The sequence below is a fragment of the Macaca fascicularis genome, chromosome 4 (assembly GCF_037993035.2).
Source record: "Macaca fascicularis isolate 582-1 chromosome 4, T2T-MFA8v1.1".
NCBI lineage: Eukaryota > Metazoa > Chordata > Mammalia > Primates > Cercopithecidae > Macaca > Macaca fascicularis.
In genome coordinates, this window is record NC_088378.1 from 77,995,796 (window position 1) to 78,572,511 (window position 576,716).

The 576,716-nt window shown below is 37.9% G+C and overlaps 4 protein-coding genes and 3 long non-coding RNA genes across 41 annotated transcripts in view; 3 read left to right on the forward strand and 4 right to left on the reverse strand.

Moving 5' to 3' along the window:
* Positions 1-3,958, reverse strand: part of LOC102119720 (uncharacterized) — a 1,100,133-nt gene extending 1,096,175 nt beyond the window's left edge. For all 11 annotated transcript variants that reach the window (XR_006697344.3, XR_006697342.3, XR_010586309.2 and 8 more), the window contains exon 1: positions 3,897-3,958. This is a non-coding gene — a long non-coding RNA (uncharacterized lncRNA). The remainder of the gene's footprint in view (positions 1-3,896) is intronic.
* A 34,353-nt stretch (positions 3,959-38,311) lies between these two features.
* MMS22L (MMS22 like, DNA repair protein) lies at positions 38,312-175,207 on the forward strand. 3 transcript variants are annotated; one of them, XM_045390299.2, is made up of 26 exons: positions 38,312-38,434; positions 38,961-39,200; positions 40,122-40,247; positions 42,243-42,292; positions 48,300-48,387; positions 48,481-48,658; positions 51,398-51,488; positions 53,372-53,502; positions 57,591-57,704; positions 65,102-65,146; positions 66,596-66,772; positions 74,649-74,711; positions 86,865-86,984; positions 89,172-89,398; positions 91,417-91,926; positions 134,393-134,586; positions 139,045-139,195; positions 141,827-141,978; positions 142,803-142,945; positions 148,146-148,305; positions 153,101-153,270; positions 155,915-156,126; positions 159,198-159,361; positions 169,821-169,917; positions 171,666-171,833; positions 174,852-175,207. In XM_045390299.2, exons 2-26 carry the CDS (start codon positions 39,037-39,039, stop codon positions 174,931-174,933), a joined length of 3,777 nt encoding a protein of 1,258 aa, XP_045246234.2. In that variant the 5' UTR covers positions 38,312-38,434; positions 38,961-39,036; the 3' UTR covers positions 174,934-175,207. The 3 variants fall into 3 exon arrangements, with proteins under 3 accessions (XP_045246234.2, XP_065399760.1, XP_045246236.2); XM_065543688.1 differs by lacking the exon at positions 65,102-65,146; XM_045390301.2 differs by lacking the exons at positions 65,102-65,146; positions 66,596-66,772.
* Positions 175,208-180,724: 5,517 nt separating this feature from the next.
* KLHL32 (kelch like family member 32) lies at positions 180,725-391,341 on the reverse strand. Of its 23 annotated transcripts, none has more exons than XM_074037427.1 (13): positions 391,061-391,341; positions 388,507-388,541; positions 348,979-349,066; positions 339,832-340,012; positions 311,205-311,693; positions 284,539-284,646; positions 256,612-256,710; positions 235,951-236,166; positions 207,473-208,199; positions 194,227-194,285; positions 190,741-190,933; positions 188,646-188,740; positions 180,725-182,359 (listed from the first exon to the last, which is right to left on the reverse strand). In XM_074037427.1, exons 5-13 carry the CDS (start codon positions 311,556-311,558, stop codon positions 182,198-182,200), a joined length of 2,013 nt encoding a protein of 670 aa, XP_073893528.1. In that variant the 5' UTR covers positions 311,559-311,693; positions 339,832-340,012; positions 348,979-349,066; positions 388,507-388,541; positions 391,061-391,341; the 3' UTR covers positions 180,725-182,197. The 23 variants fall into 23 exon arrangements, 22 of the variants coding, with proteins under 22 accessions (XP_073893528.1, XP_045246238.1, XP_073893529.1 ...); XM_045390303.3 differs by lacking the exon at positions 311,205-311,693 and adding an exon at positions 390,611-390,657 and having other exon boundaries at positions 388,507-388,539; positions 391,061-391,316; XM_074037428.1 differs by lacking the exon at positions 388,507-388,541 and having other exon boundaries at positions 235,951-236,004.
* Positions 321,137-327,234, reverse strand: LOC135970569 (uncharacterized). The gene is made up of 3 exons (XR_010586313.2): positions 327,174-327,234; positions 322,265-322,333; positions 321,137-321,960 (listed from the first exon to the last, which is right to left on the reverse strand). It is a non-coding gene; the product is annotated as an uncharacterized lncRNA (long non-coding RNA).
* A 14,742-nt stretch (positions 391,342-406,083) lies between the features above and the next one.
* LOC123572812 (uncharacterized) lies at positions 406,084-419,815 on the reverse strand. Its single transcript, XR_006697341.3, has 5 exons — positions 419,637-419,815; positions 417,375-417,504; positions 416,893-417,172; positions 412,245-412,342; positions 406,084-407,905 (listed from the first exon to the last, which is right to left on the reverse strand). It is a non-coding gene; the product is annotated as an uncharacterized lncRNA (long non-coding RNA).
* A 190-nt stretch (positions 419,816-420,005) lies between these two features.
* NDUFAF4 (NADH:ubiquinone oxidoreductase complex assembly factor 4) lies at positions 420,006-428,465 on the forward strand. Its single transcript, XM_045390298.2, has 3 exons — positions 420,006-420,214; positions 421,043-421,146; positions 426,438-428,465. The coding sequence occupies exons 1-3, from the start codon at positions 420,079-420,081 to the stop codon at positions 426,723-426,725; spliced, it is 528 nt and encodes a 175-aa protein (XP_045246233.2). The 5' UTR covers positions 420,006-420,078; the 3' UTR covers positions 426,726-428,465.
* A 63,661-nt stretch (positions 428,466-492,126) lies between these two features.
* Positions 492,127-536,030, forward strand: GPR63 (G protein-coupled receptor 63). The gene is made up of 2 exons (XM_005552319.5): positions 492,127-492,330; positions 530,453-536,030. The coding sequence occupies exon 2, from the start codon at positions 530,603-530,605 to the stop codon at positions 531,860-531,862; it is 1,260 nt and encodes a 419-aa protein (XP_005552376.1). The 5' UTR covers positions 492,127-492,330; positions 530,453-530,602; the 3' UTR covers positions 531,863-536,030.
* The last annotated feature ends 40,686 nt before the right edge of the window (positions 536,031-576,716 follow it).

Genomic DNA, 576,716 nt, shown 5'->3' on the forward strand with positions numbered 1-576,716 from the left:
CTAGAGCTAAGCAGAAAGGCAGGGTCATAGCTATGTGGGTTGGCATCCAGGGCAGCAGAGGGCTGTAGTCAAGAAGTCAAAGTGAAAGCTCTTCTATTTGGATCAAGAGAACATCAGAATTGGAGGAAAGCTATGACTCAGTGAGGAACCCAGTTAGGAATACTGGGCCTACCTTAGACACACTGAAAAACAAGACAAATTGTAGAACTCACCAAATGGAGGTTTCCCAAACAGCAACATTGCATCATCAGGAAACTTGTCAGAAAAGCATCTCGGGCCCCATCTCAAACCTACTGAATAAGAGTCTGCATTGTAAAGACACCAAGGTGATTCAAAGTCCACATTAATGTTTGAGAAGCAGCCAAGCCAAGTTCTGGATGATGCCAATGCTGCTGGTCTCTGGATTGCACCATGAGGAACAAGAGTCCTGACCAACAACTGAGCCAGGCAGAAGAAATTCAAGTATTACCACTGTGAGTAGTTTGAGGACAAGAACCTCTTTCAGTCTACCTTCTTTCAGTCTTAGAGAAGGCCTTGGAAACTTAAAATGTAGTCTATTCACTGCAAATTGAGGACCTAAAGCTCGTTCAATTCCAACTTCCACTCACCAGCTCTGTTGTGCTGTCAAGTTACTTAACTTCTTTAGGCTTCAATTTCTCACCTGGAATATGGGGATACTGCCTCTCAAGAATGACAGGAAGTTATCATGTTATTTTTGCTAGCATTATAAGTGTTCAGTAGGTGCTGAAAAAATAATTAATAGATAGCCAATTTAAAAAAAAAGAAAAAACTTTTTTGAGACAGAGTCTTGCTCTGTTGCCTAGACTGGAGTACAGTGGCACAACAGGCTCACTGCAGCCTCTACTTCCCAGATTCAAGCAATTCTCCTGCCTCAGCCTCCCTAATGACTGAGACTACAGGTCCATACCACCATGTCTAGTTAATTTTTGTATTTTTAGTAGAGTTGGAGTTTCACCACTTTGGCCAGGCTGGTCTCAAACTCCTTACCTCAAGTGAAACACACATCTGATCAACTTGCTTTCCATTTCCATGTCAGCCTTCCAAAGTGCTGAGATTACAGTGTGAGCCATCACACCCAGCCGATAGCCAATTATTGATTGATTGATATATAAATTGACTTTTAGTGAGGAAAAGAGCTCCAAAATTCTAGTCGTATAAATGATTTCAATCTCAATCATACAATCTAGAATGAAAAAGATGGCTAAAATCTTAGTAATTAGCAGACATTTCATGCATAAGGCTTTTTAGAATATTAATATGCAAGTGTCTCTTAAGTTATGGGTAGAAGAACTCTCTAAAGCATGATGATTGCTAATCTTTTTGGAGTGGTAACACCAAATTGATATTTATGAGACTTCAAAATGCTCTTATTCTCCCCCAAATACCTAAGAAAAATACTTTTTTTCCCCTCATGGCTTATTTTTCATTTAATTACATTTAAATTGATATGCTTGAGAATATTTTGACATTTTAGCACTATAGAGTGTTGCAAATGTCGATGGCAATCCCCGCCATAATGAATAACACAGGTTCAAAGAAATACATTTAGTTTTATGTTAAATAGCTCCCTTGTTTTTATCTACTGCTTTATAATCTTCAAAAAAACTTTTGCTTCTACCTCATTTATCCCTATAACAACTTTATGGCTGTTTTGTAGCAAAAATGGGAATAGAACTGAAGTTTCCTAATTCTCAACCATTTCTCTATTTTTATTTATTTATTTATTTATTAAACTCTCTTCAGCTACCACCAGCACCACGACTACCATCTGATTGGATTGCCACATGTTACCCATACATGGATGCTAACCTGTATCCAAACCCAAGTCAAAGCCAGGTGACCTGCTCAGCTGCTTTGTATCCTAATTCTGCTCCAACCAAACATCATTTCCAAAGAATATGTTCTAAGTATCACACAGGCAACAGCTTCCTAAACATTCATGGGAAAAAAATTTTTTTTTTTGGTTTTTTGAAGTAACTTTTTAGTTCTAGAAATTAGAAGTCAAATTTGGAGATGTGACTTAAATTTTTTAATTCTGAATTTTTCAAATGTATGGTAAAATGTAACTTTCAGAAATTTGACCCTTCATTATTTACTAAACATTACATTTGCTTATAAGACTTCTTAGCTCAACTTTCTTGTGGATAATGCTCTAACCTATAAAAGGTATTTTTTAACAAGTATTGCTGTGTATTCCAATGTTGGATACCAATTTTTACTAAGGATTCTAACTCCTGGATTTTGAAAATGAGCACAAATCTTAGACTGATAAATGATAAAGCAGTGAGATTTTATTAGTAAATATTAATATTTAAGTTCTCAAAAATACCCTATATGTCTACCATAACAGTATGTTCTTCTTTTAAAAAAATCACTTAAAGATTTCAAGTTACTTACTAAACTTTAGAAATGATACTGTGACATGTTTTCTGAAACCTAGTATACATTTTTAAAGTACTGCTAATGGGCTGGGTAATCCATTAAAGTTACATAATTATGACAGAACAACCTTAGCATCATTAAGGAAAAACTGACAACTCCAAACTGACAAGTGTAAGAAATTCCAAAGTTGCACTGACAATTCCGATCTACTTCCTTTCATGCCCAGATTTACTTAATATCTCATTTGATTTTCAAACCTTCCCTCAGAAGCAATTGGAACAAAACCATGAGCAAGCTCAATCTCCATTTGGGCATGTAACCCTTTTACAAACACAATTACAGCCAAACACTATTGTAACCTGATTTGCATTTGCACTAACTAAGTTACAAAGCACATTGAGGATGCCTGCTATGCATACTACAGACTTGTTAGGAGGATATATTGCAGGGCTTCTGTGAACACTAATTAAAAAGGTTTTATCTTTCCCCTCTGGTCCACTGAAATTGTTCAAATGCCTTGCCTGCTACAACTTTGTTCAAAAACAGTTTTCAAACATGTGATCAGAGCTAGGCAACTATTTCAGGTGGCATGATTCTGTTTCCACGGTGGACAAGGCCCTAGAGACAAAGTTTCAGTCTAAACTTTGAGCTTCCTTTCCTTTGTTATTTTGTGTTGCAACCTTAGTATTATCCAACTGTGGACTTTTATCTGTGAATATCTAAATCCTGTCTTGTGGAAAACTAATTACTGAACCACTGAGAGCTTCATAATGTCCTGCATTTAAGTCCTGAGCATCATACATAATGCATAGGCAGCAGTCTCTGCACTCTGATTACAGAACACTGTCATTAAGTGAGCAAATTAAAGATGTGAATAATTCACTGGCTGAGCTTATTGTCAGTGCTGCATTGTGAAATTAGAATTTCTAATAAGTACTGCAATTTTTTTAACCCAATTAACACAGAGAACATCTTGAGACTGATTAGTACAATAAAAATTATTACCTTATTCTTTTGCTTCACAACAGCCAAATTAAATACTGTACTTAATTATGCAGCATTCATTCCTTCTTTGCTAAAAAAAAAAACAAAAAAAAAACAAAAAAAAAAACCCTATCATTTTAACAAGAGTTCTAATATTTGTATGTGAGCTAAAAATACAACACATGCATCTGTAGCTCACTGTCTTTTTACAAAGTTTTTTTAAGAGTCTGAACATCAGTATTATCACCAGTGGTGGATTATAATGACACTAGTCTATTCTTAAACCAAATATTTTTCCTAAAAAACAAACAGCATACACAGAATTGACAAAGTAACTAACCTCCCCAAATTGACTTGAATCTATTACACCTCTGCTTTTTCTTGGCTTTTTAGATACACATGAACACAGATTTGCCCCCACTATACTGTTTGTGGTTGAGGCTGAAACATATATTTAAGAAAATTAATTGATTAGGAAAAAAGCAAGTATCTGAAACAGTGGGTCTTACCTCAGATGTTCATTTAGCACACAGGGATCTGTCTGACTCCTGCCAGGCAAGTGGGAAAGTCCAGTTTATGCTCGGCATGGTGATCCTACGCAGAGAGTGTCTGCTGCCATGTTAAATAAAGAAAATGATCATTTAAACCGGGGCTTTTGTCTCCCAATATTTCCTCCTGCTGCCCCTTTCGCATCAAAGCCCAGAAAGGCAGGCACATCTGGCGGCAGTCCCTGCCCCTGACCGCAGCTGCCTCTGGAGAGCTCCCCCCTTCCTTTCCAGCTCCTCTGCATCCCTTGCTGGGCAACTTCAGCCCCCTAAAATGGGGGAAAGAAACGATGACATTGCAGGCAGAATATGAGATTGTTCAGCCTCTGCAGCCACCTCCTTCCTGTCTAGATATTTTATGGGAAGGGAACGAGAAGGGGGAAACAGCGAAGGTGCTCTGAAAATCAGTCATACACAATGCAATAGGGAGATGGAGAGGAGGGAAAGGAGAATGAGAAAGAGAGAGTGTGTGTGTGTGTAAGGGGGGTGGCTGTCAGTGCAGATAAATCTGCATATGGAAATTAGGGTTATCCTGGGTACAGTTTTATTTAACTATGATCTACTGTTTTTTTAATTAGACCAAATTTTAGCAAAGGAAAGGAAGAAAGAGTCTTGAAACCAGAGAGCAACTTCTAATTCAATGGACAAAATTTCAGAGCAACTGCAAATAGCAGATCCAAAAGTTGTAGAATAAAGAAAAGGAACAAAAAAAGGACATTTCTCCTCTTGTTTTGTTTAATAAACGAGAAGAAAGACTCCATCCTCACAAACACCAAAAATTAATAAATAAATTAAATAAAAGGAAATTACTAAGAGAATGGTAAGGAATTTAAAGAAAGGAAAAAAACCTCTTTCATAATCTGCATAAATTTCCTCTTAAAATGCTACAACAATCAAGATAAAGGAATTTTCAAAAGAATATATACATAAACATATATATACATATATATATAATTGGGGTTACATGTGGAAATTAGTAACAATACATTCTGACATTTTAATATTAGAGATGTAGCTTATTTTTCTCTCCCTTACAGAACTCCTGTTTTGCAGCTCTAACCCATGGCAACATATTATGATCACATACCATAATCATTTGAGGAAGTCACAATACCAGCCAACTAGCCTTGTGGGATGCTGAGAGTAAAACAATGAGACAGAATGACTAAAAGACTCCTGGAGGTTGGCTGGTGTGTCCAGCAATGGGTACTCTACCAGAGGTACTGCCAGGATAGTGATCTGACTGGAAGGAACTGTGAATTAATTCCATAAGCTATAAGTGGTGAATTTGTTGACACAGACTAATATTAGTTCACTTGTAAAACATTTATTGAACACCCATCACTGCAAACATTGTGCTAGAAAGCAGATGTGCTAGAAATAAGATGAACACTGCATGGTTCCTGCTATCAAGAACCCAGAATTCAATGGGAAAAAATAAATTTAAAATGAAGTGGTATTGCACGTTTATAAACAAAGAAAGTAGTTAAGATAGTCTTGACTTAAGCACTGTGGGCACATGTCAGTATCCTTGTAACTTTCCATCCACATGCACAGCTGGGTCTTTCAAGACCAGCTCAAGCACCCTAAGCAAGTTATTTTGTCCCTTTGAACCTTAGTTTCTTCAGCTGTAAAGTGACAATAATACCTGCTTTTTAAGGTTGGAATTATAAGAAATAATGAAAGTAAAACATTACCTTATGTCTGGCTTGTGATAATTGCTCAATAAAACTGAGAATTGCAAATCAATTCTCAGTTCAAATGGTACTTTCTCTGGCAAACCTCCTCTGAATCCTTCAGCAATATCTGCTGACAGGTTCAGAGGCTTCTTCTGGAATTCTCCCACTGCTCTCCATTATATTATCTTAATGTAATTTTCAGCAGGTCTATCTCTATAGCAGTGGTTCTCAACTTGGGGCCATTTTGCCTTCCAGGAGACATCTGACAATGTCTGGAAACATCACTGATTTTCATGACTACAGGAGAAAGGTTGCTACTAGCATGTAATAAGCAGAGGCCAAGGAAGCTGTTAAACACCCCACAAATTTTGGCTTCTAAAAAAAGGAACTTAGGGGTCCTTAGATGAAAGGTTGACTCTAGGACTGGGGCAGAAAATATACAAAGTGGGCCTGGAGCATCTTGTAGTGCTAGAAAATAGGAAGTGCTCAGATACAAAACAAAACCCACATTGTTAGGGGTATGTCAAAGGGATACAGGAACCATCAGAAAGAGCTCCTGATGTCTAAAACTAGAACTATTTAAACAACAAAATACACAAAGTAGTAATGGGTTATAACTAAAAGTATAATATAAATACCATGAGTCTATATTAATGTAAGTAAATTATTGAAAAATAACTAATAAGAGGAGAAGAAACAAATCTTCCTTGCCAAATAATTCCAAATGATTTATATAAATAACCTACCTTAAGGAGAGGGAGTATAATTCTCCCCTCCTCAAGTGTGGGCTGATTTACTGACTTCCACAGTAGAAGGTGGGAGGGGAGTTTCATGGGGGAGTAACTTTACAGCGGAAACCTAGCAAACACTACCTCAGCCAGGTAGTCAGAAGTTACATCAACAATGGTAAGTCATATTGATAGTGTGTGTGCCCTAACCCCAATGTAATCATGAGAAAAGCATCAGACAAATTCCAATAGAGAGGCATTTGATAAAACATCTGACCAGGGCTTCTCAGAACTGCCAAGGAGCCAGGTGTGGTGGTTCATACCTATAATCTCAGCACTTTGGGAGGCCAAGGCAGGAGGTTCACTTGAGCCCAGGAGTTCAAGACTAACCTGGGCAACACGGCAAAACCCTGTCTCTACAAAAAATATAAAACTTAGTGAGGCATGGTTGCTCACACTGCTGCTTACTTGGGAGGCACGGAGGTCGAGGCTGCAGTAAGCAGTGATCACACCACTGCACTATAGCCTGGGTGATAGAGCAAGACTCTATCTCTAAAAAAAACAAAACCTGGCCAGGTGCGGCGGCTCATGCCTGTAATCCCAGCACTTTGGGAGGACAAGGCGGGTGGATCACGAGGTCAAGAGATGGAGACCATCCTGGCCAACATGCTGAAACCCTGTCTCTACTAAAAATACACAAATAAGCTGCATGTGGTGGCGTGCACCTGTAATCCCAGCTACTTGGGAGGCTGAAGCAGGAGAATTGCTTGAATCCAGGAGCCAGAGGTTGCAGTGAGCTGAGACCACACCACTGCACTCCAGCCTGGTGACAGAGCGAGACTCCATCTGAAAAAACAACAACAACAACAACAACAACAGACCTGTCAAGGCCATCAAAAACAAATAAAGTGTGAGAAATTATCACAGCCAAGAGGCATCTAAGGAGATACGAACACTAAATGTAATGTATGGGACCCTTGAACAAAAAACAGACTTTAGGTTAAAACTCAGGAAATATGGGTATAGACTGTAGTTGTAGTAATAATAATATGTCAACTGATTGGCTCTTTAATTGTAATATATGTACCATATCAATGTAAGATGTTAATAATAGGGGAAACTGGATGTAGGGTATATGTGAACTGTACTGTCTTTGCAATGTTTTTATAAATCCAGAACTACTCTAAAAATAAAATGTATTTAATAAAAAGAGTCACTAGTGCAAAAGTTAAAAACCCCTGCCCTCCACAATACTATAAGCTTCTTAAAGACAGAGTCTTTGTGGTTTTATTGTATATGTGTACAGGCTCACTTCGGTCATTAGTCCTCAAAGATGGCCCTTCAATGAACCATGCTTCTCAGAATTCATACTCTTGTGTATTCCCCACCACTTGAATCTGGCTTGGTCCTTTGTGACTTGCTTTTGACTAACAGAGTGCAGTAGAAGTGACACTGTGTGACTCCTGAGCCAAAGTAAGAAGCCTTGTAGTTTCCAAATAGGTCTCATTCTGGGAAAGCCAGCCATCATGTAAGAAGTGTGAACACATTGAAATCTCCATACTATTAAAGAGCCAAGCTACCACAAGGAGATGACCATGGAGAGGAGAGAAAGAGAGGGGATGGGGAAGGAGAGAGAGAGAGAGAGAGAGACAGAGAGAGAGACACAGAGAGAGAGAGAAAGGGAGAAAGAGAGAGAGAGAGAGAGATCCACCTAGTCCTCAGCTGCTGTTCCATCACTCCATTCCACCTAAACATGTGAGTGAAGAAACCACATTTGACATTCAGCACAGTGAGGCCTACAAATGACTTGATCTCCAGCCTCTCTTTGCCTGCAATAGCATGATAGAGACAAGTAAGAACTACTCAGATGAGCCCAAGTTACCCACCAGACCATAATAAAACATAACAAATGGTTGGTTTAAGACACTAGGTGGAGAGATGGCTTGTTATGGAGTAACAGATAACTGGAAAACTCACTCAGTGCCTTTTACTTGTTGGGTATTCCCCCAAAATAACAAAGGGGCTTCTGTACCATAGAGAAAACGTAATGGCGGAATTTCTTATAACATTTTAGATAATTACCATTTAAAAATTCTATTAGTTGCTAAATTCAGTAAGATGATGGTTTTTGCAGTTGGGTATAATAAAGGTAAAAAAGGATATGTGCCTAATATATAACACAGTGAGCCTGAGCGGCAGCGGAAGGAGGGAAGAGTAGGTGGAAAGCAACAGATTAGCTCTGGGTTACTTTGGCTATATTAAAATATGTATTTTCTACTTTAATATATTCACAATGATTTTCAGGTTAATTGAATGCCAGGCACTAGTCTTTAGACCCTTTACACAGTATCAGCCTCACAAAAATGGGATGAAGTGAATACTACTTTAATTTAACAGATACGAAAACTGTGTCTCAGTGTGACTAAATTACTTGCCAATCCAACTAGTCCATGTGATCAAGATTTGAACCTTGGCGATCTGACTCCAGAGCCCAGTTTCTTAGCACAGCATAGTAGAAAAGATAAACATAAATAAAATAATCATACAAAAATGTGTATAATTACAAACTGTGATAAGCGCCATAGAGCAAAGTTCAGGATCCCATGATTATAGATGCCTGACCCAGTCTGGGAGTTTGGGAAGGCTGTTGAGAGGCAGAGTTTGAGGGAGACACCTGGGTTAATAGGACCAGATGCTAGGTTGATAACTGGCCCATGAACCAGAAAAGAGCAGAGGTGAGAATGGGCATATGATTGGCTGTTGGTCAAGTGTGTTTCTGACAACTGAGATTTGTAAGGCCCCCAGATATAACTTTTCTAGGAGTTACCAGTTTGGTGAAAATGGAGTGTCACATTCTGGAGGAGTCAGTGGAGAGTCAATAGGGGAGAAGAAAAGAGAACTTAGTTATGCTTCCTTTTTTTTAGAAAAAAATCTTCAAAAGTTGTCCAAGCTAGTTATCTCCATTTCCCCTCTTCCTATCCCTCCTTGACACACTCCTTCAAGCTTCTGCCCCTATCATTCCTTGAAAATGCTTAGCCACCAATGACCTTCATACCGTCAAATCTATTGGTCAATTCTCAGTCATCATTTTTTCAAGCTATCAACAGTATTTGACAGAGCTGATCATTCCTTCTTGAAACAATGCATATGATTTGTTTACTGATTGATTGATTTAGAGACAGGGTTTCACTCTGTCACCCATGGAGTGCAGTGGTGTGATCATAGCTCACTGCAGCCTCAATCTTCTGGGCTCAAGGGATCCTCCAGCCTCAGCCTCCTGAGTAGCTGGTGTTGTAGGTATGCACCGCCATGCCCATATATTTAAAAAATTTTTCTTACACATGGGTTCTCACTTTGTTGCCCAGGCTGTTTTCGAACTCCTGGGTTGAAGTGATTCTCCTACCTTGGCCTCCCAAAGTGTTAGAATTACAGGCGTGAGCCACCATGCCCAGTCTAGTTTCTATGTTTGGCTTCCCACACACAATACTGTCTTGATTTACCTCCTACTACATGGGCAAGTCCTCTCTTTTGTCTTTTTTTTTTTTTTTTTTTTTTTTTGTCCGGGCTGGAGTACAGTAGCATGATCATAGCTCACTGCAGCATCACTCTCCCAGGCTCAAACAATCCTCCTAGCTCAGCCTCTTAAGTAGCTGGGACTACAGGCACATGCCACCACACTCGGCTAATTTTTCTTTTCTTTCTTTTTTTTTCCCTCTTTTTATAGAAACAAAGTCTCACCATGTTGCACAGGCTGGTCTTGAACTCCTGGGCTCAAGCAATCCTCCCTCCTCAGCCTCCCAAAGTGTTGGGATTACATATGTGAGCCACCATGCTGGGCCAACTATTTTTTTCTTTACTGGTGCCTTCTCATTTCTGAGCTCCAAATGATGAAATACCCCAAGACTTAGCCCCTGAACTGATTGTCTTTTCCATCCATGCTCTCTCCTTACATGATCTCAAACAGTACTGTGGCTTCAAATACCACCAATGTGCTAATAATTCCCGATTATATATCTCTATCTAGACCTGACTTATACCCTGAACTGAAGACTGTATCCAATTGCCTGCTGATATATCCATTTAGATAGATAAGAGTGCAGATTCTGGAGCTAGGCTCCCTAGATTTAGATCCTAACTTTGCAGTTGGGCAAGTGATATGTGATTTCTCTTTGCCCAGTTTCCTAATCAAAATGGCTCAATATTATTACTCTACCTCAGATGATTGCTTAAACAAGCTAACAGATTTAAAGCATGTCTTATGACCGTGTCTGGTCTTCAGACACATGGCATGTTGTTAGCTACAGATAGGCATCCCAAAACAGAGCGTTTGCATCTTCTCCCCAACCCCATACACAAAATTGTGACTCTTCATCTCAGTAAATGGTATCTCCAGCCAGCTGGCTGTTTAATCCAAAAACTTACTGATACACTTATATATATATATATATATATGTGTGTGTGTGTGTGTGTGTATATATATATATATATATATCTCCTGTCTCACACAACTCACAGTTGTCCCATCAGCAAATCCTGTCAGCAGCACCTTAAACATATATTGACTATATTTCATCATTTCTGCTTTTGTCTAAACTACTAAATTTTCTCACCTTGAGTATTCTAAGAGCCTACTAATTGTTGCCTCACATCCAGACTCGCCCCATAGGGTCTATACTTCCCACTGCGGTAAGAGTGATTTACTAAGAATTTAGTTGTTTTGCCCCTCTGCCCAAAACCTTCTAACATTTTCCTACTGTGCTCAGAGTAAAAACCAGAGTACTTATGGCCAGGATGATCTGGCCCTCTTCATGACATGTCCACTCATGGTCCTGTCATTTACCACCCTCTCCCTTTCATACTTTACACAGGAAATCTTGCTCTTGCTCAAAGATGCCACCCATGCTCTGGAGAGATCAGCTTGGCTTGCTTCCAAACTTCCGTCAGGTCTCAGCTTAAATGCCACCTTATCAGCAAGGCTTCCCTGGGTCTTTTTATACAAAGTAGCATACCTGCCAAGATATTATCTAATCCCCACTTTATTTTCAAACATCGCAGCCATCACCCCTATTTCATATTTGTTTATTTTGCCTCCTTGTACCTAGACCATAAACTCCATGTGGGCAAGGCCTTGTTTTATTCACTACTCCATCTCCAGCATGTACGATACTTGGGATATAGTGGCTGAACAAAATATATTTGTTGAATGAATGCATATAGGTAGTTTTTTTCTGAGTAAATTATTGATATTGTTTAGATTTGTGTCCCTGCCCAAATTTCATGTAGAATTGTAATCCTCAATGTTGGAGGTGGGCCTGGTGGGAGGTGATTGGATCATGCGGGCAGATTTTCCCCTTGCTGTTCTCGTGGTAGTAAGTGAATTATCGTGCGATCTGGTCATTTATTTATTTACTTATTTATTTGTTTTTGAGTCTCACTCTGTGGCCCAGGCTGGAGTGCAGTGGCACAGTCTCGGCTCACTGCAACCTCTGCCTCTGGGGTTCAAGTGATTCTCCTGCCTCAGTCTCCCAAGTAGCTGGGATTATAGGCAGGCGTCATCACTCCCAGCTAATTTTTTGTATTTTTTTTAGTAGAGACAGGGTTTCACCATGTTCACCAGGCTGATTTTAAACACCTGGCCTCAAGTGATCTGACCGCCTTAGCCTCCCAATGTGCTGGGATTACAAGCCTGAGTCACTGTGCTGGGCCAAAATCTGGTTGTTTAAAAGTGTGTGGCACCTCTTCCCCTCTCTCTCCTCCTCATGCTCCAGTCATGTAAGACGTGGCTCCTTTCTATACTTCACCTTCTGCCATGATCGTAAGTTTCCTGAGGCCTCCCCAGCCATGCTTCCTGTACAGCCTGCAGAACTGTGAGCCAATTAAACCTGTTTTCTTCACAAATTACCCATTCTCTGGTAGTTTTTTATATCAGTGCAAGAATTGACTAATATAGTTGTTCATTCCAAGATGGCCAGAAATCTGTTTTTTCCCGATCAATCCACATGCTCTCACCCTTTCCCAAATTTACTATACAATGTTTTCCTTGCTATGCTCTCCATTTAAGATAAGATCTGGCCATAGTGATAGCATACTGGACTATGCCTTCTTAGAGCTGTTTCATATGTGTACAATCTCAACCATCTCTTTCTTCTCAAAACAATAAGTAAATCATAATCTAAGTCACGGTTTTCCTGTAACGTTGATTTTCTATTTAGGGATAGAAATATAATGTCTTAGTTCAGAGAGTTTAAGGAAAATGGAATAATTATTATAAAAACACATGATTATTTCCTTGAATAAAATGATAATAATGTTGATAGGCCACAAAAGTTAGTGGAACTAGTGATATGGTTTGACTGTGTCCCCACCCAAATCTCATCTTGAATTGTAGCTCCTATAATTTCCACATGTTGTGGGAGACACCTGGTGGGAGATAATTGAATCATGGTTTCCCTCATGATATTCTCGTGGTAGTAAGTCTCACAAGATCTGATGGTTTTATAAGGGGGATCCCCTTTCACTTGGTTCTCATTTTCTCTTGCCTGCTGCCATGTAAGACGTGCCTTGGTTCCTACTTTGCCTTCTACCACGGTTGTGAGGCCTCCCCAGCCATGTGGAACTGTGCATCCATTAGACCTCTTTTTCTTTCTTTCTTTCTTTTTTTCTGAGACGGAGTCTTCCTCTATTACCCAGACTGGAGTGCAGTGGCACGATACAGGCTCACTGCAACCTCCGCCTCCCAGTTTCAAGCAATTCTCCTGCCCAGCCTCCAATGTAGCTGGGATTACAGGCGTGCACTACCATGCCCAGCTAATTTTTTATATTTTTAGTAGAGATGGGGTTGCACCATGTTGACCAGGCTGGTCTCAAACTCCTGACCTCAGGTGATCTGCCTGCCTTGGCCTCCCAAAGTGCTGGGATTACAGGCATGAGCCCCTGTACCCAGCCTAAACCTGTTTTTCTATATGAATTACCCAGTCTTGGTTATGTCTTTATTAGCAATGTGAGAATAGACTAATACAACTAGGAAATTTAAAAGTCTTTAGGAATAATTCAGCTCTTCTGAACAGTTTATTTTTTGCTTATTCTCCATCTAATTCTAATTATGTTTAATTATCTCTTTTTCTCTGACCACTTGGTTTTTTTATTTGCACTTTTCTGTGCTTTTTTTCCTCCTCTTTCTGCTAAATGGTTTACTTATTTTATTTATTTTTTTAAGAGATGAGGTCTCACTCTGTCACCCAGGCTGGAGAGCAGTGGCACAATCATAGCTGTTCACTGCAGCCTCGAACTCTTGGATTTAAGCGATCCTCCCACCCCAGTCTCCAGAGACACTGGGACTATAGGTATGCACATTAGATTTTTCTTGGTAGAGATGGGGTCTTGCTATGTTGCCTAGGCTAGTCTCAAACTCCTGGCCTCAAGCAATCCAACTGCCTCGGCCTCCCAAAGTGCTGGGATTATAGACATTAGCCACAGTGACCAGTTCTCTACTTACTGACATGTGTGGTAGAAGGTGGCTGTCCTACAGCTCCTTAAGCAGAACAACATCAGATCAAGTGTACAGTCCAGAATAAGCTAGCCCCTTCAGTTCCCATTATAAATCTTCAGGAGACAGAATCCTTCAGTTGGCCAGGAAGACTGGGTCTTTACTATCTACATGGCTGCCAAGGGCCTGGCCTTCTGGGAAGTGTGTATTGGAAGGCGGATTCTTAAAGAAAGAGAGAAAGTTGTGATGAGCTGAGCAGACACCCACCAAACGTTTCTACTGCAGCTAGAAATCAGACATCAATCATCTGAAATCTGTGAAAGCTGACACTGTAAGTTTTAGGATAAGGAGGATTCTTCTTTACTTTGGTAGGCTGGTTTGGACATTTCTAATGTTCCGACAGTACAAACACGTATAGTATTTTAAAAAGGTATGCCTTCATTCCCATCTTCCACAATTTTAACTAGTAGCTAGTTCTATGTGTAATCTCTGTGGAACCTTACACATACAACTTTTGTTGTGATACATAAATGGGTTCATATCACATATATTAAGCTGCAACTTAAAATACACCTTAGAAAAAGTCACAGCAAGGTGGTATTATCTCTAATAAATGAAGAGACAGAAGTCAAATAACAGGTGGCTTCCTATGGTAATAGCTACTCACCTCTTGATCAGTCTTTGCATCCTCCTATCCAACAATCGTGACAATTATGTTTGATAGACTCACCTATGGTACAGTGCCGGCCAAAATGGAGTAACCCCACTAGAGTCTATCTTTCCCATCAATTACAACTAAAAACTCTGGATGATTTTATAAAACGAACAAAAAAACAAATAGCTGAGGATTTTGGAGCTTACAGAACACCAAATTGGTAGGGAAACTCAAAATTAAAAGGATGACTGGTATGATGATAATGAGTTTTCTATAATTCTCTCTATCTCTCAGTTTTGACTCAGGGTAGACTGAATTGGGTAACTCCATTGTCAGCATGCACAACAAAATCCCCAAGAGAAACCTCTCTTTCTTGCTGGAGGACCAGGAAAAGGGACCTTTTCAAACAGGAGAGTGTTGAGAAAAACCCTCATTTTGTTTTCTCTTTTTTTCTCTCCCAGACTTTCCCCAAGGGCAGGCATAGTCATGGTGCTGCATTAACTGATGGAGGTGGAGTGGGCACCTAAAACTTAGAAAAAACCATCTTAGTATAGAAGGAGCAGAAAAAGATGCCTTTGTTGCACAGTGTGTGTTGCGGGGAAAGATCTCCATGTTTTTATTTTTGTTTCCTCTTTACTTTCATCACTTTTTCTGGAGAGAAGCCTTACACAAGAAACTAAATGGCAGTTCAAGAGGACTTCACCTGAAAAACCCTGTATTTCTATTCGGAAGAACTAGAAGAGTCCCTAGGAGCCAGAGAGTTGGGGAAAATCCTGGTGTGGATAGAGCTGGAAGAGATGACCCATTTCTGCATATGAATCAACACAAGTCCCTGGCTTACCCCCAAGTTATGCATGCGTGAAACATAACCAAAGAAGCATAGTAAAAGCTTTAATAAACCACTGCCCAAGCCCCAAACTAACACTTAAATGGCATATGTGAGGGAGAGACCCAAAGAACATAATAAATGCTTTGAAAACTGAAAAGACATAGACATTCATCAACAGAAAGTGAAACGAAACTAACAGCCTGAAACTAACTAGACCAATTAACTCCTAAAACAACCCTTCTCTCCATCCCCTGCCTCCCCCTAAAAAACATAATTTGAAGGATTTTAACAAGGTATTACAACACAAATTGAAAATGCAGAGGATGTAATCCAAAATTACTAGACACATAATAAATCAGCAAATCTGACCAAATCTTAAGGGAGAATACAATCAACAGATGCCAACCCTGGAATGATCAAATATTAGGATTATCACACATAGGTATTGAAGCAGTTATTATAACCATCCTCCAAAAGGTAAAAGTGACCACTCTTGAAATAAATAGTAAGATAGAAATTCTCCGCAGAAAAATAGAAAGTAAAAAAGAACCAATGAGAAAATTTAGACCAAAAAACACCATATCTAAAATAAGTTCACAAGATGAGTGCAGTAGCAGAATGGGGATGACAAGGGGATGTTAGTGAACCTGAAGGTTAATCAATAAAAATTGTACAATCTGAACAAGAGAAAAAAGATTGAAAAAAAGTAAATGGAGCCCCATGGACCTGTGGGACAATATCAAAAGACTTAACACTCATGTAATTGGATTTCCTAAAGAAAATAAGAAAGAGATAAGAAGTGCAGAAAAATATTTAAAGAAGAAATGTCTAAAAAATGTCTCAAATTGTGTGAAAGACATAAATTTACAGAATCAAGAAGGTCAATGAACCTCAAACAGGACAAATTAAAGGAAACTATGACTACACTCAAACTTATAAAACTGTTGGAAGCCAGCTATGAGTGGTGGCGCATGCCTGTGTAATCCCAGCTACTTGGGAGACTGAGGCAGAAGAATCATTTGAACCCAGGAGCCGGAGGTTGCGGTGAGCCAAGATGGTGCCATTGCACTCCAGCCTGGGCAACAAGAGCGAAACTCCGTCTCAAAAAATATATAAATATAAATAAATAAATAAATAATAAAGCTGTTGGAAGCCAAAGATTAAAACAAAACAAAACAAAATCTTAAAAGCCACTAGAGAAAATGACATATTATACTAAAGGAATAATTTTTTAAATGACTGCAGATTCTTATGAGAAAACATTGAAGCTAGAATATGGTAGAACACCATATTTTAAATGCTGAAAGAAATTAATTGTCAACTCAGAATAATGTATCTTCTGAAAATACCCTTCAGGAATGCAGTTGAATAGAGACATCATCAGATGAAGGAAAACTAAACATTTATTGCCAGCACTCTTAGTCTGAAAGAAATGCTAAAGAAAATTCTTCAGGCAGGCAGCAGTTAAATGATACCAGAGGGAAATCTGGAACTTCAGAAATAAAGGAAGAGTAACCTATACAGTAATATTTGGGAAAATATAACAAATAATTTAAGTAATAGTATTTATGACTCTTGAAATAAAAAATTATCATGATGTTTGGGTAGCTTTTCAATATAGGTGGTATAATAATATGACAATTATAAAAGGGGAGGGTAAAGGGATCTGTATGGTAGTAAGATTACATTTTATTTGAGGTGATAAATATTAGCTCATATTCTGAGAGATTAAGCATGTATATTGTGATCCCTGGATAAATCACTATAAATATCCTACAAAGGAATATGGCCAGAAAGCTAGCTGATAAATTAAAATGGAATACTAAAAAATAGTCAGCAGACTACAAAATAATCTAAAAGAATACAAAAAAGAGGGAACATGGAAACAACAACAACAACAAAAACCCAGAGACCTGTTAACAAAAGACACTTGCTATGGAGGATAAAAAAGGAGAGCTTTTTTCCTAGAAAGGGTTATATCCTGCTGGTTCAGAAACAAAGCCTCCAGCCAAAACAAACAAAAAAAAGTACATGCTTCAAAGACAAAGGAGAGAAGTTGGGATTTATGTCTGAGGGGGTTAGGTATAACATATACATTTTGCAGATTATAGGAGAATCTCTGAATATTTATGGAGGTAACCAAATGCATGCTCAATGAGTAAACATATATTAATATTTTATATCCATCCCATGTTCACTTTGGGACACTAATTTAACATTAACATGAAGTTCAATTGGGTTCTTTACGTCAAAAGGTAAACACAGGGCACAAAGGCATCTTGTGCAGTTTCTGTGGTCTGGCCAGAAACAGTCTGTAGTTGGTGGTCATTTATCAGGAAGAAATGCTTCACAATGCTGGTCAGCTGTCATGGTGAAACCACGAAGATGGAAAGGAGTTTGGCCACAACATCAGGTGGTCTGTTGAGGTTGGAGGAGAAATCTCTCAGACATTTTTTTCAGTAACTAGCTTCTGTTTAGTTATGGGAATGAACGTCTTGTGGTAGTTAGTAAGGTAAGTGAATATTGAAGCGTAACTGACCTCTTGCTTTGTTAAAGCTGTGGAATCTGATTTTAAAGTTTTCAGGGGTGTCTTTTTGCCTCAAGGAGTCCATTTTGTTTTGCCTAGGGGCCTACTTTTATTTTATTTTATAGGGCAAACAGAAAAATAATAAAAGGGAAGACCTAAATGCAATCATATCAATAATTACATTACATTAAAATGTAACCACCAATGAAAAGACAGACTGTGGGGTTGAACACACCACTGAAAAGACAGACTGCTGGGTTGAATAAAAAAGCAAAATTGGCCCGGTGCGGTGGCTCACATCTGCAAACCCAGCTCTTTGGGAGACCAAGGGGGCGGATCACGAGGTCAGGAGATAGAGACCATTCTGGCCAACATGGTGAAACCCCGTCCCTACTAAAAATATAAAAATTACCCGGGCATGTTGGTGCACGCCTATGGTCCCAGCTACTTGGTAGGCTGAGGCAGGAGAATCGCTTGAACCCAGGAGGTGGAGGTTGCAGTGAGCCGATATCGCACCACTGCACTCCAGTCTGGCAACAGGGCGAGATTCCATCAAAAAAAAAAAAAAAAGGCCAACTACCTGCTGTTTACATGAAACTCGGTTTTAATATAATATTATAGATAGATTAAAAACAAAATTACTGGCTGGGCACAGTGGCTCAAGACTGTAATCCCAGCACTTTGGGAGGCCGAGGCGGGTGTATCACGAGGTCACGAGTTCGAGAGCAGCCTGGCCAAGATGGTGAAACCTTGTCTCTACTAAAAATACAAAAATTAGCCGCGCGCAGTGGCAGGCAACTGTAATCCCAGTTACTCAGGAGGCTGAGGCAGGAGAATCGCTTGAACCCAGGAGGTGGAAGTTGCAGTGAGCCGAGATCACACCACTGCACTCCAGCCTGGGCAAGGGAGTGAGACTCCATCTCAGAAAAAAAGAAAAAAAAATTGCAGGTTATAAAAGAAAGAAAGCTGGAGTTGCCATATTAATATCAGACAAAGTAGACTTTGGAACAAAGACAGTTACTAGGAATAAACAAGAAAATTGCATCATGATAAAAGGTTCAATTTACTAATAGGATATAGCAATCATAGATGTGTATGAATCTAACCACAGAGCTTCAAAATACACAAAGTAAAAACTGATTAAAAATGAAAAGAGAAATAGATAAATCTTCAATTATACTTGAACATTTCAACACTTTTCTTTCAGTAATCACTAGAACAAGGAGAATGTCAGCAAGAATATAGAAGCCCTGACCAACACTATCAACTATCTGACCTAGTTGACATTTATGGAACACTCTACCCAACAACAGCAGAATACATATTATTTTCGAGTGTACATGAAACATTCACCAAGATAGGTTATATTTTGGGTGGTAAAACAAACAACAAAAACAAAAGGACTGGCCAGGCGTGGTGGCTTAAGCCTGTAATCCTAGCACTTTGGGAGGCTGAGGCGGGCAGATTGCCTGAGCTCAAGAGTTCAAGATCAGCCTGGACAACACAGTGAAACCCCATCTCTACTAAAAATACAAAAAATTAGCCGGGTGTGGAGGCATGTGCCTATAGTCCCAGCCACTCAAGAGGCTAAGGCAGGAGAATTGCTTGAATCCAGGAGGTGGAGGTTGCAGTGAGCTGAGATTGCACCACTGCACTCCAGCCTGGATGAGAGAGCAAGACTCTGTCTCCAAAAAAAAATAATAATAATAATTTAAAAAAAATGAAAGGACTGAAATCATACAAAGTATGTTCTTGGACTATAATGAAATGAATAAGAATCAGTGACAGAAAAATATCTGAAAAAGCCCCAAATATTTGAAAATCAAGCAACACACTACTAAATACAGTAAGTCCTCACTTAATATTATCAATAGGTTCTTGTAAACTGCAACTTTGAGCTAAAAGACCTACAAAAAAAAAAAAATTTACTACAGGCTAATCGATAAAAACAAGAGTTAAGTTCTCACGGCGTATTTCTGGTCACAAAAGCATTACCAAGCTTCTAAATAAAGTCCAAAACACTTCTAATATTAAACATTGAAATAAATGTGAGCTACACATACAGTTAACACAGATTAATAAAAACAAATAAGATAATTATTTACCTGCTTATTCCAGTTCAGGGTTGTGGACGTTTGGAGCCTATCCAGGCAGCTCAGGGGCCAAGGGAAGAACCTGACCTTAACAGGATGGCATCCCGTTGCAGAGTGCACATACACACACACACACACACACAAATGCTTGCTCACTCACACTGCGACCATGTAGACAGACATGTCAACTCACTCAATGCGCACATCTTGGAGATGTGGGAAGAAACCAGAGTATCCAGAGAAAGCCCATGCAGATGTGGTGAAAATAGCAGCCCTGGCTGGGAATTGTTCTCTTTTTTTTTCTCATCAATGTTATAATACAATGATGTTGAGAAAAACAATGTTATTCAAAGACCTGCTATATGCATGGGTCAAAAAGAGTCTCAAGGGAAATTAGAAAATATTTTTAATTAAGTGAATATGAATATACAACATATCAAAATGTGTGCAATACAACTAAATAATTGCTTAGAGGAAAATCAATACCATTAAATGCATTTTTTTTTTTAGACGGAGTCTCACTCTGTTGCCTAGGGTGGAGTACAATGGCGTGATCTCAGCTCACTGCATCCTCCGTCTCCCAGGTTCAGTGATTCTCCTGCCTCAGACTCCTGAGTAGCTTGGATTACAGGCACATGCCACTATGCCCGGCTAATTTTTGTATTTTTAGTAGAGACAGGGTTTCACCATATTGGCCAGGCTGGTCTCGAACTCCTGACCTCAGGTGATCTGCCTGCCTTGGCCTCCCAAAGTGCTGGGATTACAGGCATGAACCACCGCGCCTGACCATGCCTTTATTACAAAAGAAGAAAAGTCTCAAATCAACAATCTAGCTTCTTCCTTAAAAAACTAGAAATAGAAGAGAAAATTAAAGATAAAGCAAACAGAAGGAAATAAACAATAAAGATGCGAAATTAATAAAATTGAAAAGAGAAAAGCCATATGCCGGGAGAAAATAATCAGAACATATATATCTGATAAGACATGTTACCAAAGAACATATGAATAGCCAATAAGCACAATAAAAACATGCCCTAACATCATTAGTCATAAAAGAAATGCAAATTAAAACTACTTCACATAGACAGCAATGGCCATAATCAAAAAGACAGACAGTAACAAGTATTGACAAGGATATGCAGAAACTAGAAACTTTACATATTGATGGTAGAAATATTAAGTGGTACTGCCTTTTTGGAAAATAGTTGTGTAATTTTTTAAAATGTTAAACAAAAATTTACCTTAGGTCCCTAGCAATTCCATTTCTACTCCATTTTTATTAAAGAAAATAGGAGGATATATTCACACAAAAAACGTGTACAGATGTGTTCCTAGCAGTTGTATTCGTAATACCCCAAAAGTGGAAACAATTCAAAAAGGAAAAAACTACTGATACATGGATGAATCTCAAATGCATTATGCCAATTAAAAAATGCCACGTCGAAATGCTACATACTACATAATTCCAGGAATGTGACATTTTAGAAAGAGCCAAAATACAGGCACAGACAGATCAGTGTTCATTAGGGCTTTGGGGAGAAGGGGAGAGGGTTTCACTATAAAATGCCTGCATGAGAAAAATTTGCGGGGAGTGACAGAACTATACTGTATATTAATTAGGACATAGTGAATTTTTCAAAACTTATAGAATTGAATTCTAAAGAGAGTAAATTTTACTATATAAAAATTTTTAATAAAAAAAATTTCATACTTTTGTTATCCTTTCAATTGTATAGAATGAAATGGAAATGTTCCGTTCATCTTCCAATTTGAGAAACAGTAATTCAGTTTCCTTTGACCCACTGATCCTTCAGAGGACAATTATAAAGTGGTAGCATGGAAAGCTTACCTATATTAAAAGCATCTTGATCCTCATTTCATTACACACTGTCCATCCCATATCATGTGGATTTGGTTTCTGCCTTATATATTTCTCTAATGGTTTTGTTTCAAGTTTGTCTCTCTGACAGAATTACAGATTTCTTGAAGGCAAGAATCATGAGTTCTCATTCTTCTTCAACTATGATATTGATGGAAATGTCTTAGAATTCTCAGCAATTCCTCATGGAATAGAATGCAATGAAATAGAATGGATGATACTTCTCAAATAAACTAAATTAACAAAATAAGAAGAAGGTCCCCTATGCCTCTAATAAGTAGTGTTGACATCCAATTCTCAGATAATAAATCTGACACTAAGAAGGTTTAAGAACTTTGGCCAAGATCATACAATTTAGAAAGTGCAGAGTGTGGGAATCAGACTCATGTATGTTGATCCATGGAAATCAAACTCAGGTATGTTGATCTTTAAACAATCTTCACTCCACCTAATCCATCATAACCCAGTGAACAGATTTCAGTGAAGCTTAATTAATATAGTATCTTGACATTGTAATATCAAAATATCAAGTGGCAGCAAAAATAATTCATAGATTGTTTAAGTTTTGCTTTTATAGAACCTCAAGGGATCACACAATAATCAGAGTTCTCTGGCGATTAAATGAGTTAAAAATATTATTGTGGAAAGGGCACAGACGTTTGGGCTCCAAAATTCTGGCTCTTCCTCTTCCCATCTCTATGTTTTGGAAAGTCCACAAGATTCAGCTTCCTAAAAATCAGAAAATTGGATTAGGTTATTTTTGTTGTTGGGGTTGTAGGAAGACTCTGAGGTAGAGATTAATATGCAAGAAATGTATCAAGGTATACTCTTGGGAATAACAACTTGTGGAAGGAAGAGAAGAGAAGTATAATTGGATAGAAGGAAATGCTGGGCTGTAATGGAACCTCAGTAAGGCCTCTGCCATCTAATAGGAGCTTGGAAGTTGAGATAGCCCTTCATAGGTATCCCAAGCTAGGGGAGGAATAGAGAAGACTGGGCATTCATACCTTTGTGCCAACAGTTGAATGACAGATGCCTCACTTTGAGCAAGTAGGTTCTCTTTACCCAAAGCAATTTTGAAAAGGGTTGACAGCTAAGAGCTGACAACACTTCAGCTGCTGGGGAAATAAGTATTTTATTCTGGAGGGGGAATCTAGGTGGCACACAAGAGTGCCCCATAGGGTAACACATATGGCACCATCCTGCTCTGGTACTCTGATTCTTAGAACGGCAATATTATGAGGATTAGACAGCTAACAATGCTAAGGGAGAAAAGAGTCTTCATCTCACTAACCTCCCACAGAAAACAGAAATTAAAGAAGAAATTGGGGGTTTGGTGGGGTGTTGTAGGAACAAATTTAAAACATTTTTTCTTACAACTACTGGCTTTCTAAGGAAAAAATCTTACAGTTCCAAGGAGAGTAATGCTTTTGAATACATGCTATTCAACAAAACTATTACTATAACTCAGGGGTTGGCAAACATTTTCTTTGAAGGGCTAGATAGTAAACAGTTTAGACTTTGTGGGCTATATTGCTCAACTCTGCCATAAGTTAGAAATAGTGAGAAAGCAACCATAAATAATACTTCAACCAATAGGTGTGGCTGTGTTCCAATAAAACTTTACTTACAAAACCAGGTGGTAACCCGGATTTGGCCCACAGGCTACAGTTTGATGACTGATGTAACTTAACTCATTCCCTTTCTGGATACCAGAGAGTACCATGCAAATCCTAGAAGGATTACATGACTTCCACATGAATGGGAATGAAACTGTTTCCTTGTTAAGTCATTTTAAAACTGGATTTTCTGTCACTTGCAATTGAACCCCCTTCTCTGCCTGGTGGGATTAAAGTAAATAAAGAATAAAGTAAATTACAGAAATTTGTTTTAGATGGAGTGATCAAAGAAAGCTTCTACAAGGGACAAAAGTTTTAGCCTCTATAACTTAAGTAGTGTGAGAAAACAGAACTGATGGGTGTTTGTGGGAGCAACTATCAGTAGTCCCATATATGCATTTTAACCTGTCCCCTAATTTTAGTTAGGCATGTGGCCACCTCCAGAATAAAGATCATCTTTCCAAGCTTGTCTAACCTGTGGCTAAATGGGAGTGTGTGACTAAGTTTAAGCCAGTGGTATGTAAACAGATGTAGTATGAGCAACTTCTAGAATTGACTTTAGAAGGGCCCATGCCCTTTTCCATTTTCCCCTTCCTGCCAGTTGGAATATACATGTGCTAGCTGCAGCAGGAACAGCCCTCATAGACAATGATGTAAACTTAAAGTAGAGGTCACACACTGTGAAGGCAGGATTAAGGATCCTTGGATACTGACACCATGCAGGTCTACCAGATCTAGACTGAGTACATGACTCACACTGAGAGGGACAGAAACCTTTTTTCTTGTTAAGTTATGGTTGAGTTTTACGCCACTTGCAACTTTGCCAAACTCAAATTATTATGAAAACTTACGTTAAATTGAGGGGTCCATGAGAGTCTCTAAGAGGCAAGGAAATTTAGCCAAGATCTCAAGGACAAAAAGGAGCCAAGCCTAGATAAAGCAAGAGAAAAAACTGTCCTGGCATAAGGCACTGTTTGCGCAAACATGTTGAAGCAGCAAAGAATACAGTGTATGAGAAGAACTGAAAGAAGGCCATGTACCTGACATTTTGTGAGAGAGGTGGAGAGTAGTCAAGGATAAGATTGTGTGCTTGGGAAGGGCTCAAATCACAAAGGTGAGGAGCACAGATTTCACTGTAAGTACAATAGGAGGCTACTGCAGGATTTTAAGCAAAGAGGTTTGATCCAATTTGTGCCTTCCCTTGCCAGCTGCCACTGACTGCCCCTCAGCACCTGGTTTCCAGTCTCCTGTTGATGCTACCCCGTGCCTGCAAGCAGTCCTCTTGTCCTCTTGGACAAACTCCCTCCCAAGACAACCCAGGTCTGGCTCCTTGCCTCAAGGGTTCACACACTACTTCCCTACCCCAGTGGCAATACAGCGTATTCCTTCCACAGCACTTACTCCTTGCCTGCCAACAAGAGCCACTCTAGCCAACCTTTTGCCTTCAGATTTGTCAGCATCCAGACAGGGATCAATTTCTGTGTGTTCCAAGTGCCAGAAGATACATGTAAGCCTCTCAAAGTGACTCTCTGTAGTTCCCCTGTTTAGCTTAAAGGAGAGTGAAAACACTGCACCTTTCCATATTTAGTCTCTAAAGAAATCCTAACTCTAGAAACTTTATCCCCCTAGTGAATTATTTTGTACACACACACATACACAGAGTGAGCTAATAAAAGCAAATTTGCTGATAAAAGCAAATTTTGGCCACCTCCTTTGCAATACTGATCTAGCACCTCAGTTAGAATATTGGATACATTACAGCTATTTTTCTCAGGTTTGTCCCTCAGCAGAAACTCTGAGGCAAAGAAAGTGACATAATAACATCTTTCAAAAACATTTCCAAAACTAAGATATAATTATCAATAGTTAAATGCAAAATGCAACATTCTATTCATTTAATTAAAAATATTTTTAAGGACCTACCATATATACAGGTACTATCCTAAATCCTGAGGACACAACAATAAACAAATCTCAATTTTATAGTCCAGTAAGGAAACAGACATAGCCATGATTATCTGTGTGTACATGTAAAAAACCTACAGGTACTCATTGTATGATGCAAAAATGTAACCCAGAATGTTTAGGAAAGAACTATAAAACATTAGGAGGGCCTTCAGTATAGATCTTGTTCAGAGAAGTAGAGTGTTGGAAGATGGCCAAAGTTGAGGAGTTTGCAAGCAGGTTGCAGAAGATATCTTGAGCTAAGCAAGAAATTATTGAAGTCTTAGTCAAAAATAGAGCTATGGATCTGTAATTTGTTAACGCAGCAGGATAAGGGGAAAACAGGTAACTGAGGGGAAAATGCAAGAGATTGTGACTAGAAGCAGGGCAGGAAGCAGTGCATCATGCTACCTGTGTGGTAGAATATTTCTCCCTTGAAGGAAGCTGCTTCTAACAGGCAGACAGATATATTCCAGTTCTTTCACCTGTGGCACATTATAGGTGATGACATGCTTATAAAATGTAAAGGAGAGAATAATTTACTTTTCTCGATGTGGAGGTGTTATGATAGGACGTGACATCACAGAAAGAATGATATTAAGTTGTATACAGGGAAGTAAGCAAATTCTACTAGGCAGGAAGTGGACAGGAACAGAGGGCATCTGCTGCCTTAGCCGTACAGCATCTCATCCTCCTTCCTCTGGCAATAGCATTCTGCTTTTGCTTTGGAGAACCACTCCTCCTTCATTCCCCATTGTCTTAGAGTGACTGTCAATTCAGGTATCCTATTCCCATCCCTTTTCCAAATCTACAGGTAACTTTTCAGATGTGTTAAGAAACAGAAGGTAAAGGACACAGAACAGTTTTACCTATTTAAAATAAGCATTTATCAACCCATCTTTATTTGCATAGTGATATTCTGATATAGGATGGAATTCAAGGCTTGCAAACTGACAGCCAGAAGGCTAATTTGGCCTATTAATGTGTTTTTCTTCATGTATATCTGGTTTTTACTAAAATATATATGCAACCCTCTATAAAGGAGAGTTTATAGTCTCCAGATCACCACAGGTTTCTCTCCTATAAATTATTCTCTCTTTTACATTTTATAAGTGTGTCATCCCCTGTCTTATACCAGCCATTAGGACTCAAGTGGACATGAAATGGACAACTCATATTACTTATTTTTAACTTTTTTTTTTTTTAGAGACAGAGTCTTGCTAGTCACCGAGGCTGGAGTGCAGAGACATGGCGTGATCATAGCTCATTGCACTGGGCTCAAGCAAGAAATCCTCCTGCCTCAGCCTCCTGAGCAGCTGAAATTACAAGCACATGCCACCATACCCATAAGTTTAATTTTTAATTTTTATTTTTTGAGAGATGGGGTCTCACTATATTGCCCAGGCTGATCTCAAACTCTGTGCCCAGCCTTTTCAATGTAATTACCACAACAAGCCAGACAGGTACAAATGGAAAAAGAAGATCCCAAGAGAGGTAAAGTAGCTTGTTTCTGAAATCAGATTTGTCTGCAAAACCATCCTGAGTCTTCCCTACCACATCTAAAAACCAATTCATTTTTTGATTATGGCCATTCCCTCAGGAGTGAGGTGGTATCACATTGTGATTTTGATTTGCATTTCCTGTATCATCAGTGGTGTTGAACATTTTTTCATATGTTTGTTGGCCATTTGTATATCTTCCTTTGAAAATTGTCTATTCATGTCCTTAGCCCACTTTTTGATGGGATTGTTTTGTATGAGATCCTTGTAGATTCTGGATCTTAGTCCTTTGTCAGATATATAGTTTGTGAAGATTTTCTCCCACTCTGTGGGTTGTCTGTTTACTCTGCTGATTATTTATTTTGCTGTGTAGAAGCTTTTTAGTTGAATTAAGTCCCATCTATTTATCTTTGTTTTTGTTGCATTTGCTTTTGAGTTATTGGTCATGAAGTCTTTGCCTAAGCCTATGTCTAGAAGGGTTTTTCCAATGTTATCTTCTAGAATTTTTATGATTTCAGATCTTAGACTTAAGTATTTGATCAACCTTGAGTTGATTTTTGTATAAAGTGAGAGACAAGGATCCAGTTTCATTCTTCTACATGTGGCTTGCCAATTACCCCAGCACCATTTGTTGAATAGGGTGTCCTTTCCCCACTTTATGTTTTTGTTTGCTTTGTCGAATATCAGTTGGTTGTAAGTATTTGGCTTTATTTCTGGGTTCTCCATATTGTTCCATTGGTCTATATGCCTATTTTTATACCAGTATCATGCTTTTTTGGTGACTATGGCTTTATAGTATAGTTTGAAGTTGGGTAACGTAATGCCTCCAGATTTGTTCTTTTTGCTTAGTCTTTCTTTCGCTATGTGGGCTCTTTTTTTGGTTCCCTATGAATTTTAGGAATTTTTGTTGTTGTTGTTACATGAAGAATGATGGTGGCATTTTGATGGGAACTGCATTGAATTTGTAGATTGCTTTTGTCAGTATGGTCATTTTCACAATATTGATTCTACACATTCATGAGCATGGGATTTGTTTCTATTTGTGTCATCTATGATTTCTTTCAGCAGTGTTTTGTAGTCTTCTTCATAGAGGTCTTTCACCTCCTTTGTTAAGTATATTTCTAAGCATGGATATGGTGAAAAGGGAACAATTTTGCACTGTTGGTGGGAATGTAAACTAGTACAACCACTGTGGAAAACAGTGTGGAGATTCCTTAAATAACTAAAAGAAGATCTACAATTTGATCCAGCAATCCCGGTCCTAGGTATCTACCCAGAGGAAAAGTCATTATACAAAAAAGATACCTGCACATGCATGTTTATAGCAGCACAATTTGCAATTGCAAAAATATGGAATCAGCCCAAATGCCCATCAATCAATGAGTAGATAAAGCAAATGTACACATACATACCATGGAATACTACTCAACCATAAAACGGAATGAAATAATGGCATTCGCAGCAACCTGGATAGAATTGGAGGCCATTATTCTAAGTGAAGTAACTCAGGAATGGAAAACCAAACACCATATATTCTCACTCATAAGTGTTAGCTAAGCTATAAGGATGCAAAGGTATAAGAATAACACCGTGAACTTGGAGACTCAGGGGAAAGGGCAGGAGGTGGGTGAGGGATAAAAGGCTACACATTGGGTACAGTGTACACTGCTTGGGTGATGGGTGCTCCAAAATCTCAGAAATCACCACTAAACAGCTTATTGATGGCTGGGCATGGCAGCTCATGCCTGTAATCCCAGCACTTTGGGAGGTATAGGCAGGCAGATCACTTGAGGCTAGTAGTTCCAGACCAGTCTGGCCAACATGGTGAAACTCCATCTCTACTAAAAATACAAAATTTAGCTAGGTGTGGTGGCACATGCCTGTAATCCCAGGTACTCAGGAGGCCAAGGACGGAGAATCACTTGAACCCAGGGGATAGAGGCTGCAGTGAGACAAGATCACACCATTGCACTCTAGCCTGGGTGACAGAGTGAGACTCCTTCTCAAAAAAAATTTTAAAAAAAGAACTTATTCATGTAACGAAACACCTGTTCCCCCAAAAACTTATTGAAATAAAAAAATAAAATAAAATAAAAACCAATTTACCCAATAAAAACATCTCCAATTATTCAGGAGATATTTATTCAGCATCCTCAAGATGAAGGTGCTATGCTTTGAAGGTATGATGTTAAATAAAAGCTGACATGGTTCCTCTCCTCTTAAAGCTTAGAGTGTAGTGCAGGATATAACTATTATCAAATAATTACATACATTAATAGAAAATTATAACTGTGGCAAGAACTTCCAAAATGAACAATGTGGGTACCCATAACAGAGGGATTTAGCATTATTAGGGAGGTCTTGGAAGGCCTCCCTGAGGAGGTGATGCATGTAGAGATCTGAAGAATGGGCAGCAGTGCTAAGAGGAGAAAGGAAGCATATTGTAGGTAGAGAGAAGAGCATGTAAAAACGGAAGGTAAGAGGAACTTAAAAGAGACCAGTATGACAGACTCACATTGATAAGGGTGATTTTGGTTCTGCGCAAGCTAAGTAGGAGTAGTTAAGAGTCAAAACATTCAGTGTCATGCTGGGTGCAGTGGCTTGAGCCTGTAATCCCAGCTACTTCGGAGGCTAAGGCTTGAGGACAACTTAAGGTCAGGAGTTTGGGAGACCAGTAGTTATGTTGCCTAGGCAACATAGTGAGACCCTATCTCTACAAAATTAAAAAAAAAAAGAACATTCAGTGTCTTATAGGCTTTATTATGATTCGTTTGAATCTTAAGAGCAGTGATTTTAAAAACGGGAGAGAATGATGTTATCATGCTAGCATTTTGGGAAAAAAATCACTTTGCATGAAGTGTGAAGAAGCATGGGGTGGATAGGTCAACATGCAGAGTGAATGTTGGTTGACAAGTTAGGACGCTATTGTAGTTCTTGGTGAGAAATATTCATAGCTCTTCACAGTTTTACTTTAGATGGTAGGGATAGAGATAGAGATAAGTGGCTGGGTTCTGAGGAATTTAAGTGAAATTGAAAACATTTGATGAGAAAGTAAACATGAGGATGAGGAGATAAGATTGTCAAAACAGGCTACTATTAAGGCTTTAGGATTTTTGTCATGAAAGAATGTGATACCATTTACAAAGATGGCCATTTCTGTAAGAGCATTTGCTTAGGAGAAATAATAATGCATTCATCATTGGACATCAAATGTAAAGGTTTTTTTGAGGCATCCATGAGGAGATATTAAGCAAGCAGTTTTATTTAAAGATCTGCAGCTCAGAGGAGAGGTCTGGATAGAGATATAAATTTTAGAGTAATCTGCATGGAACTAGTAATAGAAAATGTGTCTGGAGTAGGTTGGTTAGGAAAAAATATAGAGTGTGAAGAAGGGTAAGGTAATTTATGTACAAAGAAGGGTAAGGGAACGCATGGGAACTCTCTGTACTTTCTGTTCGATTTTTTTGTAAACCTAAAAATTCAAGTTGGGTGCAGTGATATGTGCCTATAGTCCCAGCTACTCAGGAGGCTGAAGTGAGAGGATCCCTTGAGCTCAAGACTGCCCTGGGCAACATAGCATGATTCCATCTGTAAAAATAAAAGGTGAAAAAAACTTTTTAAATAATCCTAAAAATGCTCTAAAAATAAGGATATTAGTTAAAAGATATATAGAGAGCATGAGCCCTGAAAGGTGCTTATTATCATTTGGTTAGATTCAGAATCAATGTTACTATTTAAATACAAGAAAACAAAGTTTGTTTTGCTTTATTGATTGATTGATTGATTGATAAAAGAGTCTCACTCTGTCACCCAGGCTGGAGTGTGGTGGCCAATCTTGGCTCACTGCAACCTCTGCCTCCCCTCCTGGTTTCAAGTGATTCTCCAGCCTCAGCCTCCCAAGTAGCTGAGATTACAGGCAAGCACCACTACCACCTGGCTAATTTTTGTATTTTTAGTAGAGACAGGGTTTCACTATATTGGCCAGGCTAGTCTTGAACTCCTGACCTCAGGTGATCCACCTTCCTGCACCATTCAAAGTACTGGGATTACAGGCAAGAACCACCATGCCTGGCTGCTTTTTTTTTTTTTTTTTTTTAATTTTTTTAAATTTTTCAGAAACAGGGTCTTGCTCTGTCATTCAAGTGAAAGTGCAGTGGTGCAATGATAGCTCACTGAAGCCTCCAACTCCTGGGCTTAAGCAATCATCTTGTTTCTGCCTCTCAAAGTGCTATGACTATAGGCATGTGCCACCATGCATAGCTAATTTTTTTAATGTTTTGTAGAGACAGGGTCTTGCTTTGTTCCCCAAGCTGATATTGAACTCTTGGCTTGAAGCAAGCTTTATTGTTTTTTTTTTTTTTTAAAGTATGTTATTAGTTATGTTAATGATCTATTACTATGTAATTAGTTATACCAAGACTTAGTGGCTTGAAACAACAAATTTATTATCTCACAGTTTCTCAAGATAACAAAATTTTATTATATTAGTAAAATTTATTATCTCATCTAGAAATCTGGAGGTGGCCTAACTGAATCCCCTGCTTCAAGGACTTTTATAGGTGCAATCAAGTTGTCACTCACTGTGGGTGGTTAGCTGGCAGCAATGTTGCTAAAAGAGTTTAGTCAACTGTGAAGTTGGGGGCAGACAGTCCACACTAGGACTGCCCTCAATTTTCACTCCAATTGTAGGTCCAAGGGTTTCTCAAAACCACTCTAATCTTTGATAATGTGCGAGAGAAATTCATAGAACTCATTGAAAACTATTATATTCACAATTATGGTTACAAGGAAAGGATACAGATTCAAATCAGCCAAGAGAAGAAACACATAGAGCAGAGTCTAAGAAAGTATCAAACTTCTGTTTGGTGAAACTTCTGTTTTCTTTTCCCAGTGGAGTCATGATGTGTTACTTTCCCAGTGTCAACGTGTGACGATATGCACAGAATGCTGCCAACCAGGGAAGCTCACCTGAGCCTCAGTGTTCAGAGCTTTTAGTGGGTCCTTATTATGCAGGCATGTTAGCATGATTACCACGTGACTCAAAGACCCACCATAAATTACATTTTTGATCTTTCAGGCATGGCCATCTGCCAGCCCAAATCACATTGTTAGATTATCCTGTATGATCCTGGGCCCCAACATTCCAGGGGCTTAGAAATTATCTCCCATAAGCCAAGGGCAAAGGCCCAGACTCCTTTTTGGACAAGATTAAATTATCTACTATATACTTGCCCAGGCCTAGTCATCTCAAAGCTCGACTGCAGAATAATCTGCTTTCCAAAACTCACTCAGATGATTGTTGGCAGAATTTAGTTCCTTGTGGACTGATGGACTGAGGACCATGGTTCTTCACTGCCTATTGTCCAGAGTCTACTCTCAGTCTTTGCCATGTGGGCATCTCTAACATGGCAGTTTACTTCATCAAAGTGAACTAGCCAAGAAGCTGAGAGGGTAAGAATGCTAGAGAGAGGGAGTGTTCTAGCAAGATGTAATCACAGTCTTTTGTAAGCTAATCATGGAAGTGATATCTCATCACTTTTTGCTTTATTCTATTCAATAGAAGCAAGTCTTTAGGTTCGGCCCACACTCAAGGGCAGAAGACTGCACAAGGACATGAATACTGGCAGATATTACTGACAGTCGTCTTAGAAGATGCCTATCACAGTAGGCTTAGGGAAAGAAGATAGGAGAGAGGGAGTGGTTGAACATTGAAGAAATAGTGGTAACCGAAGGATCAAGCTCCTGGGGGTAAAAGAAAATGGATTAAGAGCACATGCAGGAGGGAAAGATGCTAAAGCTATAGAAAAATGAATGAGGATCAATAATGGAGTTTTTCTTGTATGTAGATTTTTTCAAGGTTCTATGTGGTGTATTCCCTTGTTAATGACAAAGTGCCTTGAACAGTTGTATGAAAAGTCCTTTTCCTTTTATAGGAAAGTTGTTCCTTCTTAACCAACTACATTTCTCTGTAGTTGTTTAAATCAGAACATGCGTGCCAGGGAGTAGCGCTTGAGAGGTTAAGAGTTCATTATCTGTTGCACAAAATTAGTGCATTAAAATACTGTGGGTCAACAGAAAGTCAACTTATGGTAGGTTGTATAAACATTTGCAATAGATAGCTCATGGAGATAACCTAATATTTTCAATAGCACAGCACAGAACTAAAAGCCATATCTAAGTTGAGCTATCTCAGTGTATCCTCAATAGTGGCCAACTGTAATAATAAGATCACTAGAACTGGATTTAATATTGATCAGATATTGCTACAATGTTGAATCCAATTCTAGACTTAAGAGCAGTTACTATAAAGAGGTAAGGTGATCTTCGTTTACATTTAAGGGATAAGAAGTAACAGTCTTAAACTTTAAATAAGATTTCAATTAAAATCGTAACTTTTCTGAAACTGAGACCTTTTAGTCAGTGGAATATATCATATTAAGTTGAATTTGTGAAAAGTTTCCCTCCTACAAAACATGACATTCATATTAAATTGTTTGACTGTGACTCTGATATCTGAAAACACAAGAATATATTATCAAATAGATGGTTTGTGGGTATATTTTTTAAAAAGCAGTAAGTTAGAATGGGTTCACTTATTATACAACATTCAAATTCTATCATATGTCTTCCCTGGTTTTTGTTGTTGTTGTTGTTGCTGTTGTTTTTGGCTATTTATTTATTTATTTATTTATTTTTTGAGATGGAGTCTCGCTCTGTCACTCAGTCTGGAACGCAGTGGCACGATATCGGCTCACTGTAACCTCTGCCTCCCAGGTTCAAGCGATTCTTCTGCCTCAGCCTCCCGAGTAGCTGGGACTGCAGGTATGTGCCTCCATAACTGGCTAAGTTTTGTATTTTTAGAGACAGGGTTTCACCATGTAGGCCAGGCTGGTCTTGAACTCCTGACCTCAAGTGATCCACCTGCCTTGGCCTCCCAAAGGGTTGGAATTACAGGTGTGAGTCACCGTGCCTGGTCTGTCCTCCCCTCTTTTACCAAGTAGCTGAATGGTGCTGGAGAAAATGACAAAATCATGATGACTGAACTCTAATTTTTTGTCACAAATCTCAAATGATCACTCAACACTTTCAGACATTCTTATTATCTTTCCCTAGTAAATATACTTTTCTACTCACCAATATGACAATATCACACCTCTTCTCTAATCTCTAGTAACTACTCCTTCTCACTTCCAGTTGATGTGTCACAGAGAAATAGATGAAATAAAACAACTCAACATTCCAACACCTGGTACACCACCTCCAGCCATCTTAATCTGTATACCTTTTACACTTCCTATTACGATAAAAAATTTTTCTTGATCCTATCAGAGGTTGATATGTCATCTGTGTAGTGAATATTATCCCCTCTCATCTTTTCAATGCCTTTAGTCTTGCAATTATTCCCCTTCTGAGCATCTTTTTTCCTTCCATTTAATAATTGCCATAGCCTCGCAAACATGTTCTAACATCTTTTATCCCCAAAATACCATTTCTTGATCCCTCTATGTCCCTCTGCCCTATTTTTATGCTTTATTTTCAATTAAATTCCTGGGTAAAGTTTCGATATTTGCTGATTCACCTCCCATTTTCTATATGACCCACTCCTATCAGATGTTTTTCTCCAACTACTCAACTTAAACGGCTTTTATCAACGTTAGTAATGACCTATTTCTTGCCAATACCAATGATTAATTTGTCTTCCTTTATTATTTCACTTATCAGCACTATTTGACATAGCTTACCCATTCTTTCACAAAATACATCTCTTGGATTTCATGACAGACATCATACCATACCACACACATTTGATTTTTCTCCTTTGGATTAGCCTTATTTCTTGCTTTGCTTTGCTGGCATTTTCTGGATTACTAGCAAGCTGAACATCTAAAAGTTTTCAGAGTTTTAGCTCTTACATGTAGGTCTATGATCCTTACTGGGTTAAATTTTATAATATGAGGTAAGTTCATTTTTAAGTGTATCAGTATCCAATAGTTCTCTCACTATTTGTTGAAAAGACTATCCTTTCACCATGGAATTACCTTTGCCAAAAAGCAGTTGATCAAATGTGTATAGAGGCCTATTACTGGAGTCTCTAATCTATTTCACTGGCTATGTCTAGCCTTAGATCAAAATCATACTGTTTTGATTATTGTAACTTAATGGTAAGTCCTGAAATCAGGTACTGGAAATCTTTCAATACTATTCTTACTCAAAATTGTTTTGGTTAATCTAGGCCCTTGCATTTCCATATCGATTTTGGAATGCATTTGTCAGTTTCTACAACAGAAAGTTCTCTACGATTAGGATTTTGATTGGCAGTCCTTTGAAGCCATAGATAAATTTTAGGGGAACTTTTAATAATATTGAGTCTTCCAATTTATGATTATGCTATCTCATTCTATTTACTTGAATATTCTTGAATTTTTTTCAGCAATATTTTGGAATCCTTGGCAAACAAAATCTGATGCATATTTTGTTAAATTTAAATATTTTTATGTCATTAAATGGTGTTGTTTTCTAAATTCTGATTTTCAAATTGTCGTTCCATGTCTATAAAATACAATTAATTTTTGTGTATCACTGAGCCCCGCCAGCTATCTGAACTCACAGTTTTTGTAGATATTTCCAGGGAGTTTTTAGGATTTTTTTATGTGAATAATTATGTCATCTGAAAATCAAGACAGTTTTACTTCTTCTTATCCAATGTATATGACATTTACTTCTTCCTCTTCCTTACTGCATTGACTAGTTACCTCCAGTAAAATGTTGAGAGAAGTGGAAAAAGTGGACATTATTGCCTTTTTCTCAATCTTAGGGAAAGAACATCCATTTTTTTTTCTTTTTGATTATACTTTTAAGTTCTAGGGTACATGTGCACAACATGCAGGTTTGTTACACATGTATACATGTACCATGTTGGTGTGCTGCACCCACTAACTCGTCATTTACATTAGGTATATCTACTAATGCTATCCCTCCCCCTTTCCAAGAACATTCATTTGTATAACTAAGTATGAAGTTAATAGCAGGTTTGTCATAGATATCACATATCAGGTAGGGAGTTTCTTCCATTCTTAGTTGGCAGAGAGTTTTTGTCATGAATGGATGTTGAATATCTCAAGTGATCTTCCAGCATCTATTGAGATGACAGTTTTTCTTTTTATAGACTTGATATAATGAACTGATTACTTGTAGAAATTTGAATAACCTTGCATTCCTAACATGAATCTAATTTTCTTGTCATATGTCATGCTGTTTGTTTGTTTTGAGACAGAGTCTTGCTCTGGAGTGCAGTGGTGTGATCTCAGCTCACTGCAACCTCCGCATGATGGGTTCAAGTGATTCTCCTGCCACAGCCTCCTGTGTAGCTGGGACTACAGGCACACGGCGCCATACCTTGCTAATTTTTCTATTTTTAGTAGAGACAGGGTTTCACCATGTTGGCCAGGCTGGTCTTGAACTCCTGACCTCAACTGATTTGCCCGACTTGGCCTCCCAAAGTGCTGGGATTACAGGCATGAACCACAGCACCTTGCCATCGTATGTTATCCTTTTTATGTACTGCTGGATTTTGCTTGCTAACATTTCTGCCTTTAAGTTTGCATGGGATATCGGATTGTAATTGTCTTTTGTCTTTGTCAAGTTTTGATACCAGTGTGGTGCTAGCCTCATAAGACAAGCATCCAATCTCCTATTTTCTGTAAGAGTTAGTATAGAATTGATATTATTCCTTCCTTAAATGTTTGGGAGAATTTAATAGTAAGGCCATTTGGCCTGGAGAGTTTTTCTTTGTTTCTTTTGTTGTTTTTGAGAAACGGTCTTGCTCTGTTGCCCAGGCTGGAGTACAATCGCACACTCACAGTTCACTGCAGCCTAGACCTCTCCAGGTCAAGTGATCCTCCCACCTCAATCTCCCTAAGTAGTTGGCAGTACAGACGAGCATCACCACGCCCGGCTAATTTTTGTATTTTTTTGTGGAGACGAGGGACAGGGTTTCAACATGTTGCCCAGGCTGGTCTGGAACTCCTGGTGTCAAGGGATCCACCCACCTCAGCCTCCCAAAGCCACTGTGCCTGCCCTGGCCTGGAGTTTTCTTGTAAGAAGTGGTGTGTGTGTGTGTGTGTGTGTGTGTGTGTGTGTGTGGAGAGAGAGAGAGAGAGAGAGAGAGAGAGAGAGAGAGAGAGAAGGGGGGAGGCTTAACCAAAGATTCTGAGTACTATGATAAATACAGAGATACTCAAATTTTCTTCTTGAGTTTTGAGTTTCTGTCTTTTAAGGAATTTGTCCATTTCACCTATGTTTATTGGTATAAAAATGTTCATAATGTTCTTTTAATATCCTTGTCCTTTTAATGAGTAAATTTCATAGTGATGAAACCTTTTTAATTCCTGATACTGATAATATGTTTATTTTATCAGTCTGGGTAGAGGGTTTATCAATTATATTGCTCTTTTTAAAAAACAACTTTTGGTTGCATGTATTTCCTTCCATTTATTTCAACTATTTATTATTTCATTCATTTTGCTTGTTTTGGTTTCAATATGCTGGTGATTTTTTTCTAGTTACTTAAGACAAAAGTTTATTGAGTTGAGTTCTTTCTTCTTTTTAATGTAACCAGGTACTATTACAAATTTTAATGTTTTCGTTTTAATTGAAAGTATTTTCTAATTTTCCTGTGATTTTTCCTGATTCATAGGTTAGTCACAAGTATGATTCTTAATCTCCAAAATTAGAGTTTTTCAGTTATCTATTTTTTTATTTCTAGTTTAACGCCATTATGATCAGACTATATACTTTGTACGATTTAAGTCCTTTTAAAGTTGATGACGTTTGTTTTATGGCTCGGAATGTGGTCTCGCTTAGTGAATGTTTCATGTGCACTTGCCAAGAGTGTGTATTCTGCTATTGTTGGGTTGGTCACCTATAAACGTCAATTAGGTCAAGTCGGTTAATAGGGCTTTCCAAGTTTTCCATATCCATACTAACTTTCTGTCTACTTGTTCCATCAGTTACAGAGAAAATTCACTGTTGCACTTGCCTGCCTCACAGTCCGTGGACAAAAGGCATCCTGCATTCTAACAAGAGTTGCTGGCCCCAGAGCGGGAAGAGGGGACGGCGCGACTGTAGGTGTGAACCAGGCACTCACTTCGCACTCACTGGAGTAAATCTCTTCCCTTTAGCCAGAGGATAAACCCGTAGTCCTTAAATCCTCCTCTCCTCCGCCTCAGCAGCAGTTCCGTTTTTTTTTTTTTTTTTTTTACCAGGCCCCTCCTTCCAGTCGAACGCACCAATTAAAGGTACAAAAAAAAAAAAAAAAAAAAAGTTTATCTGTACCTTGTCCCGGGTTGACTGACTCTCGCGAGAATTCGTGGAGCTCCGACTGTTTCCGCGCAGATATCGCGAGGCGATTGGTAGCCGGGGGAGGGCTGCGCCGTGGCCCCGCCTTTCCGGAGCGCGGGCGCGCGGTGGCGGGAATTTCGCTTGTTTGCGGTTTAGACCCCACAGATTCCTAGTGGTGGTATGGGTCACAGGAGGTAGATTTCGGGAGCTGGAAGTGTGAGCAGGTACGACAGGCACCTCGGGTAACCGACGCACCGGGTCCTTGTTGCAGCCGGGTGCGCGGGATACTGGCACCCAGCCTTCTCCGCCCGGGTGCTGCCGGGCATGGGCCTGGTGGGTCTCGCCTCCTTGAAGGGTTGAGGTTGGCTCTAGGGACTGGTTTCCTGGTTTCCACCCCGAGCCGGGGAGGGAGCGTTCTCCACCTTGCTGCTAGGAAACGGGCGGAGAGTGGTTTAGAAACCTTGCGGAGGGCGAAGTTCTAGGCGAGCCCGGGACGCTCTGTTCTGCAGACATTTCTTTGCTTTTCACCTTGTCCTGGGCTGCACAGTCCGACCTAGTGGGCTGATTTTGAAGTCCCTGCCACAGCCAGTTGGTTGTGCATTTTGTCTTAAGTTCTGGCAGCCTTGAGGGGCGGAGCGGCAGGGGAGGATTGGGAATTTGGCTTCTGGGTTTGTTCGTTTTTCCTTGCTGCTGGCGGACGTCCTGGGAACTTTCTGAAGTAACCCCCAGTCTCTCGGCCCCCACCTACAGGAATTTCTTCACACCTTCTCTTTGGAGCCCTTAATGATACGACGAACCCCAAACATTTCAGAACATGAAGTAAACAATGGAAAACTGTTCTGCCGCATCGACGTTCCTGACTGACAGTTTAGAGCTGGAGCTGGGCACAGAATGGTGCAAACCTCCTTACTTTTCTTGTGCTGTTGACAACAGAGGAGAAGGAAAACATTTTTCTGGAGAATCCTACCTTTGCAGCGGAGCCCTTAAGCGGTAGGTAAAGCTCAGAGACATTTTCCCTCATCTGATTATTCGCCAGTTTTTTAGGAATGTTAGTTACTTCAGCCCATTTAACTTGGGTGTTCACCAAATCATGTTTTACAAATCAGCTTAGTATATCATAAGGGTACAAATGATTATCAGTTCTGCTGCTGGCTTCTTGGTAAGGGCATATCTAAAGCATTTGGGGTATTAGGGAAAACTTCCTTGGTAACTGATGTGCCCTTACTGTAGGGAGCTGGGCGCTAATTTTTCTTTTACTTAAAGTGAATTCCTAATTGTCTGAGCCTTTTGAAATGGTATTTCCTTCTAAAGGGTGTGATAATATTCTAGAGCTTTCCAGTAATTTTTAAGAAAGACAAACATTTTTTTTATTGCCCCGTTCCTTTTAATTCTACCTATTTTGCTTCGGGCAGGTACATACATATTACAGTAAAACTGCTGTTCTTGAAATATTTTGGTAATACCTGCTGAGGCAGTTTCAGTCAGGAAACTTTTTGTTGACTTTATAGTTGTACGTTGTGAGAGACCTTAAATAGAATACCCAACTTCATTAATTGGATACTGTTCTCCAGACAAGGCTCAGAGTAACTGTTAGCAGTTTCAACAATTAAATGTCCCCTCGGAGGATAAAATTCTACAACTGAAGACTACTGGTGAAGACAGGCAGAAATATGTGTTTTAGAACCCGTGTTGATTTTTCCTCTTAACTTACATTACACTTTAGTTGTACATTTTATCAATATAGAAGATTGACATTTTAATACAGTCTAGCTATTGTAATCTTGAATGTGTAAAGTACCAAGGCATTTTCTGACTTTTTATACATGTCATGTATAATATGGATTCAAATAATGTAAAGGTATGGTACTTAGTTTACTTTTTAATGGGATTAAAACATAATTTTCATTTCAGATTGATTTTGAATCTTGATCCTTTACCAACTAATTTTGAAGAAGACACCTTAGAAATATTTGGCATTCAGTGGGTTACTGAAACAGCATTAGTGAATTCATCTAGAGAGCTCTTTCATTTATTCAGGTATTTCTTCGTTTTAACTTTCTGTGAGTGTAGGTGTTGTTCACTTGTGTAAATTACATTGTTGGGTGGCTTCTAATACTGATACTGCAAAAGACCAGGAGAATTGTGCAGGTTGCTCACTTGATTATCTTACCAGTAATGGTAATCAAGCAGCAACACCTGATGAATAATGGTTTTAATGAGTTGTGTTTTATTTTCAGAATCTTTATTCTTTGCATTTGACTTCATGTATTGACAAATATTTAAGGCTTTGAACTATGATTTTGGAAGAAAATTAAAATACTTTTGTTGTTCAATAGCCATAGTGTTTCAGTGATCTTTAGAGTATGATCTTTCCAAATAAATAGTTTAGATTGTGTAATAGAAATATTAATTCTCTATTTGGACAACATTAAAAATTTTTTTAATGAAAAAATTTAAGCATACACAAAATAATATAATGAACATCCATATACCCTCCTTCAGTTGCAGTAAACAACAACTTTTTATTACATTTCCTTCATATGTCTTGTCTCCTCTTCTTTTGATTCTTTTGACTGACTTGTAAGCAAATCCTAGGTATCATGTCATTTCACCCATAAATACTTGAGTATGAATTTCTTAAAAATATGGGCTTTTTAAAAACGATGAGGACAGCTAGGCACGGTGGCTCATGCTTGTAATCCCAGCACTTTGGGAGGCCGAGGCGGGCAGACCACGAGGTTGGGAGTTTGAGACCAGCCTGACCAACATGGTGAAACCCCTTCCCTACTAAAAATACAAAAATTACCTGGGCGTTGTGATGCGCGCCTGTAGTCCCAGCTACTCGGGAGGCTGAGGCAGGAGAATTGTTGGAACCTGGGAGGCGAAGCCTGCGGTGATTCGAGATTGCCCACTGCACTCCAGCCTGAGCGACAGAGCGAGACTCCGTCTCAAAAAAAAAAAAAAAAAAAAACTCTATTAATAAAAATTAAAGTTCTTCATTATCACTTAAGACACAATTCATATTCAGATTTTAGGTAATTTTAAACAGGAGTCAGTTATTGAAACCAAATTATTTCAAAACACAGTAAAAATCTCTGTGATACATTTAAAGGAAAATGGAGAGGTGGGAGGAATTCTCCCACTATCATCCCATGAAATCTTTTGAAGAGACTTAACTGTATCTATGCCATGTCATACATTTTATTGAGAGAACAGGCTGAGTGAGCGAGGCTTTAGGACATAGGTTACAAATGTGGGTTAATTTTTAAAGAGTTTGAAATCAACTAGGAAGAATAGCAAGAAATTACTATCAGGAATTAAGATGGAACATCATAAAACAGCATTCCCTGATAACTTTAGTCTACATTATTCCTTCTTTGGACTTCCATTGTTTAACTGTATGATACAGTTTAAAATTTTGTTATGTAACTGTTAACCTAGAATGTTTTATGTATCTTAAACTTCTTTTTTTTTTTTGTGAGACAGAGTCTCACACTGTCACCCGGGCTGGAGTGCAGTGGCGCTTCTTTGCCTCAGCTTCCCAAGTAGCTGGGATTACAGGGGCCCGCCACCACGCCCGGCTAATTTTTGTGTATTTTTAGTAGAGATAGGGTCTCACCATGCTGGCCAGGCTGGTCTTGAATTCCTGACCTCAGGTGATCCACCTACCTTGGCCTCCCAAAGTGCTAGGATTACAGGCATGAGCCACTGCACCCCGTCTTAAACTGCTTAAAGATATACACAGTATCTTGCTGATGGTGAAGTCTGTGGTATTTGTAATAATTTTTGAAATATATGCAGTCTTTAATAGATACTTTTGGAATGTCGGGCAAGGATGTATTTTATCTTTTCTTAAAGTTTTCATTACCTGAAGCTGATCCTTTAATTAACAGTCACAAGGTATTAATCATCATCCCCAAATAAAAAAGGTATTGAAGCTGTGTAATAGATTTGGAAACATTATCCATGTAATTGTTACATGCTTTATAAAGTGTTCTAAAATTAACTCTCACCTTACATTTTTAAAATTAGGCAACAACTGTACAACTTGGAAACCTTGTTACAGTCCAGTTGTGATTTTGGTAAGTTTAACGTGTGTTTAATGGCAAAAGAGAATGGTGCTGCATTATAGTGAGTTGCATATGGGTCCATGATGGTGTAATTGGGATATCATGATAATATGGAGGAAGCATTAGGCCAGAAGTTTATGAACTTAGTATGCAGAAAAAGTATGACTTTAAATTTTGTTGTACCTGAGATATATAGTATTTTCCCAAATCTGTAGATTGTAAAGGTAAAACCAACTTAAGGAAGCTAAACTTCTCTGAAGAAAATTAGTGCTTGTTTTGGAGGTAGGGAGTGGGATAGAGAACTTAAATAAGAACTAAAAAGTGTCAGACCTCATCCTCTCTTCTTGATTTTCTTTTCTGCTTTTTTGTTTGCTTTTGGTGTTTAATGGATTACTGATTTCTTTTTTTTTTTTTTTAAGATTGGTATCGGTTTTTTTTTTGTCTTTTGATATGGAGTTCCGCTCTTTTGTCAAGGCTGGAGTGCAAGAGTGTGATCTCACCTCACTGCAACCTCTGCCACCCGAGTTCAAGTGATTCTCCTGCCTCAGCCTCCCAAGTAGCTGGGATTATAGGCACCCGCCACCACCCCCAGCTAATTTTTGCATTTTTAGTAGAGATGGGATTTCGCCATTTTGGCCAGGCTGATTTCAAACTCCTGACCTCAGGTGATCTGCCCGCCGTGGCCTCCTGAAGTGCTAGGATTACAGGCATGAGCCACAGTGTGTACAGTTAAGGTAGTAAAGGGAATTGAAGGTCAGTGTGTTTTAGCGCAGGCTGCTTCTCCTTTCTGGCAATTTTGGTGCAGTGCAGGGTTTAAAATTATGGCCTTGTCACCCTGGCTTCCAACCCTAGCTAATTGTGGGTCTTATGCCAAGTAATAGTTGTAACATTGTTGAGCATGTTAAGTGCTTAACACAGTGTCTATCATTAGTGATGCCTAGCAACCAAAGACTACCTGGAACACTTTTGGTCAAATAGAAGTTTATTAGATTATGAAAAAAGGAGAAATATAGATTATGAGGAAAAGCTGGGGCTTGTCAGTAAGAGGGAGTAGGAAGGGACTTGTGATATGTTTGGGGCTCACTCTGGTAATTTTGGGTAGGGCTTAAGGGGGATAAGGCTATTTTCTGGATTGGATGCTGTTAATTAGCAGGGGCAATTTGAAGAGTGGGTATTTTAATTTTTATCTAGGAGGTGAGACAAAGGGAGGGTCCTAATTAGTAAAGAAGTATTGTCCTGGTCACTGGAAGAGGGAGGATGTGCATTTTTTTTTTCTTTTTTTTTTTTTTCTTCTTTTGTGTGTGTGTTTTGTTTGGGGTGTATGTGATTGCATAGTGCCATGTTTTGTATTCAGACATGGTTATAGAGGTTTTGTTTTTGTCTTGTTTCACTATAATAATGGAGTGGCCCTGTATCATTATTGTTATTTATTATTATTTTTTTTTGAGATGGAGTCTTGCTCTGTCACCCAGGCTGGAGTGCAGTGGCATGATTTTGGCCCACTGCCACCTCCGGTTCAAGCAATCCTCCCGCCTCAGCCTCCTGAGTGCTAGGATTATAGGTGCATGCCAACCACACCTGGATAATTTTTGTATTTTTAGTAGAGATGGGGATTCACCATGTTGGTCAGGCTGGTCTCGAACTCCTGACCTTGTGATCTGCCTGCCTCGGCCTCCCAAAGTGCTGGAATTACAGGTGTGAGCCACTGCGCCTGGACTATTTTTTGTTTTACAAAAATTGTTTATTTTCAGTAGGGAATACCATGGCCTAGCTGTTAGCTATCAGCTTTTAGGCTGTTTTATATGTTTTGTTTTCTTAGCATGTTATGTGATTTGTAAATGTTAAGTATTATTATTTCATTATCATCTGATGAGTTCCTGGTTCATGCTGGGTACTGTGCAAGGTACTGATGAATCAAAGAGGAAAAATATGCTGCTGATGAGTTTGCAGTTGTGTAGACAGTAAGACATGCAAAGACATGCAAGCATACGTCAGCTTGGTAAATGAAGAAGTACTGTGATAAAGGAATGTACAAGCTGCTGTGGGAGCCAAGGGCTTTGTCTGTCTGTGAGCTTATCACTAAATGATGCCAGATCTGGGTCTTCACAGATGGGAAGGAATTAGCTAGGCAAAAGATTCGGGAAAAGGTCTTTGGACAGGAAGAATTCCAGGCAGGAAGAAAGAAAAAAACCTATAAACAAAGACGTGATGTGTGTAAAAACATAAAAGTTTAGAGAGCATGGAGTAAATATCAATTACATATGGTTGGATCAGAATGTGTGTGAGTGATGAATTTGGAAGAGGTGAAAGCAGAGTTGGCTTTGTAAACCATGACAAAGAGTCTGATTTTTATTTTGGAACTCCTGGGGAACCACTAAAAGATTGTAGTGGAAAGAACCAGAATACCTTTACATAGAATGACTTAAGTAAATTGGGTTCATGAAAGGCATTTATTATGATAGATTATTATTATTACACTTATTAACCTGAAACCACTGCAGTGGACTATTTGTTAAGATGGTTGTTACACTGACATTTTGGCTGTTTTTGTTGCTTAAAAAAGCTTTTAATGATAGATTTTGGACACAAGTTAGTAGTGTTAAATATTATCTATACATGAACTTGTTCCTGCCATGTAGCTGTGTTCGTTAACTTGTGTAGGTACCGTTGGCCCTCAGCCGTCCCAAGAAGTCCTTATGTAGGGTTACTTAGTTACTTACTGCCAGATGAGTATAGTTCTTGTTCTAATCATTATGCTTCCAGGGTTAATTTCCAGTTGAGGCAGAATAACATACATAATAACGTATGTTTTGCTGATAGCTGTTTTTTTTCCCCTCTTTCTCTCTGTCTCGAGACAGGGTCTCACTCTGTCGCCCAGGCTGGAGTGCAGTGACGTGATCATGACTCATTGCAGCCTTGACCTCCCGGGCTCAAGCAGATCCTCCCATCTCAGCTTCCCAAGTAGCTGAGACTACAGGCTCACACCACCATGCCTGGCTAATTTTTGCTGATAGCTGTTTTTTTTCCCCTCTTACTCTCTGTCTCGAGATAGGGTCTCATTCTGTCGCCCAGGCTGGAGTGCAGTGGCATGATCATGACTCATTGCAGCCTTGACCTCCTGGGCTCAAGCAGATCCTCCCATCTCAGCTTCCCAAGTAGCTGAGACTACAGGCTCACACCACTATGCCTGGCTAATTTTTTAATTTTTTGTAGAGATAGGGTCTCACTACGTTGCCAAGACTGGTCTCAAACTTCTGGGCTCAAGTGACCCTCCCGCCCTGGCCTCCCAAAGTGCTAGCATTGTAGATATCAGCCACCACACTCAGCCAAGAGCTATTCTTAAATATGGTTGTTGGTGTTACCCTGTCTCAGCTATTGTGTTTGTTTTTGTCTCTAGACATTCCTTACGGATTTTTTTTAAATGTCTTCCATTTCTAACTGCATGCTTGTTTTCATCCATCTTGAATATATGGAGTGTATATTATAACCAATGTTTTTAACCTTGTTGCTGCTACTAATAATTCTTTTTTTTTTTTTTTTTTTTGAGGTGGAATCTCGGTCTGTCACCAGGCTGGAGTGCAGTGGCGCCATCTCAGCTTACTGCAACCTCTGACTCCCTGGTTCAAGTGATTTTCCTGCCTCAGCCTCCCGAGTAGCTGGGATTACAGGCACATACCACCACACCCAGCTGATTTTTGTATTTTTAGTAGAAACGGGGTTTCATCATGTTGTCCAGGATGATCTTGATCTCCTGACCTCATGATTCACCTGCCTCAGCCTCCCAAAGTGCTGGTATTACAGGTGTGAGCCACCACGCCCAGCCAATAATTATTTTATCACTGTCATTTCTGAAACTGTTTGTATTTATAAGTTTTTCTCCTGGTTCTGTGATATATTTTTCTGCTTCTTTGAATATGTAGTAATGTTTCGTTGTGAGATGAACATTATGGGTTTCACATTGTTGCTTTCTGGATTTTTTTTATTCCTTTAACTAGATGTTGAATTTTGTTCTGGCTCGCTATTGTGTAGTTGTAATCCAGTGGCTCTTTTTGGGGCTTGCTTTAAATTTTGGTAGGACTTTTAAAAAGCAGGCTTTTAATGTTAATTTAGCCTAGTAAATTAGCCTAGTAAGGCTTTTGAGAATTCTTTCTTATGCCTGGTCTCTTATGAGATTTTTTTTCATGCTTGCTGGTGAGAACTTGAACTATTCCCTGGCTTGTGTACTCTTTATAGGGAATTATTTTCTGGTGTTTTTCCCTGGCCTTGGGTAATATTTTTCATGCTTGAACAGATCAGTACTTAGTCAAATCTCAGAGGGACCCTTCTGTACCCTTCCAGAACTCTATTTTGTATAGCTTCTTTCTTTTTGGGTACTTTTGCCCTGCAAATTTGGACTTCCTGAAACTTGGATCCCATATCTCCTCATCTCAGAGAGTGAGTTGGGCTGTATTTGGGTTCTCTTCCTCATATTGCAGCCTGGAGACTGTCTCTAGGTGGGGAGCTGGTGCAGTTGTAGGGCTCAGTTTCTCTCTGGGAGAGCAAAATCTTATATTGTCTTGTGTCCAGAGCCTGAAAACGTGCTTGATGTAATTTTTATGGTTTTCAGTTTTACAGTGGGAGATGGAGCAATCTGATTATTTTACTCCATCTTGCCTGGATGCAGATGTTCATTGCTGTTATTTTTAAGAGAGTACTGCCTTTATGGGCTGGGAATTACGAAAATTGGGATGATACGACTTTTTATGGGTGAAATACAGCCATAGAAATGCAGCTTAATATGGAGGTATTTACACAACTACTTCACACTTATGCTTCTGCTCTGCCAAAGTAGTGGCCATGATTGTTCATTTGAATTAAACTTCAGTTTTGTGTTTAGTATGGGTGTAAATTTGTAGCCTATAATTCTCATCATGTTTTCTTTGCTTTTGTTTACTAGATTGTCTCTTACTCATTCTCTCTATAATGATTATCAGTGTTTTGCCCATGATAACTACCTAGATAATTATTGCTGATATAAATGCTGAAGTAAGTGAGGGAAAGCTGACATGGAGTGAGGTTGGCAGAAAGACAGCAACTGTTAAAAGGTCATTCAGAACTTTATAAATTATTATTAGGAGTTTTTATTTTATTCTAAATATAGTAGGTATTCTTTCAAGAGTTTTGACTTGGGAACAAGATAAATTGATACACACTTTAAGCAGATTTTTTACTTGGTGTATAGGGGGACAAAAGAGAGCATGGAAAGACCTGTGAAGAGTGCTATTGTGGTGTTTAAGTGCTTATGGGGAAAGGGATAGTTTCAATGTATATTTGGTTATAAACTTAATAGGACTCTGAAAGATTAGATATGAGGTTAAAGGAAATGGAAGAATCAAGAACTACATAGGCTACTGGTGACACCATTTAATGAAATGCTGAAAACAAGGGCGGCATGAACAGGTTTTGAAAGAAATCAAAGGATGTATTATTTGCACTGTCTGAGCAATCCAAGTATAGGTGTTAGGCAGTTTAACATGCAAGGTCTGGAGTGCCAAGGAGAGATGTGGGTTGTAGATAACCCCTTTAGAGTCATTACCATTTATTAATAAAGGAACTGATGAGATCATGCATATGGGAAGAGATATACAGAGAGTAGAGAATTCAGGACTGAGTCCTGAAGAGACCATATTAATAATAGAATTGAGGAGGAGGAGCCAATAAAAGAGGGGTAGGACAAAGGACACATGAGGAAGAAAGAAGACTGTCACTATGTGGCACCATGAAGCCAGGTGTAGCTAGTGCTACTGTGGGAGCAAGTTACTTGAGGGTAGGCATTGTCCATTAGATTGGGCAATGTGGGTTTGATTGGTGACTTTAATAAGAGCATTTTTTGAGGAGTAGTGGGGAGCAAAAACCGTATGAGAATGTTTAATATAAAATGTTACAAGATAGAGAATTGCTGCTGGTATGGCTTACAACATTTTTTGTCACTGCCCATGGTAATTATTTGAATTATCAACATTGTCTATTTTGGTTTCAGGGAAGGTATCAACGCTGCACTGCAAAGCAGACAATATCAGACAGCAGTGTGTACTATTTCTCCATTATGTTAAAGTTTTCATCTTCAGGTAGGATATCAGATGAGTATTTTGATCACTGCATGAATTTCTGTGTGTATTCATATAGACTCTGATTGTTTATTTTATCTAATTATTTTTTAGGTATCTGAAAGTACACAATGCTGAGAGTCATGTTCCTGTCCATCCTTATGAGGCTTTGGAGGCTCAACTTCCCTCACTGTTGATTGATGAGCTTCATGGATTACTCTTGTATATTGGACACCTATCTGAACTTCCCAGTATTAATATAGGAGCATTTGTAAATCAAAACCAGATTAAGGTTTGACTTGTTTCATTTAATTTTTAAATTATCAGCTTTTTCTCCCCACAAGGAATATTCATTCAGGAAGGAGAGAAGTTAGTCAAAATTACAGCTCTGCAACCTGACTGCCTGTGTTGAAATTCTTGCCCCCATCCTCCTTTTATTAATTATGTGCTCTTGGGCAAATGACATCTCTTGCCTCAGCCTCCCCATCTGTGTAATTCTTATAACTTACTAGAATCATTGGGAGAATTAAATAAATTAATATACATGAAGTTATTAAAACATAATATTCATTGAATCAGTAGCTATTCTCTTGATTTATGACAGTGTAAATGTCTGAAGATTTTAAAGCAAATGAAATAATCTTTGTTTTCTAAAATTTTTTATCATATATTGCAGTAAGATTCAAGATCAGCTTATTAAAAAAAACTTCCAAGACCACATCATTGTGTGTATTCTGATTTTTGAGGCCTTTTTGGAAAGTGATTAAGAATGTTTTGACTCTGCCCTTTTTTTCCTTCCTGTGATAATCATTCCTTCTGAAGTTTGGTTTTTAAAAATTTATATTGTTACCATGTCTAGCTTATAGATAAGTAATAGATTCTCCCTATGAAAATGGGAGCTTGTATGAATAACAAATTATGGTAATTCACAGTGAGATTCCCTGAAGTCTCAACCCCTTTCATTATATTTGACTTTACCATTTTGAATAATATTTACTCTTTATGAACATATCTTTGTTAAAATATAAAAACAGCTGAGCATGGTAGCTCATGCCTGTAATCTCAACACTTTGGGTGGCTGAGGCAGGAGGAGTGCTTGAATCCAGGATTTGAGACCAGCTTGGGCAACATAGCGAGACCCCATCTCTACAAAAAATTAAAAAGTTAGCCCAGGGTGGTGGCACATACCTTGTAGTCTTAGCTACTCAGGAGGTTGAGGTGGGAGGATCAGTTGAACTCAGGAGGTCGAGGCTGTGGTGAGACATGACTGCACCACTGCATTCCAGCCTGGATGACAGAGCAAGACCCTATTTCAATAAATAAAATAAATAGAATTAAATGTTTACATGTTTCTGTGAAATGTAGCAGAAACAAGTTGACTTTTTTATCAGAGATCAATATATGTAATAATAAAAGCAAATAAAGTTCTAACTGAATTTACAAGTTAGTATATCTAATCCATAGAAAACAAATAGGTAATTGCTTTTAATTATGTCATTTAATAAAAAGATTCATGAGTAGATTGTTGAAGGAGGGATGTTTTCCTTATTAGTTTCTGTAAATTGGACTGGTTTTTATTTTCTAGTTATCCATCGAATACGTAAGAAATAAAAATGAATAATTTATGTGGCAGCAGAAATAAAATTTGTGCACTAGGGTCCTCAAACTAGATATTGCCTTTCATAGGCTTTTTAATTAGGCAGACTTGAAAAGATAGGTTATTTGAAGCTCAGAAGACTAAAGTTTTAAAGCAAGGGAACTTTATAGTCTTCAAAAAATAAAAAATCACCCACTAAAATACTGTTCTTTTCTGAAACAAAAACATAATAGAAAGCATCTTTCAAGACTATGTTTATATATTTGTTATAACAATCTTGTATAGGAAATGTTTTGTTTTCATTGGTATTTCCAGTTGAGCTTCTTTTATTATTTTTTAGGAACTCTAGATATATATTAGTTATTGGGAATTATGTATTGCAATTATTTTATTTACTTTTTCATTAAGTAAGCTGACTTTCTAGGTAGATTTGAATTTTCTAGATAGTTATATTTTTCCATTTTTTGTTTTATCTATGCTGTTAAAATATTTTGATTGTTGCTTTTATCTCTTTAATTCGTGTTATTTTTAAGTATGCACTGAGGTGAGAAGTCTAACTTCAGTTTCTTGCAAATGCATAAGTTAAAACTCTTATTTTTTATTGAATGACCCATACTTTTCCCATTGATTTGAGATGCCACATAAATTCATTTCTGTCTTCTCTGTTCTTGCTCTTTGTTACCTATTTCTGTCCCAATACGGTTTTGTCAGTGTAGCATTTTATTTTGTTTGTATACCTAATAACGCAGGTCTACTCTTCATCATTCTTTCTATTTGTTTTAATGGAACATGTTACGTCATTTTTTTTTATAGTATTTATTTTTATAGTGATGCTAAATTCTGACAGGAGGAAGGTTAGTGATAACCCAGTATAACACAGTACTTGAAAGTGCTGGGTTTTGACTCAGATAGAATTGAGTTTCAATCCTAATACATGAATTGAGAGAGAAATTTTTTCACCTCTTTTTACTTCTGTTCCTTAATGAGATGACAGTAATGTCTACATGACAGTCTAAAGTTCTTTTGTTAAAATATTTTATAGGAGTTCCTAGGTACTCATACATTAAAAAAAATTTCCTAGCTAAATTCTAAAACAAAATTATGAAAACACGTGTTTAAAAAAATTCTTTTACTGCCTTGCAGCTATAGTAGAATCAGAGGTTGGCTGGAAGGTACCTTTACTATACAAGTCTATTCAGCAGCCCCAAAGTGGGTTTGTCTTAAACCAACAGATGAAAATATTTACTGCTTTCAAAGATCTTCAGTGAAGGAATCCTCTAATGAACAAGACAGAGGTTTTCCCTGAGCTTTTGAATAGTGGTAGGTTAATTGGTTCTTTATCCTTGTGTTTATGGAGGAGTATTGTGACATGCTATGAAACACCTAGTAAAATATTAATGAATTCTCAATCACAGTTGATAATGTCATCCACAGCTTTTTCCACCATCATGGCATTTATTACATCTCCACTTGGATATACATTGGCTGGTGCTAGAAATTCTTTACATGCTGGGTGAAAAATTGAGTAAGTTTATGGATTTATGATTTATATTCTTTTTAAAAGCTTTTATTGCTTTTTAAAATTACGTAAGTAATAAGTGCCTTCTGATATTTAAAAAAAATCAAATAGTAAACAAAGTAAGAAGTAAAAGTTTTACTCCTTTTTTTCCAGAGGTAACTACTGGGAACACCTTGATTTATCTTTCCATATTTACATTCTATCTGTTAGTATACATGTTTCCATTCTATCTGTTAGTATCTATATAAAAACTCATAGGTAAAATTTTGTTTTTGTTTTTAACCACAGATATGATCATACTGTTCAGTGTGATCTTTCATTTATCACTGTTTTAGCGATCTGTTTATGGTAGTACCTATAGTTCTACTTTATCCATTTAAAGGCTGCATGTTATGGTTCTACTATATTTAGCCACGTCTATTTTTAAACATTGAAGTTACTTTCATTTTTTGATTTTACACATCATTTTTCACTGAACACCCTTGTGTATAGATATATATCTTTAATCTGTGTACAAGTTATTCTGTAAAATATTCATAGAAGTAGAGTGGCACATTGTAGTTTTAATATGTATATGCTGCTGTTTTGCTGAATAGTAAGTCCTACTGATCTATAGACATTAACTGTAGTGTGATTTTACTTCATACTCTTGCCAGTAGTTGATGTTATCAATTATATTTTATTTTTTTGCCAACTAATATGTGAAAAATCAAATGAAATTTTTTTGATCTTGCAATTTCTTGGTTACGAGTGAAGTTGAACATCTTTACAGTTTATTGTCTGTATTTGCTTTATTAATTACTCATTATATTTTGCAAATTTTCCTTTTTTTAGTAGGAGTTTATTTATATTATGGATAAATATCCTTTATCCTTATGGATACGTTGCCCATTTATTTCTTGATCTTGCTCTTTGACATTTTTAGGTTCCATTGGCAACCTGTCACTTAGGTTGTAAAGATGTCTATTACTCCTACACCTGCTTTTCAGTTAATAAATACATACATATGTCTATATATGTATATACCTACATATATTCATACACAGAAACATACAAAGATGTACATCAGTATATAATTTCCTCTCGTGGACTCTGTATTTCACATTAGTATATTCTTAGAGTAATACTTAAGTGGAGTTATTCTGATAGGTATAAACTTTGGTTATCTTTTACCTTGGTTTGCCCTATTTTATGCCACAAAACCATTGCATGGGGTCAGTTTATCAGTATTTGTTAAAAGAATAATGTTTTAAAGGCTTTGTTGATTAGAAATGTGGATGCAGATTTTATGTTGTTCTCTCTCTTTTTTTAAAGTTGTGTTGCATTAATACTTTTCAAAGATAGACTTATTAGGAAAAGAGAGATTTATTAGATGTTACTTGGAAGAATTAGAAACTTTTGGTCCGGCCGAGGTGGCTCACGCCTGTAATTCCAGCACTTTGGGAGGCCGAGGTGGGTGGATCACGAGGTCAGGAGATCAAGACCATTCTGGCTAACACGGTGAAACCCGGTCTCTACTAAAAATACAAAAGCAAAATTAGCCATGCGTGGTGGCAGGCACCTGTAGTCCCAGCTGCTTGGGAGGCTGAGCGGGGAGAATGGCATGAACCTGGGAGGCGGAGCTTGCAGTTAGCTGAGATCGTGCCACTGCACTCCAGCCTGGGCCACAGAGTGAGACCCCATCTCAAAAAAAAAAAAAAAGAAACTTTTGAAGATAATGTTTATCAGTGCTCATATGAGAAGGTTGTCCTCAAATTCACATTTTATTTGCAAAAAAAAATTAAAAACTGTATGTTTTAGTTTTGTTATAATTTAAAGACATACAGTCACTTTTTCCTTTATGATTTAGTAAAATCTGTATTTTAAAACTATTTTTATTACATTTTCAGAACAAGTTGTATATGGTCATCAGTTTATGAATCTGGCAAGTGACAGTTTAACCAATGTCAGCCTGTTTGAAGAACATTGTGAAACTCTGCTTTGTGATTTAATAAGCTTGTCACTCAACAGGTATGACAAGGTAATGCTTTAAGAGTTTGTTTGTGTTTTTGAGACTTAAAGACAATATTCAGTCCTTAATGCATGTCGTTTAATCTGTAAGAATTTAATCTAAAATGGTTTATATGTTCTAATTTTATATTTAGTTGCTATTATCTGGGACCTGAAAGGGAAAACAATTTTTGTTTAAACATCTAAAACAGGCTGGAGTTGGTATTTTAGAGCTTTTCTTTTTCTTTCTTTCTTTTTTTTTTTTTTTTTAAGAAAAACAGCCTTTTCTATTTTGAAAAAAATAAATGAATGATGTTTACCGAAATCATTGGAAGCCTAATTTCTATCCAAATAGTAGAGACCAGCTCTTTAATAATGTATTATATTGCTGTTATGTAATAATAAAATAAATGCTTACTTAAAGTTACTTGACACGTTTTAAGAGAGGATTTTCTTGCTTGTTTTCATAAAAGGTCTCGAATCATGGGTGAAATTATGTGTTTTTATTAAATTGTGTTTATCATAGAGCGTTTAATGGAGGTAGTGATTTAAAGGTGCTACAGAGCATGTTCATTTTTAAGTAGTGGAAATATTTAGAGTATTATCTGTTATTTTAGATTACAAGCATGAAGACTATTTTTGGGAAATCAAGATTTAGGGAAAAGGAGTTTTATAATTTTTCAAAATTTAGATTTTTTTATGCATTATCAATATTTTTACAATGTAGTGTGTATGTGTATTAGTGGATTAACCAGATATGATAGAATGATAACTTTTAAATATTTATTTATTTTTGATGATTGACAAAATTATATATATTTATCGTACACATCATGTTTTGATATGTGTATACATTGTAGAATGACTAAATATAGCCAATTAGCATATATGTTATCTTACATTCTTATTTATTTGTGTGAGAACACTTAAAATCTATGCTTTTAGTGATTTTCAAGAATATAATATAGTACATTGTTTTTAACTATAGTCATCATGTTGAGCTTATTCCTCTTATATCTAACTGAAATTTTGTATGCTTTGATCAACATCTACCTCGCCTCCCTCCTAATCCTCCTCACAGCCCTTGGTAAGGATCATTCTACTCTGCTTCTATGAATTCAGCTTTTTTAGATTCCACATATAGGTGAGATTGTGTGTTACTTGTCTTTCTGTGCCTGGCTTATTTCACTTAATATAATGTCCTCCGTGTTCATCTATATTGTTACAGATGACAGTATTTCCTTCTTCTCAAGGCTGAATAGTAGGGTCATGCACTGTGTAACAAAGTTTTAGTCAGTGACAGACCACATATACAAGGTGGCTATACCACATAGCGTAGGTGTGCAGTAGTAGTCTGAAAAAGTTTTAAGTACAATAAATCATGTTAGCCTAAAGACGCACTTCTCAGAACATGTCCTGCTGTTAAGTGACATGTGACTGTATTCCATTGTGTATATAAACCATATTTTCTTTATGCATTCATCTGTTGATGGGCAATTTGGCTGATTCCATGTCTTGGCTCTTGTAAATAATGCTGCAGTGAACATGGGAATGCAGATATCTCTTGAACATACTAATTTCATTTTCTTTGCAAATATACCTAGTAAGATTGCTGGATCATGTGGTAGTTCTGTTTTTAATTATGTGAGGAACTTGCATACTGTATTATATGATGACTGTACCAATTTACATTCTCACCACACTGTGCAAGGGTTTTCTTGTCACTACTTCCTCTCTGGCATTTGTTACCTTTGTCTTTTTGGTAGTAGCCATTATAACAAGTTTGAAGTGATGTCTCATCAAGTTTTAATTTGCATTTCCATAATGAGTAGTGATGTTGAGCATTTTTCATATACTGCTTCGCCATTTGTATGTCTTCTTTTAAGAAATGTCAACCAGGCGCAGTGGCTCACGCCTGTAATCCCAGCACTTTGGGAGGCTGAGGCAGGCAGATCACGAGGTCCGGAGATCGAGACCATCCTGGTTAACACGGTGAAACCCTGTCTCTACTAAAAATAGGAAAAATTAGCCGGGCATAGTGGCACGTGCCTGTAATCCCAGCTACTTAGGAGGCTGAGGCAGGAGAATTGCTTGAATCCAGGAGGCGCAGGTTGCAGTGAGCCGATATTGTGCCACTGCACTCCAGTTTGGCGACAGAACAAGACTCGGTCTCAAAAAAGAGTATGTCTATTTATATTTTTTGCCGATTTTGCAGTTGGATTGTTTTCTTGCTATTGAGTTGTTTGGGTTCCTTATATATTTAAGATACTAATCCCTTATCAGATGTAGTTTTGCAAATACTTTCTTCCATTCTCGAGATTTTCCCTTCATTCCATTGATTTTTTTTTCCTTTGCTGTGCAAGTATTTCCTTTTTATTTTGACATAATCCCATTTGTCTTTTCATTTCCGTGGCCTGTGCTTTTGGGGTCATATCCAAGAAATCATTTACCAGACCATTGTCATATAGCTTTTCTCCTATGTTTTCTTCTAGTATTATAGTTTCAGGTCTTATATTTAAGTCTTTATTTTGAGTCGATTTTTCTATATGGTGTGAAACAGGGGCCTAAATTCATTCTGTGTGTGGATATCCAGTTGTCCCAACCTGTTTATTGAAGAAGCTGTCCTTTCCCCATGTTATGCTCTTTTCATCATTGTCAAAAATCAGTTGTTCTATTTTGTTCTGTGTCTGTTTGTATGCTAGCAGCACACTGTTTTGATTACTATAGCTTTGTAGTATATTTTGAAGTCAGGTAGTGTCATGCCTCGAGCTTTGTTCTTTTTGCTAAAGATTACTTGGTCTATTCAGGACCTTTTGTGATTTCCTACCAATTTTAGGATTGTTTTTTCTATTTCTGTAAAAAAGTGTCATTAAATATTTTGGTAGGGATTTCATTGAATCCGTAGGTCACTTTGGGTAGTATGAACATTTTAATAATATTTCTTCCAATCCATGACCACAAGATATTTTTTCTGCTTATATGGGTTGTATTCCATTTCTTTCATCAGTGTTTTATATTTTTCAGTGTATAGGCCTTTCGCTCTTTGGTTAAATTTATCCCTAAGTATTTTTGTTTTTGTGGGTATATACTATATATGGGATTGTTTTATTGATTTCTTTTTTGGGTAGTTTGTTGTTGTTGTATAGAAATGCTATGGTATTTTGTATGTTGATTTTTGTATCCTGCAACTTTACTGCATTTATTTATTTGAATAATTTTTGATGATGTCTTTAGAGGTTTCTATATATAAGATCATGTTATCTACAAACAGCAACAATTTTAACTTATTTCTTTCTGTTTAGATGCCTTTTATTTCTTTTGCTTAATTGCTGTGGCTAGGATTTCTATTAATATCCTAATACTTTTTTTTACTTTGTATTAGGTTAGAAATGTGTGCATAGCTTATGTAAAATATTGCATATATTATGAATTTAAGAAGCCTAGCTATATTTGCAAATATAGTGTACATTCTGTGCATTATCTAGGGCTGTTGAGGATTTTTTTGTTAAAAAAAGGTAAGTAATTTAGAAATTACTTAATCATTATAAATCTCTAATAACTATTTATTGTCTTGCAAAATTTTTACTGTGTTTACAGTGAATCAATTTATTTTCTAATCTTTTAATTAGAAGTCTTTTGTTGTTGTAGATGACTCAGAGCAAAATAAGCAAACTGGCTCTGAGGTATAATCTAGCCCATTACCTATTTCTGTAAATGTAGTTTTGCTGGGATATAACCTGGTCCATTTCTCTTACTGATTATCTGTGGCTGTTGTACCGAAATGGCAGAGTTCAGTAGTTGTGACAGAGACTGTATTGCCAACAGACTCTTAAAAATGTCCTATCTAGCGCTTTATAGAAAAAGTTTGCTGACCACGGGACTAGATGATTAAAAGGGTTTTTTTTAAGTTGAAATAAAATTAATCTGTACTTTTTGTTTTAAAATGGAAATTTATCTCAAAAATTAAATGAAATTGCACATTTTCAATAAATAGTTTTATCTAATTGAGAATAAATTCTTAGTCATCTAAATCATTCTTTTAAAAGTATTTGAAAGATATATGGCATTTAAAATTCTGCTGCTGTCTTATAAATAACACATTTTGGTTATTTTCTATAGGTGAGGCCTTCTGAATCATTAATGAGTGACCAGTGTCCATGTTTATGCATTAAAGAATTATGGGTTCTACTTATTCATCTTCTAGACCACAGAAGTAAATGGTCTGTCTCAGAAGTAAGTTGGAAAATTGATATGTTAGTTATTGTTACTAACCTTTATATTGATTTAATCCAATGGTTTTGACTGAGAAAATCTTAGCTTCCTTTTTTATAATAAGGCAATGATAACCACCAAATAGAGCAATAACTGAGTACTGAATATCTACTTTATTTTTAACCCTAATTATTTTTAGCCCCAAGTTAGTAATCTGAAAAATCTAAGAGCAGTACAAGGTTCAACTCTTATTTTTTTTTCAAGTTTTGTTGTTGTTCTATCAGAAATCTTTTAGACTAAGGTATTTACTACCCATTAGTAACCTAGAAAACATTTTTAGTCAGGAAATGTGGCAGGTTTAGAAGATATGTGGAGAAATAAAACAGGTTTCTATTACTCAATTTTATCTTATTTCAAGGAGGGAGGAAGAGAAGCAGAAAAGGGAAGATGAGAAACTTACTTTCACTTCATTTTCAGTCATGTCTTCAGAACAGGGCTTTATTTTATTTCAAGTACTGTAAGTTATTGAAAAAGAGAAGTATCCCTAGGTAGAAGTAAACAGTCTCTTGTAAAACAATATCAAAAATGGTTTATGTTATATGAAAGGGTACTTTTGATTTTTTATGGATTTAAAAATTTTCCAGGTTTCTGTAATTTGGGGTTTGGGTGCTGCTATTTTTTTTTTTTTTTTTTTTTTTTTTTTTTGAGACAGAGTCTTGCTCTGTTGCTCAGTCTAGAGTGATCACTACAGCCTCTGCCTTGTCATGATCTCGGGTCACTGCAGTCTCCGCCTCCCAGTTCAAGCAATTCTCATGCCTTAGCATCCTGAGTAGCTAGGATTACAGGCATGCACCACTGTGGCCAGCTAATTTTTGCGTTTTTGGTAGAGACAGGGTTTTACCATGTTGCCCAGGCTGGTCTTGAACTCCTGACCTCAAGCGATCTGCCTCCCTTGGCCTCCCAAAGTGCTAGGATTACCGGCATGAGCCACCATACCTGGCCTGCTGTCTTTTTTTAATAACAACTCTATTTTTATAGGTTTGCAAGTACTGTATTTATTTTGAATTATTACTTTAGCATCAAATAAGTGTAAACTTAATATATCTTTGTTGAGTTAAAAATTTTTTTTTTCATAACCTAGAAGCAGTTGCTGAATTGCGTAAACTTGAACTTTGGCTCTCAGGCATTATGGGGTACAAGAATAGAAGATACAGTTCAGAGTTGATCAAGTTGGTAGCCTACAACTACACCAATTATCCATAAAACTGGGCACTCAGAAAGATGAACTAGAAACTCAACTAGATCTGAAAGGACAATTGACTATCTTTAACCATGGTGCTTTTCAGAAGTTTAAAATTGCTTCTGTGTGTTTTTTGTTGTATTCTATCCCTTATGTGGGATTACAGACTGAGTTCATGTTACCTAGATTTTATTAAAAATTTCAAACAGTTGAGCCGAGGAGATCAAGGATACAGTGAGCCAAGATTGTGCCACTGCACTCCAGCCTGGATGACGAAGTGAGACCTTGTCTTGAAAAAAGAAAAAAAAAAAAAATTCAAGCCATTGAATTCTGGGTAGCCAAGAAAAATGGATGGATGCCTAAACCCACATCTGCCTACATAATCTTCCAACAAAATATAGAACAGCAAAATCAAATATATCTACGGTTGACTCTTGAACAATGTGGGAATTAGGGATGTTGACCCTTCCCCCAACAAGCAGTCAGAAAACTGCATGTAACTTTCGACTTCCCCAAAAAACCATTAGTAGCTTACTGCTGACTGCAGTCCTTACCCATAACATAAAGAAACAATTAACATGTATTTTGCCAGGCGCGGTGGCTCAAGCCTGTAATCCCAGCACTTTGGGAGGCCGAGGCGGGTGGATCACAAGGTCAGGAGATCGAGACTATCCTGGCTAACATGGTGAAACCCCGTCTCTACTAAAAATACAAAAAACTAGCTGGGTGTGGTGGCGGGCTCCTGTAGTCCCAGCTACTTGGGAGGCTGAGGCGGGAGAATGGCGTGAACCCGGGAGGCGGAGCTTGCAGTGAGCTGAGATCCGGCCACTGCACTCCAGCCTGGGTGACAGAGCGAGACTCCGTCTCAAAAAAAAAAAAAGTATTTTGTATGTTGTGTATATTATATACTGTATTCTCATGATAAAATAAACTAGAGAAAATAAAATGTTAAGAAAACCTTAAGAGAATATATATTTACTTTCATTAATTAAGTGGAAGTAGGTCACCATAAAGGTCTTCATCCTTATCTTCATGTTGAGTAGGCTAAGGAGGAGGAGGAAGAACAGGAGGGGTTGGTCTTGCTGTCTTAGGGGTGGTAGAGATGGAAGAAAATCCATGTATAAGCGCACCCATGCATTTCAAACCTGTGTTCAAACGTCAGCTGTATACAAAAACATGCATATTATATAACTGCAAATGGGAGTGCTTAGTACCGTCAGTTTTAAAAACAGCCACTAAAGCTCTTACCACAAGCCTTTCTAATAAGGCAGGGCAGTCTGAGAAAAACTGCTCAGAGAAGAGAACTAACAGTGGTTATATTTTAAAATCATTGCCAGAATGTGAAGATACTGAAAAAGTTTTCTTATAGATCAGAGAACTGATGATAAGAAAGAAACATAGAAGTGTCCATATTACATGGAGTTTCTGTAGAATAAAAATATGAAAATGAGTCATGGTACCTACCCATTGGTGATTGGGTGATGAAGAGCACCAGAAGAGAAAGCAGAGAATTTAGGGTCTTAAAACACCACCACCAAAAAAAAGAATAAATCAAAGGACTCATACCCATTCCCACCACCAAAAAAAAAAAAAAAAAATTCGGTAAAGAAATGGGAAAATGGGACTTTGGTGCATTGTCAAAAGAAGGTGCCCCTGAATTAAGAATCTTTTAAGCTAGTCCTAATCTACAAAATGAACGGAATGAAACTAGACCCTTAAAAACTTACTAGAAAAAAACAGATTTGATATACTTTACTTGATGGCATCCTCTCCCCCAGAAACAACTGTATAAAACAGAAGAAAATGACAGCATTGTAGATTGAATTAATTTGTCTGTTCAGACTAAAGTATAGAAAAACACCTTGAATAAGATACTCAAATGTTAAAAACAAATGGACAGAAAACGGGTAGGATGGAAAGAATACATTGAATGTAGGAAAGAAATAGGAAGAGGAAAATTATATCAGAATTGATTAAATTACAAGATGACTAAGGGAGAATAGACTTAAATGAAAATTTAATAAGGGACATAGAAGAAAGGTTGAAAAACAACTAAGGGAATAAAAATGAGATAAATATGAAGAGAGTGAGAAAATGGTTGAGGTGGAAGATAGGCAAAGATGAAATAACTGTACATATAAATGCAATCCCTAGAAAACACTGTGATATAGCTAATATTAAAAACTATAATCAAAGGAAACTTCCCAGAAATAAAAGATCTAAATCTATATTTTGAAAAGGCCTACTGGATAATTTGAAAGATTAACCCCAAGCAATCCACCCAAAGACAGGTCTTACTAAAACTGTTTCACTTTAAACATAAAGAAAAAAATCTCCAAGTTCTCTAGGCACAAAGACCAAACAACTTATAAGAGCAAAATAATTTTATTGACATTAGACTTGCAAAGTCAACTTAAAGCAAGGTCTGAATGCAGCATTTAAAATGACTCAATGAAAAAGTGTGCGCCAAGGATTTTGTAACTTCGACGCTAGCAATCCCACTTCCATGCATTTACTCTAAATGTATACCCTCCAAAATTAAAATGCATATGCATACGTTTATTTATTGCAGTATTGTTTTTATAGTAGTATAGTAGAAACTATCTAAATTCTCATGTATAAAAGAGTGGTTGAGCAAACCATGGTCTATCTGTACTCTGAAGTATTATTCTGTATTAGTGTGTGTTCTCCAGAGAAACAGCCCATAGGATATATAGATTTTTGGATTTATTATAATGAATTGGCTCACAGAGTTATGGAGGCTAAGAAGTCCTGAATCTGAGATTGGCAAGCTGAAGACCCAGAGGAGCTGATGGTATAATTTCCAGTCTCAGTCCAAAGGTCTGCAAATCAGGAAGGCCAATGGTGTAATTTCCAGTCTTGAGTCCAAGTTTGAAGGCAGGAAAAGAACAGTGTATCAGTATGAAGCACCGGGTGTCTTCTCCACCCTCAGTATGACTTTTTGTTGTATTCAGGCCACTAATGGATTGGATGGCACCCACCCATATTAGAGAGGGCAATCTCTTTACTCAGTCTACCAATTAAAATGTAACTCTCAACCAGAAAACCTTTATAGACACACCCAGAATATTTAACCAAATATCTTGGCATCCTGTGGCCTGCTCAAATTGACACATAAAATTAACGATTCTATTTATAGTTATGCAATAGAATGAGGAAGATATCTGAACTGATATGGAGTGAGTTGCAGAATGTATTGTTAAGTAATACAAAGTTCAAAACAATATAGGATGATGTTACCTTTTGTATAAGAAATTAGGAAAAAGGAAATGTGTGTGTGTATATATATGTGTGTGTATATTCAATTGTGCACAAATACTGGAAAGACAAACTATTGAGATTGGTGGGTAAAAATGAAGATGGATGGGTGAAAATGGAGTGGAAGGGTTTGATGTAATTATTTGGGTAGTTCTGTTAATGTTTCACATGCCCCCAAATTGAATCAATCTGTATGAAAGGTGCACTCAGTGGAATATAACAGAAACAACTGAACTTAAATGTATTTTAAATGAATAACACTGTTTGTGGAGATTGGCAGTACTAACCCAGGTAACTTTAGAATGTACTATTTTGACACCGCTATAAGGCTAAAGACAAAAGAATCATAAAGAACTGTAAATATTTCACTTAGGAGATTTGTTTTTTACATTGTTATGTGAAGATTAGCAATTTAAAATCTATTATATTTGTATTCTTGGACTGGACAAATTAATAAATACATTGTGTGTAATTGGAGTCAGGTTCGTCTGTGTTGGGAAATTGAGTTATACATATGAAAAGAAGAAAAGCCAGCATGAACCACAATATTTTGGATTAGAATTTGATATAGTGTGAAATACTTCTTTTTAATATATAGGACCATGTATAAATGTATATGTGTGTGTGCATGCATCCATTTCCTACCTTTTTCACTGGGTGGGCTTACAAGCAATGATCCTGAGTAATAGTATACACATTGCAGCTATATCTTAGTTTCAAAATAACCATTCTGTAGTGAAAGGAAACAAGAGTCTCACCAAAGGGCTGATTACAGGATGAAGCATGGAAAGTAAACATAAGCCTGCAACATCTTGTACCAGAAACTAAGGAAGTGCTCAAAAAATGATGAGTACATGTCAAAAGGACACTAGAGTCAGCATTAAGGTCTATAGGCTAAAATAGCTTTATTTTTCCTCACTTTTTAAAGAGATTAATAGGTAAAGAATTTTAGGTTGACAAATACTGTTTTGATACAGTAAGGATATCATTCCCACTGGTCTCCATTACTGTTGAGCTACAAAGTAGTAAGGGATTGTAATCTGTTCAGTAGGAATATGTGAGTCCCTACCGATATAAATAAATTGGGAAAAGGGAAACTCTTCCTAATAGATGTAGAGTCATGGAATTGGAAAATCACCATTTGACAAACTCCATGGTAATTGTTTCAGGCAAGAATCCTCAATGGATGCTTAAAGGAGTGGACAAAACTGATGAAAAACAGCACATGTACATAGTTTGCTAAGATCTTTACATAATATTTATCAATTATAAAAGGGAAAATAATAACTTTATAGTACAGAAAATGTGGCAGGTACTACCTTAATCAAGTAATCAAAGTTAACTATTAATAGGACCGGTTGATATCATGTGCCACCAGTATGATGCCTTGAAAGTACAAAAATAGGCCAGGTATGGTGGCTCACGCCTGTAACCCCTGCACTGTGGGAGTCCTAGGTGGGAGGACTGCTTGAGCCCAGGAGTTCAAGACTGGGCAACGTAGAGACCTCGTCTTTACAAAAAATAAACAAGATTATTTATGTGTGGTGGTGGCATGCCTGTGGTCCCAGCTAGTGGGGAGGCTGAGGTGGGATGATCACTTGAGCCCAGAGTTTTGCACCACTGCCCTGCAGCCTGGGCAGCAGAGTGAGACCCTCTCCCCCAACAAAAAAAAGAATAAAATGCGTAATATGAGACAAACCTAAATATCTGATATACTCTTTAAAAATATCAAGCTTATGAATGGTATAATCTGAGGAACTCTTACAGATTAAAGGAAGCTGAAGAAACTAACAGATTAAATGATGTGATAGCTAAATGCATCTTATGATTGCTGCATAATGGTATAGTAGACTAATTTTGAATAAGATCTGTTATGCACAATAAAAAGATGGAAAACATGAAACAGTGGTTAAGAGACATTAAGAATACAGAGGATGTCTGATATACTTCTAACTATAGTTAAAAAGGAAGTGGAACAACAAAAATATTTGAAGAAAAAAATGACTTGAAAATTTTCAAATGTTAATGAAAGCTAGTCAGATAAATTCAAGGAACTCACATAGGGTAAATAAAAAGAAAAAATACACCCAGATGCATCACAGTGGAATTACAGAAGACCAAAGACAAAGAGAAGAAATTTAAAGCATCAGACAGAGAAATGTGTTACTTTATTTTATTTTAAGAGAGAAGGTCTCACTCTGTCACCCAGTCTGGAGTGCAGTGGTGTGGTCACAACTCACTGCAGCCTCAACCTGTTGAACTCAAGTGATCCTCCTGTCTCAGACTCCTTAGTAACTGGGAGTACAAGCGCATGCCACCACGCCCAGCTAATTTATTTTTTTATGGAGATAGGGTCTCTGGGCTGCCCAGGGTGGTCTCAAAGCAATCCTTCTGCCTTGCCCTCCCAAAGTGCTATGATTACAGGTGTGAGCTGCCACAGCTGGCCAATATAGCACTATTAAAAGAGTGACAATCAAATGGACAGCTGACTTTTCAACAACAACGGAGGCCAGTGGGAATGATATCCTTATTGTATCAAAATAATGTTTGTCAACCTAAAATTCTTTACCTATCAATATCTTTAAAAAGTGAGATAAAATAAAGCTATTTTCATTGAAGCAAGATTGAAGGGAATCCTTAGGCAGAAAAATGCTGATGCCAAAATGGGAATTCTGACACGTAGAAGAAATAAAGAGCAAAGAAAGTGGTACATGTTTTGTATAAATCAGTAATATAATTTATTGGAATTAAAAAATAGAGCTAAAGCATATAGTAATAGTAGCATCTAAAGTTAGTAGGGCGTAAATGAGCTAGAGTCTTTTAAGGTTCTTGTTTGTTCTAAGAGAAAGGTCTATATTAACTTACTAAGACATTTGGATATATGCTGTTTATTTCTTAGATCATCACTAAAAGAAGAAAATTGGACTTTTTAACTTCCAAGCAGGTAGATGGGGAAAAAATAAATATTCAACCCTAGAGAAGGAGGTGTTGGTGGATACAGTAGGTATACAAATAGAAATATGCAATAAGATTGTAGATTTAAAACTAAATGTATTAGTCATTATATTACCTGCAATGGTACTACTAAAAGCTCCATTTAGAAGACGTATTGTCAGGATAGATTGTAAGCTGGTTTACAAGAGGCATATCTAAAACAATATATCAAGGTTCAAAATGGATAGAAAAGATACAAGAAAGTGACGTATTAAATATTGGAAAAATTTTGACTTAAAAAAGCATTAAGTTACTTTATAGTGATGAAAGGTTTACTTTATCAGTAATATAAATTTAAATTTGTAGTGGCTAATAACATGGTGTTAACCATAGCAATTTAAAATGGACAGATTTTCAAAGAGAAATACACATACATAGAAATAATGAAATATATTTCTAAATAACTCATAGATTAAAGAAGAGATGATGGAAATTATAAAATATTCTGAAGTAAATAACATTCTGTAGACTTAAGTTTTGGAACTACAGCTAAAGTTATAATTAGAGGGAAATTTGTAACTTTATATGCAAATACAGGAGAAAAAGATTGAAAATTAATGAACTAAGAATTTATCTCAAGATGTTAGCAATAAGCCCTTCATAGTAAATCCAAAGAAAGTAAAAGGAATACAATTAAAAAATTAACAAAAAATTATGAGATTAAAACAATGAAAAAGATAAAATGAGCCAAAAGTTGGGTCCTCAAATTGATACCTAAAATTGGCCAATTTTATTTACGATTACAAAAATACTCAATACTAGAAATATAAAAAGAAACATGACTTCAGTTTCTGTATACATTAGAAAAGTAAGAGATACTGTCGACAACTTTATGTCTAATAACCTGAACATTTACATGAAATACCTAGAAAAACCTAAAACTCACTAAATGTTCTGCAATAGTAGATTGAATAAATGTTTTATCATACAGTCATATACTGGAATATTGCAATGAGCTATGGCTGTTTTCATTAATACAGATGAGTTCAGAAACGTAGCGTTGACCAAAAGAAGCAAGTTACAAAAGAATTAGAAATAAGCTGCTTGAGAATACAGACATGCATTTAATAAAAACAAAATACAGATGAAGCCACACAATATGTAATATAGGCTGGTATACCTGTGTGGCAAAACAAAAAAGCAAGGAAATGATTTATCATGAATGTCAGCAAAATTGTTACCACTGGATGGAGGAAGAAGATGTGGTGACATGTAAGGTACTTCTAAAGTACTATTTATGTTCTGATTCTCAACCTGGGTATTTTTATTATTTAAGTTTCATATATGTATTTTGTCTTTTGTATGTATGCTTCATTATAAAAATGGAGAAAAACCACTAACTCAAAGGTTATTGAAACTGTCTTAATTTAATGGAATCAAATTACCTCTGTTTCTATAGTCATTTTGGAACTGGTTGAATAAACTACTTAAAACACTGCTTGAAAAATCAAGTGACCAGAGAAGACCCTCTGTGCCTGTAATCCAGTCCAGGGATCCATTAGGTTTTAGTTGGTGGATTATTACTCATGTAGCATCATTTTACCAGTTTGATCGCCATGGAGTACCAGATGAAATGGTAAGACTTCATTTTTTTAAAAACTTTCTTATATTGTGAATTAATACGTAATTATTTGGACAAATTAGAAGATAAGTGAGCAGCAACAAGAAAAGTCAGACTACAATCACAGAGATAAATTATTTATATCCATGTATAATGTTTCTGTAAACATCTTGAAAAATTATAAAGTTCATGATTTAATTGTTTAATTAAAAAAAATAATTTGTAGAAGATTTGGTATGTAGTCCTGGCCCTGCTGCTGAACAGTTGTGTGACCCTGAGCAAATTACTTAAACCTTTCTGGTCTTGTTTTCCCTTAACAAAAAATCATGGGATTGGATTGTCACAAAGGTTCTTTGTAGTTTTAAAATCTGTTATGATTGGCAAATAAAGTTCTCGAGGAATGAATTACTTATTTTTATGAATAATTTAGTAAAAGTACTGCAGAATAGCACTTCTTTAGTGAAGCTTTTTGCTAAGATAATTTTAAGCAACCATGAAGTTTGCTTCTAATAGGAAGAGATTTTAACTAATATATTAATTTCTCATTAGAAACATTTTTTACAGTGTTACTTTAAAACCCCATGAATAAAGTCAGCTAATAGATGTATACTTTGAAGACCTATTTTTATACAATTTCTACCATATTCAGAAATTAATAGTAGTATATTATTATATCAGCCTATCAGCTCCATAAAATAAACATCTAGAATCATGAAGCCAGTTTGTCTGTATTTGCAAAATTGGTCTTTTTTATGGCAGTGGTTCCCAAACCTGGCTGATCATTAGACTTACTTGTGAGTTTTAAAAAATCCAAGTATCTAGTCCAGCTGCGGTGGCTCATGCCTATAATCCCAGAACTTTGGAAGGCCAAGGCGGGTGGATCACTTGAAATCAGGAGGTCAACATCAGCCTGGCCAAAGTGGTGAAACCTTGTCTCTACTAAAAATACAAAAATTAGCAGGGCATGGTGACACACACCTGTAGTCCCAGGTATTTGGGAGACGGAGGCAGGAGAATTGCTTGAACCCGGGAGACAGAGGTTGCAGTGAGCTGAGATCATACCACTGCACTCCAGCCTGGGCAACAGGGTGAGACACCATCCAAAAAAAAAAAAAAAAATCCAGATATCTAGATCTTAACTGTGGAAATCCTGATTTTTAAAAAGTTCCTTGGTTCTCATCCTCTATGAGGTTTGGGAACCATTGCTTTATAAAACATATTCTTTGATAGGCTTGATAGATTTTCCTCTTTGGAATATTGGATAGACCCAGCTTTGAGAAGTCATTCATGGAATCTGAGGGTTAGTTAGTATTAATATAGCATCATAGAAATGGAAAGGGTCTCAAAAAGTCCTCTAAATAATTCCCCTAATAATAAAAGGTCCTGTAGGAGATCCCAGAATACAGTGAAATAGTCAGAAATTGCTCTGAGGAGTTCACACACAGCCCAATATCAGTGTATTTGAGTATTCTACCAATTTATTGAGAAAAGTCAATGAACTTCTCACAGAAAAGAATTGTGTGTTTTTTGCTTATATCCATGATTATGTACCATGCTAATACAGAGCAAATAATAAATTTTAGCAATTGCCACTATTACTATAGTAAGTGCTTTTATTAAACGTTTTTGTGGAGTTAATGTGATTTCAGTTTTTTTTAATTATTAGAATATTAGAACAATATTAAAGGAATTAAGAAAATTTACCTGTAATTCTAAGGTCATAATATAAGCATTTGCATTTCTCTTCCTTTTTAACTTTAGTTCCTCCAAGTATATATTTCTTATTTTAATCAATGTAAGTAAATATGGCAATTAGTTGTTTCTGAGTTTCTGTTATGCATTAGCATAATACTAGGTGCCTGTCAGAGGATACACATGAAATAGATTGTACTACTTTTTTTTTTTTTTTTTTTTTTTGAGATGGAGTCTCACTCTGTCGCCCAGGCTAGAGTGGAGTGGCATGATCTCGGCTTACTGCAACCTCTGCCTCACGGGTTCAAGCGATTCTCCTGCCTCAGAAAGTAGCTGGGATTACAGGCACACACCACCACGCCCAGCTAAGTTTTGTATTTTTAGTAGAGATGGGGTTTCACCATGTTGGCCAGGCTGGTTTCAAACTCCTGACCTCAGGTGATCTGCCTGCCTTGGCCTCTGAAAAGTGCTGGGATTACAGGTGTGAGCCACCACGCCCTGCCAGATTGTACTACTTCTTGCTTCAAGGAACATGCTTTTAGGTTATTAATACTTGGTGGGACTGTATAAACAGTTATTTGAATGCATAGTATATTTCAATATTAGTTGATATTGACCCCCCAGATATTCTCAGTGTGGTAGACAATCTAGTCACATTAATATATATCATTGCTATTGCTATTGTAATATTGAATTGCACTGATTTATAACCACCCATGGTTGCAGTGCTGAAATCACTCTTCTATTTCTTTTTTCTTTTTTTTTTTGAGATGGAGTCTCACTCTGTCTCCCAGGCTGGAGTGCAGTGGCGCAGTCTCGGCTCACTGCAAGCCTCACCTCCCGGGTTCACGCCGTTCTCCTGCCTCAGCCTCCCGAGTAGCTGGGACTACAGGCACCCGCCACCACGCCCAGCTAATTTTTTGTATTTTTAGTAGAAACGGGGTTTCACTGTGTTAGCCAGGATGGTCTTGATCTTCTGACCTCGTGATCTGCCCACCTTGGCCTCTCAAAGTGCTGGGATTACAGGCGTGAGCCACCGTGCCCAGCCCTACTCTTCTATTTCATAGAGAACTCCAGAGGAGATTATTGCTTTTATTAGCTCTGAATCAAGATAGTAAATGAATTGTCTGTGTTTAATATAGCTTAACTCATGTCTTTTATATTTGTCAGCAGTTCCTGTGTGATTTTCTTTTGCCAAGATTTTTAAAAATCACATATTTTATGTAGAAGGTTTTAAAAACAAAGGCCCTGGTAATTATTATAAAAAGGATATGATAAAAATGATGAAGATGTGAAATATGTATGTGTATATGCACATGTAAAATAAACTTTGCCTTTATATATGAGTCCTCAAAGAGTTTTAAATATTTCTGGATTTCTTAAAGGCTTTTAAAGAAAAACAAGCTCTCTAGTTAATAATAGTTTTCATTTGGGGTAAAATATATGCTGCATTTGCAACGTATTTAATATTTCACAGTAACTATGTATTATCTCAGTGAAATATTCCAAAGTAGGTGAGAGGATAATATATTCATTTTACAGGTCAAGAAATTGAGATACACAGTGGTTAAATATCACCCCTATTTTATCTCTTAGATAAACTTGATATTAGAGTTCTCCTAAGGATTGCCTCTTACGACTAGGTATTTGGTAGGGTAACCATGTGTTCCATTTTGCCAGGTACAGACAGTCCTACTTTATACCTTATTGTCTATTTATCCTGATTAATTTTTCCTTTTATCCTCAAAGTGTTTAATTGACAAATCAGACAGTAATTCTAATCTATGAACATAAAGGCATATTGATGTATTGTTTCTGAGATATTATATAAGATGTTAATTTGGGTCTGGGATCTATTTAGAATTTTGAAAATTTTTTTTATCCTTATGATATATATTAATATAACCAACTACAATAGAGAAAATGGTTGTGCAGTAAGCATGCTTTATTCTAATAAGTAATCTGGAGTGAGAGATGATATGAAGTAATAATGGCTAGTCATATGTTCTTCACCAGAGAAATATCTATAATCTTGTGGCAGTGTGGCAATGTTTGTTTTTAAAAGTGAACTGCTTTGCCCTGAAGGTTAATGTGAAATCTTTACATTTTAAATAGGTTTAAAATGTAAACCTATAGTGGATTTAAATCACAAAGCTATAATGGATTTAACTCACAAAGCTAGCCCATTTCTTAGTGTTGGCCTATAAGAAAAATTTGAGATCTCACTTTTTATATTAGAGTCATTAAATTTTCATACATTTCTGTTTAATGCTTTTCTCTCAGCCAAGATGAGAGTGGGTTACTCTCTCACAATTCTAGTCATCTATTTTAAAACCAAATACAGTTTAAAGAGGAAAATTACTTCTGGGCATTGCAGGGGGTCAGTTTTAACAGTGTTTTCTGTACCCAGAACATAATGCAATTAGTCAGGCTAGCTGATGCTTGTCTTTGAAACATCTGAAATAGTAACCAGATAAAAGTGTGAAATGTAACCTTAAAATGAGAGCTGCACCAGACTACCTAGTCTGCTGGAAGTGGAGGGTGGAGGATCTGTTTTACATGTCTGGTAGAGATCCTACCTATACTAAAGCTTAAATGGGTGTCTTAGTTTTAATGGTGAAATAAGGAATATAAAATGTAGCCTCAGATTGATGACATTCTACCTCCTTTCTATCAGCAGATTTAACTTGGTATGTAGAAAAAAAAAAAATGTTGTAGCTTCCCAAAGTGAAATTTTATTGTGCAAGAAAAATCTATATCTCTTTGATACATATTCTCTTACATTTGATTTGAGCATGATATAGTTGCCATTCTTTTATTTGAATTGCAGTTTATTTTTGTTTTAGATTATAGCCACAAAACTGATTTATATAGTTGAAATTCCTTGGGTGAGAATTATACTGTTTTTCTGTAATTCTTGTGATTCAAATGCTTTGATAACACTGAATGATTGAAATATACTCAACACTATCCAGTTATAAAGCTAAAACTTAAATTATATCAACCCTGTCATGGCCCTTCTCACTTGGCACTGGAGGTGACATTTTCTTAATAAAGAATGATACAAAAATGAATTGCTGAAATCTGAGCGAAGGCATGCTAAGGAAAAAAAAAATGGTTACTGGTACATGTTATAATAGAAGAAATATAGGCTTTGGCGCCAGATAACCTTGGATTTGAATTCATTCTTTGACTTGTACATACATGACCTTTCTGAGACTTAATTATGTTTTCTGTGAAATGGGGAAATTTTTTTGAGGAAGTAATATTTCAAGAACCTGACACAGTGGACGTACAGTATTGATAGAAGAAAATGATCTTTTTTTGAGAGAGACTTTTAGTGCCAACTACCAAGTTTGAGGGGACAGTCCCTAATACTGTCTTTACTTCTGACACCAGTTGCAAGCTCGGGGTTCCCAAAACTACCTTAGTTTGATAATTTGTTAGGACTCACAGAACTCACTGAAAGCTATTATTTTGTTTTCTTAAAGGGGAAGGATATAAATTAACATCAGCCAAGGGAAGAAGGGCATAGGCCAGAGTCCAAAAGTACCAAATGTGGACCTTCTATTGTTTTCTCTTCATGGAGTCAGGCCACATTCGTCTCCTGGCATCAGTGCGTGACAGTATGCAGGGAGTGTTGCAAAACAGGGGTATTCACTCAAGCCTCAGTGTTCATAGTTTTTATGGGAGTTCCATTATGTAGGCATGGACTACTGAATTGCTCACATGGCTGATTTCAGTTTCCAAGTCAACTGACTCAAAGACCCCAGCCTGAGTCACATTGTTGTCTTTTGGGCATGACCAGACCCTAAGCTAAGACTATTTGGATACGTCCAACCTTCACTCTCTATCACATTGTTAGATTATCCAGTATGACCATAGGACCCTAGTCAAACAAAGATGCTACAATCAGGTATAACATTCCCAGGACCCAGAGATGACCTCCAGAAAGCTAGGGTCAAAGGCCAGATCTTTTTTTTTTTTTGAGACGAAGTCTCCCTCTGTTGCCCAGACTGGAGTGTAATGGCGTGATCTCGGCTCACTGCAACCTCAGCCTCCCGGGTTCAAGCAATTCTCCTGCCTCAATCTCCTGAGTAGCTGGGATTACAGGCACGCACCACCACACCCTGCTAATTTTTGTATTTTAATAGAGACGGGGTTTCACCATGTTGGCCAGGCTGGTCTCAAACTTCCGACCTCAAGTGATCCGCCTGCTTCGGCTTCCCAAAGTGCTGGGATTACAGGAGTGAGCCACTGCACCCAGCAGGCCAGGTCTTTTCTTTGGGCAAGGCCAAATTCTTTATTCCACATTTTCTCCCAATAAATGTTTTGTTGCGTTCACTTTATTTTTGTATGTCAAAAAGTCAATAATTTTGCTAAAAATAAATCATTGTATTAGTAATCTATTGCTGTGTCACAGAAGTATCAGCTTAAAACAAAAATTTATTATCTCACACTCTCAATTTCTGAGTCAGGCATTCAGGAAAAGCTTAGCTGGGTGGTTCTAGCTCAGGGTCCCTCATGAGGTTGCAGTGAAGCTATCAGCCAGGGCTTCAGTATCTGAAGATTTAACTGGAACTGTAGAATTTGCTTTCAGCTTTATTTTTTTTTGTGGGCAGAATGCTTCAGTTTCTCATCATATGTGCTGTTCACAACACATTAAGTTAACAGGTCAGAGTATCATGAAGATGGAAGCTTCAGTGTCTTGTAACCTATTCTTGGAGGTGACATACTATCACTCATATTGGTATTGGTAGTCTGTTAGTGACCAACCCTAGTACAGTATGAGAGGGGATTGTAGAAAGTGTAAATTCCAGGAGACAAGGATTATTGGGGGACATCTTAAGAGGCCGACTACCATACTCAGTATGCGCTTTATTAAGAAAATATTTATTTAGTGATTTACTATAGTTAGCATTTTATATGAATATCGTCTAGCCATTTAAAATCATGAGTATTCACTTATTCACTATGATTTAACACTTTCTTGGTCATTTGAGTTCATGCCTGTGAACATCATATTCTTTATAACAGTGATAAGAAGGGTATGATGAAGGTCTTCTACTTTTTAAGGCCTCAGGTTCTTCTTTTTGAGGTCTTATGATTACTTTCTTTTTATTTCTGAGATGAAGCCTTGCTCTGTCACCCAGGCTACAGCACAGTGGCATGATCTTGGCTCACTGCAACCCCCATCTCCCGGGTTCAAGCAATTCTCCTGCCTCAGCCTCCCAAGTAGCTGGGATTACAGGCGTCCACCACCACATCTGGCTAATTTCTGTATTTTTAGTAGAGACATGGTTTCACCATGTTGACCAGGCTGCTTTCCAACTCGTGATCCACCCGCCTCGGCCTCCCAAAGTGCTGGGATTATAGGTGTGAGCCACTGCTCCCGGCCATAATTACTTTTTATACCTTTTTTCTCCCTCCACATTAGAAACTGGTTATTATTTGCTTATTCTTTAAAATGCTTTTTTTGCTTTTGGTTTTGTCCAGTATCCACATATCCAGAACTTTAAGAACTGAATATTAAGTGAACTGAGTGTCCTCTGAGAATGTCATCCAGGCTTTCCTTGTGGAAATGTGGAATTGTTTTAAGTTCCTACCTAGCCTTTGTGAAAGTCCTTTCTAGCTTTCTTCCTTATCATGGAGATCATTCTAGATAGTGGAGGTTGTCAAATAGGTGGCCATTAGCTATATGAGGTAGGACCGTCTAAAGCTTTCTTTATTTTCTGTATAAAATTTTTAGTCACTTTGTTTACTAAAGTAGATGGTCTCAGGTTTATTGTTCATAAAATGAAGGAAAAAGCTCTAGTGATTAAAGTGGAAAATAGGGATGATTACTCAGCATAAAAAAAAACAAAAATACATGTAGATATATAATGGTTTTTTTTTTTTTTCTGTTGGATTTTGTATCTGAAAGCAGAAATGAAATATTTGGTAGAATATTTATAATCTTACTAAAGCACCACTGTTACAACTCCTGATATGGTTTGTATTGGATTGGAATAGTTGTATATTTTTTTCTGCCAAGTTTGTTAACTCTTTACCAAAACAATATTAGAAATTCAAGAAATTACATTGATGCTGAATGATAGAGGAAAATGTACTGCACATTTAATTTGCTATATTCTAATTTTAAATATGGGCATAATCGAGAGCAATAATTTTGATACACTACTGTTTACTTCCTTTCTAGAGAAAAGTAGAATCAAATTGGAACTTTGTAGAAGAACTGCTGAAAAAGTCCATCAGTGTTCAGGTATGCAATTAAAGTAAGACAGTTTGTGGACTTTGCTTAATTTTTATGCCATACATTTTATTTTTAGCAAGCTGTTAAAATGATTCAGATAACAAATAACTTCCATGCTTTGAAGGGTCATCTCACAGTAGTTTCTTTTAGTGATTATTCTTTAAAGATTTTTAACACTAAGTTGTCAGTTAAAGGACAAAGATAATATCCTAGTTGGTGACTTTGACAAAATGTATTCAAAATAAGTGGTAGATGCTTCAGAAGTGTATGCCATTCCTTGACTGTATGATATCAAACTAGGTGACACAATGAGGGAGATAGTCATTGGCATTGAAAATTCAGCTATATCCTCATCACAGCGGGAAGGTGACTTGCCTTGCTGAGCAATTTGTCTTACAGGCTTGAATCATATTCTAACTGATAAGGTCCTAGTTTCTGAGCATTCATTTCATACCTTATCATTTTCCTTTCTGCAGAGCTGTTAATGTAGTGCTTCATGGCCTAGAGGTCACACTTGACCTCCTTTTAAAATAGTTTTAAACATGCTGTTCATCACATTTTTAAACATATTGTGTGGAAGCCCTGTAAAGTTTTGTAATATGTTATCATTTTTGTAAGAGTTTATGAAAAATTATAATAAAGAATATTTTGGAATTTAGGAAATATTTTTCATTTAAGAAATAAAGATTATTTAAAACTTGAAGAGGAATAAAAGAAATATAGTATAATATTGCTTTATACGTGTGTGTGTGTATGTGTGTGTGTATGTGTGTGTGTAGTAGCTATGTCTTTGGAAAACATTTTAATTGCTTGAAATTTTCTTTTACCCATTATCTGCATTAACTCTTACTTTTTTAGGAAACATAAAGGCATTTAGTTATAATATGAATCATCTAATTATGAACTAAAAATTCTATCTTAGAATGCCAAAGAATTCTGCATACATAAATTGGATCAAAAACAAAAGATCTATTATCTTTTTATAATCTTTCCCACAATCCCTGGAAAAGTTTTTATTATATTTTGTCCTATATCATATCCATTGGTCTTCCTCATTTTTTTTGAGAACATATTGATTTAGTAACTTAAAAATTTTTTTATGTATATTTTTTATTTCGGAATGAAGGGAATTACTAAAAAGTGGTTGTAAAATAAGATGCATATTACAGTGGTCATTGTCATTTGTATCAGTTATTAATTCAGTCTTACTGCTTTAACATAGCATACTTAAAACCAAATCCAAAGAATTTCAGCAAAGTCTGGATAACATTATTCTGTTGGGAGTTACTGAATCTGAGTCAGTAACTAGGGGCTTTAATTTCCAATTAAGTTGTAACTGCTTGTGTCCTTTAAATTTACTTCTACTTGGCCCATGTTTCTGTTGTATTTAACGATTTTTAAACTCCCTTTCAACTCTAACAGTGTATGAATTTATGGTTTTGCACTCAGCTGGTTTTAAGTTACAGAATATTTCTTAGGAAGCTTTAAAGGTTTATATGGATAAATATATATATATTATATGTATTTACATAGATCTCAGCCCTGCACACCAGAGGTCTAGATATAAATTCAGCTCTGTTGGCTGTTGGGGGAGCATAGCAGGAGTGAGACTGACCTTGCTGGCTGCATGGGAGCTGGGTGAGGCCTGCCACTGCCAGCTTTCCCCACTTTTCTGGAGACCTGTGTGAAGCAGCAGAGGCAGCCATAATTCCCCTTCGAACATAATTTTGTGGCCCTGAGAACTGCCCCCACCCATATCTACTCCACAGTGTTTTCATCAAGCCCTTTAAGGAGAATCTGAGCTCAGACATGCCTAACCATTCCTCCACCTTATGGTTTGTATTAGGGTTCTCTAGAGGGACAGAACTAATATATATATGGGAGTTTATTAAGGAGTATTAACTCACATGATCACAAGGTCCCACAATAGGCCACCTGCAAGCTGAGGAGCAAGGAATCCAGTCCGAGTCTCAAAGCTGAATAACTTGGTGTCCAGTGTTTGAGGGCAGGAGGCATCCAGCACAGGAGAAAAATGTAGGATGGGAGACTAAGACAGTCTAGTCTTTTTATGTTCTTTTGCCTGCTTTTTATTCTGGTGGAGCTGACAGCTGATTAGATTGTGCCCACTTAGATTAAGGGTGGGTCTGCTTTTCCCTGCCCACTGACTCAAATGTTAATCTCCTTTGGCAGCACCCTCAAAGACACACCCAGTATCAATACTGCATTCTTCAATCCAATCAAGTTGACACTCAGTATTAACACAGTCTTTCTTTACTTACCTGGTAGCCGAAGATAGAAAACATAAACTCATGAGAGCTCCATGGCCCCATCCATCACCTGATAAACCTGAATACTTACGCAGGTGATTTCAGGGCAAGTTTATATCCCCCCCTATAGTACCACAGCTGATGCTCTCTTGAAAGTGCCACCTCCTGGCTGGAGGCCAACCAAGTCAAGCCATTACAGCAACTCAGAACAGCCCTGCTCCAAGGAAGGAGAAGACAACATCTAATTCCATTAACTGTAACATCCTGTTTAACCAGAGGTCCTGAGTCTGTCCACATGACAACTTCACTGGCAGCATAACCAACATTTGAGAAAACCAGTGTACTAAACAAAACTACAACCAAGGATCCTCACAGAGTCCATTTCACTCCCCTGCTACCTCCACCAGAACAGGTGGTGGTACCACGGCTGAGAGACCTGAAGACAGATCATATCACAGGACTCTTTGCAGGCACCCCCCCCTCCCCCGCCGCCCCAGTACCAGCCCAGAGCCCAGTAGCTCTGCTGGGTGGCTAGACCCAGAAGAACAGTAACAATCACTGCAGTCTGGCTTTCAGGAAGGGGGAGAACACCACATCAAGGGATCACTCTGCAGTACGAAAGAACATTAGTCCTTGGATCTCAGATCTTTCCTCTGACATAGTCTATCCAAATGAGAAGGACCCAGAAAAACAATCTGGTAATATGACAAAACAAGATTCTTTATCACCCCCACAAGATCACACTAGCTCACCAGCAATTAATCCAAACCAATAATAAATCTCTGAATTACTAGAAAAAGAGTTCTAAAGGTAAGTCGATCATTACGTTACTTAAGGAGGTAACAGAGAAAGGTGAAAACCAAATTAAAGAAATTTTAAAAATAATAACATATGCATGAAAAGATCTCCAGAGAAATATATATCATAAATGAAAAACAATCACAACTTCTGGAAATGAAAGACACATTTAGAGAAATGCAAAATGCATGAAAAGTTTCAACAACAGAATCGAACAAGTAGAAGAAAGAGCATCAGAGCTTGAAGACAAGGTTTTCAAATTAATCCAATCCGATAAAGACAAAAAAGAATTTGTTAATAAATGAACAAAACCTCCAAGAATACTGGGATTATGTTAAGTGACCAAACCTAAGAATAATTAGTGTTCTTGAGGAAGAAGAGAAATCTAAAAGTTTGGAAAACTTATTTGAGGGAATAATTGAGGAAAACTTTACTGGCCTTGCTAGAGGTCTAGACATCCAAATACAAGAAACTCAAATAACACCTGGGAAACATCACAAGAAAGTAATCACTTAGACACATAGTCATCAGGTTACCTAAAGTGAAGACAAAGGAAAGCAGCTTAAGAGCTGTGAGGCAGAAAGCATCAGGTAACCTGCAAAGGAAAACCTATCAAACTAACAGCAGATATTTCAGCTGAATGCAAGCTAGAAGGGGTTCGGGTCCTATCTTCAGCATCCTTAAGCAAAATTATCATCCAAGAATGTTGTATCCAGTGAAACTAAGCTTCATAAATGAAGAAAAGATAAAGTATTTTTCAGACAAACAGATGCTAAGAGAATTTGCCACTACCATGCCAGCACTGCAAGAACTGCTGAAAGGAGACCTAAATCTTGAACCTCAAAATATACCAAATAAACCTCCTTAAAGCATAAATCTCACAGGGCCTGTCAAACAATAACACAATGAAAAAAAGGCATTCAGGCAACAACTACCACAGTGAATAGAATAGTACCTTACATCTCAATACCAACGTTGTATGGAAATGACCTAAATGTGTCGCTTAAAAGATACAGAATGACAGAATGGATAAGAATTCACCAACCAAGTATCTGCTGTCTCCAAGAGACTTAACACATAAGGACTCACATAAGGTAATGGGGTGGAAAAAGAGTCCATTCAAATGGGCACCAGAAGCGAGCAGGAGTGTTGCATCAGGCAAAACAGATTTTAAACCAACAACAGTTTAAAAAGACAAAGAGGGACATTATGTAATGATAAAAGGATCCAACAGAAAAATATCACAATCCTAAATAGGGAACATACACAACTAACACTGGAGCTCCAAAATTTATAAAATAATTACTTGACCTAAGAAATGAGATAGATGGCAACACAATAATGGTGGGGGACTTCAATATTCCACTGACAACACGAGTCAGGTCATCAAGCCAAAAAGTCAACAAAGAATCACTGGATTTAAACTATACCCTAGAACAAATGGACTTAACAGATATTTACAGAATGTTCTACTCAACAACTGCCGAATATACATTCTGTTCGCCAGCACATGGAACACTCTCCAAGATAGGCCATATGATAGGCCACAAGTCTCAATAATTTTTACAAAATTGAAATTATATCAGCTACTCTCTCAGACCACAGGAATAAAATTGGAAAGCAACTCCAAAAGGAACCTTGAAAACTACACAAATATGTGGAAATTAAATAATCTGCTTCTGAATGATCTTTAGGTCAATAATGAAATCAAAATGGAAATTTAAAAATCCTTTGAACTGAATGATGATAGTGACACAACCTATCAAAACCTCTGAGATACAGCAAAAGCAGTGCTAAGAGGAAAGTTCATAGCATTAAATGCCTACATCAAAAAGTCTGAAAGAGCACAAATAGACAATCTAAGGTCATACTTCAAGGAACTAGAGAAACAAGAACAAACCAAACCCAAATCGCATCCAAAAGTGGGCTAAGGACATGAGTAGGCAGTACTCAAAAGAAGATATGTAAACGGCCAAGAAACAGATGAAAAAATGCTCAACATCACTAATGATCAGGGAAGTGCAAATCAAAACCACAATGCGAAACCACCTTACTCCTGCAAGAATGGCCATAATTTAAAAACAAAAAGTAATAATAGATGTTGGTGTGGACTTGGTGAAAAGGAAACACTTTTACACTGCTGGTGGAAATGTAAACTAGCACAAACACTATGGAAAACATTATGGATATTCCTTAGAGAACTAAAAGAAGATCTAACATTTGATCTATCAGTGCCACGACTAGGTGTCTATCCAGATGAAAAGAAGCATTATGAAACACTTGCACATGCATGTTTATAGCAGCACAATTCGCAATTGCAAAAATATGGAACCAGCCCACATGCCCATCAATCAATGACTGGATAAAGCAAATTTGTTATATATAGAAAGTGGAATACTACTCAGCCTTAAAAAGGAATGAAATAATGGCATTTGCAGGAACCTGAATTGAGTTGGGGACCATTATTCTTAGTGACGACACTCAGGAATGGAAAACTAAGCAACATATGTTCTCGTTTATAACTTGGAGCTAAGCTATGAGGACACAAAGATGTAAGCATGATATAATGGACTTTGAGGGCCTGAGGGGAACGGTGGGAGTAAGGTGAGGGATAAAAGACTATACTTTGGGTACAGGCCAGGTGTGGTGGCTCACACCTGTAATGCCAGCACTTTGGGAGGCCAAGGCAGGTGGATCACCTGAGGTCAGGAGTTCAAGACCAGTCTGGCCAACATGGTGAAACTCTGTCTCTACTAAAAATACAAAAATTAGCTGGGTGTGGTGGCACATGCCTGTAATCCCAGCTTCTCAGGAGGCTGAGGCAGGAGAATCACTTGAACTTGGGAGGCAGAGGTTTCAGTGAGCCAAGATCATGCCATTTGCACTACAGCCTAGGTGACAAAAGCAAAACTCTGTCTCAAAAAAAAAAAAAAAAAAAGACCATACTTTGGGTACAGTATATATTGCTCAGGTGATGGGTGCACCAAAATCTCAGAAATCAACACTAAACAACTTATTCATGTAACCAAACACCACCTGTTCCCCAAAGACTATTGGCGGGGGGAAGAAAAGTAAGTCAGGTGACCAACCATCCTGGTTTGCACGGCCCAGAGTTTCAGTGCTAAACCAGGAAAGATCTGAGCAAACCAGGATGAGTTAGTCACCCTGGAAGTAGGAATAATATGACTAACCTAAGAAACATGCTCTATGAATTTAGGCCTAGCGTCAAGTCAAAATAATATCTTTCCTATGGGAAAAGAGGCCATTATAATATTTAGGAAGAAGTAGTGTTATGGTTCTCTGCTGTTCCTTCAGTTTTAGTGTTCCTTGATTGTACCAAATTATATTCTACAAGTAGTATAGGACTATGTGTTGAATTTCTGGAAACCAATTTTGTGGGTGCAGTAGTAGGTAGTCATAAAGAATAATATATTTGGATAGAACTATTGGTTTGATTATATCTATTTTCCTCCCATTGAGGTAAATTGAAATCTGACCATAGTCATGTACTTGATCTCCAACAGTGACAGTGGTGAAAGAGTCCATTTGCTGTGTTTAAAAACAAAAACCTTCCAAAGATACAGCAGCCTTCATATAAAATTAGTCTACACTTCATTATACTTTTTGTTTTTATTTTTCATTTAAAGAGACAGGGTCTTTCACTGTCACCAAGGCTGGAGTACAGTGGTGTGGTTATAGCTCACTATAACCTTGAACTCCTGAGCTCAAGCACTTCTCCTGCCTCCTTCTCCTGAGTCATTAGGACAGGTGCATGCCACCATCTGTGGCTAATATTTTCATTTTATAGAGGCAGATCTTGCTATGTTGCCCAGACTGTTCTTGAACTCTTAGCCTCAAGGAATCCTCCTGCCTCAGCCTCCAAAAGTGCTTGGGATTACAGATGTGAGCCACCGCACCCAGCCCACCACTACAGCTTTAATCAAGCAAATAATGTTTCAAATTCTTTTTTCTTGCTAGAGAGGATCTGCCAGAAACAGGTAGAGTTTTAGTTTAGTAAAGAGAACATATATTGCTCAATTTTACTTACATAGGTACAAATAGTAAAGTGCTTTAAAAACAGTTTTTTAGAGGTAATCCTATTTAATATTTGTGAATGCTAATTGTAAACGTGTTCTGCCTTTGGAACAGCATTATTGTTTTCATATGAAAAAAATATTTTTCATCTTTTGCTACCTGCTTTTTAAAAGCCTCATTGTTTTCTGAGATCACAGAAGTAATTTTTAGTTTTATAAAGGTTATGGAAGGGTATTTAAAAAGTAAACTTGATTTTAAAAAATCATTTTGATTTTTTAAACACACATTAATTTGGAGAGTCCAGGAGTGGAAACAACTCAGAATGTGATTAGATCTAAATAATGTGGGACAATAGTCTTTAAATAACTAACTAAAAATCATAGTGTTTCTTGAGTAGAAGGACCTTACCTGGGATATTGAAGTCCAACTCTATTCACTCCTAAAAATAAATCCAATTAGGGAAACTTCTGGTAACAGTTGCTGTTTAGACTGTGAATAAATTTTCTTCTGATGATGATTTCTGATAGGTAGATTCGTTATGCATAAATAAATGAGCTTTTGTTAAATTATATATAATAACCAGTTGTTAAATTGCCATTTCTATATAATAACTAAGGTAAAAGAGTGAATGTGCTTATTATTAGTTCAATTAAAGATTTGACCTATGTAGTATGCCCAAATGTAATATGCCTAAATTTGATTGTTCAAAATAAAGATAAGACATTCTTTAAAAAAGGACTAAAGCAGAGATTAGAAGCAGGCATATTCATTTAATGGACTTATTGGAATATTCATTAAATAGTTCTTATTCTCTCCCTGTCTCATACACACACACACACACACACACACACACACACACACGAGATGAGACACACTGAGATCCCATAAGGGCCTCTGAAAATGTGGGAGATGAGTAGTACTCCTTGAGCCAGTCAGGTTTAAGGCTGTGTGGAAAAGAGGCCCACAGGCCTTATGGCTTATTAAAAACAATCTTTAATCAGAGGGCATGGAATTACATGTCTTTAGTCAAGTCTCTGTGATTAGGTAGGGTTTGCTTAAAACTGACAAAATTGATATGTATCATCTTAAGGAACACTACTGTGAACCTGTTACATTTATTATTTGATCATCAAAAGAGTAGCATTGGTCTAAAAACAGTGCATTTCTCTCCTGCAGATAAAACGACAGCTATCCCTGTGCAAGCACTGTACTTAACACTTACTGCACATTCCTTCACTTAATACTTAGGACGGTCTTGTGTAGTGATGATATTTCTGTTTCCATTTTACACTTTTACAGACTGAGGCCCAGAATGTTTAAAGAACTTGTCCAGGTTCACACAGCTAGCTTGGGAAATGGCAGAGCTGAGATTTGAATTTTCATATATGTTTAACTCCACTGTTTGGTACCTAGCATTCATCCTTTTGCTTTTCCCAAACTTTGCATATTTTTTACAGTTTAAATATGTTTTTGTGGATTTTACATGGTAAAGTGAGTTTCAGATGTCAAATAAAACAAAACCCTTCAATATTAACTTTGATAACATAATCTACTTTTTAACCTTATAAACATGATAAAATTAGTATGCTTTATTTCAATTCAGTAGTGTGCCATAGGAATCAATATGAACCTGAATCTAGTTTAATATTTTCTTAATAAAATTAGAGGCTAATGATGGACAGAACCTTGCCTTCTTTGGTTAAATAAGCTTAATTGTTTACTCAAGAAGCTAAATGTCTTTCCCTAAGCCATAACTACTTGTTGGGAAGAAGCATCAGAACCCAGATCTCAGTTTTGTTCATGAATCATTTATGGAGGCTTTTCGGTGAAACAGGCACTGTGGTGTATACACCATGTGGGCATTATTCTGTCTTTCACAGAGCTCTTAGATACTTGAAAGCAGATAAACTTAACATGGTAAGTATGATGATGTAGGTATGCCTAGTGTGCCATAAAAGCATAAAGAAAGGCCACTTATCTAGTAGGGGAGTTAGGAAGTCTTCTGGAGAACTTGTAGTCTGAAGTGTATTTTAAATAATGAATAAAGAGTTAAGGCCTTGTCAAAAAAAAAAAAAAATTGTGCATTGCTGTTTTTTACCCATGTTTGGGTTACTCTTCTTTCATTGAAAAAGTTTTATACTAAGATCACTGTGTTCTTCTTTACCTGTACACCATTTCTGCTAGTGACCCTGATGTTATTGTGTATAATCAAACTGTGCTTTCAGTTTCTTAATAGCATCACTACTTATTAGATTTTCTTTTACTTGCCTCATCTTCTTCCTCCCATGGTTATACTCTACAGTTTTTCACTTTTCATTTTTCTTTTCATTTTGCCTATTACCATTGACCTTTTCATTTTTCTGTCCTCTTCCATTTCCTCACTTTCTTTCTTAAACAATGTATACAACCCATTATTACAATTACTCCATGAGAAACATCTTTAATTCCATGGCCCTTAACTTGTTTTAACCATGAAAAAACCATTTTTTCTCTCCTATCTCCCACACCACCCGCAACTGAATATTGTGGGAGAAAATCATACATTCATTTTTACTAAGGTGTCTGACTTTAAATTCTTGATCATAATCTTAAATGGCTGTCAGCTCTAGAATGTTTGCTTTTCTACTCTCCAAAGTGACTTATTTCAGAACTTCTGTTTTTGTTGTTGGTGGTTTTTTTGTTTGTTGTTGTTGTTGTTGTTGTTGTTGAAAGAGCGTCATTCTGTCTCCCAGAGTGCAACAGTGCAATAGCAGTCTCAGCTCACTGCAACCTCTGGCTCCTGGGTTCAAGTGATTTTCCTGCTTCAGCCTCTCAAGTAGCTGGGATTACAGGCGCCTGCCACCTCGTCCAGTCCAGCTAATTTTTGTGTTTTTTAATAGAGATGGGGTTTCGCCATGTTGGCCAGGCTGGTCTTGAACTCCTGACCTCAGGTGATCCACCCACCTCGGTCTCCCAAAGTGCTGGGATTACAGGTGTAAGCCACCATGCCTGGCCCAGAACTTCTCTTTGACATACAAGTTAATACGTGCTCTTCTCTAATCCATTCAGCTCAACATCTTGCCTCATAAATTATTGAAAAGTAGAATTGGTCAGTTAAGAATTCCTCTCTTTACACCTTCAAATCTCCCAATACATCTGCTTCATACTTGCTCTCTCAGACTATTCTTCTTTTATATTGGAAGTGTCACTTTTTCTATCAAGAGCTAATTCCTTCCCCTGTACACTGGATCTTAACTCTTCTCACTTGTTCAAAGACTTTATTGTTTATATGTTTTCACTTAAATATCTTTACTTCCTCACCTCCTAGATGTCATATGCCATCCATAGTTGAGCTTCTTCATCATAGTCTTCACCAAGCCCCAAACTGCTCTGGCAGCGCCATCAATGACTTCCATATTGTTTCTTCCAAGGGTTCTTATTTCTTCTTTTTGTAACCTCTGAGCAAAGGTCAATCCTATTCACCATTGTCGTTTTTCTGAAATACTTCTCTTGGCATCCGCAATGCCTGGTTTCTTTTTTGCTTCATTGAACAATTGTTTTTGCATACAGAGTATTCTCCACTTGCTTCATATCAAAATGTTGTAATATCAAAGGGCTCTCAGTTATGGATCCTTTTATCATTGACCCAAATTTATGTCAACAACTCTGACTTAAATCCCTTAACTCTAGACCCATAGGTCAGATTGTCTGCTTAATAGCTCTACTTGGATACCCTGGACACTCACCTCATAAGTTCCTCGTTTAGTCTTTGCCATTTCAGGAAATAGCACCATTGACCTATTTCCTTATGCCAAAACCTGAAACTTCTTTCTTTCATACCTTAATGTAGTTTACCAGCAAATCCCACTGAATGTTTTTCCAAACATGTCTTTAAAGTTTCAGTCTTATAGTTTCACACAATCGCCTCCTACCTGTTCTCCCTGTGTCTCTTCTTATCCCCTTTATTCATTCTTTATGTATAATCCAGAGCAGTGTTTTTGAAACAATCACATCATGTCATTTCGGTGCTTACTCTCTTCCAGTAGCTTCCCAACATATTTAAAATACAATCCAAATTTCTTACCAAGACCAGTAAAGCCTCAAATGAGATATGATGTTTTCCTGTCTAGAAATAATACCAAGCCTACTAATAATTGAGGAACTTTCCAATCATTTTCTCTGCCTTGAATGTTTTTCTTCCAAGTCTTTATTGACTTTCATTTAATCAGGTAGTTCAACTGCAGCCCTTCAAAAGGCTTTTCCATTCATAGCAGCTGATAAAATAGTGATGCTCATCCTCTACCAGTTACTTTCACATTACTTTGCTTTGTTTCATTTTTCACAGCAGTTATTTCTGTTCAAATTTATATTGTTTTAGTATCCTTTTCTTTCCTCACCAAAAATGTAAGCTCTACCAGTACATGTGCCATGTCTGACTGACTTGTTGTCCTATGCGTAGTACATTAAAACAGTGCCTAGTATGTGGTAAGTTTTAAGTACAATTGTTGAATGATTGGAATTCAGGGTGTGTCATTTAAAAAATATATGCATGGTTATGTTGTCATAGAAAAAGCATCTATGTTTTTTCTACTTCCTTTTCCTCCTGTTATCTCATAAAAGGTTGAAATAGAAGTACTCTGCCAATCCTTTGATTTTAGAAAGAACAACTCCTATAATACTATAAAAAATTTAATCAAGTACTAGAGTATGACCAAGCCCTCTGGATTTGTGTACATCTTAATTATTAGGTCATCTTTGCCACTTCTTTCTGGTTTGGGTTTCTTTTCTGGTTTCTGGGTTTCCAGTACCATTCAATTATGAAACACCTGTAATTTTTAACTAATTGAATTAAAATTCGAGTTATGTGATTTCTGTTATCTGAATATGTTAATGGTCTTTAAAACATGTTTTTGGAAGTATGTGTTATGTTGATTTAGACCTAGTCTGAATGTGAGAATGGGTATGATTGGGTGATATATATTTATTTTCTTTTTAGCTGCAGGTTATACAGTACAATATCAAGTGAAAATGTTTATATTGCCAGAGCCCATTTACCTTCTCATAACTTCAGTTTATTTTTTAGGGTAGTATTCTAGAAGAACAATTACGAATGTATCTTCACTGTTGTTTGACGCTTTGTGATTTCTGGGAGCCAAACATTGCAATTATTACCATTTTATGGGAATATTATAGTAAGAACCTGGTGAGTGAATAGAATGTGATTTTGCTCCAAGAATTTTAATAATTTGTTCATATTTGAGGAATTTCTTTATGGTTTAATTATGAATAGTTATGGATTTTTCTTAAAAAGTTAATTTTTTTTCAGAGTAGATTGGAGTAGCTCATGAATAGTTTTATCTTTAACATTGTCTGTAGAGCTTTGTCATAAGGGAGACAGCATTTGGTATCCTTTTTCTCTTCAGAGCAAGTGTAAACAAAGTAGCTAAAATGTAGCAGATATTTATAAAATCTTCATTTATAAATGTTTCTAATAATAATTGGTTGCTCATGACACATTGAACAGGCACTGCTATCCTGAGTAAGAAACAATCCTGGCATTTGAGTAGCTTATAGGCTAGTGGGTGGGAATACATACATTGTGGGAAAAAGGTTGTAATTGTGGAACTCCAGAGGAGGGGGTGTCTAACCTGGTATCTGTATTTGTGGAAGACTTTATGAGGTCATAATTTTTGAACTTGGCTTTGGGAATGAGTAGAATTTCCTAAGAACAGAAGAAAAAGATCCAGGCAGAATGAACAGTATAGACAAATACATGGAGGTATGAAAAAGCGTGGTCTGTTCCTACCATATCAACGGTTCTAAATGATAGGCCTGGGGTAACTATGGAGAGACTGAAGATAGGAGACTAGAGAAGGCAGTCTGGGACTAGACTATGAAGAGTTGAAGATAATGTACAATTAATTCTGGTTTATTCAAGAGACAGTAGCAAGGATATGACTTAGGTATGTGTTTGAGAAAGTTGTTTTTTTTTTCTGTAAGTGGTGTAAATGAATTGGGTACAGACGAGTTAGTGGTTTATTGTAGTTGTATGAGCAAAAATACTATGGCTGAGAACTGAAATAGGGACAATGTATTTCAAAAGGAGAGGGTGAGTTTGGAAGATTAAAATTTTAAAGGTAGATTTTAAGGATTTATACCTTGTGTATAGAGAGGAGATTGAGAGGTGTATAGAACCTCTCAATCAAAATAGAAAATGGTAATGAAAGATTTCCAAGTAAATAACAAGTTTGGATTTGTGGATAATGGAGCTTACTAAAAAATTAGACAAATACCCTTCTCTGAAGCATAATTTTTAGGCTAGTTGAGAAATGACTGATTGTAATCCTGAGGCAGGATGTGTACAAGGTGAGTCTGGGGTGTCTTGTCATACCAGAAAGCAGGGAAGGTATCAAAGTAAGCTAGAGTCGTGTCAGAAGGACACAGGAGCCAACCTGAAGGAACATCCATTGCCCAGAGAATGGGAAAATTTGAGCATAAGAAAGAATTATGACTGCAATGAATTAAAACATATTAAATATGTTTAAATCTCTGAATTTATGCTTCTTTGTAAAAAGTTATTCTGGAAAAAAAAAAAAAAAAAAACACCTAATTCTGAAAACTGTAAAGAAAATACAAACTATATTTTAGAGTAATCAAATTTCTGATGAACTAATTAAAACATGATAGAATTAGAAGTCACCAGTTTATACATTTAATGAAATAAGGCATCTGGGCAATGATCATCAATGCTACTAAAACGTTAAGTTAAAGGCTAGTGGGACCACTAAAATGGGTGGACCAGGTTGATAATCTGACCAATCTTAACATCACAAAAAGCCAGAACTTATGTGCCTTTTTGCTAAATGCAATAGGAACTACTCAGTACTACTGATGAAAGATTCTTGCCAAAAAAGTCAGCATGAATCGGATAAAACCTCTAGATATAGTGACCAACTTACAGAAAAGATAGGGGATAAAAGATTAAGTAACACTAGAGCCATACAAGCAGCTAAATTTAGAACATGGGAAATTTTATACAACAAATGACCTGATATTAAAAACAAGTGGTATAACAAAAACATTGGGAAACAAAGAATCAAAGAGCCAAAAGTGCTGTGCATATCGCTGAATGCAATGTGTGGATTTTGTTTGTATCCTAATTTGGACAAATCAACTGTTAAAAACACATTTTGGGGACAATCCAAAATTTGAACACCTCTTGATGCTCTGTTCTTTCATGGAATTTTTATTTTAGGGGATCATGTTTATGTAGTTTTTGTGATGAAGATGAGTCAGACTTTTGATGAACCAACTAACCGGGATTTGCAGCTTACCATTTTATTTACTAAGAGACTAATAATTATTTTCTACCTTTTTTCCCCCCTTTTAGAATAGTTCCTTCAGTATTTCTTGGCTTCCTTTTAAAGGCCTTGCTAATACCATGAAGTCACCCTTGTCGATGCTTGAAATGGTGAAGACTTGCTGTTGCGATAAACAAGATCAGGATCTGTATAAATCCAGCAGTAGTTATACAATTTTTCTTTGCATTCTGGCAAAAGTTGTTAAGAAAGCAATGAAGAGCAATGGCCCTCATCCTTGGAAACAAGTCAAAGGAAGGTATATGCAGTATCTTTTGTCATGAATGTGCACTGATATCTTTGGATAAGTGTTACTCTTTGTATTTTGTTAAGTTTACTTGGGGCTAGAGTCTTAATTAGTTATAATATTACTAGGTAATCCATTATATGCATTTGATTAAAAGTTATAGAAACAAACATCTTCAGGTTGCACATTGGTAGGTGATAGTTTCAACATATAAAACTTTTGTGTTCTTTAAGCCCAGCAGTTCATAAGCACTGTTTTTTTTTTGTTTGTTGTGTTTTTTTTAATGAGAACTGACCAGAGTATAGTAGAACCAGATAACTAATGTTCTCATTTGGGAACTATGCTATTTTCATTTCTGATAAAATAAACTGTGGTCACATTAGTCCATTGTTTTCTTTCTCTCTCTTTTGAGAGTTTTGCTTGTTCAGTGAGTACACTTTTAAATTGTCTTTCTTTTTTCTACTGCCTTTGCCTGTAGTAGCCCTTTTCTTAGCCTTCTTTGTGCAATACACCACCATCTACCACTTGCTCAGATTATTTGTTGAGACCTCTCAGGGAAGAGAATACTAGGTAGGGACTTCTCAAGAATCACTTATTGAAATTCCTGTTTGAGTCCCACAGTGAGTAATTCTTATAAGCGCATGGTGATATGGTTTGGATTTTTTATTTATTATATACTGTTTTAAATGGCAGCTTCTTTATTAAATCTTCAAGAATCACATGGCTCAAACAGTTTTTTTCTTTTGTTCTATTTGACAGTTTGTTTTTGAATCTTAAGGAATTTTATGGAAGACATAATACTCAGAACTTTATGGCTGAAATAAGTCATTGGAATTTATTCAATAACAATTCTGTTTATTAGACACATACTGTATGTCAAACACTATAGTGGAGATAGTAGTAGATGATACAAAGATAATTAAACAGATCTTTACTTTTAAGAGTTTTTCAGCTTTCAAGTAGTTACTTATAAACATTTAACTCTCATGAGCATTACTCATTTCTGTGCTGAATAAACCAGTTATAGAAGTTGCAAAACTAAAGGCCAGGTGTGGTGGTTCACACCTGTAATCCCAGCATTTTGGGAGGCTGAGGCGGGCGTATTACTTGAGATCAGGAGTTTGAGACCAGTTTGACCAACATGGTGAAACTCTGTCTCTACTAAAAAAAAAAAAAATAGCCAAGCGCGGTGGTGCGTGCCTGCAATCCCAGCTACTCAGGAGGCTGGGGCAGGAGAATCACTTAAAACTGGGAGGCGGAGACTGCAGTGAGCCAAAATTGTGCCACTGTACCTGGGCAACAGTGAGACTCCGTCTCAGAAAAAAAACAAAACAAAACAAAAAAACAACTTAATTTGTAAGTAGGAATTCAGATGAATTGTTTTCAATTCTAATCCCTTAATTGATGAGAGAAAAGTATGTCAACTATTAACTATATTATTATCTAGTGTATTAACTATTGTGTCAACTATTGTATTAAATAGTATTGATGAGAGATTTTTATATGCCTAGTTCTTTGCAGGTGGCTAAAAATAATTTTTCTAACACCTTGCATTGTCTTAAGGTATAGGTAAAATAAGAACGAGTCTTTGTGAGGGGTGCAGGGAGAGAGTTTAAGGATAATTGTTATGTAAAATTGTCCTATTAAGATTTCTGTAAAAGCATATCACATTGTACTTAAAATATTATATATTCTTTCTTATTTACTAATAAAAATAAGAAAAGAAGGATGATGGGGGACTTGAATAAAAGGAAAAGCCATATACTATATGAAAACATTTGTACTGTCTTTGGGGAAAGCTATTGAATCCTTTGATTCACTTACAGGTGATTTGCCTCATCATTGGGAAATTTCAAGGTAGGGCCATTATGTGAGTTTACTTTCTAAGTAAACAAAGTGACAAGGCAGCATCAAAATGAAGAATTAGCTTAAAATTTAATGAGATTGTCATGAGCATTGAAGCACATTTTAAGAGATACAAGTTTTTGTGAATGCAACAATTTTATTAAAGCATTTTTAATGTTTTATAGGATATATTCAAAATTCCATCAAAAAAGAATGGAAGAACTAACTGAAGTTGGTCTACAGAACTTTTTTAGCCTTTTTCTACTGTTAGCAGCTGTTGCAGAGGTAGAAGATGTTGCAAGTCATGTTTTAGACCTCCTGAATTTCCTCAAGCCTGCTTTTATAACGTCTCAGAGAGCCCTCATTTGGAAGGGTCACATGGCCTTCCTCTTGATGTATGCCCAGAAAAATGTGGACATTGGTGTTTTGGCTGAGAAGTTTTCATGTGCTTTCCGGGAGAAAGCAAAGGAATTCTTGGTGTCTAAGAATGAGGAAATGATACAGAGACAGACTCTCTGGACACTTCTTTCCATATACATTGATGGTGTTCAAGAAGTGTTTGAGACCAGCTATTGCTTGTATCCTTCCCATGAAAAACTGCTTAATGATGGCTTTAGTATGCTTCTGCGAGCGTGCCGAGAATCTGAACTTAGGACAGTATTGAGCTTTCTACAAGCTGTTCTGGCCAGAATCAGGTATGGTTTTCAGTTATATGCTAATTTATGATTTGTTTTATATAATCACTTATGTGAATTTTATGTTAAAGTTATATGTATATACACATGCACACATATATACAAATACACATGAAATCCAAATGTAGAGGAAGGGTTTTCTACTACATGGGCATAAATCACTATAGGTTGAGTATATCTGTGTACTAAAATGCTTTTATATGAAATGCTTGGGACCAGAAGTGTTTTGGATTTTGGATTTGTTTAGATTTTGGAATATTTGCATATGCATAATGAGATATGAGATATTTTGAGGAGGGGACCCAAGTGTAAACATAAAATTCAGTTATGTTTCATATATACCTTATACACATAGGCTGAAGGTAATTTTATGCAACATTTTGAATAATTTTGTGCATGAAACAGTTTTGACTGCAACCCATCCCATGAGGCCAGATACAATTTTCCACTTGTAGTGTCATGTTGGCACTCAAAAAGTTTTGAATTTTGGAGCATTTTGGATTTTGGATTTTCAAATTAGTGATGCTCAACCTGTAGTTTTCAAGCTGTTTTGCAAACAATAGCTTTTCAAAAGAAAGCTTATATGCAAACACAAGATGCAGAACTAAACTCAAGAGCAGCTCTAGTGCAGTCTGAGAGCCATGGTTTCCCTTAGCCCTTCCTTCCCCTGCTATCTCTCAGAAAAGTGTATTATTACCCAGAGATACGTTACAGATATTCAGAGCAAGATCATGAGCTCATGTCTGAGGTGGCTTTTACTGAAGCATTTGTAATTTTGTGCCCATAAGGAATCTTTGGCCACACTACACCTTTTTTTTTTTTTTTTTGAGACGGAGTCTCGCTCTGTAGCCCAGGCTGGAGTGCAGTGGCCGGATCTCAGCTCACTGCAAGCTCCGCCTCCCGGGTTCACCCCATTCTCCGGCCTCAGCCTCCTGAGTAGCTGGGACTACAGGCGCCCGCCACCTCGCCCGGCTAGTTTTTTGTATTTCTTAGTAGAGACGGGGTTTCACCGTGTTAGCCACGATGGTCTCGATCTCCTGACCTCGTGATCCACCCGTATCGGCCTCCCAAAGTGCTGGGATTACAGGCTTGAGACACTGCGCCCAGCCCCACACCATTTTTAAAAAGTGACTTTCTTTAAATTTTTGCAGCAAAGTCATAGCCTTAGGTGTGTCAAATTCTTCGAAATAGACCAGTTTGCTCTGAAATTAACATAGAGAATTCTATTAATAACATCAATCACCTATACAAAACTTACTATTTTCAGATCCACTGAAATTATGCAGATATGTTAAATACACTTAGACACAAACTTGATGTGGATAAGAACAATGGTTATGATATTTATTGCCTTTAGGCCCTTTTCACATAGCAGTTTTACCTTTGAAGTACATATTCTTAAGAAGTTAAATACTACCACTCAGTATAGTTACTCACTGTCACAGAAAATGATTGTATTTGAAATCATGTCCGAAGATAACAAACAGACTGCTTCCCTCCTCCTAATAATCACGTTACAAATTTTGCATCTGATTTTCAGAGGTACTAAGCTTGGCAAGATTTCCAAATTTTGGAAATTGATTCATTATCAAATTTATTTTTATTGCTACCTTAATTTTCTTTATTCTACGCTGTGTTTTCATGGCAGGTTTTATACTTCTTCCAAATGACAACTTTGTTTCATTTCTTCAGTTTTTAAATAAATGTTAAGTAATTCCCTGTGCTTCTTGGGAAAATTAGAAATTTTTACATTTCTAATGTCAGTTTTGGTTTGTCTCTGTATATTTGTCTGAATATACAAAACAAGAAGGAAGAGGAGAGTATTGGTCTAAGCCATCCTGGTGATGGAGAACTATAGTCCCCAAAAGACTTCAGAGCATAGGAATAAGAAAGGAAGAAAGAGTATGGACATCTTGAGAAGAGGCAGTCATGGGGAAAAAGTGGCAGAATCCATATATCTTTCTGCCTTTTCTGTTGAAGATAGATAAGTCCTTTTTAATTCTTTTTAACAATTATATTGCTTCTTACATAGTTCTTTTTTTTTCCTCAAAGGTTCATATCCTACAAGTATTTTAAATTTAATGTGTTAATGAAAAATTTCTGGCAATCTTTTTGGTTTTTGTTAAAATTATATTGTTTTTGTAACATATTATCATGGTAGGAATGGGGGAGAAAAGAGATATAAAGTGACAACTACATCTCTCTCCTCAGCTTCACTTCTTCATTCTCTAGTTCAGTAGTTCCCAACTGGGAGTGAGTTTTTCCCCAAGGGAACATTTGGATGCCTGGAGACATTTTTGGTTGTCACAACTAGGAGAACAGCACTGATGAGGTCAGAAATGCTGCTAAACACTCTACAGTGCTCAGAACAGCTCCTACAACAAGAATTATCTGAACCATCTTCAGCAGTGCTAAGGTTGAGATACATTCCTCTAGTTCTAATCCACAGAAATAAAATGGTTTCTATAGAACCTTCCAGAAATCTCCCTCCTACCTACATACATATATATACACACACTATATATATTTATATATACATATATACATATATGTGTATAGAGAATATATACATATATATTTTGAGACGAAATATCGCTCTATGCACCCAGGGTGGAGTGCAGTGGCACCATCTTGGCCCACTGCAACCTCCGCCTCCCCGGCTCAAGCAGTTCTCCTGCCTCAGTATTCCGAGTAGCTGGGATTACAGGGACGCACTACCACACCCAGCTAATTTTTATGTTTTAGTAGAAATAGAGTTTCACCCTGTTGGCCAGGCTGGTCTCGAATTCCTGACCTTAGGTGATCCACCCGCCTTGGCCTCCCAAAGTGCTGGGATTATAGGCATGAGCCACTGCGCGCAACGGTATATTTAAAACACAAAATAGATGATCTTTGTTTTGTAACTTCCTTGTATTATTTAATATTTCCTGAACAACTTTTCATGTTAAAACATGAAAACCTACCTAATTCTGTTAAATGACTACTTACTGTTTCATTACATAGATGTGCCAAACTTTATCCAGTTGCTAATAATGGAAATGTGTATTGTTTACCAGCTTATGTTTATTTAACATCTTTGTACATGTATTTCTGTGTACTTGTGGAAGTATACCTGTAGATTAATTCTTAAGGATGAACTGGTGTATGCCATACATTTTAAATGTGAATAGATGTTACCAAATATCATACCAAAAAAACCCATTGTACCAGTTTTTTTGTTTTTTGTTTTTTGTGTTTTTGAGACCGAGTCTCACTCTGTCGCCCAGGCGGGAGTGCAGTGGCCGGATCTCAGCTCACTGCAAGCTCCGCCTCCCGAGTTCACGCCATAATCCTGCCTTAGCCTCCGGAGTAGCTGGGACTACAGGCTCCTGCCACCGCGGCCGGCTAATTTTTAAAAAATATTTTAGTAGAGACGGGGTTTCACCATGTTAGCCAGGATGGTCTCAATCTCCTGACCCCGCGATCCGCCCGCCTCGGCCTCCTAAAGTGCTGGGATAACAGGCATGAGCCACCGCGCCCGGCCGATTGTACCAGTTTTTATTCTCATTGATAAATGTATGAAAAAGCTTCCATTCTCATTTTTAGATGATTGTATGGAGTGTATTTAGAAAAGCATTCTAAGATAAGAAATAAGGCTGGGTACGGTGGCTTAACGCCTGTAATCCCAGCACTTTGGGAGGCCGAGGTGGGCGGATCACGAGGTTAGGAGATCGAGATCATCCTGGCTAACGGTAAAACCCTGTCTCTACTAAAAATACAAAAAATTAATCAGGCATGGTGGCCGGTGTCTGTAGTCGCAGCTACACGGGAAGCTGAGGCAGGAGAACGGCGTGAACCCGGGAGGCGGAGCTTGCAGCGAGCCGAAATTGCGCCACTGCACTCCAGCCTGGGCGATAGAAAGAGGGAGACTCCGTCTCCAAAAAAAAAAAAAAAAAAAAAAAAAAAAAAAAAAAAAAAATAGTTCGAGACCAGCCTGGCCAACATGGTGAAACCCCATCACTACTAAAAATACAAAAGTTATGGGCATGGTGGCGTGTGCCTGTAATCCCAGATACTCAGGAGGCTGAGGCAGGAGAATTGCTTGAACCCGGGAGGGGGTAGTTGCAGCGAGCCAAGATCGCGCCACTGCAGGACTCCGTCTCAAAAAGAAAAAAAAAAAAAGGTAAGAAATGAAACACAGAAGTTTGTTAACAATGTCAGTTGAAGCTTGGTAGTAGACGAATTAGACTTATTTTGAAGGCTGGATAGGCATTCAAAATAAAAATAGAAAGCAAAAAAGAGAGAAACTCTTTTCTCTATTTCACATTCATTCACCAACTTCATCTTATCTTGAATCTCCTAACGAACTTTTCTTGGTACGTAATTCTTTAAAAGTAGTAACTAGAAACACAATAATAATTCTTAAACTCTTGAAAGATTTAATGCTTATAAATACTGTCTTCTTTATTCTTTAGTAATCCTGCCATCCCTATTTATAGGTGAAAAAAATGGAAACATGGAGTTTTTTTGTGGCTTATCTGAAATAACACATGTAAATTTCAGAACTGGCACTCAGACTCTTAACCCACTGTTACACAGCTGCCTTCTTAGCACTAACTTTTTGATTAACTCATTTAATTTTCTTTTCTTTTTATTTTTACAGGTTTAGAGGTGACAAGTGCAATTTTGTTAAATGCATGTATTGTGTAGTGGTAAAATTTGGGCTTTTAGTGTCACTATCATCTGAATAGCTTATACTGTCTTTATAAGTTTACAGGTAACTAAATCAAAACTAACCATACCACTACATTTTAAAAAAAGAAAAAAAAAGAAAGACTAGCGATAATTGAATGAATGAAATCTGCAAACTTATTTGCAAACCTGAAATTATTACTACTATTTGTATAATTCTGAGTGCTTTTGCATTTTGTTTTTGCTACAAAAATTAGGGTAGTTGTTTATTGGGGACTTTTGATTACTTTGTTTTTATTATTTTGCAAGTTTTTTTTTTTTTTTTAATCAGTTGGAATAAATGAGAGGTGTGGAGACAAGTATATCACATTTTATTTGTAATAATTTGTCTTTGATTTTTTTAGCACTATTCCAACCTTCTAAATTTCACTTCTTGCGATAAAGACAAATTTTTGCTCCTTAAATTCAATTTAGTAGAAATCTTTTAGCATTAAGGCCAAAGTTATTTCAGGAGTGTTGGAAAAATATTTCTTGCAAATATATTGTAAGTTATGATGTATCTCTGTTAGTCTATCGGACACTATTCAGAAGTACAGAGGTAGAAATCAAAAAATGATGATGAAGACTGACAATTATATAAAATGACAGTAAGTTTACATTGATAGGAAAAGTTTATTTTAACTGCACCTGGATTCAATTTGTAGTTTGCTATCCTCTGGAGTGCTAGTAGGTGATGGGGGTTGTGCTGTTGGCCTTCAGGATTAGCCTATGCAAAAAGGATTAGATGTTTATGTTGATAACATTTGATTCCTTGCACAAATGTCTGTTTTGGTTTTGTCATATGCTTTCAAGTATGATTGAAAACAATTGCCATAAAAAACCTATCAAATCAAGTTCAGCTTATATTGCCCAAATCAGCAGTTTTAACAGATAGAAGTATAAGGTCAATGTATGAATAAAAATAGTGCAGCAGTATGCAAGCCTTTGTTAATGCTGGTGTATTTTAGGTACTAACATACTCTAGTAATTTGCAAACATTACTGTGTGTAATAAAAGGAACTGTGACTTGGATAGGTTCATTTTATCCCATCAATTTTTAACATTTCCCAGGCAAATATTATCAAGGCCGTCCAGCTTTTAGTTTGGGATTTATTGGAGTTGGGCCCAAGAGATCATTCAGGATTATTTACCTTAAAAGTAAAGAAAGAAGGGAGGAAGAGTAAGAGAGGAAACAAGAAAAAGTTATTTAGGTATTCAGTTATGGAGATGTATGCCTACTTTCTTAATCCCAAATCTGGAACTTCATTGAAGATTTTTTGATAGTAGTTTTTTAGATGTGCCATATACTGTTAATACTGTTAGGTCAAAAATATTTTGGATAGTTTCTAAAAATTAAAGCATAAGCTCCCCTCCCCGCCTTTAGTTAAGGACAGAGCTAAATTATTTGAATTTGGGTTTGGGTAAGGAAGATGGATTATATAGATTGATGATATTTATTCCTGGCTGCATCTCTGACAAGGGAAAGAATGAAATACCTTAGCCATCTCTTCTGTTTTCAAATTCAGGTGTTAATAGGTACCAGTCCTTGCATAAATGTGTGTGCAAAGTGTGTGTAAAGTGTGTGTGTGTGTTGAACTGGGTAACAGTTTTATAACTGTATGACAGAAATTATAGGAAGGAGCTAAGATCACTGATTAAAGAGAAAAGCAGTTCCCTCTAGGCTGTTAAGAAATAATAACTTCATATGCTTCTTTCTGCTAACTGGAGCTGATGGCTCACCAGAGCATTCTTTATTGCTGATTAAGTAGCGTTATGAAAATACTGACTTGGTTATGTTAACTAAATGCCTATGTTTAAAACTTCGAATGTCAAATAGTTTTAGCAGTCATCTTTAACATTTCACATTACCTCTCTACAATCATATTTTTAGTTCTCACTTGCTGTTATTTGAGGTTAATATAAAAATGGCAGTCTTTCATTTGTGGAGTTAGGTGTAGCCAAAAGCTTTCCTTTAATTATATCCATTCATGCTGCTATAGTTAAGGGTCTGTCAGCACTTCCATTATAAACCTCCATTTTCAGGGTTTTATAACACAGCTATGAAAATTAGCTCTGGGCAAAAACTTGACATACAAGGCCTCATGAGATTCTCCCTCCTCCCCATCCCCCTTTTTCATTTTTACTGAAGTAAGGGTGAGTGATTTCAAAATGCCTTTTGGCATCTACAAATATCATTTGGAGTTTAAAAAGAAACAATAAATTTTCAGGATTTGTACCTGTTTGTTCTACCACTTAAGGGAGGTTGTGGACTTACGAATTTAAGCCAAATGGATATTGATCAACTGACATCCTATTTTGTATTAAACAAGAGACTAGTTTCAAAGATGTCTAAAGGCAGTTGAGAACTTGCCTAAAATGCTAAATACTGAGACTAAGAAAAAGTTCAAAAGCGATAATTACCTTTTTGAGATGCTATGTGCTGAACTTCAACTTCTTCAAAGATTAAGGTTATTTTCCCTGGCTTCAAAATACATTTTGAAAATATATATATTTTTTAAATTCCTTTTTTTCTCTCCCTATAAGGCTAGAAGATTGTCTGCTTGTTATATAACTGTTTTGACATTTGAAGTGTGTGTGTATGAGCATGTAGAGAAAAACTGTTTATTATTCTCTTCAAATATTTTTATGCTTAGTAGTTTTATTGGTATGGTATTATTTATTCTCCGCAAAGATTTCTGGGTTTTGTTTGCTTCTGTGAGAGAACTGGGGATTGCCTAGGCAAAAAAGGAAGTACAAGAGGAACTATTCACTTGAGGGGCTGCTGTGTGCCAAATTATTTACATAATATTTCAGAAAAAATAGAAATGATACTCTTGACAGCATGCAAGCTTTTTCTTCCTTTTGTTATTGGGTGTTCTATTAGTATGAATGGGTTACAGCTTTTAATTATTGACAGTTTACAACAAACAAATTTGAAACTGGATAGGATTTTTAATCAAATGAGTTATTTCTGTAGTTTGCTCAAAATGTCTGCTGTTTCATTATATATAATTTGATGGAAGTTTTGGGGCAGTGTTCTAATAATTTTTGGGAAACATATGAGTATGCCCCCATGGTAATAAATAAAATCTATTACCAGTTTTTATTTGAAAAACCAAGTAGAGATATTATCGCTTACTAGGAGTGATCCTTTGGCATTTTTCATTCCTTCAGAGAAAGCATGGTTATCTCTAAAGGAATACAGTATAAATCTTAGTATTTCAGGAATGTATAAAATATAAAATATATAAAGAAAAACTTTTCCTAATTATTTTATATATTTTTCAACTGAGTATTTAGATATATACTATAAATTAATATTTTCACCTTATTTACTGTTTACCAGGCTTGAATTTTGCATAATGTATTTCTATTACATATTTTATAATCCCATGCAGTAATGTAAACTACTCAGTATATTAGCTTTGCTGAGTTCCACTTTTTTGTCTTTTGCTGAAACCTAGATTATCTCCTTAGTTTTTCACTCATAGGAATTAGTATTTGGATCACTTTTTCAGTCCCCATCTAAATCTGGTACATAGATATATGAGTTTTCCTTAAATAAGTGTAAAGTGATTCATTTAAAATAATGTGAGGAAAAACTTATATGCCAAAATCTTGACTTAACTTATTTGTAAAATGAGGATAATACCACCTACCTCACTGGATTGTTTTGGGAATTATATGCAATAATGAATATAAGGCAGTTGGCAAATTACCTGGCGTATTAGTAAGTGTTCAATGAATGTTAGATAGTGCTATCATTATCATAAGTATTGTTTTCAAAAGAACTTATAATCATTTCTTTGTTACGATTTATGCCTGGCAACATGAATGGATATGTGTGTGTGTGTGTCAGGGGTCTTATCTTGGATGTTTTTTTTACCCATTCCTAATGTAATACCTCTAGCATAGTGGCCATTGAGCAATTTTGTTGTTGTTGTTGTTGTTGTTGTTGTTGTTGTTGTTGTTGTTTTGGTGTGTGATGAATCGTTTTCTTTAAAAACAAAGAATTGTAGGAAACAACATTGCCTCACTGCAGTGGACCCATTGGAAATTGTAATGCTGTGTTACTGAGTGCTGCTGTAGAAAAAAGTAATTTTTAAAGGTACAAATGTGACATATATGTATACCCTTTCTTTTTATATCCAGCTGATTCTTTTGGTAAGGTGGGGAGCATGTGTCATCTTTGGTGAATTCCTTTTATCTTCTTTCTTTTATTCTCACAGATGTCATTACCTCTGTTTTTAAAACATTAATACTACTTGCCTAATCACCCTGCCTCCAATGCCTTCCTTCCTCAGATTATCGTTTTTAATGACTTTATTGACATACAATTCAGATATCATAGAGTTCGCTAGCTTTATTCAGTTATAATTCACACATCATACAATGTATTGGTTTTTAGTGTTTTCACAGTTGTTTTGCAACCAGAACCACAATTTTAGAACATTTCATTACATTGAAAAGAAACCTTTAGTGACACTGTAATAGACACAGTAGAAAATTTCACATTTCTTATCATGGTCTTCAGAGCCATCCACAGTCTTATTTTACCTTCATCTGCAACTTTTTCTTGTGATTCTCCTTTAGTCAGATGGAGCTACTAGTTCTCAAGAAATCCCTAAGTCTTTCTACCTTTATTTTTTTTTTTATTTTATTTTTTTTTATATCTTCTTGTCCAACGAAGTCGAGGGTCAAAGTTTACAAGTTTGACCTCTTGTCAAAACCAGTTGAGGGTTCAGGGCAGAGCATGACCAAGATTGCAGAGCTGAAACTGAGGACTGAATAACCATGTTGTGTGAGAGTCACTGCTTAGAAAAAGGTTAAGTTGGGGGAATCAAAGTAATTGTCAAAATCAAGAGTCAGAAGTGGTTAGTGTTGGTCGTAGTAGTTATAGGGGTGAGGTGGCAGAGTATAGAAAAGAAAAACTATATAGAGGTATTTGAGGAGAATGGAAAGTGTTTTCAGAAGTTAGTAGTATGTTGATGAGAGGTAAAGATGGAATTAAAGAGCATCATATATGGGAGGAGCCAGTATTCCAGGCAGGAGACTTATGCACACAACAAGTTGTGCTTTTTGCCTTTGCTTCTTAAGGAACCTCTAGTAGTGCCTGATAGTTGCTGCTGTCAAAGCATAGTATAAAAAGCAGGGCCTTTAAGGTCAGTAAACCTGAGTTCAAATCACCCTTTTTCATTTACCAGCAGTGCAGTCTTAGGAAGTTACTTAATCTTTTCTAAGTCAGCTGCATCTTTGTAAAATAATATCTACCTCATAGGATTTCGATGAACATCTGCTTAGATTTCTGTTGCTCAGTAGGGTAGCACTAGCTATGTGTGACAGTTTGAATTAATGAATATAAAATAAAAAATTCAACTATTCCGTAACACCAGCTATATATCAAGTCCTCAGTAGCTGTATCTGGTTAGTGGATAATGTAGTGGATAGCAGAAAGACTTGCCAAGGGATAGCATGGACTTTGATGCTGCACCTATCCAGAACATGAATCATAATAAGCTTTCGGTATGTTCAATATGTGTTGATTTTCTTCATTTATGTTTTCTTCATTTTTATGTGAATAATATTATCCTTCATGTCAAGCTTCTCTTGAAATATATGCTTATCCATGTGTTACCAGTTGATATGGTTTAGCTCTGTGTCCCCACCCAAATCTCATCTCAAATTGTAATCCCCATGTGTCCAGGGAGAGACCTTATAATCCTCCATGTGTCAGTGGAGGGAGGTGATTGGATCATGGGGGTGGTTCCCACTTGCAGTTCTTGTAATATATTGAGTGAGTTCTCACGAGATCTGATGGTTTTATAAGCATCCAGCATTTTCCCTGCTAGCAGTTCTCCCTCCTGCTTTCATGTGAAGAAGGTCCTTGCTTCCCCTTTACCTTCCACCATGATTTTGGGTTCCCTGAGGCCTCTCTGGCCATGGGGAACTATGAGCCAATTAAACCTCTTTTCTTTATAAATTACCTAGTCTTGGGTATTTCTTTATAGCAGTGTGAAAACGGAATAATACACCAGTCTTGAATAATCTCTATTCCCTTTGAATTTCCTGAATAGTTACTAAATCTCTAATGTCCTTTATTGTTTTTTACCTTGTGTTGTAATTATTTTCTAAAGGAGAGACATATTCATGCAAAAAAATTTATTCGACAAATTTAAATAGTATTTTTGAATGCCTACTATGATAGTAGGCACTTAGGATATGAGTGAACCAGTCACATGAAGCATATGTAGTATGCACTCATGTATTTTTTATGTGAAAGACTAAGATGGTAGAGAGGAAGGACAAAGAAACTTGTGTTTATTTAAACCATCACTTTTTCACCATTTTGTACTAGATAATGGTTTATATTTCTCCTGAAATTTTATATGCTTATCCAGCAATTCTTGCCAGTGTCCACATGAAAGTAGACAACAGTATCCATGCAGTCAGGATATGAATTTAATGCATAATCTGAATTTCATCTCTGTGTTTATTGTCTCCTAAGTACCCATGGGTAGAAGGGACCTCTAGAGGATGATAGAAGGTTTGTTCTTCCCAATTGAAAGGTTTTCAGTGTTATTGAAAAATTCAATGTGTTTACCTTAGTATTTTCTGGATCACTATTATTATTTTATCTTTCTAATTCAGTAGTTGTCATTGAATTTTTTCCACTGAACTATGGAAACAGGTGCAGCAAGTGGGGTCTTTTAGCCTTTACCTTCCTTTTGAGACATTTGGGAACCAGTCTCTGTCAAGGCTGGGTCTGCAGGAACACTTTGAATCTACAATTACAGATTGTCTATATTGGGATTAGAGTGGAAGGAAGGCATTTGGAAGAGGGAACTTAGAAAATGGAATGAAGGAAATAATCAACAAAACAATTTAAGAAAATTTCTCAGAACTGAAGATTCTCTAATGAAAGGGCCTATTGAGTGACTCCAGCACAACATAAGAAAATAGAATCACAGCAGGGCCCATCTGTGAGAAATTCAAAATACTAGCTACAGAGAGAAGATATCAAAGCTTCCACAAATGTTCCTCACCCTTGTTAGTCTTCTGGTTTTTTATTTGCTATGCACCTGGTTTTGTAATCTGTAGTTATAATCTAGGTCAGAGCTGATATTTAACCCCAGTTCCTAATAATTATGTAATTAACGTGGGAGGTGAATGAAGCTTTATATTAGATTTTATCTAGCTGGGTGTGGTGGCTCACACCTGTAATCCTAGCACTTTGGGAGGCTGAGGCAGGCAGATCACCTGAGGTCAGGAGTTTGAGACCAGCCTGGCCAACATGGTGAAACCCCACCTCTACTAAAAATACAAAAAATTAGGCAGGTGTGGTGGTGGACGTCTGTAATCCCAGCTACTCTTAGACTGAGGCAGGAGAATCGCTTGAACCTGGGAGGCAGAGATTGCCGTGAGCCGAGATCTCAGCCTGAGCAACAAGAGTAAAACTCCATCTCAAGAAAAAATAAATAAATAATGAATTAAAAATAAAAATATATTAGATTTTTTGCAAGATTACTCCTACTTTCAAGAAGCAGATGAATAGAGCTTTATGATTTCTTTTCTCATTTGTAGTTATTACCAAAATTTGAAGTTACCAATAATACGATTTTTCTAGAATGAAACCCAGAAAAATTGTTTTCTCATTATTGCAGAGGAAAAAAAAGAAAACATAAGGGTGGAGAAATAACACTGTGAAACAGAAGCTAGAGTGAAGAACATTGGATAAAAGGATAAGGCAAAAAGAAATATAATCTGTAAAGAAAGCATTTCATTCCTTTGAAAGTGGATCAATTCAGTTGTTTGGGGAATAGAAGTGCCGTGATTATTTTCTTTACCAGCCACTGGAATATTTCTCTTTAGCAAATGGCAATAAATCAAAAGATGTTGGGATGAGGCAAAAGCTACTTTTCCCAATCTTATTTATGTCACTGTGATTCCTAGTCTGAACCCCGTGGTTCACTATAGGTATTTAGACCACCCAGATCTTTGAAGCTTTAGCTGAAATTCAGCAGTGAGTTTGTAGGAAGGCATCACTACTGTGCTCTTACATGGCACCACACAGTGCTGTTTCTTAAACCAAAGACATGCTGTCATAATAAGTATATTGAAGACTGGTAAATCCTGTTTGTGACAGATTTGTTAAAGTTAACTGTTCTTCAACTATGGAATAGCTTAAAAACACCCAAAATTGTGACTTTGGTACATTGACCTAGTTTAAAGAAACTCAGTAAGGTAAATTGGTATTGTGGCTTTTGGTTATAAAAGAGAAGTACTTGGGAAGCAAGTAAAATTGCATTCATCTTCAAAAAATGCACTAGAGTAAGCTACCAGACTTTTTTTTTTTTTTAATTATGTGATATGACAGTGAGGGAAGGAAACGAATCTTAATTATCCCCATAATTACTTTTGGATTAATAAAACCTCAGAAGGCAGTATAAATTGTGGAAAAAAAATAGATTCATTATAGTTTTAAAATATTTCTGGCTATTCTCACCATCTTACTGTTACCCTAAAGCTATTTTCTGTAAGATGTGTTTTGTAGAAAACATCAGAGTACATGTTTTATGATATGAATTTACTGTTGCCACCATATTGTCTGTAGGAAACAGTTCTTAGCTTTCTTCATCTGCCTTGTGGAAAAAGGTGAGTAACTGCTGTTTCAAATTTTATTTATATTTTACAGAAATTGAGGACAAACAAGGAGTGAAACTAGCATTTGAAACTCTTAATTTCAATTGTTTCTTCTTTACCTTACAAGATATATATTTTTCTCTCTTTAGGGTATCTCTTGTCAGATTTAAGGCTTATTTAAAATGAAAAGAAAGCTGGAGCAATTTTCTTTATTCCATTTCAGTCTCCTAAGGCCTGTTTCCCCCTGGTGAGCTCATAGCAACAGGGGGGTTTAAGGGAATTCAGCTTTCTGCAAATTAATGTCTCACATCATGAAAATTCAGGACTTTTTTTTTTTTTTATCTTGAAAAGTAATACAGTGAGTACGAGTATTATTTCTTGCCAGCGGGTGGAAGATGAATGATTTTGTCACAGTTTTACTGCTTGATGAGCAGTGTCCTGAGGGTCAGGCTTAAGTCTGTGTCACTATGCTGCTCATTACTCTTGAGCTAAATAAGGGCTGATTGGATCTAAATTGCCTAGCACATGGGCCACAGATGAGCTCAGTGAGCAGGGGATGACCTGCTATTCAGTCTGGGAGTAACCCCGGTGTGCAAATGCAGCATTAGAACACCGTGGGAGAATGAGAGGCTACCGGCTGCTGCCAGCAAAAGAAATCGAAATGTAAAAACTCTTTGATGCTGTGATGTTAGAATTTGAAATGTAGGAAGTGACAGGTTGATGGTACTTATCAGCTTTGGCTGGATTAGAGAACAGTGTCATCTTGCTTATATAATGACAGAAGAATGAAGTCAGCAGCTAACTACTGTGCAGAGCAGAGCTGCTGCTGTTGCCACAGCCAGTCATTGCTGCCTCCTACTGGCAGTTTTCCTGGAAACTAGTAAAATATTATGAAGAAAAAAGCCTCCTTGTTGGTTTCAAGGAATCTTGAGCTCTTTAGTGGTGAAAAGCTGCTAGTGAAACAATGCAAACATATATATATATAAAAAACATGATTAATTGTGAAAAAAACATCAGAAATTAGGAAATTGATTGTTCTAGAATTTTCTAGTGAACCAAGGGTTAATCCATTTATGAAGTGAAACTCCCAGGGCAAGAAACCTTGTACATCCTTCCTGGAAAAGTATTCTTTCAGGGGGCCTCAACTGGGTTGGTTGATCTCTTAATTATGTATTTTTTCATCATCAATAACAGGACTGTGCAAACAACTAATCTTTAAAATCCAGAAACCACAGCGTTAGCACAGTTTGAAAGGCAGCTGATAAAAATACAAAGTAAAAAATGCCCCTGATTATGTGGCTTATGCTGCATAAATCTCTCTTTTAAGGAGGAAGTGGGATGGAAGAAAAATGTTTCTCCTATAAGTCAAATGATTTGAAGAAAAAAAAACAAAAAAAAAGTAAAGTCCTATGATATAAGATCTCTTTGTTTCATTTTACTCCTACAGTTGTAATTTTTTAAGAAATCAATATTAGGCTGCTTTTGTATATGTTTCTGGTGTTAAACTTAGAAAATGTAGATGGATTTTTAAAAAGTTATTTAACTCATGTTGAGAGAACTACTATTGGTATTTTGTTATATTCTACACTTTTCTATTCATATAATTTTTGAAAACTAAAAGTAGGATTAAATGCTGTTTACTGGGCTGCCTTTTTCACTTACTATATCGACAGCCTTCCATATTGATAACATCTACATTATTACTAGTGTTCATTGTATAGATATACTGTAATATTCCATGGTGTGGGTTAACCATTTCTTATTTGTGAACACTTTTGCTATTTTGAATTTTTCACCATTAGATACAAGGCTGTGGGGAATGTGCTCCTGTGTATCTTGGCAGGGCTCTTGGGTATTGTACAAATTGTGTGCTGCATAACCTCAAGGGTACCATTCACAACATTGTAAATGAGGCTTTGATCTTCATAGACTTGCTTGATTATGTGTAGAAGGTATTTTTTTAATGATTTGATTTAAAAAATAGAACCTTAGATGTAATTCTTAAAAATGAATGGGAGCCATGGCGTATGTTCCAGATTTACACACACACCAACATACACAATTACATATATCCAACAGATGCAAATTTTTAACTAGTAAAAAACCTTAGACTAGAAAAAAGTTTTAAATTTTTTCCTGATTTTTAGAACAAAGCTGTAGTTCTGTAGGTTGGAAGAATAGAGATAGGAGGCTTCTAGAGCCTGTGATGAAATGATAGGTAAAAGGATTAATAAATTAACTTTTATTTTCCAGAATTAGTGTTTTTTTCCTACGCTTGTTAGTATAGGTACCCCACTATTTCTCTAAGCCTGCCTTTCTTACTATTAATATCAAATATCAAATAACATTTTCAATATAATTTCTGAAGCAGTTGAAGGCTCTAGAGAGTTTTTAATGCCTCTTTTACATTTTTATATTATCAAATTTACGTATCATGCAAAGAATGTAAATAATGCAGAATTATATGTAGTAGAAGATGAAACTCATTCGTTTCCTAAACCCTGCCCTTCATCGACAAAGGAGCCACTATGAACACTTTGGAGAATATTCTTCCCAGCTGCTATTGCTTCTCCTTTTATCTACACTGTCTCCTTTACCACCTCTTTTATTTTGAAGGTTGGTGGGACAAAAGTAGGATTATACTATGGAAGTTTCTACAACCTCTTTTTTTTTTTTTTTTTTTTTTTTTGAGATGGAGTTTTGCTCTTGTTGCCCAGGCCAGAGTACAATGGCACGATCTCGGCTCACCACAACCTCCGCCTCCTGGGTTCAAGTGATTCTCCTGCCTCAGCCTCCCAAGTAGCTGGGACCACAGGCATGTGCCACCACACCTGGCTAATTTTGTATTTTTAGTAGAGATGGGATTTCTCCTTGTTGGTCAGGCTGGTCTTGAACTTCCAACCTCAGGTGATCTGCCCACCCTGGCCTCCCAAAGTGCTGGGATTTACAGGCATGAGCCACCACGCCCAGCTACAACCTCATTTTCTTCACAGAAAAAATATCAAAGACATGTTACTCTGTCTACAGACACACACACACACACACGCACACAATGTGCGCATGCATTGTTTAAGGCTGTGTAATATCTCAAACTCCATGTATATAAATCAAAAGTCATTTAACCCAGTAAATGTTTAGGAACTGTGCATAATTTTTAGTTGGCTTGGCTCTTGTTTCCAAGATCCTAGCTGCTTAAAAATTTGATTTGCTTAGCTTATCTAACTGGGATATTCACTGTAGTCCAATTTTGTGGGTCATTAATATATCCAGTGTCAAAACCATTTGAGCAAATTTTCACTTCAGTGTGAAATTCATATGTGTGAATTGTACATGGAATAGTCTTTTGCTTATAGTAAAAAAAATTACCGTATTTTCCAAATGTTACAAATGTGAATTTGAATCCTGATTCTGCTCTTTCACTGCAGTCTTCAACAAGTCTTGTCACTTCTTTGAACCTCAATCTTTCTAACCTGTGAAATGTGTATAGTAATACATATTGAAGAGCTGATTTGGAGAATAAAAAGGATAATATATGTCATGTCTAACAGAGTACCTATTGGTGATTGCTTTTGTAATCATTACTGTGTGTTGGTTTCAGAGAAGTAAAGTGAGAGAATGTATATTAGACAGAGTTTTCCATTCTAAATTAAGATTTTTTAGGGCTCCATTCTGAATCAGTACAATGGTGAAAAGAATACTATTTATGCTTTAAGTAGATACATAAATTACTTTCTTGGTCACATCTCTGTCCTCTTTTATTTTTCTTCTGTCTTTGGAGAAAATTCTGCTGTATTAATTTTGTGCTTATGCATGAAACAGAAATGTCTATATTTTCCAGCCAATACACTTATTGAGTGCCCATCAAGTACCTGCCATGACAGACTATGTGCTGGTATTGGAGGAAGTAGAGATGCGTAAAATCAGAATGCTACTCTCAAGTGCCCCACAGTGTAGTGAGATAGACATATAAACAAATAAATGAAATACACTGTGATGGATAGAATAATAGACAGATGTTGAAGAGACTCTTCTTAAAACTTCCATGTCACTTACAGAATTTTCTGAGATTGCCCTACATAAAATAAAACGTGATTATGTGGCAGTAAGTCAGCTACACTATGTCATACAGATGATAGGTGGCAAATATTAGAAGGGAGGAATTATAAGTCTTTAGAAGTTTGTGTTTATTTAGATAGAAGTTCAAAAAGTTTTTAAAGTTTTTTCTGACATCTTTCACACATTCCATTAATAATAAAAATAATTAACTTTGCTACTTGTACACATATTTAAGGTCTTTAGTGAATTGTTGTTATAGCACTGTGTTACTGATACACTTTGCCACATTTCTTTCTTCTGACATCTACTTTTCTTCTATTCCCATTTTCTGACACCTAATGTTCCTTTTCCCCTGACTTTTGTTATATTCTGCAAATTCTTGCTCTTTTGAGGACAGCACACTGATATTTTAATGTGAAAAAAATAGACTCTAAAACCAATATAGTATTGCTTTGTGCGTTTTAAAAGTTTATGTACATGCTAACGTAACACGGGTGCTACGTAGAGCTGTGCAGCTTCCTTTTTTTTAATGAGTTATACTTTTGAGATATACTACTAGAAGATGAAGATGTTTACATTAGGGAAATGAAAGATTAAGCCAAGAAGAAGAAATCTTTTGATATGTTTGCTTTGAAAAGCCTATAACACAGAATGTGGATTGTTCTGATACCCTCTTATTAAGGAATCTATTTTTTCTTTTAATATTAATTTGCCACAAAATTGTATTAAATACATCAGTCTTATATACATTACGTATGTTGCAAATATATTGGCCCAACTTGAAATTTGCATTTTATGTATTTTTTGGATGTGAAAAAGTTTTAAGGGATTTTTATATATAAATGTCATAATCTTAAAAAATTATGTACACACACACAAAAGTAAACAGTTAACAGTTTTTAAATTGTGGTTTCCTAAGAGGAATTCCAATGTAATTCAGCAAATGTTTTTTGAATACTTCTGTGTCCCAGAACTGTGCTTGTAAATATGCTTGTGTACTTGAAAATGTTCCTGCGCTTGTAGAGCTTATCGTATAGTAGAAAGCATTTATACTATTATGCCATTTAATGCCGCCAAGTTTTTATGTCTCCATTGTCATTCTTTTTTAAATCCTGAAATGGTTGGACCATTAATTTGATGCAAAATATGAAATCTCTTACATTCTGCAGACTACTCATGGAAGATGGTAAGTGGCCTCTGGAATATAAGAAATTACATATATTAGGTTGAATTAATGGTCCAGCTATTTCAGAATTATATTACGGTAGAAGTTTTGTGAGAAAAGGTAACCAAAATATCCCTTATTTCCCAGAAGGCAAGTGTATTTTGCCTAATTTAGAGATTCAACACAGTTCAGTCTTTCCGTGATTTCTATATGGACTAATACAACAGAGTTCAATCGTTGCATGATTTCTTTTTTTTTTTTTCCTTTTTCTTTTTTTTTTATTATTATTATACTTTAAGTTCTAGGGTACATGTGCATAACATGATTTCTATATAGACTAATACAGTCATGTCTTGTCTTTTGGTATGCTTTTCTGAATTTGTCATTTAGAATGTACTGGTGGGCACTAGGAACTTGAATAACTTAAATATATGAACTTGTTTACATGTTGGACAGGTGTATTTATTCTCATTGGAATAATGATTGTGGGGGAAGGAGTCAGATTAAATTTCATATACATAAATGAATCCTTTCTCTTATTGTTTTTTATAGCATTTATTTTGGAAACCCTGAAGTTAGAGCATCCTTTATTCACCCTGTTGTTTGTTTTAGTTCTTTTATTTATGTTTAATACAAAGATTCAAAGTGAAGGGGCTGGGTTAAAATTGATACCTGGTTATGTTCACTTATTATCTTGCATATTAAGCACTTTGTATATCTCCTTGGTTATGCATTAATACAGTATTTACATTTATTTTAGGAGCAAGAACCACTGGTTTAGGGATATATAAGATTTTTAGGAAGAAGCAAATTAGGATTGGATGTGAAGTGATGGAAAGACCTTTTTGTACCTAATTCAGCTCTACCTCTGTGGGACCTCAGGCAGGTCCCCATATTTTACTTCTTTCATCTGAAGGATAAAGGATTGGATTAGATTACTTTAGTGTTTCTAATTATATCAATTATATATTGAATATTTTAACATTTTTAAGCAAATTTGCTTTTCTCTTTAAAGTTGGTATAGGAAATGGAAATGTGATTTACACTGCCAGCATGATTAAATTAAATTTTACTAAATTACCATTATTTAGTTTTCTGCTTATATAGAGCTGCTTTTCCTCACTTTATGTAGCATGCATAAAATAAAATTCCAAAAAAAAAAAAAAATGACATAGGAAAGACTTTTCTTAAGCATCAACTTATAGTGCTACAAATATTATCAAATATTTTACTTTGGCTGATAGTGATTTTTAGTTATGTATTAGTTAAATAATTTAGTCAAAAATACTGAGATAGCTGTGTTATTCAAGAAATCTTTTTCGATAGAGATATAATAACTATGTCATAGTTCATTACTAAACAGCATATTTGCTTAGGGCCTTTTGTATGTCAGAGACCTTAAGCAGTTCAAGTTCTCATTTTCTTTTGCTTTGGGTTGGGGAGAGATTTGAAGAGAAAATTACAAATAAATTGGTTGTAATTGTAGATAGCTTGAGGTCAGTGAAGGTAGAAGAGTACCCAGGCAAATATTTTTTGGGTGCTTTGTATGGACTTACTCTTTTACTGGTACTAGATAGGATATGAGAAAAGCACAAGATATTCTCTAGTTGGAGTACATGATAGCACACAGAATGTTAAAAAGTATTAGTGGGATGCTGTAGGAATTCAGTAATGCTTATTGAGTGCTATTAGGGCAAAATGCTTTTTGGTTTGTGTGCAATAAGGATTAGATTCTGTTCTTGGGGAAATTTTTTTTTCGTAAATAATACATGTGTATAACCAGTGTAGTGTAAAGTGAAAATTAATGAATAATGAACACTTGAAGATATTTGGGGGATTCATCAGAAGGAGTAAGAAGAAAAATGGTGGAAAGAAAGAATTAGAAAAGATATTTTGAAATAGATGGCATTTGAACTGGGTATTGAAGAAGTAGGATTTATACCTGTGGTAAGGAAGGAGGAGGGATAGGGAGAGCCTCTTGAAAGAGGTTGGAGGTGAGTGCAATTACCTAAGTTGTTGAAGAAGAGAAGTGAGGAAAAAAATGCTAAAACAGGAGAGTGACTTAAGAACTGGAAGTTGGGACGGGTGAAATGTTTTTTAGGTAGCAATATAAACTAATCTGATAGATACAGAAGATACATGCGCCAGTAGAAAGTTATACCAGATTATGAAGGACTTTGAAGTTAGGGCTAGAGTATAGACCTGGGTGAGGAGGAAAGCAAGAACTATAGGTTTTAAGTAGAGGGATGTGATGAGAGCAGTTCTTTATACCCTCCATATGCTGTTCTCTCCCCCTGAATCATAAGATCCTTGAGAGAAAGACCTTACCTGTTTCTTTTCCCTTAATCTCTCTGCTTGAAATACTCTTTGATTTCTTTCCTGCCTGGAAGGTTTATTTCCTTTCGAATGTAAGTAAAATATACAGTTTACCCTGTTAAGTGTTTCCAGGTTCCCCAGGAAGGCAAGTGTTGTCCTTGTTTTCCCTGTTCATGTTTGTATCACCGAGAACATTTACCACTTGAAATATCTCCTTCACTAGACTGGTACTTACTGAGGTCCGGGAATTTGTCTTATTCATAATTATAACTTCAGCACTTAGGTATCCAGCTAAAAGTGCATGATGTGTCTGTTGAATGATGATTATGTAGATGGTTCTGGCAGTAATATGCCCAATGAATTGAAAGAGAACTTTAAGCAAGGAAACTAGGTAGGAAATTGTGGTAATAAAGGCTAATAATACAAAAATGCCAAAGTAATTTTTAAAAATACGTAAAGGTAGGAGAGTACATTAGTTTTGAAGTCATGACTGGGACTGAGTGATAAAGGGAATAAAGGAAAGGAATGATCTGATGACTCAGGTTGGTCCTGTATGTAGTCAGGCAATAATATTTAACCAGCATTTTCAGCAATTAGGAAATTTTAGGAATTGTGGCTTAGACCTAATAGCTTCTTATACTTAAATACATCTTTTACTTATGTTTAACTACTGATAAAATGTTTCACTGTTCCTGTGGTCTAAGATTTCTCTCATTGGTGCTCTTGATCTCATCACCCTAAGGATATCAAAACACTTTAATATCATCTCATTCTTTCTTCAGTTTCAGCCATATAAATGCAGAGGTTGGAAATTTCCAAGGACTTCCATATGCTTGCATAGTTCATGTGTAATGTTAAGAGATTTTGGAGGGTATAGTCCAAATATGAGACATACTTCTTAATTGTACTCCTTCAGCAAGTTGACTGTGTATCTATTGTCTCTTCAGCACGAGAAGGTCCTATTTTTTATGAACAGGGTTAATTAAGCCTTAGTGCAGTGCTTGGTACACAGAGATCTGACTTAGAATCTTCCTGTGACTGGAAGACTGATGTGACCACAGTATTTCCCCTGACCAAAGAGAGAGAGCCTCAAGTGAGCCCTTGCTTTACAGCTTCTGAGAGTTTCCTTTTGAAATAGGGTGATGGCCTTTAACAGATGGTTACATTTATGTGATAATTTTTTTTTTAAAACAAATAGTTGTAATGAAATTATGTTTTTAGGCCAGAAATGTATCTTAATTCCTATGACTTATATGTTTTGTATATTTAAGTATAACACACAGCATTAGGCCAGAGACTTCTGTTCCCTATTTCATGTACAAACACAATTGACCAGAGGAGCACTTGATTCCTTCAGTTATTGCCCTCTGAATTCAGGAGTGATATGGAGCAAACTAATCAGAAGCAAACTTGATAGAATCATTTGCTCTGCTATAATTTACTTACAACTCTGGAAAACTCAATTATGGAAAAGTGAGTGGAACATTAAAATCTTTTTGAAAAAGGGTTTACCGCAAAATTTTATTACCTGTATATTAAAAATAGAGAATTCTCACAAGCGTTTTAGTTTTTTGACTGTAGCTTAAAGTGCTGAGGTTTCACTACATTAAAAAGTGTTATAATTTTAAAGATGTTACATGATTAATTTGGTCTTTACTTGTCTTTAACTTAGCATTAGGTTATATTTTGTTTCAGTTAATGATGGGAAAGAAAGAGCTCCAAGGGAGTGTTAACATAATTTAAAACTTTTAAATTGCCACTATATTAAATCGTTAAAAACAGTAATTTTAGATAACTGTTATTCTACCTAAAATCTAAACATTGGACAGTACTTAGCTTTATGCCACCTTTGTACTGAGTAAATTTGATATGGTCCTTATGATGGGCGTTTAGTATCTCTTTTAGCCATATTTAGATCATATTGCAAATTTGTATTCTGCCTTTCTTTTACCCCTTTCAAAAAACATCCAAATGTTTCATTTTATTTTAAGGAGAATCAGAAATGAGACACTTAGAGACTTTCTTTTTAACAAAAAGAAAAGTCTTTCCCCACTTCTCTAAGTGTACCTTTGATAGGTATATTGTTTGACTATCAGGACAGGAATTATGATAGATACAAACACCATTGAATTTCTTTGTTTTCTGTAGGATAAGAATATACGAACATAAAACAGAATTTTGTTTTCTTATATCGTTCATTGTAAAAAGCGTGTTAATTTAGTGCTTATATTGAAGTTTTTAAATTTAATGTGAGACATGTTTTCCTTTAATTTTACTGAAGATATAATGTGTGTGTACATGCGAGGTTCAGGAGAAATCAGTTTTGAATACTCTCCAGCAACCTTTTTTTTTCCTTGTTAAATATGTGCTATAAATTATGCTTCTTGAAAGAGGTAGGAAGGAATGTGGCAAAGGAAAGTAGAGAAATTAAAAATCATTTCAATAAAATGCTTTAATTTATGCCTCTGCAGTTAAGCAGTGCTCCTGGTTAACAGAAATACCCTTCAGCTACACAGGATTTTGGAGGGTTGGAGGGCACTCATTTGCACATAAATAGCCATTAACTGATAAATTCCCAGAGGTCTCCTGTTGCATGTTAGTGGTTCTGACCTACTTAGCTAGCTTAAATTTGTTTTACAGAATTATTATAATTCTATCCTTGGTACTTAAACTTTGTGATTAATGCATACCTCACAATACAATTAAAGTATAATTACACAGTTTTGCAGTTTCCTATTGTGGGGTTATTATTACAAAGATCTGGATTTTGCAAACAGAAGAGTTAAGGTTTCCATATTTATCACTTTTGCTGTTATTAGGTGATTATGTTAAATGGGACCCTTTAATGTCTGAAGAAGGGATTGGAGGAAAGGTGAATCATTATTATAATGTAGCATTTGTTAGCTTGGAAATGATTGGGTCAGCTAATGTGTGGTCATTTTTATATGCTGTCTGCATTGACATGTCACAGGCATTCTTCCTTAAAACTGTTTTGTGCTTTTCATTGTTGGTTTTTCAAGTGTTTCTGAATTATAGTAGAATCTTCACACCATTTTCTAAGAAAAGCAGTGTTGGGATAAATGTTAGGAAACAGTAGAGAGACTCAGCGGGACTCAGGAGATCTAAATTCTGATGCTGACACTTGCTGCTTAGTTATGCAGAACAATTCATGTTCCTGAAAGTTTGTCGTGTCATCTGAAAAATGAGTAGTTTAGACTAGAAAGGATTGGCATACTAAGGCACTGTTGGTCAAATCTTGTCCATAGCCCATTATTGTATAGCCGTAGAGCTTAGGATATGTTTTACATTTTTAAAGAATTGTAAAACAACAGGAAGAATATGTGAGCCAGACACTGCATCTGTAGACCCAGCAACTTAGTCTGGGCGACATAGTGAGACTTAAATGCTTAACCCTGTCTCTTAAAAAAACAACATGTGGCCGACCGTGTTGGCTCACGCCTGTAATCTCAGCACTTTGGGAGGCCGAGACGGGCAGATCACGAGGTCAGGAGAGCAAGACCATCCTGGCTAACATGGTGAAAACTCGTCTACTGAAAGCACAAAAAATTAGCCAGGCATGGTGGTGTGCACCTATAGTCCCAGCTACTTGGGAGGCTAAGGCAGGAGAATGATGTGGACCTGGGAGGTAGAAGTTGCAGTGAGCTGAGATCGCGCCGCTGCACTCCAACCAGGGCAACAGAGCAAGACTCTATCTCAAAAAAAAAAAAAAAAATAGTGACACTGTATGTGGCCCTCAAAGCACAAATATTAAAAAAGAAGAAAAAAGTTGCCAGCTCTCTGGCTGGATATTCTCTAAGGCTCCTCTCAATTGACATTCAGTATTAAATTATAATTATAGTTGTTGTTTTTGTTGTTGTTGTTTGTTTTTTGGTTTTTTTTGGACACCGAGTCTCACTTCATAACCTAGGCTGGAGTGCAATGGCATGATCAAGGCTCACTGCAGCCTAAACCTCCCTGGCTCAAGTGGTCCTTTCACTTCAGGATCCTGAGTAGCTGGGACTACAGGTGCACACCACCATGCCCACCCCCATCCCCCACCTAAGTTTTTTAGAGGTAGGATCTCACTTATTGCCCAGGCTAGTCTCAAACTCCTGGGCTCAAGTGATCCTCCTGCCTTGGCCTCCCCAAGTGTTGGGATTACAAGCATGAGCCACTCTGCCTGGCCCTAGTTGATTCTTTTAAAATGCTAATGTTGTATAGCTCTGTGCAATTGTTTTGGATTTCATTTCTTTCACGTTCACTATTTAGAGTGATCTGTGATGTGATGCCTAATACCTGCCTCTTCAGTGTCCATTATATATCCAGTTAATGTTATCTTAACCATGGGGGTGGTAACTGTTTTCTGAAGATTCATAACTTGAAATTTAGGTTTCTACTGAAAGTAGTTCCCAGTAACATTAGATACTGAGATGTCAGTTCTATTGAAGGGGAGGCACGGGGATGAAATGCTTGACTGACTTTGAAATACTTTGAAATACTTAACACTGTCAGTTTGGAACACTTTGAAAAAGTGTTTCTGTTTTATAAAAAAATACAAATACTTGCCAAATAATAATCTTTAGCAAACTACAGAAACTTTTTCTATAAATTTTTTCAGAGCGTCAGTTAATCTATGTTGCTGTGTTATGGTAGGGTTTGGCATTCCTCACTGTGTCATTGAACATGGAAAGTATGGGCCACTATTAAAGTTTGGCTGCCTTTAAGTGGTAGTCAGCCACTACTGCTGGAGAAATTTAGCATCATATATTGTTTTCTTGTTAATCTGCATTAAATATAATGAGCTAAGTAGTTTTAAACCACTTTTATTCAATATTGTGGGGGAAAATTTAGGCCCTTCCAGAAAAAAGAGATGGTCGGGAATATCAGCTGCTTTGTAAAGTTGACATACAATCATCATATTTCTCCCTGTAATAATCAGTCTAATGAATTCAGGAATTCATTGATTGTCCCAGCTCTGGGTAGATTAGGTAGAGACTTGCTTCAAGGAGTGGAATTTATGAAATGTTTGCTGCATCCAGCAAGCAGAGCTGCTATAATACAGCTGCCTCCTCAGTGGTTTGCTTTGATCCTGTGGAATGAAAGGACAGGAGGATCAGCTCAGGTCTAAATGAGATTACAGCTGGTTCTGCAGCTTATCTGGTCTATTGCCAACTAGTGTGGCTTTGCACGTCCTAAGGGGTTTACAACAGAAACTGTTTATTGAGTATCATCGGTTTACTCAACACAAGCAGGCTAATCCTTCCCAGCCTCAGCATGTTGTAGAATTGTGCAGGAGCCAAACCAAAAGCTGGTGTAGCCAGACCCTCTAGAGCCCTTTGTCTTGCTCTATATTGATTTTTACCTGAGTTAAAGACAGTAAAATAAATAAATAAATAAAATAACCAGTCCTGTTGTGAGCAAAAGGTTAATCTTACCTAAAATCTTACAAAAAGCATCTGTTAACCCTAGAAGGGGCAAACTCCTTTTTTTGCCTTGTTAGTCAAGTGGGATTTTCTAGTTTCGAATTTTGAAGAACAAGATAAGAAAAACAGCTTAAAAGATCTTCCTAGGCATTCCAAGTTAAATGCTTAAGTCTCTTCTAGTGGTGCAATAACAAAAAGCTTTGTATATGGAATATGGGTGATGTGTTTCTAAGTAGTACGTTTTTGTTTTTATCTCCTTTTTGTACAAAGCAATTATTTTTTTGATGTGGCAAACCAAATGCATAAAAACAAGGCTGGAAACCTTAAGGAAAATAACTCAACTGCCAACATTAATGACCAGCAGTCATCTTACCTGATGATCCCTTGATTAGTAGTATAGTTCTTTAATGAATAAAGGTTGGTGATTAAGGGTATTATAAAAATACACCTCTTAGAAATAATTTATGTGTGCTTTAGTCTTATTTTACTATTTTGCTAGGTACTCTTTTAAACCTTCAAGTGTAAGATTTTGATTGTTACAGTTAAATCTTGAACAAAGGTGATTTATAGTGAAAAATGTTTTGGAGTCAGATACACCTGGGTTATAATTCCATTTCTGTTACTTAGTGGTCAAATTATTTAACCTCTGAGTCCATTTTTTCATCACCAAACTGTAGATAATATTATTTACTTTACAGTATCTAATAAAACCAAATTAGAAAATAGTAGAAAGTAGTACTGAGCTAATCAGATTAGTCAACGCTAAGGTAGTAGCTCAGGAGCCCAAAGGCATTGAAGATTATATGCGTAGGATCCCTCCCATAATGCTAGAAAGGATATTTAAAAGTTGTGTTGCAGCAATCTTGGCAACTTTGCTCCATATATATATATATATAGATCTGAAACATCCATTGCCATATTTAAAGGTATATGATCTCAGGCAAGTGGATAGAGAGGTTGCCAGGTAAACACCCTTCTGTTAATGCACAGAAGTAGCTACTGGAAAAGCCATCTGTATGAAGTCTATGCTAGTTTAAAATTCCTAGGAAGACCTGAATAGTAAACTGTTATTTAGTATAGGTGGGTGAGCTCTGTTTATGTCCTTTCCAGCTTGAGTGATTACTCATTTGTTTAGTACACAGCACAATATGCGTAAATATTGTCATCTGTGTTAAGTGCTAAGTAAAAGACAAAGGTATATTGTTGTGAGAAGAATACAGTGGTCTCTTGGTTTACTTTCTCCTAATTGGCAGTGAACATGTGTCCTCAGCTATATGTAAGCACAAAAATGTTACTATGGAAACATTTATAGGCGTTCTAAAAGTATTGTGTGAGGGAATCAACTAAGACTGATGTTTATCTTAAACACATAGCTTGTCCAATATTTAAACCTAATGGACAAGATGTGTACCAGTTGAAAATGTAATATTTATCCAATCATTTCTATTCTATCAATCTAGGTTCTAAAGCAATAGATTGCACTCATAGAGTAATAAATTTTTAGTGCATTTGGAGATAAAGGCTATTGGTGGTGATTGCTTAAACTCTTTTTGCTCAATCATCTGAATGGTGCAAATCAAAGCATTTTGTCAGACTGTGAGAAGTTTCACCTAGATATTGCTTCCCACACACGTGGGTCACCATATAAATTACATTCACGGTTTTACAGCATAGCTGGTGCTGGAAGTTAAATTGATGCCCAGTGGTGGAACTCGTAAAACATTTTCCTGTTAACACGACCAGGCAGAGTTGACATTGTTGTTGGTGGGTTCGATCTAATTAACTGTTGGTTCTAACAGTGATTTTTACTGTGTTTCAGAGGTGATGATGATACAAGTTTAGTGATCCAGCAGTTCTTCCTGAATGACAGAAAATTAGCTCCACTGTCTATATTACCAAATGCTGGGAAGAGTAAGAGTAAGAAGTGATTGAAGCCTAATGTAACCACATGTTCTGAAAGATCATAAATTATAGGAACAAGCTCTTTAACTCAGTGTATACCTTCTTCATAAAGAAAAACACTGACTTTTCTCAAAAGAATGTATTATATATTATCTATTGGAAATGCTTTATTATTACATTATTATTCAAATATGTAGGCTGTGTCCACCTTTCACAATCTTTTACACTGATGTTTTAAGCTGATTATTGTTTCTGAAAGGAAAGCAGGTTTACATTTTTGTTATCTTTTTTTCTCTGTGTTTTCTAAAGTTACTTTCTTATAATGACTTTAAGCTTTATGAAAGATTTTTAAATTTGAACTACAGCAGCAGTCAATCTCAACATTTTATTCCCATAAGAGTAACTTTTAGGGGTTAATTTCTACTGGCAGTTACAAACAGTGGGTACTGTTTTAAGCTTTATTTTGAACTACTTTTGCTTTGTTCATAAAGCTTTATGAAACTTTGTCTTACTTGAAAGTAAATTATTTTTTCCAATTTCTAGTTAAAATTCACAGGATGGTAACAAAGCCCTACTCTTTTATCAGTGTAAGTAGGTATCTTTCCAGTTCTTCCTTTTTTGACATTTTATCTGCTCCTGTAGCACTGTTGCACATTCATACTGAATTGGTGATCTTTTTGTAGTTTTGTTCCATTTTATGAGATATTACAGATCTTTTACTCACCACTTTAACATTTCTTATCCCAGCATATTCATGGATTTTTTTTTTCATCAGGAGATGAGCTTTTTTGATGTGCAGATAAATGTTATCAATGGTGCTACGCAGATGAAACCTGTCATGTACAAATAGCATGTATCAAGCCCTAAGCATGCAGAACCAGATAAATCGGGTTCATTTGCTGAAGCCTTGCAAAAAGAAATTAGTGCTGTAATAAAAGCCTTTGAGGCTCTCAGCCCTAATAATGGAGCTTTATAATAAACTCCCACAGATCATTGACTCAGTGGATAATCTTTTAGGAAAACTTTTTCCCCTCCTCTATCTTTTCCTCCCTTTTGAAGAACTGCAGTAAAAGTGGTAAGTAGCATCTCTATAGGGAATGTATGTGGTATGAACCTATGTATCTGGAAAACCATAATTTAAAATTAAGAAATTTATTTACTGCTAAATATGAGATTACTCTAAACAAGCTTATACTTTTTGATGATTTTCATAATTTATCTTAAACATGTACTAGTCACTGCTTTTTCTACATAGAATTCATATTAAGCATTCCTCCTAACTTAGTGCATTTCGTACATGAGGTTACAATTGGATTGTTGTGTACAACAGAGGCACAGAGTGAGGAGATCAAAATAAGGCAGAAGGGGAGTCAGGGAGAGAAATTGAGAGGAGGCATTCAGCTTGTCCTTAGAGGTATTTATAAAGTGGTAGAAAGTAGGAGAAAGGGAATGGGGCTATACACATTTATGGATACACAAAACTTTACACATAATTTCAAGGAGTTTGCAGATTTCTAAAGATTATATATGTACTGCAGGTTTAGCACTATATTACAGTGGTGACCAGACTGTTATTTCCATTAGAGTTTTGTTATACTTTTGGTGAAGAAACATTTTTAAAAATATCCCTAGGTACTTTTTGACTTTTACTTGACTGAATTTTGAAAAAAAAAAAAAAAAAAAAAAAGTCACTATTGGAGCTGATGATGAGGTTTGTAGATCCATTAACACAATTGGCAATGGTCACTAGTTTCTGGTTGTATAATTTACCACATTTTTTGAGTGTGAGAGAAATATTGAAGATGCAGAATGCTTAAGAGGTTTTAGAAAAATTATTTATCAAAGTACACTACTTTTTCCAGTGCATTAGCTATTGTAATTATACATTGGTACAATATGTTCACACAGAATTGGATTTGATTTAAATGGAGGTCGGGGGAAGAGACTGGACATTTTCAATATTTATTGATACACATAGTCCATTAAGGTAAATTATAGGGCAAATTTCACTGTGACAGGAACATTTGGGTTGATGTAGTTAATAATCAGTCAACATTACCATTAGACCCTTTATTTATAAAAATTTATTATCACCAATTAGGAAAAATGCTCGCAAATGGAATTCAGCCCTAGCTTACTTACTGTGGAATAGTTGACCTCAAAAATCTTTGGCTCTTTACTTTTAATAAAATGACTCCAAATTTCTTTTTTGAAACAACACACACTCCCCCACATAGCATATAGCAACTAACCACATGTAAAATGTGGTAGAATGACTGCAGTTGTCATTAGAGGGTAGCAGTGACTGTGTACTACTGTTTTCAAAAAAGACTGCTGGGATAGTGAGAGCTAAGCTAGTTTTTAGAGGATAGTTTTATTAATTAGCTTTAAAAGGTGGTCTCCACAGGTTCATAAACATAATACCATACATCTAGGGAAATCTAAAATGAAACTTTTGAAAGCAGCAAGAACTGAATAAAGTTTGAGAGTAAATATGATAATATACATAAAATGTCTCAGCATATGTTTGATATAGGTGTTCTGTGCTGGATAAGTAGAAAAATAGTTTTCCTTAAAATTACCCTTATCTCTGAAATTCATTTGTCTTAAAACCAGTCCAGAATTTCTTAGATTGTTGGGAATGGCTTCTAGGAGACTTAAAACAGCTATTTTGTCTTAGTCTGCCTTTGTACTGTTGTAGATACTACCCTTTGGTTATATTTCTAATAAAATTCTTTGTTCCTCCCACCTCCCAGCCCAGCCTTCCCAAGTGTGAATTCCTTTAGGTCAGGTCTGCATCTTTTTCATCTTTGATTCTCTAATTCCTACATAGTGCTTCTTACATGCCCTTGAGAGCATAATAAACTATGTAATAACATAGTGGGTAAAACACCACAACTGCAAACCTTTTATTATGCTTACAGATTCTGTAGGTCAGGACTTTGAAAAGCCAAGGGCAGCTCTTATCTGCTCTACCATGTCTGGAGCCTCAGCTAGGATGATTCAATGTCTGGAAGTAACTCTAATTCAATGTCTGTGAGTAACTTTAAAGGCCGAGACTAGAACAACTGCTGGAGGATCCAGTTCCTAGATGGCTTCTTCTTCAGTAACACATCTAGTTTCTAAGCTAGAACGGCTGGTGGACAAGCTTAGCTGGAACTGTTGAGCTGAGTGCTGCCTGTGGCCTCTCGAACAGGGTATTCTCAGGGTCATTAGAGTTCCTACATGGCATTTCAGGGCTCTAAAAGTGAGTATTCCCAGCAAACAAGGCAGAAACTTTATGGCCTTTTATTACCAAACCTTATAGCCACATAGTATCATGTCTGCTGTGCTCTATTGGTCAAATCAGTCACAAGATCTCTCAGAATCAAGAAGTGTCAAATACTTTGTGGCCATGTTTTAAAAATTACACGTTTTTCAGCAAATGGTGGAATAGCCAAAGCAAGACAGAGTTAGAGATGGGTGGGGGAGGATTGAGAGGAGGAAGAAAAGGATTGTGAGATATTCTTAATATCACAGTAATTATTGGCTCCAGTGCTGCTAAGTTAGATAGATTGGTGGTCTCTTCCAAAATGAAAATGAGGGCATATTCCATAAATATTCTGTTCACTTTGATTGTTGCTTGTATTCTAATTTTATTTTTTAGTCACCAATTCCTAACTGCCCCTCCCCCCACCGCCACCGCCCGACCCTGTTCTTTTTTCTTCTATGATAATTTGATACATAACATTTTGGATAAGATCCACTGCATGTGTGCTTGCTCCATTATACCCTATCCATTTACATTTGAAGAGGAAGATAATTGCATTTGAAATCCCAAAGACAGTATAACAACTTCACATACTTTATAAGGCATGTACATTTTGTTGTGAGATTGTTTTCAGAGATGATCTCACCTCTGAGTGCCTTTAACCCCAAGGACAAAGATCCTCGACCTTAACTAGTGGTCCTACCCACATGATACTCTGGTAGTAGACAAACTTGGAGACTGACGAGCTTCATATTCAGCCATAATCTCCCTCTCTTTTACTTTCATCCATTACCTTGTACCCACACATTTGCTATTAAATTTGGAGGATGAGTTCCTGGAAATGGGAGCCGTAACTGAATACAAGTAGTGCAAGTTGTCATAATCAGATGATGATCATTCTCCTGTTCTTTTAGAAATTCCTAACCTACAATGACGTCTGTAGTTCCTTATAGTTACAATGCCAAAGGATGTACCCAAGCCTTAATTGTGGCCTTTACCCTCAACCATTTCCTTGAAGGCATCTTGTGCTGCTGTAAAACTTAAATTTTAACATCCAGCATGAAAATTTTTATTTGACTTTGTGTGTGTGTTGACTTCAGGACTATAACTTGTTGGTCATAATGTTGACACTTGGAGGTGAAGCTGATGCTTATGGATCAGCACTGATGTTTATGGGTAGATCTACCCATGCTCACTTTTATTAGATAAGAGCATAAGATAACACTCAAGCACTAGCAAAATGTATAGATATAGATATATAAATGTATAGATATACATCTATATATGTGTAGTATGTTGTAATGAGTAGTTATATAGATTTGTATATGTACAAAGTCACACTGCACATACTCATCAGGTTGGGTTTTTTTAATGAAAATATTTCAGAAACAACTAGCATTATAACATTAGCATGGTGCAGTTAAAGAGGATGTTTAAATGTATAAATGTATTAGGCAATCCTTATAAGCATTAGATTATCTGGAAACAAACCATAAGGAATATATATGTTGGGTATATAAGTTGGTTTTCTCTCATTTCCAGCTACCTTAAAGACTGTTTACTTGTGGCTCTAACTTTTTGAGATGACATAATCCTCCATGACCTGTTCCTTATCAATACTATAGTTACATTATACAAATGTATAGTTACATTGTTCCTTATCAATACTACAGTTCCTTATCAATACTATAGTTACTGGCACTTGACCAAAGGTAATACCATCTACTAGTAATACCACACTGTTTGTGAATCCCTTCATGCAATTCATGCAATTTCATGTCACTATGCTTTACTCATTATTTTAACTTTCTGCAACTTTATTATTTTTTCAGTTAACTAATATGACTTCTATGACAGGTAATGGCATGTCTTCTCCAGGAAGTCTTCTTTGAACCCTGTTGTTTTGCGGATTATAATACTGTTTACATACCTCTGTGTCAGCACTTAACTGTACGTTCTTTGAAAGGAAGTACTATATTTGATAGCATCTAATACAATGCCTCATGCAGTTAACAGACATTGACATGTTCATTAAGATGATCTGAACTATTAGGTAGAGTGATTCTTGAGTCTGATTGTACTCTTTGACTCTAGGTTCAGATTTCCAAAAACAGTTTTGATAGTGTTACTTCAATTTTCTGTTTTCATATCAAATTATATCCCCCAGTTATAATTAACTGTCCCTCGTAACTTTCAGTTTTTCTCCCCCAGAATTTGGCAATGACAGGCTTCTCCTTCCTTTCCCTCACAAAATGCGAAATAATTAATGTTGGCTTTTTCCTTCATAAAGTAACTCAAACTGCACATTAGCTCTTACCTGGATGTTTACAGAAGCTTCTTAATTAGTCTCTTTTATCTTTAGTCAGTTCTTATTCTGACCCATTCTGTTTGCCATTACCTGATTAATCTTTCCCAAAGCACTTTTTTCATTATATCACCCTCCAGTTCAAAATCCTTCAGTGTCTTCTTACCACTTTAAGAATGAAGTCTTCATTTTTCTTTTAACAGCAGGATTAACCATTTTTGTATTCTAGCCTCAGACATAGTGACTAGCACTGAGTAACTTCTTCTGAAGTGAATGAAGAGAACATATGACTGAACAAATGGAACACCATTTCTATTCTTAAATTTATTGCCTTCCAATGCTACTATAAAAATTCTCCATTATAATCAAAGTGGTTACTTTTTTTTCATTCTTCAAACACCTTGCTCTTTTATATATTCCTCTTAATATGTAAATTATATTACCCTTCTGCTTTTGTGGCTTATTATCCACTTTGATTTTATCCAAAGTCCTTATATGGCTTACAAGATCTTACGTGATCTGGAACCCTGCCAACTGTGCCAAGCCCAGCACCTTTGCACTTGCTTTTTCTCCTCATTGGAATGTTCTTCCCCATATACCTATGTGTTTCCCTCCCTTACTTATGTAGGTCTTTACTCAAATGTCACCTTCTTAAAAGGTGTCTCCTGATCATTGTACTTGAAATATTAGCTTCTATCAGTCATCATCCCCATACTATGATTTCTTTTTTATACATAAAGCTCACCACAAGTTGAGGTATTACATGTTTATATGTTTAATTATCTGTCTCTCATTAGAATATAAGTTCCCAGAATGCAGAGACTTTGTCTGTTTGCCCGTTTTGTACCCTACTGCTTAGAAAGTTTGCTGTATGTGTTGAATTAGTAAGTGATTTGATTTTATATACCTTTGTGTTTTTACTTTCTTCCTTTTCACCTAACCACTCCTTACCTATCCTTTGAGAATCACTTCCATGCCCATTTTCTTATGCTTCCCCGCAAAGGTTTTTCTCCTCTGAATTGGTAAAACAATCTTATACTTTGTTTTGCACTTATACCTATAAAGGAGTAGTTTTCAATCCTCCTCCATGACAGATTTATGTATGATCTTGTTACTTAGTCTATGAACAGCTAGTTGCATGGCCATTTCCTTACCTGTTCAGGAATTAAATAGGGCCTATTCAATAAATGAAGTAATTATTGATCAGAAAAATCAAAGATTGCTTATTGAAAATACATATGCCAGATCTATTCTAAGTGTTTGACCTTTATTAATTTAATTCTTTAGGTAGTATTATTATCCCTTTTTTTTTTTAGATGAGGAAAGCCAAGAAGGTGACTACCCACAATATGGTCCACCATGGGATAGCAGCATCTGCCTGATAGAAATGTAGACCCTCAGCCAGGCACGGTGGCTCACACCTCGAATCCCAGCACTTTGGGAGGCTGAGGTGGCCGAATCTTGAGGTCAAGATATCGAGACCATCGTGGCCAACATGGTGAAACCCCATCGTTACTAAAAATACAAAAATTAGTGGGGCATGGTGGCACTCACCTGTAGTTCCAGCTACTCGGGAGGCTGAGGCAGGAGAACTGCTTGAACCCGGGAGGTGGAGGTTGCAGTGAGCTGAGATGGCGCCTCTGCACTCCAGCCTGGCACCAGAGCAAGACTCTGTCTCAAAAATAAACAAATGAATGTAGACCCTCAGGCCAACTGCGTCAGGAATTAAAAACAAATAGTAAATATTATGATTAGGCCCAATGCTGAAGATGCAGAAAGATCTTTAGTGAGGCCAGGACATTAGTATTTGTAGAAAGATGTACAGATGATTTTGGTGGTAGTCAACATTGGGAAGTACTTACAGTAATAAAAAGGAAGTGGATCCTTGTTACTACTGTGTTGTAAAATACAGTGAAACATAATCAAAAAACTAATTTTATACTCATAATCATCTATAAAGTCAAGACTAATGAAAATATGAGGGTAAATTCTAAAACTGATGACTTTTTACTGGTATGTTTTCATACCAGTGCTAGTTACTGTTTCTCGAACATGGGCAAGCAACTTCATTTTAAGCACTTCACCTCCGTTATTGTATATAAGACAGCATTATTATAGGCATGCCTGGTTTGCTAGGTTCATCACTGGATTCCTGATTTGTTGTTCTTTCCCAGTCTTGCAAATTAACTCAATTGTGGGGCATAGGAAAATTTTAAATTATCACACATCATTGACCTTTGGAATTCCTATAGAGCCTGGCACTCCCCAGAAGTATTAAACTTTTAATGTGTATGCATCTGGTATATCACCTGGGATTGGCTGTTATACTACTTTGTAACTACGTTTATTAAGAACTTACATATGAATGAGTGAATACAGCAATGTGACATTTGGAACATGTATTATTTATCTGTGTAGTAAAATGGTATTTGAGGCAGCGGTAGCATAGTGATTATGAATTGGGGCATTGAAGCTAGACTATTTGGGTTCAAATCCTGGCTCTGCTGCTTACTAACAGCATGACCCAAGCAAATTACTTATCCTTTCTGTACTGAGATTCTTTGTCTGTAAAATGAGGACAATAAAGTACCTACAAATTAAATTCGTTATTAAAGGTCAAACACTTAGAATAGGGTTAGTGCATATATTATCATTAAACAGTTTTTAATTCTCTGGCCAACAATAATAGTTACTCTTCATTGAATATGTCTTATTTAATTCTTGCAGCAGATGAGGAAATGACCATCCAACTGCTAATTGGCAAAATAGGATATATACTCTAGTATGTCTGTCTCTGTATCTTTCTAGTGATGCTCGAATGCATCTAAGAACATGTTTATTGGGATTTAGAAGCAGTAATGCATATTGTCTTGCCTTGCAGTCAGTGAAAGTGCATATTATTTTGCCTTGTCTACAAAGTACTTTTACCTAAATGCTGTGACCTTAATGCTTTAGCAGCTCCATAGAGGAGAGTAGGGCATTATTTCCATTTAACAGATGAAAAACTGAGGCTTAGTAGTTTTCCAGAGTCACAAGCTGATCTTTTCTGTCTTAGAAAAGAGTTCATTTGAAGAATTCTCCTTGCATCTCAAGGAACCCTTATTTTTCTCTGTAATTATATGTGATGGTAAGCATCATTACCACTGCTGTGCTTTATCATCAAAACAGTCAACAAACTCTTTGCTTTGATTTCACATATTCATTCATTCATCCATCCATCCGTCCATCTATCTACCACCTACTCACCCCTCCTCCACATATGCACAGACACACAGATGTACTGGGGCATCTGTTACATGGAGGCATTGCAAAGTATGCTTGAATTGCTGCTTGCCAGCCTGGTTTCTGGCTTATTGCTTCTCCCTGATAATTTGGGCATGCACAGGATTGCGGCTCAGGATTGAAGCTACCATTACCTCAAGTTGAGGCTTTATAAAAGTCTCTTCATACCTAGAAGCTGTTTGTTGTTTTTTCTCAATTTTTTGAAGACAGGATTGGATTAGATGATTTTTCAGGTAACTTCCACTGTTTAAATTTCAGGGTTTTTTTGTTTTTCTAATGGCTAATGCCATTACTTTAGTTATGTTATATTCTTCCTAGATAATAAGGCAGAGTGAGCCGTTTCACAGATACAAACAAGTATGACAAGAGGATTCAGTGTCCAAGGTTTTTTAGTGAGTTTAGCTGAAGCTAAAAATGGTTATAGAGTGTCCTGATTCCCATTTAGTTTTCCATCAGTTAGATCAATAAGATACTAAAAATAATTACTCATAATGGTTTGGAACAACTTTTTGACCTAAAACTTTCCATTATATTTTTCACTAATACAGATTTTTTTTAAGTTACCATGTTTGCAGTAGAGTTAGAAGAGGAATTCAATTGTTGCTTTTAATCCTTACTGGTCATATGTATTATATTATGCTTTTTCCATGTGATGCAAAGCCCATCAATAGACAATTTTAATTTTCCTTAAACTTTGAGGCATCGTGTATTAGAAATAATTAATATACAACTGTGAATACCGGGAAAGTAATATATAGGTTGTCATACCTTATTCTATAACAGTTACAGGAGAAACAATGGTATGCCAAGATTAGAAGCAATAACTATAAGCAATGGTCCAGTAAGTGTTCCCAGAAGCCTGCCTAAGTTACTAGGGAGGAGCAGAAACAGAGAGACCAGACTGGCAGGTAGAAGTTTCAGGTACAGGGTTCCATGCCTCTCATATGACAGATGCCTCAATAAATTTGTGTGTCTGTGGGCCTAAGGTATCTGTGTGGGAGTAGAGAGGTGGGGGCAAAATGGATAAGTGAACATATGAAATCAAAGCAAGAAGTAGCAGACTGATAAAAACAGGAAATCTTGGAAAGTGGGGCAAAAGAGCAGTCAGATGAAAGAATCAGGAAAATACTTGAAGATAATGAGGAAAGCTAAATGAGGCAGGGTAACTGAGCTAAAATAGAAGCATAAGAACACCTAGATAATTGGTATGTGAAAATGTGGGTGTTTATATAGTGTAATGATAGGCTTCTAAAAACTGCTTAGAATATTATTTCATGTGGTCTTCACAATAACCCTGTTAGGTGGATATAACAACAATTGTTCCTATTCTTGACTCCAAAGAAAACAGCGAGTTGGGAGGTTACTTGTTTTTCCAAAGTCACACAGCTCTGGATAGCTATGCTAATAGCCATGTTTATTATGCAGCATAGTTACTCCTTTTGTCTCAATTTTCTCATATGTAAGATTTGAATAATAATTATGTCTACCTCATAGGATGAGAAACAATGCTTATAAAACACTTTGCCTGGTGCTGGTCTCATAGTAAATACCAATAAATGCTGGACGTTTCTGTTGTTTCCACCATGAGAGCTGCAATTTGAATAACTTGACATTCAGCAAATTTATTTTTCTACTATATTATATTGTATCTTGTATAATATAAGAGGGCTGGTTACATGTGTTTATTTCCACATGTGTATATTTCCAAACTAATGTTAACCTGAAATCTATCTTTACTCAAATAAAACAATTGCCAAGTGTTGGGAGATCCTACATCCTTGTGTTATGCCTTTTAAGAAATCACATATTTTCCTTTTATGCAAAAAATCTACTTTCATATTTCTACTGTTTGTGTTGAAGAAGGTAGATAATGCCTCATAAAACGGCCATCACCCAGAACTATATTACATTCTTTATAATATTTTATATATGTTTTGTGTTTTATTTTACATTGTTACCTCTAGTGACAAAGCTTCTTCTAATATTTGCATTTTTGTAAATGTACCTTCAGCAGATACGCAGTGGTCACATCTAATATAATACATTTATTTTTCAGTAGTCTGTATAATTAGTTTTCTGATCCAAACATGTGATTTTAAAAATTACCAGTGACTGCAAAGGGTATTTCTAGCTCTTTGGTTATAGTGCAGAAATTTGGTTCTTTCTTCAGACTTCCATTGCAGTACACCCTTGGCATTTCCTGTATTTGTCACTTATTTCTTTATGTTTAAATAAATTATTATTGTAAGGTCTTAGACAACTTTGTTCTGGTTTAAAAATAGCAGGTAATCATTCTTCTTATCCAGACTGAAAAAGCTTGAACGTTCAAACTATTGAGCAGAAAGCATTTTGCGTATTCCCAGGGATATTAGCTTCTTTTCAAATCCAAAAACACTAAGTGGGTGCACATTTCCAAAACAAGTGTGGTTTGGGGTCATTGTTGTACTCTTAATTGAAACTTATCTTTGCTGTTTTAACTTAACCTTGGAGAATGTAATCTGTGGCTTTAAAATTGCTTACCTCACAATGGTTTTATTTATTTTTTTTATTAATTATTCTTTTTTTTTTTTTGGAGACAGTGTCTCGCTGTTGCCCAGACTGGAGTGCAGTGGTGCAGTCTCAGCTCACTGCAACCTCTGCCTCAAGCAGTCCTCCAGCCTCAGCCTTCCGAGAAGCTGGGACTACAGGCATGTGTCACCACGCCCAGCTAATTTTTTGTATTTTTAGTAGAGATGGGGTTTCACCGTGTTGCCCAGGCTGGTCTTGAAATCCTGAGCTCAGGCAATCCACCCACTTCAGCATCTCAAAATGCTGGGATTACAGGCGTAAACCACTGCGCTCGGCCTTCTTTTTTTTTTTTTTTTTTTTTTAAACCTAATGGATTCAGAACTTTGAATCATATCCCCACATTAGCTCCTAGTTATACTCCCTGGTACCTCAGTTTTGTTCTGGAGAGGTCAAAGGTGGTTCACATTTGTTGGTCTTTCTCGTTATTGCCTTGAATGCATGTTTTCTAGCATCTCTTCTTGTAGTCTTTCCTAGTGTTAGAATTCTGGTGTTGCTCCTGGCCCTTCAAAAGACACAACTACATGTGGCTTTTCCAGCCCCTTTTCTTAAGCTTTCTGAAATTCCTTTATTTTGTTTGTTTATTTTTTGAGACAGTCTTGCTCTGTCACCCAAGTTGGAGTGCAGTGGCACAATCTCGGCTAACTGCAGCCTCCACCTCCTGCGTTCAAGCAATTCTCCTACCTCCTGAGTAGCTAGGATTACAAGCGTGTACCATCATGCCTGGCTAATTTTTTTGTATTTTTATTAGGGATGGGGTTTCACCATGTTGGTCAGGTTGGTCTTGAACTCCTGGCCTCAAGTGATCCACCCACCCTGGCCTCCCAAAGTGCTGGGGTGAAATTTCTTTAACCTAAGTCAAAAGAGAAGATAATCAACAATGTTTAATTCTCTTAAAACTTGTGTGTGTGTAGGTGCATAAGGGTGCATATCTTAGTGTGTAAAAGAAAAGTGGGCTTCAGAGTCAGACTTAAGTTCAGATGATGGGGCTAGCCCTTTGTAGCCTTGTGGCCATTGGGCATATTTAGCTTTCCTACTGTTAGCTTCATCATCTATAAAGATTAATGATACCTATCTCATAGAGTTGTTCAGATTTTAAAAGAATTTAATTAATTTAAGGAATTTCTAGCACATACATAGAGGTCAATCAGAAATGTTACTCCTTCCTAGGGAATAGGTTTTAGTTAGTAAATAAAATGGCTTTTTTAGAAATGGTGAGCAAAATCCATCCTGCTCAAGTACCATAAGATATTTATTGTCTTTTGGAACCAGTATACTTTGAAAAAGCTATAACGGGTAGTAAAAATGGTGGTATTATTTTACACGGATTACACTGTGTAGAAATGTGCTCTGAACTTTGCTATGTTGATATAGGCAGTTGAGTTAGTTGCCAGATGGATTTTAGTGGTGTGTTACTTATCTCACTCTAAGATAAAGGAACTGAAATGGTTCTCTAGCCACTAGTTCAAGTTGAAAGCGTCTCAGGCAAGTTTTTACAGAGAGGACGTAGCAGATATTTGGTTAGCTTTTATGAGAATTGCTTACTGTATACTCTTTCCCCAGCCATTCGTGCACTTGTTTTTTCAATATTTCAGGTAGTATTAAGTAACATCACATAATTATCCAGGAATTCCAGTGTAAAGAGGCTGAAGGCTCTAATGTTATACAATTTATACTTAGAATTTTTACTCAGTCTTGGGTAGTTATGTGAAATGTTCTAAGATGTGGTCTTATAACCAGCTTGATCTTTTTGTGGAATTGCTTTAGATACATGTGCTAGTTCTATGTTTTGTATAGTTCTTTCATGTATCCACTTCCCCTAAACTGTTTAAAAACATCAAACATCTTTTTTAAAGTACTTATTTTTCTTAGTGGAATGCTATCTCTGTTAAAGGAATTCTTCTCCATCATTTCCACTGGTTGTTTTTTGCTGCTTTCTGTATAATTGGGAAAAAAAAAAAGCAGATATAAGGATGATATCCATGCATTTATGTCTATTCAGTTGATCTGGCAGTAATATAAGCAGAAACAGGAATAATAGCATGGTTGCACATTTAGTTTTAAACAATCATATTATCAGTGGGTGCACAACATAAATACCTTCTATTTCACATCACTAAGAAGATCTCTTATTTCCCTCTCTTTGGTAACCTCAGTTTCCTGCACAAGTTTCTATTAAGGTCTAGAGATATCTAAATTTTCGGTTGAATTAATCAGCAAAGGTGAGCAAATGATGAGACAGAATTTGAGGCAGTATCAAATTATGTTTTATTATTTTATGAAGAGTAACTTGTTATTGTATATTATTGGCTACCAAGTGAGAATGATTATGAATCTTTTGGGACCAAAGTACTAAGATTGTATCTAGCATGGTTTTGTCTACTACACAAGGCCTGTGTCTTCTAAACAAGGAAAGTATTTTAATTTAAAATACCACACATAAGCCAGATACTCTTAACTTCCTCTTGGTACATCCATGTTCTAAAGCCCTCAGGAGAAAATGGTTTAAAAAGTTGTTTTCATGTCTAGATTTTAAGTAAAAATCATTTGTCATGTGTGAGTTGCAAAATGCAGACCTTCACTCTGAAGCTGCCTCTTTCTCATTTGGATCTGACATATTAAAAAGCATATAATTAATGGTTGACATTAGTAATTAACATTAACTTTATGATGCTTAATATGCCATCATTCATCCATCAAACAACCAGAAATGCATGATGTCTTGGCATAAAGGTTTTAATTATATAAAATGGTTCTCATATGATATAAATGGAAAAAGCTCAAAATGTACTTTAAGAAGATTTTTGTAAGCATTTGTCAAGCATGTTAGCTGTATTTTTATTTCTTTTTAGGAGTATGCATCAACAATTGTGTCAGGAACTTCAAAGGGACAATGTGGACCTGTTTGTACAGTCTTCATTATCAGCTAAAGAGCGCCACCTTGCTGCAGTTGCCAGTGCACTTTGGAGACATTTCTTTTCATTTTTGAAGAGTCAGAGAATGTCACAGGTAGTGCCTTTCTCACAACTTGCGGATGCAGCTGCAGGTCAGCATTAATTATTAATTTGCTAATTTCTCTTTTTGCAGACTCTTTGTCAGTATTTTCGTTTATTTTCTTAGTAACAAACTCTTGTATAGCAAACATTTTTTCAGCCAGAAAGATGAAACTAATTACATATTAATAAATTGGGATATTTTGGATTACTTATTACTAAAAATTAAATGATGATTTGCTAAAAATAAGATAATTTTCTATCCTGAAAGTATTGAATGTACATAAGCTTTTCTTATACATGTAATATTTTGGAAGGTAAACTAGCATTTGATTATGTGTGATTCAAGTAGTTTATTTTCGAATTGTATGAGCAGGTATATAGGTATAAGATGAAGTTAATTTGTGAAAAGAGCAAAAGAATATAAAATAAATACAACTTCAACCCCAAGAGGATGAGATCAGAATGACATTGAATATTGTTTTGACTTCTACTAGATTCTACTTTAAGTTGTAATTTTTACTTAATTTGATTATTAACCTAAAGACGTGTCCTTAGGCTTTAGGGGACTCTGGATCTCATGAAATTATAGGCAAGAATTTGAATATATGTGCATATGTGCCATTTCTAAGACGAGATCATTATCTTCTCAAGGAGGTATTTTGCTCAAAGTATGTTAAGAAGTATTGAAATAGACAGTGATTAGTGTGGTAACTCCATGTACTTAAATGAATGAAGTTCATTTGAAGGTATTTAATTTATTTTTAAATAATGCTTTTAAAAACCTAAGATGGAAACCAGCATTTATCCTAGTGTGTGCGAGGAAAACTGAGCTTAAAGCACTGTGTAAAACACTGAATGATTTAAATTTGAAAAGATTTTGAATTCTGATAACACTTCTATAATTAAGACTTTACAATGATAGATTAAAGAATTGTGACAGGACAACAGTTTTCCAACTACTGTAATGTCTATGAAAATAAATATTGATATTCAATCAGTTTAATCTAAGTAGTTATTAATAGATGATATAACTTACCTTGTGTACATGCATCATCCCAACTGCCAGTCAGTCAACAAAAATAATAATGCATCAGTTTACTCAGTACTGTCTAAGATGCTGAAGATAAATGTATATGAATAGAAAGCAAAATATGTGGGCTTTGGCTTTGATTTGAAATAAAGACTTGATAGTTTAGGAGAGAATGATTTTCTTCATTTAAAAAAAGTTACTGAGTACCTACTTTAATAGGCATTGGAGAGATACTAGTGGAGAAGAAGGACAAGAATACTTGTTCTCATAGAGCTAATAATCTAGTGTTGGGGCATAGGAAGACCACTAAATGAATAAATAGTGTAATGTGTGGCAATAAATGCTGTGGGAAAGAGTGGAAGTATAGGATAGGAATACAGAAGGCCAGAGGCAGTTGTAATTTTAAATAGAGTGGTCAGGAAAGCCCAAGTAAGTAATATTTGTGCAAAGAACTGAAGGAGATGAGAGACCATGCTTTGCAGAAGTGTGAAGGCAAGAACATGTCTAGTGTGTTTAATAAACTATAGGGAAGCAGTAAAGGCTCTTGTGGAATGAGAAAGGGAAAAAGAACTAAGAGATGGATCAAGAGGTAATGGAGAGCTAGTTTGTGTTCTGCCTTGTAAGTGGTTATAAAGACTTTTGCTTTTACTCAGAGATTGGAAACTGTTGAAAAGTTTTGAGCAGAGGAGTAATAAGATTATTCTGGCTGCTAGGTTGAGGCTAGACTTATAGGAAGACTAGGCAGGGGGAGAAGCAGGAAGGCAGTTAGGGAACTATTGTAATAACCCAAAAATGAGCAGCTGTGGCTAGAGTGGTAGTGGCAATAGAGGTAGTGAGAAGTGGTCTTATTTCCCATCTGAAGAAAGTATATTCAAGGTAGAGCTGACAGAATTTGCTAAGTGGGTAAGATACGGTAACCAAATAGATAAAGAGAGGAATTAAGGGTAACTATAGACATTTGCTGAGATGAGGAAGATTGAGGCAAGAACAGATTTTATGAGGAAAGACTAACATTTTTATTTTGGACCTTTTTTAAAGATGTTCATTAAATCCAAGTAGACATGTTAAGTAGGCACTTGGATAATGATCCTAGAGTTCAGGAAGAGGTCCAAGCTAGAGATTTAAAGTTGGAAAGCATCCACATATGAATAAGTCTTTAAAACCATGAAACTGGATGAGATCACCCATAGAGTAAGTATGGATGAAAAGAAAAGTTTGAGGACTGGGCCTTAGGGTATTCCTCTGTTCAGATTTGTTAGAGTCAGGAGAAACAAGAAAGGAGACTGGAGAGGAATGAAGGTAAGTTAAGAAAAACCAGGGAAGTCTGGTGCCCTGGAGCCCAAGGAGAGGAAAGTGATCAACAGCTCAGTTTCTACAGATGGATCAAGTGAGATAAGGTCTGAGAATTGGTCATTGGATTTAATAAGAGGGAAGTCACGGTTGACCTGAAAGAGCAGTTTGTATATAGTGAAGAGGCAAAGGCCTGATAGAAGATGATTCCAGAGGAAATGTGAAAAGAGGAATTGCAGACTGCAAATTTAGATTAATCTTTTTGAATATCACTGTTTAAGAGAAGTAGAAAAATGGGGATAATAGCTAGAGGGGTCAAAGAGGAAGGTTTGTTTTTGTATGGTTTTTAAATAACATGGGAGAAATTTCAATATATTTAAAATGCTTACAGGAATGCTCCAAAGTGAAGGAAAATTGCGTGGTACAAACAAAGTCACTTTTGTTTTAGTGCCAAGAGAAAATGGGATCCTATAGAGAACTTGGCCTCAGTTCATCTCTAGTAGAAGAAGAGAAGGCAGAATAAGTGAGCCCAGATGAAGGCAACTGGCTAAATGTGGTAGCAGCTTGTGATAGTTCTCTTCTGATGTTTCTTGTTTCTCTGTGAAGTATTCAGTCAGTCCATCAGCTGAAAATGAGGAAGGAGCAGAAGGTGCTGGCTATTGATGAAGAGTGAAGAGAAGATGTGCAATTGTACCTTAAGAGAATAAAAGACTGAATGGACTAGGGAAATGTCATAGGAATGCTGGCCAATTCTAAGAGCCTACTTGAAGTCTGTAGTCATAAATGTAAAGTGGTATCAGTCAGCATGGTTCTTCTCCAGCCATTTAATACTGGTACAGGTGCAGGTACATATGGAGAAAAGGCCAAGAGTTTGAGTTAAACAGGTGATGAATTTTCCAGGCAAGTACACATATCAGGAAAGGAGCAAGAGTTGGTAGTATAAATGAATTAGTATAATAATGGACCATGCAATCAAGCTTCCTAAAGAGGGACAGAGAAGACATGGAGACAAGGAGGGATGAGGAAACGGTTGTGGGATCAGTGGATTGTAGGTCCTGATGGAATCAAAGAATTGTTGGAGTTGGGGGAGAAGAGGAAAGTTGGAAAGCTAGTTTGGAGTCAAAAATTGGGGTACTTTACAATTGAAATTACAGAGATTGTAGTTACTGGTAATGCCAAGGTCTCTGGGTATCAGCATGGGAGTGAATGGCTGACGTAGAATGGAAGATAGATTGATTAAATCAGAGTTGTTCAAGAAATCGAGAGTTCATGACACTGGAGAAAAATAATCACAAAAGATTATGGCAGGAGTGCTGTTGGAGAGCATGATAGTGAGCTACAGTCTACAAAGAATGAGAGGAGGAGGTGAACTAGAAAGTAGTAGGTAAATGCAACAAAGATAGTGACTGGTACAACCTGAAGATATGAAATTCAAAGCTAGCAATTTTAGGGAGGAAGAAGGAAGAATAGTCTAGAAGCAGCAATGTGGACCAAGGAGTAATTTCACCCTATTGGTAGATCAAGTGGTATACGGGGAGTGGGAGAATAGACAGCCACCATTTCAGAAAGCTGCATAGGAGTTCTTAATAAATAATGTATTTGACAAACAATATTGTACAAAATGAGTTTATGGGTTCCCAAGAAAAACCACAAAATAAAACATATTTGTTTAGCATGGTTAACTAAGGAATTCTAGTTCCTAGACTTTGTGGGTTCTAAAGGAAGTGAAGTGTCATTGATTGTAGGAGATCTCTGTTTAATAGAAGAGAGTAAAGTGAGAACTGTTCACCTGTGGCAGATGACAAGTAAATTTGCTTCCTTGGAAGACTAGATGCTAGACATATTTTATAAATAGGTCTTTGGAATGGTGGAGGCACATTAGCCAAAACCTCAGGCATAGAATTTGTAATTAGAGGGAGCCATTATAGATCTGTAATGATAATGCAGAGATAAATTCTTCTAGGCCTTTCTTGGAGATCAAGATGCTACAGAAATTTCTATGACAACATGAATTTGTTCAGTTTTAGCTTTTTGTTTGCTCTACATTTCTAAATAGAACATTTTATTTTTTGGTACTTCAAAAAAAAAAAAAAAAAAAAAAGCTGTTGTTATAATTGGCCATGGGTGTGTGGGTCAGAAATGGTTTTTAAAGATTCCTCACCTTAAGTTTCTCTCATTTTAAATCTAGACTTTACTTTGCTAGCAATGGACATGCCAAGCACAGCTCCATCAGATTTTCAGCCTCAGCCAGTTATATCAATTATTCAACTTTTTGGTTGGGATGATATCATCTGCCCTCAAGTCGTAGCAAGATATTTAAGTCATGTCTTACAAAATAGGTACGTGCTTTTCTTTCAGGCATACACATTAATGCAAACCTGTGACAGATCAGTATCCTAGGAAGCTAAGAATTTTCAAAAATAAGGACTGATCTCTACTACATATACTCTCACTTTGTCAGGTTTTTGCTTTCAGTTATATCAGCCTTTCAACAGTAGTAATAGTAAGAACACTAATTTATATTTTGTGGCCTGCTTTAAAAAAAAAGAAGTTGTTTGTTAAGAAACTGTTTTTGTAAGACTGCCTTATCATCATCCTGAAGTCACCTTTCTACACATCCCACTGTGAAAGAAATTACACATTTATTATTACTGAATCTGTAAGACAATGGTATTTATTACAGTTTTTGAATGATAGCTTTCCTTTTTACTACTAGATTTTTAAAGATTTCACTCTTAACTCATGAAATCATGAACAAGATACTTCACCTGAACAATGTCTTCCTTATCTATAAGTATTTCCTGCCACATTACACAAAAGATCTGAGGAACGTCACTTGAAAAAAATATACAATAAATAAAGTTACAATAGAAATAGTGTAGAGTGATCAGGAAGATTTGAGTAAGAACATCAAGATGAGGGAAAATAAAATAAATATACAAGCCTAAGAGGTCTTAGTCCTCTTTTTAGTAACAACTGCCTGTAGAGTGAGAGAGCATATGTTCATGACCACTTCTCTGTTTACTTTTTCTAGGGTTTTTATTTTTATTCTACTTGCCACTTTCTTCATTACTATCTCACCTAGCTAGTTATAATAAGCCCTTGCTTTTCCCTTGGTAGCCATATTCTTTTCTGTCTTCTTCCTTAGCATAAACCTACGTAGGTTTATGAGATCTTAGTCCTCTTAGGCCTGTATATTTATTTTATTTTCCCTCATCTTCATGTAGTTTTTGTCCAGGCTTTTGTCAGTGGAAATGAAAAGAGATGTAGTTGGTGAGCTAAGTCTTTCCTAAGGAAGCTCAGTAAGCAGTATCATTAAGTATACCTTTTATCGTTGAGCTTTCTGTTGTAAAGTAAGAGAGTTAATGTCAGTTGGATTACTTTTACAGTCACTTCTAGTTTGATAATTCTTTAATAGTAATGAACATTTATATTATGTATTAAAGACTTGCTGAAATAGTTTGAAATAATTTCCACTGAAAAAATAATATTGTTAGTGTATTAGTAACATTTGAAGAAACTGAAATGCAGAGGTGTTATATAGCTTTGGGAACGTTGTAAGGTTATAAATGACCAGTCTGTGTTCTTCTTCATTGTCTACTTTTTTATGACAACTTATATTCAAAGTATTTCAAAACAACATTTTTAGAGTTTGTATGAATTTTTAAAAATTTGGACTTTACATAACATTTTATATTTAGGTTAAGACCATCCCCGTCCTCTCTTTTTTTTTTTTTTTTTTTTTTTTTGTTGAGACAGAGTCTCGCTTTGTCGCCCAGACTGGAGTGCAGTGGCCAGATCTCAGCTCACTGCAAGCTCCGCCTCCCGGGTTCACCCGCCTCCCGGGTTCACGCCATTCTCCTGCCTCAGCCTCCCGAGTAGCTGGGACTACAGATGCCCGCCACCTCGCCCAGCTAGGTTTTTGTATTTTTTAGTAGAGACGGGGTTTCACCGTGTTAGCCAGGATGGTCTCGATCTCCTGACCTTGTGATCCGCCCGTCTCGGCCTCCCAAAGTGCTGGGATTACAGGCTTGAGCCACCGCGCCCGGCCCCATCCCCGTCCTCTCTACCCTGACTAATGAATGGATTAGAAATCAGGTTTAGTGGCTGGGCGCAGTGGCTCATGCCTGTAATCCCAGCACCTTAGAAGGCCAAGCCGGGTGGATCACAAGGTCAGGAGATCGAGACCATCCTGGCTAACACGGGTGAAACCCCGTCTCTACTAAAAATACAAAAAATTAGCCGGGCATGGTGGCGGGCGCCTGTAGTCCCAGCTACTTAGGAGACTGAGGCAGGAGAATGGCGTGAACCCAGGAGGCAGAGCTTACAATGAGCCAAGATCACGCCACTGCACTCCAGCCTGGGCAACAGAGTGAGATTCCATCTAAAAAATAAATAAATAAATAAATAAATAAATAAATAAATAAATAAATAAATCAGGTTTAGCCAGCCCATTGTCTTCATAGAAATAATTATTTTTTAAATCTGGCAAATGCTATTTTGCAAGGTAATTTTTAGTAACAACTCTCCGTATAGTGAGAGAGCATACACATTCATGACTACTTCTCTGTTTACTTATTCTAATGGCCACTGATTTTTATTCTGCTCGCCACTTCCTTCATTATTATCTCACCTAGCTAGTTATAATAAGCCCTTGCTTTTTCCTTGGTAGCCACATTATTTCTTGTCTTCTTCCTTAACATAAACCTACACATATGTCATCAGTGGAAAAAGGAAAATTGAAAATTAGAACATTAAAAATGAAAACAAAGATATTTGTCTAATATCTTTTTGGGTTTATTTGTAGTATTCATTTTCAACAATGCATGTCTACATTGCTGTGTTTGTCTGAAAAATAAATGAGGCCAAGGAGTTGCGGGGATGTTAGACTGTTTTTCTTTACTTCTTAATCTATATACTCAGGAAACGTTGTTTTTGTTTTAAAAATATTTGTCAATTTGTTTTTACAGCACATTATCTGAAGCACTTTCTCATTCAGGCTATGTATCTTTTCAAGCCTTAACCATAAGATCATGGATTCGTTGTGTTTTGCAAATGTATGTTAAAAACCTCTCTGGGCCTGATGATCTGCTCATAGATAAAAATCTTGAACAGGGAGTTGGTAAGTAAGTGTAGGTTTTTTGGGGAGGATGGAGGTATCTGTGGAAAGCTATTTACTATCTAGATCATTTGTTATGTAAATTAATAGAAAATATACAAAATATTCATAATTGGGTGTGAATACAAGCAGAACTTTATTTCCTTTTGTAGCCTGTTTCTTTGTTTTTGCTTTTGTTTTTTCAATTTTCCTGTTACTATATATGACAAACTTCTCTGCTATAAAGGATAAAAGAACTTGTTTCCTTGGAAGCCAAGAACAGAAATTTGCTCCTCAGGTGACAAACTATTTTTTTAAAGAAACTGATCACGAAAAAAGTAGAACTCTGAAGCTAATAACCAGATATCACACTGTGAACACCCTAAAAAGAAAAATACCCAATTATGAATAATTCTCTCCCATTTTATATTAGATATTTTGCCTTTCTTCTGATTTACAACTAGTCATTGAGTGATATTTGTACTTTTTAAAAAATGTCCCATGCAGTTCTGTTGTCTGTAGGGCATGCCTTTTCCCAAAGCTATTGTTTATGGCCACTTGTTAATTTCAGGAAGGTTGGCCTGAAAAAATCCTCCAAATTTACTTTAATATTTTATTATATCAGTTGCTGTTACATGAATAACTTTTGGGGCAAGGATGTTCATAAGTGAAAGACATTTAATTTGAAGTCCTTGTGTGGAAATTTGAATTTTAAAAGAAAGCATGTCATAAGTGAAGAATGCTGTATTACTTCTCATATATACATTATATATATGTTGTGTGTGTGTTTATGTATATAGTATGTTATTATATAAATTGATATAGGAAATACTATTGTATTTTAACAGAAAAAGAGTACATGGAACAGTTGGTCAAACTGACAAGGTTACTATTTAAACTCTCAGAAGTAAAGAGTATTTTCTCAAAGGCCCAAGTTGAATATTTATCCATCTCAGAAGACCCTAAAAAAGCACTCGTTCGATTCTTTGAGGTATTTTTCATTTATTATTATAATTGCCCAGATTAATTACAATTAATTTTCAGAAAAACCTTAAGTGTTCTTAAAGTTTTTCTATAAAAGGAATTCTTATAAGTTAAATCATATTATTGATTGCCTGTTATTGAAAAGTTCTAGAGGAAGAAAAATGTGAATCTAAGGTATAGTACAATTCACACTTAAGGACAGCAGAAAAATTACATTAATGAAGAATAATGAAACTAAAGAATACTACAAAAAAGCTTTACTCTAAGGCTAATCTAAATTGTAGGAATATTGACACAGTTGCTGGACAACCGCATTCTTCAGATGCTTGGGAACTGAATATCCTTGTAAACATTCCGTAATACTCCCATCTTAGTGTTTATCACCCTGTAGTGTACAGTGTAGGCATAAGCACCATCTACTTCATATGACAGTGTAGTTGGAGCATTAACATCCAATTCATTTGTTTTGTTTTGTCTCGATAATGAACCGTGCCATTCTAAATTTTATTTTTAATTATTAATTTTACAGAAATGTATCTATGTGAGAGTGTTTGTTTTAGAAACCTAGTTGAAGTTGTTAATGTGTTTGGATTAGTGTCTTTTGTAAGCTATTAGTTGTAAAAGTTGGTTTATTTTCCCACAGAGTGGTTGGTATTAGCTGCAGTGAAAATAATTAAAATCAATAAGCTCTTTTCATAAATGTTAATTCTTCCATTGGTTTCAGTTAAGTTAAAATACAATTGTACGACAATTAGAGATGTCATGCAATCTCTAAAAATATTTGATAATAGTAAATGCAGATGTAAAATACACATTCCATTTGGACCCTTATTTAGTTGTTGATTGGATCTGAACCTGCAATTAAACGCCTGTGGTGTACTGGGAGCTACAATGGATCAGAAATGGAGCTAGAAATCAAGTTCTTCATTGATAGTTTTCATCTAGCCCAAATTAATTGTTCTTTCACCACTAAAAAAATGAGGTTTTTTGCTGAATGCTAGATAGTATTATGCTAGAACTTCGTAGGGATTTGAAAAACCAAAAGAAGTAGTTCTTTATCTCAGATAGCCTTTACTTCTCTGTGTATACAAGACATACACAAAGACTAAAATAGTAACACAAGGTATTATATGCTAAATGCCAGTTGGTTGACAGATCAATCAGTAGGTAAAGAATTTAAAGCATTTTGGTATAATAAGTTTGGATTTTATCCTGTGAAGAGTGTGAAGGCTTTGTAAGTTTTTAAGTAGATATGATTTGGTTAAATAATTTTTTTAATGAAAATAAGTAACAATAGTGTAAATTAAGGGTGCAGAGAACTATTGGCCAAAAACTAGTGAGGTTTAGAAGGAATCAAAGATTGAATGGTTGTGGGATTTCTGAATGGATATGAAATAAATGCTGTGTTTGACTAAAAGAGTGATGATACTTTAAGGAGAAATAGGAACATCATGATTTAGGGTGACAGAGAAGTAGGTGAGGAATTCAGTTTTAAATTTACTCATTTTTAAGTTGTTTCAGGTCTCCCCAAGATTATTCCTAGGTTCTGTGATTCACAGGACTTAGCATACAGTTGTATTCACAGCTATGACTTATTAACAGAGAGATACAAAGCATAATCAGCAAAAGGAAAAGATGCATGAGGAAAAGTCTGAAGAAACCAGGCATAGCTTCCAAGATTCTTTTCCCAGTGAAATTACACAGGATATGCTTAATTCTTCCAGCAAGGAATTGTGACAAGACATGTGAAATACTATCTGCCAGGGAAGTTCCTTAGCGACTCAGTGCCCATGGTTATTATTGGCGACTGGTCACGTATGCCCTTTTTGCCTCATACTTAGAGAGTTCCAATTCCAGAAGGAAAGCAGGTATTCAGCATAAACCATATTGTTTGCATAGACCAATTTAGGATCAAGGAATTGTAGGAAGCTTTTCAAAATCTAAGACCCCAAATACCAGCCAAGACCCAACCTTGCAAGCAGGACATTTTAAGAGTGGCAGTCTTGGGTCTGCTATATTAACTCTTTTCTGTACAGACATGATAGTATGACATCTAAGTTATTATTATCAAGGTACTGAGAAATGCATGTTTTTTAGGCTAGGGAGGTTAAGCCTAAGCATAGAGAAATATTGAGAAGTCTAAGGCACTGGTATTCAAAAGTGTAGTCCAGAGACCCTTGGGAATTACTGATACCACCTGCTCAAAACTGTATTAATATTTGCACAAATAGTGTAAAATATTTTACATGAATCAACACTTGGCCCAAGATTATCCTTGTATTCATTATAGTTTATACTGCCATGCATTTACAGAAGAAAAAGCCAGTTTCACTTAAGAATATCTTTAATGAAGCAGTAAAATTATTTATTTTATTACGTTTTGACTCTTGAGTACATGTACTTTCAGTATTCTGTGAATGACAATGCAAAGTGCACTTAAAGCACTTTTGCTGCATACCAAAGCAATGTGGTTGTCTAAATGAAAAGCACTTGTGTGATTATTTGAGTTGCAAGCTGAACTGACTGCTTTTATCTTAAAAGAACAACTGACAAAGTATGGTTATTCAGACTTGGCTATTTGGCAGACATTTTCTCAAAAAATGAATGAAGTGAGCCTATCACTTCAAAGCAAACAACTGACAGTATTTGTTGCTAATAATATAATTCAGGCTTTCAAGAAGATTAGAATTTTGAGATACTTGTATTTGCCTTCGTGATCTTGAGAGCTTTCCGATACTTATTTTGTGATGAGAATGGTGGTGGTATTAACAGGTGTGATTTTTTTTCCTGATATAAATAATGAAGTGTGTCAACATTGGGAAGCTGTGTAACTCAGTGAACCACAATTTTCCAAATGACGAATACAGGCTTTAAAAAGCATTCATGAATGTAAAAGATTCACTCAAAATACAAGATTGACCAATGGCTTTTAATTTAACAGAGTATAAAATGTTCATTGACATGGTTTCAGACTCCATGGTTTAGTTGCAACTAATCTGTAGGAAATACCACTTGTCAAGTTTTGGTATAATAGCAAAGAGGAATTCTCATGGTTATGTGAAAAATCTTTCAAAATATTTCTTATTCTTCCAGCCACATACATTTTTGAAGCTGTATTTTCTTCATCTGCAGCATACCACAATAAATCATGCAGAAGCAGATACGAGAATCGAGCTCTTTTATTAAGCCAGACATAAAAGAGATTTGTAAAAATGTCAAAAAACACTACTTTTCTCACTAAATTTGTTTTTTGTCTGGAAAAGAGTCTTTTACTAAAATATGTTACTTACATGTAATGTTCATTATTATTTTTCAATGAATTAGTGAATAAAATTTTATAGTATCATAAATATCGATAGATATAACCCAAATAATGAAAAGCCCTTCAAGATCCTCAATTTTTAAGTGTGCAAGAGGGAACTGAGACCAAAGAGTTTGCAAACATCTAGTCAAGGGAAGGAAGTGTAGAAAACAAAGGGCAGACAGCTAAATAGAGAGGAAAGGGATTAGTCATGTGTATCTCTTGTTCTTGTCTACTGATCTCACAGTCACTCATTTACGTTCACTGAGTTTCTTGTCTTTTTTTCATTTCACGTTTTGTTGTCAACATGTCCAACTTTAATGTCACCATGGATAACTTCCATTAAGCTTTCATTTCAAAGCTTCTGTAGTACTGTTTCAGTCTTTCAGTGAAAGAAGTAGTCTTTCACTTCTGCCCTACTTCCTCTACCCACTTCTGTGACTAAACCCTGAGCAGTGGAATCCTTGGAGCATCTGAAAACTCATTGGCTACCATCACCTGTCCTTCCGACTCATGAATGACCACATGTAACCTTCCCCTCCCTGTTATCCTAGTACAACATTCTCCCAAGGCCTCATTTCCTTCCCTCTTCACCGTAATTAGACCCCTTGGGGCCTTACTTCCACTACTCTTACCAACATTCGCACAATCTTGGATCTTTTTTCTTTTGGTCACACCTACAAACCCTCAACCTTGGTTCAGTGCAACCACCTATCTCTACTTTGTCTTACATGCTGAGTGCTGCAGAAGAGAAATCACAGAACTGTTTGTATTGGTGCCATTCATGGTCCAATTTGGGTCATTGGAATTCATTATAAGTTCTCAAAAATAGTTTGAAAATTTTACTACTTAAACTTTCTTTTTTTTTTTTTTTGAGCTGGAGTCTTGCTCTGTCTCCAGGCTGGAGTACAGTGGCACGATCTCGGCTCACTGCAACCTCTACCTCCTGGGTTCAAACCATTCTTTTGCCTCAGCCTCCTGAGTAACTGTGACTACAGGCACACGCCACCATCCCAGCTAATTTTTGTATTTTTACTAGAGATGGTGTTTCACCATGTTGGCCAGGATGGTCTCGATCTCCTGACCTCGTGATCTGCCCGCCTCGGCCTCCCAAACTGCTGGGATTACAGGCGTTAGCCACCGCACCCGGCCACTTTCCTTAAACTTTCTAACCCATCTCTTAGCCAGTCTTCTCTTGATTCTTTTGTGACCTTTCACCCCTTGCTTGTTCTCACCTTTCCTCAATTTATTCTCTCATTTATTTCCTTTCCTCTTCTTCTCATGTCTCTGTTTTTCTGTTACTGATTCACCTCACATTTCTCTCTACCACTCTCCATTTTGCCATCTCTACCTTCTCTGCCCATCCTTTTTTTTTTTTTTTTTTCTGAGAAGTTAAGCTGGCATCAGATGGCTCATAAAATTCTAGGAAGAAAAGTGAATTCATATCGTAAAGCTGAACTTTTTAGAGGTTTTGCTTGTAAAAATTTGGCATTACTTATAGGTCTTCCTTGTAGGGGAATTTAGGGATTTTGAATTCCTGGTAAGCTACTGGGAAGTATGGTGAGCCAACCTGTTTGGAAATCGTGATGTGATTTAGTTACAAGATATGTGTACATAAGTTTCACATTTTTTTCACTGATATTTTGTTAAGTGGCCCTTCTATAAGTAGTTATTGGTGAGTTTTTAAAAATTCTTCCTTTAACCTTTATTTTAATAATAAAAGACAAGACTTAATTCTTTTTACTTGTATTTTAATTGCTATGAATCTTTATTGGAAGGTTACAAATGAAGGCTTCAATGTAAAGGGCTATGGGTGTGTGTGTAGAAAAAGAGAGAAAAATTATATTTATGTTCCAAATCTTTATGGTATAAAACTTGGAAAGTTAAATGATATTTTTCTTTATAGGCTGTTGGTATAACTTACGGGAATCTCCAGATACTTTCTGATAAATCTGCCATGGTCACAAAGTCCTTGGAATACCTTGGTGAAGTATTAAAATATATTAAGCCTTATTTGGGAAAAAAAGTTTTCAGTGCAGGGCTGCAGCTGACTTATGGAATGATGGGTATGTATTCCTGACATTATTTTGCTAGTAACATTTCCTTAGGTTGGGCCTATACTATCATGATGGATAGGTATATATTGGCTAAATCACTACTCTCCATACAATCATAAGAGTAATCTGAAATACAGTGATTTTGCTTAAAATAATTCATGCTGGCCTTCAAATCTCTGTCTTGCTCTATCTCTTTTCAACACTTTTTATTGTTTTAATATTAAAATTATGATCAATACAGAAAATATGCTAGCACCAGTTGCTTTCAGTAGTCTGTCATGAGTCACATTTCAATACCTGAATAACTAGAATGGATCTTTTTTTAAAAAAATGCTGATCTATTGTTAGAATTAAAAACATCAGAAAACTATCACTTACATCTATTTCTATGGTCTGCTCTGTATGAAGGAGATAGGATTTAATACAGCACTAAAAATATTTATGCTTCAAATCTTGTTTCTCACAATACCCTTATCTTTTCAAAAAGAAATCTTTTTCTATGCCTGTTCTATAACAATGGAGTTTATCTTTCTTTAGGAAGTCAGTAATTAACGTATCTTTGTTTACTAAAACTGTGGTGCTAACCAAAACTAGGAATTGGATAAAGGTAAATGAGAAAGATTTCCTTAGACACTTTTATATAGAATTTAAGTTTTTTTGGGTTTTTTTTTCCTTTATTTCTCTGTGGTCAAACCTTTTATCTGTTCCCTTTAATCTTATGAATGTATGAATAAGCCTGATTCGGGCTGTCTAAAACCTTTTATCTTTGTTGTAAAAGATAAAGGCGAATGTGAAAATGTGTAAATATAGAAAATGTAAATTATAGTAAAAGCTATAGCAATTCAGGCATCTTAATTTTAGAGAAAAATGTGAGAAGTTATAAGTTTAATAGTAAAATACAAATTAATAAGTATATTGTCATTCATGCTTATAATTTATTAGTGTCTACAAAAGTTTTCTGTTTCCAGATTTAGATTTTTGCCAAGCTAAATATCTGATATAGATGTGGGACAAAATTCTACTTAGGAAAAATTGAGGACTTTGCTTTGCTGCCTTGTTGATTTTTGACTAAATGGCAGATCTGTATTCTTTCTTTTTGTCTAGGTTTCAAAGACTAGGAAGAGTATATTGCTACAATGTTGCCCATTTATTTGTTAGAAATTAGGATAGGTAACTTAAAGATTTCTTCATGTTAAAGGTTTAGAATAAAACAAAGAAAGAGCAAAGTATAAACTTAGGAGAACTCCAAGGTGTTTTAAAATGTTGGGATTGGGATAGCATAACCATTTGAGGGAAGGAGTTACCCACTGAAACATTGTACTTTATTTACCTTGACAGTTCCTAACTGGGGACACCTCTCCTGTTCACTTACAAGGTTGCAAGACTGCTAGTGAAAGGCGCACAACTGTTGATGAAATCACCCCTCATATTAAGGAGAAGGCATCTGTGATCTTAATTGTAGCTCAGTTATTTCTGAAAAGGCAGGGTGGATCCATCAACTTCTCTCCTCTGTAAATTTTGTTTGGTTTTTCTCATTCTTCATATCTCATAGTTTTTCTGTTTCCATGTATAAGGCTTTCAATCATCCCTGCCTCTTTGGCCATTCTTCCCCATTTTGCTTTGTAATTGAAATTCAAGTCATGACCCTTCGGTGCCAAGCGCAGATTTCCCCACTTTTCCCACATTCCCAAGTAGACTTGATCATCTCTCTCGTACTTCATCTGTCCTTTTCTTATGACATGATATTATTTTTAGTTTGCCATTTGTTACTATTACTTGTGTACTTAACATGCCTCCACCAAATTTCAAACTTGTAGTAGCCGTATCTTTTGAATTTTTTATTCCCATCATCATGTATTTTGAACAAAAAAGAACACATTATGTATCAGGCGCTGGATTGAGAGTAAGAGATACATTAAAGAGCTCCAAAGTAGGAGATCGTGTATGTATACTATATAAATATTTCTGGAATTTAATAACTTTATTAACCTAGCAATAGTACATAATGTGTTTTTTAATGTTCTTTTTTGTTTTTCTTTGTTGTTGTTTTTGAGACAGTCTCCCTCTGTCACCCAGGCTGGAGTGCAGTGGTGTGATCTCAGCTCACCGCAACCTCTGCCTCTGGGTTCAAGCAATTCTCGTGCCTCTGTCTCCCGAGTAGCTGGGACTGCAGATGTACACCACCATGCCTGGCTAATTTTTGTATTTTTACTACAGACAGGGTCTCACTATGTTGCCAAGGCTGGTCTTGAACTCATGAGTTCAAGCAGCCTGCCTGCCTCAGCCTCCTAAAGTGCTGGGATTACAGGTGTGAGCCACTGTATGCAGCCTTTAATGTTCTTAAATGAGCAAAATTACTTTCTAACTATAAAGATTTAAAAATATATATTGTAGTGATCCCAGTTGTTACGTAGGGTAGAAAATAGGCAAAATACGTAGGGTAGAAAATACAGAGGATAGAAAATAAGTAAATACTCAAGAGCTTGTATAGTGGTTATCATTGAATGGGGAGATCGTATTAAATTTTTTTGTATTTTCAGTTTTATTCGTTAATAATATATTTATAGCCAAGAAAAGAAAAAAAAACCTTAGGTTTTTACAAAGGTACTGTATGTATTTAAACCTTTCCTAGTTTTTTACTTTAAAAATATTTTTATGTTTCCATTTTGCGCACACACACACACACACACAAATATTCCTTGCTGAAACCTAAAAAGTAGGCGTCTGATAGCAAGCAGTAAAACAAATATCTCTACCTTATATGAACTCCTAAAGCTTAAAGTCTTCAGCAAAGTGTTTTAACCGTTGCAGAAAATGAAATACAGTAGTTTCCCCTTATTCATGGGGAATATGTTTCAATACCACTAGTGGATGCCTGAAACCGCAGATAGTACCAATCCTATGTATGCTGTGTTTTTGCCTATACATACATACTTATGATAAGGTTTAATTCATAAATAAGGCACAATAAGAGTTTAACAATAATAACTAATAATAGTATTAATAGAACAGTTGTGACAATAGACTGTAATAAAAGTTATGTGAACTTTGTGTCTCTCCGACTGCCTTCCCCACACCCTCATCAAACTATCTTATTGGTGTCCTATACCATGGGCAACTAAACTATACCACATGGTACCCTATCTCGCAAGTAACTATACCATGTGGTACCTATGCCAAGGGTAACTAAAAAGTGTAACTAGAAAGTGAAACATACCTGTATGACACCTGAGAGTAATAGGAATCATTTCATATGCCAGTGATGATAGCAGTTTCCCTGATGGGTATATTAATGTTATTAGAATATAAGTTCTTATATTGCTGTCATACTGAAATTTTCCACCAACTGAAGAAATGAGGAGCAAACCAGCATTATTTAAAACTTTGCTAAGTGAAAATGTTTCTTTATGATTGATTATTATACTTCCTTTTATAGCAAAAGATGAATGTTGCTGTTTGTTCTTGGAAGTGATAATTGGTTGAGTTTTTTTCTTTAACTTACTCTTCCATAAGCATATTTTTTTTTTCTTTCAGAGCTTAAATTTTAAACTTTTTATTTAATGGAAATGACTTTGCATTTTATCGTTTTTGCTTTCTAAGATGGAATAAAATATAAAAGTTTATGCAGTAGATGTACCTCTGTGCTTTTTGGATAAGCACTTAATCTGTTTTTAAATTCATTTTTCAGTAAGAAGACCTCAATAGCAATAATATATCCTAATGGGAATTATATATCTGCTGTTAATTACTTTATTAAACAAAGGGTGCTCATTTGTTAAGTTTTATTATCATCAGATGTGGCAATTAACAGACTTCTAGCACCAAGGAAGCCATAATATATTTCAAGTAGCAAAGAAATCTGTTTCTCTTCATTCAGAATTAAAATTTTGTTTGTTTATATTAAATAATTGAAAGGTGTAAAAACTGAAGTTCATGGAGGTTAACTGAAGTTCGTGGAGGTTAAATGATTAGCTTATAGCTAATCCTGTTTTCCCTATTTTAACAATTAAATTTAATTGTACTTCTACTGCAGACTGAATTGAGGCCACCTATAAAATTATATGTAAGATTAAAATATGAAGAAATAGGGGTACAAAAAATAAATGTAAAGTTTCATAATGAGGCCCAGGGAAAATTAGTATGCATATAAAACCATCATGCATAATCCTACAGTATTCTTTAAAAGGTGGATTGTTAATTTGCATCTGGGCATCCTAGCAACTCAGAGGGAAAACAAAAAGGGAAATCTGAATAATTTCAACATTCAGCGAATGTAGTCACATAATGTATAAATATATTCCACTGTATAAGTGAGTGTAAAAAGATTGAATAGCCCTTGTATAAAATTCTTGGGACTGGAAGTATTTTGGAGTTCAGATTTTTTTGGATTTTGGAATACTTGCAGTATACTTAACCAGTTGAGCACCCATAATCCAACAGTGTGAAATGTGAAATGTTCTAATGAACAGTTCTTTGATCATCATGTTGGCACTCACAACATTTTGGATTTTGGAGTGTTTCAGATTTTATATTTTCAGATTAGGAATACTTAACCTGTGGATATATTAAATGCCAGTTGCTCAGAAAATGTATGTTTTCCTTGGCCCAGAACTCTATGAAAAATTTATCTCTTCAGTGAAATATATGAATTGACATAAGTATTTGTTACTTCTACTATATGTTTCTTCCTATTTGCTATTTTAATTTGGTCCCGTGGGCTTTCAATACAAATTTTTAAATTAAATGACAAAATGTTCTGGTCAGATAATAACAACAACATGTTGTTACTTCTCTTCTTTGTTAGGAATTCTTGTGAAATCATGGGCACAAATCTTTGCCACCTCTAAAGCCCAAAAATTACTATTCCGGATCATAGATTGTTTACTGCTTCCACATACAGTATTACAACAAGAGAAGGAACTGCCTGCACCTATGTTGTCAGCAATTCAGAAAAGTCTTCCTTTGTATCTCCAGGTATAGTATGTGCGGTTGCTTAAAAGTTTAAAAAAAATGGAAACTTTGCCTTAAAAACATAGTTTACGAAATGCTGATTTAAAAACCGTACATTATAATCTCAAGTGATTGTGTGGCACATTTGTTGAACATATTTTACATTGCTTTTATGTTTGGCTTTGGAAACAAAAATGAAAAAGCAGAGGAGCTTAAAGTTGAGAGAGGAGGTAGATGAGCACAGACACTTATGGTAGTGTGCTCAGTATTTTTTTTTTTTTTTTCAGACCTCATCTATCAGTCAGACAGGGGGTGAGGAGATATAAGAGAATACACTATAGAGAACATCAGAGGTAAAAGAGCAAAATGGGTAGGAGTTGGAGGGCTTTTCATTTCAGAGGGAGCAACATGTACAAGGGCATGAGCTTTAAGAAAATATGGCACACTGAGGAAAATCAAATGGTTCTGTTGTGGCTGGAGATTGATATGGCAGGAGCCATGTAATGGAGGGGTTTATATTCCATCCTAAGAAGTTTGGACTTTATCATTTACATGGGGACCTGATGAATTTTTAGCAGAGAAGTAGAAGTGACATAATGATATTTACATTTTAGAAAGATGATTCTGGTGGCAGTATGCAAGATAGTTGGTATGGAGGTTTTGGAAAGCAGTGGTGAGGAGTTCATTGTAATAATCTACATATTGTCAGAAGGTTTTGACCTAAGGCAGTGGGAATAAAACCCATAACAGCAGATTTCAAAAACATTTGGGAGCTGTGATTAAGAGTACTTGCTAAGTGAGCGTTGTGGAGGAACTCAAAGAAGTGAAATACTTCCTGGATTCCAGAGTGACTATCTGCGTAGATAGTATTTCTACTCACTAACGTGGGAAATCCTGGAGATGTCGGGATGAAGGTAAGGATTGGTTTCTGAGCAGCTTTAGTTTGAGGTAAGCAGTTGGAAATATTCATATGCCATTCAGGAAAGGATGAGGCTGGAGATGTACTTTATTATTCATTAGTGTCTGATATTGAAGATAAGTGCTTCTTAATTTGAGGTCCAACAAGGGAAGCTGAGGAGGAAAGGGAAAATGGATTTTGATTACATAACAATCTCTTTTCAAAGATGTATTTCGTAACAGAGTTTTAAGATTGCTGAGAAGTTTTAAATTTTCCCTCTAATTTTTATTCATAATAGCATTTAAAATGAAGTTTAGCGTGTTATCTAAACAGAATGATAAAAAGGAGAAGCAGCCACACCATAGACTGAACCGCCAATCCCACAGAGGGAGACATGATTAGAGGGGAGTAGTGGGTAGCAGGAGAGTCTGGAATATTTCTTCCATGTGGTCCTCTTAAACCCAAACAGTCCATTTTAATAAGAATTCTCATAAGCTTCGTAAGTGGTAAATTTAAAAATTTGGTGTATTATCTGTTTGGCAGAACTGGAGCTATGTCTTTAATTTCTTCATGGTACCCAGCTCTCCTCTTTGGAATTTTCAGAAAATATTCATTTATTACTTCATTTTCTTCTAATTTAATGTACTTTCCTTAAACCATTCAAGAAACAGAGTTGGTGGTGGTGGGTGGATTGGGGGGGTTCATTGTTTGATTTTTTTCAGTTGTTTATTTGGTACAGTTTTAATAGCTGTATGCTATTTTTCATTACAAATAAACTTTCAGAATTTCTTATTGGGTAAATACCTGTTTACAGCTAAAATGGAGACTTCAAACATTTTAAATTATTTCTCTTGGAAAACACATTGTGAGTCACCAAGTACCAAATTAAGAGTTAACTTTTAGAATATAATGTATTGCTGTGTTGGTTATTATATGATTATCTATATTTAGTAGCATTTAATATTTAGTAATACTAGCAGAAAACATTTTCTCTCAGGGTATTGGTTTAATTGTTTAAGTGTTAAATACTGTAATATATATGAAAGTATTTTGTTAACTGCTATACAAATGGAAGAGAAATAAACAGATATGCAACAAGATATCAAGAGTTTTGTGTGGCTTTATTAAACTATTCACTTTTCTAAACCTTAGTTATCCTAACTGTAAAATGGAGATACAGTATTACTAACTCAATGGTTCTTTGAGAAATTTAAATGAAATAGTGAATATAAAGCACACAGCACAGTGCCTGTTATAGGAAAACTAAGTAAATTGTTATTCCGAGTCTTAATTTCCATATTCTTTACCCTTCGTTACTACTTTTAAAAAAAATTTCAGATTTTTAGCATGGAAGACTTTTAGCAAAAATTGTATAGTCTTAGACAAAATAACCAGTACCTAGAAAAAAATGACCTAAAGATGTTTTATAACTTTTTAAGTACATATAAATGTAGTTGATGAGCAAAATGTTCAAGTGTTCTGAGATTAGAGGAAAAGAATCTGCCTTTGTCTTCCTACACTTCTCCCCTGCTTCCTTTGTCCATGCCTCAAAGACATACGTGCTTAGATAGATACCATATCATATGTGTTGCCCAGGCTTAACTCCTTGTAATTCGTATGTACATTATCTGTTGATTACATGAGGTATCCTTTTTGATTGTTATATTCTCACGTGAATGTTGATGCTGGGGACTTCATTAGTGAGTTTCTAAATGTAGTTTGTTCTTTGAAACTTTACCTCTTAGTATTTCTTACTTTTTTTCCTCGTAGGGCATCTGTATCGTGTGTTGTCAATCTCAGAATCCGAGTGCCTATTTGAATCAATTGCTAGGGAATGTTATTGAGCAGTATATTGGGCGATTTCTTCCAGCTTCACCATACGTTTCAGATCTTGGACAACATCCTGTTTTACTGGCATTGAGAAACACAGCCACTGTTCCGCCAATATCATCTCTTAAGAAATGCGTTGTACAAGTCATAAGGTACATCTAAATATTAAATATAGGTGGTATGTACAAATTATTAAGCTCTATTAAAAAGTGATGAAGTGGCATTTCAAACATGTTGGCAACCCTTAGTATACTAGAAGTTCAGAAACTTTTTTTTTCCCTGAGAAACATTATCTAAGAATTTATTAAAATGACATTTGCTTATGGCAGCCTAAGACAATGCCCTTTAAACTGCTTCTCTTTTCTCTGTGTAGCGGTTACCTTCCTTGTATATGTCCTAAAGGTACGTTTTTGCTTTTCAGTTTTTCATCAGATAAACAATATTTGTATTTTATACTGTAAAAAACACAGTAATTATATATGGCTGGGTGTGGTGGCTCACACCTATAATCCTAGCCCTTTGGGAGGCAGAGGTGGGTGGATCACTTAAGGTCAGGAGTTGGAGACCGGCCTGACGAGCATGGTGAAACCCAGTCTCTACTAAAAATACAAAAAAATTAGCTTGGCATGGTAGCAGATGGCTATCATCCCAGCTACTCAGGAGGCTGAGGCAGGAAAATTGCTTGAATCTGGGAGGCGGAGGTTGCAGTGAGCTGGCGTTTCACTGCTGCACTCTAGCCTGGGCAACAGAGCGAGACACTATCTCAAAAACATAAAATATAGTAATTATATTTTATAAAGATAATTAAGTGAAAAAATGAATGCTAATATTGGAAATGAAGCACCCTGAAATCTTATTTCGTTAGTTTACTCTTAACTCAGTTTTATTAAGCAAATGAAAAATGAAACTTCTTAAATATTCTACTAACTCCATATCCTTTAACTTTAACATTAGGAAATTCAGTAATAAAAAATGTTTTGTCATTGTCTTCATGTAGTATTTATTTTTATATGAAATTAGTTTTTAAACTTTAAGATGCTATGGTGATATATGTTATTCTTATCTAGTATTAGTTTTCTTTGTTTTTTAATGACCCAATAATATCTGTTACCTCTCATTATAGAATTCCATGCCAAAATCTGTCTCCCCTCTCACCGTTTTGAGTTCCTAGTGTCCTGTTACTCAGGTTTGGAAGCTTTATCTTCTTTGGTTCCTGTCTTTGACCATCCTTTGGCAATCCTGTCCTCCTTTTCCTATTTCTCTTCCCTTAGTACATTACACCTAAACTATTGTCAGAATCTCCTAACTGCTTTCTGCATCCCTAGTCTTTTCTTCTAGTCCACCCTAAAAAATGCCCCCAGATTACTTTTCCTAAAATACTCTTTCATTATGAAGCTTCCCTGCCATTAAACCTGCAATATCTTTTTTGCCTGTGAAATAAATTTCATGCTCCTTAGCTCTCTGTCCATCACTTAACGTTTCCAGATGTATTACATATGGTGTCATACAACCCCTAATAAGATTCGTATTGCCCCTCCAAAATGCCTCATACCTCCCTATGTCACAGCTTTATTCAAACTGCTTTCTCCATTAAAATGTCATTTTTGGGGGCTAAATCCCACCTATCCTTTGTAAAACCTACACCTGATATGTCAGTGTACCGTGTATGTTTCCTTTTGTGAAATCATATGCCCTGTACCGCTCAATTTGCCGAATTATGATAGTTTTGCCTTACTTGTATCTGAATTTCCAACAGGATTATAGTAACCTACCACAGTGTTTGAGATATTGCATAAGTAATTTTAGTACAATCTAAATGACAGATGCTGAAGTGAAATTGAATCTGTAAAACTGTTTAAAACCCCAGTGTTTAGGATCCCAGGATTAGTTGACTTTCCTATTTACTTAACATACAGTAAAAATGTTTTTCTCATGGTTTATAGTTGAAGGCTTAAAAATGTAACTTTTTTTTTTTTTAAATACTCAGGAAATATACAGAGATTGCCTCTTATGACTCTTCCATGCCATGCTTCTCTATTCTTGCACTCCCTCATCTGAGTTAGGGCTCTTTCCTCTGAATTCTTGAGAATTCTGTGCTTATCTTTGTCAAAAGCACCATTATGCTATATTGTAATCATCTTTTTCTTTTTCTTATTTAACTTCTCCACTCAATAGTGGGCCTCTTGCTCTCAGAGACCATATTTTACTCAATTTTATATTCTTGTTCTTAGACATGTACCTGGCATTCCACTGGTGCCCAATATATGTTTGTTCTAGGCATTAGGAATTCCGCAGTAAACTAAATTAGGCAAACCTCAAATAATGAATTTTCTAATATGTAGTATTTGTTGGAAGTCACTGTAGGGAATAGAAATAATTACTAAGACATAGTTCCTATCCTTATGTTTATAATACTTAGTGGTTTCTATTCCTCATTATGGTTATTATTACTTTACAAACATGTATTTTATATATGTGTGTGTGTATATATATATAGATGTCTACTTTATATTTAGCTGTATTTGACAGATCTTCACATTGTCTAGACATTTGCAGAAACTAAGCAATTCCAACTTTTATTTATTCACTTAATAAATGTATACCAAACACTCATTATGAGCCTGGACCTGTTCTAAGAGGTGGGAATAAAGAAAGATTAGTCAAATTATTATCCTTATGATCTCTCTTGAGTTCTAATACTAAATTTTATCTTGTCTTGAGAGATAATACTTAATCCTAAATTAGTTCTCTGAGTCTTTAACTTACTGGAGGAAGGAAGGAGATAAAGCTTGAATGTCCTATCTTATTCCTAGGACAGTCCTCTGTTTATTTGGAAAAATAAGACTCCTCCCAAGTCCTTACATAAATAGATATGAAGAGAGATTTCTTTATGCAAATTTAACATTAGAGAAAATGTTGCAGCATTGAGGACCCGTAAAGGAGATCAAACTTGTATTAGAAAGGAAAAAAAAAAAAACCCACAAATTAACAATTAGGCTTTCATTTAGATTTTGAGTTCATTGTAAAACAAGGTTGCTTTCAATTTCGTTTGTGACTATATTGTGCTTTGGCCCTGAGAGCACACCAGAAAGATATACAATAAAAGTGTCACTGTATTAATTTTGGGGGGTAAATTTTGCCAGTATCTTTAAAGTGTGTGCCATTTGGTCTTGCTCTATTGAAGCTTTAAGAAGAGAATAAACAAAATTTTGCTTCTTTTCAGGAAATCCTACCTTGAGTATAAGGGGTCCTCACCTCCTCCTCGCTTAGCATCCATTCTGGCCTTCATCCTCCAACTCTTCAAGGAAACTAACACAGACATTTATGAAGTCGAACTACTCCTCCCTGGCATTTTAAAATGCTTGGTGTTAGTCAGTGAACCACAAGGTTAGTTTGTAAGGTTATTTTTGTTACCATTTTCTTTTTACAAGTTAAGAAACTACTGTTTCCCATCAGTTTAATGGATAGTTACAAAATGTATGTGATTCTTTTATATCTCTCGATATGGGTCATGGTTAAAGAATAAACTCCAGCTAGGAGCTCAGGTTAGGTATGATAAAATGGTTACAAAGTGAGATGTTTTTGGTCCATTTTAGTTTTGGCTTTTTTTTCCTCCTTGAGGCAAATAGTTTATTTAAGGGCTACTTCCTTTGATTAGATTTGTTAACCTCTCAAAGAATATTTGTTCAATCTGACTTCAGTATTAAAGGCAATTTGTTAAATATCAAGTAATGAGAGGTCATCATACTTTTTTTATTCAGGTTTTTGGTGAAATATCTAAGCTGATTTTTGGGGCAAACTGGTAGGGGTCCTTTGATTCTATTCCTTTTGTTTTCAGTCTCATCAACCTTACTTCTAGTGATTGCTTTAAAATAACATTTATTGGCCTCGCATAATGGCTCATACCTGTAATCCCAGCACTTTGGGATAGAGCTCTTAGGTCAGAACAAATCTCAGTCACTGACCTCAAAGGAGCCTGAATTTGATTAGATTAGTCCTTAAAGCAATTTATGCCCCAGGGTATTACTAAAAACATTAAAGCAATCACCCAGAAATTAATTAGCAGAGCTTAACATCTGATTGTGATCAGGGAAAGGGACAGTCAAAGCTAGTCCTGCCAAAACCATTGTCTTCACATGGAGACTGTGGGCATACCCGAGGTTACACCACCTCAGGAGCAACATCTAAGGCAGTGAGAGGGCAAGAGGAGGAGTAGACTTCATTATTTGAAAAGCACAATTTTCACCAAAATATTACAGGACTCGCAAAGAAACAGACACGTACAATCCATATACTGAGAAGAAAAGCAGGCAACATAAACTGCCAGTGACAACAGTCAGATATTGTCTTTAATAGACAAAGACTTCAAAGTAACTATTATAAATATATTCATAGAACTAAAGGAATGTGTAATAAATGAAGAAAAGGAAAGTTTGGTGACAATAGGGAAAGAAGTTTTATGAAAAGAACCAAATGGAAATTTTGGAGTTAAAGTTCAATAGCTGAGTTAAAAGTTTCACCAGAGGGACTAATTAGTGGATTAGAACTGGCAGAAGAAAGAATTAGCAAACTTGAACATAGATCAATATAGATAATACAATCTAAAGCACAGAGGAAAAAAAAAAATGAAGAAAATGAACAGGGCTGTTGAGAAATGTGGAACACCATTAAGTGCACCATATATGTAACAGGTGAACCAGGAGAAAGCAGAAAAAATTGAAAATAAAATATAAATAAATAAGTATATATATAAAATATATATTTTTTTGAGACGGAGTCTTGCTCTGTCCCCCAGGCTGGAGTGCAATGGCGTGATACCGGCTCACTGCAAGCTGTGCCTCCCGGGTTCACGCCATTCTCCTGCCTCAGCCTCCCAAGTAGCTGGGACTATAGGTGCCCGCCACCACGCCTGGCTAATTTTTTTGTATTTTCAGTAGAGATGGGGTTTCACCATGTTAGCCAGGATGGTCTTGATCTGACCTCATGATCCACCCGCTTCAGGCTCCCAAAGTGCTGGGATTACAGGGGTGAGCCACCACACCCAACCTAAAATAATACATAATGTCTAAAATTTTTTCAAGTTTATTCAAGAATATTAACTTATACATTCAAGAAGTTCAGCTAACTCCAGGTAAGGTAAATGCAAAAAGATCCACAAACAGATACATCATAGTAAAGATGCCAAAAGCTAAAGGCCAAGAGAAAATCTTGGAAGTAGCCAGAGAAAAATGACTCGTCCTCTATGAGAAACTGTGGTAACATTAACAGCTGACTTCTCAGAGGAAATAGTGGGGGCCAGAGACAGTGGGATGACATTCAGAGGATTTAAAGCGGGAGGGTAGAGGGGGACTGGTCAACCAAGAATCTTTTTTTAGCAAAGCTGCCTTTCAAAACTGAAGGTGACATTCTCAAATAAATTAAAACTGAGAGAATTTGTTGCTAACAGACCCACCTTTTAACAAAATGCTAAAGGAAGTTTTTCAGACTGAGACTGACCCCAGGCAGTAATTCGGATCCACATACACACAAAAGAATTCTAGTAAAGATTATCATATTATTATTAAGACAGTATAAATGCACATTTTTTCACTTTTATTCTCTTAACTGGTTTTTAAAAAGCATTTGTATAAAATGATATTGTTGAGCCTATAACATATAGAAATGTAGTTACCAATAATAATACAAAGAAGGTGGTGAGAGCAAAACAGTATTAGGCTAAGGAAAGGACTCCACGTGGCAACTCAAATACCCAGGAATAAAGGAAAAAAAAAAAAAAAAGAAAAGATAAATAAGAAGGTTAATACGGGATTAGTGTTCCATATCCAAAATGCTTGGGAACAGAAGTGTTTTGTGTATCACATTCTTTTGGATTTTTTAATATTTGCATATATATTATGAGGTATCTTAGCAGCAGGACTCAAGTCTAAACATGAAATTCATTTATGTTTCATATACACCTTAAACATATAGCCTGAAGGTAGTTTTTTACAATATTTATAAATTGTATATGCAGCCTGTCACATGAAGTCGTGTGTGGAATTTTCCACTTATGGCATCATGTCAGCTGTCAAATACTTTAAGATTTTGAAGCATTTGGAATTTTGGATCTTTGGATTATGAATGCTGGACCTATATAGCAGAAGTTAAGATATGTATTTGCTGTTCTGTCTTTTCTTAGCTTCTTTGAAAGACATAAATTTATATAAAGTAAAAATTACAACAGTATATTTTTAACTTTTAACATTTGTAGATATTATATAATAGGTATAACAATATCAGAAAAAGGGAGAGAAAGAAATAGAGCTATGCAGTGCATAGGATTTATGTTTCTGTATTAGTATAAATTTGAAGCTCTGATAAGGTATATATGGTTAGCTTAGAGTGACCACAAAGGAAATAGTTCAAAAATAATTAATAATGAAATAGGCTGATGCCCCAATTAAAAGACACAGACTGGCAAATTGAATAAAGAGTCAAGACTCTTCGGTGTGCTGTATTCAAGAGACCCATCTCATGTGCAAAGGCTCAAAATAAAGGGATTAAGGAAGATTTACCAAGCAAATGGAAAGCCAAAAAACATATCGGGGGTTGCAATCTTAGTCTCTGATAAAAAAGAGTTTAAACCAACAAAGATCAAAGAGACAAAGAAGGCCATTACATAGTGGTTAAGGGATCAATGCAACAGGAAGAGCTAACTATCCTAAATATGTATGCACCCAATACAGGAGCACCCAGATTCATAAAGCAAGTTCTTAGAGACCTACAAAGAGACTTAGACTCCCACACAATAAGAGTGGGAGACTTTAACACCCCACTGTCAATATTAGATCAACGAGACAGAAAATTAACAAGTATATCCAGGACTTGAACTCAGCTCTGGAACAAGCAGACCTAAGAGACGTCTATAGAACTCTCCACCCCAGATCAGCAGAATATACATTCTTGTCAGCACCACATTGCACTTATTCTAAAATTGACCACATAATTGGGAGTAAAACACTCCTCAGCAAATGTGAAAGAACAGAAATCACAGCAACCTGTCTCTCAGACCACAGTGCAATCCAATTAGAATTCAAGATTAAGAAACTCACTCAAAGCTGCAAAACTACATGGAAACTGAACAAGCTGTTCCTGAATGACTACTGGATAAATAACAAAATGAAGGCAGAAATAAAGATGTTCTTTGAAACCAATGAGTACAAACACACAATGTACCAGAATCTCTGGGAGATTTAAAGCAGTGTGTAGAGGGAAATTTATAGCACTAAATGCCCACAAGAGAAAGCAGAGAGATCTAAAATCGACACCCTAACATCACAATTAAAAGAACTAGAGAAGCAAGAGCGAACAAATTCAAAGCTAGCAGAAGACAAGAAATAACTAAGATCAGAGCAGAAATGAAAGAGATAGAGAAACAAAAAAACCTTCAAAAAAATCAGTGAATCCGGCCAGGAGCTGGTTTTTTGAAAAGATCAACAAAATAGACCGCTAGCCAAAGTAAGAAGAAAAGAGAGAAGAATCAAATAGACACAATAAAAAATGATAAAGGGGTTATCATCACCAATCCCACAGAAATCCAAACTATGATCAGAGAATACTATAAACACCTCTACGCAGATAAACTAGAAAATCTAGAAGAGATGGATAAATTCCTGGACACATACACCCTCCCAAGACTAAACCAGGAAGAAGTCGAATCTCTGAATAGACCAATAACAGGTACTGAAATTGAGGCAGTAATTAATAGCCTACCAACCAAAAAAAGCCCAGGACCAGATGGATTCACAGCCGATTTCTACCAGAGTTACAAAGAGGAGCTGGAAACATTCTTTCTGAAACTATTCCAATCAATAGAAAAAGAGGGAATCCTCCCTAATTCATTTTATGAGGCCGTCATCATCCTGATACTAAAACCTGGCAAAGACACAACAAAAAAAGGAAATATTAGGCCAGTATCCCTGATGAACACCAATGCAAAAATCCTCAATAAAATACTGGCAAACCGAATCCAGCAGCACATCAAAAAGTTTATCCACCACGATCAAGTTGGCTTCATCCTTGGGATGCAAGGCTGGTTGAACATAAGCAAATCAATAAACATAATCCATCACGTAAACAGAACCAACAAGAAAAACCATATGATTATCTCCACAGATGCAGAAAAGGCCTTCAACAAAATTCAACAGTACTTCGTACTAAAAACTCAATAAACTAGGTATTGATGGAACGTATCTCAAAATAATAAGAGCTATTTATGACAAACCCACAGCCAATATTATACTGAAGAGACAAAACTGGAAGCATTCCCTTTGAAAACTGGTGCAAGATAAGGATGCCCTTTCTCATCACTCCTCTTCAACACAGTATTGGAAGTTCTGGCCAGGGCAGTTAGGCAAGAGAAAGCAATAAAGCGCATTCAGTTAGGAAAAGAGGGAGTCAAATTGTCTCTGTTTGCAGATGACGTGATTATATATTTAGAAAACCCCATCGTCTCAGCCCAAAATCTCCTTAAGCTGATAAGCCGCTTCAGCAAAGTCTCGGGATATAAAATCAGTGTGTGCAAAAATCACAAGCATTCCTATACACCAATAACAGACAAACAGAGAGCCAAATCATGAGTTAACTCCCATTCACAATTTCTACAGAGAGAATAAAATACCTAGGAATACAACTTACAAGGGATGTGAAGGACCTCCTCAAGGAGAACTACAAACCACTGCTCAATGAAATAAAATAAAAGAGGGCACAAACAAATGGAAGAACATTCCATACTCATGGATAGGAGGAATCAGTATTGTGAAAATGGCCATACTCCCCAGAGTAATTTATAGATTCAATGCTATTCCCATCAAGCTACCACTGACTTTCTTCACAGAATTGGAAAAAAAACTATTTTAAATTTCATATGGAACCAAAAAATGTGTGCATCGCTGAGATAATCCTAACCAAAAAGAACAAAGCAGGAGGCATCATGCTACCTAACTTCAAACAATGCTACAAGGCTACAGTAACCAAAACAGCATGGTACTGCTTCCAAAACAGATACATAGACCAATGGAACAGAACAGAGGCCTCAGAAATAACATCACACATCTACAACCATCTGATCTTTGATAGACCTGACAGAAAGAAACAATGGGAAAAGGATTCCCTATTTTATAAATGGTGCTGGGAAAACTGGCTAACCATATTCAGAAAACTGAAACTGGATCCCTTCCTTACACCTTATACAAAAATTAACTCAAGATGGATTAAAGACTTAAACATAAGACCTAAAACCATAAAAACCCTATAATAAAATCTAGGCAATATCATTCAGGACATGGGGATGGGCAAAGACTTCATGACTAAAACACCAAAAGCAATGGCAACAAAAGCCAAAATATATAAATGGGATCTAATTAAACTAAAGAGCTTCTGCATAGCAAAAGAAACTATCAGCAGAGTGAACAGGCAACCTACAGAATGGGAGAAAATTTTTGTAATCTATCCATCTGACAAAGGGCTAATATCCGGAATCTACGAAGAACTTAAACAAATTTACAAGAAAAAAACAACCAACCTGTCAAAAAATGGGCGAAGGATATGAACAGACACTTCTCAAAAGAAGACATTTATGTAGCCAACAAACTTATGAAAAAAATATTATCACTGTTCATTAGAGAAATGCAAATCAAAACCACAATGAGATACCATCTCACACCAGTTAGAATGACGATCATTAAAAAGTCAGGAAACAACAGATGCTGGAGAGGATGTGGAGAAATAGGAACACTTTTACACTGTCGGTGGGAGTGTAAATTAGTTCAACCATTGTGGAAGACAGTGTGGTGACTCCTCAAGGATCTAGAACTAGAAATACCATTTGACCCAAAAATCTCATTGCTAGGTATATACCCAAAGGATTATAAATGATTCTACTAAAAAGACACATACACGCATATGTTTATTGCAGCACTGTTCACAATAGCAAAGTCTTGGAACCAACCCAAATGCCCATCAATGATAGACTGAATAAAGAAAATGTGACACATATACACTGTGGAATACTATGCAGCCATAAAAGAGGATGAGTTCATGTCCTTTGCAGGGACACGGATGAAACTGGAAACCATCATTCTCAGCAAACTTAACACAAGAAGAGAAGAACACCACATGTTCTCACTCACAAGTGGGAGTTGAACAGTGAGTACACATGGACACAGGGAGGGAAACATCACACACCGGGGCCTGTCGGGAGGTGGTGGACTGGGGGAGGGAGAGCATTAGGAGAAATGCCTAATGTAAATGACAAGTTAATGGGTTCAGCAAACCAACTTAGCATATGTATACATATGTAACAAACCTGCACATTGTGCACATATACCCCAGAACTTAAAGTATAATAATAATAATTTTAAAATCATTAAAGATTTGAAAGGCTACATTAAAAAAAATTCACTTAATGCAATAAGAAAACAGTAAAGTAGATTAAAGAAACAAACACATGAGTCATTAAGAAAACAAAAAGTAAGAATGCTGATGTAAATCAAACTATATCTAAAATAATACTGTGTGAAAGGATTGACCAGTGAAAAGGCAGAGATGATCACAGTGGATTTTTTAAAAAAACAAGATCTACCTATATGGTATTTACAGGAAACAGTATAGATTCACAGATATAAACAGATTGAAAGTAAAAAGATGGGAAAAGATAGTTATGCAAACAGCAACCACAGAATCTTAAGTGACTATACTAATAGCTCCATAAGAATTACTAATTTATATGGAATTACAGGGGACCCAGAATAGCCAAATCAATCTTGGCAAAAGAAGAGGAAAGCTGGAAAACTCATACTTCTCAATTTTAAAACATGTTACAAGGCAACAGTAATCAAGACAATGTGATAGTGGCATAAAGATAGATATGTAGGTCAATAGAATAGAATTGAGCGTTCAGAGATAAACTCATGTTTATGGTCAATTGGGGTTTTTTTGTTTGTTGACAAGAGTGCCAAGACAATTTAATAGGGGAAAAGTAGTCTTTTCAACAAATTTTGCTAGGTCAAATAGATAGCCACATGCAAAAGAATGAAGTTCGACCCTTGTTTCATACCACATACGAAAACTAACAAAGTGAATCATAGACCTTAGTGTCAGAGCTAAAATTGTAAAAGTCATAGAAGAAAATATAGGAGTAAAATCTTCATGACCTTGGATTTGGCAATGGATTCTTAGCTATGACACTGAAAGCATGAACCACAAAAGAAGAAAGAGATAAATTGGACTTCATCAAACATTAGGATCTTTTGTGTTTCAAAGGACACTATTAAGAAAGTGAAAAGACAACCCACAAAATGGGAAAAAAATACTTGTAAATTGTATGTGATGATAAGGAGTGTGCATCTGTAATATATAAAGAACTCTTAAGAATAAGTAACAAATAACTGAATTTAAAAATTGACAATGAATCTGAATAGACATTTCTACAAAGAAAATAAACAAATGACTAATAAGCACCAGAAAAGGTGTTCAACATCATTAGTCACCAGGGAAATGCATATCAAAACTACACTGAGATATCACTTCATACCCACAAGGTTGGCTATAATGAGGAAATCAGACAATGAAAAAGACTGAGAACAATGTGGAGAAATTGGAACTCTCATTTAATGCCCCTGGAAATGTAAAATCATGTTGCTACTTTGGATAATAGTCCGGTAGTTCCTCAAGTGGTTAAGCATGGAGTTACTTTATGACCCAGCAATTTCACCCCTAGAAATATGTATATATTTAAGATAAGTGAACACATAAGTCCACACAGAAACTTGTAAATTAATTTTTATAGCAGTATTGTTTATTATAGCCAAAAAGTAGAATATTTATGATTTGATGGATCAATTTAAAAATTTTGATACATTTATACAATGGAATATTGTTTGGCTATAAAAAAGCATGAAATATTGAAACATGCTATAACATTGATGAATATTGAAAACATCATTCTAAGTGAAAGAAGCCAGTCACAAAAGTCATATATTATTTCATTTATATGAAATATCCAGAATAGTTAAATCTATGGAGACGGGGCTGGGCATGGTGGCTCATGTCTGTAATTCCAGCACTTTGGGAGGCTGAGGTGGGTGGATCACTTGAGGTCAGGAGTTCGAGATCTGCCTGGCCAATATGGTGAAACCACGTCTCTTCTAAAAATACAAAATTAGTCGTACATGGTGGCATGCGCTTTTAATCCCAGTTACTCGGGAGGCTGAGGTAGGAGAATTGCTTGAACTCGGGAGGCAGAGGTTGCAGTGAGCTGAGATCGTGGCATCGCACTCCAGTCTGGGCAACAGAAGGATAGTCCGTCACAAAAAAAAAAAAAAAGAGTTAAAAAAAAAAAAAAGGTCTGTAGAGACAGAAAGTAGGTTAGTGATTGCTTAGAAGGACTCAGGATAGCTAGAGTATGGAATTTCAAGATATTGAAAATAGTGTAAAATTGTGATGATGGTTGTACAAGTCTGAATATACTAAAAACCATCGAACAGTATATTTTAAATGGGTAAATTGTATAGTATGTGAATTATATGATAATAAAGCTCTTCTTTTAACAAATAAAAAGGCCAGGTGTGGCTCACACATGTAATCCCAGTGCTTTGGGAGGCCAAGGTGGGAGGATCACTTGAGACTAGGAGTTCAATGCCAGCTTGGGCAACATAGCAAGACTCCATCTCTACAAAAAGCTTTTTAAAAAAAATTAGCCAGGAGTGGTGGCACGCACCTGTAGTCCTAGCTACTTGAGAGGCTGAGGTGGGAGGATTGCTTGAGCCCAGGAGATGGAAGTTAGAGTGAGCTATTATCACACCACTTCTCTAGCTGGGATGATAGAGCAAGACTCTATTTCTTTAAAAAAAAAAAAAAAAGAAAAGAAAAACACTCATTTTTTTTTAAAGGTAGTTCAGTTAAAGCAAAAATAAACTGCATCTAAAATGAGAAGTTATTTTAAAAAGTTGTAAAACGTTTTCAAGTAAAAGGCAAGGATGCTGTATGTTCCTTAGCCACTAGCCTCATCGCGTGGAAAACATTCTCTACTACCTAATATTAATTAAGTTGATGTTCATCATATATTTTGTGTTCCTGCTATAATGGGTTACAGTTTCTGAACATTTTTTTATTCTTGGAAAAAGCACTTTTTTCTCTGGTTTCTTATATTTAATGTGTCAAAAACAACATAAGAATTTAGTAGCATTCAGAGCATATTGGGTTTTCGACATCCTTTCTTGGTATTTTTGCATTATTTTTGTGTACAAGCACACAATTTTAAAGGATTTGGTTAAATATTTAAAGAATGTAAGTATTCTTTTTATGCTTTGTTATCCTTTGAAAGGAAGATAGCATCACAAACAACATTTTTGCATACACATTTGACTAATTTTAAGTGAAAAGAAATTGTTCATGGTATCTAGTTTGCTACTTATATGTTTGTGAGGGGGTGGGAGGAATATGCTTATGAATTTTTAAAAAATCAATCTGCTTGTCTGTAAATCAGCTGAATTTTTAAAGGCTTTCTTTTGTCGGTATGTTACTGTTTGTAGGATTAGGATGGTGTAATGTTTTTGAATATGGGCACCTTTCTAAGAGAAAAATAGATTTTAAAAAACTTTTAAACTTTTATATTTTCTTAAAATGGAAGATAGGTATACTTTAGAATAAAATAAAAACTTAGAACTATTTCATTTTGAAAAATAGAAAAAGGATGTACATACTTTAAGAAAACAACATATTTTTCTAAATCAAGAGCGTTCATAAAAATGAGGATCCAGATGGTCAATTCAGACACAATGCGTAATGCTATAATTTTTCCTTCTAGTTAAAAGGCTGGCCACAGAGAACCTGCAATACATGGTAAAAGCCTGCCAAGTGGGGTCAGAAGAAGAACCTTCCGCCCAGCTGACTTCTGTGTTTAGGTAACTGGAAAATATGCCAACTGGCAAGGAGACTATTGCCAGCCATTTGACAGCCAACATGTTTTTTAAATAACTAATTATCCAAAACATAATGTGTTACTACTTGTTTATAGTATTTCAATTATTGTATTTTTGGCAGTAGTTTTGTTACATTGTGATGTTTTATTGAAAAATAAAAGTGCCAGTGAAAAAGATAAGTGAAGGGACTTAAAATTACCTGTGAATTTAGTAAGAAAGAATCTTGCATGAACAGTCATGTGTCTCTTAATGATAGGGATAAGTTCTGAGAAATGTATAGTTAGCCAATTTCATCACTGTGTGACCCTCAAATAGAGTGTACTTATACAACAAACCTAGTGTGTCTTAGTCCACTATGCACCTAGACTATATGGTATGGCCTAATGGTCCTAGACTACAAATCAGTATAACATGTTACTGCACTGAATACTGTAGGCAGTTGTAACACAGTAGTAAATATTTGTGTATCTAAATGTATCCAAACATAAAAGGTACAGTAAAAATGCAGTATTTTAATCTTCTTATACTGAACCACCATTGTATATGCTATCTGTCACTGACTGAAATGTCATTACCTGGCCCTAGACTGGGTTTGAGAGGGTAAAGTGGGAAATGTGAGTCATGATGACGAGTACACAGGCTGTCAGACCTTGCCAAACATGTTCCTCAGGATTGTAGAAGTACATGTCACTGCTTCTCTGACTTGCTTTAAGATACTAAGAGTAGCTCCAGAAAGCTCTGTTATGTTTAGTTTGTGAAGCATGGACTTTATAGAAGTAGATCTATTGTTCATAAGAATAACAGTGCAACTTGAGGCATATTTTCTTTTTCTTCCCTCTCTTGTTCCCTTTAGAGTCTTGTGCTGTTAGGGCAGTATGTTTTTGTATTTCTTTCTAAAGATTTCTACCAGTTTACCTTTATTATTCCTATGTCTGTCCTACCACTACCATGATAAATAATTTGTGTTCGTTTCCTTCATTCTATGTTGGATCTTTGGTACCTCCATTTTTCTCATCACATAATTAGTGCCTGTCAAGTGTTTATAGTTCATTTAAATTGTGATCACTCAGTAACAGTGATTGGTGAAAATTGTGAAGCCCTGGGAGGGGAGAAAAGGATTTTATATGATCAAAGATTGAATGTTTTCTATAATTTACTAAGCTAGGTGGCTTTTATTTTGTTGCTTAGTAGTGGAGGGTAGAGGTTTTAAGGCTAAAACATAGAATTTTTATTTATAAAGACCTTCTATGGGTCTAAAGTCTTTTGTTCAGTTAAGGACCATAAAAATATATTAGGAGTAACTTGCTTTCCTCATAAAAATATTGTTTGATTTATGTAGGGCTACAAAGAACTAAAAAGTAACTAGGAAATCTGACTTTTTTCTCTTACTGTCTCCCATATCCTTTCCACTCAGATTTCACTGTGTAGAATATTGCAAAAAAGTCCTGGGATTAGATTTTTACCCCTTTTTCTCCATCCCAAGCTTCCAACTCTTCCCTTCGCCACTCCTCCCACAGTGCTTTCACTCTGGTCGTGGCTCAACTTAAATAAGCCAGTTCAATTCTTTATTTTAAAGTGTTTTAAATAGTTTTCATACTGCATCCAGATTCTTACAATAATCTTATATAAAATGATCTTTGTTATGTTCAGTTCATAGTTGATTGTCATGTAGATACCAGCACAAGGAATTGCCCCAGGAGTAATCCTAAATATACCTGTTTTATTTTCAGGCAGTTTATCCAGGATTATGGTATGAGGTACTATTATCAGGTTTACAGCATTTTAGAAACAGTAGCAACATTGGACCAGCAGGTTGTCATCCACTTGATTTCTACCCTCACTCAATCTCTGAAGGATTCAGAGCAGAAATGGGGCCTTGGCAGGAATATAGCACAAAGGTATGTTTGATAATTTAATTACATTTGGTCGGGGGGGGCAGTGATTATAAAATCTATATTTCATCTTATAGAAATGATTTATTTTCTTATTCCCCAAAATTTGGGTGTGTTCTTTTGAGATGAAAAATGTTTCAGTACTGTGATTGTTATCAGTTTTACAAAGTGTGAATAGTAGTAGCATGGCTTATCAACAAACTTAGCAAAATCAATTGCCTACATTTGCATGTTTTTCCTTTCAAAGTGACCGCTTTAGAAAGCTGTATATTTCAGCACTGCTGCTGTTGCTCAAAACGCATTTCCGTGTTCCTCATTGGGAAGTGGACCTCATAGCCTTGGATGTCTTGTTTTTTTAATAAAATTTATGATGGCAAATCATAACCCTTTGAGGGATGCTTGATTTATTTAGTCAGCTGTATCATATGTCTAGTGAATAAGTGACCCTGTTAGACAATATAGGTTTTGGTCAAAAATAGGAAATAAGACTTTTTTTTATAGGCTCATAACTCAACTGAAAATAGTGCTGGACTATTTAGAGTCTCAACATTGTGGGAATAAGCCTATATTTATTTCTTAAAGAAATTGTTTTAGAGTAGTCAGTACTCACAGTGGAATTTTTATGTCCTAAAGGTTATTAAAGAATCAAAATACAGTTATGTGTTGCTTAATGACAGGGATAGGTTCTAAGAAATGTGTAGTTAGGCAATTTCATCATTTGTGAACATCAAATAGAGTATATTTACACAAACCTAGATGGAATAGCCTACCACACACCTAGGCGATGTGGTGTGGCCTATTGCTCCTAGACTACCAACTTGTATAACATGTTACTGTACTGAATACTACAGACAGTTGTCACATGATGGTAAGTATTTGTGTATCTAAATATATGAAAAGGTAGAAAAGGTACAGTAATTATATGGTAGCAAAGATTTTAAAATGATACACCTATATAGGGCACTTAACAGTGAGTGGAGCTTGCAGGATTGGTAGTTGCTCTGGGTGAGTCGGTGAGTGAGCAGTGGTAAATGTGAAGGCCTAGGTCATTACTGTACACTATTGTAGTAGACTTTATAAACAATACACTTAGAGTACATTAAAGTTGTTTTTAAAATTTTTAATTTTTCAATAATACATTAACCTTAGCTTACTCTTTTTTACCTTTTAAACTTTTTCTTTAACTTTTTTACTCTTGTAAAAATACTTAGCTTAACACACACATTGTATAGCTGTACAAAAATATTTTCTTTCTTTATATTCTTGAATGCCTTTTTTCTATTTTTAAATTATTTTTTTATTTTTAAACTATTTTGTAAAAAATGAAGACACACACGCATTAGCCTGAGCCTACACAGGGTCAGTATGATCAACATCACTGTCTTCCACCTCTACATCTTATTTCACTGGAAGGTCTTCAGGACCAGTAACACACATGGAGCTGTCATCTCCTTTGATAAGGAGGCCTTCTTCTGGAATACCTCCTGAAGGACCTGCCTGAGTCTGTTTTACGGTTATCTTTTATTTTTATAAGTATAAAGAAGAGTACACTCTAAAATAACAATAAAAAGTAAAGTATAGTAAATACATAAACTAAACCAGTAACATGATTGTTTCTTATTATCAAGTATTATATACTGTGTACAATTGTGTGTGCTAGACTTTTATATGACTGACAGTACAGTAGGTTTGTTCACACCTGCATCACCACAAACACATGAGAAAGGCATTACACTAAGACATTACAATGGCTACAGCATCACCAGGCATTAAGAATTTTTTAGTACCATTATAATCTTAATGGGACCCATCATTGACCAGAATGCAGCCCATCATTTACCAAAATGTTGCTAATGCAGTGCATGACTATAATCATATGCATGTGTCTGTGTATATGTATCTATACAAATACACAGTCTAATGAATATGCATATTCCAATTTTTAGATGAAAATTTTTTATTAAACAATGTCATATATGAGATCTTTCTTGGAGACATGACTATATTGACTATAGCTTTAGCGAACTAATGGAATCCAGTTTTTCAGTACAGTAAATGAAAACCATATAAAAGGCACGGGGGGCGGGGGGCAGACTGGAGAGATCATCCTTATAAAGCTTTTGTATGCCAGAATGGAACATCTCCTTTCTTCTGCATAGGGACTTGGTTAGCCTCCTATGGTTTTCTAGAGAGAGAAGATTGAATCACTTCAAATTGTAGTTTGAAGAAGTGGTGTTTATTGTCATGTCACAAAACAAGCTCATGCAGACATGTCTCACATCTGACTTCTCTGAGCAGTCTTCAAATTTGAATGAAAAAACTAGAGAGGCTATGTGTGAACCACCCTAATGCAGTATGTTGTTAAAACAAATATTCAGGCCTACTACCTTGTGTGGTTGTGCAGGCCCATAAGAAGGTTGGTTTTAAAGGTTCTGAATAGAACAGGTATTTAGACTAGTGAGATAACTGCTAGGCACAGTAAATCATCTAAAACACCTCCCAGTTACATTCTCTACATACTAGAGAATATAGGAGGAGAGACAGTATTTTATTTTCAAACGTCGTTACCTATAAGAGGTTAAAAGAAGAAAATGGGATACATACTGAAATTGCTACACAGGTCTATTTTATGGTTACAGAATTTTTGTTTTAATACTTAGGTTTGTGATACAAGTATTCCCATTGTAATCATACCATCATTGTCCTTAAATAATATTCCTGAACGTATTTTATTACCTGTGACCATTATAATATTTCAGAAGGTTAGTGAACTTTTACATGTTTTTTTTAGCACACATTTTATATATAAAAATCACACTTAAACTCAATACATCTTAACATCTAGATTTACTCACAATAGATATAAAACATTACTTTTTAAGAAGTGTTGTGCTAAGCCTGCTGGACAGATGGCTGGATAGATGGATGGATGATGGACAGCCAGACTTAATTTGTAAATACTTAAATGAAAAATAATGAAAATGGTAATAAATATATTTGCTTTCTTTTCTTTTTTTTAAACAGGGAAGCATATAGCAAACTTTTGTCTCACCTTGGACAGGTGGGACGAGATGAGATGCAGAGACTGGAAAATGATAATACTTAATATATTTTGTGAGTCATCCTGTCTATTGATTATCAGTATCTAAAGCCACATTGTTCCACTCCAATTCCTACTTTTAATTAATTGTATAATGTTCTGTTTAAAATAATTTCTAGGATTTTTTTCCCTTTTATATCTGTAAGTAAAAAAAAAATGTATAAATAAGGAACTAAAGGTTAATTAGCAACTATGTAATAGGATCCTTGGAACTTTGCAAAACTGCATTCTACCTTGATGAAATTTTAAACTAAATTAAAGAAATTTTTTCTAACTGGGAGTGTTTTCTGTGTATGAGTATTAAGCAGATACTTAAGCAGATACTTCATCCATGGACTTTTGTTGTAATATGACTTCCTACCTCTCTGCCTTGTGACTGATTTGTCATGTTTATTTTTTATTTTTACAATAATAGTTATGTTTTAAAATGATACTTTTTCAATAATACATTATACTGGCTACCCTATACTGTTTTTTTGGTGGGGGAAAGGTGTTGGGAAATATGACTGTGTATTTGTTTTTCTTTTTTATATGTGTGAGGCAAGTTAATAAATAAAACCCTTACAAAGCACACTTAACTGTGTTAGGAATGAGACTGAATCTGGCTAAAGAATTATACAGCTGATATCCAAAAAAAGTGTAAACATGCCAACAGGGTTTATATTTAGGTTCCAAGAGTTGCCAAATTTTTTCTTTATTTATGATTTCTTTTGCAGTTGTCATTTTAAAAAATCATATCAGGAGGAGGAAATAAAGGAGACTTTAAGAGGAGAATAAATAAAAATATTCTAGAAAAGTAGTAATAGTAGTGGTCTGAGAAGTCAGCTGATCTATCTTCTTGCTCTTTAGCCACAGCTTCTTATAAGTTAGCATTTTATCCAAGAAACCTGTTTAGTTTCCTTTAACAACATTGTTTCTCAACTTTTGAACTCTTACCTCATCCAGATTGTTTTACCAGTTGGATCTTGTCCTTGACTCCTTTTCATAGTGATCATTATTTGGTTGAAAGAACTCCGGTCCTAGTTTTGGGAACCCACCTGGGTTTCAAACTCAGCTTTGCTTTATGATCTTGAGCTAGTTACATAACCTTTCTCAGTCTAGTTTCTTCATGGAGAAGAAAAGAAGAATCCATTTACTATTTGACAATGTTATTGTGAGAATCAATGGGATAAATGTGAAAACATTTGGTGGCCCATATTCTGTTAGGAAATGTACAGACATGATTAGTTTATTACTCATGCACAATTAAGGCAAAGAACACCTCTCAATTTTATCTTTCTCTAATGATATGTCCCAGATGAATGATCCCACTTTCCAATGTTTTCTTACATCATATTTTCTAACTTTGAAGTAATTTGTTTCCTTCTTGGGATTATAGTCTTTATCGTGGTTCTACTCTTCCTTCAAGAAAACATTTCAACCCTTCTGTGGCTCAAGGAGTATCTTTAAAAAAGAAATACTTTGCAATCAGCATTCTATAGTTAATAGCTCTCTCTTAATTGTAATCTGTGAAATCCAAAGGAGTGTCTGTTATTTTCATAACATATAAATGTTCTCTCAAATCAACTTCATCAAATGGAATAAACGAAAGCTTAAGGCTGCTTAATAGACTTCATAACACTGAATTTCTTTTCATCATGATAGTGACTTACTAAACAAATAATGTATGGCTTGGCAAGTTCCAGCAGTTACTGAGGAGTTTTATCTATTTAAGGTGATGCCTTTAAAGAGGTTATTTATGTGTATATGTGTGTGTGTGTGTATATATATGTGTTTTTTTTTTTCCAAAGGAGATTGATTAAAGATATGTTTGAGAATCTTGCTTCTTAGAGTATGAAACATTTAAAGGATAGGAAAAGCTGCTACTGAATCATGCTTTAGGACATATATCTGTAGATACTAAGAATAACTAAAATTTGTACTTAAAAATGGTAACAACAAAGTCTGTAACAATATGTATGTGTATTATATGTTTTGTATTTATGTATAAGTAAAATTTTTTTAAAGCTTTTTTTTTTAGTTGACGAAAGAAGAAAATTTATGGCTCAGTTCCTTTTTTAAAAAATCTTCACTGATCTTTCACTTACTACTACAATCTTGCCTTCTTCCATTCCCAGACTTGGAGTCCCTTATACCTGCTTCTTTAATAGCCACTTTTCCCTAAATACCCTGTAATTTCGGAGGCTACTTCTTCTACCAGTGTAATATAAGCCATTCTTTTTTGGTCAAATCTGAGTTTGTTCTCCTTTCTCATGTTCTTTGTCCTTTCTGTGACAATTGTCTTTTGTCTTCCCATCAGTTCCACAATGATGCTGCTCCCTCCTACATATACAGTTGACCCTTGAACGACACAAGTTCGAACTGTGCGGGTCCACTTATATGTGGATCTAAAATACAGTATTTGTGGGATGCAAAATCTGAGTATATGGAGGACTAACTTTTTGTATAGGCAGGTTCCTCAGAGCCAATTGCGGGACTTGAGTATATGCAGATTTTGGTATGCACAGGGGATCCTGGAACCAATCCCCAGACATATCAAGAAATGACCACTGTATCTTGAGAGCACCTCATGGTCTTCTTTCCTGTCCCCAGTCGTAAGATATGACCCTTCATCTGCTTTGTCTCAACTTTCTGTTAGTGGTGAACTGATAGCTCCACCTTTTATCTCTTAAATCTCTTTCTAGTGCTAATTTATCTCTAAACCTCTGTAGTTGGAGTCTCCTGAAATCTCAAGGCAACATGTCAAGCTACCCATGTCACTTTCTATTTCAGACTACCTCCTGCTTTGATTTTCTACCCAGGGAATACACTATTGTCCCAAGTTATTTAGCCTTGAAATGTCAGAGGCATTTTAGGTTCTTCGTTTTTCTCCCACTTTCAGTTGATTACCATTACAGGCTCTTAGGCTTCTTTTTTTCTTTTTGCAATGCCTTGCATCCACTGGTTTGATGTTTGTTTTTTCTGCTGGGCACTACTTATTTCCTTACCTCTGGTGTCCTCTTCTACATCTTATGTTCTGAAATGTATATTCCTAAAATACTGTTTTCCTCTTGTTACTTTTCTGCTCAAGGACTTCCAATAACTGCCCATTGTTTATAAGGTGATGTTCAAACCCTTCAGTCTGGAGACTTTCTGCTACCTATCTGACTGTACCTTTTATCTTCAAGCTTATCTCTTTCCAAACAAGAGGCTCCTTTTGTAGTTTTCTCTGATTGCCATGTTCATCCTACACTCAGTCTCATTCAGTTTACAGTGTGGAAACTGTATAGGACCTGTTTCCTATAGAAATTGAAGACACTTAAATAGGAAGAAAATTAAAATACACATTTGGAGACATGAGTATTCCAGTCAAATAATATCTATACAATACCAGATAGAGTATAAAAGACGATTGAAGGACAACAGTGATGAAAGGACTTTATTAGGCATTTGGATTTGGTTATGATTTAAATTTCAATTTAATTAGAACGTTTCCATGGCGAGGAAGGAAGCACGGATTGTGGAAAAGTCATTCAGTATTGAGTTCATTTGCATTAGAAGAATTTCATAGTTTAAAACTTGTATATCTATACCTGTCCTTCGTATGTTTTCTTCTTAAGCATATTCGACTTTTTCTACCTCAGCATCTATATAATATTTGTGAGTCAGATGTTTGTGGGTTTTCATTACCTATTATCATTTTCTTCCATGCTTTACAACAAATTTTTTAAACTACCTTGTTCTTAAATAATTACATGGACTTGTTTTCATGTACTTTCACAGAATCTTTGACAGCTAAAATTATGTGTTATATAAAAATTTGACAAGCTTCTACAGTCGAGAAAAGCCTTTAGAAATCTGCCTTCCCCAAACCGTACATGTTATCATACCACTCATGTCTCCCCATGTCTGAAAGGTAAATAGATACAGAAACCTCACCAAAAGTTGAATCATCTGTACTAAACCACTGCTTTTTTATCCAGACTTTTTATATAAATCTTATATTTTCCAAAAAACTGATCTTTTGCCTACCCCTCTTAGAGTTAAAAATATTGCCTTGTCAGGCAAGAGTATAGTATGCCAATATAAATAATATGCTTTATTTGGATAGAAACAGTTGGTTTGGGAAGCTAGCAACGTAGCATATTCTTCACAAATTTAATAAGATGTGTATTTTGATAGTGTGATAACCTGCATTGTAAATTACCAAATGGTTGGAATTGACCAGTTTATACTTATTAAAATTTTTGTTGTGCCGATGGCGTCCAATTCATTGCATTTGTGAATTGTGCTTCTAGAAAAATTGTGGACATTTTAATTTTATATACATATTTATGAGTTATTTGTGCATATGATAAAAATTTATATATAGTAATAAAAGTATATATTTAACTTACATTGTGCCCTTGATTATTGAAAACTTCCTTTTTATAACAGATTCATTATGTGGAAGCTAAAGTAAAAATGAGCCATGTTACCAGAAGGAATAATTTCTATCTTATTACTGATGTTTTTATATTTGTGGTAAAACTATAGAAAGTTAGGTTTTCCGATGTCATGGTAGCTGAAAGAGTTTGATGTACATGTGGTTAAAGTGTGAAGAAAATATGAAGGAAAAAGTATGAAAAGTACCCTAATCATTACCTAATTGCTATTTTGTTATTAAGGATCTAAGAAGTGTTATTGCATTGTACAGATGATTTTAGAAATTCACATCTTTGCTGGCTTTTCCTTTAACACCAAGAATATCTGTTATCATCTGTGTGGTACTGTATTTTGTTTTCTCTTTTAAAGTAAAAACTTGAAGTGATATTTAAATGTTTGCAAGTCTCATGACCTTCCTATAGAAATTCACATTAGTATAATAATTTACATTACAAATACAATATAACCTTTAATTTTGAAGAATAAAAATGGAAATGGAAGATGAATTACTATAGGGTAGTTCACTTAAATCGAAAATGTATATTTGAATACTTTCAGTGAAATTTGGCTCATATGACCAGACATAGTTTAATAGAATTCTATTATTGATAACCTTGAATAAAAGGATCTAATTATAACTTATCTAGGTTTTTTTCCCTTTTAGGGAAGAGATGTTATGTTTTTGTACTACTCTTGGCTATAGTTATAAAGGATGTGTCTGAACCTGGTAAAACTTTTTAAAATTCTGAGTTCAGTTCTGTAATATTAGTGAATATTACATTATAAAGATCACTTAGGAGGGGTTGATAATATATGCTGATTTGTTTTATATGAATTGTTAAAAATATATACAGAAATGAGGGTAGTCTCAGGCTACCTTTCCATTAGTTGGGTAAGCTTGTTTTTAGAGCTTTCCCTTTCATTGATTGGATGTAGGGCCTGGGAATACAAATAGATTTTCATAGTTTTACTAGGTAAAACTGCTAGAGAGAAAATTCATGTCCCAAGTACAAAAATTAATATAGCTGAATACTTAAGTCCCTGTTGAAAAGATTTCTGAAATACTGGAGTTCATTTTCCTGCCTTGGTAAGGCATTTTTAAAATTTAGTTTAGATGGCTTAAACCATTTAAAGAAGCTGTCATCATTCTAAATATCAATTGTCAATATCAATTTTCACTGTTGAGAACTGTCCTCAACAGTGGTTTGTCTATACTAAAGGAAATATACTAAGTATACTAAGGAATTTAGTCTATACTAAATTCCTATTCTTTTAAAAATCTACCTGTTTTCCTTCTCCCTAGTCTCCTTCCTGCCCTTTAAATCTGAATAACCAGAAACCATATATTTATTTCTATGTTTTATGTATAATGATATATGAAGTTAGTGAATTCTGTGAGACAAAAAGATCATTTTTATTCACTTTTGATTACAAAAAATGGTTACATGAATAAAATAACAATTTCCTTTAAGAGAGGGATTGCTGAATGATTAAACTGTCAAGGAAAAAAGAGTGAATTCTTCCTTTTAATAAAGGTGACCTAGGTCCTGAGGAAGTTAGGAAAAAAAGAAAAACTCACATTATACTTGTTAAATTTGTTTTCAAATGTGATTATTAAGTTGTTGTATTTATTTTTTGTCATAGACAAAGCAAACTCAAAAACTAGCCTAAAAAAGAATTCCTATGCATTATTAAAAGTGATAGTAATAAAATATGTATTGGTGGTGGAGAAGAATCCCACAAGCACTCAAGATTGACATAACCTTTAACAAAGTGGAAAAACTTTTATTAGAACTGCCAATTCTAGGTTCAAATTTATGTCAAAGCACTTTATGGTACCATAATTAGTACAACTAAATTATTTTTTAGCTTTAAATGTCATTTTTCACTAAATGATTTTAAATGAGACATCTGAGAGTTACTTGAGGCAAGTTTAGATATCTGTACAAGTTTAGATATCTTTGATTTTAATAAACTCCCTATTTCCTAATTGTGTGTCTCTTTCACATGCTTTTTAGAATCATTTATTCCATAACATGTTTCCAAATTCTATCTAGTAATTTTTAAACTTCAAAAATAATCTCCCTGTTCATTTACAAGGTTCTAAAGACAGTAAAATACCTTGTAATTTCAGTAACATTTTTCTTTTTCTTGGGCAAAGTATTTCAAAATGTTTGCCTAATCCTCATGATGTTCTTTTAAATTAACATGGAAATCAGTAATTATCCTCCTTAAAAGGTGGGAAAACTGAAGTATTGTAAAGTTAGGTTCTGACCCAAGGTCAGCGTAACCAAGGTGAAAAATCTGGGTGTTCCAACTGCTGTTCCAGTGTATGTCTATTATTCGTATCACCTTGAATAAAATATGGTATTTAAAAATTTATGATGTCATAATGCTGAGTCTCTACTGAGCAGGGCTGCTTAATGTTAAATTTTAAAAAGAAAAATTACAAGCCCCGCTTTAAATAATAAAGGGATTAAGTACAGAATATATATTTTTTAAGATCATCGATGCCATTTTGTCCAGTAAATTGCCTTACTAACAGTGTTATGTTATCTTAAGACAGTGCTGATTAGAAAAAGTGTACAAAGAATGCTCTAAAGACCCTTGGGACACAATGTACCTTAAGTTGGCACTAAGCTATACCACAATAAAAGTCATACATATTGCATGTTGACATACACTGAGAAGGGTGACAAGAGTTTTTAATAATGTATTTTAGAAAATTGTTCATTTTTTGCTTAAATTTATCAGAATACAAGACCTATAAAGCAAGACAAGGAAGCATTGAGCACTGAGTCTTTTCATGCCCAGTATCCAACAGTCAGGGCTATGGTTTCCTCCTGTTCATGATGGCATTGGCTTTTCAGACGGTGCCAATCCTGTGATGAGGCACTTGAAGAGTTTGAAGGTTAGGGCATGTGAAATATGGAGCTGGAAGGAAGCATGCTGCTATTCCATTGGAAGCAAAAGGGAGTGTAGGTCCATAGAATACTTCTTCTTTGCCTTCTCTGCTTACATCCAGTACCTTCAAAAGAGGAAGAGAAGCAGCCTGTACATCAAAGATGACTGCTCAAAATAAAGCTATGTATACATAGAAGAAATTCTGAACTTAGTTATGCTACCATCACCATATCTTAGGAATTCTTTTTCTTGCTTGGATGGTACCAGAGATATTTATTAAGCTCCTACTAAATGCTACACTATGGTAGTATGTTTCTGGATGTACATATATACATACATGTGTATTTATAAGCATTTAATCTTCAGAACAATTAGAGGTAGGTAGCATTATCTTCATGTAAGAAAACTGCCTTAGACAAGTTAAATAACTTGCCCAAACTAGTTAGTAGGTGGTCTGTCATCATGTTGGCTTAAACATCCTCATCTGTGAAATGAAGAAAACAAGACCTTGTAGCTTTGTTGTGAAAACTGATGACATCTAGCTCAGTGTCTGGCAGGTAGTGGAATATAACACAGCTTAGTAGCAAGTTCAAAATTAGTTCAGTTGATTCTGGAAGTTTTTCCCCAGTTCTTTCCTGGTCATGCTGGAGTTCCTTTTTTTTTTTTTTTTTTTTTTTTTGACAGGGTCTTGCTCTGTCACCTAGGCTGGAGTGCAGTGGTGCTCACTGTAGCCTTGATCTCTTGGGCTGAAACAGTCCTGCTGCCTCACCCTCCCGAGTAGCCAGGACCAAAGGTGCACACCACCACACCTAGCTAATTTGTAAATTTTCTGTAGTGATGGTTTCTCACCATGTTGCGCAGGCTGGTCTCAAACTCCTGGGCTCAAGCAATCCTTCCACCTCAACTTCCCGAAGTGCTGGGATTATAAGTGTAAGCCACTGTGCCTGGCCTCTCTCTTCTTATATAGCACAGCTTCTTTGTTAGTCAGTGCCTGCTGTCTCCTAACTGAACCTGGCTGAATCTTCAAAGTAGGAAAATTCTTTCTTCAGGAAAGCTGCTCTCACCCGATTTGTCAAACCTATTCGGCTCTTTCAAGTCTTCTGTTATCTTAATCCCTCTTCATTTGACTTTTCTCTATTTAAACATTTGCCTCCCTTGGATTTAGTGTTTTAAAAAAATGAAAGTTTGTCATTGACATTGTCATATCGCAATCCACCTTGGGTCCCTTTTCCTTCATCTGCATCCTGGACGTAGGTGTTTCCCAATATTTCAATCACAGACCTCTTAGTATCCTTCTTTAATGATCTAGTCCACTCTCATGCCTTCATCTATCACCTGTGTGGATAAATCTTAAGACTTTAACTGCAATAGACTGGGCGCGGTAGCTCACATCTGTAATCCCAGCACTTTGGGAGGCCGAGGCGGGTGGATCACGAGCCCAGTAGATCGAGACCATCCTAGCTAACACGGTGAAACCCCGTCTCTACTAAAAAAAAAAAAAAAAAAAAAATAGCCAGGTGTGGTGGCAGGCACCTGCAGTCCCAGCTACCCTGGAGGCTGAGGCAGGAGAATGGCTTGAACCTGGGAGGCAGAGCTTGCAGTGAGCCGAGATCGCGCCACTGCACTCCAGCCTGGGCGACAGAGCGATACTCCATCTCAAAAAAAAAAAAAAAAAAAAAAAAAAAGACTTTAACTGCAATAACGCATTATTTTACAGGAAATGGGCCCTTGAAATTTGGGAATCCGTGTTCACAAAGGAGGAAATTACTAAGTCCTAGAATAAAAGAAAGAACAAACTTAAATGGAAATCAGATGTCCCAATCTCTTTATTGAACAATATACCCCGTCACTACTAATTTAAAATAACTCATATACTAAATACAAACGTTTTCTCTGTTCTCTTGTTAATTGACGTATTTTCTTTCAGTGTCACATTTACAGTTGTTTTGACTAGGTAAGGCAAGACTCCATTTATTTTCAAAATTTTCTTGATTATTCTTACACATTTACTTTCCTAGAGAAACTTTCAAGATCAGTTTGACTACTTCGCCCCATGAGAAAAGGGAAAACCCCGGTGGGATTTTGGCCAGTATTTCATTAGATACAGAAAGTAAATCAGAGGTCATTTAGTATTTACCACAACTCTATAAGGATAAGTATTGTCTTCAAATTTACAGAGAAGAAAATTGATACCAGAAAAAATTAAATGACTTTCTCAGGGTCACACGGCAAGGGGTGGAGCCAGTATTTGAGCTCAGGATGCAACCCAGAAAGAGCAAGGATTGTGTGCTCTCCCTTCTGACTGAAAACATTTTTAGAAGGCAAAATACTAATGAGATAATCATCCAGAGAGCTTTTGTCTGGTTTCCTGGGCCAACAGAGACTGCATATGTTAAGCAGATGTAATGTATTTAATCTGAGAAGGGAAAAGGAAGCATTGGCAGTTTTTCTCCAAAACACTCCCCTGTAAACTGGCTGAAAGAAGGCGTTTGAGAGAATGTGGTGCCAAGCTGGCACTGTATACTCCAGCCGAAAAGAAATAATAGTAAATGAAGAGAACAGCAGAGGTGATCTAGAAACATAGACTAATCACTTGCACACTTACGCAGCTGCTCCTTTATGTGCCACTTGTCATCCATGGCACACAAGATTAGAGTCAAACCTCTGTGACAGACATTAGTTTACACACCCACTAAACAAACAAGAACACCTTCACTTTCGTCAGTAATCTATTTCTAGTATTTTCCATAAGTGTTTATTAATAACAAGTCCAAATCTCAATCTAAGAGTATCTCTGATTTTCTCTTGTTTGGGTTGTCCTTCTGATGGATAAATAGTCTGTGCTAAATCAGAGTAGTAGCAGGAAATACAGTATGCTTTTTCAGCATTGGACATGCTTCATCCCACTGTGGTTGAATCCTACAAATCACAGTTAAATGAGCTTGGATTAGGGTCCAGAAGGGACAGTTCAATGAGAAATTATCAGCTGGTACTTTTGAGGGCAAAAAACAATTAGTACTTCCGAATGTTAATAGAACAATCTCAGAACTATTTAAGTATGACTTCCATTAATCAGCCATGCTCTTGGATTAATGATTTGTGGATTAATCTTAGATCAAACATTATATAGATTTGTGGTTGATGACACAAAAAATTTAAACCTTTATATTTTTAGTATGTATATGATTTTCCCCACCATGCTTCTGTACTTCTCAACCCACTGACATACTTAGGAATTTCCACTGTTAAGCATTTTCTCATAAATACTATTCCAGTCTTCCATCATCTTGCCTCTGTTGGATATTCTTTAAGTAGTAAAGAAGTGGCCTGCTTTTGAACATGTAGCTATTCTCTCCAACCATCAATTTATTACTGTGAATGTATTGAAACAAATTGTTCTGTAGTCATCCATAACATAAAAAAAAAAAAAAATTGAGCTTTAGTTCAGAATGAATGATAATATAGCCTGTAACCAGCTGTCATTTAACTAAAATGAAAGATACATGTGACTATCCTTGAATACCTCTATTTCAAACATCTCTTTAAGTGATAATCCATATGCTTATAGGGATACTTGTTACCTATTAATAGTAAAGGCTCCTAAAAATAACAAATGGGCCAGGTGCAGTGGTTCACGTCTGTAATCCCAGCACTTTGGGAGGCCGAGGTGAGTGGATCATGAGGTCAGGAGTTTGAGACCAGCCTGGCCAGCATGGTGAAACCCTGTCTAAAAATACAAAAAATTAGCTGGGCATGGTGGCACACGCCTGAAATCCCAGTTATTCAGGAGACTGAAGCAGGAGAATGACTTGAACCCAGGAGGCGGAAGTTGCAGTGAGCCAAGATCGCGCCACTGCACTCCAACCTGGGCAACAGAGCAACACACTGTCAGGAAAAAAAAAAAAAAAAAATTAACAAATTTGTCTGTGCTTTGTCGGACCAGTGTGCCAGCCAAAGGAATAAACAGCATTTGCCAAAGGATTGATTCTGTTCATCAAAATGGCTACTGGAACACAGAAATACCCATCATGCTGACTTTTATTTAAAAGCAAATATATTAGAATATATTATTGTACAATCTCAGAGGTGAAACTTATTCTACTAATACAGGTATTGATTTAAAAAAATAATTGAATCCCCTTTGAGAATCACCATAATCATGAGGATACTCTCAAACATCCTCAGTGGTTTAAAATACGCACTTGTATAACTCTTCATTTCTTGTGGATGGATTTGTTTGAAAACAGTCAAATGTCATTAGCAATTAATTAGTGTATATGATTAGTGATCATTCTACAGAAAAATTCTTTGGTGACAAAAAACAAATGATGTGACTACGAAGTTTAAGTTTCTATGTCTTACAAGCTAACATTCAAGACTCTTAACAAAATATGAGATGTGGAAAAAATGTGCACTATGGCAGCACTCTGGTCTCCTATACTTGATATGTACAGCGTTTTCTTTATTTCTTCATTATGTTATGTTTTCCACTCATTTTCTATTCCTTGAGCTAATCTGATACTAAAATTAGTAGACAAATGCTCATAAATGTATTTAAAATTTACAATTTTATTTCATGAGAAACCCAAACTTACTTCCATTGTGCAAAAGTGATCAAATGAGGGTCCCAAAGCCACTTTAAAAACAGCGTTCCAGCACCATAGAGAACTGTTGCCCACTTCTAAGTTCTACCAATTCTGAAAAGTAAAAACTAAAAAGAAACCTGAAAGACTATGAAAGACTACCAAATACATGCTTGGATGAAGACTAGAAGCACTCTTTGGAGAAAAGTTTGCTCATTTGTTGTTATTCGAAAGACAGGACGAAGCTCTAGTCTAAGGCAGCTTTCCATTAACTAACTAAAACCAGTACAAGGCAGCCTTCAGTGAACTCCCTTAAAGTCTTATGTGGTTCTTCGTGTGTGTGTGGCTTTGATAATTATTTTCTCCTGTATTATCGTTTCCCAGTTTATTAATTTTCTCTCATCTTTATCATCTCTCCCCTTCTACTTTCTTTGGGATTACTTTTTGGTTCATTTTCTAACTTACGAAGCTATATCTCACAAGCTTTGCTGTGTATTGTTTTTATTATCACAGTTCTGGGAAATTTTTTGAGTTCCATTATGATTTCTTCTTTAACCCATAAGTTATATAGCAATGTGTTTTATTATTTCCAGTTATGTAGGGTTTTTTTGTTCTTGTTGTTAAGTTCTAACTTAATTACATTGTATTAGAGATACATAATACTATACAATACTTAATTTTTTTAACTAAAGTTTTCTTAACCCTAACCCTAGTACATGACTGGTTTTTGTAAATGTTCCATGTATGCTAAGAAAAATATATTCTTTCCAACTGCTCAGTCAGAACTCATATCCATTCAGACAAGCTTGTTAATTATATTTTCCTTATCTACCTTACCCTTGCCGACTTTTTTAAACTTCATCTATATGAATAATAGAAGTACTTTAAATTCCCCAGACAAACCTCTGTCAAGACAAATCAAGAGAAGAAGAGACAATATTATGAATGTAAAGGGAGATATAACTAAGAATAACACAACAACTATATGCTAGCAATTTTGAAAACTTAGAAAACATGGAAGTTTCTTGAAAATATACGTACCTTATGAGATGTGACTGATAAAGAAAGAAAAATGTTGAACAGTTCAGCAACTATTAAAGATATTGATGCAGTTGTTAAAAATCTTCCCATAAAGATGAGATTAGATAATAAAAGTAGTTATAAGGATATACTTTTCTGGAGGTCAGGAAGAAAGGTCAGGGCTAATACATGTCAATATTTTATCAGAGAACATGTAAAATAGAAAACTATGGTAATAACTGTAAAATAATAATAGGAATAAGACTATGAATGTGTCTATCAACAAGGGCTATTGCTCTTCTGAAAGGCCCAGCTGGCAACTTGCCCAGCCTGGGCTCCTCATACACTGATGCACCAGAGCTATTCTTTGGAACAGAGGCTGTCCCTATCAGGGACTTGAATGAACTGTATGGGAATGAATGAAGTGTAATACAGAAAATAAGGCAATGGTGTGGAAAGGAAGTATTTGTAAAACTTGAGGGATGTGAAGGAACTATTGCCAAAGATTTTTAGAAGTGTTTGGTTTATGAGAAAGGGAAAGCTATCCCAATTTCCCAGTTTCCAATATATATTACATATATTTTTCAAAGCTCATCCCCATTTTTATTTTTAATAGGGCTCAATAATTTACTTAGGCATCACTTTTAGGATACAGGATGAAGTTTAGTGGCTGAACTAGTTGCACACAAAAAGGAGACATTAAGCCTCTTTCTAAACATAAATATCTCTTTCTTCAGTAGCAGCATTACAAAATGTAACCTCACTGAACCACCTGAACAAACTTCAAAAGGAACTTCAACCACTCACCTGGATACAAGCCAGAGGCTCATTTGTCCAAATTGAATATCCACCAACTAAATATATTCTCCCATTATGGACAGCAACTCCAGATTCATTTTGGCCTAAAGTAAAGAGAATTGAATAAAAAGGAAAAAAAAAATCCATTTCTTACATATTTTAATTAACCCTTTTGCCACTGAGGGATACAATTTTCCCCTGTGGCACATTTGTATACTCCATGGGATTTTTGCAACAACTAATCACTGCCTCCCAGTACTCAGAAAAATTAAGCACTATTTCTCAGAGAATGAATCTGTGTCGGGTCAGAACCAGGCCAAAACACTTATTAGCCAGCCAAGTTAGTAAATACAGCATTAAATACAGCAATAGTAAGCCATGTAGAACTGAATTCTATACTATGTCATATGCCATTAATTTACAGTGGTGGAAATAAGGTATATTATAGAAATGCAAACACCTCTTCTAGTACCCACAAATGCTTTTTAGGCAAGTGCTTACATTTGTAAAGTAACAGCTGCAACTCCAAGAAGCCAATAAAGCAGAGCCATGCCCCTAGCATGCCCCAAATGAAGACAAACGGCAGAAAAGATTGATCAACTTGCTATCCTACCTTTCTTTACATACCCAACATTTTAAAGATTATATTAAAGTTCCTGAGCTGGGACCAGCCTGGATAATCCCCAGATACTGACACGCCAAAATGATGAAAGGTTTCCCCTCCCATTTCAAAAAGAAGACAGAATAACTCACTACCACATATTCTTCCCTGGAGGCCATCAGAGAGTGAAAGAGTCTCTTTTTATTGATGGGCTGACACAGGATTGACTGGGGTAATAAATAAGCTGGATCTTACAGCAGGCAGAATCACAGATCCAGAATCGAGGGCCCGAGTTTCTAAGTCCTTGTTCAGTGGGCCTCAAAAATCATTTTGCAAAAACAGGAGCTCAATACAAGCGTCTAACCCTCTGGTTAGATTCCCAGTGTTGCCTCCCCCAGCAGCAGCTGCAAGGGATTGAGTGCCCACTCAGCATACTAAAATGTCTCAACCCAACCTACCATTTTCGGTTTATGATTTTTCCTATTATTTGAGCAGACCTGGAAGGGATCTGATCACTTATAGATGTTAACAATGCAAGCTGACAAGGGGGGAAAAGTTATTAACTCCATAAAGAAACATGAGGGGTAAGTTGTTCACCATGTTACCTTCATCCTTTTTTGGGATGAGAATGGTCCATACCTAATGTTGCCCTGTGGTAAATGCTTGGATGGGTATTTGTGGCCAGAAATGCCGCTAAACTCCGGTGCACAGAACTACTTAAGGGTTTCATTTCTAGGAGAATATTCCCAGAAACGGTATTTGACAGTGACAAATAATGAAGACCATGCTCCTCCTGAACTCACAAGAAATAAGACTAAAAGCAGTGAGAAGTAACAGTAAATTCCTTCTGTAAAGAGTTATTGGCCGGGCGCGGTGGCTCAAGCCTGTAATCCCAGCACTTTGGGAGGCCGAGACGGGCGGATCACGAGGTCAGGAGATCAAGACCATCCTGGCTAACACGGTGAAACCCCGTCGCTACTAAAAAAAAAAATACAAAAAACTAGCCGGGCGAGGTGGCGGGCGCCTGTAGTCCCAGCTATTCGGGAGGCTGAGGCAGGAGAATGGCGTAAACCCAGGAGGCGGAGCTTGCAATGAGCTGAGATCCGGCCACTGCACTCCAGCCCGGGCGACAGAGCGAGACTCCGTCTCAAAAAAAAAAAAAAAAAAAAAAAAGTTATTAAATCTTTCAGTGTCTGGTTCCTCCTATTTGTATCAGAGTTCCATGTTAATACTGATGGATGATAATGGACTTGACATGCCTCTCAGCCATATGAGGATGTACATAATGGTGGTAATATAGGCCCTGAGAAATCAGATGCTCAGCTACCTAAATGAGTCCAGTTCTGTTAGAACATAAATGATACACATCTTTCTGGTTAATAAATGCAGGTTCTTCTACAACTATGCACTTAATATTTAGTGATGCCCTAAAGATGTCTATGAAACATGTTTGGTGACTTCTTGAATCTACTTTTCCTGATTTACTTAATCAAAGGTACTTGCCAGTCAACAGGTTGAAACTGCAACGTGTCCACTGGTCAGTGTCTATGTTGTAAGAATCTATATGGCGCACAAGGATCCGGTCGTTATTGTAGTCTAGGTCATTGCCTCCAAGAACATAAAGCTTCCTTTCTACAGCAGCCATGGAATGGTAGACCCTTCTCTGCAGCATGGGGCTACGGCTTATCCACTTATTCTGAAAAAAGAAATTTAAGTGCATTCTGTTAGTAGGAGACCTCCATGTCAGAAAACAGTAATGAGTGCCTCATAAGTAGTGGGAACCCTAATGTTTATCAAACATTCTGTTTGGATGTTGTTTATATATGTTGAAAGGTGTGTGCTTCTTACATGAGAACAAGTACAAAAGAGTCACATATTCCAATTGTTTTTTGCGATTTACACATGGCATCTCTGCTAGTTTGCATTGCATTTTATAGCGCATTTTGAATTATATAAGGGGAACATTGAAATTTTCATGATGTTTATCTCACCCAATTCAGAGAATTTATTCATGCAAATACATTAAGCGTGAAAGCACATGGCTAGGTATACCTTACACAGTGGTGCAATGATTAAGAAAACAGTCTCTGGATCTAGACTGCCTGGGTTTATAACTTGTATGTGATCTTAAGCAATTTACTTAATATCTCTGTGCCAGTTTTCTCATCTGTAAAATGGGGATAATAATGCCTACCTGATAAGCCTATTGTGAAGATTAAATGAGCTAATATACATAAAGCACTTAGAAAAATGCACATGAAAAATGTTCAATGCATATTCATTTTTTCAAAATGATGTGATGATAATCACTGGGTACCTTAGGCCCCTAGATAAGATAGGGTAATGGCTCTGCTGTTCTTTCCAAAATTAACCTCCTGAGATCAGTGGAAGAGCTAAGATTTTGTTCAGCAACAAACCACCCACACTTCCTTTTATCAGCCTCCTTTAATATATTAACAGTCACATCTTTTGCCAAATTGGGAAAGGTTATTTCTAGGCACACATTTATTTGTTTTGGTGGAAGACTAAGTTTTGTTTTGTTTTGTTTTTGAGACAGAGTCTCGCTCTGTTGCCCAGGCTGGAGTGCAGTGACGTGATCTCGGCTCACTGCAACCTCCGCCTCCCAGGTTCAAGCCAATTCGCCTGCCTCAGCCTCCCAAGTAGCTGGGATTACAGGCATGTGCCACCACATCTGGCTGATTTTTGTATTTTTAGTAGAGATGGGCTTTCACCATGTTGGCCATGCTGGTCACGAACTCCTGACCTCAAGATCCACCAGGCTCAGCCTCCCAAAGTGCTGGGATTATAGGCGTGAACCACCATGCCCCGCTGGAAGACTAAGTTTTATATGATAACTTTAGGGAATGGTGAAACCTCCAATATTTGGTTCTGGTTCACCCTCAGTAATGAGAAGAGTATGCCCAACCTTTCATAAAATAAGGCTCTCATTGTAAAATTAAATGAAGACCAAACATGACCTTAATTTTAAATCTCAACTAAGTAATGGACAGGTAAGTAAAGAAAGTAATGGACAGGTAAATAAACATAACAGTTTTCTTTCTACCTAAACACTAAGCATACAGGAATAACCCAGATTCCTTTTTGCCAAGAAAAAAAAGGATTTCGGCCAGAAAAAAAAAAAAAAAGTCATATGATGTTTTGAATACATAGAATTTCACCATTTCACAAAACTGTAAGGGAAGAAGCAAAAGACAACAACAATAAACATTTTGTATAAAAATTGGTCCACTCTAATAGGCATATAGACTAGCTCATTTCTAATTTTTCTTTTAAAGATACACTCAAGAAAAGAAGTGATTTGTACGGCTTGAAAAGCTTGCATTCATCTGTTCCCCCATTCGAACATATCATAAGAATTTCCTTCCAATCAAATGTCTTCTTTAATAAAAGAGTCAAGCCTGCCTTTCAGCTATTTTGCTAATATCTATAATACATTACACATGAATATATTTAACTCAAAACTCTGAGGATGCTTTTCTTAGGTGTTTTCTATGATACAACCCATTACAGTATTAGGAATCAATGTTTGCATTAGCAGTCCAGTCCCCTGCCACCAGACTATGGATGCCATCTGGTTTGCAAAGCCTGCCTGCATCCCCTGATTATATCTTCAGCTTCCTTCACTGCAGTGCCTGCCAGGTGAGCCGCCAACCACTGCAAAGGCAAAGAAACAGGCCTGGTGGGGTCATTCCTAATAAGCTAGCGTGTGAATACTAATCAGTGGTGGGGAAGCAGAGGTCACCCCAGCCTGCCTGTTGGCAGGTAGCAATGTGCTCTGTGGCAGATGGCAGGCATTATCGACTTTCCACAAAGGCCTAGAAGAGAAATAAGCACCAGGGCCAAATGATAGAGTTATTGAGATTCTGAGCAAGATGCAAGCAGATGTGATGTTTGCCAGTACCCACTGTAAACAATATGCCAGCAGAATTTTTTAAAAGAGCATGTGTGTACAAACATGAAACAGAACTCATTTGAGAAATGTTAACACCTTCTTCCTCTTTAACCACGTGTGCACCAAACTCAAGCAACTGCAATTAACGATCCCTCTTGAGACAGCTGACCCACGGACATTTGGTCTCTGAAATCTACAGCTTCTAATGACATCAGGAAACACACTTTGCAAAGAGAGAAATGCCTTCATTAAATACAGAATCAAGTAATTGCTAAAATAAAAAGATACCAAATACACTGAGTCCACTATGGACATAAATTTGGTGACCGGTCCCAACCCAGACTGCCAAAGCCAACCTGTTGTGTCATATCCCATTACCTTCAACTGATGAATATTAAACCTACAAATCATTTCAGAATACTGTCATAATCAAAAATATTTACATTACCAAAATCATAGAAATGGCAAAATTCAGCACACAATTGCCAAGGTTCATACATATTTTGGTATATGGAAAAGAGAACAAAAATATTTCCTTTGGGGGAAAAATAGTATTTGGGTGTACATGAAAAGTAGTAGACAAAAGAAGGTACAGGCACCATCCAAATGCATATTCAACCCCCAGCTGTTAGATGAAAACTCTTCAGATACTTCCCATCTCTCAAACTCTTCATATACTTCTTTAGAGTTGTCCTAGATACTGTTTTAGGTCATTGGGGCTATATTAAGTTAATACTTGTGTTTTAGAATAAACCATAAGCATGATTCCCTCCTAGAATGGCAGCCCCTTCCAGAAGGACATTGCAATGGGACAGTTAAAATCATTTCTATATGATGCAAAACTCTGAAAGGCTGATGTGTTATGTATAGCACAAAACTAGAGGAGCTGAAATGTTTTGAGTAACAAAACAAAAAAATGAACCAAAAAGCAGTTTAATAAGATGCTTCCTTTTCTCTATATAAGCTCAAGATGCATATCTGTGTGTGTAGACTTGGCATTCCAATTACTAATTCCTCTGGAATCTTTTAAAATTCATTTTAATTAAAATAATGAGGTGTTCTTATATGATTCTTACCTGGTTAGGTTCATATACCATTAGCCTGTTCTGATATTGTGCCGTATTAGTTACTCCACCTGTAATGGATTAACATGTGTTAGAGCTTTTCATGAATAAGAAACAGGATATTCCAACATAAGAATGAGATACAATTAAAGGAAAATTAGCTACTGCTGAGGATCTGTTTGTATACCCTCATGGTGAGCCCATGACATAATTAAGAAGCTTATTGTTGAAGCAGTTTCATTTTCAAGAAACATTTCAGAAGCAATCCAGTTAAGAGCAAGCAACAAGTATGCTGACATTACCAAGAGGGCCCCAATTCTGACAAGCTGTTCTGCATGGCCAGAATGAGGGGCAAAGTATTAGGGAGTGAGAGTGAACATACTACACACAGACAAATCTCTATACAATTTATGCCAGGGACATAGTTAAACGGAAAATTCTTGTCCTTCACTAAATTGTCAATTTTAAAGCTCGGACCTCTGTACTCTAACACAGTGATATCTTGATATCTCTTGATATTACTTATCAAAAAAAGACGTAAAGCCAGTGCTGTCCAATAGAATAAGAGCCACATATGCAAGTCACATATGCAATGATAAATTTTCCAGTAGCCACATAAAAAGTAAAAAGAAACAGTGAAATTAAATTTAATAAATTTTATGTACCCCAATATAGCCACAATTATCATTTCAACATGAAATCAACAAAAAACTTAAGATTTTTTATATATCTCATATTCTTTTCTTTCATAGTAACTCTTCAAAAGCCAGTGTATATTTGACACGACGCATCTCAATACAGATTAGCCATGTTTCAAGGATTCAATAAGCCACATGTGGCTAATGGCTACCACATTGGGCAGCACAAATCTAGGGCTCTTCAGTGCAATTGCTATTGTCATCAACCCTTTTGAAGCCCTCTTGACAACTGCTAAGATCTAAGAGACTTGAGACCCACCTAATCAAGAACCACTAAGAAAATCATCACACTTCCAGCTAAGTTTCTCTTATTTGTCCTCATACTTCTTTTCATACTTGTAGTGTATACTGAGCCCTGTAAAACCCAGAAGTTATACATTTTGCTTTAAGTTTTACCATTAAGTGGAAAAACTCTAAAAAAAAATACATAAAACAGCATAGTAAGAAAATATCACCAGTAGATATTAAATGTTAGATAATAAAATATCAAGGATATGGGACCAAAGAAGTCTATCTTTAGAAATATTGCCTTACACATTCTAGGCACTGGTGTAAAATGAATAAAACTCTTATTTTAATAAGTATCACAAAGCAGCAGCTAATTTTTCAATAAAGATATAAAATTAAGCCAAACTAAAAAAAGTTTTTTAATTGGAATTTTTTGAATTTAAAAAACATATACTGTTAAGATACTGACCAAGATGGCCTTAACATTCCCCTAGCTTGACTAAACTTAAAAAGGCTGCTTCCTGACTCTAGGCCCTTTGACCTCCCTTTTCTTAGATTACTTACTTTAGAAAACTTGTAATCATAATTTCTTTCTCTCCCTCTTTCAGATGTAAATCATTTTAAAAGCTGCTTGCCAGTTTTACAACCCAATAATATCTTCCTTAAGGTCCAGAGAGCCATTCCTTTGAAATGTAATCATCAAGGAAGATAGTCCCCTATATCCCAGCCTCTATGGGAAAGTAGGATGGTAACTTTTTTTTTTTTTTTTTTGAAACAGTCTCGCTCTTGTTGCCCAGGCTGGAGTGCAATGGCGCAACCTTGGCTCACTGCAACCTCAGTCTCCCAAGGACCCTAACTTTGATAGGCACCAATTAGCACCAAACACAGATGGCCTAATCACAGAGACCAAAATTTTCAACTCAGAAATAACTGCATGGGTACAACACATCCATTAATCAAGCTCCCCCAAAGTGTTCTTCAGTACTTTTCTACTAAACCACCCCAGTGCTTAGAAACCCTCCTCTTAAAAACTTTGCTTAATAGAATTGATTTCAAACTGCATTCTGATCTCTCTCTCCTATTGCAATAGTCTTGAATAAAGTCTTCTTTCTCTATTTAACCTTATGTGGTGCAGTTTTTGCTTTGACAGTTCAAATACTTTGAGTAGGAAACCACCATCAACTACATGGCTAGGAGTCAAGTCAATGAGAATCCAGAGGATTAGTGTCTAATCCTTAACTGAGCTGGAATAATCAATCAAAACTAATGGATACATAAAGTGGAAGGAACCTATCCAGGCCAATCATTACTCTCTCACTCAACCCCAGGAAGGAGATTATATCTTTCATATAATTGGCTTTGGCTATTCTTAACTAGAGGACTATTTTTAAAATTCTCTCAGAAGCTTGAAGATTTAAGATTTTAAAGATCAACGAAAGCTTTGTCTGCAGAGAAATCCACAAAGAACACGGACATGAGCTTCCTGCCCTCAAAGAAAGTCTTCTCTGGATTTCTCATCGAACATCTCATTTTAAAAATGAAATCAGAGGAAAGGAAAACACACTTAAGAAAGCTAAGGCTGAAATGCCTATATAGTCAGGATGTGTGTCAAAATATAGAGTTGTGTTTGCTTTCACACCCAACCTTCCCTTTCTTGTGTGATTAAAAACAGAATGTTCAATAATTCTTTCTCAGCATAACCACACAAGAATAATTTAATCTCTTGAGACTTCACAAGTCTTCAGGGTTAAAATAATTGCTAGTGCTTTTGATCTGGGCCATAACCACCAGATTAATGTCCAGTTTGCCTACAATCACTTCTCTAACTGAAAGGGAACAGAGGGCAAAGCTCCACCCATCATTTAAAGACTTCAAAAGTTTCTCTACTTGTTTTAGAAATATGGGACAGAATTAATATCTACTGCAGTAAACTATCTGTTTTATGACACTATTTGAAAATACTTACACTACTCTATGTATCAGACTCTGCCCATTATAGATTAAACATACAAGCAATGGGTTAGAATGTAGCTATTACATCCCCTCTCCCAAGCAGGGCATACAATTTATCTCCATGCTTTTCAGAACTATTATTTACTATCTTCCACAAATGCATCTATAATACATTTTCTTCTTAATCTGCACTCAGTAATTAGATTCTTTACCCTTACATACAAATTTTCACTCACATGACAATGCTTAGAAATGAGATATTAAGTTACTAGTTGGGAGTAAAAATTAAAGTCCCAGTTATGTGATATTAATAGATTCCCTCTAGAATGTTAAACCACAGGAGGTGCCTAACAAACCTAGTGCTGCAACTTTTGCCAAGTCAGGATTGCAAAGAAAAACCTTGGAAACTAGTTCTATTGCTTTCCCCTTTGAAATAATTTACAAATGAGCATAAATAAAAACCATTTTTCTTTCAATACTAAAATACATTTTAAAAAAGCATCCAAGTTTGCAGCCCACATTTCTTTAGCAGTGTTACTCATTTGCAGGGCTTTATCATTACATTCCCTTCACATAACACGCTTCACTTTTAGATTAATCTGCTGAAATGAGATGCTAAGGATTTGCATACAGATTTGACTATACAAAAATAGATATGGAATTAATAACAGTCTCTATATGTTTTAATTTCTCCTAGACTGGAGTACCCTTGCCTGCAGCAGTATTCCTGGCTTTGAAAGTCATCAAGCTGATTTGTCTGCTCTGGGTTACGATGCCACATGCTGCTATACTGTCCCCTGCAATCAAAGCACTTGCAAAGATAGATTCCATGCCTTCCTCTATCGAGTATATTTTATAGATTGGCAGTTTTGATCTCCCTCCCCCACCCCAGGGGGGATAATCTGCATCTTAACAGCTTTCTATAGATACATCTGTCATTAAATATGCCATCTCATATCAGTATCCATTTTTAAAACCAAGTTTTCTCTAACTTTGAAGTGCCACAGTGAAAGTTAAGACTTTTCAGCCAAAATTGAAAATGAGCAACCCTGTCTTATACTTTTGAACTGTGACTTAAAGATATACGGCAGGTTCCCCCAAAGTCAAATAAGTCTTTAAAAACTGCCAGAAGGAATGAAAAGTTACCACCATGCTACCAGCAGTGAGAAATGCTTTCTATCATCAAGACAGGGGAAAAGCATTTTTCTTAAGCTTCCCTGTGCAACTCGCTACAAAATGTTGTGACAAATGGATGAGTGCATACTGGAGAGATGACAAGCGACTGCCAAACAAGCAACCTTTGTCTCTGCTACTGAGATCACTGACTCTCAAACTCATATTCTACTCAAAAGTAACAACTGGTCAATGCTGACAGTACTCATAAAATAGAGTGTACAGAAAAACTGCTCTCATGGTACATGGTCAGACTGGGTCAAGTCTGATGGCTCTGCTAATTTTCTTTTAATGACAGAAAACACCTCTGTTGATTAAATAGAGTAAACTGCAGGAGTAGATGCCTATGGTTCTTAATGCAGTGCTAATGCACAACCAGGACAGAGCGGGATGCAAAGAACTGATCCCCACACACAGGGTGGAGCATGCTCCAGGTTGGAATTCTGCCAGCAAATTCAGGATTGAGGAAAACCATCTCAAGTTTTCTGCAACTGTCCTGGAGACATGCAGTGGCCAGGTTCACACTAGTCTAAGGGAAGAGTTTCAGGACAGGCTGTGGCATTAACATGGGTCCTCTATGACTGTATCCTTGGGGAAGCCGTTTAACACAGCCACGCTCAGCTTCCTCATATGCAAAACAGACATGATGATACTTCCTCATAGGTTTCAGATGAACTAGAGTGCATGGCATAGAGACAATCTACAGAGGGAAGTTTGCTACAATCCTGTAGCTGTTTATAAAAATTTCTTACCATTTCCATAAAAGATACAGATGACTGTATGTGAAATACTGAATTAATGAATGAATGAATTGCATAGTGTGAAACAGATTTCTTATAATTCTTTTTTCTAATAACCAGAATTACCAGGGTTTTTTTTTTCAGTATTCAAGGCCCTTTTCTTTCTTTAATAGTTTAAGCCTCTCTCTTCCATAAACTTTCTCCAGTTCTTGAAAGACTAAAACTTCATGCTTACAATTTAATTACCTAAAGAATAACCTGCCATTAAGTGCGAGTTCCTATTAGTCATTGTTTAGAGGGCTACATTCATTGTTAGCCCTTGATAAAAGTAATATCATAGGAATATTTATAATAAATGCAAAACCAAACTTATTATTATCTATTTTTATATGACAACAGACTGTCCATATTTTCTGGACATTTATAATACTAAATAATTATAGCCAAGAATGTTTCTACTAAATTAGCATCTTGAATAGAAGCATACATAATCCATGCATTAAATTAAAACTAGCATCCATATTATTTCTGTCATACTTGAGGAACCCACACAGATGATGGGTACTTAATATACTCAAAACCTGCAAAGTCTCTAATTTACAAAATACCTATAAAGGCAGGGTTGCTGCATTTGAAAATATAAATTATGTCATTTAGAGAAAATAGGTACAAACTTGTGACCCAGAAATATGTAAAGTATGCATTATGTATTATTTAATGAGTGAAATGATAAAATGGGGGTGAAATCAACCATAATGCAGATATCAACTAGATTCACCCGCCCTTTATAATATCAATAATATTCACTTTAACCCCCATTCCTCATTCTATAGAAAGTTGAAATCCTGCCTCCAAATATTTTTGCACATTCCCAGCAGGGTCAAACTCTCAAGGCCACCTCTGTCTGTCTTTAATGTCCCAGCTTTGATGTGTTCTTGGATCTTTTATCTCCCTTCCACCATCAACCAAGTTCTTCAGCCATTCCCTACTTCTATGGCCTAGCTTTAACCATCTTCTTTCCTCTTGGAAATAAAGCAAATGATATCGTTCAAATATTCTTTGGTAGAACAATACAGCTCACCATTTAGTTTACCATCTTTTACTAGACCCACTAGTTAGACACAAATGAATCATCTAAACAAGAGCGGTTCTCTCCGTGAGAAGAGTTCTGTAGCCAATGATTTGGACATTAAAAAAAAAAAAAAAAAAAAAAAAAAACTTACAATACCAATTTTAAAGGCCATTAGACTCCTGTAGTACGTAACCCTTTCAGAAAACAATTTTCTAATCTACACCAATGTATTTTAGAGTAGATCCATGTTATCACCTTTCTCTTTACATTTTAACTTTATGTTTTAGAAACTGAACCGTAAAATCACAGAGAGACATTATGTGTCTCTTCTCTGCCCTGTAAAGGATGGACAGTTAAGCAATTAAGGACAATCAATGATTGTTGATTCTAAACAAATCTCCAGATAGCACTCTGCTTCTGTGTATCATTTACTTTCAGTCTTATGCCATTTGGAAGTTCTTTTTACAATTTAAGCATCTATTTTGCAGACCTTCACTGTCATGATAAACAACTGGTAACCTGTGTGGTTTGGTGGGAAAAGCATGGTCTAAAGAACCAGAGACACAGAGTTCAAATTCTAACTCTTGTCAGCTGTTTAAGCTGTGTGATCTGGGGAGTCATTTAACCTTTTCAAGCCCCATTTCCTGGGCAGTGATGTGAAGGTAAATAAACAAAGTACAACTTCTTTGGCATACAGGTAAGACAGTTTAGGATGAAAACTTTATTAATTATTTGGAGAATGTAGGTGATCTGATTGCTTTCTTTCCTTTAAATCATTAGCTCTCTAACAAGCATTGTAGAATACTACATTTCTGTTTGGTTTCCACCTCAGTTCAATACTACAGTGGCTTTCTTTTCATCTCTTTCAGATGTGGGGTAGAAAAGATTGGGGCACAAGTGAAAAAAAGAAAAAGTAACTGCTGGGGGCAACTGGTTGCTAGCATCTAAAGCAACGAAGATTTAATTATTCATGGACATTCCAATTCACTAGGAACTTTTAAGTGGATGCGCCAAGTTACCCAGCTCCAAACCTCTATCAGGCAAGTGGCTTCCTCACATCATGGCTGCCTCCAGCAACAACAAGGGGCATTCTCTTACTCCTTACTCCCGCAGCACACACTGGAGCAAACCGTCAGCCCTTGCCTCTCACTTAACTGGGATCCTAGCTTGCTGAACTCCTTCCAGGAGGATCCTCTGGACTATTCCAGTCTCAAAATCTTTCATCATGAGTGAATCCACAGACCTGCCTTCTTCAGTCCTCTGCTGAGCACCATAAAACGACAGAAATTTGAAAACGGAGCCACTACAGTTTTGTGGTTTCCAAAGTTAGTGTGGATTCTGTACACCTATTTTTATTTAACCGGTTAATTCCCTCTGTTCTCTCTCAGAGGCTTATTCCAAGGTCACTCTCCTCAGGCCCTTTACTTAGTCCGGACAGGCACAATCTCACAGACCTGTTTCTCATTTGTATCAATCTACAAGAAACTCCTCAGGTTCCTGCCCTTCACCTGTGAGCTTACCTAGGTTCACACCCATAATTATCTCCTTCCCTCCAGGCTTAAGGGTCCCTCCCTTCTCAAGTTCAAGACCTGACCCCTGCCCACCTCCCTCTTGCCTTTCAGGACTCTGTGTCTGTTGTCAATATTGTATCATCAGGACTCTTCACTGTTCCTGGTACCTGGGAAATGCTCTCAGCGTTTACCAGCCAAATGGATGCCCCTCCTCCCTACACCTTCAATTTCACTCTCTTTCCTTATTTACAAATATGCTTAGTGCACTTGCATCCTTAAACAAACAAAATCCCTCCTTCACCTCTGGATTTCCTCTTCTAACTACTCAGCCAAACTCCCCTCTTCCTTCCTTTCTTCAGCCAAACTCCCCTCTTCCTTCCTTTCTTTCCTTCTTAATCGCCTTTATTCTTCCTAAAGCCAAAATGCTTATTAATTTATAGTGAAAAAATGAGGCTGTTACATGAACTAAAATATGTGTACAACTAAAAACAGCACATTCTCTCCCTATATGTATACAGGAAGCCAGATTCTTAATTGGAAAGTTGTCTGAGAAGCTCAGATTCGGGGATTGAAGTTTAGATAATACGCTTTTTCATTAGTATTAGACTAAGACGGGCTTTATCCTAACTTTTTGCCAAGGTAATCTGTACCTGGGGTTTCTATTTCCTCACGTTTCTATCATACCTTAAACTACTGTATTCTAGTTTCCACCTTCTTCCAATCCCCTGAAACTGCTTTCACTAAAATTTTCCCAAGTAAAAAATGCAGTGGAAATATTTTGGACCTTAATATCCCTGTAGTATTGAACAGCTCTCACTGCACCTTCTTTTTCGGTTTTGGTTTCTGTGACACTCCTCCTCCTCCTCTGACCCCGCCCATTCCACATTCTCAGGCTCCTTCCTTAGTACCTGCTAACCCTGCACCCTCCTTGCTACTGTTTCCCAAACTTCTGCCCTTAGCTCCTCTCCAGACAAACTCTTATCCATCTCTCTTGTCACACTCTCTGCCTCCTCCTCCTATTATGTCACTTACATTTGCTCTGAGAAACCAAAGGCAAGATCTTCTCTCTGAGTCTGAGAAGAGGGGGTTCTGAGGAAAGTGAAGAAGTTCCAGCCAGTGAAGGAAAGGTGTGAGAGAGCAGCAGTAGGGTATAGAGAGGGCTGAGAGTGCCACTGTGCGTGATGTGCTGAGAATATACCCATATCAAGCCTTCCTGCTGATTGTCCTCCCACAGGCAGAGCCGCCTAGGTACAGACACAGACCAAGCAGATCACTGGGTTTGTCAAACACTGCATGTTTCCCAGAGGACAAGATAATTATTGAAGTGATTGGACCATGAAGTTCAAGTATGAGGACAGGGAGGAGTTAATGGATAATAGAAAGTAGCCAATGGACCTGAAGCTAAGTTAGGCACCTTCAGGGTTAAAATAATTCCTCAATTATTTTAGGTGCTACCTTTCATGCCTTCTGCAATAGTCACTCCATGCTTTGCACTACTTTTGTACCTTGGAAAGACTTCTGCTGTCACCCTCTAATTACCTGTTTGAAAGTCTGTTCCCTCTACTATATGCTACTTTAATGCTCCAGCACTATCCCGGAACAGGACTTGGAGAGGTTAGGAACTTTAGCTCAGCATCTCATGATGGATAAAAAATGCAGCACAAGTTTTTTTTGTGTGTGTGACCACAGTCTGTGGTCTCAGTGCACCACAACTCAGGCTCTGCTATGCCTGCTTTTAGTTCCCAATATTTTGTCTACAATTCTTTTTTCTGTCTTTCTTTTTTTTTTTTTTTTTGAGATACAGGTTCGCTCTTCTTGCCCAGGCTGGAGTGCAGTGGTATGACCTTGGCTCACTGCAGCCTCCACCTCTCGGGTTCAAGCAAGTCTCCTGTCTCAGCCTCCCAAGTAGCTGGGATTACAGGCACCTGCCACCACGCCCGGCTAATTTTTGTATTTTTAGTAGAGATGGGGTTTCACCATGCTGGCCAGGCTGGTCTTGAACTCCTGACCTCAGGCGATCCACCCTCCTCCGCCTCCCAAAGTGCTGGGATTACAGGTGTGAGCCACTGCACCCGGCTTTGTCTACAGTTCTCAAGATGTAAGTAAAACAATATCTGCATAAAGATAAGGCAATTCTATTTTTAAATGTTAATAAAATTTTACATTATTTTAATTAATACTAGAAAAACCCAAGTCCTATTAGTAGCTTTGAATAAATTAAAGTTATTTAAAATGGGGCAATGCAAACTTCATATAAATTTAATCAAGATGAAAATACACATAGCTTCTAGGGAGTTAAAGAAGGTTTAACAAATGTCCTTTCATTAACGAAATATCTGAAAAATTATTTGATTGCCAGCTCCTAGAGGGCAGGAAGTATGTTTGCTAAATGATTTTCATGTATCTGTGACTCAGCACTATCCTTTACAAGGGTGTGACACTCACCAAGAGAATCAAGAAAGCACTTAATATTGCTTTTGAGCAAATGCAGTAACATTTGTCTTATTTTTATAGTTTTAAAGCACTAACTTTGCAGTTAGCCTCTTATTTTGTTATCATTTGATGAAAATGAAAAAAATAAGCTATTCTTCAAGATGAGCTCAGTATTAATTTTCCCTCACATGCAAAAAAAGGTTTTTTAGTAGTTCACAAAGTATACCTTCCAACAGAGAGCATATATTTTAAAAATACAGCTGTAGGATATTTAAGTGCTTATTTTACTTTGATACTGTGAATTTCAAATCAGAATGGTACGGAAAACTTGTGAATTGGGTCACAATGTCAAACGCTACAGGAGCCTGTAAAATTCGACTCTAACATCTTTAATTAAATGCTAATGGATATGTACATACAGCATGATTTTCTGAATTCCTTTCTGCTTGTCATACTTTAAAAACTATAAACAGGTTTCAAGATTTCCTGACCCCAAAAGGGACTGAAATGGGGGAGAGGTGTGGAGAGGGAATGAGCATGCTGGAAATGTCAAGTCTCTAAAGAAACATTCATTCTGTGTTCTAGAGAACAGAACCAAGACCCTAAAATCCACCTTCTATAATCCATACTACCCCCACCTCAGGCAAAGTTTGCAAAATACCAGAAGGATGCCCCCATCAATTAAATTGGAAATACATGATTATTTGGTAAAGGATAAGGGATAGCCTCAAACATTTGCATCTGCTCCAATAAATCAGGTTACACTCCCAACTCAGTGATAGGCAGGGTGAACTATACCTGTATTTTTGTTAAGGGGCCCATTAGCAAATCTAGTCACCCCTCCCTATTCATGGTTAGATTCACAATTGATTTATTATAAGCTGGGCCTGAGGAAAGAGGCAGACGACTGAAGGCATTAGAAATGTCACTGGCGATTTCCTCTTCTTTCCAATTAAAGGTATTGTACTGTACACAGCAAAGTGAGTTTCTCATCTCAAGTACACAGTAGGGAGAAACAAACCTGAGAAAATTGTGATTGTTTTCATTAAGTATGGTTAACACAGGCAGCATATATTAGTGCAAAACAAGAACAAAGAAAATGTATTTCCTTTCACAGTAGGAGAAAAACAAAGTGAGACAGCAATAAGGATCTGTAATAAGTTGATAGATTTAATAAAATGGAAAAGGAAACATGTAGACCCATATTGAAAGGGAAGTCAACTTGATACCAGGACAACGGATCTAGCGAGTCTAAGAGGAGCTTCTGTGCTTTCTTAAGGCCTCACTAAAGAAGGTATTAAATCATGATATCTTTAAGACTATGTAAGGGAAAACCCAGCATTCTTTTACAAGCTAGGTTTACAGCCAAAACACAAGGAATATTTATTCAAATATTTACGAGAAATTCATACAAAACTTAGAAAATGCAGTGCAAAATTTAGGAATACAGTATTTTAATAATATGTGAAACTAAATGAGTCAATGGAAGGAATCTCAATGGGAGAAAACATAAATGGCATTGATTTCATAAACCCATTGTTGTTTTGCCATCCAAGACAAGTACAGATCTGTTCCTTCTATTAGCAAAGACTTATTTGCTGCCTAGCTTGAAATTTCTTCAGCACAGCTAAAATAATATAGTCCTGGTGGTTATTAACTCCTGACATATATATTTAAAGAAAAAGGAACAGTAATTAGATAAATGAGGTTTTATTTTAAATATATCTACATATACTAACATACATACTTGTTTCTAATGTTTCTCTGGTATAGAGCCAGTAAATGTTGGATCCTTTTCATCTATCTGCTTCCTTAGTCCTAGTCTTCATTCATTAATTTATTGAGCACTTAAACTCTGATGTGAGCTAGGTTCTGTCAATAAAAATCAGTGAGTTGCCAATAACTGAGGCACCACTCAGAGAAGCTGAGCCTGTGACTGTCTTCCTGGTTATTGAGGACAGCAGAAGAACAAACACTAAAAGTCCAAATGAATTTAGTTTAAAGAAGTGCAAGGGAGAATTTTGTCAGAGCAGGTGTTAGAACACTAGAGATGATTATTGAGGAAAGCTGAGAAGCCTTTGCAGGTGTACTTAAAGGTAATGATTTCTTCTAAGTACAAACATCAGGATTATTCTTAATATTTAAGTTTTTGACCCTTTCTATTCCTCTTAGTGCTTGATGACATAGAAATCCAACAAGCTCCATTTGGGTTACAATACGAGTATCTTCCAATTGGGAGAAAATTCAGCTTTCTTCCTGATAGAAAAACCTTTCAAAGGAGAACACTTGGGGCCCTTCTCAAAACTAAGATTGAAAACACGGGTTGATAATGTGATGTTGATAGCCATATGCCTCACAGACTCCTTCTGTATAAGCCAAAAGGCAGCCCAGAGGGGTGTGAATGGTCTGTGGGTGTGGAGAAAACAAGATTGGCAAGGAGTAGTTAACTGTGGATTCTGGGTTGTCGGTAGATGGGGTTGATTATTCTAGTCTCCCTACTCTTTCCATAATCAAAGGTTTTCAAGAGATGAAAGGTAAACTAGAGCTCAAACTGTACCATCAGTAAAAATGGGAAAGTAAATTGGAATGAAGGGTTAGAACGGCACAAGTAATTACCATTCACAGATAATTTTTAAAAAATTTTTTGTTTTAGGCTGGGCGCAGTGGCTCACGCCTGTAATCCCAACACTTTGGGAGGCCAAGACTGGTGGATTGCTTGAGCTCAAGAGTTCGAGGGCAGCCCAGGCAATGTAGTGAAACCCTGTCTTGACAAAAAATACAAAAATTAGCTGGGTGTGGTGCTGGACTCCTGTAGTCCCAGCTGTTTGGGAGACTCAGGTGGGAGGATCACTTGAGCCTGAGAGGTGGAGGTTGCAATGATTCGAGATGGCACCACTGCACTCCAGCCTGGGTAACAGAGTGAGACCCTATCTGAAACAACAACAACTTTGTTTTGTTAACTTAAATCCCCTCCCTCAATGCACAGCATAGTGATTATTTGGATATATACCTATTGCTATACCCAGAAAAATTGATTAACTGGGCTTTTACTTCTCTTGCCTTGTCTTTGATGAAATGGCTCTAGTCAGGCAGCCAGGGGTGAAAGAAAAAGCAAAGGATCTAGATAAACCACAAGCTGTGCAATATAATCCATGAATAATCAAGAGCTGACAGGAGAAGGTCTGGTAGAAAAAAACAGTTGTGATGGACCAACAATTTCCACCTTGAATTTTTATTCCATTAATCACTCAGAAAGTCACAGAAAGTCGCATTATTTCCAATCACATTGCTCTCTAGAGTAGGTGCTCAATAAATGAATGTTAATTAGCTAAAATGGCACGCTTGTTTCAATCTTTCAATTACACATGGCCACACTATTCAAGCTTGACTTTTAAATGTATACCACAATGAAAGTGTGTTTTGATAAATCCAACGTGAGGTGTGTTCTACCTGATATCCAAAGAAGACCATCAGCCACATATCCAGCATGGCATGAAAGGGATCTGTCAAAGGACTGAACAAAAGTCCATTTGTTCTTCTTGGGGCAATATCGCTCAACTGTAGGTAGAACCTGGCGTAGTTCATTTCTGCCCCCAACTGCATAGAGGTATTCCTCCATGGCACCCAGCACAAAATGCTCCCGGCAGTTTTTCATGGGTGCTATCTCTGCCCAGGAATTACTGCGGGGGTCATAGCGACAGGCAGTCCTCACGGCACACGTCCGGCCACTGGCATGCTCAACTTCCCCTCCAGCCACAAACAGGAAGTCCCCCATGACTGCCACACAATGGTGGCTCCTTCCCACAGGCATGGGAGCCAGCTCACTCCAGTTGGCAATGGCGGCTATGAGAGCATTCTCCTGATCAACGGGATTGAAGTACCGAAGTTCCTTGACCTTGCAGACCTCGCGCTTTTTCCCACCAATGATATACAGAGTGTCTGACTGGAACCGTGGTTTGGTCCTGCGAGTCTGCCAGACGGGCTGTGCATAGATGCTCTGGTGGTATTCCAGGGCCTCGTTGACAAGGGCTGTTGCAGTCTCACTTGCTTGGACAAGGGGGTGGGATAGGGCAACTGTATGGAGAGTATCCACATCCATTAGGCCAAAGCGGATGTATTGCAGGAGCTCGTCCATGTGCTGGTAGTGGCAGTTGTGTTCCAACCACCTCACAGCTAGCTGAAACAGAGGGAAGCAAGATGAGAAGAGATACAAAGGTAAGAAAGAAAGAGAGAAAGCAACAGCATATAGGTAGGTTACCTGTATTCTTCCAGGCAGGGAATAATACAGACTTTCTTACAAACAGTATAACTGGAATATTTTGATGCCCAGATGAGTAACTTTTATTCTGTATCAGCAAAGACACAAAAGAACTCAAGACATTGCTGTAGTGGTAACAAACAATGTGAAGCAACACTGACAGGGGCTTCAGATATCATTTGGGGTGAACAATAATTGATTTTCAAAGAACGAAAATACTGTTGTGAAACAGCCTGTTCCCTTATGTTTCATGCATAAGAGGCTCAGTACACCCCACCACCAGGAAATGTCAATGGTGGGCAGTGTCATCATAGCTCAAGTAATATATGTCAACCCATAAGCCAAGGTGCTGTATCAATATGAGTAACGTAAGAAAATATGTGATCATCTGAGACCACAGGGTGTACTTGAGAGAAAATCTATATAACACTAGTAGAATGATTTAGAAAGAAAAAGACTCCCCCTCCCACCCCACATTCCTTTAGTAGGTATAACAGTCAGGAAGCAATAAAAGAAAGAGTAAGATTCTAACCTATTAATTTTTTTCCCTCAATTAATTTTTACCTTGAAGACAGTTGTTATTTGCACATGTAAGATATTGGCAATTTGTTAGAGTCATTTTCACAAAAACAGAATATAGAGGAGATCATCTTTGCATTATGTACATAATAGCAGAATGTAATCCTAACCTTTTTATTCCTTTCAGATCTCTTTTAAGAAGGAAAGGAGTTATAACATTTTGATATCAGCAGTGAGAATTTCTTAAAACTAAAGAAGGTACATTGTCATAAATAATAAAAATTATTGTTTAATTTTATTTATAATAAAATCATAAATAAAATTACACATTTATTATTAAATAAAAAATTATTGTTAATTTTGTTATGACAATGTACTGCTTTAGTTTTCAGAAATTCTCCTTTTTTTTAATTAAAAAAAAATCATCAGGGCCAGGCACAGTAGCTCATGCCTGTAATCCCAGCACTTTGGAAGGCCGAGGCAGGCGGATCACGAGGTCAAGGGTTCGAGACTAGCCTGGCCAACATGGTGAAACCCTGTCTGTACGAAGAATACAAAAATTAGCCAGGCGTGGTGGCACATGCCTGTAGTTCCAGCTACTTGGGAGGCTAAGGCAGGAGAATTGCTTGAACCTGGGAGGTGAAGATTGCAGTGAGCTGAGATTGCATCACTGTACTCCAGCCTGGGCGACAGAGCAAGACTCCATCTCGGGGGAAAAAAAAAATCATCAACGAAAAAAGCACAGTTCATTTATGGAGCACCTAAATTATTTTAATTAGTGTGACTTAATAGTTACATTTGGCAAACCTTCCCAGACACCAGCATAATGAAGTATATCTAACATCTCAGTCAACGTATTTGATATGAATTATTCTTAGCAGCACTTAAAGTAGATTTCCCAGACAATGTGAATGTGAGTCTGAAGGAATTAGCAGAAAAAAATGAAGCAAAGAAAGAGAATATTAAATAATTTTGATAGGGGCAGGAGGCAGGAAATTCTGGGAAGAAGGTGGGTCCCAGTGAGGGTCCCACCCTCAAGCCTGCCACTGCAGCCCAAAGTGAGAACATACATTCCTGTTTTATGCTCGAATGTTGACTTTTCCAAAACCACCCATGACCCACCCCACCCCCAATCCTGTACCCATAAAAACCCCTGACCCAGCCAGCAGAGGGGAGAAGCAGTTGAACATCAAGAGGAGAAGCAGCAGCTAGATGTCAGAGACTACAGTTGGAGAGAAGTGGCTTGACTTCAGAGGGATGGCTTGACAGAATAGCTTCAGAGAGGAGTCTGGTGGGTGACGGCCAGACTTCAGGGGAAGATTACCTTCCCACCCCATCCCCTTTCCAGCTCCCCTTTCTGCTGAGAGCCAATTTCACTGGCAATAAAATCCCCCACAATTACCATCTTCAACTTGTTTGTGTGACTTCATTCCTCCTGAATGCCAGACAAGAACTCAGGTGCCAAAAGGGTGACCCTCCACTGAGCTGTTAATATTTAAGCCACCCACAGATGGCAAAGATAAAAGAGGGCAGACTGTAACACTCCTTCTAGGGCTTTGGGGGCTACAGGCACTCCCCACTAAATGCTGCGGTGGGGCCTGCATGGAGTTTTGCTCCTGCCAGTGCCCAAAAGCACTTGCCAGGTCCTGCACCCACTCACCTGCATGTTCCCTCCCATGAGGGGTTGGGTGCAGCTGGTTCGAGTGAGTGAAGTTCACCTCTGCTGGCGCTGAAGCGGCTGGCTAGCTCCAGCACTCACATTCCAGTTCCCGCCCATGAAGGGGTCAGGGAAACTGGGGGCCCGCCCAGGATCTTCCTCTGGGAACCTGCCTAGGATACATCAGAAGGGTGAGTAAAATGCAGATCTGTTTCTTATTGTCCTCAGACTTTCCTCTGAGCTATGACCCTTGCAGAGAACAGGATGCAACCCTGCCATCTCTCTCTTTCCCTCAGGTGAAAGGAATGTTGGCTCTATTTCCCTTCACGGAGGTTTAGTCACCATGTGGGACCAGAATAAAGTCCTGGGGCAACTGAAGGCATCGGGCCAAGGCCACTCCTCAGTGTTGCTGGAAGGCCCCTGGACTGGACCCAGTCCCAGATTTAATGGGTGGTTGGCTAAGAACCCCGCCTCCAGACTTTTCTGTGGTATCTTTCCTTTCTTCCTTTATGGTTTGAAATGACTCCTATCTGTTATTTTATAATGTTAAGGGTTTTGCTACAAACTGCAGAAATGTTACTAAGTAGAATGAGCATTTGGCCTAGCAATCAGATAAGCAATTCAGAACAATATGATTTCCATCTCTTCTTAGAGGTGCCACAACCACCCCCACACCAACAGCAGGAGGTGCCTGTTTTGAGTTTGCCCCTGCCAGCGCCGAAATAGCCAGCTAGCTCCATCACCTGTGCTCCAGTTCCCGCCTACAAAGATGTCAAGGAAAATATCCTGCTTCAATTTTATTGTGCTTTACTTCCTTTTTGAACCATGGAATCAGGATTCTGGACTTCCCTGTTCATATGATAGATTTCACTAGGGGATGGGGGGGAAGTGTACTGAGGGAGGGAAAAGGAAATGTCATATTCTCAGACCACTGCTCCTTGGCAAACACAAACTGGGTTTTCATCCTAGTGAAAAGAATCACTAAACTCTCTAAGGCGCTGGATGATTTCGGACATTCAGAGTTTCTGCATCTATTTGAAAAAGGGTTCCAAAAGTCGAGATGCATTTGGGGCTTGTCTTTTTTGTTTTCTGAATCAAGTGAATGTGGAAGTGAATTCACTTCTGCAATATAATGAATTGCATCTTCTAATGAGTGACAGACTGAGAGAAATGAAAAAGGAATGTCGCTAGGTGCCAAGGAGGCAGACACGGTAGAGGTCAGACAAGCGATATGCTCTAGATGCTTTTATAGAAGGTAGCATTTTTAACTAAATAAGGTACCAACCTGACAAAAAAAATTATCTATGTATGGTAATATCTGCAATAATCAAAGATATTGCAAAAGAAATGAGTGACATGGAAAAATGGTACTCATCAATCACCAGGTCTCTGCCAGAAGTGGAGACAGTTCCCACATGCCGCACCCTAGATTTTCTCTACCCTAATCTTAGAATTTTCAAGAGATGGGGTTCCAATTATTTCTGGGGAGACTGTTCAGCAACTTGATAAATAATTTTCCACTCTTTGCCCACAGTTTTGCAAAAGTTCTCAGGGATAAAGTCATCTGGTTCAAGGTCATTTCTTAGGCACCAGGTAAAATTTTCTGAAATATAATATTTGCTATTGTTCCTAATTTAATCAAGTAATTCTAGCTGATATTGCTTTGCTCTGCAACCAATTTCTTGGCATTCTTATATCCTTACAGTTCTGCATCTTTCATATAGATACTACGGGAAACAGCACTAGAGACATTAGATAAATATCCATGTCTCCATAGGCTCTTTTTATAGCATAGTGCTGCCCATTTAATTATTTTTCTCTCCTCATAAATCAGTTCTTCCTATGCCATAATCAATCTTCTAGCCCATCTCTGAACACCCTCTGGTTTATCTTTCTAGCAAACAGTATTACTAACTGCGTGAGAAGCACACAAGCCTCAACTATGCTATGCTTTTAAGAAAATCTCTAAAGAATAAAATTGGCCATAGAACAGTGACCACTGTGATCTATTACTGATTAATTTCTGGTTTGTAGTCTACCATCATCCCACATCACATGTGTCATGATGTTTTCTATGTTCAATTTCTCCAAATACTATGTATTACAGAATATTTTTTGCATAACTATTAGTTTGCATTTTCTGAGATATTTTTATATTATTTCTTTCCAACATTTCTAACTTCTCATAGATTTCATGTAACTTTCAACTTTTATCATTTATTAATATTTTCAGACTATACACATCATCCCTACTTGTTGGGTTTATATTTGTTCCAGATCAAAGGTGAATCTAATTTACAACTAACTATCTTGTCGACAACTACAAACTTAACATGTACACAAATTACACGGAGGTTTCTGGTCAAAATCTAGGCTCTGATTCAGTAGGTGGTGGACTGGAGGATGAGTCTGCACTTCCAACAAGCTCCTCATTGCATATGCCACTGGCCCACGTACCACACTTTGAACAGGAAGGCTTTGGACAGATTTCCATTCATAACAGTATTCTCCTATCAGGCTGTCATGAATTTAGTCACTCTAGGAAGCTGTATATATTAACTGTTCCATCCACTAAGGTAAATTGCTGCCTTATCAGAGAAAATTCACTCTGTTTTTTTAAATTTAAGCAGGTATAAATCCAATGAGGTTGAAGTAATGCTTAGGTTATGATATAGGATACTTAATTAGCTTAATATTACAGATGAGGTAGCATTTTTTGAGACCTTGGTTCTATACAGTCTATAAATCGATGGCTGATTCTGATAACATAAAGTAAGCCATAGAAACACTCTGCATTTTTGCCTTTGCAATAATAAACACATAAATGTAAAAGTGTTACTGTGCTCGGTTTTTACATTCATAAGAATCTAAAGGAAAAACCCCACTGAAATCACAGATAACTCTTGTTTATTCAAATAATAATTTTAAAATGGCAAAGAAAATTCAAAACAATGGGCCACTTCAAAATCACCTTGTGTTGTGAACCTCATCTGACACTATTCACTGCCATGCTGGTGGAGGGAATCCTAGAGCCCATTTAAGGAGCTTAGAGACTACAGCAAGAAGAAAGCTGATTTATCATTGCGGCATCATAGAACCCAAAGACAACAGTTAGCTTTGTGGTATATTTTGGTGCTTAAGCTTGAAAAAGATTATTCTTGGAACTGGTGGCTTTTAAAATAATGACATTACACTGAGAAAGCACAACTCAGGGTAAGCTGAATCCTATTCTAGCTTATTTATTCTGGCATACTGAAATCCCTATCACCCTAAATTCTAGGATTTAATCGGGAAGAAAATGGAGCAGGCAGCCTTTTTGGTGGCCAAGCCAGCAAGAGTGGAAAGGAAACGACAGATTCAGTTTAGGAGGACATTACAAAAGAGTGTTTAGGAAACATGGCCATTAGGTAAGACAATTCCTAAACCACCTGCAACACGGTGGACGTTATTTCCACATACAACAGGAGGCCTCTCAAGCACCCTGCCTGACCCAGTTCACCTGACCACAATGGAGAACTGTTCCTTCCTAAAAGGAACATTAAGTACAGTTTAATCCAACTTCAACCCAACTGATCCTCAGATATTTGCTAAGAACAGCACCTGACCCACAGTTTGCGATAAATATTTGTTGCATAAATGGAAAATCCTGTTTTTAGGCTATTTCTCACATTCTCTTAAACAAATAGTATCAATTTCTTTATTCACACATACATACACACACACATATTTATCTATCACAGGCTTCAGTTTTCTATTTTATTATCTCATCTTTATGGCTTTCTTATAAGGCCTTTATAAGCCCTCAAGGCTCCACACTGCAGCATTCAGTGCCCTAAACATAGATACATAAGCCCTTGTTTTCCTCCCTCACATGTTCCGTGTTGGCCACTTCTATTTGAGATTCTTGGCAAGGCAATAGGCACTGTAGTCTTTTAAACCTTCACATAACTTATAAAATATTTGAGCAAGAAGAAAGTTGAGTCCATTTGGCTCAAGCTTTTCAATTTTACAAATGGAAATCAAATCCAGACGAGTTAACCGACTTAACCCAAGTCATATAATGAATTAGCAGAAAAGCTAGAACTAGAAACTAAGTTTTTAACCTATACAATGTATTTTTTATTATATCTACTTGTCATTATTTTTCCATCAATAATTATTTCAAGGGAAAATCCAGGCAAATGCACTAAGTCCAAACATAACTTCTATATTCAATAAATTAGAAAAATTCTGCTTTAAAAATAAGAATGCTTTGCTTCAAAATAGGTTGGCAGTATTTTTCAATGAGCCTCATTTATGGATTACTTCAGAAATAAAGACAATAGGTTTATGATACCAATTAAAGAGTTTGTAATTACAGAACAAATACTGAGGGAAAAGGACATGTCTGGAATCTTGAATTATTGCTTCACTTTTTATGAGAATATATATTTTACATTTATTTATTTATTTATTTATTTTTGAGACAGGGTCTCACTCTGCTGCCCAGACTGGAGTGCAGGGGTGCGATCTTGGCTCACTAAAACCTCTGCCTCCCAGGCTCGAGCGATTCTCCTGCCTCAGCCTCCCGAGTAGCTGGGATTACAAGCACCCGCCACTACCACCCAGCTGATTTTTGTATTTTTAGTAGAGATGGGGTTTCACCATGTTGGCCAGGCTGGTCTCAAATTCTTGACCTCAATGATCCATCTGCCTTGGCTTCCTAAAGTGCTGGGATTACAGGTGTGAGCCACTGCACCCGGTCTATTTTTTAAATGTATTTTAATTCTAGATTATTTCCTGTTAACTAAAGTTGGCCCAAAAATATACAGAACAACTAATCCCTTCCCTAATCCCTTCCCTTTAGTTTTCTCAGCATATCCCTACTGATTGCTATTCTACAGAGTAGAATATATGATATATAATCCTAAACATAATAGTATATAATCCTAAATGCTACAAATATTGCCCTAGTGCAATTAAAATATGGAATTTACTCATATGTATTTCAGAAATGTATCAATTATATGAAAAAATGTTATATTCCTAACATTATCAAGTCCTCATATTGTGATTCTAATTCCTTTATTGTTCATGTGAAACACACTCAGATAGAAGCTGCTATTTTGACATCTAAAATTCCCGATCCTTTTAAAGAAGTGGATGTTTTGAATTCTGTTTGTATATATCCATATATATTATACACTATAACCCCAAAGGAATGCCAAAACAATGAAGATATTATTCTCAGATTTCCAGAAAATACATTAATTATGAAGTCATTCCAAATTCAAGAATAGACATCATTGCACTCTTCCGCAGAACTGTCTTTATATCTTGCAAATACATATAAATACAAGTGCCCTTAAAAAGCAGGTTCTCATCAGATGAGTGATCAAATCTTTTAAGCAATGCTAACAAAGAATAAAGCCCTATGACATTGCCTTAAAGTAACAAGCATTTTTTTTGTCTTGGTCTACAAATATTGTCTTTTACTTCATCATGAAGAGCTGAGTAAGCAATGACTAGTATTTTTGCTGATAGCCTTTATTCTGCTCCTTGACCAGGGGCAGCTATTATTGTGCTCCTATGTAAAATCTGGATGCAGACAGCTCTGCTGAAGGTGCACACTAAGTCCTCCTCTTTGCAGAATCCCACGCTGTGAGGCACAAGTGTCCATATCCTTACCAGTCTTGTCATCCCATTGAGATATGCCAGGGCACCAGTTTCCCCTCAGTGCACAAAAGGCAGCATAAATTCCACACTTCTTCAAACTAAGAAAAAGACAAAGGAAGGGCACAGGAGCAAGTCAAAAACTCACTCCTGAACCTCCATCAAAGAGCAGGGCAAGGTGATGAGCTCTTGGGCAACAAGAAGCAGGAAGCCAGGAAAGCATGTTTTAATAGAATGGATGATGATGCATCAACGAATCTTTTCCTTTCTAAACAGAGTATCAAACATGCTCTTTATCTTCTAATTTATGTTCTCAAAGGGAAGAGTTCAGTGATCGTTCTATATTAAAGTACATTGTTTTATATGTCATTTTATAACACCTTGAATTCCAATGAAGACAAAACTTTAGCATGTTACTGTTTTAATATTACATACAGTTTCTTTAAAAATGTGATGTTTCCCTAATGCAAGTGAGCAAGTGTCGCGATTTGCCATGCAATACTACACAGAAGCTCACCTCCGTAACGTGAGTCATGTAAGGTGAAATAATGATGTAATAAACCAGAATAACAACTGCCATAGAGAGAAAAGTATATACTAATAAATAAATGCGACAGATCTTATAGTTACATTCTCTTCTTTGAGACCGAATGAAAAGTTTCAGTTCAAAAAGACAACTTTCCCATAAAATCCAAAATCACCAGAAACGAGGGACTCAGCATCAGAGCATTTTCCTTTACCAGAACAATGAAAATGTTACCATGGAGGAATATTAAAAATTATAACAGTGCTCACCTGAGTGCTATAATTAAAACTGTGTCAACATTTTCCTTGTAAAACAGATCTTTCAAGGGAGATTGCACATTAACCATTATAGCTGACTACAGACTTATGTAAGACGCATAGGCTATTTTTTCTTCTAAGAAATATATTTCAATGGAACCAAATCTGATGAGGCCCCGGGCTCATATACTGTAAGAAAAAATAAACCTGACAGATTTTTAAAGCAATATTCAGTTTATCACAGATGATAATAATACATTATTTCATTGTTCCTTTAAAATTCTGTGAAATTGAAAGATTGGTAAATGTTATTACGTTCACCTTTAACATATGATTTGTTCTCTGGTAATCATCTTTAAACATATTTTTTAAAGTACATACTTCAGAACTCCAAAAGCAAAAAGCCCTTGCAACTAAAGGTATCTCTTTCCCACAAATGGGGATAAACACACAGGACTGGAAGACTCACAACAAAAACTACCCTGAGACCTGCCACCTGTAAGTTCCAGATATTTAAGGGGGTGCACGAAAAGTGACCCGAGTTGTCCCTTTGCTCAATCTTATAACAATAACAAAAGAGGATTTGTTTAAAAGGTAAATTTTATATCAAGATGAAGAGAAAATCGAGATAGGATAAGAGGTGAAGTTAATAACCTATGATATCCTTTTTACCTTTGAGATTCAGCCACCAGTGTAAGCTGATCTTTGAAAAGCCAATATTAAAAGGGCAACGTGAGTATATGGCTGATATTGGATCCGTTATTTGGCTTCTCATCTGTAAAATAAATTAGTTGATGAGAGAGTGTCCTCCTTCTCTAGGATATATGTTACCTATGGATCCACCAAAAATCTTGTAAAGTAGAATTCTCTAATTTTCCTACAGGTGGTAGAAGCAACCAATATTAATCTAGTATCCAAGTCACAGGTTTCTGTAGCACAGATAGTTTTGATAAATCCCTTTTCTGAAAAACAAGGTGACTTTTTTTGTCTAAACTCTGCTCGGCTGAAATGTCTGCGTGAATGTTTGCATGTATGAAAGTCCACGTGCACGTGGGGCCACACGCAGAGAAGTGGGTTACATCATAGTCACTCTCCCTAGGAACAACTTTGATCAGATTATATTATGAAATTGAATAATAATACCATCTCTTGTAAAAATAAAATAAAATTTGTGCCAAATAATAAAAATTTCAAATTTATTAAGGTGACTGCTTCAAGGTAATATTGGTTAGAATCCCAGAATAAGATCTTATACATGGCCGGGCGCGGTGACTCACGCCTGTAATCCCAGCACTTTGGGAGGCCGAGACGGGCAGATCACGAAGTCAGGAGATCGAGACCATCTTGGCTAACACCGTGAAACCCCGTCTCTATTAAAAACACAAAAAATTAGCCAGGTGTGATGGTGGGAACCTATAGTCCCAGCGACTCCGGAGGCTGAGGCAGGAGAATGGCGTGAACCTGGGAGGCGGAGCTTGCAGTAAGCCGAGATAGCGCCACCGCACTCCAGCCTGGGTGACAGAGTGAGACTCCATCTAAAAAAAGAAAAAAAAAAAAAAAAAGAGATCTTATACATAAATTGAAGTTTTAGTAAATTGTTCACATACATTTTACCTCTGGACTGTCTTTAAATGCACCATTCCCTCCATGAGGCAATATAGTGGTATATTTATATTTATATATAATGGCATATTTATATATGTTTATTTATATATAATGGTATATTTATATTTATCTCACAGAGGTAAATATACCTTCATGATGGTGGAGGGTGGGAGGAGGGAGAGGAGCAGAAAAAATAACTGTTGGGTACTACGCTTAATATCTGGGTGATGAAATAATCTGTACAAACCCCGATGACATGAGTGTACCTATATAACAAACTTTCACGTGTACCCCCAAACCTAAAACTTATATGTATATATACCATTCCCATTCCTTATCTAATATATACAAAACTTTTAAATGGCAAAAATGTCCTACAGGACAATAAAAAACAGCACCACCCTTGCCAATAATGTTGTAGGAAAAATGAAACTTCTTGGTCTCCTCATATTTGAGCAAAACACATGTACAGTTATAGAATAACACCCTATAACTTCCCTTCAATGGTTTGATCATAGTATCTGAGCCAAAAGACAATATTCATCCATCTAGTCACTGATGGCTGGGATTGCATCAGAGCATTACTCAATGCTGGATTGATTGAAACTTCTAAATAAAATGATAGCTCCTGCATATTTATATAACATGCCCTACTAGATATTGAAGGAACTTTGCATGTGGTCACTGAGATATTCAGTTTATATTGTTAGAACAACACTGGAAAATGAGAGAAAACCAATTTGATCAATAAAAGAAAACCCTTCTGTATCATATTGGCAATAGGGACTAGAGCGACCTTACATGGGTCACAACTCCCCCCATTGTTTCCTAGCTACTGCATGCAATAGGGATGCATTACCAGGGTGAAGTCAGCTGAAATGGCTAGGGAAATCCTGATGCTTTTTTCTGTCACGAATTGGTATATGCTTATAGAGGTAAATGTGACACAAGGAAAAGAATACAGGACTTGGTGTCAAAAGATCTGTTTCTGCAACCTAATGTATTTGTGCATTTATGAAAAACCAACATACTGATACTCAGTTTTATCAACATACTGATACTCTGTAAAACAAGTATGGTAATACCTGTGTCATAGGGTTCTACAGAAGACTGAATGCGATAAGATATGTGAAGGTGCTTGGTAAACTGATATTTAGACAATGTACAGAATTTATATGATGGCAATATGCCTCCAAGAGATGAAAGTATTCCCCAATATAATTATCCTTTTGAATTCTTTTTTTTTTTTTTTTTTTTGAGACGGAGTCTCACTCTGTCTCCCAGGCTGGAGTGCAGTGGCGCAATCTCGGCTCACTGCAAGCTCCACCTCCCAGGTTCATGCCATTCTCCTGCCTCAGCCTCCCGAGTAGCTGGGACTACACGTGCCCGCCACCACGCCCGGCTGATTTTTTTGTATTTTTAGTAGAGATGGGGTTTCACAGTGTTAGCCAGGATGGTCTCGATCTCCCGACCTCATGATCCGCCCGCCTCGGCCTCCCAAAGTGCTGGGATTACAGGCGTGAGCCACCGTGCCCAGCCCTTTTTGAATTCTTGATAAAGCCATCACATGCAGACCATTTTTATGTAATACAATATTGTGTGTTAGTGATGTAAATTTTGAGAGATTGCTATAGTTGATAAGAAATTTGCTACATAGTATTAAATACTTCACATATTTAAAGTAATAATAAAAGTATGGCAGCACGACAGATTATAAACTAGCTCTTATGATTAACCATATTTCACACAAACTCAGTAATTCTAATCCAGTAATTTAAGTTCTGTGACTTTGTTAAATTCAATGTTGGAGAAGCATGACCAAATGAATGAATGAATGAATGAATGAATGAATGAATGAATGAAAAGGGAGAGACAGACTTAAACCCAGTTGTTTTTGTACAACACTCAACATATAAGTCACTTTCATTACTTGGCTTGGGTTTCCCATTACAAACATTTCTCAATTTCTTAAGTGTCCATTATGTCAGAAACTTGGTGACAAAGAAGATTCTAATCAGTATATATCAACATTCTCATTTGCCATTCACTTCCATTAATACCATAAAACTCGATGCTTATTCTTGATTTTGAGTGTCTTGATATGTTCCTGTAAAATATTCTAATGAAATTTGGAATTGTCGGGGGGAATCCTGCAAATCTGGAAGTTTAAGCCTTTTGTAGACAGATTTTTCAGAAACACACAAGAACCATCTTTCTATGTTGTCATTTCATTGGTGTTTTAAATGTTGCTGGCACATTTATACATTTTATGGTTAAAAAACTGTTTAATTTGTAAACATGCCCTAGAGCATCCTGAGAGCATCAAGCCTTTGAATATTTCTTCATGAATTGATTCAAGAATAATGAGCTTGGCTGAATGCAGTGGCTCATGCCTGTAATCCCAGCACTTTGGGAGGCCGAGGTGGGAGGACTGACTGAGCCCAGAAGTTCAAGACTAACCTGGGCAAAATAGGGAGTCCCTGTCTCTACCAAAAAAAAAAAAAAAAAAAAAAGCTGGACTGCAGTGACACATGCCTATGGTCGCAGCTACTTGGGAGTCTGAGGTGGAGGGATCACCTGGGCCTGGGAGTTTGAGGCTTCAGTAAGCCATGATTGTGTCACTACATCCAGCCTGGGCTACAGAGCAAGACCATGTCTCAAAAAAAAAAAAAAAAAAAGAAAAGAAAAAAAGAATAATGAGCCAAGAGCACAAGAGCAGGTTCACTGGCAAATATGCTCACCATCTGAAATCAAATCTTTAATATTATGACCAAATGGACCTCAGGGGCTCAAGTAGCTGCCCCAGGTCACTGACACAAAGACAGTCAAATCCCTCAAGCGAGTGGTACTATGAGTTTAGATGTCCAGAAAGTACCCAAGTTGCATTTAAGGATTTAATGTTGGAAGCCTCCAAACAAAAACAAAAGAATAGTCAAAGGTAACTTTAAACATGTTTTAGAGCCATGGGGCGTAGAGATTGGCATGGGGGAACCCACAAACTGCAGCACAGGACTAAACACTGTCAGGGCCAGACTCTACTGTCAGGGGGATAGGACAAGGAGCACTGCCAGCTAGCTGGGGAAGGGGAGCCAGGGTCTACACAGTCAGTGAGCTGCAAAGGATACACACAATGTGATGGCACCACTGACTACCTGTACTAGGTGAATTTCAGTCTGGCTACTGATGTTTAAAGAGCATACTTTGCGCTGCATTCTCTAACTTCATTTCATCATAGTATAAAAAACTAGGGAACTATGAATCCTCTATTTCTACTTTGCAACACCTGTGAGTGCAGTACACATATTATATATATATATATATATATATATATATATATATATATATATATGTATTTTTTGAGATGGAGACTCACGCTGTCACCTAGGCTGGAGCACATTGGCACAATCTTGGTGCACTGCTACCTCCACCTCCTGGGTTCAAGCAATTCTCCTACCTCAGCCTGAGTAGCTGGGATTACAGGTGTGCACCACCGCGCCTTGCTAATTTTTGTATTTTTAGTAGAGATGGGATCTCACCATGTTGGCCAAGCTGGTCATACAAATAATATTTTTATCAAAGAAGATACACTCTTCACCACAGTGATCACAGATGTTTTTTTAATCCAAATAGAAATTTCAGAGAAGATTTGGGCCAATGCCCAGGTAGTCATATCAAAGGATTTGGGTTACACAAGGATCATTACAAACAATAAATGTCAGATGGGTCTCAAAACAGAAATCAAGCATGTAAGGAATCAAAGCAGCCGAGAGAGGGGGACAGGGCTTAGTTCGGGTGGGAGAAGTGGCCTAGAGAGCCCAGCCTATGGCAGTCATGCAAAGAAATCAGAGATGTAGAGAGATGGCCCTGTGGTGGAGAACCAGCTGCCTGATAGTCTCAGAAGACTCGTGAGAGAAGAGGGAACTGTGGAGGAGGAAGGAATGAGTAGAAGGCACTAGCTGTTGCAAAAGAGAATCTGTAGGATAGTTGAGAGAAAGACTGTATTGCAGCCTCACTGAGAACCGTCAATATTGAATGAAAGAACGCAGGAGTCCAATCTGGGGAAATCACAGGTCTGAGACATTCTTTATCAGGTTAGGAGGAAGAGCAAGGTGAACCCTGAAGATAGCAAAGGACACATTGAAGAGGAAAAAGAAACTGGGCCCCATGACCAGGTCCAGTCTGGTAGCAGAAGCACGGCCAGCACAGGCAGGCAGTGAAGGGCAAGAGGCCCTAAGCGGGAACATCACTGCTGAGGGGCGCAGTCTGGGTGGACAGTCTGCGTGAGAGCAGGACAGCGGCAGGCGTGTCATCCGAGTGTATGAGGGCAGAAGGCCCTCTGTGTTGGAGATGAGTTTGATATAAAAAGTATACACGTGGGGAAACTCTGAACTCCGTCAGGCTTAGACCAGAAACAATTTGACAGAATGAGTTATGCTTTCTTTAAGATGAAACGGACTTTGCTTGAGTCCCATTACTTTAAAAACATAGTGAATCTATAAAATAAAATAATTCATTGTCACATATTCCACAAGTTAATATGAAAATTAAACCGCGCATTACTTTTCTAGTAGTAAAAACTATTGATTGACTTGATTGACGCACTTCTCTACAAATTATCTATTTAGTTCCCATTGATTAAACAAAAACAAGACACAACTAAGCAATAATTTTAAGAAGCATCCCTGAGGTCTATTTTACTATTTTATAGAGATAAAAAAATAATCATCTGTGGTGTACTGCAGTGAGGAATCTTGTGAGACCATATATACACAATCCCATTCTCATTTCTTTTTTAAATAAGCATTTTAAACAGAACTATTGATTAAATAAGGGCTACGTTAAAACAGCAACTGGATTCAATGACTTAATTCAATTTTGAGCCTTCTCAGGTGAGACTGAATGATCACCTAATGACTCTCTTACTATTAAAAACCAAATAGGGTTTTTTGAAAACAAGAAAAAAATAATGTGAAAATAGAACACTTGAAGTAAAATTATAATCATTATGATGCTGTCACTTTAACATCTATAGACTTAATTGTTTTCCAATTGATATGTGAGAAAAAATGTCCCAGACTAGGTAAAAATATGCTGCTGAATGTTCATTGGAGGAAAAAAATAAATAAATAAAGACAACAAACAAAAAAAGGCAAAACGATTCTAGCTCTCAGGTGCCTAATATATGCTGAGACCACTATGCATATCTTGGAGACAGAAATACAGGTTCTCCTTTATTTTTTCTTTTCCTCTATTTTTCTTCTTAAAGGGTATGCATGAAAGAGGTACAAAGCTCATTATAATACAATGTGAGCTGCACATTGTATATACCAGCATTATTAGATGTCTGTATCCTTTTTAGCCTATACTTCAAATAGCTACAAGATTAGGTGCTGGATTTATACAAATTGAAATTTGCAACTTTTAATAACCTTAGTGCTTCCACAGACAAGTATCTGTCTTCCTTCCTCAACCCCTTCCCTATGTTTGCCAAGAAGGAGGGTAACAGGAGTAAGATGCTGTGTTTGGAAGCAGGAGCTCCACAAACTGTTGTGAGACATGCTAGTGATAGAACGGAGTCTTCACTTTCATATATGTGCCCATTTTAAATTTACTGCATTTGCTGGTTACTGTGCGAAACAGGGCACAACTGTGTGAGCTGCTGCATTAGCAAACTGGCTAAAGTATCCCTGTCGTTTATACTTCCCCACCGCACAATCAGAATGGAAACATTTGCTCTATTGGAAGGCAGTGATAAGGACGGATTTTTAAAGTTTCCATTTTTAAGTGAAAATGAAAGAAAAATGCTCTTCTAGATGTGTTGTGCCTTTGAGCTCCATTTGAAAAAAGAAAAAAAAAAGGCAGAGAAAGCTGCTGTGAAGGTCACCGAGTGAAAGAACTTCCTCAGGGCACAGAATAAATTAAATCCCAAGGAAAAAATAAAATGTGATTTCCAGAGTGTGAGGCACAAACTCCAAATGACAATGATTGACAGCCAAACTATATCCGTGCAATATCCAAGACTGCACGTTCTCATTTACCTCAGTGTAGCCAGCAAGCGCCCATTAAACATCCGTCTGATGCCCAAATTAACCTTCTTGGCAAACTGAAAGAGGCACAAACTATCATAATCAACCTTTCATTATCACAGCAGCCTCTAGTTAAAGGGTCAGAATAATTGTGCCATCAGAGCCTTGATTGTTTTCAATCAACAGACGGCTGGAGTGACAGCTCGGTGATGGAGGAGTCTGATGAAACCGCACCAGGCCTAATCAGAGCAGATGAAAGGAAGGCATGATTGGTGCAAATGAACAGTCGTGCCTCTCCTTTTCATTTACAATCTGAAATTACTCTTAAATTTGTGGGGGTTTTTTTCCCTCCCTTATGAGCACCACTGAAAGAATGTTTGACTTATTATGAGTTCTGACAGTGCAGAGTTATAAAACACAGGTAGGGTTATCAGCTGAGGCTTTAAGTGGGTATTCAGCATAATTCTAACAAATTCGCTCTTGAAAAGCACAAAATGACTAAAAAGGCTTCCAATGACCTAACCTCTCAGTGCTGTTTCATTAGCAGACCCATTTATTCTGCTGCTGTTAAATGATGAGACGATAAAACCAAGGGCAGGAATATCCTGTAAATGTTTTCTCCCAGTCTCACTGCTCTGCTTACTTCAGTATTAGTTCCTTTGCCCCAAAATCCTTAGAGTTCTCTAAAAGCAGTAAGAACATTAAGAGCTCAAAAGAGCTCATCCATCAGAGGGCATGCCTTAAACAGGAGCTGTTTTTCCTTAAGAACTTGATGCTATGGTGGGAACCACAAGTGATAGGAAAGGGACTGGAACCCAGAAATCCAATGTGGATATCAAAAGGAATATCTGGGGAAAAGGAATAACAAATTCTGCAATAGGCCACACTAAATCTAGCATAAAAAGAATTTGGAGAGACTTGAAACACCATAAAGCTGTATCTATACAGCTGTTTCTGTTAACAAACTACTGGCATTAACATCCTTAAAAAGTTTAGTGATGAATGGAATATACACTTGGAGTGGTAAAAATAAGCTTCTACTTTCTATTTCCTTTAATGCTGAGACCAACGAGACAATCATGGGAGTATTATGATTTAGGTCAGTGCTGCAAAACAAAGGAAAGTCTTTTAGCTGCAAAGATTAATATGCATCTAATATATATGCGTGTGTCTACCTGCAAGTGGGTGTACTGTGTGAATCCCACCTGCATATGTGTAAGTGATAGAGGACAGGACGGCTGTCGGCTCAGAATCCAGGGTAGTTTTTAACCTCTTTACTCAAAATTTTTATATAAAACTTAGGCCATTTTGTTAGCTAGATTGGGTGTGAGAATGATGAGATGGGATATATAACTAACAAGGTAAAAAGAAGACTTATAAAATAACAGCCTTGAATTTTCCATGCAATATTTAGCAAAATTTGTTGCCTCTGAACCAGGTCTCATTTTATGAGCCAATTGCTCACCATGAATGTATCCAGAATGTACAAAATTCATGTAGTTCTACCTATATGTAAATGAACTTCAAGCAGAATATTGCCAAACCCTGCATATGACTTTCTGCAAAATCTCAGAGTTTTTGTTTTGTTTTTCAGACGACAGTTGTCAAAGAAAGCTATCTGGGAGGTAGTTCAAACACATGTATTTTCCAAATCCATCCTCACTCTCACACACTTTCTCAGTGCTGCATTCCTCAGCGGATCACTTTACTTTTTGTGTGCTCCCGGGCACCTTCCACAAGCTTTATCAATGAGTGACACATGCTCCATCATCTCCTGAGGGTTTAGTTCTCTCAGTGTGGTGCTGGCTTTTTAAGGCATGACTTCCTTCTGCCCAGAAGGCAGTTTGTGTATAGGTCAAATAGGAGTGGCTTCAGGATACTGACTACACATGGGGTTGAAAACAGGATTTCCTGGCTGTTTCACAGAGCATGAAGACGAGAAGCAGGCCAATTTGGGTAAGTGCCTATTCTAACTCCCAGAATCCAAGGGGTGTGGAATTAATCATTCTAAAGCACTACACAGCCCCTCTACATTGCCTAAAACTTACATGAGATGAGAGGAGCAAAAAGATTCTTCAGGGTACCTGGCAAACCTGATAAGTCAACCCCTTTGTTTACTTTATTATTTACACTTTATTGGATTGATATGGGGCTTCACTCCAAAGAGTACGTAGTCCTAGCAGTGGGCAGAATAAGGAATTGATTACAGTCCTCAGCAGGTCCAATGTCATTCTCACTGCCAAAGAGAGAGATGCCTAAAGTGTATTTGCCACTTAACTAAGCGTCGTCCTTTCTGGATGGAGAGGTTTAGTTTTAGTTTCAGCTGTGAGTAATTTTCCATTGTGATTGGCTGACTTATAGTCAATTTAGTATAATTAATGCCAAATTACATTGTAATTCACATAGAATTACAAATTAAAAGCTATATTAAGAGCAAATGAATTAATCAAAATTAATGATATTATGCTCACTTGTTTTAAACTGTTAATAAGATAGGTCCTCCTAAAACGTTTAAACTTTAGCACACCATCCATCACTCCTTTAATTACCTGATTTCCTTGTGTGGCCAGAGAAGGTAGCATGTGGGCATTCCTCATCAACAAGAACACACACAAAGAAGATATGTGCACTCAGCCTCTGGTGTGCGGGGTCTTTTTAGCTCCTGTTCTTGAAGCATAAGTAATACCGTGCCACTTACCAATACTGACTTGTAACTCTTCCTATAGACAAAGGAGAACAATGCACAAAATCTTTGATACATAACTTTAGAATCATTCATTGACTTTTTTTCCCCTGAATTTGTCTTCCTGGTTATGCTTTCTCTACCAGAATATCAAAATAGGTTTGTAGTTCATCAACATGCCACCGCACGTAACAAGGAGGAGGTGGTCAGACGAAGGGGTGGATCCTCACCATGGCGAATGCATAACTCTGTATTATGAGCGTAAGAAAAGCCCAAGAATGATGTATGAATTCTTCTCCTGATTATGATCTCAGAATGGCCACTTGTCTCCTCCAGGTGTGTTGAGTCTGGGTGTTATTTTTCCTTGTAGCAGAAGTTTTGGACGCAACGGTGGGAGAAGCACTTCTAAGGAAGTCAGTATTCAACAATAAATGTTGAGGCTTCTCCTTACATCTCTTTAGAATGTAAATAATTCTAGAGCCTCTGGGTCACTTTATAAGTAAATTTACATCCTCTCCTTTAGAACTCCCAGAACAGCAAATGTCTATGGTCTGACACAGCCAATCAGCATGACTGTGGCCTAACACTGAAGAAAACGGATTCACAGGATCATTTGTGTTGGAAAGAGACTAACATGTATCAATTTCAAGAAATTTATATCTTTCACCTTTTCTCTTAAGCCCCATATCTAAACCATCACCCCGCTGTCAATTTCTGTTGCATACATTTCTAAAATTTCAATATATTGGGCATAAAATGAAGATGGAATGATCAGTCATTTCCATTTGTTCCTTCCAATCTCTGGTCTCAAATAGGGAAAACAGCCTACAGACTTTTTCCCACATGGTCTGTGTCACTGCAGCAGAAATTATGCCACTCCAGGTTCTTTTTTACTCTAATTTATGTCTCTTGGTCAGATTTTAAAGAGATCCTCCCTTATCGTCTTTCATTTCCTGCTTTATACTACACCATCGTGTCCTTTGAAGGAATAAAAGATGGTTCCCTCCCTCTGCCAGAAATCTCTATGCATTCTTCCTTATCAAACCATCCAGAGCCCGAGTTTCTGGGCTCTGATCAAAAAAGACCCTCAGCAACACTTTCCTGTGCTACTTTATTGGAGACATTTTTGCAACTTCCCACAAAGTCTCACAACAGGTGAAAATGAAAACTGGTAATTTATTAGGAAATGTCTACTTCTGGTTCACTCATTATAGAGTAATATATAAAAACCTTTGACTTATGAGATGTATAAGGCACTTTCAGGTTCTGTTTTCTTAAAGAGTTGGTATATTTCAAGAAATTACAGTGAGAGCTCCATTGAAATCTATACTGTGAAGTGAGTCAACTATTGAACTTCCAGAGGCTTTAGTTTTCTCACTAGTTAAAATTTGGATCATACTTGCCTTATCAACCTTAACAAGGCTGATGAGAGACTCATGAGAAATTATGTGTGTGAAATGCTTTAAAAATATAAAGCTCTCTAGGCTTGTAAAGAATTATTATTGTTGGTATTATTATTGATGGACTTCTATGCTAGCCTCAGGGTTTCTACCTTGTATATGGCTTATAGTTGGGTTTTACTTTTAAATCCCTGATAACCCAGGTAGCAGCAATATTACTGCAGGCCACCAATGCATAAGTAATATTCTCCAGTCATCTCTTTCCTTCTCACAGCAGCAACAACAAAAATATCAGTCTGGAAACAACATGAATCACAATGAAAATTAGAAGCAGAGAACATAAATATGTCATATCTCATAAATCACCTTGTTCTGTTGTGCTTATTCTTTAAAAAAAAAAAGGAAAGAAAAAAAAAAACTATTAACTCATGAGAACAGCAGCACATGAACACAAGTTGGGTCTCCTGTAATTTCTGATAATCACTGCCCCTCACAGCTACTCAGCAATGCACAGCTCTAGCACTGAGGATTAGCTGGAGCAAAGCCGCTCTGAAATGAACATGTCATGCGTCTCGCAAAGGCACACACCCCAGACAAACAGCAGCAAAGCCACGAGTCAAGTTACTGGAGGATGCACCCTCACAGAGGAGTTAGCCGCATGTAGATCAGGAGGAAAGACTAAATATATGCTCTGGCAACTAGGAGAACCAATCTCTGAAATAGCAGCGTTACTCCATGTCCAGCTGGGGGCCCCTCAAAGGATAAAACATCCTCTGGGCATAACATTATTTGGGACGCAAAGGAGCCACTGTTTATTCTCTTCACTAACATCTAAGAAGAAGGAAACGGAGATACCCTCATCACATTTGTAGAAAAAAACTATACGTAGTTGGGAGAAACTATAAGAAGTTTCAGAAAGAAAATTAAGAAGTGGTACAAATTTGTAAGTTGGGACTACAGGTACGAATTTCATGAGTTTAAGAAATGGTAAGTTTAAAAAATAGGAGATATTGTGAAGAAACCCAGATAATAATAATACCCAGAAAGTAGCTATCTGGGAAAATAATAGTAACAACACATGCATGTATGAAAGAGAATTGAAGAAGGGCAGGAACATGATGAAAAATTATAATTTGTTTGAGGATAAGAGTTCTTAGTATTTTATTCCATATCTAGTTACCAAGGTCCATATATTAAAACATGAACACAGCTTGTAGAATTTTTTGATTAAATATTTACCCACAGCCTGATGTGTTTGAGGCTTGGACTGCATCACATGGATTGACAAATGTTTGTGAAGCTGTTTAGAGGGTGCATACAACAATCGAGAGTTAACAATAAGCAAAGCCTTGAACAAAAGGTGAAAGGACACTGGTTGGTATTGAAACATCCAGTCAAAAGCATGTCATCTCCATTGTACCCATATCGTTTCAACGTTATGGTGCCCCAACTTGGCAAAGAAATCATTATGCTATTTGGTACAGGTCAGTCCTCACTAGGAAGGAATTGGGCAGGTGGGAAACAGCAGCAAGCAGAAAGCCCCACATCTGACACCGTCAGGCCCACGACAGCAGGACCCTGTTGGTCCTTCCCATTACTGACTGTCCAGAACCCGTCATACGGCAGGCAATAGTAGTATCCCACAGGACATGGCTGGGCAGAGCAGGCACTCAATAACTATTTGGAATGAATGAAAGAATGAATGAGGCATATGTCATCTAACAGAATTAGAATTAGCAACATGACACAGACATGGAGACAGGCACAGAGGCCATGATTTGTTCAATCCATGGGCACTACCCAAAGGAACTAGAATGATCATGCTCTTTTTTCTGTTTTTGTTTTCTTGTTTTTTTTTTTTTTTCCAGACAGGGTCTCACTCTGTTGCCCAGGCTGGAGAGCAGTGGTGCAATCACGGCACACTGCAGCCTCAACTTCTTGGACTCAGGTGAACCTGCCCTTTGGGTAGCTGGGACTACAGGTGCATGCCACCATGCCTAGCTAATATTTTCATAGAGACAGGGATCTCACTATGTTGCGCAGGCTGGTCTCAAACTTCTGGGCTCAAGCGATCAGCCTGCTTCAACCTCGCAAAGTGCTAGGATTACAGGCATGAGCCACTGTGCCCAGCTAATCAAGCCTTCTTAATTCCTGTTAAAGTCATAGGATTAATTGGATGCACCTCTGTGCCCATTGCCTGAGTATTTCTGAGCTTCTATTACAAATTTAGAAGCTATAGACCAAAGTAGACATAGCTCAAGAATTAGAAGACATGAGTTTGATTCCTAGATATGTTACCTCAGTTTCCCCTTTTGTACTACAGGAGAACAAAGCAATAATAAATGCAGATGCATTCTCAAAACTGTGATGTGATATTCAAATTGGAAGTATTTTAATAGTATTGTTTGACATATAGTACTATTTAAAGTCCTTGCTTCTTCCTGGCCAGAGGTACATTTGGGTCAATTTATCATCGAAGGATAAAAGATGAAAGCTGAGTACATCACTAGTGTCCTCTACTTTCCAACTATAAAGGGATAGTAGCTTTTTGTTTGGGTTCACTTCTGGGACTCCTTTTGAAGAAAATGATTAATTCAAACTGTAACGTGGCTGATTCTGCGGTAGACATAAAAGCCCAGGAGGAGCATGTCAACAAACCACTGCATTTGAGATTGTTGACTAAACAATATGTGGCTTATGTCTCTCAAGATATAAAATGAATATGTAATTAACAGTATGACTTAGGGAAGCAAATTTCCAACAAAAATATAAGGAAAAATGCAGGCCAAACTCATTTTCTATATCAATTTTCTTAGAATAAATCCAGCCTTATGTAGGAATAGTAGGATGTCTTATTATCCACTCAATACATTTTAATATGGAAACTCTACATTATTGTTTTTGTTTATTATTAATAGAGTGCAAAAGAACATGGCAGTAGGTAATGCAAACACTACAGCACAGCCTCTGCCTCTAGGGATGGATAATCACGGACAAATATGAACAGGATTGCCCCAGCCCCAAATCAGGTTACATGGTCCTCTTTGCCACACTAAAATAGGACATAATTTAGGTTTGTGCAATTGCTTTTGCACCAACCTAATAGAATAAAGGCAACCCTCCCTGCTGAGGTCTCACCTTGTTTGACGTCACTCACATAGCCAGTGAATTTTTTGGTCTTAGTATCTACTTAAGTCTAGGCAAAGTGAGACCCAGAATACAAGTAGGAAGTGTCCTCAACCCCAAGGTTAATAAAGTAAGAAAAGTACTGTTCTTTTTTTTGAGATGAAGTCTCATTCTATCATCCCGGCTGGAGTGTAGTGGCGCGATCTCCACTCACTGCAACCTCTGCCTCTCGGTTCAACTGATTCTCCTACCTCAGCCTCCGGAGTAGCTGGGATTACAATGCCTGCCACCATGCCCAGAGCTGTTTTCTTTCATTTTTAAATATCTTTCTTGTTTCGGCTACTTTGGAGATAAAATAAAAATTCAGAGAGCTGTACTTATGGTTTAAAATCAGAAGGATTCTCTCCATTTGGGAGGAGGCCTGGGAGAGGAAAATGGAGTTGGCAGACCTGTCCTCTGCCTTCCTTCCACTCTAGCATAATTTTGGGTATTTAGAAGGTGCTCAGTACATTCTGATGGGTGGGCAGCCATACTTTCTCCCTATGCTACTGTATATAAGAACTGATGTTATATTCAGGCTTTTTCTATAAATTGTACTGCCATGGAAAACAGTAATCTCCCTCTCACTCTGGTGAAAGAGAACCTAAAGGCAGAAAATGCAGGAAATGCATGTTCCTGAAAAGAAAACAGAGATTACTCAGCACTTCCTATGAAAATGAAAACAGATTCAATCATGAGAATGATATGGAATTATTTCTATGTGTTGTTCTAAGTTTTTTAAATGAAGAATTGCCATGTTTTGGCTTATTTAAAAATATTTTATTGACAGAGAAGGATTGTATAGATTCAAGGTGTACAACATGATGATTTGATATGCATATACACTGGGAAATGACTACCACAATCAAATTAATGAACATATCCCTGGAACCCATGCTCTACATTAGATCCCTAGAGCTTGTTTATTTTCTAACTGAAAGTTTTGTGCCCTTTGACCAACGTCTCCCCATTTCTTGCACTCCCCAGCTCCTATGGCAAGACGCTGGCTCAACAGTATGAAAATATATGCAAAATCTAACAGAAGATATTTAACAGGGCCCTACTGAAACGAAGTTCTAATTGGGAGCTAAAATCCGAAAGCAAAATCAAATGGATAGAGATTTGCCAGGTCACAAATGCAAGTGACCTCATGTCCCATATTTCCATTTCAGCTGATTTGTTCGGTTTTAGTCTCCTTTCTTTGAACCCAATAGCCAATTTGGTGTCTTTCATCTGGAACCTGATAAATTGCTGGCCTTGAAACTTAAAACCAAATTGTTGAGCTGAATTGAACTAAATTTTTAAAAAATATATATTTCAGGGAACTTCTACGTCCTTATCCATTCTAAGGTATGTATGTCTACAACTCTCTCTGTTACCTCTAAATATAGAGTGAAGTTAACCAACAGATCAAGTCATTTCAGACTTGAAATGGAAGGGATAAAAATTTGTCTACAAGGGACCAAGAAGATTTCTGTGAGAGAAAAGACTCAGAATAAAGCTTAAAAAGGTCAGACGGAAAAAAAAAGAACAGTTCCAAGGCATCATCTTGGGGTATTTTACAGATTCGCAGATCCACAGAATGATTACTGTGGTCTGCATACAGCACATTTTGTTGAGGAAAGGGCCTGAGTGAGGAACAGCAGGAAAAAGTGAAAAAGAGTTGGTTCAGTGAGGATAATTTGAAGGTTCTTATGACAGGTCTTCAGAGCCAGACTGCATGAAGTCTGGTGAATAATGAAAATTAGATCTTTCACCAAAAATGGAATGGTCCCAGATTACATTATCAGGACATAGTAGAAGAGCCAGCTGCCTAAGTGTGTGTGTGTTTACCATGCTCTCACCTAAGTTACTGGTTGCACATATTAATCAAATAGCACGCCCCCCTCCATCCAGTTTTCTATAACCTGTCCTACCTTGTGCCAATTTCCTTTCTCCTCCCCAACACCCTTTGCTTCACTCTTCTTCTTTAAGACACGGGATGGGGATTTGTTAAAGTCAATGAGCACTTTATTACAGTGAGAACGTTCCGTAATGAACAATTCAGCAATTTAATGAGATTCTGTAGATCTGTCTCCAGCCTGTCCATCAAGTTTCACTTCTATAAAGCACCCTGACACTAATCCTCTGGCATACCCAATCTCTACCCTGGGCTGAATATTAGATTCTTCCATGGTATATTGCATTACTAGTATAACCTCAGCAAAAATGATGAACTTAACTACACTTGAGGCAAAATAGCTGGTCTGATTTGATTTTTCTCTATGGGGTTGAATATGAGGGAAATACTTATTTACTAAGATAAAGCAAAAACAGTTTCTTATTGCCTGCTTAATGCCTAAATTGATAATATTTATGTGAGTCTTTTAATTCTTTCTTGAGGACCAGGTATTAAAAAAATTATTGTCTGCAGCAGAAACCAGCTTTTAAAATTCTACATTATAATATTAGTAACCTTTAGAGAGGCAATTATGATAACTCTTAAGTGGACAGTATGGAATTTTCTTGACACTCAGCCATCTGCACATTACCATGTCCATCTCTGGCAGTGCATTTAACTGCACCACAAAAAGAGATAGAAGCCACAAGGATGGTTAGCCTCAGACGTCAATTCAGTTAGAAAAAATTAAATGCAGGATTCATTCCAAATATTTCTTTTTCCCTTGGGAAGTGAAGAAAATTTGGCTACTTCCCACTTTGAACTGACCAAAGTAAATTCTGCTGATTTGTGTTTGTAAGAGAGAGCCACAGATAATTGAAATTTCTACCAAAAACAGATCCTCGCCAACCTATTCAACCTCTGCCTGAACAAACATTACCAAAAATACCCAAGGAGTCACGAAAATTTATTCTTTAGTGTCTTTTTGGTCCTTATATTTTCTTTATCAAGACAGTGTGCAATAGTGAAGACATGGGGTCTGGTGTTAGCAGACTTAAATTTGAAGGCTGGCTCTGCTCTGTGACTCTGAGTAAGGCACAGAAGGCTCATTTTGTTCATCTGGTACATGCAGTGATAATAGCCATTCTTTCAGGCCTGCTGTCAATAAGTTTGCAAAGAGCCTGGGACCCAGAAGCCTTCAGGACACTGCAGCTCTTTAATTCCCTCTGGTGGAAGCAATAATGAAGAGGGAAGTTACCGATTAAAATAACACGAATAATGAAATAAGGCAGAAAGGTATCAGGAAAAAAATCAGTGAGTAGAGTTAGCTACTGAATAATTAATAGCTACCTATATGACTATTTTGGCCAGAATTAAAATACTCTCTAAATATCACTTGATAAGATACCAGGGATTCACTGTTTAATCAGCTAATAGAAGACTTTAAATTTTCCCTAGTAGTCTGTATATAATTATTTTTCAAATGATCGTGAAATCTTGGAGGCATGGCACCTTAGAAGTAACAAAATGGCTAGCCAGTGCTTCAGAGACTGAGATAGACAGGCTGTGATAGGGAGGAGGAAGATGGGCTCTCTGAATATTCCCCAAAGACGCCATGTGGATTGTTCAAGGAATAGTCACTGGGGATGAGCAGAAGAGGATTTAAATTGAATAATCAACTTCAAACCACAAAACATCCTCCTGTCCTCTAGACAAAGGAATGACACAATGTGAAAAGAATGCTATGTCAGGCGAAAAGGCAGGGCTTAGGAAAATAGCAATGAATGCAGAATGAGCTAAGGATGGAGATTTTTCCACTGCTATGCAAGAAGAGCTTCATTTCATTCAAGATCCAAGCTGCTCTCTATTGCAACAAAGAAATGTTTCTGAATTGTTTACAGCAAAGGCCCAAATTTACTCTGATTCTACTGGTCTTAAATATGCATATATATCACTTTACAATCCATTTTTTTGTCATATTTTGTTTAAGAAACAATTTTTATCAGGAAAAAAAAAATCCCTTGACTCAGATGTGACCATGTTAGGTTCTGGGAAGCCACATTGAGGGTCTCATGGATCGCCCCTGCAATTCCCTGAGTTAAGCTGTAGAGTCCGCTGAGGGCTCTGAGCCTCAAGGGCCAGTGTTCTCCAATCACTTGTCCATCAAGGAAGCATGACTTCTAAAACAACTCCATGAGGACCAAAGCTGCTAAAATAGTGGTAATTGTTCCTCAATCCTTTAACTTAAAATCATGGCATGCCTTTTCAGTGCCAGAAGAGGACCGTGCACAGCGCCCTTACCTGCCAGATCTGCTCTTCGCTCAGGGAGGTCAGGCGGTCACTCTTCAGCACCTCCTGAAGCAGGCAATAGGGAAGCGTTAGAACATCTTCCGGGCGGCTCTTCAGGAGTTCAGAGAGATGTTTCACTAAGAAATCGATCACTGCCTTCTCCAACAAAGTGAGGTTAAAGAGGTCAGCAAGTCTGTACAGATCCAAGTAATTAAAGCTATTTAATTCCTGGGTGCCAAAAAAATAAAAATGAAAAAAGATCTCTTAGAAATCAATCCAAGAAAGAGCAGGCAAGAAATTCAGGTGGACTCACCAAGGTTCTCATCACAGAGGTGGGAGAAATGGGAGGGCTAGTGTTAAAAAAAAAAAAACAAAAAAACAAAACAAAACAAAACAAAAACAAATCACAATTATAAGGCTCTGCGTAGAGAACGGCTATTCTAGAATTTATAATTTTTCCTCATTTTACTCCTCTCAAAACCCGTATATTTAAAGACATCTTAATAAAAGGAGTGAAAGGGGTCTCTGGTTTCAAGGGCTGAAATGTTATTTTGCAACATTCTAGAGACATTTTACTAATGAGGGCAATTGATTTTTCTACCCTTACCATATTTTACAGTTTTTTTCTCTACTAAAGATAATGTAAGGGCAGGTAAACGGAGATTCATGATTAGATGACATAGACTGTATGAAGACAGACTGACTCTGCTCTTTTTCTAAAACTTCAAACTAAGTAGGTCTTTAAGTCAAAACAACCCATCCTGTCTTAACTAAAACCCAGAGTTTTATATACAAGGTCTCCGGAAATGAGGAAATCTCACAGAAAAGACTCCTGTTTGAATAATTCTGTATTGAATCCACCTAAGATGGATGATTTGTAATTGTTCTTTGTTTTTTTTCTCAGCCTCAAACATTCCATTTTTCCCACCTTTTTGAAGAGTTTCTGCAGAAATGCTTCAAATTTGGGAGGATTTTACCTGCAGTCTCAAGCTCATAGCCAGGGCTCTACAATTATGCCTCCAGAGAGTCACAGCTTCCACTGTACCTTTGTCACTGTACCCCCGCAAAAATCAGAGATACAGGACACTTGTTGAAAGAAAATTTACATATGTCAAGTAGAATGAGAGTGGGCTGTTTCCTACTTTCCCCTCACTTTTAACTTACAAGTATTAATATAATTATGAGCAATATTTCTCCAATAACTTGAGGAATGCAGAATGCTATCAGATAACCATTTCACTCTATAAATCCAAGTAATTTTCAATATACTTTCCTCCCTTTCTAGTTATCTAAGAGTATTAAGAACTCTATACTGAGGTGCACAGTTCGCACCTCAGTAGATAACTGTATAAAGCGGGGAGCTGAAGGAAAAAGAAAACTCACCCCAAGGCAATGCTAACATAGCACGCACTCCTCCTTTTGGGGCAGATGGGCTCTGTAAGCCTTAAGCAAAACCATTGCTTCTCGTCCTTTTGGTTAAACCATGTGTAAGCAAAATAAGCACCAATAATGCTGCTTTTAAACTTTCCATTAATGTAATGGGGGAAGGTGGGAAGCAATACACTTCATTAAATGCCCAACAATAGTACTGTGGATGGGAAACAAAAAATACTGCTGTTATAGAAAAAGTGCCGTTTCTAGTTATAAAAAGTAATAAATGCTCATTTCATAAAATTCAGGAAATACAAAGTACGGAAAACAAAAATCGGTCATAATTTCACCATGCAGAGATAATCACTATTAATGTTTTTGTATATATACTTCTAGACTTTTAAAAAATAAGTCTTTTATATGTTGAAAAAAGCGAAGAGTTGCATTCAGGACCAAACCAACCATCAGCCACCACAGGCACTTGGAGGCAACCAAGGCAGGCAGAGAAGAGCAAGGGCGGTAGAGGCAGGCAGACTCAGCTCAAATCCAGCTTGACACACCATTGGCTGGGGTCTTGGGTCAGTCATTGAATCTGTGTTATTCCCCAAGTACAATTTTTTTTTTTTTTTTTGAGACGGAATCTTGCTCTGTCGCCCAGGCTGGAGTACAGTGGTACGATCTCAGCTCACCACAACCTCTGCCTCCAAGTTCAAGTGATTATCCTGCCTCAGCCTCCCGAGCAGCTGGGACCACAGGTGCACACCACCACACCCAGCTAATTTTTGGATTTTTAGTAGAGACGGGGTTTCACCATATTGATTAGGCTGGTCTTGAACTCCTGACCTCATGATCCGTCTGCCTCGGCCTCCCAAAGTGTTGGGATTACAGGTGTAAGCCACGGCACCCGGCCTCCCCCAAGTACAAATTTAAGAGCTCAATGAGCTCATTGGGTTGGCATAAAGATAATGTATGAAAAGCACTTACCATAAAAGTTTGGCACGTGGAAAGTACACAGTAGGTTGCCGGGGAGAGCAAGAACAATAAAGTATATTTGAGGATTGTTGTTTGGGATCCATAAACCATGATTAACCACCGATGCAAGGAGGTCAAAATGAAGCATGTGTTTTCTTTAGATATTCAAGTCTTGAATAAGGCACACCATTAACTCAGGGAAAGAGGGGGTGGCCAAAATAAAAACCACAGAATTAAGATAAAAACTAATTGCAAGTTAATGCCTGCCACATCTATACAACTAACCCACATCTTTCTCCTAAGCTCTGAATTCATTTTCCCAACTGCTTATAAGAAGATGCTGTCTCTTGGGTATCCCACAGTCATAAACTCATCATGTCCAAACTGAGTTTTGGGTTTTTTTTTTTTTTTTTTTTTTTTTGAGACGGAATCTCACTCAGTCACCCAGGCTGGAGTGCAGTGGTGCGATCTCGGCTCACTGCAAGCTCCACCTCCCAGGTGCTCGCCATTCTCCTGCCTCAGCCTCCTGAGTAGCTGGGACCACAGGTGCCTGCCACCACGCCCGGCTAATTTTTTGTATTTTTAGTAGAGACATGGTTTCACTGTGTTAGCCAGGATGGTGTCCATCTCTTGACCTCATGATTTGCCCACCTCAGCCTCCCAAAGTGCTGTGATTACAGGCGTGAGCCACTGTGCTCGGCCTAAACTGAGCTTATTTTATAATAGCCTGCATCTTCTCCTGTACCTCCTCTCTTAGATAACAGTCACATCTAGACACCCACATCAAGAACCCAAAAGCTGGCCCATATTCCTCCCTTTTATCTAGTCAATCGCCAGTCCTGTCTCTTTTTCCTCTTTAGTATTTCTTGTTCTGTCCCTTATCATCCCCTGTCTGGACTTCTTGCAACGGTGTCCTAAATTACCGTTCTTGCTTCCAGTAGCAAACTCTCCATCCTGTCTTTTCACAAGAATCTGGCCATATTTATTACCTCTTTAGAACCCACTAATAAGTTCCGATTTGCTTTTGGGAAAAAGTCCAAACTCAGTAACACTGTATAGCCTTCCATGACCTGGACTTTGCGATCTTCACATCCTACAGTGCAGCAACCCTGTCCACCCTGGCTTGGCTCTAGCCATGACAACAACCTACACATTCACACTATGTGCCAGGACTACAGCAGGAATTGGCAACACAGATGAGCAAACAAAGGCAATCCCCAGGTCTTATGGGATATATAGTCTACTGAAAGAGAAGGCCATAAATCTAAAAACCTTACAATTACATGGAAAACTATAATTGAGGTAAAAGCTACGAAGAGTAGAATATAGACTCTGAGTGTCCGTAACAGGGATTTGACTTGGAATTAGTAAAGGGCTAACTTGGAGTTGACTTGGTGTAGAAAGTTAGTAAAGGCTTCCCTGAGAAGCCGTTTGGTGCTGAGAGTTGAAGGAAAAGCACCCTTTGTTCACTTGGCAAAGGGTAGGATGGGGATGTATATTAACAACATTTTATTTCTGTATTCTCTGTGTTCTGGCACCTGGGGTCTCACTGACTGGGAAGAGACTGCCCCTCCCAGGGCTAGCCAATTCTTTGAGAGAGCAAACGGCTTTCATATGCAAAGTAACCAATCCAGAACCATTACTCTAAACCACCTCCTCTATGTGGCTTCTACACTCCAGAAGGCAATAGTCCTCTGTCCCCATCATCCCAGGGCCAAGTACCAGACAACCAAAGCCAGCCCCTACTCTCTAGAACCCACGGAAACTTTCAAACTAGCCAATCATAAGCCTGCTAACCCTGCCTTGCCCACTTCCTTCCTGCAGATACCACTATAAAGGCTCTGATCCACTTTTCCCCCCTCACTCCTTCTACCTCCTCACCAACCCTGGGGCTTCCCTATGTGGTCCTGGAGGTGTGGTCTGTGCCCTCTTATTGGAGCAGAAACAAACCATGTTTTCAATGGGAGTTGTCTCCTGATCTGTTGGCCTCACCATAACTCAATAATAACAAAACCTACATTTTAAAGCAGGATGATGGTAGGATTTCAGGGAGATGCTCCAAGCCAAAGAAGCAGCATAAGCAAAATTCCTATGGGGGAGGATTTGTGTTTCCCTTGTTTCATCTGAATACCCTATGTAGCACATCTCCCTTCCTCTCCATGTCACCCTCAGTCACATTTCTCCATCTTATTTGTTTTAGAGTTTGTCACCACCTATAATTATCTCCAGCATTTATTTGCCTATTTGTTTATAATGTGTTTGTCTCCTCCCCTGATCCCCCAGTAAGCTCTGTGGGAGGAAGGAGCTGTTGGTTTGTTCACCACCGTATCCTCAGAGCCTAGAACAACGCCAGGTACATTCAAGCTGCACTTGCTGAATGAAGAAACCAGATCATCTTTTCAACTTCCCTGGATCAGGTCAAATTGACCACCTCCTCCTGTGTGCTTCTACTCTGCCCCGTGCAAACATATCTAGCACATCACTTGTCACTGCAAGCACCCTTCGACTGCAGATCTATCTCTCTCTACCAAATTTAAGCTTCTTGGAAGCAAAGATTGTGTTTTACACCTTGTGTGTCCCTGGTATCCAGTAGGGAGCAGATGCTTAATACATGTATGTTTAATGAAAGAATGCCCATGAGCTTTTTCTGTTTGCTTATAATTAGGCAAAAACAGAATAGCCCATGTCTTTCCAATATGTCTATCCAATTCTGAACCTTGTCCAAATCAGGCCATTTTTCATACCTCACAGGCCTCCCTGATTGTCCCTTTCTCTTTCTGGCCTTCTGACACATACACATAAAGGTAAAGCCAGTGATCATTCTGTTTTCTGTGTGGGAAAATTGGTAATAATGACTAGAGTTGAAAGTGTTACTGAACAAGTACAATATAATCATTCTTCTGTGACAAAAAAATCAATCCACCCCAAATTTCTTTTTCAGTCCAACAGAGAATTATTTCCTCTATCAATTGGCTACTTAGATCAAAAGATTTTAATATCTTTTCAAATGATACTTTTTCCTAATTACGAGATTGTTTCAGTTCTCCTACATTCTGTGACTTAAAAATGGGAGTACCCAGGTAGCGGCAGTGGTTTTGAATGGAAATTACAGCTCAGCAACAAGAAACTCTCTTGAGTAAAAGAAAATCTTTCTCTTTTTTTCTCTAAAAAGGTTTCATTTCTGTCACACTGCTTCTCACTTGAAATTTAGTTTCTATTCAGAATCATGGTGCATACATTGTTGTTCTTTGGGGAATATTTTTAAATAGTATTTATTTTCCTTTGGTTTAGGGCTATTTGGCTTCTCTTTTTCCTTCTATTTGTTTCTCATAGTGTGAATGACAAGTTAAATAACAGAAGAAGAGCCATAAAATGTGTCCCCAATATCACACTAGCTAAGGAATAAACACTAGTTTTTCAAGTTCAATAATTTTTAAACTTTATATATTCCCCAAACTCTGTCTTTCTGTGTGGCCTTTTCCCCTAAGTGGTTCCTTCAATGGTTATTCCCGAGATTAACTACCAAATATGGTAGGGGTAAAAATATGGGAAAGGCAAATATTGTTTTATTTTGGTTTATATTCAAGTGTAATTACATTTGCAAGGCAATTATCACGCAGTTAGGACATGAGTGGGAGGAAGGAGGGCAGTCTGAGGACAGTGTTGACCCTGTGGCCTTGCAGCCCACCCTTCCCAAACCAGTGAAGGCAGCAAGAGAACAACTAGTCTTGGCCTCACTGATGTCCCCTGGCGGGTCTCATTTACAGCAGAGTGGCCATCACCTTTGTGATGTCTCTCAATATCTCAATTAGGAAGGTACTACTAATAAATGACCAAAGTTCATACAAGAAGTACTTTGTTTATAATTTAGAGTAGATTTAAGCCTATCTCTGAAATAATGCCACCCAGACTCACTTGTATTCTCCTATACCTTCTTGAATGAGAGAAAACCATTAGCCTTATACCTAGAGTCGGCATATTTACCACACACAACCCACAGCCTAGCTTAGGGATGTCATGCTCAAGAGCTGTGTCTTGTGTGCCAATGATGATACAAGCTGAGACTCAATCATCTGAATTTCTGAAACGTAGTCTTAGTTTTGGCTACCGCCGTGGCTCCCTGGCTTGTCAATAACCCCTTGCCCATCCACACTGCAGTTTAATCATGCCTGTGGCACAGAAATTATACACATTATACATAATTATATGATATCTGTTTGTGGGGGAGAAAATGGAGATAATCTATAGTGGATGCAGTCATCTTAAAAATAGGTGTTCTGACATTCTTAGAACTAGATGAGGCACCCTTCAAAACAAAGCCTTAAAAACACCTATTTCTCTTGTTGTCTCATCTAGTTCTGAGAATGCCACTGACTTGTGAAAGAAAAATAAGCATCAAGTACTGTCAGTATAGAAAACTACAACTTGGGTTAAAGATAATAATAAACTCCTCTCAAGGTTAAAACAAGAGTAATGTCATTTTGATTTCCCAAGTTTTCCCCCTCTAAAATGTCCAAATTGAACAGGGTTACAGATTTTTCTGGGTAATAACACTCAACAGATGCGGCTATTTTAACAATGCTTTGTTTCATCAATGTAATTATAATCTTTCATTTCCAATTATTGATGCACTTCACTCAGACAAGTCTCCTTCGAAATGTCACCTAAATTATCCCATGTCGATACTTTACTACAGATAAAGATAGGCAGGAGACATAGTGGTTTCTATGCCCATGATGTAGTAGCATACATGAAGTTCTTATATACAATGTTGATTTTATATTACAATTTGAAAATTCCTCTAAATGAAAGGCCATCCTTGGCTATGTAAGTCAAGAAATTATCTTTTTAAAACCACTCCCAAATCTATTCCAAATAGCCTGAGAAACCACTTTACATAAAAATCACTATGGTTTGATTTTTAACAATGTTAACTCAAAGTGAAATTTAAAAATTTTATCAGCTGCTTTTAAGGACAAAGTAGCAAGTAGGATATGGTATGTTTAAGGCTCTTTATCACTGAATGAATTCTAATGTCTCCCACTTCAAGTCTCCTATCACATACACAATAAGCTTGCCACTAAGCTATTCATGCATGTAGCTTATCTTCAAACTATTAAAAAGGTACCTAGTAAACTAGTAAAAAGTAGGTTTTGCATCACATGCTTTTTGTATTCTGCACAATGCCAATCATAATGTCTTTCTCACAGATTGCAACAGAGAAGTATTTGTTGGATCAAGAATGAAAAAAAGCAAACAGTTGTGAGGCACATCTATGACTTTACATGGAAAGAGGAAATAATAGCTTGGTTATAGATATAACTTAACAGTTGGGCAAAATAAACAGCTCTCCCACAATTAACTGAGAAAAGTGTTAAGTACTTGATCTGAGCTTCAGAAATTCCCTTGTGATGCTAACTAGGTGTCGGGTTTTTCATACAACTGGGCAATATAATGGAATGCCCACTTGTGGTACCAGATACATGAGGCCTGACTTCCACAATGAATCTTGCTTGGGTCTCCTTGTTTTCTATATGTTAGATTTTTCTGCCTTTCCCCAGAATGTTGAAAAAGAAGCCTACTTCTCTTGGTTTTTAGTGATGATCAGAAAAAGATAAATGTGCAAACTGCCAAAAAAAACCCAGATATAATCAAAAGAATTCTCATTAGTTTTCCTTTAGACCATAAGCAGAACTTTGAGACTCTTTTGTCACAAATGATTATTATTTGTGAGGGATCTGAAGACATCGTTTGCTTCAGTAGACTTTAAAAAGCTTGTGAGAAAGGGGAAGTTCTGTAATAAAAATGCCCTTCCCCTCTATGGGACAATCCAGATCAGATTCCATCTCCAGGGAAAGGCAGGCCACTCCAACTTGGAGGACTTTCCCTCCTCTGACTTTTAATTACACTTGCTACTTGTATCATTTGTTTGACTCTTCTCTCCCCAGCCGTGCATAAAGGTGCAGATAGTATCTTTAGTTCTTTAGATCTTCCTCTCTGTCTTCAGAAAGTGGCTACCTAGCAAGTTTTGATTGATATACAGTGGGTAGGCAAGAAAAAATACTACATCTTTAAAATTGCAACTTGTATTGCTTTTAGTTCTTAGTTCATGGTAAACACATAGATTTTTCTGCTCCTCTAAAAATATTTAACAATTTTACAATGTAAATAATTTATTAAATATTAATGCATATATTTAATATTTAAATAAATAAAGGTACATGCCTAGAAATGTTAGCTGCACTGGAGATAAATATGGCAACCTAAAAATATGGGAAAAAGCTATTGCCTGAACTTTTCAGAACTGTGTGCTACTTTTAGCATATGTATGCACCGTGAAGTGTGTTGCCATCTTACTCTTCATGATTTAGAAATATTACAAGTACACCTAATTGTGCATATTTACTTAGGTTCCTAATTTCACAGTTTCCCTGTCTCCTCCATTGGGTGATAAGCTGTGGGAGCAAGGCCCTGGTGGCGTCTTTAGTTTAGAGTTGTAGGAAAAACACATGATTTGGAGCTGACCCACCTGGATGGCTTCAGTCAGTGGTTAATCTTTTCAAGTCTAATTTTCTCATCTAAAAATTGGGAAAAGTGACACTGCATTCCAGATCTGTGATAAGGATTCTCAAAAGTGCAGGTAAAGTACCTTCTACATAGTAGATGCTCAACATATAGTAGTTATCATTATTCCCTTTTACAAATGCTGTTTACAGTACTCAAACTATAGTTTTGCATAGTCCATACTCACTGAGTGGGTAAAGGGAAGAACACACTGAATGTCTAATATGGACATTGTTTTTCTGAGTGTCAGCAAAAACCATGGCTGCCACATAAAATCATTCACTTCTTTTGTACTTAAAAAATACTTCACCAGAGATAAGTAGGGAGAATAGATAGAGACATTATACTGGACCATAAGCAAGTATGTATTACTATAATATACTCTGGTTCCCCAGCTCTATATTACTCATAGCAGAAAAGGCACATAGAGAAATCTACGAATGGGGGAGCTGCATTTCTTTATGACCTTATTTGAAAGATAAACTCCTTGGGGAAATACAATTTATTCAGATTATCAAGACCCTGCTGTGCAAATCTACAGTCTGGGAGCACACTATGGAGATCAAAAAATATTTACTTTATTCTGTTGGGTATAAAAGCTTTTAATGAATGCATAATTAAGACAAAAAAGTGTACATGGCTTAGAAATTCCACTGCTGAGCCAAGCCATTAATATCCAAGGCACCATACCCAGTTGTGATTCCACCTGTTTCCTATTTTGATTACAACCTAGTTGTAAATCAAGGTATTATGTGACTACCTAACCTGGTGCTGCAGGAAAGGCTGGTACTCCAGGAGTAGGGAAAGCAACATAAAGGGGGCTGGTGTAGATGTGCGGTGAAGGTGTGGCCTTTGGTACAGGTTGAAACAAACCAATAAATAAACAAAATCCAAATCTTTTAATAGCCTTGGGATCAGCTATATATGAAAAATGTTATCATGTTTATTGGGCGTGTGAAGGGCTCTATGAATTTTCTCAACACTGTCATAGAGCTGATAGGATAAAATCTAACTGTCTAATTGTTATAGAAGAAAAAATGAGCAATTCATTGACAATGCAGGTCAGATAACTTGTAATATGATAAAATAATCAAACTCAGATATTTTTATATGTATAAACATATAGAGAGATATAGGTATATTTTGTATATGAATATGTAAAAATGTATGGACAACTGTATGTAATGATCTATTCATATATTGATATGAATATGTATACGATACAATTTGATTAAATGAAAACAAAGTATTAGCAGCAATTCAAAAGTACAAGGAAAACTCCAGCATGCTCTAATTTTTGGAGTCTTGCAAGACCTATTTAAATATATTTGTGCTGTATAACAGAGGAATTCTACAATTAGGTTACTAGTACATTTTCATAATCAATTGTTTGCATAATACCCAAGGCTCATGAATAATTTTATATTGTTCGTTGGGAAATTCTCTAGTAAGCTGGAAATCTAGTAGGGAGGAAGTGAAACATAGCCATCAACAATAGCTAATAATTCTGGCCACAGTCACTATGTGCTGCAAAATGCTGTTTCAAAGTTCACTAAACCTGACTCATAACATAAGGAGATTGCCAATGAATATGGAATATATACGGGAAGTTAATATATATATTTTTCTTTTAATTGAAAATAGTTTATCTGAGCAACTAGGGTTTTAAACCTAAAATTTCAATAACTATACTTTTTGAACCAGGATAGGCAAAATCAGTTTAAAAATGTTGAAAAGAATAGTATAGAAGTCATTATGATATGTTTCCCTACTTGCTCTAGTACACAAAGTCAGATTGCTGAAAATTAGCCCAGTACTGCACACTTTAAATCATCCCTCAGTATGTCAATCATAACTTAATAAAGTAGTTTTTTTTTTTTAAATCTCTCACTTACCTACAGACTGTCTTAATCATTATTATGAATAAGAGTGAGACCTGGAAGGTTTTTTGTTTGTTTGTTTCAGATTTGCATTATTTTCACTTTTTATCTTTTGGATGCTATGAAGCATACACAGCATCAATATCTTTATGTTACTAGGAGCAATTCAAATTTATCTAAATGTGACAAATACACTTTCAAAATCTGAATATCGGTGATTTAACAGTCAGGTACTTGATAAAAAGCAGTGTGGCAAGAGAATCTAGAGTGGGAGTTCTCACACTGTGCTCCCTGGTTCAGACATCAGCATCCCTCAAAACTTGTTAGAATACAGGTTCTCAGGCCCCTCCCAGACCTCCTGAATCAGGAACTCTGGAGTGGGGCCCAAGTAGTCTGTTTTAGCCATCTATACAGATGATTCCTTGCATAGTCAAGTTTAAGAATCGTTACTCTGGAGTATGCATTTCAGTGAAGACAGGAATTACTCTGTCCTGCATAAATATACTCTTGCAGCAAACAAATTGTGTGACCCAAGCCCTTCAACTGTACCTCTGAAGCAGGCAAACATTATACTGAATGTGTGGGACTGAGGCCAGGGTATCTGGAGCCAAGTCCATGACACAGACAAGCAGGCACTTCCTAGGGCTTGTAGCATGATAAAGGTTGCAGCAGGATAAAGGTTGGTAGCCTGTTCTAAAAGATACTTGTGGATAGACAGTAAGAAAGGGGTGGAGGAGAAGTCTCCACCCCTTTACACCCCTTTGCTTTCTCCGGAAGGAAAGCCAGAGGAAAGGAAGACAGATGGAGGGAAGTGAGACACATGGATAGCATTCTCCCAGTAAGGAATAATTCAGATTTCTTTTTTAATTTTAAATAAATACACAGCTTTTATGTCCCCTAGTCAGGAAGCATAGGATATCATGCAACTTCATAATCAAAGTTTCTATCACCAGGAGCTCTTATGGTACATGCAGAGGAATTCAATCAGACAATATGTGTTTCTAAGTACCTACCATGCACTAGAACTAGAGATGAAAGACTTTTCCAATTGTTTCTTGGATTCTGTATGCCAGGATGGAAAAAGATGTTTTAATTATAGAAAGGGCAGGGGAAACAATAAAACAAAATTTTCTGTCTACAAAGTGTCAATACCATGTATTTTGTTGCTTTTGTCAAAGCATTATTTTATTATTTATTAAAGTACAATTTCAATATGATGTTTTCAAATTTCAGAGGCAGAGAGAAAGTGACGGCTCATTTAATTATTTGTGACTTCTGAAAAACAATGTATGCATTTCAGCAAAATCAAAGAGAAGTGGCTAAGAGGAAGAGTATCTTTTACAGAATGGTGATTATTCCCCAAAATTTCAGAAACAGATTTGTCCAATAGGTTGTCAATTTGAAGTAGGCAGCAAAGTTGCTGACATTTGCAGAAATGAGGGAAGACAGGGGTGAGGGGTTGGGTAGGAGGATAACTGTGGAATTAATAGAGGAATTCACAAGTGAAGTACCACATTATATCAGCTCTGGTTTATAGAGCACTCACTGATGTAGGACAGTGTGTTTGTGAGATACTTTGCATGCATTGTCTCATTGAATCCTTCAACATCCCTAAAAGGTAGACTGTATATAGGATACCATATCTATGTTTCACAGATGAGGAGTTGGGGGACAAAGAGGTTAAGTAACTTGTCCAATGTCACACAACTTTGGGACATAAACCTATGTCTTGGGGAGACAGATAAGTAAATTAACACAAACGATATGGTGTGATCCGTCTCCCAGAAGATTGCCCATAATTAAAGAAGAGCAGGAAAATATAATTCCAACTGGGTGGATTGATCAAGCAACTCTGGAAGAGGAGACAATGTAAGTCAAGTACTTGAAAGTTAAATAGGAATTCAGAAGGTAACAAAGTGAGGGAAAAATAATCCACAGAAAAGGAGGCTTCGTATGAAGAGGTCTAGGTACAGGAAAATGCACAAAGTTCATAATGACTGTGGAACAGGCATTGCACATGGGTAGTAAATTGTTTAAAAAAAAAAAAAAAGCTAAAGAGATAGCATGTTTCATAATAAAGAAAGGCCCTGTGTTCCAAATTAAAAGGAGTGAACCTCATCCTAAAGACTATGTGAACCACATTCATCATAATGAATAATTTTAAGCAAGAATGTGACATGATCAGGTTGTGATTTTTTTTAAAAAAATCAATCAAACAGAATTTTTCATGGATTAAAAAAAACTTTTCAAAATCTATCAAACAGAATTTTGGAGGAGGTACTGGAATGGGGCAAGAGGGAAAGCAGATTCATCAGTTAGCAAGAAGTTTCTTTAGTCCAGAAAATAAGTAATGTGGATCTGAATGAAGACAGTAGTAGTGGAAAGAGAGACAATGAGAGAGATTTGACAAGTTAAGGGGGTAGGGCTGAAAGGTCTCTGTGTCAGTGTATGTGGGGCTCAAGGAGATGGGTGATTCTAGGATGACTCCTGGTTTTCTGGCTTGGGTTCACACTCAGAAAGGTCACGTGCCTGAGAAATACCCAAGCAAAAGTGTAGACTAGGCAGCTGGCTTGGAGCTAAGACAAGCTGTCCATGGGGTACAGTCAGAATAGGGTACATTATAGGGACAAGAAAGAGAAAGGACATGGTTCTGCAATTAAAAGATGGAAAGCTAGCTTGGATTTTAGGCAAAGAAATTATTTTGTGGACCAGACAAATAACTTAGATTGTACAGTATTGATTAGCATTAGACTATAGGCAGGGACCCCAGTTGAGTTATTGCAGGGCAGTCGAGGAAAAATAGTCCCGACCCTAATGATGTCAATGATAATGAGGAGAAGGAGAAGGTAGCATATTTGAGAATGACTTAAACGGCTAAACCAACACTATTTAGTGGAATACCTGAGGACTGGGCAGTGTAAGATTATGCCAAGGCTTGAGTGACTAAAAAGATGATGGTCCCTTAACAAAGACAGGGAGGAGGAGGAGGAGCAGGTGTGTGAGACTGGGCAAAGGTGGATTTGGGCGGCATGTGGGATACCAAGTGAAATGCTGGCTGAGCATACAGGGCTGGAACTCAGGAGAGAGGGCTGGAGTGAGTAACCCTTCACAGATACATGAAAGAGAGTGATAGTGAGCAGAAGGGAAGGGTCCCATGCAGAGCTCCCATGCTTTGAGGGACAGTCAAGGAGCTAATGGAAGAACACTTGTAAAGGTACTGAAAATGAGTAGGAGGAAAATAGGAGAGAGCCCCGAGAAAGAGAGGCGCAGGAAAGAATGCAGCTCCCAATGTCTAAATGCTGTAGAGGAGTCACTTTAGGATACCACAAAGGCCTGCCGCATCAGACAACAAGGAGGTTTTGGTGACCTTTGTTGGAAGAACTTTTGAGGAGTAATGAAGGCAGAAGACTGAGTTCAATGGGCCTGAAGAATGAACAGGAGGTAAGCAATGCCGACACTGGGTACGGTTGGGGAGTGAGGTCAAGGAGCAGCTGCGGTAATGAGAGATGAAGAAGAGTGTCTCCCGTCTTATTGATCCTATTTATAAACTGAAAGAAAAGTGCCAGTAAAGTAGGAGAAATCAAAACCACAGGAAACACAAGGAGTAACTGATGGAATAAGGAGCAGAAAGGTAGTTTAGCTTCAGGGAAGAGGAGAGACATTTCCCCATGACTAGAAATATTTACAGATGGGTGGGTGGGAGAATAAATATCTCAAATGAAATACAGATCTTCTTTTACACAACCTCCACCAATTTCCAAGTATTAATAATGGAATTCAGTGAAATTGAGGTTTGTTTGTTTTGATTATTGATTCTGAACTCTAGCATGAATAAAATACTGGAAACACTTTATTTTTAAAAAGAAAAATGCATACTGAAAGTGATTTTAAAATCATCCAGCTGACAACAGTTAGCTTAGGTTTGAAATGACTAATATTATTAGTGAATTCTTGCAAGAGATATTCTTTCAGGAGAATCCTTCTCCTCTTTAAAAACCTCACAAACAAAGAAGATACAGTCAATCCTACATTATCCGCATAACAGATTAAAATGCTGAAATGACTTGCCTGGCCTGCCAGTGTGCCTCTGGGCTGTCGCTTCCTGACATCCTTTAGTGTGGGCTTAGGGAATAAAAGCCAACATAATAGCATATGAAAAAAATTAATGGGGACCCTAAAATGGCTACTGCAGATCTTATGATGCATTTCAGAGCCAAATAGGAATGTTATTTGGCAAATATGATATTCTGCATTACCCATGCCAGACAGCAAATACTCTTGATTAGAACAAATAATTACTAGTTGGCTATGATTTAATAGGTCTGATACATTTCCACCCTTTTTGATCATTTTTGCTGATTAAAAATAATCCAAAAGATTAAACCACTTGTAATATGCTTTCCAAACTCTGTACTTTAACTTTCTCCAAACACAAAAGTCTCAGCTCTAGTGAACTATAGAACAGCACTCAGTGCATTTGATTATGAGTATATTAAATATATATGTTGGTAAAATCATTTGTCTTCTCTAATGTGGGAAAAAATGGTTCAGTGTTACAGAAAAATGAACATGAGTTATAACTTCTCCTCAATCTTGAGGATAAGTTATTGTCTTCAGAACACTCATTATATATTATGTATTTAGGTGATACTCTTAATTTAATAATTAAAATTATAATAATACATTGTTTAGAAGAGATAACCTCCTATAAGTCATTGTAGTATTACTTGGTTAAAAATGATAATCTATTATAATACTGTAAAATATGTAAGCTCCTCAGTGTCAAATTTAATCCCCAAAGAAAGATTTTTAACAAAAAAAATGTATTCAGTGGGCAAAACTAATGAAAGACTGGTAGTATATTTTTCCTACTATAACATGAATTTTGATATTTAAAAAGCAGAGAAAAATTAGTGAACGGAGGCACCTTTCAATCCCTCAGTACATAATGAACTTCCACAATGTGAAGGCAGGGAGGGGATAAGGCATAAAATCAGTATAAGGTGTGATCCCTCTGCTCGAAAGCCCCACAGTGTAACTGGAGGTGGTGAGACATTTTCCAAACCACATTAAACCATGTGCAGAATGATGCAAAAACAGCACTCAGATACCTTCAGCCCTGGTGTAGGTATTTCAAGAATCTAGTGCTTCTCAGAATGAAAGTGGAAAAATAGTTTCTTATTGAAATCGCCATTGGTACAAAAAAAAAAAAAGGAAGAAAATCACCCAGAATTCTCCTTAACTCCTCCGTGAGAGAATAGCATTTTTTAAACCTTTGTACCTTAACTGAAGAGAGAAAAGAACTACTTCTCACTATAGCCCACTTAGTGTAAAATTTAATGAAGACAAGGGATGCTGAGTAAACATCAGTCACAGAGAAGGAGATTTAGGGCAGGACCCTTTCTCCCTCCTGTTCCCCTTATGTTCCTCCTTGGCTTCTGACTGAAGAATAGTAAGAATTTGGGCTTTGCTTTACTAGACGATCCACATGTACACACTGTAAATAGAACAACGCCTTCAATCTGGGGAAATTATCTTTCATGCTGTAAAAACAGAAAACAAAACAAATACAACAGACCCCCCTCTCTGTTTCCCTTACAATGATAAAATGCTCTACCTATAGCCCTTGTGTCCCAGCCTCTCACATCCCAGCAGCACGCCTCCTCTTGCAGGTCACGTCTTTCACATAAAAGTGCTAAACTAATGCCGCTTAATGACAAATTAATGTCCATGAATAAAAAATACACCTCTAATAGCATAGAGTAATTTGCCATTACAATATCATCATTGGACATGCCCCTGGTTTAATACGATGTATTTAATTCATAACCTAATGAGTGATATATAAAAAGAGGGAGATGAACCCTGCAATTACATTTATGTGAGTCTGTCACCTTATTTGTAAAACCTTAGAGTCATTTACATTCAAATTAGAACAAATGAGTGATTTCACAAAGTGTGCTGATAAATGACCACAGCAGCCCAAGACAAAACTGTATTTCCTGTGAACACATTAACAGTTTCCTATTATTTGTTAAAAATTACAATGCATATTGCCCAGTGTGGTGTGAATAATGACTTTTTTACTGATTAGGTCAGAAGACTAATACGTAGCAAAATAAATAATTTTTCTTTTCATTTTTTTCCTGATTTTTGCTTTAAATTAACTACTGAATTCTGGTGGATTCACACTGCCACCTGCTGTCTAGCAATAGATATTAGACCTATATTCCTATCAAAAAGGGAGTTGCGTATTCAGTACTTTGGTGGTTTTATTTGAAAAGTCTATGTGATGGTTCTGTTTATCAATACATTTAAATTGCATATTATTAAAAAGACAATGTACTTGGTGAACATAAAGAGTGACTGTTAATAAGACAATAGAATATACTTGGGAAAGGTGATACAAAATGTATACATTTTTTTTTTTTTTTTGGAAAGTTAATGACAAAAAAAGACATCTTCATCAAAGCTTCTGATGCATCACTTGCAGGGGATGTAACACGAAATTCAGTTGCCGATATTCCTGATCTTATGGCATTGTGCATCAGCAGAGGCGATGGGGTGTGTGTGTGTGTGTGTGTGTGTGTCTGTATGAAGCTTTCCCCACTCCTACCCCTGGGTACAATCTAAAGGGGACTGAGAGGCTCTGCCTGCCACTGAGGATCTCTACCAATGAATCTTCTCCCCTAATGGCAAGTCCCAACATGAAAACTCTGCCTTAGGGCCCAGAACAAAACAGGCTAGGAAAGGCACTGTGGCTGGAGATGAGGCCAGGGAGGAACAGGCCGGGCCTTGAAGATGAGGCTAAAGACTTTTGTGGGAGAAATAATGTACTTGAATGATGATCAGGGTAGCTAATGAAAGTTTTCAAACCAGATCAACATCCTAGTTCTGAATTTAAGTTTCTCCATCTGTATAAAGAAAACAACCCACCAGTGTTAAGGGGTGACTTAACAGTGGAAATGGGAGTCCCTGCAAAACACTCAGGATGGATAGGCCCTCAATATATGTGGTTCCCTTTCTTGGGAAAAGATAGTGATGTTCTGGGGACCATGGGTTACCACAGATTGAGGCTAGAAACAAGCAGACTGCTCAGGAGGCTACTATAACCTATAGACTAGATTAGTGGGAGCCTAAAGAAAGGCAAGACACTCCACCTCCCCAACAATTAGCATCAAGTTCATTGCCCAGCTTTCCTTTTTCCCACACACATGCTTTGAGAACCTCTGAGAAGGCTAATTAGGCAGCTAATTCAATAGCTGTCCGCACTGACACAGAGGAGCACTGCTCCTGCAATTTGGGGTTCCTTCTCTCAGCAGCCTGCCAGAGGAAATTCAAGAGAAAGCAGCCCACACAGTGCCAGGTATTCCTCTCCTTTTCAGGAGGGCAGCAGCACCATTTACATGTTCAGAGGAACTGCAGGATGACAGTGAGGCTCAGGGAGCATCCACCGGTTCCCCTTGGAGATACTTTGAAATGAGCACTGGAGGGCAATGGTATATTTGAGCTGGTCTGCCCTTCACTCCTCTGGCAGAGAAGTCAAAGAAAGAATGGCAGTTTGAGAACAACAAAACAACACCAGACATCTGAGTGAAGAGAGTGGTTTCAAAAACTCCTAGTTGACAAAGTATCACGCAAAGATGGAGCATATATCAGCATTGATTGAAGGGGCACAATTCCTGGGTACATTTTAAGCACTGGGAATTTTTCACATTAAGAAAATATTATTTTTATATACTCAATGAAATAGTCCCACATTAAATTAAAAACCAGTTGAACAATATTACCAAAAAATTACAAACAGATATAACTATGAGACTATATCAAAATATAAAAGTACATTGAATTGACCCAGTCTGTGATTTTTATAATCCTAAGAGAGAAGCAGGGTATATATTTTTAAAAGGCTGAAATAAGGAAGGTTTCTACATCGACATGATTTTGGTACTCATGTAGTCAAAGTTTCCTTCTACAAGTTTGACATCTTGCAATAATCACAGGTAAAAAGTAGAAGTAAAGTTACATGACAAAATGAAAACATTTGTGAAAAGACAGTGAAAATTTCAACCACTATTGAAGAAGCCTGAATAATAACTGTCCACAAGCATGCAGGCATGCTACACTTTTACCTCAGCGCAATAATGAAATGCAGAAGTTAAATTCCAAAGTATACAAGTCACTTAGTATCTCAACAAATCACCTATCTGATGGGAAAGGGGGAAACACCCATGAACCTTTAATGTTCATCTGGAATTCTCACTTACAGAAAATTATAGACTTAGGTATACCCACACACCCCTGCATATACACAGCATTTATAATGTGTATCATGATAACTACTGCTATAACCAAACTGTGTCAACATGCATCACTGATTACTGTCTGCCATGGGGAAAGTGAATCAGGTGATGATGCGTAAAGCCCAAGTTGCAATATTTGATGTAGAAATGTCAAATAAAAGTAATTTCAATTTCACAAGTCAAACACACACTTTTGAAGTCTTATAACCTTTCTACATGATTCCCATTTGCTACAGGCAGAAAGGCATTAAAAATAGCTTTCCCATACCACCTAACAATATTGAGAGGAAAAGAAAGGAAAATAAGGTAAAAAAAAAAATCATTAACCATTTACTGTTAGATTAAATGTGCTGAAATAATCATAAGAATTCCATATACTGTATTTGAATTTTCCTCAGGTGAACATGGCTGACCTTCCTCACACTGTCTCCCTGGGAAGTGCTGGTTCCTATCTTCCAGGGTTGTTGGGAAGATTAAATAAGATGCTAGACGAGAGAGAGCTTTGTAAACTACTTAAGAGGTAATGGAAGTCAATGATAAAAGTATATATTTAAAATGAGAGAAAATGATTTAAAAGGAAAATAAAGTAATTGGGCAGGAAAACAAAACTTTTCTGCTCACTCATATCATGTCATATGCACAAAGATAGTGGCATTAAATTGTGTGATGAATTTATTATTTCTTCAAATTATTTTTTTAATGCTATAATAAATGCAAGTGAAGGTGATACCAGTGGGGGAAATGGGAGGATCCTGAAATTGGAAATTAGTTAGTTACACTCTATAAAGTCCAAGAGACTCATAGCCATACTGTTTGCCTAAGATGCCCCATAGACTCCTATCTAACAAGGAGTTTTCATCCAACCAAGAAATGGTCTTCGGAATCAGAAAGTCCTACCAGCCATATTGCTTCAGGCAAGTTGGACACATTTTAAGTCTCTGATTTTTTAAATCTATAAAAACGGGCAAAGTTATTGTGAGGACTGTCTGGGCAACAACTGTGAACACACAGTCAGTGCGTGGTGTTGGGGAGGTTTCTCTCCCTCGTTCTCATGGGGCCTTTCCTGACCAGCAAATCAGGGCAGGGATACGAACATCACTCATCCCTTCTCTAGCATTTACTGCCTGGGAAGTTCACATGGTAATTAATTACATAGGACTTTGTGATTTACTAGATACTGTTCCTGAAATATTCAATGACTATTAGACTTTTCTTACATTTGTGATTATTTCCATAACCAGACAATATTGCTTCGGACTAGGACTCCTTTCAGCGTCACCTCCCCGGGCCCCTGCAGGGAACCCTGTGCATGGTCACTGAGTTAATCGGCTGCTCAGGTGTCATGGAGACCTAAGGTGGGCAGGACAGTGGAGGAAAACTCCTGCTTCCGTCCGTGATTGGACGCAAGAGCAGCAGCCGCCCTCCTAGGAGCTTCTCAGCTTATGTCCTGGAGAAACTCTGCTACCACAGCCCACACCCCACCCCTACTTTACCTGTCATTCAGCTCCAGTTGGTGGGGGCCAGCTTATGACTGCGGGGAAAGGAATACGAAGGGTGTATGAGCAGGATGCAAGCTCACATACCTGGATGAGATAGTGGGAGCATAAATTGAGAAGCTCCAACAGCTGTAGGTGACTGCCCGCTGCTAGCACATCCTGGATCACACCTGGCTCCAGCAAAATCTGTTTTGTTTTTTTAACAAAAAGAAAACTATCAGTTACACTTAAAAATATAATGCGCTTAATATGTAGATATACCATAGTATATTTAAATTTCTGCTTTACATATTCTATTTCAATTAATATTGTTTCTTTTTATGGAAGTCAGTTCTTCTCTTCCTGTTCTCATTAATGAGCTGTGGCCCTTACTCTAACAGCCGATTTTCTCTTTACCACATGTGCTGATATCATTTCTGTGTGTGAAGCTCTGCAGTTAACCACTTATTTTTTTGTAGGAGGGTATAAACATTTTCAAAGAACAACATAACCCTCAAAATTCAGTCTGTGATGTAATCTTATAAAATACAAAAGAACTGAGTTTTAGTTTTTCAAAGTATATTTCAGAATTTTGCTCTTTAGTAGACCACAGAAACAGGTATGTTAGGGAAAGGGGCATATGTTTCTCCTTGCCATATGAGACCAGAGGTGGATATTACTCCATTTTACTTCTTTTTTTTTTTTTTTTGAGATGGAGTTTCACTCTTGTCGCCCAGGCTGGAGTGCAATGGCACAATCCTGGCTCACTGCAACCTCCGCCTCTCAGGTTCAAGCGATACTCCTGCCTCAGCCTCCCAAGTAGCTGGGATTACAGGCATGTGCCACCACGCCCAGCTAATTTTGTATTTTTAGTACAGACAGGGTTTCACCATGTTGGCCAGGCTGGTCTCGAACTCCAACCTCAAGTGATCCGCCTGTCTTGGCCTCCCAAAGTGCTGGGATTACAGGCATGAGCCACCACGCCCGACCTCCATTTTACTTCTAAGTCCTACAACAGTAAGCTTTATCCGCAAACTTCCATTTTCCTCTTTCTCAGTCTCAGATTCTCTTATCCTTTCTATTTAAAATAAAGGATGTTCAACTAGTATTTTCAGAATACAAAGACATCACATAGAGGTAATGCCTCCTAAGTATCCTGGTGATACCAATTCTTCATTTTGTTAAGTCCAGTTATCTACCTCCTGCTGCCAGCTGTTGAGCAGCTGATCAGGGCTGGAAAAAAGGCACACGACCATGTTGACAAAATTCACATGAATCACTGCCAGATGCAAGGAGGCCTTTAGTGATGCCCCAGCCCTCCATTCTAACCCATTTCCCCAGCCCAGTGGCTCCCGAAGTCTGGTCTTTGGACCAGCAGCATTGGCATCACCTAGGAACTTACTAAACTGCAAACTCTTGGGCGCCTCCCAGATGTACTGAATCAGTACGTTTCAGGGTGAGGCAACTAGTGTTTTAACAAGTGTCCTGAGTGACTCTGATGCACAGGGAGGCACTAGTCAATTCACCCCTCCACTCTACTACTTCGCCACACTCCTTTCTCAAGCCTCCAACTCCTCCTCTGCCACCGGATTTTCACTTCATGATCCTTGAAAACCTCTTACCACCAAATCTACCAACCCATCTACCTACATCTGTATCAGTACCTTTTGCTCTCTCCAACAGTCCACTTGTGTGCTTGATCCCAACCCCTTCTGCCTGCAACTGTCCCCTCTTGTTCCTGCATCACTATAGGTTCTCTTTCTACTGGATGGTAGGTTTGAAAACCTCAGGGTCATTCTTGACTCTTCTTTTCCTTAGGCCTTATATCCAATTCATCAGTCAGACCTGTTGGTTCTGTCTTCAAAATAGTTTCAGAATCTGATCACTGCTCATGACTCCATCATCACTGCTTTAGTCCAGTCAACTCCTCTTCTTAAACTTAACTGTAATCACCTCCTAGCTAGTTGCCCTGCTTTCTCCTCTTTCTCCTTTGTCCACTCACACTATCTGTTTTAGTAATATCAACCAAACTGGTTCTTTAAAAACACAAATGAAATCATGTCACTCTTTTTATTCAGAACTTTCTGAAGACTTTCCATTTCAATGAAAATAAAATCCAAAAAGTCTTCACTATAACCTAAAAAGTTCTTGAATATGCTGAGCACCTTGGTGTTTACAACTAGTTGTTTGTTCTGCCTGGGCCACTCCCTCATATCCTTCAGATATTGTCTTACCTGAGATGCCTTCCCTGACCATCCTATGTAGAACAGTGACCCACCCCTGAACAGCAATCATTCCCTAGCTCCTAACTTTGTTCTATTCTTCACCATAGTGCTTACCACCTCACATTATATATCTTTTTGCCTATTTGCTTATTTTCCTCTGCTCGCTGTAAGTTTCAGGAGAGCAGGGACTTAATCTATTTTGTATCCCCAGCACTCAGAACAATGTCCAGCACACATAGCTGTTGCTCAATATTCATGAAGTTATTTTGATGTAATAACTGATCTCTACACATATTTTTAATTCAGAATCAATTTTAACTAATTTTATAAGAAAGAAAAAAGGACTCTATATTTCTAAGCTAGCAAAGAAGTGAAAAAGTCAAGCACATGTGGCAAAAATGCCAACCCTCATCTTATTCTGAAAAGTCTTTATAGCTCCTTTTCCATCTAGTCAGAAAGAGAAACCCGAATTTCTCCAACTCCTCAAGGAAGGAGGCTTTGACTGACATTCAGGAAATTACTGTAGCTCCCATCAGAGGAGCAAGGATGTCATATAGTCTTGCAGAAGAGGCAAGGCCTAAGGAGGAGAATGGGGAATAGATGGATTAGAAAGGTTGGTTTTAGCCTTTAAATCCTGTCAGTTGTGCTCATTTCACACAACTGGTATTTGTGATAACCTCCAAGGCTCACTAGTAGCAAACACAAAGACAGAGATCACAGAGAGACAAGATGAATATTCCATAGCATGTGTTACACATCCAGCAGGCGGACTTCCAGAAGCCTGCACATGAAAAAGCCATATGGCGATTGTTTTTGTCTTTTTAAAATTTTTTTGTTTTGTAGTTTTTTCCTTCCACTCATTATAACATAAGTTTTCTAAAATATGCTTTAGCAGAGAAAATCTCTAAGTGCTCTTAAAGGGGTGGAGAAAGAAACCCTACCAGGACAGCTGTTCTCACTTACGGAAACAGAACCAGTGTTTGCAAACCTCACTGTACCAGAGACTTTTAATTCAGCTTTGTTGCTCTTTGGTGACTGACCGTTCAAATATATTTTTCCAGGAAATTTGTGTTTGGCCAGCAATAAAATCAAAGGTCCAATCTCCTCATGATTTACAGTGTGTTGAATTTATCTGTCACCTGCCTCAAAGGACTGGCCAAAAGAACAACCTCTGCAGAAAAAAGGGATCTCAAACACACAGGTTTATGGAGAACAATTAAGACAGCTGCATTTAACTTCTGCCAAGCATTATATTTAGGTATTTCTGAAACATACCCATCAACATGCAGTCTTACACTCAAACCAGGATGAACAGGAAGAAGGGTCACTCAAGGACCACCTGCAGGAAGGAAGAGATGTTCCCCAAGATCTGAAAGCACACAGGGTGGGAATAGGAGCTAATGTGAGTGGCCTGACACATCCAGTCACTCATCAATCTGGAGGAGCACATCGCAGCTAGAGGCATAAACAGTGGACAAGACACAATGTCTTAATAACAAGAGATCAAGAAAATGCTAGATGCATAAAGCCAAGTGCTCCAGAATCCAGTGGCGGGGGAGTGGGGTGGGAAGGGGGACTGGGGGAAAAGGAAACCCTAAAAGAAGCCAAACTAGCCGGGCGCGGTGGCTCACGCCTGTAATCCCAGCACTTTGGGAGGCCGAGGCGGGCGGATCACAAGGTCAGGAGATCGAGACCATCCTGGCTAACACCGTGAAACCCCGTCTCTACTAAAAATGCAAAAAATTAGCCGCGCGAGGCGGCGGGCGCCTGTAGTCCCAGCTACTCGGGAGGCTGAGGCAGGAGAATGGCGTGAACCCGGGAGGCGGAGCTTGCAGTGAGCCGAGATCGCGCCACTGCACTCCAGCCTGGGCAACTAAGCGAGACTCTGTCTCAAAAAAAAAAAAAAAGGAAGCCAAACTAGGCTAGGCATTGCCTCTACCCTCCAGTGATGCTCACTTGCTTGGGTGGAGCTCACCCGTAGAGCTGGGGCCTCTCCAGATTTGTAAACAGGTTTTGATGCAACCAGGAGCAAACTTAGGTGGGGGTATGAATGTTTCTTGTTCACAGGACTATCTGTATAGAGGATTCTTTCCCCGCCTGACCTGCAGGTGGCAGAACACAATGGGCTGTTCACAAATGAGGGATGCTGGACAGTGCTAGCCGGGAGGTCATCTCTAGCCTCACCTCACCAAGTAATGAGATGTGGTCAGGAACCGACCCAGGAATCCCTCCTGCAACTTGTAGCAGTCAAGGTCATATGAATAAGAAGGCCACAGCTGATTCCCATTCCAAATGCTGAAACTCTACACTCTACACTCATTTTGGCAGGCATAAGAACTGACCAGTGGCTGTATTTAGGGTGACACAGAACGATGTGGCAAAGTAATAGTGTAAAACCCACAAGTGCAGGAGAAGGGGATGGGTACCTGGTAGGAGAAATTATGTCAGAATTCAGTCATGGGGTGGCCCAATCACCCTGCTGGTAGGAGGCACGCTTGAATACTCTGGGCCAACATGTCCTCTGCTCACCAATCCAAGCAAGGTTGGTAGCAGACAGGTGAATTTGCATGATCTTCAATGAAGGCCCTCTAAACTGCAATAAGACTGGGATTCTTGGTCTCCAGGAAGAATATGGTGCCAGAATCTGGTGAAAGAGGAGTGAAATGGGACCTGAAGTGAGATTCTGTGCAGGGCATGATGATGTGGGCTACCTCAGTCAGTGCCCACACCTCACATGAGGGTTCTGGGAGGGTGGAACTGGGACTGAGCAGTGGGAACAGGGACACCCCACAGTCCCCACGGCATCCCTGCCCCTCCTTCTTCAGCTCATCCTCCTGGATCATCAGGTGTCTATTCTCTCAATTCTGTCTTCTTTTTCTCTTTATTTTCCCTCTCCCTTTTACCTTGCCTCTTGGATTGGTCACTGGTAGTGACTGTCTTTAACAGCCATGGTAAGTCTCATTGTGACCTTTTTTTTTTTCCTGCCTGTGAACAAGTGAGTTGGCATCTTCAGAAAATTTTGTATTTTCAGATCTTCAAAGCTATCTTCTTCATTTCTTGCATAAGGAGATTTTTAAATTACTTGCTTCTTGGTTTACGTGTAGAGTAGACTGAAGGATTTGAGCATGTTAAAGTCAGACAACTAAGGTCTTTAGTAAACACACATACGATGTGTGCAAATGAACAACATGCTTTTGCAAGCAAAACAAGCGCTTGCACAACTGCAAATTAAAGTAGTCTAATATCATTTATGAAAATAAATGAATGCATTTTCTCCCTTCTTCATATTTTGTTTCTTGGGGATTTTTTTTTCTATACAGTATTACAGAATGGCAAATTATCAGAATCTTGAACTTATAATCATCAAATGAACTGGATACAACAGCATAAATAGCTTTTAAATGATCATATATTCAATATACATAAAATGTTTTGCATAAAGTTCTTTATGACAGAATTCTCACAGATGGAACATGAAACACAAGATCTATCTAGCTATGAGAAATTGCCACCAATCTCTTTTAGTTTCAAAACCACTGCACTAAGGACTTTGTATCCACAAGGTGGCACCCATTTAAAGGAAAAGAATTTTCTAAATTGAATCATGCACTGCACATCTATATCTGACACCTGAAGTTTATTTTTAAGAAAGAAAAACATAGTTCAAGTAAGGATAATAGAACACATGAATTCCAATTTCTAAATGTTGTGATCATATTGGGAAATGTTCATAAATATGTCTGTTGAAGTGTTCCATTTGAGCAATACTGGCTAGAATTCAGTAGTTCTCTATAAATCAGAGAATTCAAACTTTTGAGGCTTGTATTTGGAAACCGTCACCATGTAGCCCCAACCTGTTGTTAAAAACTTTTCTCCAATTCATGACCTTCTGGTTCCTTTGCTAAAGCCAGTAATCCACTAGTCTCTACACTCAGGCAATACCTTTTTCTCCATCGTCAATGTCCTCCTCATTTCTTTAATTTCCATATGTCAAAATCCTACTCATTTCAAGATTCAATTCTAAATCCACTCCTTATACAAAGCTTGGCAAGATCTCTCCCCACCCGTACCTCATCCTGGGTCTCTACAGATGTCTGGGGAACTAAGCCTATGTGTTCCAGGTCACACTGTCTGCTTTCAAATCCTGGCTCCTACCTTTGCTGATAAAATTAACTTGGGAGAACAGCTCAAATCCAGGTGCCTCAGTGTTCTTATTTGTACAGTGAAAGTAATGACGTCTACCTCAAAAACTGTTTTAAAGGACCAAGAAAATGCTTGCGTATCATTACAGTTGTGTTGCCTATATGTAACAAAACAGTTTAAACAAATATGAGGGTTACTTTTCCAATAACATTTGGATTAGGCAGCTTAGAGTGGCAACCAGCTTCCTTGTATTTTCCTGCTTGGCAAATCTTAGGCTGTGGTTTCATGGTCTCAAATTGGCTGCCATACCTCCAGGCATTACATCTACATTCAAAGCAGAAAGAAAGGAGAGGGCAAAGAACAAAAAACATTTGCCAGCTGAGTCTGGCATTGTTTATCAGAAAAACAATAGATTTCCTACAAACACTGTTGCAGAGACTTCCACTTACATCTCATTGGCTGGGTGGCTATACATAGCTGTAAAAGAGCCTGGGAAATTAAATTTTTATGGCTAGATGCACAATTGTCCCAAATCAAAGTAGATTTCTTCATAAAGAAAAAAGAAGACTCCACCTCTGGGGACAGGGCATAGCTAAACAAAAAGCAGCAGAAACCTCTGCAGAGGTAAATGTCCCTGTCTGACAGCTTTGAAGAGAGCAGTGAATCTCCCAGCATGGAGGTTGAGATCTGAGAATGGACAGACCGTCTGCTCTAGTGGGTCCCTGACCCCTGAGTAGCCTAACTGGGTGACATCCCCCACTAGGTGCAGACCAACACCTCACACCTCACACGGCTGGGTACACTCCTGAGACGAAGCTTCCAGAGCAAGAATCAGACAGCAACACTCGCTGTTCAGCAATATTCTATCTTCTGCAGCCTCTGTTGCTGATACCCAGGCAAAGAGGATCCAGAGTGGACCTCAAGCAGACTCCAACAGACCTGCAGCTGAGGGTCCTGACTGTTAGAAGGAAAACCAACAAACAGAAAGGACACCCACACCAAAACCCCATCAGTACGTCACCATCATCAAAGACCAAAGGCAGATAAAACCACAAAGATGGGGAAAAAGCAGTGCAGAAAAGCTGGAAGTTCAAAAAATCAGAGCACATCTCCCCCTCCAAAGGAACGCAGCTCATTGCCAGCAACGGAACAAAGCTGGACAGAGAATGACTTTGAAGAGTTGAGAGAAGAAGGCTTCAGTCAATCAAATTTCTCAGAGCTAAAAAAGGAACTATGTAACTAGCACAAAGAAACTAAAAACCTTGAAAAAAGATTTGACAAATGGCTAACTAGAATAACCAATGTAGAGAAGTCTTTAAAAGAACTGATAGAGATGAAAACCATTAACATGAGAACTACGTGACAAATGCACAAGCTTCAGTAACCGACTCGATCAACTGGAAGAAAGAGTATTAGCGATTGAAGATCAAATAAATGAAATGAAGCGAGAAGAGAAGTGTAGAGAAAAAAGAGTAAAAAGAAATGAACAAAGCCTCCAAGAAATATGGGATTATGTGGAAAGACCAAATCTACGTCTGATTGGTGTGCCTGAAAGTGATGGGGAAAATGGAACCAAGCTGGAAAACACTCTGCAGGATATCATCCAGGAGAACTTCCGCAACCTAGTAAGGCAGGCCAACATTCAAATTCAGGAAATGCAGAGAACACCACAAAGATACTCCTTGAGAAGACCAACTCCAAGACACATAATTGTCAGATTCACCAAAGTTGAAATGAAGGAAAAAATGTTAAGGGCAGCCAGAGAGAAAGGTTAGGTTACCCACAAAGGGAAGCCCATCAGACTAACAGCAGATTTCTCAGCAGAAACTCTACAAGCCAGAAGAGAGTGGGGGCCAATATTCAACATTCTTAGAATTTTCAACCAAGAATTTTATATCCAGCCAAACTAAGTTTCATAAGGGAAGGAGAAATAAAATCCTTTACAGACAAGCAAATGCTTACAGATTTTGTCACCACTAGGCCTGCCCTACAAGATATCCTGAAGGAAGCACTAAACATGGAAAGGAACAACTGGTACCAGCCGTTGCAAAAACATCCCAAAATGTAAAGTCCATAGATGCTAGGAAGAAACTGCATCAACTAACGAGCAAAATAACCACCTAATATCATAATGACAGGATCAAGTTCACACATAACAATATTAACCTTAAATGTAAATGGACTAAATGGTCCAATTAAAAGACACAGACTGGCAAATTGAATAAAGAGTCAAGACCCATCAGTTTGCTGTATTCTGGAGACCCATCTCACATGCAGAGACACACATAGGCTCAAAATAAAGGGATGGAGGAAGATCTACCAAGCAAATGAAAAACAAACAAACAAAAAAAAAGCAGGCATTGCAATCCTAGTCTCTGATAAAACAGACTTTAAACCATCAAAGATCAAAAGAGACAAAGAAGGCCATTACATAATGGTAAAGGGATCAATTCATCAGGAAGAGCTAACTATCCTAAATATACATGTACCCAATACAGGCGCACCCAGATTCATAAAGCATGTCCTTAGAGACTTACAAAGAGACTTAGACTCCCATACAATAACAATGGGAGACTTTAACATCCCACTGTCAACATTAGACAGATCAACGAGACAGAAAGTTAACAAGGATATCCAGGAATTGAACTCAACTCTGCACCAAGCGGACCTAATAGACATCTACAGAACTCTCCACCCCAAAGCAACAGAATATACATTCTTCTCAGCACCACTCAACTACATGGAAACTGAACAACCTGCTCCTGAATAACTACTGGGTACATAACGAAATGAAGGCAGATATAAAGATGTTCTTTGAAACCAATGAGAACAAAGATGCAACATACCAGAATATCTGGGACACATTTAAAGCAGTGTGTAGAGGGAAATTTATAGCACTAAATGCCCACAAGAGAAAGCAGGAAAGATCTAAAATTGATACCCTAATATCATGATTAAAAGAACTAGAAAAGCAAGAGCAAACACATTCAAAAGCTAGCAGAAGGCAAGAAATAACTAAGATCAGAGCAGAACTGAAAGAGATAGAGACACAAAAAACCCTCCAAAAAAATCAATGAATCCAGGAGCTGGTTTTTTGAAAAGATCAACAAAATTGATAGACCGCTAGCAAGACTAATAAAGAAGAAAAGAGAGAAGAATCAAATAGATGCAATAAAAAATGATAAAGGGGATATCACCACCGACCCCACAGAAATACAAACTACCATCAGAGAATACTATAAACACATCTGTGCAAATGAACTAGAAAACCTAGAAGAGATGGATAATTTCCTGGACACTTACACTCTCCCAAGACTAAACCAGGAAGAAGTTGAATCTCTGAATAGACGAATAACAGGCTCTGAAATTGAGGCAATAATTAATAGCCTACCAACCAAAAAAGTCCAGGACCAGACGGATTCACAGCCGAATTCTACCAGAGGTACAAGGAGGAGTTGGGACCATTGCTTCTGAAACTATTCCAATCAATAGAAAAAGAGGGAATCCTCCCTAACTCATTTTATGAGGCCAACATCATCCTGATACCAAAGCCTGACAAAGACACAACAAAAAAAGAGAATTTTAGACCAATATCCCTGATGAACATCAATGCAAAAATCCTCAATGAAATACTGGCAAACTGAATCCAGCAGCACATCTAAAAGCTTATCCACCATGATCAAGTGGGCTTCATCCCTGGGATGCAAGGCTGGTTCAACATACGCAAATCAATAAACGTAATCCAGCATATAAACAGAACCAAAGACAAAAACCACATGATTATCTTAACAGATGCAGAAATGGCCTTTGACAAAATTCAACAACCCTTCATGCTAAAAGCTCTCAATAAATTCGGTATTGATGGAACATATCTCAAAGCAGTAAGAGCTATTTATGACAGACCCACAGCCAATATCATACTGAATGGGCAAAAACTGGAAGCATTCCCTTTGAAAACTGGAACAAGACAGGGATGCCCTCTCTCACCACTCCTGTTCTATATAGTGTTGGAAGTTCTGGCTAGGGCAATCAGAGAAAGAAATCAAGGGTATTGAGTTAGGAAAAGAAGAAGTCAAATTGTCCCTGTTTGCAGATGACATGATTGCATATTTAGAAAACCCCATCATCTCAGCCCCAAATCTCCTTAAGCTGATAAGTAACTTCAGCAAAGTCTCAGGAAACAAAATCAATGTGCAAAAATCACAAGCATTCTTATACACCAGTAACAGACAAACAGAAAGCCAAATAATGAGCGAACTCCCATTCACAATTGCTTCGAAGAGAATAAAATACCTAGGAATCCAACTTACAAGAGATGTAAAGGACCTCTTCAAGGAGAACTACAAACCACTACTCAGTGAAATAAAAGAGGACACAAACTAATGGAAGAACATACCATGCTCACAGATAGGAAGAATCAATATTGTGAAAATGGCCATACTTCCCAAGGTAATTTACAGATTCAATGCCATCCCCATTAAGCCACCAATGACTTTCTTCACAGAATTGGAAAAAACTGCTTTAAAGTTCATATGGAACCAAAAAAGAGCCCACATTGCCAAGACAATCCTAAGCCAAAAGAACAAAGGGAATTAAACAATGAGATCACTTGGACACAGGAAGGGGAACATCACACACCGGGTCCTATTGTGGGGAGGGTGTAGGGGGGAGGGATAGCATTAGGAGATATACCTAATGTATGTGACGAGTTAATGGGTGCAGCACACCAACATGACACATGTATACATATGTAAGAAACCTACACATTGTGCACATGTACCCTGGAACTTCAAGTATAATAATAATAATAATAATAATAATAATAATAATAAAAGATTTTGTTATGGTGAAGCCGTTCACTGAATTGAAACACTATTTTTGTAATTTGGAAAGAAAAACTGTATAAAATGAAAAAAAAAAAGAAAAAAGAGGAAATGAATATGGGGTAGGCAATCAGGGCATTGGCCATGGGACTTAGCACATATATATATGAGGAAAACTACAAACTCTGAGAGAAATCAAAGAAAAATTAAATAAATGAAAGATGGTCCATATTTGTGAAGAAAAAGAACTCTATATTGTCAAGATGTCAGTTCTTCCCAACTCGATTTATAGATTCAATGTAATCTTATTCAAAATCCCACAAAGTTACTTTTTGTGTATTAACAAACAGATTCTAAAGCTTACATGAAGAAGCAAAAGACCCAGAATAGCCAGCACCATGTTGAAGGAGAACAAAGTTGGAGGACTGACAATACCTGCTTCAAGACTAAAAATACTACAGTTTATCAAGAGAGTGTGACATTGGCAAAAGAAGAGAGAAAGAGATCAATGGAACAGAACAGAGAGCCGAGAAACAGACTCACATAAATATGGTCAATGAAGGAGCACTGATAATATTATACTATAGATAATATAATAATAATGGAGAAAAGATAATCTTTTCAAGAATGAAGCTGGATCAATTGGACACTCACATACAGAAAAATGAATCTGGACACAGCTCTCAAATCCTTCACAAAAATAAACTCAAAAGTAAAATGCAAAACAAGAAAACTCCTACAAGGTAACACAGAAGAAGAGTTAGATAACTTTGGGTATGACGATGACTTTTCAGATACAACACCAAAAACATGGTCCATGAAAGACATAATTGATAACTTGGAGTTTTTTAAAATTAAAAACTTCTGCTCTACAAAATACACTATTAGGAAATTGAGAGGACAAGCCATGGGCTAGGAGAAAATATTTGCAAAAGATACATCTGCTAAAGGAATGTTATCTAAAATACCAAAAAACTCTTAACACTCAACAATAAAAAAGTGAACCATCTGATTTTTTAAATGGGGGGTGGCAAAAGACCTGAGTGGATACCTCACCAAAGAAGATAGGTGGCAAATAAGCATATAAAAAGATGCTCACATAGGAAAACTGCATTTTTGTACATATTTTGTTAGATTTATACTTGTTTAATTTTGGGGGTACTGATTTCTTAGAATAGTTTTAACTTTTTAAAACAGTCCCCCAAACCCAAAAGATGAATAATATGTTGTGATACATGAAAATTACATGAAATTCAAATTTTAGTATAAATAGAGTTTTATTATAACATAGCTATGCTTATTCATTTACATATTTGTCTCTGGCAGTTTTCATGCTACAACAGCTAAGTTGAGTAGTTTCAAAATAAACTTTATTTACTTTAGACAGGGTCTCACTATGTTGCCCAGGCTGGTCTCGAGCTCTAGGGCTCAAACGATCCTCCCACCTCGGCCTCCCAAAGTGCTGAGACTATGGGCGTGAGCCACTGCACCCGGCTCTGACAGAAACTTAATATGGCCTGAATTATTTACTACCTGGTCCCTCACAAAAAAGTTTGCTGATCCTTGGTCTAGAGTATAGGTAGGGGCTGGGAGTCAATAGCATAAGAAAATAGCAAGTTATTTGTCAGTACCAAATCACTTGGGTCTGGATGACATCACCAAAGAAGCTAGTTGGATTAAACAGGAGGGTTCTGAAGCAGGAAGGATTTGAAGCCTACAGAGTGGGGAGGACCAAGCAAAGCCACCTGGAAAGGAGTGATGGGAAGGCTGGTGGTGGCACAGAATAAAAGCCCACAGTGAGCAGTGTCACACAGGCCAAGAGAGAAAAGTCAGGCTGGCTATGTTGCATGAAGCTGCGAGGTCACATGTGACAGTATTTAATTAGATTTGGTGATATTTGTGACTGCCAAGAACAGTTTTAGTGGAATGATGAAGATGAAAGCCTCCAGACTTGGAGTGGAAAAGTGAGTGATAAATGAGTGAAAGTGAGGAAAAGTAACTTTATGTAATACTTTTCATAAGCTCTGCTGTGAGAAGAGTCAGAGAAATAAATGGTAGCTCAAGGGGAATATAGAAATAAGAAAGGGATTTTTTTTTTTTAAACAGCGTCTCACTCTGTTGCCCAGGCTGGGGTGCAGTGGCACAATATTGGCCCACTGCAATCTCCGCCTCCCGGGTTCAAGCAATTTTTCCACCTCAACCTCCCGACTAGCTGGGAGTACAGGCACGTGTCACTGCGACTGGCTAATTTTTGTATTTTTAGTAGAGACAGAGTTTCACCATGTTGGCCAGGATGGTCTTGAATTCCTGGCCTCAAGTAACCCACCTGTGTCGGCTTCCCAAAGTGCTGGGATTACAGGCATGAGCCACCACACCTGGCAAGAAAGGAATTTTTAAAGGTGAGCAATAGAGAGTGTTTACATGCTGTGGAAATAATGCAGTAGAGGAGAAACTGATGACAGAAGAGACTCAGCAGGATGACAGGAGTGATATCGGACAGAGTCGGAGGGAGTGGATCTGGACCCTACATGGGGAGATTAGTCTCTGACAGTTCAGGGATACCCCTCCCACCGTAAAAGATGGATATACCCAGAATAAGTTCAGAAACAGGGAGGGTTGAGAATTTGATGGTAAGATGATGAAGATCTTCCTTTCTGTTTCTATTTTCTCAACAGACAGTGACTTTTCCTTACGATATGTGTACTGGAGGTGGGTTAGTGAGGGGAACGCCTTTAAAAAGAGAAGAGAGGGAGTGAGAAACTCATCAAGAAGAGGAAAGCAAATTTACGAGGGAAACAAATTAACATTGCCTGGCATTGGGTATCTGTCTGAGATTTGGGGTCATGGATTTGAAGTGAAAACAGTGACTTTCTCCAGTGACAACCAGCAGAATTGATTCTTACAGTTGGATTCAATCAATAATTCTCCAAAGATGCCACAGGCTGCAGTCAATTTTTATTCCCTCGTATATTTTTTTTTTAGACAAGGTCTCACTCTGTTGCCCAGGCTGGGATGCAGTGGCATGATATCGGTTCACTGCAACCTCCGCCTCCTGGGTTCAAACAATTCTTCCACCTCAACCTCCCGACCAGCTGGGAGTACAGGCTGTATTCTTTGGGCTGTGCCAAGTTGTTCCTACTTTGACAGATACATGATACATAGAGATGAACAGCCATCATTAGTTTTTAAGGTGCTATATCTATCTATTCAATTACTATAGAATAAATGGCTATTTTTTTCTTCCTGCAAAGTATAATGCAAATTACTGTCTTATTTTTCAGGCAGTCCTTGACAAAGTACTACAACTCAATTATCCATTCTCCTACCTGAATTAGTGTAACTTTTGAAGCATCAAACATACTCAGGTATTTTTCTATGCTATATATGCAAATAATTCAGATCCCTGCTAATCCATTTCTTAAAGATGCAATGGTGTGTTGATCTGGCATTTCCAATCACAGTTTGACCTACTGTGAGAAAGCATCAATGTGCATTTTCTCATCAATGCCTCCCTAACACCTAGTAAGTCCTTAGTGTATAGTAGGTGCTCATTAAGTATTTGCTGAATTAATGAATCTCAATTTGAGAATAAAATATAAATGGATGGTTTTTATGAAGTATACAAAAATAAAATATTCACAAGTTAGAGTATTCAATACATTCAAATTATGCCTTCATTTGAATGTTCTCATCATTATTTTACTCAAATGGAATATATACTTCCAATATAAATCTTCTTAAAAGTATTGTTTAGCAAATTATTTATCCTGATATTAATTACAATGACCATATATTTTTGCTATCAAGTTGCTTTCTTTTTAAGAAACTTAAATTAGAATTGTAAAACTCCCATACACTGCTGCTTCATACAAATACTGAATGCTTCCACCAGAGGGCTCAAGAATTCTATTTTAAGGAAAAAAGAATTCCTTATTATGAATATTTAAGGAAAAGTGAAAGAAAAGAAAGAAAATAAGGTGTTTTGTAGTCTATGCATATACTATGTGTAGTCTATGTATTCTGTAGTCTATGTGTAGTATATACACAGACCACAAAATGTCTATGTATGAATGCGTAGTATATAAATAAAAATGCATAGTATATAAATAAAAGGCATAGTATACAATAAATTTATTTAATACATTTATTATATACTATGAATATAATATAATATGCATATTAATATAACATAATAACATATAAATGCATAGAATATAAATAAAAAATGTACTTACATCTTATCTAATTCCAGAAAAGAAGTTAAAGTAAATTATAATCACAAAATCTTTATAAAATCACATAGACATATGGGCATCTGAAGAAAATGGGCATCCAAAAAAAAGCAGAAAGATAACATATAACATGTAAGTAAGTGAGAATTTGGAGTGAAAATATTTTTTTACCTTTATTCTTATTAATAATTTTGTAAAAATTTGGGTCATGTTTTTTCATTTTCAAAGATTAAAAAGTTATTTTTACAGAATTTGCAGTATCCTTATTTTTAGTGCTGAAACAAGGACGAAAACAATTTGGGAAGTGTGTGGAATGATTTATTTATGGAGCAAGCTGGGAATTTGGAGGCACTTCATTTTCATAGGCAGAACTAATGGGCTGTAGCACCACTTTATTCATGCCTACAACTAACATTAAGATCCCTCTGGGATTTCAAAACCGTTCAGAAGGAGGTCTCAAATCTTTTTATTCTGTCTATTTACTTATTATCTTCTCTGCCTCATTTCAAAAAGGATCTGAGGCGTCAATACAAGCATTTAAATATTAAGAATAAAAATAACTCAAAGCAAGAGAAAAGAGGAAACAATATGAGGTCAGGAGTGTGTGTGTGTGTATGTGTGTGTGTTTATCCATCCTCATAACTATTATAAGTGGGTCACAAATGTGGCTCTATGCTTCCTAGCATCAAAACCGAAAAAAATATATAACCTAATGCAAGATTAAAAGGTGAAAATACTAGGGAGAATTCTAGCTTCTCCAGACCCCAAGATGTAATGGAAATTTCCCAGCAGACATTAAGAGGGTTATTGAATGATTTGCTTGATAATACTTCTAATAATACTATCAGAAGTATATTTTATAGAACATTGCATACAAAGTGAAGGTTAATAACAAGATTATTTAAGACCCAAACATCCAGTTTTCTGGCTTGATCTAGGTATCAAATTTAAAATATTTAAGAAGTCCTTCTCAATGGAGTCAATACTACCTTCTCAGGGAAATTTGGAAATTTGCTTGGATATTTCTGGTCCTCCCACAAGGGTGGGCAATATTGGCCTTTATTGGGCAGTGGCTGGGAGGTTAGATGGCAGGCAGCACACAGGGCGGTCACCAACCACAAGGACTGACCTACGGCCTGCATGCTGGAATGCCCTGCTGGGTGTGCACAGAAGTGAAACATTTGTTTATACAGACTGAAGCCCCGGACGTAACTCTGTTTTACATATTAACACATTCTTTGCTGTTCTGTGTCAAAACACACTGGCTTTTCCAGGAATGCTGCCACCATAAAAACAAAGAGAAGACTGTTACTTTCTTTTGTTTAGAATTTTACAATACCAAGGATTGTTCATTATTTTGGAAAATCATGTCACATGCCACCTGGGATCTGTCCTTGTGGTATCTGAGTTGCCAGTACAACATTCATTCAGTGAGCATGATCTCGGCTCACTGCAGCCTCCACCTGCTGAGTTCAAGCAGTTCTGCTGCCTCAGCCTACTGAGTAGCTGGGATTACAGGTGCCCACCACTACACCTGGCTAATTTTTTTATTTTTTAGTAGAGATGGGGTTTTACCACGTTGGCCAGGCTGGTCTCAATCTGCATCTGCATCTGTATCTGCATCTGCTGTCCCAATCACGGCGATTCTCCCTATAGGTGCAGACAGGTGACTATTTAATCATGTCTTTTGGAAGGGTTGTGCCCCAGCATGTACACACTGAAATGTAAAGGATTTTAAACACAAACTTCTTTTCTTTTGTTTGTTCTTTTACATATGGTTAGGAAATTCTATCGATGCTTAGAGTAATTTGTGTAAGTATGTTATATTGTCTAGGAATTCCACTTTAGGATAGTAAGGTGGTCTTTTTATATTAAGGACTGACAGTTGAGGTTGAGAACCACCAAGCCAGATGAATAGACTGCATATCTTTTGGGCATCCTTTATGTGTAAAATTTCTCCTAAATGAACTTTTAGTAAGAGTTGTCCAGAAAACAGGATAAGGCTGGAGTACAATTGTTCTTTTTTTCTGAATAAGACAAAAAGTTCACGTACTTTAAAAATCCATCAATAGGCTGATATCTTCTTATGAAATTTAAGGAACTAACCGAGACTCCCCACTACATAAATGATTAACCTCGCTTCACTAAGATGATTTGAGGGAGCACCTAAAGGAAGGATCGAAATTTTTTTAGGAAATGATTCTGAGTGCAGCCAACACTCAGAAATTCCCATGATCAAGGAGGAACAAAGTTGTAATGATTTCTGTGCTGTTTACCCACCATGGCAAAGAAAAAATCTCAGATGCACACCATGAATTATGAAATGTGTAGCAATGGAACTTTCTGTCGAAACATTCAAAAGAAACAAGTGCACAGAAGTGCAAAACCCACTGAGTTAACTAGGAGGGTTGATCTACTGTTTGGAGTTACTGGATACTCGCCATTTCTACTTTGGAGAATGTCAGAGAAAGACTGTTTATTGCCCCACCTATGACAATAAAACCATTATCAAAAGCAAAAAGGAAATATTTCTTTTTCTATTCCCAATACTGGCAATGGGGTAGGGTGGGAGGTGCTGAGAGTTGGAAGGAGAGTTGGAGGAAAGAACAAGAAATTCAGCTCATTTGAATGGATTTTTACATAAGGGAGATATGGTTAAAACACAGAAGGGGCCACACTCATCCTTGTCATCTAATATTATCTAAGATATCTGGAGACCCTCACAGTGTTATCAGTGTGCATGATCTGTACATGTGACCTCAGGCACCTTAGCCCACAGTGGGTTCCTCAGCACAAAATTGGTGCCAGAGAAGATTATAATGCTGCAAGAATATTGTTCAAACACATGTGTTTTTTTGTTTGTTTGAGATGGAGTTTCGCTCTTGTTGCCCAGGCTGGAGTGTAGTGGCGTGATCTCAGCCTCCACCTGCTGAGTTCAAGCAGTTCTGCTGCCTCAGTCCACTGAGTAGCTGGGATTACAGGTGCCCACCACCACACCTGGATAATTTTTTTATTTTTAGTAGAGACGGGGTTTTGCCACGTTGGCCAGGCTGGTCTCAAACTCCTGACCTCAGGTGATCTGCCCACCTTGCCCTCCCAAGGTGCTGGGATTACAGGCGTGAGCCACCACATCCAAGCCCACATTGCGTTTTCATTAGGTGACTGAGTTTAATAATATCCCAAAGGAAAATGTCTGTGCCTGAAATGTGACTATTACTCAAGTAGAAGGCTAGACTAATGTAATAGAGTCTGCCCCTATTTTTGTTATTTCACTCCTGATGGCTTTCAAGCCCCACCCTTCCCTATTTCCCTGCTTGCCCTACATCTGAGCAAAGGTTTAAAAAAGCCTGAAAACTCTCTCCAAAATACACAAGGCCTGCCTAAAGGTAGCCCTTGCTCCTGCCCCACAGTAAAAGCCAAAGCCAGCTATACCTCCGTGCTCTCTCAAGCCATTTTTGTACCTGCTTAGGAGTCACCCTGCTCTCTCCAGAAAGCCTCATATGTGAGGAATAAACTTTTTCACATTCTGTTGGGGTATGTTGCATTATCAATCTCAACAGCCAAATCAGATTTTGGGTTGGGGGGTGGGCATTCTATTTCTGCCAAGTGACTGCAAGACAATGAAGACATAAATTTGTAAATTATTTGGGAAAAACAAGAATACACTTTTCAAAAATCAAAACATACTGAATTGGAAAGCTAATCTTAGAAGGGTGGCCACAGTCAAACTTCTTTGCACAGAGACATTTTAGACATGAATCTGCTGAACGAATGGCTTTATACATTTTTGCAGCACAAACTACACTCTGAGCACATTCTGACTGGACAGCACAGAGACATTTAATAAAGGAGAACAGACTGGCGTGAAGCAGAGACTGTCACTTAGAATTGGCCCTGCCCTACAGGTGGGAGGCCCTCCTACATGACTACAGCTGTTCTCTGTGAGAAAGAGACAGGTCTTGGGACCAACAAAGCTGTTCATATTTTATGACTTCACCCCCAAACAGGAAGCAGACTAATCTACTTGTTTGTTTCAATAATACACTGATAAAAGAGAAAATCTCCCCCAAGGCAAATAACTAGTTTCAAAAGATCTAAAAAAGCAAAAAAGTCCCTGATGAAATTCAAACTTCCTCTTTTGTTTCACCCTTCTCAAACTTTTCATGTCAACACTCCAGTTATGGACTCAGGCACAGCTCTGACAAGAAGGTGAGGAGAAATGTCACTTTCTGCAAAATTCAAAATCAAGTAGTCCCCCCTGTCATCGACAGTTTCATTTTCTACGGTTTCAGTTACCCATGGTAAACTGCAGTCCAAAAATATTAAACAGAAAATTCTAGAAATAAACAATTCATAAGTTTTAAATTATGCACCATTCTGAGTGGCATGATGCAATCTTCAATCATCCCACTCTGTCCCACCAAGACATGAATCATTCCTTTGTTCAGCATATCCTCACTGTAGATGCTCTCTGCCTGTTAGTAACCTAGTAGCCCTCTGGGTGATCAGATCACTGTGGCAGTATCTCAGTGCTTGTGTTTACTTTACTTAATAATGGCCCCAAGGTGCAAGAGAAGTGGTGTATTGCTATAATTGCTCTACTTTATTATTAGTGATTGTTGTTAATCTCTTATTGTGCCTAATTTATAAACTAAATTTTATGACAGGTGTGTATGTATAGGAAAAAAACATAATATATATAGTATATATAAAAACATAGTATATATAGTATACATACTATGTGTATGTATAGGAAAAAACATAGTATATATAGGGTTTGGTACTTATCTGAGGTTTCAGGCATCCATTGGGGTCTTGGAATATAGCACCTGCAGGTAAGGAGGGGCTGCTATATTCCTTAGAATGTGGATTTCTCTCTGTACCCCCCAAAGCCCAGGGCACAGTGGAGGTGCCTCGGCGGCCTTTTACTTGCCAGGTAGGTACTGCCAGCTAAAGAAAGGATTGTGAGGCTAAAATATTTAAACCACCGAATAGTCTTAACACTACTCCCAAGAGAAACATTTAAAAAATTTTCTCCCGTATTTGTTCCATGTGCTACTTTAGCTCAACTGGGTTATGTTTATGAGTAAATCTGACAGGGACTTTCTCCATATAAATGGACACTTCTGCCCCTGAAGGGATGGTCCATGAGAAAGCAGATCCAATTAAGATTCCTGTCACTCTGCTGCCTGGCCTGATGCTCAGGTCTCCCAAGAAAAGTATTCTGCTGTGGGGAATACAGTTTCAACGATCATCGAAATGTAATGCACAGTGTTTGCAGCATCGGGGCTCTATATCAAAAAGTCATGTGAAATTACTAGGGAACCAAATGACAATCAGTAAGAAAAAGTTACTATGTGAGACCTCTGACTGAATGAATATTTTTAAGATAATTTTCCCTTTTAACAGAGCATCATAGTTTTCTTGATTTCCAAAGGCTTTCAAATATGAATACTAATAGTTATACAATATTTCCTTGTAAAGATTGTACTGAAGCATTCTCTGGGTCAGAGAAGTGTAGTTAGGGTGAATACCCCCCAAGTGATGGGTTCTTCTATGATTTTGAGAAGCCAAGGGCTGGAGTTATTGAATAATAAAGAGAAATGCAAAGAACACATATCCTAAGGCATCCTTCTTCAGAAGCCTAGATATGACATAATTGGTTCACAGCTGACAGAGTTAGCAGTGCCTGGAAGTAGAGAATTGTAAAGGGGACTATAAATGTCACTATCATTTGATGCAGAGTTTCTCTCTCCACTGCGTTTCTGGAATCTCTTTATCAGTCTCCAAGGGACAGAACAGGAGGATAGCTCTCTGGAAATTAAGAGGAAGCTCACTAGGTTTCAACCCTTGCTCCACTACATGTCAGGTATTTATCACAGTGCTTGGCATATAGTCTATATTCCTTGACGTCATCATAGCCAGAGTGTCAAACAATAAACTTCATTGTGGTTTTCAGTCCTATTTGCTTCCCTTTGGGTCCTAAGGTACTCAAATTTCTAGAGGCTTATCCCAAGGCCTTTGGTGCTGGAAGTTCTACTTTCCAAGCAAGGGCTCTTCTTTTTATAAAAAGGATCTTGATGTTTTCTGGGTTTTTTCATTTTTGCTTTTTGATTTTCTAAAAACACCTGCCTGCTCCTGGGTGGCTGACCTCTTGTCTAGTTTGGACTGGGATCCATCTCCCAGGCAACATTTCCATCAGAGTATTTTTCCTCCTTCTTCCTCATGCCTTTTCTACTCAGGACTGGTCTCAAACATTAATAAACTTGGCCAGTGTTTCAAAGTGAGGAGAGTAAGGGAGGCCAGGGTAACAGGATGGGCCCTCTTGCCCACCAGAGTAAATGGAGTTTGTATTTTCTTAGATTCACTTTATACTTTTCTCTCTAAGGTAGATCTGCCCAGAGTCAGTTTATGTCACCATTTGCTTCCAACCTTGCTCCCAAAACAAGCCCTGCAGAGCAACAGCAGCCTGGCCTCTAGGCCCTCCACCACTGGTTCTGCTGTAATAATGGCCTCCAGGCATGGCTGTGCAAGGACACCCACGACGGCTGCACTGCATCACAAGCTCTATTCAAACAGTGTCCCAAGCAGGGTGTGCCCAGATGAAGGGCACATTTCTCATGAGTGCAAAGGCAGAGTGAATGCTTATGCAGACCTGTTTGCTACTCAATAGGAAATGCATGCATTTTCAGAATATGTATTAGCATTAAGAGGAAAATTTGCTTTTTCTTTAAAATTTCCTGGATGAAATCTGTAGGCCAATTTTAAGAAGGCTACACTTTAGAGCAATGTGTAGGAGGAACACACACACATCTTGCTACACTTAGAGGCATTCATTCATCACTCCCACTCTATACTTCCAATTTCTCTCCAAGACAGCAACAATTTCCAGACACTTAAAATACGTACATTTCATACTATGCATATTACAACTGACTAAACATATAATCAACTGTTAGAAATAGCTATAGGCAGATACACTCGATGTTAACCCTGAGTTTTTACAAATCTATATACATATCAAGGCTAAAGACTCATGTCATTGAATGTCCCTAATAGTAAATAACAGTTAAGAAACTGAAGAATTATGCTTTCACTCACATTCCGATGCTCCAACCTTTTTGCTTAATGTTAATGTCTGTTCCATAGTAAGAGAAAGCAGCTGTTCACCTATCCCAAGAAACTACAATTCATTATTTTTGCCATCAGCTGTGTCGATGTCTCAAAGGGAAAATAGATTTATTACAAATTAAAGATGTTTAAGAACCAAAATTTCTCGGATGTCGTTCAAGAAAGGCTGTAGAGGTATCAGCTTCTACTCTGTGGCAAAGGGTGATCACACAGAGAGAACAAGTCCAAGCCCTCATGGACTGACTTGAAAAGGCACAGTTTCCAAGTTGAGAAAACCACCAAGATAGTGTACTCTGTAAATGCCCAAACACTTTTCTGCCTCCTTCAACAAAGTCTAACAAATAAAACTTAATCTTTTCTTAATGACAGAGTATAATTGAAAACGAACAACAGACTTGAAATTAGTAGTACTGGGTTTGCCTAATTGGGCCAAAATATCTGAGCGAATGATCTGAGTCAATTCACTGCATCTCCCTGGGCTTGTCATCTTTCAAGTGGGGTCACAGCATTCCTTAGAGCTGTTTTAAAGATTGGTTTAAACAGCACGCATAAAGTGCCTAGTGCTGTCCCCTGGCTTTTTCAGAGGGTGCACCAGGAAATGTCAGCCCCCTTCCTGTCCCCTCAGCACACAATTTGAACAGATGAATTACTGCTGTATGCCACAGGCTGTCATATGCCTCTGTGGATGCACAGTCAGAATAAGTCTCTGGTGTTTGGACAGAATAATTGCAGCCCCAGGTCTGGCCCTAGGACTTGCTTTTCTTTCTTCCTTTTTAAAGGCACTTACACCAGATATATTTTCATCTCATGTGGCTTTTTTTTTCTCAGAAAAGTAGAATTTAAGCACCTGAGGCATATGACTCCTGGGCAATGGGATATGGCTGCCCTTCTGCAAATACCTTCCTGCTTTCTAAGTAGGTTTCTTTGTCTTCAAAAAGTCAGCTCCCTTTCTGCTATCTTCACTTCAGTTCACATTTCATAGATCCTTTGTGTGATAAGAATTACATGCACACACGCATGTACACACACACAGGCATCAACTTAGACATTCTGAAGGAAATCACAAAGCAATCAAGCAAGCAATAAGGCAGCCACATATATCTGCACGTGTATTTTAACTCAGCCTTCCCAGGAATTTGTACTCTTGAGTTTCCCAATACTTCAAACATGCTTTACAGACCATTGCCTCTAGGCTTAAACCGTTCAGTTGCTAATGCAGCTGAGTGCAGACACTATTTACTCGGGTAGTTTTCCAAAAAAAAAATTAAAAAATAAAAAATTACTATTTCATCTCCATGGCAACACCTATGAAGAGCTATGGGTTTTCAATCTCACTCTAGAGATGGGCAAATACAGGTGTGACCACATGTAATTCAGGTATAAAAAGAGAAATAATAAGACACAATTTAGAGATGGTATCTTTCTTCATACCTGTAAACCAAAAAACACAAAATACATGATTTATTCACCTCACTAGGAATATATTTTGGCAACTCTGTGAATGATAATGGCCTGCCTTAATTTCCTAAGGCTGGAAATTTGGCGGGGCTAATCCTGAATTTGTGATCCACCACTTTTCTTTCTCCTGTTATACTTTCTACTTGATTGATGGCTTATTTCCTTTATACTTAGTAGTTTCTTCTAGCTGCTAGAGTTGCCTCAATTATTCTAAGACACATATCTTCAACTCTACTGACTCTGGAAAAGAGAATAAATGATATCATACATTTTAATAAGCCTCTAAAGAAAATTTAGTGAAAAACAGAGACTACAAAGACAACAGAAAAGATTAATGACAGTGAGACTTCATTCTTTGAAAATGTAAAGTCAACAAAACTTTAGCCAGACTAAGAAAAAAGAGAGAAGATTGAAATAACTAAAATCAGAAATTAAAGAGAAGATATTACAACAGATACCACAGACATACAAAAGACAAGAGACTATTATGAATAATTACACACCAAAAAATTGGACAATCTAGAAGAAATGGATAAAGTCCTAGAAACATACAACCTAGCAAGACTGAATAAAAAAGTAATAAAAAATCTGAACAGACCAATAGCAAGTAAGGAGATTATATCAATACTATTAATAAAAAATATTTCCCAATAAAGAAAAATCTAGGACCTTATAGCATCACAGAATTCTACCACACATTTAAAGAAGAACAAATATCAATCTTTCTTAAAACTCTTTCAAAAAATTGAAGAAGGAACACTTTCAAATTCATTTTATGAAACTAGCATTATTATGATACCAAAGCCAGACAAAGACACTACAAGAAAAGAAAACTTCAGGCCAGGCTGGGCGCAGTGGCTCAAGCCTGTAATCCCAGCACTTTGGGAGGCCGAGACGGGCGGATCACGAGGTCAAGAGATCGAGACCATCCTGGCTAACACGTTGAAACCCCGTCTCTACTAAAAAAAATACAAAAAACTAGCCGGGCGACGTGGCGGGCACCTGTAGTCCCAGCTACTCGGGAGGCTGAGGCAGAAGAATGGCGTAAACCCGGGAGGCAGAGCTTTCAGTGAGCTGAGATCTGGCCACTGCACTCCAGTCTGGGTGACAGAGCCAGACTCCGTCTCAAAAAAAAAAAAGAGAAAACTTCAGGCCAATATCCATGATGAACATGGATGCAAAACTCCTCAAGAAAATACTAGCAAACCACATTCAACAGCACAGTGAATGATTAAAAGAATCATTCACTATGATCAAGGGAGATTTATCCCTGGGATGCAATGATGATTCAACATATGCAAATATTAATAAATAAATGTAATATACCATATTAACAGAATGACAGACAACAACCATATGATCATCTGACTAGATTCAGCAAAAGCATTTGACAAAATTCAGCATCCTATCATGATAAAAACTTTGAAAACGTTAGGCATAGAGAGAATGTGTCTCAATGCAATAAAGGCCATACATGAAAAGCCCAGAGTTAACATCATACTCAATGGTGAAAAGTTGAAAGCTCTTCCTTTAAGATCAGAAACAAGACAATTATGCCCATTTTGACCACTTCTACTCAACATAGTACTGGAAGTTCTAGCCAGAGAAATTAGACAAGAAAAAAAAAAAACACAACTGAGAACTTGAATAGTTGGCAATCTTGTGCAAAAAGAACAAAGCTAGAGCCATCACAAGAAGATGAGAAAATAAATAACCCAATCAAAAAATTGGCAAATGACCTAATAGACCCTTCTCAAAAGAAGACATACAAATGGCCAACAGGTATGTGAAAAAAATTCATCATCATTAGTCATCAGGGAAATGCAAATGAAAACCATGGTGAGATATCACCTCACCCCTACTATATAAAAAGACAATAGATAACAAGTATTGGTGAGGGTGTGGAGAAAATTAAACCCTTGTGCACTGTTAGTGGGAATGTAAATTAATACTGCCATTATGTTAAACAGTATGGAGGTTCTTCAAAAAAGTAAAAATAAAATTATCATATGAACCATCAATCCTATTTCTGGGTAACAGCCAAAGGAATTGAAATTATTATGCTATAGAGATATCTATATACCCATGTTCACTGCAGCAGCATTATTTGCAGTAACTAAGATATGAATGCAACCTAGTTGTCTGTCATCAGGTGAATAAATAAAGAAAAGATGGTATATACACACAACATACCGCTATTTAGCTTTAAGGAGTAGAGAAATCCTGTCATTTGCAATGACATGGATGAACCTTGAGGACACTATGTTAAGTGAAATAAGCCAGGCCCAGAAAGACAAATACTTCATGATCTCACTTACATGCTGAATCTAAAAAAAGTTGAACTCATAGAAGCAGCAAGTAGAATGATGGTTACCAAAGACTAGGGGAGGGTGTTTTCTTGTCCATTTAGTGTTGTTATAAAGGAATACCTGAGATTGGGTAATTTATATAAGAAAAAGGTTTATTTGGCTCATGGCTCTACAGGCTAAACAAGAAACATGGCTCCAGCATCTGCTTCTGGTGAGGGTTTCAGGCTGTTTCCACTCATGGCAGAGGGGAAGCAGAGATGGCATGTGCAGAGATCACATAGTGAGAGAGGAGGCAAGAGAGTGGGAAGGAGGTGCCAGGCTCTTTTTAATAAACAGCTCTCTCAGGAATTAACAGTGAGAACTCACTCACACCCTGAGGGAGAGCATCAGTCTATTCATGAAGAATCAAACAACATGACCCAAACATCCACCTACAGACCCCACCTCCAACACTGGGGATCAAATTTCCACATGAGATTTGGAGAGGACAAACATCCAAACTGTAGCAGGGGTGGATGGGCTGAGGGGAGATGTGGATCAAAAGGGTATATAGTTTCAGTTAGACAGCAGGAATAAGCTGTAGTGATCTACTTCACAGAATGGTAACTATAATAAATAATAATGCATTATATAGTTCAACATTGCTAGAAGAGTACATTTAAAATGTTTTCACCACAAAAAAATAGGTAGGTGAGGTGAAAGATTTGTTAATTAGTCTGATTTAATCATTCCACATTGTAAACATATATCAGAACATCACATTTACATCACATAAGTATACAGAATTATTATTTGCTAATTAAGAATAAAATTAAACAAAAATAAAATTCAGTAGATAAATGAGCTCCCACACATTTTTCAAGACCCACATACCACCCTTTCTTTAAAATTTTGTACTGGTAGCCACACTTGACCACATGCATCCTTTTCCCACTCTGTTTTGTATTCTGCTTCTGTTATAACTCTAACACCAGTGAGGATTTTAATTATATATTTAATCATGTATGCCTCTCTTTCTCTCATTAGGATGCGAGCCTCTCAAGAGAAGACGCTTTCATTTTAGCATAGAAGATAATGAATCCAAGTTGGATGAAATGGTGCTAAAGAACAAAAATTTATAAAAGGGGAGCTAAACATGTAGTCTGTATTTGAATTGATTTATTTGAGTAGTTCTCAAATGTAAATGGATATCCTCTGATGTCCTATAAATCCTATAACAATTTTAGTCATGAATGTATTAGGATTTCAAACCATCAAAATCTACTAATCTAAATGCCTTCAATTATGACTCTGAGATATGTGGAAGACACGGTACCAAGATGCTGGACATAAATTTTGGGGGCTCTAAATTTTTTGTTTTGTTTTTAAGACAATAAAGCCATGATTGAGTCACTGAGCTTCAGTGATAACAATGAGAATCCATTATCTTGCAAACTCTTTCCCTTATGATAGTTCTTTAAGACATTCAAAAAATTACACCAGCAAGCACTAAGTTCAATTTATAATACTATGTTCACTGTATCATATTTAAAAATCAAATTGCTTTACTTACCTTTCAATAACTTTAGTCATAAAATTAAGTGGATATGAATCTTATTTTTAACATCAAAATGAGTAACAAGAACAATAACTAAATCTCATACCTCAAGGATAATCTCCTTTGGTTAGGTGTAGTTAAAATATTAAACCTTTCAGATCACGTTTAATACCATACCTGTCCTGTGTATGCAAATTCCAGAGCCTGTTTTAAGCCAAGGCTGGTCACACCATGCAAATTAACTTCATCAGCTCCACTTTCCACCATACAAAGACTGAACATTGCCTGAGGTGAGGAAAGAAAGAAAGACAGTTTTGAGACTTTGAAAGCAAGGGAGCAAGACAAAATTCTACAGAGACTAGGGAAAACAAAGTTTTACAAATTAATAATTGATTTTGATTTTTGAAATGCTTCTACAAAGTGTCATTGACACAAACCACTGCAAATCATCTTGATGTCTGAACAGTTACAATAACAGCACACACAGGATGGCACTCCTCACTATATACAGTACTTCCATATGTAATACACAGTCTCATTTTGAGGTGATGGTATTTAGGCTCACCGAACTCTCTTTCTCTTGGTCCTGGATTCTCATAGCTACCAAGTTATATGCAGCAGTCCCAAATATCCTGCCCAATAGGACACGAAAAGCCTTCATCTCCTGACTTCTCTGCTTTTTTCTGCCTCAGTCCAATGAAACAGCTAGTTCCTCTCATCTGCCATTGTATTAGTTCATTTTCATACTGCTATAAAGAACTGCCTGAGACTAGGGACTTATAAAGGAAAGAGGTTTCATTGACTCACAGTTCAGAATGGCTGGGGAGGCCTCAGGAAACTTACAATAATGGTGGAAGGTGAAGGGGAAGCAAGGATTGTTTTTCACAAGGCAGCAGAAAGAAGAAGTTTGAAGTGAAGGGGAAGAGCCCTTTATAAAACCATCAGATCTTGTGAGAACTCACTTACTATCACGAGAACAGCATGGGGGAAATCACCCCCATGATTCAATTACCCTCCACCTGTTCTCTCCTTTGACATGCAGGGATTATAGGGTCTATGGGGACTACAATTCAAGATGAGATTTGGGTGGGAATACAAAGCCATGTGTCACACACTCCATTTTAGTGGTTCTCAAAGTGTAGCCCTTGGACCAGAGACATCAGCATCACCTGGGAACATGTTTGAGTACAGACTCTCAGGGCTCCACTGCAGACTTATTGAAACTGATACTCCAAGTGGGGCCCAGCAATCTGTATTGTAATAGGACCTCCAGGTGATTCTTATGCCCACTTGAATTTGAGAACCACTAAGCTATTCAGTGCAAGTGAATTTGCCCCCAACCAATTCTCCAAATGGCCAATTTATTGCAAATCAATATGTCAAATGAAAATTTGAAGTTAAAAAAACAAAAACTTGCCAAATTAAACAAATGTATGACTTTCCATAAAAAAATTTTAAAAGGCGGCTGGGCGCGGTGGCTCAAGCCTGTAATCCCAGCACTTTGGGAGGCCGAGATGGGTGGATCACAAGGTCAGGAGATCGAGACCATCCTGGCTAACCCGGTGAAACCCCATCTCTACTAAAATATACAAAAAACTAGCCGGGCGAGGTGGCGGGCGCCTGTAGTCCCAGCTACTCGGGAGGCTGAGGCAGGAGAATGGCGTGAACCCAGGAGGCGGAGCTTGCAGTGAGCCGAGATCTGGCCACTGTACTCCAGCCTGGGCGACAGAGCAAGACTCCGTCTCAAAAAAAAAAAAAAAAAAAATCTAAAAAGGCAAAAAAAAAAAAAAAAAAAAAAATACAACCCGACACTAATTTGTGCACCGTTAATCTTTGACTGAAGAAATATAAAGAGAATTCAATTTTGTTTACTGATAATGAGAGAAGTCTTGTGGGAACTGTTCCCTGAGATTCTGCAGTTTAGCTAACTTTATAGTAGCAAAAAAAACAAAAACAAAAACACCTCACTATACTATGTGGTATTTAGTCCATGCTGAATTTTTTTAATTTAAAAAATGTGATTTTTTTTTTACTTTTGCCAATGTATCAATATTCATCTTTTAGAAATTTTATTTAAATTTTATCAATGCCTAAGGAATGTACATATTTCGGGGGTACATATGATAATTTAATATAGTCATACTTTTTAATGACCAAATCAGTGTATTTGAGATATCTATCACCTTAAAAATGTCTTTTCTTTATGCTTGAAACATTCAAATTATTCTCTTATAGTGATTTTCTTTTCTTTCTTTCTTTTTTTTTTTTTTTTTTTTGAGATGGAGTCTTGCTCTATCACCCAGACTGGAGTATAGTCGCTCAATCTTGCCTGACTGCAACCTCTGCCTCCCAGGCTCATGAGATTCTCCTGCCTCAGCCTCCCGAGTAGCTGGGATTATAGGTGCCTGCCACCACTCCTGGCTAATTTTTGTATTTTTAGTAGAGACAAGGTTTCGCCATATTGGCCAGGCTGGTCTCGAACTCCTGACCTTGTGATCCGCCTGCCTCAGCCTCCTAAAGTGCTGGGATTACAGGCGTGAACCACCATGCCCAGCTCCTTTCTAGCTATTTTCAAGTGTACAATAGATTACTGTAAACTATAGTCACTCTACTGATCTAACACTAGGTCTTATTTCTTCTATTAAACTGTATATTTGCACCCATTATTCAATATCCCCATCATCCTCCCCCTCCCAATGACCCTTCCCAGCCTCCTGGGTAGGGTAACGGGTAACCACCAGTCTACTCTCTGTCTTCATGAGATTCACTTTTTTTTAAGCTCTCACATATGAGTGACGACATACATTATTTGTCTTTTTGTGCTTGGCTTATTTCACTTAACATAATGACCTCCAGTTCCATCCACATTGCTGCAAATGACAGGATTTCATTTTTTTATAACATTTATTTGGGTATATATACCGCATTTTCTTTGTCCATTCATTCACTGATAAGCACTTAGTTAATTCCATTTTCCTTTTTTTTTTTTTTTTTTTTGAGACAGAGTCTTGCTCTGCCACCCAGGCTGGAGTGCAGTGGCATGACCTCAGCTCACCGCAACCTCCGCCTCCTGGGTTAAAGCAATTCTGTTTCCTCAGCCCCCCGAGTAGCTGGGGCAACAGGCACGTGCCACCACACCCGGCTAATTTATATATTTTTAGTAGAGACGGGGTTTCACCATGTTGGCCAGGCTGGTCTCGAACTCCTGACCTCAATTGATCCACCTGCCTCAGCCTCCCTAAGTGCTGGAGTGCTGGGATTACAGGTATGAGCCACTGCACCCGGCCCAATTCCAAATTTTGACTATTGTGAATAGTGCTACAATAAACATGGGAGTGCAGATATACTGATTTCCTTTCTTTTGGATATATAATATATATTTTACAATACACTGATTTCCTTACTTTTGAATATATACCTGTGGTAAAATTGCTGAGTCATATGCAAGCTACATTTTTAGTTTCTTGAGGAACCTCCATTCTGTTCTCCATAGTGGCTGTACTAATTTATTCCCATCAACAGAGTAGTAGAGTTCCCCTTTCTCCATATCATTGCCAGAATCTGTTATTGCCTCTCTTTTTGATAAAAGCCATTTGAACTGGGGTGAGGTATTTCACCGTAGTTTTGATTTGTATCTTCTGATGCTCAGTGACCTTCAGTATTTTTTTACATATGTCTGTTGGACATTTGTATGTCTTCTTTTAAGAAATACCTATTTTTGCCCATTTTTAAATTGGATTTTTTTTTTTTTTTTTTTTGGCTAGTGAACTGTTTGAGCTTCTTATATATTCTGGTTATCAATCCCTTGTCAGATGGTAGTTTACAAATATTTGTCCCCATTCTGTGGGTTTGCCCTTCACTTTGTTGATTGTTTCCTTTGCTGTGTAGAAGCTTTTTAGCTTGATGAAATTCCATTTGTCTATTTTTGCTTTGGCTGCCTGTGTTTTGGGGGTCTTAATCCCAAAAAGCCTTTGCCTAGACCAATGTCCTGTAGCATTTCCCCAATATTGTCTTCTAGTTATTTCATAGTTGGGGCCTTAGATTTAAGTCTTTAATACATTTTGATTTGATTTTTGTGTATAGTTAGAGATAAGGGTGTAGTTACATTCTTCTGCATATAGTTATGCAATTTTCCCAGCACCATGTATTAAGAAGACTGTCTTTTCCTCATTGTATGTTGTTGGCACCTTTGCAAAGATAAGTTGTCTGTTAATGTGTGGACTTATATTTGGGTTCCCTATTCTATTCCATTGATCTATGTGTCTGTTTTTATGCCAGTACCAGGTTGGTTTAGTTACTATAGCTTTTTAGTACATTTTGATATCTGATAGTGTAACGTCTTTGTTCTTTTTGCTCAGGGTGGCTTTGGCTATTTGGGATTTTTGTGGTTCCATTTATATTTAGGATATTTTTTCTATTTCTGTGAAGAACGTCATTGGAAATTTGATATGGATTGCATTGAATCTGTAAACTACTTTGGGTAGTATTGTTATTTTAGCAGTATTCATTATTCCTATCCATGAACATGGAATATCTTTCCCTTTTTTTGGCATCATCTTCTTTCATCAGTGTTTTATAGTTTTCCTTGTTTAGATATTTTACTTCTTTGGTTAAATTGATTCCTAGGTATTTTATATTCTTTGTACTATTGAACTAATAGGATTTTATTTTAACAAATGTATTTTTTTATCCTCACAAGTCTATACATTTTAAATTAATATGTATAAGATGAACAATATAAACTGATGACCTATTATTCCTTGTAGAGATCTTCATTTCCATCTCACTGCATTAGAGAGTTTTACGTTTTCATAATGAAAAGGATTATTTTTGAGAGCTTAATTTATGGTTAAACTTTTTACTGTTAGAAACACTAAATTATTGCTCTCTTGCCATTTAAGAAATTTTCCAAAATAGATTTTAAATACAATTTGAAAAAATAAAATAACATTCAGAATATCTTAAAGCTATTGGGAGTATTTAACATATAATATATTCAACTATATTTGATATATTAAAAAGCTAACATTCATAATGTATTTAACTTTCAGAAATTTATCATAAATTTTAAAAATTGAACATTTTTTAGAACTTAGGATGTTCCACATAGTACAGCTTAGTGCCAAGAGAAATTGCCTTGACCACTATATCCCCCTGTAGGAGAAAAGAGCAGGAGGACTCCTACAGTCTTTGCTGCTAAAGATCGCCAGTCTTCACCAACACAAACCCCAGCTGACAGAGATGCCTGGAGCCCATGCTTTTGCATACCCTGGAGCTGAAGGGGGTCACTCTGGCACCCTGCACCTGGTATGGCTTCACATGAGCCTACACCTGGCTGTGATGTCACTTGTCTTGCACCTGCACCAGGACCTGGCAACCCCACGCACCATGACAGTGTCACACAATCCCCAAAACCAGTGCCCCTGCATACCCTTCAGAACTTGCATTGGACCCACAACCACCACACACCCCACCCATCCTCACACCTCAGGTGATTATTTAAGAACCACCACACACCCCACCCATCATCACACCTCAGGTATCATCACACCTCAGGTGAAAGTCTTCCCCACCAAAGCCAGTCTGTAATATCTGAAAGATGTAACTGCTCCTTCAAATGTTCAGACACCAATGCAAGGCTACAAGGAACATGAAATGTCAGGGAAACCTAACATCACTAAAGGAAATGATAATTCCAGTAACGATACCAAAGAAATGGAGACCTATGAATTGCCTGACAAAGTTATTGTTTTAAGAAATTATCATTGAACACAGACAACTCAATAATATCAGGAAAATAATACATAAACAAAAGGGAAAGTTAGAGAAATGTAAATTTTATGTAATACACAAATGAAAGGGAAAATTAGAGAAATGCAAACCACAAAAATGAAGCAAATTCTGAAGCTGAAGAACACAATAAATGAAACAAAAAAATGCAACAGAGAGCTTCAATACCAGACTTGATCAAACAGAGGAAAGAATTAGTAAACTTGAATACTGGTCATTTAAAATTATCCAGTCAAAGGACAAAAAAGAAAAAAGAGTAAAAAGGAGTAAAGAAAGCCTATGGCTTTTATGAAACAGTATCAAGTAAACCAATTTATATTATAAAAGCTTAATAAAAAGAAGAGAAATAGAAAGGAGAAGAAAGATTATTGAAAATGAATAATTACCAAAAACATTTCAAATCAGGGGAAGGAAGTGGACATCTGGATTGATGAACCCCAAAGAATCCTAAATAAGTTGAATACAAAGAGATCTGCACCAGGATACATTATAATTAAATTTTCAAAAGTTAAAGACAGAGAATTTTGAAAGAAGCAAAAGAAAAGTGACTTGTCACATATAAGGGAACCATCTCCATGAGACAATCAGTGGATTTTTTTAGTAGAAATATTGCAGGCCAGAAGAGAGTGGGATGATACATTCAGAATATGAAAGAAAAAAACTGCCAAGAATACAATATCTGGCAAAACTATCCTTTAAAAATAAATGAAACAGAAAATCTTTCCCAGGGAAACAAAAACTGAGAGAGTTTGTGACTCCTAAACCTACTTTACATGAAATGGCTAAGGGGGTTCTTCAAATTGAAACAAAAACATGCTAAACAGTAACGTGAAAGCATAAGAAAACATAAATATCACTGGCAAAAGTAAAGATATGGACAAATACATAATAATGTAACACTGTAATGGTGGTGTGTAAGTTACTTTTATCCCAACATTTAAAAGATAAAAGACCAAAATTTGTTGATGGATACACAATATAAAAAGAAGTAAACTTTGACTACAAAAACATAAAGTTTGGGGGAGGTGGTAAAAGTGGAGAACTTTTGTGTGCAGTTGAGTTAAGTTATCAACTTAAAATAGATCATTGTAACTACAAGACATTTTATGCCAGGCTTGAGGTAACCACACAGAAAAAAAAATTATAATAGATATACAAAAGATAAATAGAAAAGAATCAAAACAAATACTACAAAAATAATCAAATAACAAAGGAAGATAGCAAGAGAAGATGAGAGACCACTTTCATTCAACTTAGTACTGGAAGTCCTACCCAGTGCAATTAAACAAGAAAAAGAAATAAAAAGCATCCAAACTGGAGAGAAAAAAGTGAAATTATCTCTGTAGATAACATGATTATATATGTAGGAAACCCTGAAGATTCAACCAAAAAACAATGTTAGAACTAAGAAATGAGTTTAACAAAGTTTTTTGGTGCAAAATTAACATTCAAAAATCAGTGGTATTTCTGTACACAAACAGAAAAGTAATAAAAAAGAAATTTAAGAAAACCATCCCATTTAAAAGAACAAAGAAAATACTTAGGCATAAATTTAATCAAAGAAGTGAAAGACTTGTCAACTGAAAGTTATAAAATACTGGTGAAGGAAATCAAAGACACAGATAAAATGGAAAGACATCCATGTCCACGGATTAAAAAACAATGTGTTAAAATGTTCATACTACTCAAAGTGATCTATATATTCAACACAACCCCTACCAAAATCCAAGTGGCATTCTTTATAGAAATAGAAAAAAAAATGCTAAAATTAAATGGAACCACAAAAGACCCTAAAGAGCCAAAGAAATCTTACACAAGAAGAACATACTGCAGGCATCATACTTCCTGATTTCAAAATACATTAAAAAGCTACAGTAATCAAAACAGTATAGTACTGTCATAAAAACAGATATATAGACCAACTAACAGAATAGCCCAGAAATAAATCCATGCATCCGTGGTAAACTGATCTTTGACAGGGTGCCAAGAACACACAATAGGGAAAGGACAGGCTCTTCAATATATGGTGCAAGAAAAACTTGATATCTGCATGCCAAAGAATAGAATTGAACCCTTATCTCATATCATACGCAAAAATTAACTTAAATGTATTAATGACTTAAATGTAAGATTTAAAACAATAAAGAAGAAAGTGTAGGGGAAAGTTCCTTGACATTGGTCAAATAATTTTTTGGATATGACACCAAACTACTGGCAACAAAAGCAAAAATAAGTGGCCTTGCATCAAACTAAAACTTATGCATACCAAAGGAAACAATCAACAGATTAAAATGGCAACCCACAGAATGGGAAAAATATTTGCAAACCATATATCTGATAAAGCGTTAATATCCAAAAATATTTAAGGAACTCACAAAATTCAATAGCAAAATAAATAAATAAATAACTGAACTTTAAAATGGTCACAGGACCTGAATAGACATTTTTCCAAAGAAGGCATACAAATGGGCAACAGGTATATAAAAAGATGCTCAATATCACTAATCGTCAGGGAAAAGTAAGTAAAAACCACAATGAGGTGTCTCTTCACATCCGTTAGAATAATTATTACCAAAAAGACAAAAGATAATTGTTAGTGAGGTTGTAGAGAAAAGGGAATCCTTGTTATTATTGGTTGGAATGTAAATTGGTACAGCCATTATGGGAAACAGTAGAGAGGGTACTAAAAATTTTTTTTTAAAGAACTACCTTATGATCTAACAATCTCATTTCTGGGTATGTATGCAAAGAAAATGAAATCAGTATCTCAAAGTGATGGCCACACTCCCATGGTTATTGCAGCATTATTTACAATAGCTACAATATGGAAACAATCTTAATGTCCCTCAACGAATATATGGATAAAGAAAATATGAGATATACACATACACACGAACATTATTTAGCCTTAAAAAAGAAGAAAATCCTGCCATTTGCAACGATATGGATGAACCTGGAAGACATTATGCTAAGTGAAATAAACTAGACACAGAGAGACAAATATTGAAAGATCTCACTTATATAGGCATATTTTGGAGATAGAGTGGGTTTAGTTCCAGACCACCTTAATAAAGCAAATATCATAACACAATGAGTCATACATATGTTTTGGTTTCCCAGTACATATAAAAGTTATGTTGACACTATACTGTGGTCCATTAAGTATACATACAAAGTGAAGAGCACCTGACATATGGCAAGCTCTTAGTAAAATTTATATTTTGTGGTAACAACAAAATGTAGTGAAGTTTCTTTTAAGTATTCCCTGGTTTAAAGGACTGATATATTAGGAGAAGCACCAGTTTCTGTTGTTTTTTTTTTTAATCAAGTGTGGCTATAGATAAAAAAGGCTAACAGGAAATTATCTTTAGAGTTAAGTAGATTTTGTTTATGCATTTGTAGAAGATTACCTGAAATTCCAAAATTAAAAAATAGATCACAGTTAAATAAAAACCTTTAGTTTATAAAATGTTGAATTTGCTTCTAAACTTCTTGAAAAGAACCTGAAAGAAATTTCAGTTGTTTTCAGTGTCTGCTTTTTATTACATGGGTGGTTAAGTTTTTAACACTCCCCACACCAACCAAGTTCTTTTTTCAGATCTTCCAGTTGTAATTGCACCTGATGTGCTGACCACCTGCTTGCCATCAATCCCGTATGTACAGCAGGACTCAAATAGCTTAAACTGCAGAAGAATATTCTGGGTTAATGAAAAGGAAAAACTTCCTAAGAACAAAGGTTAAAAAAATAAAATAGGCTGCCCAAGGAGTTTTAAAAATCTACATTTCTAGCGTCTTTCAAAAGTAATCAGGGTAACACTGGCATAGAATAGGGATCCTCAATCAGAGGATTAGTAGAGTTGGGAGGAAAACACAATTCCTTAAATAGTGTATATCTATATTTGCACGTTTGTATGTGCAATAAAGAGACACCATATTGGTAATTATTTTATATCAATACAATTAAATGCATCTATAATTGCTATATTATAGAGTATGATTGTAGAGGGAAAAAATAGACTTAATTTTATCCTGTTTACATAAGTATTTTTTTGGATCATTGCAATGAACATGTATTACTTATGAATTTCAAACAATTCCCTTTTAAAAACTTGGTTTTATTTTTAATGTTCAGAACTATGCAGGAAGATACATCTAGTTCTATAACCTACTGGTCATGTGGGCAATTTATCTTGGAACTTTGGCTAATTTTTTACCTTCTCTGAGCCTCAGGCCCTTTATCTGTAAAATGGGAATAATACCAACTTCACAGGGTTGTCATAGGTTTAAATACAATTATGCTTAATGTCAGGCATAATATATGGCACACAGTAGATGTTTAATAGGTAGAAATTGTTGCTATAATCCAGGTTGAATGTCTCACTGTCCCATGTCTCCCTTTGATTCCAACTGAAACGACAGCTGAGAAACAGCACCCTCCACTCAACTGCTAACTAAATCCATTCATTTCAAATAGTTTCCAAATGACAGTCTCACTCTAAATCCCTATCTCTGGCTTCAGGACTTCACTTTTGCAACATACTCCTAGACTTCTACTTTATGGAATGACCCCATTATAAAAATCATCACCACCACTTCTATAAATACAGAACTTCCACTTTGACATCACATCATACTGTTTAGAAATTTAACATTGCCCAGGCACCGTGAGTCATGTCTATAATCCCACCACTTTGGGAGGCTGAGGCTGGAAGTTCACTTGAGGCCAGGAATTTGAGACCAGGCTGGGTAACATAGGGAGACCCTATCTCTACAAACAATTAAAAAAATTAGCTGAGCATGGTGGTATGCACCTGTATTCCCAGTTACTCAAGACGGTGAGGGAGGAGGATTGCTTGACCCCAGGAGTTTGAGGCTGCAGTGAGCCATGATCACACCACTGCATCCCAGCTTGGGCAAGAGAGTGAGACTCTATCTCAAAAAAAAATTAATGTTAAAAATTTAATGCTTATCACAATTTTTAAAAACCATAATTAACCTAAAGATTAAAAAAGGGGAACTATTATATCAAGGTCAATGTCTTGGATATAATAAATTTAAAAGACATCTCAATTAGGAAGAGCCTCATTGGATATCACTTGGTAATAAGGAAGAACTTGGCCATTTGGCACAGTGAAACACCAGTTGCCTAGTCTATCCGAGCTAGTGAAACAATGTCCAGAAACCTGCTAGAGACCACGAGGAAGGCCAAAGTCTCCTTGGCAGCAAAAGAGGTGATGAGACCAACAGTAATATTTTTAAGCATATAACATCTTGAAAAGGTAGACTGCAGGCTCCATGAAGGCAGGTGCCATATCTCCTTCTCTCACTGTGGTGCTCCCAGATCCTAGGAGTACATACATGCAATAAATACAGCAAATGAATGAATCAACCAAAATGATCTTCAAAACTCATCTACAGATGATGTCCTACCACCCTACAGTGTCATAAACAAAAAGAATTCATTCTATGTAACAGAGAATGTTCTGCATGAAAGGTGTTTTAGGTACCAAAATGTAAAATCATAACTAAAGAGAAAGAGCATTCACTGTAAGCTAAACACTTGAGAAACACAAGTGAGTTCAAAGCTAGACACTTAGAAAAAAAAGAACATATGTCAATGTTCTCTATCAAGTCACAACATTCTGCCAAAGCATGGGATAAAGTTCTGCTTAGAAATATGAAAGCATTGCACAGACTCATGCTTGGTTCACAAGATTTTGTCTTTGGGAGAGCCTCAGCCAGGCTGAGATTTACAGTCATCACAGCTCATTTGTGGCTGATAATGTGCTGCCACCAACACAAACCTTTCTAGTTTGTGAGTATATAATCCACTTTAAGTGCCTACCACAGAGGGAGGTATGGGAAGCTCCACCTCCCAGGTTCACGCCACTCTCCTATCTGGGACAACAGGCGCCCGCCACCACGCCCAGCTAATTTTTTGTATTTTTAGTAGAGACAGGGTTTCACCGTGTTAACCAGGATGGTCTCGACCTCCTGACTTCGTGATCTGCCCGTCTCGGCCTCCCAAAGTGCTGGGATTACAGGCTTGAGCCACCGCGCCCGGCCGTGAAGTTTTCTTGAGTCATGTTAGTTGTCATGCAGACACAAGATTAGTTACAGCTACATTTTAGGGTGGTACCTTATGACACAAAACTGACAAAAATTCTACTATATCTTCATAGATAAGTAAAATGACAGATGATAGACTTTTTAAAGCATCTGGTAAAATATGATCTGTTTACCTGGCAAACTATGTCCAGCTTTGGAGTTACACTGAACACAGGCAAAACCACTGAGACTCCCATTTTATCAAGAATACATATAATCTTACAGGTGAAATAACTGAATTGTTTGGAGGCACATTCAACCCTTACATTTTATGAACATTAAACAGAGTTAAATGAAAGTAAACAGATATGTCTAAGGAAGTCATTGAAAAGAGCAACTTGCAATGATGACAGTATATCCATTACATCTTACATCTTCTATATGCCCACTGTTACATAATTAGTGATGTTTACAATGGTCATGAGGCATTACAGAGATTTGAACTAACTTCTGAATCAACAAAGATTACATTTTGATCAATTTAGTGTTAATGGTTATTAGCCTTTATTACATTTTGGTTACACCTCACATACAGAATGGGTAGTAAATCTCAGTTAATGAGACCATTCAATTAACTGCAATAGCCCATTCCCTTCCATTAGGGAGAAGAGGGTCCCACTCACAGTCAAATTGGACTATTTACCTCCTTTATCTTGCAAATGAATAAAATAACTCAATCCATCTGGGGAGCTAAACGGTCTGAGTGAGGATGTTTGGTTGGTGATTTTCTTCCTCTTTATAATTGTTTTAATTTTTCCTCCCATAGTATAATAATACTCTCAGAGAATAAAATAACACAAGACAAACTAAAACAGTAAAATTATATTACTATAAATATAATTAGGCAACAAAAATTAATATCTCTAAAATAGTTTTCCCTCACCTTAACCACATAAAATAAAGATCCATCTTATATGCTAAAAATTATGTTACATATTGTTTTTTTCTAAAATCTTCAAATATGTAGCTTGTTTATTTAAAGGATCTAGCTGCGTTTCACAGCTTTGCTCTTGGCACAGTTGCTTCCTAAATTAACTATACAGTGATAATGAGCCCTTCAAAACAAGCATCATTATGGTTTATCCTGTCTGTTTAGAATTCTCCTCCTGAATGTGGCCATGTTTCAACGACCTGGGTCTTCTGGGAGAGAAAAGGGTGGAATAAAAAAAGGACACAAATCAAGTTGTTTCTTAGCCAAAGTTATGGTAATTGTGAAGGCCAGAAACTGCTGCTCACCATGCCGTTGGGTAACTCACAAAATTTGTCCTTGCCAGTCTTTCCATCTTCTGGAAAGTGGCATCCACACATTTGACTTCAGCCTTGGGTTGCCCTCTCAGATCCCTATGGTTCTCCTTATTCCTCTGGTGATACTGTTACTTTCCAGTTGTATTCCCTGAACATGGGATCACAATACAGTCCTACCCACCATACAAAGAAGTCCATTGTTTAATCTGTCACAAATTTGCCTCTTTCAGATGTTTAGGGATGGCACTTTTACTCTTTCTTAATGAATACATTTGCTAAACCATTATTGAATGAATCAAATTAATCAAAGAGGCTGTTTGATCTCCCTCATATGGCAGCCAATGGCACAATCCTGCTTTTCACAAACTTCTAAGGACACCCCGACTGAGACATAACCTAGATTTCCTGCATTTTGACAGCTGTCCTAAGACAGAATTTGGGACTTGCACGAAGGAATGACTGAGCAGTTGTGATTAGAGTCTGCATGGATCAGAGAAAGCATGAAAAAAGGAAATTTTTTTTAGAGAACAGTGACATTAGAAAAGGTTGAAAGCCTGGAGAAAAAAAGAAGTGAAGCAACTGAGGAGGCAGAGCGGGGTATTCTTTACTAAGGAAAATATGATAGGAATTCAGGGGGAATTCTCTAAGACCACAAGAGATTCCTATGTGGTTTTCAAAGCTGTGCTGGGTGTGTGTAAGAAGCAAGACTAAACTCTAGTCTCTCTTCTGCAAATGGAATTTTGGAATTTTAATACTTTAGAGATCACTGGCCCCTCCCTACCTAAGGTGTGGTCCCTGGAATCCAGCATTGGTATTGCCAAGGAACTTGTAAGAAATGTAGAATCTCGGCTTCTACCCCACACTTACTAGATGGGAAAGCTGAGTTTTAACGAGAGCCCCAGGTGAACCACATGCACATAAACGTTTGAGAAGCAGAGCTGGGGTAGTCAGTTCTCCCCCTTGCAGCACTCCTTGCATACTTGAATACTTGAGGTGATGAGAAACCTAATATTTTTCATGACAGGCTGTCCCTTGCTGGAGAAATATTAGTAAAACCTTCAAAATATTGACTTCTAATCACACTCCTGATAACTTTCTCCCCTTGGCCATAGGAGAAGGTCAATGCGTTCACTCTCTTTTGTGCTTAACCGCCTTTCAAATATATATAGTAACAGCTCTAGAGTCTCCTACTGGAAATAGTATCTAATTCGAATTCTCTGAGTCATAAAAATGTTAGTGCTTGAAGCCAATGCTCGAAGTTTTGTAGGCTGAACAGAAGGTCTGAGTCCAAATCCCAGCATGAGAGGACTGATCCCTAGATATGGAGGGGTGGGAGTGATTACTATACAGAAAATGAAAGGTATTTCAAAAGAAAGTGGATTCAAGGACATAGTCTTTGAAAGAGTAAATCATCCTAAGCTCCTGAATGGTGGCAGTGGTAAGAACTTTCAGGCAAATCTTTCACACTGTCTCCCTTTCCCCCCAATTACTTTGGTTGATTTTCTCTGGTCTATTTCCTTCTTAACAATTTTCCTTAAGAGGAATTTCATGTGGTTACCTCAAAGCTGCTTTTGACACAAATCACTCAGAATATTCCTATGGAATTCAAAAAGTAGAAGTTTTTAACAAGTTTCAATTTGTCATAAAGAATGACAAGGAAGTTTCTTACCTGCCCAGTATGATATTGGTAATGGCTTCCTGGAGCCCTGTTGAGGGCTGTAAGGCCACATCCAGCTCAAGTGAGAGTGGTCAGGATCTAGTCATAACGTCTGTCGTGGGTATAAATAGGGACCAGGAGCAGACAAGTACTAAAACACACAATTTCTGCCCTAGAATTCACCATGTCATCCATAAGATCTGTTATCCCTTTCCTTGTATTTTTTTTTTCTTTTTCTTTTTTTTTTTGAGAGGGAGTCTCCCTCTTTTGCCCAGGCTGGAGTGCAGTGGTGCAATCTCGGCTCACTGCAGCCTCTGCCTCCTGGGTTCAAGTGATTCTCCTGCCTCAGGCCCCCGAGTAGCTGGGACTACAGGCGCATGCCACCACGCCCAGCTGGTTTTTGTATTTTTAGTAGAGACGGGGTTTCACCATATTGGTCAGGCTGGTCTCGAATCCCTGACTTCATGATCTGCCTGCCTCGGCCTCCCAAAGTGCTGGGAATACAGGTGTGAGCCACTGTGCCCAACCCTGTTATCCCTTTTCTATAGAGAACTTTTTAGAAGAATGTTGAAGATAATAGTGTGGAATTTCTTCAATTATCACTTATTATCTTAGTCTCTTAAAACTCAATGTAAACTAATGATCACTCTTAAAAATTTAACCCTCAATTTCAACAGTCCCTCTCTTGTTTTTAATGTCCTCTCTTAATAACTTTTTCTTCAACATCTAACATAAAGGAAGGTGTATATGACCATAAATATAGATGCCCAGTCCAGGTGTGGACCCTCCCTTCCATCTTGCATTTTATTCATCACTTTTGTTTGACAGCTGTGAGTCAAGCAATACACACTGGAGCCCATCTCCTTTATTAGGCATGCACACAGATGAGGGCAAGAGCCCAGCTAACAGACTGTTTCATTTAACTCCATTAGTTGCTAAGCAACAATTTCCCTGTTACCTTCCTAATCTAAGAACAGGTCAGCTCAACGAATATGAAGTGTTCGGTCTTCCCAAATGTTCAAGTTCATTTTTTTTTTTGAGACAGGGTCTTGCTCTGTCACCCAGGCTAGAGTACAGTGGCATGATCATAGCTCACTGCAACCTCAAACTCCTGGGCTCAAGGAATCCTCCCATTAAGCACACTTTTTCTGCAAACACATTTGATGCTTTGTCCATGCAGGCTAATACAAAGTCTCTACATCTTATAAAATGGGGAAACAAGAGGGTTTAGGAATCATCCATGAGCCTTCAAACACCTTTTAAAAAATAATTAGATGGACTTCTTTTAATCCTATGAAATTTATATATATATAAAATGTATTTATTTCTCAAAATTTATATAATTATATTTTACATATTACCCATTTTGATCTGCATCTTCTTTTGGGTGAAATGAGCTCTGCTCAATCATTAAAAGAAAGATAATAGCTTTTTCTTCTAGGGCCTCCCTATAGCGCCGGTGTAATAATGAGAACAATGACAATAGCAACTCATGTTTACCCAGCCTTTACCATGTGGCAGGCCCCGTGTCAGAGTCCTACTTGAATTAAAGTTTTATTTTCACAACTCTGTGAAGTCAGGTACTACTATTACCTCATTTTAAACATGAGAAATGAGACCCAGTGAAATTAAGCAAATAGTTCAAGGTGATAAAGCTGGTAAGAGGGAGAGTCGGGACTTGAACCCATGCCCTTCACCACCATTCTTCTGCGCCTACTCATGTGCCTCCCTCTCAAGTTGGAGAGACTGCCAGATAAACTGGGAAACTAGTAGGCCCTTCAATTCAAAGAAAGACAAACAGATATCAGACTGTGTTTAGACTTACAGACTTCCTCTCCTCCACTTCTTCCAACCACTGTTGACCTTAGAAGGATGAATATTCACTGCCTACCTGAGAAATGCATTACTATCTATTACTGGAATCTCACACGAAGTTAGCTAATTCTCATGATTGCAGCAGGATCAGAAAGCATCTAATACATGTATTGTGATTATAAAGTGATATGAATGATTTGATATGAAAATCCCTCATTAGAGTCACAGCTCTCTGTGTGAGAAGCATACTGATAATTCACTCTTTCAGGAGTTCAGGCATGCAAGCCCACACTCCAATCAACATCAGATGGGCTAATGAAAAGCAACTGATTCAACAAGCAGCTGGATCATCCCACACTATGGACAATTCATTCCAAAGCAGTTTTTTACAAAGACAATAAGCAGAATCATGGCATTTCTACAGATTCCAATAATTCTTTATACCAATTCATCAGGTTCACATGATCAGATGTCTTCACCTCTTTTACAAACATCTGCCTTCACTCAATACTAATTTTTAAGAGTTTAAAAATTTCATCAGCTTTATTATCCTTTAAACATGTGTTCTTCTTTTGGATGAAGCTGAGGTTGACTGTATACCTGAGAACAAATAAGCATGAATGCAAATTTTATTTTAAATAAAACAGCATAAAAGTTATAATCTTAAAAGCATAGAAAAGATACGGCAGAAACATAAAGTGACCTTTCAATATATATTTGAAATGAAAACATATAAAGGGGCTTAGCACAATGACTGTCACAGTGTAAATGATAAAAATGTTAGCTATTATTATTACTTTAAACCTATTTTTCTAGATTCATAATACTTATATTTAGTAGATGTGAACAATTTTAAATAAAAGAATAAAATGCAGACCAGAGTTCACCATTATCCATCCATTCACTATAATAAACACAATAAACTAACTATAAACACGATAATTAACATTAAATGAATGACTCTGAAATGTTAACGATTTCTCTGGCATTGATTCAAATAATTTTACAAAGGAATGTGATGATGGCTCTTTAGATGGCACTCTGCTTTCTATTTACAAAAGAAGTAACATTTGACCAATATCACTGCTACCTGGTACCTTACCTTGAATTGACAAAAGGAAATCCATTTGTAATAAAATGTGCTTAGTTTCGAAAGAAAATTATGAAGTCATTTAATTTGAAAAAAATAAAAATAAAAAACCCACACACTTCTTCATGTTCACAAGTCCTGTCTTACAGTACAACAAAATCAGCCTTGTCCCACCAAAATGTGCAACCTCTATTACAGCAGCTATGTGGCTGCTCCTAGTCCTAAGCCAGGTGATTAATACTTATTGAATGTCTATCAGATGTGAGGCTCTGTAACAGGCTGTCTATAAAATGCCAGGTTGACTGCTTAATTTGGCTTTGCAGAATGTCAAGGCCGCTATTAATGGTGCTACTTTTTCTAACTAAAATTAAAAGCTATTTCTTGAGTCCTCTTCTTAACAGATACTAACTAAATGATTAATCATCAGATACAAAGTGAACAATGCCAACTTCCACTCACAGACAACAGTATAATATGACTTAGGTGAGAAATTGAGCACATTTTCATCTCTGCATGATTTTTTGGTCAATTTCTACAGCTCCTTGGACTATATTTTTTTCATATATTTTCCAAAGTTGCAATTGCTTTAAGACAAGACAAGAAGAGCCTATTGCAGCTTTTCAGGACTCTCTTCTGAACGAGATTCTAGTATCTCCAGAGTGTTACAAGTTGAAGGGAAGAGAGACCACAGTTACCCCATTAGGTTCGCAATTAGTCAGCCAAGGATTTTTCTGGCCCCTAGTTCCCTAGTGACTTCAGGTAATACTATCCACGTAGAACTAGGCCAGCTGGATCTGAGAAAACAGTGAAAAGTCTGCTGGGTGACAAGTCTTTGGGACTTACACTTAAATCTCCATTTTGGCAGTATGCATCCACTAAGAATCCAATAAATTCTATGTTAAGGAACGGGTGCAATCCTTATTGTCCTAGATTTTAAGTGAATCTCAGCATCAGTAATGCCATACTGTCATGTGTAGAAAGAAAACAGAGACAGTGACCCAAATTTTCTGAGCCATCCTTGTGTTGCCCACCCCCACAGAAGCTTCTGTAAGTATAAAAACAAAAAATATACATTTAGTTTTAAAGAAAATCACTTCTACTTGTGAAAGTAAAAGAAGTTACACTGATCAGTTTTATATTTACAAGTGTATCTATAAATTCAGTTTATAGATTGTCAGCCTATAGTTTATAGATTGTCAATGCTAAAAAAATATGATCCAAAACCCCAGAGGAGATCTTTGCTAATTAGTCCTATGCCTTCAAATGTTTCAAAAAACCTAAATGGTAGCTTTTTGGTCTTTACAATTTCTAAATTATATGTATTTAGTAATATGTGAATACGGTTGATATGGTTTGGATCTGTGTCCCCACTCAAATCTCATCTCAAATTGTAATCCCCAGAATCCCCACTTGTCAAGGGAGAGACCTGGTGGGAGGTGATTGGATTGTGGAGGTGGTTACCCCCATGAGGTTCTCATGATAGTGAGTGAGTTCTCACAACATCTGATGGTTTTGTAAGTGGCAGTTTCCTCTGCTCTCTTCTCCCTCCTACCACCTTGTGAAGAAGGTGCTTGCCTCCTCTTTGCCTTATGCCATGATTGTAAGTTTCCTGAGGCCTCCCCAGACATGTGGAACTGTGAGTCAATTAAAATTCTTTCCTTTACAAATTACCCAGTCTCAGGTATTTCTTTATAGCAGTATGACAATGAACTAATACAAGTCTTCTTTAAAAATTAGGTTATCAGGGTTGGGCACCGTGGCTCATGCCTGTAATCCCAGCACTTTGGGAGGCTGAGGTGGGCGGATCACAAGGTCAGGAGATTGAGACCATCCTGGCTAACACAGTGAAACCCCATCTCTACTAAAAAATACAAAAAATTAGCCAGGCGTGGTGGCACGTGCCTGTAGTCCCAGTTACTCAGGAGGCTGAAGCAGGAGAATCGCTTGAACCCGGGAGGCAGAGGTTGCAGTGAGCTAAGATCGCGCCACTGTACTCCAGCTTGGGTGACAGAGCAAGACTGTCTCAAGAAAGAAAAAAAAAAAGTGGTTATCAGCCAGGCGTGGTGGCTCACGCCTGTAATCCCAGCACTTTGGGAGGCTGAGGTGGGTGGATCACCTGAGGTCAGGGATTCGACACCAGTCTGGCCAACAAGACAAAACCCCATGTCTACTAAAAATACAAAAATTAGCCGGGTATGGTGGCAGGCACCTGTAATCCCAGCTACTTGGAAGGCTAAGGCAGGAGAATCGCTTGAACCTGGGAGGCAGAGATTGCAGTGAGCTGAGATCGCACCATTGCACTCCTTGTTGCCTGGGCAACAAGAGTGAAACTCCATCTCAAAAAAAAAAAAAAAAATTAAGTGTTATCACAGGTAAAATTAAAGTCCTCCTTTCTGAGAAGGTATTACAGTATTTGAGCAAAGACCTGAAGAGGGCAAGGGAGGAAGTCATGTAGCTATCTAGAGGAATAATCCAGGCAGAGGAAACAGCTGTGCAAAGATTCTCAGGTGAGAGGCCCATCTGAGGAACAGCAAGAAGGGCAGTGTGACCAGAATGGAGGGAGGTTGAGAGTTGTAGGAGGGATGACAGATGATGTAGAATCAAGTACCCTAAAAGACGCTGGCCGTTACTCTGCATGAGAGTAGAAACCGTCATAGGGTTTGAGCAGAAGTGACAATTCAATTTGTGTTTTCAATGGGTTCACTGGGGCTGCAGTATGAAACAGACTCTAAAGGATCAAGAATTGAAGAAGGAAAACAGAGTAGGAAGATACTGTAAAACTCTAGCAACACATAATGGTAGCTTAGACCAGGGTGGTAGTACTAGAAGTGGCTGGAGTCTGGATATATTTTGAAGGTACAGCTATGGGGACCTGCTAGCAGTCTGGATGCAAGAAAATAGAGTCAAGGATGACACAGATAATTGAGGCCTGCATTAACTGTACAGTTGCCATTAACTGAAATGGAAAAAAACGCGCAATAAGCAGTTTTGTGGGAGAAAACTGGAAGTTTGATTTTGGACACATTAGATTTGTGATGCCTCTTAAACATCCAACTAGAGATGATAAGCAGGCTGTTGGATATATGATTTCACAATTTTAGGGGAGGTCCAATTTGGAAATATAAATTTGTCAGTCATCATCTCTGGTGGTTAATTTCATGTGCCAATTTGACTGGGCCACAGGTGTTTAGATATTTGGTAAAACATTATTCTAGTATGTCTGTGAAGGTGTTCCTGGATGAAATTAACATGTTAATCAGTAGACTGAATAAAGCAGGTTGTCCTCCTTAATGTAGATAGGACTCATCTAGTCAACTGAAAGCCTGAATAGAATCAAAAGACTGAAAAAGAGGGGATTCCTTCTACTGACTGTCTTCATGCTAGGACATGCCATCTTCAGGCTTGAACGGAAACATCAGCCCTTCCTGAGTCTCACGCCTGCCACCTTTCCAACAGAAACTACATCATCTGCTCTCCTGAGTCTCAGGCCTTCAGGCTGACAGTAAAACTACACCATTGTTGAAAAACTACCTGTTGAGTATTATCCTCACTACCTGGTGATGTGCTCATTCGTACAGCAAACCTCAGTGGCACACAATTTACCCTTGTAATAAACCTGCACATGTGCCCCTAAACCTAAAGTAAAAGTAAAAATAAAAAAACCCAACACTATTGGCTCCCCTGGGTGTCCAGCCTGCCAAATGCAGATCTAGGGACTTGTCAGCCTCCATAATCGTATGAACCAAATCCTCATAATAAATCTTTTTTTCTCTATATATACATCCTATTGGTTCTGCTTCTCTGGAGGACTCTAATACATTATCATATAGGAGGAATACATATATATTACCCTATATAATACATCATCATACAGGAATACATGTATGTGTGAGATGAGATCACCATGGAAGCTAATACAGACAGCAAGATGGAAGGACTGAGCCTGGGTCACTGCAATTTTAAGAAGTTGGGGAGATTGGAAAAAACTAGCAAAGAAGGTTCAGAAGGAGCAGCCAGCAAGTGGGAGGAAAACCTAGAGAATGCGGAACAAAGCCAAGTGAAGAAAGTGTTTCAAGGAAGAAATAGGAAGTGACTGAGATGCCGATGCATTGAGGAAAATGAGGACTGGAAACTGATTATTGAATTTGGCTGTATTTTATTTATAATTTTTGTATCTATATTGAGATATGGTTCTCATTATGCTAGTCTTATAAAATGAGGTGTGTGGCTTTCCATCTTCTTCTGGACTTTATGTAATATAGGAATCAGCTATTAAGTAAAGAGTTGATAGTACTAGCAAGAAAAAAATCTGGGCCCATTGCCTTTCTGACAAAATGTGTGGCTATTTTGTCAACAAACCATATTTCTTATATCTTCTCTTTTCTTTGGCCCACTTTTGATAATTATGTTTTTCTATAAACTTGTTACCAAGGTTTTGAAGTTTATTGGCATAGAGTTTCTATAGTATTTCTGGTAATCATTTTTTTTCATCTCTAGATAACACCCTTTATCATTTTTATATTGTATTTCTTTTTTTGAAATTATTGAATAATTTGGTCAAAGTTTATCTAAATAATTTATATTTTTTTAAAAATAGTATAGGCTGGGCACAGTGGCTCCTGCCTGTAATTCCAGCACTTTGAGAGGCCGAGGTGGGTGCATCATGAGGTCAGGAGTTTGAAACCAGCCTGGCCAACATGGTGAAACCCCATTTCTACTAAAAATATAAAAATGAGCCAGGCGCGGGGGCTGGCACCTATAATCCCAGTTACTCGGGAGGCTGAGGCAGGAGAATTGCTTGAACCCGGGAGGCAGAGGTTGCAGTAAGCCAAGACTGCTGCACTCTAGCCTGGGGGACAGAGTAAGACTCTGTCTCAAAAAAAAAAAAAAAAAAAAAATTAGCCGGGTGTGGTGGTGGGTGCCTGTAGTCCCAGCTACTTGGGAGGCTGAGGTAGGAGAATGGCTTGAACCTGGGAGACAGAGATTGCAGTGAGCCAAGATCGCACCACTGCACTCCAGCCTGGCAACAGAGAGAGACTCCGTCTCAAAAAAAAAAAAAGTAAAAAAAAAATTTTTGCTGTTTCATGAATGTCTGCTTTTATGCTTATTTACTTCCAATTATTTTATTAGGGTTGAAAGCACAGCTCTTATTTTGGATGTTTCCTATTTTTAAATAAATGCACCAAGGCTTGGAGAGGACGCTAATGTGCCACTCAGATCCCTCTTTAATGAAGAATTCTTCATTCCGAGCTGCTGAGAGAACTGTGGGCAGACTGACTTCACCTGCCAGCCTTTTCAGGGATTGACTCAGCTACTGTGAGTGCTTCACCCAAAGTCCCACACCTTCCCCGGGGTGGCCCACATCCAGTGACTAATCCTTGCAAGAATATAAAGGACTAATCACACTGGCCAACTCTGAAAAACATTTTAGTTCCTGTGTTCCCTGTGGAGTCCACTGAGGCTGTCACTGGGCTTGCACTGAAGACCAACTTAACCTTCTTGTCTTCTTTACCTCCCTTCTGCAGGTATTGGGTCCAAGGGCTCTTCACACTCATCTCTGTCTCAGAGTCTACTTCCCAACGAACTCAAACTGCAAAAAGACTGTAACTATGCTTCTTCAAGTCCATATTAAGAACGCTGCTTTCTTTTGGTATTCAGTTTTAAATGTTTTGTAATTTCTATATTCATTTTCCATTTATCTCATAGACTTTTAAGAGTCTTTTTTTACAATTGCAAGCATATGATAGGCGGCTAGATTATCAATTTTGTTACAGATTTCTGATTTTAATGTGTCCTTTATGTCCTAATTACATACTTGATCAGAACAACCTACTTAACTACCAGTTTTATAATTGTTTCATGTGTGCTGAGCATGTGTACTAACCATATCCTCCGTCTACGTTTAAAAAAAAATCTACAGGATCTGTCAGTTTCAGAGAGAAGAGTGTTAAAAATCTCCAACTCTGATTGAGAATTTGTTAATTTCTCCTTATGATTCTATCATTTTCCTAATGTATTTTGAAGGTTTGTTAAGTGACTATAGCTTCATAACTGTAATCTTCTTGATAGATTGTTACTTTGGTCAGCATAGAATTTCTACTTTTTATCCCTTCTAATTCTGTTCATCTTGAATTCTACTTTATAGCATATTAATATTGTTACACATATGTTTTTGTTAGCATCTGACTAATATATTTTTCTGAGGTTCATTTCTTTATTAATAAATAAATTGATTTTTTTTTTTTTTTTGAGACTGAGTCTTGCTCTGTCATCCAGGCTGGAGCACAGTGGTGCGATCTTGGCTCACTGCAACCTCTGCCTCCCTGGTTCAGGCGATTCACCTATTCTCCTGCCTCAGCCTCCTGAGCAGCTGGGATCACAGGAGTGCACCAACATGCCCAGCTAACTTTTTTTTTTTTTTTTTTTTTTTTAGTAGAGACAGCGTTTCACCATGTTGGTCAGGCTGGTCTCAAACTCCTGACTTCAGGTGATCCACCTGCCTTGGCCTTCAGGTGCTGGTATAGCATGAGCCACCATGCCTGGCCAAATTGATATTTTTAATAAATCTGAATTTGTATCTTTCAATAGATGCCTTTGATCAGTTCACATATTTTGTGATTACTAAAATATTTGGTCTAATATCTGTAATCTTACGTTGTGTTTTTACATTCCATGCTTTCTCTGTTCCTTTTTTTTCTCCTCAGAAGTATGTAGCATTGAAAAAAAGTTTTCTTGATTCAATATTAATTATACTTACTGTACCCTTTTTGATTGCATCAATAACTAGTTTCCACACTGTCATAGTTTCAACCACTTGTTGAGTCTCTTAATGATTTTGTATTAACTAAGGTAATGTGGCATTAAAATCTTAGGTAGTTTTATAATAGATAAAACCCAAATTCCCAGTGGCTTCACTCACTCATGACACAGCCCAGTGTGTGTATTCCTAGTTAAGCCATCATCCACATGATCACTTGGGGCCCAGATTCCCTTCATCATGGGGCTCTGCTCTCCTCTAGGTCCTCTGCTGCCATTCCGTCTTGTAGATGGGAAAGAGAGCCTGTCGTACCTGTTTCATAACCATTGTGTCCTTCTAGTCATACCCTCCTGGCAAGGGCTAGTCATATGGCCCCACCTAGATACAAATGGGACTGGAAAGTGAAGTTACTGGCTGAGAAGAATTTCCAAGCCCCAGCCCCAAAAGAGAAACCTAAATTGGCTGGCCATCTCTGCCACCTTCTTGTTTCTATAATTTCCAGAATAGTCTGGCTTGTCTATCACAACTTCAAGATTAGAAGACCCTAGCCCCTTTGCATGGCACCCTTTTTCTCTGTCTTCCATCCTTTTGTTCACCTAACCCTTGCCTGATTCCTGGCCTTTGTTCTGTATTTGGCATTATCTGTTCCATCAGACCCTCTCCAGAATGGACTGCTACCAGCAAACCTTAAACTAGGTAGAGAAAGGCAGCAACTCTCCCAATGATGAGGGCATTCCCTATGGTGCCCAAAACATTGGATAAGAACCCTGGAGATCAGGAAGCTTCCAGCTGAAATTAGCTATGCTATCTGTCTCTGAGTTCAAGTCAAATCTTTTAGATGCACCAGCTTGGCTCTGCTTATTAATCTCCTAAATCTCAAGGACATGGCATGGGATAACCCATCCAGATGTGTCCAGGAGTTTTCTTTTCAAAATTAACATCTATAAAATGTCATGCTAATTTGCTCACCAAATTCCAGTCATACTGACTTTAAAAACCATTTAACATTTCCAATCTGTATTTAGTCCATTTTCACACTGCTATAAATACCTGAGACTGGGTAATTTATAAAGGAAAGAGGTTTGATTGACTCACAGTTCCACACGGCTGGGGAGGCCTCAGGAAAGTTACAATAATGGTGAAAGGCAAAGGGGAAGTAAGCACTTTCTTCACATGGCAGCAGGAGATAGAAGACAGTGAAGGGGGAAGAGCCTCTTATAAAACCATCAGTTCTTGTGAAAGCTCACTTATTATCATGAGAACATCATGGGGTAAACCAACCCCAGGATCCAATCATCTCACACCAGGTCCCTCCCAGGATTATGGGGATTGCAATTTGAGATGAGATTTGGCAGGGGACACAGCCCAAACCATATAATTCTGCCCCTGGCCCCTCCCAAATCTCATCCTCACACTTCAAAACACAATCATTCCCTTCCAACAATCCCCCAAAGTCTTAACTCAATCCAACATTGACTCAAATGTTCAAGTCCAAAGTCTCATCTAAGACAAGGAAAGTCCCTTCCGCCTATAGGCCTGTAAAATCAAAAGCAAGTTAGTTACTTCCTGGATAAAATGGTAAATACACTCATTCCAAATGGGAGAAATTGGCCAAAACAAAGGGGCTACAGTTCCATGCAAGTCTGAAATCAAATGGGGCACACATTAAATCTTAAAGTTCCAAAATGATCTCCTTTGACTCCATGTCTCACATTCAGGGCACACTGATACAAGAGGTGGGCTCCCACAGTCTTGGGCAGCCACCCCTATGGCTTTGCAGGGTACGGTCCCCCTTGCTGCTTTCATGGACTTGCATTGAATGTCTGCAGTTTTCCAAGGCACACAGTGCAAGCTGTCAGTGGAGCTGCCATTCTGGGGTCTGGAGAATGGTGGCCCTCTTCTCACAGCTCCACTAGGCAGTGCCCCAGTGGGGACTCTGTGTGGGGGCTCCGACCCCACATTTCCCTTCTGCATTGCCCTAGCAGAGGTTCTCCATGAGGGTTCCAACCCTGCAGCAAATTTCTGACTGGACATGCAGGTGTTTCCATACATCCTCTAAATCTAGGGGGAGGTTCCCAAGCCTCAATTCTTGATTTCTGTGCACCCGCAGCCCCAACATCACATGGAAGCCTCCAAGGCTTGGAGCCTGTGCCCTCTGAAGCAATGGTCTGAGCTGTACATCGGTCCCTTTTAACCATGACTGAGATGCAGGGGACCAAGTCCCAAGGCTGCACATAGCAGCGGGCCAACCCACAAAACCATATTTTCCTCCTAGGCCTCCAGGCCTCTGATGGGAGGGGCTGCCACCAAGATCACTGACATGCCCTGGGGATATTTTCCCCATGGTCTTGGCAATTAACATTCTGCTCCTTGTTACTTACGTAAATTTCTGCAGCCAGCTTGAATGTCTCCCCAGAAAATGGGTTTTTCTTTTCTATTGCATCATCAGGCTTCAAATTTTCCAAACTTTTATGCTCTCCTTCCCTTTTAAACATAGGATCCAATTTCACATCATCTCTCTCATGTTCAGAGTTCCACAGGTCTCTAGGGCAGGGGCAAAATGCCAACAGTCTCTTTGCCAAAGCATAGCAATAGTGACCTTTGTTCCAGTTCCCAAGAAGTTCCTCATTTCCATCTGAGACCACCTCAGCCTGGACTTCACTGTCTAAATCACTATCAGCATTTTGGTAAACTCCATTCAACAAGTCTCTAGGAAGCTCCAAACTTTCCCACATCTTCCTGTCTTCTGATCCCTCCAAACTGTTCCAAGCTCTGCCTGCTATCCAAAGTTGCTTCCATATTTTCAAGTATCTTTATAGCAGTACCCCACTCTCTGCAGTACCAATTTCCTGTATTGGTCCATTCTCACACTGCAGTAAAGAAATAACCAAGAATGGGTGACTTATAAAGAAAAGAGATTTAATTGACTCACGTTGCACACGGCTAGGGAGGCCTCAGGAAACTTATAATCATGGCAGACAGCAAGTGGCAAGCAAGGACCTTCTTCAAAAGGCAGTAGGGGAGAGAAAAAGGGAGTGAAGGGAGAAGAGCCCCTTATAAAACCATCAGATCTCCTGAGAACTCAGTTACTATGATGAGAACACCATGGGGGAAACCACTGCCATGATGCAATCACCTCCCCCCAGGTCCCTCCCCTGACAAATGGGGATTATGGGGATTAAAATTTGAGATGAGATTTGGGTTGGGACACAGAGCCTATCCATATCACAACCTTTGCTCTAATACTAAGCTATTCAGCGGAATAGGAGGCAGATGAAAATGGGATTGGGATTTGACCTTTGGAGACCAACAGACAAGGATTTGAGCCTTGGCTGCATCCTTTATGAGTTACGTGACCTTAGCTGGGTTACTTTACTTCCCTAAGCCTCAGTTTTCATGAACACAAAATTAAGATACCTGCCTCAGAGAACTGTTGCATGGTCAATGACAAAATGCAGATTATCTGACTTATAGTAGACAATCAGAATTTGTCAAATGGGTCAATGAATTCTTTTTCTCTAAACTTTAGTAGTAGTGCCTATGAAGTCATATTAAAATTCTGTGTACTGTTTCACTATTGTAGTATTCTTGAAACATTTTTTCACTGTGCAAACACCATTATTATACTGTTGATTAGTAGCCCTAATATTTATATATTTATAAATTATAAATTATATAGACATAACATATACCAATTTGTTATATATACTATAAAACAAACCCAAAGCAGATATAAAGTTGGTATAATAATTTACAGATAGTGAAAAAGAAACATTTACAGAGAGAAAATTTCCTCCCCCTGCACCGTCAGGGGTACCCAAACCCCTACTTCAGAGACCACTGCACTTATGTTAATTTTTCAGTTTAAACTTTATGACAACAAATTTATAAAATGAGCATTTATCCCTTTTGACAAATATTGTTTGTGGCAACAGGGGAAATAACCCAATATAATAAGTCACAGCAAGTTGCAAAGTTGGCTTGACTCCCGTAATACGCTGTCTTCTTCCTTTGCCTCAGTAGGTGATAATCATTTCAGCTCTGGGAACACTGAAAAATTAATATAAATTCTGACTGAAGATATTTGTGGAACTTATATCAAAAGATTGAATAACTTTTTAATTAATACTTAGGCTGTTTACTAAATGTTATTTTATCCTTTCATGGAATCAAAATGCCTTAAACTGGGTATTTCATTGTTAGACCTGACATGTATACATGTGTGTATGGGTGTGTTTGTGTACGTATGTGGTGAAGAGAGGAGGGTAACTTCAGGGACTTTCTTAGTAATAACAAAAACACCACCTAGAATTGTTGTAACTATTTTTATTCCTTTCTAAGCACTGCCACTTATATTTTATCAGGTGATTTTAAAAATGGAATAACAAAACAGGTACTATTCTCTCCATTTTACAACAATGAAACCAAGGCACAAAAACTAAAGTGAGTTTCCTCATATAATGTGGCAACTTAAAAATAGAGAGGACATTCTAATAAAAAGTGATTTAACACTAGCTCAGTGCACTTTTCTGATACCAAACTGCTGAAATACACTGGATATTAAAATCTGCATCTTCCACGATGTGTAACTTTACACATATTTTTCTCATAAAGTACAAGGAATGTTATTTCTCATGAGAAAATGCGCAGTTATTTTAAAAGCATTTACTATATTTCACTTATGTAAAGGCTAAGAGGGTAAGTATCCTTTTCTCACAAAATTACATGTCATGACATTTCTGCCACTTAAGATTACAAAACTCACTGACCAAACACCATTTAGAGGCACAGTGATCTCTATTAGTAACAAGAAAAAGATGAAATTTTGCAAAAGGGCTCTTTCGGACTTACAGTGCTGAGGAAGGCACAGTGAAAAATAACCACAACCATAACAATAACAATAATAATAAAGTTTTCTACATCAAACATGTCAAATCCTTTTGACTCTCTTCTGATATTCTGCTTTGAAATAAAGGAACCCAATTACTTCTTATATGAGAACCCCTATATATAGTTTAATTGCTCTTCAAATCTGAAACCTATGACTAAATTACAATTCTCAACACTTTCAGGTGGCACCTATGAGGCCAGGATTACAGAAATGATAGTAAGCAAAGTCACATCTGAAAATTCACAAAAATTATCAAGGAAAAATTCACCGCAGCTAGCAAATGCTAAGATGCCTGTATTAGTTTCCTTGCTACTGTGATAGTACCACAAACTTCGTGGTTTAAAACAACACAAATCTACTTCATAGTTCTGGAAGTCGAAAGTCCAAAACGGGTCTCACTGGGCTAAAATCAAGGTGTCAGCAGGGCTGCATTCCTTCTGGAGGCTTTAGGAAGAACTTGCTTCTTTGTCTTTTCCAGCTTACAGAAGTCACATGTTTCATGGTCTTCTCTTTCAAAGCCAGCAATCACATCATTCCAATCTCTGCTTCTGTCCTGACTCCTCTGACTCTGACTCTGCTGACTCTCTCTTCCATCTTTAGGACTTTGTGATTACATTGGGTCCAGCTATATAATCCAGGATAGTATTGCCACCTCAAGGTCCATCACTTCATTATTACAGGCTCCAGAAATTAGGACATGGACATCTTTGGGCAGGGGGGTTTATTATTTTGCCTACTATAATGCTCAATAGCTAATGGCAGACATGAACAGGGAGTACTCAGTTCCACACAGCTTGGTATAATAGAAAATGGAGGGGGTTTGGAGGCATGTGTGCCTAGGCTAGGGTTTAGACTCTAGCATTCAGCAGTTATGTGATTGATTACAAATTATTCAATGCTTAGCAAACCTAATTTCATCATCTGTAAAGTTTTTGTAATATCTACATTTAAGGATTACTGGAGGGATTAAACAAAGTAGCAAATGTGAATACAACTAGGACTGAGGTTAGCAAACAAAGAAAGATTTTTAATAAATGGCAATTTACCTTCCTTTGCGTGCTTAGGTTTTGCAGCTTAAATAACAATCATTATTTCCTTAGTGAGAAGTATATTCATTTTCTGGCCTATCCTTGCATCATGAATATCCTTTTCTACTAAGAAGTTTTAAATAATTTTATTTCAGCGTGTACATAAGCAGGAAATAAGTTTGCAATGACTTGGATGCTTAATTTTAATTCAAGATAATGATTGATCACTCTGAATATGTATCTATTTTTCACACTACAGTGAATTGGGGTTTTAGATGAGTTTATACAGTTTTTAAAGGCTGTGACAAGGAAATTCAACATTTTTATAATTTAATAGTTTTCTTTGCCCTTTTAAAGATACTTTTCTCATTCATTATGCAAAAAGGCACAGATTTCCTTTTATTATAGCTTTGAGATTCACTCCCACCACATACATACTTGCGATTAGTAATTAATAATTATCATCACTATTAGAAAGCTTGTCTCATTCCAACCATTAGGGCATAATTCACTGGCTTCTCTAGGTGATTTATCACAAAGCTTCTTAAGTGACTTTTGCTTAAAATATGAAGATATGGTTCCTATTATTTTCAGCAACCACCTCTCGCAGGATTCAAATAACATGTCTCCTATTCTTACAAAACAGCAGTTTTATTAAATGACCTCAAGTGCTAACCTAGTAGAATTTAATGTGAACTTGGCTAGACAAGAGATGAATGACTTAGCAATGATATCATGGCATATATGATAACTCCCTCATGTCCAAACACTATCCCTCCTCCCACTACCACTCATGATACAATAATGGTCCACTGGGAAGCTCTCATTTACCATTTAGAAACAGAACCTTCTTCTGAGCAGGCTGTTAGGTACAGCAGGTGTACATATTAAAGTTCAGAAAACGCTTCCACATATCCACTGGTATTTGCTTTCCTCTGCTGGACAATCTCCAGTAAAGAATAGTAAACTTGGTACTCCAAATTTCTAATATGCTGTCCAAAATACTCAGTGAAACTAATGACTGTTTTACTACTTAGGGGAAAAAAAAGCATAATAAGATATATAAAGGAATGTGGCTTTTATTCTTCTAGGTACTTTTGTTAGATTCAAAAGTTCTCTATTTCCCAAAAGTCACTATTTCCTTCCCTAGGTAGCAAGATTTGAAGTCATTTGAGGATATTTGTTTTTCAACATCAAGACCAAAATATAACACACGGCAGAATATTAGCAAGTGTTTTTTTAGGAAAACACTTTGTAGTTCCTCACTCATACACACACAAAATTGAGGAGAGATGAGGGATAAATTCTTCAATATCTAAAATAACCAAAGATGATATATAATCAGAAATAGTTAAGGAGAACAATGCACTATATAGGATTCAATTTATAAACTTTTGTAATAATTTAAAAGATGTTGACAAATGTTTTAAAAAAATATTTGCTACACTTATTATCTGCAAAGTCCAGGGCTGAGTATTCAGCTACGATCTGGGGGACAGGGAGAGACAGACACACGAACAAGTCCTGACTCTTCTAATACATCAGCCCTGCTCCATGAGCCCTGCCAGAGCCAAGCACCATTGCTGCGGCAACTGCTGTCTTACCTCTGTACCCATTCTGCTCATGCTCCCATTGCTTCTATCACTTTCCACTGATTGATAATCTGCAAGGAACCAGGAGCATGGCATAGAGTGTCCTATAAATATTTTTCTCTATGCTCACTTTTTTTTTTTTTTTGTAAAACCAGTGCCTGATCCTTTTCCTTACTCTAAGTCTAGGGAAAACCTCAGTAGCTTGTTTGGGCCATTTCAGTTTGTTATTCTGCCTTCCTCTGTGTGAGGCTAAGTAGAAGTCTTCATAGTCCTCCAGGCTGCAGGCTGGAGACACAGAAGCCTCTGTGTGGGGCCCTCTCACTGACAATGCCCCTCAGTCTCCAGAGCTGGTATCAAAGCTCTTTCAGGGGAAATGCAAATTACCTCCCTTCTTGACCTTAATTATAGGGTCTCAAACATGTATAATCTCCACATACATTTTTAAGACACTAGAATTAAAATCAAGAAGTCCCTCACATGCTTTTTGAGCTGCTCTGAAATATGAAACAGTCTGATGCTTTGGTAGGTATGAGCTTGAAATACAGGCAGTCTTTCCTTCTACTGTCCAGCAAGATCCCATTTCACTTCCATCAAATAGGGAATTCAAAGCGGTGAACAAATTATGTTCAAAACAGTAAACTAGCATATGTAACGATAACAACAAAGCATGTACAAATACTCCCTTTCACAATATACAAAGCAAAGGAACATCTCACATGCATTTTTCCAATCCCATACGCAACTTTCCAAACATTTCAAATTACATTTATACAAGTGCTTGATTGCAAATTAAAATAGAAGCAGCAACATGGCCAGTAAATCCTAAAATGTCGACAGTGAAGAGAGTTTTAGGTGCCCAGAGAGCCAATGTGTTCAAAAGATTAAACATTTACATTTGAAAAGCAAAGCCTTGGGAAAAATTATTTCAAAATAAGAGAAACATTTACATTTAATATACAGATGAAGTTGGTAAAAATTGTCTCTGCTGAATATCCTTAAAAATACTGTTTCTTAACAGAATTTTGGTTTATAAACCAACACTCCACTCTATAGTGCTTGAAAACTAGATACCATCACCAATACTAGTAAACCATCAATTTAACATCTAGTATGTTTCAAACCCTTGGTTTGCAACTGACATTTATCTTATTTAATTTCTACATTAGCCCCAGGAAGTGACAATTTATCTGCTTTTACAATTGGAGAAGAATATAAAACTTAGTGATATAAAGCCACTTGCCCAAGGATATACACAGCCAGAAAGTATGTGAACAGAGATGTCATAAATTAGATTGGTCTTGGTCCAAAACTATACTGCCCTTAATTATCTTATAAAAATGCGGCTGGGGAGCCAAGATGGCCGGCTAAACACAGCCAGGAGGAACATCTCCCATTGAGAGACAGGGACATGGGGAAGACTGAAACACTTTCTGAGCAGATCTTTGGAGAGAAGGCAATGAGGAAGACGCAGAGGCTGGGCTGAAAGGGAAGGATGCTAGGAGCCCCGCACAGGGCTGCTGAGCAAGGGGCTCATTCCTGGGTCCCAGCATCTCCTGGGGAAGGAGTGAGATGAACAGGCAAGGTATGGCCTGCTCTCACTGTGGACCTCCAGAATCCTATCAGCAGGAGACCCCATGACCTCCACAGACACTTACCGTGGCAGGGAGAGCTGCCTGGAGAGATGGCAGGAGCAGGACTCCAGCCTGTGCACAGCCCAGAGGGTTTGGCATGGGAGCGGCTGCAGTGGAGCACAGCCAGGGACACCTATGCTCCTCTAGGAGACATTAGCCTAGGGGTGACTGTCAGATCTGGACACAGGAGGGTGGTCTTCCTTGTGAGATGGGGCTAGTCCGATCTGAGCACTACCCTGTCTTCTAGCCTCTCCTAGGGCTTCAGACTGGTAGCACCCACTTGCAGTGCAGCCTCAGATGCCCAAACAGGGTGCTTCCCAGAAAACTTTATCATAGCTCCTTTACTGGCAGACTGCAACTGACTGTCAGAGAGTTCCAGTGCACTAGAACCAGCTGAAACACACAGAGCTGCCATGGCCTTCCCCCCACCACAACCTCCCTCTGCTGGTGCTAGCACACCCTGAAACCCAACCCCGTGCCGCCACCACCAGCACAAATGCCAGGCAATCTGTTCCCCCAGTGCCCTGATCCTGTCATGCCTCCACTACCGCAACCACCTGCATCAGCAGGTGCAGGAATGCCACTGCTCTGCTTCCACTGGTCCCACACCCCAGGCAATTCACATACACACTGCACATTGCTGCAGTCACTGACATGTGCAAGGGAGCAACAATTCCACTGCCAACACCTTGATGAAGTGATTTAGTGGGCAGTTCTCATCAGAGTGATGTGGCCAGTAGACTGGGAAAACTTTGGTCCCTCCAGTGCAGCAGGTTCCTAACCTTTGTCAGAGAACAAAGCTAGGGCACCAGTGCCAGCCCCCAGAGCTAGAGCACATAGCCCAGGAGTGCTGAGCTGAGCCTTGGCCTCATAAAATCTTCCAAAAATGAGGCCAGTTGACTGTACCTAACTTACAGCACAATCAAACTCTCAAGGTTATCAAAGATGAAAAAGCAAAAAACCTCATCCAAAGGACAGCAACCTGAAAGACTGAAGAAACATCAGCCCATACAGATGAGAAAGAACCAGTGCAAGAACTGCGGCAACTCAGAAAGCCAGAGGGTCTTCCTACCTTCAACCAGCCACACTAGTTTGTCAACAATGGTTCCTAACCAGGCTGAAATGGCTCAAATGACACATAGAATTCAAAATATGGATAGGAACAAAGATCATCCATATTCAAGAGAAAATCAAAACCCAATCCAAGAGATCTAAGAAGTACAATAAAATGATACAGGAGCAAAAAGATGAAAGGGCCACTTTAAGAAATGATCTGATAGAGCTGAAAAGCTCACTTCAAGGATTACATAACACAATCCTAAGTACTAACGGCAGAATTGACAAAGCCAAAGAAAGAATCTCAGAACTCGAAGACCACTTCTTTAAAATATTTCAGTCAGACAAAAATAAATAAAAACGAGTAAAAAAGGATGAGCAAAACCTCCAAGAAATATAGGATAATGTAAAGAGACCAAATCTACAATTCATTAGCATCCCTAAAAGAGAGACAGAAAAAAACAAGCAACTTAGAAAACGTATTTGAAAATATCTTTCATGAGAATATCCCCAACCTTGCTAAAGAGGCCAACTCTAAAATTTGGGAAATGTAGAGAACCTCTGTGAGACACTATATGAGATGATCATCCCCAAGACACATGGTCCTCGGATTCCATAAGGTAGACATGAAAGAAAAACTCTTACAAGCCTCCAGAGAGAAGGGGCTGGTGACCTAGAAAGAGATCACCATCAAGCTAACAGTGGGCCTTTCACCAGAAACCCTATAAGCAGAAGAGTTTGAGGGCCTATATTCAGCATTCTTAAAGAAAAATAATCCAACAAAGAATTTCATATCTAACCAAACTAAGTTTCATAAGCAAAGGAGAAGTAAGACCCTTTTTAGACAAGCAAATAGTCCAGGAATTCATTACCACGAGATCTGCCTTACAAGAAGTACATATATACATATGTCTAGATGAATGGCAACAACCTTTAACAAAAGAGCCAGTCAGATCATCTTCAGAGTGCTACTCTCCATCTAAAAATATCTACTTTTGTTATCTTAGAATCACTCAACTTTGACACTAAGACCTGATAGATCATGACTGTTATGTGTTCTTCAAAGAAATACATTTTGTTTTTACAACCTAATAGTTCAGTATTGGTCAATACAGGGAGACTCCATCTCTACAAAAAATAAGAAACATTAGCCAAGTGTGGTAGCACACGCCTGTGGTCCCAACTACACATGAGGCTGAGGTGGGAAGATCACTCAAGTCTGGGAGGTTGAGGCTTTGGTGAGCCATGATTGTGCTACTGCACTTCAGTCTGAGTAACAAAGACCCTGTCTCAAACAAACAAACAAACAAACAAACAAAAAAACCCAAAACAAAACAAAACAAAAAAGCTTCATTGGAAGGCCACCTTTCTTGAAAACAACAAAACGATTATGAGACAGTTGTGAGGTACCTACAATATTTTTTCTTTAATTTAAAAAGTTTAATTAATAAAATGTATGTTTTGGACCAGTTTTAGGCTCACCAGTAAAACTGAGCAGAAAGTATAGAGTTCCACATAGCTCCTTCACCCACCACAAGCACAGACTACTCCATCAACATGACCACCAGTGTGGCAAAATTGCTGAATCAACATTTACACATCATTATCCACCAAATCCAAAGTTTATCTTAGGGTTCACTCCTGGTTTGGTACATTCTATGGGTTTTTATAAATGTAAGATTATTTGTATCCACCATTACAGTATCATATAAATGGTTTCACTGCCTTAAAAATCCCCTGTGCTCCATCTATTATCTCTACTTCTCTCAAGTCTCTGCCAACCACTGACCTTTTATTGTCTCCATAGTTTTGTCTTTTCCAGAATGTCATATAGTGGGATTCATAGAATACACCGTATTTTTAGACTGGCTTCATTCACTTTGTAATATAAATTCAAGTTTCCCCCATGCATTTTCATGACTCGATAGCTCATTTCTTTTTATTACAGGCTAATATTCCATTTTATGAACCTAGCATAGTTTACCTATCCACCTACCGAGTGACATCTTGGTTGCTCGACATTTTGGAAATTATGTGCAATATTTTTTAGATAATGTTTTCGAGTAATTAGAATAAAAATTAAAATGTATCCCAAAGCAATAGTGACAGGAATTATTAGAAACAAACCCATTCTTGCAAGTTTTATTTGATGTCTAGAAAATGGCAAAAGTATTTTCAATAGAAATTATAATCACATTTATTACCTCACAATAAAGTCATAAATTTTACCTAAAAATGAAATCATGTTTGTCTACATTGTATTGTATTTCTATCAGTGCTCCTCAAAGCAGTTTGTCTGTGAACTGCTCCTTAAACATCTGGGACAAGATCAGAAATCTTTACCAGCACACAAATGAACTTACTGCATGCTTCCTCAAGAAAGACTTTCTGTCAAAAAATGCCCATTAAACTGACACGGTATGTCACAATGTAGCTCATTTACATCCTTTGGTCATCAGCATAGATAGTTAACAGGCATTTTGAAGACTGGCACTTGTCCATGGACCACACTTTGAGTAGCATCAATTAATATGTAACACCCCTAGAGTTAGCCTTCCTTTCCCAGCTCTCTAATGATACCAGTTTGTTGAATTTTTCTGAGTCCTCCTCGGTCTTCTGCAGAATACGTCAGCCTCCTGAAACCCTTTCCTTTTCTGGCTCTGATTAAAATGTACACCTTGCTTATGTTTTTATCTTTGACTTTTCCTTCTTTGTCCCATTGGCCATCTTTGCATTCTTTTTCCACCACCCAAGTAAAGGCATCCTTTAGGTTCTGATCACAGACATTCTTTTCCCGCTCTCTTTCCCTCCTCATGTACAGTCTCTATTCCTGAAGTGTCAACAATCATCTCCGTGCAGAAGCTGTAGTGGTGGTGTTTTTGGAGTCCTTGCAACATCCAGCACAAACTTTTTGCATGTAGTAGATGCTCAGTAAATGTCTATGAAATTGAGATAATGATGAATTACATGCATGTGGTTTATTTGTTCTTACCACATTAAGAACTATAATTAAGAAGCACATTTATTCAGGAAGTACCAATAGCTACTGTAATAAAAATATTAAATAAGATAAAATATTAATACTAACTAAAATCTAAAAAAGTAAAATTCAAATGTTTGAAAAACATTTAAAATACAAATATTAGAGGCAAATTATCTTATAGCTTCACAGAGAAAAAGAAAGCTGTCATCAGAGAAAGAAAATAGCAGGGAAAAAAATGGTCCTAATACCTGAATTTTTACCTTTTTATACTGTCAGGAATTGTTCACTTCAAAATTCCATCAAATATGGTGAAAACAGGTGAGTATAATCTGAAAATAAATTATTTTATTGATGTTTTTGATATCAAAGTTCAAACAAAAATGGAAATTAACTTTTTTTTTTTTTTTTGAGACAGAGTCCTGTTCTGTCAATCAGGCTGGAGTGCTGTGGCAGAGTCATGGCTCACTGCAGCCTCGACTTCCCAGGCTCAAATGACCCTCCCACCTTAGCCTCCCGAGGAGCTAGGACTACAGGTGTGTGTGACCATGCCCAGCTAGTTTTCTACATTTTTTGTAGATATGGGATGTCCCTATGTTGCACAGGCTGGTCTCAAACTCCTGGGCTCAAATGATCCTCCTGCCTCAGTCTCCTAAAGTGTTGAGATTACAGGCATGAGTAACCACACCCAAGGGAAATATACTTTTTGAATGCAGCATACATTTGTATCACTTCCCCACAGCCTTGTTAATCTGCCCATTAGATGCCTCCTTAAAATTTTTTCTTCTTAGGATCTTCAGAAGATCTTCAAAGTAATAAATTCTGTAGCCATATTCTTCAATTTCTAACTAACGCTGTTCCACTTCTTAATGATTTCTATAAACAGATTTTATAAAATTAAGTGTAAGCCAAAAGTATTCATTTGATGGAAAATAATGATCAGTTTACCACGTAAGCATAATTCAAATACTGTAAAAATGATACTCTGGTGCCTTTATGATCAATACATGAAATACAGGTGTCAGAGAAAGAAAAGAATACAACATGTGCAAAAATGCAAGAATTAGCAATGCTATTGTTTTTGGCATAAACATCCACTTATCACAGGACTCAGTAGTACTTGCTTGGCCTCAAGCAAAGTAATTAATCATAGGGCAGGCCAGTGTAAAATTGACTAAGGAAAATATTGAACATCATGAGATTTAATTTTAGTGACATTCAAGCACCAATTAGATAACTGCAGAGTAATGCTTTGCTATTTAGGACAGTAGTATATATTTATATGCTTACAGTAACCATAAAAAAGCTAAACTAAAAATAATCACTGTATGCATTAAAGGACTTGGGGTTATTTTACTATTATTTTTATTAATTTTTTTCTGAAAAAGAGATTTCATGTATGTTGTTCCAAGTTAAAATTTAATTTTTGAGAACTGTTTTAATCAGAATGTGACAATATTCCTGCAGATCAAATGAGCAGATTCTAATTACAGCATCAAGCCCAGGGACTGCTTAGTATGTGCCCAGAAGGAAGCTGTGGCATGGATGACTGAATGAAAGACTGAAATGGACTACTAAAAGGCTTTTAATATTCATACAGTATTTGACAGTTTACAAAGTATATTTATTTTTAATTTTATTTTTTAAGCAGAAGGATAATTTACTGGAAGTATACTGGAGGTTTACAGACTCAGTGGAGGTTGAGGGGCAGGCTAGGAATAAGGCAGAAGGCTACAGTCTTGGGGGCTGGAAGCAAAATAACTGTCAATGTTATGCTGCCATTTATCCTTTATGTAATAAGCACCACGTGTCACTACATGTGATTTCTGAGAAGCAGAAATGGTAATGAAGAGTCTACAAACCAACCAAATAGGAAACAACGTGACTCCAACATTGATTACATTTACATATTTTTAAATCAGCAGTACTATTACATTCAAGCTGTTTTTGGTTGGTTTGTTTGTACTTTTTTTATGATTTGTATGGTTGTTTGTATGTTCTGTAGTCTCAACTACTTGAGAGGCTTAAGCAGGAGGATCTCTTGTATGTTTTTGCTGTCGTTGGCATGATTGTTCGTGTATTTTGTGTACTCCTGTGCAATGGTGTAATCATGGCTCACTACAGCCTCCGCCTGGGCTCAAGCGATCCTCCTGCTAAGCCTCTCAAGAAACTGAGACTGCAGGTGCATGCCACTACACCCAGCTAATTTTTTTTATAGAGACAAGGTCTCACTATGCTGTCCAAGCTTGTCTCAAACTCCTGGGCTCAGGCAATTCTCCCCGTTGGGCCTTCCAAAGTGCTGGGATTACATTTATGAGCCACCATGCCTGGCCACCTTCAAGTCTTTATAGGACACTTTCTCAGGAAATAAGACAAACGAATGTCTTAACCAATGCATACATAGTGGGTTTTAGGGGATAAATTCTGAAGAGGGGTTTGGGAGGGCCCACCCACATGACACAGTAAGAAACTATTCCAGGCAGAGAGCAACAGGGAGAATGAAGACGGTCTGTGTGGGCCAGGCACTGTGGGTTCTAGGGTACAAACATCAGAAAGGAAAACACACTGGCTCCAGCCTCAAGGAGGACAGACATCTTCATACACACAGCCTTCCTCGTTTGCTCGCTCAATGGTACAGATTCTTTCCAAATGCCTTGTGCCTGCTCTTTTCCTAACACTCTCCAGACCTCAAGCCTTTGGTCAGCATGAACATGCCTTTGCTCCCATGCTCCCTGACCCTCAACCACACTCACTCTTGTCTTTCCTCCCCCTCACTGTCCATCACAATGTCCTGTTTACCTACCTCCCAACCCGCTCCTCAAACATACCCTCTTCTCTCCAGCCATCTGCTCCTTGTTTACTTCAGGCCATCATCAGCTCTTACTTAACCACTTCTCATGCCCCTAATGTGAATTATTAAAATTTGGGCCTCCTGTTCTTTATTTTTAAAATAGAGATGACAATAATACCCATCTTATAAGTTTCCCTAGAGGATTAAATGAGTTAATACACATAAAACATTTAGAATAGCTGCCTGAGAAGAGTAAGTGCTCAATTAATTATTATTTAATATTAATTTATTATTGTTATTACCTGAGAATGCTGAAGAGGGGAAAAGGGATAAAAATAAGGTTTGAGCCCAAAATACCACTCCAAAACCCGTATACCAATTACATTATATTGCAGTCATTTGCTCACTTGTTTCTAACTCCTACCAGACTACGAATTCATTCAGTGTCTAGAAAATGGTAGGTATGTAACAAATACTTATTGAATTTTTAAAAACCTGTTTATTTCTAATTACATATTATACTCATTTATAGTCTTTTATGTAATTTTAATCAAATAGCACTAGAAAGTAGGATTATAAAATACATGAAACACAGATTTTTTTTAAAAATCATGGGATTTATGCCCTTTTCTCAATTCTAAAAATTACATAGGCAGGAGCATGCCCAGCCTCTAACGGAAAAAGATGCTCAAATATTTAATTTTCCAAAATGTCATATTTGAATCACTTTACCAACACATATACGAAGCTATGTTAGACAGTCAAGACATCTGTTTCCCTGGCCAGAAAGTGTAGGCGTTCATGGAGATTTAAGCTGGAGATAGCAAATGTTAGACAACAGCTTCCAGAACCTACAGAGTGGCCCGCAGCCCAGGGCTGCCCACGCTGGGCCCTGTAGCTTATGTGTTCCCACTGTCAGAGGGGCTTCCAGGGAAGTGGGGAGAAGAGGCTGACTTGTCGCCACCACTCAAGGCCCCTAATTTCTCTTGCTATCTCTGTTTCAATACTTCCTCACTTAATAGTGTTCAACACTATTTGTTTGATGGACTTCACTAGTGTTTGGTTGGTCACAATCTCTCTGAGATGTTACTGGTAAGGGGGCTGCCACACATAGTACATAATCTTTAATTCCTTGAAGGTGACAAGGTGAAAGTATTAAGATTTCAGAAAAGGGGAACCTTACATATGAATTTAAGGTGGTGGCAGAGGGTGGTCAGAATAGGGCTTCATGAGAGACATCATATTTGTTGGTTGTGAGAAACCTGGAAGATGGACAGGGTAGACTAAGAGCTGAACAGGAAGTTACAGGTGGAAAGAATGGTCACTAGCAAAGCTGAGAAGAGCAAAGGCCCTGAAGTGGAAAGAATATGTTTGGAGAACAGTGTGGCTGCAACACTGGATAAACAGACAAAGGAACAAAGGGGAGGGTGAATGATGATGAGACAGCATGAAGCCATTCCCGGAGCCTGGTAGACAGGAAGCAAGGGGCTCAGGAACATCTCAGCAGGACGTGAAAGTTAGTTATGGAGTCATCTGCACAATGGTTTGAAAAAGAACAGCCAGAGGAGGAGAAAAGTTAAATGGCTACTGGAATGTTCTATGCACGAGGGAAAGTGGTGACAGAGTCAGAAAATGAAAAGCTGGGAAAGGATGAAATTAAAAAGTTATTCTGACCCATCAAAAAGTGAGTGAACCTGCAGTAGCTGAGCCTAACAACTAACTGGCCTTTCTTCACTGTAACACCCAGGCAGAACATGACCAGGAATTTAAGTTAGTCTAAGAAGTGAAGCAGCTCACATTTATTGAAAGTGTCAGATACTATACTTGGAGCTTTATATACCATATCTCACTTAAGTCTCTGTATCAACCCATCCAGAGAACTATGCTTGGTGATTATCAATTTATAGATGAAAAAACATAGGTTCATAGAAGTAACAGGACTTGGCTATGGTCATAGAATGGATAGTGAAGAAGATGAGTAACCCAACAAACATGTATTAAAATAGTGTCTACTATTTGCCAGGCAGCATTGGAAACAATGGGGAACAGAACAGACAGATTAGGTCCCTGCTGCTAGATTCAAACTCAGATCTGACTCAAAAGCTCATCCCTTTCTTCTTTCCACAACTACTTTGCACTTTGATGAAAGAAGTCCTGGTCTGACTGTTAGAGCATCTGGCTAATGCTATGCTGTGCTCATACTGCTTAAATTAAGCCTAACTTTCTTATTATTTGTAAAAGCATTATTATTTGGCTGAAAAATATGTTTTGTCACTTGCTTTTAAAATGGTGATTATCACAGGAAGTCACAGTACTTTGTGTGCAACTACTCATTCATTAATCATATTTTAAGCAAGAAAAGCTGATATTAACTCACAGACCAATATAAAGGAAAAGATCCATCAAAACTTCGGCCTTCTTACTCTTGCAGTCCCACCTTCCTGAATCAGAACAACAATGACTTGAGCTTCAAAATAAACTGCCAAATATCAGAGTACAGAGCACAAAAATCTAGTTTATACCAAAGTACTTAATTAACTTGAACATATCACACTAAAAGGAAAAGAAACATAAATAATTTGTATATTTTTATTTTTAGGATATTAAGAATTGAAATATACATGGAACTATAAAAAATTAGAAAACATTTCTTCATTCACTTAATAAATATTTACTGAGCATTGATAAAACACGAGGTAACATGATAAGTGTTGTGAGAGGCACAAATTACTAAGACAGGATACTCTTTCCAATGTTTCAGTTTGATAGAGTGTAAGACACAAGGAAAACAAATATTCTGGTGGGCATGTGACTGTTGGGAGACAATTCTCCATGAGTTTCTCGCATTTTGGCATATGTTGTGAATGAGACGACTGTTTTTTGTTCTGAACTCTCTTTTCTTTTCTTTTTTTTTTTTTTTTTTTTTTGAGACAGAGTCTCAGTCGCCCAGGCCAGAGTGCAGTGGTACGATCTCGGCTCGCTGCAAGTTCCACCTCCGAGGTTCACACCATTCTCCTGCCTCAGTCTCCCGAGTACCTGGGACTACAGGCGCCCGTCACTACGCCGGCTAATTTTTTTGTATTTTTAGTAGAGACAGGGTTTCACCGTGTTAGCCAGGATGGTCTCGATCTCCTGACCTTGTGATCCATCCGTCTCGGCCTCCCAAAATGGTGGGATTACAGGTGTGAGCCACCGCGCCTGGCCTCTGAACTCTCTTTTCAAGGACGTTTCTATAGCAAACAGCCTTGGAAGACAGAGTAGTATCTCCCTCCAGAGCAAAGGGTAGGTTTGCTTACAATCCTGGAAGACACAGTATCTCTATGTGGAGCAAAGGCTAGCATGCTTACTGTCCAGAATAATAATATCTCGTTCCAGAGCAAAGGGTAGACATGTTTGCTACTCATGATAAAAGACTCCAGTTCCCTAACCTCAATGATATTCTCCCATAACACAACTCACTCTGTGTGTAGTAACACAAGCTGGCCCTCTTCATGTCATCCTGTGGGAATCGGGGCTCAGAAAAGAGATGCAAAAATGCTGAGACTTGATTACTACTGCCATTATGAGGATAAAGTGTACTTTGTTTCTGATTTAGGAGACTCATGTCTTCTACCAGCATCTATAACAGTGTGGTAGCCTGCCTAACTAGTTAGCTTGCAAATAGGGTAAAAATCTCAGAATTTTGATAGTTCCTGACGGGAGAAGGTTGCAACAATGGCAACAAATTCTTCCCCTACTTGCGTCTATGCCCTTTTGTACACCCTCTTAAAATGATTCTGATGATTCTGGACTTAGCCATGTGACTTGCTCGGCCAGCAGGGGGGACATTAGCAAACAAGACCCAAACAGAAGCTTGAGAAGCATCTGTGCCTTGAGGCTTGCTCTCTTGAATTCTTAGGATTTAGTTGCCATGTGAAAATGCCTAGGCTAGTCTTCCAAATACATGGCCCAGCTTCCCTTACCACCCCAACCAACAGCCTACCAATCACCAGCCATGTCAACAAGGCCAACTTAGATCACTAGCCCCCAATCAACCCTTTGATTAACCACTGACGCAAAAGCAAATCCAGTATAGATCAGCTGAGCTGGCAGACCAGAAGAACAATTCAGCCTCTAGGTTTTGGGGTACTTTGTTATGCAGCAAAAGCTAAAAAAAAATACTGAGTATAAGGAAAAAATTACTTCCAGTATGATATCTATATTACAAGCTCCAAAGGGCTCAGCCTATGTCTCCTTAAATACCATAACTCCAGCACTTAGCACTGCCCAGATAACAGTTAAGTGCCAACTGCTCCAACTTTATTCGGCTTTCTCCATCTGAACAATCAGTGCATAAGACAGTGAATTTTCATTGACTTTCAATGACCTTACAAGCAGCTTATGAGACTGAAGGAACTGCACATGAATCCAGCAGAGCACAAAGCCTAAGTGGAAAACGTACAAGTTGGTACTGAGAGAGACAGATGTGTGAAAATCAGCTCCTCTACTTAATATCTGGCAGTCCCTGGGTAAATTATTTAAACATATTGTAATTTAGTTTCCACATCTGCAAAATGCAAATAATAAAGCTTCTCCAGAGGCTTTATAATATAGGTATTACAAAGGAGGCACTCTTTGTGCATAACCTATCAGAGTATGAGGGGCACTGTGGTGGAATAGATGAGAAACTGGGAGTAGCAGCAAACACTGTTAAATACCAACAAGTGAAATGGTCTCTTGCACTCACATGCGCGCACGTACTCATCATACCTTCTCCCCTCTTTCTCACATATACACAAATGTGCGAAATCAAATCATTTCCCAAAATGAAATTCAAAACCGGGATTCCAGCCAAGATGGCTGACTAGAAGCAGCCAGTGCGCGTCGCTCTCAGAGAGAGAAGAGAGTAGTGAGTAAACATTAGCTCTTCAATTGGATTATCCAAGTGGACACATTCATCAAGGAAGCGACATAGTCCACACAGAAGTGAGAAGAGTGAGACAGGACAACTGCCCACCTGGGAGAGGCGAAGAGCCAGGGGAGGCCCCCCCCGACGGCCGGGAAACAGTGAGTGAATGAGTGAGAGTCTCTGGGTACCCACACTTCTGCCATGGACCTTTGCAACCCTAGGTCCCGGAGTCCCATGGATCCCCAAGGACCCGGACACCAGCAGCTGCAGCTGTGGCAACAAGAGAGGTCAGGCTCCCGCATAGGCCCCTCAGGATGGGGGCAAATCCACAGGGCTGAGTAGCAGATGGAGTGCACGCTCACCTCCACTGCACCTCGCCAGACATGGCCCAGTCGCCTGAGACTCTACCGCGGCCATCGCAGCCCTGCCTGAGCTCTGGGGTCGCAGGCAGGCCGCCATTTCTGCCGCTCGGAAGCCCTAGCTCTTGCTGCCCTCAGGCTGGCGAGGGAGCACAGTGATTAGGGACTATCACAGACCCCCAGCACAGGGCAGCCACCTTACCTGGAAAAGCAGCCTGTTTTCAATGCGGTCCCTATCCCCGCTACTCCTCACTGGGCAAGGCCTTTAGATCTGCGACCTTGACCACTCCCTCCTAGGGCTCTCCATGGTAGCATATCTGCACTTTCTTGGAAGGGATCTCCCGGAGGTAACAGGCAGGCAACTACTTTTGCTGCTCTGAAGCCCTCGCTCCTGTGGCCCCCGGGCTTGGGAGGGAACACAGTGATCAGGCACTAAGGCAGAGCTGCCTTACAGAAAGCGGCCAGTTTTCCACACAGGTCCCCACTCTACTACCCCTCAATGGGCAGGGTCTCTCCACCTGGGCTCCTAGCACAACCGCCCTGCCCTGGTCTGAACATGTCAGTTGGTGGCAGCTCTGTGTTTCTTTGGGAGGGAAATCCCAGAGACAACTCATAGCCCCTCTGCCATTGCAGCTGCTATGGTACCACCCTTACTGCACTGGGGAAGGAACAAAGGGCCTGGTTGCTATGCTGACATCCCTAGAACAACACAGCCACCATACGGAGAGAAACCCAGTGTCTCTTCTCTGTGAGCTCCCACTCTGTACTCTTCCCCAGGAAGGACCCTTCAGCTCAAACTGCAGAGCAGCCACCCTGCCCCCAGCTGAGCACTTCCACTGCTAGTGGCTCTAAGTTTCCCTGGGGAGGGGCTCCCAGAGGCAACCAACAGTCCCTCTGCCACTGCCAGTGCACTGGTCCTGCCCTTGTTGCCCTTGCACTGGGGAAGGAACAAAGAACCTGAGGGCTTCACCTGCACTCCCAGCACCAAAGTCGCAGTAAGGAGAGGGAGCCCAGTCTCTTCTTCCCATGAGGCCTTGACCCCCTGCGCTTCACCAAGCAGGGCCAGTAGTGCAGTCACCACAAGCCCCGACTAAACATTTCCATTAGCAACAGGTCTGTGATTCTCTGCAGTGGACCTCCCAGACAAAACCGAAAGCCCCTCCGCCGCTGCCACTGCAGTGGTACTTCCCTTGCTGCCCTTGGACTCAGGAAGGAACAAAGACCCTAAGTGCTTTACCTACACCTCCAGCAAGCTGCAGCCATCTTAAAGAGAAGAGGCCAGTCTAGCTCACCCATTAGCCTCCAGTGCTCCCTGCTCATCACCAAGCAAGCCCCCCCCACCAACCCCCACGCCCCCACCACCGTCCCAGCTTGGGCCCATAACACAGCTGCCCAACCCTGGGCCAATCACACCAACTGGAAGCAGCTCTCTATTTCTCTGGGCTGGAGCCCCAAGAGACAAGTGAATGGCCCTCTGCCACAGCCAGTGCCAAGGTCCCTCCCCCTGATGCCTCCAAGTTGGAGAGGACACACAAAGCCTGAGCTCACTCTGAGCTGCAGTGTGCACCCTGGGAGTGAGTGCCAATCCAAGATCTGCAGCCAGAAATTGAGTGGGAGAATAAACTACACTTTCAGAGCACTAAGAGGGAGCACAGCTGAAATCAAGAAGAAATGGCCGGGCGCGGTGGCTCAAGCCTGTAATCCCAGCACTTTGGGAGGTCGAGACGGGCGGATCACGAGGTCAGGAGATCGAGACCATCCTGGTTAACACAGTGAAACTCCGTCTCTACTAAAAAATACAAAAAATAGCCGGGCGAGGTGGCGGGTGCCTGTAGTCCCAGCTACTGGGGAGGCTGAGGCAGGAGAATGGCGCAAAGCCAGGAGGCGGAGCTTGCAGTGAGCTGAGATCCGGCCGCTGCACTCCAGCCTGGGCGACAGCGCGAGACTCCGTCTCAAAAATAAAAATAAAAATAAAAGAAGAAATACAGAGGAGCCACGTGGTTGACCAAGAACCTACCATTATGCTTAAGCACCATTTACTGGATCACAGCCCAAACTCAACACCAAAAATACTTTGCTAATATACCCCCCACTCCGCATAAAAACAAGGACAAGAAATCAGCTGCAAATAAAGATCCTGCACAAAGCCTCAGCCCTTTGAAAACATCCAGAAAAGAAGCTAACTGAATGTGCTCAAATTACAACTGTTAAAGGAACATCAGCACACAGAGATAAGAACTAGTACAAAAACTCTGGCAACTTAAAAAGCCAGAGTGTCTTTTTTCTCCAAAAACTGCACTAGTTCCCCAGCAAGGTTTCTTAACCAGGCTGAAATGACTGAAATGACAGACAGAGAATTCAGAATATGGATAAGAATAAAGATCATTGCGATTCAGGAGAAAGTTGAAACCCAATCCAAGGAATCCAAGGATTACAATAAAATTATACGAGCGCTGAAAGATGAAACAACCATTATAAGAAAGAACCAAACTGATCTGATAGAGCTGACAAACAGTACAAGAATTTCATGATAACAATCGCACATTTTAACAGCAGAATAGATGAACTAAAGAGAGAATCTCAGAGCTTGAAGGCTGCTTTCTGAAGTAATTCAGTCAGCCAAAAGTTAAAAAAAAATGAGTAAATCCTCCAAGAAATATTGGATTATGTAAAGAGGCCACATCTAAGACAAATTGGTATCCCTGAAAGAGAGGGGGGAAAAAAGCAACTTGGAAAACATATTTGAGGATATTACCCAGAAAAATTTCCCAAGTTTCACTAGAGAGGCCAATATTCAAATTCAGGAGATGGAGAGAACTTCTGCAAGATACTATACAAGATGACCATCCCCAAGATGCACAGTTATCAGATTCTCCAAGGGTCACATCAAAGAAGAAATATTAAAGGCAGCCAAAGATAAAGGGCAAATCACATACAAAGAGAAACCCATCAAACTAACAGTATGCCTTTCAAAAGAAACCCTATAAGTCCAAAGAAATTAGGGGCCTATATTCAGCATTCTTAAAGAAAAAAATTCCATGCAAGAATTTCATATCCAGGCAAACTCAGCTTCATAAGTGAAGGAGAAATAAAATCCTTTTCAGACAAGCAAATGCTAAGGAAATTCATTACCAACAGACCTGGCTTAACATAGGCACTTAAGGGAGTGTTAAATATGGAAATGAAACATCATTACCAGCTACCACAAAAACACTTATGTATATAGGCCACTGACACAATAAAGCAACCACACAATCAAGTCTGCATAATAACCAGCTAACAACACAATGACAGGAAAATCCACACATGTCAATATTAACCTTCAATGCAAATGAACTAAATGCCCCAATTAAAAGGCAGAGAGTGGCAAGTTTGATAAAGGAAAGACCCAATGGTAAAGCTGTCTTCAAGAGACCCATCTCACATGCAATGACCCCCAAAGGCTCAATGTAAAGGGATAAAGAAAAATCTACCAAGCAAACACAAAATGGAAAAAAGCAGGGTTGCTCTTCTAATTTCAGACAAAACAGACTTTGAGGCAATGACAATAAAATAAGACAAAGAAAGGCATTACCTAATGGTAAAGGATTCAATTCAATAAAAAGACATAACTATCCTAAACATATATTCACCCAACACAGGAGCACCCAGATTAATAAAGAGAATTCTTAGAGACCTATAAAGAGACTTAAATAACCACATAATAATACTGGGAGACTTAAACACCTCACTGATAATATTAGATACTAGTAGATAGATCACTGAGGCAGAGAACTAACCAAGATATTCAGGAACTGAACTCAACACTTGACTAAATGGACCTAATAGATATCTACAGAACACCTCATCCAAAAACAACAGAATATACATTTTTATCATATGCACATGGCACATACTCTAAAATTGATGACTCAATTAGCCATAAAACAATCTTCAGCAAATTAAAAAAAAAAAAACTGACATCATACCGATCATACTCTCAGACCAAAGTGCAATAAAAATAGAAATCAATACTAAGAAAATCACTCAAAATGACAGAATCACATGGAAATTAAACAACTTGCTCCTGAATAACTTTGGGGTAAACAATAAAATTAAGGTAGAAGTCAAAAAATTATTTTAAAATAATGAGAACAAAGATACAACACATGAGCATCTCTGAGACAAAGCTAAAGCAGTGTTAAGAGAGAAGTTTACAGTACTAAATGCCCATATCAAAAAGTTAGAAAGATGTCATATTAACAATCTAACATCATACCTAGAAAAATTAGAGAAATAAGAGCAAACCAATCACAAAGCTAACAAAAGACCAGAAATAACGAAAATCAGTGCTGAACTGAAGGAAACTGAGATTCCAAAAACCATGCAAAAAATCAATGAAACTTGGAGTTGGTACTTCAAAAGAATGAATAAGATAAATCGACAGCAAACTAGACTAATAAAAGAAAGACAGAAAATCCAAATAAATGCAATCAGAAATGAAAAAGGGGATATTACTTCCAACTTCACAGAAATACAAAAAAAAAAAAAAAAAAAAAAAAAAAAACCTCAAAGACAACTGCAAACCTCTATGCGCACAAGCTATACTTTAGAAGCAATGGATAAATTCATTTACAGAATTTATGGAAACATACAACCTCCCAAGATTGAACCAGGAAAAAAATTGAATCCCTGTACAGACCAATAAGAAGTTCTAAAATTGAATCAGTAAGAAAAAGCCTACTGATACAGTTTGGCTTTATCCCCACCCAAATCTCATTTTGAACTACAGATTTCATAATCACCATGTGTCCTGGGAGGGACCTGGTGGGAGATAATTGAATCATGGGGGCAGTTACCTCCATGCTGTTCCTGTGATAGTGAGTGAGTTCTCATGAGATCCAGTGGTTTTTATGAGGGGCTTTCCCCCGCCCCTCCCCCTGCCACTTTGCTCTGCACTTCTTGCTGCCACCACGTGAAGAATGACATGTTTGCTTCCCCTTCTGCCATGATTGTAAGTTTCTTGAGGCCTCCCCAGCCCTGCAGAACTGTGAGTCAATTAAATCTCTTTCCTTTATAAATTACCCAGTCCCAGGTATGTCTTTATTAGCAGCATGAGAACAGACTAATATACTTATTAACCTGAAAATGCCCAGGACCGAATGGATTCACAGCTGACTTCTACTAGATATATAAAAAAGAGCTGGTACAATTCCTACTAAAACTACTTTTACAAACTAAGGAAGAAAAACTCCTCTCTATGTCTTTCTATGGGGCAAGTATCATCTTGATACCAAAACCTGGCAGAGACACAACAAAAGAAGGAAATTCAGGCCAATATCCTTGATGAACATAGATGCAAAAATCCACAACAAAATACTAGCAAACCAAATCCAGAAGCACATCAAAAAGCTAATCCACCACAATCAAGTAGGCTTTATACTTGAAATGTAAGGTTAGTTCACTACACACAAATCAATAAATGCGATTCATCACATAAAGAGAACTAAAAGCAAAAACCACATGATCATCTCAATAGATTTAGAAAAGGCTTTTGATAAAAATCAACATCCCTTCATGTTAAAAGCCCTCAACAAACTAGGCACTATACCTCAAACTAATAAGAGCCATCTATGACAAACCCACACCAACATCATACTGAATAGGTAAAAGTTGGAAGCATTCCCTTTGAGAACTAGAACATGACAAGGATGTCTACCCTCAGCACTCCTATTCAACATAGTACTGGAAGTCCTAGCCAGAGTGATCAGGAAACAGAAAGAAATAAAAGGCATCCAAATAGGAGGAGAGGAATCAAACTATCCCTGTTTGCAGATGACGGATTCTATACTTAGAACACTCCACATAGTCTCTGCCCCATATCTCCTAAATCTGATAAACAACCTCAGCAAAGTTTCAGGATACAAAATCAATGTATGAATATCAGTAGCATTTCTATACACCAACAACATCCAAACTGATAGCCAAATCAAGATTGCAATTTCATTCACAATAGTCACAAAAAGAATAAAATACCTAGGAATACAGCCAACTGGGGAGGTAAAAGAGCTCTACAAAGAGAATTACAAAACACTTCTCATTGAAATTAGTGATGACACCAACAAGTGGAAAAATATTTCATGCTCATGGATAGCAAGAATCAATATTGTGAAAATGGCCATACTGCCCAAAGCAATGTACATATTCAATGTTATTCCTATCAAACTACCCAATGATGTTTTTCACAGAATTAGAAAAACCTATTCTAAAATTCATATGGAATCATAAAAGAGCCGAAATAGCCAAAGCAATCCTAAGCAAAAAGAACAAAGCTGTAGTATAGTTTGTAACATAGTTTGAAGTCACATTAACCAAGTTCAAACTATACTACAAGACTACAATAACCAAAACAGCATGATACTGGTACAAAAACAGGCACATAGACAAATGGAACAGAATAGAGAGCCCAGACATAAAGCTGCACACTTACAACCATCTGATCTTTGACAAAGCCAACAAAAACAAGCAATGGGAAAAGACCATATTCAATAAATGATGCTGAAATAACTGGCCAGCCATATGTCAAACATCAAAACTAGACCCTTTTCTTTCACCATGTACAAAAATCAACTCAAGATGGATTAAAGACTTAAATGTAAAACCTAAAATGATAAAAACCCTGGAAGATAATCTAGGAAATAGCATTCTGAACATAGGCTCTGACAAATATGTCATGACAAAGACACCAAAAGCAATTCCAACAAAACCAAAAATTGACAAATGGGACCTAATTAAACTAAAGAGCTTATGGACAGCAACAGAAACTATCACCGAAGACACCTCACAGAATGGGAAAAATATTTTGCAAACTATGCATCTGACAAAGGTCTACTATCCAGAATCTATAAAGAACTTAAACAAATCAACAAGCAAAAAACAAACAACCCCATAAAAATGTGGGCAAAAGACATGAACAGACACATTTCAAAAAAAGACATACATGCAGCCAACGAGCATATAAAAAAGTGCTCAACATTACTAATCATTAGAGAAATGCAACTCAAAACCACAATGAGATACTATCTCATACCAGTCAGAATAACTATGATTAAAAAGTAAAAAAATAACTGATGATGGAGAGGTTGCAGAGAAAAGGGAATGCTGATACACTGCTGGTGGCAATGCAAATTAGTTCAGTCATTGTGGAAAGCAGTTTGGCAATTTCTCAAAGAACTTAAAACAATATTACCATTTAACCCAGCAATCCCATTACTTAGTATAGACCTAAAGTATTACAAATCATTCTACCATAAAGACACCTGCATGTGTATGTTCACTGTAGCACTAGTCACAATAGCAAAGACATGGAATCAACCTAAATGACCATCAGTGGTAGACAGGATAAAGAAAATGTGGTATGTATATATCATGGAATACTACACAGTCATAAAAAAGAATGAGATCATGTCCTTTGCAGCAACATGGATGGAGCTGGAAGCCATTATTATAAGCCAACTAACATGGGAACAGAAAACCAAATACCACATATTCTCACTTATAAGTGAGAGCTAAACATTGAGAATACATGGATGCAAAAAAGGGAACAACAGACACTAGGGCCTACTTAATGGTAGAGGCTGGGAGAAGGGAGAAAACTGAAAAACTACTTATTGAGTATTATGCTTATTACCTGGGTGATGAAATAATCTGTACACCAAACCCTCATGAAACATAATTTACCTATATAACAAACCTGCACATGTACCCCTGAACCTAAAAGTTCAAAAAAAAAAAAAAATCGATACTGAAATGCTGAAACCTAAGTAGAGAGAAGTTAACACCAAGAAGGCTATATTACAGTCCATAAAAAGACAAAATTCCTATTACATAATATACATACAATCTAAAGTGTTTTGCTGATTCAAAAGCCCCTCTGAATAATATGACTCTTCTGAAAGAAGAATACCTGACAATGTGAGTGAGGGTGTGTGAAATGTATAATTATATTAATGGAACTAAAAGGCCACTTTACAGATATTCTGTATCATCTTTGTAGTTTAGAATTAAATCCTACTTTTTATTTCAGAAACAGCCATTTCAAGTAATTACCTCTTCATCTTCTACATTACTCAGTTTCATCACATTTAATACGCTTTTTTAAAAAGGCTGTCTTTTATGATTTGGCATCTTTGAAAATTCTCTGCAACTGCTAGTTGGCAATTAAGTGCAGTTGATATTGTCTCTTAACTAACAAAAGCAACATTATTATTAGAAATATTCAAACCAATCAACAAATTGCCCATGGGCCTAAGTTGGTGTCTGTAACATTTAGAGACTTTACTGGGGAAAATTAAAAAAACAACACAACACAATTAAATTAATTTATATTCCCATTTATATGGAGATTCATACCGTTATGTTTCAAAAGTATTAGTCACTAGTTAACTGAAATAGCATTGAAAAGAAAATTAAATAGGCATTGAAATAATGTATATTTAGAAATTAATATTTCAAAACATTCTGGCTAATAATTGTCCAGGTTTTTGCTACTTTATGTCCATATAAGCAGCAGACTATCACACTCATTAAGAGTCAAACATGGATTTCAATTCCAGATCTGCCATTTAGGAACTGTGTGACCCTTATCCTCTGAGTTAGTGCAAATTACTTAGTCTTTGTTATTGTTTCCATATATGCAAAATGGTGATTTTAATAGTATGTATATATATGTGCACAATGGGTTGTTGTGAGGATTAAATGAGATATGCATATAAAATCCTTTGCTCACCATGTGAATCACAAGAAGTGCTAAATAAGTGGCATTTAATCAGCTTCACCATACTGTGTACTTTCATCTTCAAGAAAAACAGCAATCTTATTACCACATATAATTTGCTGTTGGAAATCAACCCCAAAGCTCTGGTAAACAAGATGTGTTTTCATTAGCCACATGGACTGACCATGAAGGTCCATTAGGCTAAATGAATCTCTGTCCTTGGAGCAAATAATTAGAAAGCATTAGGCCAGGCACGGTGATGTGTGCCTATAATCCCAGCACTTTGGGAGGCCGAGGCAGGTGGATTACTTGAGGTCAGGCGTTCAAGACCAACTTGACCAACTTGGTGAGACCCCGTCTCCACTAAAAATACAAAAATTAGCCAGGTGTGGTGGCATGTCCCTGTAATCCCAGCTACTCAGGAGGCTAAGGCATGAGAATCACTTGAACTCAGGAGGTGGAGGTTGCAGTGAGCCGAGATCACACCATTGGCACTCCAGCCTGGATGAAAGAACGAGACTCTGTCTCAAAAAAAAAAAAAATATATATATATATATATACACACACACACACAGAGGTATATATATGTATATATACATATATGTGTGTATATATGTGTGTGGGTATATATATAAAAATCAGAAACACTACATATACTTAAAGACTTTTAAATCTTAACAAACTGTCTTATAGCTTGGTCTTTGATCCTGAATCCAGAAGCAACCTCTCACCCCAATCTGCACCCCCACAGGAGCACTACAGTGCCACATTGTCTCATGGTAGTAAAGTGCCAAGCACTCCTTGGCTCAGATGCGAGGGGAGGTCTGTTCTACATTGGAGGCACATCCAGGTGCCCTGCCCAGAGAGGACCCAATGGGGCCCCAGGACACATTCTACCCAGGAAAGAACAAAAGCCCCCACCATTCAGCTCTGGGGGTACCACATAATTGGCTCCTGGTTTAGTGACAGTTTGGGAAGCACTGTCATCCTCTCTTTATCAATATTTTAAGAGAAACAAACAAACTATGGTGACTTACCCGGAAATAGTCGCTGCATGCTGCCAGGACGGCCTTGTGAGCATGGAATTTCTGTTCCTCAGCAATCAGGGTGATGTCGCAGAGGATGCCATCACTCCTCTGCTGATTCAGTGCTGCCAGGACACTGTCATTGTGAGATTCGGAGTGGCACAGCCTCTGGCCTGTCAGCATTTCTTGAATACTACAAAGGAGAACAATCAAGTCAACGTTTTTCCTTTTACCAGCCCTGTGGGCCGGCTGCTCTCTCATTCCTTGAACATTGACTAAGGCAACACGGGTTCCAGTGCACTCTATGAGTGTGACCATCTGTTCCCTCATTTTCTTTCTCTCCACCATTCTCTTGTTCTCCCTTTTTCTTATTCTCTCTGCTCCCCTCCCTGCAGGGTCTTTCTCTTTTTTACTGGTGCCTCTCTTTCTGCATTTGTGTTTGTGTGTGTTCATCTGTGGCTGCATACTGACCCAGGTCTCTGGACCTGCAAGCCTCTGTTTCTGGGCCCCGTCCCTTCAGTGTGTGAACATCTCTGAGTGCAAAACTTCCTCTGGATGTGTATCTGGGCATGTGTACATGTGTGTGTGTGACCCTTCCCACTCTGTCCCCTCTCTCTAATTCCCTGATTCCTTCCCCACCTTTGTACCTTACCATGTCTCCCACAGGACACAATACTGTTAACACATACAAGAAAACTGAGCAAATGTTAGTCAGGACAAAAAGGGCTCCAAGTGACCATTCATGTAAAAAGCAATTAAACCAAAGAAGCTTACTATTAAACTTGGGAAATTGTGCACCATAAGAGCATCAAAAGGAATGCGTTGTAAATGATAACAAATTTAAAGCTGAAAGTAAAATTTATCTATTATCAGCCTTTAGTTTCTATGTGTGATCATTCTACTAGATTTATGAATGACTATATAATTTTCTTTTTGTTTCTACTTTGTGAGATTGCTAATTTTACCCATTGTGAGACTTACCTCTTCACTCTCTACACTAACCTAAGACATTTATCCTTATGCCCTTTCAAAAGTCCTAGGTGAAGCTCTAGATCATTCTACAATAATACAGAAGTAATGCCATAAACACAAAATGCAAACTTTCACTTTATAGACAGCTATGGACATTTTCAGCTTACGCCAATGGGAATCTACGCAGTGCTCTGAAATCTCAGAACCGGTATTGGACTAAGATGGGTGATCTGCCAGGAATAGGTTACTCTCAGAGTGAAAACAAGGGCCATCAAGTCCTGTTTCTGGCCAGCAGGTTCATCTCAAAGCTGAGTAAAAATACTGTTGGGATGATTGAGCATTGCCTCTCCCATGTTGGTAATTCCTGTATCCAACCCCTTCCTCTGAGTGTGAAAGAGTTTCTCAGGGGAGCCAGAGTTGCCACCAGCCTAGTCTGCATGGTGGGTTTATTTGGCAGGGCTCTGCTCAGCCTGTGGTGCCAGTTGGCTGGTAAATTACAGTTAGGTACAAATCACCAAATACTTCCTGTGAAATGCCAGAAGGCAGTCATTAAGCTTTATTGGACAGTTTTGACTGGGAAGCATCAGAAATGTCAGAAATATGGAAAGAAAAAAACTTGACAGACGGTGATGATATAGGAAGTTCCTGTGGGAAGGTGGGAGGATTATTTTCAGTTGAAATGTAGCAGTGAGTTTTGAAATGGTTACTGTCATTGAATATTCATCTAGTAGCTCAAGCCATAGGCAGACTTTAAAATCAGTAATTAAAAACCTCATTCAGAAGCATAAATAATTTTTTGCAAATTTCTATGCAAAGTCTAGAATGGAGATTAATTAGCATCACTCAATTAATTAGCATCTCAAATCAAGAAATGGAATAGTAATAGAAACATTGTATCAGCCAAGTAAAGCTTTAAGATAGTCTTTGAAAAATCTTTCCTAAAAGGATGACTTTTTAATAGATTTGAGAAACACATAGTGCTCACCATGTCCCATGAACTATTCTTAGTGATTTACAATGACTAGTTCATGTAATCTGCACAACACCACCATGAGGCAGGTACTATTATTATCTCTATTTTATAGATAGAAAAACTGAAAGTCCAAGATCAGGTATCTTGAGAACATATTACCAAGAATATAATAATGTAATTCCTCCTTCTACTTAAAGAAAAAAGAAAAAAAAAAGAGGCCAGGCGTGGTGGCACATGCCTGTAATCCCAGCACTTTGGGAGGCTGAGGCAGGTGGATCACTTGAGGTCAGGAGTTTGAGACCAGCCTGGTCAATATGGTGAAATCCCATATTGGGGTTTAATTAATACTATAGTAATACTCTGTTGTATTGTATTGCATCAATACACAAATTAGCCAGGTGTGATGGCGTGTACCTTAATCCCAGCTACTCAAGAAGCTGAAGCAGGAGAATTGCTTGAACCCAGTAAGTGGAGGTTGCAGTGAGCTGAGATCATGCCACTGCACTCCAGCCTGGGCAACAGAGCGAGATTCTGTCTAAAATATATACACACACACACACACACACACACACACACACACAATCTGTAAAAGAGCTGAAAAATCTATGCTTAAGGGGAAAAATCATGAAAGTCCCTATTAACTTTATATTTATATTATGTATAATGAATCTCAAAGTCAGCCTTTTAGAATAATATACATGAACAGAACAACATGACAAAGCAGTAAGAAATATTTGAAATTTTGCTTCAAAAACATGTATCTTCATACTGTGACTGAAAGTTTTGGGATAGAAAATAGATTCTAATTATTATAACCATAGAAAATAGATTCTAATTATTATAACCTTAGAAAATATATTTGAAACGTTCATAACTTATTTTCTCCATTTTTATATTACCTTAAATGTTAAATAAATGTATTTCAAAATTTCATTTGTAGTGGAACAGAAGAATATATTAAGATAACTGCCTTAAAATGTTTCCTTACTCATTTTCCAAATATAGTGCCACAATTCCTGTCCTTATTATTAAGATTGAATTGGTACTTGCATTATATATGTCTATTGAGAGTGAATAAATCTTACCAGAAAAAGAGCAGCTGTAAACTGAAATTTGGCAAAGAATAAAAGACTCGGCTTTGAAACAATAGTGATGCTGCACAATTTCACAGGATCATTCAGCTGGGCTTGAAAATTCAAGCTTCAAGAAAACAACAAGCTAAATATTTAAGACAACAGTTGGCACAAGATCCCAAATATTTTGGAACCAATATGTTAGGGATCCTTAAAAGCAGAAACAAATACTCTAACATTTGGCAAGAAATAAAAGCCTCTTAATCAACAAATCATTATTGTATTCTGAAAGTAACTTCCCACTCAACTCTTGGATGTAAATTTGTAAAACATCTCAACCCTCTAAATGTTAAGGCACACGTGGCCACAGAACATAGCTGGAAGGGAGCAGGCCCACTTCACCAAGTCAATAGTCATAAACCAGGGAGGAGATAAATCAAAGACTGTAATGCACTATGTCTAAATTAAAATGGGGAGCTGACACATGCTTGCAAACAGCTCCCTCAGCATCTAGAACATATATCAAATTCGCAAACTAAGCCTCTCAACTTAGAGCAATGTCCCTCAATTTTTTTGAGAAATAAAGAAAAAGGAAGAAAAAGTATATCCTAAAACTTCTAAATTGCTGGGGAAAAGACTGAAAGCAAGAGCCATATTTCTCAAGGAAACACAGATTTGAGTGTCATCCTAAAACTGGAAAAGGTCTCCCACAGAAGCAATGCTGCCACCTCAGAATTCATCGGTGAGTGCAGAGAGTGTCCTGGCTTCCCCAATACAACCCCTTTCTCTCAGAGATGCCCTAGAACTGCATCAATACAAAAAAGTATGTGCTATATTGATACTATAGTAATACTCTATTGTATTGTATTGTATCAATACAATAGTAATAGTCTATTGTAGGGATACACCTATACAGTAGACACTAACCACACATGGTTACTGAGTACTTGAAATATGACCAGTCCAAATTGAGATGTACCATACATGTAAAATGCACAATGGATGTCAAAGACAATATGAACAAAAGAACGCAAAATAGCTCAATATTTCTGTACTGATTACATGTTTAAATTATAATATTTAGGGTATGTTGGGTTACATAAAATTATTTTTAAAATTAATTTTACCTTTTTTAGGGCCAGGCATGATGACTCACACCGGTAATACCAGCATTTTGGGAGGCCCAAGCGGGCAGATCATCTGAGGTCAGGAGTTCAAGACCAGACTGGCCAACATGGTGAAACCCCGTCTCTACTAAAAATGTAAAAATTAGCCGGGTGTGGTGGCACATGCTGTATCTCAGTTACTCAGGAGGCTAAGGCAGAAGAATTTCTTGAACCCAGGAGGCAGAGGTTGCAGTGAGTCGAGATCGTGCCACTGCACTCCAGCCTGGGCAACAACAGTGAAACTCTGTCTCAACAACAACAAAAAATAATAATTTTACCTTTTTTTAATATGGCTACCTGAATTTTAAAATTATAGATATGCTTCTCATTATGGTTCTGTTGGATACTCTATGAGTTCCCAGGGATATATGTCCCTCTATTTTTTTCCACCTGAACACTATAAGGGCTTTAGGCAACCCCTATCGGACTGCCTGTGCAAACTGCTGTTCCTGTATTTCACAGGGCCCCACGTAGGCCCTCATGCAATAGTGGAAAGCCCCAGACTCTCTGAGCAGAAGATTGCTTTTTAGTAATGCCAGGGAGCAACCATTTGATCAGTCGTATGTCAGTATCCAGAAATGGGGAAATAAATAAACAAGGTCTCAGGAAAGACGATTATTCATAACTTTAAGCCTTTAACTTTCATTCTGGAATTGATCACAAAAACTAATAAATCAAATGCAGAGAATGATGTTCATTATATCATATTCCCTACTCATACTGAATCACTGCTTTAGTGCAAATTGCTACTTCAAGGTCATAGAATTAACATTTTTGGTCACAGAAATCCTATAGGGTTTGATGTTCATGGAAAGAATTTTGATGAAGTTCAGTCAGTTTTAAAGTTGTAAATTCCAAAAACAGCTATATGGTTTTAAACATCTGCATTTCAAATTTTAAAATCCAAGTCAATTTCTATATCAGTGTTCACCTACAACCTGTATATACAAAAAATATGTAGTCGTTTTTAAGTAACACTACCAATAAGGTGTTACATACTTACATATTAAAAACAACCAACTGGCATAAAGATTCTCATTTCTTAAGTAGGCTACTTTATACAAGAAAGAAAAAGACTGGACAAAAAGTCTGACAGTAATAATTATGCATAATTATCTCAATTCAGTCTATTGGTGAACTATCAAGTAAGTGTCTTAAATCACTTTATGTAGTCAAAATATTTTCATGAAAATTAAAGACATTAATATTTTTAAAATTCTATTTAAGGTGTAGGCTATTAAAGGACCCTGTAATAAAATAATGTTATTTCTATAGAACACTTTATAATTTATAAACACTTTAAAATGAACTTGGTCAATTAATAACAATGGTCATAATAATAGGCAAAGAAGATACAATATGCTTAGACAATTATTAAATAATGAAAACTCTGTAGAAAGGAACGTAATTATAAATGAATAATTTTGTTTCCTTCCTTCCCTCATTCATTTATCCAACAAATATTTATTAAGCCTGCGCCAGGTGTTGTGCTGGGTACCAGGGATAAAATGGTGAGCAAACCATATGTGGTAGCAGTCCTTAGCAGTCCTCATGGAACTTTCAGTACAGTGGGGCAGTTACACATTAATCACATAATCTAGCCTCCCTAAAGAAATAATACTTGAGCTGCTGGCTGAAGGACGAGAACAAGTTAATCTGGTAAAAAGGAAGGTTTTCCAGGCAGGAGAACAGCAAATGCTATGATCCTGTGGCAGGAGGGAGCATGGCCCTTACAGAGTGTCTACAGAAAGTTAACAGCTAGGGATGAAGAAGAACGTGGTGCAGGTAAGCCCCGAGCAGCAGAAGCCTGAGCCCACTTGTGCAGGAATTCTGGGCCAGGGTATCCTAAGGGCAATGGGAAGTCACAGAAAAGGTCACTCAAGCTGTAGTACCAAGAGCAGTAGGGGAGACTGGGCCAGACTAGAGCAAACCCGGACTGTGACTATGGTTCAGGTGAGTGATGGAGTTGGACCTTGGAGCCCAAGGAGCATTCGGATGAAGTTTCAGAAAGGTGAATGGGATTAAAAGTTATTTAGAGGGAAAATCTACAGGTCTTGGTGTTAGATTATATATGGAGGTGAGTGGGAGGAAGATTTCCAGAAGACGCCTACATTTCTGGCTTATACAACTTGCTATTTCCAGAATAGGAAACAAATGAAAGAGGATCAGAATTGTAGAAAAGAATGATGATGAATTTGGTTTGGGACACGTTAAGTTTGAGTTGTCTTTAAGACATCCAAGCACAGATGTCAAATATGTAGCTTGATTCATGGATCTGGAGCTCTGAAAGGAGTCTTTGCTAGAAATGTAAATCTGCAACTCATCTGCATAGGGAAGGTGACAACACAGCTGTATCTCAAGAACGTGGCTGAGAAACAAGCAACAGTCAAAGGTTGCTGAGAATATATGAAAGATCGATTTGAAGCACAGAGGCAGGTTTGGGCTTAGTTGTGGGAAAGGATTGCCTCTTGAGTGGCAGGGAGTCAGTGGACCAGAAACACATACTAAAACTCTGGGCACTTTTTGGCTTGTTGAATCTAAAGATTTTTGTGGAACTAGTCTCTACTAGACAATATAGGCATGGAAATATGAATAGCTCAGTTCATCCGGATTGGGGTTTTCTCAAGCAAATGCATCAAAAATACAGGAAATGAGAGAACTTAAGGGTTTAGCAACAGTGATAGAATCTAAACTGCTTAAGAAGGAAAATGAGGAAAGGAAAGACTGGATGGGTTGGTAGAAAGTAGCAGGGCCAATAAATGAGACATTACAGTAAGGTCAGAGTACAACCATTACAGGGGTAAATCAGCAAGCTAGAAGGAGAGGAGGCTGCGGTGAGAGTAAAATGACGGATAGTGTGATTTCAGAAACAGAGTAATTACTGAGGATGACAAGGTCTGAGGTGTGGCCATGAAACTGGGCAGCTGAGTGCAGGGAGAAGGTCTTTGGAGATAAGCAGATTGAAGGTCCAAGGACCATGAAGCAGACACATCCTCCATGCTGACACTGAGGGCCCTGGGGGTACAGTAAGGGGTTCGTGATGAGGAGGAAGACTGCAAGCCAGGTGCCGAAGTACTCAGTGAATAAAAGACAATGACCCCGACCACAGTTAGGAAGAGGAGAGCTTGAGAGAGATAGAGAGCACCATCTTCAGAAGAGATGTTGTTTTTGTGGCTGTGCTTTCTCAATCAATCAATTTGTGGAGTAACAGTCTAGAAGCAAAATCATGCCCTGGGATGATGACAATCTCTCTACCTGTCCTTGACGTACATGAGATGTGAGGAAATATCAATGCCACTACTTTGAGAGGACTACAAGGGAAACGGTTGTCAGAGGAGGATGGATCTCAGTGAAGTCTGAGACGAACAGAGCTTTTCAGGACAAGGAGATGATACAGCAGAAGGTGTGGTTGTGCTGTGACACTTCCACATGGCACAGTGAGAGAGTGTGAGAGGTGGGGAAGGGAGGGCTCTGGGTTGAAGCAGAAAAGGAGACAACATTATAGAGATGATTGCACTGTGGAAGACAGATGACCGTGGAATGGGAGTTGATTAATAAGAATGGGATGGCAGACTTAAAAGTAAAAACTTATTTTAAGTATGCACACTGATCCTGGTAGCCAGGAATAAATAGCTTGGCTGAGGTGGTGGCAGACAGACACCATGGTCTCCATGTGCTGTATTGGTTGGATGCCAGGTCTAGAGCAGGGTTTCTCAGCCTCAGTATTACTGACATTTTGGGCTAGATGTTTTTTTGCTGTAGGGGGTTGCCCTATGCATTGCAAGATGTTTAAAATGATTCCTGGCCTCTACCCAGTAGATGCCAATTGTATCCACAGTCCCAGTGACATCCAAAAACATTGTCAGATATTGCACAAAGTACCCTGGTGGTGAAATCATCCACCATTGAGAATCACTGATTGAGAGCAAAAGACTCACATGGGGAGTGCAGAGGCGTTACACCTGTTACAGCAATGTCACCAGTTCTCAACACATTTCTGGAACAAATCACCTCTAATAGCTTCAGAGTCACGGAAAGAAACTGGTCTCATTACTTAACAAACACCCAATTCTTAAGAAAAATGTATTCCCTAGGTTTATCATCTTTCTTATTATTTGCTCTGAAGGTATTTTGACTGTTCCCTCAGAGGATGATGCAGATTTACCTCCAGTGAGACTATTCAAATGAATGCCATGCATTTTCTCATTGGCTGCCCCTCAGTTTCTGGAATGTGCCAAGCTCCTTCCTGCCTCAGGGTATGCCCCCCTTCAAATCTCAGGTATACAGCCTATCTCAGGAAGGCATTTTCTTGCTCTATCTATCCTGTACTTTTCCTTCAGAGCACTTTCACAATTATTTTTGCATCGTTACTGGTGTGCTTATTTGTTTAATGACTGTTTCCCCCATAGAATACACATTTTAAGAGGGAAGGAACCTTATCTGTTTTATTCATAGCTGTGTCCTCAGCACCAAACAGAGTACTTGGCTTAATTAATATCTATTAAATAAATGAATTATTAAAAGGAAATGTTGTGAGCATTTTGAGAATAAGCATTGTACGCCCCAAAGTGATTGCCTTAAAGGAGGCTCTCTCTCTCTCTCTCTCTATATATATATATATATATACACACACACACACACACACACACACGTATGTATAATTTTTTTATTCTTTTTTTATGTCATATACCTTTATAGTAGCATACCTTTGTCTGAAGGAAGCATCCTAAATAAGAAAAAAGTATTAAAAAGCAGTATGATTCAAAGAATCAGGAAACATGTTTAGGTTTGACAAATAACTAGGTCACAGCAGTTAGTCCTTGTGCTACCATAGTAAATTCACAAAAGCTCTGACTAGTTTGTTGATTCCTTTAAATATGCATTAAGTCCCTGCTCTGTGCTTGATCCTGCAACGTGCAATGCACCTATTTCAGGGCTCACTACAGCAAGCAAGGACACATCCTGCAGGACATACCTGAGGCAGCGTTCAGATGGCATTTTCCAGCTGGGTTCCTCAGGTTCTCAGCTTTAGAAGCGTGCAGAGGAATCAGCAAGCATTCCAGCTGAATAAAAAGACAAGAGAAAAGGGTGCATTGAGCTAAATGCAGAAAAGTACACTTTGGGTCTTCCTGATGCTAAAGCTTTTGAATTCCAGGGAGGCAGCTTGGAGAGTTTTACTGTCCACATAAAACATTCTGACACAATGCTCCTTTAACAAACAAGTAATTGTTCTGGATATTAAAGTTTTTTCACTTTATTGAAGCTTCAAGGACTAGGAAGTAAAATATGTTTGAGAATCAACAATAGTAATTTAGTGTTAAAATAAAAATTAAAACACCAGATGGGATGGCCAAAGGAAAAAACTAAGATTTGATAAACCACAAATCTAAACCACAAATACTAGTTGACTTGTCGTTTATAGAGATTTCATTTTCCTTCCAAATATGATTAGTGGAATTAAATTAAAATCAAGTACCTCATGGCTAAGTGTCTATAGAAATACAATTTTCTATTCAAGAAGCAGATTTCTGAAAAGTAGGTGGAAAAAATAACATAGAGAAGATAAAAATTAGTAGGAAATGAAAAATGGATTCTTATAGAGGCTTCGATATTGCGTAATTGAAATATACAACAGGATGCAGTTGTCAGGCTTGAAACTGCTCCTTGGCTATTCAAGCACGCTTACTCATTTAGTCCCTGCCTCCATTCCCCGTCTTTGCTTTTCATCATTGGAGTAACTCTGACTAGAAAAATAAATTATTTGAATAGTCTTGGTCCTGGTCCATGACTACACTTTACAACCCTCAGTAGAGGTTCTAGCTCCCATTTTCTAATGCACCCAAGTGGCTAAATTAATTAGAATCTGGATAAGTTAAATAGGCTTCCTTCTGTCTCAATTTTATTTTGAAAAGCAATAACAGGATGAAAATGCTTATGAAAGGAATATGTTAAGCTGTGCCTATTTCTGCTGATTTGTATAAAAGAGAGAGCTACAATTTACAATCTGACCGAAATACAATATTTGTTATATTGTATACAAACCCTCAATTGGTATGACTGCATAATACTTCACATAGCATACCATCATTGGTTAACTATTCCATTTTATTGAACATTAGGTTGCTGGGTTGCTTTGAATATTTTTCATACAACTATATTTTTGTTTCTTCTTTTCTTTAATTATTAAAAATAGTATGTCTCTACTTTCATTTATTTCTAATTTAAGTCTTGACGAACCTAAAAGTGAGTGTCATTTTTAATTGCCCCATTAGGACTGAGCAGCATGGGCAGTCACAGTAATTCAAGGCACGTTGTTTAATTAGCCAAGAGACTTGCTTAGCAACCTAATGTTGCTACAGTGTCCTTTCAGAATCTAGGTTATAAACTCCAGTCTTTTGTCGCCTAACACAAACTCCAACAGGCATGGACACTTGAGCTTTAAAGTTGCAAAGAATATTTAATACTACAGGGAGGTGTAACACCTTAATCTTTCTGAAAGTCCAATGTTTTTAAAATACTCCCAACAACTGAATGGAGAACAAAAATCCTAAAGTTAAAATAATCTCAAATTAAATGGCACATCTAACTTGATATGTTTCATTTCAAACATGATCATTAAAAATAATAAGATAGATGAAATTTTCTTTTACAGACATTTATCGTTTGGAGACCAACTCACTAAATCAGGTGTTTTCTAAAATTGTTGAATTATAAGCCACTATATACTACAAAGCTTAGGAAACTGGACACCATTTTAAAGGTGAATTAACTAGGTGCCCACCAGTGGTAGACTGGATTTAAAAAATATGGTATATATACACCATGGAACACTGTGTATTTATAGCCACAAAAAAGAAGAAAATCTTGTCCTTTGCAGCAACATGGATAAAACTGAAAGCCATTATCCAAAACGAATTAACACAGGAACAGAAAAACAAATACCACATGTTCTTCTCACTTATAAGTGAGTTAAACATTGAGTATCCCTAGGCATAAAGATAGGAACCACAAACATTGGGGACAAATAGAAGGAGGCTGGGGACATGGGCTAAAAAACTACCTGTTAGGTAGTATGCTCATTACCCAGGTGACAGGATCATCCACACCCCAAACCTCAGCATCATGCAATATACTCATGTAACAAACCTACATACACATGTACCTGCTAAATCCAAAATAAAAGTTGAAATTATTTTTTTCAAAAGGTGAGTTAAAATGAGTTAAGGATTAATCACCACTGGAAAAGGTTTATTATTTACTATTTTTACTACATATTATTTACTATTTATTATTCCCTATGTTCTCTATATTTATATATTGGATATATATATACTGAATTAAAATTTGTTAGCAAATACATTTGTTTTTATAAAAAGTTTTCCTCACCATAAGTAGAGTGAACAACATGGCTACTTGTAAGCTCCAGCCAGACACCTCTTCTCCCTTTTCCCACTTCCTTGCACTTTTTCCCATGCCTAGTACGTAGATTAACCCAAGGCTGTTTCCCTCCCACAGCCCAGGGAGATCCAGGCCAGTCTCCTGCAGTTCCCCTCCTCAGAATACAGAAATGATCAGAGCTGAGCCAGCTGAGTGGAGCATTAGGAAGCAGAGCAATATGAAGAAAGGCCAGAGTTGCTCTCCAGGTAGCCAACATTTAGGGCTCTCACACACTCTCAGAGACAGAACTGCATTTATCACAAATCCCAAAGGAGTGCTATGTGGGGCTGGAAGCAAATGAGGTGACTCTTTTTCTGTCACTTAAGAGTGATCACCTTTGAGATCTCTTTCAACTGTGACCATCTACAATCTTCTGAGCCATTGGCATGACAAAGATTCTCTTCTAGACCAAACTCTAGACAGACTCCTCTGAGCTCTTTTTCAAGTAGGCCCGTCCTTGGGTATGTCCTCAGGAGCTTTGTGGTCAACTACTGAATAATGAAAATATTATTTTGGTGAACAGATAATTTATTGATTTTACTAAACACTTAAAGACAAGGAATATATAAAAATAGTTAAGAAAACATGTTAAAATTTTAAGTAGCCATCAGCCTTTTGGTTCAGCTTAATGAACCCAGGAAGGAGGAAGGGATTTGCCTCTATTGCATAACTACTATAAAAAAACAAGGCATGGAGGGTACCAGAATAGCCACCCCAAAATATGCCTCCTTAGCACATGGATCATTTTGACCTAAAAGCCACTGAGAACCAGCAGATGCAGGAATAGCTCTAAACACAGGGTACCGTTGTCCTTTTGTAAAGAAAATTTACATTTATAAAGAACATTTTCATAATTTCTTTTCGTAAAAGGTCTCTTCCTTTCCTGGACCAGGAAGAGGAGGACTCCTAACTCTTATCAATGGAGAAGGTACTGACTTCAATCTGCACAATAAACCTTACTGAAAAATTCTTGTTTACAGTACTTTTCCTGGTCATCTTTCTGTAACTTGTCTTTCCCATCCAGAAGCCCCAAATCCCTTTTCCTTTGATTATCCTAAGATCATATGTCAGGCCAAGTTCTAACCACTCCTTTGGGTTAGTCATCACTGGGTGCTCCCATGTGTATCTGTGATGAACATGGAAATAAATTTCTGTTTGTTTTTCTCTTGCTAATCTGTCTTTGGTGGTCTAAAAATATAGAGGCCCTGCTGAAAAATCTACGATGGATAGAGGAAAGAAGATTTTACCCCCTCCCCTACAACAGGCATCGTGGTTTTCATTTAACAGTGTAAGAGTTCAGCTACTGTAGTAACTTCTCAAAGTGAGAAATGACCCCCAAAAGACTAGTACCACAAATTTCAGTCTTTGTGATTAAAAATACAACCAAATAAATCCAGCTTGCAAACAAAAATAAAACACACATTTTACAAAATGAAGCTGTTTGTACATATCGATGTGCAACTAGGCTAGGCTAGTTTCTTACCTTTTCCAAGACTCAATTTCTTCATTTTCTAAAAATACAGATAATACTACCTTATCACAGGGCTTATAGTGTATGTAGCGTACCTAGTGTAACGGCTGACACATCACAGGGTCATAGTAAACATCATTGTGTGTCTTCTTTTGTTATAGAACACAAATATGAATCATGTAGTGATTTGATCCAGTGACAGGAATCTCTGAATGTTTTCTTTTGTTTCACTTTTTGGTAATGTAGTTCTTATGCCAAATACTAGTGTTTGTAATACCAAAAATGTGTATAGCAGCAATCCTTCAAGGACTGTTCTCAAGACAACTTTACAGCTGGTGAAGACTCAGACCCCCCTCTCCAAGCTCTCCAGAGGAAGCTGGGCATTTACCCCCAGAAACACAGCAAATATTTCTTAAAATATAGCGATTTTTTCACATAATTGAAATTATTTACCACCCTCACCCTTAGGAAATGTTCATTAGTGGAATGTCCTCCATTTCTGGTAAGTCTCTTCAAATATAATCTGGTACATAGGATTGATGGGATCTAACCTCTTTATAGTCTTTATTTTTATTAAAATGTTTCAAAGTTGGTAGAGTCTCACTTGGGTTTTTTTTTAAGTCAAACTTGAAAATATATTTACACAGACAAAATAAATATATTATTAAACAGTAATAGTGAGCAAGTGAAACATGATTAAGCCCTCCAAACTAGCTGGCTAGCTTTTAATTACTTACCTCTAGTTGATCTTAAAACCCCCATTAGCAAGTCAAATGACTGAACAATACATAACTGAACTCCCACTCGCTACCTTATGGGTAACATCTCTGACTATGGGTCACGGTAGTAACGGTGCTTATAGTTATTTTTCAGAAACTAGGGGGCAGCTTTTGTCTAGTTCAAGCCAGATGAGACCTTCACAAGTTGGTTGCACAGGTTGGGCCTGCAACAGCTGCCTGAAGAGGGAACTTCTTGATATCAGAGAGCCAAAAACTCCATTATCAGATTACGCTAGTGCCACCATTTTCTGCACATATATCCTATGAAGAACCATACAGCTTAATTACCCTTGTGCAGAAGCCCTAATTACCTCACCTTTCCGACTCACCAATCATCTTTCCCTATACTTTAGACCACCCCACTTTCTGTCACACACATACCTCCAAGCCCTATTTTCAGAGAGGTGGATCTGAGATTTATTTCCCTGGCCCTGCACATTGAAGCCTTGTGAATAAAATCTTTTCTTTTTTGCAAAAACTGTCACCACAGTGATTGGCTTGCTGCATACAGGCAGAACAAGCCTGGCCAGTAACAAAACGGGGAGGATAAAAGTAAGTGTCCTATAGGTCTTGATGACATACAAAGAAAGAAGGACAAGCTAAGTTAGTTTAATATAATCAATAAACATAAGATACTAAAAATTAAGCTACCTTAATTATGTGGATGCATACCAATCCTACCAACATATAAGAGACTGGTGAAGAACTCAACTCTGACCTTTTTCTTCTCTTGCCCAAATTACTATCTAAAGGGGTATGGGGAGTCATGCCCTACAAACCATAAAGTCTCATCCAGGGGGTTTTATTTAACCCTATATAATGTGGCTTGCTTTCCAACCTGATGCTGGCATAACATCACATGGCAGATAAAGAAAGACATCAAAATATTTTAACCCCAAATACATTTTATTTGCCATATCTTGAAACAGTCCTCCAAAGCTGACTCTTGTGGACAAAAATCCACAGTTTGAAGAGAATCCCCTTCCTTGCCCTTCATTTTTTTCCTGCTCCAGGGAGACAACTGACTTACAATGTGTTCTTTCTGAAGCCTCTACCTGGGGACTATTTCTGTGTAATGAGAACCTTGGTCTCCACAACCCCTTACCTTAACCCAGACATTCCTTTCTGTTGATTCTAGTCCTTTGGACAATAATTAAACCCTTTCAACCAAATGCCAATCAAAAAATCTTTGAATCTACCTATGACCCAGAAGCCCCCGCTTCCAGCTGTCGTACATTTCCAGACCAAACCAATTTACATCTTACATGTATTGACTGATGTCTTATGTCTCCCTAAAATGTATAAAACCAAGCTGTATCCTGAACACCTTGGGCACATGTTCTCAGGATCTCCTGAGGGCTGTGTCAGGGGCCACTGGTCACTCATATTTGGCTTAGAATAAATCCCTTCAAAATATTTTACAGAGTTTGACACTTTTTGCCAACACTGGTTTATTCTTGCTATTATTACATATTTGTTTAATAATGTTTGAGTGTAATACTCCAATAATACCTTGTAATTTTTAAAGAGAAAAACAAATTATTATTAACATGTTCAACATACATACATGTGGGAGCCCCCAGTGATGAGTAATTCAAAGGGGTGGTTAGAACTTGGCCTTACATACGATCTTAGGATAATCAAAGGTAAAGGGGTTTTGGGCTTCTACATGGGAAAGACAAGTTATGGGAAGACGACCAGGAAAAGTATGGTAAACAAGAATTGTTCAGTAAGAACAGGGAAAATGCTAGTCCTTCTCCTCCTGCACAGGTATTCATGTGAGTGGCAGAGCAGACCTTTCTCAGTGTCTTGTTAAAAGGAAACAATGGTGATGGCTATAACAATGATGAAGATGATAGGACCTTAATTAAACACTTAGTAAGTGTCCAGCACAGTGGACACTTTTCCCTACCTTATTTACTATCCCCATTCTGTTTGGATCTGGCTAATAAGGCATAATGAGGTCAAAGAATTTACTGAAAGACACACAAGTAATGAATAGTGAAATCAGGCTTCAAATCCAACAGACTGACTCCAGAGTCCATACCCTTAACCATACCTAATAGTAAAAAAGGGAACCTATTCCAAGACACGGTTATACCCTGAAGTGCTAAAGAGACCAAAGACCAACAGCCTCAGGCACCTAGTACCAGGACAGGTGAGTTAAGGCAACTTTGAATCAGTACAAAGGAGGTTTCCAACAATCTAAGATGCACACTGACTATGTAAGGTAATACCTCTGTCACTAGAAGTGAAAAATAGGACCATAACAGACTTGACCTTGTTTTGAAGATGATTCAAATGTTCCTAAGCCTTCCTGATCCACAGAAACCAAAGGCCAAGGATCAGAACCTGCAACCACCGCATGCTGGTGTCTCCCAAGGAGGCCCTGACGTGGGCTGAATTGTGTCCCCCCAAAATTCATGTGTTGAAGCTTCCAATACCTCAGTATGTGACTGTGTTGGAGATTTGGCCTTTAAAGAGATAATCGAGGTTAAAAGGTTACTGGGTGGGCTGTAATCCAAAATGACTGACATCCTTCTAAGAAGAGATGAAAACATACGCGAATACAAAAGAAAGACCGCGTGAGGACACAGGGAGAAGGCAGCATCTGCAAGCCAAGGAGAGAGGCCTCAGAAGAAACCCACCCTGTTAACACCTTGATCTCAGACTTGTAGCCTCCAGAATTATGAGAAAATAAATTTGTGTTGTTCAAGTCACCCAGTCTGTGGTACTTGGTTATGGCAGCCCCTTGCCAGTCTCTTCTAAGCTATTATGGCTCAGAGGCTGTGCCAGGCCTGCAGACCACACTACCTCCAGAGCTGGGATGGTCTGTGTTCTGCTCAGACAAAGCTGGACCACAGGCATGCTGAGCAATCCATGATGGTGGAGGCCTCCTGGGGCCTGAGACAGTGGCCTCTCCACTACTGTCCTCTCAGAGCATGTGGCCCCCAGCTTTCACTTTCCAATCAGTGTTCCTCTTTCTCTAGGCACTAAACCCCACCACTCTTGCAGGAAATTTCCTCTGGGAAGTTGCTTTCAACATCCAGGCATATAGTTTGCTTATTTTACCAGAACACTCCCTTCCACCTTTCATAAGTACTGTGGGGGCCCAAGCAGAGAGGGATGAGGGTCCAAAGTATAGACACACAGCTATGTGCTTGAAGCACCATCACCTCCCAACACTCCATCCCTGAGGCCAAGCTGTGTGTGCACCTGCATGCCTTCTGTATAACTTAGGGAGATTTTTTTTTCCCTCAGCACTCCTTCTACCAAGCTACCTTCCATGGGTAACCCACTAGTCTGTCAGACATGACCCTTTCTGAATTCTTTCCAGTGCAGTCCTGCTGCTGGATCTACCCACAGAGGGAAGGGGAAACACTGACTAACTCCATGTGCTGAGAGATGTGAAGGTCCAGTTCTAGCCAAGATAACTGGATACATGATGGTCAAATGAATACAGGCAATAGCTCTTGGCCCACTTGATCATCTCACTGCCCTGCTTAAAGCTGTTGTGATAAAGTCGAACTTCTTAAAATAGTACCCCTGCCAACACTTCCAGCCTTGTGTTTTACCACTTGATCCTTCTTCTTCTGGTTACAGTCATACAGACATACTCATCACACTCAACTGTTCTCTCCCCTCAGGGTACCAGTAACTGTCATCTTCACTGTTTAGAACTTTCTACCCTTCCTTTTTGCCTGGTTAACCCCTATTCATCCTGCAGGTTTCAGATGTCACCTCCTCTGGGAAGCCCTCCCTGATCCTCCCAGGTCACAGTTAATTACTGTCCTATACGATCCAGTAGTACCTATAGATCCCCACTCACAGCATAATCAGCACTCTATATTATTACTTGTTGGGGCGAGGGATCTACTGCCCTAGTTTCATTTCTACCCGAAACCCTTCCCTAGATAATAAGTTCTTTAAGTGTGGTGATCATTCATTCTGGAATGGTTACGTTTTGAATATTGTCCCAGTGCAATTTACTAATCACATCCCATTTGTTCTCTTTTTGTTTCTCAGTTTGGATGATAAATTATCTGGTCATCCTGTCTATATGGGCAGGACCCACATCTATCTTGCTCACTGTTTTAAATCCTCAAGGATTACCATTATTCTTACAAAATCCTCCAAAGCAGATAAAGTAAAAGTACAATGTAATTCTGTTTTAAAAATGAGGAGCACGACAGATTACTTGCATATATTGAATCATGATGTTTTAGTTTGTATTATGAAATTTATTCCCTAAAATAATGTTACACTAAATATTAAAAGTTTCTTTATATAAGAATAAGGATAAGATATCTAGTCACCCTCATGAATACAGCTGGAGACCTTGGGAACCAAACTAAAATATAATGTGTAAGTTCTTCCAGTCACATTAGCACACGCCTTTTCAGCTCTTATTTTAATTTAATTTTTAGCTCCATCACTCCTCTATGAATAGAAACATAAAATGCATGGATCGGTTACACAGTCTTGTCAAAATAACCTAACCTGCAATTATAACATCCTGAGGTGCTTTTTAAAAATATTGCTATGAAAAATTTTTTATTGAGGAATTTCTTAAAGCTTTCACACCAGTTAAAATTAAATTAAATTATTCATCTTCATCTTTATAGATGACAAAATGTAGATCTTGAGTGTTTTGCTAGTATAGAAATTATTTGTATGATAAATATTACTTTATAATATGACAAAATAAACATGCTACATATATGTAATTATTTTACTTAATTAGAAAGTCCTATATTAGAAAGTTCTTAATCCAATAGCAAATGACCATTCTCCAGTGATTAATTTTTGCCTTCTAGCAAATAGAAAATATGTGATTTAGTTCCCAAATTTATGATCTAGATGTAATCCAGACTCTATTTTCAAATACAGAAATGCTCTTACTTTTGAATTTTAATATATAGACTGTTCATTCATCAAATATGTGCTAAGCACTTAATACATTTCCATTAATCACTGAACTAGATATCAGGAATGAAATAAAAAGATTAAAAATAGTCTCTGTCTTCAAAGAGCTTATAATCTTTGGCATAAATCAAAGAGCTTATAATCAAAGGCATAACATCCACATTTGCAGTTACCCTAACAGTATAAGACATTCTGCTTTTCTTCTATCAAGAGATGTACACATTTTCCTCATTTTAAAATGTCTAGAATTGGAGTTGTATTTTAAATCACTATATACCTTAATGTGCTACTATTTTTTGCCTTGAAAAACCTGATGTGCTTCTTACATCTGCAAGAAACATTAGAACTGGGGAAACACTGTTTTTTAAGTGCCTACATATGGGCTAGGCCTATGTATGCACACGGGCTATTACACTTAATTCTTACAACTATCGAGCATTGTAAGAATTAAATGAGCTTTTTTCCCAGAAGAAAAAGCAGAGGTTCAGCAAGCTGAAATGCTTAAGGTAAAACTGGAGCTGCTGAAGCTGAGACTCAAACCCAGCTCTTACATTCTGCTGCACCACATTATCCTACCAAAGGAGAGGCATGTGGTTTAGAATACTGGGTAAAGACCAAGTAGGGGAGCACTAAAGGATGGAGAGAAAGGAGAAAGCTTTCCAAATGAGAAGCACCACACACTGAAAGATATGGAGACCTCCAAGCTATACTTTTGTAAAATGAGAAACCTGTACTACCTGGAGATGCAGCATAGTATACAGGTAAGAAGAGAGGGTTCTGGAAGAAGACTGTTGGAGGAAGAGGTTTATATTCTGGCTTCAATAGTGCTTACGTGACCTTCATGAAGTTACTACATTTCTCCACATCTCAATTTCCTAATTAGTGAAAGGGGTATAAAAATGAAACTTACGATATGGTTTAGCTGTTTCCCCATCCAAATCTCATCTTGAATTCCCAAGTGTTGTGGGAAGGACCCACTGAGAGGTAATTGAATCATGGGGGCAGGTCTTTCCCATGCTGTTCTTGTGATAGTGAGTAAGTCTCATGAGATCTGATGGTTTTAAAAAGGGGGGATTCCCAGCACAAGCTCTCTTTGCTTGTCTGCCACCATATGAGATGTACCTTTCACCTTCCACTATGATTGTGAGGCCTCACCAGCCATGTGACATGGAACTGTAAGTCCAATAAACCTCTGTCTTTTGTAAATTGCCCAGACAATTTTTGGGGGGTTATATTTCTTGTTGTTGTTGTTGTTTGAGATAGAGTCTTGCTCTGTTGCCCAGATTGGAGTGCAGTGGCACAATCTTGGCTCACTGCAACCTCTGCCTCCCAGGTTCAAGCAATTCTCCTGCCTCAGTCTCCTGAGTAGCTGGGATTATAGACTCCCACCACCATGCCTAGCTAATTTTTATATTTTTAGTAGAGATGGGGTTTCACCATGTTGGCCAGGCTGGTCTCAAACTCTTGACCTCAGGTGATCCACCTGCCTCGGCCTCCCAAAGTGCTGGGATTACAGGCATGAGCTGCCACGCCTGGCCTCGGGTATGTCTTTATCAGCAGTGTAAAAATGAACTAATACACTTACCAAAAGGATTCTGGTTAAAAATGGCAGATTGAACACAAGTCCATTCAAATGTTTGCACTGAATGCAACACATACCCTGATTTAAGGAACCGTTAATTTAAAACATTTTTTTTCATCTTTCTCTTGAGGAAATAACCTCAAGAGACGAAAAAACAGCAATAAACTCCCAAGATCAAAGAGAACAAGAGAAGAAATTAAAAACATAAAACTTATTGAAGATAGAGAACAGAACAGATGGATGCATAATAACTGACTCAGCAGGAGATAAGAAAGGCGAATTCCAATCTGGCAATGGGCAATTCAAAGAAAAAACTCAATTTGCATCAAGGAATATATATCTAAAAGACTCAGGAACCAATGGTATGAGCATGAGGTTCATGCTATGGACTTAATATCTCTCCCCCAAAATTCAAGTGTTCAACTCATATCCAATGTGATGGTATTGGGAGGTGGAGACTTTGGGAGGTAACTGGGTAATGACAGTGGAGCACTCGTGACGGGATCAGTGCTATTATAAGAGGAGACAAGGCCGGGCGTGGTGGCTCACGCCTGTAATCCCAGCACTTTGGGAGGCCGAGGTGGGCAGATCAAGAGGTCAGGAGATCGAGACCATCTTGGCTAACACGGTGAAACCCCATCTCTACTAAAAATACAAAAAATTAGCCAGGCGTGGTGGCAGGCGCCTGTAGTCCCAGCTACTGGGAAGGCTGAGGCAGGAGAATGACGTGAACCCGGGAGGCGGAGCTTGCAGTGAGCCAAGATGGCGCCACTGCACTCCAGCCTGCCCCACAGAGTGAGACTCCATCTCAAAAAAAAAAAAAAAAAGAGATTGCTTTTTCTCCACAATGTGGAGAAGAATACAACAAGAAGATGGTCATCTGGAAACTAGGAAGCAGGTCTTCCCCAGACATTGAATCTGCCAGCATCTTGATCTTTGACTTTCTAGGCTTCAGAATTGTGAGAAATATGTTTGTTTTTTAAGCTACCCAGTCTATGGTAGTTTGTTATTGTTATAACAGCCCAAGCTGGCTAAGACAGCTGACAATAGAAAAACTAGGAGGAAAAAAATCTATTTAAAAAGCAGTTTGAACTCCTAGGTCCCTTCCCCTAATCTGTACTACATGGTTACTGTCCGTCTCATCCCAGTGACAGAATGGATATTTGCTCTCTGGAGAAAACATAAGTATCTCTAGACTGAGGAATGCCAGGTTCAGTGGAGGGAGGAGGTGCCATCTGAAAAACAAAGAAAGGGTAAGTTTACACAGAAAACGTGGAGCCCCTAAGCTTTCATGTTCCATTCAGCTTCCAGAATGCCAGCAGCTAGGTTTATATCACCCAGGGAAATTAGAAGATTACTCTCTGGGGAATATAACTAAGCCATCACCAAACCTAAGAAGTCTGACATCATAGGTTTCTCAAATAAATGGCTCAACCAGATCACTTTATGGGGTAATCGCTACATAATAAGCCTGCCCATGTGCTCAGAGCTTCCAGCCAGCTTTTTTTTCTCTTTAATATGAGTGAATACCCAAGCATCACCAAAATTTTAAAAAGAACAGAGAATTATCTAAGCAAAAAAAAAAAATGAAGGAAAGAAAACTAAAACAATTTTTTCCACTGTAGTCTTCCATATCCAAACAAATTATCAATTTTTTTAAGTCTAAAAATAGAATAAAGATGTTTCCAGACTTGCAAAGTACGAGCAATTATCTCCCAGGCATTGTTTCCCAGGAAGTTATTTAAAGGATGTTTTCCACCTAAACAAGGGAGTATATATTGAGAAAAGGAAGACATGTGATTCAGGAGACCAAGGATTCAACACAAGAGAGAGATGATAGGAATTCTTGGGTGATAGTGAAGGAAGTTCCCAAACTGCAATTATTAAAAACAGGCAAACTGGAGGAGTTCAGAAAGATCCAGAGAGACTGACCAGGTGAAACAGACAGAAAAGCTAACGTGGTTTCTACCAATTTACAGCTAGAGGAGAGTTTGAGGATTGAATTGTTGATAACAATAAAAAACCTAAGTTTAAAAAAAAAAAAAAAAGACAACTATTAATGAAAAACAAAAGTAGTGCAGGAAAGGAAAAGTAATCATATTTTGATTATATAAATAACCTTTACATTGTCATAATCATATAAAAATGAAATAATGATCCGACCAAAGTATCAGCGTAACTAATTCAGAGAATGGAGGGATGGGAAGCCTGTATGTATGATGGGGTGATTTTAGGGAATGAATGAAGAAAACTAAATTGTCTTTCTTTTTTTTCTTTTTTGAGACGGAGTGTCACTCTGTAGCCCAGGCTGGAGTGCAGTGGTGCAATCTTGGCTCACTGCAACCTCTACCTCTCAGGTTCAAGCAATTCTCCTGCCTCAGCCTCCTGAGTAGCTTGGATTACAGTAATGTGCCACCACACCCAGCTAATTTTTGTATTTTTAGTACAAACAGGGTTTTGCCATGTTGGCCAAGCTGATCTTAAACTCCTGGCCTCAAGTGATCCTCCTCCCTCAGCCTCCCAAAGTGCTGGGATTACAGGCATGAGCCAACACGCCTGGCAAGAAAGCTAAATTTTCATCTTTTTTCATGGGAAACCAAGCAACTCAAACATCAAAAACCAAGACTGTAACATAAGCATGTTACTGAGAAATATGGAAGTAAATAAAGTAAGTTCTCACATAACATTGTTGATAGATTCTTGGAAACAATGTATAATGAATCAAATTTGTAATCACCTGATGGAGTCTTCTTGCATGCTGCACAGACAAAACTAATTCACTGAGACAGCAGTATTGTGGTAGACAAAGAGTTTAGTTAATGTAGAGCTAGCCAAGTGAGAGGACAGGAGTTTATTACTCAAATCAGCCTCCCCAAGAACTTAGAGGCTAGGGTTTTCATGGATAAGTTGGCAGGCAAGGGACCAGGGAATGGGTGCTGCTGATTGGTTGAGGATGAAATCACAGGGTTGTGGAAAACAGTCATTATGTGCTGGGACAGTCTCTGCGTGGGGGCCATAGGCCTGGCTAAGTCATGAGTCATGGATCCTGGTGGAGTCAATTGGTCACCAGAATACAAAGGACTGAAAAACATCTCAAAAGATCAATCTTAGGTTCTACAATAGTGATGTTATCTATGGGAACAACTGGGGAAGTCACAAATCTTGTGATCACCTTGTGGTGATACATTTACTGCAGTGCAGTAAACGATTATAGAAAGGCAAGTTAGGCTTACCTCTTTGCAGAATTCAGGCCCCTCTCACAATCCTAGTTTTGTGGGCTTTCATTAGTCTTACAAAAGGTAGTTTCAGTCCCTGAACAAGGAAGCGTCAGTTTTAGTGAGTGGCAATTATGATCCTTGCTTCAAAGTTAGACTTTAGCTAAATTCCTCCCACGGTTAGCTGGGCCTACACCTAGGAATAAGTGAGTCCAGCCAGCCCATGAGACTAGAAGCAAGATGGAGTCAGCCACCACAAATTTCTCTTGCTGTCATATTATTTGTAAAGGCAGTTTCAATTTTACCATAGGCTAATTCATAAAAACAAGAGTTAAGTTCCTATGGCATATTTCTGGTCATAAAAGTCACCAAACTTCTTTTTAAAAATGCTTAAAACACTTCTCCTAGCCACTGACACCAGGTAAATGCAGCCCAAATTCATAATACTACAGGAACAAGGTGTATAGGGCTGCTGACATCTCCTCTCATGCAGACAGCTCAGTCTGTTTCCTTTGCCTGAACCCAAGCTGGTCCTGCTTCTTCCCAGTCCTACTCAGCCTGTTGAAGTCTCCCTTATCATCAAACAGAGACCATGTGAGTCTGACTCATGTATATTTTTCCATTATTAATAATAAAATTTTAAATATCATGTTTTAAATTAGAAATTTAACCACTTTATGTTTAGATCAGGTCACAGTTCTAATCTAACTTATAAAACATTCAGAATTACATGTTTTGTGAGAAGTACTTTTTTTTGGTTCAAACTTGTATTACAAGGTTTTCTTGAGTTTAAGAAATCAATGACAGCTATATGAAAATGTCTACCCCAAAACTGCATTTTCTCACTATCATCTCATGGGCTCTCAGATTTAAGAATGTCTTCTGTTGTGGAATCAAAGTAGAGCAAGGGTAGTATGTGAAATGCCCTTGCCTTGTTACTAATATCAATGTCTACGGCAAAGAGGACAACCCTCAGCTATTCAATTAGTTATGTTAATTGGTGTGATGAACACGCTAATTTTCTCAGATAAAATATTTGGTTTTCCATGAAAATACATCTGGTCAGGTTGAATAACGAAGAATTTACTATAACTAGTCGTTCACCAACCATTCACTCATTCACTCACTCACTCACTCAACTCATTCAATATTTAAATAGCACTTACCATACACCAGGAATGCATGTAAAGGAGTAAGATTAAAATGATTTTGTAAAGCAAAGTGTCTGGATTTTTTTTTAACGTGACAACTGATAAAAGCTATCACTTAGAGCATAATTTTCTTTTTTTAAAAAGAGATGTAAGGTAGAAGAAAAAACGTGGGCATGAGGTGAAGTTCCTTCAGCTGGGTTGAACTTCATGTTAACTGACATCTTAACTATGAATTATAGGGGCAGGGACCACATCCCACTCTTCTTTATGCTAGAATGAGCTATGTTCCTGGAACACTTACTAATAAATGTATTGTTTATACATTGTTCTTGTTTAGAGAGCTAATGGTCTTTTTTTAAACCACAAATGTAGAAATTTCAGACACCTCCAAAAACACTTGCCTCTGTCATTGAAAATGTGCTTCTAAGTCTTTTACAGAATATGCACATAATTCTAAAAACTTTGAGATATCAAGACCCAAAATAAATCAAAGTTTCACTTTAATTTTTAAATTAATATCACTTTAAAACCTTGGCTTTGAAAAATATACTGTGGCTCAGTTTTAAGACAATATTACATTGTCCTGCTTTTTACAGAGTAACTGAACAGCAAGATGAGGCACTTTGAAAATATAACGAGCGCTCAAAATACTAGTCATAATTTTACTATTAAAAAAGAAAAACAATATTGATTTAAGTAAAAAACTTTAAAGTCAGTATATTTAATTCCAATTATTAGTGGCAAACCATTTACCTACTGAATTTCCTTTCCTTAGTTCTACTACCACTGAATACCTTTGTGAAATACTAAAATTTAGGAGGGAAAAAAAGAGAAAAAAAGTTATGTTTTCTGAATCACAGTACCAAGGACACTATGAATATTTAAACAATGCGAAATCATTAATCTCAACAGGGAACTCTGAAGATATGATCTTATGAAAGTAAATAAGAGATGTCATTAATAATCTGTACAACCCCACTATGAGTCAGTCAAATGGAAAATATTCACAATTTAAAGAAAATAAAAATAAGATTATCAAATACTAACTCAGTCAACATTACACAAAAAGATGGTGGCAAGTCTACACCTGTGGAAAGAAAGAGTGGTGGGGGAAGATGGTGGCAACATTAGAAATGAACCCAGAGACACTGGATCTGGGTAAATGAACAATGATAACATGTGAGCAAATGTGAAGGATGGCAAAAAGAATGGCACAAAGAGAAAACTGACTAACTAGAATATCAGAGCTGGAACTAAGGAGACTCAATTTAAATGAAGTAAAATGCATGAGGATTTTAGAAAGACTCATCCATTTGAAAATAGTTATTAATTCCTACTATGTGCCATTAACTTTAGGAGACACAGTTTAAAACAAGACATTCGGCCGGGCGTGGTCGCTCACGCCTGTAATCCCAGCACTTTGGGAGGCCAAGGCGGGCGGATCACGAGGTCAGGAGATCGAGACCATCCTGGCTAACACGGTGAAACCCTGTCTCTACTAAAAGTACAAAAAATTAGCCAGGCGTGGTGGCGGGCGCCTGTAGTCCCAGCTACTTGGGAGGCTGAGGCAGGAGAATGGTGTGAACCTGGAAGGCGGAGCTTGCAGTGAGCTGAGATCCAGTCACTGCATTCCAACCTGGGGAACAGAGTGAGATTCGGTCTCAAAAAAAAAGGGGGGCATGTAATGTCCCTATTTTCACAGAACTTACATTCTAAGAAGAATAAACAATAAATAGACAAACACTGCTAAAATGCACAAAACATTGTGATGTGATTGAGTCAACAGGTGTTTATTGAGTTGTCAGGGAGAGTCTCTGAAGAAATGAAATTAATCTAAAATCTTATGCAAATATCAAAATAATAAAAAACATTTTAAAGTCGGAGATAAGTAAGTTTTCTACATTATGTTTTGTAATTTCAGAGATGTTTGAATTGCTACATGACTTTTTGGCATGAGTCAGAAAAGGAGGAGGAGAGTGGAGTATGTTTTCTTGGCTCAGTCAATAGGCTTGGGTGAGCCTGACAAGTGGGAGGATAAATCTCAGAGAGAATTGCGTGGGGGAGGTGGAGGGGAAAAAGGCTGTCAAATCCATCTCAGTGACTGAAGTCAAATCCTTCCTTCATAAATCCTAATTTTCCCAATGCACAAAATCTATGATCACATAATGTTTTTTAAAAAAGTATATTCTCTAACCAAGATATTATTGCCCTTTGTTATATCCTGTACTTAAAACTGCTAAATACTATTAGTGAAAGTAAAACTATCATGTTTATTTCATGAAGAAACAGACCCAAAGTATATCTTATGATTTCAATAACTGTATCACACACACAAAAAATAGACTTGCCCACATAAGGACACACCTACATCACAAAATTTTTCTGTAGGTCTCAGGAATCATCTGATGTCTTGGTTGAATTTTTTTCTCCACATTATTAAAAACAAAATATTTGGTCTCTCTGGAGAAATGTCTAGGAATACCAACTATGATGATGTACCAAGCAGAGGATACGAACCAAACCTCAAGTTTGACGTACAAGGTGAAGTAACTTTCCCAAGATCACCAATCTAGTAAGTAGAATTAGAATCCAGGCAAGTCTGACTGAAATTCACACCCCTCATTGTACACTGTGCTGCCTCTAGCATTAGTAACACAGAATAGCTAGACTTCAGGGATTTTCCAGAGGGCAAAAACTCTCACAATTGCCCAATAACTTCTAAGTAACCTACAACAGACAATTTTCTGAAAAAATGTTCATTTCTCTTCTGGATCCTCTAAAATCTAGCTTTGGATTCCAGAAAGGCATCTAGCAAAACCAAACATTTAGGAGCATCATACAATTCATTTATTTATGCAAGGACCAGAAAGAAGTCCCTCTCAAGGATTTTCATGAAAAGGACACTGTGTAGTATCCTTTTGGCATAAGATAAGAGTGCAAACTTTGTAATCAAATTGCCTAGTTTCAAATCTCCACCCACTACCAGTGTGACAAGTACTTAATTCCTCTCTGCCTCAGTTTCTTCATTCTATAAAATGTGATTAATATAATACTATTTACCTCACAGCATGTTTATAAGAGTTTAATGAGTCAATATAATTACTAAGAACAATGCAAAGAGCATAAAATCCATGAAAGTTTTAATCATTATTATTCCAGAGTACAAAAGGCAATATACCTTCCCATCTGTACTCCCAAATTACCATCTCTGTATATACTGAGGTTTACCATCAATGAAAGCATCAGAGAAGTGATGTGATAACCCTGTAAAGATGCTTAGAAGACATTGCTCATGATATCTATCACAGTGTCTTTTTCATGAGAATCCTTGAGAGGGATTTATTTTTGGTCCTAGTATAAAGAAATAAATTGTATTTATGCTCCTAACATGTGGTTGTATCTTATTTATGTTAAAATAAAAACTTTAGACAAATTAAATATAACAGTTTATTTGAGCAATGAACAATTCATGAATTGGGCATCACTTGGAACCAGAGGAGGTTCAGAGAACTCAGCTGTGCAATGTGAGCTGCAGGCTCACATAGGCTGAATGCAGAAACAAAACTAAGAAATTACTTGATTGGCTACAGTTGGGTGTTTGCCTTATTGGATACGATTGGTGGAAGGTCCCTAGTTAGTGGTTAGTTGATGATTTCAGCTGATTATGTTTGTTTCATTTTACTATTAACACTGGTAAACTTCGTTTACTTAGGTAGGAACCCAAGGTGCTGGAGCCATCTCAGCCTAATGGCCTCCCAAATAAATTTCTTTTAACATTTATAAATGCTTTAAATCAAGAAACTAACCAAGCTGCTTTTTTCACAATGACTACTAAGGAAGTTTAGAATTAAATATGCACCCACTCTTAAGTATATAGAACTCAACATTTTTCTCCTATTCACAGCTCATTTTATGGCCATTCCCTTTCTTTTTCTTTTACCAGTCATTTCTCATTTGTTAACCCTTACACTTTTTTTCTGCTAAGTAACCAGAGTATAAAACAATCAGCCAATCTAGAGGAATAGAAAAGGGAAAGATGGGAATATATGAGCTGTTATCTCATTAGGATCTACTTTAGGGACTAGTTGGAGCAGGATTGGCACAAACGGCAAAAACATAAGGTGAAAATTACAAATTCAGAAGTGGCCTGCCACTACCATACTTTCTCTCATACTTTGTCCAATTATCAATATTATAAAATAATTATCCAGACCCCTGTTCCTCAGTACCTATTCCTCACGAAACAATTACAATAATTCCTAGCTCACAGCAGTGAAGTGACAGATTCTTGACTAAAGAATCAACAAGTCATTATTTAGTGGTCACCATATCCAGGCACTTCTAGGTTATTGGGACATATCAGTGAACAGAACAGATAAAATGCCTGCCCTGTGGAGCTAACTTTCTACACAAGAAGACAGATAAACAATAAACGTGGCAAATAAGTAAGTGATATGGTGTGCCATGAGATAATAAGTGCTTTAAAACACTGAGCAACATAAATGGGATCCAGATGAAGGATTCATGTTAAAAAATTATTTTACCAGAAACTGAAAATAGACATTACATATCTGTTCTGAATGGTTAGATTGGTCTAAAAGCAGGTATCACTTAAAACAAAACATTTAAAATATTTTTGTTCTAAATAAACTCATATTTTAAATATCCAAAAGCTTACTAATCCTGTTGATACGTCTTTGGTAAAATGAATAATTTTCCATGAAACAAGATGAATCTCATCTTATCATTCGTGTAAACCCTTATATTCCAGCCATTTAAGTGAAAGCTAAGACCCCAGAAAACGTTAAAAACCATTCCTTATCTGGCCTTACACCCCACACCCATAACTGCAGAAACTTCAACTACACAAGGAAGACCAGCTCCTCAGTTCCAGGGTTTGTCTCACTGACTCTCAAAACCATAATCACCCTGTCAGCCTCCACATTATCGTTATTTCACTCTGTACAACAATGCCAGCCTCTGAATCTACTGATGTAGACACCAAAGGGGCCCAGGTTCATGCCAAAAGCACTGAACCTGGCTCTAAAGCCTGTAACTCCCCCAGAAAGCCACCAACCACTTCTCTGAAGAAGACACTGCCCAAGAATGCCATTTCCTACAATGACCAAAATCTGAAGTGCCAGTGCTGCCCAAGTCACCAACGTTGTGCACTCAGGATCCCGTAGGGGTTTCAGGAAAACAATGCTAAACATTTTTTTCCCTACTGTTTTTGAAGTACCTCTCTCTTTCTAGGGCTTGGTCTTGAGTCTGAGTGGACCTGGGCGAAGGGACGATTGAGTGGTAGACACTGTGCTGCACTTGGAAATAAAACCTTTGCTCTGACGCTGGCCCACTGGACTAGAACTAAGTGTGTGCACCTTTATTCTCTCCACAAGGTCTGTGACCTCTGAAAGGGCTTACCCCACAGGCATGCCCCAATCTTAGGGTCCAGGCTGGGATTTCTGCTCTAAGGGAGTTGGATGTGGTTTTCCAACTCTTCAAAAGAAGCATGGTTGTGAGTTATGTGGCATCATGGTAAGCAACAGAAAGTGTTAGTATTAGCCCTGCCATGCACTATCCACAATTAGCATGAAGGGCTGGCACAGTCATGTCCTAGGATTAAATGATGATGTTTAAAAACAACAATAAATAAAAACGAAGTAACGGAAGCTGCATCCAACCTCTCAAGGAAATGCTTCTCAAATTAAAACAAAAATATTTTAAGTAGTTCATGACAAGAGACCTAGAAATTCAGCACAGCACATTGGAATTATCTCATAAATGGCAGAAGTCACACACTTCAATCATCTATAAAAATAAAGAGTTGTCAAAGTCATGTTATACTCTTAGAATCATAAATTTAAGAGTAAAGATGATCATTCTTCCAATAAAGAAAAGCTCTGTAAGTCCATGAAAAGCTCTTTTCCTTCCTACAACTGTTTGTTCTTCAATGAAGAGTGGATTCAGAAGATTCCACCAAAGAAGACAGTATTTCTTTTATTTTCCCAAGTACAGCAAGGCTATGGTGTATAGTTTACCGGCACTTCACAGATTTGGAAAGTGTTGTGAAGTCACCGACAAATCTCTTCTTCTAACCTCACAACTTATCACTCATGTAATCTTAGCAAGTAATACAGCCTTTCTGAGCCAACATTTATTTCTCCATTAAGACAGGGGTAAACCTACATCCTCCACAATACTTTTGTTAAGACTAAATGACATGATGAGTTTGCAAGTACTTCCTAAACTATGAAGTACAATATGAACATATAGCATCATCAAACTCTTTCTACTACCATGGCAGATGGGGCCATGGTAGTCGAATATTAAATTATTAAGTTATGTTAAAAACTTGAGAAATCTAATAAAACTAATTTGTTTCCCGCAAACAGCACTCCTTAGGATCATATTACCTAGGTCTATTGTAAAGAAACTTAAAAACAACTGTTTAAACTAGAGAAAGTCCATCATCCTTGCATAGTATTTTAAGCCAGAATATCTGAATAAAGCAAGAACAAATATTTTATTCTTGCCCGGGCTATTTTAGATACTGCCTTTTATTCTGATACCTTGAATTCATGCATGCCTCATAGGTAACATTTTAAATTATTTAAACACAAGTTAATATTACTGGTGTCAGTACAATCAGTAATTACCATCTTAATAATCACAGGCATCTAATTCCAGCTGCTCCCATCTTTGATATAATGATGAGCAACAGCCTGGAGGACAAGAACTGACAGGGAACGAATACAGCTGGGGGTCAAATTAATGCTGGCGGTGAACTAGCTTTCAGTGAGAGGCACATGCTGAAAAATGAGACCGCGGGTTGAGAAGGAATTAATGTCCTGAGAGTTTTGTACAAAATAAAATATTTTCTGAACATGAGAACAGCTTTTGAATCTAGATCTGAAGAAGCTGGCTAAATAAATCATACCTCCAACAACCTTCTTTTCAGTAATTATAAAAAGAATGCATCTGCACACTCGTTCCCCTGCCAGATATGACTTTTCCCTTCCCCAGATGGCTGGGGCAAGTGTTTGTGCATATGGCAAAAGAAAAAAGCAGGAAGCTCAAAGTGTTTAACTGGAAAAGGAAGCAGTGAAGGCTTATGAAATGTGTTTGTGCGAGGCACTATAGGGGCCATAAAGACAAAGAAGAGCAACTAGTAAAGACAAGACCTCAGAGACCTGGGTCCTGGTCGCGGCTCTGCTACTAAGGTTTTTGCTGGCCAAGCCAGTTTGTTTCCCTGGGCTTCTGCTTTCTCATACAAAATGCGGAGGAATCCAACTAAATCAGTTTGTGGGAGAGTTCTTTGCAGCTGATGTGAAGTTATCCAACGTCGGGGGTCAGCAGTAATAAGTAAAACAGGTGTCAGCCTATGTGTGGGTGAGAAATCTCCTTGGTAGAACAGTATAGTTTTTTTCACTTCTTCTTGGAAATAGAAGTAAATATATTACCGCACAGGTCTTGAGTGAATGACACCAAGAGACCAACCCTTTAAGAGCTGGTTCTAGAGGAATATGAACTCTGCATTTACCATAAGCCAAATCCATTTTGAGGAAAAGAATAATGGCCCTATCACAGTCCTTTACCCCAGGATAGGTGTTGAGAGAATGTATGTGTGTATGCATAGGCATGTGTGTGGATGTATGTGTATATATGTGTGTGCGTATGTGTCTACGTCCTGGTGTATGTGTGTATATGTATGTGCATATATGTGTATACATACAGATAGGGGGTGTGTGTGTGTGTGTGTGTAGAGGGAGCGTGAACAATCCATCTCATTTCTCTTTCCCTTTTAGCCTACAGTCCCTCCTCTAAATCTGTAGCCCTGAACGCTTAATTTAATTTTTAACCATGGCATGTGGGCAAGAGAGAGGTGAAACAGGTTGTCTACACATTACTCAGGCTTGATGGCAAGCCACTCTGCCACAAGGGGTGATTCTTTGCAGAATGAGGACAATAAAAACTAGAGATGGAGGCAGAAAGGGAGGTGGTGGCATCAGAATAACCTGGGGAAAGTCTTTTTCAATCTCTCTATGCTTTCTCCCCTCTCTCTTCTTCCTTGAGAATCTAATATGACCCTGAAGGGATATTCTGAATCTCACACACACACACACACACACACACACACACACACACCCCACAGCTGCAGCAAGTCACTGCTATTGATTTCCTGAAGTGGGATAAAAGATAGAGGATTTCAATGCTAATGTCCTTTCCAGCCCTTACACTTTAAGACACAGCTTCTATCATTCATATACTTTCAAATTAAGAAAACACACATAAAATAACCAGAGAACAACAAAAGGCAACTCTCCACAGCTAAATGACAGAGTAGATGAAGATGTCTAGAACAAGGGAAATTATTGTACGGTAGAGCTAATCAGGAACAGTTTCATGGAGGAAATGGGTATTGAGCACAGACGGCTTGATGCACAGATTTTGGACTGAGATCGAGGTGAAGAAGCATGCTGGGGATCTGGCAGGTGTGAGGTGGCAGGAGTAGCTGGAAAGGATGGTGAGGGGGACAGCAGTAGTACGGGGGCAGCACCAGACTAGGCTGACCCAGACAAGTGGGGCCAGCAGATCTTGGGCTGCAAAAGGCAGCGAAGCCTAAGCTAACAAACAATGACTGTGGAGTAACCGCTGGCTGTAAAGCAGGAGAATGTTTGAGCAACACATGTGCTTCAGGGAACTCTTTCAGATCACAGCCCAGGATAGTTAAGAACAGAGGGTTTTAACGGGGTTCCACAAACAGACCTTACCTAAGTTACTATATATACAGTACATATGCCAATCTTTTTCTGCATTCTTTCTCTGAGACCATATTCATACATGCCTTTTGCACAGGAATAAGGATCTGGACCATTTATTCTATTCTCAAAAAGTTATGAGACAACCAATTTCTGCACCTGACCCGTCATCCCAATTACACACAACAGAGAAAATGTAAGAGTTCAGAAGAAAGTATTCCAAATTGTTCTTGGGGGTCTTCTCATTGCTTAGATGGAACAGATCAGTAAAGGATAAATCACAGAAAAAAAGCAGCTACGTGACACCAGCCAAGGTGATCCTTGTGCAGCAGGGAACCTCTTGTGCAGCAGAGGCTCAAGAGGGGAAGCTTGAGAGGACGCTTTCTCAGGCTCACTTTTTCAAGAGTGGTGTAAGAGGGGCTTTCGTGGATTACGTGAAGTTGACTACAACATCTAGTCTTACCTGAATCATATCAAACCTCTTCTGCTTAATAAAACCAATGCTTCTCAGAGCTATTATTTCATTTGACTAAAATGTAAGTCACTCAGGAAACTTATTTAAGAACTAAATCAGATTAAGTATGGCTAATCCTTAATGGGAATAACAACAGGTTTTCAGAAAATACATGATAAGTAAGAATCATGATATCTCTTAAATCAAATATCAAAATGCATGTTTGTTTCACCACTTCCTAGAGAGAAGTCTTAGCATTTGTAGGAATTTGTTAGGAATATTTCTCAAAGTTAATATTTTTGAAACTAGTGCCAACCCAGGTGGAAAGAACAAAATATTCCTTTTTCAGGATGAGTTTGTGTCCTTTGTAGGGACACGGATGCAGCTGGAAACCATCATTCTCAGCAAACTATCGCAAGAACAGAAAACCAAACACCGCATGTTCTTACTCAGAGGTGGGAACTGAACAATGAGATCACTTGGACTCAGGAAGGGGAACATCACACACCGGGGCCTATTATGGGGAGGGGGGAAGGGGGATGGATTGCATTGGGAGTTATACCTGATGTAAATGACGAGTTGATGGGTGCTGACAAGTTAATGGGTGCAGCACACCAACATGGCACAAGTATACATATGTAACAAACCTGCACGTTATGCACATGTACCGTAGAACTTAAAGTATAAAAAAGAAAAAAAAAATTCCTTTTTCATTATCTTTATTAAAGTAGTGCTGACTTGAACATGCAAATCATAGAAGTTACACCTTTTAAAGCATTTTCAAGGAAATTTATTTTTTAAAATTTCAACCTTGTAAACCCTTGAAAAGACTTGAAAATTTGTTTATAAAAGTACAAAGGAAGAAATAATGGCTCAGAAAGACTAATGAGCTATCCGTGCCACTCTACAGTAAATCCTAAGGTGTTAATTATCTGATTTCCAGGAGGCTTCTTACCCCGAGGTATGCTTGATTTTTGAATGACTATGCACTTCAAGTTTCTATTTTTGATCTGTACATTTCACATCATCTATTACGCTTTCCATTCTCTGAATTCCAACAATTTGTACCTGTGTTAGTGATGCTTACCTTATGCCTACATCACAATTATGGGTGTATTATTGTTGTATTTTTCCTCTCTGCTGTTCTGCGAATGTATTCAGGGCATGGAGCGCCTCTCACCTCACTTCTATATACAGCATCCAATAAAGTCTGCTAAATGAATGAGTATACAGCATTTAGAGAGTAAGCACGAATCTTACTACAAAGTCTGGTGTGCAAGAAACTGTTCATTTGCCTTTTTTCTGTAACTCGGCTTATTATCTGTTCTACCAGTTGGGAAGCTCTGCCTTCTTGGGGCTGCTTAAGCAGGGCTATAGTATGGTTCTGGGATTTAGTGCAGTGGCATAGTAATGAGGTCTGGGCTGCAGGCTGCCTTTGGTCTCTGAGTCACCATGCATGCTTTATCTTGACCAACATCAAATTCAGTTGTCACTTTCACTCCTCTACTTTTTGGATATCAGCAGCATTCCGCATCAGTAAATGCTCTCTCCTTCAATCACACCACTGCATTGGCTTCTACGATTCCAGTCTCTCCTGGTTTTCTTCCTTCCTCTCTGGCTACACTTGTTTTTTTTTTCTTCCTTTTTGCTTATCCCTCTCTACCTAATCATTAAGAGTAACAGTTCCTAGAGATTTAATTGATCTACTCTATCCCTAGGCAATTTCAATCTCAATCAAAAATCATATTATGGGTCCAATGTTTTCTATGAGCTCCAAACATATAAGAACCTATGTAATATCTTCATTTCAACATCCTAAAGACAGCTCAAATTTAATATTGCCATAACCACACAGCTGTATGGATTAGTACTATAACCCATACAAATGGCACCAACATTAATGCAGTTGCATGGAATGTTACCTTCGCACTTGCAGTTGTATAGAATGACACCTCCACCTGCGCACATGTAGAAGTCATCAGGTTTTTCTTCCCTTACCCTCAATATTCGATCCAGCACCAGGCCCTGAAAATTTTACCTCCTGAGTTGTCCTTAGTCAATTTATCTCCTTCTCTATTCCCACCTCCCTAGGCTAAGCTACTTTTGATCGGAATCAGATCAATGGACTCCAGTGCCCTCCTATTCTGATTACTGTTCCCCTGTAATCAGATCTCATCTTAGCCTTCCACTTCCTGCCACTCCATCATTACAATTGTTCCTCAATGGCTTCTTGGCATTTCTGATAAAGATAGATATCTTTATAGGCCCGCATGCGGTCCTTCTCTTACTGTCCTCCAGCACATTTTCCCCTTCACTGTCCTTGGCTCTCTGCACCCCACTCTACCTTGTTGACACCGTGTTTCCTCCTAGGATTTTTTCCCATTACTTGAAACACTCTCCAACCCCTCCCTTTTGCCTCACTGATGCCTCATGTCCTTCAAACCCCCTTAGGGAAGGCTTCCTCATCAGCCTCCAGAGCAGGTCAAAGCTCCCCACTTTATACTTTTCACAATGCCATGAACCTCTCCTCCTCAGCACTTAGTTCTATTGTAATCTCACTTTCATTTGTGAGACCACGAGATGAATGCTTCCACTAGAGTGTCAGCTCAGAGATGACAAGTTCCTGACTGTCTTCCTCGCCACTGACTCATCAGCCATTGGCATAATGCCTGACACTTGACAGATGCCCAGTAACTGTGTGCCGAATGAGCATTCTTTACAAAGTAAAACAGTATTCCTGAGAAAACTGGCAATGCTTTTATAAGCAAAAACACCAACGGCAGCTGTAAGAAGCAATAACAACACGGAAGACTCCAGTGTTTTCTAACTTTCATCTTGCAATGACAGCATGGCAGGAAAAGGGGAGGGGCGGGTCACACAAGCCAATAAGGTGTGGCCCATGTCTCACAGCTGTTTGCTAGCTTTAGAGACTGAGTACTGGAAAATGTAGACGGTGGCCAAAAAAGACTGCCTACATTCACATTACCCTACACCCATAGAGCAGTAATCCTGGGAAGAAAGGCCTGCTGTCCTCAGAGAAAGGGGAGCAACCATTAGCTTCCCGGGCCCTTGAAGTTCACTTTAGAATAATCATAACAATCAATAACAAAAACGTACTGGGTGCTGACTCTGTGTCAGGCACTGGACAATGAAACTTACATACATCATTGCATGTGGGTCACATGATTATACTGCAGGGTGGGTGTAACTGTCCCTAGAGCACAATACTGGGGTTCAAAGAAATAAGTAACTTTCCTAAGACTAAATAACTCGTATATGAAAGAACCGGGATTCAAGCTTAGGCCTGTCTATTTCCAAATCCATTCCATCTATGTATTCCCTGGTGCTGCTCCTGCTGCAGGAAGAAAGAAAGGAAGCTACAAGCAGCCAAAGCCCACCTGCTGTGGAGGAGGCCAGCGGCTAGTGAACAGTGTGGTCCACAGGCAGCCTTAACACCACTGGTCATCAGGGAGGACCAGAGCAAACAGAAGCAGCAATAGCAGCACAGAGAATGCCGATGAGGTATCAGCAGGACACGAGAAGCATGTGGGAAGGCTGGAGCCCAGAAGCGAAGGTGTCCACTGTGGGGCCCAGTCCTGCCCCAGTACCAGCGCCCCCAGGACCCTCCAGCAGGGAACAACAGTGGACCTAGTGGAAGTGAAGTCTGGTCCTAATGCTGGTGCACCTGAACCATACATGTTTTGTTTTATTTTCTACTATGGAATTATCTTGTAACTATAACTTCACAACACTGGTGGCCAGAGACACCCTTGGTAAATATACAGCAAATTTGGAGCTGTGATGCTTTGAGAATAACAGATTTAGGAAAACATACACAGATAAGTTACCAGATTTCTTCAAATAATCAACTCTTAGGGGCTTTAAGGGTTTTTCTGTTTGTTTGTTTGTTTGTTTTAAATTATTCATTACTTGACAAAGAGGCTTAGGAATCAGAAATACATAACACTAAAGGTTGTCAAGGAATCGATATTTCCTGAGAGTGTGTTTATTTACAGAGTCTGAGAAAGAGACACGGTTCACATTGGGAAGAATTAGAAGGCAGGTGGAGAAATGCTTTTTGAGACCAATCAAGCCACGGGTCTTCAAAGGTTGCCAGAAGTTTTTAGAAAGGAGAGTGACACGATGGAAGCCACATCTCTAAAGATACTAGTGACAGCAGTCCCTAGGAAGTGACAGAAGGATAAAGAAAGTGGCACAGGGAAGCTGTAAGGAAGCTGAAGGCAGAAGAGCAGCTGTGAGGACAGAGGGTAGAGGAGGACACCTGAGGAAGTGGAAGGAGAGGCTGAGAGCCCCTGATAACCAAATATTGAGGCAGGAGTACACATTGATTCCATGTTCTCCTCCATAACTGAATGAAGAAATCATTCATTAATAGAATCATTCATTAATAGAAAACGTGTGAGGAGTCAGCTCATCTCCCTGAGGAGGATGGGGCAGTGGAGGCGCACCTAGAGAACCTCAGGATTGTTGCCCGACGGACATACACAGATGGAGCACAGGCACCCCTACATCTCTCTCCCATTTCTGTCCAACTTCCCCATGTCCTGACACTGGTTATCTGCAAATAAGTGCACATACACAAGAAATAGGATAATATCCAAATTTTACAGAAATATGCAGGTCCTTCATCTTTTGGACCACACATGCTAAACACTAAGCAAATAAGACAAATACATAAAAGTCTAGAAAAAGCAAATGTATAGATGTAGAAGCACACCAGAGGTTACCTATGATGGAGAGGGGGTGGGGAATAACTGCAAATGGGCATGAGGGAACATTTTGGGGTGACAGAAATGTTCTAAAACTGGATTGTGTTGGTGGCTACAGAACGCTATACATTTGCTACAAACTACTGAACTGTACACACTTACAATGGGTGAACTTTAATGATATGTCAGTTTTCCCTCAGTAAAACCGTTTTTTTTGTTTGTTTGTTTTTAATCGGTAAGAGCTATGGGGAAAAAAAATACAGGTTAAGATGAATTGAGAGTGAAGGGGTTGTTGCAATTTTAAGCACAGTGATCACAGTGGGCTTCATTAAGAAAGTGACATTTGAGCAAAGACCTGAAGGAGGTAAGACAGTGCGCCTGCGGGTAGGCAGGTGGCAGGGCATTCCAGGTCGAGGGTATTACCACCTGTGAGACACCAGTTCTAAGGCAGGAATGGGCAAGGCAATGGGAGATAAGAGGGGGTAGATGGTATACAGGGTCTGGTTCTTGGGATGGAAGCTGCTGCAGTTTTGGGCAAAGAAATATAGCCTCATTCAGGTTTTAAAATAAAAACTTTGGCTGCTGTGTTGAGAACAGTCTATAGGAGGCAAAGAAGACCTTCTGGGGATCTGCTGCAATGATTTAAACAACAGGTAATGTTGACTGGGACGAGAATGGTAGTGGGAAGTGGTGACATATGGTCAGATTCTGGGTATACTTTGAAGGTAGAGCCAACAGAATTTCCTGACTGTTTGGATGTAAGTTGTGAGAGAAAGACGCTAAGGATGTTTCCAAGGTTTGGGTGCTGAACAACCAAAAATGAGAAGGCTCTGAATGAGGTAGGCTTGAAGGAAAAATAATTGTAAAGCATGTATAGGGAACTATGCTACTAAGTTCTATGTGCCAAATCATTTCACATTCTTTGGGTGACTTTTTTAAAGGCTTCCTTCACTATAAGGTAGGTTTCCTTCCAATACATTGATTAGTTAAGATACTTTAGAGAAATGAATGGTCATGCAAATGTAGACATGTCTATTTAAAATCCTGATTCTTAGCATTCTTTATCCTTAGTCATTGGATTGCAGAATATCTCATTTCTTAAATTATTTCTTAATTATATTCCTAGTGACATTAGACTTAGCCTGCCTATAAAGGTCCTACTGCTGGCCCCAGCCAACCAACAAAAAGTACAGTGACACCAAAGGCAGTCAGTCACTCCTGAGTGATTCTCTTAAAGGGACAGGCTGAGCTGAGAAAAGGCCCTATCAATGTTGGGATATAGTAATAAAATCCACGTCCTATCTCAGAGCAAATTCAAGAAGCACCACATAGAAGGACCAAAATTCAAGGCCAGTCTATCTTGAGATTTATTTCTCCTTAGGAGAAACTGTGAAGAGATGGAGTAGGAAAAGGTCATATCCTTGTATAGAGATTTAAATAAATATGTACTGTCATTTCCTACACGTAAAATAGAGTTTTTCTTTCTTTGAATTCTACATTTACATAGATTCAGTTCCTTCGTATTTATTCTGCACATTTGGTCACTGGACTTCTCTATGCAGTCATTATCATTAATATACAAGTTAGAAATACACATTAGACTCAGCAGCTGTGCCCAAGGCTATTACTCCCTATAATTTGGCACAGATGGCCAAAGAGATGATTTTGGCAGGATGGTCCAATACTAACCACCCAATGAGGCTGCAACTTCAAAATCAATTGATGATAGACGTGGTTTCACAGTTAATGTTCCCTCTTTCCTCCTGGACCCCTCCTCTTTTCCTTGACAAAAAAGGCAGAAGAGTCCAACCAAAATCTAATTTGCCAAAGTTCCACAGACAGCATTTACCTTACTTTATAGGGGTGAAAAGGTAACTTGATAAAACAATTCTAGTCCTGAAATGGTCATTCTTCAGGTCAAAAGACTTTTTCTTCAAGTCAAAAATATTATTAAGCATTAAAAAGTTTCCTGCAATAGGAATTAAGCAGGAAACTTACTAACTCAGTAAGTAACTCAGTACCTAACTCAGTATCAGAAAACCATCACAATAGTCAATAATAATTAAATTGCCACAGACAGGTAAACCTAAGTATGAGGTCTGCCTTTCTCTCAGCTAGTCACACACCACAAAATGAATTCTCTTAAAATTACAATTAAGTACAGCCAATCATGCATAACCTTGATCATTTTTGTAGATGTCGGCAATTCATTTATGCCTTTCAAGTTGTCTAATGGCAAGGTTTTTTTTCTTCTTCTCTGTATCCTGGTGCTTAACAATTGCATATCTCCTAAAAATACCTAATATTCAAAAGCACATTTTAAGCCTTCCCAAAAATAAAGAGCAAGCTACAATTTGAAACTGTAGCCTCTCTGCTCCTCAAATCCTGCTGTATCCATACTATCCTACAGTAGTTCACTACCAACCTGTTAATCAATGACTCATTAGATTTCATCCACAGTGGAAATGGCATTCTCCAGTTGGCTTACATAATGCCATGTAATCACTATCAATGCTCTAAATCTAAAAAGATATAAAATAAAAACACACCTAGTTTTATCTTACGCAGAAATGTATGTTATTAATCAACCGAAGTGCCATATGGACAACTATGAGGATATTAGCTGCTCTCTGCAGCAATCTGCCTAATTAGTTGTACACAGATTTTAGTAGAAAATGATAACTTCCGTTTTGGTAGTAAAGATGTTAATCACACATCAAGACTTCTACCCAGACAGGGCACCTGGTTGGTAGAGAATTGTCTGTGTTGTTTAAATGTCCACTGAGTATCTGGAGAGCAGTGACCTCAGAACTGATTTAACCTGCTATTTTTTGTTGTTGTTAAGTGTGAATGACAAGAAAGCTGAGGCCCAGATCCAGACGGTCTGGCTGGTCCTTGGAAGGTGGGAATAAGAAGCAGAGTGTGAGCAGTTCACTGCACTCTAGACCACATCTCCCAAAGTAGACCTGTCACCATAATCAGTCAACGGGAGTTTCTTAATACACAAATGTCTCAGTACTAATGCAGATTCTCACACAGTAAGTATAGAAGATCCAGTAATCTACATTTCTGAAAAAATCTCAGGTCATTCTGAGGACCAGCCTGGTTGCAAACCTCTAGAGTGCACATATTTGCAGGACAGTGGTAAATATATGATTTTCTGATGCAAAGTCCTACAATGCCCAATCAAAACCAATACCAGAGCACTCTTAATACAAATAAAGTACTTAACGTATCTAATTTTATCTCATGGATGACAATGTGAGAAAAGTGAGATTCTTTGTGTTATCCCAATTTATACAGAAGGAGACTTAGGCACAGAGTTCTGAAGTCAAGGTAACTCCCTACAGAGTGAAAACTCAAGGAAACTGATTCCGCCTGCCTTTGCTCTCCCAATCCACTTACTGTGTCGACCCCTAGCCTAACCGTAATCCACAGAAACAGTAAGAGTGAGACATTTTCAATACTGATGTGTGACTTGAGCCACCATAAGTGAGTGCTGCCTAAAGAAAAGGCCTTATTAACCCTGGCACTGTTCTTAGGAGGCCTCAAAACTGGCCAAAGAGGGACATGTGGCTGGTTCCTGGGAAATGACCCTCTGTCCCAGCTGAGATAATGGTGGGCACTACAGCACCACATAGAAAGACTCTCTCCTGAAACTGTCAATATGCTTCCATCCCTGAGCTCAACCGTGGAGCTCCAGATACAAAGGGGAGATGCATTACATCTAAGAACTAAGGAAATTCTTGAGAGTAATGATAACCTGTGTTTCTTAAACATCTTGGTCAACAGTTGGCCACTGATGTGAAGGGCTCACTTAATGCTGAGAGGCAAGAAGTCCTCTTTCCAAACTTGCCTTGTCCCTGCATCCAACAAAGGAGTCATACACCTATAGCTGCTGACTGAGGCACTCCAAGTTTCCACATGAACAAAGAATGGATGGCAACAGAATTCTGAAGCAATCACAGGATATAAATTTCCTGAAAGAGGTCAAAGTAGAGGAAGCAGAATTCCAAGAATTCAATGCCCAAAAGGAAAAATTCAGTAATCAAGGCACATGTTTTGAGGGGTATGGGAATTTCATCCCTCATTAGGTCCAGGAGTAAAATATGTCATTATTTTCAAAGGCTTTATGTAGGGGTGATGCTCCTGCACAGATAAACCATGTAACTAATTCCTCCTGTCCTAATTCCACACTAGTGAAATCCTTAACCACTAAACCCTTAGCCACTAGGAAAATAATGTGCTGCCCAAAGAATTCCACCCACATCTGCAAACCCTTTGGCAGTTACATATACAGAATATATTAATATTCGATGTTAAAGCAATTAACAAAATGTAATGACAATAATTAATTGCAGGCTTCTGATGGGTTACATTGATAAAAACAGCATGAAACACAGAAATCAAAAATTGGCAACTTGGTAAGGTACAGTGGCTCAGATCTATAATTCCAGCACTTTGGAAGGCCAAGGTGGAAGAATTGCTTGAGCCCAGGAGTTCGAGACCAGCCAGGGAAACATAGTGAGACACCCATCTCTACAAAAAAAATTTTTTTAAATGAGCTGGGTGTGGTGATACACACCTATAGTCCCAACTACAAGGGAGACTGAAGTGGTAGGATCGCTTGAGCCCAGAAGATTAAGGCTGCAATGAGCTGTGACGATACCACTGCACTCCAGCCTGAGTGACAGAGCGAGAATCTGTCTCAAAAAAAAGGAAAAAAAAAATGACGACTTTGTGAAACAGTACAAGGTGAGAGAAGGGAAACATCAGAAAACCCTATAGCTGACACTAAGATTCACAAATCTTAGGGATTTCAGAAAAAAAGTCAAGTTAAATGCTGTATAGAAAGGCCTAAGGGCTGTGCATGAGTTTCTTAAATGACTTTTGCTCTATTAGGAGGTCCCATCTGTAGGTGATCTGGAATACCTCCAAGAAATGATAAATGGCTTTGGCCTAAAGCTAAAGAAGATAAGCTACGGCAAAATTAAATCAGATTGTAGGTAATTAATGTTTTCGTGGAAGAAAAAACAAAACATTGATTTCATATTTCTTTAGGCTTTGAAGTCTTTAAAAAAAAAAAAAAACAAAAAAAAAACCCCAGTCAGTTCTATCAGCTCAAGGACATCAAGCTAGGAAAGACTAATGAAGCTTTACGCAGCCAAAGGGGCATCTGATTACATCTACACCACTGCCTATCACAAAAACAACATTTTGTTTAAAAAGAAAGTCTCCTTTCAGAAAATGTCAAGCAGAGTAGATGACGAAGCAAGTGAATGAGAGACTCTATCAAAATAAATCTCCTCCACTCAGATATCTATATCAATTATAAACCTAAATTTCCAAAATAATAACCATAACTATTGCTTGGGGAGTGGTTTAGAATAAACCGGTATCTTCACATTTAGAGTACGCTTTTTCTTCGTAATGATTTTGTAACTGTGCTGGTCTGCGAATGTGATGCAGACACAAGACCTGGCACTGATGTCATCTCGGCTACCATATTTTTCAGCTGAGAATCTACACCTGACTATAATCAATCTCCATTACAAAACATTTTTTACCATATTCTTTTCTGGAGCCATAAAGAAATGAGTAAAGGATTTTCTGTCTTTAACAATCACAAAACTTGTCTTTTTTTTTTTTTTTTTTTTTTTTGAGACAGAGCCTCGCTCTGTCGCCCAGGCTGGAGTGTAGTGGCCGGATCGCAGCTCACTGCAAGCTCCGCCTCCCGGGTTTACGCCATTCTCCTGCCTCAGCCTCCCGAGTAGCTGGGAATACAGGTGCCCGCCACCTCACCTGGCTAGTTTTTTGTATTTTTTAGTAGAGACGGGGTTTCACCGGGTTAGCCAGGATGGTCTCGATCTCCTGACCTCGTGATCCGCCCGTCTCGCAAAACTTGTCTTTCTTATTTGAGGCATCTCAAGTAATGTTACCAACTAGTAAAAATGCATCTGAATTATGAAATTGCACTATATCTTTATAAATACTGAAATATATAAATATATGCATACATGCATACCAGGTATAAGCAGAGCATATTTAGCACAAGAAAAAGTATTTTATTTAAGGACGTGCTTTATAATCCATTGTATGATGAAAACAGAGTTTAGCTTGGTCTATGGGATCCTACAATATACTGCTCAGGCTAACTTCCTACAAGTGTGGTAAGCTGCTAGCAGTTCCTTCTGCTGTCTAGGTTCTCCCTAAGCCCATGGGCTGGGGGTGACTTTGAAAAGAGTCAAGTCATACTAATCTCATGTGCACTCCTGGGTCATCTGAAACCCACATGATATTTCAACACAGAAGAAGGAGTTGCTGGTGGGAACAGGGAATGAGTGAGGTCGTGGTGCAGAGAAAAAGAAAAAAATAGATTTAACTAGAAAGTATTCTGTTTGGGAAGATTTTAATCGTATCTGACTTGAAATTTGAGGAGTGTTTTTTTTTTTTTTTTTTAATCCTGGTGAGCTTTTGACCTTTCCATAAAATTTACATAATTCAGCATGAAGGGAAACTTCTAGTTGTCAAGAAAGATGTGGGCTCTAGAAATTGACCTTACAGAAAGGCTAAGAGGTCTGTACCCGCCAGGTACTTGATGCTGCCACTATTAATTCTATAGAGAACACAAGGGGCAGCTCTATGCTTTTTGCAGATGTGGACCCCTGAAGAGATCCTATGATAGACCCCAGAGAGCTGCCTGGGTAGGAGGAAACTGACTGACCCTTCCTCCTTTTCCTTGTGACCAGGCTGATGCTCCAGGAGCTGCATAAAAGAGGGAAGAGTGGCTTGTCAGAGAGAAAAGACATCATTGAGTCCAAGCTATGCATCCCTCTCCCTGGGAGAGCCCACCGTAAGCAGCATACTGCATCACTAAAAGCTCTATAGCATAACTAGGGTAGCTCCACTCCAAGGTCTGCACACCAGATTAAGACATTTTACATGGCTCAGGAAATTTAAATGAATTCCACCATCATTTTGAGGAAGGCAAAGGAGTGGGGAAAGGAGAGGCAAAGGGAAGGAATTAATAAGTACTGAGATTTTATTATACACCAACATTGTACTAGATGTTTCTATGCATATCTTATTTAATCTTAAAACAACTCCATAATCTAGGTAACAGAATTCCCATTTTACAGATGAGGAAAATGAGAGCTAGAGGGGATATGTAACTGCACTGTGAGTCACAGAACCAAGAAGTATCAGATTTAGTATTCAAATCCAGGCTCCAAGGCTCAGGTTCTTCTGGTTGTGCCATGCTACCTTGCACTTTCAATTGTAGAACTAAAAATCATAAATAATAAGGTTTCTAAGTAATGATTTTAAGTGAGGTATCAGAATTTGTGTCATAAAAAATTGCAAAATGCCTCCTCCACTGCTCTATTGTCTGTGCCATTAGCATCAAATATGTTCTCACTGAAGCAATCAGCTAGATGGGACTTCTTTTTCCATCAATATCTTGTATAACAAACTGGTTGTATCATCTGGGTGGGGAAGGGAGGGGGTAGCCCTGCTTCTAAGTAACTGGAACTGGCTCATCTGGCATGGAAAGCAGAATACATTATGCCTCAAATAAACATGTAGGAAAATGTTGTCAAGAGTCCATGAGAACTGCCAAAGACATTTCTTCTTCACTTAAAAATTATCTTATCAGGTTGGTGACTTCAACCTTGCAAGGGAAGAAGCTATTTTAGACAAATTTATAGCTTTCAATGCTTTTTGCCATATGTGGAACTAATCTGACTCCAAGTCAAGTCTGCAAAACTTTTTTTCTACATAGTTCGTTTAAAAATCTCACCAAAACTTATAGTGCCATATGTCAAAATCAAGTTAAATTAAATACATTAATGCATTGCAATGTGCATATGAAATAGGGAAAGAACAAAAGAAATATGAAGAAAGTTGAGCACTTCACATTGCTCAGCTCCTCTTAGGTAAAGATCTTGACAAGAAGGGCCTGGGAATGAAGGTTCTGATTAGAAATGCCAGGAAAAAGGTGAACAAAATGAATTCCATTTACTAATTCCCAACAAGACAGAAAGTAAAATGTTCTAGGATAAAGTCTTAAGTTCTACTCTACAAATTGGAAAACAATTCTGAAATAATAAGCAGTCATATAAGCAGAGAAGGGAAGTAAGACACTGCCTGACACAGAGACATAGCCACATCTATCTCTGCTGTCACCAAAAAGCCCCTTGTTTATTAAGAAAGATGGGCTCCTTACAGTATCATTTTTTCATAATATTTTCCATTACTTGCCAAATGTATCTGTGAAGAGCAAATCATCATATTGGCTTATATTGTACTTGATAGCAATTAAAATCCCTCCAACTTTAAAGTAAATTTCTATCATGACAAATATCCCCAGTGCTAGACTCTAGCTATGTCGCCTTCGATTTTATTTCATCCTGTTACCTTGTGCTGAACATTCTAACAGGTAGGTCTCCCACCCAGTCACCAAAGATCTAGTACTTAAATGCAAGTCTCGCTCCCACTTGCTTGTCACATTTCTTTCATATCTATACTGATGTAATAAAAACATTGACCCAACCAGGATCAAGATTATAGTACATTTATCTGTCACCAAAGCCTTCTGTCTGCATTTGAGTATAGCTTTTCAAATGGTTAACATACACCCCACATTTTTCCTTTACTTGTCCCAAACATACGAGACTTCATCAAAAGTATATGCAACCTTAAAATCTGTATCTGTAAGAGCTTCCTTAGCCTCCAAGTCTATGACTCTACTAGAAAAAAATAAGATTACATCTTTTATCATCTAATTTGCCAGAATCTTTTCCCATTATTGAAAATCCATATATTTATCTACTCCAAATGAATTTATATAAAATATGTGTATGCTTTTTCTATAGAAAAGTGATATCATGAGAAGAAATTATGTACCAGCCACCGAACATTAAAAATATAGACACGTCATCATGGTTTATGGGTATTTATCACGTGCCAGTCTCTGTATAGAGAATATAATATTGGTTTGTCCCTTGCCTTTATGTTCGGTCTTTTAGAAGAATCAGTACTACATTCTCCAGATTCTCCTCTATGGCTACAACTCTTCTCCTAGTCTCCTTCCCGAATTTGTCTTCCTCCATCCCCTCCCACCCATCCGCAGTTGCATCTTCTGCTGCACTCCGTCTTCGAGACCATAGTTCTTCCAAAGCTTTCATCACCCGCTCAGCTACAATAAGCTCATCAATATCAGGTATCACTAGCATCATCCTCTTAACCCACATTTCCAACAGACTGTCTGGTGGAGACTCCCATCTTTCAACAGCTATAAGGATTTTCATTTAATATAATCACACCCAGCCGTCAAGTTCCATCACTAATCCCCCTGCTACATAGGGACTGACCTGATCTCCACAATCAGAACACTTAAAAATTTTTCCCTGTGTCTGAGCTTCTACGGAATCTTATATTTCCATTGTAACATTTAACACATAACTCCCTCAAAATCACAATTATGTACATGTCTATAACCTGCATTAGATAACAGTTGAGAAGAAGGAATGTGAAGAGAGAAGAGCAGCTGAGGTTGCAAGATTTCTTTCATTGGTCCAATTGGACTTCGCAGTGTTAGATTCTCCATCTGTAAAATGGAAATAAGATGCCCAGTTTATAGAGTCACTGTGAAGCCAATATGGAAGTAGCTTGCTCACAGAAGAGCTCGAAAAGTGGACGCTGCCAGGAGCAGTGTGTTTGCTCTGAATCCTTGCGGGCAGAGACGGTATCTCCACAGCACTCAGCCAGGACTTTGTTAGAACATTACTAACACACACCTGCATAGCTCCTTACTAGGGGTGCAACATATTTCCACGAAAGGAAAACTGAAATGGCTTTATTTACTGTTAAGGCATCTTTCCAGAGGGGGATTTTAGAAGTCACTGTTCAAATCTTTTGGCTTTTCCTTTTAACTATACCCTCTCTGGATCCACCAAAGAGACAATGTAAATAAAATGACACTCCTTTCTGACTACTTACCTACTTCAGTGAAGTCCACTAGCATCTCTGTAGCTCTAGGAGAAATGGGAGAAAATGGCAGCTTCTTAAAATGTATTTACCTCACTACAAGATAGTTATTTAAGGAGTAAACATTTTATATACCAGCGTGCTGGGATTTAATGTCTCTGAGTTCCCACTTATGTTTTTGCTCCTTTGGCATCTTGCAGTATTCAGTGGTGGGTTTTAACTAATTACGTAACACTTTAATCAGACGTTTTCATTAAAGGCTCAGGATGCTCCATTTGCTGACCAATCCTACGTCTTCCTATAACAAGCACTCAACTTTTTTTACGGCAAGAAAAAAAACATTAAGCCAGGAACATAAGTTCTAAACTATAAATGCTTTTGTTTCACCAGATGCAAAAATTCCTATTTTGGAGCACTTCATGCTCTTTTATTTTCTGAGATATAAGAGAGAGATCTAGGAAACCTCAAAAAATTTTTGAACCAGTTTATTGAAGAACAAAGGTAGAGCATTTATTAGACTTTAATATTGAAATAAAAAACTGATCATTCGCAGTGATGGATGTATTTGTTCACATCAGTATTTTGTTAGAGAATAAAAACTTAAAATTGAGTGAGACCTCAGTAGTTATGGGTTGCTAACTAGCAGGCCACAGGCCAGATACGACCCAGATACATTTTTTAATGTGGTCCTTACAGTTTTTAAAATTAAGGATACCTCATATAAAAAATCTAGACGCTTCTGTTTTCCTTAAAAACCTGTCATGTTTTAGAGCCTGGACAATAACAATCAGCTACAGTGGAGTGGGAGCTGCCTCCTTTACAGTGGTTTGCAAGTTCCAGAGGCCACAGTTCACGCTCCACTCCCTACCCTCTCTCCCACGTGTCTTCTCTAGGCCTGCCCCACTCCTTTACATCACTTGCCAGATCCCTGCACACATCTGAAACGCACACACAACTTTTTTTAAGGGCAAGGAGACTGGATCTAGAAAGGGCTTCCCTATTCACTAGCTGTGACCTTCAGCAAGGTTTGAGTCTTGGGTTCCTCAGCTTTAAATGGAAGGTAATTTATTGGCCTCAAAGGGTTGTTGTGAGGATTAAAAAAAGAAGTATATGAGAAGTGCTTTTTACACTGTAATGTAAAATGTTTGTCGTCATCATTCACCTCCCAAAGCTCTGTGAGTTGCATAAATCCCCTCTATCTACCTCAGTCATTATTTGGCTTACTTGCTCCTCACATTATTTATTACACTTTCTATGACAGAGTTTAAAATCTAAATTAGAAGAATTTGACTTATTTTCTTGTGTCATTTAACAAGAAGTAGAAAAGATGAACAAAGATCCAAGGAAAACAAAATGAATTCTTGAATACCAGTGGATCTTTACTGGGCCATTTGTTTGTGGGGGAGGCATGAAATTCGTGCAAAATGTAATTACTGGATTGCTGATGCCTTCAAGTACTGTGTTACAAGTTCACCCAGTAGACACCTGAGGCCTCGAAACAAAACAAAACTGGTAGCCCAGGTATTAGGGGCTTCTGTGAAAGAGAAGCACTGACCTCTTCCATGGGCCTATCAGTGTTCTAGTAGAGGACCCAGTCCCATCAGAAAAAAACACAAAACAAAAACAACTGCACTTTCATATAAGCTCTAGTAAGCCATGGCACATATTTTATATCTATCTCTGTACATGTATAGAGATAAGACAGATCTTTAAAAAAATCAATAAGAGATTTTACAGAAAATAGAATCTTCTCAGAAATGAGCAGAGGTGCAGAAAACTGCGCTTCAATACTGATGCAGGGGATATAAAAATGCTAGCAAAGATGTATGTCATGAATGCTACCTTCTTACGTTACAAATTCACAAACATGTATTCCTGTTCTGCTTAATTCACAACAGAAGCTCATCCTTGTGTGGGGAACCACAATTAAAACATCTGCTTTTAACTTAAAATAATCACGACTAAGTGAATTGCAAAATAAAACTGGAAATAGAGGGGAAGAAGGGATCTAAACCGGAGTCAGCTTTCTTTATAAGATCACCAAAATGGGAGTAAATTATGATTCAAGACACAATCCGTTGAAAAATTCATCTGACGAATCCTTTTTAAAGCATACCATATAGTGCAATTACGGCTTTTCTTGAAGTTGAATGAAACCTCCACCTGAATACAAATTAACGAATGCCAAATTACCACAAGGTCCTCAGTATATATTTTATTTTGAATATCAAAATAAATAGCAGCATCATTTAAGAAACCAGTTCTTTCAATAGATGTCCCAGGGCTGATGTTTAAGCAAGTCTCCTTGGCAACCAAGGAGCACAGTACATATTGGGCTGGGGGGGGGGGGGGGCGGGGGAAGGGAAGAAGTGGGGAGCGACTCCAGGGCTGGCAGCATAAGTAATCTGAGTAGTGGCTGCTCCCGTTAGACGACACCGGCAGAGACTGCATGGGCTGCAAGCCCCTGAAATGTCAACTCCGGGTCTGCCCCCACTGGCGCACCAGCAGCCTCCCACCCTCTTCCTCGGGTCTGCAGAACAGGTTACAAGGAGAGAGACTGGCTTACCCGATGGGGTGAGCGGTCTGCTGGGTTAGGTGCCCGAGACGGCAGCGCAGGCACCGGCCTCTCCTTGATGCACAATGGCTCTGCTTCGCCCCACGATGCTGAGGTTAAGAGAACCCGCAGTAGCTTCGCTCTGCTGGTTCGGGGATGCAGTAGTGAAGACGAGCGTCCTACAGTGTTTGTGTGTGCAAAAGTGTGTGTGTGTGTGCCTGCGTGCATATGTGTGCGCGCGAGTGCCTGCGCGCTCCCGGACTGTCGCGCGGGGAAACTGCTCCCTAGTAAATAAAAAGCCCTAGCCAGCACTGCAGGTGGCACGTCCCGCTAGCTCCGCCCCAGGCGGTCGCGTCAGACTGGAGACGCACCTTGGCACCCCCGGGGCGGGTTCAGATGCCACAGGGCTCCGCCTCCTCCCGCCTTCAGCTAGCCCGCGCGCTCGCTTCCCCTCCCCCTTCCCTGCGATCCCGCGCATATCCCTTCCCTGCCCGGCGCGCAACGCCGCCGCCAGCCGCCAGCAAGCTCGCTCCCCCGCCGCCCCCCGCCCCCGTCGTCGGCGAGCAGCCGGCGCGCTTTCGCTGGTCCCGGAAGTCCCCTCCTCCACGCCGCCTTCCTCCTCGCTCTCCAGCACCTGCGTCGCCGGCCCGTGGGTCACATGCGCAGTCTGTAGCCACCACTGAGGCGACTGAGACCCGGAACCCAGCCTGCTTGCCCCCAGACTGTCTTCCCAGGGCTGGCGGGCAACTTGAGCGAACAGATGCCGTGGCCCTAAGTCGGTGTGCCAGGGAGTCCTTCCTCTGCTAACTTGTGAAGTTCAAGTTGCCTCTAGTCCTAGCGGCCCTACAGTAGCCCTCCTCAGGATAATACACTCTATGGTACTGACCAGAACAAATTCACAGTAACTTTGAGAAATGACGGGGGACCAACCCCCTAGAGGTGGATGAAATTCCCAAGCCTAAGAAATGAGAAAGGGTATGATTACTGTGGTTACTGCTAATTCAGCAATAAAACTGCAAACAGACAACCACCACAGAACCATACCTTTTTTTTTTTTTTTTTTTTTTTGAGACGGAGTCTCGCTCTGTTGCCTGGGCTGGAGTGCAGTGGCCGGATCTCAGCTCACTGCAAGCTCCGCCGCCCGGGTTCACGCCATTCTCCTGCCTCAGCCTCCCGAGTAGCTGGGACTACAGGCGCCCGCCACCTCGCCCGGCTAGTTTTTTGTATTTTTTAGTAGAGACGGGGTTTCACCGTGTTAGCCACGATGGTCTCGATCTCCTGACCTCGTGATCCGCCCATCTCGGCCTCCCAAAGTGCTGGGATTACAGGCTTGAGCCACCGCGCCCGGCAGAAGCATACCATTAAATTCCAGGGCCTGGCACACTCTAGTGCCACTTGCGAGTCATTCAGGTCACTCCTGTGTAAAACATGCTGAGAAACTCACACTGAAGCAAAATGGGTAATTTTAATAGGTAAATATTTCAGCATTGAATTGAAAACCTCAGTCCAACGTGGAGGTAAGACACCGGAAGCAGGAAGAATGTAACTAAATTGGAGTAAACGGTATTTTGTAGAAGTTCAGGATTTAACTTACTGCAGAGATAGTATGTTAATCCTATTTCTTGCAGGTTTATGTTGTGCCACAGAGTTGGGCTAGGAACACTGCCCTGATCTAGTTTGAGGTGTCCTTAATGTTCTCAAATCAGTGGTTCAGCGATTATTTTCTACTTCTAGATCCACAAGATTTGGGGTTTTTTTCGTTTGCTCCCTCTGGGGGTTATCTGTCTGGCTTCTAGTGCTTCATTTTCATGGTTCTGATATTTGGACCTTAGGATGTTGGGTACCTACTTCTCTAGCAGTGCTGGACACAGCATAGATACAGAGGAAAGAATGACAAACAACTGACTACAAACATTAGGTGCAGTGTCATCCTAAGAATTTTTCATAAGCAACTTGAAAGTTTTGATTGTGTTGTCTTCTATCAGAAAATCAAATATGAAAGCATCTTTGAACCAAAATTATTGACGGTGACGGGTATCAATAAATAAAACACTCCTTTAAGATTCCCAAGGTGTTTGTCACTAAAGTGAGAATACTTAAAATTTTAAGCCCATCTATGTTGATTGGGTTATCTGTCTGTCTAGAATAAATAGAAGCTATTTATTTAGTATAATTAAATAGAGCAAAGACTATAATTGCATTTACACAGGAAAAGAATATTTACACCACCAACTCACCATCTGTGTGACTGTAGAAGAATATCTTACTGCCCAAGCTGGGTGTGTCATGGTGTCTCCTGGCCCTAGCACAATGTCTGCCACATAGTATCAGCTCACTAAATATTGTTCATTGACACATGGAGTTGAGGTTTGAATGTCAAATGCCTAGTAAAACGTCTAGTTCAGAGAGGGCAAGCTTTTCCTAAATGGTTCCTTAGTATTGATTTAAAGTTTATGTTTTGTCTTAAGTCTTTTATTTCTCTAAAATAAGAGACACTAATTTATTCAATAACCACCAAAATTCAACAGAAATATTTTGCAGTTTACTCCACTCCTAGAGGAGCAACTAGGTATTAGGCACCATTTCTCTCTTAGGTACCATTATATATAGTCTTTCTCCTTATTAAGAAAACGACTTAAAATAATACTTCCCAAAAGCTGTTTTCTGGAATTCTCGTTATTTGTTTAGCAATTTTTTGAGCTCCTAGAATGTGTTAGGTGGTGTAATCCATGTAGGTCTTTTGTCAATAAATATACATTGTTCCTGTTTCAATCTAGTGATGTTATGAGAGATGAGCTGAAGAAGTTTTTTTTTTTTTAAAAAGTGTGAGTCTTTGGTTGCAACTGAAAACCCTCTGCCCAATTTAGGCAAGAAGGAACTTAATAGAAGGATATCAGGAGCTCTAAAAATTGATGGAAAGCCTAGCTGGATACCCGGAATAGAAAGCCAGCAGGAGAATTCCAAAGGGCACAGAAGCAGTGACAACAGGATAATGTCAGGACAGGAATGTTGTAAGATGGTGTCTTCCATTGCTGAAATGGGTGAGCCCCAATGGCTTGCTCTTTGTACTCCCAGTTGTAGTCTGCAGCTTCCAGTTGTCCTAGCCTGGAGCATTGGTCTGTCCCTCAGTTGTGGTAGTGTGGGACCCCTGCTTATAGCCCCACTAGATTTAAAAAGAAGAGTGGACACCGGGTGGCTGGAAAATAGCATATATTCACTATAGGAAATAGGGTGCCAGGTCAGATGATTTGGGGAAACACTGAAAACTAGGTTCCTGTCACATTGGTATATTAAAGACTGAGGCCTTACATAAAAGAAACCTCTTTCACTTTCTTAAACAAGTATCCTAGAGTTTGGCTGAGTATGTAACACTTTTTTCTTTTTTTTTCAGCTTGCCTCTTAATATACTTTGGAAAGCATCTTGGAACACAAATTTTTGCAGCATTATTTTCATCTATCATCAACTTGTCCATGAGCCAAGATATAGGAGGGTAGCATAAACCTAGTGCTGTGAGTTTTTATAAAGTCTGTATTCTAACAGCTTTGGGAGAATCAGATTTGAAACTGTCTCTAGACAGATCAGATTTCTAGCTAAAACTACATCCTGAAAGAGAGCTATGTCATAGTTCTTTGTTAAGTTCCTGATAGCTGCCTCCTCCCGAAGCAAATAAGGAGGAAATTGTCATTCTTAATGCCAGTGTCGTGGTTTTCTGTCACAAACCAGTAGTGACATTGAGGAATCACTGAGCCATATTTCTAATTACAGTACTACTCGAGAGAACAGATCAGTATTAATTATCCCAAAGCAAAATTGATTTTTGGCTGGTATTCTCTAGTTTTCAAGTGGATAACACAAAACAACTCTAGCTAACACTTCACTTTACTCAGTTACCTATGGGTACATTTTGTAGCTAATTCATCCTATTCATCAGGAGCCAGTGCCAGTGTAACTCAAAACTAGCGCCACAGGAAATTTTTTACTGTTAAAATATTTCATGTTTACATTTTCTGTGCCACATTCTTTGATATCAAATGCTGTTGTTGTTTTCAGTCTAATTCGACATAATCAACTAGACACATAATGGGAGCTTTGTAAAAATGTACAGTGCTGAATAGAAAATAGCCCCTACCTATAAGAAAGAATATTGTAATTGCACAATTAAATAGGTTCGACAAAATATAAAGAGGATTCTTAGTCATCATTAAGATAAGGCAGATTTAAAAATAAATTGTAATTTTCATGTATCAGATTGGCAAAGACGTAAAAAGATTATAATACCTAGTGCTTCAGAGAATATGGGTAAAGAAGAGCTTATGAGAATTTAAATCAATACAAACACTTTGGAAAACAACTTGTCAATATTTACATTCATTATTTTTTTCTTAAAAGCTCATACTTTTTGGTCCAGCAATTCCAATTCTAAGAATTCATCCTAGGGTTACCTCACACAAAAGTTCAAAGACTTATGTGAAAGGATACTCATGATAGCTTGGTAATATTTGAGAGAGAAAAGGGGAGGGAGAAGGGGGGAGAGAGAGAGAGAGAGAGGGACAGAGAGAACTAAAGGTCCATCATTTGGGGACCAGTCAAATTATGAAGATACCAAGTAGCCATTTAAAAAACAGAGTAGATCCTTGCAGACTGATATCAAAGCTATATCACTAAGTGAAAAATGCAAGTGGAAGATCGATAGGTATACTGTGATGTAGTTTGTGTAAAAGTAGAGGAAGAGAAGGAGGGAGATGTGTGTTTAACTGTGTGTTTTTACATTTTACTGGCTCAGGAGGAGAGGCGTGAATCTGAAGCTGGCTCTGTTCAGTGCCATAGACATCAAGGTGCTGGACCTTCCATGTCACCTCAGTACCATCGATGTTCTGTGTCACTCTCTAACCCGGGGAACTCACACATGTCCTAGGGCATTCAAAAGGTCAGGATAGGCCCCTCTTAGGGCACATATTCTCTCCTCCTGGATTTTGGAAGGTGGGATACCATGGAAAGGAAAACTAACAGTTGTATTGGTCTTAGTTGAATGAAGACTGGGTGTCAACAGGTGCTGGAGGTGACCAGCAGTGCTCATAGTGTTAGAGGATGGTGTCTGTGATGCCAACTCTACTCTCCAAGGATTTTCCTTAACCAGGCCCCTTTCCCTGACCCGAAAGACCATGCTCCCTTACTGAGTAGTCATGATCTTCCCATCATCCCAGCCCAGGGAACCCTATCCAGTCCTCCCAGTTAGCAAGATTCACTCTTCGTCACCGTGTATTTTTTTCCCTGAAACTGTTTCTGTTCCTGTGTAAATAGACCCTGCCTTTCTTCTGAGGACTGGTCTTTTGAAACTCATTAAATCAAGAAGCAAATTTGGTTGGTTGATTGGTTTTCTTAACCTGTGGTCTCTAATGTTATCCCTCCACTGAGGCAAGTTTTGTAAAATGCCTACTTGGTTGAATGGGCAAGAGCCCAAGTATGAGACAACACCAGGAACCAAAGGCATATCAGTTATATCTAGAAATATCTGAAGTAAGAAATTTGCTTTTCTCTGAAAAAGGGGATGATGTGGCTCTTTTCTTTTTCATTTTCTACCTTTCTGTACCGTTTATTATTTTTATGATGAGCATGAGTAATATTTATATTAAAATGCATTAGTAAATTTAAAGCATTACTTTTTAGAATCAATTTATAAAAGTGGCTATTAAAACACTTTTAATTGCATTACTGGAAAATAGTAAGCATCACAGTCAGAAAAAAAAATTGCTTAAATACTCTGGAAATCCTAAAATTAATCAAGCAACATTGGCAACTACGTAACTACACCTATATATAAACCTGGTAGAAGTAGAAGATTAAAAAACAAACAAATGAAACACATATGAATAGATCCCATACTTTCAACGTTTGGTCTGCATAGACTCAAGAAATCTACTTTTCAGTTCTAATTCCATATTCTTTCCTGACCGTTTCCCGTTCTCTTTAATCATAGTGACAAATGAGTCACAATACTTTTTAATCAGAGTTTCCTGTATCAGTTACAGTTCTTTGCTTCTGTTTTAAGCAACTGAAATTGATTCTTGATAACCTGATTACTTTACTGGAAATACAGTGAAGAAGATACTTAATTGGAAGGATACTAGTGGCTCATAGAATTGAGGGACTGGGAGGGAAAACCTGAATATCCAAGCTTTTAGTAAAACGAGGAACCCAAATAACTCCACTCCATCCAAGATTCAAATTCCCAGGAGAATCTAATTGGTCAAGTCTAGGTCATGAACCTCTCACTGTGCTGAGACAGCGAGAAGAGAGATGGGGAGGACAGGATATGTGAAATGGGGAAGGAAGACTTCCCCCAGGGAAGAGTGAAGTTCTCTTACCTCCACAGGGGAAAGGGATGCTACACTGCACAGGTGGAGTGATGGCTCTTCATTTTCTCCATTTTTTAAAAGTAGACTTAATTGAGGAATTTTATTACTTCCTTTTAATATTTTCTTTTATTATATCCTCTCCTGCCCCATTACTGCTTCAAAACACATTTCAAGTAGAATCAGAATTGATATTTTAAAACAAATTAATGCAAGTTTTAAAGATATAAATTCTCTTTTAAAAAGTGATGAGTAACCCACTGAATGTGAAGATGTCTCACAGTAGCCTATTTTGAAAATTTTCTTTCATGTTTAGGCCACTTATCATGGAATTTAAATTGAACACTTGGTGATACATCAAATTTTTAGTTTCTAATCTTAGAACTCTGTGTGGGATCAGTTTTCACAGAAAGTTCATCACTATTTTACAGTAGTATAATGTAGATTAATGTACCCGACACTTCTAAAATTCTAACCCCACAGTAGTAATGTGTGAATTTAAGTATGCCAAATGTAATGTTTCCCAAGCCATATCAGCCTGAAGGTAAAAATAGGTCATAAGAACTGTCAGAAATAACACAAAAATATTTCTACAGCTTTAGTCTGTCTGATTAACAGAAACTAGCATCCCTGGCTTCTCCAAATTTTATTTCAAGTTCTCTCAAAGGTATTTTACCTATGAGCTCTGTTAACTCACCCTGCTCATCCTTGCTAGCACAAGAAATAGCCCTTTGTAGATACTGCAAGTGAGACTACCTGGCTGCCTTGGACAGCAGCTCTTTCTGTTTTTATTTACTCCTTTTCCTCCTTTTTATAGTTTCTTCCTTCTAGGCCAGTGATTCCAGTGGTTCTCAAGAAAAGGTGATTTTGTCCCTCAGGGCACATAATGTCCGGATTCATTACTGTTTTGCATGCCTAGAAAAGAAGAATGCTACTGGCATCTAGAAGGTAAATCCAGGGATGCTGCTAAACATCCTATAATGAACGGGACAGCCCCTGCAACAACGAATGATCTGATCCCAAACTGTTAAAAATCCTTTTTAAGGCACAGACCTCAGTCTCAGAGAGGTAGCTTAGGGGACAGTTTGAGTAACAAACATGTTCTGTCCTCAAAAGTCAACAGTCCTTTGATGTTCTTACACCAAAGATACTCCTCGTCTCTGACTTCACTTAGGATGATGTTCTTTTCCCTGAAGTCTCTTAAGCCCGTCACAGGAATTGATCCCTGACACATGGAGAACCACACACTGCAGTCTTCCTGACAAACCCAAACATGCCTGAATACCAGAGGAGGCCCAGTTGAAGTTCCTGCTTAATATTGCTGAAGTTCCTTGCAATATTAAAGATAGGATTGCCTCCTCTGTGAAGAATGTAATGATCATTTGGGGCATTGAACAAGAGATGGTGCCTCTGTCATAGCTGTTGTTTTCTGTTGCCAGCATCTCTCTCTGACCTCATCCTCCTTCTGATAACAGATTGGGGAATGGACCTCAGGTCAGACAGACAATAGACCTTTCCCAGGATGTTTTACTTCTAAACTCAAGCTGAGTAAAGAGAATCTCTTTTCTGGTCTGAGAACTACAGGGTATGAGTCTCCAGGGGAACCATTTTGTGACAGTGAGGCTATCATGCAGAGAGCAGCATGAAGGATGGAAAGCAAGGAGAAAAGAGGAAGTGACAAGGAGGAAGTAATAGTGCTTGCATCCTAGGTTATCCTAAGTCCAGCTCCACTGCATACTTCCTGGCATTTAATTTTGTGTGCAATAAATTTCTCATTTTCTGTTTAAGTTTGGTTAATTTGGGTTTTACCATTTCCAACATAAGAATCTTGGCTAATATGCCTTTCTTCAAAATCCTTGCAATTTAATAAGGCAGATAAAACAGCATGTGAAAAGTGCTTATATAAAGTGTACATAGGGTTTTCCTAGGTTTCTTGTTATGTTTTTGACTCTAGAAAGGATTCAGGGTTGTTCCTATTACAGTAGTTTATTAGGTTGTATATTTGTGTTTTATACATTTTTTCATAGGTTGATTATATTTCACCACACATTATTTTAGATGGAAAAACAGTTCCTTTATGATGAGCACCAAAAAATAGCACTATAAACATGTATAGGAAGGAAAGAATAAATAGTATATAATCTGGGTCATAAATCATATGTTTTAGTTAAATAACTAATAAGAGTTAGTTAAATAACTAAATAAGGGTAGAGGAGGAAAAAACATTTCTTCTATTCTCTTATGTTTTCATTGGGGCCTTTGAATTAAATGGACAAAATACAGATTAACAGGAGAAGAGGCATATGAACACTTTTGTGTTAACATTCTAATTTTTGTGTATATAGAAGGCTTCATAGAAAAGAATGGAAGAACCAATGAAGCAGTTTGACCCAAGGACTCATGTACCATTTTAACAGAGGGTGATAAATTATGAGAAAGTGACAAGACAAGGAAATATAGGTTTGAGCTTCAAGAGACAGTAAATTGTGGGATGGTAATATGCAAGGGAAACTAATGGAAAGTAAGGGTTACTTTAGTAAGGTTTGTTCATACAGACTCATCTTGGTGCTGACTTTTGTTAAAGCTAACTAAATATGTCCTGAGAAAGACTCTGTACTTCTATATTTGAGTCCTTGTGGATGAACTGCGACCTAACTTAATAGGTAGACAAGATTGAAAACCTAACTTAGGAGTATGTGCCTGTAACAATAGCTGAGTCTTGGCCAGTCCCAGCAGCCATTTTCAACCACTCATACACTGCTGAGTGTTCAAACTGTATTCAAATAAAGCATATGCCAATCTGTAACCAATCCAGCTGTTTTTGTACCTCATTTCTGATTCCTGTGCGTCCCTCTACTTTTTTGTCTATAAATTTGTTCTGACCACAAGGCACCTCTGGAGTCTCTCTGAATCTGCGGTGATTCTGGAGGCTGCACAATTTGTGAATCATTCATTGCTCAATTAAACTCCCTTTAATTTAATTCAGCTGAAGTTTTTCTTTTAACACTTTCTGTCTCTAATGATAATAGTTGATCTCTTTCTTTTTGGGGAAAGGAAAGGGGAACACCTTTACAAAGGGAAATTTATGTCCTGCTTTTAAGCCGATGGGGGAGGGCAAAGAGTTTTTTCTGTGTTTTCTGCTTTTAATTGCCTTAAGCTCAAAATAATCCTTATGCCAAAGTGGCATATTTTGGGGTGGCACATTCTAACTTTTTTCATAGGTGAACATGGAATCCTATATACATAGTACTTTTTCAATTACAGAACATTATTAATTCTCAATCTTAATACAATTCTATGAGTATTATCCATTCTTTTTTTCTTCATGAATAGAACCTTATCAATTTATTGAATTTGCCAATAAATTAATTGCAGGAATTAATTGGCTGAAATCCAGCTTTTTATCTCCCAAGATCAGTGCTCTTTCCTCTAACTCAGAGCTGCTTCTAAGTTGAGGAGGGAATCACAAAGAAGACAGCCACACCATTCCTTCTACTGAGCTCTTGGGCACCTGGCTTGTGTTGCTATCATCTGTTGTCATATTTTACTGAACTTTTGTGTTCATATGTCAGTGTCTTTCATTAGGTTGTGAGATCTGCAATAGCATAGCCATTGCCTTGCCCATTTGGAGGGTCTTATCCTTTTTTGTGCCTTTTACCATGCCCAGAACAGCTATTAGAAAACAGCAACCACTCACTAAATATTTGTTGGATGGTGGGTAGTGAGTGGATATGAGTTAAGAAGCAGGAAGATACAAAACAGCTGTAGGTACCATTGAGATTGAATTATAAATTTCAGTAGAAGAATTTGGAGAAATACCTTCAGAAAAAGAAGCTGGGGCAAAATAATGGGAAGCTGTAAATGCTAATCCAAAGTATTCATACTTAAGTCAGGAGGCACAAATGATGCTTGTTGTTTCTCTTTAGGAGGGTTGACCTTCTTAATGGGTTGGAGGAAGGGTCATTGAAATTGTCCAGGATTGCTGGGCTCAATGGTATGTGCCTATAGTCCTAGCTACTCGGAGACTGAGGTGGGAGGATGGCTTGAGCCCAGGGTTTCTGGGTTGTAGTGTGCTACGCAGATTGGGTGTCTGCACTAAGTTCAGCATCAATATGGTCACCTCCTGGGAACAGGGAACCACCAGGTTGCCTAGGAGGGGTGAACCAGCCCAGGTCAGAAATGGAACAGGTAAAAACTCCCATGCTGATCAGTTGTGGGATCGCATCTATAAATAGCCACTGCACTCCAGCCTGGGCAACACAGTGAGACCCTGTCTCCAAAAAAATAAAAATAAAAGAAAAAGAAATTGTCCAGGATTTAAGTGCTGGGAACATGGCATACAGTGAGGGCCATGGAAATGGAAAGGAGAGGAACAGTGTTGCGGCTATGCCCAGCTAAATCCCCTTCTCCCTCATGACAATGAAGGGTGACTTGTCTGGGGATCTGCTAAAAGGGCAATAGTGCAGGGAGGTAGACAAAGCATAATCTGTTTGGTAAAGCTACGTTTCGAATGCCAGCAACATCAAATGCAATTACTAAGACCAAAAGACCAGAGGCAGAATTATAGTTAAGACTTCAGAGCCAATGATGTGGAGCCCACTAGATAAAAAGTCAAAGTTAAACAAGAACTTAACAAGTACAGAGGATTTTTGGTATTGGTCAATAGTGATACTATTTTGTATTAGTTTCCTGTCATAACAAATTATCTCAAATACAGAGTCTTGAAACAAGACAAATACAAATGTATTATATTAAAGTTCTGTAGTTAGAAATCCAGCATGGGTCTCACTGGGCTAATATCAGGATGTTAGCCAGGCTCATTTTCTTTGGGATGGCTCTAGTGACCCTGTTTCTGGGCTCTCTGCCAGCTTCTAGAGGTCATCCACACTTTTTGCTTGTGGGTTACCCCTCTTTCTTCAAAGCCAGAACCATTAGGCTAAATCCTTCTCATGCTGCCATTTATCTGTTCTCCCTTTTCTGCCTCTCTCTTCCACTCTTAAGGACCCTTCTCATTACATTGAATCCGCTGGATAATCCAGGATAACCTCTCTACTTTAAAGCCAGCTGATTTACAACATTAATTCCATCTGCAGCCTTAATTCTCCTTTGTCAGGTAATATAATCTATCCATAGACTTTAAGAATTAGGACATGGACATCTGCCTACTACACCCTTCCCACATGACGGAGGCGACAGTGCCAGCCTGGCTTGCAGGAGGAGAGCCCTAGTTATTGAGGTGCACATACATTAAGGGAAAGCCTGGCAATATTCTGATCCAGGCCACTCTCAGAATCATTACTTTCTTTCAAAATTTTTCTCTGACTATGAACAGTTAACTCTCATGTTCTTAAGATAATTTCTTATTCGTGAAAGTAAAGCTCACCTAGTCTCCCTACCAACCCATCTAGACTGCAGGGTGCTGGAGCCTGCTTGCACCACTTGCAAAAAGTTATTGGTAAAATTTCAGGAATTTGTCAATGTCACATTGACATCAGTCAAGGCAGGACTCTTTACACCATGAAAATGAGCAAACACTAAAATTAGGGCTTTTCCCCTGAGAGCCAGGTATTAAATATGTGCCAGCAAACCACTTGGTATGTATGAGTTTAAAGTGAGTGCTGCCAACAATCAAGCTGGGACCTACATTATGTTTCAAAGACAGTGACTGGTTGTTGCAGTTAGTCTGGGTCTCCCAGACAAATGCCAATACCAGATAGACCATAATTTGTCTAATTAGCCTCTGCTCTTCAGTAGGAGATGCAGAATTCAGTTTATTAGTCGCTGGGGTGTTGTCAAGGTTAATTGGAGTTATGATATACCTAAACTGGACAGTAGTCTCAAAAGGCTATACCTCATTAGTAGTTCTTTCTAATCTTAGCAAGATTATAGATAGCCACAAATTCCATGCTTGATAAGAGTTCAGGCACTTCAGAGCTGGTTCAGAAAGTGGTGACTTAGCAGAAACAGACAGCAATCAAACGTTGAAATAATTTTGCATCTATATTCATTCAGACAACAAAAAATTGTGAGCTTCTCCTAGGAATACAAATACCACAGTAAAACTGATAGTTACGGTTCCTTCTCCCACAGGGCTTACAGGTTACCTTGGTGAGAAGGGTGTACATGCAGGTAGTAGGGAGAGGAGCAGACAGACAAACAAGCAGCAATTACAATGCAGAGGAACTGGATCATGGAAGTAGTTAGTAGGGTCTCCTCACTGAGATTTCCCAGGTCAGGCAAGGAGTCCTGGATAAAGTGACATATAAACAGAGTCCAATAAGTAATAATAATAATAATAGCTAATACTTATTGAGTACCTTGTATGTTTCAGTTTAAGTCCTAAGCATATTTTCTTTCATTTGGTTTTTCTAACACCCATGGAGCAAATATTATTAGTATTATTCCTATTTTACATAAGAGGAAACTGAAGCATAGCTAAGTTAACTTACCCCAAGTCTCACAGCCAGGGGAAGAGCTGAGAGAGTAGGAGCTTGCCATTTTAAGGGATAATGGAGAAAAGAGGATTCCAGTAAAGGGAGCAACACAGGAAAAATCACAATGGGTCCTAGAAAAAGAGGAAACTTATTGACTAAAGATGCAAGGAGAGAGTGATGAAATATGGAAGCTACAGAGAAAGCACGAACTGAGAAGCAGCGTTTATTTGTTTGGTCATTAATCAGGGTGATGAACAAGTTGGCTTACTTTAAAGCACCACTGCAGCCTCCTTATGGGAGCAGAGGGAGGAAAGCCAGTGAGGAGGATAAAATCCAGGAAGGAGATGAGAGTCAGGAATAGGAAGGGGTTAAGAGTTCAGGATGCTGCCAGGTTTCTGCCTTGGACACCTAGGGAGGAGGTGATGGCCACCACTGAGCTAAGGGACACAGGAGAAAGAGCAGATTTGTGGGGGGAAGATGATGAGTTCAGGTTCAGAACATTACATCTGAAAGGCCTGTAGGACGCGTGGGAGGACATGTCTATAAAGCAGATGGCTGGAGTGATAGATTTGGGAATCATCAAAATAAGATGAAAATGGAAGCCAGCAACAGGAAGAGATTACTCAGAAGAAGGGTGCAGAGTGAGGAAAGCCAAGAGCCTAGGACAAAGCGTGGAGGAAATATACGCTAGGAAAGCGTGTATTTAAGGGGCAAATGGAGGAGTGGCAGTCATAAAAAAAAAAAAATGAAGGACCGACCAGAGAGATATATGGGAAAAGAACATTTCAAAAAGAGGGGCATGGCCAATATTATCAAATACTGCTGAGTAGTAAGTAAGAAAAATACCAAAAAAAATGTTTATTGGATTTAGCAGTGTGAGCTTTGTGTTGTGCTTTGCAGTACTTTCTTTAAAGTGGTAGAAATCAAAAGCTATTTTCCCCAGGGTGAGGAGTAAATAGGAGGCAGGGAAGTGGAAATAATAATTAATCATTTCAAGAAGTTTGACTTTGACAGGAGAAGAGATTCAGGGTAGAAGGTAGAGGAGACAGCACTGAAGGAGGTTTTACCACACTTAAGTGCTGGTGGGCAAAAACTGTGGAATAAAAGGTCAAAGAATAGACAACTGATTGAGAAGCTTATTGTTTGTAAAGAGCTAAAACCAGTGAGAACCATGGGGGGAAGTTGAAAATGCTTGAGTTGGTTCTAGGTCCCTCAGGAAGTGGAATGCGTCAGGCTGCAGGACTGAGTGTAGTGCAGGATGCAGTAACCTGTATGTGCACAGAGTTCTTTTTCTACACAAGAGACGTCAAGATTTTCTCTCAGGAAAGTGGAAGATACAAAGAGAATTTGCAGTTAGCAACTCAGAAGAGGGCCCACTCCAGAACTGTGCCATCCTGGCAGCCGGATCTTGAACTCCCAGCCTCCAGAACTGTGAGTTTATTCTCTCACTGTTGTTTAAACCCCCCAGTTTGTGGTACTTTGTTACGGCAACACTAGAAAACTAATTCAGAATATCAAAGCACTAGTTGCACAGTTTTAAAAAGATACTTAACATATAGATATGTATTATGTTATTTACACAATTAACTATATTCATTGTACAATACATCTTCACATAGAATTTACCATATATACTGAATATAACTATAACTTTGGTAAATAATGGTATTTAAAATAAATAATTATCCTGGAAAATACTCCCTTGAGAGTCAAAGCTTGTGCTTCTTCTAGTTTTATGGTTCTCTGATTTTATCAACAAACTGCATGCCAAATCTAATTGCCTCATGGTAATCCAGATTTAAATAATATTCTTATTAATACTGAGGATTTACCTAAAAGGCTTAAGGGATTATGTGTGGAAATGCAACAGAAATTGAGGAGTAACTCAGTAACTTCCATTAAGATACAACTGATTGACCGGGCGCGGTGGCTCAAGCCTGTAATCCCAGCACTTTGGGAGGCCAAGACGGGCGGATCACGAGGTCAGGAAATCGAGACCATCGTGGCTAACACCGTGAAACCCCGTCTCTACTAAAAAATTCAAAAAACTAGCTGGGCAAGGTAGCAGGCGCCTGTAGTCCCAGCTACTCCGGAGGCTGAGGCAGGAGAATGGCGTAAACCCGGGAGGTGGAGCTTGCAGTGAGCTGAGATCCAGCCACTGCACTCCAGCCTGGGCGACAGAGCGAGACTCCGTCTCAAAAAAAAAAAAAAAAAAAAAAAGATACAACTGATTTTAAAAATCAACAAAAATTTTAAACTTGTATTTTATTCTCAGCAACAGGCATGTACAGTTTGCAAATTAAGTACAATCAGGCATATACAGTTTGCCAATCATCATATGAAGTGCTGTAGATATGTGGAGGCAAGTGATAAGGATACTGCTCCACAGGTTCTTACAATATAGTTGGGAAGACTGAAAATGTAAAAATAATAAACACAAATTAGAGTGCTCATACACAATGCTGCAGATACTATTTTCTCTCATAAACAAGGGAGCAAGCCCTTCTTTCCTCCATCACATAAACACATCTTTCCCTTTGTGCGTCCTCTCTGACATAGCCACACAGAGAGGTAAATTTTGCCTATTTTTTTTTCTTTTTTTGCTTTATCTTCTGTTGGAATGTTTCTCATTCTTTTTCCCTGGGGACGGGGTTATTAAAAACAGGGAGGTCATATGTGGGACTTCCCTGTGTCACTCCCTGGTTCCAAATAAAGGAGATTCCACAATAGGGTGTGTTGCAGATAGTGGAGCAGTCAATGGTAAATGTGGGAGCCAGCTACATCACCCACTCCCAAAGTGAAAGGCATTGTTATGGGTCTAGAGAAAGTGACATCTCACAATAGAGCTGCAGTCCAGTAACCTGGCTCAACTCCAAAGCTAGCTGTGCAAACCTTGTCTCTGAACACATGACAGTCTTCCTCCTGCCACTTCTCCTTTCCCACCTGTCACATGTGTGGAAAAGTGCAAAGTACAAAGTTCTTTAAATCTTCTATTTCAAAACTACCATCTGTCTTCTTAAGATTTTTTACAATACCAGCAGGACATCACTGCTGACATTCTATTTCTAATTTTTAATGTGTTCAAATCACAATCCCTGCACACAAAAAGGCACACACTTTCTAACTCTTCTGAATGTGCTGATGTTCTGGCAATAACTATATTCTCCTTTTCTGGTTAGCTCTCAAATGCTGGACAGGAAATAATTACTACAGAAAGAAAGAGCAATGTATGGGAAATCAGTATACCTGAGTTCTAGTCCTGAACCTGCCTGTAGCCATCTCTAGCATCTTAGGCAAAGTTACCCCTATGTCTGCTGAGTCTGTTTCTGCTCAGCTCATCCATTATGGAGCTAAGAGATGGGACTGCCTTTGACTGCCTTTGCTAAGGAGTAACCCACAACAGTGTGAGCAGAGTAGCAGTAGATTTGTTCTTTCTAAAACTGTGGGATAAGCAGGGTTGCAAAGCATAGTCCAGAACCAAAATCAAGACCAATCACACAAGATTGTTGAGTCTAAAAACTGGGTCCCAAGACAGAAAGAAGGTCCAAAAATAAGCCTTCGTGACACACATGCAAAATTCCAGAACAGAGCAGTTAATTTTAGGAGTTGACAGAAGTGTTTTTCTCTTCTATCTTCTATCTTTTTTCTGTCTATCTTTACCATCTTCACTTCCATGAGGTTCTGATAGGGATGCTGAATTCTCTATCCCTACCAAAGGATGGGTACTTGACCCAATGCAGGTCAATTGGTATCCCTCTTGTCTGATAATTTAAATCTGGAGCAGAAAAAAATCCAGCAGCAGAAGTCAGCTGGTCTTCAGTGCTTGAATGGTAGCATCTTAGCCCTTTTGCTACTTAGATCCCTGGAGCTGCCCTTGTAAAAGGTCAGGACTTCCTTATTAAGGTCTCTGTACCCTTGAAACGGACCTTCTTTTTTGCTGCAGTGTTCATTCAGTTTCTCCTGGTTTCAACAAAAGAACAAAGCATATCCCCAAACGCTAGAATTCAAATAGGCACAAGTATGAAGCTTTGGTCTTCTTGTGCAGCAGAATGCATCCTGGGAGAGCTGGCTGGGAGCAAGCAGGAGGCATGTTAGAGTCAGCACCAGAAACTGGTGAAGGGGAGGGGGCAGCACAGTGGTGAGAGGATAGGGCAGTAAAGGGAGCGGGGTGCGGACAGTGGACAGTTGTTCATTGAAAAATAAGCTGATTATCCTAGATGATGTCTAAGTTCTTATTAGCATCCTATAATTCAAAGTGATCAACTCCATGGCCCAAATTATTATTACCATGTTTTAAGTGAGATAGAGGAAGAAACTTTGGTCTTTTTCTCTTTTGGTCTTGCTTTTTGGTAAGAATCTAGTGGATGGGAATATCCAGAAATGTAGGATGATGTATGACTCCAAGCGTTCTGATTCACTACTATAAATGCAGAGGGGTGTGCATGTGGCAGAACCCTGTTAATAACATTCATGTGACATTTTTTATGTGCCTCACAAATGAATCCTGCCAAATCATTAGGCGAGCCCAGTTTTATCATTATAAGTATACATTTATTCTTGAACACCTCTGTGTGTGGCAAGGTTTTGATATACTTCTTTTCCAGGAATATTTCTTGATGTTAACATCAGCTTGTACTTTCGTACCCTGGGCTACCATGACATAAGAAACCTTTCACTCATCTTGAAATTTCCTCCTATTTCCCTTGTACACTACTAAGGAGTATATTTTCTGAGTCTCAGATACACAACTCCACCATTGGTAGGTTTTCTGCCCTGTGATCCTTTTGGGGTTTTCTGGTTTAGTTGTTATGGAAGGCACACCAGTGCACATGAGTACAATGTCAAGCACGCTTCTGCCTCAGAGCCTTTGTAGTTTCTTGGCCTAGAACTGTTTCCCCCAGGTGTCCACTATTTATGAGTCCATGTATCTTTGGTCCGTTCTATTGGTCTCTGAGTTAGAAGATGGAGAATTAATTAGTCATTCACATACAAAGAAGAGATATTAGTTGTACATCTTGAGCGCTAAGCAAATCTTTGATTTCAGGGGTGGAGGTAGGGGCTGGCAAGGGAGCAGGGATGGGAAGCTGTTATACACATGAATCATATTTCACTTATCATCTGACTCAACCAGCCAGTTAAAACAAAAATGACCTTTTAGCAGGAATTGATGCAGAAATGAGCTGGGCGAGTTAAGTTTTGGCATCCTAAGATCACAGAGTCACTCTTCTGATGAGCAGCAAACAATGTGGCCTTTTAGGGGTGAGAAACTGGTGAAAGGGAAGCCCACAGGCAGTGTGCTGAGTAGGGTGAAATACAGTTTCAAGAGCTTCCTGTACATAAAGTGTTTAGCATTCACATTATGGCTTTATTGCTCAAATTCACTGAAAACAAATAAAAAAATTTCTGAGTGTGAACCCATCCAAAAATCTGTACCTTTTTCTCATTCACAGCGCTTTGAACAAGGCTAATGTTATTTTGTGAGTTACGTTTTAAAAGAGCAGTCCTTGTCTTTGGTAAGATGTCCTTAGAATAATAATATTTATCACTAAAAGAAGGATAGTTTAAAAATAATGACTAGGGAGGTAGAAAATGGGAAAGTATATAGAAGAAATTAGATTTGCCATAAATTGGTAATTATAGATATTGGATGAAGAGTACATGGAGGTTTGTTGTACTAAACTCTACCCATTTAAATGTGTTTGAAATTTTCATAATCAAAAGTTATTTTTTAAAAAGACTACCATTAGATTTCTGACAAAGCTACACTGCTAAATAACAAGATTCTCTCCGACTTACATAAATACTTACAATTTCTTACAGGAAATGTATTAAAACTGCTTATCAAAATGCAGCTAGCTAGGTACATGAATTATCTTTTTGATAAAAATGGGAACTTCCTGACTTTTTAATGATCGCCATTCTAACTGGTGTGAGATGGTATCTCATTGTGGTTTTGATTTGCATTTCTCTGATGGCCAGTGATGATGAGCATTTTTTCATGTGTCTGTTGGCTGTATGAATGTCTTCTTTTGAGAAATGTCTGTTCCTATCCTTTGCCCACTTTTTGATGGGGTTGTTTGTTTTTTTCTTGTAAATTTGTTTGAGTTCTTTGTAGGTTCTGGATATTAGCCCTTTGTCAGATGAGTAGATTGCAAAAATTTTCTCCCATTCTGTAGGTTGCCTGTTCACTCTGATGGTAGTTTCTTTTGCTGTGCAGAAGCTCTTTAATTTAATGAGTCAGGAAACAACAGGTGCTGGAGAGGATGTGGAGAAATAGGAACACTTTTACACTGTTGGTGGGATTGTAAACTAGTTCAACCATTATGGAAAATAGTATGGCGATTCCTCAAGGATCTAGAACTAGATGTACCATATGACCCAGCCATCCCATTACTGGGTATATACCCAAAGGATTATAAATTATGCTGCTATAAAGACACATGCACACGTATGTTTATTGCAGCACTATTCACAATAGCAAAGACTTGGAATCAACCCAAATGTCCATCAGTGACAGATTGGATTAAGAAAATGTGGCACATATACACCATGGAATACTATGCAGCCATCAAAAAGGATGAGTTTGTGTCCTTTGTAGGGACATGGATGCAGCTGGAAACCATCATTCTTAGCAAACTATCACAAGAACAGAAAACCAAACACCGCATGTTCTCACTCATAGGTGGGAACTGAACAATAAGATCACTTGGACTCAGGAAGGGGAACATCACACACAGGGGCCTATCATGGGGAGGGGGGAGGGGGGAGGGATTGCATTGGGAGTTATACCTGATGTAAATGATGAGTTGATGGGTGCAGCACACCAACATGGCACAAGTATACATATGTAACAAACCTGCACGTTATGCACATGTACCCTACAACTTAAAGTATAATAATAATAAATTAATTTAAAAAAAAAGAAAAAAAAATGGGAACTTCACATACTCTTTTACTAGATCACACTGCTGAGAGTTGTAGACAGACCTCATATTTTTAGCCTTCTCTGAAGACTTCTCTGGAAGCCTTCTCTGGACATATAAGAGCTACTGTACCCATGGTTGTGGGTTGGGAACCTCTAAGTGAACAAGATTGCATCCGTACATCCTGAGCTTCTACGGAATCAAAAGCTCTAAAAATAATTAATTACACCAAGAGTGGAATGAGAATATTAAAATAAATGACTATACTTATTTAGCCTCTGAATCTCAAGTTTCACTATTTAGATTACTGTTTCTGTCTATCTGTCCAACTCAAGTGGAAGTCATATCTAAGCAGTGCCACTACAAAGACCTCTTATCAAATAGATATCCCTAAGAAAATTGGACCAAAAAATTTAAACTCCCACATGGATGAGAATAACAGTATCTTACCTAGTGTCTTTTTTCTTCCAAATCATCCTTTATGTAGCTGTCAATCATCTTTCTAAGAGAGACCTATGGCTCTCTAATTTCCACTCAAGGGACCTTCACTCATAGAAAATAAAAACCAGACTCTGTCCCATCATTTTAAGACCTTTACTTCCACCTGACCTGCAATGACTTCTATAATAGCTACATCCCATTCTCCCGGTCTCTTTACCCATCCCTCTTCATTCCACCACCCTCTTAATCCCCAACCTTATTCTCACACTACTTGCTGTATTCATTTTCTATTGCTTCACAATGAATCACTACAAACTTAGAGGCTGGAAACAATATCTACTTATTATTCTATGGTTCTGTAGGTTAGAAGTTCAAAGCAGGCTTAACTGGGTTCCCTGTTTAGGGCCACTGGGGGTCATAGACTTCTGTCTACCACACCTGCCTCCCTGCCTTACCTAACAGTGTCACATCCAACAGAAATGAAACCCAGCAGAGGGTTGTGTGCACTGATGCTTAGGGGTGACGGTGTACAATTCCTAAAGACAATGGAGACAGAAGCCAACAAAAGGTGGGACTACCGGAATAAAAAGGCAGAGCTGTGCCCACAAGGTCATGGACTGACAATAAGAAACTAACTCAAAAAGCCTATGAACAAGGACACCTCATATACTTCCCAGAGTATCCTTCAGCATTTTACAAACAGCCTCAGGCAGCTAAATGGTTTTCTTAAACATATGTAGTCGGGTATAATACTACAGAGTATTGCAATAATGTATTAATGAAATAAGGAATCTGAAGATACTAACTACTAAGCCATAAAGTGTCAATCAAACCTAAGCTATAATTATTAAAATATTTCCTATTATATTAGTATTTTGTTACATAAAAGAATAATAGCTAATAGTTTTTGAATGTTTACTGTATGACAAGCTTTATGATTTCAAATGGATCATATCTCACAACAACCCTATGAAATAAGTAGTTTTGTTATATTTCCATTTTACAGATAAAGAAACTGAATATCAGAAAATTTAAAGAGCTTACCACAAAATTATGCAGTCAGGAAGTGATAGAACCCAGATTCAGATGCAGGTTTGTCTGATGCCAAGCCTGTTAGTAATCATTATGTTACACCATGGCTGCTAAGAAAAGAATCAGAGACAGTTACAAAGGGAGAAAGGAACAGACAGATGGAGAGAACAAACACAGACCCTACTCTGGAATTATTGAGTTGGGTTTACCAGTTAAGGTAAAATGCCCTGGTGACAACTTGCTTTTCACATCTTTTCTGGGGTCCTTCTGGAATTCCCTGTTTTGTATTCTTTGTTTTCATAATCTGTCATAATCTTTGAAATGAAAATGGTTGCTTGAGTATTTGCTTGTTCTTTTCAGCTTTCCACTTTTTTTTTTCTCCCTATGCCAAATTATCAAGAGTACCTTCTGTAGCTGGGGCCAAGATGGACAACTGTTGTATTCATTAAATTGCTATGGATGGAAAAAAAAAGATCTCATTGGAATCAAACCAAAACCGCTATGATGAGGTGTTCCTTACTTCCATATAAAGCAAGTCCATGGGGACATGGAGGGACAGATACACTATGAAAGGAAACTGATGCAGCAGGGAAAGCTGGAGCGAAGAAAGAAGACAGGGAATCATTATAAATGGGAATGGAGAGCAACAGGAAAAGGCAAACAGATAAATGATGTTGGAAATTCAGTTGTTTATGGGGAAGGAATTATATCCTTACATCACAGAGTGATTTTAAATGTTGTCCTGTACATAATTACACCTGTCTTGTCACTACTGTATTTACTGACTTATTTGCCTATTTCGGTATCAATACCATACCATAAAGTTTTGTATCACATTCTGATATAGGGTAAGTCCTAACTAACTGCTGTCTTTCTAAAATCTATTGGCTATTTTTTCATATTTTCTTTTCTGGATGAACTTTATCAGTGATCGAGCTTCATTAAAAACGCGATTACAATTTTAATTGAAATTGAAGTGTATCAAATTAATTGATTTTTTTTTTGAACAACTGACATTTTTACACTATTCAGACTTTGCGTCAAGGAACCTGCTATGTCTAGCCATATGTGTTTCTTTATGTTCTTTCATAATTTTTGTGGTTTACTAAGTTTGAGTTTTACACATAGTTCTAAGTTTATTTCGAGATGCATAATAATTTTTGTGGTCATCATCCATGAAACTTTCTGACCATTATATTTTCTTTCTTTTTTTTGTTTTTTTTTTGGGGGACAAAGTCTTGCTGTTTCCCAGGCTAGAGTACAGTGGCCTGATATCAGCTCACTGTAACCTCCGCCTCCTGGGTTCAAGCTATTCTCGTGCCTCAGCCTCCCGAGCAGCTGGGATTACCAATGTGCACCATCATGCTTGGATAATTTTTGTATTTGTAGTAGAGATGGGGTTTTACCACGTTGGCCAGGCTGGTCTCGAACTCCTGACCTCAGGTAATCTGCCTGCCTCAGGCTCCCAAAAGTGCTAGGATTACAGGGTGAGCCATTGCCCTGGGCCTTGGCCATTATGTTTTCTAACTGATGGGTAGGATGGCTAGCTATTCAGCTACCTATTAAATTTATTTATTAGGTCTAATAGTCTTTGCCTGATTCTCTCTAATTTTCTAGGCAGACAGAAGTACTGATTTTGCAAAGGAACAAATAACATAACATTTATAATTCTTATTTTCTTTTCTTGTTCTTTGTTAGCCCATCAATACAATACTTGCCATAATTTTCTGAATTGCACCCTTTATAAAGTAAAGGCAGTTTTCTTCTATTCCATGCTAGCTAAATGTATTATTAGTAATGGGTGTTGAATTTAACCAAATCTGTACTGGGAATCCACTGAAATGATTACATAGGATTGACTGAACTGCCTTAATTTCTGGAGCTCAGGGGTACTCTTCCAGACTTACTAGGCCATTGGCAAAATTAAGTTTCTTATGGTGGTAGGATTGAGATATCTGTTTCGTGTGGGCGGTAGGATTGAGATATCTGTTTCGTGTGGGCTGTCACATGGGGCCTCCTCTTACCTCCCAAAGGCCCTGAAGTTCTTGCCATGTGGCTTCCTTGCAGGTTCTCTCAAAGACCCTCTAACAACATGGCAGCTTGCTTCTTCAAAGCCAACAGGAGAATCCCTCACCCTTATCTCCTAAGGTGAAGCCTTATACAATGTAAAGTAATCATGAGAGTGACCATAATCTATTCTATTCTGTATCTATGCCTTATTCTATTCGTTTCTATTCTATTGTGTTATATTTGTATTTGCTAGAAGCATGTCACACAAGGGAATGAGACTAAGTATTATAATTGTATATAAGTTTATATATATTTTCTTTCAATTTTAAAAAATTTCTTTATGATCACATTCTTTCCAAAAAAATTCTTCATGTATTTTATTTGTTCTTTTATTTTCACTTGAATTTGTCAGATTTTATATTCTCAAAGAACCAATTTTTGTTGTTGTTGTTGTTTGTTTTCTATGTAGTTGATTTCTGCTTTACCTTCAGTCCTTTAAAGACATTGTTTTATTTATCTAAATGGAAAGAACAAAGCTGGAGGCAACATGCTACCTGACTTCAAACTATACTACAGGGCTACAGTAACCAAAACAGCATGGTACTGGTCCAAGAACAGAGACATAGGCCAATGGGACAGAATAGAGAATCCAGAAATAAGACCATACACCTACGATCATTTGATCTCTGACAAACCTGACAAAAACAAGCAATGGGGAAAAGGATTCCCTATTTAATAAATATTGCTGGGAGAACTGGCTAGAATATGCAGAAAATTAAAACTGGACCCCTTCCTTACACCATATACAAAAATCAACTCAAGATGGATTAAAGACTGAAATGTAAAACCCAAAACTATGAAAACCCTAGAAGAAAACCTAGGCAACACCATTCAGGACATAGGCATGGTAAAGATTTCATGACAAAGACACCAAAAGCAATTGCAACAAAAACAAAAATTGACAAATTGGATCTAATTAAACTAAAGAGCTCTCACACAAAAGAAACTATCAACAGAGTAAACAGACAACCTACAGAATGGGAGAAAATTTTTGTAAACCATGCATCTGACAAAGGTCCAATATCCAACATCTATAAATAAATTTACAAGAAATAAACAAACAATCACCTTAAAAAGTAGCCAAAGGACATGCCCAGACACTTCTCAAAATAAAACATACATGCAGCCAACAAACATATGAAAAAAAGCTCAATATCACTGATCCTTAGAGAAATGCAAATCAAAACCACAATGAGATACCATCCCACACCAGTCAGAATGGCTATTCTTAAAATGTCAGAAAAACAGTAGATGCTGGCAAGGTTGGGGAGAAAAAGGAACACTTTTACACTGTTGGTGGGAGTGTAAATTAGTTCAACCATTGTGGAAGATAGTGTGGCGATTCCCCAGAAACCTAGAGGCAGAAATACCATTCAAGCCTGAAATCCCATTACTGGGTATATACTCAAAGGAATATAAATTTTTCTATTATTAATAAAAAGACATATGCATGTGTATGTTCATTGCATCACTATTCACAATAGCAAAGACATGGAATCAACCTAACTGTCCATCAATGATAGACTGGATAAAGAAAATGTGGAACACATACACCACGGAATACTATGCAGCCATAAAAAGGAACAAGATCATGTCCTTTGCAGGGACATGGATGGAGCTGGAGGCCATTATCCTTAGCAAACTAACACAGGAACAGAAAACCAAATACCACATGTGCTCACTTATAAGTGGGAGCTAAATGATGAGAACTCATATACACATGGAGGGGGAACAACAAACACTAGAGCCTGTTGGAGGTCGGAGGGTGGGAGGAGGGAGAGAATCAGGCAGAAGAGCTAATGGATACTGGGCTTAATACCTGGGTGATGGGATGATCTGTGCAGCAAACCATCATCTAAAGTTGATGACTGTAGTGAACAAAACAGCCTTCCAAAAATCTCTCTCTTAATCCCTGAACCTGCGAATGCTACCTTACGTAGCAAAATGCACTTTACAAATGTGACTAAATCAAGGATCTTGAGATGGAGAGATTATCCTGGATTATTCACGCAGGTCTAATGTAATCATAAGGGTGTTACAATGGAAAAAGGGAGGTAGGAAAGTCACAGAGAAGGAGATGTGACAATGAAGTGATGCAACTGCTAGCTGCCAAGAAATGAGGGAAGTCTCTAGAAGAACCTCTTCCCCATGAGAAAGAAAAAAAAAAAGGAGGGGGTAAGGAAAGAGATTCTCCTCCAGAGCATCCAGGAGGAATATATCTCTGCTGACACCTTGATTTTATCCTTTAAAAACTTATTTTGGACTTCTGACCTCCAGAACTGTAAGATAATTAATTGTTTTAAGCCATTTGCAGTAATTTGCTAGCAGCAATGGGAAATGAATACAATGACAAAAGTCATGAGTGCAGTAACCACAAAGCAGGCATCTGGGCATAATTGCTGGTTGATCATTCTAATCTCTAACCTGAGACCCAGTGTTCCTCAATATGAATACCGGATCTGCACAAAGCCTAGTTTGTTTTGGTTTTGAGTTTGGGGCACTATCCCCTGCTCCCAGTATTCTAGGTTTTACAGACCCACAACACGGCATCACTATGAAACTGGCCAAGCTTGGGAACCTTGTAAATTACCTCGTTTGGACTCCTACAGATTCTCTGGTTCCTAATCTGGAATCCAGGCCCTGGAGAGGTTCTCTTTGCCTGAACACCAGAACCTCTGCCAGAATAAGTCATTCCTCCATAAATCTGTGGTGCTCTTCACTAGTGTTTGAGATTTGATTGATGAAACCTCTGAGGGCTGTCCTGGGCCCTTTGAGCCGACTGTCCTCTGGGTTTAGCTACTGAAATCCTTTGGAGAACGCAGAATGCTGTTGAATTGTGTTCAAAAGAAGGAGTGCCCAATGGTAAAAGTCTAGGCAGAGAGAAAGACATGAGGGCAGAGGGATACAAAGTGGGGACTATTTCTGTGGCCAATGCCAGACACAGGAAGGTGGCATTTTATGCCCCAGAGCTAATGATTCCCACCCATATTCCAACCTTAAGAAATCCAACAATGCCACCATGTGTGCTGAGCACGCTAACCAGCAAATAAAAATCAAATTTAGCATACTTACTTTTTAAAAATTAAATTATTGAAGAACATGAGTCTTACTGTAATCTCAAATTGTTTTTTTTATCACTTTCATTCACATATTCACCAGAGCTTCAGAATATGTGTCCTTTTCCAAACTGCTCCCTTCTGCTCTGAAAAATGAAAAACAATGCAAATATTGAACATCAGATTCTGAGCTGGGTATTGTACTAGACATTGGTACGAGACATTTGTACTGGACATTGTACTAGACTGGGCATTGTACTAGACATTGTACTAGATATTTTTATTCTGTGTAAAACCCCTTAGGTGATTACTATTATCCCAATTTTAAGATGAGCAAAGTGTGTTCAACCACATTAAGTTACTTGCATAAGGACTCACTTCTGGAAGCAGGGCTGGTATTCAGGCAGAGAGAGCTTGCCCAGAGTCTGGACGCCAGCTCAGGGATCCTACTTGTCTTTCGGTTCATTTGACCTTTATTTGATATTTTGTTTAGTACCTACTGTTTACTAGCTCTGTTAAATGTGTTGGATACAGCAGTGAACAAAACAGACAAAAGTTCTGTCCTCAGAATTTACATTCTAGTGTGTTGTCAAGACCCTGGGTTTATTTTATTAGTATCTTAAGATATTCAGCCATACACAGGCATCATAATACTCCACTCAGATGGAAGCTTCATTCTAAGCAGCATCCTAGTTATACTTTCCTTGGGGATCTGACTTCAATCCTTAACATAAGCCCAACAGGAGTTCTTAAGTTTAGAGTTCCTGTAACTTATATGTTTTGACAAGAAGAGCTGGAATTATGCATTTATGGTTCAGGTTTTATTTCCATGATTCCCAAAGGGTGACAGCCAATTGTGAGTTTCTGATGGACTGCATGTGCCTTCTGTTTTGCAATTTGAGGGTCTGAGCAGCACTGGGCCAGGATCAGGCAAAGCAGTTGACACATGCTGGAAGCTCTTTCAATGTTGAATCCAAGCTCTATTGGAATGTGTGAATTCAAAGAATTATTTCATATTGTAATCCCTACTGCCCCGATAGTAACTTCTAACATTACTTTTTCATGCTGCCCGAAGTTCGGTGGAATTTCTATGAAAATGAGATTTTCACTTTTAAAATATTTTAACAGGCAGTGAGTCGAATTTCTACCATGATTAAAGCACGTAGATATAATGAAGCAGATTAAAATTTCTTAGCACCCATAGAAATAGAAATACCGTGGCTAAAAAGTCCTGAATCACAAGCCCTTAAAAATATCAAAGATAGAAATCTTGGAGCAGCCTGCCACCTTCAGGATAACTTCCCAGTTAACGCTATCAGAGATCACTGATTTCAGCTTCTACAAATTTCAAATACCAATCCATGTAAAAATGTTGAGTATAATTAAATAAAGGGCATTTAAATTAGAGTGGCTGAAGCCATCTTCCTTGCAGTGCTTTTGCTCTGATTAAGCATTATATTTAATGATTACATTTCCCTTTCTTCATTTTGGTTCTCTGATTCTTGTTTTATTATTATTATTTTTTCTATTCGATTATCTTTACATCAATATTTTCTTACTTTAAACTGGTTAAAAACAACCACTCTACTTCATTTTGCTAAGCAGAGATCAGGACACTAAAAATAGATTTTGCAACCACAGTAAGAGAAATACTGTAACTTCGGAAATCCTACTACTTCCTTCCTGGTGGGTTTATTATAGATTAATAACAATATTTCTAAAGGGTCTTAAATAAAAGCAGCACTACAGTAACCTATTCAGGAAATGCAGAGAGACAGAGAGAAGGTGAATGTAACACTCGTTTTTTGTTGTTGTTGTTTTTTTTTCTGATCTCTTATTGGCTGTTCCTTTCATTAAATTACACAGAGGCTTAAAAAGAATGAAGACAAGAGAGAAGAGAAATAGGAGAGGGAATGACTCAGCATTTAGTAGAATGGAGAAGCAAATTAGTAGCAAAAATAAGATAAGGGAAAGTATAACTAAAATCGATACCATTAGGTCAAATGAGAACGGGATGTAACAAATAATGGAAAAAGAGAACACAGTGGCTTGAAAATGCATCAGGTGGGGGCACAGGAAAATAAGAGGCATTTAAATTAGAGCGGCTGAGAACAAATATTCATCGACAATGAACATCCTTTCATTATTTTCCTTTTTAAAAAGCAGGAAAGGGCAACTTGAGAGCCCAGTTTGACCCTGGTGCAATAAGTTCCATTTTTATCGGCTAGCTCTTTGGTGGCATTGCCCTGTGAAACAACTTCAAGGTCAATTTCCTTACGACTTTGGTTTTCAACTCTTCACTGACACTTTGGAATCACGTGTGAAGTCTTATCCAATGCTGGGCCTCACTCCACAAGAATTAAATCAGAAAGTCTGGGGTAGGGCCCGGCACGGAACTTTGCAGAGCTTCCTGGGTGACTCCCTCGGAGTTCCAGGGTTGACAGCAACCGTGTGTCTGGGGACTTAAGTCCTGCCGCCTCCCACCGGAAGCAGCCCCGGTGGGAGCGGTCGCTCGCCCCGAAGGGAGGGGCTCCCTTTTAAATTCCCTGGGCAGAGAAGCGATGTGTGGCCTCCCGACCGCTAGTGGGCGACGGGCACGCATTTAAGCGCCCGCGGCCGTGCTTCCCCTCACATGTGCGCATCCTCTGGTCGTCCCGGAGGTTTCCTGAGCCCGTGTTCCCACGTGCGGCCTGAACCTGCGGACATAATGCTATGAGGAGATGGGGGCCCTAGTGATTCGCGGTATCAGAAATTTCAACGTAGAGAACCGAGCGGAAAGGGAAATCAGCAAGATAAAGCCCTCTCTCGCTCCCAGGCACCCCTCTACCAGCAACCTCCTGCAAGAGCAGATTAGTCGTGAGTGGTGCGAGGGCGTTTCGGGGCGCGGGGGCGCGGACTCCCGGGGCTGCCCACAGGTTGTGCCTGATGTGGGCCCGGAGGCCGGGGGACCGGCTTCAGTCTGCTCGGCCGCAGCCGCTCGTGTTGGCTGAGCGCTGGAAGGGGGAGCCGCTAGGCCGGTGACATTGAGACTGTCCTCCGCGCCCGCGGTGAGGTCGGCCGCCCCGCCTACTTCCGAGTCCCAGAGGCAGCGGCCTGTGCCCCCGCTAACGCGGGCCTCGCCGGCTCCTGTGAGGGACTTGATACCGGGCGTCAAAATCCGAGAGGGTCACAGAGCTTTCTCTAGGGGTCTTCACTGGACGATGGACGCCGAGCCTGACCTGGAATTTTGATGTCCATTTAAAGTATTTTCCAAACAGTCCAAATGATTATGTTTATTTTTTAAAAAAATTAAAGCGGCTAGGCCGGGCGCGGTGGCTCAAGCCTGTAATCCCAGCACCTTGGGAGACCGAGGCGGGCAGATGACCTGAGGTCAGGAGTTTGAGACCAGCCTGGCCAACATGGCAAAACCCCGTGTCTACAAAAAATACAAAAATTAACCGGGCGTGGTGGCGCGCGCCTGTAATCTCAGCTAGTCGGGAGGGTGAGGTGGGAGAATCTCTGGAACCCAGGAAGCGGAGGTTGCAGGGAGCCGAGATCACGCGACTGCACTCCAGCCTGGACGACAGAGCGAGACTCCGTCTCAAAAAAGAAAAGAAAAAAAAGAAAGGGTTTGTGTTAAGCGTTTAGGATATTACAGGAAATTTTCCTTGATTTTAATATTGTGACTTTTTTCCCTTTCCTTAGACTATCCAGAAATTAAGGGAGAGATTGCTCGTAAAGATGACAAGCTGCTGTCATTTCTAAAAGATGTGTATGTTGATTCCAAAGATCCTGTGTCTTCCTTGCAGGTAAATGTGTGTTTAGTTAAGTGAACACACAATTTACTTATTTTGGGGCTTCAGGAAAATGATTAAGTGTGGCAAGTAGTAAAAAGAGTGCTCTGCAAGTGTGTGTTGTGATCGGTCTACACGCCTTGGCAAAGTTTAAGCACAGTGGTCTAATACAGTAAGACACTTATGCCTTGCTTCATTGGATATTTACCAGAATTCTAAAATAACTTGTTAAAGTATTGATACAGAGCAACTGTGTGAATTATTCATAGTATTTCAGAATTTGTCAGGCATTACTTCCAGTGGTTGTCATTTGAGTGACAAAAGCAGAGCTTTAATATTTTTTTCTCATTCTTCTGTGGATTGAGGTATGATCTAATCTCAGAGACTCCAATAGTATAGTTGGGTTTTGTGGGGTGTTCTGTTTGTTTTTTTAAGGATATATTCAGATAGGATATTTAAAATTAGGAGAAAGAATAAAGAATACATTGGGAATGGGAACTTATGTGTAAATCCATATACTGTATTATGTAAGTCCTGGGCACAAGTGCTTTGTATATAGTGATGAACAAAACTAGTCCTTGCTCTCACAGGGCTTATGATGCTGTGAAGGACACAGACATTGAACAGATGAGCAATGATGTGACCGTAATTATGGGAAAAGTATGGGCACTTTTGAGTATATTGGAGGGACCTCTTTGAAATTGGAGGATCACGGATGGTTTCTGAGGAAGTGATAGTTAAATGCTCAGGCCTGAGGGATCAATTGGAGTTAACCAGATGAGTTTTTGGGGGCAGGAAGATTCTAGTTAGGGATAAAAGTTTGATTAAAGGACAAGGAAGTGCCAACAACTTCCAGATTTTTTTTTTTTCACTCTAAAATATTCTAATACTGTCTCTCTGTCTCTCGATATTTGCACAGATACAATCATTAATATAATTTTCACTACAGAGGAGAAATAAAACGATTTGTAAATCGCTGTGCATAGTAATTGTAGGGTTCAGTTATCACCAAATGCTCACATTAAAAAGGTATAGGGTTAATGTCTGTGTTCTTTATGTTATTTTAAAATAGGTGTTGAGTAATACTCCCCAAGTATTCTTTCTCTCGTGTTACTTAATTATGCATCTGCAAATTCACTCTTGGGAACAAAAAAAAATTAATGCTTTGTATGTAGAAGACTCAGTTATACATATAATGAATGCATAAAGAGATATGTATATAGTGATACTAAAATTTCATGGGGACATTAGGAAAAGTCTAAATAGATTCCTTAGGGAGAGTGATAAAAAACTGGAATTGCCTTTTGTTTATGTTCTTTGTTCCTTTTTTTCCTTCTGGCAGTTCATAGTTGTGGTGCCTCTAGACATCGTTGATACTCTGCCTTTCATATGGCAAATTATTTATTTGTTGTCTCACTTTTTAACATATTTATTCAAAATTCTGTCAAATATTTCAGTCTTTTTGTCTTTTGTGATAAAGGAATACTGGGCCCACTCTACCATCAAATAAACTCTTCTGTGTTTTCTTCTAGTAGTTTTATAACTACATTTTATATTAAAATCTTTATCTGGCATTAAATGTGGTTTTTGATGTGTGGAATAGATGAGTTGAACTCTTTTCAAACAGATGGCTAGTTGTCTAAATGTAATTTGTTGAATAGCCCAGACCTTTCTCCACTTACTTAAAATCTCTAGATACACATCTCTAGATACACATATGGGTCTATTTATGGACTCATCAGTTTTACTTATTTTTCTATTTTTACACTAGAACCATAGTTTTAATTAATAGAGCTTTATAATGTATGTTGATATCTCTTATAGTCTTCTCTCATTGTTTTAAAAAGTTTCTTGTCTCTTTTCACACATTAATATTTTTCCAGATGAAATTGTCAGGTTCTTTAATAAAAGTCTTTGAGGGGTAAAGGGAATGTTGTTACTGGGATGAGAGCTTTTTTCACTTTAAATTTGAACTGTTTATTGCTAATACAGTAGTCTTCCCTTATCAGCAGGTAGGTTCCAAGACCCTCAGTAGATGCCTGAAACTGAGGGTGGTACCGAACCCTATATATACTGCTTTTTCCTATAAATCTATACTGTGATAAAGTTTAATTAACAACTAATAAAATGGAACAGTTGCAACAATTTCAGGATTAGAAGATTCATTCTTATTATCCATGTTAGCACTCTCACCATATGATTTTTTTTCCTCATTAAGTCAATGACTTTTACTTTCTCACTTGAAGGAAGCACTTTATGGCTTCTCTTTGGCATAACTGAGTTGCCAGCACCACGGCTCTTGTGCTTTGGGGCTATTCTTGGTAAGGTAAGGGTTACTTGCACACAAGCACAGTGATGCCACACAGTCTGATAACCAGAATGGCTACTAAGTGACTAACAGGCAGGTAGCCTGTACAGTGCGGATACACTGTACAAAGGGAGGATTAACATCCTGGACAGAATGCAATGGATAGCATAAGAATTCATTATGCTGCTCAGAGTGGTTTGCAGTTTGAACCTTATGGATTGTTTACTTCTGGGGTTTTTCATTTAATATTTTTGGTCTGTGGTTGACTTCAGATAACTGTAGATAAAGCCTGGGACTACTATATATCAGAAAGTGAGTGGTTTTTATAGTGTAACTACCCATATTGCTAGGTTATTATTTCTGTTAGGCTTTCAGTTGATTCTCTTTTCTAAATATATTCTCATATCTATGTAGAATTAAAAACTTCTCTTTCTAGTATTTATACTTAATTTTTTTATTGTGTTGTATATATTAACATGCCAGTGAAAGTAGGCATTCTCACCTGTTCCTTCCATAGGATGTCTCAAATGTTTCAGCATTAATTATAATAGAATGATACTTGTTTTCTATGAAAAAATACTTATATCACATTTGGGACATTTTCTTCTACTTTTAGTTTCCTAAGTTTTTTTTTGTTTGTTTTTTTCCAGTCGAGAGGTTTTTGAATCTTCTTAGATTTTTTTTGTGTCAAATAATTATTAATTTTAATATTTACTATTAATTAGAAAGGAAATCTAAATACAGACGTGCTTGGAGTAGAAGGAAGATCTTCCTTACCTGGGAATAGGAAAATGAGAGAAGCTTTGAGATTTGGAAAGTGAAGAAATTGAGAAGAGTGTTTCAGGCCTAGTTTGCAATATAAAGATACAAGAGTGTGTGATGCCTTTGAAGAATGGTTAGAGTTCACTGCAGTTATGGGAAAATGTGCAGTGTGGATTTGGGAGAAGTGAGTTGGGATGGAGAGTGATAGGGGTCAGATCATAAAGGCCCTTATTTTTCTTGCTAAGGAGTTTTGTTTTATTCTGAAGGCAATGGGAAGTTATTAAAGAGTTAATGGTCAAAAAGTGATGTTAGATTTGAAAGTAGCCTGGTGGGGGAACAGAGTACATTTTATCTAATTAGAAGAGACCAGATAGGAGGTATTTGCAGTCATTTCTACAAGAGACATTGACTTGGACTAGGGTGATTTAGCAGTATGGGGGAGAAGTGAGTGAGTTCGAGAGAGACATATGATGCATTATCAACAGGATTTGTTCATTGATTGGTGTAATGAGTGAGGGAGAGGGCGGTGCAGGTATAATCTCGTTTTTGGCATGAGAGGTGGGTAGTGTTGGTCATTGAGATTGAGGATATGGGAGTAGAACTGGTGATAGGTTTAGTTTCAGATAATATTGAATTTGAGGAGCATGTCGGTCATTTAAGTGGAGATACCTGTTAAGCATTTGGGTTGGGAAATCAAGAAAAGGTCTTGGTTTATCATCACAGCTTTGGAAGTAATTAACTTGTAGGCAGTAATGGAAGTTAGAGGAGTGTGCGGGATTACTTTGGAGGAATGTGTAGAGTGAAAAGAAGGCCTGGGCACTCTTAAATGTCACACACTGACATTTAAGGGTAAGCGAAAGGAAAAGGGTCCATGAAAAAAACCCTGAAGGACCCACTGAAAAAACTGATGGAAAACTGAGGGGGTGGCATAGAAACCAAGGGGGAAGATAGTTATAGGTACATTGGAGTGGTCAGCAGTATCAGATATAGTGACATACTGTAGTGAGTCCAAATGAGGTCTAAAATGTGTCCTCTGAATTAAGCAACTAGGCAGTCATTAGAGATAGCAAGCATTATTTCTTTTAAACATTACCTGAAGAGAAGGAAACCGGTCATAAAAGAGGTGTTGGCTTCGGGTTTGGGCATGTTAAAAAAGGTAGTAACTATAGCATTTATATGTTTGACCAAAAAGCAGCAGTAGGCACGGTGCAGTAAAAAAAGGAAAAGAAAAGAAAGAATGTTAGGCATAGCTGGGAAACGAGAATGGAATGCAGAGCATACACGCCAGGATTAAGCTGGGATAGGACGGCTAGATGGAAGGATGGGTGTGCATAGGTTGTTTTATTTATGCTGGAGTGTATTGGAGGCATTCGTTTATTTTCTCAGGGGAGACAAGATCACTAGCAATATTTGAATTCATTCAAGGTGTTTGGGAGCGCTGAGTATGAAATACAACAAAGATGGGAAACAGAATAGATGTTATCAAGCCAGCTGTTAGGGTGGCATCAGAATCCTGCCCTTTAAAAACAGGTGCAGTTTTTAATCAATTATTTTCATTGTTCTTTTAAAACACATGAAATAATGTGGTGAGTGGATGGTATACATTTGATTATTATTTTCTAGAGCTACCTACATTTCTTAATAACGATAGCGCTATAGTTATGAAAGGGCAGTGTGGCAAAAGTACTATTAAACTATAGCTCATTATAATAAGAAAATGAAGTTTGGAAAATCGTGTATAGAATTTGTGTTAGTCCATTCTTGCACTGCTATTAAGAAATGCATGAGACTGGGTAGTTTATAAAGAAAAGAGGTTTAATTGGCTAACGATTCTGCAGGCCATACAGGAAGGATAGCAGCTTCTGCTTCTGGAGAGGCCTCAGGAAACTTATAATCATGGCGGAAGGGGAAGCAGGCATGGCTTATATTGCCAGAGCAAGAAGAAGTGGGGTGTCGGGGAGGTGCTACAGACTTGTAAACAATCATATATGGTGAGAACTCTATCGTGAGAACAGCACCAAAGGGAGAAATCCACTCCCATGATCTAGTCACTTCCCACCATGCCCTACGTCCAACATTGGGGATTACAATTTGGTGACATGAGATTTGGGTGGGGACACAGATCCAAACCATATCAGTTGTTATTTGAAGAGGAATAGTATAGATTTGAGAAGTATGAAAGTAGATGTCAAATCTTTTCTCTCATCCTAAAACCTTTTTTTTTCTTTGATACTAGGTACAAGCTGCTGAAACATGTCAAGAGCCAAAGGAATTCAGATTGCCGAAAGGCCATCAGTTTGGTATGATAAATATGAAGAGCATTCCCAAAGGCAAAATTTCCGTTGTAGAAGCATTGACACTTCTCAATAATCATAAACTTTATCCAGAAACCTGGACTGCTGAGAAAATAGTGCAAGAATACCAGTTAGAAAAGAAAGATGTGAATTCTCTTCTTAAGTATTTTGTTACTTTTGAAGTCAAAATCTTCCCTCCTGAAGACAAGAAGGCAATACAATCAAAATGAAGAAAATCACAAAAATTTCCTATGTGTACTCCTCATCCCTCATCCTGTATATTTTCTCTTTTTTTGCATATTAAATTATGTTAATTACCAAATATTTAATGCTCTCATCATGAGGCCATATTCTTAATATTTATTGAGCTCCCTGACTTTTCAAGATTGCCATAGAATGTATTTTGTTTTATTTTAATTTGGTTTAGGCATATTTCATATGTGCATGTCAGCATGACTAATCGACACATCTGTACCTTTATTATGGTGAAAGAGTTAATTTGTTGTTTTAGGCACATATGCCAACTTTTAAATTGGTCATATTACCCCTTGGGAAATGTCCTCAATCCCTCAATTGAGTTTTACTTTCCAAGTTAGATGTTTAGTTCATTCTTCATATGTGATAGTGAAAGTAAAAGCTTTCCTGACCCTTAAGACTGACATTTTCTTGTTAGGGAAAGAGACTCGATAGCAAGGTAGACTAACAGTATTTCCCAAATAAAGGCACACAGGAGAAAACAAATCAATAGAATCTAATTAAAATTACTACTACAGGGAATAAGAAGTATTGAAGATTTACTTTATTTTGAATTGATTTTAAGTATGGAATAATTGTCTTTACAGCTATAAAAAGTAATTAGGGGTGTTTACACAATGTTGGGAATTTCTGCTTTGACAAATAGGTAAGTCCCATGGCCTTCAGAGAGGCAGGCAGCAGTAGAAACTTTCAAAAAAGTAACATTTCTCTGGATTTAATGTGGAAATAGAGAAAAATTTAAAGAATAATTAAATCAAAAAACCATGGTAAATGAAATTTGGTGATTAGATACAGTTTTGGATGTTAATGCTAGTTGAGAGAAGAGAAAAAAATAGAAAGTAGAAGCAGAGAACAGGATCATTGGAAGGGACCTTAGAAATCGCCGCTTCATCCATTTTAGCAAACTTATTAGCATAGCGTGTACCAGTACTAGGATCTTGAGTGAGAGTGTGTGAGTTTAGCTCTGCTTAATATATTACTACTTGTGGGATCTTTGGGAGACTATATTCTCTTTGAGATTGAATTTCTTCTATAAAATGAACATAATGCTACCTTAAATGTAAGGGTTATCATGAAGATAAATAATAAAGGACTACAAAGGACCAAGCAAATGGGAATTATTTTTTGCAGTGGAGAAACAAGTGCCTGGGGGGAATATATGACCTAAGGTTCTGTAGTTTATGACCTAACCAGTCCCAGAATTTAGTTTTTCAAATCCTAGTAGTGTGTTTTTTCTGTCTTAAAGCAGCATACCTCAGAGAAGGGAAAAGGTGTGAATTGTGGGTATATCAGGGTTATCAGTGCTTCTGAGGGAAGATAGGCATCACTACTTCCCAGAGATGCCCCTGGAAATAATATAGAAGATGTTGAAGAATTCAACATGATGACGGAATGAGGCATTTGTAATAATGCTAAGAACGGAAAAATGGACTAAGTGGAAATTTGTAAGCATGTCTTTAAATGTAGATTTGTTATGTGAATGAACTACCTAGTTTAGTTCAGTAATTGTTTTATGAAAACATGAAATAACTACTCAATATAAAATGCGTTTTAAAACTAAGTCAAAATTTTATTTTTGTAATGGTCATTAGCTGAGTCACTAATACTAGTACACTGTTTCTGAGCCATCTTCTCTATTCATATCTACATTGTGTGGTTAGGCAGCTGTTATGTGGTGTGACATGATAAAATAAAGGACTTCTTCCCATACCATTCATCAGTCCTACTATACTGCCTTTTATTATATATAGGAGAGCACTTGGTAGCAGTGATGTCAGAAAGTGCATGGAATTTAGATTCAGAAAATGTGAGTTTAGACATCAGGATCACCACTAGCCATGCCATCTAGCATTTTAAAAGTAATTACTGTACTAGGGTCTGATGGAGGTGCTTTGCATGTATTAACTTGCTTAATATTTACCATAGGTACAAGTATAAGTAGCCACATTTTAGAAGCACAGAGAGCTTCAGTAACTGCAAAGATTAGTAAGTGTTGAAGCCTGGATTTAGTCCTGTTAGGTTGTTTTCAGAACCATGTGCTTCTAACTGATACACTATGTTGCCTTTGTAAGATTAGGAGAATTAATGAGGTGTCATGCAAAGTGCCTGGGACATATGAGGCCAAGACTACTCAGTGCCCACTGTATATGAGAATCACCTGTAGAATTCTGGGACAATACAGATGTCTGCTATGAGAGGCTGGTGTAGTAAGTCTGGGAGACTCCTGGGTTCATGGATTCTGGATAAGGGGTGTTTAAAAAATATCTATGACCAGTGCCACCGGCATGTTCAAAATTGCTGATCACTAGTACAGGTGAAATAGCATTCTCTGGTCTAAAGTTTATTGTGAAAGAAGATAAGGATCAGGGAATAGACAGAAGGGTGGCCTTAAAGGAGTTTGAAGAAAGGAAGCTTTCCAGATGATGGAAGGGAGAAGGAAAATTTCAGGAGATTCAAATATTTGGGGATAGGGTCAGGAGAGGAAGGAAGGAAGGAGGTTAATAGGCTGGGCAGGAGAGCCAGGATCCAGGGAGCTGACAGAGGAAAAGCCCCCAAGAAGGGAGACCCCTTCTGCAGAAAAGTGGGTGGATTTGGGAAAATTCTACCATAAATAAATAGGGTGACCATATAATTTTTTGCCCAAACTAAGACACTTGAAAAGGGACACCAATTATATCACGATAATAGGGACAATAGGCATAAACTGGAATGTCCTGGACAAATTAGAAGGTTTGATAATCCTAACTGCAAGAGCCACTGTTGGAGGATTTAAAGGTCATCTCCGAGCTGGATGTAACCATCTTAGCTCCAACTTGCCAACATTTAGCATCTCACCATCACTCAGGAATGATTCCTGTCTGTGCCAGAGGGCTTTGCTTCGTCCCCAAATACTCGTGCATGGACATCCCCTCTTCTGTATTTACTCAATGCCCTTAAAACACCCATAATCTCAAGAAAAGGAGAGTGGAGCCCTGAGCATTTAGTGTGAGGAGGCTTCTGTACCCATACTTGAAGTGATTGAACTGAAGGGCTCAAAGCACCCTGAAATGGGGCTGTGCTTAAAGACAGCCTGTTGGGTAAAAGTTGAAAATATACAAGAAAAGAACAAGTGTAAAGGATTAAAATGGTTTTATGCACCTCAAATAACCATCACTCATTGTTTGATAACTACTCTGTCTTGTCCTGACAAAGACCAATCTATGAAACAGTTTGAGAGAAGGAATGTCTTTTTTTTTTTTTTTTTTTTTTTTAATAGCCTGGATGCTCCATTTCTTCTGCTTCAGGAGTAATAGGACTGGATTGCTTATTAGAGAAATGGTGAAAATCAGAAGCACTTATTAGGTATAAATTCCTATGTAAAAATCCCTATGTATTAGGTATAAATTCCTATGCTTTAAATTCAGAGCTTTTGGGTCACAAATTCCATGTACTCCCATGGGTTTTTTTTTTTTTTTTTTGGTTTTGTTTTGTTTGTTTTTTTTGCCACTGTGAACGCCCCAACAAAAAAACCTAAATCTTGGGAGCACTTGTGAATAGAATTGTAGAAGAGTGGCTCACTAGTTAGAAGAGTAGAATCCTGAGCAGAACTGGAGTTCTGTGATTTTTCAGTGTATTGATATTGTAAAGTATATAGTAGGTAACATCAAAATTAGTTCCTTCTCTGCTTCCTGTGATGAAAAAGGTAACAAGGAGGTCATTGTAAAGATGAATAATTTGAGAATAAGAATTTAGTTAAAATGGGATAAGCCAGTACCTGGGAATTGAGAAGTAATCCCTGTGATGAAATGGATAACAGTACAGTTGATGAGCAGGAAAATTCCTCAGTTACATGAGATAATAACCTTTGGAAAGGTTATGTAAGTCTTAAACAGAAAAGTTACCTGACTGACAATCAACTCTGGTTATGGTTCAAATGCAAGCAAAGTGATAATTTATTTGTAGGATTATTGACATCCATGTGTGGAAATAGAAGGGGCCACTGAGGAAAAATAGATCAGTTTCTAAAGTAAGCCTTGGGCCTTTTTTATTTCCAGAAGAATAAATATTGATTAATACATACATATTTGTTAGTAAAAATTCCATTTAGAGCTAATGATATTTGAGTAATTTTGCCATGTTTGTCTGCTTGATAGCATTTTGTATGGGAAATATCATAGCCGAAATTTTCTCTGAATGTCTTCCTGCATTTCAGGGTAAGCATTAACACAAATCACCTAATACTTTAACTGAACTATATAATGATTACTACATTTATTTTAGAATTAGTTTTAATTTCCTCTCATTTCTCAATGATCCTGTTATACAACCAGGTGATTTGTATGTTTGTGTGTAACATACCAGTATATTTTTGTGTAATATTTAAATATTACTTTTTACTTTTCATTGTTTTCAGTATATAGCATTATGACTTGACATATCTTTATATGGTTTGGCGAGTATAGAAACAGATGCTGTTTTTTAATTACCCATGTAAGAAACAATACAAGTGAGCTCTTATTTATTATTCACATTATTTTTAGGTGTAGGGAAATCCTTGCATAGAGTCATAGAGTATTCAACTCTGATTGACTTTACTTATTGCTCCTTAGGCCATTATCCATTCATTATTCATTCATTTCTGTATCAGTCTTTCTCCTTCTGGTGCTGGCTCAGAACTGATGCTATGGCTTCAGATAAGGAGCATAGAAATGGGGAAAAGCCACTTAAAATGCATCTTGTAGAAAGAAAGGGGGACAGAGAGAGAGAATTGTTTTATTATATTTTGCTTTACAAATATGTCAGAAATCCTACAATACCACCAAAGCAAAAGAGTACCTTGTCTCTTCTTACATTGTTCTTTTGTTGCATCTTTTTCTTTCATCACCAACCCTGATATTTCTGGAGGAATAATAAAAGGTAAGACAGAATATTTTTTAAAGACCCAATTTAAGAGATTGTAAAGCCTCGAAACAACATTTGTAATGAAGCCTTTAAATATTTAGGTCACCACATTCTATTTTTTTCAGAGACCCACTTCTAGGTAGGTCAAATGTGCAATCTACTTCTGTATGTAGATTTAAGATTAATAGCATTTTGTAAAACTTGTCTCTGCTTGCACAAGTTTTTAAGCAAAAAGAAGACAAACATTTCAACTTTGCTTAATAGCTGTTTAAAAGATAAGTGGCTTCTCAAATTCTTTTCTCAAATCAATAATATTACCAGTTGTTCCTTCATCACAAATATTTATTGATATAAGTATTATGTGTCAGGCACTTATCTAGAGGCTGGGGATACTGCAAGGAAGATAACAAAGTTCCAAGTCTCATGGAGCTTAAGTTTTATACTGTTAGCTGCTGTTCAGTTATTTATTTCTCCATAATAAGCCATCTCAAAACCTAGCAACTTAAAACAATTTATTATTATCTCTCATGATTCTGCAGATTGAAAAACCATTGAAGCTCAGCTAGATGGTTTTCCCTTGGCATCTCTCATGTAGTTGCAGCTGGGACTGTTGTCATCTGAAGGTTCACCTGGGTGGGACATTCGAGATAGCCTACTCTTATGGCAGCATTTGATACTGTTTGTTGGCTGAGTGTTCGGCTAAGGCTATAGACTGGAGCATCTATAGGCAGTCTGTTTATATGGCATGGGTTTCTTATAGCATGCTGATTGGCTGGGTTCAAAACCAAACACTGCAGAACAAAGAAAGTGAAACTGTCAGGTAGGTCAGTTGCCGCTGCTGCTGCTTTTATTTATTTATTTATTTATTTATTTATTTATTTATTTATTTATTTTTTGAGATGCAGTTTCGCTCTTGTTGCCCAGGCTGGAGTGCAATGGTGCAATCTCGGCTCACTGCAACCTCTGCGTCCCGGGTTCAAGTGACTCTCCTGTCTCAGCCTCCCAAGTAGCTGGGATTACAGGTGCCCACCACCACACCTGGCTAATTTTTTGTATTTTTAGTAAAGACAGGGTTTCACCATGTTGGCCAGGCTGGTCTCAAACTCCTGACCTCAGGTGATCCACCTACCTCTGTCTCCCAAAGTGCTGGGATTATAGGCATGAGCCACTGCGCCCAGCCTGTCAGCTTCTTCAGGCCTGGGCTTTGACATTGGCAGAGCATCACTTCTTTATTCCATTTGTCAGAGTAGTCACAAAGTCTGCCTTGATTCAAGTGTAGGGAACATAAACCACACTATGGGAAACGTGTCAAAGAACTTGAGGCCATCTTTGCCCTTTGCAGTGCATCATATCAGGAAACACATGAAGTCAATTTGTCTCATTTTGATGATGTTAACTTTGATAGCTTGGCTAAGGTAGTGTCTGTAGATTTTCACTATAAAATTACTATTTTTTGTAGTTAATAAATTATTACTTAGGAAAAGGCATGAGAAGCTCTGGAAGTGTTCTCAATCTTGATCTTGGTAGCCATTGCATTAGTGCAAATACATCAAGCTGTACATTTCAGAATAAAGCATTTTATATACTTTATAGTATATTGTGCTTAATACTTTAATAAAAAAGAAAAAAATTAAAAAATTAAATTCACCATTTTTACCTTCATACCTTGCCCTGTTGTACGTCCTTAGGTTGTTTGGACAGTGATCCCACTAATCTCCCAATTACAAAGACTGCAAAACTCAGACACCCTGACTGTTCTCTAATTTGCCTCCGCCACCAGCTTCCTGCTTCAGTAATGACACTCTATAATTCAGTTTTCAACTAGCACTCAGGCTAATTTTTCCAAAAACACAAATATGAAAATGCTGCTCCTTTGTGATAAATTCATTCTATCATTTTAGGATGAAATCCAAGTTCTTTAAGTTGTAAGGAACTCCGTGCCTGCTTAATCTCTCCAAACTCATCTCTCACGACTTTCTCAATGTGAACTCCAGCTTTCCTAAGTTTCCTACCAAGATATGTATTTACCTATGACTAAAATGCAAAATAATACTTCAGAGGTTTATTGAATGGCAGTTTAGTTCAATTCTAGCTAGTGAATATTACTGAGTGTTAATTCGGTGTAAGGCTCTGAACTATGTAAGAGTCATGATAAAGAATAAACATAGTCCCTGCTTGCTAGTTGGGACAAGAGAAGTGTGCAGATTACCCCATTACAGGGCAAAATTTAGTAAGTGCTGTAAGTATAAACACAATGCGATGGGGAATCAAAGGTGTGAGAGATGAAAGCCCTGTTGAGCATGACTTATTTGCCTGAATTAATGGAACTGTCCCAAGAAAAAAATGAATGGAGCTGCTATTTAAGGGGAAAAAGAATACAAAAGTAATTACTTCACCAAAGAATTCAGGTTCCCGGCAAGCCTAGTCCCTTTGTGTGGCTGGTGTATTTGGTGACTATGCGTGCGGAAGGTCTTCCACTCCCTGTGAATATACTCCAGTTCTGGAGAGGCTATTGTAAGTATTCATCCTTTGTGTGGTTTTGATTTTCCTATGCTGGTGGATATTGTTAGCATTTTGATTTTCTTCTTGCAGAGCACTGCTGTGGCTGGTACAGTGGAGGCTGGCACTCCACCTTGATGCTCACTGTGGGGCTTTTGTGCAGAGTCTGTTATCCTGAAACAGCCCTCTTTAACGTTTACAGAGAAGGTGTGACCTCTAGCAAAATCTCAGAGTTTCACATTTTATTAGACACCTAATGTTCTTTTAATACCTACTATTTATATTTATGTGCATTGGAATCCTTTGACTATGTAGCTGCTATAGAAGAGCTAACTGCATTAACTAGCTCAGGCTGCAGAATAAAATATCACAGACTGGGTAAATTAAACAAACAACAGCAATTTATTTCCTCACAGCTCTGGAGGCTGAAAGTTTGAGATCAAGGAGTTGGCAGGGTTGATTTCTTCTGAGGCCTCTCTCCTTTGTTTGTAGATGGCCGTTTTTTTCTCCCTGTGTTTTACAGGTCTTTCCTTTGTGCCTGCTTATATCCTAATCTCCTCTTCTTATAAAAACACCAGTCATATTGGATTAAAGCCTACCCTAATGGCCTCACTTAACCTTAATTAAGTCTTTAAAGGCCCTATCCCCAAATATAGGCACATTCTGAGGAATTAGAGTTTCAGATTTCAACATATGAATTTGAGGAGTTAGGGACACAATTCAGCCCATAACACCAACTTGTGTCAGATTTTAGCTGCATATGTTTATTTAAGGGCACAAGTTGATCTTGGTGCATTTTTTCATTGCATAAACTTCGGGTTAGTTTATGCTGCAATTGAGACTCAGTATTTCTGTTAATGATAATTGGGACATCTGCTCATTGAAGCATTGTATAGCATTGGATGGTATCTTAATCAAAATCAAGTCTAGTTCCCTCATTTTGCAGGGTCAGGTATGGTGTCTAAATTCAAACAGTTAAAAGCAGAGTCTAGAATACAGCATCCTGTTCCCTGATCCACCATGCAATGTTTCACCTACCTTGTAATAACACTTAATTTCCTGAATATGATCTGGAGATGCTGGATGACTTCAGAGTTTCTTTCTTGTCGTCAGAAATAAAATCAATGGTAGGTATAGCTTTTGGTGTAAGAGTTCTAATTGTGTTCTGGTGCTTAGAATATATTTGCAACTCATATTTAATATTTATAGTATTTACATAAGTGAATTAGAGGTTTTAGAGCATGTTAGCAAGGCACATCTGTGTTCAGATATCAGCTTCCCCACTACTGGGAAGTTATTTAAACATTCTCAAGTTCATTCTCCCACCAACAAAGGTCACCCACTATTTATATAGCTGTGATGATATATCAAACTAACCAGAAATAAGTGTATGAACTTCACGATCTGCAGAATAAAACACAACCTACATTATTATAACAATGAAATTGCCCTACCATAATTGTGATAATGATAAAAAATTGATTTCTGGATCTATAGAATTATCTTCTGTAGCTATTATTATCTTCATGGCTTTGTAAACTTAATCCTCTCTATTTCAGGTATGCCCCCAGTTTGTAAACTTGTATTACAATTTTGAATTTTTTTCAGAAACCATAGTATGCTTTATCAGTATAAAATAAAGTGATTTTACCGTGTAAGAATTTAATTAATTAGAAGGAAAGAGCAGAATTCTGTAACATAATATTTTAATTTAAAAGAAATGTCAAACTTGACTTGTGATAATAGATCATGAGAGTATGAGATATAAGACATTGAAGAGAAGATTAATTCATAATTATTTAACTTGATACATAGTGTAATATAGTCAGACTCCATCACTTGGAATTTTTTTTTTTTTGCTTGTACTGGACAGGAGCAGATCATTTTAAAAAGTGATCTCTAAGAAAGCAATTATTTTGAGTTTAAAAACTCAAATTGCTTTGAGTTTTTAAAAGCAACTTATTCTCCACAACAAGTTAAAGAATTTAGTATATTGCTATGTATTTGAGGAAATTATGCTAATTACAAATGCCATGATTATTATTTCCTCAACTGGACTTCTATTTAGAAAGTCCAGTTTATACATCCTTGTTTGTCCTGTGAATTTACAATGGATAAAACTGCATGCCTTTAAAAGTATGCTATAGCTCAGAGACTTGTCATTAGTGCAGTTTTCCCTTTTGCTAGCTTGATTTGAGAGATTTCAAATCAATTATGACAAATTTTACTTCAGTGATGGTAAGTTTTTAATGAAACTAATAATCTGTAGGAAACCCAGGAGTGAAACCTTTTATTCCTTTGTAGGATAGTATCAGTATATGAACCATTGGGTTTATAATGATAATGGTGATAACAATATTACCACGGTGCATATTTACAGTGTTTGTTAGCATCATGCTAAGTACTTTCCTTATTTCATTTCATCCTCAAAATTATTCTATATGGTGGTTTCTTCTATTATCTCCACCTTACAGATGAGGAAACTGAATATTAGAGTGCTAAGTACTTAACTGACCCAAGGCTGCATTGGAAGTCAGTGGGGGAGGGGCTATCCCAGGTATGGTTCCTCTCCAAAGTCCTGATCTTGACCACAGTAGGAGGTGGGGCTGCCTCACAACTACTACACCTGTATTCTACTGGTAATTCTCAATTTCTAGCAAGGGAGACTCTTTTTAACTTTGAGACCAGGAATGAATATGACCAATCAAAGATTCCCAGAGAGATAAATTTCAAAGGAATATGATATATCACAGTGAATCTTACTGAGGAAGTGGTCATTCGGTATGGCATAAAAGGAGAAATAGAATTCACTGTGGAGGAAACGTTAGTTTAAAGGGGATGCATGTGGCAATGTGTAGAGATGAGACAGAGAATGTGGGAATGACCAGTTATTTTACCCAAATCTGGGTCAGTGATGTGCCTTGCCTTCTTTCGTCCCACATTATTCTGCTCCTTACCAAGGACTGTGTGTTTGATTACTTTCACAGGCTTCAAACACCTAGACTATCTAGTATTGCTGGGGAGTATCTTTCCATTTCCAGACTCTTATGCAGTCTTGCTGTTTGCCTCATCTTTGGTGAATCAGTGCTGGCCCTTGAGGGGCACACTCATGGTTCTCTGAGGTATCCTTGGTGATGGGATGCTGATGGAAGCTTTCAAATGCAGATTAATTAGACCTTCATAATTTAGGCATTTCACTGACTCAGAGAAAGAAGGTCAGCCCCTATAGGAGGCTCCTAAAGTCAGGCACTGAAAGCTCTCACTTCTCTGGACAACATCTTATTATATTTCTCATGGCATGTTGGTGGTTGTTGTTATGGTGATAGCAAAGGAGAGGAGGCTGAGCATGTATGGTGCAATGGAGGTTTTGCTTTAAGAAGAGGGAAGTAGTAGGCTCTGGCATCTTATACCAAAGTCCACTCTCATTAAATGGTCTTGGCTATCATGTCACCTATATCTATGATGCTGGTACATGTTCCGTACACAATAAATACACCCAAGAATCCTCAAAACATAAGAAAAGGAATGTGACATCTGTGCTTGTTTTGTACCATCTAACTAGCCCCTGCCATCACTTAAACCTCTTAACTTGCATTTATAGTCCCATCCTGGAGGCCATATTGGTACATTACCTCTATTCTACTCTTTGTTAACAGCACTTAAAGTTTTCAAAACTATTTCTCCAGTTCTATCACTTACATGTCTGGTTTTAACAATAATAATTAAAACATGAGTAAATATTTAATCATATTTAACCCTTATTATTCTTAAATGTCAGTTCAAATATTGTTTCTACTGACTTTGACTTCAAGCAGAATTAACTAATCCTAATGGTTTGGTCTCATAGAGAGACCTAAGATTCCAGCAAATGTACATGCTACCCCAACCCCATACCTAACAGTTTTCAGTGAGAGGGTTTTAGTGACCAGACGTCATATAGGGGCTTTCCTGAACTCTCTCCTTCCCAGCTGATTGTGATAGAATGTCTTTTTTTTTTTTTTTTTTTTTTTTTTTTTTTTTTTTTTTTTTTTTTAAGATGTTGTTTTGCTCTTGTTGCCCAGGCTGGAGTGCAATGGTAGGGTCTCAGGTCACTGCCACCTCTGCCTCCCGTGTTCAAGCAATTCTCCTGCCTCAGCCTCCCGAGTAGCTGGGATTACAGGCACTGGCCATCACACCTGGCTAATTTTTGACTTTTAGTAGAGACAGGTTTTTACCATGTTGGTCAGGCTGGTCTCAAACTCCTGACCTCAGGTGATCCACCTGCCTTGGCCTCCCAAAGTGCTGAGATTACAGTCGTGAGCCATCGCGCCCGGTCTGATAGAATGTCTTTATAAACAGATACCCTATCCGTCAGAACTTGGAGGCCATACAGTGCCCCTTCAAACAATTATGGGTATGAAAAATGAAAAATAGCTTCCCCCACACTCCCTGCTATATTAATTTAGGATTTGGAAGGAAGCTGGGAGGGGTTGGCCTAGATTTTGTTCTGGCCTACTTGAAACATCAAAGAATGAGGCAAAGCAATTGGACACAGCAATATTAAAAACATCTTTGGTCAAAAGGTGAAGGTGGAGCAGCAAAAGTTTATCCTTTATCTTCTGACAATGGTCCTTCTCCATTGTCACAGAGAGAAGGAAGGTAGGTTTCTTTTTGAAAAGGATGACATAAAACGTTGTCAAGAATTTGAGGAAGGTGGTTTGAATTTTCCTTGGATTTTCAAGAATCCTATTTGCATATGTTAATACTTTTACTTATTCTAAAAATAAAAGAGGAAAATGATAATTTTGAGGCAGGGTAAGCCAGGGATGAAGACACAGCTAAAAAGGTTTTAAAATAATGCAAATATCTGCAGCAGTCTTGATTTACTTTCATTGATATGGCAGAGAGGATGGAGAAAGGAGGTAAAGCTATTTTCCTCCTCCAGGACTCAAACTCCTCCCTTTCCCAGCAATCTAATTTTCCTTTTTCGAAATTCCAACTTTGTGTTTATTTTTTTTAATGTAGTATACAGTTTAGCCGATCATTTATCCTTCCTCATTCATCATTTTGTATACTTAGCTTAATAAACATCTTATTCTCAGAAGGATTCCAGAAGAAACTGAAGTCACAGAGGCTCATTTCCTTGCTTTACCTCAGAACAACACAGTAATATTACCTAGATATTTCTATTTTTACCCTATAATGAGGACACTCGATCTAAAATTGCACACAGCCCTGAGCTGCTACATTTTTGGTTCACTTTAACCTGAATAAGGGCTTCAGAGTTTGCTGAAATCAGATTCATGCCATGCCTGTTTCAAGGCAGTACATGGCTTGTTACTCTCAGAATTCAATGTTTATGTCTCATTGTAATGAAAAAGGCCCTCTGGCTGTCCAACCAGCTGTAATTTCTCACCAGTTCTGAATAAACATTTCAAACCATAATGAGTCATTGTTGAATTTTATGAAGAAAATGGAATTAAGAAACAGAGTAATTTATAGCTGTACTGGCCAACCATTAAAGTTTTTCAACAAATGTGGGTGAAGCAAAAAGATGTAAGACAAAAAGATGGCTGTGGTTTTTAAAAAATGTGGAAAAACTGCTGAAAAACATTGATGTTACCCTACTACACTCCTCTGTGAAAGAAACAAGCAAAACTTCTGTCCTTGCTGGTATGAGATCTCCTACTCCATAGTAAGAAAACCTGTCATAAAGATGAGGTTGGATGCCCCAAAGCAGAGCCTACATTTTAACCCAGGAGCTGACTCCGCAGGATCCACCCTGTCCCAAACCCTTCCACCCTCGAAGATGATGGGAATTTTAGCCTGGAAGTAGAGCAACCCAAGGAAGGTGATCCCTGTATCAGCGAGGCCTGGGCCCACATCCTCTCCAACATGCACTTCCCTTTGAGACCCAGAAAATGGTACTTTGGTGAGTGAAACCAGAGCATCAGTAAATTAAGAGCTTTTCTAGGTGTTTTGAAAGATCCTTCTCTGTATCCAACCTTTAATGCCCAGGCATTTGCTTGGGTATTGTCTTCCTGAGTCTCACATGAAGTTCCCTTTTTACCCCCTGAAATAACAGGATACATTTTTCTTAAATAATTAAATGAACATTCAACATTTGAGCCAAAATGAGTCAAAATACACAACTTAAGCTTTTGAACTTTCCATACTTTCAAAGCTCTAACCTTGGGACCAGAAAATGGCTTTCTTTGTTTGAAATTGTGTATTTGGCTTATTAGTAGAATTTTGGGAAAGATCAAGGAGCCTCTCAGTATGATCAATGATGGCACAGGAAGTTGGGCTTCCACAAGAAAGGGCAAAAGAGAAGCTTGAAAATTCAGTTAGTAAGCATGGGCTATGAAGTGCATGAAGTTTTTGCAAAACCTGAATGCAAAAGCATTCAGCATTACTCCTTGGAGCGGGCACAGTGCCACACATCTTCTGAGTTGCCAGTTTCTCTGGAGCTTCCGTGCTCTCTTAGAGGAGAGAAAATTATGCTTAATTTTATATTCACTGGTTGGATTTCTTAAACCACTTTAAATATCAGAGCAGCATTCTTAACATAAACAGAAATGTTGTTCTGAACTGATTATTTAAATGAGTTTTTCATTTTCACAGGCTGGAAAATCTTTCAGGAGATTTTGTTTCCAAAAGAACTTTAGAAAATACTAGCATAGATGTTTCATTAACCTAAGATGTGATAAAGAACGGAATCCTTCTAAAATTACCGATTATAAATCTTCAGACAAACGGATGGCTTATACATATCGAATCTGTGCTTGAAAACATCTTCACATTGCCAGAAGGCTGCAACTCAAATGCAGAGTAGAAAAAGAGATGCAAAATGTCGATCAGGAATGTATAAAAATAATCAGCCTTTTTAGCAGAAAAGTAAACCTGGTCACTGTATTTTGGCTTCTCTAGTATACAACAATACCAACCTTAGATGCTGAAAAAAGACTCTTACAGAATGGTTCCTAGCTAAAGAGAAATTTGATTATTTTTAAATATACTGACATTTACATAAGCTGTTTTGCTTAAAATGGCAATGCCTTGTTTTAAAATAATGATGTTTGGCTCTTGAAAATGATTTGATTCTTGTATCTGAGGGCACTATGATCATAAAATCTGACTCAATGAGGAAAGAAACATGTATCCTCACAGGCCCTACAGAGGAAAGCACCAGACTGACTCCAGTTTTTGCCTTATTTTTTCTCTTAACATTTTATAATGCAAGGACATTTTGTTTCAGGACACTTTTCAGCATCCCACTGTATGTATCTCTTTTGAGAAATTGCAGCTGCCCCAGAGAATGCTATTGTGGGTCCCCCTGTAGGGAAGAAGGATTTTATGAAGAGTAAAAAAAGGAAAAACTCTATGTATATGTTTTTGATCTTCGTATTTCCCTCTTTGACAATACATTAGTCTTTTATATTTCTGTATTTCATTAATATAGAACACAGAGAAATTGATGAGTAAATGATTTTTTTTTTTTTTTTTTTGAGTTGGAGTCTTGCTCTGTCACCCAGGCTGGAGTTCAGTGGTGCAATCTCGGCTCACTGCAACCTCTGCCTCCCGGATTCAAGCAATTCTCCTGCCTCAGCCTCCTAAGTAGCTGGTATTACAGGAGCCAGCCACCACACCTGGCTAATTCTTGTACTTTTTAGTAGAGACAGGGTTTCACCATATTGGCCAGGTTGGTCTCGAACTCCTGACCTTGTGATCTGCCTGCCTCAGTCTCCAAAATTGCTGGGATTACAGGCATGAGCCATGGTGCCCGGCTCAGTAAATGATTTTTGAATGAGTGAATGAATAAATGAACACTCCAGATCATGGCAGATCCACATAGACAGAATCCAGACTGTATCATACTACAATTAATATAACACATTTTAAATAATAAATTCAAGGTGTCCCATTAAAAATGAAGTGGTTCAAAGCACATGTAAGCTAAGAATTGTTTTTCTCTCAAGTGTCTTTACAGTGTCACTGCTACTCAGTAGACGTTACTCTTTCTGGAGCAATTTTGGGGGAACCAAATTGTGCAGGACTTGATAAGCCATCCTGAACAGTTTACAATTGATGCATTAGGCCCCAGGAAGCTCCTGAGCCATTCTGAACATCGAAAATAATTGATGAGAATAGTATGCATGGGATAATTGGGGCTGGGAAAGTGCTGGAAAGCAGGAAGATGGGGTAGTAATTTATTTTGACTCGTTCAGTTGTTGCAGGAACAAGAACTGGTCTTAAATAGTGTCAGTAGAAATGGAGAAAAGATGGATATTAGAGGTATTTTGAAAAATTACAAATTCCTTGAAGGCCAGAATTTTGTTTTACTTCTCTCTGTGCCTGTCCTATCACCCCAAAGTCAGGGGTGCTAAGAACCTGATAGACATATGTTGGAGTAAATTGGACTGTGTGACAGGACACAGTGAGTGAAGATTAATTATATAGCAATAATGCCTACAATGCCAATGGTGGGCTGCTTAGAATGAATATTCAGTTAATATTTTTAAATGATTCCAATATACCAGTGAATAGGAAAATGGTGATATTCTTGAGAGACTTTCCTGGCATAAAGATCATAATTAAACACCAATTCCACACTTACTTATGGTGCCTTTGAGCATTCTCCAGATGGAATTCTTTGTTTCCTCCTCTGAGCTTCATGGACACTGTTCACTAAGTATATCATTGCTCATATCACATTGTATGGCTGTTAATTCACTCGTATTATAACTTCTTGAAGGTAGGGACCTAACCATGTTATTTTTTAAAAATTGAGGTATAATTATCATTCAGAAAAATACATAAGCTACAAGTGTACACCTTAGTTACTTCCTACTTATGTATATACCCATGTAATCACTACCTAAAGCAAGGTGTTGAACATTTCAATCATCTCAGAACATTCCCTCATGCTAATTTGCAGTCAGTAATGCCTCAGCCCCGCCCCAGGCAACCACTCTTCTAACTTCTATTGGGTAGATTAATTTTGCCTGTGAACTTCATGTAAATGGAACAGTCTTATATGTGTCTTTCTGTGGACACATACATTCATTTCTCTTGGGTGTATACCTAGAAGTGAAGTTGCTGAGTCATAAGTGTGCACAGTTTTTACATTATTATAAACTGCTGGCTGGGCGTGGTGCTTCACACTTGTAATCACAATAGTTTGGGAGGCCGAGGCAGGAGGATTGCTTGAGGCCAGGAGTTCAAGACCACACCAGTCAACATAGCAAGACCCTGTCTCTATTTAAAAAAAAAAAAAAAAAAGAAGAAAAGAAAAAAAAAAGTTTAATAGTTTTCCAAGGTTGTTGCAGCATTTTACTCTCCCTCTCACCATTAATGGGTGTTGCAGTTGCTCCACAGCTGTACCTATTCTTAGTATGGCCAATCTTATTTTAGCCATTTGGATAGATTTGGACTGTAGTTTTAATTTGTATTTATCTGATGAAGAATGATGCTGAACACCTATTCGTTTGCTCGTTGGCCATTTGGATAACTTTTGCAAAGTGTCTCTTGAAATGTTTTGTATATTTAAAAAATTAGATTCTTTTCTTATTAATTTACCATTTTGAATTAACTTGTCATTAATTAAACATTTTGAATACCCAATGTTCAGCATAGTGACCGGCAATTAACAACTATTTTTAAAGGTTTGTTGAATAAGACAATAAGAGTAAATAAAACTGGCTTTATTTGCAAATGTTTCTTTGTCACTGGCCATGGGAAATGGGTTGTGGAAGTAATTAGTTCCTATAGTACATTTAAATTTGTTGGTTTTTGAAAATATCAAGGCATAAATTCTAAACACAGCTGGTTGTATTTGTGATAGAAGCACTTGTGATTTTACGTTAAATTTTGATTCATTCATGCATTTAAAGTATTCATTATCATAGTGTCTGGAAGCCCAGAAAGCTTTTAGGCTAGAATACAAATTGTAACATTATCTTCTGTTTTCCTTCTATCATGTTAATATGATAGATTAAATATGATGTCTAAAAATGCAGGATCTATTCTACTAGCTACACATTTTTGTTTGATTGCTAGACTAGAAATGTGCTTTCTAATCCCTTAATGACAGATGAACTTTTAAAAATATGAAAAAATTTTGAAGTCCAGATTTAAGATTATTTTGTATTTTAATAATGATTTTTCCAATATAGACTAATAGCCAATTTTGAATATTTATAAAGTATGGCAATATAAAGAAAAAGCAACTTTATATTTCTACTGGGAACATATGGCCTTCTTGTTGTGTTTTCTACACGCGTGTGTTTGCGCACATATAAATATATGTGTGTGTGATCCATGTAGCTGTTTATTTTTGTAGTTTCAACTCAATTTTCTCCTATGATAGATTAGAGATCTATCATACACATATATTGTATGCATATGTGTATAAAGAGAAAATTTGCTTGTTTTATATTGATACCTTTTGTGTAGCTCTTTGCTTCTTGTAGCAAATCTGAAAGAGGTACTTATTAATCTTTTTTCCACTATCTGTGCTTTTTCAGGATGACAATTGTATCCATCTTTCCTGCCCTCTGGCACCTAACATCATAGCTTGTGTACATAGCATCATACTATCTTCATATAACTCATCAAATGCTAATTTATTAATAGGTTTTGAAAGCTTCTAGCTTTTTCAGAGACTTCCCCATTATGATGAGAAGGCCAGATTGAATGTATTAACTAACACATGGGCTGTGCTATGTGATCCCAATAGATGTGAGAAATTCATGGTTTGCTTCCACTCCTGAGGTTTTATAGATTCAGATGCTCAAAAGGATCCTTAAAGGACTTCCCACAGGATTCTATACATACAGGCAGACAAATTGTTGAACTCTCTAGGATAGCCATGAATTCTCTTGAAACTTTCTAAAGTGCAGACTATTGAAATATTTTATCAAGTACAGTCTCTGCCAAATGTTACTTCATGGGTAGACTTAATTCGTAATTTAGTTATGTTTGAAATAGCTCAATTTCAACTTCAACTTTGTTAACCTTGAAACATAATTATATTCAATATTTAGGTGATAAGAAAATGATAGCAGAAAGCAGTGAATTTACAAAGTAAAGATGTTTATTCTCTAAATCTTGACTATACAAAATTGTAATCCTGCAAGTTAATGTGATGCATAGTTTTAAAATATGAATATTAAATGTGATTTCATAAAATTTCACTTGTAGAGCAATAAACCTATAGGAAATAGATAAGTGTAAAAATAGTGATCTCTGATTTGAATCTATTTTCCTTTAGATATTTTAGCACAAATAAATGCTTTGTGTATAATGTGCCTTCAAAATTACCATTAAAAATTTTAGAACAAAATGAAGTTTATGTGGATCAATTATGAAAATATTAGATGCATTTGAAATGAATTTTTAAATTTCAAAATGTTTAATGTAAATAAAAATGCATCCTTACCCCAAATTTTCCCCTCAGGCAATGGATAGTGTTTTGCTTCCACTGCTGAGGTTTTATAGATTCAGATGCTCAAAAGGATCCTAGTTGGAAAGATGGCTCCTCCTTTATAATTGTCTCCCAAGAGTTTTCTATGAAAGGAGAATCTACTCAAACACCTTCGGTAAGCCAGGATGGCTCTGAATGGTGGTTGTATAACCTTTCCTATCCTATGACTTTTCTAGGCATTATCATGTTCAGGCTGTGAAATTTTTGGCAGCAGTGTTACCAAGCAGCTGAACCCAGGCATACTGTGGTATGAGGAATGCTAAGCCTGCGTGTCACCACTGACTCCTTATGGGGTGGAAGGGTTCTGCTTTCCTTTTTTCTGCTGCTCCTTCCCCATAAGGTTATCAGCCCTTACTAGGAAGAATGAAGCTTTTGAGTGTAACCGGAGTGCATCATCTGTATTCTTTACAGTTGATTATTGGCTAGTAACTAGGGACTCAAATATTGAGTCCCTACCCAACGTGGTGTTGAAATCCTGTTATATAAGTCACTTGTAAATTTAGTTTTCCCTACATCTAAAACATCATTTAACTAAGAAAACTAAAAAATTCAATAAGCTTAATGAATTTAAATTCCTTGAGTAGTTTCATATCAAAGTATTTAGTGGGATTAAAATAACTTTATATGCTATATATTCCAAAACTTATTTCACATTAAGTACAGAGCATTGCAACATAGTTTGTGCTTTTTGTGAGTAAGGAGACGAAATGTTTATGTTGTTTACTCTCTTAAATGCATCTCATTAAAAATATGATAAGATAGACACATTCTATTATTAATCCCCAATGTTCTCTTTCCCATTATACATCATGTCTGTTGATCACTGCTTAGGAGACCTTGTTGGCCCCACATGTTTTTAAAATTGCCAATTAACAGCCTTGCCCAGATGCAGCTTGTTACCAGCCACAAAGGAGGAATGTTATTTTATAACAGGCAACTTGTTTCTTCTGTGATTGGGCTAAAAACATGTAAGTAGAACTGTATGAAACAAAGGATGTCTTTGGGGTTAATTGTAAACTGAGAACCTTCATCGCAAATTTTACTGTGTGCTTCAGTACTTCTCCTCTGAGTATAAAAACCCTGGAGACCGGAGGTGGTGTTTTGCTTCACTCAGTGCAAACTGCCTTGAGACTCTCGGACACCATTAAGTTAAATTTTAGTCCAGACATTTTGTTCAGACCTAAACTCTGAATGACACTTGCTCAGTTGATTGAGAGGGAAGAACAATATCTGGGAAATACTCATAATATGATACAAATGTCAAAGTGTTCAACTTGAGCTTTTTTTTCCTGTGAAGTTAAATATGTACATATGATTATGATATACGTAAAATATATCAGCCCTTGATGTTTTATGTTCTGCTGTAAAGATGTTATTTTTTTCTCTGTCTTATACTCTGTGGCCTGGATAATGATGTCTTAAGTCTGGGCATGTTTTTCTTGAGAAGCATATGTATTCTTTTTCTTTTACATGTTCCCTCCTACTTCAACTTTCCACCTCCTACCATGTAGCACCAAATAAACATTTGCTTTCTCGTTTGTAATCTTTTATGTTTTATCATATTACTGTGAGTTTATGAACCTACACAAAAAGTTGCTGTCTGAATAAAATAATGCTTGGTCAAGTTATAAAAGACATATCAATCTAGATAAATTTATTTAGAAATAACTATTATGTACAGAATCTTGTGAGGATAAGATCTAGTCAATGCCTATAAGAAGCATATATTCTAGTAGAAATAATAATAATAACAATGTCACCACATTGCAATCTTATACTGTGTCAGACAGTGTAAAGTATTTTACATTCATTATCTTCTAAGATAAATTCAATTATCCCCATTTTTCAGATGAAGAGATCAAGACCCAGAGAGGTTAAATAGCCTAAGATTACAAAGGTTAAATGGGACCCCGGAAGGACAGAGATTTCGACTGACTCTCTCTTACTCAAAGCTGACATATTTGCATCCTGTGTTAACATAATTGTGCAAAGCATTGGGTGACTGAGAGTTCAGGTGTATAGACGAATGCTAGAAAAGAGAAAACAATTCCAGATTTGGATTGTCAGGGGTAAGTTCTATGGAAAAGGTGAGCAGGTAGAAGTGGTATGTTGAAAATGAGAGGAAAAGAAGGCTTTGAGAGCTCTTGGGAAAAAAATTCACACCGTATGCAAATCTGTGCAGATTGTTCCATATGGTGGCTGGAAGTGCTCAGGGTCCCCACATTTGCCAGTATTGTCAGGCAGCCTGTGCACAGAGTGAAAACTGTGTTCCACTGACTGAGCCTCTGGGTGGTCTTATATGTTCAAAGCCCAGTGGGTTTGGTCTGAGCTATGCCATTGACATAGAGCTTTTGGGAAAATGGCAGCATTAGTTTCAATTAGGGCATTCTATACTTGTCAGACATTTTACAGTTTACCTATTTTCATGAAAATGATCTTATTTTGTTCTTGAGATGGAGTCTCGCTGTCGCCTAGGCTGGAGTGCAGTGGCACTATCTCAGCTCACTGCAAGCTCCGCCTCCCGGATTCACGCCATTCTCCTGCCTCAGCCTCCCAAGTAGCTGGGACTACAGGCACCCGCCACCACGCCCCGCTAATTTTTTTGCATTTTTAGTAGAGATGGGTTTTCACCATGTTAGCCAGGATGGTCTCGATCTCCTGACCTTGTGATCCGCCCACCTCTGCCTCCCAAAGTGCTGGGATTACAGGCGTGAGCCACCGCTCCCGGCCGATCTTATTTTGTTCTTAACAAATTAGGATGGGCATTACTATCCTAATTTTCTTAATGAAGAAACAAAAGTTCAGAAAGCTTTTATAATAACAGTATTATACCACATATTATTGTTTGCATCTTTCTATTTTCCTTAATCCATCATTAGCGTATTCTTGTATTAGTATTTTTTACATCATAATTTTAAATAGCTGCATGTATTTCCTCACACAGGTATGACAGTTACCTTAAGCAGTATTCTGCTATTAAACATTTAGGTTGATGATATTCCTGTATTGCCAATGGTGTGGGAAAAGGTCTCTCCTATATTGTGTATATTGTGAATGAGGATACAAATTTGACAATATCAATTACAATTTAAAATGTGCATGCTCTTTGAGCAAACGACTCTACTTTTAGGTATACATGTATTAGAAATAATCACACAGATACATCAGCAGCATTGTTGACATTTGAGGAAACACTGGGAACAGCTTAAACATACAAAAACTAGAAATTACTTAGATTGACCAGGCATGACGGCTCATGCCTGTAATTCCAATAATTTGGGAGGTCAAGGTGGTCAGATTATTTGAGTCTGGGAGTTTGAGACCATCCTGGGCAACACAGCGAAACCCTGTCTCTATGAAAAAAAAAAAAAAAATTAGCTGGGGATGGTGGCTTGTGCCTGTAGTCTCAGCTACTTGGGAGGCTGAGGTGGGAGGATCATCTGAGCATGGAGGTCAAAGTGGTGGTGAGCTGAGATTGTGCCACTGCATTCCAGCCCAGGCAGTAGAGTGAGACGCTGTCTCAAAAAAACAAACAAAAACAAACAAACAAAAAAAAGAAATTAGTTATATCATGGCACATTCATGCAATGAAATACTCTACAGTCATGAAAAGGATCCAAATGTGCTGTCAAGGGAAGCTCTCCAAAGAATATTTTGAGTAAAAGCACCAGATTCCAAAATAGTATGAACCCATCTATTAAATACGTGAATATATTACACCACATGAAGGAAAAATAAATAAATATGTAAGTATAGATTTGCATATTCACAAAACATATCTGGAGTAATATAAGACAATGAAAAGATGATCTTTGGAAAGTTTATTGCATAGGTACTTGTGTATGCTAAACAAGGAATTGGAGGGGCTTTCTATTTTATGCACTTCTGCTTTTCCTTAACTTTAATAGTACTTTTATTTTTAAAAAAGAAGTTTTCTGTGGGGAAAAATAAACAAGTGTCACAGTTTGATACAGATCCAGTCTGCTTGGCTCCTAGCCCCTCAACATAGCTTGGCCCAAATAATAGCTATGCTTTAGTTGCTTTGTGCAACCGTTTCCACTGCTGGCTCTTTGCTCAGTAGAGCTGCCCTTAGCCTGGGTTACCTCCACCGCCCTGCAACCACCCACTCATCCAACACTATGAACAAGACAGACTGAACTGTCTCTCCAACCTCTCTCATCTCTTGCATAGCCTGCTTTTGCCTTTCCAACCAAGGAGTGACATGTAAGGCTTTTTTCTAACTAATCATCTGAAAAATCACACTAAGTAGTGTGATGAGTTGCATATTCAGACTCTGTGCTGTCCTTCAATCTGGACCCATCTTACTTTTGTATCTGACAGTTATATACCAGATGAAATTCCTGGTCATTCGAAGTCTCATTTCCAGTGCTGATATATGCTTTGTCCCTGTGTTTTCATTTCCTTAAGTGTTTTGAACTGGATCAGAAATGGAAGAATTGTGTGTCTCTACTCACATTTCCATTTTTACCTGGAACTCACAGACCTACTCAGCAGTGAAGCCAGACCCAGGAGGATGTATCAGGCAAAGGAAATAGCACAAGCGAAGGCACAAAGATGATAAAGAACAGGGTACATTGGGGGAACTGTAGGTAGGCATTGGTTGAAGGAGATGTCGCCTTCTCCTTATGTGCCCTTAAGCCATAGTTACACCTCCCTCCACTACATATACACAGCTCCCTCATGCTCGTGGCAAGCATCACCAATTAATTATGGAGGTGACCTCACAATTCCTCTCAACAGAGTCCTCCAGCAACCATCATCTGGGGTACTGGTATATGGGAGGAAACCCACTTTCCAACTCAGCTGTAAGGTCTACCTGAGTCCCCAGATAGAGCTGGTACTGTCTTTGCAGTGCAACACTGACAATTGCAGTTATGGCAATAACATACTGATAATATTCAATGGATAGCACTCATTCTAATTTATTTAGTAATCACATATTTTCACTAATCTTCCCATTCATCCTTGGCAGGCTTGAAGACTCTGATACAAGACATTACTACGTGGTTGAGAAAGAAGTCCAGGGCTGAAGGCTCATTTCAATGTAAGAGAAAGAGACAAAATCACTTTTCTTTATGGATGTATGATTTATCTCTTGCTGATTCCCATGCTTTTGAGTGGACTGATATTTCTGAAGTCTTAATATATTGTATTTATTCTCAATGTTTATTTACTGACAATAACAGCTTTGACCAATGACATGGCAATTTAGAGCATTTAAAATAGATGTTTCAATGTTAATAGCTGGGAACCAAAGATGTTTATTTTATAAGTTATTTCTATTCCTGAAGCAATTAAGATGCACTTCTACTTTTGACAGGCCACTTTTTTTCTCGAATGGCTAGAGTCCTGGAGGTACTTGCAGCCTAAAAAAAATCCCACTAAAATAATGAGCTAAATTTAACTCTTATGAGGGTACTTTTTGAACTCTTCAGTACTATTTCAAGTTCTTAGTTCTGTTTTCAATTAGAATGGTTTTAATAATCATCATTAAAATGTTTATAATTAAAGGTAAATTCAATTCTTTATAATGGAATGCCTTAGGCAACATTCAACTTAATAAGAAGAAAACAATATTTTCCTATAGTTTTGTTTTTAAAATTTATTGTCCAAATCTGACAAAATCTAACAAAAAGCAGAAAACTGTCCTCTTAAAATCTTTCCCTCGAAAATATTAATGTTTTCACTTTTATCTGTTCTCTTTAAGTTCTTGCCTGTGCATAACTGAAATTTTAAAAAATTTTAGTATAATGTAAAAAATTGTTTATTTTATTATGTTAGAAATTAAATTTCATATTTCATGACCAAGATGCAAATCTTAATAAATATCATTTTCTCTCATGGTTTCAGGTTTTTCATGTGGAGATTCTGTGGATTTACTCCAAACTCCTTCTCTGGTATTTACTCTTACTGAATTTACATGTCACATGGCTTCCTAACTCATGAAAATACTCCTTCATTAATTCTATGCTGTAAAAGGCAAGAGACCTTTCAAATCTAGAATCTGTTGGTTTTTGGATAACTACGGGTGTTTGGAGCTCCTTCTTTTTGGATACAGTAACTTGATACTTTCTGAATTTCTGTTTTTAAAAACATGTCATTTATATTCTTGCAAGCCTGAAGTATTTGAATACTGAAGGAAATTGAAATTTTATAGGCTATCAGCACAGCAGATACCTTTTCGCTAAGAAAGCGAGGAAAAAAATAGTAGGCTTGTGACCAGCTGCAGAACTGAGTTGTTGAGGCAAGAGACCCAAGATGACTTGGTGAAAGGCATGCTTCCTCCTGTCTTTCAAGGCTACAAGAAGTAGGGGCCATGGAAGGCAGAAAGCCAAGATGTTTGTTTTGCTAAAATACAGTGACTTTGAAAGCAGGACAAGAGTTCCTGCTTTCTTTAAGATGGCCCTGAAGGTAGTTCAAATATTAATCTGACCAGGTTGTGCTGCAGAGTAACTTGTGAAAGGCCATCTTTAGCTTCAAAATCAAGATCCAATTTTTTTTTCTGCACTATCTAGGCTTTAAATTTTCCTCAGAGATGTCAAACTCCCATTAATCTTATAAGCATTATAATAGCACTATCCAAGATCATCACAAGCTTTTAGTATGCTAGCTAGGTACTTGTCTAAGAAATTATTGTTTAATTCATTTGATCCTGTGAATTGGGCACTACTATTGTTCCCACTTTTAAGATGACATGACTATCACACAGAAAGTTCAGATATATTACCTTGGTTAAATGAAGGATCTGGGCCGGTGAATCAGGCAGTCCTGTTGCAGAGCCTACAGACCTAACCACTGGCTAAGCAGCCTCCCACCTGCAACGTGGCTCAGAGAGAACAGCTTGTATGTTGAGAAGTCTGTAAGCACTTGCCATGGAAACCTCGAGTGCATGAATAGAAAATGGGAGTTGATAGAAACATCTAATATACATTAGTTTAGAATCTTTCAAAAGGTATTTGAAGTTTAAATTTGTGAAATATAGCCTTTTCTATTTCATAACATTGCACAGGATGCAAAGAAACTGCTTGAATGTGACACTTAAGTGGAAAAGGACGAATGATGTGGCCTTAAAGCTGCCCTCAGGAGTTTGGGTGAAAGCCCTTTCAGGCTGCATTTCAACCTTGGTTTCTAAATCATGCCCTTGGTCTCTTCACACAATAGCACAGTGTAGATTCTCTCTCCTTGTCTTCTCTGTTCACATAAATCATCTTACTCTGTGTTTTCCTCCAATTAATGTTCATAAGATGCATCCTCATTATTGCTTTGCACCAAGCCCTGTGCTGCAGCAGGCTCTCTACAGCTCAGCCCAGGAAGAGCTTATTGGGATATTCAGGGGTAAATTTAAATTCCAGACCCCTAAGCAAATTTCACGTTCTGAGATGGTTGTGTAAAGAAACAAAAAGAGGCCTGGGAACACAGTAATTGAATGTGAGGAAGAAAAATAATCCTCCCGAAGATTTTTTCCAGTGCTCAACAGGCTGCTCCCTCCTGCTCTGGGCATCTTCCTCTTCTCTTGGCAACAGCTGGGAGGGAGAAGACTTGCTTTTAATGGAGAGCTGGCTTCCCTCGGATTCCGCTGTTTGGATTTCTTGAACTAATAAGAGGTGCCAATCAAAGCTATGTTTCCCCTGTTTAGTTAGATCATTTCACTTCTTTATGCCATTTAATAATGGTGAAATCGGTCATCTCTATGAAAGCACTGTGGAGTTGGCCTGTATAATCGCGTGTTCTTTGTTCAGAATTCAGTATGGGTGGAAGAAACAAATCCAAGCCTATTGCTGCTGCATTTGAGGATTTGTTTGTTTTTTCAGTTTTCATTTCTAAAAGTTTTGGTGAAAAATGGAACAAATTATTTAAGATTCCAAATTTGAACTCTTCTTGATTCAGCACATCAAATGCTTCTGAATAATGTGGTATTTAAGCAAGAATCTTTAAAAATTACTATTTAGATTCTGTTAATACAAACAACAGCAGCCAAAAACAGAAGAAAAAAACCCCACAACTTCTGTAAATAAGAGCTTCTGTGAGTGAAAAAGTGAAAAACAAGCTGTGCCAAGACACAAGAAGTCATTAGATACAGTGACAAAGCCGAGAAGGAAATGAAAGAGATTAATGGGTGTTTGCTGATTCTTGGCTTCTGTCTTCACCTGTCCCCACACTATTTATTTTTTTTTATTATTTTTTTTTAATGTAGGGTCTCCTTCTGTCACCCAGTCTGGAGGGCAGTAACGTGATTGTGGTTCCGTGCAGCCTCAATGTCCTGACTTCAAGTGATCCTCCTGCCTCAGCCTCCCAAGTAGCTATGATTGCAGGCACACACCACCATGCCTGGCTAATTTTTCTGAAAGAATTTTTTGTAGAGGTGATGTTTCACTATGTTGCTCAGGTTGATCTCAAACTCCTGGCCTCAAGCAATCCTCCTTCCTGGGCCTTCCAAAATGCTGGGAATACAGCTGTGAGCCACTACACCTGGCTTTTAGTTGGTTTCTGTTACTTGCAGCTAAAGTAGTCTTAACTAGTGTTATAAATAATATGAAAAACAACAAAGTCTTAAACATGTAATTTATGACATCCTTTTTGCAGACAGTAGTGTATTGGAAACACTCAAGCGCTGAGATTTGTTTGCCTTTTGAGGCTGAGCAGAGAATTGCTTTGTGGGAGGGGAGCTAATACTCAGCTGTAGCATTTTCAGCCCAGACCTGTATACCCAGGAGTGAAGGAGAACATTCTAAGAGTAGGGAGAGGTCAGTGGGTTACTACAGGAAGGCACAGTACAGTCAGGGTAAGAGAAGGCACATACCTCTGTTGGCCCATTGATTGCTACCTTGGATTGAGGGAGTTGATCCCATGAGTACAACAGAAGAATTCTGGGGCATTTTGGAAAGATTCTGGGACACAAATACTGGCAGGGAGACATCTGCCTAACCAGATCTCTTATCCTGACAGCACTTCCTACTTCCATAAGATGCTCAAAAGAAGCCAGAGTTAATTAATATATATAATCCAAACATCATGTTGTACACCATAAATATATACAATTTTTAGAAAAAGAAAAGAGAAAGTAGAGAATGGAAGGAGTGAGAAATCAAGATTTTAGAATAACAAAAATAATGTAAAATTTATATGGATAAAATATAAAATAATATCTCCTTTTGAAGTTGCTTCAACTGTTAAGCAAAGAAGGGGCATGAAGGTATGTATACTTCAGACACCTGCAAATGGTTTAAGGAAGGAAAATGAATGTGTGGATACAGATAACATGGAACTAGTGTGCTTGTGAAGTATGTAAAAACATAAGATTGAACAAAATAAAGTGGACAGGACAGAATGTGAACGATCTGACTTGTTCAATTTAGACACCTCATGCTTTGTTTTATCTTCTACTTGCTGCCATAGAAATAGAAATTGAAATAATTTTCTTACCATCCAGGAGACTTTGAAGAGTCAACCCTTCCTGACCTCAAGGAAAGGGAAGCCTAGTTTTAAGATTTCAGCTCTTGTCTATAATGGGCCTTCACAGTTCATTGTGAAAGAATGAGAGGGAGTATAGGGTTTGTGGAAAGAAGCAGAATAGCCCAGATAAGGTGAGACAAGGAGGGACTTCTCTAGCCTGACATGAAAATGAGCCAAGAGAGGTGAGATCCTGGATACCAGAGTTGCCAGCCTCCTGGGAGATCCCCATGTCCTACTCAAGGCATGCAAGCAGAGAGTTTAGGAGACCATGTCAGGCTTAATTAGTGAAAATGCCTGCTGCACCCATGACAAAAGAGATATAAGACATCTTTCTCTTTCTTCAGCCACCACAGATGCCTTCTGGTTTCTGGGATGGGACTAAGAGCCTAATAATGACCCACATAGAATTTAATTCCGGTGGGATAGAATCTAAGGCAGAACTTGGTTGAAATAAAGTAAATTAAGTGATTTTTCTTCTATGCTTGAGGTTGTATACTGACTTTCTTACCAGCTACAAAGTTTTTCCCAATATTGGCCTCTGTCCAAATGCTAACAATGCATCTGCTCTTGTTTTCTGTGAAGGTAATATAATTTAGGTGCACCCTTCTGTAGGAAGTGTGTTTTCTTCCCTTTGTAATTCAACATCTGCTTTTTTTCCCCCCTTTATGGAATCAAGCAGCTGTACTGAGAGTGAATAAAATTAGCCTTGATTTGCAAGATATCATGTTTCCCCAAATAGATGGAAGTACCCCTACATATCATTTCTTTAATTCTGGTTCAAAAGGGTTAGGTGTTGATATATATGATAAATTTATTTGATAGGGTCAGACTTCAGTGCATTTACTCACAAATTTTAGATGTCTCTCCTTCTAAGTAGTCTGGATATGTGGAACTCAGATTTATACAAGCAATGGATTTGTTTTGCATAAACAGAAACCTGGAATTTAAAGGAAAAAGTTTCGGCTGAGGTACTTCCTGATTATAAAGTAATGTCAAAGCCTGATTTTTCTCTGCTTTGTGTTAATGCTCAGATAAAAGGCTCACGATGTGGAGGAGTAAAGTCTTAAATCTGTGATAATTCAGGGGTCTTGCCTTGAGAGAAATGTCTACCAAGTAAGAAGCAGCAGAGAGCAGATATGAATTTGATCTGGGCAAGTGCCACAGAGTGCTAAAAGCTTTCCAAAGGAAGAGCAGATTCCAGGGTGGAGCCCAGAACTGTTGCAGATATGCAGTTCTGTTCCTAACATTTGTTGACTCAGATGTGGATGGGAGAAGGACAGAAGTTACCAAATTTGTTTGAAGGCTTATTTTTTCCTAATGATAAAAGTAGTACATGATCAATTGAAGAAATAAAAAATTGAAACATAAAGAAAAAAATTAACCATAGTTCCATCCAGAAAAAACTACTATACACATTTTGGTGCATTTCTACAAGTCTTTCTGTATACACATATGCATACACACACATACATATAAATATATATCCAGATATATACTGGAATATACTGTAGATACTGTTTTATATTCCGTTTTATTCACTCAAAAGTGAATCATTAGCCATGTCTTTAAAAGTTTTTCACAGATACTTTGAATGACTGCTGAATTAGTCTGTTTTCACACTGCTGATAGAGACATAACCAAGCCTGGGCAATTTACGAAAGAAAGAAGTTTAATGCACTCACAGTTCCATGTGACTGGGAGGCCTCACAATCATGGCAGAAGATGAAAAGCACATCTCACATGGTGGCAGACAAGAGAAGAGGGCTTGTGCAGGGAACCTCCCATTTTTAAAATCATCAGATCTCATGAGACTTATTAACTATCATAAGAATATTACGGGAAGGACGCACCCTCATGATTCAGTTACCTCCCATCAGGTACCTCCCACAACACGTGGGAATTCAAGATGAGATGTGGGTAGGAACACAGCCAAACCATATCATTCTGCCCCTGTCCCCTCCCAAACCTCATGTCCTCACATTTCAAAATTAATCATGCCTTCCCAACAGTCCCCCAAAGTCTTAACTTATTTCAGCATTAACTCAAAAGTCCACCATCCAACATCTCATCTGAGACAAGGCAAGTCCCTTCCACCTATGCACCTGTAAAATCAAAAGCAAGTTAGTTACTTCCTAAATACAATTGGGGTACAGGCATTGGGTAAATACAGCCATTCCAAATGGGACAAATTGGCCAAAACAAAGGGGCTAAAGGACCCATGCGAGTCAAAATCCAGTGGGGCAGTTAAATCCTAACACTCCAAAATGATCTCCTTTGACTCCACGTCTCACATCCAGGTCACACTGATGCAAGAAGTGGGTTACCATGGTTTTGGGCAGCTCCACCCCTATGGCTTTGCAGGGTACAGGCTCCCTCCTTCTGGCTGCTTTCACGGACTGGCATTGAGTATCTGCAGCTTTTCCAGGAACATGGTGCAAGCTGACAGTGGATCTACCATTTTGGGGTATGGAGGACAGTGGCCCTCTTCTCACAGCCCCACTAGGCAGTACCCCAGTAGGGATTCTGTGTGGGGGCTCCAACCCCACATTTCCCTTCTTCACTGACCTAGCAGAGGTTCTCCATGAGGGCACCACCCCTGCAGCAAATTTCTGCCAGGGCATCCAGGCATTTCCATACATCATCTGAAATCTAGGCAGAAGTTCCCAAACCTCAATTCTTGACTTCTGTGCACTCACAGGCTCAACACCATGTAGAAGTTGCCATGGCTTGAAGCTTGCACCCTCTGAAGCCATGGCCCGAGCTCTACATTGGTCCCTTTCAGCCACTGCTGGATTGGCTGGGATGCAGGGCACCAAGTCCCTAGGCTGCACACAGCATGGGGGTCCTCAGCCCAGTTCATGAAACCTCTTTTTCCTCCTACACCTCTGGGCCTGTGATGGAAGGGGCTGCCACAAAGTCTCTGATATGCTCTGGAGAAATTTTCCTCATTGTCTTGGTGATTAATATTCGGCTCCTCCTTTCTTATGCAGATTCTGCAGCTGGCTTGAATTTCTCCTCAGAAAGTGGGATTTTCTTTTCTATTGCATTGTCAGACTGCAGATTTTCCAAACTTTTATGATCTGTTTCCCTTTTGAAACTGAATGCCTTAAATAGCACCCAAGTCACCTCTTGAATGCTTTGCTGCTTAGAAATTTCTTCTACCAGATACCCTACATCATCTTTCTCAAGTTCGAAGTTCCACAAATCTCTAGGGCAGAGGAGAAATGCCATCAGTCTCTTTGCTAACACATAACAAGAGGCACCTTTGCTCCAGCTCCCAACAAGTTCCTCATGTCCATCTGAGACCACCTCAGCTTAGATCTTAATCATATTACTATCAGCACTTTTGTCAAAGTCATTCTACAGGTCCCTAGGAAGGTCCAAACTTACCCACATTTTCCTGTTTTCTTCTGAGCCCTCTGAACTGTTCCAACCTCTGTCTGTTACCCAGTTCCAAAGTTGTTTCCACATTTTTGGTATGTTTTCAGCAACACCCCACTCTACTGGTACCCATTTGCTGTATTAGTCTGTTTTCATGCTGCTGATAAAGACATAACCAAGACCGGGCAACTTATAAAAGAAAGAGGTTTAATGCACTCACAGTTCCACGTGTCTAGGGGGCTTCACAATCATGGTGGAAGGTGAAAGGCACATCTCACATGGTGGCAGACAAGAGAAGAGAGCTTGTGCAGGGAAACTCCCTTTTTCATTTTTATTATTATTTTTTGAGATGGAGTCTCGCTCTGTCACCAGGCTGAAGTGCAGTGGCACAATCTCTGCTCACTGTGACCTCTGACTCTGGTTCAAGTGATTCTCCTGCCTCAGCCTCCCAGGTAGCTGGGATTACAGGCATGCGCCACCAAGCCCAGCTAATTTTTGTGTTTTTAGTAGAGATGGGGTTTCACCATGTTGGCCAGGATGGTCTTGATCTCCTGACCTCATGATCTGCCCCCCTCGGCCTCCCACAGTGTTGGGATTACAGGCGTGAGCCACCGTGCCCAGCCAGAAACTCCCATTTTAAAAACCATCAGATCTCTTGAGACTTACTCATTATCACGAGATTAGCATGGGAAAGACCCATCCTCATGATTCAATTACTTCCCACCAGGTCCCACTTACGACACATGGGAATTCAAGATGAGATTTGGTGGGGGCACAGCCAAACCATATCAACTGCATAGTCTATCAGAAGTACATATCATAACTTATTTAACCAATCTGCTTTTTAAAGAATTTTTTATGTTGAAAATCATTGCACATAAACCTTAGCTGTACTTCAATTATTTCCTCATAACAGATTCCTAGATTTCATATGGTTTAAAAATTGCAATTGTTTGAACTTGTATTTCTCTGATGACTTATGAGCTTGAACATATTTCATGTTTAGTAGTTACATACATTTCTTCTGTAAATATTTTTATTCATTTTTCTATTGGAGGTTTTAGTGTTTTTTAAACACGTCATATAACCTTACTATATATTAAAGACATTGATACTTTATTATATTTTTGACATATATTATGACTTGCCTTGTATATATGTGCTGCTATATTAAGAACATTAACTCTTTGTCTTTGTTTAAGTATATTTTTGTCCCAGGTCCATATCTTCCTTTGAAGTGCTTGTCAATTCTTTTTTTTTTTTTTTGAGACGGAGTCTCGCTCTGTTGCCCAGGCTGGAGTGCAGTGGCGCGATCTCGGCTCACTGCAAGCTCCGCCTCCCGGGTTCCCGCCATTCTCCTGGCTCAGCCTCCCGAGTAGCTGGGACTAAAGGCGCCCACAATCGCGCCCGGCTAATTTTTTGTATTTTTAGTAGAGACAGGGTTTCACCGTGGTCTCCATCTCCTGACCTTGTGATCTGCCCGCCTCAGCCTCCCAAAGTGCTGGGATTACAGGCGTGAGCCACCCCGCCCGGCTGCTTGTCAATTCTTTAAGGGCCAGGTCAAATCTTCTTTCCTCCTAAAAGCCTTCTAAGACCCCTGAAGCGAAATGAAGCTTTTCCTCTTCCACCCTGCCACCGTATTTGGTTTTATTACTCTATAGTACTTGCTTCTATCTGCTTTAAAAGAAAACTTCCCTCTTGGAAGAGCATCCATCCTGCTCTACTCACTTTGATATCCTTTAGAGTACAAGTGTCAAATAAATGCTTGTTGTGTTAAATGAAACAAAGTCAAAATCATTACAGCTTAATGTTCAAACACAATAGATCCCTACTATCTTGCAATTGTAAGTATTGTAGACTTGACACAATGAGGTACAAACTGCATGAATAAAAAATGGAACCAATGATTTTTCCCCCCTGCTAACCTAAGGATTTTAGCACAGGCTGTAGGGATTTATGACTCCCAAGGTAGTTTGGCTGAAGTTAGCCACTCAGATGAGCTTTTTCTAAACTGTAATCTTGAGTCCATATAATTAAATTTCACTGGGAGAAATATATCAGTAAAACCACTCTAAGTGACATGGTTATAAAAAAAGAGAAATAGAAGCTAGACAGGCACACTTAATCATAACCTCTAATGGGATTAGAAATACGAAGACAACAACCAAAACAACAAAATATCCAAGGAGGCTGAGTTAAAATTGCCAGGAGTGATTCTGAATGAAACAATTTTGTTTTATTGGTACCCAGGGTAAGGATACCGATTAGAGTGATACACATAACCAATAAACAGGACAGTACATGGTTTAACAGCAGACTCTTCATGAGGAATACAGCTATAAAAGGCTTTGACTGCTTAGTTTTAAAACTCAAGCCCTCAATTTTCTTTGAGAAGAGTTGATGTCCTGTTTTTTAGGAAAATTCATGTGAATGTAGGTCTTGAAGATGGGTTACAAGTGGAGCATGAGGGTGTTAAGGAGCCAGTTAATAACAGGATAAATTGTGGCCCAGGCTTTCTTGGCTCAACGAGGTTTCACGTGGTGTCTGGGTGTGCTCACTCATCTAGGCTGTCAGAATCTACCCCCTGAGGCTGATACCAATGCTTTTGTGTGGGAAATCAGAGTAAGCAGATCTTCCAGAAATTGGAAGGCAGAACGAAGAAAATTCTTTATGTAGGATGTGCTATTTTTTTTTTTTTTTTAAGCTTTGAAGTTTGAAGTGTACAGTCTTGGCATGAAGGTCTGGAACAGGCACATAAATTGTTCTGCCAACAAGATAAAAGAGTTCTAATATTGAGTCATAGAGATGGGAGAGAAATAGAGTTCTGTGCAGCATTCTGTCTCTGCAACCCTGTCCTTCCCTCTCAGAAACAAACAGTTTTTGAGGGGGGATAGAGCAGGGGACACAGGAGAGCCCTTCCTTAATACTCTCGGGATATTTCAGTGTAAAGGGAACTTTTCCCCAGCAGATGTCCCAGTGCCACTAGGCAGGGATGTTTAACAGAGATGGTGGCAAAGGGATAATGGGCCTGAATGAGTGCTAAGAGTCAATAATTATAATCACAAGTTAATACCACACTGTAATAATAGTAGAAAATTTAAACTTTAGAGCTGGAAAGCACTTTATGGTGACCTCGTCAAACTCCAGATGAGGTAGTCTGACCGAATAGTTTACATACTTACTCAAAATAACCCAGCTCCTTGGTGGCAGAGTCAAGATTAGATTAACCTCCAAGCTTTTTATTTCCTAGGTCCTCCTGTTCTCTAGTAACTCCCAATTGTCTTGAGAGTTTTTAAAGTGTGAGTCCAAACATTCCTTTGATAACTTTGCAGTTTATAATTTTTTACATAATTAAAATATTTATTAAGGTACATTACAAATAAAGTTGTTAAAACAATACAAAAAAGGATTAGAAAGAAAAGCAGTAAGTCTTTGATACAGATTTCTTCTAGCCCACACTACAAATACAACTATGTTAACTTTGAGCTGTTTTTCTTGTATTCTCTTTAGTCTTTCTCTCAAAGTAAAATATTGGCATGTTTATTACTTAATTTATCAATTTTAGATTTTACCCATGGACTTGATAGAGAGAATTTAGTTCAATACATACCCCACCTCCTTTTCTTCCATCCCCCACACAATCCATTACCATTTTTCCACTGACTTTCTTTACTTTTCCATGCAAAGCACTGGGTGACTCATTCTCCTTAGCTACTAGGAAGCATGACAGATCTCCATAGAACATTGTTACAAGTCTTTTCCCTTTATTGTTTCTAAAAAGGTGTTATTATATATGTAAAAATATGTGAATTGTATAATTCTTAATACAGTTTTAACTCATCTAAATCTAATATTTTAAATATATTGTTCCATTTTGCTTGCTTTTGAGCCCTAAAATATAGTATCATATTGTAAGTAGTCTTCTTGGACTTTCTTTCTGTGCTCAATACAATGTTTCCAAGAAAAATTAATGCTGAATTTTAAAATCTGTGTGATATTCCATTATATGAATATACCAAAATTTATTCATCCATTCTCCTCTTGCCTCCATAGACATTTGCTGTTTGCTTTGTTAGTTTTTCTCCTGCTATGAATATTGTAGTGATTAATCAATATGAAGACAATGTTATTATGTATGATCAACAATGATAATAAAGAACATCCCATGCTCATGGTTGGGTAGAATCAATATTGTGAAAGTGACCATATTGCCCAGAGCAATCTACAGATTTAATGCAATTCCCATCAAAATACCATCATCATTCATCACAGAATTAACAAAAAAAATCCCTAAAATTCATATGGAACCAAAAAGGAGCCTGCATAACTAAAGCAATACTAAGCAAAAAGAACAAATCCAGACGCATCACATTACGAAACTTCAAATTATACTACAAGGCTATAGTTACCAAAACAGCATGGTATTGATATAAAAATAGGTGTGTAGGCCAATAGAACAGAATAGACAGCCCAGAAATAAAGCCAAATACAGCCAACTGGTCTTTGACAAAGGATACAAAAACATAAAGTGGGGAAAGGACACCCTAGTCAATAAATGGTGCTGGGAAAACTGGCAAGCCACATGTAGAAGAATGAAATTTCTCTACATGAAGAAGGATATCCTCATCTTTCACCTTATACAAAAATCAACTCAAGATGGATCAAAGACAATAAGACCTGAAATCATAAACATTCTAGAAGATAACAATGGAAACACTCTTCTAGACATTGGCTTAGGCAATGAATTCATGACTAAGACCCCAATGAATTCATGACTAAGATCCCAAATGCAACAAAAACAAAAATAAATAAATGAGACCTAATTAAACTAAAAAGCTTCTGTGCAGCAAAAGAAAGAATCAGCAGAGTAAACAGACAACCCAAAGAGTGGGAGAAAATATTCACAAACTATGCTTCTGACAAAGGACTAACATCCAGAATCTACAAGGAACTCAAACAAACCAGCAAGAAAAAAAAACAAACATTCCCATCAAAAAGTGGACAAAGGACATGAACAGACAGTTCTGAAAAGAAGATAGACAAACAGCCAACAAACATATGAAAAAATGTTCAGCATCACAAATTATCAGGAAAATGCAAATTAAAACCACAATGAGATACCACCTTACTCCTGCAAGAATGGCTACAATTAAAAAGTAAAAAAATAAAATAAAAAAATAGATGCTGCCATGGATGTGGTGAAAAGGGAACACTTTTACACTGCTGGAATATAAACTAGTAAAACCACTACGGAAAACAGTATGGAGATTCCTTAAAGAACCAGAAGTAGAACTACCATTTGATCAAGCAATCCCACTTCTGAGTATCTATCCAAAGGAAAAGAAGTCAGTATATGAAAAAGACATACATGCACATGCATGTTTATAGCAGCACAATTTGCAATTGCAAAAATATGGAACCAACCTAATGCCCATCACCCACTGTGTGAATAAAGAAAATGTGGTGTACACATGTTCTCACTCATAGGTGGGAATTGAACAATGAGATCACTTGGACATGGGAAGGGGAACATCATGGGCCTATTATGGGGAGGGTGGCAGGCAGAAGGATGGCATTGGGAGTAATAACTGATATAAATGATGAGTTGATGGGTGCTGACAAGTTGATGGGTGCAGTATACCAACATGGCACATGTATACATATGTAACAAACCTGCACGTTGTGCACATGTACCCTAGAACTTAAAGTATAATTAAAAAAAAAAAAAGAAAATGTGGTGTATATGTACGCTGTGGAATACTACTCAGCCATAAAATGGAATGAAATAATGGCCTTTGCAGCAACTTGGATGGAGCTGGAGGCCATTATTCTACATGAAGTAACTCAGGAATGAAAAACCAAATATTGTACATTCTTACATAGCTTACAAGCGGGAGCTAAGCTATGAGGACACAAAGGAATAAGAATGATATAATGAACTTTGGGGACTTGGGAGGGAAGGGTGAGAGGGAGGTGAGGGATAAAAGACTACATATTGGGTAGAGTGTACACTGCTTGGGTGATGGGTGCAACAAAATCTCAGAAATCACCACTAAATAACTTATCCAGGTAACCAAAAACACCTGTACCGCAGTAACTATTAAAATTTAAAAAAAGAATTATATACTATCAAGGATATTTGAGGAAAATATCCTTCAAGGATAACAGTGAAATAAAGCCATGTTTACACAAACAAAAAGAAACAGGAATGGCAATATAGGGACATCAGCTGGCTTCTGATTTAAATGATCTACAACAAGAGAAAGAAGAAATGAAAACTATCAATGTTTAGTTGAGAACACACATGGAAAATCAAAAGAGCCTCTATGGCAGCTTTGAAAGAGTCCCTCCTCTCCTGTAAGTTGCAAGGTAGATATGGCTGAGCCCCAAGCCTATGGCCTGATTGGAAGTTCTTCAGAACTGGAACATCAATGAAATGCTCTTTTCTACTGAGCTCTTATAGTGAATTAAAGGCACTGCTGGAAGGGAGTGAATGAAGATATTTGGGCAGACATGTGTGAAGCTGAGAAATTTGATATCCCAAATGATGAGGATCTCTCTTGTCCAAGGAACCCTCTCCTGCCCTCAGGAAGTCAGCTTTCCTGTGAATTGAAGTCTTTCCACAAGTATACCTTGGGCAGCGATCTCACAAGCTGATACTGATTTTTCTCAGGACCTATCTTCTCACTACATTTTATTGCCTCTGGATTAACTTATGATTTATATCCTAACAGGATCTAGATTTCAAAAATGTCAGGACATAGTCTTTACGCTAAAAGAGTTACAAGACAGCACCAAATATTGTCAGAAGTGTAAGGAACATGTATGGGAGAGAATTCTAATAGTCTGATTCAAACAGAATGAACTATAAGGGTTGATTGAATTAAAATTACTTCATGGGTGTGCTCACATGGAATTTTGAATTTAATGTGTTGGTTCAAATACTTATAATGGCATTGATAGCCAGCTATACTGGCCAGTGAAAGCCTAGATTCACAAAAACCTACTATTAATGAAGTATAAACGATAGATTTTCCCTGTCATACTGTATAGTACTGGTTCTCAAACTTTGGTATGCAACAGAATCTTGGGAAAGCTTCTTAAAAATCCAGATTTCTAGAATCAACCCTAGAGTTTCTGATTCAGTAGGTCAAACTGAGGTTCAAGAAGTTGAATTTCTAACAAGTGCCCAGGTGATGCCAACATTGCTGGTCCTAGAACTACACTTTGAAAACTAGAGCTATGGAGGAAAGGATTCTGAAGGCTAAGTGAGATGGAATTAGTGAAATGCTTCTGGTGTATGCAATATTCTCAGCTATCCCCTAACCATATCCTTCCATGGGGCCTAGAGGATTTTTTTTCTGTAAGAAAAACACTTAAGCAGAATGTTTTATTGACTTTCGATCAGCTGGCAATAATTATGTGCATTTATGTCTTATTTTACCTCACTGGAAAAAAAGATTAATGCTATGTTAATGAGACTTCTGACTTTCATGTGTTTGTTGCTCTGGGCTAAGAGAAAGTTCAGCTCTTTCCTGTAATGTGTGCTTCAGTATCAACAAAAGGTGTATGTCCAAAATTTCCACTTGTTACCATCTACTTCTGGGCCTGGAGGATTTTTTTTGTCACCATGGCATTAAGAAATGCATGGATCAGGGTGTATTGTCATCCTTCATAAGCTCTCTGGTGGTTGTCCTTAGTAAGCCACAAACAATGGTAGAAGGTGCTGCACTGGAATTGGGTTCCCTGATATCAGTGACAAAAATAGAATCCCAGAGGGGTAGAAACTGAGTGGTGGAATTTAAGCTTTAGGGACAAGATGGAAACAAATACCACAATAAGCTATAAGAACAGAATAGTGATTACAGTATTTTTATCTACAAAATTCTACAGTGATGACTAATGGATCATGGATTTTCTAGAAATAAAACAAATGGACAACCTCTAAGGCACTGCTTGAAAAATATAGGCAAAAATTTCAGGCTTGGTGGCAGAGACCCAACTTCAGTCATTGTGTTAGAGATGCATGATCATTCCCAGTTTTCAGGTTTAAGATAGTTCATAGACCTTTCACTTTTGAAGAGGGAATAGCCAGGTTCTAAAGACTCTGCACTATGTCCACAGGTGTATGTTGGTACTGTGAAGCTTCCTCAAAGCTTTCCCTAAGGGAACTTGTCTATTTAAAAGTGTGACTATACAATGAGGAAGTAAATATTCAGAACTGCTGAGGGTTATTGAATAATGGTTCTTAATTCCTGGAGACTCCAAATGCCAGAGTGTCCCACCAATAAGAGGAGTTGTTTATGAAGACCGGATGGTAGATAAAATCTTGGGTCAATCATGTCTCATTTTGTACAGGAGGACTGTGGAGCCATTCTTTGTTTATTTTCCCAATCGTATTGAGTGTAGTGAGAACAGATATAGTAATTCCCTTTATCTGTAGGAGGTATGTTCCAAGACCCCCAGTGGATGTCTGAAACTGTAGATAGTATTGAACCCTATATATACTATGTTTTTTTCCTATGCATACATACCTGTGATAAAGTTTAATTTATAAATTAGGCACAGTAAGAGGTTAACAACAGTAACTAATAATAATTATAACAATATACCAGCATCACTCCTCTTGCCCATTTGGGGCCATTGTTATTAAGTAAAATAAGAATTACTTGAACACAAGCACTGCAATACCACCACAGTTGATCTAATAACCAATACGGCTTCTAAGTGACTAGTGGGCAGATAGTATAGACAGTGTGGATACACTGGACAAAGAAATTATTCACGTCCTGGGTGGGATGGAGCAGATGGTGCAAGATTTCATTACACTACTCAGAACAGCTTGCAACGTAAGACTCATACATTGTTTATTTCTAGAATTCTTCATTTAATATTTTCAAACCACAGTTGACTACAGGTAACAGAAACCACAGAAAGCAAAACTGCATAGAAGTGGGGGTGGGTGTATGCTGTACATTCAGAAAATGGTAGCATCTTTACATTCATTCTCTGACTCATCAAATGATGTTTAATATGGCAGGAGAGACCCAGAGCAAGCCTCCGAAAGCACTCTGTGTAAGAAATCTGGCCATCCTGATGTCACCATGCTGAATAGACTATGTAGAGAGACTACATAGAGAAAGGTGCCTGAGGACCCCCAGTGGATCCGATCCCTGTCTGACACTTATTTCTAATGTTTTTCACTTAACGGTATATTTTCATATATTTATCACCATTGCATGGTAATTCATTGCATGTATTGACTACATTTAACTCATCCATTGGCCAAATCATGGTAACCTAGGTGGCCTTCAACTTCCTGCTACCACAACCAATGATCAGTATCCTCATATACACCCCATGAACCTATGAAAATTTCTATCAGGATTTATGGATGGAGAAAACCTCAAATTCCCGTTTTTATTTATAAGTAATTATCTTAGAGGCAAAGGCTTTTCCGTCAGAAAGTTAATAAGAGTCTTGATGCTTTCATACATATATGTGTGTGTGTGTATATATATATATTTATATGTCACACATACAAACACACATATAAACATACTAGTAAAGTTACAAAATGAAGTCAGTAAAATCACAGCTGATGAGTTAATTCTCACAATGCTGCTATGTGCAATACAACCTTAGGTGAGTGAACTTAATTTACTATAGCTACAGCAATACATTTAAACAAGTATATTTTTAGTGATTATGGTAGCAAATCTAACTTCCTGAAAACAATAAGCTTCTCACCTCTTTTCTCAGGAATAGACCCTGGGCCATGTGCCCAGTTGAAAAAACTACATTTCCAGCCTATCTTGTTGATAGAGGTGACCAATGAGATATATTTTCATTACAATTGCATTAAAATCACCCATTTTTCTATACCCTCTCCAGTCTTGATGCTCTGTTTATGTTTTCCAGTGTAAGGTATAAAAATAGTTTTAATCTGATTTTTTTCAAGTGCAGTGAGGTAGAATCTCTTTTTGTATGTTGATTGCCTTTTTATATCAACTTCAGTGAAATGCATAATTATATTGTTTATTTTACTAGTATGTATATATGCACACACACATATATATGTATATGTATATTTGCCTACTTTTTTCAATTTGTAGGTTTATGTATATTAATTGGGGCAGATTATATTTTTCAAAAATGTCATGGCAATATATTTCTGGACCCACACACTCATCCAGAACTTTGCCACTCCCCTTAAACCTATTCCCCCTTCTCTTGCCTTGAAGACTGCCAAGATGCATAGAATGCAGGGGAATGATGCTGCATGATTTCAGGTTAGCTCATAAAGACAATAAGCTCATAGAAGGTGATTCTGGCTATCTCATTCTTGGGACATGTGCCTTTGGAGCTCTAACCCATCACATAGAAAGTCCAGTTCCCCTGAAATTACGAGACTAGAGAGACTGAGTACAGGAAAAACAGAGAGAGAGGAGGGAGAAAAATAGATACAGAGAGAAACACGGAGCTTTGCCTGGTGACTCCCAGATGTTCCAGCCCTCAGCTGGTTGAGGCTTTCTTGTCCATCCACCAGACAGGAGAGTGAGCCAAACATGTGAGAGGCCCTGCGTGAGAACACCTAGCTGAGCCCAGTCTATGTTCATAGCTGTGAAAGAAAGTAAAATTAAAATGTTATTGTGTTAAGCAGTACATTTTTGGATGGGTTGTTACATAGCAAAGATAACTGGAACGTTAATAATATCCAGACATTTTCTTCATTTGTATTCAAATAATTTCCGTCAAATTCAAGTACTTTTTCTGTAATTTGACTTCGTGTATTGCTATGGTTTGAATGTGTCCCCAAAAGTTCATGTGTTGGAAACTTAATCCTCAAAGCAACAGTGTCGGGAGGGGGGAACCAATAGGAGGTAATTAGGTCATCAAGTCTCCACTCTTATGAATAGATTAATACCATTATTGTGGAAGTGGTTTAGTTACTTTGAGAATGAGCTTGTGATAAAGAGGATGAGTTTGGCCCAATTTCCCTTCTTTATGTCTCAAGTGCTCACTTGTGTTTCTGACCTTTTGCCATATTATAATGGAACATGAAGTTCCTTCCCAGATGCAAGCACCATACTCTTGGACTTCCAGCTTCTAGTACTGTGAGAAATAACTGTCTTTTCCTTATAAATTACCCAGTCTGTGGTATTATGTTATAGCAACAGAAAATGAACTAAGACACTTACCATATAAAGCATATTTTTAATATGCTTTATTTTTTAGGACAGTTCTAAGTTTACAGAAAAATTGAGATGATAAAACAGAGTTTCCATATAACCCACACCTATCTTCCCTTTTATTAGCACTTTATATTAGTATAGTACCTTTGCCATGCTCATTAACAAATACTGATATCATATTAAGTTTACACTTTATTCAGATATCCTTAGCTTTTATCTAACATCCTTTTTCTGAGGGCCCTGTACACATTACCTCATTAGATGTAATCATCAATATCTTCTATCTTTGTCTTGGCTGTGAGAGTTTCTCAGACTTTCCTTGCTTTTGATGACCTTGATAGTTTTGAAGAGTATTAGTCAGGTTTTTCCTAGTTCTATTGGAATTTGTCTTTGTTTACCACAGACATAAAGTGCCATTCTTATCACATCATATAGAGGGTACATATTATCAACATGACTTATGACTGTTGATTTTAACCTTGATCACCTGGCTGAAGTGGTATTGGTCAGGTTTCTTCAATGTAAAGTTACTCTTTTTCTATCTCTTTACATCCTGTACTCTTTGGAAGGAAGTACTATGTGCAGCCCACACACAAGGAGTGGGGAGCGGTGCTCCCCATACATTTTTATGTTATGTAAAAAGACTATCAATCTTTCAGGCTTTCATATTTTCTTTCTTAAGGAAGCCTCTCCCACCAAAGCTATATGGACATTTTCCTAAATTTTATTTTATCATGTCTATAGTGTTTTTTAACTTTAAGATTGTTAGTCCATTTGGAATTTATTTTTACATTGTTATTCATTTCATGGTTAGACTTTTTAAGAGCTTACCTTCTGAGTGGGCCTACATATTCCAAATAGTTCTCTCGTTTATGTATTTTATTAAGTGAAAAGCCTGATATTAAATCACTTTTGTATGGTATGTTCTAAAATTCAGAAGTCTAGCAGTGGCTGACAAGAGAAAAGAGGCTGACAATTTACCTATGAATGCTTTCTGGGAATCTAAAAAATTATACCCACTGGCTTCCAGTAATCCACACAATGGCGTAAGCATTAAAATTTCTGTGCATTTTGAGTGCTCAGGGTATATCATAGGAGCATATTTTCATGTATAAATGTATGAACATATATGCAGGTGAACTTAAAATAGGATTCTTAATCTTACCAGAATACAAATATTAATGAAACAGCTAATTTTTGAATAGATTTTATTTCACTTTAAAATTATGCATTTGTCTGCCTGCATCTCTCTCTGTCTCTGTCACTTTCTCTTTTATACACAAACACACACACATACTCATGCACAGTATCTAACAAAATTATAACCAGGCCGGGCGCGGTGGCTCAAGCCTGTAATCCCAGCACTTTGGGAGGCCGAGACGGGCGGATCACGAGGTCAGGAGATCGAGACCATTCTGGCTAACACGGTGAAACTCCGTCTCTACTAAAAATACAAAAAACTAGGCGGGCGAGGTGGCGGGCGCCTGTAGTCCCAGCTACTCGGGAGGCTGAGGCAGGAGAATGGCGCAAACCCGGGAGGCGGAGCTTGCAGTGAGCTGAGATCTGGCCACTGCACTCCAGCCCGGGCTACAGAGCAAGACTCTGTCTCGAAAAATAAAAAAAAATAAAAATAAAAATAAAAATATAAAAAACAAAATTATAACCAGTATTAGTGTAACCAATACTAAGTCTGCAGTTCTGAAATTGAGTCTTATTTTGTCAAAAATGCAGAGATATAGATATCTGATTATTATTTAAACTATAAATCTGAAAATGGAGAGTAGTATAATAATGGTAAAGATTTGTCAAAAATATGATCACATAATCTGTTTTATTGTAGCAATTTTCTTACTTTTCAACTTTAGTGAATTTCTTTCCTCATCAATTATTTTCAGCTTCCATTTTACAAGCACTTTCTTGAAATTTTTCTATTTACCTGACAAATTTGAGTATATTCTCAACTGAAGAAGGGATATTAGAGTCAAAAGTTAAATGTCAAAGAAAGAATTGCCATAGGGTTATGTGTCTGCTGTATTCTTGAGGGGTGGAAAAACAAAATTACAAAGGCAAATTTATTTTAGGGAAGACGAAAATTAAATAAGGTAGAATTTCTCTCTACCATTTAAATTATTTATTTTTTTCTCAACCTTTTATTCTTCATAGTTCTAGTTTTGGCATTGAAACAAACAGAATACTCATGTAAGTGATAATTTGTTAATATCTATGACATTTTCTACTGAAGTTTGTACTAATTGATGCTTTTCTTATAAGCTATGTATATATGACACCAGCTGAAGAGTGCAGTTCCCTGTGGGAACATGGATTCCCTAGGTAGTTGACAATAGTATAGTCTTAGTAAATAATTACCAGTTGTTAGTTAAGGAGCCATGGTCTAGCCCTAGATGCTTTAAGAATGTTCATGGAGTTAATGGCTGCCTGTCTTAGTTTTTTGTTGCTAGAACAGAATATTGACACTAGGTAGTTTGTAAAGAAAAGAGGTTTATTTAGCTCACAGTTCCAGAGGCTGGAAAGTTCAAGGGGCATGGTGCCAGCATCTACTAAGCTTCTGGTGAAGGCTTCTGTGCTGCCTCACGACATAGCAAAAGTTAGAAAGAAAGCAGACACACGTGAAGAGGTAAAACCTGAGGTGTGCCCTGGCTTTATAACAACCTGCTTTCAATGTAGTCATTTATTCCTGTGAGAACTAATCAAGTCTTGCCAGAGAGAGAATGGCATCAAACCATTTATAAAAGATCTGCCCCCATAACTCAACACTTCCATTAGGTCCCACCTCCCTACACTGGGGGTCAAACTTAACATGAGTTTTGGTGGGGACAAACGATATCCAAGCCACAGCACTATCTTAACACAGATCATTCTTCAGGACTTATTTTCTGTTATTTTATGGATTTCTTAAATATTCAGGAACAAATGCTATGGTAGTATCTTTAGAAATAAAAACAGTACATATACTCCATAGGCTATTTGAAAACACTGCTTGTTTTATTATAAATTAGTAATATTTAATATGTAGATATATTGTGTAAGTAAGTTAACTATTACCCATGTTTTAAATCAATGAGGGATGACTGTTGTTTGTGTGAAGTTTCCCCAAGTTCCACTACTTATCCCTCTCACCTTTGGGGTCCCCTTGTTCATAGAGTGGTATATAGAGGGGCTAACCCAATCAGGAAATGATGATGGATTCATTTATTAATAATTAGGAGCATGTATTATACTTCAGGTCAAGACTACAGTAAAAATAGAATTGGCTAAGTGAGAGCGGAATCTGCTAAGTACTTGAACTTAGTATATTTAGGTTGCTGGGCTTCCTAACTTACCCAGTAGAGGACACAGACATGAGCAGAGGAGAATGTCCAGGTTTACACAGAAGGCTGAAGGTGTACCCACTGCCCACAGGAACACGACCTACCAGAAATAATTGGTTTGATTTCTTCCTTTAAGGTACAAGGACGGTGTGCATTAGATAATTGTGGCTTAATGAGGTTGATCCATTCCACAAATATTTACTGAGAATGTTTTTAACCAGATACAAAGAAGAGTAAGCCAGAAGCATCTTTCTCAAACTGTGTATTCCCTTCTAAGATTTCATAAGCCAGAAGCATCTTTCTCAAACTGTGTATTCCAAAAAACAGGTGATCTGTGCGTAAGAGATTTGTGGTCAGGAAAAACTGGAAAATGTTGGGATATAAACATCAAATAGGTTGCCTTTGGCAGGATTTCTTAGAACATTTAATGTGCGAATGATATTGTAATTCTCCAAGGGCAACAGAGTACATCATTTCCCAAAGTAAGAGCAGGAATAAGGTTCCATTGGAACTCACTTTAAGAAACATTGCCCTCATCTACTCCTCTTCCCCTTTCTCCAGCCACACGGGTCTCTCTGCTGTTCTTTAGTCCAGGCTCACAGCCCAGAGGCTTTTGTTTTCGCTGTTCCTCCTGCCTGGGGCACTTTTCCCCAGAAATGCATTTCCCTGATGACTCTGGTGATTTTATTGTTAAATTCTCCTCCAAAATTTTTGCTCTCTTTTCCCTACTTTCTTTTTCTTCACAGTAATTTTCATCCCCCAATGTACCATATATTTTACTTATTTATTTTGTGTATATCTGAAAGTAAGCTCCTGAAGGCAGGAGTTTTGACCGCTGAATTCCAGTGGTGCTTAGCCCTGAATATATGAAAAGAAAATATATGAAAAAGAAAAATTACTGTTTAATTCTAAAACTTACCTCACCAAGATTCTGCTTGTTGATAGTGGAGAGGTTGGGGTAGATGAAAGTAAGTAGATCTGGCTTTAAAGTTACTTTTCAAAGCTATAAGGCTCTACTTCAAAAAGAAAAGATATGGATAATGTATTCAGAGAAAAACCTAAGAAGAACTTTTAGTTTCGATCTGTTAAAAAAAAAAAAACCTTTTATTTTAGATTCAGGGGTACACATGCAGGTTTGTTTCATATGCTAATTGAATGTCACGGGGGTTTGGTGTGCAGATTATTTCATCACACAGATGATAAGCATGATACCTGACAGGTAGTTTTCCGATCTTCACCCTCCTCCCAACTTCAACCCTGAAGTAGGTCCCAGTGGCTATTGTTCCCTACTTTGTGCCCATGTATACTCAATGTTTACCTCCCACTTATAAGTGAAAACAATGTGGTATTTGATTTTCTGTTCCTGTGTTAGTTTGCTTAGGATATGGCCTCCAGCTTCATCCATGGTTGCTGCAAAGAACATGATCTCATTCTTTTTCATAGTATTTCATGGTTTATATACACCACCTTTTCTATATCCAGTCTACTGTTGATGGGCATTTAGATTGATTCCATGTCTTTGCTATCATGAATAGTGCTGTGATGAACACACACGTGCATATGTCTTTATGGTAGAATGATTTATATTTCTTTGGGTATATATTCAATAACGAGATTTCTCTGTCTTAAGTTCTTTGAGAAATAACCAAACAGCTTTCCACAGTGGCTGAACTAATTTACATTACCAGCAGCAGTGAATAAGCATTCCCTTTCCCCTGCAGCCTCACTAGGATCTGTTATTTTCTGACTTTTTAATAACAGCCATTCTGACTAGTATAACATGGTACCTCATTGTAGTTTTGATTTGTATTTCTCCAATAATTAGTGATGTCGAGCATGTTTTCTTTTTATACTATTTATTTACATATTTTTTATATAGGAACTGGCTCTGTCACCCAGGCTACAGTGCAGTGACATGATTTTGGCTCATTGCAACCTCTGCTTCCTGGTCTCAGCTGATCCTTCCACTTCAGCCTCCAGACTAGCTAGGACTACAGGCATGCACCACCATGCCCACCTAAACTTTTTTTTTTTTTTAAGACACTGAATCTCACTCTGTCGCCCAGGCTGGAGTGCAGTGGCACAATCTCCACTCAGGCTCACTGCAACCTCCGCCTCCTGGGTTCTAGCAATTCTCCTACCTCAGCCTCCCGTGTAGCTGGGATTACAGGCGCATGATAATTTTTTGTATTTTTAGTAGAGACGGGGTTTCACTGTGTCGCCCAGGCTGGTCTCCAATCCCTGAGCTCAGGCAATACACCCGCCTCGGCCTCCCAAAGTGTTAGAATTACAGGCGTGAGTCACCGCACCCAGTCCCCAGCTACTTTTTGTATTTTTTTCTAGAGATGGACTTTCATCATGTTGCCCAGGCTGGTCATAAACTTCTGAGCTCAAGCATTCCATCCGCCTCAGCCTCCCACAGTGCTAGGATTATAGGCATGAGCCACCGTGCCCAGCCACCTTTTTTCATATGCTTCTTGGTCGCATGCATGTCTTCTTTTGAAAGGTGTTCATGTCTGTTCATGTCCTTTGCCCACATTTTAATGGGGTTGTTTTTTTGCTTGTTACTTTAAGTTTCTTATAGATTGTGGATATTAGACCTTTGTGGGATGCATAGTTTGAAAATATTTTCTCCCATTCTACAGGTTGTCTATTTACTATGTTGATAGCTTCTTTTTCTGTGCAGAAGCACTTTAATTTAATTAGGTCCCATTTGTCAGTTTTTGCTTTTGTTCCAATTGCATTTGGCCCGTCTTTGACATGAAATGTTTGCCAGGACCTATGTTGAGAATGGTATTTCCTAGGCTATCTTCTAAAGTTTCTATAGTTTTAAGTTTTACATGTAAGTCTTTAAGCCATCTTGAGTTGATGTTTGTATATAGTGTAAGGAAGGGGTCCAGTGGCAATCTTCTGCATGTAGTTAGCTAGTTATCCCAGCACCATTTATTGAATAAGGGCTTTTTTTTTTTTTTTTCCAATTTTTTTTTTGGTCAGCTTTGTCAAAGATCAGATGTCTTAGGTGTGTGGCATTATTTCTGGCCTCTCTATTCTGTTCCATTGGTCTAATGTCTGTTTTTCTACCAGTACCATGCTGTTTTGGTTACTGTAGCTTTGTAGTATAAAGTCATGTAATGTGATGCCTCCAGCTTTGTTCCTTTTGCTTAGGATTGCTTTGGCTATTCAGGCCCTTTTATGGTTCCATATGAATTTTAGAGTAATTTTTTTCTAATTCTGTGCAAAATGTTATTGGTAGTTTGATAGAAATAGCATAAATTGCTTTGAGAAGTATGGCCATTTTTACGATATTGACTCTTCCTATCCATGAGCATGGAATGTTTTTCCATTTGTTTGTTGTCTCTGATTTCTTTCAGCAGTGTTTTTAAATTCTCATTGTAGAGATCTTTCACCTCCCTGGTTAGCTGTATTCCTAGGTGTTTTATTCTTTTTGTGGTTCACGTGAATGGGATTGCATTCTTGATTTGGCTATCAGCTTGGGCATTGTTGGTGTATAGAAATGCTACTGATTTTTGTACATTGATTTTGCATCCTGAAACTGCTGAAGTTGTTTATCAGATCTAGGAGATTTTGGGCAGAGACCATGTGGGGTTTACTAGATATATAATCATATCAATTTGCAAATGGAGACTTCTTTTCTTCCTATTTAGATACCTTTTATTTCTTTCTGTTGCCTGACTGCTCTGGCTAGGACTTCAAGTATTCTGTTGAATAGGAGTGGTGAGAGTGGGCATCCTTGTCTTGTTCCAGTTCTTAAGGGGAATGCTTCCAGCTTTTGCCCATTCAGTATGATGTTGGGTGTGGGTTTGTCATAGATGGTTATTTTTATTTTGAGGTATGTTCCTTCAATGCCTAGCTTGTTGAGGGTTTTTAACATGAAGGAATGTTGAATGTTATTCAAACCCTTTTCTGCATCTATTGAGATGATCACGTAGTTTTTGCTTTTAGTTTTCTTTACATGATAAATCACACTTACTGATTTGCATATGTTGAACCAACCTTGCATACCAGGGATAAAGCCTACTTGGATTGTGGTGGATTAACTTTTTGATGTGGTGCTAGATTTGGTTTGCTAGTATTTTGTTGAGGATTTTTGCATCTATACTTATCAAGAATATTGAACTGAAATTTTCTTTTTTGTGTGTGTGTTTCCACCAGGTTTTGGTATCGGGATGATGTTGGCTTCATAGAATGAGTTAGAGAGGAGTCCCTCTTCCTCAATATTTTGGAATAATTTCAGTAGGAATTGTACCAGCTCTTCATATAGCTGGTAGAATTTGGCTGTGAATCTCCCTGGTCCTGGGCTTTTTCTGGTTGGTAGGGTAGGCTTTTTATTACTACCAACCAGAAATACAAATTCTTGTCAGATCTTGTTATTGGTCTGTTCAGGGTTTCAGTTTCTTCCTGGTTCAATCTTGGGCAGTTGTATCTTTCCAGAAATCTATCAATTTCTTGTAGGTTTTTTAAGTTTTTTTTTTTTTTTCTTTTTTTTTTTTTACATAGAGGTGTTTGTAACAGTCTTTGAGAGCTTTCTGTATTTCTGTGGGGTCAGTGGTAATGTCCCCTTTGTCATTTCTCATTGTGTTTGTTTGTATCTTCTTTTTTCTTTACTGGTCTAGCTAGCAGTCTATCAATCTTATGTATTCTTTCCAAGAACAAATCTCTACTTTCATTGATCTTTTGAATGTTTTTCACATCTCTATATTTCATTCAGTTTAGCTCTATTTTTGGTTATTTCTTGTCTTCTGCTAGCTTTGGGGTTGTTTTGCTCTTGTTTTTCTAGTTCCTTTAGGTGGAATGTTAGATTGTCAATTTGAGATTTTTCCATGTTTTTAATGTGGGCCTTTATTGCTACAGACTTTTCTGTTAACACTGCTTTAGTTGTGTCCCTGAGAGTCTGGTATTTGTTTTTATTAGTTTCAAAGAATTTATTGATTTCTGCTTTAATTTTCTTGTTTACCCAAAAGTAATTCAGGAGCAGGTTGTTTAATTTCCATGCAATTATATGGTTTTGAGTTATTTTCTTAGTATTGATTCTATTTTTATAGTGCTGTGGTCCAAGAGAGCAGTTGGTATGATTTTGGTTTTTTTGAATTTGTCAAGAATTCTTTTATGGCTAATTGTGTGGTTGATTTGAGTATGTGCCATGTGCACATGAGTAGAAGATATATTCTGTTGTTTTGGGGTGGATAGTTCTGTAGATGTCTGTTAGGTTTATTTGGTCAAGTGTCAAGTTCAAGTCCTAAATATCTTTGTTAATTTTCTACCTTGATGATCTAATGCTGTCAGTGGGGTATTGAAGTCTCCCACTATTACTGTGTAGTTATCTAAGTTTTTTCATAGGTCTCTAAGAACACGCTTTATAAATCTGAGTGCTCCTGTGGTTGGGTGCATATATATTTATAACAACAAGATAGTTACATTTTCTTGTTGAATTGAACCCCGTAGCATTATGCAATGCCCTTTTTGGTCTTTTTTGATTGTTGTTGATTTAAAGCCTGTTTTTTTTCCAAAATTAGAATAGTAACCCCTGCTTTTACTGTTTTCTGTTTGCTTGGGAGATTTTTCTCCATCCCTTTACTTTGAGTCTATGGGTGTCACTGCATGTGAGATAGGTCTCTTGAAGACCACATACAGTTAGATCTTGCTTCTTTATCCAACTTGCCACTCTGTACCTTTTTATGTGGGCCTTTAGCCCATTTACATCCAAGGTTGATACTGATATGTATGGATTTGATCTTGTTATCGTGATGTTAGCTGGTTATTATGCAGAATTCACTGTGTAGTTGCTTTATAGTGTCAGTGGTCTATGTACTTAAGTATGTTTTTGTGGTGGCTGGTAATGGTCTTTTATTTCCATATTTAACACTCCCTTAAGGACCTCTTGTAGGGCAGGTCTGGTGGTAAATTCCTGTAGCATTTGCTTGTCTGAAGAGGATCTTATTTTTCCTTTGCTTATTAAACTTAGTTTGGCTGGACATAAAATTCTTGGTTGGAATTCTTTTTTTTTTTTTTAAAGAATGCTGAATATAGGCCTCCAATCTCTTCTGGCTTATAGGGTTTCTGCTGAAAGATCTGCTGTTAGCCTATTGGGGTTCTCTTCGTAGGTGAGCAGCCTCTTCTCTGCTGCCTGATCTGCTGTTAGCCTATTGGGGTTCTCTTCGTAGGTGAGCAGCCTCTTCTCTGCTGCCTGTAATATTTTTTCTTTCATGTTGACCTTGGGAAATCTGATGATTATATGTCTTAGGGATGGTCATCTTATATAGTATCTCTCAGGGGTTCTCTGCATTTTGTGATTTGAATGTTGAGCTCTCTAGCAAGGTTGGGGAAATTTTTGTGGACAATATCCTCTAGTATGTATTTCCAAGTTGCTTGCTTATTTGCCCTTTCAGGAATAACAATGAGTCATAAATTCAGTCTCTTTACATAATATCATTTTTTGGAGGTTTTGTTCATTATTCTTTACTCTTTCTTCTTTATTTTTGTCTGACTGAGTTGATTCAAAGAACCGGTCTTCAAGCTCTGAGATTATAGCATAGCCAGTCAAGGGAAGCCACAAGGAGTTAATGTGTAATTCTTTTTCGCAAATCAGGTAGGCTTCTTTACAGGATCATCATGTACAGTACCTGCAGGACAGTGAGAAGCCATCTGCAACTTTAAGAAAGGCATGCATGGTTACAGCAAGGCAGAGACCAGCAGAAAGGACTGCCTATAAGAGAGGACTAAAGGTATTAGCCACATAGAGAAAGAAAGAAAAGAGAATAAAATTATGAAACATAAAAAATTAATTTGGGAATCCCTGTTTTGGTAAGTCAAAAAGATAATAACAATGCCCACTAGAGGAAGGGAAAAATAAAGAACTGTTTCTAACTTGTATGAGAAACGGTTGAGGGAGAGAAAAGGGATGATTAGCTGAACAACCACCACCAGAATTTTTCTCAAGAAGGAATGGAAGTTCCCTATGTCATGGTGGAACTAGAAGTATAATTTGTGATTTTTATATGCCAAAGCGTTCACTTAACTATCTTGCCTTTCTAGTTAAGCCCCTTCAGAATTGGGCTGGCAGTGTGTGAGCTATGAAGACTCCTTCTGCTTCTGTAGATAAAAGCAGAGTTTCAAAACCCTTAGTTATATATAAAAACCTTCTTGAATTTTGCATATCCTCAAAATAGCTGCACTTTTATAAACTTAACATTTTTATTAAATTGACTCATTTGAATTAATTACTTTTCAGTAGACACAGAGTCTCATTATGTTGCCCAGCCTGGTCTCAAACTCCTGGCCTCAAGTGATCTCCTGCCTTGGCCTCCTAAATGTTGGGATTATAGGCATGAGCCAATGCTCCCAGCCAAAAACGAACTCATTAAAAAAAAATCTAGCGTCATCCTATGAAGTAATATCCATGAAATAAGATTGATATGTTATTTTTCTAATTCCTGATAAATTAAATAGACATATTAAAAGTTACCCTACCCTAAAATTTAATCATGTGCCAATAATGGTTCAGATACCAGTGTTGGAAAAACAACAGACTAAGGCATGGACTAAAAGCAGGCTGAATGGCTGCTCTCTGTCTTCCTTCATTGGTCTTGGCCTCCTGGATCTTATTTACCACTGCAGTGTTTTCTTGGAGTGTGTGTGCAAGGGAGTGCGTGTGCACGCACACACTTGTGTGTCTTCTTTGAGGGGTAGAAAATAGTGAGATGTAGTAAGATGAGGGAAAGGTTTTTGGCCAAGAGACCATGTCTCTACTAAGGCTTACAAAAAGAACAGAAACATCAACCAGTTAGTCCCTATGAACTTAACCACAGACTTCGCCATGGACATCCCAAGGTGGAGGCAGCCAGAGCTAGTCACTGGATACCAGCCACCTGAGAAAGATGGGAGCCCAGAGATACTTGGAGAGTAAGCAACTGCAGTGCAGAGAGGCAGCTGTGTGGGATAGAGTGTGCGCTCCTTACAGAGTCCCTCACTGGTCACTCTTTTGGCCCAATCCTATACCACTGAGGGTTCCCTTAGCAAAGAGACTGGCATTAGAGCCTTGTCCTCAGTGTACAGTGAGTTGAAAGATGTTTGAATGTAACCAGTAAATATTGGCCAAAAATATTATAATGAAAGAGTTCTGAAACTTAAAGCTTGTTTCTCAGGATACTTGACATCAACCAGGCCTAGACCCACATGTTTATCACTGTTCTATTAGCAACACCTAGAGAAAGATTTGAATAAAAGGTTAGCTCAACATCAAATAGAAATTTCAAAAATTTTCATTATGGAGCTTTCCAAATATACTCAATAATAATAAGTATAAGGTAATAAATCTCTATCCACCAGCTTCAAAAATTATTAGTCATTTTTTCACCTGTTTCTCCTTACATTATTTTTGGAGGATTATAAAAGTCTTCAATCTACACCCCGATGACATATTTGTTTTATACATAACTGTCATGCCATTACCACATCTAACAAAATTAACAATAATTCATTTACAGTATCTAATACTCAGTCAATAATCTGATTTCCCTGATTATTTCAAGGGTTATCTTCACAGGTTGTTTGTGTCAAACAGGACATAGAGTTCACACGTTGCATTTAATTATGATCCTTAAATCTCTTTTACTCTTTTATAGTCTGACCACTGTTTTTTCATGTCATTGATTCCATATGGAAATCAGGTCATTTTGCTTATTGAATGTTTGACATTCTGGATTTGATGGATTGCTTCCTTCAGATGATTTCTAACTTAATCCTCTGTCCCCTGTATTTCCTGTTAGGTCTAGAGGCTTGATTAGACTCAGATTCCATTGCTTAGGCAATAAAACCTCTCAGTGGTTCCAGGTTCTTCAGTTCTTGTCATATCATGAAGTACATGGTATCTGCTTATCAGACTTGTAGTTTATAGTGTTTTCTCCCCTCAGTCTTCATTGCTGTCTCTTTGGGGGAATTTAAATTTATACTACCTTTATTATCTTTCTCTAGCCATAGTTCAGAAAAGTCTGGATTTACACAGACAAAACAATCAGTCAAAATACTAGTGGTCTGGATTCTGAATTTCTTGGACAAGTTATATTTGAAAATGTTTACTCTTTCATACTCAAAGGGATTGACTTAATAGGGGGAAAAAGTTTATAAGTTATTAACACTTAAGAGGGATTACTGAATGTAAAATTACAAAAAGCACATCACTAATTACTATGTTTAGAAACTACACTATTAAAAGTTAGGATGAAAATAGCTGGAATTTAATGAGTCATTTGCTAATTATTCAGCTTATGGATTTCTAATGCCTCTTCTAGTCTTTCTCCTTTACCTTAGGGAGTTTTTGGTGGTATTTTTACTGCCTTTTAACACCTCCAGAAATGACTATGCTGATAACTGACCATAAAATGTACATGTGGAGAGACACATGAGAGATTATGACTCAGGATTCATGCTGTGTTACTGACTGAGATGAACCATGAGCAGTTTGCACCACAGTTGAAGATTTTTCAGGGGCAAAGGCAGATTAGAAATTAGTTAGAATTCTGCCGACTATCTGGCATGCTATCTATAGGAAGAAACAGAAATGTAACTTATGAAAGTCAATTTACTCACTGAACAAAGAGACACACTCTTCAGGTGCTAGATGTGTTCTATGGGTCCAACCCAGGGGTTCTCAGCCATGATTGTACATTGGAATCACTTGGGCAGCTTTTAATCTCACTGATGCCCACAGTCAACCCCAAAATTGAATCTGGGTCTCTGAGGATGCACTCTAGGCTTTGGTATTTTAAAAAAATAACCTCTCAGGTGATTCTAATGTGCAGTCAGGGTTGAAAATACCCAATCTAGTCAATAAGACATAGCATTTACAAATCTTACTGTGTGAAGAGGACTGTGCAGAAAATGTCTTGCACATAAAGAAATTGATGCTTGGAGAGATGTTACTTGCTCAATGTCTTGCCTCAAAACAGTTTCACACCATCTATTTAGCTTTAGAACCAGAGGCTTTTGAGCTTACTGTGAACATTAACCAAAGTAAGACATTGAATTCATGTCATAACTCAGAACATGCATGATAATGAAACACAAGTTTAACAAATAATACTTATTAAGTATGATGCATGCTGATATATTATTTTGTTTAATTAAAATAATACTAGTGCTAGAAAGGAGGTTCTAAGATGGCTGAATAGGAACAGCTCCAGTCTACAGCTCCCAGCATGAGCGACACAGAAAATGGGTGATTTCTGCATTTCCAACTGAGCTTTGAAGAGAGTAGTGGTTCTTGCAGCACAGAGTTTGAGATCTGAGAACGGACAGACTGCCTCCTCAGGCGGGTCCCTGACCCCCGAGTAGCCTAGCTGGGAGGCATCTCCCAGTACAGGCTGACTGACATCTCACACAGCCGGGTGTCCCTGTGAGACAAAGCTTCCAGAGGAATATTCAGGCAGCAACATTTACTGTTCTGCAATATTCGCTGTTCGGCAGCCTCCGCTGGTGATACTTAGGCGAACAGGATCTGGAGTGGACCTCCAGCAAACTCCAACAGACCTGTAGCTCAGGGTCCTGACTGTTAGAAGGAAAACTAACAAACAGAAAGGACATTCACACCAAAACCCCATCTGTACATTACCATCATCAAAGACCAAAGGTAGATAAAACCACAAAGGTGGGGAGAAACCAGAGCAGAAAAGCTGAAAATTCTAAAAATCAGAGTGCCTCTTCTCCTCCAAAGGAATGCAGCTCCTCACCAGCAACGGAACAAAGCTGGACAGAAAATGACTTTGACGAGTTGTGAGAAGGCTTCAGTCGATCAAACTTCTCAGAGCTAAAGGAGGATGTTCGAACCCATTGCAAAGAAACTAACAACCTTGAAAAAAGATTAGACGAATGACTAACTAGAATAACCAGCATAGAGAATACCTTAAATGACCTAATGGAGATGAAAATAATGGCACAAGAACTATGTGACGTACACACAAGCTTCAGTAGCCGATTCGATCAACTGGAAGAAAGGGTATCAGTGACTGAAGATCAAATGAATGAAATGAAGTGATAAGTTTAGAGAAAAAAGAGTAAAAAGAAATGAACAAAGCCTCCAAGAAATATGGGACTATGTGAAAAGACCAAATCTACGTCTGACTGGTGTGCCTGAAAGTGACGTGGAAAAAGGAACCAAGTTGGAAAACACTCTTCAGGATATTACCTAGGAGAACTTCCCAAACCTAGGAAGGCAGGCCAACATTCAAATTCAGGAAATACGGAGACCACCACAAAGACATTCCTCAAGAAGAGCAACTCCAAGACACATAATTGTCAGATTCACCAAAGTTGAAATGAAGGAAAAAAACGTTAAGGGCAGCCAGAGAGAAAGGTCAGGTTATCCACAAAGGGAAGCCCATCAGACTAACAGCGGATCTCTCAGCAGAAACTCTCCAAGCCAGAAGAGAGTGGGGGTCAATATTCAACATTCTTAAAGAAAAGAATTTTAAACCCAGAATTTCATATCCAGTCAAACTAAGCTTCATAAGTGAAGGAGAAATAAAATCCTTTACAGACAAGCAAATGCTGAGAGATTTTGTCGCCACCAGGCCTGCCTTACAAGAGTGCCTGAAGGAAGCACTAAACATGGAAAGGAACAACCGGTACCAGCCACTGCAAAAACATGCCAAACTGTAAAGACCATCAATGCTAGGAAGAAACTGCATCAACTAACGAGCAAAATAACCAGCTAACATCATAATGACAGGATCAAATTCACATATAACAATATTAACCTTAAATGTAAATGGGCTAAATGCTCCAATTAAAAGACACTGTTTGGCAAATTGGTTAAAGAGTCAAGACCCATGAGTGTGCTGAATTTAGGAGACCCATCTCACATGCAGAGACACACATAGGCTCAAAATAAAGGGATGGAAGAAGATCTACCAAGCAAATAGAAAACAAAACAAAAAAAGCAGCGGTTGCAATCCTAGTCTCTGATAAACAAGACTTTAAACCAATAAAGATCAAAAGAGACAAAGAAGGCCATTAGATAATGGTAAAGGAATCAATTCAACAAGAAGAGCTAACTATCCTAAATATATATGCACCCAATACAGGAGCACCCAGATTCATAAAGCAAGTCCTTAGAGACCTACAAAGAGACTTAGACTCCCATACAATAATAATGGGAGACTTGAACACCCCACTGTCAACATTAGACAGATCGAGACAGAAAGTTAACAAGGATATCCAGGAATTGAACTCAGCTCTGCACCAAGAGGACCTAATAGACATCTACAGAACTCTCCACCCCAAAACAACAGAATATACATTCTTCTCAGCACCACATCACACTTATTCCAAAATTGACTACATAGTTGGAAGTAAAGCACTCCTCAGCAGATGTACAAGAACAGAAATTATAACAAACTGTCTCTCAGACCACAGGGCAATCAAACTAGAGCTCAGGATTAAGAAACTCACTCAAAACCGCTCAACTACACGGAAACTGAACAACCTGCTTCTGAATGACTGCTGGGTACATAATGAAATGAAGGCAGAAATAAAGATTTTCTTTGAAACCAATGAGAACAAAGATACAACATACCAGAATCTCTGGGACACATTTAAAGCAGTGTGTAGAGGGAAATTTACAGCACTAAATGCCCCAAGAGAAAGCAAGAAAGATCTAAAATTGACACTCTAACATCACAATTAAAAGAACTAGAGAAGCAAGAGCAAACACATTCAAAAGCTAGCAGAAGGCAAGAAATAACTAAGACGAGAGCAGAACTGAAGGAGATAGAGACACAAATCCCTTCAAAAAATCAATGTATCCAGGAGTTGATTTTTTGAAAAGATCAACAAAATTGATAGACCGCTAGCAAGACTAATAAAGCAAAGAGAGAAGAATCAAATAGATGCAATAAAAAATGATAAAGGGGATACCACCATCGATCCCACAGAAATACAAACTATCATCAGAGAATACTATAAACACCTCTATACAAATAAACTAGAAAATCTAGAAGAAATGGATAAATTTCTGGACACATACACCCTCCCAAGACTAAACCAGGAGGAATTTGAATTCCTGAATAGATCAATAACAGGCTCTGAAATTGAGACAATAATTAATAGCCTACCAACGAAAAAAAGTTCAGGACCAGACAGATTCACAGCCCATTTCTACCAGAGGTACAAGGAGGAGCTGGTACCATTCCTTCTGAAACTATTCCAATCAATAGAAAAAGAGGAAATCTTCCCTAACTAGTTATTTGAGGCCAGCATCATCCTGATACCATACCCTGGCAGAGACACAACAAAAAAACGAGAATTTTAGATCAATATCCCTGATGAATATCTATGCAAAAATCCTCAATAAAATACTGGCAAACTGAATCCAGCAGCATATCAAAAAGCTTATCCACCATGATCAAGTGAGCTTCATCCCTGGGATGCAAGGCTGGTTCAACACATGCAAATCAATAAATGTAATCCATCATTTAAACAGAACCAAAGACAAAAATCACATGATTATCTCAATAGATGCAGAAAAGACCTTCGACAAAATTCAACAGCCCTTCATGCTAAAAACTCTCAATAAATTAGGTATTGATGGGACGTATCTCAAAATAATAAGAGCTATTTATGACAAACCCACAGCCAATATCATACTGAATGGGCAAAAACTGGAAGCATTCCCTTTGAAAACTGGCACAAGACAGGGATGCCCTCTCGCACCACTCCTATTCAACATAGTGTTGGAAGTTCTGGCTAGGGCAATCAGGCAAGAGAAAGAAATCAAAGGTATTCAGTTAGGAAAAAAAGAAGTCAAATTGTCCCTGTTTGCAGATGACATGATTGTATATTTAGAAAACCCCATCATCTCAGCCCAAAATCTCCTTAAGCTGATAAGCAACTTCAGCAAAGTCTCAGGATACAAAATTAATGTGCAAAAATCACAAGCATTCCTATACACCAATAACAGACAAACAGAGAGCCAAATCATGATTGAACTCCCATTCACAATTGCTTCAAAGAGAATAAAATACCTAGGACTCCAACTTACAACGGACATGAAGGACCTCTTCAAGGGGAACTACAAACCACTGCTCTGTGAAATAAAAGAGGACACCAACAAATGGAAGAACATTCCTTGCTCATGAATAGGAAGAATCAATATTGTGAAAATGGCCATACTGCCCAAGGTAATTTATAGATTCAATGCTATCTCCATTAAGCTACCAATGACTTTCTTCACAGAATTGGAAAAAAACTACTTTAAAGTTCATATGGAACCAAAAAGAGCCCGCATCTCCAAGACAATCCTAAGCCAAAAGAATAAAGCTGGAGGCATCACGCTACTGACTCCAAACTATACTACAAGGCTACAGTAACTGAAACAGCATGGTACTGGTACCAAAACAGAGATATAGACCAATGGAACAGAACAGAGTCCTCAGAAATAATACCACACATCTACAGCCATCTGATCTTTGACAAACCTCAGAAAAACAAGAAATGGGGAAAGGATTCCCTATTTAATAAATGGTGCTGGGAAAACTGGCTAGCCATATGTAGAAAGCTGAAAATGGATCCCTTCCTAACACCTTATACAAAAATTAATTCAAGATGGATTAAAGACTTAAATGTTAGACCTAAAATCATAAAAACCCTAGAAGTATACCTAGGCAATACCATTCAGGACATAGGCATGGGCAAGGACTTCATGTCTAAAACACCAAAAGCAATGACAACAAAAGCCAAAATTGATAAACGGGATCTAATTAAACTAAAGAGCTTCTGCACAGCAAAAGAAACTTCCATCAGGTGAACAGGAAACCTACAGAATGGGAGAAAATGTTTGCAATCTACCCATCTGACAAAGGGCTAATATTCCGAATCTACAAAGAACTTAAACAAATTTACAAGAAAAAATCAAGTAACCCCATCAAAAAGTGGCCAAACTATATGAACAGACACTTTTCAAAAGAAGACGTTTATGCAGCCGACACATGAAAAAATACTCATCATCACTGGCCATCAGAGAAATGCAAATCAAAACCACAATGAGATACCATCTCACACCAGTTAGAATGGCAATCATTAAAAAGTCAAGAAACAAGAGGTGCTGGAGATGATGTGGAGAAATAGGAACACTTTTACATTGTTGGTGGGACTGTAAACTAGGTCAACCATTGTGGAAGACAGTGTGGCAATTCCTCAAGGATCTAGAACTAGAAATACCATTTGACCCAGCCAGCTCACTACTGGGTATATACCCAAAGGATTATAAATCATGCTGCTATAAAGACACATGCACACATATGTTTATTGCGGCACTATTCACAATAGCAAAGACTTAGAACCAACCCAAATGTCCATCAATGATATACTGGATTAAGAAAATTTGGCACATATACACTATGGAATACTATGCAGCCATAAAAAAGGATGAATTCATGTCCTTTGTAGGGACATGGATGAAGCTAGAAACCATCATCCTCTGCAAACTATCACAAGGATAGAAAACCAAACACTGTATGTTCTCACTCATAGGTGGGAACTGAACAATGAGAACACGTGGACACAGGATGGGGCACATCACACACACCGGGGCCTGTCATGGGGTGGAGGTGGGGGGAGGGATAGCATTAGGGGATATACCTAATGTAAATGACAAGTTAATGGGTGTCGCACACCAACATGGCACATGTGTACATATGTAACAAACCTCCACGTTGTGCACATGTACCCTAGAACTTAAAGTATAATATTAATTAAACAAAAATAATAATAATAATACTCAAAACCCAGTAACATGACTTCATAACTTGGAGTTTGAAACACTCTTCTAAACCATGACAGTACAGGTTTCATTTCTGTTCCTGCAAGTGGCAAGATCTTTTTCCCATCAATGCCTTCTCATTTTGTTTGCTTTCTTGCTTGGAAAAACCTTTCCTTTTTTTCTCTGCATTTAAAAAAGACCATCTAATTGCTTCCTCGCTAGAAAGTGTTTCCAAGGCTATTCCAGTCCATGGTGTCTCCTTTTCTGATGTCTATTTTTAACACATAAGAGATCATCACACATTTTTTACACTATATGATATATTGTGATGTTCTATAATTGTCTTATATCTTAGATAGTTATGTCTCTTTGACAGTGACTACATTCTATGTTTTTGCTTCTATATCCTTTGAAATGTCTAACAAAAGCACACGTGTGTTAGACACATCACAGATACTAAAAAACAGCTATGTACCCTACACAAGTCAACCTCTGAGCTTTCATTTCTTCAGCTCTGAAATGTTCTATTATTCTAAAGTCTCTTCCAGTTTATTAGTCTATATTTCTGTGATATATGAGGACTTCTATAAAATGCACAAATGAAGAAAAAATACAAAACTGTTTTTTTTTATTAGCAACTACTGTAAAAGAAAAGTTCTTGTATGAGACAAAAAACGTCTGAAACTTTTTGTCACTTTTTGGTAGGCAAAATATAAACACCTTTTCAGAGACAAAGACAACATCTTTATCTCCGAAAAAATAAAGTTACTGAAGTTTAAAAACGTAGCTGGGTTCTTTGGCACTTGGATACTGAAATGTGATTATTTGTAGGCCACTTTTTCCCCCCTAAGTTGAATGAATATATATACATATATGTGTGTGTGTGTGTATATATACAGTGTGTGTGTATATATATATACAGTGTGTGTATACATATGGTGTGTGTGTGTGTATGTATCAGGGAATTTCTATGAGCTCTTATCAAACTGAGTTGATTGCAGAACTAAAAAAGGCCTAACAATGAATGTGGGCTTGAGGTACATGGAGGCAGGGTTATTATTTAGGGACAAAAATAACTGAATACAATTATGGTTTATATATCGTTTGTTTGTTTACAGGTGGTTTGTGAAATGTCACAAAAATCACTTAGGATCTTTTCAGTGGCTCTGGAGGCCAAAGGATGTGGCTGGTTGGCTCGATCACTAGCACCTCCATGACCATCTGCATTCTCATTCTTCTGATCCTGAGACTATGGTAAAGGAGCCAGAGAGGTTGTCAGTCCCCTTTGTGAGAGTGGTGGTGATGTGTGTATACTGGGGAATGGGGATTGTAGTGGGCATTTATAGTCTTTATCTACTCAACATTCTCTTTCCTTCTTTATTAACAACACTTTAATTTTCGTTTGGGAAACCTTTTTCTTTCTACTCGGTCCCTGTGGTTTGGGTATATATAAGGGGTACATACAGCTATTTCCCTTGACCTTTTTGTAGCTACAGGCAAATGACCCCAGCCTGGCAGTGTGCATTCCATCCCATAGTTACAATGGTTAGTTCAGAGATGAGCGCAGGATCCACATGGGTCTGGTGAAACATTCTTCAGCTTGCTCTCTTTCTGATGCAACTAATTGCTAAGGAGGTTGGATGTTAAGACGGGAGATGTAGGTCTTCCCTCTGTTTAGAGAAAATAAAACCAGTGCAATGAAAGCACAATGAAGACAGGGAGAGAAATTGAGTCCTGACGCTTTTTGAGCATCTGGAGGAGAAAAAATGATTTCTAAGAACATGTTTGTGTGTGTGTTTGTGTGTGTGTGTTTGCCAGTTCTACTTGTGAGATTTATAAACATATGAGCCAATAAATTCCAATACCCTTTGCTGTAGGTTTTGCTAACTCAGTTTGGGTTGTGTGCCGGGCACATCCAACTATCCTGACTTCACTTTTTCTCACTGATAATCTCTTTTTCCATCTTAAAAGTTTGGTGCAGGCAAGATCATGTCTCCTGCTTTTCTAGAGCCCAGGGCTTATTTCCTCTCCATCTGGTTACAGAAGTTTCTCCAACCTTTTGCATAGTCTCTTCTTGCCTTCTTCTTCTTCAAGTTCAACACAAGTGCTTGTTTCACAGCTGTAGGTGGCAGGAGACAAAGAACTGAGATGTTCTAGTCCAGTCTCAGGGTAGTGATGGCCCATGCAAGTGCCTTTGTGTGAATGAAGAAATGCCACTCTCTGAGCTTTGTGCTAGGACTGGTGCTCTGGAACCCAAGCTAGATCTTAACTCCAAATTGCCTGCCCACCTCCTGAGCCAGGGGACATAGTGCAGAGTACAAACGGCACAACACTATGCTGAAGACCCATAGGTCCAAGAAGCAAGGGTTGGAACCATGAGGTAGAAAAACAAGTCCGTGGATAGTAGCAATCCTCTGCTGCTCATGCCCACTGCTGCTGTGGTCTCTTTCTAGGGTGATGATAGCTGCTGATGCTGGGAGCCTCCTGGGCATCACCACCGGAGGCTGTGGCCTCAGTAATGATCACATATGTTGGTAATAGCTGAAAATATCACTTGTCACTGAAAGCAGCATTTCCCACTGTCTCAAGGCGATACTTTTTCTAGGGGGTCTTCCTGAGTTGTTTGGCATCTTTACAGCCCATCTGTTGATGAAAGTGAATCGTTTTAGAAATCCAGTGGGAGGCCAGCTGGCAATTGGCCATTGGAAGAGAACAGAGCACCAGAGAAAGAAGGATACCTGGCAAGTCTCCCCTGCCACACATCACGGACACCTTCAGGGGTCCGTCTAGGGGCCCCAGCTGGCTTTCAGTTATTTCAGTCTTCTGGGCGCCTAGGTGAGACCCTCATGATTGTGTTGGAAATGAGGAAGAATAACCAAGGCAGAAACGCAAGCAGCCTCGGGGAACGCAATTCCACTGGGCAGTCGCCACTGGAGGTGCACTTTGGGGGCCGTGGGAGCGGGAAACCAGGACCCTAAAAGGACTGCCAGCGATTAGGGGCGGAGCGACCCTCTAGAAGAGGGGCGTGGGGTTGAGGGCGCTGGCCAACGGCGAGGCTTGCCTCAGTGCCAGGTGGGCGCACTTGCGGTACCCTCCATGCCTTTGCCCAGGTAGAGGAGCGACGCGAGCTGAGTATAGAGGAAGTCAAGGCGGAGAGCGGCGGAAAGGGGCCGGCGATCCGCCCTAGGGCAGCTGGGGCGTGGCCTCCCGGGATCTCTCAGTCTCTACTTGCCTCCTCCCTCTTTCTCCTCTCCTCCTACTCACCTCACGGTCTAAAACCGGGGCCTGCGCCTTTAAGAGGGAGCGTTGGTTACCCTGGGGGCGGGAACCCCTCGGTAGCTCGCGAGGCGGCGGCGGCGGCGCTCGTCCGCGATGCTCCTCACTTTCAGCTCCAGCTCCCGCCACCGCCGCCTCTATAGCCGCCACCACCTCTTCCTCGTCGTCCTCCTTCCTCCTCCGCCTGGCAGCGTTGTTCTCTGCAGCGGAGGAGAGAAGTGCTATGTCAGGAAAGTTCCGGGAGGGACTACATGGGGCCATGCTCCCTGGGCTCTTCCGCGGGCGCCCGCGCGCTGCTTTTCGCTTGAGGTGAGGCTGGGGGTCTCTGGCCCGCGGGACAGGTAGCCGCCCAGGGCGGGGAGCGCTTGCATCCGCCGGGCTGGGCAGGGCGAGCGGTTCGGCAGTGTGCGTGGGGGGAAATTAGGCTGGGGAGACCGAAGTTGTGCCGGAGAAGCTTGGGTTTTCGGGAGGATTTTTGCAGCTGGACTGGAGTTATTTCGGTCGGCGCCACACGGTGGGGGCCCGGCAGGGACTCGGTTTCTCCCGGGCCGCCTGCCCCCGTCCCCTGCCCGTCTGAGCGGTTAGGCCTTCTAGGAAAACGGTCGCCTGCAGAGGTGCACCCCGCGCCGGCTCCTTCCCTGCTGGGCTGTTCTGGTCGAGAATTCAGTGCTGGGAGTAAGAGGAAGGAGATGGGCTCCACTTGAACTTTTACACGGTGGTCTCGCTGCTTGAGTGCTGAAATTTACCTTGTTGGCGGGAGCGAAAGGTGCCTTCGCGCTCCAACAGTTAAACGAGAGGTTCCCTCTTCCATGTGGTTCATTCTGCAGCGCTGTGTGTGTTGGCTGGTTTTCAGCGTCACCCTGATTTCAGTCTTCTCTCCTCTGCCTCTTTTCGGAAACATTCTTCTTTTTAATAATAAAATATTCGTGGAGGCTCAGAGTGCTTAAAAAAAAAAACCCCAACAACATATCTTTATGAAAATTTCCCCCAGGGCTAGCCCAAATTTTCATTTATTGTTTAGTCTTTGATGGAATGTTTAGACTCAGTCTCGACACTTAGGGAATACAGGCATCCCTGTAGTAGCATGCAGGTTTTTAGTGAGGTAGGATGAAGTTTAAACCATATGTTTTTAAAATAGGATTTCTCTTTCTTTGTTGGTGAGCTTGTTTTTCATTATGTGTTGGATTAAGAAGCCTTCAGCCAGTTCTAGGAGTAGTGTTTCTAAGAATCATGGATAGAACCTCATGTTTCTTGCATAAGCTGATACTGCTTCAGACATTCTAATCTATGGACGAGGTATGTAATACGTGTTTCATTTGATGAAACCTAACATAAAAGTACATTTATCGCAGACGTGGTTAAGTTTTTTTTTTTTCCCCCACATGTCCTGTGGGTAAAGGAAGCCCCATTTTCTCACACCCCCAGGTCTCTGCCACACCACTATTCCTGTTTGCCTTATTCACCACATTGCCAACTACAAATCAAAGGTGCTGATGAAAAGTCCCTATGTTTTGTAAAGTGTTGCATAGCCAAAATGTTAGTGACATAATTGATTTTACATCAATTATGAACATGCAGATCATTTTGAACAATAAAAACAGAATGTGGGAGCTTAAATAAAAGAGTGCCTTGAAGTATTTCTGGTATATGCGTTACATACAATTTTGTGTGTGAAAAGTATACTACCGAGGCAGACAGGGGATAGTGTAGGAAACATTGTTTGCAGTGGGAAGTTTTCGAAGAAAATCGTCCCAGAATAACCATTAATACTGTCAAATTTTGTTTGGGATATAGACTTCTCATCTTTAAGTACAATTTTGTCACTTTACTGTAAAATATACCAGTACCAAAACTGAAAAAAAAGAAAACAACTCACCATCTCAAGCATTTTCTGAAAATTTTCAGCAAACCGAGCATTCTTGGAGAAAATTTGCTTAGGAAAAATAAATATAACTAAAACCCGAATGTAGTTACTATTTTACCTTAAGTTTGCTGGACTACAAGCAAGAAAGTAAGAATTTAGTGTTCTTAGGTGGATGTGACTTAGTTTCTAGAGTTATTTGAGCACCTTGAGATTTTGTATATGGTGTATTTAATTTGGGATGATTGTTTTGTGAATGAGTCTTTTGGAAATGATACACACACGTGGATTTATATATGTATATATCCATATCACACATATACCTATATTTATGTATCCATACTATATATAGTATAATTATATATACCATATCTATATATACTATTGAATATATAAAAAACACGAGAACCATTTTAGGAACCTAATAATATGTGTGCACCAAGAACAGCAGGTCTAAAAGATCAGCTAAAAATGGTTATTGCTAGGGCTTGTCATCTTTTCAGCATTTTAGTCAATATCAGTTAAGTTAAAAAGCACTGGTTTTCAATATGTTCTTGAACTCTTAACAAGGCTTGGATCAGGGAGCCATATCCTAACCACATTTATCTATTCAAATGGATTGAATTGCCCCACTAATGGATAATTGAACCAGGTATTTCTTAAGCTTCAGTAGGCAAATTTTAGGTAAAATTTAGTTTGTCAATATAGTGTTTTCTTTTTTTTAACACTTCAAAAATAACCTTTACGACATTCTTCATAGGTCTGGGATTTAGAGAGTATGTCTCAAAGGCATGAGCGTCAAACCTTGGGGGAAGTTCTGGTACTCCAAATTTGTGAAATGATGTCTTAAGTGCTTGATTTGAGAGGTGGACCCATTAATGCTTGGAAAAACAATGTGTATAAATACAGTGCTCCAGTTACTGCAAGCAAAACTATTTCATTCACCTTTGGTATATTTGTTACCACATTTCACAGCTGAAGCTGCTACATTTCAGCATATGTATGAAAATTAGAAATGAAATGAAATAATCTATTAGGCTGTTTTTTTTTCTTTAATTTGCTAGCTGTTTACCAGAAATGTGTTTATATTTGCTGCAAATGACCTTTACTTTGTTGCAGGTGGCAGTTTTTCCTTTTTTTGCAACTATGACATATGTATATTTAGGATGAATTCTTAGTGTTTACTTGAAAACATTAATGAGTTTCATAGAGTTTATGTTGTATTTCCTCACCTTTCGAAACATAACATATGACATGTTTGACTATGAGCCTGAGATCATGGACCTTCAGAGCTGATGTGATCCTGGTCAGTTATAGTTTCAGTTTCCTGGGAATTTTCTGTTTAAGGTTAGATGTGCCCTTAATTTGAACTAGATGATCCACGAAATAGGTACTTTTGCAACCACAAAACAAGAGAATATTCCAAATGATTTGAAGTGTGGGCAGCCCAACATGCTTTAGTATTTGGTTGGCTTGAGGCAGTATGCCATACTTGTAAAAATGGTTTCCGAAGCTGACAGCAAGCTGTTTCAGGCTTTGAATTTGACACATAGGATAAAAGGCATTCTAACCTCTGCACCAGTAAATATGGACAAGATTTATATTCATTGCTGTTTGTATGACAGAAGATTCAGAAAACTCAAGCATGAAACTCTAGCTTAATATACAGGAAAGTTCATTTATATTTGTTATAAACATAATGAAGAGTTAGAAAAGTTGGATTTTGACACAGCCCTCAGGTCTTGGGGAATAGATGGTATATTTGCAGGTATGGGGGTAATCTTGTGGTTGCCTATTGAAATTAATAATAGGATTATTATTATCAGCATTTCCTTTGAGTGATATGCTAAAGAATTACATCTTCCCAGATCCAATTTGGATTAAAAACACCCCCAGCCAGATACTGTACCAATCACCTGGCATATATATTAATTGATTCTTAGATCTTTTTCAAATTCTTAGATCATTTTCAATTTAAACCTTTATATGTTGTTATAGTTATAAGCTTTATGTACCTTTTAGGGTTTTTGAGCAGACCTTCTTGGTTAACTTCTTTCTCTCAATTGACTTAGCTCAGTCTGTGTTATTAAAGTGTTTGAAAAATATTTAAGGCAAATTCTTTTCTGTGGAAACTTCTAAGGATCTGCCTTGGGGAGGCTGGTGAAGAAGGGACATGATTCTGTATTCTAGCTGTTACCTTTCTCCTAAAGTGAGGCATCTTTACATCTTCCTACTTTATACAATAACAATATAAAACAAAACGAAAACAAATGCGTAGGTAACTTTAGAGAGAGAACATTTGTAGACATTTAAAGAAGCCTGAGGTTTAGATCAGAGTAAGTTTCAACTGAAAATTATATAAGAATCAATTAAATCTATCCCATGTGTTTGGTATGGTATTTGGCTGAGGCTGTCTGGTGCAGGATTTTTTGCTCTAAGTTGATCCTGGGAGGATGTGGATACAAAGGGAGTTGGGTGTAGGCATAACATCCATTGTCTTCCAGAGGGAAAAATGTTCAGATAAGTGTGCTTTTGTAATAAGATCCGTTCTTTTCATCATTTTAACTTACTCCATTTCCCTTGTATTTGAAGCACACAGTCTTCCTACTCCATTTTGATTAACCCTGCATAAACCATGATACCTTGTAAAGTTTCACACTGTCTAGCACTAGCAGAAAGTCTCTTCTCTCAACTTGTTCCCACTCAGCACTTCTTCACATGTTTTTCCTTCTTTTGCATTATTCATTTCTTGAATGATAGGAGATTTGAGTATAAGTTGAGTATCAGGTTTCTCCATTTTCTATAAGTTACATAAATTTGCACCCACTTACAGGTTTGGTAATGTTGGGAACTTCTTGTTTTTGTTTCTATAGTTCATGTATAGTTACTATTTCAAGGTTTCAAATCTGTTTTTTTTTTTTTTTAACTTTTATTTAAGTTCAGGGGTATAAGTGCAGGTTTGTTACATAGGTAAACTTATGCTGTGGAGCTTTGTTGTAAAGATTATTTCATCACCCAAGTATTAAGCCTTGTACCCATTAATTATTTTTCCTGATCCTCTCCCTCCTCCTACCCTCCACCCTCATGATATAATAGATTTTTTCTTCCTTTATAAGTTATTCTTGTTCATTATAGGAAATTTAGAGGCCAGGCATGGCCACTCATGCCTGTAATCCCAGAACTTTGGGAGGCCGAAGTGGGAGGATTCTTTGATCCCAGGAGTTGGAGACTGGCCTGGGAAATGTGAGGAGACCCTGTCTCTCCAAAAGGTTAAAAAAAAAAAAAAAAAAAAGTTAGCCAGGTATGAGTGGCACACGGCTGTGGTCCCAACTACTTGCGAAGCTAAAATGGGAGGATCACTTGAGCCCTGGAAGTTGAGGCTGCAGTGAGCCGTGATCATACCATTGCACTCTAGCCAGGACAACAGAGAAAGACCCTGTCTTCAAAAATAAAAAGAAAGAAAAGAAAATTTAGAAAATCCAGACAAGCAAAAAGAAAAGAAAAGAAGAATTACACCCAGTGATAACTATTATTAGCATTTTGGTATCTATTTTTATATACATATAGAAAAATACTATGATATTTTAATTTCTAAAAATGGCCCTTAGTGTATATCTATTGCTTTGTAATTTTCACATAAAGATGAACCACTTCCCTTGTCATGGAATGATCTGTAACATTTTAAATTCTGAATCATATTATTCTATGGATGTATCATAATTTATTGGGGATATAATTTTTTTTCTTCAGCTCTACAGTAATGACTATCTTACAGCTCAATTTTTTTATATTTATTTATTTATTTATTTTGTGATGGAGTCTCACTGTGTTGCCCAGGCTGCAATGCAGTGGCGCAATCTTGGCTCACAGCAACCTCCGCCTCCCGGGTTCAAGGGATTCTCATGCTTCAGCCTCCTGAGTAGCTGGGATTACTGGTGCCCACCACCATGTCTGGCTAATTGTTGTATTTTTTGTAGAGACGGGGTTTTCACCATGTTGGTTAGGCTGGTGTTGAACTCCTGACCTCTAGTGATCCGCCTGCCTCAGCCTCCCAAAGTGCTGGGATTACAGGTGTGAACCACTGTGCCTTGCTATAGCTCAATTTTTATATGCATCGATGGTTATTCCCTTTGGGTAAAGCCCTAGATGTAGAATTTTTGGGGAGGAATAAAAGAGCATTGATATTTTTCATTGCCTTCAAGGCACTTTATTATTCCCAATATAAAATCTGTAGAGCTAATCATTGTCTTCCCTGTTTATCTTCTACAGTTTTGTGTGTGTGTGTGTGTTTTTGGTAAGTGTAATATGAAAGAGTCAAATCAGATAGGGTTTGAACCCAGACCTGATTGCTTTTTCCAAATGAAGTAACCTAGTTGTTTATAGAGATTTAGCCTCAATCCCAAACCATTCATGAGTGCTCAGTTATAACTATAAATGTGACCTCCAGCTAAACAGGTACAGTAGTTGAGTGTGCCGTGAGAATGCTGTCCCTTTTTCAATTTCAGTTTACTGTATTGCCAGCTGCCCTCTTGCCCACATATTGATACATAATTGTGGAATGATAGAGTGAATGAATGTCATTTTCTGTATAGTCATCTCTAAAATGTAAAAATATTCTGTTTTCTGCACTTTGCTGCCAACTCCTGGACTCTTAACATTTAAAATAAATTTGGAAGGTTTAAATTTACAAAATTTAGCTTTGAGCTGTGTGTGTATGTGTATGTGCATGTGTTTGTTTACATCTATATTTTATCTATATATTTGTATCTTTCTTCCTTTCTGTCAATAATACGAAACTTCTTCTTAGCCAGAAATTCCCTTTTGAAATCAGTTGAGTATCACTCTGGCTACTACAGAAGCATGTGGTCACTTCTTGGAACAAAACTAGAGCTATAAAATGAGCAAAAGTCAGGAAAAGATAGAAACTTAAACACTGACGGCTAAATGTAGAGAGAAATTCTCCCTTTTATTTTTGAAACTAAAATTATCTTTAGCTATCAAACATGATCCGAGTGAATGCAGTTATATTTGCATTTTTCATTTTTAGAATTTGGTTCTGAATGTAGAAGGTAAACACACGTGTACTCCCAAACATGCTTTCTGGGACAATTACTGTTTTCCAGACATTGTTTTCTTCACTGTGGAATAGTTGCCTTTCCTCCTTTAAGTCAGGCTTAGGTTATCTGTTCCCTTAATACCTGGTGCTTACCTCTGTTTTAGCACTTGGATAAGTGCTAAATACATTTTTTTGTTGTTTGTTTAGATAAGTATCATTTTCCTTTTTACTATCTCAAATAACAGGAACTATATTTTCAGTCTGGAATCTAACAGACATGAATAGGTTAAACAGGTAAATTTTTTTTCGTGAGATCTTGTGGATGTTCACTGTATAGGAAAGTTCAGAATATCCTTTAGAGACTGATTTTGCCATGTTATTTTTAAAGAGTATTTATTGTGAAGCACATTGTACATTTAAAATTGCATAAAACATGCCTTTAAGTTTAAAAAATTGAATACTCATGGACTTACTACTAAAGTTAAGAAATATACCTAGCATTCCTCTGTCTACTCATTCCTCACATGGAGGCAACTCTTGCTTTATCAACCCTCTTTGTGTGGTTATTTTTGGCCTTTACATAAAGGGAATTTTACTACTGTAAATATTTATACTTTTATGCTTGCTTCATTTGCTCATTGTTATATTTTTTAAGATTCATCAGTGTTGTTTGTAGCTGTAATTTGTTTTTTGTTGTTTAATGTATTGTATATAATATATAATATATAGTAGAGATGATCAGCAAAGCCAAAAGTTGCTTCTTTGAAAATATTTATATATTTGTTTCTAACATGTTCGGTTTTACTCTTTTGTTTCCATGTTTTTATGTTTATTCCTGCCTTTATTCTAATTTCTTAGGTTCAGTGCTTAGCTCAGTTTTGAGTCTTGCTTTTTCAGAGTATAAATTTCTCTTGAATCATCACTTTAGCTGCTTATCAGAATTTTTTATGTTTTCATACAGTTCTAAGTATTTTCTTTGTTTTTAGGACAGGTTCTCGTTCTTTTAGCCAGGCTGGAGTGCAGTGGTGTGATCATGGCTCACTGTAGCCTTGACCTCCTGGGCTTAAACGATCCTCTCACCTCAGTCTCCTGAATAACTGGGACTACAGGTGCATGCCACTATGCCTGGCTAATTTTTTTTTATTTTTATTTTTTGTGGAGATGAAGTCTCGCTATGTTGCCCAGGCTGGTCTTGAACTCATGGGCTCAAGCCATCTTCCCATTTTAGCTTCCCAAAGTGTGGGCATTCCAGGAATCAGCCACCGCGTCTGCCCTAAGTATTTTCTATGATTTCTTTAATCCATGAGTTAATGAGCATCATGTTTCCTAATTTCTAAGCATATTTTGTTGTGGTTGTAGGTGATCTCTAAACTATTTGTGACATGGTCAGAGGATGTGGTCTGTATCTTACCAGTTCTTTGATTCTTGTTAAGGTTAGCTCCATGGACAATGGCAAGTCTTCTCTACAAATAAGTGTTCCATGTGTAGCTTTAAAACAATATGTATTCTCTAGTTTCTGGATGCAGTTTCATGTGTTCCATAAGATGAAAATTTTAAATGTGCTGTTTAAGTCTTTATCCTTCTTGATGTTTTAATCTACTTGATCATTTAATTACTGAGAGATTATAATTACGGATTTATTATTTTCATCTGGTTAATTCACCTTTTACTTTATATGTTTTTGAGGTTTATTATTAGATGCATACAAGTTTAGATTTTTAAATATTTTTGTGGGAAATTAACCCTTTTGTCATATGTCATACCTTCTGTATCTCTAATAGTATAATTTGAATTAAAGTCTCTTTTTCTTTGATAGTAATAAAATGATATAGAGTCCCCTATAGATTATGATGGGCTTGACACACCTTTCCCTACTTGTTGGCTTTAATGTTGCATCTATATCCTTATGATTTTAGATGTGTCTCTTGTAAATAGCATATAGCTGGATCTTTGCTTTTAACTGGAGAGTTTAGAATGAAGAGTGACTTGGATTTATTTATCATATTATTATGTATTTTCTATTCTGCTTTTTCGTTGTCTTCTTTCCTGTCTTGCCTTCTTTTGGATAGACTGACCCCCTGCCCCAATTTTTTTTTTTTTTTTTTACTATTTTTATTTATTTGGGGGGTCAGGAGATTGGCTATAAGTTCTACATCTATTATTTTAGTGGTTACCCAGACAATTTTAATATATACTCATCTTTATCTAGTCTAAAGTTAATATCCTTGCCTTCTATTACGGAATTGAATTGTATCCCCCAAAATTCATATGCTGAAGCCCTAATCCTCAATATGACTGTATTTGGAGATAGGGCTTATAAGGAGGTAATGAAGATTAAATGAGATTATAAGGGTGGAGCCATGATCCAGTAAGATCTCTGTGGAGATACAGAGATCTCTGTCTTCCCTCTGCATAGAGAGGGAAGGCTATGTAAGATCATACATGTCTACCAACCAGGAAGAGAGGCCTCACCAGAAATGCATCCAGATAGTACCTTGATCTTGGACTTCTAGCCCCCAGAACTGTGAGAAAATAAATTTCTATTGTTCAAGCCACCCAGTCTGTGACATTTCATTTTTTAGGAATTGTTTAACTCTTATAATACCTTCCTCCAACTTACATGTCATTGTTGTTGAGTATTTTAGTTCTAGCCTGTTTTTTCTCTCTCAAGTTAGATATTACTTTTATTGCTTTATACAGTGTCTGTTATATTTAGCCATTTATTCATTAATATCTTTCCACCCGGTTTGTTCTTGTCTATCAGACCTTCTATCTGGGATCATTTCTCTTTTGCCTGACATATCCTTTAATTTTCCTCTGTTGAGTGAGTGTGTGTATGTGTGAAAGAGAGAAGGAGAGGGGGAGAGAGAGAGATTTTTGTTTGTGACAGTCCTTTTAATTTGCTGAAAGGAATTATCAAAAATATCATTTTATTGTCTTCTGAATTTTATTATCATTGAGAATTAAGCAGTCAAGCTCATTTTTTTCTTCGTAAGGGAACTTATCTTTCCAAACTCTGGTTCCTTCTAAGATCTTTTAAAGATGCTCTCTTTCTCCTTAAAGATATTCTCTCTCTCTATTCTGAATTTTTGATCTGATGTTTTTGGGCATGAATTTTAACATATTTGGCATTAGATAGGCTACATTGAGGACTAGCATTTTTCAGGAATTCTGGAAACCTATTTACAATCCTTTTGAATATTTTCTCATTAATTTTATGATCTCCTTCTGGAACTCCAATTCCATGTCTGGTAGACTTTCTATGTTTTTCTTCCTTAGTTCATCCCTTTTATCTCTTACCTTTCATTGTTTTTGCTTGATTGTATTTGGAAAAATTTCCTATGTTCTAACTTGCAGTTTATTCACTTCAACTATGTCTAATATGACACTTTGTCGATTTAGTTTTTAATATCAGTTATAGTTTTCATATGTAGAACTTTATTTGCAAATCTGCTCGTCTTCTGGTCATAATTCTAAGCAGTTATTATTTTTATATTCCTTGTCTAATAATTTTTATAACTGAAGTCTTTTGTGAGTTTGTCTTTTTTTCCCCTTGCTCTTAATCACTCATCTTACTTTATTTTGAGGTTTTTGTGATTTTTTTTTTTTTTTAAGGCTGTGTTCACTTGCCTTGGAATTTTGCGGTAATTATTTCAGGCCTGTGTTGAAGGTGAGTTCCTCCAGAGGGGAAATATATTTCCTGTTGCCTACTAGCTTGGGTGGTGTACTGACTTCGGCACATTTTAAATTAGATTTCTGTTTGATGATGCCTTATTTCTTAAAATGTATCTTGTGGTTACAGATCTTTTGGGAGAGATTATTTTCTTTTTTCCATGGTGTACTTTGTTCATGTAATAAAATATAATTTTTATTTCTGTTTCCTTTGACATGGTAGAGTTTATTTTCTGTTCACTTTTTCCCTAGCAAATATTGGTCCCATGAAGTCCCTGGTTGCCATTGAGGTATTCTGACAAATATTCTAATTCTATAATCGCAACTCAAATGATTTTAATTTGACTATACTAAAGACACTATTTTATTTCTGAGATCATAAACATGTATAAAATAGAATATCTTTGTTATTCAGATTAATAAGCAGACCTTAACTAGTCTTACTGTAGAGCATTTGCTTTTGAAAAGAAAAAGCAGCCGTTAATGTATTACAATATGATAGCAAAATACCTTTCTCTTTTTAATTTCAATTTTTAATTTGACATTTTTCTCTGTTAATAAATTAGAAATTTCTGTATATAATGTTGTTGTCAGCACTTTCTGTTCTTCAGTCCCAAACTTCATTTTTACAGTCATTTAGTATTTAGTTTTGTGTTTTGTTTTTTTAGAAAGTTATTACCAGCTCCTTGTTTTAAATTTGGTTTCATCTTCCAGCTGGAAAGACATTGCCAGTCACATTTAGCTTTCTGTTCCTTCATATGTCTATGCTTTGCCTTTAAAATGGTAGTAGCTAAAGTTAAAAAGCCATCCATGGTTCACAGATTCCTTACTTATATTCTCAAAAGCAAGTTAAAGATGGCAAACTGCAGGGTTCTTCTGGGTACTTGACTTTTAAAAAGGAACAGTTATTTTATGCTTATTTGAAATGGTCCATCTTGGTAAATATTTTAAAGTAATGTTTGTTTTTATTCTTCTTATTTTTTAGTTTTTATAACATCTTCAAATTTTTACTTTTAATCCTACGTGATATGGTGATGTGGATGCAACCTTGATTGTGATGGACAGTTAGTTACTAGAAAGGTTGAAGAACTTCAGCATTATATCTCTCAATACTCAGTTGCTGTACGTTAGCAATAAAAGCAGATATAGTAGCAAACGAAGCTGAATAAATTTTAAAAAAAGACTAAGGTAATTAGCTTGATTATCTTTGGAGAATGATTCCATTCATCAGGTGATGATGGAATAAAATTAAGCTTCCATGTCATAAAATTAAGCCTTTACTATTTTCTGTGCTGTTTTTACATTTTCAGTTTTAAAGTTTATCTTTTTGTCCTTTTACTTTTCCTCACCTTGAGTAAACAGGCACCAAAATGGAAATAATCTTTGAAGCATACATAATAGAATCTCACTTTGGTAAGATCTTTGCTCATATCTAGATTCTAGGTTGGAATAAACTTCCTGCAAACAGTCCCTCTAGTAGCTTTTTTTTTTTTTTTTTTTTTTTTAGTAGATAGAAGACCCTCATATCAAAAGCCACATTTTATAAAGAATCCATTTAGTCTGTGGCCCTTGTAGGAGGGAGAATTTTCTTTTTTATCTTATACAAACTTGAGACTTGATCATTTCACTGAATGTTGTTTCTCCCAGACCCTATGTTCAAGTCTGATTTTTTTCCTGCTCAATTCCAGTGTAATAAATACTCTGCATATAAGAATTTTCACATTTGTTTCATCACCTGTTATACAAACTCAGCATTTGGGTCACATTGTTGCAGTGGTTCTTGCCCTAATTGAATATATATTGAATATACACATACATACACATATACACATCACTTTCTGGTGTTAGTCAATCTCTCATGGGCCCTATTTGCTAGATGAAATAAAATGAGTAAGCATGAGTGAGGTATAATACAAATGGAAAAGCTTTGCATAAGTATAAGCAGTGATATTTATAAACAATATTTCATACTTTTCATTCTGTGCCTTTGGTTTGAGAGAAAATCCAGGAATTGCATTTCTGACTTTTGTGTGCACAGTTAATGCTGAGCCATTGAATATCCTATGGGTCTTTGGTCTTACCAGTCTTAATATCAGTTGCATCAGCTCTTTGTGATCTTGCAAAGCTTTTACCGGTGCTTTAATCTTTGAGCAGAGAACTAGAAGACCAGTGGCAGGTGTCTTACTGTGTGGGGACAATAACTTGCAACACTATCAGTGGGAAACACCACAACCTCCCACTGGACCCTTTCTCCCTTATGACTGTGGTGCATGATGATAAATTGTTCTTTGGTGTTAAGAACACAGCCATTTTATCATCCTGATTTTTTTTTTTTTCATTTTTAAAAGTTCAAAATGAATAGTGCAGATTTTCTTTAAAACATTTTTTTTGCTAAGTCATTTTTGGTGGGGAGTGAGCAGGGTTTATGTTGGTAGGTGACATGCAGTACTTTGAATTTAGAATGATAATTATGTAGCCCTTTTACTTGGAGTAGTCCTTTCCAGTTGTTGGTTGCACAGAAAACTTGACTGAATATTAAAATTTAGAAATAGTAGAAATGGGGTTGTTTTAGAGGATTTAGTTTTTTGTTTAGATGAATTCTGCTTTATAACAGGATTCAGTAGAGTCTTTCAGCTAGTAAGATTTTAAGAAATATTAAATATTGTTGAATTTAAAATGGTTTGCCAGCAATTTGATTTTAGAAGACATTTTTTCAGGACCACATGCATATTGTAAAATTTTATCTGTTCTTACAGTGAAAGACATCTGTTTTTGGTCTTTATTTTCTTTCTGCTCTTATTCCTCATGACCTATTCTTTCCCACTTTTTGCCTACCAAACTATAACAAATAAACTATAACTTGAAAACTAAAATATGCTAGTCTTTAGCCTAGTACTTAGAGATTCATCTTAGTAGATAATACCTTGCTATCATAGAGCATGAGCTTTAGAGAGTGTTATAAGAAGACATGGACACATAAATGTTCTGAGAAATGAGTCATTGGGCAATTTCTTCATTGTGTTAACGTCATAGAGTGCACTCACACAAGCCTAGATGGTATACCCTGCTCTACACCTAGGCTATATTATGGTGTATACTATTGCCTCTGGGCTACAAACCTGTAAAGCATGTTACTGTGTTGAATACTATAGGCAATTGTAGCACAACTGTAAGCATTTATATATCTAAACATAGGTACAGTAAAAATATGGTGTAAAAGAGAAAAAATAGTACCCCGTATAGAGCACTTACCATGAATGGAGCTTGCAGGATGGAAGGTTATTCTGTCAGTGAGTGAGTGGTGAGTTAATGAAAGTCTGGGATGTTAACGTACACCACTGTAGACTTTATAAACACAATATACCTAGGTGACACTAAATTTATTTTTAAAATTTCTTCAGTAATACCTTACTGTAAATTTTTTACTTTATACACTTTTTAATTTCTTAAAACTTTTTCATTTTTTTGTGATAACATCTTAAAACATGAGTGCATTGTACATTTGTATACAAACATTTTCTTTATATTCTTATTCTATAAGCCTTTTTCTATTAAAATTTTTTTTGTTAACTTTTAAGCTTTTTGTTAACTAAGACACAAACACACAATAACTTAGGCCTACACAGGGCCAGTATGACTGTCTTCCACCTCTATAGCTTGTCCCACTGGAAGGTCTTCAGGGGCAATAACACATGGAGCTGTCATCTCCTGTGATAACAATGCCTTCTTCTGGAATACTGAAGGATGTGCTTGAGGCTGTTTTATGTTAACTTTTAGAAATCTTAATAAGTAGTACTCTAAAATAACAATAGAAAGTGTAGAGTAGTAAATACATAAACCAGTAACATCCTTTATTATGTTTGTTCAGTATTGTGTGCTGTATGTGCTAGACTTTTATACAACTGGCAGCACAGGAGGTTTGTTTATGCCATCATCACTTCAAACACATGAATATTGTGTTGTACTACAAAGCCGTGATGGCTACGATGTCACTAGGTGATAGGAGTTTTTCAGCTCCATTATAATCTAATGAAAGGAATTTTTCAGCTCCATTATAATCTTATGAAACCACTGTCATATAGTGGTCTGCCCTTAGCTAAAATGTCATTAAACAGTACATGACTGTAAATGAGGAATTATGTTTTCACTGTTTTTCACTCTTGTAGCATCCTGAGTTTTTCTTCACAGCACATACATCATGGCATAACCCAGGAGTTACCATATGAGTAGTGTGAGTCTCCCTGATGAACTTGTAAGTTACATAAGATCAGGAGATATATCCAGTTTGTTTCCCATTGTAAGTAGTGCTTAGTCAGAAGCTGGTTTAGAGCAGGTGCTTAGCAACTGTTTGTTAAGGGAAGGATGGAAATGTATTTAAAGAAGTGTGTAAGTCAAGTTGAAAAGTATATGCCAAAGATTTATATAGTATACTTGGATAGCGTGGTGGAAGACTGAGTATCAGGGAAAGATGTGCAAGTGAAGGTAATTTCGGTTGGTGCATGATGACGCTGTCAACATTTCTTTTGTCTTTATCTGGTGGTCACTTCGAATACTAAAACTGAAGTCTTATTTCATAGATTTTAAAATTCTAAGTATTTTTAGTATGATCTTTAGAACCTTTTCTTCAGAACCTTCTTAAGTTAACCATAATTATTTTGATCATAGCAGTGAATCAAGGTCAAAACAGATTCGCCGTTATTTTTGAGCATGAGTCAGCGTTGCTCTTCACCAATCCTATTTTGAAATGGTGTATGTTAGAGCAGAATGATCTTTCTTTCAGTGATGTTTCCCTTGTGTTATTTTGTGGTTTCCCACTCATGAAAAAATTTCATAATCCTATATTTTTCTTTGTGTTCATTATTGGAATTTGCTATGGTAATTCATTACATTTACATAGTGCAGGACCAAAGGACTGAGGATCCATCCTTTGATTTTTTTTTTTTTAAGTATGTGTGTATGGTTGACTGTTGTATATACAATCATGAGGTTATTTGAGGTATCTGATGGTGTTGTGAAGGTCTTCTGATTCTATGTTCTATGAAATTTCTATTATACCCTTGGAAACGAGGTACCTAGTTGATGGGGGAGAGGTAGGGTAGGGAGTCTACCAGATGTGTCTGTTGTACCAAGAGATTATGCTTGAACTGTCTCAGATAGTGATGTTATCTGGTGTGGGAAGAAAGAGGAGACCGTGGTATATGTATATGTGTCCTTCACTTGTTTTTAGTAGATATCATGTCATATATGGGCTTGGTACATGATTGTTGCCTGAGACCTATTTGTTGAATTGACTTGGTTGGAGCTCTCAGGGATAATCACAGTCAGCAACAAAAAGTGTTGTTATGAAAAACAAGTAAGCTAGACTACAGATGCATCTGGGGATAGAGGAATACTCTGGGCATAGTTGTAGTAGACTATTCCTAGAAAGTTGAGTAAGAAATATGTAGAATTCTGACGCTGCTTAAAGTCGTGAAAAGGCAAAAGAAGCTGTACCATTTTTTTTTTGTTCTGAAAAGAGGTATTTGAAAGTCACTTTTCTGAAATAAAAAGGTAAGTTAGAGGAAGAGAAATAAAGGCATCTTATCAAAAATCACAGCGCAGAATCTTGAAGTGAGAAAGAGGTTTAAACTCAGTTTGAGGTGAGGTATGGAAAAATAGTCATTTGCAAGGGTGAAGGAGTAGAATCCTAAATGTCACTGAAGGGTTGGTGTCGTAGAGGATGTGATTTTCTTTTCTGACTTAAGTGAAACTGCGAGTGCATACTTATTGCGCACTATGTGTCAATACTTAACATTTGCTATCTCGCTTAGTCCTTGCTATAGCTTCATGAGCTAAACTGCACTATGATCATCTCCATTTTTTCTGATGAAAAACCCGAGGTTCAGTAACCTGCCCAGTGACACACAGTTTGTAAATAGCAACCAGGCACTCTGACCACTGCCAAGGTGGGCACAATGAGCTTCTGGAGGAAGAGTGTGGAACTGCTCAATAGATAGACTATTGTTTCCCCGACTGACTTTTTATTCCCTCCAAAGAACACGCCAAAATCATTTGTAGTGAGATGCGGTGAAGAGAGTACCAGCATTTTTAGAAGAAATACCACCAGTATGATGGTATAAACATTTAGTTTTGATTAGATAAACTAATTTTAAGTCCTTGGAAATTCGTGCTAGATTTGTGACTATTAAGGAAAAATTAAATGTCTAATTGTGAAGATAGGCATATGGGGTCAGATGAGTACAGAGTTGCTAAGGGAACAGGTTAAAAAAGTGAGTGGCATGCTGAGCTCTACCCAGAAATTCAGTTCAATGCTAAAGCTGGATGAAAAAAAATTCTAGTGGAATAGCATGAAATTAACAAAATAAGCATGCTTTTTTGGCTTGTTTTGCTTTTTTAAAAAAATTACATTGATTCTGAGGGAATATTTGTGGAAACTGGAAAGATGACCTAGAGTTTAATATGAAAAGACAAAGACTTTTTTTTAGATTACTAGGTAAGTAATTGCAGGAAATATGGGGTACACTTAAAAGTAGTGACTAGGTAAAGTACCATATTTAAATTTTATTTATTAGGGGATAACAAAATCCTATTCTCATAAGAAGCATGTGCCCTTTACCGATGAGAGTACATTTCTTGCGTAATAACAGTAACACTTACCTAACAAGGTACATTTGAATAGTTCCTCCTGTCACTAGTTTCTAAATGTTTAAATACCTTATTTCATTTTATCCATGGACAACAGGCATGATGAGATAGACAGGAGAATGCTTATCTTGCTGTCTTAATGTATTTCCTAACGAACAAATTTTTTTTAAGGAATATGTTTTATGATCATTGAAAGGAAATATTAACTTATAATATATGAAATGTTCAAGAAGATTTTTTTTTTTTTCTGACTATAAGAAAACTCATTTTACAAGATTTGGAAAATAAGGAAAAGAAAAGCTGGAGAAAAATGTACCACAGACTGTCCTACTGGTCAGAAATATATGTTTGTTTTTTGTTTTTTTGTTTTTTTATTTTTTGAGAATCTTGCTCTGTCGCCCAGGCTGGAGGGCAGTGGCACGATCTCGGCTCACTGCAAGCTCCGCCTTCCGGGTTCACTCCATTCTCCCACCTCAGCCTCCAGAGCAGCTGGGACTATAGGCGCCTGCCACCACACCTGCCTTATTTTGTTTTTGTATTTTTAGTAGAAACGGGATTTCACCGTGTTAGCCAGCCATCCCTGACCTCATGATCTACCCGTTTTTTGTTTTTTCGACAATTTAGTTGGGTTTTCCTTTTTCTTTATTTTAGTTTAAGTTCTGGGATACATATGCAGAACATGCAGGTTTGTTACACAGATATACATGTGCCATGGTGATTTGCTGCACCTATCAACCCATCATCTAGGTTTTAAGCCCCGCATGCGTTAGGTATTTGTCCTAAAGCTCTCCCTCCCCTTTCACGCTGCACCCCAGACAGGTCCCAGTGTGTGATGTTCCCTTCCCTGTCTCCATGTGTTCTCATTGTTCAACTCCCACTTAAGGGTAAGAACATGCAGTGTTTGGTTTTCTGTTCCTGTTAGTTTGCTGAGAATGATGTTTTCCAGCTTCATTCATGTCCCTGCAAAGGACATGAACTCATTCATTTTTATGGCTGCGTAGTATTCCATGGTGTATATATACCACATTTTCTTTATCTAGTCTATCATTGATGGGCATTTGGTTTGGTTCCAAGTCTTTGCTATTGTAAATAGTGCTGCAGTAAACATATGTGTGTGTGTGTCTTTATAGTAGAATGATTTATAATCCTTTGGGTATATACCCAGTAATGGGATTGCTGGGTCAAATGGTATTTCTTGTTATAGATCCTTGAGGAATTGCCACATTGTCTTCCACAATGGTTGAACTAATTTACACTCCCACCAACTGTAAATGTGTTCCTAGTTCTCCACATCCTCTCCAGCATCTGTTGTTTCCTGACTTTTTAATGATTGCTATTCTAACTGGTGTGAGATGGTATGTCATTATGGTTTTGATTTGCATTTCTCTAATCACCAGTGATAATGAATTTTTTTTTCATGTGTTTGTTAGCTGCATAAATGTGTTCTTTTGACAAGTGTCTGTTCATATCCTTTACCCACTTTTTGATGGGGTCGTTTGTTTTCTTTTTGTAAATTTTTTTAAGTTCCTTGTAGATTCTGGATATTAGACTTTTGTCAGATGGGTAGACTGCAAAAATTTTCTCCCATTCTTAGGTTGCGTGTTCACTCTGATGCTTGTTAATATTTTGATATGTTCTCTTCTAAGTCTTTGAAAAAATTTTCAAAACATAGTAGGAACGTATTATATGTATACAGCTTTTCTTCACTCAATATGCTAGCATAATATTTTTACGTGTCATTAAATATTCTTCAAGAACAGTTTTAGTTGCTGTGCAACATTCTATTTTATAAATCATATAATTCTGTTTTTTAAATGTAAAGCTTTAGATTGCTTCATATTTCTTACTATGACGTACATGAATTTTTTTTTTTTTTTTTTTTTTTTTTTTTGAGACGGAGTCTCGCTCTGTCGCCCAGGCTGGAGTGCAGTGGCGCGATCTCGGCTCACTGTAACCTCTGCCTCCTGGGTTCAGGTGATTCTCTTGCCTCAGCCTCCCAAGTAGCTGGGATTATAGACATGAACTACTACACTTGGCTAATTTTTGTATTTTTAGTAAAGAAGGTGTTTCACCATGTTGGCCAGGCTGGTTGCAAACTCTTGACCTCAGGCGATCCCTGGCCTCCTAAAGTGCTGGGATTACAGGCCTGAGCCACCACGCCCAGCCATGAAATTTTTTTAACTTTTTGCTCAGGATTACTCTTGCTATAAGGGATCTGTGGCTCCATAGAAATTTTAGCATTTAAAAAAATATTTCTGTGAAGAATGTCATTGACATTTTGAGAGATTGCTGTGAACCTATGGATTGCTTTGGGTAATATAAAGTTATTTCTTAAGTATGGATCCTGAGGAGTAAAATTTGTACAAAGTTTTAATATTTAATTTTCATAAACTTTTTGAAGTTTTGTGTAACAGGCAGAAAGATGTAGCAATCATAAAGGCACAGTTCAGTGAAATTTGAAAAAAACTGAATATATGAACCTCCCAGAAACCCTTTCCCAGTCATAACTCCTACTCTTCCCCAAAGGTAACCAATAAACTGCTAACATCATAGATGAGTTTTCCCTGTGTTTGAATTTTATATAAATTGAATAATACTGTATATACATATTTGTGTCTGTCTTTTGTTCAGTGTTATATTTGTGAGATTCATCCACGTGTTGTGTTATAGTAGTTTTGCCCATTTTCATGGCTGTGTAGTATTAGATTATATGAATATAATGACATTGATTTATCAGTTCTATTGATGGACATTTTTGCTGTTCTCATATTTCAAATAATGCTTCTAGGAATATACTTGTATTGAACTTTTGGTATACAAATCTAAGTATTTCTGTTCATTACTCAGGAGTGGGATTACTGGGTAACAGAGCGGGCATAACTAAATTTACCATAGACAGCATACTGTTATCTAGTTACCCGTTTCCACTCCCAGTGAATGGAAGTTTCATTTGCACCACATCCTGGTCAATATTTGCTATATTTTATATTTAGTTTTTCAACTTTAGTCATTCTGTTGGGTTTTTATTTTATTGTGATTTTCATTTGCATTTTCCTGATGAGTGGTGAGGAAGAACACGTTTACATATGTTGTGGATTTTGTTTTGTATTGTTTTGTTTTAGCTGTTTGGATATGTTTGTGAAGTTTTTGTTCAAATCCTTTGCCTATCTTTCAGCCTGGGTTGTTTATCTTTTTCTTACAAATTTGTTGGCATTTAAATATATATATTCAAAGGATGAGTCCTTTGTCAGTATGTGATTGCAAATGTCTTCTGCCTTTTGGCTTGCCTTTCTGTTCTTATAATTTCACCTTTTGGTGAATTTATCATTCTTTATAGGCAGTGCTTTTGACATCCTGTTTGTGCCTTAAAAATATATTTGATTTGGAAACTTAATAAATGTTAAGAAACTTAAACTTGAGCTAATTAGAGGCTGATATTTGGTTGTTATGAGAGCTATTCATGCTTATTCCACGAGTGACGTCTTTCAGATGTTGTTTCTCCCAACCTTTCCATGAACCCAGAACGCCAGCTTCCAGCCCACTGAGACTGTGCTCTACCCAGCTTCCCAGCCTTTCAGCTGCCTCTTTTACCAGACTTTCAAGCTTTTCAGCAGCTTTTAATCCTTTCAGCTGCCACTTTGCAGGCTCTTGGTTTCTCAGCTGCCTTGAGAAAACCTCTGAGCTAGCATTTCAGAATTAGCTCATGCCTTCAGGTGAAAAATTACCCGAATTGCAGAGTGCCTCACTTTTCTATACTTCATTTCTCTCAGATCATAGCCTCTCAGGTTCTCCCTGCTTTGGTGGCTCTTAGATGTCTTCAAAGAGATGTAAAAATGTTATCTAGCTTTTTTGGTTGTTTTTGGTGGGAGTGTTTGTCTGCTGCAGGCTTGACTTTATTTGCTAGAAGTGGAAGTCTCTAGGAATGTTTTTAAGGCTTTTGAAATAGCTTCCTGAATTACTATAGGCTTACATTCCCATTGGTGGAGTATCAACTTGCTAGAATTATTTTCATCTTGTTTAAACCTTTGAAAATCTAGACAAAAAATTAATATTCCATTATGTTTGAATTCTCATTTTTACTTGAGTGAGACTGAACACTGTTTCAAACAATGGTTGGTTTTTTGCACCTTCTATTTATGATTTACTTGCGAATATACATTATTATTCGTTGATTTTTAAGAATTTTAATGTGTAATATTGCCTGTATTAACAAATAAGAATCCATCCATTTGAAGATACTATATTAATTGACCAGAATAATTAGCCTTTTCATTAATCTTTATAATGTTTTAATATTTTTGAAGTCAAGGGTTGTGTCCTCTTTTCTTTTGTATTCTGTCTTAGTATCTGGTATGTGGTACAGGTCATATTAACATGAACCGGATTACATTTAAAAAATAATGTAGAGAGAAGAGCAGGAAACCCTTGAGGAATGTTTTCTTATGTCATGCTGTGTTCAGTGGTTTATCTGTATGAAAGTTTGTCTATTTAGGAGCATCATCTCAAGTCTAAGTTCATGAGGCATCACATTTTTTAGCTTTATTGATATATATGATATACAAAAAATTGTACGCCTTTAACATATACATCCTGAAGAGTTTGGACATATGCGTACACCTGCGATATCTTCACCACAACCAAGGCACTGAGCATATTCATCACCTCCAAAATTTTCCTCATGTTGTTTTGTATGTGTGTGTTCTTGTAAGAACACAACATCAGATCTGTCCTCTTAATATATATTAAAATACGCAATACTCTATTGTTAATACAGGTACTATGTTGTACAGCAGATTATTAGAACTTATTCTTCCTGCATAACAAACTTTATAACCATTGAAGAGCACGTCCCTATTTCTCCCTCTCACCAGTCCCTGGCAACTACCATTCTGTTCTCTTCTATGAGTTTGACTATTTTAGATACCTCCTATAAGTAGAATCAGAGCCATTCCAATTTTGAGTTGTTATTTTCTTTCTCACGTCCATGCAAATCACTAACTTAAGATGAAATTCTCCTTTGTGATATATCAGAAAGTACCTGTTTTATAAATCTCCACAAATTTAAAAGGGGAATTGTGTATCTTGGCTTCCTCACATGAAGTTAAATTAATCTCGCTCCTGGAAGCATTCATATAAATGGTGAGTGTCAACCTTACCAGTTGCATTTTGAAGGAATTGAAGTGTTAGACCACTTTAAACTGATTTCAGAGTTCTAAAGCATGCACATAAAAATTTAGAAAATCTAAAACATTCTCTATTCCCATAGTTTATCCAAGTCTTAAGTGTTTGGATTTTAAGAAATCATCCAGTGTAATTTTTAGTCAGCAATATGAAAATTGTGTCTGAGGATAAGGGATAATGGAATTTTCCTTATCCACATTTTGGCTCTATTAATTGTGAAAGTATGATATAACTCACAGAAATGTCCTTGTTTTAGTCACTGCCCTACATTTTTTTTTTTTTTGGTCATTTTGTAAAACACATTATTTGTGCTCATGCTGCCTCAGGCCCTCAGGGAATGGTGTTCTGTAGAAAACTTGAAGCCTTTGGGGAAGGCTGGTCTAAAAATAAAACCCTCAAGGTGTTAGACCAGGGATGAGGGACAGCATTTTTAACATTGCAAATTGCTATATTAAGTGGCATAAAAGTCCGTTCTCTTTCATAGGTTATGTGAGAAGCAGTAAAATCTTTTGGAAAGAGCAGAAACTGTGGAGCCAGGCACCCTGGGTTCTAATTCCAGCCCTCCCACCAGCTGTGTGATTGGCGGCACATTGCCCTCTAAGCCTTGGTTTACTTCTCTTGAAAATGGGGAACATAACTTCTATTTTTGGGGTGGTTTGTCAGGATTAGCAATAATATATGTTAAGGTCTGGTACATGGTAGACATTTAAGAATTGATAGCTATAGTAATTGCACATCTGAAATTTTGTTTCTTTTTCTGGGATAAGACCTTTTTTCTGCCCCTAGTATAATGATAACTCAAAGATGAGAGGCAGTTTACCTGAGTTCCAATCCTTGCTCTACTGTTTACCACCTATGTGACCTTGGGCAAGTTACATAGTTTGTGGCTCAGCTTCCTCATTTATAATTTACATTTCCTCCTTTGCTTGAAAACTTACTAAGGTTTTACATGTATATACTATTGTATGAGATATAAAGTTGGAGATTGAACAAGTACGTACCATTGAATGTCATTTACAAAAAATGACATTTTTTGTATTTTCTGAGTACGTACCATTGAATGTCATTTACAAAAATTTTTTTTTTCTTTTGCTTTGAAGTAACAATACTAGAATTTTCTTTTTTGTTGCATTTTTATAGTAATTTTTTTACATCCTACATTTCAAATATACCACTTTTTATATAAGGTTTTGTTTTACTCATAGTTTAGTATCAGGTAATCTTATGCAGATGTTCATATGATGCCATCTTTATGGCTCACTCTTATGTTAATAAACCATAGTTATTCCTCAGAGACAGAGAATATATAATTGTAGCCACTGGTCAGAGATACAGATAAAAGAATATATGACATCTCAAAAGTAAAACAAACTTGTAGAGGAGACTAAAGACTCTGTAGGGGACTTCAACACTACATTCTCAGCGTTAGATCATCTAGACAGAAAATTAACAAAGAAACCTTGGATTGGACCTAACAGACATTTTCAGAGTATTTCACCCAACAGCTACAGAATACACATTCTTCTCATCAGCACATGGAACATTTTTCTAGGATAAACCATGTGTTGGGATGCAAAACAAATGTCAACAGAATTGAAACCATATCAAGTATCTTTGCAGATGACAATGGAATCAATAACAAGAGGAACTTTGGAAACTTCACAAATAAATGGAAATTAAACATACTCCTGAATGACCACTGGGTCAGTATGGAGTTTTCTCTAAAAACAAAGAGTAGAACTACCATACAATCCAGCAATTTCAGTACTGGGTATGTATTCAAAGCAAAAGGAATTTGTATATCCAGGGATACCTGTGGTCGCATGTTTATCATAGCAGTATTCACAATAGCAAAGATATGGAATCAACCTAAATGTTCATCAACAGACAAAGGCCTAAAGAACATGTATATGTACACAATGGAGTGCTATTTAGCCATAAAAAATGAAAGCATGTTATTTGCAGCAAGATGGATGGAACTGGAGGTCACTATGGTAAGTTAAATAGTCTAGGAACAGAAAGACAAGTACCACATGTCTTATTCATGTGGGAGTCAAAGGAGATATGTCCTGGAGGTAGAGAATAGAATGATAGATACCGGGAGCTAGGAAGATACCAGAAGAGGAAGAGAGGATGAAGAGAGGTTGGTTAATGGATACAAAGATACAGTTAGATAGAAGGTATAAGTTCTAATGTTCAATAGCAGAGTAGGGTGACTATAGTTAGCAGCAATGTTCTTTATATTTCAAACTAGCTAGAAGAGAGAACTTGAAATGTTCCCAACACATAGAAATGTTAAATACTCTAGATGATGGATACTCCAGATACCCCGACTTGATTATTACACATTCTGTACATTTAACAAATGGTCACATGTACCCCACAAATACGTAAAATATGCATCAATAAAATAAAAAAATAAAAAGAAATAGAAATAGGAGACAAAGGGAATTATGAACAAAACCTATCACCCATAGGACTTACCACTTCTTTTGCTTTTTGCATTTCTAAAAGGTTAATCTTTTAGCCACTTAAAAATACATTTTAAAGTTTTCAATTATAATTAATTTTCTCTTTTATTAAATATTGACCTTTCCTGCCACTTGAGTTTCAGTTTTAATTGTCATCAGAAGTCACTTAGCATATTCTCTGAAACAGAGCCCTTGCTGGCATTTAGTTTCTTTTTAGTATTTTTGGGATAAAGTAACAGGAAGGCAAATAAATCTTTGTGCTTAATAATCTCATTTTTTAAAAGTCCATGGAAAAACTGAGTGTTCCTTTGAACATCAGTGAGAAAATTCTTCTTTTTTTGTGGTGAATATTCTGGTTGGAATTAGAAATATATTAGGAATGGAATGGCGTTATAAATAGAATACTACTTGTGGTTCATGCTTAAAATGTACACACAGCATTTTTTCCGTTAGCTTTATTGCATATAGGTTTTAGGTTAGATATGCCTTGCATATAAGGTAATTTTGATGCCATGATGATATGCTCTATATAAAAAATAACTTTAGATAAGCTCTTCCTTACCCTGTCTCACTTTATGTGATTATTGTGTATTCCTTTTTGGTTTGTTTTCAAAGCTTCCTTTGACTCTATTTACAGGTAAACCAGAGAATAACAGAATTCAACAACAAAAAAATGTAGACATTATTATAGTGATCTAAATTTATGGACTGTTCATTTTAATTGCAAAGTAGGTTGCCCAATGAAAGTGATTGCCTTTTAAAAAAAAATGAAATAAAGTTGAAAGTTGCATTGCTTCTGAAGTGAAATGGTTGGTTCTTTATTTCTGGTTCCACCTTTTTCATAACAGAACTCAGGAGTATACTTCCATCCTGGTGTGTCCTTCAACTACCATTCCCCCGGTTTTAATTAGAATCTCTGGATATGTAGCAAGGGCCTAATATAGGAAGGAATATAAATTTATATGTGATACGTTTTTTTCTTTCCTCTCTTAGTTTGCAATTTTCTTTCTTTCTTAGATGAGAGGAAAGATGGGAATGAAGGGAGAACCAAGTGAAATTCTTCTTGGCTAAGAGTGTGGCAAATAACAGAAGAACATGATGTGACATCTTTTCTCTTCAAGTGCAGCCTCTGGCCCAGAATCAGAGAGAGATGCTCCATAATGTCACAAGAGCTCTGCTTTCTTTTAGGCATTCTTTCTTTTAGACTTCCATTTTGTTCAAGACAAAAGCAGACACTCTTGAGTAACACCAGTATTTCAGATTCCTATCTGTTTTCTTCTGCTGTCAGTGATGAGTTGGCTAGAAGACGTGGGTTGTTCCCTTAGTCCTCTCCTAGGCTTTACCAGCGCCAGTTTCTGTTTATCCGTTAGGGTATAGAAGAGTAATTTTAGAACAGCAATTTTTTCATAGTGTTGCCACTCATTTCTTCCTAGCATCCTGGGATCAGTGGAATCAAGGCCAACCTTTAGAGCATATGCAGTGAGTACAGCATTTTAGAGGATTGGACTGGGACTGGGGCTGTTGGGAGGTCTCTACTGGGACCCCTGAGATGCTTGAGCCCAGGTCCTGCAGAATCTGCAGACTGGTTTGCTTCTTACCTTCTTTTCCATGGTTAGAGTGACATAAATGGTTATCGTATCTTAAGCAACACTAGGATACACAGCTTTGTGTTAGGTCAGATAGGTTGCAGCTTGCATCCTCAAGGAATTTTATACAGGAAACAGGAAGAAAAGTGTGACAGAATAGTACAAGATGAATATTGATTTAATGTGAAAAAAATTATACAAAACTGTAAGTGTATGGGTAAAATAATATTTTACTCCCTTAATTTCATACCAGAAAAGAAATCCCTTTTGTCCATTTGGTCTGTTTGTCTATACATATGTACATATGCACAAACACATGCATGTATATATATACACACACATCTACATACATACATAACAATGGGACTATGTTGTATGTCATTCTGCATGTTAATTTTTTTTTTTTTTTAGTATATGATGAACATTCTCTGATGTCACTATTCTAGATTGACATATTGTTTGTGATAGCTGCATGGTATTTCTAGTATGTATGTACCACACTTTATTTAACTGTTATCTTTTTTTTTATTTGAGATGGAGTCTCACACTGTCGCCTGTGCTGGAGTGCAATGGCGCGATCTCAGCTCACTGCAACCTCTGCCTCTTGGGTTCAAGTGATTCTCGTGCCTCAGCCACTGAGTAGCTGGGATTAGAGGCACGTGCCACCACACCTAGCTAATTTTTGTATTTTTACTAGAGACAGAGTTTCACCATGTTGGCCAGGCTGGTCTCGAGCTCTTAACCTCAAGCCATCTTAACCTCAAGGCTGCCTCAGCCTCCCAAACTGCTGGGATTACAGGTGTGAGCCACTGTGCCCCAGCTTATTTAACTGTTATCTTACTGATGAGTATTAAAAAGATGTTGAGTTTTTCACTATGAAGTAATGCTACAATGAACATTCTTATCTGTATGTTTATGCTAGTGTTTTTATCATGTAGAATTCTAGACAATATTTAAATTGTTCAATATTAAGAAATACTGCCTACTCTTACTCCCAAAATGTTGTACCAGTTCATACTCCCACCAATAGGCTATAATAGAGATATTGATTGCATAACATAGTCAAAATTTATCAGGGTAACCAGCCCCCCATATTTCAATGTAGGTTCTTTTCTGTTTTCCTTAAGTATCAGCTGGTCTGAGAAGTAAAGAGAAAGAGTACAAAAGAGAAATTTTACAGCTGGGTCTCCAGGGGTGACATCACATATCGGCAGGTTCCGTGATGCCCCTTGAGCCACAAAACCAGCAAGTTTTTATTAGGGGTTTCAAAATGGGAGGGGTGTACGAATAGGGAATGGGTCACAGAGATCACATGCTTCAAAGGCAATACAATATCACAAGGGCAGAGAGGCAGAGTGAGATCACAAGGCCAGGGCGAAACTAGAATTACTGATGAAGGTCCATGCCCTGCTGGGCACACATTGTCACTGATAAACATCTTAACAGGAAACAGGGTTCAACAGCAGACAACTGGTCTGACTAGAATTCACCAGGCTGGAATTTCCTAATCCTAGCAAGCTTGAGGTCACTGCAGGAGACCAGGGCGTATTTCATCCCTTGTCTACAACTGCATAAGACAGACACTCCCAGAGCGGCCATTTTAGATACCTCTCCCTGGGAATGCATTAATTTTCCTAGGGTTATTCCTTACTGAGAAAAGAATTCAGCGATATTGCTCCTATTTGCTTTCTAAAGAAGAGAAATATGACTCTGTTCTGCCCAGCCCTTCAGGCAGTCAGACTTTATGGTTATCTCCCTTGTTCCCTGAAAATCGCTGTTATCCTGTTCTTTTCAAGGTGCCCAGATTTCATATTGTTCAAACACACGTTTTACAAACAATTTGTGCAGATAACGCAATTATCACAGGGTCCTGAGGTGACATACATCCTCAGCTTATGAAGATGACGGGATTAAGAGATTAAAGTAAAGACAGGCATAGAAAATGAAAAGAGTATTGATTGGGGAAGTGATAAATGTCCATGAAATCTTCACAGTTTATGTTCAGAGATTGCAGTAAAGATAGGCATAAGAAATTATAAAAGTATTAATTTGGGGAACTAACAAATGTCCATGAAATATTCACAATTTATGTTCTTCTGCCATGGCTTCAGCGGGTCCCTCCCTTCAGGTTCCCTGACTTCCTGCGACAGAAGTCTGTAGAAGATTATGGTTATAATATGTTGTAATTTGATATCACTTTGTAGTTTATAATTCACTTTCATCTATCTTATTTAATTCACCAGCCTATGATGTGGTTTTATATCTGCATCTTTGAGATAAGGACATTTGAGAGTCAGGAAAGTTCACTGACTTGCCTGAACATCTTAGTTAATAAATGGAAGGGCCAAGACTATTACCCAGATATTTTTTCTCTACTTTTGACATCCTTATAGTAAGTTAATTTAGGAAAGGCTTGAGGTTGGCCATATTTAGATGACATTTTCTTAGCATTTGTGAAAGTTGATAGGTTTTATGTAGTACTGGGTTACTATGGATTTGAAGGAAGAGAAAAATACAGAAAATGATTCAAATCAAATTTCATATAAAGAGAACATATTTATTGAACCATGAAATAATTTTTTGGTTGTATATATACGTAATATCTATCTGTAGATATACATACATGCCTATATCTATATCTATCTGTAGATATAGATACATGCCTGTATCTGTATCTAATCTGTATATCTTTATGTCTCTGTCTAGGCAGCCTAATGAATTTTAACATCAAGGCAGAATTGTGTATAATGAGTTTCTTTCTAAGTTGTAATATGGTGGTCCTATCTCTTTTGTAAGATTTGCAGTCTGAGTCATGGTAGAGATAACAGGCAGTTAGACACATTAGTTAGCATGCACTCTGAATACAGGGCCATTTGAAGGCCTAACTGGTGAGGCAAAGATAGCAGGATTCTCCTGGAAGGGTTAGAGATGGAAGTTGTAGAAGAGAGGCTATGATTCTAATGGGCTGGTAAAGCCAGTATACTCCAGCATATATGTGGATCCAAGGATGGTCTTTTATTGGAAATTAGAAAGTGAGGTTGGTTTTGAAAATTTTCAGTATAGAGATACAGTCAAAATAATATAAAAGAAGAGAAAAAGGAAAGGAGCAGAAAGGAAGGAAAATAAAAACATTTTGAAGAATTAGAGATGGCAGGACGAGATAAAGAAAGAAGCTGGCCCTGTTTAGTTGACTGGAGTTCAGTGTAGGTGTCCCACTTTTTTGCTGCTTTTCTCTGCAGTCCCAGTTTTGATGAGGACTGCTTTGCAGAGTTTTATGGACGCCCTCAGGACTTCAGCCTGTGAAACTCTTCTGAAAAACAGCCAGCATTTATATTACTGCAGCATTGGGAAATCCTTTTGGGCACTGAAAGAACTGGCCTGAAGAAGTCTTTCCTTTTACTCACTAAATATTCACTTCTATTGGGATTGTAGAATTTTCATTTTGTTTCATGTGAAATTGTGATTAAAAGGTGGTCACTCCAGTTTTAGCAACCGCATGGGAAAACTAATCTCGTTACTTTGGAGCTTTATTGTATTTTTACCAGATATTTGTATCATCTGCATTGGGAAACACCGAGCAAATTCAGCACTGTTAAGATTTTTTTACTGAGTCTTATTTTTTGAAAGGAAAAAAAAGTATTTGTATTTTTCATGCATATTTACATTCCATGTGTCATATATTTTTGGCAGACCTAGACTTCTGTAATCAAGGCATAGAGCCCTACATTTACATGAATATCCTGGTAAAATATATGGATATAATCCTGATTCATTTCCACATCATTTCTAAATTTATTGTAATTGCTTTTTAAATTTAGCAATATGTTTTTGAAAATATACAAGTGATATGTAAAAGAAAACAAAGTGTTATGTTTTTCTTATACTGGTGGCATTTCTGTACGTTATATTCTCTGTTTTATAGCATAGCATAGTGACTGAGAACAGACTTCCTGGGTTTAATTCTCAGCTTTGCCCGTTATTAGTCGTGTGACCTTGGACATGTTACTTGACCATTCTGTACAATCGTTCTGTCATCCTTAAAATGGATATTATAGCAGCAGGAATATCATAGTTGCTGTGAAATTTTTAAAGCTAACATATTCAAAGAGCTTAAGGCAGTTCTTTGATATTATACTTCCTAACAAAACTCAGGAGATAAAAGGTTATTCTTAAGAATGCAGATTGCCCCTTTGAATACTGAATATCTTGATATGTCTGTTCCTTTATGCTTCTGGATACTTAAAAAACAAAATTTTAAGAGTTTTTTTTTTTTTGAGTTCCCACTGTTTTTATTTGAAATCTGTAACCCCAGTGGAGGTGATTATTAACTTTCTGATTACTTTTTTCTGATATGTGTAGGATATTGTGTGAAAGGAAGGAGGCACAGGATACTAAATATATTGATGTTATGCTTCATGGCCTAATTTGGTAAAATCCAGCATATGGATATATTCTAATAAAAACAAAGTCACCAATCATGGAAGTAGTCCGTGTAATCCACTTGTCACCAAGTAGCTGGCTAGTGTCTCCAGGAGATTATGTCATATTCAGTAAGTTTAGTTTTGGTCCCTGTGTTCCCACGTTGCGTGTTCAGTGGCTATAGCTAGATTGATCTGGGTGAGTGAAAGTCCATGTTGTTGAGCACATGTACAACCTCTGTCCCTTCTGCCATGGCTATGTTGTTCACGAACTCTTTAGGGAAGGACAGGAGTGACTAGAGAAAGAGATTGGTTGATCTCAATAGAATAGGTCATCTTGTCTGCCTGGTTATCAAGCTCTTCTATTGAAAATTGCTATTTGGTGAGCATTTACATGACTAGCCAGTCAAACCATTAGCTACTGTCTATGATGAATGTAGTTTTTCATCTCTGGCATGAATTCTTCAAAATGAACAACCAAGTATAGTATTCAAAATGTTGCCCACTGGGAGGTTTTCTCTGCTCTGCCCTTAAGGGCTTCCAAGTGGGGCTGTAATGCTACAACTCGGCACAATAAATCAGGCCTAAATTTTTTTCTTCTTTAGTTAACTGGTCATGAGAAACTCCTCTCAGTGAGGTCACAGGTGAAGTTTAAAGAGAGGATCATTACAGCAAAAATAGGAGCTGTGGGAATCTCAGCCATTTGCTCATGTAACCGAACTGTGCCCTGAGCACCTGCCAGGTCTGATTTCATACATACCCTTCTGCATAAGGCTGAAATGCTCCATGCAAACCCAACTGTATGGCTTCAGAAGGTCAGACAGCACCAAGTTTATGTGGAGCACTCATGTTCCATAGCTTTATTCCAAAATACTAAAGATCTGGTCTGACCTTTAAGGGGCCTGCCAAATGCTATACAGAATCCCTGTGTGCCACAGACACTTAAAACACCAGTGAATCTTTCGGCTCAGTGGCAGAGCAGGTTTCATAACAGCCTGGACCTGTTGTGGAGCCTTCTCTTATTATTACTGATTACTCAAATATGGCAGCTTTTCAAGCTACTTGATCAATAGGTCAGAATAACATACCCAAATGAGGTGTATGTTGCCTCCAGAGTCCAGAAAAGCCAACTAAATGCTGTGTCTCTGTATTAGTGGTAGGCAAGAGAGCTATCACTTTGAAAGGGATATCTTGAAATACTATAAGACCCCTAGAAAATTTAAAAGATGTAGTCAGCATGTAATGGACAGCATGACATTCTATGGACTAGAAGTACAACCAAGGTCCCTGTGGACTAGATTATGATAGTGTGCAGGAGACTTGACAGAGCCCTGAGGTAGGACAGTAGGGTAGGCAAATGCTTCAAGTAGTCTGCTAACACATATAGAGAAAACCAGAATTTGACAAATCAATAGCCGTATACCAGATGCCAGGAAATACATTGATGTGCTCCATCAGTAAAACCACATCTGATACAGCATCTGCACTCTTCAGAATCCATCTGTTTTCTACAAAGCCAAAGAGGCAACTTGAATAGAGATATGGCAGAATTGATCACCTTCTTCTTCCAAGTCCTTGATGGTGACTCTAATCTTTGCAATCTCTGCAGGAATTAAATGTTGCTTTTGGTTTACCATTTTCACAGGTAGAAATAGATAGTTCTAGGGGTTTGCAGTTAACCTTTCCTACCATTATAACCCTTGCTCCACAGATTAGAGAACCAGTGAGGGAATCTGCTGAGTTTGTCTGTTCTAACACTGCATTTCAAAACTGGTAGAATAACCATGGCATGAGTTCTGGGATGAGTGGGAGTTGTACTGAGCCCAAACTTCATTAATCATGAGATTTCCATAAACTTCTGCTCTGAATAGAAGCAGTACCATAGAATATGATACTGACATGGTTGGGATGTTTGTCCCCTCCAAATCTCATGTTGAAATGTAATCCCCAATGTTGGAGGTTTGGACCTGCTGAGAGCTATTTGAGTCATGGGGTGGATCCCTCATGAAAGGCTTGATGCTGTCCTCCGAATAGTGAGTGAGTTTTTGCTCTGAGGTCACACAAGATTTGGTTGTTTAAAAGGCTGTGGCACTAACCCCTCTTGCTCTCTTTTCCTGCTCTCACCCTTCACCTTCCACCGTGATTGTAAGCCTCCTGAAACCTCTCCAGGAGCAGATGCTAGCACCATGCTTCTCACACACCCTGCAGAATTGTGAGCCAAAATAAACCTCTGTTTCTTATAAATTATGCAGCCTCATCCTTTGGGGAAAAAAGTGTGTGTGTGTGTGTATGTATATATATGTATATATAAATGCTAACAAATTTATAAGAAAAAGATAAACAACCCAGCTGAAAGATGAACAAAGGACTTGAACAAAAACTTCACAAAAATATCCAAACAGCCAAAACAAAACAAAAAAAAATGGAGAATAAATATGTAAGTGAATTATTAATTTTAGGATTTCTAAAAGTTAAGAAAGGAAAATATTCTACTGTTGGCTTATCAGTAAATATACTATTTACATAACTACATTATTACAGTACTGTAACTCAAAAGTTTCAAATAAAGATTTTGATAGTACAAAGGGAAGAGAAATAAATTGGGCAATGCTGTGACAGCTAAATCTACATCTATACTTACAGGAAATCAGGAGTTAATATATATAATTGATAAACCAATAAGTAATTTCTTCATGTTATTTAGATATATAAAGAATATATAAAGAATAAAAATAGGAAAAAAACCTTTAATTAAGAATGACTATTACTAAAAACAGGAATGGGGTGGTGAAGGTTGGGACAGGGTTTGATGATCACCTTAAAACTTATCTAATTATTTTTAAAATGTGTGTATTTCATGAATATTAAGATGAGTAAACAAAAAATTGATCCCACAAAACAGTGCAAATGAATTTAGTTATCTAAATATTTATCGGACTGTGTGCAAAGCATAGTGGTTGTAGGGAGCAATGGGATTAATAAAATCAATGGCTGCCTTCTAGAAGAATATAGCCTTTTCAGAGAATAAAACAAGTATTTAAAGCACTCCAAAGATCACTTGAGCTTGGGAGGTTGAGGCTGCCGTGAGCTGTGATTGTGCCACCGCACTCCAGTCTGGGTGATATACCCTGCTTAAAAAAAACAAAATAAAGCACTCCAGTGGCAGATAAGACTAAGGAAAGAGAACCAAGAGAATACCGCAACCTCCACTGACCATTCTAGCTACTGAAGCCCTATAAATGTGACATTCTGGCACACTCCAAATATAAAACACTCCACTTATATCATTAACCTGATAACCCCAGCATTGTTTCTGTAGATGCAATAAGAGAGAATCATAAATCCAGTCACTTCTACCATATGTGAGTTTTACAAATGTACATACATGTGGTGTGTTTGTATAAACATATGTGTATTATGTATGCATATATCATGTGCACACATTCACACATAATTTAAAATGTTTCTCACTTGGAAGATTTGTTAAACATTTCCGACAAATGGCAAATAAAGACTAGTCTAGATTGGATTTAACATTAGGACTGCTGTGTAAATGTTACCAACCTAAGCTAATTGTCTGTTGATCTCATGCTGCTACTGTCCTATTTCATTTGGAAATACAAATTTTAAGTATGAAACTTTTTTACTTAGTCTTATATAAAATTCAAAGAAACTTCAGGTCACAGTGATATTTGATGAGAAATGCTTAGAGGAAATAATATTTTAATGTAGTTACTGTGAGCATTCAGGAGCACTGCTTTGGTTATTAGACTTCGTAAGAAAAGGAAGAAGGCCAGGGAATATTTACATTCCAGTGAGCCAGGAGTGAAGTAAGACCACTGTACAGATACTGAATGAAGCAAAGGCATTATTAAGTCTGTTCATGCTATGTTCCTTAGTATTTTAAATTCAAGTTATTTCCCTTAATGTTTAACTACAAAAATGCCTTTGTTTAATCTCTTTGTTACAAACTCTTTATTTCTTAGAGAAATTGACCATTTATATTTAATAGGCACCGAAAAGTTGATTAGAGTCTCTGCTTATGGGCTGGTTTGACAGTGGGTGGGCTTCCATGTACAGGGTGACTGGGCACCAAGCTGGCATTCTACCATCAGATATTAGTATCTAGAGGTTTTTCCTCTGTGGCTATTTAGTTACAGTCTTTCAGTCTTCTGCATAGGCAATATGTTCCTGGCTTCTGGCAGTCTGAGAGCAGGATGGCGAAAGGAGCTGTGTTCTCAAATTGAATATGCATTCACTCAGTTCCCCCGTTTTCAGCCTTGCACTGATATTTTCGACTTTGGTGCTTGTCAGGTTCAGTTGTGCCACAGAGTTGGGCTACTGAAATGGAGATAGATGCTTTCATATGATTGTTCAGAGAGGAGGAGAACTAGATGTGCAGTGGGGTTCCAGTGTCTCTGATTTTCAGTCAGTTTTCCAGTTTTCAGCTCTACCTATACTCTCTGTGGTAACTGGCATCCACAGATTCTCTGGGGATCTACAGGATCGTTTCAGTTTTTTCGAAGCATATTTCCCTGGAAGTATTGAGAATAAATTGTTCTCTGTTCTGCTTTCTTAAGACCACAACACCATTTGCTTTTTTTTTTGCCTTAAAACATTAAAAAACATCCTGGCTAACCAGGTGAAACCCCATCTTTACTAAAAATACAAAAAAAAAAAAAAAATTAGCTGGGTGTGGTGGTGGGTGCCTGTAGTCCCAGCTACTTGGGAGGCTGAGGCAGGAGAATGGTGTGAACCCGGGAGGTGGAGCTTGCAGTGAGCTGAGATCGTGCCACTGCACTCCAGCCTGGGCAACAGAGCGAGACTCCGTCTCAAAAAAATAAATAAATAAATAAATAAATAAATAAATAAATAAAATGAATTTAAAAAATTTTTTTATCTACTAATGTGTCTTTCATTTATACCTCTTGTCCTTTTGGTTTATATACTTTGTTTAAAAAAATCCCTTTACTGTCATTTCAGTGTGATTTTGGGGATGTGGACTGTGGTCAGTCTGCATTTTTAACCAGAAATTTAGAAGCCTTTTACTTGCTCACCATTTTCGTTTTAGTATCTGGCACGTAGTAGGTTCTTAAACAGATATTTGATGAAATATTAAATGAATTGTTAGAAGTTTTTATAGTTGTGGGAGGCTTTTATGGTAGAATGATGTTATGACTATGCAAATATAACAAGTTAAAAGGCATCTTTTAAATTATGGTTTTACTTTGGCTTCATTCCATTTTTTGTTTTTGTTCCTTAACATGGTCAAGGGAATGAAATACTTTGAACAGTGTAGTAGTGCAGGATGGATATATGTTAGTTTACTTGGTCAAACACAATTTTAGCTGTCACATTAGGCTTAAGATACACAATTGTCTATTTATAATTTTTCTAGAGAAATTACCTCTACCTCTATAGAGGTAGACTTGTATTGAGATTAATTTATAATTATGCACAGCCTTTAGTCTTAATTATATGTATATTTAGGGTACTTCTGTAGAGGCCGATGGTGATTATGGTGTAAAAATCTTCCAACTACCACTGCTGTCTTTCCACTGGCCCCTTTGTGGTTAATAAAGTTCAAGAGCAGCTGGCTTAGTGTGGCATCATATCCAGGTATGTTTTGTATTACAAAGTGAATATGTGAGGATAGATAAAATCTAGTAAGGGCAAAGAAATTAAACTGTAGAAGTGAAAGTAAGTAGTAAAGTTGATATTTTGAAGGAGTAGATCAGGATTCTTCTTTTTTATAAAGGCAGCCCTGGACAAAGAAAGATGGGATTGTAGAGCTATAGGTATAGTAGAGAGTCCCTGATTTGGCTACATTGCTGGATCTTAGATCTTAGAAATGTGATATTCCTGCCCATCATACACTAGTAAGTGAATGAATGAAATTTTGACAATGACCCTTAAAATCAATGACTAGGCTGGGTGCAGTGACTGATGCCTGTAATCCCAGCACTTTGGGAGGCTGAAGCAGGTGGATCGCCTGAGGTCGGGAGTTCCAGAACAGCCTGACCAACATGGAGAACCCCCATCTCTACTAAAAATACAAAGTTAGCTGGGCATGGTGGCACATAGCTGTAATCTCAGCTACTGGGGAGGCTGAGGCAGGAGAATCGCTTGAATGTGGGAGGCGGAGGTTATGGTGAGCCGAGATCGCGCCGTTGCACTCCAGCCTGGGCAACAAGAGTGAAACTCTGTTTAAAAAAAAAAAAAAAATTCAGTGACTGATTCTAAGTCAAAATAATGAGTAAACTGCAATTTGTTTTAAACTGCTGTACATTTATGTTTTCCCAGTCTTTTAAGAGCTTATTAAAGGAATCTTGCCAGAAATTCAGAGACTTCTTTCTAACTATAAAGAGGTTACCTGTCCAGTAAAGACCTACATAAGGAAAAACCCATACCACAAAATGTGTAAGACAGCAGATTAAGAAAGTCCCTTACAGAAAACTCTAGAGCTACAGAAATCTGGTTAAGAAATTGGGGGTTAGGATAAGACAAATGTGATAAGAAACTCTTTGGAGTAGATTCTTTGTAAGTTTTCTGGAGTAGATTCTTCATACCTGAATTTTTTTAGTCATCTCTCCTTTAACATCTCTAACTTTGTGATTTGGTTGACACATTCTGATCAAGTTGCTAACACAAAATAAGATTGGTTATTTAGGGAGAAGAAAATAGAGAAGATAGATGTATATATATCAGAAAAGAAAGGATGAAAGTCAGTGGACTTGGGAGAGAAGAGAGACTATGAGAAACAAAGAGAGCTTTAGTAAAATAAAACTTCTGAAAATATTACCAAGACTTCTTACTTAGAATTTTTCTCTCCTCTTGAGTAAATTCTCCAGTATGGTTGGTGGTGGAACTTCTGGAAAGAAATTAAAAATGAATGAATTTTTAATTCAAAAACTAAAAATGAAAAAAAATTGATGAATTAATTGGATAAATAAATAGAAAGCAAGCCAATAAAACGTTTCAGATCTTCATTGACAATTACCTAGTACCTACTTAATAAGGATGTTAGAACTAAAAATTGTTATGTGTGAAATAGGAAACCTGCTTTAGGTTTCTTTGTCATCCGGTTTTGTGCTAATGTAAAATTAGAGTAAGAACTTGTATCAAACAACTATTAACTAAAAAAAATAGTGCTCTCAGGAGAACCAGGTAATAAAAATCTTTATTAATAGCGACTATAGAAAAGCATGAAAATTAAAATTAACATTTAATTAAAATTAAAGCCACTGGAAATATTTTAAAAATTAACAGTAAGATTGTAACTTTTGTCTTTGGGGCAGTAATACGTTTTGAGATTCCTTGCACTTTTGCTTTATATATGAATGTCATGAAATTTCCACCATGGTTGACGAAAGATAAAATAACAACAGTATTTTAGTGTTGACTACACTGGAGGCTAAAATATTTTTAAAGGATCAAAAAGAGCAAAACTGATCCTTCATAATGAAAGGCAGCCCTGGAGTTAAATGTTATTTACAAATCTCATTTCTCATTGATTTTTTGTGTTTTGGTTTTGTTTTCAGGCAAAAGGACTCTTGTGGAAGATGGAACTCATTGTCCATTTTCCAGAATGTATTTCCAAGCCCATCAATGGAACCTGATACTGCTGTTCTGTGTTGAAATGCTTGAAGAACACCTGCATCTCTGCTTGCATCTTCCATCCTACCGAAACCATGGTCTTCTCGGCAGTGTTGACTGCGTTCCATACCGGAACATCCAACACAACATTTGTAGTGTATGAAAACACCTACATGAATATTACACTCCCTCCACCATTCCAGCATCCTGACATCAGTCCATTGCTTAGATATAGTTTTGAAACCATGGCTCCCACTGGTTTGAGTTCCTTGACAGTGAATAGTACAGCTGTGCCCACAACACCAGCAGCATTTAAGAGCCTCAACTTGCCTCTTCAAATTACCCTTTCTGCTATAATGATATTCATTCTGTTTGTGTCTTTTCTTGGGAACTTGGTTGTTTGCCTCATGGTTTACCAAAAAGCTGCCATGCGATCTGCAATTAACATCCTCCTTGCCAGCCTGGCTTTTGCAGACATGTTGCTTGCAGTGCTGAACATGCCCTTTGCCCTGGTAACTATCTTTACTACCCGATGGATTTTTGGGAAATTCTTCTGTAGGGTATCTGCTATGTTTTTCTGGTTATTTGTGATAGAAGGAGTAGCCATCCTGCTCATCATTAGCATAGATAGGTTCCTTATTATAGTCCAGAGGCAGGATAAGCTAAACCCATATAGAGCTAAGGTTCTGATTGCAGTTTCTTGGGCAACTTCCTTTTGTGTAGCTTTTCCTTTAGCCATAGGAAACCCTGACCTGCAGATACCTTCCCGAGCTCCCCAGTGTGTGTTTGGGTACACAACCAATCCAGGCTACCAGGCTTATGTGATTTTGATTTCTCTCATTTCTTTCTTCATACCCTTCCTGGTAATATTGTATTCATTTATGGGCATACTCAACACCCTTCGGCACAATGCCTTGAGGATCCATAGCTACCCTGAAGGTATATGCCTCAGCCAGGCCAGCAAACTGGGTCTCATGAGTCTACAGAGACCTTTCCAGATGAGCATTGACATGGGCTTTAAAACACGTGCCTTCACCACTATTTTGATTCTCTTTGCTGTCTTCATTGTCTGCTGGGCCCCGTTCACCACTTACAGCCTTGTGGCAACATTCAGTAAGCACTTTTACTATCAGCACAACTTTTTTGAGATTAGCACCTGGCTACTGTGGCTCTGCTACCTCAAGTCTGCATTGAATCCACTGATCTACTACTGGAGGATTAAGAAATTCCATGATGCTTGCCTGGACATGATGCCTAAGTCCTTCAAGTTTTTGCCGCAGCTCCCTGGTCACACAAGGCGACGGATACGTCCCAGTGCGGTCTATGTGTGTGGGGAACATCGGACGGTGGTGTGAATATTGGAACTGACTGACATTTTGGGTGATGCTTGTTCTTTATTGACATTGAAGTTTCTTTCTCATAGCCTCTCCACTTATACTTTATTGTTTTTTATGGACTTTGTGTATGTATGTGTGTGAGCAGTGTAAAGAAAGAATGGTAATTATGGTTCTGTTACCAAGAATAAACAATAGGAAAGTGATTACAAATATTACCTCCAGGGTTCAATAGAAATCCTCAATTTAGGGTGAGGAGATGTTTTTTTGGTTTTGGTTTTTGGGTTTTTCCTTGATTGATTTTGTTTTCATAGTAGGAATCAGGATTGTGCTTTATTGAGCCTGCAGTTATATTAAATTGTAGGCATTTTATGTGCTGCTAAGGTATGCTTAGTTGAGTTTATTAAGACTTTTTTTTTTCTGGAAGACACTGCTGCTTTTTACCATCACATTGGAGCCAAACATCTCAATCAATATATATTTAGATTTATTTTAAAAACTAACCCAAGAAGGTTAGTGACATTTTAAAGGTCATTACTATTTACTTTGGTGCACTTTAAGAGACAATGTACAAATTAATTCAGTCTTATTTTTCAGAATTGTTTTTATACATGATACGTGCTTTAGGAAACGTGCATTATCATTTATGGGAAGATAGTTTTAAAAAATGTTTTATCTGCATGTACAGTTGTAAAAGAGAGAACATAAAATGTAGAAATTTTTCTAAGCACAATAGCAACTCTTCAGAGCAATAGCACAAAATCAAGGAGACAGCATCCTTGCGAATTTAAAAGGTGAATGTAGTGAGGGGGATGGCAGGTGGCTGGTGCAGGCTGTGGTGATTCCTTTTACTCAAGGGTTTTTGTGGAGTATAGGGAGAAGGGGTTGACATTTATGGACCTATGTTTCAGGCACTGTACATCATTTTATCCTCACAAGATGCTGTGAGGTAGGTATTATTGTTTTCATTCTTAGAGGTGAAGAAAGCAGGTCTCAGAGGGACTAAAATCCTGCCCAAGGTTAGTGGTAGAGCTGGGATCCAAAAATCTGTCAGAATCCTGAGGCTGCGCTGTTCCAGTATGCCACACAGACAGTTCATTCAGTTTAGATGTCTCATAGTCAAGAGGGAACTCTATGCATCCTTTAATTTTTTAGACTATAATATTCTTTTTAAAAATTAGCCTTTATTTTCTTACTACCAAAAGAAATATGAAGGCATTACAGAAACACTGGAAAATAGAAAAGAAAAAATATAATCACTTACAACTACTTTTTGTTTTTTGGAGACAGAGTCTCGCTTTGCCACCCAGGCTGGAGTGCAGTGGTGTGATCATGGCTCATTGTAGCCTCAACCTTGCAGGCTCAGGTAATCCTCCTGTCTCAGCCTCCTGAATAGCTGGAACCACACACACACACACACACACACACACACGTGTGTGCCACCACACACACACACACACACACACACGTGTGTGCCACCACACCCAGCTAATTTTTTGTATTTTCTTTTGTAAAGACAAGGTTTCACCATGTTACCCAGGCTGGTCTCAGACTCCTGAGCTCAAATGATGTGCCTGCCTTGGCCTCCCAAAATGTTGGGATTACAGGCATGAGCCACCACACCTGATTTACAACCACTGTTTAATGTGAGACTTAAAAATCTTAGAAAAATAAGGCTATGAAGGAAATCCAGTGATTTTTTTGTTTTTGATTTGCAAAACAAGTGACTAACAATTATTGAGAAATTAAAGAGCTGTGTGTAGGTCTTGAGCCTGTGGGTTTGGGGGTTTCTAGTTGTCCACCTGTGTTAGTTCTAAGTGTTCTGGGTAAAACAGTATTGCCCCAATGCTTGCCCTAGCAGAGCTGGAGTTTGTGAACGTACTCAGATGTGTGTCTCCTACAAAGAAGGGAAAATGAACCCTGGTCTGAGCCTAGAACAAGTTTTAATGGGGCATGTCTGACATTTCAAATTATTTTTCTCTTGCTGACAGTCTGCTCCCAGGTACATCTAAGGCCTTGGTCAGCTTCTCTGTTACCAGTGGCTCACTTTATAAAACAGCCCACAGGGATAAGGGCTGAAAGTATAGCCACTTGGCTACATCATTGATTAATTAAGTAAGTTAACTGTGGACTTACAGCATCTTTTCAGGATGTTAGTGCTTTGTGAGCCAGTGGAAAAAAATAAGCTTCTATTTCTTCATTTGTAAAACCAGAGAGTTGGATTAGATGAATCTCTAACGTCCTGTCCAACTCAAATGTGCTTTCCTCCATACTAGGGTATAGATTTTTGAAGAGCCAAGCTGACTTCAGCATCACCTCACTCTTTGGTCTCTAGTATTACTTCTTTACATTTTACTTCATTAGCTATTTCTTAATATTAAATATCTGAAGAGCTTGTGGCACTGTGTCCGGAGTTTAGGGCATTGAAAGGTTGATGACATCATGAAAGACCTGGGAAACCCTGCTCTTAAGGAAATTGTACCGGTGTTGGAACTCATTGACCAGTTAAAGAGCTCTTTGGAGACTCAAGCATATTATTCAACATGTTTTTGGGATTATCTTCAAATGATAGTCACCTACCTCTTTCATTTCTAATTTTTATTCACAAGTAAAATTGTTTTTGTCCATAGGGATTTTATAGGACATAAGCACTGTAGTAGATACTAGTAGCATGTTGTATTTTGCTTTCCATTTTCAATATAAACTAGATTTCAAGCAGATATCGATACGGACTTTTTTTTATTAGACTTTCTCTGAGGAAAGTCAGCATGATCTGTATTCATCTTACATATTGGTAGGTCATGAAGACTCCTTTTTGGCTGGAGTTGAAACTGAGCTTTGTTTTCTTTGTTCCTGTTTTATGGGCAGTCTTTAGGTACTTTCATGCTACTTAATAGGCAGTGCCTCATTTGGTGAGAGTTCTGGAGTGCCTGCCGAGACGCTCCCTGTTTGTGAACAAAGATTATGAAGGGGTCTTTGTGAGAATTCAGCAACAACACTGAACAGCAGTTTTTTTTTACACTGGATTATCTTGATCTGATGAGAGTTTACAAATCATTTTGAACATTTTTATTATGTATACATTTTGAAAGCTTTAAAAATAAGTACTACGGAGCACCTTTGAGAAATGTAGGAGCAAAATCATTTGTTGCCTATTCCCCCATATTTTCTTGAGGCAGGGAAAGATACCACTACTAATTCTCACTGCTGACAGGCATAATCCGAAATGGTTTTTTGTTTGCCTATTTTTCCTTCTGGCTAGTAAGAAGCATGACCACAAACGAAATATTTGTGGTCAAAAGAAAGATGCAAGAGAAATTCCAAATAGTATGAAGTCATGTTTTTTAAACTTTTAATACATGTTTAAGCATTCCCAAGGGAGCTTGTTAGCAGTACAGATTCCTGGGCCCCCAGAGGATCTGTGGTTGAGCCCAGGAATGTGCATTTTTATTTTATTGAGCACTCTGCCTGACTCTGGCTCAGGTAGTCCCTGGGAAACACTTCAGGAAACATTCCTGTAGAAAATATATCTATTTAAATATTGTCTGTTTTATCCCACAATGTTTGTTTTGCGTCGCAAGCCATTATCTTCTAGGCATGGGTAATCCACATTGAGAGGAAAATCTACACAACATTGTGCCTAATTTGCTGCCATCTGTGTTTGTGCTGGATCTTGCCAGTGTTAGCTTTATTTTCTTTCAACTGGCAAAATACTGATAAAGCATATAGCTTCACAGTAGAGCAAAAAAGGTGACTAAATTGAAAGTCATGACTGTCAGCAGTCTAATTATGCTAATATTTTATTTTCTTCTAGAGAGGTATCTTTATTGTATGTAATTCCCTGAAGAAATGTAAAGATTTATCTAATTCCCATTGCTCTGCCAGTTGTGTTCGATGGAAGCATTGAAGTAAAATAAAATAACCTTTTTAATCTCTGTATTTCTGTTGCCCACAAAGATATTTAAATTTTTTCTTGATCTTTGTTTTTGTTTATGTGAAAATATTTACGTATGTATCATTTCTGTATATATCACAGAAAAATTTTCACTTGCTTGACATTTTATTCTACAATGATTTTTAGTTTAAGTTTAAAGAATGGCTACATTCAGATTTATTTTCACAACTATAGTCCTGCTAAACTGCCTTCATTGAAAACTCAGTTTTTATAATAAAATATGTCAAAGCACAAGTTTGTTATTGGAGGTAAATTATGTTTCTCAGATATCTATTGGTACTAGACCTTTGTGATTAAAATTAATTTATTTTACAATAGTAACTGACCTATATGGAGAAAAAGAAACACCTTGAATTATGGGTTCTAATATTTAAATATAAAAAAATAAAAAAATATGGTTATTTGTGCATATTCTTATCACAACCAAGAAAACAGCTCCTAATAAGAAAATAAATAAATATTTAACATTTCTAAAGTGGAGTTTTTTTTAAAAAAAGGACTACTGCATCTCATTTAGAAACGTTTATCATGAATAATAATTTCTGTTAAAAGCTGAATTTAGCTTCAGATTGTGCTTCCTTTGGGTTCTTATTTTCAAATTAGACCTCAAGACCTGTGTGCATATAACTGTATTCTAGTTTTAGAAGTTCTCAGAGTAGTTCAAGATGATATGACAAAAAACTAGTAGTATAGTCAACAATTGTTAGTAGAGTTATAAAGCTGTTAAACAGCTTTAAGAAATTCTGTCTAGGAAAGTGATGAAAATTTTACTGCTGAATTATTTAAAATTAGATTGTCAGTTTGGCAAAGCAATGATAATGTCTGCTTCTATTTTGATGAAATGATTTCATACTGCATTTCCATTTCTAAAAGCAAAGGCCTTTCTGTACTTATAAATCCATAGGAAACATCATTTATTTGTATGAGAGTTTCAGTTTTGTGCCAGTTAAACATGAGGGTTGTAAGTCACAAAAGAAGGTTGATTTACAAAAGCAGGTTGTTATTGAATCTACATTTGATGTTTCCTTCTGACACAAAAAAGTAAGAAAGATACAGCAAAATAGATATTAAAGCAACATGTTGAATTAAAAGAATAGTCACATCTACTATGAGACTAATGAACCCCACTCAATTCATCCATAATAAAGAGAACCCTTATAGAGCAATTTCTGCCTTCACTATCAAGGTGCAGTCAATTAGATTTGATATAAAAATGGAAAAAAAAAGTAAGTTTCATGGCTGTATCAGTCAAGGTTTAAGCAGAGAAGCAGAACCAGTAGGAGAGAATAAGATTTATTGCAAAGAATTAGCTTATATGATTGTAGGGCTGGCTAGGCAGGTCCAAAATATGAAAGGCAGGCTTTCAGGAAGGGAAGACTGGAACTCTCAGGCACAGGCTGAAGGTGCTGTCCACAGATGGAGTTTCTTCCTTAGGGAAACCTCAGCTCTAATCTTTGGGCCTTTCAACTGCTTGAATCAGTCCCATCCAGATTATTAATCTCCTTTAGTTAGTGTGGACTGATTATAGACTTTAATCACATCTACAAAATACTTAACAGCAACACCTAGATTAGTATTTGATGGAATAACTGGGAACTATAGCTTAGCTAAATTAACTCATCAGAAGACCATCACAATGGAGATCTCCAAATTTAAAGTACTGTATGAAATAAAATCCTTCTATAATGCTGGAGATGGTGGTCCAAAAATACAGCCACATAAATCTGTGTTGCATAAGTGGGAGTTTAATAATAAAATGACCAAGTTAAACTTGTTGCAGAGGATGGGATACACATTCTGACTGCATTGTGTTTAATGTGCATAATCACAGGGCACCATATTTTGCTCTGATATTTACTTGATTTTGAAACTTCCTTAGAAGGGAGTAATAATTGATCAGATGATTATGTAAACCAGTATCCTTTCTATATAAGTTCTCATTTTCTGTGATACTTATCAAAGGCGATCCTTTTAAGGAATTTAAGAGCGTTTATAGTTATTCTAAGTGTGAAAGTACAATAATAGTACCAATAATAACAGATGCCATATTTTGGCCTCTAATTGTGGTTAAATACACCGTCAATCTATTTAATGCACAGTATTTCCCCTTTTCTAGCTGAGGTAACTGTTCCCAAGAAGTTAAGTACATTTTTCAGGAATAACTAGGATTCACATCTAGGCCACCTTCCCCTATTATTCTCTGATAACTGAACCAATCCCCTAGTGAGTGGAGCTTACTAAATGTCATACTGAATGAGTATTACTCTTAATGCATCAGAAAATCAGCAGCAAAATCTGTATTCCAAGATGGGGATATTAATGCTAAACTGAGATTGGTTTAGTCTTGGTTTTAAGTCATGAACTGTATTTGGATAAGTCATAAATAAGACTATTAGGCTGACTGGGGCCCTTAGAGCCTGGGACATAGCATCTGTAATGTCATAGAACATTCACAGAACCTGCTGACTGCAGCAGAAATACTGGAGCACCCAACTAATGTCCTCAGATCACATGGATCTCAGAACTCCTTTTGAATAGACTCTCACCCTGGTGCATAATTGGGGTTCAATTATGTACTAATTTGTCTGAAGTACTGGGAGTTATCTGTAGTAGCCAAGAATGAGGGAAAGGAGCTGGAGGTGATGAAGATCTGGCAAGGCTGGGTGGGGCCTAAATGTTGGAGGAGGCAGTGTGAGACTTTCCTGATCACTGCTCTCCCCTGTACCCTACCCTTGCTGGAGCCACCTGCCTAGGTATTCTGGGGACGGAAAACCCAAAGAATAAAGAACTGCCAAGGACTCCAGCAGTTCCACAGAGGAAAACTCCTCTGAAAGAGCTCACCCTAAGAAGTGGTGATTTCCTACAACAGACTGAGCCCCTTGAGTCAGTAAGGCAGTGTTTTGCTTACTGCTGCATCCCCAGTGTTGAGTCAGAGCTGGGCCATGGTATGCACTCAATTAATATTATTAGTAGACATTGTTTTTTTGTTTGTCTTGTTTTGTTTTGTTTTTTTAAAACAATGAGAAAACCAGTGTTCAGAAGAGATCAGTGTTTGGGGATCAGAATGATATTGGCATCTTCATATGTAAACTGACTCAGTGGGACTTCTCTGCGTGTCATTAAACGTCTATCTTTGGCTGGGTGTGGTGGCTAACACCTGTAATCCCTGCAATTGGGAGGCTGAGGCTGGCAGATTGCTTGAGCCCAGGAGTTCGAGACCAGCCTGGCCAACATGGTGAAATCCTGTCTCTACTAAAATACAAAAATTAGCTGGGCATGGTGGCACATGCCTGTAATCCCAACTACTTGGGAGGCTGAAACATGAGAATCGCTTGAACCCGGGAGGCAGAGGTTGCAGTGAGCTGAGATCTCACCACTGCACTCCAGCTTGGGCGACTGAGCAAGACTCTATCCAAAACAAACAAACAAAATACCTATCTGTTATATATATATATAAATACAGTAACACCCATCAGTTTGGAATGTAGGATAAGCAGGCACAGGCACTGGTTTGTATATAGTTTATCTAAGGTTGATTAAACCAATTAATAATATAAATTGTTACTGGAGCATATTTAACTGTCAAAGATAAATCAGATAGTACTGAGCACAAAGTTGGGCCCTTTGGGTCCCCACACCAGTTTTGAAATTCTTACTGTGTCACCAAACTTTCAATATGTTGTAAAATGGCAGTGTTTTAAGATACCCTTAAACTCATGATTGTTACAAGAATTAGAATTGCTTAATCGATTGAGTACTTTGTATAAAAAACTGTCCCAAAAAACTGTGGTACTGTAATTTGTTAGATATATTTGAAAATAATGAGAGAATATTTTTAAATTATGTAGTTTATCATCTGTTCTGTGACAGAACCTCCATTAGAGGTTTTTGAATACATTATGCCCTAATAAGCAGACAAGGAACTAGTTCTGGGGCAATTAAATGACTGGACCAAATTTTTGCAGCAGTTAGGAAACAGAGTTGGGATTCAAACCAGACTCCCCAACTCCCAACTTTAGAGCTCTTTCCCACTTCATTTGAGTCAGTGAGATTTTACTGTCAGAAAGGAAAGGGCTGAATAGTGAGGTTGCAAGCTTTGGAAAAACCTGTTATCAAGTGAGAAGAGGCCAGACAAATGATTCTGGAAAATATCTTTATCAGATAGATATGTTTTTATTAGTAGAAGCAATAATAATGGAACTTTTGTAGTATCTTAAATAAGATAACAATTTTTAAGGAGTTCATCTACGCTGCCTGGACTTAAACTTCTGAGGGGACCTAAGCTGACCTTTCATAGCCCACCTGCTCTGGTAAGTATTGCTATCACTTTTGCTGGACTTAAACTGGAAGAACTCTTTGTTCATGGATGTTGGGACTCCTTGGGAAGCTGTCAGCCAGAGATACCTTTCTGTACTTACCACCTCTCTGTGGACTCATTAGCAAGGTAACTGCAAATGGCACAGAAGACATTTCTCTCTGACAGGAGAGAGAAGAAAAGATTTTTCTTACACAGTTTCCCCAAAGGTAATCTCAAAAGCGATGATTAACCTAGAATGCAAGACATCACTATATGTGAATCTGTGTGAAGGCTGCTATTGCCAAGCAGTGGGTTCTATTTGATTTCTCCTGAGGGCAAAAGCCTTCTCATGAAAACAAATCTACAGTGAAACAAGAGGCATACTGAAGGGAAATATAAAAAATGTAATCTAACAGATGTGATGCCAGCCACCTCTTCCCACCCCTCTAACCCAAGACTTCTTATATAGACATAGATCTTTATTTCTAGCCCCACCTTTCCCCTTTAATTACACTTTCTCTCCTACTGGGTGCTAAGATCCCTGAGGGCCAGGCGCTAGGCTTGTTCGTGGTTTCCCTAGCATCTACCATGGTGGCTGACAGAGAGCGGTACCCTCTCAAAGTCTGGAAGTGGAACTTTTGATAATAGAATCTTGCTAATAAAAACTAGAATGGACTTTTCCAAGCCAAATAAGTTCTAGCTAGCAAGAACTGAGATCAACGCCCATGTTTTCAGTCTCTGGTGACTCACCTACTGTTCTAACCTGCTTCCTGAACTTAAGAGAAAGTAATCTGGGGGTTTTCTTATACCATCTAGGCAAGTTTGGGGATTAATGTGTAGAGTGAATAAGATTGCTAATTTGTACTTGCTAAATCCGGCAGCCCTGAATTCTGAACCATATATATATATATATATATTTTGACCCTATGATTTCCAATTCATGTCATGCGGGAGGTCCTCCATTTCACTTATTTATAAGGTGGCCCTATGACTGCATCTTGTGGTGTCGACTAAATATGCTCAGGCTCAGGCCCTTCACAGGGTAGAGGGAGAACATGACTTATGATGCAGATGAAGAGTGCACATACAGATGGACTGATAAGACCAGCATGTAAGGTGTGTTTCTGTGACTGTTTTGGGTAATCAGAATGAATGATGATGGGGATATGGACAAGTCATATTCCATGACCACCTCCGTCATGGAAATTTGGGCTGGGAAAAGTTTTCTGTTGTTGGAATTAGATATACATATGTCGAATGCCATTTTGAACACTTGCAACAGATCTTCAGAGTTTAAATCACTTTCACCACAGTTTTGGCAGGACCGTGAACACATTTTTTTAAGTTGTTCTTCCTGATGGGAGCTATAAATAGCTTTGTGGAAGGATATAATTATCCCAAAGTAGAAGCTAAAGATAAAAAATCTGCTTGAGATTTTTTAAGGAACATTTAATAGTTATTATTATGTAACATTTATTAAGTATGCTCACTGTGTTCATTGTCTTTGCCAGGAAGAAACTGGGAATAAAAAGTCAATCCAAGATGTGACACGTATAAATAGACTAAAAGGTACATACTTTAACATGGTGCCAGAACAAACAGTTGGCTTAATAAAAAAAGAAAATTTAGAAGAACAAAAAGGCAGCCAAATCAGTCTACTATTGTATAGAAGTGAGGAAAACTTAAATTTAGTAACAAATCTTTAAAACACTGACCATTTAAAACAAAGATGGATAGTCTGTAAAAACAGGAAACACTGGCTGGGTGCGGTGGCTCATGCCTGTAATCCTAGCATTTTGGGAGGCCGAGGTGGGCGGATTGCCTGAGCTCGGGAGTTCCAGACCAGCCTGGGCAGCACAGTGAAACTTCATCTCTACTAAAATACAAAAAATTAGCTTGGTGTGGTGGCATGTGCCTATAGTCCCAGCTACTTGGGAGGCTGAGGCAGGAAAATTGCTCGAACCTGGGAGACAGAGGTTGCAGTGAGCCAAGATTGGCCACTGCACTCCAGCCTGGGCGACAGAGTGAGACTGTCTCCAAAACAAAACAAAACAAAACAAAACAAAAACCAGGAAACATTATGGTATGTGCTTGGGGTGGGGGTGGGTAGAGCTGTGTTTTTGGCAGCTAGCTCAGACTTTTACATATAAAAGGTGTTTACTTTGCTTAATGAAGAAGTTCTAAAATACGTAAATGCTAAATAAAGGTTCAATGTTGGTTGAAGCAAGGTCAGTGTTACAAATAATAATTTTGGTTGTCAGTTCCTGGTTAAGACTTTTATTGCTGTTTAAGCCCATAGAAAGTCCACAACCAAATAATTACATTAATGGAAGTCATTTATTTGACTCCTGCTAGGTGATGCAAATACTTTATCTTTAAATGTATAATCGCCTGTCCTTATAATGACTCTGGGAGGTAGATATTATTCTATTTTATAAATCTTTAAAGCTTCAAGTGGTTAATTGAATTTTAAGAGGCTACAGGACTCATAAAGTGGGGGTACTGTTACCAAAACACCAGGGGTTCCTTCTAAGTCCTGCTGAAAGCCCGTCACTGAGACAAGTATCACTAGGGAAGGAGGCTTCTAGTGTTGCAGCCAAGAGTGGGAGATCAATCTCAAATCTGTCTCTGCAAGTGACTAAAATTAGGGGTTTATATAGCAGGGAAGAAATGGAACTCCACATGGGAAAACAGGAATTGGAGAAGGGGGTAAGGAAGAGGAGTTGGTTACCAGGCAGCAAGTGGTTGGCTAGGCGATCATGACAGGTGTTGGGTCTGACGTCTCGTCCAGATGCAGTGATAGATTGGAAAATTTCAGTTTCTTGACACTGTCTGGGAGGCCTGATGGTTGGTTTCCTGAGAAAGGAACTCAGATAAGACAATGCAAGTTTCTCAAGTTTTAAAACTGCAAGGGTCAATTTCTAGGTTTTTTCAAAAGAAATCATAAACATCAGTTCTATGGGACAGTTGGGCTGGTTTCAGAACAAAAATTTAAACCTGTGTCTGTACAGACACTGAAACTCAGGTGTTTTTTACATCGTAATACTGCCAATCCAACCTCTTACCTGTACTTTTTTGTTTCCTTCACTTTATTCTTCCTCATTCATGAAGGATTTTCCTTTAGAATCCAATGGTCCCAATCAACCTAGCTTGGGCCTCATGACTCATCCTGTTGCCTCTGGCCCTGCTCAGCTTGTCCTCAACTCCTCCATGGTCGGCTGGCTCTAAGCTTGTGATTTGTCTACATTATTCATCACTTCTTCATCTCAGTATATACCAGGTTCAGCATTACTAAACCCAACTCAGCGCTGGTAATTTACAGCAGTGCCACCCACAATTTCTGACACAGGTAAAACATGCATAACCACATTGTGGCCTAAAGTAAAATGTTTCTCATTTGCAAGCAAGAGACACAGGAAATGAATTCAAGATCCCTATTAAGCATTATTGGCTCTTATATCTTCAGAGAAGGTCTGACTGTAGGGCAGAAATCTAGGCAGGCCAGGCAGGCATGCAGCTTCTGGAGCCCAGGGCAATAGAAGACTTTTGAGATCTAGATAATACAAACAATGGTAGTTTCTTTGTGCTAGGTTATTCCTGGAAAAATTTTCAGACATGGTGACCGTCAGAAAGGCAGAAAAGATTTAGGTAGTGAGTAGGGACTCAGGCTGGTGAAGTTCCTACTCAGGTCTTTATTAACTGAAAGTCAGATACCTCCTTTCTCAGGAATGCTAGCTTGACCATGGGATCTCAGGAGATCTGAAGGCCCATGGCTCTGGTCATGAAGCCCTGATTCTCAGAAGCAGAGCCTCATGGAAATTTGACCCTTTCTGTAGCCTGGGTGCTTATCTGGGTGCTTTCAATATAATTCCCAAAGTAGCTGACATAGTACTATGGAGTTAGAATGGTTAGGAGTAACACTAGAGTAAAAACAGCAGTTCCTTCCTCTTCTGGAAAGGAAACCATTATGCACAAGGGTATACTCAGCAATCATGCAGATGACAAAAATTAAAATCTGGGACATGGGATATGGTGAGGGCTAGTAAATGAACCATGAAAACACTGTCACTGTGGGACAGGTTATAATATAGCTATTCAAATGCTGTCTTTACCTAGTTTGGGGGACCTGGTTAGAGGCTGGCCAGTTGCCCTTCTTGAACAGCTGATTAAGTCCATACCCACAAACACCTTCCCTATCAAGCTTTTATTCCCTAAGTCAGCCATAAACCCCACCTGCCCTAATTCCCCCATTCAGACAATTAGGAACAGCCCTTAGGCTCTAGAGCTCGCTGGATTAGTCACACTAGCCAATCCCAAGTCTGCATACCCTGCCTCACCCCTGAGCAATGCACAATAGAAGCTTCAGCCCACAGTTCCCCTTCTCTCTCTGCCCTGTGACAGATCCCAGTATAGCCTCCTATGGCGTGACATGTACTCTTTCTTGGGAACTGTTAGTAGCACAAACTATCTTTTCAATGGCAGTCATCTCCTGATGTGTTGGCCTTACCACACAGAAATAATAATAAAATCTATTACAACACAAGTGCACACCAACGGTAGATGAGAGAATTTGGGAAATGACCCAAGAATTTGTAAACCTTAAGAAATGGACTTTATAAGAATGATGCCAGTGTGTAAAGACCTCAGGAAGTTAATGGGGTGCAGAGCTGGCTTAAAGGTAGGGGCTGAAGTTACCTGGTTTTACATAGTTCTTTTATGCCTTCAAATCTCTCTCTATTATCATTTGAAGAAAACAGACTTTTGTTGCCCTCACATCTCCTCTGCCCTTGTTCCATACCATGTGCTCTGATTGTCTTCATGCTCTGCAACTTGACTTGCTCACTGGCATCCTGGCTAAAGTCTTATTGCTTAGTATCTTGTGAATGACTTCCTCCACTGACTCTGACTTTTGGGGCTGTTTTTCTAGCAGTTAGTTTTGCTTCTTTCTTAAAGGAATTAAAATTCTTTCTCTAGCCATGCTTCCTCAGGCTGCCTGGGTAATCACTGGTCCAAACATTATTCTAGGTGTATTACCCTGACCCCACAAAGGTGACATGAAAATCAATCTGTGTATTCATTAAAGTAGTGATAGCTTTTGTGACAATAAACCCCTCAAATCAATAGCTTAATATAAGAATAGTTGATTTCATTTTCATATAACAATCCAATTCAAATGTCCCCCGTTGGTTCCAAGCAGTCACCCAGGAATCCAGAATGATGGAAGCTCTAGTATCTTCAGCATGCAGATTCCAATGTATTCCAATATACAGCTAGTATTCCAATATACAGCTGTATTACAATATACAGCCAGTGATAAAAGAGATACCATGCCTGGACACCTGGAAGATTTTTATGGGCCAAACTTGAAAATGGCTTCCATCATTTCACAGATATTCCCATGGATAGAAGTTGGTTATGTGGATATACCTTCCTGCAGTGGAGGCAGAAATATGGTGTAGCTTGTGTGCACCAGATGAAAAGGAAATGAATTTTGGTGAAAACAAAGTCATTTCTGCATAGTAGAGCCAACAGTGGCCACTTGTTTGTGGCCACAGCATCCCAAAGAGAGAAAACCTTCACCTGAGACTGTGGGTTTCCCTCACTGTTTGATAGTAGCCCAGGAGAGTTAGTCCAGGTACAGCTCCAGCTTCCATTTTCAGACCCATGCCAGAAAGATTTCCTCTGACACAGTCTGAGTCCTCACTTCCTTATGGCATTGATGAGCTCTGTATCCCAGGCTGTGAAATTTATGGATGAGGCAGAATGACTGACAGTCTTGATATCCTGGCTGAGAAGAGAGACAAACAGATGAACAACCCCACACTCGTGACTAAACAGACTTTCCCCAGATCAGCATGAGGATTTCTCACAGTATTTCAGGCCATGTTAGGTAATTCCAGCCTGGCACCAAGTGCCTTAACACCCATCTGGCCGCTTCTCCCGGGGCATCAGCTAATGCATTGCTGTATCTTGAAGTTCTGGTTGCTGGCACAGGTTTCATTCAGAGTCAATGAGAACCAGAGTGTTTGACACCAGGAAGGCTTTCAAGACACGTCTATGATTTATTACACTAGGCCACAAAGTTAACTGTCTGTGTATAGAAGGTCAACTGACTAGCCAGCCATATCTTCTCATTGGCGGAGGGCTGCACATAAACTATGTGAGTGGAGGAAGAATGCTGCTGCAAAATCAGTGGGTACATTTACAGTTACATCCCCAGGAAACCAGCTGCTTTTGTCAATATTCCTCTCTGTCTATTCAAGGTGCCCTTTATCTGATGATTTGTAAATGCTGTAGTCTGCTTTAGTAAGTGCAACTGCTAGTTTTCTTCTTCTCTTTACTAGCTTATTCTTTTCTTCTTGTCTTCTTCCCTCTTCTAACTATTCCAATAAGACAATGAACACTGGGTGCTCATAGAATCCAGGTGGGCTGGACACAGTCCCATAGAATAGTAGTTGGAGAAAATCCTGTCCTCTGGGTCCTGGTGCATAGGCCCAGCTACTTTGTTTAAGTCTGAGTAAATACCACTGATTACCACTGATGGATGTACAGTAGGATAGGGCTTATGGCTCAGAAATGTTTGGGTGGAGGATCACATGGAACTGGTACTGGAGGTCAACTGTGATAAACAGGCATCCATATAAAAGTGCACCTGAAACATTCTATGTGTCTCAGGGCCCTCACATACTCATAAATGAGATTTTCCCATCTTCTGAGCTCATTTCTTAATTCTTCAATTTATGATTTCATTTTACTCCCAGGATCTGATGCTTGGCTCTAAATTTGTTGTATTTTCTTGACTATAATTCAAATTATGCCTCTGGAATCATGGCTGCAAGTTTCCTGGGAAGATATTTCACCTGGCCCAAGATTTCCTCCAGATTCCTGTACACCACCCAGACCTTAATCTGCAGTTCTTCTGAGGCTCCCTTGCCTAGGCTGGAGTGCAATGGTGCAATCATAGCTTACTGCAGCCTCAAACTCTGGGCTTAAGCCATCTTCCCACCTCAGCTTCCCAAGTAAGTAGGTAGGACTACAGCCACATGCCCCCATTGCCCAACTATATATATTTTATTTTTTGTAGAAACGGGTTCTTGCTATATTGTCCATACTGGTCTCAAACTCCTGGCCTCAAGCGATTCTCCTGCCTCAGCCTCCCAAAGTGCTGAGATTGCAGGTGTGAGCCACTGTGCTTGGCTGAGAAGTCAGATTCTAATACTATTTTAATTTGCTTCTCACTCAGTAACAATTCCATTTGGTATTGCTTTACAATATTACATAAAATGCTGTGATGAACATCCCTGAACATATTTACTCACACTCGTGGGTTTTGTTGGTTTCGTTTGTTTATTTGAGATCAATTCCAAGGGGTTGAATTGTGAGGTTCAAAAGGCAGTCAGTCATTTTTGAAATTTTGGACTTATTGTCAAATTGCTGTTTAGAAAAGTTGTAGGAGTTTATATTCACTGTAGCAAATGCCTATGTCCTAATTGAAGACTGAACTCCAGAATTAGTTTTTAATTTTTATTTTGGTAAATGAAAAATGGAACGTATTTCAAAATGCTTTTCTTTTATTGTTAGTAGACCAAGCAATATTTCTGTTTATTTCCTTTTTCTATTTCTTGTGAACTACTTTTCCCATTTTTCTGTCAGGGCATTTGTCTTTTCCTTGATAATTTGTGGGAGTTTTCCTAACATACACCAGACGTAACCTTAGCATTGGTTTCTCTAGGCTCTGGCCGTTGGCATTGCTTTCAGTTCTTTAAACATATCACACCCACTGGCCTTCATGTCTTCATATGTTATTAGTAAAAAATTTATCTTTAAGCAGTTTGACTTAACCAGGTAGCAACTAGCATGTCAGGAAATTGCCATAAGCTGAAAAGAATTCTGATGTGCCTTGACCCTTCCCTTAACAGAGATACAAATGATCACAAGTTTCTAGTGAAGCTTTATGGGTCAGTGCAGAGTGAGAAGAATTCAGTGAAATTCTGGTACAAATGTTATTTTACTTATCTAATTTAAGTCATAAATTTGGATTTAGTAGAGTTCCTCTCTCTTCAGGTCTTAAACATTCCTCAGGGTGGTCTTCTGTAAACTTCCGCACCCCAACTTATCAATGGTAAATCCTTGCTATCTATTCTGAAAGCATAGCACTGTATATACTTCCCTTTTCATAACACTCTTCACAGTTAGAATTTCTTTTTATTGCTTGCCTTCTGCAACAGTGTAAACACTGTTAGGGTAAAGACATGCCACCATTGTTCACTGTTGTTTGACCAAAGCCACAATTTCTTCTTTCTCTTTGCTAATGGAAATTTATTCAGATATTCATCCCTGAATATCTCAGAAGAGGCCATCTTCACACCCCACTCTAACAGTAGTTTCATTGATCTAAATTTTCCTTTTTTTTTTTTTTGCCAATGAATTTATCATGATTAGGAGTGCAATACAGTTTGAGCTGAGGAAGCACAAGGAAAGATTTCCTGAAAGCATTTCCTTCATCTCCTGGGGTAGCTTCCAAAAAGGAGGTCACTCATATTCTGGACATGGAGATGTGTCTCACAACTCTGCCTCTTTTTCCTTCAGACTGAGGATGAAATCAATGCGCAGGTGTCACTCCTAAAATCCACATCATGACTGACTTTTGGTTATGTGTACCAATAAATGTCCTTATTTAAGCCAGTTTGAATCAGATTTTCTATTACTTTAGCAAAGTGCACCATGTGTAATATTATATATCTAATCAGTCCCTACACTGAACAAATACTTACTGAACTGAATCAAAAATTATTTCTCATGTATGATGCCTGTGTCTTCCTTAGTTTAGCTTTTATCCCTTAAATTTTTGTTTTGTTTAATTATAAGATAATAAATATTTATTTTCAAAAGTCAAAGCATTATAGAAATATGACAGAGAACTTTAATTTCTACTTTCTTCTTTCTAATTACACTTTCCTGAGGTATCTAATGCTAACCTTTGGCTGAATGTACCTGTGTATATTCCTCTGGGCTCACAGAGATTTATGAACTTCTATTGTGTTTAGTTTTGTTTTCTTGTTTATTCATTTTTTAAAAATCGGGTCATGGTGTATATATTGTTGTACAATGTCTTCATTTTATTTTCAAATTAATAGATCATGGCTGTTTTTATAGGTTGGTCTACCTGGATACAACTCATTCTTCTTAATAACTATATACCATAGCTGATTTCTTTACATTTCTGCTGTGGTTAAATGTTTCTCAGATTTTTTCTTCTTGGGGCATAAGAAGAAAATAGTAGATAGCCTGCACAACATGACTTAACCTCATCTCTACCAAAAAACAAAAGCAAAAACAAACAAACAAAAAACACGAAAATTAGCCGGGCGTGGTGGTGGTACATGCTTGTAGTGCCAGCTACTTGGGAGCGTGAGGTGGGAGGATTGCTTGAACCCAGGAGGCAGAGGTTGCAGTGAGCCGAGATTGCGCCACTGTACTTCAGCCTGGGTGACAGAGCAAGACCTTGTGGAAGAAAAGAAGAAGAGGAAGAAGAAGAAGGAGAAGAAGAAAAAGAAAGAGGGAGAGGGAGAAGAGTGGTTGATGAAGTGGCTTAGGCAGTGGGAAGGATGTGTTAAGGCATCTAGCTTACCAGTTTGAGATTTAAGATCCTTCCTTCCTTCCTTCCTTCCTTCCTTCCTTCCTTCCTTCCTTCCTTCCTTCCTTCCTTCCTTCCTTCCTTCCTTCCTTCCTTCCTTCCTTTCTTCCTTCTTTCCTCTCTCTCTTTCTCTCTGTCTGTCTGTCTCCTTCCCTCCCTCTCTCTCTCTCTTTCTCTTTCTTTCTTCCTTTTTAAAGCAGGGTGTTTTTTCTTATAGTAACTCGAAATTTGTTCTTTGTGCCCTTTGCAAGAAACCATACCTGGAGAACAGCCTTAGGGAGATTTTTTTGGCTGCAGGTAATAAAGTAATGGGTTCATGAGGGCCTCAGAAATTAGATGAAAACCAGGAAGATCTAAGATTTTAATCCCAACCCAGAAAATCAGGACTGGTGTTTTCCCTTTGAAATGAAAATTTAACTCTTAGGTATACAGATTTATTTATTATCAGTGTGGGATATACCTTTTGTTTTTGATAACTCTATTAAATACTAATTCTTGCTGATTGGGGATAGCTTAATTTCTTGTTAGTAGACATGCTATAGTTGAAAGGGTGAGTGGTAAATGACTTTATAAGGATCAATTCTTCTCTCTACCTGCCTTCAAAGACACATAAGAAGATAAAACAGTGATTTTAAATTGAGGAAAAACTAAAATTACCTGACACGTTCAAGGTGACATGGAATCAGAATTTTTACCAGTTTCCCTAAGGAACAGTTCATTCTTGGCAACAGCAAAATCAAATTTCAGAGGCAAAGAGAGAAAGAGAGAGCTGGGATGATCTGAATCAATTTGGACAATATAATAAGGGTAAAATGTAGGTAGTCACATTTCCAAGCAGTTTTTATCAGCTGAATAATACCAGAGAGGACCAGACAGAACATCCTGTGGCAAATTAACCTATAAGGCACATAGATAAAGGTGGGTATGGTTTCTGTATAAGTTCAAAGCACAGATGGAAATTAGCTCCTTCCAGGTATAGTAATTTTAGACTCCAGGAACACTGTAGTTTTCTGAGGTTAAAAATAGCGCAAAAGTCTAAAGCTCAAATTTTCTCAAGGTAACTCAACTCAGCTTGTCTAAGTATACAGTGATCCAAGGCTTAGGGAGAGTAAATACTGAGTCGCTCACAGAGCCACTGAAAACAAGATCAGAAACACAATAAAAACAAATGAACAAACAGACAAAACAAGAGGAAGATAACTTTTTGCTTTTATTCTTAAGATAGATATAAACATTTGTGTTATCTTAGTTTTGGTTTTTTAAAATCACAATGAGCTAAGTTTTCATTTTGTATAATACATCTTTTCCTAAGTGGAATATACTGGCAACCTTCCATGAGTGGAGTGATATAGAGAGAAGTTTGAGAACAGAGGGAAATCCTCTCCATTGTACTAGATAGTTCTGTAGAAGGAATTCACTGAAGGTGAATAGAAAAAGGATACCAATGATATGATTTAGAGTAAATTTGGATTTTTAAAATACAATAATAAGTTTTCTGTTCTGTAAAATGTAATATTTTAAAATAATGTTGCAGGTAATTTTAGTTAGCTCTTTGGGTGATTTTATTTTTTTACTTGTTTGAGACAGTGTCTTACTGTGTCGTTCAGGCTAGAGTGCAGTGGTACGATCTCGGCTCACGGCATCCTCTGCTTCTCGGGTTCAAATGATTCTCATGCTTCAGCCTCCTGAGTAGCTGAGATTATAGGCGTGCACAAACATGCCTGGATAATTTTTTTGTATTTTTGGTAGAGATAGGGTTTCACCATGTTGGCCGTCCTGGTCTTGAATTCCTGGCCTCAAGTGATCTGCCAGCCTCAGCCTCCCAAAGTGCTAGGATTACAGGCGTGAGCCACCACGCCCGGCCTCTTTGGGTGATTTGATTGCAGCAACAGGGGCTCAAAAATTTCTAGGAAGATTACGTTTTGAGTATCAACTTCTACTTTAATTTAAAGTCTCCATGTCTGTTTGGCTTCAAATAAATTATTAGTAAAAAAAAAAAAAAATCATCTTTAAGAAGTTTGATTTAACCAGGTAGCAATTAGCATGTCTGACAATTGCCATAAGCTAAAAATACTTCTGATGTGCCTTGACCCTTCCCTTAACAGAGATACACGTTTTCATTTTTAATTTTTTCTAATTTTATTTTATTTTATTTTAAGTTCCAGGGTACATGTGCAGGATGTGCAGGTTTGTTACATAGGAAAATGTGTGCCATGGTGGTTTGCTGCATCTATCAACTCATCACCTAGGTATTAAGCCCAACATGCATTAGCTATTTTTCCTAATGCTTTCCCTTCCCCCACACCCCCTCCCATAAGCCCCAGTATGTGTTGATCTCCTCTCTGTGTCCATGTGTTCTCATTGTTCAGCCTCCACTTATAAGTGAGAAGTGTTTGGTTTTTCTGTTCCTCCATTAGTTTGCTGAGAATGATGGCTTCCAGCTCCATCTGTGTCCCTGCAAAGGACATGATCCATTCCTTTTTATGGCTGCATAGTATTCCATGGTGTATATATGCCACATTTTCTTTATCCAGTCTATCATTGATGGGCATTTGGATTGATTCCATGACTTTGCTATTGTGAATAACAATAAACATACACATGCATGTATCTCTATAATAGAATGATTTATATTCCTTTGGGTATATACCCAGTAATGGGATTGCTTGGACACATGATATTTCTGGTTCAAGGTCTTTGAGGAATCGCCACACTATCTTCGACAATGGTTGAACTAATTTATATTCTCACCAACAGTCTGAAACCAACAGTATCAATAGCTGAATAGACCAAGTGCAGCAAAAGATCCATTTTGTTTCTCTGTAGCCTCAGCAGCATCTGTTGTTTCTTGACTTCTTAGTAATCAACATTCTTACTGATGCGAGATGGTATCTCATTGTGGTTTTGATTTGCATTTCTCTGATGATCAGTGATGTTGAAATTTTTTTCATGTTTGTTGGCTGCATAAATGTCTTCTGGTGAGAAGTGTCTGTTTATGTCCTTTGTCCACTTTTTAATTGGGTTGTTTGTTTTTTTCTTGTATTTTAGGTTCCATGTAGATTCTGGATATTAGACCTTTGTCAGATGGATAGATTGCAAAAGTTTTCTCCCATTCTGTAGGTTGTCTGTTACTCTGATGATAGTTTCTTTTGCTTTGCAGAAGCTCCTTATTTTAATTAGGTTTGATTTGTCAATTTTTGCTTTTGTTGCAATTGCTTTTTCCATTTTCATAAAGAAATATTTGTGCATGCCTGTGTCCTGAATGGTATTGCCTAGATTTTCTTCTAGAGTTTTTATAGCTTGGAGTTTTACATTTAAGTGTTTAATCCATGTTGAATTTATTTATGTATAAGGTGTAAGGAAGGGGTCCAGTTTCAATTTTCTGCATATGGCCGGCCAGCTGGTTATCCCAGCACCATTTATTAAATAGGGAGTCCTTTCCTCATTGCTATTTATGGTCAGGTTTGTCAAAGATCAGATGGTTGTAGATTTGTGGTCTTATTTCTGTGTTCTCTATTCTGTTTCATTTGTCTATGTGACTGTTTTTGTACAGTACTATGCTGTTTTGGTTACTGTAGCCTTGTAGTATAGTTTGAGGTCAGTTAGCATGATGCCTCCAGCTTTGTTCTTTTTGCTTGGATTGTCTTGACTATATGGGCTCTTTTTTGGTTTCATATGAATTTCAAAGTAGTTTTTTCTAATTCTATGAAGAATGTCAATGGTAGTTTAGTGAGAATGATATTGAATCTATAAATTACTTTGGGCAGTATGGCCATTTTCATTATGTTGATTCTTCCTATCCATAAGCATGGAATGTTTTTCCATTTGTTTGTGTCCTCTTTGATTTCCTTGAGCAGTGGTTTGTAGTTCTCCTTGAAAAGGTCCTTCATTTCCTTTGTTAGCTGTATTCCTAAGTATTTTATTCTCTTTGTAGTAATTTTGAATAGGAATTCATTCATTGTTTGGCTCTCTGTTTGTCTGTTGTTGATGTATAGGAATGCTTGTGACTTTTGCACATTGATTTTGTATCCTGAGACTTTGCTGAATTTGCTTATCAGCTTAAGAAACTTTTGGGATGAGACAGTGGGGTCTTCTAGGTATAGGATTATGTCATCTGCAAACAAAGGCAATTTGATTTCCTCTCTTCCTATTTGAATACCCTTTATTTCTTTCTCTTGCCTGATTGCCCTGGCTAGAACTTCCATTGTTATGTTGAATAGTGGTGTTGAGAGAGGACATCCTTATCTTGTACTGTTTTCAAGGGGAATGCTTCCAGTTTTGACCCTTCAGTATGGTATTGGCTGTGAGTTTGTAATAAATGGCTCTTACTAGTTTGAAGTATGTTTCTTAACACCTAGTTTGTTGATTGTTTTTATCATGAAGGGATGTTGAATTTTATCAAGGCCTTTTCTATCTATTGAGATAATCATGTGGTTTTTGTCTTTAGTTTTGTTTATCTAATGAATCACATTTATTATTTGTGTTTGTTGAACCAATCTTGCATCTCAGGGATGAAACCAACTTGATCCTAATGGAGAAGATTTTTGATATGGTGCTGGATTTGCCAGTATTTTATTGAGAATTTTCACATCAATGTTCATCAGGGATATTGGCCTGAAATTTTCTTTTTTTGTTATATCTCTGCCAGGTTTGATATAAGGATGATGCTGGCCTCATAAAATGAGTTAGGGAGAAGTCCCTCCTTTTCAATTGTTTGGGATAGTTTCAAATGGTGCCACCTCCTCTTTTACTTCTGGTAGAATTCAGCTGTAAATCTGTCTAGTCCTAAGCTTTTTTTTATTAGTAGGCTATTTATTACTGCCTCAATGTCGGAACTCATTTTTGGTCTATTCATGGATTCAGCTTTTTCCTGGTTCAGTCTTGGGAGGGTATATGTGTCTAGGAATTTATCCATTTCCTCTAGATTTTCTAGTTTATTTGCATAGAGGTATTTATAGTATTCTCTGATGGTTGTTTGTATTTATTGTGGGATCAGTGGTAATATCCCCTTTATCATTTTTTACTGTGTCTATTAGATTATTCTCTTTTCTTCTTTATTATTCTAATTAGTGCTCCATGTATTTTATTAATTTTTTCAAAAAAAAAACCAGCTCCTGGATTTGTTGATTTTTTGAAGTTTTTTGTTTGTTTGTTTGTGTGTCTCTATCTCCTTCAGTTCTGCTCTGATCTTGGTTATTTCTTTTATTCTCCTAGCTTTGGCATTAGTTTGCTTTTGATTCTCTGGGTTTTTTTTGTTGTTGTTTCTTTTTTTTTTTGACACAGAGTCTAGCTCTATTACCCAAGCTGGAGTGCAGTGGTATGATCTCGGCTCACTGCCGCCTCCACCTCCCAGGTTCAAGTGACTCTCCTGCCTCAGCTGACCGAGTAACTGGGATTACAGGTGCATACCACTATGCCTGGCTAACTTTTGTATTTTTAATAGAGATGGGGTTTCACCATGTTGGCCAGGTTGGTCTTGAACTTCTCACCTCAGGTGATCTGCCCACCTGGGCCTCCCAAAGTGATGGGATTACAGGCGTGAGCCACCACATCCAGCCGGTTCTCCAGTTCTCTTAGTTGTGATGTTAGGATGTTGATTTGAGATCTTTCTAGCTTTTTGATGTGGGCACTTAGAGCTATAAATTTCCCTCTTAACACTGCTTTAGCTGCATCCCAGAGATACTGGTATGTTGTCTTTTTGTTCTCGTTGGTTTCAAAGAACTTCTTGATTTCTGCCTTAATTTTATGATTTACCCAGGAGTCACTGAGGAGCAGGTTGTCCAATTTCCATGTAGTTGTGTGGTTTTGAGTGAGCTTCTTAATCTTTAGTTCTAATTTGATGCACTGTGTTCTAACAGACTATTTGATATCAGTTCTTTTGTATTTGCTGAGGAGTGTTTCACTTCCAATTATGTGATCAATTTTAGAGTCAGTGCCATGTGGTGCTAAGAAGAATGTATATTCTGTTGTTTTTGGATGGAGAGTTCTGTAGATATTTAGCAGGTTCGCGTGATCCAGAGCTGAGTTCAAGTCCTGAATATCTTTGTTAATTTTTTGTTTAGATGATCTAATATTGACAGTGGAGGGTTAAAGTCTCCCACTATTATTGTGTGGGAGTCTAAGTCTCTTCGTAGGTCTCTAAAACCTTGTTTTATGAAACTGAGTGCTCATGTATTGGGTGCATGTATATTTAGGATAGTTAGCTCTTCTTGTTGAATTGAACCCTTTACCATTATGTAATGTCCTTCTTTGTCTTTTTTGGTCTCTGGTGATTTAAAGTCTGTTTTGTCAGAAACTAGGATTGCAACTTCTGTTTTCTTTCTGTTTTCCATTTGCTTTGTAAATTTTCCTCCATTCATTTATTTTGAGCCTATGCATGTCGTTGCACATTAGATAGGTCTCTTGAATATGGCAAACTGTGGGTCTTGTGCTTTTATCCAGCTTGCCATTCTGTGTCTTTTAATTGGGGCATTTATCCCATTTACATTTAAGGTTAATACTGTTATGTGTGAATTTGATACTGTCATAATGCTGGCTGGCTATTTTGCAGACTTGTTAATATAGCTGCTTGACAGTGTCATTGTTTTGTGTACTTCAGTGTGTTTTTGTAGTGGCTGGTAATGGTTTTTCTTTGTCATATTTAGTGCTTCTTTCAGGAGCTCTTGTAAAGCAGGCCTGGTGGTGACAAATTCCCTCAGCATTTGCCTTTATGAAAAGGATTTTATTTTTCCTTTGCTTGTGAAGCTTAATTTTGCCAGATATGAAATTCTGGGTTGGAAATTCTTTTCTTTAAGAATGTCAAATATTGTCGGCCCCCCAGTCTCTTCTGGCTTGTAGAGTTTCTACTGAGTGGTCCGGTGTTAGCCTCATGGGCCTCCCTTTGTAGGTGACTTGGCCTTTCTCTGAGGCTCCCCTTAACATTTTTTCCTTCATTTTGACCTTGGAGAATCTGATGGTTATGTGTCTTTGGGTTGATCTTCTCATGCAGTATATTACTGGGGTTCTCTGGATTTCCTCAATTTGAATGTTGGCCTGTCTTGCTAGGTTGAGGAAGTTCTCCTGGATGATATCATGAAGTATGTTTTCCAACTTGTTTACATTCTCCTCGTCTCTTTTAGTTACCCAAATCAGTCATAGGTTTGATCTTTTTACATAATCCCATAGTCCTCAGAGGTTATGTTCATTCCTCTTCATTCTTTTTTCTCTAATTTTGTCTGCCTGTCTTGTTTCAGCAAGATAGTCTTCAAGCTCTGAGATCCTTTGCTCCACTAGGTCTATTCAGCTATTGACACAATGGTTGCACTGTGACGTTCTTGTGTTGTGTTTTTCAACTCCATCAGGTCATTTATGTTCCTCTCTAAACTGTTTATTCTGATTAACAGCTCCCATAATGTTTTGTCATGGTTGTTGGCTTCTTTGCATTGGGTTAGAACATACTCCTTTAGCTCAGTGAAGTTCATTATTACCTACCTTCTGAAGCCTGCTTCTGTCAGTTCATCCACTTCAGCCTCAGCCCAGCTCTGTGCCCTCGCTGGAGAGGTGTTGCAGTCATTTGGAGGAGAAGAGACACTCTGGCTTTTTGAGTTTTCAGGGATTTTTTGCATTGACTTTTTTCTCGTCTTCATTGATTTATCTACCTTCGATCTTTGAGGCTGCTGACCTTTGTTTGGATGGGGTTTCTGTGGGGTTTTTCTTGTTGATGTTGTTGCTTTGTTTGTTTGTTTTTCTTTTAACAGCCAGGCCCTTTAGCTGCGGTTTACTGGGGACCACTCTAGACCCATTTAACCAGGGTCCCTCCCTTACCTGGAGGTTTCACTAGGGGAGGCTGCAGAACAGTAAAGATGGCTGCCTGCTGCTTCCTCTGGGAGCTCCATCCCAGAGGGCCATCAAGCTATTACCAGCGGGAACCTTCCTGTATGAGGTGTCTGGTGACCCCTGTTGGGAGGTCTCACCCAGTCAGGAGGCACAGCATCAGGAACCTGCTTAAGGAAACAGTCTGGCTTGCCCCTTGGCTGAGCAGCTTTGGCTGCACTGGGGAGAATTCTCGTCTGGACTGCCAGCAGGCAGGAAAGACTAGGTCCACTGAACTATGAGACCTTGACTGTCCCTCCCCCCAGGGGCTCCTTTCCAGGATATCAGACTTCTTTCCCTAAACCTGTGGCTGGAGTTGCTGCAATTCCTGTAGGGAGGCCCCTCCTGGTGAGGAGGGAAGGATCCGGGTCCTACCTAGTGAAGCAGTCTGGCCATGATCTGCCACAGCCACTGTGCTACACTGTGGGGAATTCCTCTTGGTCCAAACTGCCCAGTCTTCCTGACACCGGCAGAGAATAATGGCTGACTGGAGCTACAGTGATGGCGGCCACCCCTCTGCCTGGGAACTCGGTCCAGCCTGCTGCTGTTGGTTGCAGCCCAAGCAGGTTGCACAGCTCTGTGCTTGGGACCCAAGGCCCTGGTGGGGTGGGCTAATGAGGGGATTTCCTGATCCATAGGATGCACAGATCTATGCAAAATGCATTGTTTCCTGGGTGGGGTAGCACAGTCACTCACCGCCTCCCTTGGCTGGGTGTGGGAGCTCTCCTTATCCTGTCTGGCTCCTGAGTCATCACATCACCATGCTTTTCCTTGCTCTGTGTGGGTCTCACCAACTGCCTAGTCAGTCCCAGTGGAGAACCTGGATACCTTAGTTGATGGAGCAGGGATTCACTTGCGATTTTTGCTCTTCTCTAGTAAAGTTTTATGAGTCAGTGCAGATTAAGAAGAATTCAGTGAAATGTTGGTGCAGATGCAATAAACTTTATTTTACTAACTCATTTAATTTGAGTCATAATTTGGATTTAGTAGAGTTTCAATCATAATATTTTTGGAATATTTAAAGGATTTAAAAATGAAGATAAAATACTTAGTTTGAATATATATTTACACTCTTATTAAAGTTAATTTAGGTGATGATACAATACACACAATTCAACAAGATAAATTAAAGAAATACAAGGAAAAGAAGGGTAGAGTAGTAGTAAGAGTCTGGAGTAGTGAGCACACAAATTCCACGTGTGGGTCACAGATTCAAATCTGAGATTCCTTGTATACAACTCAGTGAGGGCCATGTAACCATTTACAAGAGTTTCAGGGTCCATAATGTAAGCAAAATTCAGTCCTCAATGGAACACTTAATGTTAAACCCCATCCAAAGGTCAGCAGCCTCAAAGATTGAAGGTAGATAAATCCATGAAGATGAGAAAAAAGTCAGTGCAAACTGGGGAAATTTATTTCCCTTTTAGTAGTCTCAAATTGTTATCTGTAATGTAAGTGAAATAAATAATCTATAGAGTTGCTGTGAGGATAAAAATATAACCAATGTAAAGTGTGAAATAATAATTTTATTACTTTTCTGATTTTTTATCTTCATGGTGAGAGGGCAATATGGCATAATGAATTTTATATCATCTTCAAAGTTAGATCTGTGGTCAGATTTGTATGTTTTTGGACAATTTACTTAATATCCCTATAGATTGGAGTCTTCTGAATAATGGAAATAATTGTGCTACCTTCTAGGGTTGTGTAATGTTTAGAAAGGACAATGTAGTCATATTTTCTGAATGGAAATAAAACACCTGAAAACTGCAATAGGCAAAGCAAAAGACAGTTGATAGACAAGGAAAAAATATTTGCCACTGACATCACAGACAAACATGTAACTTTCCTACTATATAAAAGGCTCCTAATACTGTGAAGAAAAAGACCAGCCACTACACAGAAAAATGGTTAAAAGGCAGGAGTGGATAGAACAAGAAATAGAAATGTCCATAAGCATGTGAAAAGATGCTCAGCCCCACTCACAGTAAGAGAAATAAAAATGAGATAACATTTCTCACGGCCATATTGGTGGAAACTGAAAGGTTTGACAACAGACAGTGCCAGTGAATCATATATTGCTGCTGGTGGCAAGTGGAGCATACCATTCCTGTGGAGGAACATTTGGCAATAATCACCAAAATGATAACTGCACTTTACTCCTTGCTCCAAAAGTCTCACTTCTGGGAGTCTGTTTTACAGATCTATCTACTCAGTTACAAAATAGTGTATGTAGAAACTCATTATGGCATCATCTCCAATAGAAAAAACAAGAAACATTATCAGTTCCCACCAATAGAGACCTGATTCACCACACAGTTATTAAAAGAATGAGGTCATTCATAAAATGCTGGTGTGAGATCTCCACACTGTATTATTATTAATGGAGAAAGCAAGGAACAGCATTGTGTATAAATTAAACTAACAAAGATGAAAAAGTAAAAACAAAAATCTATAATTATTTATATTTGTATAAAGACACTTTGGAATGATAATCAAGAAACAAATAAAAATGACTACCCAGAATGGGTGTGGGGACAAGGTGGACAGGAATGGGGTAGAACTAAGATTTCTCAAGATATACTTTTTTTTTTTTTTTGAGACGGAGTCTCGCTCTATCGCCCAGGCTGGAGTGCAGTGGCCGGATCTCAGCTCACTGCAAGCTCCGCCTCCCGGGTTTACGTCATTCTTCTGCCTCAGCGTCCCTAGTAGCTGGGACTACAGGTGCCCGCCACCTCGCCCGGCTAGTTTTTTGTATTTTTAGTAGAGACGGGGTTTCACTCTGTTAGCCAGGATGGTCTGGATCTCCTGACCTCGTGTTCCGCCCGCCTCGGCCTCCCAAAGTGCTGGAATTCAGGCTTGAGCCACCGCGCCCGGCCAAGATATACTTTTTAAAAATGGAGGCCGAGACGGGCGGATCACGAGGTCAGGAGATCGAGACCATCTTGGCTAACATGGTGAAACCCCGTCTCTACTAAAAAAACAAAAATAGAAAAAACCAGGCGGGCGCCTGTAGTCCCAGCTACTCCAGAGGCTGAGGCAGCGTAAACCCGGGAGGCGGAGCTTGCAGTGAGCTGAGATCCGGCCACTGCACTCCAGCCCAGGCGACAGAGCGAGTCTCCATCTCAAAAAAAAAAAAAAAAAAAATGTTGCTTTGATTTTCAAACCTTGTAAAAATATTACCTAGTCAGAAATCATTACATGTGACTACTATTTGTAAAGTAGTTACCCCTTTACTATGTGAACTTATGTCTCTTTCTCCAGGGCCCAAAAAAATGCCTTGGGAAAATTTGGCTTAACATAAATATTCTATAAAAAAATAAAGCACAACAAATATTCTGTTCCTAGATTTTACTTTATTTATAATTAGTCTGAGTTTGGAACCATTAAATTATGATTTGTATAAATTAAACTTAAAAAATTTAATCTCTTCTCTTTAAATATAAAGGTATGCTGGGGTACAGTGGCTCACGCCTGTAATCCCAACACTTTTGGAGGCTGAGGTGGGAGGACTGCTTGAGGTCAAGAGTTTGAGGCTAGCCTGGGCAACATAGCAAGACCCCATTTCTACAAAACAAAATTTAAAATGTAGCTGGGAATGGTGGTATGCACCTGTAGTCCTGGCTACTCAGGAGGCTGAGGTGGGATAATTACTTGGGCCTAGGAGTTTGAGATTGCAGTGGGCTGAAATCCTACCATTGCACTTCCCCCTGGGTGACAGAGTGAGACACTGTCTCAAGGAAAAAAAAAAAAAGATAAAGAAAAATAAATAAATAAAAGTAAAGTTTTTGTCCCTCTCTGTGTATGTGTTCCCAGGTTACTTGCTCTTTCTCTGGTATTTAAAGTTAAAAGGGATTAAATATTTGCTTAATTATGAATTAAAGCTCCTAACTCCTTAAGATTAGTTTGAACATTTTTTCAAACCAAATAGTTTCTAAACTACGTGATATTTGGAGGAAATCATAATAAGTCTGGACATTAAGAGAAAGTTTCTAATCGTGAATCTGCCACTGAGGTGCTGTGATCCTCTTACTGGCCTGTATTCAGCTGATATCCAACAAATGTTTATTGAGTGTGTATATGTTCCAGGCCATGTTATAGAGCAATAAATGAAACTGAAAAACCCCTGTCCTCAATTTCTTATAGTCTCGAGGAAGACACTTCTTGTTTCCAGATGATCCACAAAGAAAGAGGCTGAAGCCTGGAATGTGAAGCTCCAGACACTGCCTGAGACCAGTGTCCGTGACTGAGCACACCTGTGTCACCACTGAAGGCCTAAACAGTTTCTTACTGCAAAGCATAGGTCACTGTGCCCAAGCTGTTCCCCAAAGGCGAGAGGGTGAGATATGGATGTGGAGATGAGGCATTGTACTCTTTGGGTAGCCACTGTGTTCCTAGTCCTTCACAAGCACTGAGTTTCACTATGTTGACCTCCCTAGAGTGGGCACCGAACTGCTTTCTCCACTTTCACTCACTGTCTTCTCTTACTTCTTTTCCTCTCATTCTCTGTCACCTGTTCTCCGTTTTTCCAGAATTTATATTTCTCTACAGATATAATTTAATCTTAGGTCTTTCTAATGTTACAGATATTCAATTGTATCCTGAATATGAAAAATATTTTTTTCTTCTAGGGTCCTGTGGCTTTACAGAGAGGAGGATCAAATGTAAATCAAGTGGAGAGAATTGTGGAAAGGGTGTGTGTGTGTGTGTGTGTGTGTATGTGTAACAGTGGTAGTAGTAGTAGTAATAGCCATCCCCTCAGGTATAGCTGGGATCCTCTTAAAGTATTGGAATAAAATATTACATCTAGTATCTTTGGTTATTTTTAAGTTGAGCCTTTGAGTTGCTTGAGAGATTTTTGTGGATCCTCCTATTAACAACAATTTGACATTATTTTTTGAAAAGGAGCAACCTTTGATATTCTTATACTTGGACTTTCCTTGCCTCGGATAATAGTACAGTTGATATTAATTGACTTAAAAGACATCCACTCTAGCTCCTTTAGTAGTTCCTGGTTTTTTCTTGGGTGGAGAGTAGAGGGTAGAGGAATAATAGGGTGGTAGTCAGTGTGTGGGGATGCTAAATCTCCATTTTGGTTGGCCACAATATCAAAATGGAGAGTTAGGTTGGAAATTAAGTTTGGCATTTTCTTTCTTACCTTCTTAAATTATATAAGAGAATTTTCAGTATTCCTCACAAAAACAAACAGAGTCAAAACCAAACTGACAATATACAACAACAAGCAAGCAATTTAATACTGGGAATTGCTAATTTCCTGTGGAGGGTGTAGATCCGTGTATCTTTTCTGAACTGTGTCTTGGCAGTTGTGTCTTTGCAGTCACAAGTTTAGCATGTTCCTGGAATATCCTTTTCAGGGGCAGCAGTGGTGTTCAATAAAGATTAGCGGTGATGTGGGAGAGGATCAGGAAGAAGGTTAGCTTGAATAAGCAACAGAGAGATACGGAAGGAAATTATTATTATTTTTTGAGACTTTAAAGCCTACCCATGAAAACTCCTCTTTCTCTTTTAAGATAGTTTATGGTTCTGACAGATACTGTTTTGTATTTAAGGCGGGAGTCTGAAGTTGATACAGTCACATTCACTGTTCTTGATGCGCTCTGTAATTCCAGTGAAACATCCTTGACAACAAGCGTTTTGAGGCTTTCTCTCTTTAAAGAATTTTCCTGGCCGGGAGCGGTGGCTCAAGCCTGTAATCCCAGCACTTTGGGAGGCTGAGATGGGTGGATCACGAGGTCAGGAGATCGAGACCATCCTGGCTAACACGGTGAAACCCTGTCTCTACTAAAAAATACAAAAAATTAGCCGGGCGAGGTGGCGGGTGCCTGTAGTCCCAGCTACTCGGGAGGCTGAGGCAGGAGAATGGCCTAAACCCGGGAGGCAGAGTTTGCAGTGAGCTGAGATCCGGCCACTGCACTCCAGCCTGGGGACAGAGCGAGACTCCGTCTCAAAAAAAAAAAAAAAGAGTTTTCCTAACTGCACAAGTGTGGCCATCACCACTTTAAAGACCCTGGAATAAATAGAAATCAAATGTTAATTATCCAGAACACTTGTTTAATATAATACACAAATTCATTTAATACTATCTGTTTATTACAAAAGTACCATGGTTAACAGATTTGTGCTCCTACTGTTGCCAAGTGTCTCTTAGTTACTGTTGGAATGAAGCTCACAAAGTGTGCTTTTCTTATTTACTAAAGCATAAGAGAAAGGATTTGCTTTCCTAATAAAAGAAAGTATTTTTGAAAGATATAATGCCCCGATGATTGTAAGTGGACACTTCTATTTGTTTAAAATATTTCATAAAAGAAGTGAATACCTTATTGTATATGCAGAGTAACTTCTTTTCAGTAAACGTAATTTAATTTTCATAGTCCTAAGTTTAAAATGAACAAATGAGTGATCTAAACATAGTGATGCTTTTGTATCTTTTTTAAAAACATCGTTGTAACAATGTGTATTTATGTATTCCAGATGGCTTTTTTTCTTTATAGAGACTGGGTCTTCTTATGTTGTCCAGGCTGGCCTCGAATTCCTGGGCTCAAGTGATCCTCCCACCTCAGCCTCCTCCTGTACTCAGCTGCAAGTACAGGAGCCAGATGGCTTTCAAATAATAGCTGTGGCCTTGGCCAGGAGAAGGGCTTGATTGTCAGCTTTCAAGGTCAGTACAGGTAGAGCTAGGCATTACCTTCAGTGCTACCTCACCTCCTAAATAGAAAGCATACTGCATTTTTATTCTATGCTTCATTTGTTTGGGAGGAAACGAGATGACCATATTCTTGAAGAGGCCAAAAAGAGGGTGTAAATGATGGCAGTGGTGGGCCGTCTGGAGTGACTGTTGTCATCACGTTGGCTGCAGTGGGAAGGCATAGCTGGGGCTGCCTGCAAGCTCCATGGAGTGGGTGGGAGCCTCACTCTCCCAGGCACAGGACCCAGGCATCTCTGCAGTCTGCACCCTTGGGAGCCCAGGAAGACCCCCCTTGACCCTGCAGATTCGGCGTGTCTGGTCCTGCTGCCTGGCCTCTCCCTGCTCCCGGTGCCCACTCTGATCTTGGAGCAGACTTGGGGCCAAACCTGGGCACCGTCACAGCCTGACTGGGTGTGTTCACACTCAGGGCAATGCTGACATACCAGTCCCCTGCTGCCTCAGTCTTTTCTGGACTTTGCGCGCTGACAGGCACAGGGTATGGGGGAAGCTGAGGGAGGACTGAGGGCAGCTGGGTGCCAAGGAGGGCCTGATGTGTGGGGGCTGGGCTGTCAGTCCTGTGGACCAGAGTGGTGCCTTTTCCGGGCCCGCCCATGGCTGCCCATGGACCAATCAGCGTGCACTTCTTCCCCTCTGAGGCCCGTAAAATCTCTGGCCTTAGCCAGAGCAGAGCAGACAACCAGACGACCAGCTGCAGAGAGGAGCTACCCTTTCTCCTGGGAGGTGAACACTTGTTGGGACGACCTGCCTGCAGAGAGGAACTACCCTCTCTGCTAGAAGCTTCGTCTTGCTCACCCTTCACTTGTCTGTGTACTTTATTCTTCCTGGGTGCAGGACAAGAACTTGGGACCTGAGGCTAAAAGAGCTATCACACAAACAGTGCTGCAGCATGCGCCTTGCTCACCACGTTGTGGGCAAAAAGAAGGAGAGTAGAGCTGCAGCCCTTTGGGGAGCCCAGACCTGGGAGCTCCTGGAGTCAGGGCTGTGACTCCCTGTTTGCGGCCCTGCAGTTCCTGGCATCTCCAAGCTTTCAGGTGCCACCACATTCCCCAGTGCCAGCTAGGGAAGCTGTTTGTGGGGCACCTGGTCCAGTCACAGCCTTTCAGAGAACTGGCACCCATGCCGGGACCTGGAGCTGACTGCCCCGCGGCAGCAGCCGGCATATCTGACTGCGCAGTGGCCAGACCTCACACTCACACACCCCTTGCTGCTCCATGCCTGACTCACAGACTTCCCTGGATGCATGGGATCCGGGCTGGTAGCATGAGTCGAGTGCAGCCTGCCAGGACGAGTGGGCAGAACTAGTCTAGCAGGCCTGAAGAACTTGGGCAAAGGCACCACGAGCCACAAGATTCTGGCCAGAAAAATGACACCCCAAAGATCCTGTAACATAAACACTCATGTGGATGATTTGGTTATCGATTTGCCTAGGGACAGAGAGTGGGCTACAAACAAAAATTTCTAATCAAAGTGCATTATTAAGAAATGTGCTGTACATTTATATATTCTGCAGATATGGTGTAGCTTGAGGAAGTCAAGGGAGACTCCCTTTTACAGTGTGGGCTTTTCACCTGTTCACATGAAATTTTGTATGCAATGGTATACGGGTGAGAAAATCTGTAAGCCTTTGGGTCTGGGGCAGATTGAAAATAAGCCAAAGGATTCGTTGGGGAGGATGGAAAGGAAATTTCTGAAGGAGCCATGATTACTACCCTGCTCTCTGCAGGAATCATAGAATTTCATTTGCAGCCATCTCTCTCCACTAGAAGTGCTCAGGACTCATGAGAAGGGAGATTATGGTAGAGAAGGGATCATGTTTCTAATTGATGGAAAATTCCAGGAGAGGAACTTTCTAGACCCTTCTTAAAAATGATCTGGCGAGGGGGCAAGTTTTGACTATGAATGGGTACGAGGAAGCTGTTTCAGGGGATGAGCAGGGGATGCAGTTACCCAGGTAAGTGTATTTGTCAAAACTCATTGTATTAATAATTGCGATTTTACTACATAAAAATTTTACCCAAAATAACTATAAATAATTATTAAGCTCTAGTTAATGATGTGCATGCTGCAGGTTCAGGGGTGAAGTGTACTGATCTCTGCAATTTTATTTTGAAATGCATTAAAAAATAATGACAGGCTGATGGAGGATAGATATATGATAAAGAGAGTTGGACAAAATGTTAAATGTAGAAGCCAGATGGTAAGTATGTGGGTGTCCACTGGAAAATACTTTCAACTTTTCTGTATGTTTGAACATTTTAATAATAAAATATTGATGATGGTAGGGAGAAGGAACTAGAGGACAGAAGAACTGATTTTTAGCTCTGAAGTTCAACAACCTTAATCTTGGCGGAATACAGAACTAAATGGAAAAAGAGAGACTTGCTGCTGCTCCTCTCTCTTGCCTAAAGTAGGTTCCTTGAGTTAAGGACAGTGGATATTTGGAGCAAAAAGCAAGACAAGTTGGTGCAGGTGAGTGCTCATTGGAAGGAGACCTGGGACCTCTTCACCTCCACCCACCTTGGCTGACTCTCCAGGCGGCAGTAACATGGAAAGGAACCATTTTAGGTTGATGTAGCACTCTCTCCAAGTTTACTAAGCTCTACCATGGCATTAAAAAGCACCTGAAAGTTGCCCAGAGTCCTGCCACATCCTGGGAAATGATGAAGGACTGAAAGAAGACTAGAAGATGACAAAGTGCTTCGTGGTTGTGATAAAAAGTTTCAGCTGTGGATGGCAGCATAAGCCATGGGACTGGAAATGCACTAGAAGCACAAACGTCCCAAGGATGTCGGTGGGACTGAAGGCAGCAACCAGAGAGCATGGCTCCTGCTGCCAGTGCGGGACCATTGCAGGCCAGACCCCTCTCCCACACCACGATACCACAGAGCCTTCAGAGTAGACATGCCATCGAAGGGTGAGAAGATGACTGATAAAACAGCCTCGCCAAAATGTTAGCTCTTTGAGAACAGAGATGGTTTTACAAAGCTTTATGTGCCATAAACATATCTTTCGATTCATTTTTGTTGAATTAGTTTAAAAAAAAAAACCCATGGGCTTTTTAATGACCTGATCTATATTCACTGTCTCCATTTACTTATGGTACTAATTTCTCAACCCAATTCAGTCATGTTCTGGCCCCTTCATCTCACATCATCAGCTCCTGCTAAAGTCAGCTGTGATGTCTATGATAGCAAATCTAAAGGATGATTTAACAGTTATCTGTTCTCACAGCAGCACTCAACATCACTGACTTTCCTTCTGAAAATATTTAAATTAGGCAAAATTTCAAAATGAGAGAAGTTCAGAAAATGTTATAATAAAAGCTCATGTACTAGCTACACAGATTTAACATACATTAACATTTTGTCATATTTGCCTCAGATTGCTAACCTTTATCTTAAGGAATGAAATGTTACAATTTTAACTGAAGCCTTCATCATTCCTATAGTTGATGTCTATCATTACCATGCAGACTGTTAAACTTTTATTAAATATATGTATATAATATGGTTATAGGATTAGTGTATCAAGCTCCATAACAGTTTCTGAGAGAGTTTTGATTATTATTGTGTTGAAGTTAGAGATCAATATGGGGTGAATTTGCATCTTTATAATATTAATTCTTCCTGTTTATGAACATTGCATAGCTTCATTTATTTATACAATTCCATAGCTCTCAATAAAGCTTTATACATGTCTTTGTAATGATCTTACATCCTTTTTCTTGGATTTACTAACAGATAAATTATAGATTTTATTCTCTTGGTTATAGTATATTATAAAATTATGTTTCTGATTGTCACTGATGGATAGAAAGATGAATTGAATTTTATATTGATTTTATATTTAGCACCCATTTTGGAACTTTCTTATTAGTTGTAATGTTTTGTAGATTATCTTCAATTTCTATGTAGACAATCATATCTGAAGATAATGAGATAATGGTAGTTCTGTTTTTATCCTTTTTTTTTTAAATTAATTAATTAATTAATTTATTTTTTTATTATTATTATACTTTAAGTTGTAGGGTACATGTGCATAACGTGCAGGTTTGTTACATATGTATACTTGTGCCATGTTGGTGTGCTGCACCCATCAACTTGTCATTTACATCAGGTATAACTCCCAATGCAATCCCTCCCCCCTCCCCCCTCCCCATGACAGGCCCCTGTGTGTGATGTTCCCCTTCCTGAGTCCAAGTGATCTCATTGTTCAGTTCCCACCTATGAGTGAGAACATGCGGTGTTTGGTTTTCTGTTCTTGTGATACATTGCTAAGAATGATGGTTTCCAGCTGCATCCATGTCCCTACAAAGGACACAAACTCATCCTTTTTGATGGCTGCATAGTATTCCATGGTGTATATGTGCCACATTTTCTTAATCCAATCTGTCACTGATGGACATTTGGGTTGATTCCAAGTCTTTGCTATTGTGAATAGTGCTGCAATAAACATACGAGTGCATGTGTCTTTATAGCAGCATAATTTATAATCCTTTGGGTATATACCCAGTAATGGGATGGCTGGGTCATATGGTACATCTAGTTCTAGATCCTTGAGGAATCGCCATACTGTTTTCCATAATGGTTGAACTAGTTTACAATCCCACCAACAGTGTAAAAGTGTTCCTATTTCTCCACATCCTCTCCAGCACCTGTTGTTTCCTGACTTTTTAATGATCGCCATTCTAAGTGGTGTGAGATGGTATCTCATTGTGGTTTTGATTTGCATTTCTCTGATGGCCAGTGACGATGAGCATTTTTTCATGTGTCTGTTGGCTGTATGAATGTCTTCTTTTGAGAAATGTCTGTTCATATCCTTTGCCCACTTTTTGATGGGGTTGTTGGTTTTTTTCTTGTAAATTTGTTTGAGTTCTTTGTAGGTTCTGGATATTAGCCCTTTGTGAGATGAGTAGATTGCAAAAATTTTCTCCCATTCTGTAGGTTGCCTGTTCACTCTGATGGTAGTTTCTTTTGCTGTGCAGAAGCTCTTTAGTTAAATGAGATCCCATTTGTCAATTTTGGCTTTTGCTGCCGTTGCTTTTGGTGTTTTAGACATGAAGTCTTTGCCCATGCCTATGTCCTGAATGGTACTACCTAGGTTTTCCTCTAGGATTTTTATGGTATTAGGTCTAACATTTAAGTCTCTAATCCATCTTGAATTAATTTTCGTATAAGGAGTAAGGAAAGGATCCAGTTTCAGCTTTCTACTTATGGCTAGCCAATTTTCCCAGCACCATTTATTAAATAGGGAATCCTTTCCCCATTTCTTGTTTCTCTCAGGTTTGTCAAAGATCAGATGGCTGTAGATGTGTGGTATTATTTCTGAGGACTCTGTTCTGTTCCATTGGTCTATATCTCTGTTTTGGTACCAGTACCATGCTGTTTTGGTTACTGTAGCCTTGTAGTATAGTTTGAAGTCAGGTAGCGTGATGCCTCCAGCTTTGTTCTTTTGACTTAGGATTGTCTTGGAGATGCGGGCTCTTTTTTGGTTCCATATGAACTTTAAAGCAGTTTTTTCCAATTCTGTGCAGAAACTCATTGGTAGCTTGATGGGGATGGCATTGAATCTATAAATTACCTTGGGCAGTATGGCCATTTTCACGATATTGATTCTTCCTATCCATGAGCATGGTATGTTCTTCCATTTGTTTGTGTCCTCTTTTATTTCACTGAGCAGTGGTTTGTAGTTCTCCTTGAAGAGGTCCTTTACATCCCTTGTAAGTTGGATTCCTAGGTATTTGATTCTCTTTGAAGCAATTGTGAATGGGAGTTCATTCATGATTTGGTTCTCTGTTTGTTACTGGTGTATAAGAATGCTTGTGATTTTTGCACATTAATTTTGTATCCTGAGACTTTGCTGAAGTTGCTTATCAGCTTAAGGAGATTTTGGGCTGAGACAATGGGGTTTTCTAAATATACAATCATGTCATCTGCAAACAGGGACAGTTTGACTTCTTCTTTTCCTAACTGAATACCCTTGATTTCTTTCTCTTGCCTAATTGCCCTAGCCAGAACTTCCAACACTATGTTGAATAGGAGTGGTGAGAGAGGGCATCCCTGTCTTGTGCCAGTTTTCAAAGGGAATTTTTCCAGTTTTTGCCCATTCAGTATGATATTGGCTGTGGGTTTGTCATAAATAGCTCTTATTATTTTGAGGTCCGTTCCATCAATACCGAATTTATTGAGCGTTTTTAGCATGAAGGGCTGTTGAATTTTGTCAAAAGCCTTTTCAGCATCTATTGAGATAATCATGTGGTTCTTGTCTTTGGTTCTGTTTATATGCTGGATTATGTTTATTGATTTGCGAATGTTGAACCAGCCTTGCATCCCAGGGATGAAGCCCACTTGATCATGGTGGATAAGCTTTTTGATGTGTTGCTGAATCCGGTTTGCCAGTATTTTATTGAGGATTTTTGCATCGATGTTCATCAGGGATATTGGTCTAAAATTCTCTTTTTTTGTTGTGTCTCTGCCAGGCTTTGGTATCAGGATGATATTGGCCTCATAAAATGAGTTAGGGAGGATTCCCTCTTTTTCTATTGATTGGAATAGTTTCAGAAGGAATGGTACCAACTCCTCCTTGTACCTCTGGTAGAATTCAGCTGTGAATCCATCTGGTCCTGGACTTTTTTTGGTTGGTAGGCTATTAATTATTGCCTCAATTTCAGAGCCTGCTATTGGTCTATTCAGGGATTCAACTTCTTCCTGGTTTAGTCTTGGAAGAGTGTAAGTGTCCAGGAAATTATCCATTTCTTCTAGATTTTCCAGTTTATTTGCGTAGAGGTGTTTATAGTATTCTCTGATGGTAGTTTGTATTTCTGTGGGGTCGGTGGTGATATCCCCTTTATCATTTTTAATTGCGTCAATATGATTCTTCTCTCTTTTCTTCTTTATTAGTCTTGCTAGTGGTCTGTCAATTTTGTTGATCTTTTCAAAAAACCAACTCCTGGATTCATTGATTTTTTGGAGGGTTTTTTGTGTCTCTATCTCCTTCAGTTCTGCTCTGATCTTAGTTATTTCTTGCCTTCTGCTAGCTTTCGAATGTGTTTGCTCTTGCTTCTCTAGTTCTTTTAATTGCGATGTTAGAGTGTCAATTTTAGATCTTTCCTGCTTTCTCTTGTGGGCATTTAGTGCTATAAATTTCCCTCTACACACTGCTTTAAATGTGTCCCAGAGATTCTGGTATGTTGTATCTTTGTTCTCATTGGTTTCAAAGAACATCTTTATTTCTGCCTTCATTTCGTTATGTACCCAGTAGTCATTCAGGAGCAGGTTGTTCAGTTTCCATGTAGTTGAGCGGTTTTGATTGAGTTTCTTAGTCCTGAGTTCTAGTTTGATTGCACTGTGGTCTGAGAGACAGTTTGTTATAATTTCTGTTCTTGTACATTTGCTGAGGAGTGCTTTACTTCCAATTACGTGGTCGATTTTGGAGTAAGTACGATGTGGTGCTGAGAAGAATGTATATTCTGTTGATTTGGGGTGGAGAGTTCTATAGATGTCTATTAGGTCTGCTTGCTGCAGAGATGAGTTCAATTCCTGGATATCCTTGTTAACTTTCTGTCTCGTTGATCTGTCTAATGTTGACAGTGGAGTGTTGAAGTCTCCCATTATTATTGTATGGGAGTCTAAGTCTCTTTGTAAGTCTCTAAGGACTTGCTTTATGAATCTGGGTGCTCCTGTATTGGGTGCATATATATTTAGGATAGTTAGCTCTTCCTGTTGAATTGATCCTTTTACCATTATGTAATGGCCTTCTTTGTCTCTTTTGATCTTTGATGGTTTAAAGTCTGTTTTATCAGAGACTAGTATTGCAACCCCCGCTTTTTTTTGTTCTCCGTTTGCTTGGTAAATCTTCCTCCATCCCTTTATTTTGAGCCTATGTATGTCTCTGCGTGTGAGATGGGTCTCCTGAATACAGCAGACTGATGGGTCTTGACTCTTGATCCAGTTTGCCAGTCTGTGTCTTTTAATTGGAGCATTTAGTCCATTTACTTTTAAGGTTAAGATTGTTATGTGTGGACTTGATCCTGCCATTATGATATTAACTGGTTATTTTGCTCGTTAGTTGATGCAGTTTCTTCCTAGCCTCGATGGTGTTTACATTTTGGCATGTTTTTGCAATGGCTGATACCGGTTGTTCCTTTCCATGTTTAGTGCTTCCTTCAGGGTCTCTTGTAAGGCAGGCCTAGTGGTGACAAAATCTCTAAGCATTTGCTTATCTGTAAAGGATTTTATTTCTCCTTCACTTATGAAACTTAGTTTGGCTGGATATGAAATTCTGGGTTTAAAATTCTTTTCTTTAAGAATGTTGAATATTGGCCCCCACTCTCTTCTGGCTTGGAGAGTTTCTGCCGAGAGATCTGCTGTTAGTCTGATGGGCTTCCCTTTGTGGGTAACCCGACCTTTCTCTCTGGCTGCCCTTAAGATTTTTTCCTTCATTTCAACTTTGGTGAATCTGGCAATTATGTGTCTTGGAGTTGCTCTTCTCGAGGAGTATCTTTGTGGCGTTCTCTGTATTTCCTGGATTTGAATGTTGGCCTGCCCTACTAGGTTGGGGAAGTTCTCCTGGATGATATCCTGAAGAGTGTTTTCCAACTTGGTTCCATTTTCCCCCTCACTTTCAGGCACCCCATTCAGACGTAGATTTGGTCTTTTTACATAATCCCATACTTCTTGCAGGCTTTGTTCATTTCTTTTTCTTCTTTTTTCTTTTGGTTTCTCTTCTCACTTCATTTCATTCATTTGATCCTCAATCGCAGATACTCTTTCTTCCAGTTGATCGAGTCGGTTACTGAAGCTTGTGCATTTGTCACGTATTTCTCGTGTCATGGTTTTCATCTCTTTCATTTCGTTTATGACCTTCTCTGCATTAATTACCCTAGCCATCAATTCTTCCACTTTTTTTTCAAGATTTTTAGTTTCTTTGCGCTGGGTACGTAATTCCTCCTTTAGCTCTGAGAAATTTGATGGACTGAAGCCTTCTTCTCTCATCTCGTCAAAGTCATTCTCCGTCCAGCTTTGATCCGTTGCTGGCGATGAGCTGCGCTCCTTTGCCGGGGGAGATGCGCTCTTATTTTTTGAATTTCCAGCTTTTCTGCCCTGCTTTTTCCCCATCTTTGTGGTTTTATCTGCCTCTGGTCTTTGATGATGGTGATGTACTGATGGGGTTTTGGTGTAGGTGTCCTTCCTGTTTGATAGTTTTCCTTCTAACAGTCAGGACCCTCAGCTGTAGGTCTGTTGGAGATTGCTTGAGGTCCACTCCAGACCCTGTTTGCCTGGGTATCAGCAGCAGAGGCTGCAGAAGATAGAATATTTCTGAACAGCGAGTGTACCTGTCTGATTCTTGCTTTGGAAGCTTCCTCTCAGGGGTGTACTCCACCCTGTGAGGTGTGGGGTGTCAGACTGCCCCTAGTGGGGGATGTCTCCCAGTTAGGCTACTCAGGGGTCAGGGACCCACTTGAGCAGGGAGTCTGTCCCTTCTCAGATCTCAACCTCCGTGTTGGGAGATCCACTGCTCTCTTCAAAGCTGTCAGACAGAGTCGTTTGCCTCTGCAGAGGTTTCGGCTGTGTTTGTTATTGCCCTGTCCCCAGAGGTGGAGTCTACAGAGACAGGCAGGTTTCCTTGAGCTGCTGTGAGCTCCACCCAGTTCGAGCTTCCCAGCAGCTTTGTTTACCTACTTAAGCCTCAGCAATGGCGGGCGCCCCTCCCCCAGCCTCGCTGCTGCCTTTGCGGGTAGATCACATACTGCTGTGCTAGCAATGAGGGAGGCTCCGTGGGTGTGGGACCCTCCCGGCCAGGTGTGGGATATAATCTCCTGGTGTGCCTGTTTGCTTAAAGTGCAGTTTTGGGGTGAGAGTTACCCGATTTTCCAGGTGTTGTGTGTCTCAGTTCCCCTGGCTAGGAAAAGGGATTCCCTTCCCCCTTGCGCTTCCCAGGTGAGGCGATGCCTCGCCCTGCTTCAGCTCTCGCTGGTCGGGCTGCAGCAGCTGACCAGCACCGATTGTCCGGCACTCCCCAGTGAGATGAACCCAGTACCTCAGTTGAAAATGCAGAAATCACCGGTCTTCTGTGTCGCTCGCGCTGGGAGTTGGAGACTGGAGCTGTTCCTATTCGGCCATCTTGCTCCGCCTTTTTTTTTTTTTGAATAGAGACAGGGTCCCTGGTAGATAGCACTACTTGGGCACACCACCACATCCAGCTTTTTTATTTATTTTTTATTTTTATTTTTGTAGAAACAGAGTCTCCCTATGTTGCCTAAGCTGGTCTTGAATTCCTAGGCTCAAGCAGTCCTCCTGCCTCAGTCTTCCAAAATGTTGAGATTACAGGCATGAGCCACTGCCCTCAGCCTGTTTTTTCCATTTAAATCTTTATACTTTTCTTTTTATTTTCATACCACACCCTGTAGGAGCTTCGTAATGTTAAGCAGAAGCTGCGAAATTGGGCATCCTTGCTTTTTTTGTGACGTCAAAGCATGTGACTCTAACTTTCCTTCGATATGAAAGATGGTATAGTTTAGCCCTTAACAGTGTGGGTGGTGGATCTAGACAGCCTGAATTTAAATCCTGGCTTGGCCACTTAGTCCATATGCAACCGTTGGCTAAGTTAACGCATGTTTCTGTGCCTCAGTATACTCATATGCCAATGAGTATAATAAATGTATCTCAAAGGGTTGTTATTGCCTGACAGTAAATGCTCAATAATGTTTTATTAATATGATGATATTTGTTGTAGGTTCAGGGTAAATGTCTTTGTATTAGTCTGTTCTTGCAATACTGTAAAGAAATACCTAAGACTGGATAATATATTTTTAAAAAAGAGTTTTCATTGACTCATGGTTCCACAGGCTGTATAGGAAGCATGATGCTGGCATCTGCTTGGCTTCTGGGGAGAAATTTACAATCATGAGCAGAAGGCAGAGGGATAGCAAGCACTTCACATGGCCAGAGCAGGAGGCAGAGAAGAGGGAGGTGCTATACACTTTTAAATGACCAGATCTCCTGAGAACTCTACCAGGAGAACAGCACCAAGGGGATGGTGCTAAAGTATTCATGAGACCACCCTCACGATCCAGTCACCTCCCATCAGGCCCCACCTCCAATACTGGGGATTACAGTTCAACATGAGATGCAGTGGGGACACAGATCCAAACCATATCAGTGTTTTATCAAGTTAAGAAAGTTATCTTATAATCTTGTTTTTCTAGGACATTTTAACGTGGCTGGACGTTGAATTTTATTAAATGCCTTTTCTGAACATAGGGAGAATATATGGTATTTCTTTAAATTGTTAATGTGATTATTTATATTGCCTTTTAAAAAGTGAACCTTTATTATTATTAAAGGAATAAAGGCACATTGTTTAAAAAGCAAAATTGTACTGCGAGGCTTATCCTCCCAAATCTGTTCTTTGTACCACCATTTCCATTCCAAATCCTGCTCACCAGTAGCAAGACTGGCAAACCTCAAACATTTGAGCTGTTTCTTTCCCCCCCCCCCCTTCAGGCATTTACCTCCGTATTTCTGAATGATATGCCTCTACTACTATGATGCCTAAATATTTTCATGTTTAGATGCTATCTAAATATTGTAGCCCCTGGGGAAGGGTGCAAATGAGATATATTGTTTGAGATTTTCATTTCCTGAAAATGTTGTTAGAGTTTAATGTAATATAGAGTTATCTCTTTTTTTCATTTAAAAACCTGTTTATTTTGAAACAGTTTCTTTCTGAAAATTTTCAAAAATACTTTTTTAATTGACTATATATATATATATATATATATGATGTTTAAAAATATGTCTACATTGTGGATTGACTAAAAAGAGATATTTAAAATACGTATTACCTCACATATTTATCATGTTTTTGTGGTGAGAACACTTAAAATGTATCTCAGTGATTTTCAAGTATACAATGCATTGTTATTAACTATAGTCACCATGTGGTACAATAGATCTTGTACACAATAGATCTCCTGGACTGATTCCTCTGAACTGAAATTTTGTGTCTGACCAACATCTCCTCAATCTACACCTCCACCTGCCATCCCCATAATGGAAAATTACAACCACTCTACTGTCTGTTTCAATGAGTTTGACTTTTTTGGATTCCACAAATAAGTGAGGCCATGTAGTATTTATCTTTCTGTGCATTACTTATTTCCCTTAACATAATGTCCTCTGGGTTCATCCATGTTGTCACAAATGCCAGGATTTTGTTTGTTGTTAAGGCTGTTCCTACCTTAGAGTGGGGCCTGACCAGGCTGCCTGGATGCTTTGTGAGTGTGTGGTTGGGACACACCCAGAGGTGGCTTCGCTGTAGGGGGTTGGGCATGGAGTGAGCCTCTTTGTTACCTCCTGTCATCTGCTCTCTTTTTCTGTTTGCCTTCTGGATTAATAGCTTAAAAAA

What these genes read in the sequence shown, in the direction of transcription:
- NDUFAF4 (XM_045390298.2), top strand. Translation starts at nt 420,079, where the DNA reads ATGGGGGCCCTAGTGATTCGCGGTATCAGAAATTTCAACGTAGAGAAC. An exon ending in CCTGCAAGAGCAGATTAGTC is followed by an intron (nt 420,215 to 421,042) that starts GTGAGTGGTGCG and finishes CCCTTTCCTTAG; the next exon opens with ACTATCCAGAAATTAAGGGA. An exon ending in ATCCTGTGTCTTCCTTGCAG is followed by an intron (nt 421,147 to 426,437) that starts GTAAATGTGTGT and finishes CTTTGATACTAG; the next exon opens with GTACAAGCTGCTGAAACATG.
- MMS22L (XM_045390299.2), top strand. Translation starts at nt 39,037, where the DNA reads ATGGAAAACTGTTCTGCCGCATCGACGTTCCTGACTGACAGTTTAGAG. An exon ending in AAATCTTGAACAGGGAGTTG is followed by an intron (nt 141,979 to 142,802) that starts GTAAGTAAGTGT and finishes GTATTTTAACAG; the next exon opens with AAAAAGAGTACATGGAACAG. An exon ending in GTTAGTCAGTGAACCACAAG is followed by an intron (nt 159,362 to 169,820) that starts GTTAGTTTGTAA and finishes TTTTCCTTCTAG; the next exon opens with TTAAAAGGCTGGCCACAGAG.
- KLHL32 (XM_074037426.1), bottom strand. Translation starts at nt 311,558, where the DNA reads ATGTGGGAAAGTTTGGAGCTTCCTAGAGACTTGTTGAATGGAGTTTAC. An exon ending in AGCTGGCTGCAGAAATTTAC is followed by an intron (nt 284,647 to 311,204) that starts GTAAGTAACAAG and finishes TCCTCACCTCAG; the next exon opens with GCAATGTTCAGTCTTTGTAT. An exon ending in CAGTTTCAACCTGTTGACTG is followed by an intron (nt 188,741 to 190,740) that starts GCAAGTACCTTT and finishes TCTTTACTTTAG; the next exon opens with GCCAAAATGAATCTGGAGTT.
- GPR63 (XM_005552319.5), top strand. Translation starts at nt 530,603, where the DNA reads ATGGTCTTCTCGGCAGTGTTGACTGCGTTCCATACCGGAACATCCAAC.